This window comes from Syngnathus floridae, chromosome 21 (genome assembly GCF_059516105.1).
Source record: "Syngnathus floridae isolate MCC-2025c chromosome 21, RoL_Sflo_1.0, whole genome shotgun sequence".
In the NCBI taxonomy this organism is placed as follows: domain Eukaryota; kingdom Metazoa; phylum Chordata; class Actinopteri; order Syngnathiformes; family Syngnathidae; genus Syngnathus; species Syngnathus floridae.
The window spans coordinates 3,970,167-4,424,847 of NC_142433.1; the positions used below are offsets into that span (position 1 = coordinate 3,970,167).

The 454,681-nt window shown below is 43.6% G+C and overlaps 29 protein-coding genes and 7 long non-coding RNA genes across 151 annotated transcripts; 21 read left to right on the forward strand and 15 right to left on the reverse strand.

The window, feature by feature from the left end:
- Nucleotides 1-7,123: 7,123 nt before the first annotated feature.
- LOC148380000 (importin subunit alpha-7) lies at nucleotides 7,124-13,743 on the forward strand. Its single transcript, XM_088365463.1, has 14 exons — nucleotides 7,124-7,286; nucleotides 7,899-8,035; nucleotides 8,118-8,210; nucleotides 8,325-8,424; nucleotides 8,496-8,590; nucleotides 8,653-8,784; nucleotides 8,874-8,962; nucleotides 9,050-9,149; nucleotides 9,268-9,431; nucleotides 9,503-9,581; nucleotides 9,664-9,789; nucleotides 9,876-10,003; nucleotides 10,076-10,260; nucleotides 10,335-13,743. The coding sequence occupies exons 1-14, from the start codon at nucleotides 7,271-7,273 to the stop codon at nucleotides 10,520-10,522; spliced, it is 1,632 nt and encodes a 543-aa protein (XP_088221589.1). The 5' UTR covers nucleotides 7,124-7,270; the 3' UTR covers nucleotides 10,523-13,743.
- Nucleotides 13,744-14,284: 541 nt separating this feature from the next.
- Nucleotides 14,285-16,992, forward strand: srd5a1 (steroid-5-alpha-reductase, alpha polypeptide 1 (3-oxo-5 alpha-steroid delta 4-dehydrogenase alpha 1)). The gene is made up of 5 exons (XM_088365541.1): nucleotides 14,285-14,707; nucleotides 15,059-15,225; nucleotides 15,388-15,489; nucleotides 15,695-15,845; nucleotides 15,920-16,992. The coding sequence occupies exons 1-5, from the start codon at nucleotides 14,397-14,399 to the stop codon at nucleotides 15,984-15,986; spliced, it is 798 nt and encodes a 265-aa protein (XP_088221667.1). The 5' UTR covers nucleotides 14,285-14,396; the 3' UTR covers nucleotides 15,987-16,992.
- Nucleotides 16,993-18,099: 1,107 nt separating this feature from the next.
- On the forward strand, nucleotides 18,100-26,252 carry tent4a (terminal nucleotidyltransferase 4A). The gene is made up of 13 exons (XM_088365540.1): nucleotides 18,100-19,089; nucleotides 19,978-20,101; nucleotides 20,612-20,658; nucleotides 20,759-20,879; nucleotides 21,122-21,229; nucleotides 22,053-22,181; nucleotides 22,247-22,454; nucleotides 22,517-22,643; nucleotides 22,722-22,825; nucleotides 22,890-23,077; nucleotides 23,544-23,702; nucleotides 23,775-23,942; nucleotides 24,038-26,252. Exons 1-13 carry the CDS (start codon nucleotides 18,356-18,358, stop codon nucleotides 24,194-24,196), a joined length of 2,376 nt encoding a protein of 791 aa, XP_088221666.1. The 5' UTR covers nucleotides 18,100-18,355; the 3' UTR covers nucleotides 24,197-26,252.
- Nucleotides 26,253-29,508: 3,256 nt separating this feature from the next.
- adcy2b (adenylate cyclase 2b (brain)) lies at nucleotides 29,509-46,235 on the forward strand. The gene is made up of 25 exons (XM_088365452.1): nucleotides 29,509-30,034; nucleotides 32,685-32,882; nucleotides 34,378-34,539; nucleotides 35,135-35,284; nucleotides 36,400-36,548; nucleotides 37,063-37,174; nucleotides 37,606-37,733; nucleotides 38,094-38,252; nucleotides 38,493-38,625; nucleotides 38,865-39,041; nucleotides 39,107-39,147; nucleotides 39,215-39,295; nucleotides 39,564-39,633; nucleotides 40,118-40,215; nucleotides 40,598-40,682; nucleotides 41,948-42,088; nucleotides 42,285-42,434; nucleotides 42,518-42,702; nucleotides 42,996-43,080; nucleotides 44,392-44,550; nucleotides 44,653-44,799; nucleotides 44,875-44,982; nucleotides 45,058-45,172; nucleotides 45,238-45,362; nucleotides 45,491-46,235. The coding sequence occupies exons 1-25, from the start codon at nucleotides 29,765-29,767 to the stop codon at nucleotides 45,641-45,643; spliced, it is 3,381 nt and encodes a 1,126-aa protein (XP_088221578.1). The 5' UTR covers nucleotides 29,509-29,764; the 3' UTR covers nucleotides 45,644-46,235.
- A 1,062-nt stretch (nucleotides 46,236-47,297) lies between these two features.
- On the forward strand, nucleotides 47,298-80,207 carry LOC148380004 (triple functional domain protein-like). Of its 5 annotated transcripts, XM_088364905.1 has the most exons (64): nucleotides 47,298-47,516; nucleotides 47,738-47,853; nucleotides 53,263-53,313; nucleotides 57,563-57,637; nucleotides 58,561-58,675; nucleotides 59,561-59,753; nucleotides 60,542-60,646; nucleotides 60,740-60,936; nucleotides 61,006-61,255; nucleotides 61,831-61,953; nucleotides 62,148-62,339; nucleotides 62,612-62,743; nucleotides 62,816-63,046; nucleotides 63,377-63,499; nucleotides 63,720-63,911; nucleotides 64,101-64,270; nucleotides 64,720-64,894; nucleotides 64,967-65,162; nucleotides 65,222-65,388; nucleotides 65,457-65,576; nucleotides 65,729-65,920; nucleotides 65,985-66,134; nucleotides 66,222-66,336; nucleotides 66,401-66,516; nucleotides 66,597-66,719; nucleotides 66,790-66,984; nucleotides 67,060-67,175; nucleotides 67,492-67,558; nucleotides 67,640-67,749; nucleotides 67,970-68,039; nucleotides 68,123-68,212; nucleotides 68,290-68,382; nucleotides 68,449-68,560; nucleotides 68,628-68,818; nucleotides 68,886-68,987; nucleotides 69,823-69,852; nucleotides 70,091-70,233; nucleotides 70,299-70,398; nucleotides 70,465-70,708; nucleotides 70,771-70,878; nucleotides 70,943-71,136; nucleotides 71,214-71,387; nucleotides 72,944-73,039; nucleotides 73,121-73,269; nucleotides 73,333-73,399; nucleotides 73,462-73,565; nucleotides 73,630-73,699; nucleotides 73,763-73,852; nucleotides 73,917-74,009; nucleotides 74,109-74,159; nucleotides 74,220-74,297; nucleotides 74,378-74,557; nucleotides 74,626-74,806; nucleotides 74,890-75,144; nucleotides 75,230-75,678; nucleotides 76,195-76,442; nucleotides 76,509-76,644; nucleotides 76,708-76,735; nucleotides 76,803-76,965; nucleotides 77,030-77,151; nucleotides 77,216-77,294; nucleotides 77,398-77,598; nucleotides 77,668-77,806; nucleotides 78,240-80,207. In XM_088364905.1, exons 2-64 carry the CDS (start codon nucleotides 47,790-47,792, stop codon nucleotides 78,792-78,794), a joined length of 9,240 nt encoding a protein of 3,079 aa, XP_088221031.1. In that variant the 5' UTR covers nucleotides 47,298-47,516; nucleotides 47,738-47,789; the 3' UTR covers nucleotides 78,795-80,207. The 5 variants fall into 5 exon arrangements, with proteins under 5 accessions (XP_088221031.1, XP_088221032.1, XP_088221035.1 ...); XM_088364906.1 differs by lacking the exon at nucleotides 69,823-69,852; XM_088364909.1 differs by lacking the exon at nucleotides 69,823-69,852 and having other exon boundaries at nucleotides 76,512-76,644.
- A 6,783-nt stretch (nucleotides 80,208-86,990) lies between these two features.
- On the forward strand, nucleotides 86,991-110,786 carry LOC148380005 (growth factor receptor-bound protein 10-like). 3 transcript variants are annotated; one of them, XM_088365345.1, is made up of 18 exons: nucleotides 86,991-87,517; nucleotides 87,661-87,803; nucleotides 90,240-90,347; nucleotides 92,510-92,603; nucleotides 94,235-94,460; nucleotides 94,611-94,734; nucleotides 100,399-100,555; nucleotides 102,135-102,250; nucleotides 103,098-103,172; nucleotides 103,492-103,629; nucleotides 104,063-104,173; nucleotides 104,885-104,983; nucleotides 105,069-105,146; nucleotides 105,828-105,944; nucleotides 106,019-106,085; nucleotides 106,155-106,242; nucleotides 106,326-106,419; nucleotides 107,072-110,786. In XM_088365345.1, the coding sequence occupies exons 3-18, from the start codon at nucleotides 90,297-90,299 to the stop codon at nucleotides 107,216-107,218; spliced, it is 1,782 nt and encodes a 593-aa protein (XP_088221471.1). In that variant the 5' UTR covers nucleotides 86,991-87,517; nucleotides 87,661-87,803; nucleotides 90,240-90,296; the 3' UTR covers nucleotides 107,219-110,786. The 3 variants fall into 3 exon arrangements, with proteins under 3 accessions (XP_088221471.1, XP_088221470.1, XP_088221472.1); XM_088365344.1 differs by lacking the exon at nucleotides 86,991-87,517 and having other exon boundaries at nucleotides 87,564-87,803; XM_088365346.1 differs by lacking the exons at nucleotides 86,991-87,517; nucleotides 87,661-87,803; nucleotides 92,510-92,603.
- An 802-nt stretch (nucleotides 110,787-111,588) lies between these two features.
- On the forward strand, nucleotides 111,589-113,164 carry rpl14 (ribosomal protein L14). The gene is made up of 6 exons (XM_088366078.1): nucleotides 111,589-111,658; nucleotides 112,338-112,439; nucleotides 112,510-112,604; nucleotides 112,689-112,788; nucleotides 112,872-112,925; nucleotides 113,059-113,164. Exons 1-6 carry the CDS (start codon nucleotides 111,656-111,658, stop codon nucleotides 113,128-113,130), a joined length of 426 nt encoding a protein of 141 aa, XP_088222204.1. The 5' UTR covers nucleotides 111,589-111,655; the 3' UTR covers nucleotides 113,131-113,164.
- Nucleotides 113,165-114,496: 1,332 nt separating this feature from the next.
- snrka (SNF related kinase a) lies at nucleotides 114,497-124,430 on the forward strand. Its single transcript, XM_088365339.1, has 8 exons — nucleotides 114,497-114,766; nucleotides 117,261-117,594; nucleotides 117,665-117,883; nucleotides 118,090-118,336; nucleotides 120,366-120,507; nucleotides 120,821-121,033; nucleotides 121,122-121,256; nucleotides 122,051-124,430. Exons 2-8 carry the CDS (start codon nucleotides 117,472-117,474, stop codon nucleotides 123,255-123,257), a joined length of 2,286 nt encoding a protein of 761 aa, XP_088221465.1. The 5' UTR covers nucleotides 114,497-114,766; nucleotides 117,261-117,471; the 3' UTR covers nucleotides 123,258-124,430.
- Nucleotides 124,431-124,856: 426 nt separating this feature from the next.
- LOC148380008 (uncharacterized) lies at nucleotides 124,857-128,206 on the forward strand. Of its 2 annotated transcripts, none has more exons than XR_015855036.1 (3): nucleotides 124,857-124,994; nucleotides 126,646-126,886; nucleotides 126,963-128,206. It is a non-coding gene; the product is annotated as an uncharacterized LOC148380008 (long non-coding RNA). The 2 variants fall into 2 exon arrangements; XR_015855035.1 differs by having other exon boundaries at nucleotides 126,646-126,871; nucleotides 126,983-128,206.
- Nucleotides 127,138-130,485, reverse strand: abhd5a (abhydrolase domain containing 5, lysophosphatidic acid acyltransferase a). Its single transcript, XM_088365340.1, has 7 exons — nucleotides 130,171-130,485; nucleotides 129,494-129,576; nucleotides 129,042-129,420; nucleotides 128,815-128,966; nucleotides 128,638-128,749; nucleotides 128,389-128,569; nucleotides 127,138-128,321 (listed from the first exon to the last, which is right to left on the reverse strand). The coding sequence occupies exons 1-7, from the start codon at nucleotides 130,212-130,214 to the stop codon at nucleotides 128,211-128,213; spliced, it is 1,062 nt and encodes a 353-aa protein (XP_088221466.1). The 5' UTR covers nucleotides 130,215-130,485; the 3' UTR covers nucleotides 127,138-128,210.
- Nucleotides 130,486-134,303: 3,818 nt separating this feature from the next.
- Nucleotides 134,304-142,622, forward strand: LOC148380010 (uncharacterized). 4 transcript variants are annotated; one of them, XR_015855246.1, is made up of 7 exons: nucleotides 134,308-134,464; nucleotides 135,315-135,376; nucleotides 135,482-135,663; nucleotides 136,355-136,474; nucleotides 138,579-138,681; nucleotides 140,048-140,117; nucleotides 140,754-142,126. It is a non-coding gene; the product is annotated as an uncharacterized LOC148380010 (long non-coding RNA). The 4 variants fall into 4 exon arrangements; XR_015855245.1 differs by lacking the exon at nucleotides 140,754-142,126 and adding an exon at nucleotides 142,136-142,622 and having other exon boundaries at nucleotides 134,309-134,464; XR_015855247.1 differs by lacking the exons at nucleotides 140,048-140,117; nucleotides 140,754-142,126 and having other exon boundaries at nucleotides 134,304-134,464; nucleotides 136,150-136,474; nucleotides 138,579-139,762.
- A 233-nt stretch (nucleotides 142,623-142,855) lies between these two features.
- topaz1 (testis and ovary specific TOPAZ 1) lies at nucleotides 142,856-149,271 on the forward strand. Of its 4 annotated transcripts, XM_088366143.1 has the most exons (21): nucleotides 142,856-143,233; nucleotides 144,125-144,303; nucleotides 144,436-145,280; nucleotides 145,364-145,410; nucleotides 145,579-145,676; nucleotides 145,750-145,799; nucleotides 145,863-145,906; nucleotides 145,985-146,043; nucleotides 146,223-146,309; nucleotides 146,474-146,531; nucleotides 146,651-146,802; nucleotides 146,937-147,029; nucleotides 147,098-147,201; nucleotides 147,267-147,336; nucleotides 147,417-147,588; nucleotides 147,656-147,756; nucleotides 147,867-148,032; nucleotides 148,116-148,268; nucleotides 148,386-148,589; nucleotides 148,685-148,871; nucleotides 148,921-149,271. In XM_088366143.1, the coding sequence occupies exons 1-21, from the start codon at nucleotides 142,966-142,968 to the stop codon at nucleotides 149,138-149,140; spliced, it is 3,357 nt and encodes a 1,118-aa protein (XP_088222269.1). In that variant the 5' UTR covers nucleotides 142,856-142,965; the 3' UTR covers nucleotides 149,141-149,271. The 4 variants fall into 4 exon arrangements, with proteins under 4 accessions (XP_088222269.1, XP_088222267.1, XP_088222268.1 ...); XM_088366141.1 differs by having other exon boundaries at nucleotides 144,125-145,280; XM_088366142.1 differs by having other exon boundaries at nucleotides 144,125-145,280; nucleotides 148,942-149,271.
- A 1,414-nt stretch (nucleotides 149,272-150,685) lies between these two features.
- Nucleotides 150,686-168,472, forward strand: trim71 (tripartite motif containing 71, E3 ubiquitin protein ligase). 2 transcript variants are annotated; one of them, XM_088364912.1, is made up of 8 exons: nucleotides 150,686-150,970; nucleotides 151,363-152,366; nucleotides 157,427-157,594; nucleotides 159,878-160,012; nucleotides 162,313-162,555; nucleotides 162,617-163,114; nucleotides 163,178-163,318; nucleotides 163,498-168,472. In XM_088364912.1, exons 2-8 carry the CDS (start codon nucleotides 151,635-151,637, stop codon nucleotides 164,068-164,070), a joined length of 2,490 nt encoding a protein of 829 aa, XP_088221038.1. In that variant the 5' UTR covers nucleotides 150,686-150,970; nucleotides 151,363-151,634; the 3' UTR covers nucleotides 164,071-168,472. The 2 variants fall into 2 exon arrangements, with proteins under 2 accessions (XP_088221038.1, XP_088221037.1); XM_088364911.1 differs by having other exon boundaries at nucleotides 150,686-152,366.
- On the reverse strand, nucleotides 167,440-175,550 carry LOC148380013 (uncharacterized). 9 transcript variants are annotated; one of them, XR_015854937.1, is made up of 9 exons: nucleotides 175,430-175,550; nucleotides 175,124-175,197; nucleotides 174,147-174,231; nucleotides 173,005-173,087; nucleotides 171,457-171,598; nucleotides 170,803-171,230; nucleotides 170,647-170,706; nucleotides 170,285-170,366; nucleotides 167,440-170,034 (listed from the first exon to the last, which is right to left on the reverse strand). It is a non-coding gene; the product is annotated as an uncharacterized LOC148380013 (long non-coding RNA). The 9 variants fall into 9 exon arrangements; XR_015854939.1 differs by having other exon boundaries at nucleotides 167,440-170,706; nucleotides 170,803-170,868; nucleotides 170,995-171,036; nucleotides 171,150-171,230; nucleotides 175,430-175,536; XR_015854936.1 differs by having other exon boundaries at nucleotides 167,440-170,366; nucleotides 175,430-175,543.
- Nucleotides 169,575-180,339, forward strand: LOC148380014 (uncharacterized). Of its 47 annotated transcripts, none has more exons than XM_088364920.1 (13): nucleotides 169,575-169,682; nucleotides 169,739-169,838; nucleotides 170,027-170,068; nucleotides 170,134-170,190; nucleotides 170,297-170,349; nucleotides 170,432-170,477; nucleotides 170,547-170,571; nucleotides 170,666-170,742; nucleotides 179,413-179,505; nucleotides 179,576-179,639; nucleotides 179,712-179,803; nucleotides 179,885-179,948; nucleotides 180,020-180,339. In XM_088364920.1, exons 8-11 carry the CDS (start codon nucleotides 170,734-170,736, stop codon nucleotides 179,777-179,779), a joined length of 234 nt encoding a protein of 77 aa, XP_088221046.1. In that variant the 5' UTR covers nucleotides 169,575-169,682; nucleotides 169,739-169,838; nucleotides 170,027-170,068; nucleotides 170,134-170,190; nucleotides 170,297-170,349; nucleotides 170,432-170,477; nucleotides 170,547-170,571; nucleotides 170,666-170,733; the 3' UTR covers nucleotides 179,780-179,803; nucleotides 179,885-179,948; nucleotides 180,020-180,339. The 47 variants fall into 47 exon arrangements, 9 of the variants coding, with proteins under 9 accessions (XP_088221046.1, XP_088221044.1, XP_088221045.1 ...); XM_088364918.1 differs by having other exon boundaries at nucleotides 170,432-170,472; nucleotides 170,547-170,607; XM_088364919.1 differs by having other exon boundaries at nucleotides 170,432-170,472.
- LOC148380015 (uncharacterized) lies at nucleotides 177,067-183,715 on the reverse strand. 13 transcript variants are annotated; one of them, XR_015854952.1, is made up of 6 exons: nucleotides 182,483-182,758; nucleotides 181,709-181,800; nucleotides 179,732-180,309; nucleotides 179,592-179,636; nucleotides 178,862-179,513; nucleotides 177,067-177,188 (listed from the first exon to the last, which is right to left on the reverse strand). It is a non-coding gene; the product is annotated as an uncharacterized LOC148380015 (long non-coding RNA). The 13 variants fall into 13 exon arrangements; XR_015854944.1 differs by lacking the exon at nucleotides 177,067-177,188 and adding an exon at nucleotides 182,765-182,984 and having other exon boundaries at nucleotides 177,217-179,513; nucleotides 182,483-182,659; XR_015854946.1 differs by lacking the exon at nucleotides 177,067-177,188 and adding an exon at nucleotides 182,765-182,981 and having other exon boundaries at nucleotides 177,217-179,513; nucleotides 182,483-182,502.
- Nucleotides 183,716-184,135: 420 nt separating this feature from the next.
- Nucleotides 184,136-193,530, reverse strand: cckb (cholecystokinin b). 2 transcript variants are annotated; one of them, XM_088365712.1, is made up of 6 exons: nucleotides 193,393-193,530; nucleotides 192,188-192,359; nucleotides 186,365-186,426; nucleotides 185,993-186,101; nucleotides 185,782-185,928; nucleotides 184,136-184,484 (listed from the first exon to the last, which is right to left on the reverse strand). In XM_088365712.1, the coding sequence occupies exons 2-6, from the start codon at nucleotides 192,249-192,251 to the stop codon at nucleotides 184,342-184,344; spliced, it is 525 nt and encodes a 174-aa protein (XP_088221838.1). In that variant the 5' UTR covers nucleotides 192,252-192,359; nucleotides 193,393-193,530; the 3' UTR covers nucleotides 184,136-184,341. The 2 variants fall into 2 exon arrangements, with proteins under 2 accessions (XP_088221838.1, XP_088221839.1); XM_088365713.1 differs by lacking the exon at nucleotides 193,393-193,530 and having other exon boundaries at nucleotides 186,365-186,663; nucleotides 192,188-192,278.
- Nucleotides 193,531-195,629: 2,099 nt separating this feature from the next.
- LOC148380017 (uncharacterized) lies at nucleotides 195,630-205,164 on the forward strand. Of its 3 annotated transcripts, none has more exons than XR_015855121.1 (9): nucleotides 195,630-195,679; nucleotides 196,867-196,951; nucleotides 198,008-198,090; nucleotides 199,467-199,636; nucleotides 199,903-199,983; nucleotides 200,075-200,117; nucleotides 200,248-200,486; nucleotides 200,635-200,848; nucleotides 204,437-205,164. It is a non-coding gene; the product is annotated as an uncharacterized LOC148380017 (long non-coding RNA). The 3 variants fall into 3 exon arrangements; XR_015855120.1 differs by lacking the exon at nucleotides 195,630-195,679 and adding an exon at nucleotides 195,693-195,871; XR_015855122.1 differs by lacking the exon at nucleotides 195,630-195,679 and adding an exon at nucleotides 195,693-195,871 and having other exon boundaries at nucleotides 200,767-200,848.
- LOC148380018 (uncharacterized) lies at nucleotides 199,437-201,625 on the reverse strand. Of its 21 annotated transcripts, none has more exons than XM_088365731.1 (13): nucleotides 201,518-201,625; nucleotides 201,362-201,461; nucleotides 201,132-201,173; nucleotides 200,939-200,995; nucleotides 200,784-200,836; nucleotides 200,661-200,701; nucleotides 200,562-200,586; nucleotides 200,388-200,460; nucleotides 200,206-200,298; nucleotides 200,072-200,135; nucleotides 199,875-200,003; nucleotides 199,726-199,790; nucleotides 199,437-199,654 (listed from the first exon to the last, which is right to left on the reverse strand). In XM_088365731.1, the coding sequence occupies exons 2-7, from the start codon at nucleotides 201,393-201,395 to the stop codon at nucleotides 200,574-200,576; spliced, it is 240 nt and encodes a 79-aa protein (XP_088221857.1). In that variant the 5' UTR covers nucleotides 201,396-201,461; nucleotides 201,518-201,625; the 3' UTR covers nucleotides 199,437-199,654; nucleotides 199,726-199,790; nucleotides 199,875-200,003; nucleotides 200,072-200,135; nucleotides 200,206-200,298; nucleotides 200,388-200,460; nucleotides 200,562-200,573. The 21 variants fall into 21 exon arrangements, with proteins under 21 accessions (XP_088221857.1, XP_088221854.1, XP_088221856.1 ...); XM_088365728.1 differs by having other exon boundaries at nucleotides 200,388-200,465; XM_088365730.1 differs by having other exon boundaries at nucleotides 200,526-200,586.
- Nucleotides 203,151-209,243, reverse strand: trak1b (trafficking protein, kinesin binding 1b). 2 transcript variants are annotated; one of them, XM_088365705.1, is made up of 18 exons: nucleotides 209,071-209,243; nucleotides 208,790-208,984; nucleotides 208,017-208,093; nucleotides 207,738-207,854; nucleotides 207,565-207,665; nucleotides 207,120-207,225; nucleotides 206,970-207,048; nucleotides 206,769-206,899; nucleotides 206,611-206,685; nucleotides 206,390-206,527; nucleotides 206,232-206,308; nucleotides 205,903-206,151; nucleotides 205,578-205,846; nucleotides 204,710-204,828; nucleotides 204,433-204,622; nucleotides 204,255-204,360; nucleotides 204,047-204,172; nucleotides 203,151-203,962 (listed from the first exon to the last, which is right to left on the reverse strand). In XM_088365705.1, exons 3-18 carry the CDS (start codon nucleotides 208,065-208,067, stop codon nucleotides 203,377-203,379), a joined length of 2,520 nt encoding a protein of 839 aa, XP_088221831.1. In that variant the 5' UTR covers nucleotides 208,068-208,093; nucleotides 208,790-208,984; nucleotides 209,071-209,243; the 3' UTR covers nucleotides 203,151-203,376. The 2 variants fall into 2 exon arrangements, with proteins under 2 accessions (XP_088221831.1, XP_088221830.1); XM_088365704.1 differs by lacking the exons at nucleotides 208,790-208,984; nucleotides 209,071-209,243 and adding an exon at nucleotides 208,536-208,667.
- Nucleotides 209,244-210,404: 1,161 nt separating this feature from the next.
- Nucleotides 210,405-214,197, reverse strand: txlna (taxilin alpha). The gene is made up of 11 exons (XM_088365708.1): nucleotides 213,917-214,197; nucleotides 213,455-213,635; nucleotides 213,132-213,368; nucleotides 212,845-212,936; nucleotides 212,585-212,755; nucleotides 212,271-212,465; nucleotides 212,083-212,202; nucleotides 211,938-212,012; nucleotides 211,765-211,857; nucleotides 211,600-211,695; nucleotides 210,405-211,447 (listed from the first exon to the last, which is right to left on the reverse strand). The coding sequence occupies exons 1-11, from the start codon at nucleotides 213,944-213,946 to the stop codon at nucleotides 211,124-211,126; spliced, it is 1,614 nt and encodes a 537-aa protein (XP_088221834.1). The 5' UTR covers nucleotides 213,947-214,197; the 3' UTR covers nucleotides 210,405-211,123.
- A 458-nt stretch (nucleotides 214,198-214,655) lies between these two features.
- nsun2 (NOP2/Sun RNA methyltransferase 2) lies at nucleotides 214,656-219,358 on the forward strand. The gene is made up of 19 exons (XM_088365706.1): nucleotides 214,656-214,934; nucleotides 215,189-215,346; nucleotides 215,419-215,523; nucleotides 215,594-215,699; nucleotides 215,771-215,842; nucleotides 215,912-215,996; nucleotides 216,074-216,269; nucleotides 216,357-216,431; nucleotides 216,578-216,708; nucleotides 216,819-216,892; nucleotides 216,971-217,101; nucleotides 217,364-217,460; nucleotides 217,594-217,787; nucleotides 217,864-217,956; nucleotides 218,026-218,161; nucleotides 218,291-218,371; nucleotides 218,475-218,613; nucleotides 218,690-218,729; nucleotides 218,807-219,358. Exons 1-19 carry the CDS (start codon nucleotides 214,869-214,871, stop codon nucleotides 219,099-219,101), a joined length of 2,274 nt encoding a protein of 757 aa, XP_088221832.1. The 5' UTR covers nucleotides 214,656-214,868; the 3' UTR covers nucleotides 219,102-219,358.
- Nucleotides 214,989-414,686, reverse strand: LOC148380022 (uncharacterized). 11 transcript variants are annotated; one of them, XR_015855116.1, is made up of 24 exons: nucleotides 414,530-414,686; nucleotides 414,108-414,191; nucleotides 381,066-381,226; nucleotides 379,753-379,805; nucleotides 356,834-356,984; nucleotides 347,769-347,848; nucleotides 346,949-347,025; nucleotides 298,037-298,170; nucleotides 294,930-294,985; nucleotides 288,716-288,905; nucleotides 277,518-277,599; nucleotides 251,083-251,137; nucleotides 240,514-240,621; nucleotides 236,870-236,953; nucleotides 221,916-222,010; nucleotides 221,435-221,563; nucleotides 219,731-219,821; nucleotides 219,620-219,662; nucleotides 218,793-219,023; nucleotides 217,569-217,800; nucleotides 216,801-217,437; nucleotides 216,575-216,692; nucleotides 215,762-216,271; nucleotides 214,989-215,678 (listed from the first exon to the last, which is right to left on the reverse strand). It is a non-coding gene; the product is annotated as an uncharacterized LOC148380022 (long non-coding RNA). The 11 variants fall into 11 exon arrangements; XR_015855110.1 differs by lacking the exons at nucleotides 221,916-222,010; nucleotides 240,514-240,621 and having other exon boundaries at nucleotides 214,989-215,611; nucleotides 215,762-215,818; nucleotides 215,921-216,271; XR_015855112.1 differs by lacking the exons at nucleotides 221,916-222,010; nucleotides 240,514-240,621 and having other exon boundaries at nucleotides 215,762-215,818; nucleotides 215,921-216,271.
- ube2ql1 (ubiquitin conjugating enzyme E2 QL1) lies at nucleotides 223,420-232,856 on the reverse strand. The gene is made up of 3 exons (XM_088365711.1): nucleotides 232,454-232,856; nucleotides 231,230-232,150; nucleotides 223,420-225,857 (listed from the first exon to the last, which is right to left on the reverse strand). Exons 2-3 carry the CDS (start codon nucleotides 231,935-231,937, stop codon nucleotides 225,726-225,728), a joined length of 840 nt encoding a protein of 279 aa, XP_088221837.1. The 5' UTR covers nucleotides 231,938-232,150; nucleotides 232,454-232,856; the 3' UTR covers nucleotides 223,420-225,725.
- Nucleotides 232,407-234,564, forward strand: med10 (mediator complex subunit 10). Its single transcript, XM_088365736.1, has 5 exons — nucleotides 232,407-232,547; nucleotides 232,630-233,661; nucleotides 233,728-233,811; nucleotides 233,898-234,000; nucleotides 234,068-234,564. The coding sequence occupies exons 2-5, from the start codon at nucleotides 233,540-233,542 to the stop codon at nucleotides 234,161-234,163; spliced, it is 405 nt and encodes a 134-aa protein (XP_088221862.1). The 5' UTR covers nucleotides 232,407-232,547; nucleotides 232,630-233,539; the 3' UTR covers nucleotides 234,164-234,564.
- irx1b (iroquois homeobox 1b) lies at nucleotides 263,434-266,624 on the forward strand. Its single transcript, XM_088365341.1, has 5 exons — nucleotides 263,434-263,971; nucleotides 264,416-264,658; nucleotides 264,884-265,616; nucleotides 265,682-265,742; nucleotides 266,205-266,624. The coding sequence occupies exons 1-5, from the start codon at nucleotides 263,735-263,737 to the stop codon at nucleotides 266,251-266,253; spliced, it is 1,323 nt and encodes a 440-aa protein (XP_088221467.1). The 5' UTR covers nucleotides 263,434-263,734; the 3' UTR covers nucleotides 266,254-266,624.
- Nucleotides 273,823-276,007, forward strand: irx4b (iroquois homeobox 4b). Its single transcript, XM_088365381.1, has 6 exons — nucleotides 273,823-274,210; nucleotides 274,299-274,484; nucleotides 274,565-274,674; nucleotides 274,755-274,911; nucleotides 275,001-275,154; nucleotides 275,236-276,007. The coding sequence occupies exons 1-6, from the start codon at nucleotides 274,166-274,168 to the stop codon at nucleotides 275,772-275,774; spliced, it is 1,191 nt and encodes a 396-aa protein (XP_088221507.1). The 5' UTR covers nucleotides 273,823-274,165; the 3' UTR covers nucleotides 275,775-276,007.
- Nucleotides 280,094-281,187, reverse strand: ndufs6 (NADH:ubiquinone oxidoreductase subunit S6). Its single transcript, XM_088366135.1, has 4 exons — nucleotides 281,013-281,187; nucleotides 280,825-280,878; nucleotides 280,399-280,521; nucleotides 280,094-280,228 (listed from the first exon to the last, which is right to left on the reverse strand). The coding sequence occupies exons 1-4, from the start codon at nucleotides 281,154-281,156 to the stop codon at nucleotides 280,160-280,162; spliced, it is 390 nt and encodes a 129-aa protein (XP_088222261.1). The 5' UTR covers nucleotides 281,157-281,187; the 3' UTR covers nucleotides 280,094-280,159.
- On the forward strand, nucleotides 281,413-282,343 carry mrpl36 (mitochondrial ribosomal protein L36). The gene is made up of 2 exons (XM_088366136.1): nucleotides 281,413-281,552; nucleotides 281,933-282,343. Exon 2 carries the CDS (start codon nucleotides 281,944-281,946, stop codon nucleotides 282,286-282,288), a length of 345 nt encoding a protein of 114 aa, XP_088222262.1. The 5' UTR covers nucleotides 281,413-281,552; nucleotides 281,933-281,943; the 3' UTR covers nucleotides 282,289-282,343.
- On the forward strand, nucleotides 282,977-290,488 carry lpcat1 (lysophosphatidylcholine acyltransferase 1). The gene is made up of 14 exons (XM_088365709.1): nucleotides 282,977-283,266; nucleotides 286,114-286,253; nucleotides 286,320-286,534; nucleotides 286,600-286,712; nucleotides 286,978-287,038; nucleotides 287,267-287,325; nucleotides 288,335-288,369; nucleotides 288,473-288,527; nucleotides 288,592-288,674; nucleotides 288,741-288,866; nucleotides 288,990-289,137; nucleotides 289,508-289,606; nucleotides 289,676-289,817; nucleotides 289,887-290,488. Exons 1-14 carry the CDS (start codon nucleotides 283,180-283,182, stop codon nucleotides 290,018-290,020), a joined length of 1,497 nt encoding a protein of 498 aa, XP_088221835.1. The 5' UTR covers nucleotides 282,977-283,179; the 3' UTR covers nucleotides 290,021-290,488.
- Nucleotides 352,061-356,482, reverse strand: sox4a (SRY-box transcription factor 4a). Its single transcript, XM_088365703.1, has one exon. The coding sequence runs from the start codon at nucleotides 355,105-355,107 to the stop codon at nucleotides 354,010-354,012; it is 1,098 nt and encodes a 365-aa protein (XP_088221829.1). The 5' UTR covers nucleotides 355,108-356,482; the 3' UTR covers nucleotides 352,061-354,009.
- A 114-nt stretch (nucleotides 414,687-414,800) lies between the features above and the next one.
- Nucleotides 414,801-417,049, reverse strand: e2f3 (E2F transcription factor 3). The gene is made up of 6 exons (XM_088365710.1): nucleotides 416,609-417,049; nucleotides 416,315-416,411; nucleotides 415,979-416,189; nucleotides 415,759-415,890; nucleotides 415,568-415,682; nucleotides 414,801-415,507 (listed from the first exon to the last, which is right to left on the reverse strand). Exons 1-6 carry the CDS (start codon nucleotides 416,771-416,773, stop codon nucleotides 415,331-415,333), a joined length of 897 nt encoding a protein of 298 aa, XP_088221836.1. The 5' UTR covers nucleotides 416,774-417,049; the 3' UTR covers nucleotides 414,801-415,330.
- Nucleotides 417,050-417,270: 221 nt separating this feature from the next.
- srfbp1 (serum response factor binding protein 1) lies at nucleotides 417,271-420,045 on the reverse strand. 2 transcript variants are annotated; one of them, XM_088365592.1, is made up of 3 exons: nucleotides 419,913-420,045; nucleotides 419,186-419,650; nucleotides 417,271-419,112 (listed from the first exon to the last, which is right to left on the reverse strand). In XM_088365592.1, exons 2-3 carry the CDS (start codon nucleotides 419,633-419,635, stop codon nucleotides 417,409-417,411), a joined length of 2,154 nt encoding a protein of 717 aa, XP_088221718.1. In that variant the 5' UTR covers nucleotides 419,636-419,650; nucleotides 419,913-420,045; the 3' UTR covers nucleotides 417,271-417,408. The 2 variants fall into 2 exon arrangements, with proteins under 2 accessions (XP_088221718.1, XP_088221719.1); XM_088365593.1 differs by lacking the exon at nucleotides 419,913-420,045 and having other exon boundaries at nucleotides 419,186-419,871.
- Nucleotides 420,043-424,956, forward strand: LOC148380033 (macoilin-like). Its single transcript, XM_088365594.1, has 11 exons — nucleotides 420,043-420,298; nucleotides 420,911-421,052; nucleotides 421,204-421,330; nucleotides 421,405-421,528; nucleotides 421,596-421,774; nucleotides 421,865-422,390; nucleotides 422,477-422,635; nucleotides 422,718-422,900; nucleotides 422,967-423,087; nucleotides 423,155-423,329; nucleotides 423,398-424,956. The coding sequence occupies exons 1-11, from the start codon at nucleotides 420,219-420,221 to the stop codon at nucleotides 423,598-423,600; spliced, it is 2,019 nt and encodes a 672-aa protein (XP_088221720.1). The 5' UTR covers nucleotides 420,043-420,218; the 3' UTR covers nucleotides 423,601-424,956.
- Nucleotides 424,957-426,384: 1,428 nt separating this feature from the next.
- Nucleotides 426,385-431,565, reverse strand: LOC148380034 (fibronectin type III domain-containing protein 5b-like). The gene is made up of 7 exons (XM_088366113.1): nucleotides 431,487-431,565; nucleotides 429,776-430,051; nucleotides 429,019-429,137; nucleotides 428,759-428,957; nucleotides 428,334-428,423; nucleotides 427,996-428,195; nucleotides 426,385-427,526 (listed from the first exon to the last, which is right to left on the reverse strand). The coding sequence occupies exons 2-6, from the start codon at nucleotides 429,900-429,902 to the stop codon at nucleotides 428,056-428,058; spliced, it is 675 nt and encodes a 224-aa protein (XP_088222239.1). The 5' UTR covers nucleotides 429,903-430,051; nucleotides 431,487-431,565; the 3' UTR covers nucleotides 426,385-427,526; nucleotides 427,996-428,055.
- A 3,446-nt stretch (nucleotides 431,566-435,011) lies between these two features.
- On the reverse strand, nucleotides 435,012-447,762 carry LOC148380035 (uncharacterized). The gene is made up of 3 exons (XR_015855199.1): nucleotides 447,731-447,762; nucleotides 445,573-445,693; nucleotides 435,012-435,628 (listed from the first exon to the last, which is right to left on the reverse strand). It is a non-coding gene; the product is annotated as an uncharacterized LOC148380035 (long non-coding RNA).
- Between the last annotated feature and the right edge of the window lie 6,919 nt (nucleotides 447,763-454,681).

The window sequence follows — 454,681 nt, forward strand, 5'->3', positions numbered from 1 at the left end:
ATAAGTAAGGCAAAGGGGGGACACTAACTCGTTTTCAATGAGCTTGTGTGCTTACTCAGTTTGGGGCGCTGTCCGGTGCTGAAATCATTTCACTTTGCAATTTACTGTGACATGAGAAAGAAAAGGAATGACACGCAATTGGCTTTGAGAAGAAATTCACACCTGAGCAGACTTTCATTCATTTTCTGTGATGTCGTTTTGATTGGCCATCACACCCGTACAGTGACATCACATGACCATGTGTAAAAAATTTCCCTTTCAGCCTCTTCTGTCACAATAACAACTTGAGTCGTTCGTTCTCCCAGCTTCTAGTAGCATTCCGTTCCCGTGGCAGTTACAAAATGTTTTATTAAAGCCCATCGGTTGGAGAAATGTCACGGCTCGCTGCGAAAAAGAGGAACTAAAGATAGATGAAAAATACCAACGAGGGAGGCTTGCGAGAAGTTCCCACAAGTATTCTTTTGCGGGTTGCCGGAGAGATGGCCTGGGCTCGCGAGGCAGATCAGTCGCCTTGATATTTGACGACTAGCGTGTTTTGCTGCAAGGTCTAGTTGGATTTTGAGATGCAATCTGCCTGTCTGTTTGTCTGTCTCGGGAAAGGAAAAGTGCCCCAGTTGCGGAGAAAAAAAGCAAAAAGATGTCAGGCGGATACGCGATCGCAGAGGAGATACGACGGATGGGAGATGAAACGGAGTTAAAATCTCATCTGTCAAAAGTTTGTTTGCGAGATGAAAAAAAAAAAACTGCAGCTGGTTTGTTGCTGCGTGGATAAATTAACCACAAGTTCATATTTTTGGAGGGGGGAAAAAAAATAATATAAAATTGAAAGATTCTGGCTCAGCTGGGCGCCAAAGTCTCAATGTGACACTTTGGTGTCCCACTTTCCGAAAGGCACCAGATGTTTTCCTGCTCTGCACCGGAGGGAGATGGCAACCAACGAGATCAAACTTGGGAGCTGTCAATTATTTGCACACACATTTTTTTTTTTCTTCTGAGGAAATAATACATCTGTCAACAAATCATGCCAAAAATTGATCCGAATTCTAACGCACCCTTATGTAAGAGTCGTTCAAACTATTTGTTTAGTGCTATTTGTGCTAGTTCTTTGCTTGACATACATGTAGTTTGAGGTCTGGCCAGCGATTCTTTTTTTATTGGACCAAAAGTTTGCAAAGCGTGACCAGATATAAAAATGCACTTGCTTAATGCTAACACAAAAAGAAATTTGCAATGAGGGAACAGGTACAAAAATGCGCTAGCTTGATGCTAACACTTAATGGGAAACTCCTTAAGTTGGCTAACAGAACTAGCATTAATGTGCAGTAGTTCAAAACCCTTATATTTGAACACAAAAAGTTGCAAAACATGCAGATAGGAAATATAACCATGCATATATTCTTTATCCTCTCCAAAAAACAACAGTGCAAATAATTTCTCGCTGTCCTTTCTCCTCCACACAAAAAAAACTTTTCTCATTCACTGGGTCAATATATGCTGAGTCGCTATTACCCAGGCGGACAGCCTGAGGAACGCTTTGGAGCGAGCCGAGATTTATGTTCCAGAATTATCATTGCAAGGGTTGGGGTGCTTCACAAGCATGTGGAGGAAAAACGATGTGATGACAAGAAGGAGATGGGAGGCTTTGTGAGGTAATATCGGGACTCGTTCATGCACATGTAATTAGATGCTCTTTTATCCTAATCACTTTTTCCAGCTCACTCTCAGCCAAACACACTTTGCCGCCTAATGAAAGTCTGCAGATTAACGAGCGCACACCTCTGGTGCTAAGCACAATACGCTCGACACATTAATGACACCTCGCTGGCTGCGAGACAAGCGACGTGACAAGCGTGACTGCGGAAATGTCACTCGGATCGAGACGTGTGCCGGCGTGGAGGGATTTAGGCAAATGAGAATGTCACCGGAGCATAGCTAAGGGTCGCGCCGAGGTGGGAGGGATGGAGCCAGGGTGAGGTGGAAGGTCGTACAGTGCGGAGGATCGGCTTGTAAATAAGGATCGTTATTATGACGCCAAGGAACAAGCGATTTGGAACGTATCAGCTCGTTAATCTGTTTGCAAAGTTGTGAGCCAGCGCTATCGTTGCCATGCCATAATCTAAGTCTTCATCTGTGCTGGAGGAACTGCTGCCATATCGAAATCATCTCGTCAAAAGATGAGCTCCACTGGGATGAGAAAAGGCCGCAAGCTAATTATTCCTTCATGTAGGGGAGAGCATATTCGTTGGAATCATTAAACTAACACAATGTTGGGGGCGGGATTCAGAAAAAAGTTAGGGATGCTCGTTTGTGAGGTTGCAACCTCCACCCACATGACCCCACGACCTCGCTACCGCAACCTAGAAATGACTCCTTGGATAAATGAAGAACAATTTTATTTCTGGAGGCTAACCTGCCGAGTGTTGGCTGGATTGTGCGACTTGCTACGGTCATGTGCTGCATGTGTGTGTATTTGTGTGTGATTTGCAACCGACCTCTCCCCTCATGTCTCCCAACACTGCCCACCCACACAGACTCGCCACATCAGCAGTTTTACAAAATGCTCTCGGGGCATCGAGCTTGACAACATTGTCCCGCATTAAGAACACTTTGCTTTGGAGTGCAACTTTATACGACTTTGCGCAAAAATAAAGCCGGCTGTTCAGCTTTACATTGCGGCTCAATCGTGTATGCCCAATAATCCATCTGATTTTTTTTATTTTTATTTTTATTTTTATTTATTCTGATTTCAGACCTTTCGGAATGCTTCTAACTTAGTCTCAACAATTCAGAGGACACTTTTTTAGTTCCCGTCCCATTATTTATGTCCACATCGTGTATCCGACTTTGAATAGAGGTGATAAGATTTATACAATGTAGCATTACAATGCTCCTTAAATAAAAACAACACAAAGGCGTGACCTTGCACACTCAGATAAACATCATCAAATGAAGGCACCATATGGTTGCCAAATGATCTGAGATCTTTTATTTGACTTTGAGATTCCCTCCAGAGGAACGTCGCGCTGCATTGGAGAGGAATTCCCAATAAAAAAGAAAAAAAAAGTCTAATTGCTCCCCAGCTTCTGTCATTTCTATGACTGCTGTTGAGTGTGAGTCTGTGTGTGGAGGGTGGGGTGTGTGGGGGGGGGGGGGGGGGGAGCCCGAGGGAATATCGCCGCTATGGTGTGGTGGATATTACATCCCTTAATAAAAGACGTAGGCGGAGAGGGGCGGGGCAGCAATGAGAAAAAGAAAGAAAGACATTCTTTACTTTTTTAAGATGACTTTCCCCTACAATCATCTGCATGATAGATAGCCTGTCTGACAAAATGATACCATAAAAAAAACAAAGGGGTTCAATAAAATGATCCATTCGGAGCGCATAGATCATACGGGATAAAAAACAATAAATAAAAACGGCGAGTATTTTCATCGTTGGAGTCAAGACAGGAAAGGAGAATTAAAAGTGCCGCTCCGCATATTTTGCAAACTTGTTTTTCCCCATCAAAGTTTGTGTAGCAGAATCGAGGTAAAGAAAATATCTGTTTCGGGAAATTCCTACATATTCCCGCGACATCCTCGAATCCGATAGCGAGGTGTGTTAGCACCACAAAGCACTTAAGCGTGCCACCGGAGTCAATGAAGCAGCACAATCAATAAGGCCCAATTATTGTACATGCACTGTAATTGATCAACACATAGACTGATCAAATGCCGATCAATAGTACTATTAATTACCGCTGTGGCTTGAAGCTCACTTTTTTTTTTTTTTATACCCTTAAGGGTGATTCCACGTCTGTTTTTTTATGATTATTATTTATATCGCATTGGGCTATGTTTGTGCCTCCTCTGCACAAAACGCAAGAGAAAAGCCTTCAAATGATGTCCTGCTTTTTCAGTGCACCTCTCGGCCCCCCGATGTGAGACAGGGGGGGCCGTAAAGGTGATGTGTATAGCGTCTAACTAGCTCGCCACGGGCTTTTCACTGCCTCCCTGCGGTGGTCATAAATCTCACCCTCGTGATTGGACAGAGGAGGTAATGAGGGGCCGAGTGCACCGTGTAACCACACACACACACACACACACACACACACACACACACACACACACACACACACACACACACACACACATTGCTCAGTAAATAACACTAGCACTGACCTGGACAGCAGTCAGAGCATTCCAGATTGCCACCAACAACTTACCTCAAGTAAATCGAATTAAATGGAAGCAGGAACTGAAGTTTTTTTTTTTATCGGGTCTTAAAGAGGTTTAAAAAAAATTCTAATGTCTATGGCTCTATTTTTTTAAATAAATAAATAATAGCTGTTCTATGTTGGACTTTATGATTTTTTTTTATTCTGATAATCTTTTTTTTACTCTTTTGAGACTATGTCAACAAATGCTGGATTATTAAATTTCTTTTATGCCGAATAATTATCATGTGAGGTGTCTTTCAGGAGTTTGACAATTCTGCTACTTCCCCTTTTGACTGTTCCAAACCAATCCCGACCTCTACTGACCTTTTCTTCTCAGCGACAGTGATGGAATGAGGAGCTGGAGAATTGGCCCGTTACTCCCGTTGATAACTAATCAAACACATCAAAAGCTTTCACCCGCTAATTATATGTGAGTGCCTTCCAAAATGTTTTCTTCTTCTTCATTCACTACCTGCATCTTAAACTCATTCCTTATAGATTAAGCATAATCAGAAAGTTGTTTCCTTCCATATTTTTATTTTATCTTTTAACTTCCTGCTTCGGCACTTTGGCAATAGATTTGTCTCCCTCAGCGCGTGTTATCCTTTCAGGTGAGAATCACTCATCGGTATTCACTCGGCTGCCGCAAATCTCCGTCTCATAAAAGGAATGATCGAATGATCTGCGGGAATATTCCAAAATCGCCTAGTCAGCATCCTACTTATCTGCTCCGCCACCTGGTCGATGTCACAAAGCCAAGCTAGCCGACAGCGAGACGGCAAAAGCGGGCCGTTCATCAGATAAAAAAAAAAAAAAGTAAGGCGAAGACGGCGCCGAATGAATTCTGAACGTTATGAAGCCATATCTTCTTTTTTGGCCTATTTGTGCATGACATGCACTGACACACTCCTCGCTCCGCCGTCCGACGATATCTCTATCTCGATATTACCCGCCTGGAGCCGGGTTTCTCAATGTGTGGTCGGCGCAACCCCGGTGGTCCAAAAGAAACCCCAAACAGTCCCTAATGTTTTTTTTTTCACGTGACAAACTACATGGATTCAACAAAACAGCAATCAGGAGGTTGTTTTCTTCTGAATTGAATACGCCTGCTGTCCTCAAGCATTCAACCACAGCGGAAGAGCCGATTTTATGCACAAATTATCCTCCTCATATTGCGCGTAATTGAATTAAGGCGCCGTTTAAATGAGACGAATTAGCACAAATAAGCACAATCAAAAACTAAGCAGATTTTGATGATCCGTTATGGTATTTCTACTCCCTAATTGACTCCGTTTGAGCAGTGACGGGAGAAAGTAGTTCATTCTCCCAGACAGGCTGCAGAAGTTGTCCATTGACCCTTGGCGCCTTCTCGCTGGGGGTCAAATTACCCAGAGAGTCTCCAGAAGCAGGTCTTGAACCGGCCCGGCCCAGCTCATTGCCGTCAGAGGAGATATTTTATTCTTAGAGCACGGTGTCCGCCTGCAGAGATCAATCACAGTGTGGCCTACCAAGGGTATTATGCAAAAAGGTCTCAGTGTGAAACTTCTCCACCGGTGGGAGCAGTCCAAACTTATTTCACATGCAGAGAACAAATAGAAACCTCCAAAGATTAAATGCTGCAAAAAATGTTTAATTAATGATCAAAATAATTAAGAATGCAGATGGTTGTTGCATGCAGGCCCGTTTGTACTTTATTCATTCAAACAATGCCCACAGGTGAACACTTGAATTTGAAAGTCCTCCGTTATTCTTTTTTGTCTCCGCACTTATGACTCCGTCCCACAGGCGGTGGCATTGATTAATGTGTAACCTTTGCTGCTCGGTCCGTGTATGATATGCCTCAGCCAGCCTTGAAATGAGAAAAAGGGAGAAGTGGCAATGCAGTTTATCTGTGCCAACGCGCCATGTGCGGCCTGGACTCCATCCATGCTTTTGGCTCAAGTGGGATGAAGCTCAGACCAAAAGTCACGGCTTGGATTTGTGCGCGGTGTTTGCGTTGGAGGATGGCAATCATGGGCAAGTATCTCACTCACTTTGTGATGCTGATCACTTGACCTCCCACGCCTCTTTCTCGCAGCACTGCTTGCTGTTTAATTTGTGTAACATTGCCCCCTATTGTCTATTCCATCATAGAACAGCTCTCGCGTTATGGAGGCTTGGTAATAAAGTACAACGATTTTGGAACAGCTGCTCCAGGCAAATTAAACCGCATGTGTGCAATACTTTGTTTTTATGATTGATTTGTTGAAAATACAACAGAGAGGCTTTTTTATGTAAGAGAGTTACAACATGGAATCATATGCATAGAGCAGGTGCTTTAAAGGTCTCTCGGGAATTTATGAGTGTGCATTTGCTTGGTAATATTTGTTTGTGCATTTAATATTTCATATATTATTTTCCCAGTGCATCGAATGATTCAGTACATCAATCCAAACAATATTCCAATATAGAAATATGTTTTGGAAGTTTGTTTTGCTACCAGTAGGGCCTGGCAGTACCGTTCATGGAAGCATTAATTTTCTTTTTCTGTCTTCTTGGGGTGTTTTTTAAAGTGTTGCAAATTTAAATAGGTTCCCCCCTCCCCAAGCAAAGTTACATGGGGTACTAATTAAATCAACTCGTGAAAATAAGTATTCCCAGTAATCTATTACATTTGCACTTGAGTACTTCTGTCAATTCTCCACTAGATGTCACTGTTGCTGCTTTGCGAGATTTGCAGGCGTAAAGAAAGTCTCGCGTGATTTTGTAAGCACTATACCAGCGACCTACTTCGCTTTAAATTTAACTTGTTTTTTTTCTTTATTTTTGTATATCACAGATTCCTTAAAACTATAAAGAGTTTGTAGACAAAATATAAAAACGTGATTTTTTTTTTTTTTTTTAGAGGTGTGTCAGTGAATTGTTGAATAACGTGGGGCGCTGGTGGCAGGAAGTGGTCATCATATTAATGGTTCCACCTCCGGCAGACATATTGCTGAACTTACTGGAGCAAAAATCTTCAACATAAGCGGAAAGATCGGGGTTTAAAGTTGTTAGCATTTCGAATACACTTCGTCATACACCTTAACCATATGGAGAACACAATGGGTAAGTTGTTTCGTAACAGTGGTTACCTATAGACATGCTATCAGCTTTATGCTTAGTCGTCGAGGGTACTAATTGTGTAAATGTCGGTTCGGCACGTTGTAGCTCACCCAAGACACTTTTGACGTATTTAATCAAATATTGTTTACTTGAAGGCTTTACGGTTTTTAATTAATATGATCAAATGTCAGCAATATAAGCGAAGCAGCTTATGATTATATTAGCCTAGCTGTTATGCTAGCCTCTCCGAAACGCTTCAAATAATGCACAAAAATGATGCAATTTACCGCAGTTTCGAGACAACCCAAGTCATTATTAAACCATGCAATTAATTTTAAATGTGCTGCATTGTGCAGTGACGGGTTTGCTTTATCGATGTTTTGACATAAGGCTTGTCAAGCTGCGCGATTTGAACCAATGCGGTCATGTGACACCAAATCTGGGCAACTCTTGCTTTGCGCAACTGTCAATTACGTTTCCTCAAAAAAGAATCAAGTATGGATTATTACTAGAACGTTATGTATGATATAATCACATACACACTGTGGGACAATCCGATTGGTCCTCCATGATACCCCCAAAGTGTTCTTCTAACTTTAGTCTGTGGTCCAACAGAGCCATCAGCCAGTCCGGCCAAGGATAACAACTATCGGATGAACCGCTACAAGAACAAAGCGCTGAACCCGGAGGAGATGCGGCGCAGGAGAGAGGAGGAGGGCATCCAGCTCAGGAAACAAAAAAGAGAACAGCAGGTATTTTAAAACGTCATATCTTTAACCCGCCATCTTGCTGTTTTCAAGTGGTGAGATCCGTCTCTTTTTTTCTTCCTCCAAGCTTTGCAAACGGAGGAATGTGGACGTCCTCACTGAAGAGGAATCCATGTTGGAGAGCCCTCTAGTGGACTCGCAACTCAGCCCGCCAGTCACGGTAAGTGTTTGCGTCATATATTTTTTTCTGGCTTGTCAATAAAGCTATAATGCCAATTTTTCCTCCCAGCGTATTTTGGAATGTCTATTTGCTCAAACACGTGTGTTCTTGCAGGAAGGAGTCATCACCAGAGATATGGTTGAGATGCTGTTCTCAGAGGAACCCGAACATCAGCTCGCCACCACACAAAAGTTCAGGAAACTTCTCTCGAAAGGTAGTCAGCAACTTCTCACATTGAGGGGAACAACCAGAGCATTTCTTCACATTTCCTTTTGTTGATTTCAGAGCCTAACCCGCCCATAGATGAGGTTATAAACACAAGCGGTGTTGTGGAGAGGTTTGTGGCTTTCCTCAAGATGAGCACCAACTGCACATTACAGGTTAGTGTGTACTTACAAACGATATTGGTTAGGCAATTTCTTGATGGATCAACGCTTTGCAGTTTGAAGCAGCTTGGGCCCTGACTAACATCGCATCAGGCACATCCATGCAGACCAAGACTGTGATCGAAGCTGGAGCCGTTCCCATCTTCATAGAGCTTCTTAATTCCGACTTTGAGGATGTGCAGGAGCAGGTACAACGCCAGTGTGTGTTGTGTGTTTGTGGTTCCCACCCATACATTTACATATTTTTCTGTGTATGTGTGTTATTTTTGTCCTTCAGGCTGTGTGGGCTCTGGGCAATATTGCAGGGGACAGTGCCTTGTGCAGGGACTATGTGCTGAATTGCAACATCCTTCCACCACTGTTAATGTAAAACGACCACTTCATCTTGTTCTAAATTCTCCGAGTGTGTCGATATACCAACATTTAAACTTTAATATTGCTTTGCTGTTGCAGGCTCCTGACTAAATCCACCAGACTGACCATGATTAGGAATGCTGTGTGGGCTTTGTCTAATCTCTGCAGAGGGAAAAACCCTCCACCTTCTTTTGAAAAGGTTGTCATGAGTCCAACGAAAAAATTAGAACTGTTAAGAGCCATTACGAGAAAATGTGACTTGTGTTGTTAATTCTTGCTACTGATCTCAGATTTATTTTTCTCGTGTGCATGTCTAGGTGTCCCCCTGTCTCCCAGTACTCTCCAGGCTTCTATTCAGCAGCGATCCAGACCTGCTGGCAGACGCCTGCTGGGCTCTGTCCTACCTCTCCGACGGCCCCAACGACAAAATCCAGGCCGTCATCGACTCCGGGGTCTGCAGGCGCCTCATAGAACTGCTCATGTAAGCCCGCGAAGCCGCATGCCCCGCCCGCGCTGTCGCCGGCTTGCTGTTTGAATCCGTTCTGCTTGCAGGCACACCGACTACAAGGTGGCCTCTCCTGCCTTGAGAGCTGTCGGGAACATTGTGACAGGAGATGACATCCAGACGCAGGTGAGTCTGAGACCACATTTAAATGTTTCGGTCGGACACGTCTCAAATAAGTCATTTGTTTCGTGTGTATTGCTGTGCACAGGTTGTGTTGAACTGCTCCGCTCTGCCTTGTCTGCTGCACCTGCTGAGCAGTGCCAAAGAGTCCATTCGCAAGGAAGCGTGCTGGACCATTTCCAACATCACCGCTGGAAACCGAGCGCAGATACAGGTCAGACATGGCCGTCGGCGCTTGCTGGGCCTTGTTGTTTCCTCCCTTCTGATCTGTTGGTGTTTTTTTTTTTCTTCCCCCTACAGACAGTTATTGATGCTAACATCTTTCCAGTCCTGATTGAAATTCTACAAAAAGCAGAGTTCAGGACCAGGAAAGAGGCCGCCTGGGCTATCTCCAACGCCACCTCCGGAGGAACGCCAGAACAGATCAGGTCCAGACTCAAATTTGGATACTTGGTTTCAATTGTGAACGTGGCTTTACATGTTGGGCGTCTGCACTTTAGATATTTAGTCAACTTGGGCTGCATCAAGCCGCTGTGCGACCTGTTGACGGTGATGGACTCCAAGATCGTCCAGGTGGCCCTCAACGGTCTCGACAACATCCTACGGCTGGGCGAACAAGAAGCCAAGCAGAAGAACCACGGCACGGGCATCAACCCGTACTGCAGTCTCATCGAAGAAGCTTATGGTACTGGGCAGTTCAACTATCTGTCGTGAAATTTTGAATAAGAGTCGTGACGTCTTGTTTTCCCCGCTGTTCAGGTTTGGATAAGATCGAGTTCCTCCAGAGTCACGAGAACCAGGAGATCTACCAGAAGGCCTTCGACCTGATCGAGCACTACTTTGGGGGGGAGGACGAGGACAGCAGCCTGGCTCCTCAGGTGGACCAGGAGAACCAGCAGTTCCTCTTCCCCCATCAGGAGGCGCCCATGGAAGGCTTCCAACTCTAAGGCTAAGGTTCACACGAGTCCATCTGATTGGGGAGGGGAGGGGGCGTTTTCTCGAGGTCATGCCTCGTTTCACTGTTGCCGTGAAGCGCACACGCGCGCACACCTTTCTGCCACTCGCTCTGGGGGTCTCTCCATGGCAGGTATGATTATTTGGAGACATTTTAATTTCCGTTCCTATTTTTTCAGGAAAGATGCCCCGCCCCCTCAATGTCATCCTGACGGTGCAGTTGAACAAATGTACTTTAAAGTATCCTTTCCGTTTTGCATTTTCCACCCACAAATAACTTTATTTTATGGAAAGCACTTGTCAGAGAGGCTGAGGGGAAGGGACTTTCCGATCACCAACCGTGTGTTGTTGTTTTTTTTGTTTTTTTTCCTGCTTTCTTTGAATTTTTTTTTGGTATGGGCAAGCAGGAGAAAATATCAAAAAGCTTCAGGTGAATTCACGACATGTTCCCCAAAAAAAAAAAAAAAAAAAATCCGGGTTCCTATGGGTGGTTTAGTTGCCGTTCAAAATGTTCGACGCGTGCTGTGTTATTAATAGGATTACATTTGAATTGTGAAGTGAGCTAACATGGAAAAATCCAGGGCGTGGCGGCTGCAGCGAAACTGTATATTTAGATGAGCGGATATTTACAGGAAGACGCAAATTTCCACTTCTGCTTCCCAGCTGCATGCAGTCGCGTGGTTTTGTGGCTGTCCGCGCATCCCGGGCCCGCAGCAGAAATCAAGTCACCATCATGCCGTCATGTGCTATCTAGTGCTAGTGGATGTGTAGCTTTGTGTCATCAAGTGAGACGGATTTGCATGGTTCTAGCGTAGCCCCCCCCCTCCCCCGGGCACGGGATGTGTTTTCGACAGCACGCCGTTCAGAGTGTAGTCCCATTGGGTAACTTTTTTTTGTTGTTGTTTTTTTTTTTTTGCATTGATTATTAATGTACCCGTTTGCATGCACACACACACTTGCATACAACACCTGCAGACATTGCACATCACACAGATGACTGGCTACTTGCAAGCTAAGGAGAAAAAAAAAAAAGTTTCCATTGTCTTGACGTTCTCTTGCAAAAACTTTTCGGTCAGCTAGTCAATAGGAAATTAATTTTCATTACATTGCCGCTGATTAGACCTTTGAATTTATTCTGGGTGAGAAATTTTTTTGTAATGCTGTGCCCTAATTTTTCCAAAAACAAGATACCAGAGGACAAATGAAAACTTTTTTTTGAATTTAGCCACTGCTTGTAGCCACTGTGACTTTTGGATGGTTGAAAAAGAGCCGCGTAAATGCTGACGCGGGGGTCCGACGTGCGTCCGGATCGTGTGAGGTTTTGACTGAGCGGCACTGTGTGAAGAAGAGCTTGCTCGACTCTGACTTAGTTCCCCCTATCAGAGTCCCGGAGCTTGTGTGTTCTGTGGACAGACAAGTACGACTCTCCAACGCTAGTAATTGTCTTTAAATTTACAATAGCGCCACTCGATCGCAGACTCCTCTCGAGATGCTCTCCACAGAGCACTTGTGCTCTTGAAAAAAAAAAAAAAAAAAAAAAGCACATCAGTAATTGAGCATCAACGTCTTTATTTTACATCCTCTACATGACCGATGCGTGTAGCAGGAATTATCGAGTCTTCATTTCTCATGACAATTACTGCACCGTGTGCTAACTATTACAAGGGGGAATTTAAAAAAAAAAAGCAGGAAGATATATTTATATTCCGCAAAACTGCACTCCTATTCACAAAAGTGCCAATCCGACCAACAAAGACTGGATATTCTTGCGTCTTTGACTTCTAGATTATTTTTTTTTCTTTTTATATAATATATCTTTTATTTACTTGAATGTGCACACATACTGTGCAAAAAAAAAAAAAACATTGCTGCTCTATTATTTTCCTTACCTTTTTTTTGGTTTAAAGTTATTCTGCCATTGTTTAAAAACACAAAAAAAACAAAAAAAAGTGGCTTTCCTTTCTGCGGGCGCCTGATTAACAAGTGTAAGTCCATGTGCTCTCTTTGGCTAAGCCCCCCCTTTCCCCCGGCCCCCCCCACTACCTTTTATTAGTCTACTAATGGATGGGATTCACTGTGCATATATTCAAGCTGCGGAATATCATTTTCACGCGGCTGTTTCTAGTGTCAAGCGTAGAATTTCAGGTACTGACCTTTACGTTAACCAAAGTTCCCACCCACCCCCCCAAATCAAAGGCTGCGGTGTTTCCATTCAAAATCCCTCTCTTGTTATTAATCAACATTCACTGGCAAGGGAGTCGATTAAGTGAACCCCAACCCGCGAGACTGCAATAAATGTCCCAAAATCAGGCACTCTGAAGGCAACCATTACTTCCTCTCATACTTGATATATTTTTTTTTCTACGCTGAGAAAAATCTGACATTGAGATTTAATGGTGATTCAATTCAAACAGGGGTGGGGAACCTAGGAAGAGCCACAACAGATGCTCATAATAGCTAATTTAAAAAAAAAAAAAAGCCAAAATGGTTCCCCACCCCCGTGTGAAAAGGTATTAATGATATGTATGTTGTGATACATTGACAGGGATTCACATGCAATTCTACTCACTTCTGAGAAGTGGACAAATAGCCTCATTTGGAGTATGTGGGAGGAAAAAAAAAAAAATAGGCGGCGGGAAGCCTTTTTCAACATTTTCCTGAGCAAGATATTCTAATACATATTTTTGGATGTTGTGTTTGGAGTTTAAAGTAAAAGAAAGAACTGCCCAGTAATCGGGAAATCAAGTTCCAGGTGGAATCACGGGGAATCCTAAATCTGACGTTTTATGTCTTCCGTCCTGGAAAGTGTTGCCATCTGTATCAAAAAAGTCTAACTGCATGTAATATTGTACTATGCTTCAAATGTTTACAATGTTTGTCTAGAAATTTTCACATATGTGACATCACTGACCAGTTTTCATCTTGTCTACTCTGGTCCTTCTCATTTCTTTTCAAGTGTATTTATTTTCTCTATTTCTTTTTTTTTTTCCCTTTCATTCGCTCCGTAAACGACCCATCTTTGTAAACTGTGACTTGACTCGACTTAACCGACGGTATGAATGAGCGACGAAAAACACTTCAACTCAACATGACACACAAACATGAACATGAAACAAAACAAAATGGGAAAATGTAAAGAAAATATGGTGTGATCTGAAAATATTCAGTGAATATACTGCGCAAAAAAAAAATAAAGATGTTGAAAAAAAGTTAACTACTAGTTTTGTTTTTGTTATTACACCCACCTTAATCATAGCGGTATAAGTAAAAGATTAGCGTTTTTTTTAATTGGTTTATTTGTGCGCCTGCCTTGACATCAGTTGGCCACCAGGAGTCAGTGTTACATACGGAACCTTGTCCAAAGTGGATTTTTTTGTATTTGGATCCAGTACGACCGCGAAGACATCCTTATATTCCCAACCTTTGTCAACTATACATAATTTAAGCGTATTTTACTTTTTTTTTTTTTTGCCCTCACGTCGTTTTGCGACATTCCTTACTATTTTTGTTTACAGCAACTGCCATAGATTTAGGACTAATATGCGTATGCACAGTCTTGGGGGGTGGCAGTGTGTGCATGACATTGAACGCAACAGTATTTGCGCCTTATATATTGACAATACTGCATGTTACGTAATTGTCTCATTACATACTCATCTTAAACGAATTGAATGAGTCCATGCAACGCAACGCGATTTGATTGGCTGACGAGTCAGAAGTCATAGCTCAGCATCGATGCGATTGGCTGATTTCTGCACCCCAAGCAAGTATGTAATCGATTCAAAGTAGTTCACCTAACCCTCTCACAACGTAAACACAGCTTTTCCCCTTTCTTTTCGACTTTTCTATCCCAAAATCGCCGTCTTGATGGACAGCCTTCTTTCGGCGTTATTTTCCTCTCCGGAGGAAGAGCTATACGTTTTGGATTGCATGGCTTACTTTTTAATTTTAATGGCTGCGTTCACGTTCGTTTGCCTGTTGTTCGTAGACGCGGCGTATGGTCGGTACGCTTCGAGTAAATACGGATTTCTGGTGAACGCCAAGCTGGCTTGGTTTGTCCAGGAGCTGCCCTCGTTCCTGGTGCCAGTGTGTCTGCTAGTGTGGGCATCCTCGGCAAAGAGCTCCCTGCTAGCCAATCAGTTGCTCATTGCAATGTTTTTGTGCCACTATGCACAGAGGTAGGTTGGAATTCCCACTCATTTTTTGGTTCTTGAATGCACCATCATGCTCCACTTATATTATTGATAAATTCTTGAATTTGAACGCTAATATGCGTGTCTTCTTTATATATTTTAGCCTCTGTTTATGTTTTTGTCACGTTTTTTGTGAATATTTCTGTCTAATATATAACTCTTGCACTGATGCCATCTTTATATTATATATAGGGATTATATGGACGTGATGGGAGGAGCTTTTATTTTGATCAGTAAAAAATAAATATCAAACTAAGTTACTAACTGCAAGAGTGACTTTCTACCCCTGTACATTGACAGTAATTGTATTTTTGACCACATTTTTTTCTGTTCCAGAGCACTTATTTATCCATTTTTAATCCGAGGAGGCAAACCGACACCATTTCTCTCTTTTTTCCTGGCTGTTGTTTTCTGCATATACAATGGCTTCATGCAGATCAGATATCTGAGCCACTATGCAGAGTATCCTGCAGATTGGGTGACGAATCCATGCTTCATTGCAGGTATGTATGTCGTACATTTATGGTTGAGGAGAGAAATGAAATTAATTTCTAATATAAGTGTATTGTAATGGTCAGATATGATTAGCTCTGTCAATAATGTATTAATTAACAATATCGCTGCATGTGTTTTTGCATAAGCAACCCTCAGTTGATTTGTTGCAGGTTCTGTGCTGTGGCTGCTTGGCTGGCTGATAAATTTGCACTCTGACCACATCCTGAGGAATCTGAGGGGGCCTGGAGAGAGCGGATATAAGATCCCTAGAGGTAAGATACTTTTGGCACGCGACGACTGGCACGCATCTGTTATTTTGAAGACCACTTTATTATTAAAGAAGACATTTAATGTATTTTCCTGCTGCAATCTAAAAATGCTCCCATGTGTTTTACTAACAAATCATTTGGATTATAGCACACATCAAACACCTTACTTTTTGTCTTGTTGAAATCAGCCTCATTTTTGCGCTGACAGGTGGAATGTTCGAGTATGTATCCGCAGGCAACTATTTTGGGGAGATAACCGAGTGGGCGGGCTTCGCTCTGGCGGGCCAATCTGTTCAGAGCGTGGCCTTCGCCATCTTCACCGCAGTGGTCCTCAGCAGCAGAGCTTTTTCTCACCACAAGTAAGAACACAAACATACCGGGTCGATCCCTTGCCCTCGGGAATTATTAATAGAATTATGTTTGCTCTTTCCAGATGGTACCTTGCTAAATTTGAGGACTACCCCAAAACAAGGAAGGCATTAATCCCGTTTTTACTGTAGAATCTTCTCAAATATGGCACACCGCAGTAGCAGCAGGCGATACGCTCGACCCAATAACTCATCCGCACGAAATGAACAGTGTCGAGGTTGACACTTGCGATTGTGGGTGATTTATGAGAGGCTGCTGCGAAGCGTGCACAAGACAGTAACTAGTCCAGGATCACATGAGGAAGGTGGGGCAAAAATACAGAGCTGGACTTACATGAAAACTTACAGGTGACCTTTTAGGTGGCGGGACTGAGTGAAGTGTAACCTGAAGCTTAAATCACAGCGTGCCTGTGGCAAGTGCCATCTGCATTTTTTTCCCCCTGTAAATATTCACTCAGGTCAACAGAGGACAAATATTTAAAGCCAGCATTTTAACTAATAGCATACACATATTTTTTAACATTTTAACCATTTTTTTGAAAGGTGATTGCTGACTTTGCCTACACGACTGAGAAAAAATGAGCGTGCCCCATTTTAGCTAAGTTCATGTTACTGGTATGAATTTTTTTTATGCAGTTTTTTAAATAAATGTGTTTTATCATTTGTACACTCGGATGGAGTTTGAAGTGAAAGCGGTATTCTTCATGCCATTTGTTTTTTTGCCACCGTTTTACAAGACCACTATTCCGCTTGACTGTAGTACTACATGTCTTCAGGCGCGAAGGGAAAGATTTACTCTCGCAATTATGTGGTTTGTGCTTTGACGCCAAATGCAATATTCATACTTCTACACACCACAACGCCTACAGGATTGAGGGGAAGCATATTAGTTCATCTAACATGCATGCCAGCGAGAGGGGCAGGGAACAGATGCTCCATCACATCATCTACTTATTCATGGTGGACATTTGTAAAAATTAATTTTTGTCAATCGAAATTCAATTATGAGAGAAACTGCAATTAACAAACAAAAATGAGTTTGGTGCAATGGATGTTTAGGGAATACTTTGCAACAATGGGGGGAAATAAAACATCTGCAAATCTAAAATAACCTTCACGCAAAGCTGCAGCATTGTGTTTTATTCAAAGTGCCTTGGAGTTTGCAGAACATATGTTGGGCCTCTTTAGTATTCATGCCACATCGTGCAAAACAAACTGCATGAATCCATCCCCGCCATCCGACAGTACTCTCGTGCCCGATCTGCAAGCTGCTCTCCTGCGTCGCATCTGTCAGATGCGGTCCGGCCCTTACCGATGTGGGTAATCCGATAAACGATGACAGTGAGGCGCCGCAGCATTCGCAAACCTCATGCAACGAAAGAATCCTGTCGCTGTTGATACCCGTGCATGCTGCAGTGTGAGATTAAGCTAAAGATAGGGGAAAGCAAGCTTCTATTTACTCAGTGGGAGTGAGCAGCTGTGTGCATGCCTGTATGGGTGTGTTACAAGAGAGCCACATATCCTATCTGACACAGTTTGCTCCAGGGTTTTTTTTTTTTTTGCCTGTCACATGCTACACGTGAGCAGCCAGGGTTGAGTGTAGACATTATGCAAGAGGTTTCCTTCTTCACTCCCCCTTTATGGTGCACATTCTACTCCCTTTCCCAGACGGTGCAGCTTTATGCCTCGCCTCCATCATACAGTTGAAGCGTAAAACGTGCAGGCTGGGAGATGGCTGTTACTAGGGGGGGGTTGTGATGCGTGACAACACCTGCCGTGCACAGACGTGTCTGAATGGAGATACCTAGAAATTAGATTAGAAATCTGATTATTCAGTGTTTCAGTTTATAGTCACTGGAGAGCCTCAGGTGTACGTGAGCAGCGTATAAAAGGTTTGAGATTATGACCCACATGAGTATTTCATATTCCATCATCCTTTATGTGTATTGGGTTGTGAGTTATGTTCTGCTGGACATGTGCCACAATCTGCAGTATTGCATTATTTATAGATTTTTTTAACTTGTGCAAATTAAGTACCTGTATAATTTTACAGGTATAGAATATTGCACGGTACATTTACTATGTTTGATAAATATATGCGAATATAATGTTATGTATGTTAATTCGTGCACAATAATGATTTCCTTTTTTATTTACAGTATTTAAATTATGGTGTAGTACCGCAGCTGGCCTCACGATGGCTTCCGAATGAGTGAGCGCTGTGGTTGAATAAGGGTCCCCAGCTAACGCGCATGCGCGAAGATTTGAAGAGAATACGCCATATTGAATCCCAATAGAAATCAGCGTAGCTTTTTCCCCCTATCTAGCGGCGTAGTGGGAGCGACTTTACCCATGGTCCAAACTCGGGTGCACGCGTAATTTTCGTAGTCCCCGAGACGTTTTGGGACATCTCTCGGGTCGGTGACTCTGCACACGGCATCACGACGGGCTCGCTGGCGTTCTACCCAACAAGGGGGGGGGTCACCGGAGAACCAAGTTGAATGGATCCGAGGGTAGCTTGGATTCAGCCCGAGCAGAAAGGACCGGCGAACGCCTTATGGATGCACGTCTGGGAAACGTCTCAGGGAGTACGCACGTTCTCCGCTCAGCACGTCCACAACCAGTGTGTCAATTACGCTGCGCTGGACGTGTTGCAAAATGCCGTGGTATCGAACAAGAGCCTGGGCAGCAGCAGCGGCCATCACAGCATCATGAACGGCGGCTCGGCTTGTGTCAACGACGCCGCGATATCCTCCCTGGGCATGGCGATAACCAACTTTTTCACCCCGGCCTCCGACGCGGGTGAAGGCAAAGCAGTGTCCCCTAAAGCTGGGTCTTCCTCGCTGGAATCGCGTGCGGCGGACAGTCCCCCCTCCGGCTGCACGCTGGAGAGAACCACGGCTGGGAATAAAAACGTCGGCCTGCTTTTCGCGCTGGGTGACAGCACGGACAACAACCGGTACCACCACCACCACCACCAACTCCTCCATCACAGCCGTCACATGTTCAATTTGTGCGCTCAGAGTCACCAGGTGGCCCCTTCCTTACCTGCGAATCACTCTCACCCTCACCTCCACCATCATCATCGTCATCACCACCACCCTGGCCGCAGGAAAAGTGACAATAAGGCCAGCACTTACGGGGTCAATTACTTGCTTTCAAATTGCACTAATGGCAACGACGCGAGCTCTTGGACGCCCTGGAAAACGAGAAAGTACAACCCGGGAGTTCTCGGGTGAGTTAAATTCTCTTTTGGGGTGTTACGTACTTTGGGAAGAGGGCATACTGCGTCTTTAGTTTAAATAGGCCCGTACGCAGTGAAAGTAGCGTACGCATTTTGCTGAATAGCATCAGTGGCTAGTTGCGTAAAAACAGCATCGCACCAATCCCAACGTGACGTTTCGTTTTGAAATTCGTATGCACGCCCTTAAATAAATCCTCATGTAACAATAACATTCTCACGTGTTATATGAATTTTTGCATTAAGCCAATAGTTGTTAGCTAGTTTTCACATTGCAATAAAAAAATTAACTTATCACTGACATTCTGATGCCTTTTAAGATTTCATATAGTTAGCCTGCAGGATAAGGAATTTGAGTTATGTGGTGTGTTGATTACAAATATAATGTTGGAAAAATGAAAACTGCTTCTTGAGAATAGTAAATGAAACTGTGGCAGGATAAATGAAGTATGTACAAAGTTCCTCAATGCTCCTTTGTTTTGTGTTGGGTTGCCTTCAGGGCCACATTTGTTTTTGCACACTTAGTAATTTCAATATTCCTTGGTGTAATGGGAAGATATTTGATGCGTGGTTCAACAACACCTATGCGTCCCACTGCATGCATGAGTGTCTGTCTCGCTGGCTGGCAGAATGTTTTCGCCCAGGCGTGGGCACATGGGCCGACTAAATGTCCCGCAGGGTTTTAGTAATTGATTGTGACAGTCCCCCTGTTCCGTATTTCACTCTGACACCATGGCATGCATTCCTAGAAAAAAAAATGAGCGGCCACAGGGGTGGAACAGAGGCGCACTGTTCATCGGTATTTGACTGCTAAGGAATCTTCTCGTTGTGCTGTGGACAAAGTTCCGATTTGATGAGTGTGCTGGTTGTTTTTTTTTCCAGACTCCACGAGGAAGTGATGGAGTTTTACAACTTCATGTCTCCGCGGCCCGAGGAGGCCGCGATGAGGAAGGAGGTGGTGAAACGCATAGAGAAGATCATCAAGGAGCTGTGGCCCACTGCAGATGTAAGTTACAATCCTCACCACGTCATCTGATTTGTAACCTCGTCATCAATCGAGCTCTGTCTTTGTCCCGCCGTTACCGCCTCGTCGTATTTCCCAGTCACGAAAAAAAAAGGGAAGGAGCTCCACTCGGCCTCCTCTTTGGCGAGTTGGTTCTCGCAGCTATTTCTCTTCTCGCCATTGTTTGCTTGGTTTGGCAGCGCTCTCCACTTGGCACAGTCGGCCCGCTCCGAAGTGGAACCCGGAAATGCATTGTATAGACGTTTCAATTGGATATTATGGACTGTAAATCATCGGGGTTGTTACGCAACACCCACGTTACAATGAAAATGTTGAATTTTTTTTTTTTTTTTTGGAGGCAGACAATTTTAGCCAGCGGTTTAAGAACAAGGGATGTTTTATTCTCCTTGTGAAGGATAGATTAATAGGTCCTGTCTGTCAAAAGAGAACACAACAAGGGGAACACTTGATTAATGGGTAGACTTCATTTTTTTCATGTTTCTGCATTTGTAGGTCCAAATATTTGGAAGCTTCAGCACCGGACTGTACCTTCCAACAAGGCAAGAGAGACTCGCAAATCAATCAGCATTGTAAACCCTGTGTGTGTTTCTTTTTGGTTTTTTTCATGCGTTGTTTTGACTTGGAATGTGACTTTTTTAGTGACATTGACTTGGTGGTGTTTGGAAAGTGGGAGCGCCCCCCGCTGCAAGAGTTGGAGCAGGCTCTTCGCAAGCACAACGTTGCCGAGCCGTTCTCCATCAAAGTGCTGGACAAAGCGACTGTGAGTGTTCCGCCAGTTCACAACTTGGCACCGGCTGAGAAAAAAACCCTTTTTTTAGATTTCAAGTGGTCAGCCAGAAATCTAAAGCTTTGGCTCCCATCGCTCCTTTTTTCTTTTTCGAGAGGAGGAGCGGAGAAACGAGCAGACGCAATTAGTGTCCCCCATCTGTCTGCACGTTCGTAGCTTAAGTCGTTAGCGGACGAGAGGCGCCGAAGCACTCATTTTGCCGCCGTGTCCTTCAGGTGCCAATCATCAAGCTTACAGACCAGGAGACCGAGGTGAAAGTGGACATCAGCTTCAACGTGGAGACCGGCGTCAAGGCGGCGAGCTTCATTAAAGATTATGTTCAGGTGAGATGTGCGTTGAAGTCTCATGAAAATTTGCTGACCGGCCATTTTGAATTCCCAAATTTAGTCGTTGACGTTCGAGGCGTATTTTTTAAGGAACTGTACCACCGATTTGACTCTAGACGTTCCACTGTAGCGAGAAGTAAATGTTAGTTGCAGATGAAGAATGGACAAAAGCGGCAATGTCTTTAAATCAGCCCAGTCGCATAATTACTGTTTTAGAGTGGCGTCTAAAAATAGAACTTTGGAAATTCCCCCCTCTCTGAGAATTGCGGCTGTGCCAGCAGTTGAAAAGCGTCACACTTGACTCGCTTCGCCTCATCCTGGAAGCTGACCCATATTTTTTCGCTGCGCGTGGGCAAGGTTGTCGCTTAATGCGCTCGGGACATCTCGCTTTCCCCGAGGGTGGATGTCTGCCTGTTTTAGTCACAGCTTGCCAAGAATTCCAGGTGCTGATCTTCCGGCAAGATGTCATCCTTTTGTCCGTTTGTTTACGTCGCCGCTCTGCCGGGATTGCGTGTCGAGGCTTGAGAAGCCCCGACAGCCGCACTCAATCAAACGTCAATGTTGTTAATGGGGGAAGGAGGCTTTGCTGCAGTCTTATCGTTATGGCGGATAAGGGAGGTTTGCCTCTTTTCCTCTGCGGGCAGCTTTCCAGTCTTCCTACGTTTCTTTGAAAAGTCAGCCATCACACAAAAAGTGCCACAGGCTTTGGGAAAATATTTGTAATTCCTGGGCTTTTAAAATACTTTCAGGGAGCCTCATGGATATATTGGAAAAAAATCTTTTTTCACATAATAATATTTATTTGCCGGTCCATTTTCAGAAGTATCCGGTGCTGCCTTACCTGATCTTTGTGCTGAAGCAGTTCTTGCTGCAAAGAGATCTGAATGAAGTCTTCACGGGCGGAATTAGTTCCTACTGCCTCATCCTGATGGTCATCAGCTTCTTGCAGGTACTCGCGAGAATCGCATTTTAATATTAGGTGGTTGATGACTCGGTTAATTGTGTTCACCCCAGCTTCATCCTCGCATCGACGCCAGGAACCCCAGCGAGAACTTGGGCGTCCTGCTGATTGAGTTTTTCGAATTGTACGGCCGCCATTTTAACTACTTGAAAACGGGGATTCGCATTAAAAACGGAGGAGCTTACATTGCCAAAGACGACATGGCCGTGACCAACGGTTACAGGCCGTCCATGCTTTGCATCGAAGATCCCTTGCTTCCAGGTACGTGCGATCTCGCCGACCTTTCGGAACCGAAACGCCAATTACAATTTGCTGCCACGCAGGCAACGACGTCGGCCGGGGCTCGTACGGCGCCATGCACGTCAGGCAGGTGTTTGATTACGCCTACACGGTCCTCAGCCACGCCGTGTCTCCACTCGCCCGATCGTATCCCAACAAAGACTCGGAAAGGTTACGAGCCTGAGCACGCTAGAAGAGAATTATGACGAATCCTCTCCTCTGAAACTCTTCTCTCGTTCCTTTTTGTAGCACCTTAGGAAGAATCATCAGGTTGACCCAGGAAGTGATTGACTACAGGGAGTGGATCATCAAAAAGTGGGGCGGCAGAGATCTGGCTCGAGCCGATAACAGAGGTATATAAATCTTTAGTGCGGCTCAGTGAAACCTTGTTTATCGACCGCCATTTTGGATCTCCAGTGCCAACTCCCAAGGAGCCGGTGTCCGAGCAGGACCCCAGCTGCCGGCTCGACAGCGGCGGCGGCGGCCCAGAGGAGCAGCAGAGGGACTCGGCGTCCCCCCAGAGCGCAGACTCGCCAATGTCCATCTCCAGTCCCCAGCAGCACTCATCCGCCTCCTCCGTCTCTTCGCTCTCCGGGTCAGACAATGTGAGTCGGTTCAGGATTCCGGACAATTCTTCTGGACTAGTCTCGCATTAGTGATGATGATAAGAGTTTCTGGGTGGAGGCTCTGTAACCTAGCAACTGTATAAATTGCTGGCCGGAAGCAGATGGTGGAATGTACACAGTTATGTCTGAAGACAATTCCCACTGCAGATAAAATTCCCTACCGTCCAGCGTGAGGAGAAGTTGGCAAAGCAGTCAGTGAAGTTTGTCCGTAGCCGGCTGCTTGCTTTTGTTTGCCAACGACCTCACGGTTCCCATGACGATAGCCGGAACGGAAGTTTGGATTTCCTCCTCTTCGACTACACTTTCCGCCACTGCTTCATCCTCACGCCAGAGGTGGCGAGAGCCAACAGCTGGTCACGCATGTGTCGGAGCATCTGCGCGGGGATTAGCAGAAATTCTTTTTCCACTCTGTTGTTGAATGTTCAGTTTTGTTTTCATTCATCAGGACTCCGATTCGGCACCACCCTGTCAAGTCCCTCCGCCCCCTCTGCCACCGTACGCGTCATTCCCGCCGCTAGGCCTAGCTTTCCCGGCGGCGTTCGGAATGGGCGGAGCCAAAGCGGGAATAGCGGGACCCCATCTGCTCTTGCCGCCTCGCTCGCAGGTAGACGTGCAGGAATAGCGTTTAGCGCTTTCCGGAAAGCGACAAGTGTTTTATTATCGTCTTCTTTGCCAGGCTCGCGCCTCGCTCCCCAGGGGTCTCGCGATGCACTCCATAGCCGGCAGACAGGTGTGTATCGACACGGGACTCCCCGCCTTCTTCCACATGCCCCCCCCAGCCCATGCCCCCGCCCCTTCCAGTCCCCAGCCTCCGCCCAGCCCCCACTCCAGCCACGCACATAAGGTAGGCTCCGGACACCATTCTCTCCATCTCATTCTGAATTTTAAAAAAAATACATAAGAGATTTTTAATAATTGTTAATTTTGTGTCCTCCTCAGAATGCTGTCAAGTTCAACGTCAAGGGCTTGCACAACCCGCCGCTCATCACCAACCCGGCGGCGGCCACCCGCGGACACCCTCACACGCACGCACAGTACCATCGGAACACTTGGCGGCGCAGGAAGAGGGACAGCCTACCGGTTAGCCCCAGCAGATAGAGACTGGTCACCCCTCCCTCGCTCCCCCCTCCCCTCACGGAGACCAGCAGTTTTCACTTGAGCGGAGCGGCCGCGACGTGAAGCAGCCTGCAGCTCTGCTTCCGCTTCAGCGTGACCTTTTGGTCACCGCCTTGTAGCGTTTCAGTATTATGTTGCGGTCAGTATTTCCGCCTCCAGAGCTCGTCTCGATTCGTTTTTCAAGCGCCGCCGACGACGGGAGACTCGCAAAGCTCCTTCGAGGCTCGGTGTTCTTTTTTTTTTTTTTCGTTTTGTGCAATATTTTTTTTTCTTTTCAGAACCGAAATGCTTATTTAATTTGGTGTGTATATGTCAAAGGCATTTTTATACAGTTTATTTTATTTTTGTAGAGTTTTTACATTCTGTTTACAGAACCTTTCGGGTGAGAAGGAGCCCAGGGCAAAGACCCCCCTCTTCTTTTACGGAGGAGCTCTTATCTCAGTAAGCCTCACTTTTTTCCCCCCACCTAGACGAGGCGAGCCAGTCGATCCCCCGAGGAAGTTCAGTCGAGCGTTGAGAAAATAGCACCCTGCGATCGTATCTGGGTGAGAGGATGTAATTGTGTTTTGGCTTTTGCAACCTCAAAATTGTCTATCGTTTTATCGTCGACTCTTCTGCTGCCATATTTCTTCCGTCACTGCCTTTCCTGCTTCTTTACTTTAAAATTCCCACCAAAAAAAAAAAAAAAAAAGACCGGCTGTGTGAAGCCGTAAATCGGTGCCCGGGCTAGCACTAGAAAGTGCTTGGCCATAAGGCGCTTCCCAAAAAAAAAAAAAAAAAAAAAAAGCAGGGGAGTGGTCCTCCTAAGGACCCGAGTTAAAGGGAATTATATATTGATTCCATTCAGGAATCTTGTGTATATTTAATCGCCAGGTACTTCCGCTAATTGTTTGCAATGCCTTTCTTTGTGTTTACTCCGTGTGTGTGTGTGAGGTCACAGAAAGGACAAGCGAAAAGGCCGTGACATCACGCACGCCCGTCTTATTTCTATGCAAGTGGGTTACTCCGATTATCGCGTCACGTCTTGTGCATTGGAGGATTTATCGTGCCCCCGCCCCTCCCCACCTAAGGAAAACAATTGGACTGGACAGGAGTTCATTTTTTTTTTTATTCTTGTGCAGTGTGTGCGTGTGTGACCTCGTTAAGTGTGTGGATTGTCTCGGACGGTTTTTGGAGTCAAACGCGATGCACGCAGAATGCGACTTGCTCTCTGTCGGCGCAGCATCAGACAAGCTTTTTACATGACGTTAATGACATTCAATGCTGTTACACTGTTTTAACTTTTTTTTTTTTTTTCCTCTATGGAAGAAAACGCCAGACAACTCTGACCCGTGATTCAAAACTGCCCACTCAACATCAATTTGACCCCCCCCAAACAGATGAACCTGATCATGAGCTGATCATAGAAATGATCTCACCCAAATTGGATTTATGGACTCTCCCACCACTTTTTAAAAACATTTTCATGATCGAGTTTTGCTCGATTGCAAGGCCCATTTTTAAAACAAAGCCTCGTCTGGAGGCAACAATGAAATAGCCAGTTTTTATATTTGATAGGGGAAAATATCTGGTAAACAATTAATTGGTCGATCATTTTAAAAAAAGGTTATATCAGGTTTTTTTTTTTTAAAAGGCCAAATATCGGCTAGTATAATTAGTCGGGCCCTGGGAATTAGAGATGGGTAGTTTGTTGGATTGGGTCAGAGTTGCCAAATATCTTCATGCAGTATGGTATCTCACTTCTTACTTCGAATTTAGAGTTCTGAAGTGAAACAACAAGCGAGCACCAGCAGGTTGTGCACGGAGGTGCATTGTAATCTCTCTCCTGTTACAAATATGACGAGGGGTTTTAAAAGTGGGGCTGTATTTTGGAGAAAGGTGGCAGCCAAGGACCCCCCCCTCACCCCAACCAATATAAAGTTCATCCGGGCTGATTGTCGTAAGCCAGAAACCAGCTTTTGTTTCGGGGCTGTTTTTCTGGAAATTTTTATGTATGTTTTTCTATTTTATTTTTTAAATAAACATTTTAAAACTGCCATTCAATGTCCATGTTTTGTCCTGGTGATGATGTCCAATCAGCTTTCCCAATTCTGAAATTGGCCGCTTTGGGGTAAGTTTTGTAAATATTATTTTACTTCAACACTCAGAGTCATTTAAAATGATCCATTTACAGGTTTATTTTGAAGTTGCAACCATGAAGAGGGAATAATAACTTATGTAAGTATGAATATCACATCTGTGAAATGCTTGTTGACGTTTTGTTACATTTAGAAGAACAAAACTAACCTTGTTTTTGATTTGTAGGCGCTGAATGTGAATCCAGGTGTAATTCTCCTGTTAAACCGCCAGATGGTGCAATTGTAGCACATTTTGCTTAAATCGTCGTTAAAGCGTACTTTTTTTTTCTCTCCATGCAGATATGCAGTAATGTAATTCTCCTGTTAAACCGCCAGATGGTGCAATTGCAGCACATTTTGCTTAAATCGTCGTTAAAGCGTACTTTTTTTTTCTCTCCATGCAGATATGCAGTATAACACATTCGAGTGTATTTTTAGAATATATAAACGTGTTAATTCTTATTTTAAATAAATGTAGTAGTAAATTTGTTTAATTTAATTTAGTGGTGATAAATTAACATTTTATTTCCAATTTCTCCAGATTTTTATTGCAGGAAATTAAAACATTTCAAGCAAGTTTTAGTAAAATTTAAAGGTAAAATCAGTTTATCAGTTTATTATTCATCATGAATTCCTTTCATTGTTGTCTTTCCTTGATTGCTGCATTTATAGGCCGTCTCCGTCTACTTTAATCACAGACTCGTTTTGCCCTCATCAAGGTGGGCTTATTTCCGAGCTCATCAGCTCTCGCACTCTAATTAGAGAACACTTGGCTGAGTCGTGTAATCGGTAATTCAATTGACGTAAGTAGCTCAAATCCTCAATATCCTCTCTTTCACATTCCAATTGTGACATCATTTTGTTTGACCTTTGTGTTGGACGCATGCCATTGATCTCTGTTGATTTCCCACGTGTGTGGCGCCACGAAATATTTGTATAGCCGTGTTTCCCGACCTTTGTTGAGCCGTGACACATACAGTAGGAAACTCCCACGATAAAACAAAACTAAAAATATCAGAAAATGTATACATTCTGAAATAATGGGGCTGTTTCAATTCGGGAGATAATTATCAACCATGTGTTCCAAGGCTTTATTATTCATCTCATGGCTTCGCTGGCATTGTTCTCGCGTCTATTCAAAAAAAAAATTTAATAGGCCTCCTAGTTGTCCGGTGTAGTGAGCCGACATTGTTGTTAACAAGCGTGTGGAGCAATTGGGTCTCAGGAAGAGGAATAATATAGGAGGTGGAAAAAATTGGAGTGCAATTTCACATTGATCGGGACTCCTAGTGTGCTGAAGTGTTCGTTCACAAGAGCCGCATGCAGGCAGCAGACAAATTGGAATCACATTCATGGACTCGTGGGTTCGTTTTAGCATGTTGCTCGATTTTATTTCTTTTTTTATCCCCTTTTAAGCACATTGGATTGATAAAAAACAAATATTTATATATATATATATATATATATACTTTTTACGCAGAGCCTTCTTTCACTCGCTTGCTCATATGCTTTTTAATAAAGAGGTTAAGAGTGCTTGCTTCAAGTTATTTGTCAACTCCCCAGTTGAATTTTACCGCAAAACAAAAGAGAATTAATCATTGTGAATTAAAAAAAAGCCATTTTTGTCTGTTTTGTAGAAATAATCACGGTAATTAGCTTAATTCTGTGTTATGCAGAACGCCTTGCAGGGGTAGAAAAAAATGACTCGTTCCAAATGAGCGTAACTGAAAAGTCAGACAATTAGCCGAGACAATTGCAATTACGGCTCGGAGGCAGCACTGACGTGTGGTTAGCTGCTTTGTCCTTTATTCTGACACTGTGACTCCATGTGGGAGGGTGTTTGATTCAGGATTAGTATGTTCAGGCCACTGTTCCTCCACGTGTTCCCATTCTGTCACCGCTTTTGTGTGTACGTGGGGGGGTCGGCACCGCCGCACCTGTTTGTGACATGGTTTGCAAAGCTTATAAAGTGTTCTCAGTCCATTTATAGCAACACAACACCCAGCGAGGACGTAGGTGGAATGTGGTTTGGGAGCACATCGCTCATTGTTACCTCAAGCAAGAAGGCCATGGGGAATAGACCATTGCATTCAGGTGGGGGGGTGTATTTTGGGTTTTATTAAGGCCTTGCAGAATTACCGTATAGGCCCGAATATAAGTCGAGTTATTTTTCATTGAAAGGTGAGTCGTCAAAGCTTTTTTCAAAGTTGAGTCTTGAAAAAGAGGGGGTCGTCTTATAATCGGGGTCGTCTTATATTCAGGCCAATACGGTAAAAAAATACATTTTATTTGATTTTAGTGCGCCACAGCCGGGAAATAGGACGACATCTGGCACGTTGTTCGAAACTGAGCTAATAAATTAAGGCTCATTATGGTCATTACTTTGAGCAACTGGATGATGAGTGTCCAGAAAACTTTTTTGGGCTGCACATTGGACTGAAGAGATTTATTTTTCTAATTCCTATCGATTATTTTGCATACTGATACATCGAGCTAGCCACTTTTTTTTAATAATGTATTTCTTCTTTTGCAGCCTTCTGAGAAACTGGTTTTACTCTGACATGGGCTATCATGCCGTTCCGACTTTCTCCTCATTAGCGGCATTTTCCCGCCTTTTGAAGCTCTGCTCTCCTTCCACCTCCAGTTCTCTTGCTCGTGTTCTTCCTGATTAGGCTTTTTTTTCCCCCCCTTCCTGACTTTGTTTCCTTTTCCTCTTCCTCCCTTTTCTTTTTTAGGCCTCTTTTCATCTTCTCATATTTCCCCCCCCCCCTCTTTATATCAATCACAGTAATTCATTCATACTTAAATAACGGAGTACATTTTACAATAGGCTTTTTTTTTTTTTACTAGGTGAAGGAGTCAAATCTGCTGTCACCATTTTTTATTTGTTATATTTAGACTTTAAGTACAGACTGTGAGTACATTTCCCACCTTTGAGCTTGAGCACCGCTGGTACAACCTGTCTCACTCACTCATTTTCAAAAGGCATTTTCCACACACTCAACCCGCTGCTATCTTCTTTTTTTTTTTTATACCCTCCCTCAGCCAGTTTCACAGCATTTTCTCTTCCCCCTGCTCTTTCCGGACTACACGCATATACATAATCTCTCCCCCACCACACCCCCTCTCTCCCTTTCTCATTTTTTTTCCTCCCCCCCTCCTCTACCCTTCCAGCTACACAGTCGCTCCCTCCCAGTCCTCATCTGCACCTCGGCCGAGTAGCACGCTGCAGCCGGAGAGGACGTCAATCAGAGAGAGGCCGGCTCCCCCCCCAAAAGAGGAGCTCATCAGTGATGCTGTCCTGAGAAGATGTGAGGGAAACCCTGAGGGGAGCAAGTGCTGGCATCTCCATCCACTCATCCGTGCATCAATCACATTCAAGCCAAACTTCTTTGGCGTGACCCCCCGCCGCCCCCCCTGGAGGCGTACACCCATGTGGGAGGAGGCTCTGTGGACCCGCGGACGCTACCTGCTGGAGAAGAACGATGGGGCCGAGGGCGGCGAGGGGCCCGACGGCCCGGGAGCGGACGGCTGCCCCAGCTTCCAGGGGGGTGAGACGTGCGCGGAGGGCGAGAAGAGGCAAGACTGGCTCTACGAGTCCTACTACAGGATGAGCCAGCAGCATCCTCTCATCGTCTTCTTGCTGCTCATCGTCATGGGAACCTGCCTGGCGCTGCTGGTGGTCTTCTTCGCCTCGGGGCTGGTGAGTGAGCGCCACCGGGCATGTTTTGAACTTTTTATCGTCTGTTCCCGCGCTCTGGCCGTCTTTGAATTGATGACATGTTTGAAAATGAGTTTGAAAGAGAAATACATTGTGTGCGTTCCTTTGTGATTGAGAGCTTTGATGCTGTTTTTAAATTTGCCTTTGTTTCATTGGCTGCCAATGCTTTTTTTAGCAGTCACTTAATTTTAGCTCTTTGGGACTTGTCATAATTCAATGTCATTATTTTATAATTTATTATGTCTTGTATAATATGTACTGCAAACTAAATCTAAATATAAATACGTGCATATCAAGGAATATTTTATGATGTATTATTAGGAGGAGAAATATATCTGATGCCTGCAAACTAGAGCACTAGAAATGACAAATTGGATCATAACAAAATTATGAAACTCATTTTTGTCATTATAATTATTATTATTTAGCAGTAGTGCTAGTTTGATGAACTTACCATAACAGTAATCATTATTATATGCCTCTTTATGTATAAAAATTAAAAATGCATTAGACAAAATGTTTTATAATGTTAAAATAATAAAAATTACTTTTATAGCACTGATAAAAACACAACACACAGTTTGCAAATATAACTAATATAACAATATAATGTGGTGCTTAAAATATAACTGGGGAAAAAATGCAGAAGATAGCGCTTAGTATTGCTGGGTTTATTTTTTTTCTTCTATCATGAGCTTGTAAATCGTCATAATAATCCATAACAGTTCTGACCGGCCCGTGTTTAACAGCTCTTGGCATCCGTATCGTTCCATATTTCCATTTAAATCAGGCCAAGTGTGACTCTGTACTGTTGAGAATTCGTTTTTCCTCATCGAATCTACCATGAAAATGAATCCCACAGTCAGGCAGCAGTTCTCCTGATAACACTATCCTAAAGTTGAATGAACTTGTGCCTCTGCTCCATCCGTTTTGCTTTGTTTTAAATTTTAATGGCGCCATCAGGAAAAATGAATGTCTGACTCGGTTCATAGAAGTGCTGCTCTGAGAAAATGTATGGGAAGTTTTCTTGTTCGTATGAGTGTAGCAGAATAAAAAAATTCTGTCTAGATGTGTTGCTGCACCTTTTGTGTCCCCAAATTTCTGCTGTTTAAAGGCTATAGCAACACCGACGCTATTTATTAGCCTGTCTATGGTGTTTTGAGTGCTCAGTTTATTATGTGTGATTGTCAAGCGCCACTTTAAAAACGACAATGCCGGGATTGCCAAGTGGATCAAGAGGCGGCGTGAGAGCTCGGTTCACGCTTACGCAGGCGTAAGTGCTTTGGTCAAGAGAAAGCTATTGTTTGGACTGTAAACACAAGCTATTGTCGATGAAGTGTTGTTTTTAATGGAGTCACATGCAGAGGCACTTTTTTTTCTGTGCATCACTGAGGTTCTCTCATGTCACTTCTATAATAGCTTTTTTTTCCTAGTAGAGTGGGATTAATCTTTTATTTGAACTGGATCAATAAATGTCAGTCATTGTATTCCCATATTGCGAGTGTACATGAATTGCACTCATTCCATTTTATTACTATTGGATGATTATGTGTAGTCAGGCGAGTTGTGATTTAAAGATTGGCAGGAGATTAGTTGCGGAAGATGGAAGTGGATTTTTTTTTTTAAATCTACAAGACCACCCAAAATTTAAGTGAAATGAAAGAATATTTTGATCAAACCTGTGATTGATGGCATTTTGATTTTATGGGGATGGAAAGTACTCTCATTTTGAATAGAAAAAAAAAAAAACTGTACGTGCTTGTTGCTTGGGTGTGTTTGTCCAAGGAAGTGTCTCATTTCCTTTTCTCGCTTATCTACACTTTTCAGTGCAAAAATAAATCCCTTGAAATTGTTATATTTGTTGACATGTGTCCTCTTATAATCCCGACTTGAATCAAACATCTTTTGACGCAACCATCAATGCAGCTAAATTCCCCCAGAGTGAAATAATTACAATACAATGCATTAAAACGCGCAGGTAATTGGAAATATACAAAGTGCACACGTTAGCGCAATACTAAAATACTTGAGTTAATAACTGGAGTGTCTGGCGTAAACGGCGAGTCCTTACTTCTAGCCTCTATTGTGCACTTGAGCTGCAAAGAGTGCTGTGGCGTCAGTAGTTGGGTCCCGCGGGACCCCGGTGCCAGACCATGACTCATACTACCTTACACAAGCTACTTTACACAAATATATTTTACAAGGCCTCGCCTCAAATTCTCTCTTATATTGTTTTTTTACTTTTTTAAAATCGAATCGGTACTTTTTTTACGAGAGTTTTTATTTTCTGTGTTTTGACTTTTGCCACCTCTGTTGTTAATGGACGGTGAGAAAATTCTGCTTAGCCAAATGTTTCAAGTGCATTAATTGGACGATGTGTGTGTGTTGACAGTGTCAAAAACGCTGACTTTGACCGAGCGAGCGCAGAAGTGATGCTCTTGCACATTCTCCGGGTTTAGAGCGTCTGTCTGTTCGCCGATCTGCTCGCAGTCTGTTCAACTGTTTATGTCATATTGTGCCGGCTTGCCTCATTAGCATTGGAAAAGATAGCGAGCATTTTGTTGTTAGGTCAAAGGTGAAAAGAAAGCATGTTTTTTTTTTTAAATAACATTTCCCTAATTTGTTTCCTCAGAACACTGAGGACCACCTGACCTTTCTGATCACGGTGCCCACGGCCCTTTTCCTCTTCTTGTCCATCTTCATCCTAGTCTGCATCGAGTCAATTTTCAAGCGTATGCTCCGCCTCTTCTCCCTCCTTATATGGGCGTGTCTGGTCACCATGGGTTACCTGTTCATGTTCTCCGGAGGGATCCTCAGCCCTTGGGACCAGGTATGCTAAAATTGTCATTACGCTTCTATTAGGCACCTGAATTTGTGTAAGTCGTGTTTTTACACACTGTCTACATGATGTGTGTGCGTCTAAATTAATTCCTCATGTGACAAATCTTAATTAGGTCTGATGCGAGCAAAGGAGCAGTCAGACACATTCGTCCTCCGCGCCAGACTCACTCGCTCTCTCGGGAATCCTATTTTCTCCATCTCGCACCTTGTCTCCGCATATTTATCAAATCCTGTCCTCTCCCCACCTGCCGACGGCGCCCCCGCCCCTTCCGGACCTCCACCCCCGGTTCCCTGCAGACTCCCCCCCACCGCACACGCTCAGGCCCAAATTTCCTCTCCCCACGGTGACAATTCTTTGCTTCGTCCTCCATGACAGGAGATATTTTTATCACCAGCCACCTGTGGGAGCGTAATCAATCTGAATTATTAATCGTTCTATAGCTCGTCTCTGACGTGAGCAAAACTATTGGGACACCTGACATAATATGGTGTGGGCTAGTGTGACTTTCTCTAAGAAAAAGCAAGGAAATGGTTTGGGCTATGTAAAGGGAGAAGAAAAAAAAATGAAATTGCAGCCTCTTCTCAGTGGGCTGCTTGGATGGTGATTAGCGGAGCCCACAGAGCTAATAGCAAACAAAACAAAGCAGCGTATAGACTTCTAGTGTGCAATCTGTACACACAAACAGACAAATGCAATGCTGTCAAACACGAGAAGAATGCCAGAGTCACTCGGTCACGTCCACGTGCAGTACGAGCTCTTATCGAGCGCCATTAACCTTTTAGTCCTGGCTTTATTCAATTTCTGAGCAGGGATAGTCTCTCTGGGGAGAAGGGCCGCTCGGACGCAGATGACTCCACATGTTACGCTGGCTTGCAAACATTCTGCCTCGTTTCCATCAGGCACTTAGAAGTGTATTTTTTTTTTCTGTTTTGATTGGTCTCGAAAAAAATTTCAATCAATGCAATCAGAAGTAATCAAGGAAGCTCATGCCAAGTGATGGCGGCTGCAGCTCCCATCTTGAGGGTGTTTTAGAACCCGCGACGGTGGAGATGAAATACGCCGAGCTGGCTTCGGCCGGGGCGGCGAGTGACGTGCCTGAAATTGGACTGCCAATGTCAATTCCACCAAAATTACCGAACGCTGTGCACTCCATCTACAGGAGGCTTCACCACAGTCAGCCTTCTCGGTTGCCGTGGCAACGGACAACCTATACAAAAAAAACTCTTTCCCCTCATTTGATCAAATCCAAGCAAAAATATCTTGGTTGAACCCAAATGGCTTGTGTCAAGTAAGACACAGGAAGCAAGGCAGGAAGGTCAGAGTTCATCTGGTTGAAAAGATGGCCTCGTTGTGATGGTCGCCGTCACAACAGGAAAGGGTGGACAGACGGCGGAGGAAATCCACAAGGACGATGTCACGCTTTGATGAGAGCTGCCATTTATAGGTCTGAACTCAATTTGGATGTTTGTCTTTGTGTTCGCAGGTCTCCTTCTTCCTCTTCATCGTGTTTGTGGTCTACACCATGCTGCCTTTCTCCATGAGGGGCGCCATCATGGCCAGCGCGCTCACCTGCCTGTCACACACCGTCACCCTCAGCATCTGCTTGGCTTCCGTCGCCAAAGACTCGGAAGCTCTCGTCTGGCAGGTGAGATTTTGAAAAAAAAAAACACTTATTATTGATTTTCCAGTTTTCATTTCAATCTAATCTGATATGCAATGAGTTAACTAGCTCAGAAAACGAAATCAAACTCAAAATCCAGGTAGCACAGCCCAAAAATAGTCCCACTTTGAGGTACTTTATGTGTCTGGGACAAAAAAGTAATTATGGTGAATTATGTCCACTTATCCCAAAAAATTTTTAGACCGACAAAGCACAAGGCTAAATGCTGCGATTGTCTCCATAAATACACTAAATGCCATATAAAGCCCAGAGATAGAAGGAAATGTCACGGATGGCCAGACTTTCACAAAGCGATCCACACACACACACACACACACATTAAAATCTGTCTAAAGAAGCGAGTTGCCCTTGGCTAGAAGACCAAAGGGCAACCTATTGATATGCATGGCCACATTTTTTAAAGAGCCTGAGGTTGACACAGTGGTGGGAAAGTGCAGTTGAAGTGTACGCTCTTATCTGCTCTTCCAAGGTAATCATGTAGGCGGGCATGGCGGGCGGGAGATAGCGGCAAAACATGCGTCACCTCTGTGTGGTTTTTTTTTTTTTAATGTGTGTGCAGATCCTGGCCAATGTGATCATCTTTACCTGCGGTAACTTAGCGGGGGCGTACCACAAACACCTGATGGATTTGGCCCTCAAGCAGACTTACCAGGATACCTGTAACTGTATCAAGTCCCCCATCAAGTTGGAATTTGAGAAGCACCAGCAGGTATATTTTTCCCAAATATTTGGCAGATTCAGATTTAAATATAAATATTGATCCCCATTGAGCAATTAGGTTAGGTTTTGTTATTTGGTAATACGTATTGTATGGAAAGAGGAATGACATTTGCTTGACATTCAAATCTTGACATTCAGTATTTGTTTGAGCCCCGACAATTGGCACGTAGAGCTCAAATTAATAATTGAGAGCACGCTCGGTTGGAATCGGCTATAACCAGCCTTTCCATTTACAGCTATGAATAAAATTAAAAATTATTTTGAATTAATAATAATATTTTATGAATAACAAAAATAAATATAATTTAAAATTAAATTAATTAAGAATAACATTTTATAAATAAATCAATTACTACAAAAATTAATTGCTATAATTAAAAATGTTGAAAAACATATAACCAGCCTTTTACAGCTATAAATATAATAAAAAATGATTTTTGAATGAATAATAATATTTTATGAATAACAAAGAGAAATACATGAATACAAAATAATTAAAAATATCATTTAAAATTATATTAATAACATTTTATAAATAAATTAATTACAAAAAAATTAATTTCTATAATTAAAAATGTTGAAAAACATATTTTATATTGAAATACATCTGCCCACGGTACGTAAAATCAAAAAAATGATCCTATTCATCAGCTACCACTGACTAAACATCACTTTAGTCCATTTACCAAAGTAACTGGTAATAATAAATGTAGAGTGCAGTGAAGCGGGTGGCAAAGTTGTCTATTTTTGGTGCAGCCCAGCACCCTGCAACCTCTCAATCTTGTTAATTTTCCGCCGCGTTTTAGGAAATGAGTCCGTGCTGTGAGTGAACAGTGTAATGACCCTCTGTGCTCGGAGCTGCATTTATGAGTCACACCCCCTAAGGCGGCTGCTCCGTCATTCTAGCATGCACACACACTTACACACACACACGGGTTGGAAACATCAGCCTCAAACAGCTAATGGGTGTGCGACTAAATGCCTCTTTTTTAAAAAAAAAAAAAAAAAAAAAGAGCACTTTTTATGGTTACACAACATGATGCTTTGGGTCACTGTTTCCATTCCCCGAAAACTTTTGTGACAGCCATCCTCTCGCTTCCATAGGAACGTTTGCTCTTGTCTCTATTACCATCTCACATCGCCCGAGTGATGAAAGCCGAGATCATCCAGCGGCTTCAGGGCCCAAAATTCGGTCGCACCGAGAGCGCCAACAACTTCCATAATCTATACGTGCAACGGCACACCAACGTCAGGTGATTTTTTTTTTATTATCTCGATTCTTTATTGCTACTTTATATCCTCCCGCTAATCGCTCTCTTCTTTTTGACCTCCTTATCTTTTATCATCTGCTTTTATTTCTTCACCCCCTCTCCTCTCCACATCCAATCTTCTCGTTCCTATTGTTGCCATGGACAAAATCAGAGTTAATCCGCCTTCATTGTACAGTGAGGTCACTCCAACTTCTTTTCACATATGAAATTGAGCCGCGTACAATCATTTTTGGCTTATCGTGAAAGACTCTCCAGGGAATGTCCTGATTTTTTAAACAAAGGGGACACTATGACCATGTCCTTAAGTGGTCTTCAAGTGCATTGTTTGCAAGAAGAGGTTTGGAAACAATCACACGAGCACACAATGCTCTATTTTTAGAGCTGTATACAAAAGACACTAATTAAATCATAACAATAACGTCAATAATGACTCGGGAATGAGGTTGAGGGAGCAGGAGGATTTTTGAAGATTGCTATTTCTTGCTGATCTCCGCAGTATCCTTTATGCTGACATCGTGGGTTTCACTAGGCTGGCCAGCGATTGCGCGCCTGGGGAGCTGGTGCATATGCTCAACGAACTTTTTGGAAAGTTTGACCAGATTGCAAAGGTATTGTCATCTCAGGCCACATTCCCATCAAATGAATCAATATATCTCCCCCACCTATCCTGTGGCCACTCGCGACCCTCCGAGACACGTAGGCTGATAGCTTTGGGCTTATCTGAGCGCTTGAGTCAGGCTCTTGACGCTTTGTGCCCGCCGCTGGACGGAGCGGAGCCGCTGTTACGTAAGAGCGGTCCAGCCACGAGCTACTCGGCATCCCACATTGTGGAATGTTACAGGTTACGTGAGTGGGTGTCTGATATTGGCCTTGTCTTCAGTCATGATTCACAAAGTGTCAAATATAAATCCAAAACATGAAATAAAAAGATGGATATACATGATTGCAAGAAAATTTAAAATGAGAAATCAGTTGGACTGTTCAGTTGTATTTAACTTTGATATGTCACATATTTATGATTTTTTTTTCTGGCCAATAGGAAAACGAGTGCATGCGAATCAAGATCCTGGGAGACTGTTATTATTGCGTGTCTGGTCTGCCGGAGTCTCTCCCACACCACGCCAGGAACTGTGTGAAGATGGGCTTGGATATGTGTGAGGCCATCAAGTAAAATACCAAATCTCTCTCTCTCTTACTGTTTGGATCGTCCCGCCACACACACACATGCCTGTCAGAGCAGGAAGAAAGCCAGAATTGGTTTTAGCCGTGTTTGAACTCTCGAGTAAACAAAATGTGAACGCATTATGATAAGCCTCGGCCTGGCGCAAGTAAATATTAATTACTTCGAACAAATGGAAAAAAAAAACAGTGGCATGCAAAATCTGATTTATGGAAATGAACAAAGCTGACAGATGAATAGTTTTTTTTATTGTAACTATTGTTGCAGGATATAAATTAAAAAAGTGATTGTCGACTCAACACGACAGCTTGATCCTTTTCAAAAGTGTACATTGCTTCGTTCCTCAGGAAGGTCCGAGATGCCACCAGGGTCGACATCAACATGCGCGTCGGCGTTCACTCCGGGAACGTCCTGTGCGGCGTGATCGGCCTCCGCAAGTGGCAGTACGACGTGTGGTCACATGACGTGACGCTCGCCAATCACATGGAGGCGGGAGGTGTGCCGGGGTATGACACATGAGCACACACATGTAGGCGAGATGAAATCATGCAATGATGTATGACAGGTCTTCTAAATTCAACCATTTGGACATTTTTTATTTTAATGCCGTTCGATTATTGTGCCAGGAAATCTTCTCACCGGGCAACCGATTGTTCCCTGTGGTGTCTTCTGACAGGAGATTGAAAAATAACAACATCATCCATTTTTTTTTTTTTATATAAAGGAAACAATATTGTCTTCTGCAGAAGAGTCCACATCTCGTCGGTGACTCTGGAGTACCTGAAGGGGTCCTACAAGGTGGAACCAGGAGATGGGCAGAGTCGGGATTCTTACTTGAAAGAACATGGTGTGGTCACCTTCCTGGTCATCAACCCCAAGGTGAGGAGAAGACATGAATGCTTTGTGAATTGGGGGTTCCACATCACACATTATTTTTACTACCCTCTCCATTCATATTTATGAGCTTTTTAATATCCTGTCAGATATTAAAAAATGGTAGCAAGACTTTATTTTCAAGTAGGTCTGAATGGAGAAGGTCACATAGGGGCCACTTCCTGGTTATTGTTGTTGAATGTCATTGTCAATGGTATTAACCTTTTTTTTTTTTGGGGTGTCAGACCGACAAGCACAGCCCTCTGCTGGGCCTGCGCTCTCGCCCGTCTCTGGATGGCGGGAAAATGAGGGCGTCCGTCCGCATGACCCGCTACCTGGAGTCATGGGGGGCCGCCAAGCCCTTCGCCAACCTGCACCATCGTGATAGCATGAGCACGGACAACGGCAAGATCAACACCACGGTCAGTACGGTTATACTTGATTGAAGAACTTTTAAAATGTTTGTGACATGTTTTTTTTTTTCTAGGATGTCCCGATGGGGCCGTACCACTTTCAGCGACGGGAGAGGTGCGTTTTTTTTGGGCTTTGTTTTCACTTTGGGTCTTTAATTTCAACCCCAACCTCTTCTGCTAAGGTCCAAGTCACAGAGGAGGAGGTTTGAGGAAGAACTCAACGAGCGGATGATCCGCACCATCGACGGAATCAACTCGCAGAAGTGAGCATAACTAGTTTTAAAATCCGAGACTTATAAAAAAAAAAAAATCGTTTAAAAAGATGAATGGTGGTAAAAATTGCTGGCAACATCTCTATTTTTAAAAAATTTTAATTTTAGTAATGATGTAAAATTTCTTTTTTGCGGGCCACATAAAATGATGTGGTGGGCCGTATCTGGCCCCCGAGCCTTGAGTTTGACACCTATGACATTTTTAAATCCCAAACGTGACAAACCTACCTAACAAATACCATGTTCCTCTGCTCTCCAGACAGTGGCTGAAGTCAGAGGACATCCAGAGGATCTCATTGTTCTTTCACAACAAAGCCCTGGAGGCAGAGGTAAAGCCAATGCATATAAAACACCCTCACCCGCTCGCCATTGTTCTCAGCGTCAATCAATTGCTCCTTGAGTAACTAAGGTCATTAAAGGAACCGTTGCAGTCACCAACAACATGCTGTGAACTTTGACCCTTCATCAAGCCAATTCTAAAGTTTTCTCCTCGGATAATTGCCATAGGTTCAATGAATGGCCTTCCAAGTCGTTAAGTCGTTTTGGTTTTTTTTTGCTTCGGAAGCAAAACCTTACATCCTGTTTGGCAGTGACTAACTAATGCAACAGCTGTGCAGCTAATTAAAAACGAAACAACAAATTGATGCGGAATCTGTTTTACACCAACGTGGCAGATGTGCCCGAATGTAATTAAATGTGTGTTTTTGCGAGTTAGAGCTCGCAAGTAGTCAACTTTTTTTAATGATCACTCCAAGTTTTGCAAAAATAAAATCAATATGGCTTTAAAAATGTTTTTTTTTCGTCTATCAACAGTATAGATCCACTACCTTACCTGCGTTCAAGTACTACATCACATGCGCCTGCCTTATCTTCTCCTGCATCTTCATCGTGCAAGTCCTCGTCCTGCCCAAGTGAGTTGGCTGGAGACTGTCTCCGAATGTGTCGGCAGATTGATGTTACAAAAGCGATTTGACGCCAGATTCATTAAAGAGGCCTGGGAGGTGGAGGGGGGGGGTAAAATACAGACGGCGATGAGATGACGCCGTGCCGCTGGTGATTATAGCTCAGGTAAATCAAAGTGTGGCGGCGAAAAGAGCGAGTCATGCTAATTTACTGCCTGGCCGGGCTATTCGGGGTTATTCAGCATCTGAACGGCTATTGATTTTCTCATTTGGTCTTCTTTTATTTTTAACCTTTAGCCATGTCATGACATCATCCACTTTATGATGCTTGTCCTTAAATCTGATTCACTCACAAGGAAAATCTCATATAGTCTTTTTTTTTTTTTCGTAGAACCGCTGTGCTTGGGATATCCTTCGGCCTGGCCTTCTTGCTGTTGGCACTCATCCTGGTTCTTTGCTTTGCTGGTCACGTTCTGGTGGGTACTCCGCGTATTTCTCAGAGAACATCCGGAGAGTGTTCACAGCACTTTGCTTTATAAATGATATGCTGCAGCAAACTAAATTGGACAATTTGATTTGAAATCTACTCACAGCATCTTATAATGACGATTAGGCTGTGGATGATTTTGCAGAGGCGTTCTGTGTACCATATTTTCCGTACTATAAGGCGCACTGGATTATAAGGGGCACCTTCAATGAATGGCCCATTTTAAAACTTTGTCCATATATAAGATATATACATTTGGCCCGCGGGCCGGACTTTGGACACGCCTGCTGTAGTGGCTCAATATTGGTCCATATATAAGGCGCACCTGATTATAAGGCGCACTGTCGGCTTTTGAGAAAATTGGAGGTTTTTAGGTGCGCCTTATAGTGCGGAAAATACGGTACCCAAAATTACTGGAAAATATAAATTGTGACTCTTGCAAATATCCCAATTAGATCCTCTAAGTGATGAGTAAATGACAAAAATGCACCAATTAATACATAGTGCATCGTTGGTGTGATATTTGATCTCAATACCGTGGAAGCTATTTGAAGCTATTCTCCTCGTTCAGACAGAGCTGATGATGATAGCGGAAAGTAATATAAGTGCGAGCGTTCGCCAATATGGTCTGATTCATCTTTGCGCTCCTCCATTCTCACTCAACTCATTTTTATTTGCAAGCTACAACCTGACTGGAATGTTTTATAAGCAATTTTTCCACGCCGAAAATGGGCCGCTTCTATTTAACCGACTCGGATGTCACTAAGAAAGGGATCTTTTTTTTTTTTTTAAATGGGTTTTCAAAGGTCATTCATTCAGCGCGTTTCTCGATAAAAGCTTCAAAAGGAATTGGAAAGCTTGATAAAAGGTCCTCAAACAAGGTACGTAAATAGATGAAGATTAACAAAAAGGGAGGGGGGAGAATCGTGATAACATTTGCTTTCTTGTGGGTTTTTTTTCTTCTTGGTTGGTGGTGAGAACAGAACATCATTTAAAAGTAATTTGGTTCTATACTGAGAAATGTCAGCCATGTTAAATAACAAGGTATTATGCATTCGAATGACTTCCCGGAGTGCCTGACCGATCACCCAAGTGTGAAATTACGCAATCAACTCCATCTTTTCATGAAAAAGTGTCTGTGAATGAATTTCACTAAATTGTGACATAACAGCGCGGTGTCCTAGTGGTTCGTGGTTCAAATCCAGGAATCACCACACCTCTGTAACAGAATTTGTGTTTTGTTTGTGTCTCCAGCAAGGACGAAAAGGATCGGTGTGCTCGTTCCCCTGGTTGAACATGTCCTCCCGCATCATCGTCACCAACAACCCCTGGTTGCGATTGGTTCTCACCATGACGACCACCACACTTATCCTTGTGATGGCTGTCTTCAACATGGTGAGGACCAACTTGTTCATGATCGCTTTTTATTCGTTACGAATTAGCGTGCGGCTCTTTAATGTGTGACAACCACGAGTTCTTTTAAGCTTTAATTATGCATCACCACCCTTTTTTGTTTTTTTAATTGGTTCTTGTTGATACTATTTTAGGTATGTTTTCAGCTGGGTTTGACTATTTTTGGAATTGCTTGTAGTTCTTTGTGGAGGATGCTGAGAGATCCACCACGCTCTCAGAATTGGCTTCCCCTGAAACGCTCGCAAGCGGTCCTCCTGTGAATTTAACAAATGGCACCATGCCGGACTTCCAGGCTCAATCATCAGGAGAAAAACGCTTTTATCTCCCGGTAAGTGTTCCAAAAAAACAACAACAGAGAGTTCCCTATTTGTTGCTATTATTTCGAATTTACTCCCCCCCTCCCATCCTCAGTATTTCATCTACTGCTGTATTCTGGGCTTGGTATCATGCTCGGTATTTCTGAGAATCAACTACGAGTTAAAAATGGTGGTGATGTTGGTTGCCTTGGTGATCTACAACATCATCATCCTCCAAACGCACGCTTCACTTCTGGACGGTTTCAGCAAGGCTCTGTATCCAACCGAGGCGCTGGACAGGTACCCGGGGATGCAGTCACACTTTTGATTGACAGGTGGAATTGTCACTGCTGAGACAGATAATAGATGTTTTTCCTCCCACGCTTCACCTTCACTTTTTATTTAATGGAAGTTAAGTATGGGGAAAAAAATCCGAATAAAAAGTAGACTCACATGCCAGTTTTGCATAGAGTAAAAAAAAAATGTCTGCAACATCCCAAAGTAGTTTTTTTTTTTAATTGAGTTTTATAGTTGTTTTGTTTACATTAATATGACTTGATAATGATCCTGTTTTTGTGGTTCTTCTTAACTAGACCAGGAATCCTGAAGGACCTCAAAACAATGGGCTCTGTGTCCCTTTTCATCTTCTTCATCACATTGCTGGTTTTGGCCAGACAGGTCGGTGGTTGTTCTTAAACTTTTGTTCGACACGGTTTCGGGTCAAATGACAAGCTGGTGTCGATTTAGAGCGACTGGTGTGACCCGCTTCTCCCTCCACGTCATTAAATTGAGCGAGACATAAAAAGCTCAGCCGACACACTTTTTCAATGACTTGTTTTATCTTTATTTTGGCAATGCTATCCATCAAAGCTGAGCCCAGAGCAGATGTTCTAGATAGGAGGGCACCCTCTAGAATATCAGAAGGCGGACAAACACACTCCCCAGAGAGGCCACAGTTGGTCCAGACAAGCTCAGCATGTCCTCATTCTGTGTTAACTGTCAACAGATGGGAGGAGGACATTCTGTCTTGGAAGCAAAATGTGACTTGTTCTATAATTAGTGTTGTCCTACCTGCATGCTGTTTGAGGTCAAACCATTTCAATACAAGTGAGGGGGGGAAAAAAAACAGAAAATAGCAGAGTACACAGAATTGTTTTATCGAATTCCGCCTAACTCCATCTTATATTCTTCATTTTCTTTGGCTATTCAGCATTAAAGAGATGAGCACAAAATAAACTCCAGTCTATTGTCTGGCATTTGAACGCCGCCCACGTAATTGTCGATGTTATGCAAAAAAAAAAAAAAATCAATATGGCGCCGCCGAGTCATGCATAAACTAATCGTGAATATTGTGGCCGCATCCATTTTAATCGGCAACTTTAGATCATTTGCATAGCAAAATTCCACCGTCAGCTCGAATGAGGCCTTTTTCAATCCATTTAGAGCAAAGCTTGTTTACAACCATGTTTCCAAACTGCATCTAAAATGAGCCCCCCCCCCTCTCTCTTTCTCCTGGCCCACTTTTGTCTCCCCTCGGACAAGATGTTGATATAGATAGATCTCAGCACTTAAATGCTCCCTGTCTTCTAAATTGGCGGCATCCTCGAATCACAAGGGGAAAGAAAGATGCACTGCTCACACTAATAACTCTGCGGGGGCCGGGGACCACCGTCTCCAACACAAACACTCTGGGGAGGTTTTGACCTGGATGGGTGATGCTTGCTGTCAACAAAAATCCCTCAAGCGTGAGGGATGAGGAAATATCAGTCTTTTATGCAAATGAGCGTGACAAATGAGAAAAGCGAGGTTCATTTACTGTTTGATTAACTTGAGTCTTTCTAGAGAAAAAATGGGCTAAACCATTTTTTTAAAGCACCTGCATGCATTTAGAAGCATTTTTTTTTTTGCATATTAGTCATCCAAAAACTTTCTGAAGAGCTGTCTGGAAATGACGCAGGTGTCTCTTTACTCTGTGTCCTCCTGTAACAGAATGAATATTACTGTAGGTTGGATTTCCTGTGGAGGGACAAGTTCAAGCGAGAGTGCGAGGAGATCGAGACCATGGAGAATCTCAACCGGGTCTTGCTGGAGAACGTCCTGCCCGCCCACGTGGCTGAACACTTCCTTGGACGCAATTGGAAAAATGAGGTCAGCTTATATTTCTACATTACAGCAGCATTTAGATAAAAGTAGTGCTTTGGCATTAAAGCCAAATTTCAAGTTTAAATAAATACATTTGCTGGTCTTCAGGACCTTTACCATCAGTCATACGACTCCGTGTGCGTGATGTTCGCCTCCATCCCGGACTTCAAGGAGTTTTACACCGAGTCGGACGTCAACAAGGAAGGTCTCGAATGTCTTCGTCTCCTCAATGAGATCATAGCAGATTTTGATGAGGTAATCAGTTTTTCCCCATTCTTCTGGAGAGTTGAGTGTGAAACATGTAACGTGACTTCCTGTTTGTGTCCCCAGCTACTTTCAAAGCCAAAATTCAGCGGAGTGGAGAAGATTAAGACCATCGGGAGTACCTACATGGCGGCCACCGGACTCAACTTGGCGCCAGGACTCGACTGTGCACAGGCAAGCTCTAGCTAGTTTACTCCTAAACGACACAATAAGGATAAATGATTGTTAATTTACGTTTTATTCTGACAGGAACACGACAGACAGTACATGCACGTGGGCACCATGGTGGAATTTGCATTCGCTCTGGTCGGGAAGCTCGATGTCATCAACAAACATTCCTTTAATGACTTCCGGCTTAGAATCGGTGAGGTCAGACCACATGAGTGTGAATGTGTGAGATATTGATTTGTGTGATTTTCATGTGTTAAGGGATAAATCACGGACCGGTCATCGCGGGGGTCATCGGGGCCCAGAAGCCTCAGTATGACATTTGGGGGAACAGCGTGAATGTGGCCAGTCGGATGGAAACGACGGGAGTGCTTGGAAAAATCCAGGTGAAAAGCATACATGCACTGGCGGAGCTAGAGGGGGGGCCACGGGGGCACTGCCTCCCCTCATAAGGAACATCTAATGAATTTGAAAGAATTATTTCAGCTTCTAAACATCTTCTTGGTTGTTGCAGGTGACGGAGGAGACGAGTGAGATCTTAACCACGTTGGGCTACATGTGCTCGTGTCGAGGCATCATCAACGTGAAAGGAAAAGGGGAACTGAAGACCTACTTTGTCCACACAGAGATGACCCGATCCCTGTCACAAGGCACCGTCATGCCTTGAGTCGTCGCACGGAGAAATAAAAATAGACTCAATACACAAAGTGGCATTAGCGAGCATCGGTCATGCTCTGGAAGTACGGACGAGTTATTAGCGGAACCCCCCCCCTGAGTTACATTGGACAAACAACTGTGAAGACGGCCATATTGTCAGATGTCAGCGTGGAGAAGACGGCTCTCCGAGAAATGTGGAGTGGCTGAGAGGAGGATATAATGTGCAGCTCTCAAGGAGTGCAGTCAACCGTTTATAAAGAAGTAGTGTGGAGCTAATTTGCCATACCAGTGTTGCGAGTCGTGCGCTTCAGAGCCTGACGCTTGAGCAAAGGCGGCTTTTTAAATAATACACACTCAAAACCAGACGTTATGAATGGACCCAGAGTCAGACTTTGTGTAAATTGCCAATTTCTCCCTCATTGACAGGTAGCTTGAATGTGAACTAGTTATTGTAGTTTTAGTGTTGGAAGAGTTGTGGGCTCGAGAAGAAAATTGTTGCTTTTTATAAATCTCCACTGGAAGCAAACCAGCTGCACTGTGTGTTCAAATGTCCCAATGCTGCCACCATTTTGTTATTCATTAAATATTTGTATATATTGTAACATGCTTGGTGATTATTTATTTTCATACTTTCATACTTGCAACAAATGGATTCACTTTTTGTGTGCAATGTCAAAGTGATCAATAAGGAAGCTGAAAAGCATCCTTGAGAAAATTGCTAATAGCGTACAGTACTTTGAAATAAACGAGCAGGATAAAATGTCTTGAGTGTCATGTTCAAACACTTGCCCCTTCGAGGCCTTTCTGCAACTCTGACACTGAGATCAAATGAGACCACAAGACTGAGTGTGCAAGCCTGAAAGCACTGAAGAATATGTGCTGCAGTAATGGGCGCCATAGACGTCCAATTGCTTCGGCTCTGAGATATAAATAACTTCCCGAACTGTCACTGAGTAAAAACGGTGTGGGCCTCGGTCTCTGCAAATTGAGTCCAATGTGGGGGGGGAATCAATCTAATGATGAAATGAGAATCAACACACTGGAGTACAGTAAAATCCTCCATCCATATCCTTTAGTGCTTATCCACATTAAGATCACGATGAGTCATATATATATATATATATATATATATATATATATATATATATATATATATATATATATATATATATATATATATATATATATATATATATATATATATATATATATATATATATATATATATATACATATCAGAGAGCTTAACTACAACAATAATCTCAGCCTGACCTCTAGTGGAATTTTCGTGAAATGCAAGTTAATAGAGGCAGTACTCTATTTACGACGGAAAATTAAACGACAATGTACGTAAATCGGAATGCACCAAAGATGATCAGTAATCTTGGCTAATACTGTTGTAAAGTTATAACTACAGTAACTGAAAAAAATCATCTTGGACCAAAATAAATGAAATATTAGCTGTAAATGAACGTGGTGAATGAGATATTGTAGAATAAATATGCAGGAATGATTCACGATGATTTAAAATGCAATTATTCTTTTGGAATGCATGAGTGTGTCCATTGTAGAGATTTGAGCGCTTTTTAATTAATTTTGCAGTATCGGAGAACGACTGCAGGGGGCAGCAGTGGTCCATAGTTAACAAAAAAGAAGCGAGCAAGAATTACCACATCCAAAATGTAAATCAAAGCAGTTGACCTTTTCTCCTTTCATCCTCGTATTTACTCGAATTGAATGACGTCTCCATATGTACCGACTATTTTTTTAATCGTACATTATTTTGGTGATTTGAATGTACTTCTTACCGAAGCTTTGACACGCCGTCGCTCTCGGATGAGCCACCAGCCAGCGGCCCCTCCCGCCCCCTTTCCTCCGTGCAAGTGAGTCTCCCCTCGGCTTCACTCCGAAGAGGAACCCGGTGCACCCGGTTCATCGTTTCTTTTCTTTTGTTTTTGTTTTTCTTTTTTCACAACTACCCCCAAGATGGAGGCTTGCAGATGGCACGATTAGTGCTTAGAATCCAACCAAACAGCCCGTCTGTCTTTAATGACGCCTTGGTTGGCAGCAAAGGGGATTTTCACACATCTTTTTACCCATTTAGGGTGGATCGAATCGGGCGATACTGAGCTCCGGGGGCCGCGGTTGTGGCAGCCATGAGCTCCGGAGAAGGAGTAGAGGAGCCGACGAAGGAAGCCGGAGAAATCGCGTTCAGGACAGGTAAGAACATCAACGATCACAGGGCATGATGATGGACGTTTTTCCCCGACTGTGATGACTGCTTTGGGGTGCCAGACAGTGAACGGGAGTCGGGGGCGACTGTAAATGTTGCCCCTGTCATAAATCGACAAAACAATTGACTGCCATTGTTCTGATCGTAGCAATTTTAATGCGTTTGAGTAGTTTTAAAAACATGTAATTTACAACAGTATGTTCGCACAGCCATACTGTATAGCTTAGCTTGAGCGCTAATGTTTCGAACCCATCTTTTTTTCCAAGATGTGGCACCATTGATCGATATACTGAAACTCCGACATTGTTGATTATACTTAAACCACACTTACAACAATTGCACATGTAAAATAGATCGTGAGTTTTAAGCCAAGTAAAGTTGGAAAGCGTACAGCAACCGCGTGCAATGCACCTTCCAACACCACAAATGGGAGGAAATCGAGCATCTGCCATTATTATTAAGTCTTCCGATTATCTTGTGGATGTGCTTGACACTTGCTTTGTGCTTAAACTCGGTGAACTCTGATCCGGATAGCGAGGCGAGGGGGAGTGCTGACCGAGCATGTACTTCTTTGCTGATTTTTTTGTAGCTTAGAGTTAGCCTGCTAAAAAGCCACCCAAAGCCTGTCTGGCTACCAAATGCTAATGTAGCATCGCTAGCTCGCCAGTGAGTTGACAAAGCCGGTGTGCCCTTTGACCAAGTTCTTCCTTGTAAAGATCAAATATAGTTACAACGTGAATCGTACGAATTCAACAATCCTCCATGTGCATCATTCCCTGCTTATTAGTGTTGTCAAAAGCACACGACAGTGCGAGCCATGTAAACAATACATGGCGTGGCACAGCCAGCATTCAGGGTGTGTTAGGCTAAGCTAAGTGTGCCACATAATGCCCCCCCAAAAAATGCACAAACTGGCTTTTGAGGAGAAACAGTAGAAAATGTGGAGCACTGATTTATCATTTCAAAAACGCCCCTACCCCTTTTGGATTGTGCACAATGGCAAGCTTTCATTTTGGAACAGTTTAGAGTGACAGGCCTGCAGTGATGGAAAAGACAACAATGGGTCATAAAGTGTCAATTTTATAAGGTTCAATGTGCATTTGTAGGCTTTGAGTAAAGGTTTTAATAGCATCAGAGGCCCGAGTGGTTTATTTTGGTAGCTCCTTAGGTTATTCCATAGCTCCACCTAGTATAGATTTTGAAGTGTTCACACATTATAGAATTATATGGTGGATCTGGATAAGCTTGTGGGCTAGGTTACACTTGTGCATACATCCATGCCAAGTCACCTCCCCCAGTTCTGGTCTCTCTTTGCGAGTATAGAAGTGCTTCCAGCGCCTGATGTCATGACTGCTTGCGTCATCATACTTGAGCTTCACTGCCTAAATGCATCTCAAATCAATTCCTATGGAGTCAAAAGTCTCTTGCGAGATGAAACTGTATGTCACGTATTCTTTAGGTCTTGAGTGAACTTTCCTCAATTAGTAGTCGAGCAAACGTGTCTAAAAGGCTGAACGGATCCAAGCTTTGCACTTTGCAGCGATCATTTTTCCACATGGAATAAGCTTACTGCTGACTCGTGCACCGCTCGGTGCAGAAGATGGCATGGTGGAGAGCTGGAAAGAAAGAGTGTGCAAAAAAAAATAACACAGCCAGTGTCACTTTTTAAAGCAGAAAATCAAATGCAATGTGTCTGCCGCAGAGCAGATGTTATATTATTTTAAATAAATGCTAATTAAAAGATGCTAGTCGCGAAAGCACGATAACCAGATTCTGGAAATGGTTCTTTTTGCTTTGTGCACCTTCTCGAAATGCTAATGGAAGGGGAGAGTGTCGCATACAAGCTCTTGTTTTGCACTCGCGGCTTCTTCCTCCATCCTGGGCATCTTGTTCAGACTTGCACAGTTTTGCCTGTCTTGCCCAAGGCTACACCCCCCCCCCCCCCCCCTTCTTCCCCGCATCTTCATCCACATCATCCTTTTCCATTTGTCAATCCAGCCTTGTCTGTTTCCTTCCTCTGTCGTTTCCTGACGGACCCTTCACCCAGACGCATAGCGAGAAAAAGATCTTCCCTAATTGTCTCTGCCCCACTTCGACTGGAATTATTATATCGCCTTTGCCGCACGGAGGTTTGTTGTGGCATTATGTCAATCATCAACATGTTCCACGCCCCCAAATGTCGCTCTTCTCGCATATAACTTCAATATCGAGCTCAAGCATTTCTTCCAAGTCGCTAATGCAAACTCAAAGGATGAAATCCATACCATCCGGCCTTCATGAATGAACATTTGGCGGCAACATGGCGCCCGTTCACAATCCGGTTGTGTTCCGTATGATTGAATGAACGCCGGTGTGTTTATCAAGCCGGCAGCTCAGGGATGGAAATTTGATCTTGAGCTTATATTTATGACTCAGGTCCATTCACCCAGGAAGAGGTTTGCACAACGAGACACGCACGCACTCATCGCTAATGGATATTGATCCTGGAGATGGAGACTGATTGAGGTTTCCCTTCAGGCTCAAAGCAAATACATCAAAAACATGGAATGACACGCTTGGTTGAGTTTGCTTCACTCGTTCGGCAGCCTTTTTTTTTCTTCTCCCCCACGCTTATCTCAAGATGATATGACACAATGACTGGTGGTCATCCGGGTCAGGTTTACTTTGGCTTTGCAGTGACGTCTTTGAGTGTCTGCAGTTGTTTACCCAGCTTTGCTAATGCTCCACTTGAAGGAGAGCGAGTTTGATGTTCAACTCGCTTTATCTGGCCATCTAGGATGTTAATATGTTAATATTAGATCTTTGGCTTAAGGAGACGCTAGCTCCAAATTTGTCGGAACAGTTTGGGGAAGGCCCTTTTTTCTTCCAGCATGACTCCTGCCAACTTTTCGTAGCTACAACGTCAGCTTCCCAAAAAGCTTATATAGCATAGAGTGGATGTGAAAAGGCTTTTTCTAAAACGTGCATCAGTCATCTCAAGATTTTAGTAGCAGAAGACAAATTGGCTGGAAATTATATTAGCTCCGATAAGCACTAACCGACCGCCGGCTGTCGAATTACGCAGATACGTAAAAGGTGACATTGTCGTTGTATCGGCGTAAAGATGACGCATGGATTTTAGCTGCCGTCATGGTAACCGACGAGGGGGGAAAAATGTTGTGACCTCACAGATTGGGTTCCATGGCAAAAAAAAAGAACAGTTGGAAAAATTCGTCCCACATGCCTGGCTACGCTGCACACTGTAATTATTCAATGAGAACACGCTGAGCGAAGAAGCCATGGGAGCCTAAAAGTACGTATGATGTCAGCGTGAACTTTTTGGTTCACCTCAACAATACAAGTCGAAACTAGAACAAAAGCGCGGCGGGTTAAATTACAGAGCGCTCCGTAAACTCGGATGCGTTCTACATCCTCATTTGAAGAATGACGTCGTAACTCCCAAACGATATCGAGTTCATCGCTGCTGTGACAATTTGCTGCAAAGGGCAACGTGGAAGCAGATTTGATTGAGTTCTTTGGCAAATTGCAAGCTGTCATGATGCCACACTATGGAGCTGACATAACTGTCAGCATCCCACCAACACTGGCTGCAGTGAAAACACACACAGGGAGAGTTGGCGAAATTTATTCCGTCCAATCACGTCTTAAGGGACATTTTTTTTTGGATGAAAACGCTTCAGGTCAGGATATCAAAGAAATCGCTAAACTCACTCGACACAAAAAAAAGAAGCTTGCAAGGTAATGTTAGAAAATGTTCTTTGCGCTTTACTCAACTGAGATACAAATTTAACCGGGAGGGTCTTAGAAAAAAGAAAAAAAAAAAAGGCACTGAGGGAGTTAACCAAACTAGGACAGGTCCTGAAAGACCATTGTACTCCTTTTTCCTGCGCTCTAGTCTCTAGAGCGTTCAAAAGTGCTATCTCATTCTTGCCCTTTTCTCTCGCTTTTTTTTTTTTTTGTCCAATACCCGTGATTTTTTTCTTCATCTAAGAACTGGAAGCAAAAAAAGAAATCAATGAAGGTCCCTGATCTCTTATTCATTATCCATAGCTCCCGATTTTCAGGTAGGACAGGGAATTTGTTGATGTTGACCCAAAAAAAAAAAAAAAAAAAAAGCTTCATACTGAATCACTTCATAACAACTCCTAAAAGTTGTCTGGCCTTGCCATGTGTTTGTTTGTTTTTTTGCTCCTGAGTAGGCACAGTGTGATATTTAATGTTTGACATTTGCTTGGAATGAAGAACAACTAGCTAGATGAATGATTCATCAGTTCATGTGACAGCAACATAACTTCTGCTGCACTTTCTTTTTATTTCTTTTATTTCGGCCATTGATAGATTTTCTGCCTGACGTCTCATTTTAATCAGCATGACCAAGAGAATAGGTATTTGTCAAATGAAGGGGCTTCGTTCAGGCCCGCCCGTGAGTCAAAAGCGATGAGTGTGTCTGCCGAGAAGGGGGGGAAAGGCAGGGGCCCCTAGCAAGGGTGGTCTGGCGCTCATGTGGGCCGCCAAACGGCACCGAGCGAGCGTCGGGGGCAAGAGGGAGCCGTTTGTGCTCACTTTGAGGCTGAGGTCCATGTGAGTTCACCGTACGGAAGAGCACACACGAGACGTCCGGCGTTTTACGACATGAAGCCTGTCGGACTTTTTATTTCTGCCCGCTCATTTCCGAGCGTGTATATATATGTGTGATCTGTTACATATTTTCCAAGCAGTTTGCCGTAATGTATGTAACGTGTGTGTGGTTTGCATTCAAGCACTCCGACTCTGGAAAAAGCTTCTCGAGTGGAGTGTGTGAACTCCGTATCTACGCGAGTGTGTGTTTTATCTATCGTTCGCCTGTTGTTTATATAGCGATACAATGCGGGCAGCCGCACATGTGGTCCGACATTGCGCCGTTGCAGGCCGAGGCTTAAGTGGATGTCTTGGGCATTACAAATATGTAGAGTATGTTTTTTTTTTTTCCTTCTTTCATTCTCTGAAGTCCCTGAGAACCTTTCTTGACGAATGACTGCACTTTCTCATCCCGTGGTTGCGTGCAAAGCTAATACTTGAAGCTAGTCAAAATCAAAATATCACCAGCTGTCATGTTTACTTTATGTTGACGCCGGTTACAAACCGTATTGTTCTCGCCGAGGTGGAAGAGGAAGCTGGTCGAGGCTGAGTCACTCAACCAGATGACCCGCTTGACCAGTCACCGTGTTTACATCGAGATACCGCGTGACACTGAGACCCAACGTTGGGTCACAGCAACGGCGGCGGCTCTAGCTAACGCTATATATAGACCGCGTCAATAGGGGGGATTGTTTGGGTACTCTCGTCATGAGTTGCTGTGCGAAGATTTGAACTTGTCCAGGCTATTAGTGCTGATGCTGATCTTCTGTTTCCTACAGATGGATCTCTCCCCAAGGAGCCGAAAGGAGATGTGTCCGGCCAGATTGCAGGTAAAACCAACACGACAGTGTCCATTTGATTAGTTTCCCAGATGAGGTCAGGCTGATGTCATTTCTCACCACCACGTTCACCTTGACTCCCTAACCCTCCCTCATTGTCGCCTGATTGGACTCCCGTCGCCGTAGCGACAGCAGCCCCTCTCAATCTCACTTGATTAGAGATGGATCTACGTGGCCTTCACTTCTTTCCCTTCCAGCACTCTGCTGTCCTTTTGGGATTTGTTCATTTATTGTGGCTTAATATGAATGTTCTAAATCAGCTTTAGAAATTGCGCAATGGTTGACTGACGGTCCATTTTGTTGAATCTCTTTGGAACACTGAATAAATCAAGCCCCAAGCCTACTTTTAAAGGAGGCCAGCAAATTGGCAGGTTGCACCAGTGCCCGAGGCCAATGGTGGGACTGGCTCCCATTGACAAGTATGAATTCAACTGATACATCACTGTGTCTTCCCAGTTCTCTTTGCACGTATTTTTTTCTTAAGATTCTGGTGTTCCAGTCATTCCGAGAGATTTGTCAGGGATTAACTCCCCCCCCCATCTGTTGGCCCGGTAATATAACTGGTCCGACTGGGAGAAGAACAGTTATGTAATAACTTTTATAGTCAGACAAAAGTGTTTTTGCTTGTGCTTTTGAAAGCCAAAGTACCCCAAAATACATCCCAAACATTGCAAAGTCCGATTGAGCAGTCAATTGCGGTCCGCTTTTTTTAATGTAATGCCACTTTTACCTCCAGAGGGCGTATTTGTGTAGCGGGCCAAGAGCCATGCACTGAATTCAATCTCCTGCACTTAAACCCACAGTCAAAGCGTATTTATAATAAAATTTGATTAAAATGGCTTTTTATATTTTTTTCCTGGATTCTCTCAAAGAGATCCAGAGACCTTGACATTTGTGAGTCTTCTGCCTTGTCTCTCTGTCCTTTTTTTTTTGCTTCTCTTCGTCATCTCACGGTCACTGAGGCAACCTTGGCCTGCTTCTCGCTCGGTAAGCCTACCCTGCCATTAGAGGTCTGGACGAATGGAGAGAACCGAACAAGGCGGAGGTGAAGGAGGGACTTCTTATACGACGACATTCATATATATGCAGTCAAAAAAAAGATGAAGTTATTTGACTATTTATAGGATCATTTTATGTCCTGCTGGTGGAAAAGTGTACAGCAGTCTTGCTTTGGTATAAATCTGGTCGAAAATCAGGAATAGCAGGAGCTCCTTTTTAGTGCCAAGGGGTTATCAATTCCATTTGGTCATCCATTTTCATTTCCTGTTGTTGTTATTGTCAGATATGAAAAACTTTTGTCCCATATATTTGACTTTGAAGCTATCAAAACACATCACCGTGCATATGTTTGGAGTTAGTTTGTCTGTGTACATAGGCAGGAGGGTCCAATAATCCCTTCGTTGTTGGTAGTAAGTCGAACTGCAGCTGTTTCCGATCACAACGACCAATCGGATCAGCCCTTTTTGATTTCCTGGTGGGGCAACTCCTTCTTGTAAACTGGAACAATCTCGCCGGATGATGAGGACATGCAGTCATTGGAATTTGAAGTCCTAGCATGCTAATTTAAAGCATATTTTCATAAGTGGGTGTCGATCACAATCAACAATGAGGCAATCGGGATGTAGGTTAGGATTCCAGGTTACCCATGTCCTATTCCTGTCTACTCCACAATTCCTGCTATTCCCACACATCACTCCAATGGGAATTTCTGGCACGTCGTCAATGTTGGAACTTGGCAGCTATGTGGGTTTGCACATATGCAAGCGTTCTGGTTTCTCTTGCCCCGCAACAGCTGGCCCGGAGGCCGCGCATCCCGATCAGCTGCCGGGGAGCCATTATGCGATTACACCGCTTGTGATCGCTCTTCAACACAGATAGCCAAGCTTGTTTTGTGGTATGACTGGAACTATTACCCTCTTTTCCCTTGACCTCGTGCCATCTGTCCTGGTCTGGGCAGCCGTTGCCTTCTGCCCCCCCCCCTCTGATGAAAACACTCAGGAGGTATTTGACACACAGTCATCTTGTGGTGTTGTTGACTAATCTGCTTTGTTGTATCAAGCCCATCTAATGCCCACTTGACCTCTCGGAGGCTCCCACAAGGCGACCTTTGAAAAGTGTCACGGCTTTTGATGATTCCTGACACGCACGCGACCGCTAGCATGGTCACGCTAACCGGATGGATTGGACGATGGACATTTCTAGAATTTCACTCGCATCCTTTGGCCTTTCTCGATGTGGGGCGTTGTCACATATCCATTTCATTCCCTGCCCACTTTATATATTCACGCAGGAGATAAATCAATTCAAGGCTAGATCCTGACACACAAACGTCCGGAGATATTTTCGGGATCGTATTGAAAGTACAGTTAACTCGATGGAGATGCCTTGAAATCTGAAAAAGGTAAACAATCTCTTGCACAAATGTTTTGTCAGCCTCAAGTCTTCATTGCTAAGCAGCTTGTCAGGATGCATAAATGCAGTGCAGGCATGTTATAATTACCGACCCTACGCATTCGGGATTACCTCCCGCAACCAGGCCCGACCAAAATACGGCACACATGAACAGCTTGCTGTTTGTTTGCACACCACGGAAATGTTTGCCCGCGGGAACTTGTAGACAGGAGCAAAGGTTTTATTTGGAATATCTCGACAGAGGAATGGTAGGATTAGGTGCAGCTGCCGCGGCCGTGCCCAAAGAGGGCCGGCGGGATCGGTCGGTCAGTAGCGCCGATGGTGGCATCGGACGACATCCTCCCGTCTTTTTCCGATTTTAATTTTTTGATGTCTTGAGGATGGCTTGCTGGACGATTGAGCACATACGACACAAGTCAGCTGTCATATGTGTGACAGGTATTAATAATTTTTTTTTCCCTGTCATTTATTTTATCGTATCATCCGTGTGCTTTTGTAGATGTGACCAGGTCGCTCTTTATTTAGCTGCTGTGCTACTTTCTTCAGTCCCGTGGCGCAGGACAAGTGATGTATGCTAGTAGCTAAACTTAGCTTTTGTGTTTTGCCCCTGCTTAATTAATTGTCTGAAACAGTTCTTAAGTACTTTTTTGGGGCTTCTTAGAAAGAGTTATTTGGTCTCTCTGGGGGAAGTTTGCAAAACGGAAATGAAACTCTTATTCCAGGACTGCTCTAAAACACAAGTGGATTCTTTTTAATCGTGCAAAGTCAATCCACATTCAAAAAGTTATTAACATGAACACACACGTTTTGTGTTTACAGGAAAAGCCGGGTCATTTACTTCCCGGCCACGTGGTCTTGTCAGCTTCGTTGACCTTTTGATAATCCCCGCGTTTGGTGGCAGCCCGCCAGTCAGACTGAACATCAAAGATGGTTCTTTTTATCCGCAGATGACTCACGTAGCGGCAAAAAAGACGCTGACGTCGTTACCATCCATCGCACCCTTTTTATCCGCGTTCCCTCACACTTTTCCACATTAATTCGCACGCCTCTTAACTGCTGCTTATTTAGCACGACTCAGCAGCAGATAAAGTGGCCAGTTTTCCGGGAAGGTAATGACTACATAACGGTAATAAACGTTGACACTAAAAATAGTCTCTTCTCTCATCCATAAAGGAACTAATGTGCCTTATCATGACGGCTCCTGCTCTCCTGAACATGAGAGGATTGGTCTCCATCCTTCTCATTGGTGACCTTAATAGCAATTTTATGAAAAAGCGAGACCAAGAAGCTCGAAGCTGCCCCCAAAAATCCCCCGTTCCCAAATGATGGGTGTGTTCGCAAATCCGCTTTTTGTCATCGTTGAACATCTCCAGACAGCCGGCGGGTGACTCTGATGGCATATTAGCAACACAGCAGAAGCTCTCTGTCAACAGTCACGAGATCCAAGTTGACACATACAGAAGGGGCTGTTTGTTGTTGACGTTATTGGCGAGTTGGAGTGGTTCCACTTCATCTTCTATTTGTTCCAGAAACGACAACATGTGATGCACAAATATTACTTTTCAACATATGGTGTTGTTTCAAGAGCGGAACGAGACATTTGCGGAACGCTGCATAATTGATGTCCCTCGGTGACAGTAAATTACGACACACTTTGTGATGTTGTTTATTGGTTGAATCGTCAATAATCTGCCTTCAAGGCACTTTTTTTTTTTTTTTTTTACCAGCTGACAAAGGAACAAAAATGGACATCCTGTTTTAATAAGATAAAAGCGCTTTCTGTCCTCCAGCAAGGTCTTCATTTTTGTCTTCTTTTCTATCGTTTCAGGTTTTAGGAGAAATGAGGATATGAGAGCGATGGAGGTGCTTCCCATCCTGAAAGAAAAAGTGGCTTACTTGTCAGGTATGGATGTGCCTGCGGTGGGAAGGAGCTCAAGAGTCAATAGTCGGCCTCTTGTGCATGAACGCAAAACCTCCCCCCACCCGATGTCAACGATTCTTCGTATAAACCCGAATGTGTGTGTCTATGTGTGTTCCAACCGTAGCAAATGAAAAAAACAAATATGTTTTTCGTCACACACTCGGTTTAGGGAAGGTCAAACAGAATAGCAGTCATAATGACTCAGACAAACACGCTTGATATCCAAAGAGAGAAAACGGGAGAGGCAGGTTGCCTAGCGACGGGGTATCGTCAGCAACGGCATCCCCGACTAGTCATTGGTTTCACGTTGAAGAAAGGGAACCAAAAAAAAAAGGGAGCACAGCTGAAAAGAGGGTAGGGTTATTATGTCTGCCTCCGAATAATCGGGTTTTTGTTGTTGTTGGATTTCCTTTTCGCTTACGTGCTCGCTGGACTCCGCCTCGACTGACTAATTTAAATGCAAAATACGGTCATCGGCATTCCACGCTCAAATGTCGGCGTGATGCAACACGATGGAAATTTTCTCCTGGCGTCCCCCCGCGTCTTTTGCAAATTGTGGTTTTAAGCAGCGGCGCATGGTGTAAGAGTGGAAGCAGCAGGAAGTCAGTCAGCATACCGAGAAGTTACAGCCGCTTGCCCGCATGCTCGCTGTGACCGCTTCTTCTCGTTTATTACGCCCCGCAGCATTCAAGATTGATCTGGTCTATAATGTAAAAAAAAAAAAAAAATGTACAAACCACACAGCCTGTTCAATGTGGACAAAAATATTGGGACACTGACTCACAGCTGTATTGGGACACATCCTCGATTGTCACATATACCGTAAATGGTCAAAAGTATTGGGACATAAGCTTGTTCCTACTCTTGACTCGCCAAAAAAACGTGTTTTTTTTTGTGTGTCTTAGGTGGCAGGGACCGACGCGGTGGTCCAGTGTTAACCTTCCCGTCACGCAGCAACCACGACAGAATACGAACGGACGACCTGAGGAGACTGATTGCCTACCTGGCCGGCATACCCAGGTCAGAACCCCCCCCTCCCTTTTTTTTTAAAAAATGCACAAGGATGCTCAAATCAAGTACGTGGGTAAGCGAAAGTGCTGAGTGGATCATGTGGACAAGCCAGAGTGTGAGAGAGATTATTCAAGAGCCGTTAGCTTTTGTTTATTTATTTTATTTCTTGGCTACCAAAAAAAATTGTGGAGACACGCAGAGGGGCGTGAGGGGAAGCCTTGATGGATATCAGAGCACGAGCGAGGGAAGGGAAGAAGGGACCCAATGGGAGAAAGCAGTGAGGAGGAGGAGGGGGGGAGGATTAAAAACCCACAGAGATGGAACGCGCATGTGTGAGCTGGCGTGTGTGTGTATGTGTGTGAGAGGAAGCAAAACAAAACGTCGCAGTAGCTGAGGCAGTGCAGCAGTGATAGTTTAGTGTGGACCAGTTCTCACCTCGCAGGTAAATCCCTCCATTCATCTCCATTTCATCATTCAAATGCAAAACCACAGGTTTCCAAATTTGCATTCATGTCATCATTTGGCGCTCGTATTCTGCAACCGTACGTTTTGTCCTGTTCTATTTCGGGAACACGCTCTCGTGCTGGACGATGAGGCAAATCTCGTGGAAGTAGTTCAGAAATAGTTCACGTTACAGTAGATGTGCTGATTAGTTTTTTTTTTTATAAATGTGAACATTTGAATCGTGTGTGTGTGGGCGGCTGTGCACGAGTGGGTGTGTAGATGCATGTTTTAACTGCGTAGGCTTGTGACGTGCTAGAAAACTGCGTCACCTCATGGATTTTTTCCCCTCCTATCCCCCCCCCCCCCCCCCCCCTCCCGCCCCCTCTCCATCATCCTTTCTGTCATCTGTCCCCTCTATCTGGATTACCTCCAACCTCCGCCCGCCTCCAGCGAGGAAGTCTGTAAACATGGCTTCACGGTCATCGTGGACATGCGCGGCTCCAAGTGGGACAGCATCAAGCCACTGCTGAAGATCCTGCAGGAGTCGTTCCCGTCGTGCATCCACGTCGCGCTCATCATCAAGCCTGACAACTTCTGGCAAAAGCAAAGAACCAATTTCGGAAGCTCCAAGTTTGAGTTTGAGGTAAGACAACTTGGTGTTATTGTTGATCTTGCTTAGTTTCAGCCGCCCCGAGTTGTCATATCATCCAGCGACGAAAAAAAGAAAGCTCTCATTGTTCACCGCCACACTCTCGCTCGCACGTCCCCATTGATTGTTTGAGTGGCAAAGTCGCACGCAAGCTGCCGTCGGAACATTGTAAACTCGGACTGTATGAATGTCTGCCATTATTCACTTTGTCAGCCTTGACAGTCTCCCAGTTATTAATTGCACGCTTGTGATGAAAACATTTCATTAACCTGGCAACAATAGACACAATACAAAACCTTCACGGGTCGACATTCAGCGAGCTGTGGAGCTTTTGCTTCTCTGCCCATGTGTGTGGGGGTGTTGTGCGGAGGAGGAGGCTCTGCACAAAAACGCGTGGAGACGCTCAAGGCTTCTCCTCGCTCTCGTGTGCGCAAAAAAATCCGATTGTTGCCGTGTAAGCAGTATTATTGTATTCAGCGATTGAATGGCCACACTGAGTTGCGACGGTTCCTCAGTGCTTCTGGCTGACATAATTGGAGGAAGACCAAGTGTGCAAGTCAATTGCTAAATGCTTAATGAGTTGGCCCCACGTGCTGTGGAGATTAGTTAAGAGTCTCGCTAATTCTTCTCCATTAGAATCCCGTGTTGGTAGTTTTCGGGAGGGTAATGTTGAGCTCAATTAAAAAGTTCTCAGCGGAGCGGATTAGACGAAGCAATTTACACCTATTTGACGAAAACAATCACAAATCCGCTTGGATTTCTCTCCAACTTTTTTTTCCTAGACTACCATGGTGTCATTAGAAGGTCTGACGAAGGTGGTGGACCCCTCCCAGTTGACGTCGGACTTTGACGGCAGCCTGGACTACAACCATGAAGAGTGGATTGAGGTAGGAGTCAAGTCAAACCACAAATTTCAAGCTGACTGTGGGAAAAAATATTCACCATGACTTTGGTAAGCAACATTTTGACTTCCTGTCCAGGTCCGCGTGGCGTTTGAGGAGTTCTCCGGTCACGCCACGCAGATGCTCGCCCGGCTGGATGAGATGCAGGAAACGGTGTCGCGTAAAGATTTCCCCCAGGACCTGGAGGGAGCTCGGAGGATGATCGAAGAACACGCCACGCTAAAGAAGAAGGTCATCAAAGCGCCCATAGAAGAACTGGACACAGAGGGACAGAGGTAGTGCAGCAAAATGAAATTTAAAAGAAATATTCGGATGGTTAATTTATGCAATTTGAAACCATCCAGACTACTGCAGCGGATACAAAACAGCGAGCCCTCATCGAGCCGCAACGGCAGTAGCGGCGGCGGCGGCACGAGCAGCGGCGGAAGCGGCGGGGTGTGCAACGCCGACACCCAGGGGCTGGTGCCGCGCATCACCCAACTGCTGGACAAGTTGCACACCACTCGGCAGCATCTCCACCAGGCCTGGCACGTCCGCAAGCTACAGCTGGACCAGTGCTTCCAGCTCCGCCTCTTCGAGCAGGACGCCGAAAAGGTCGGTCGGCCCGGGAGTGTCGCTCAGTGATGCGGCGGTAATTCGGAACAACAGCGGCCGATCACTGCGGGGCACGCAATATAAACACAACCTAATTATGGCCGCAGTGGATTGATTTGCACTTTGTGTGCCAAGCAATTCAGGCCAGCTTTAGCTGGGTAACACAAAAAAAAGGCATCAGGCCGCTCCTTAAACCCAAAATAAATTGAAGCAGTTTATTTCTCAAGTCCTCTGAGGTTGACAGACATTGCAAAATTTTTCGCTTTGCACAAGACGCGGCTGAAAACAGAAGGAGATCAATTCTGATGCGAGGAGAATTTAAACAAAAAAAAAAAAAAACAGGTTGCAGTAACACATAGCTGCTGTCTTGGATACACTGCAGTAGCAGAAGCTTGTTGCTAGGACACCATAGGCCACCAGTTGTTCTCCGGTAGAGGCTACGCTTAATAGATTCATTTTTCTGCATGCTGACCTGGAAAGATGACAGCTCGGCAAAGGCAACAATTCACCTGCCTTGCTCGTATGTCGTTTCGAAATTGATTTATTTCCCTCTGCTTTTGCTCTCCGTCCCGCAGATGTTTGACTGGATCCTACACAACAAGGGTTTGTTCTTGGCAGGCTACACTGAGATTGGCAACAACCACCCGCACGCTGTGGAGCTCCAAACCCAGCACAACCACTTTGCTATGAACTGCATGGTAAGATGAACACTGACTTACTATGCAGGTTCCAGTCCTGTATTTGTTTATGGATAAAACAAGGTTCTATGTTCAGGAGTTAAAGCCGAGGTGCCTCTTCTCTCATTATATAAGCATTATGAAACAAATCTCTGGAGATACGCTCCAAACTTAAGAAACGAAGGCGATGCAATTTTTTTTTTCCTGCTTTGCAGAATGTCTACGTGAACATCAACCGGATCATGTCGGTGGGCAACCGGCTACTGGAGTCGGGCCATTACGCCTCCCATCAGATCAAGCAGATCTCCAGCCAGCTGGAGCAAGAGTGGAAGGCCTTTGCCGCCGCGCTGGACGAACGCAGCACGCTGCTGGAGATGTCCGCCAGCTTCCACCAGAAATGTGAACAGGTTTGTGAAACCTTATTTGACAAATAAGAAGTGAAACAGGAATAGATTGTGTTTCTTTGAAGATTTTACTCAGCCATCTTGTCTTCATCATGAGGAAATATTTGAAAGGCTTTAATAAGGTCACACGGCCTTTTCGTATCACGGGAGGCTTTTATGAAGTTATTTTAAGTCAGTGCAGGCTAATAAGCGTCCATAAATAACATGGAGTTCATAAACCTACAAAGTAACAGTAAAGAAAAGGCTTTTTTTTTTCTCCTCTCCACCCCGTGCAGTACATGAGCAACGTGGACTCGTGGTGCAAGGCGTGCGGCGAAGTAGATTTACCCTCCGAGCTTCAAGATCTGGAAGACGCCATTCATCACCATCAAGGCATATTCGAACACATCACCGCTGCCTACTCGGAGGTAACACATCATTCCGTTACAACTTCAAAATTTGACTTTTTGACGCTATAAGTTTTTTTTTTGGGACCCCAGGTGAGCCAGGATGGCAAAGCACTGTTGGACAAACTGCAGCGGCCGCTCACGCCGGGCAGCGCCGACTCGCTGACGGCGTCGGCCAACTACTCCAAGGCGGTGCATCACGTCCTGGACATCATCCATGAGGTACTGCATCACCAGAGGCAATTGGAGAACATCTGGCAACACCGCAAGGTCCGTCTGCACCAACGACTGCAGCTCTGCGTCTTCCAGCAAGACGTCCAACAGGTACGCTTACTTTGGAATGAAAAAAAATTTGTGGCCAGTCTTAACATATTTCATAATTTAAAAAAGAATGTTCCTCCTGTTAAATGAGATGTTATGATACCAAAAAGGTTCAGTATGATAATCCACTTATGGACTATCCCAAAAAAAATCCAGGGAATTCTGCACTGTTGACATGGCAACTGTTGCCATGGTGAGTGCATGTCGATACTTTGAGGCAGCAAGTGAGCAGTTCAGCACTGATTGTAATCGGAGCTGTGACGCTTCTTTTTTTTTTTTTTTTACAACTCGAGCTGCCCTGCACGGTGACGCCAATGTTGATTGTCCTCGTAGGTGCTGGACTGGATCGAGAACCACGGCGAGGCCTTCCTCAGCAAGCACACGGGCGTGGGCAAGTCCCTCCACAGAGCTCGAGCCCTCCAGAAACGACACGAAGACTTTGAGGAGGTGGCCCAGGTAGAATTAATTTAAAAAGATTTTTTTTTTTTACCTTTCCACTATCCAAGCCAATAAAAAAGCATTTTTGATCTGCTTGACGTGCCGCAACATTGTAGATAATTGCTATTAATTATACGATCCAGTGGTGCTGTAATGAAGATAATGATCATCGTTGTCACTTCTGTCAGCATCTTAAACGTTCCTATTGGAAATACACTCACCTATCTTGGTCTTGTAGAACACTTACACCAATGCAGACAAGCTGCTGGAGGCGGCCGAGCAGCTGGCCCAGACGGGAGAGTGCGACCCGGAGGAGATCTACCAGGCCGCCCACCAGCTCGAAGACCGGATCCAAGACTTTGTTCGCCGTGTGGAACAACGCAAAGTCCTGCTGGACATGTCTGTCGCTTTCCACACGCACGTTAAAGAGGTAGGCAGAGCGAGGGGATAGTGGGTTGGTGATGTAATGCTGAAGTGGATGGTGGGCTGCCTGTTGACAGCTTTTTTTGCACTTTAAAAGCAGATAATGAACACTCTATTGTATTGTCCTGGTATGACATTAGTCATGGAGAAATGAAAAGATGGCCACCTAATTCTGTACATCCTGAATCTTTTGTAGCTATGGACCTGGCTGGAGGATCTCCAGAAGGAACTGCTGGACGACGTGTACGCCGAGTCGGTGGAAGCCGTCCAGGATCTGATCAAACGCTTCGGGCAGCAGCAGCAGACCACGCTGCAGGTCACCGTCAACGTCATCAAGGAAGGCGAGGACCTCATCCAGCAGCTCAGGTAAATTATCAACAAATAGTTAGCAAGATGATTGGGTAGTTTTTAATCCAGCAGTTGACCTTTAGCCTCCATTTTTGTTTTCCTCCTATTTCTTCTTCCTTTGTTCTGCTCATCATCACCCCATCCCCGGCGTGTTGGCTCCAGCGTGTATTACGTAACTCTGCTTTTAAAAACGCACATCTAATTGTGCGGCCTGTCTCCTCCGCACATCTCTCGTGTACTGGATGTGTGTACTCGAGTGGGTGGGAGTGTTTGTGATTAGCCTTCAAACAGTAGTCAGTTGTCACCTTTGACCTTTTTTTATGTTGGGCGATTGTGTAGGCTAGATTATAAAACCGTATTATACTCTTTGAAATGTATTTTCTAGCATCACATCAAGAATTAACGACTCTCAGTAAATATTAAGAGGTTGCATCATTTTTAAAATGGAGCCTGTGCACGTCTACCAGGGACTCGGCCATCTCCAGCAACAAAACGCCGCATAATAGCTCCATCAACCACATCGAGAGCGTGCTGCATCAGCTGGATGAAGCTCAGGTCCAGATGGAGGAGCTCTTCCAGGAAAGGAAGATCAAGCTAGAGCTCTTCCTCCAGCTCCGCATCTTCGAGAGGGACGCTATTGATGTGAGACCGTTTTAAACGTGAGCTACCCTCAGCCGTCTTCGGCCATTTTGATTTCACGTCCTTTCCCTTTAGATTATCTCCGACCTGGAGTCGTGGAACGAAGAGCTGACGGGTCAGATGAACGATTTTGACACGGAGGACCTGACGGTGGCCGAGCAGAGGCTGCAGCATCACGCCGACAAAGCCTTGACCATGAACAACCTCACCTTCGACGTCATCCATCAAGGACAGGAGCTGCTTCAATATGTTAATGAAGTCCAGGCGTCTGGTAAGCCCCTTAAAAAGAAAAACAAAGACACAAGTTGCTTACCTGTGTTGTTCCTCCAGGCGTCGAGCTGCTGTGCGATCGCGACGTGGACATGGCGACCCGCGTTCAGCACTTGCTGAATTTCCTCCACGAGAAGCAGCAGGAGCTGGACTTGGCTGCTGAGCAACACCGCAGGCACTTGGAGCAATGCGTTCAGCTGAGACACCTTCAAGCCGAGGTCAAACAGGTAAGACGTCTTCATTTGTACACACATTCAAGTGTGTATTTTTATTTTAATAATATTTTTCTTGCTAGGTTCTGGGTTGGATTCGAAATGGAGAGTCCATGTTAAACGCGGGACTCATCACGGCCAGCTCCCTGCAGGAAGCTGAGCAGCTGCAGAGGGAACATGAACAGTTCCAGCACGCCATTGAGGTTTAAATCATTTTTTGCAGTCTTTCACAACCTTAATTAGGCCAGCTTTTATATCAAACAAAATGAAACGGCATGGATAGATGAAGAAAGAAAAAATCAAATTGCTTAACCGCTCGGCACAGTTTAAACCGCTCCTTTATTGTGGCCTGCAGAAGACCCACCAGAGTGCCCTGCAGGTTCAACAGAAGGCCGAGGCACTGCTGCAGGCCAACCACTATGACATGGACCTGATCAGGGACTGCGCCGAGAGCGTGGCGTCCCACTGGCAGCAGCTTATGCTCAAAATGGAGGACAGGCTCAAGCTGGTCAACGCCTCTGTGGCCTTCTACAAAACCTCGGAGCAAGTAGGACATGCAATACCGTGCTGACTGTTCTTTGTGTGGGCAAGCATTAATTTCCGCCTTGCAGGTCTGCAGTGTGCTGGAAAGTCTGGAGCAGGAGTACAAGAGGGAGGAGGACTGGTGCGGAGGAGCGGATAAACTTGGGCCCAACTGCGAGACGGACCATGTGACTCCCATGATCAGTAAACACTTGGAGCAGAAGGAAGCCTTCCTCAAGGTTGACAATGAGAGCTATAAGTAATATGCAAACACGAGTTCCTACGTTACGCAGCTGAGCTCCCGGATTTGTCTTGTTGTCGATCAGGCGTGCACTCTGGCCAGGAGAAACGCCGACGTCTTCCTCAAGTACATGCACAGGAACAGCGTCAACATGCCGGGATTGCTGAGTCACGTTAAAGCTCCGGAGCAGCAAGTTAAAAGTCAGTTTGAGTCTGTAATTTTTGAAAAGAAATTGCAATATTAATTGAATTCATATTTTCACAGATATCCTCAATGAATTGCTGCAGAGAGAGAATCGTGTCCTCCACTTCTGGACCATGAGGAAGCGGCGTCTGGACCAGTGTCAGCAGTACGTGGTGTTTGAACGCAGTGCCAAACAGGTGCAAGAGATCGAAAACATGATTCGCATCCTGCTTGTGTTGGAAGAAAAAAAGGAATAAATCATACATTTTGTCTTCAGGCCCTCGAGTGGATTCACGACACGGGCGAGTTTTACCTCTCCACGCACACCTCCACTGGATCAAGTATCCATCACACGCAGGAGTTGTTGAAGGAGCACGAGGACTTTCACATCACCGCTAAGGTAGGTTGCACTTCACGTTCTTCTCGCGGTGTGGATTCGTGTAAAAACATTCTGGCTCGGTTCTCCGCAGCAAACCAAGGAGCGCGTGAAGCTGCTCATCCAGCTGGCCGACGGATTCTGCGACAAAGGTCACAGCCACGCCGGCGAGATCAAAAAATGGGTGACGGCCGTGGACAAGCGCTACCGAGACTTCTCCTTACGAATGGACAAATATCGATGCAGCCTGGAAAAAGCCTTGGGCATCTCGTCCGACTCCAACAAAGCCGTACGTTCTCGTAAACTCCCTCACCCAATACGGACGTGCGGTTCAATCGTAATTTCTCTCCGTCTCGTTTTTCAGAGTAAGGATCTCCAACTGGACATCATTCCCGCCACAGCTCCCGGCTCGGACGTCAAGCTGAGGGACGCCGCCCATGAGCTCAACGAGGAGAAGCGCAAGTCTGCCCGCAGGAAAGAGTACGTGACATCATTCGTGTCATTGATTAAAACGATTTTAGTGAACCGTCGTTGAGATATTAATGTCGACGCAAAGACACATGTACACACAGGAAGGACGTTTGTGTGTCATTTTACGAGTGTTACAAATCACCGTCGCATGATAGACACGGCGCGACTGCTTAACTGCCGTGTTTTATAACCGCTGGATGTTTTTTTTTTTTTTTTATTCGACTGAAATGTTTATTGTTCATTAGGGCTAATGGGCAAAGCTGACGGCATTGGGCAATAAAAGGCTTGAGATCATTACGATCAATCACGCCTTGTTTTTGTTTAGGTTCATCATGGCTGAGCTGATTCAGACGGAAAAAGCCTACGATCGAGACCTGCGGGAGTGCATGGATGTGAGTTTCACTTTTGTTGACTCACTTTTTTTTTTTTTTTTTAAACCGTCAAAAGGTTTACAAGTGATTCTTTATGTGCAGACTTACCTGTGGGAGATGACGAGCGGGGTGGAGGAGATCCCGCCAGGAATCCTCAATAAGGAGCACATCATCTTTGGGAACATGCAGGATCTGTATGAATTTCACCATAAGTAAGCATCTTTTATTATTTTTTTTGCAAGCTTTGCGTATTTGCAGCAGATATAATAAGATTCCTGCTATAGCGCCGCCAAGTGGTCAATTTGCTCATAGGGGCCTCACATTTTACAGACATTATTGTGAGCACTTTCTCATGTTATCTCATGTTACTGTCAATTTTTGGAATATTATTTTAGGAAATTCAAATGGGGTTTGACAAATTCTGTTTTTCAGCATCTTTCTTAAAGAGCTGGAAAAATACGAACAGTTGCCCGAAGATGTCGGCCACTGCTTTGTCACATGGGTATGCGTCACTTTCTCAATCACCATCATCCTGCTGATAACCTGTTAAGAATCTTGGTCATCTTTTTTTTTTTTTTTTAACAGGCTGACAAATTCCAAATGTATGTGAATTATTGCAAGAACAAGCCAGACTCCACTCAGCTCATCCTGGAGCATGCTGGGAATTATTTTGACGTAAGTTAAATATCGCAGTGCTCACGATTGAACTGTATTTTGTTGTCTTACAATTTTTTCTCTCTCTCTCTCTCCAGGAAATTCAGCAGAGGCATCGACTGGCCAACTCAATCTCCTCCTACCTGATTAAGCCTGTGCAAAGAATCACGAAATATCAGCTCCTGTTAAAGGTAATACATCATTTAGGTAACCATAATATAAAAAGAGTGAGACAACATATTTGTGCTTTTTTTTAGGAGCTGCTGACATGCTGTGAAGAAGGCAAAGGCGAAATCAAGGACGGCCTGGAGGTGATGCTGAGCGTTCCCAAGAGAGCCAACGATGCCATGCATCTCTCCATGCTGGAAGGTGACACGCGAGAGTTCAGTCACTTGGGATTGAGGTGTTATTTTCTTACTCCTCTGCTTTCCCGCAGGTTTTGACGAGAACATCGAAACGCAAGGGGAGCTGATCCTCCAGGACTCCTTCCAGGTGTGGGATCCAAAGACTCTGATCCGTAAGGGGCGAGAGAGACACCTCTTCCTCTTTGAGATGTCTCTAGTCTTCAGTAAGGAGGTCAAGGACTCCAATGGCAGGAGCAAATACATCTACAAGAGCAAACTCTTTGTGAGTCCTCCTCTGCGCGCATTTCATCTTTACAACATTGCCGGTAATTATTCGGCTCTCTCGCTAGACCTCCGAGTTAGGGGTGACGGAGCACGTTGAAGGTGACCCCTGCAAGTTTGCGCTCTGGCTGGGGCGCACGCCAACGTCCGACAACAAAATTGTTCTGAAGGTAAGATGCTTTTCTTTTTTTTTTTTTGCATCTTTAAATTTTGAGCCATGTTTCCGCAAACTGTCCTAACAGTGAAGGACGTTTTTACTAAACTTCAGGGACCCGTGGTGGCCATTTTTATTTATTTCACCAAAATATAAAAGGAAAAAAATGACATCTTTGGTATTGCCCCCCCCCTTTACTTTTTGCTGTCCTCGTTCCTGTCACGCTAAGATGTCTGCTTTGTTCGCATGAGCAGCTTCAAAGCGGCTGCCAACTTTTCCGTAGTCACGAATCAAGCGCCCCCCCCTCACCTTTTGCACATTTCTGTTGATCCTCTGCTTTTATTGTGCCTAGTTAGCGCATTTGTCTGTATATCCGGGGCCGTGTTTTCTCTCTGGATGTTTGTCTCCAAACTCTCTCTGTGGGCTGACATGCTTCCACCAACGCCACTGACACTCGTTCGACTTCTCAACGCCCACAACCTGGCTGAACGCCGTTGTTTCGAAGCAACAACTCAACTTTGTATTGATTCGGTGTCATTTGCTCTGTTTTGCTAAGTGGCGGAAAAAAAAAAAAAAGGTTGAAATTCGTGTCAGTGTTTGGAAGAGCATGAAGCTAAAATTAATGCTGAATAACAACACGAGATTTCGCTTCACTAACAGCTATGGAGTGCTGCTATGTACATTTTTTTAACTAATTATCTCATCGCTAACGTTCACCACCATGACAGTTTGCGCCACACTGTCGAGGCAGGTTGTCGGTGTTGTGCTTTTTTTATTCATGTCAGTCTGTGAGCAAAGAAAATGAAAAACAAACCCAGTGAAATTGTCTATCTCATATTTCAAATTTAAAGCTAAGTCAGGGATCCAAACACGGAGCCATGGTGAGTACAAAATAATCCCGCAACACAGCCCTTCAACTTCTCACAAGTCTGAAACTATTAATTATTGAGAATCAATTAGGAAATCAAAGTGTTGTGACTGCTGGAGTTGATCCATCTTCTAATTCTTATCAAATCTTCAAATCTAATTTATTTTATTCAGACTTGTGGGACAGACAAATAAAACAATTGTGTTGATTTCCAAGCGGCCATAATTTTTCACTGTCCTGATCCACGATAGGCCTCCAACATTGAGAACAAGCAGGACTGGATCAAGCACATCAGGGAGGTGATCCAGGAGCGCACCATCCACCTGAGGGGGGCGCTCAAGGAGCCCATCCATATTCCCAAAGCGAGCACTGCCAAGCACCACAAGGGCCGAAGGTAACCACGGTAACATTTAAACTGGACAAAAACAGAATGTGAGAGGTTCGTTTGTGTTTTTTCAGGGATGGAGAAGATCTTGACAGTCAAGGTGAAGGCAGCAGTCAACCAGACACAATTTCTCTGGCCTCTCGCACGTCCCAGAACACGCTGGACAGCGACAAGGTGAGTCGCGCTCGTCGAATCTGCCACCCGCTCTCTTCTCACCACCTCGTCGACGGTGTGCCGCAGCTCTCCGGCGGTTGCGAGCTGACGGTGGTGATTCACGACTTCATGGCGAGCAACAGCAACGAGCTGACGGTGCGACGAGGACAGACGGTGGAGGTTCTGGAGCGCTGCCACGATAAGCCCGACTGGTGCCTGGTGAGGACCACCGACCGCTCGCCGGCCCTGGAGGGCTTGGTGCCCTGCTCCGTTCTATGTATCGCCCACTCCCGCTCGTCCATGGAGATGGAAGGCATCTTCAACCACAAAGGTAACAAGAAGATCACCAGTTGGAAGCAAATTTGATATTTAATGATTGCTATTTCATTGCAGATACCTTGTCAGTGTGCAGCAATGACTCCATCATGCCAGGATCTTCTGCAACACTTCAGCCTGGTCATGGAATGGGCTCACACGCTTCACCCGGCCCAAAGCGACCAGGTAGACAAGACAGCGCCAACTTTAAAAACAAGCAGGGGGTGATGACATGGGCTGTGTCGTGCAGGCAACACTTTGCGCAAGTGGCTCACCAGCCCAGTGCGGAGGCTGAGCAGCGGCAAAGCGGACGGTCACGTGAAGAAGCTGGCCCACAAGCACAAGAAGAGCCGCGAGGTGAGGAAGAGCGGCGAGATGACGATGGGATCCCAGAAAGACTCGGACGACAGCGCCGCCACGCCTCAGGATGAGACCGTGGAGGAGGTGGGGAGACGCCACCACCGCCGCCGCCGTCTATCAGGTCTCTCTGGGATTCAAACCGCCGTTCCGCTGCGTTGCAGAGGGTCCGCAACGAGGGGCTGTCGAGCGGCACCTTGTCCAAATCCAGTTCTTCAGGCATGCAGAGCTGCGGCGAGGAGGAAGGCGAGGAGGGTCCCGACTCGGTGCCACTGCCTCCACCTATGGCCATCCAGCAGCATAGCCTGCTCCAGCCGACCGACTCGCAGGACGACAAGGTGAAGCCACGCCCACAAAACTCGGCCAGTGGAGAGATTGATGACAATCCACACACATGCTGGGATTTTTGAAACATTGTCATTGATTGTGCGGATATTTAGAAGAGAAGCTAGACCTTTTATTTTTTGAAGGCAATTAATAATCCTGTTCAGAAGTTTTTGTAATAAAAGGGGGCGGGGCTTATCCTCTGAACATCATTACTCATCCTATTTTTTAATTTGTCCAGGTTTTTAATCTTATTTGAAAGTGATAGTTTGAGGGCTATCTTCCTGTGTTGCATCCTATTCTTTCCTCTCCGACAAGTTTTTTTTTTTTAATTTAGGGAGCAGAGAATCTTTCTTCTGACACTAATTTGTGTTTCTCTTTTGTTTTGTTTCCTAATTGTATTGTTTGCCATAATGTAGCATTACCTTGATTTATGTCCTGTCTTTGCTTTGTCTCAGTTTCCGTACCTGTCCATCTGAAAAGCCTCATCTTCCTCCCTCTTTCTTCTTCCCTCACTTCTCCTCTTCCCCTCTTGGCACTCTGTAAATGCTCTTTTCCGATTGCTCCTTTGCTTTTTCTAACAATGTACCGCAATGAATTAAGTCCCCTTTTTTTCCTGCTACAAGCCTCTTGACACTTTTGTCCTTCTGTATTTTTTTTTCTTTTATCCAAAGCAATACTCAGTTGGTTCGTCCACTTTTTTTTTTTTTTTTTTTGGTTCTGACATCATGAAGCCTTATCTGCGCCAAAGTGCTAGAAAGTTTTTCCTGCATGCTGAAAAGCTTGCAAGGCTTGAAAAAAATACAAAACTTGAGTTTATCGCCGAAGCCCAAATACCAGACAAGTCCAACGCCGAGGTGTAAAGTTTAAAAACGCCCTCCCTTGTTGCCATCACCACCTTCCCTCCCCCCCGCTCGTCCTCATCTCCCTTTTATACCCTGTGTGCGTTTAATCTCATAATTGGCATCTGTATAAACGCTGGCGAGGCCACAAGAGCACACAGGCTCACCCAGAAAACCAAATTGGGGAAGCACAGCAGCGCAAGGGTGAGACTCTCCTGTAATATCTATTTTTTTTTTTATATATCTTTGCATCAACTCCATTTTTTCCATTTAATAAACTTCATCACCTCAATAAGCAGTATCAAATTTCAAAACTTTAGATCTCACATGATCCCTTTTTTTTTACCATTTTCACCTTTCCACTTCTAACGTTTTAGTGGCACATCTTTTCACCTATTTTTTTTTTTTTTAAACTCAAAATGATGTTATCACTTGATTTCAATGTTTATAATTTGACCGTAGCTTTATTGCAAAAAGTCAATCCACTAATACGACTAATTGATCACTAAGTTAAGCAAGAAAACAAGTTTGCATTCCATTTATACGCTCAAGTCCTACTTATATCGAATCATTCTTTTAAGGAAGGACTTGAGGGTCTGTGTTCACCAAGACATAATTGTTCCATGCTAATGCTAACGACATGCGTGTCTCTGGTGGACACGGGCCCTAAAAGGAGCAGCTTCGCTTTTAACCCGAGCTCATTTTTGATCTTGTCTGTATATCTGCAGAGCTCCTCTCGTCTTTCCGTCCGCCCTTCCAGTTCGGAGACGCCCAGCGCTGCTGAGTTGGTGAGCGCCATCGAGGAGCTGGTCAAAAGCAAGATGGTAGGAAATTTGAGTTATGTCCACGTAGGTTTCAAAAAATCAAGTATAGTTGATTGATTTTGTTCTTGCTGGCTGATGCAGGCTCTCGAGGACCGTCCCAGCTCGCTGTCAGTCGAGCAAGGAGACAGCAGCTCTCCCTCGTTCAACCCCTCGGACAACTCCCTCCTCTCCTCGTCCTCGCCCATGGAAGAGATGGACGAGCGGCGGGCTAGCATTCTCAAGAAGCGACAGTAAGTCATTTTGCATTTACGCTTGATTGAAATGATCTGAATGTTATTCTGTTGTCTCAAAAGTTACATTCTGCTGGACTTGGTGGAAACGGAGAGGGATTACATCCGAGATCTCAGCCAGGTTGTGGAGGTGAGCAGAGCTTCGCTCGCTATTGTTCAGTGTTGTCGCTGTTCTAAATAACGTCTCTTCAGGGTTACATGAGCCGGATGAAGGAGGAGGGCGTCCCTGATGACATGAAGGGCAAAGATAAAATTGTGTTTGGCAACATCCATCAAATCTTTGACTGGCATAAAGAGTAAGGACGTCACGTCTTGATGAGGTTCTCCCACGTGGAGCTCACGAGATTCTTTTTCCTTCAGCTTCTTCCTCGCTGAGTTGGAGAACTGTTTGGAGGATCCCGACAGACTTGGACCGCTCTTCCTCAAACAGGTTTGTTGACAATGTGCTTTTTTGTTTTTCTACTCCTCATCATCTATCCTTTTTTTATTTTAGGAGCGGAGACTAAACATGTATGTGGTGTATTGTCAAAACAAGCCCAAGTCGGAGCACATTGTGGCGGAGTACATCGATACATACTTTGAGGTAATGTCGGGAAAAAAAAAATGCGAGTGAACTTTCCTTTCATGGATCTTTGTTGTCGCTGCAGGAACTGAAGCGACGGCTTGGCCAAAGAGTGCAGCTCACCGATTTGCTCATCAAGCCAGTCCAGAGGATCATGAAGTACCAGCTCTTGCTCAAGGTTGGTGCATTATTGTACACTAGAGGGCGCCAGAGTTGCGAATGTCTGTATTTACAGTTGGAAAGCTGCAACAGTATTTTAATTATTTGTTTGTTTTAGGACTTCCTGAAACATTCTAAAAAGGCAGGGCTGGAGTCTGTGGATCTGGAGGTAAGAAAAATTATTATTTTTATTTCCACCAGTTGCTTTAATTATTTCTGACCCTTGCAGAAAGCGGTCGAGGTCATGTGCATCGTACCTAAAAGGTGCAACGACATGATGAATGTTGGCCGGCTTCAGGGATTTGAAGTAAGAAATAAAAGTGAAGACCACGTGGACATCTTGTTTAAATTGTCAGCTAACGATGAGCGACTCGTTGTCCTTGCTAGGGTAAGATCGTGGCCCAGGGACGCCTTCTGCTGCAGGACACGTTCATGGTCACGGACGCTGAGAACAGGATGAAGGAGAGGAGAGTCTTCCTCTTTGAGCAGCTTCTCATCTTCAGCGAGCCGCTGGACAAGAAGAAGGGCTTCTCCTTGCCCGGGTTCCTGTATAAGAACAGCATCAAGGTTTGTCTCGGAATGCTTACAGCATCTTCTGCGATTTTAAGTGTTCATTTCTGTATCTTTTGCTCCAGGTGAACAGTTTGGGTCTGGAAGATAACGTGGAGGGCGACCCCTGCAAGTTCGTGCTAACTTCTCGCTTGACAAACGGCACCGTGGAGTCGTTTATGCTGCACTCCTCTCATCCGGGCGTGCGCGAAGTTTGGACTCTTCAGATCGGCCAGATGCTGGAGAGCCAACGCAATTTTCTAAATAGTGAGCTAACATGATGATGCAATGGGAAAAAAAAAGACTGAAGTTGCTAAAGACCACTTTCTGTGTTTTCTCTCGTGTCGTAGCTCTAACGTCACCAATTGACTATCCGAGGAATCACGTCGGGGCAAGTGGGGGGTCTTGTGTATCCAGCGCGGGCGCTCCAGTTGGAGGTAGTAGTGGCTCTAACGCAGCCGGAAGTTCCCCGGCGAGCAGCTCCATCCCTCCAGCGTCCCAAGGTGGCTGTCGTCGACCATCCAGGATCCCCCAACCCTCTCGCCTACCCCAACCCCTCCGCCACCACCCCGGGGCCGAACCCGACGGCCCCAACAAGATGTCAGGTACGACTTGCGTATGATCCATATGCTCTTGTTTGGATCACACAACATGTGCTTGAGGTTTTAGTTGTGCTCACTTATGATCCAGGTCCAAGTCCCCGTCCTGTTCCCCCTCCCACGCTCCCCCCAGGGGGCAGTCCGCAGGGCAAACGCCCCATCCAGAACCTAGAGGACCAAGTACAGACCCCTACGAGCATTGTCGCTCCTATGGTCCGTGCCGCTCCCTCCCCCAAAACCCGGCCTGGAGCCGTGCCCCCTTTGGTCCCTCCGGCTTTTGTCAAGGATGTCCTTCCGCCGCCCCCGGGCAGCCCCTGTCAGAAGTCCGGCGGCTTCTGGAGCTCCATGCCAGGCTCTCCGGCGAGCCGCCCCGGCTCGTTCACCTTCCCCGGGGAGGCAGGGGAGAGTCCGGTCCGTCAGAATTTGAACCAGAACCCAAATCAAAGCCACAGACACTCCACGCACAGCAAGGACGCTGACCGCATGAGCACCTGCTCGTCCGCCAGCGAGCAGTCCATCCAGTCCACTCAGAGCAACGGGGTAAGACCGAGAACCCGCTGCTGATCCCGACTAACACGGAGGCCGAGGGAGAGTCCCATCGCCTGTCCCGCTGCGGCCAGCTACTAATCTGTCCACTACTACGCATCTCTGCTCTTGAGCACCATCATCTCTTACTCCCTGAAGACTCTTGCCGCACCTTTCCTGGTTCTTCTCTGGTGGACTAAACGCTTTCGATTTCTGACTTCTAACCACGCTTCACTAACACCCGACCCTCGGTACCTTCTCTTGCCGCCGTCGCGGCGCCGGGCGGGGCGGCACTCTTTCCCCGCAACTAACCTCTGACGTTTGTAGGCTGACTACAAACGGATCTTCTCACTTACTCATCTTTGCCTGGAGCTACAAAATCCAAGAAAACATTTCCTTTTCCCACCTTTGTTGTACACTTTGCTCTTTAACTCTGATCAAATGTGTCTAATCTTCTGTTTCACAATGCACAAGGTAAGAGTTAGCATTGAAATGCTAAAAATAAATTATTCTTGCTCTTTGCTGTGACAGAGTGAAAGCAGCAGCAGCAGTAGCGTGTCCACCATGTTGGTGACCCAAGACTACATGGCGGTGAAGGAGGATGAGATTAGCGTGAGTCAAGGCGAGGTGGTCCAGATTTTGGCCAGCAACCAGCAAAACATGTTCCTGGTGTTCCGAGCGGCGACCGAGCAGGGCCCCGCCGCCGAAGGCTGGATCCCCGGATTCGTTCTTGGCCACACCTCCGCCATTGCGCCCGATTGCCCCGAGGGATCAGTTAAGTAAGTTGGAAAGGAAACGGTAACACACACTCTGGGAACCAAATGTTGAATAATTTTCCCTCCTAGTAGGAAGTCTTCTTCCTGGCATACAACCTTGCGCATCCGAAAGAAATCCGAAAAAAAAGAGAAGGAGGCAAAGAAAGACACCAAGTTGGAAAATGGTTACAGGAAGTCCAGAGATGGCAGCAAAGTTTCTGTGAAGGTGAGGAAACTCTCCAGCTCAGTTCACCGCATCGTCTGACTCAATCTCCTTTTTCCTTTCCAGCTTCTAAATCCAAACTACATCTATGATGGTAAGTAACTCACTGTCGCCGGCAGCCATCTTGAATGTGCCTCAATGAGTTTCTCCTCCGCTTCCAGTCCCACCCGAGTTCCTCGTGCCTCTGAGCGACGTCACATGTGACAACGGCGAGAGCGTCACCCTCAGGTGTAAGGTGTGCGGGCGTCCTCGCGCCGCCGTCACCTGGAGAGGACCCAACCAGAGCAACCTCACCAACAACGGCCGTTTCAGCATCGCTTACAGGTCGGCAAATTATTCAGCTGCGTTTGAACACAAATTAAATTCCACTTCCTCCAATATGTTTCAGTGACACCGGCGAAGCCACCCTGCGGATTATCGGCGTGGCGTCAGACGATGACGGCGTGTACACGTGCATCGCCGCCAACGAGCTGGGCAGCGCCACGTCGGCGGCGAGCCTCCGAGTGCTCGGTGAGTTGGTGACGCCGCGCGTTCCGCTACGTGACGCCATTTTAAAACCGCCTGTCTTTGTCAGCTGTGTCCACTGACGGCTTGCGAGTGAGCTGGAAAGACAACTTCGACTCTCAGTACATCGAGGTGGCTGAACTGGGCAGGTAACGTGATCCTTTTACAGACACTTCATTAGGGACACACCTAGTGTGTCCCGAATAAAGTGTTGAATATTATAAACATTGTATTGACTTTGTTGTCCACCAGGGGTCGCTTCTCCGTTGTTAAGCGTTGTGACCATCGGACCACCAAGCGTCCAGTGGCTGTCAAGCAGGTGAACAAAAAGCTGATGAGGCGGGACCGGGTCACGCAGGAAGTCAACCTGCTCCACAGGCTTCAACATCCCAACATCATCAACCTGGTGGACACCTATGAAACCCCCAGCAGCTACGTTTTGGTCTTGGAGATGTGAGTAGAAACTCACTTGGACAGAAAGAACCTTTTAATGAGCGTTGTTGGGTTTTTTTTTATCATCAGGGCCGACCAAGGCCGTCTACTGGACTACATCATCAGCTGGGGCAATCTGACAGAGGAGAAGGTGGCCTGCTACCTTCGAGACCTTTTAGATGCTTTACACTACTTGCACAACAGCAGAATAGCTCATCTGGACGTCAAAGTAAGATTCAACAAGAGTTTATTTTATTTAAAGAGAAAAAATATATTTTCAATTTACAACTGCACACTACTATTGACAAAATTATGTAAGTTATACTGATAAACATTCACTTCTAAATCTTATTAGAAAATGTCTGAAATACCTTTTGTGTCCACAAGAGGGCGCAAATTCCCCATCCAGATGCCCACCATAGCTAGAAAATCACTACTAGTAAATAACTATTGTCTTACTGGCGAGGATAAACGTCTAAGATTTTTCTTTTTAAAAAGTCATATTAATTTCAGTTTTATTCCATTAGCAAAACTATTTTTTTTATTTTATATCAGTTTTTGCGAACAATATAAACTTGTCTTGCTCATGACCTGCCAGCTGGATATCAAGGAAATGCTGACAATGGCGTTCCATAAGCTTCTGATGTGTTTCATGTGTTCAGCCTGAGAACCTACTGGTGGTCCACAGTTCCAACGGCCAGCCGTCGGTCAAACTGACCGACTTAGGCGACGCCGTGCAACTGGGCGGCGCACCCTACGTGCACCCGCTGCTGGGCAGCCCCGAGTTCGCTTCCCCGGAGTTAGTGTTGGGCGAGCCCGTGTCGTTGACGTCGGACGTGTGGAGCGTGGGCGTGGTGGCCTACGTGCTGCTGAGCGGCGCCTCGCCCTTCCTGGACGAGAGCGCCGAGGAGACCTGTCTCAACATCTGCCGTCAGGACTTCAGCTTCCCTAAGGAGTACTTCCACGGCGTCAGCCAGGCGGCACGCGACTTGGTCTGCTTGCTCCTTAGGACCGAGCCCGCCGAGAGGCCGTCGTCGGGGCTGTGCTTGCAGGAGGCGTGGCTGCGGGCGGCCAGTGACGACCGCGCCGCAGCCGAGTGCTGCATTGACACCTCGCGCCTGGTCTCTTTCATCGACCGCCGGAAGCATCAGACGGACGCCCGGCCCATCGGAGGAGTGCGCAGCTTCATCCAGAGTCGCTTGCAGAATCGGATCTGAACGAGGGTTGCAAAGGCCTGGGAAATTTTCCCCTCAACTTTCCGGTAAATCTCCATGGGAAGTGTGGAGTTATTAAAACTCCTCCTTCATTGTTAGAAAAAAGAACGCCCGCCCCCAACAACATTAATTTTTTCTTATCGACCATTTTAATTCTCCTCACTTCCCATGGGAATATTCCAATTTTGAAAATTCCTATCATTTTGCAACCCAAGTCAGAGCAACCATAGGGAATGTTTGCTATGCCAACAAAAACGCTAAGCTTATCCTTCTTCACAAAAAAAAAAATCACTCAGTCCTTTCGGAATGCATGGATGCCCTCGTCTACTGCTGCTTGCTCACATTTTTGTAGGGAAATCAACAAAAAAAAAAAGACAAAAAGATATATATAGTACTGTATAAGTAATTTATTTTCCTTAGCAATGGTTCAAAGGCAACCAGCGGACAGCTTTTCCATAGAAAGTGACGCCATCTTGTGCGTTTTTGTTTGCATTTTACACTCCAACATACTTTCGTAAATTTCTACAAAAGGACACACGCACGGACTCCATTTTGAGGACCATTGTCGGCGAGCCGTGAAGACTTTCAAATACGCCGGCCAGCGAGACACCTAACAACAAGAGAAAAGAAAAAAAACATTGTTAAAGGAACATGTTTCAGCCTTACTTTGTCTTACTTATAAAAAGTTCGGGATGTTAGGCAAGATCCATATCTCAAACTTCTTCTCAAGTATATGACTCATTCGCCTGAGGAAAACAAAAGTGTAAATGCACTCATCGTACATTTCTTTTTCTCATGTGCAATGTTGCAGCTTTAACATTTTATGCAACTATTTATGAAGAACTTCGTCAATATGTATAAGAGTGCATTTGGAAGGTTTGCACTTTGGGACTGCGAGAACTGCTGGTAGTTGCGTGTCATCGGCTACAATCATTCGATTCGATCAAATTTTTCTTTGTACTGTTTGTCCTGTGTAGTATCGGTACACCAAAGTTGCGAGCATTTAATTTGTGAACGTTTTATTGTTGTTTCACACACTTGGTTATGTGAAATGATTGTTTACAGAAGGCAAAATGAACAAAATGCAGAAGTGAAGTTCAATTTGACGAGCTGTTTTGTAAATCGTTTTGTGTACAGATAGTTCTTTGCCAAATTCAGCAAACTCATAAAGTCCTGTGTAACATTTTATTTATTTTTTAAGGTGTGCAAACTTGAACTGGATACCTCAGTTTAGGGTTTTTTGTTTGTTTTGTCCTGTTTTGTTTTTTGTTACCTGTCTCATTTCACTCAAGTATGTCTGCTACTTATTTTTATTTTGTACTATTGCATGTATATTTCTTTGTACAGACCATAGATTCCTTGTAAATAGTTTCATTTTGCCATCAGTTATTTGAAGATTAAACATAATGGACATGAGCAACTGTCTTCGATTGTTTTTATTTCTCGTTGACAGGCAAAATAATTTGATATATAATTACCGGACTCTCTCAGAAAATTAGAATATTGTGATAAAGTTCTTTATTCTGTAATGCAATTAAAGAAACAAATTAATAAAAGGTTTGCAATATTTCAGCTGATTTGTAATGAATCCAGAGTGTATGAATTTTTTTTTAAATTGCATTACAGAAAATAAAATTATCACAATATTCTAATTTTCTGAGACAGTCCTGTATATATATATAAATATATATATATATGTATATGTACTACTTTCTGCTTTAAGATGGATATATTTTGTTATATTTTGACACGTGTGGTTTATATTCTTTACCAATTTATTACGATCAATTTAATAACATGCATCATATTTGTGGATTTTCTGTTTAGATGCTTTGTAAAAGTGCGACGTTTACGTGCCTTTTGTTTCACCTGCACAGAAAAACCACAAGAGGGCAGCATCTCCTCTGAGGTCTATTTGTTTTTGAATGGCATGGCTGGTTCAGACAGGCCTATCTTCCTACCTCTGCTTTAAATTGTGCAAATGGCTGATTTATGTTTACATAGTAGCCACTCAAAGATTGAACCTACTCATGCTGTGTTTTGCTAACATTGTCAAGGTCACAAGGTCAAGACACGCAAACAAAATTGTATTTCTTAAGAAACTTGCCGCCTGATGAGCGATGGGAAACGTGATTGCCGTTCAGCTTCATCCCAGACGCTTTGTCTGGCGTTTCCTGTTGCCCTCTCCCAAAAAAAACATGTTTGTTCCCAGTTTGATATTTACGTAGTCAACTGTTAGCGGTGAGGGAAATCCTGTCTGACCTCTCGACCTCCCCTGATGAGAACATGGGCACTTGATGACGTCCAGGGGTGGGTAGTCTATTTTGTTTTTAAATGTGAACCTTGCATAACCTACTGCTTTAATCTTTGTTTGAGCAGAGATCCAATGAACGTACCTGGAAGCGGCTTTGGAAAGACATTCAGGCATGATTCAGAACACGCAAATGCACATGGATGATGGGTTACACTTGTGAGTGCAAGCACACACACATGCACACACAGATGGTTGCAGTTAGAGAGTCATATTTTAACTGAAGCTGACACTGGTGTTTCATGTCTGGAAAATCTGAGTAATGCTTGTTTGACAAATCATCTCTGATGTAGTGTAGGCTTTGTTTAATCAAGCTATGATGCATTAAAACAAGATTGTACAGTACATGGAACAGATGGGAACACATCCATTCTAAGTGTTCCCGACCCCTTCAACTTATTAAATAACCAGGGGGTACACGTGACCACTTCAAAAATGGCTCAATGTTAGCTTGAGTCAAGTCGAGACTACATAAACATTAGATAAGACCTGTGAGTGCTGCAAACATTTATACTTTCTTCTTTGTGAATGTGTTGATTTTAATTATGTAGATTTTTTAATTGTTCAGTGCAATGTTAATGATTCTTTTTCTGCCCTGTAAAAGTTGTTTAAATCATATATATAGCACAAATTGTTCTCAAAATAGGTTAGAATAATTTTAAATTTAACATTACTTAGATGTATTTAAATAGCCACTTCGAAGATTCTACCTCAGTGAAGGTAGAATTGCCGCCACCTTGTGGCGTGTTAGGGTCCTACAAAAAAGCACCAAAAAAAATGCAAATAGGTGAATTTATGAATGACATTTCACTTTTGACAGGCTAATTTCAGCAAGGATAGAAAAATTCTGCCCTAAAATGTCCTTCTTCTTCCAAGGAAAACTTTTACATGTAATTTTAATTCCATTTCCCTTCGCCTAAATTAGCCTGAGCGAATTTTCAGGTATGACTCAAGTAAATAGTAGAGACTTGTTCCACCCCTGGCACATTAAACCAAGCCCAAAATAATTTATAAAGTGTTGCTCCTGGAAAACAGCCCAAAGCAGCCACGGTCAGTCGCAGGTGTTATATAACAACCCCCCCCCCCCCCTGCCCCCCTCCTTAGCTTAGTGAAGCTGTCATCTGTTCAAATTGTAAAACAATGGGAGTGAAGGGTGAAAGATAAGAGCATGGCCCCTACTGTGATAATAACATTGTCAGGCGACTATATTTAGAGGTTGACTTTGCCTCATGTGTGCATGTATCGTTACTCATTTTTGTTTATATGACTTTTGTTGACAATGTAAGGATGGTCCAGGGACATTTGTCAATGTAATGTCATCCAAAGATGTGCTTACACAGTTGCTACAACATTAAGAGAAACAAGGTTGAAGAAATGTTGGAGCACAACTTCTAAGCAGCAAAGGGAAAAAAAAAAAATCACAAAGAGGCTTTAGATTATTTCACGTCCTGTGTTTATTGGCTGCCAGCCAATCACGAGGAGATAAGCCCATCAACATGGCCAAGTCGGGTTATCGGTGTTGATGTTTACCCAACCCTGGTCACCACATGTTCTCGATTTATACTCGCTGTGAATACCTGTGAAAATCGTCATTTAAAAAAAAAAAAAATGAGTGATATTAATTTACAGGCATTTAAAGTTCTCATTCTATTTTTTTGTAAATTTTACTTCATGCAGCTCACATTTTTCTGCTGAGTTTGCTTTATTTGCTATATGGAGCTGAGTTATAAAGAGTATGTGGTTACTGTGAACAGTTTGTCCCAAAGAAGCTTGCCAGGAAGCCAAGTGACAAAGTCCATTTAGGGAGTGGTTTATGCTGGATGAATGTCTCAAATAAAAGCCCCATCCAAGATTTTGAAACCTTTGTGAAATTCTCTTTGCGGTGGGAATACTTTGGAGTAGAATATGAAATTAAACACCTTTAAAATCAACCACAACAGAGATTGGAGGAGAAGACAAATCTTCTTGTCCAACATCTAAAATATTTGTATGACTGGGCAAAAAAAAAAAAAAAAAATCCCACAAGTACTCTCCAGGATCTTGTAAAAAGTCTTCCCAGAAGAGTGGAAACTGAGGGACCGCCACATGTTCTTCCGTTTTCGCATCGTGGTTGCGTATCCCAACGCAAAAAGCGTGACACGGCGTTTCAAAATCCGTCTCCCCGGTTTGAGGTGAAACCGCAACCTCATGTTGATCATGTGACCTTGTTTAGCTTCGGGCGGCACAACCGCCGGCTAAGAAAACAGTGTGGACCAACGTAAGCAGCAATTTAACATTATAAACTGTCATAAGAAGTAATTCGCTACCCTCAATCTAAAATAAAGTTGATCCGATAAGATACTTGAGGCCAGTGAGTCCGTCATCCAACTGCATTTTATAAGCACTGCTGGAATTACAATAAAAGTGTGTCGCTATTGGCAAGCATATGTAACAGCTTACATAAAAACAGCTTGAGCTATATTGATGTGTCCTCAAAAGACCCGGGATATTTCTTGCAGTAACTTATCCCTTAAAATAGATGAAAATGTTAAATAATTTCACAAAAATCAACAGTCAAATTATTCAAATAAAATCCTTTTATTTATTATTTTAAATATTATTTGTCCTCAAAAGACCCGGAATATTTCTTGCAGTAACTTATCCCTTAAAATAGATGAAAATGTTAATAATTGGTTAAATAATTTCACAAAAATCAACAGTCAAATTATTCAAATATATCTTTTAATTTATTATTTAAAATATTATTTGCCCTCAAAAGACCCGGAATATTTGTTGCAGTAATTTATCCCTTAAAATAGATGAAAATGTTAATAATTGGTTAAATAATTACACAAAAATCAACAATCAATTTATTCATATAAAATCCTTTGATTTATTATTTAAAATATTATTTGTCCTCAAAAGACCCGGAATATTTCTTGCAGTAACTTATCCCTTAAAATAGGTAATAATGTTAATAATTGGTTAAATAATTTTACAGAAATCCACAGTCAAATTATTCAAATAAAATCCTTTGATTTAATATTTAAAATATTATTTTATTTTTGTTTTGGACTACTTTTCTCAGCTGAAGTCTTAACTTGACCTCAAAGCTGACCAATTGGATATTTTCAAAAGCATTTTGCTTCAACTCCCTAATGGAATCGTTTTTTTTGGATGGACATTCCACTTTGTAGGATTTACATGTTTCCTTTTTTGTTATTCCTTCTCAGAAATAATGAAATAATGAGCAGATACATCAAGTTTTGGGTCAACGCCAGTCCGTGAGATACCAAAGTTTTAAGGCACGGCCTTGAAAACATGTACTGTACACACGCCCCCACCCCACTTCCTGTTGGATTTTGTTCTCGCTGTTCTCAGAAAACGAGTCATGACTTTGGAAATGGAATGTTCTGGACCTTGTCAGCAGGGTTTGGGACCTATCAAACAGTCTCAGTCCGCCGGGCTACGTTTTTACATGCTCCACGCTGTCCAGGTTAAAGCTCGTTTGACCTTTGCCCTTTTGAGTCCCGCCTCAGTTTTGTCATTTTGCAGCCAGTGTTTCTCGCTCAAGGTGTTTCACCGCGTATGAGTAAAGAGTGTGATCATAATCTATTATGTTGGACACAAAATGGCCGAGAGGGTTTTTGGCTTCTCGGTCTTGGGGTTGACATTTCCATTAATCACCCTCGCTCCCGCTTGGCCGACGTTCAACAGCGAGGCTCCAAGTTGCTGCATGCGCACTCGTCTGGTCCACTTATCAACTTGAAATGAGTATCCTCCTCCGTCAGCTGGGCTCGTTATTTTGTTTTTCCATTGGGGGGGTCAACGGAGATCTGTTTGCTTTATCTCAAATTCCTCCTCCTCATGCGGCAAGAGTCATTCGAGATTCCCCAGATTGTTTTAATGGACGGTGAGCTCAGCCTTGACCTAAACAAATGCGGTTTGGATCCTCCGAGAGCTCCTATAAATAGGCTCGTCTTTTGGCAGGAGATAGCTGATACCCAAAGAGGTCCATGGGCATGATGGGAGGCAACTGTCCGCCTTCCTCTGGCGCAAAAAGCTTGCCTCATCTGGAATGATTAAAAAGACAATGAGGAAGTGGAAACTAGTGTTGCTATTTAAGCCAGGCACGCACATTTTTTAACATCTCAACAGATTATTAAAACGGGAAAGATGCCGCATTATGAAGAAGAAATCGGCACATGTGCTTTTATTGTACTCGAAATAACCGCTTGACACGGAAAGATAAAATTTCAACTTCTCCCCCAAACCAGACGCGATCCAGGCTGAACTTAAAATCACAAGAAGAAACGGAATGAAGCTAGGTTAACTGTTAGCTTATCTGGTATCTACCGTATTTTCCAGACTATAAGGCGCACTGGACTATAAGGCGCACCATCATGTCAGATTTTTAATCCAAATCAAATCATTCTCCATTTTATCCTTTATATTTCAACTTCAGATGCAACAAATTACTTTATAATCACAAAATAATGATCCATAGTCTTTTTGATTCATGATTCATAGTCTTCAGCGGGCCACTTATGATTGGTTTCATGACACAATGCTTCGGGCCAGTTTAAATTTAGGAATTTGGTCCATATATAAGGCGCACCGGACTATAAGGCGGCTTTTGGAAAAATTTTAGGTTTTTAGGTTCGCCTTATAGTCCGGAAAGTTCGGTACATTTGAGTTGCAATTGCTTCTCCCTGTCAGATTTTTATGTGAATTGTAATTATACTGATAGTTTAATGTTATTCCACAAAAATGTGCAAATAAAAATCCCCTCTAATAAAAGCGTGATAAATACTGATAAGAAAAGTGCTGAAATCATTAATCCACCCTTTACCTTATTTCTCCTTAGTTGGCAAAGCCAGTTGAATCACCGAGGATTTATTTATGTGCACAGCGAGTGATTAAGCTGAGGAGAAATTAAATTCCTGAAATGATTATTGCACCCCCCCCCCTACACACACACACACACACACACACACTTCCTGTATGCTCATAAAAGAAAAGACTTGCAGGTGCCGGTGGAACATTGCTCATGCTTTCCTCAAAACTCAATCCGGGCATCGGTGCCAGATGGAAGGGTGGCGTTCCATCCTATGCGCCCGGGCCAAACCAAATATCCACCTGGCAACATCTGAGCTTGCGGTCAAATGTACTACCTTGTACATCTTATTCATATTTTCTCTGTTTGATCTGGAAAAAAGTGTCTCACACTTTTTTATAAAAGACCTCATTTGACTCGCCCGAATCTAAAAGACATGACTTCAGGGTAGTAGTTAAAGTAGGGGAGGGAATGTCATAAAAAAAAGTCTTTACACTAGATTCCAGATAATTTAGCAAAGCCACGACATGAAGAAGAAAAAAAAAGTTATTTTCTTGTTTTAAGCCCTGAAAAATGACTCATGCTATAATGAAATGAGTTTGGCATGGTTGTTTAGGGTTTCCTTATTCTTTACTGCCTTTTCCTGAAAAAAGAAAAACCTTTTTTTTGCTAACAGACCTAGTCATGACACAATTTTTTTTCGTGGACCTCCTTCGGCCTTGACCGAACCTCCACCACATCTGTCCCGCTTATCTATTTCCCAATTTTTTTTTTTGTTGTCATTGTAAATGCAATCACGCTTTCTCTGTTTTGAAAACACAACACATGTGTTTGTGGATTGACCCATTTTGGTGAGAATGATCAAGCTGTTTGTGTCATTGCGTAACTTTATGACACACCACCTATGAATGCAAACAAACAGAGCGAGCGGTGGGATGCCGCAGTCACCCGAGCGTTTTTGCTTCAAAGTGCTTTAAAGTAACCTTTTGTCTTTGTCACTTTATGACATCATTGTTCCAAACACACAACGCTGACCTCCGTTATTCCTTAATAGACGTTAGGAAATCATTAGCTTTGTAACCGGCTCGCAACATTATCTACGAGCCAGCCGAGCACGTGTTCTTCCACGGCTAGGGTGGAGAGTTCAGAAGTCTTGTGATTGGCCCACAGTGGAGTTCGTATGGAACCACTGATGGATGCCTGAAAGAGGAGGAGATGTCGAGGATTGTCTATCATAGATACGATTTTTGGCCTGCAGATGATACTTGGAGAGCTGGGAACATTTAGTGATGCTTTTTTCTCTGGCTTGTGGTGGAAAGCAGTGTACATGTAATGCAATATTACGTCATAGATCGAAGGCTAAACACGCGTGTGGAGAACAAAAAACATTGCTGCAAGAGATGATTGCGCAATCGTGTCGATGATTCAATATTTAACATAGTAAACGGAACCAGTTTTATTTGTTTGAATGAACTTTTAAAGTGTGGCATTACTTCCAGTGTTAGTTTCTAACTGGATTTTAAATTTATATTCAAAACTGCTTTTTTTTTTAGCTTGCAATTGTGGGACCAAAGAGATGAACTCCCAGCTGGTGGTGAGGTCAGTGCGCGTGTCCGATTTTAGGAAGGCGTGAGCGCGCGCGTTCATGCGTCCAAGGAGGAGAGCGCCTCTGGGTTGGTGGTGGGTAGGGCAGGAGGGAGGAAAGCGCACAAGGTGAAGAGTTTGTTTTCTCGGGTGGGTAGGAGGAGGAAGAAGAAGAAGAAGAAGGAAGGAAGAGGGGGCAGAACCGTGTGGAGATCCATAGGAGGACATTCGAGACTCGCCGGCTCCTTCGACGCTCCTCCCGGACGCCGTTGCAACGTCTTCCCGACGCTTTTTCTCAACCGTAAGAACTTAGCAACTTTAGCTTTGAACTCTTTTAAGGTGCATTTTAAAAGTAAGCAAGGGTGAAATGTTGCACGTTAGCAAGCGAGACGTTAGCTGCGTGTGACACGAATGACGTGCTCGTGTTTAAATGACATGGAGAATTGCATAATGGGGAGAAACGTGTTGTTTACATTAGCTGCAAAGAAATGTGCACAAGCTAGCGCGCTTGAAAGAGAATGCATTGGAAGATTGAAAAACTTGATAAACAGTAGAAATTAAGTTGTTTGCGTCACGTTTTTTTGCATTTTTTTGTGCAATTGATGGATATACGGCACGTTGAAAGCTTGCAGTGCACAATAATTGTCTGTCATTAAGCTGCTGTCAAAAATAGCTGCACAGCCAAAGTAAATGTATGTACTCAGTCATTCTGTATCAAATATGCACTTTTTTTTGTTGAACACAAAGCTAATTTTCTTTTGCATGAATGACAACAGGTTATTTTGAACATTTGCATCATATTTATAAATAGTATCTTAGGGTGCACCAATTAAGGTCGTTTTGAAATTTTTGATACATAGGTTATGGCAGAATGCATTTTACTTCAGGAAATGACATTCTAATATTTTTATTCAATTTGAGTATTCGCACATCGTTAATTATCAACATTATTTGTGACGTAACAGTTAATTTGCTTTGCGACCTCACTTGAACTCGATTCAGTAAGTCAGGTCAGAATTAAGGGATGCCCCGTTCAGAAGTTCAAAACACACAATAACGTCTTTTTATGAGAATACAAAGTCTAATCTCAGCACAATAGTCACATAACCAAGTTCCCCCCCTTGCATTACGGTATGTTGAAGATCAGGTGACATTAAGGCTTAAGACTAGGCTTGTCCACTTTTAACTCGTGAGCTGTGCAGGTGCAGGCGGATGTCACAACTTGTGCACTAAGAGCCCAATGCCAAACATTATAATCGTTCATAATTTCCAAGAATTGTTCAACCCAGCTCAGGAGTGGATGATGCAATGAGTTTATATGTGAATCAACTTGTCAGTACTGTAAATATTTCGAAATGGAACGATTCCGTTTATGATACACTAGCACGCTTTTAAATCAAATTGTTTGATTCAAATCAATTTGACTCGACTTGATCCGGGAGCCACACGTGTGGCATTATTAAGTGCCCTCACGACCCAGTTAATTCTCAGGCTCTCCCCCGTTCGGCCCAGTAAAGCTGAATTAGTCCCATTCTCTGCACAAGGAACCACAAATGTCAGCAAATGTCAAGCACTTTGAGCTTTGGCTTCACTTTCAAAGCCTATTAGCAGTGCGGCTTGCCCTTTTGGCCAGCCGCTTGATTGGTGTCAACAGACTCATAAGCCTTTGCTGCAACATGTGAGATATACAGTGGCGCCTTAAAGGTTGAATACAATCCTTCTAGAGATGCTTGGTCGGTCCCGAGTTTGCTCAATTTTCAATTTCAAATACCAGAAATAAAAAGAACAATTAAGTGGTGCCAAGCAAGTGAGAGGAGCTAGTGAGAGTTGAGTGTGGAGCAATCTGTATGTTTGCTCGCAAAGATTTGTTTGCTGGAGAAGTATCCCTTTCACAACTTGGGCTTTCTTGAATTCACAGAAAATCTTGTTCATGAGGTGCTTTGCCTTTCAAATGTGCCAGTTTTCCATTCAAGTTGGACGCCAGATCGGACGTGTGGGAGTGAACCACAACGGCCTTTATAGAGACATCAACATGAACGAATTAGCTGAAAAGAAAAAAAAATTCTCCAGCATGCAGATGTCATTTTAATAAGTGATAAATTCACTAGTCTGAGGACACTAAGTGCGTGTGTGTATCAGCTTTCCAAACACAACCTCTCACGTACTTGCAACTTGCCCCCCCCCTTGCTTACTCACAACAGATAATGCTACATGGTGCAGTTAAAATAGCCCACTCCCATTTCAAGTTCCCTTTGACCCCTCCCCTCTTTCTACAGACCCCTCCCTTCCCCCCTTTGCCTTGCCATGCAGTCTGCAGGTGGTGAGTGGTCATGTGTTGCTATGGAAGAGGGTGGGTCGAGAGGTGATGGAGAGTTTTGGGGGGGGGTGGTTCTTATTTAGTCTTAAGCCCCCAGGCATTGTTTAGGAACTGACTTGTGTGTGCGTCGCGCACAATGGCCGTGTTTACTTTGGATTTGGTGTGCACATGTTCATCCATGCATGCGCCTTTACTCGCACATGCCGACTTTTGTTTTCTCTTTGGGAACGAGCGGGGTGTTGGGTTCGGTTCCCGTCGTCTTTCTTCAAGCATATGGCAAACACACACAGAATTCTGCTCAGTGTTAAAGCATAAATCCCTCACCTGGAGGCTTTTTTTTTTCCCTTACAATATTGGATCACTTTTTATTTTTAAATCTGCTTTTTTTGCATTCAATTGAATGTTCTGCTTTCTGTGCAGGGTGCTGTCGAGACCAGTTGGTGCCATTCCCGTGTGAGGGGCCGCTGAACCAACACAATGGCCTTAGCGGGAGGCCCTGACTACTTCCTGTGTCACTCAAACTATCAGGTGAGTGCATCAAGAGTTCAACGTAGAATTTCCGGGTCCGTCGATTTATCCGTCCCCGCAATAGTTGCGAGAGTCTTCTTACTTAGCAATCAGTTGGCAACGTCCAATTCCTGCAGAATGAGTCTTTTGTTTCTAGACTGCAGGATTTTCTCCACTTCAACCACCAGTAATGCAAAGAATTTCTCTAAGGAGCACGGCGAGAATCTATAAATAGAGGGCACAACAACAATAACAAGCTTGCAGCTTTGCTACGCCACGGGCCCGAAAGCTGGCGGTTTTGTAAGAGGTGGCTGAGCCTCTCACTATTTATTTTTTTATTTTTTTCCTCCTTTGGTAAATGGAAGGTCACTACTAACAGCTGAGCCTATTTGAGGGGTCATTAAATGACATTGGTTGGTGTTAGCTTCCAGGAAAGTTCCAGTTCTGCACCAGTAAGACTGCAGTGAATAGTCAATTGACTCCCCGTCGAGAGCAACATTCCTCTAGCTTGCATCTAGTGGAGGGAAAAAAAAAACACTTTAGTAGTCTGAAGGAGAGAAGTGGGTCGTAGCATTGCTATGTGTGTGTGTTATGTAGAGGCTGACATGACACAGCATGGCCACACATTCATTCCACCCCACCGAGTCTCTGTGTAGGCTGTGTATTGATAAGCCTCCATTTTTTACTTGCATAACAGGAAAAAAAAAAAAAAAATGACTGCAGGCATGTTTTGGTAGTCTGGGCCGCATTCCAGGTGTGTCTTCTTCAAGTCTGTCATAACAGTGAGAAGTTTGGATGGAGGCAGTAGAAGCGTCAATCAACTGCCGTCTTCGCGTGCAAACGCGCTCGTAAACGTGCGCGCAAAACCGCAGCCCGAGTTATATGACCCCGAACGGGGTCCGAAGAAACAAAGAAGGAACCAACGTCGCCTCGCTCGAAAAAAAGTCTCCCCGAGCGCCGACAACGTCCGACATGTGTGATCTGTCTCAGAGCTCGGACTACAATTCCTTCTTTCTTCCCCTTACTCTGAGGTCAGAGGTTAGCGGCTGTGTGCGTTGGTCGCCCGGGCAACACTTTGCGCTCAGCCTTGTGGTTATGCTCTCAAGTAAGTACAGCAATTGGTTTGCTGAGAGGAAGTAGAACAAGTTTCATTTGCTTGGTGACCAAGCTTGAAACTTCAAATAAAAAGCAAATCATTCTTCCCCATTGAAATGTATTGAAAGCCCATTAATTTGTTCCAGCCCCACCTTAAAACTGTTGCTTTTTAATGAAAAAAAAAAGAATAATTGCAGAGTTTGCATATGAAGAAAGCAGTTTTACGACATGTAATTAAGTTAAGACGAGCTCTGTTTGTCGACGTGTAACTTTAAAGTGCGTTTCATGCATCCCTATCCTAGATTTGATGCTCCGCCTCGACAAAATGGCTTCCACGCCGTACGTGCACACTCGCACGATTATACATTGGATGCATTTCAAATTCGGAGGTCCTGATCTGGCTCTGAAAGAGTTTGCTGAAGCCTGCCGACATGCCGCATCCAACAGGCGGCCTAGTCAAGTTGCCTTCCTTGGAAAGCTTTTGGCTGCTACTTCTCGGAGCTATAAATCGTACTTTGGGCTTTTATAGATGTTTTCGAAGCATCCCGCATGCTTGCGCGCGCGCGCTCTCGCGGCGGGCCATCTGGCCACGAGCAATTCCAGGGAACAATTTTTCGTTTTCCACGAAAAGTCGAGATGTGTTTTCTTTTGTTGTTGTTTTGGCTTTCTTGCCTCGCGTTACTCGTCAGCTTTCGTGGCCTGGCTGCGTTGAATTACCCAACGCGTGAGGAACTTGACTATGAGTGATGCTCAAAGTGTGCTCGAAGAGCGATTGATCTCCCCGGAGTAAGCGTCATACGTGTCGGGGTGTGTGACAGGCAGACGGAGAGAAAAAAGGTCAGGGGTCGCAAAGTCACAGCGCTACAGGGGTCAAAGTATCGCCCTTGTGTCACTCGGTGTTCCTCGAGAGCAGAGCAGAGGCGTGAACCCGTCCATTGTCTGGGCGCTGTGAAAATAACCCGCCGCCTTTTCGCTTCACTTAAATATCTGACATCCGACACCACCGCGTGGCCTTTTGTGACACGCTCGCTTCAAAAAACATCTTTTCTTTTTTTTTTTTTCTTCTGCCTGTTTTGTTTATTTGGCAGGAGGGCATGGACCGCGGTTCCTCTCGCAGGCCCGAGGAGCTGATTGTTCCAGGCTTTCAGCGCTCGGCCCATCCAAACTTGCCACATCACCATGGTAACTCTCCTGTCCTGTCTCTGGCCCAAATTTGAAGTACATGATGATGGATGACACATTCCTCTTTCCTTCTTCCATTTCCTGCATGTTAAATATTTTTGCCAAACCTCCTTCGTTTCCAACTTGGACATTGTCATCCTTCTTCATTGCAAGCTCTGCTGTCCAGATGTAGAGCTTTTCGACAAATATTAAATTTATATCTCTCTTGCCCTTGCTCCCCCCCCCCCACCCCCCCCCCCCCCCACCCCCCTTACTGATAACCTCTTGAACACATTACACGCATAGTAAAAGCTGCTTTCCCGCGCCGTTCTCAGAAATCCATTCAGTCATCGTGGAAATGCCTGGAAACCGAGGAGACGTTGTAAATCGTACACCCCGCGACCTCTTCTTCTTCTTCCCTCGAGTTCGCCGAGTGTGCTCGTCATGCTTGTGCGAGTGTGTTGTAAACATAGCCCACAGAGACAGCGCCGTGACTCGGCGAGAGTGTTTATTTAGGCCTGTAGGTCAAATCAGGGGACATAGTGGAGAAAGTAGGCAAGAGGTCAGGGCGCTAATAATCAAATATAATCCCATATTTAAAACAAAAAGGAATGAAAAGTTTTTGTTGAATGAAGTGAGCATGAATCAGGTCAATGAAGGTAGCCGAGGTCAAAGTTCATACCGGTGCTTTAATTTTTTTATTTTTTTTTACCTCGTTGCCCATCAATGATTGCAGGTTGGCTCTGCCAAGGACAGAGAGCACTCATTCACTGTATCCTGGGATCTGACTGGAATGTCCTGGCTGCTCTTGCACAGGAGCTTTTGTAGCCAGATGCCAGACAGACTGTCGTTCCTAAACATCCAAGGAAAAAAAATGAGAGAAAAATGTTGTATGTTCCCTAGCCCGAGCCAAAAAGTGTCATATGGGTCAATATGTCATCCATCTTTTTAAGAAAGATTTAAAATTTCACAGCTAGCTTCCAAACAGTTCAGGTACTCTCATAAAAAAAAATTAAAAGGGCTTCCGTCGACATTGTGAGCGAACTCGTCTTGCATATAAAGTTGTCAGCAGGGGGATGATAACATCCATCCTCGAGCGTTACGTAAGAGCCATCGCTTGCTATCCTCATCAGCCCTTCACCTCCTAACCCATGTCCCACTCTTGAACATCACATGACCTTGTGTCCTCTACTTACCCTCCGTGTTCGTCATGCATACCTCTTTGTGATCCGCGCTGAGCTGACGCCCCGCTGTTCTAAGTACAGAGCAGCTTTTTTTTTTGCCCCTCACCCTCTCCCCTCACGTTCCAGGCTGCAGATGTTGTACGTTTTTGAGTCTCATGTATAATTACATGCACATCAGCAGCGCATACTGGACACCGTGTCCTCGGCTGCCCCTGCGAGCGAGTGTGTTGGTGTTCTACTTTGTTGTTACGCTCAGTCTGCTGAGTGTACTTTTTTTTTTTTTCCACCAGTAGGCATGCCAGGAATTCTGTGCGGTGTTGGTTTGGGACACCCATCGGTCAAAAGGACCTCGGACATTGAATTTTTGTATTTTTTTTTGGTCCTGCTAAAATGACCTCTCAGGTTTTTGCGGTTCTGGTTTTTAAAGTTCAGCTCCCACTGTCATTCACACTCGCTGTTTTCTCACAGATGACGACGTGGATCTGGAGAAGCTTGTCAACGAGATGAACATGGAGAGCGTTTACTCGACCACGGCCGACACGGCTCTCATTCTCAACAACGGCCACCTGCCCCACCACATTATGCACGTTCCGTTCGTTAGGCACGGCCCCGCCGTCCGTCGACACACGCCCCCCTCCGCACCCGCCAGGGAGAGGCTGCGGTACTCCCAGCCGATGCACATCCAGGCCGTCAGGTAGAACGCTTCCTCGTACGGCTTCCACAATTGCATTACAATTTGTTGGCGTTTCAGGATTGTTGAAGGCCACGCGAGCGTTCTGTTTTCTCGCCCAGCTGACTTAAGACGGCGACCCGAGCGTAAACGTGCGTGTGTCTCCCCCTGCAGGTGCCTGCGCGAGGAGCAGAATCTGCGCCCTGCTTCACTCCCTGCCATTCCCAATCCTTTCCCCGAGCTCTGCAGTCCGACCGGCTCGCCGATCCTCAGCCCCGTCGAGGCCTCTGACCAACACGTAGGTGCTCACAAGCCACTTGAAAATGTTTTTTTTTTCTCCCCCCTTGTTATTATTTGAACTGTATGGCAGTCATGAGAGTGGATGTGTCTTTGAGATCAGCTGACTGGCCTGTTTTGTTCGGGTCGGAGCAGCTCGTGTTGACTTTGCATGCTCCCAGCCTTCCCTCCAACCATAGGTTACCCCAGGTTATCTTACACAATGTGTCTTTTTGCAAGTACAGTGGAAGTAGTATATTATCAAACACACACACACGACAGGCATGTTTTGCTGTGGAAGGAGGTGAGCAATGTCTCCAGGATGCAGACTTCCGTAGCAAAGGCTGGGAATGTCTGCAGGTTGCCTCTGTCTGAACTTTGCGAATCCTTCTGCCCGCTCCGGCAAGACAGGCGTCCATTTCCGGTTCACACGCTTTCAAGATGGCTCTTGGCGTCATTGTGTGAGTGTGTGAAAGCATGCCTGTGTGTCATAGCCTTGCCCTTCCTTCCCCCGACAGAGCCTCCTGTCCTTGGAATTTTCCATCCTTTTCAGGATGCCCTCCCTGAATAATGAAAATTATTCAGAATGCTCTCTCTTGCTCCACACACTCCTGTACCGAGAGGTTTCGTCTTGTTCCCAGGTTGCATTATGTACGCATTCATTCGATTTCCTTGACATCATCTCACAAGATGGGCAGTCAGCGAGCAAGCTTGCACTTTGCACAAAGGGCCTGTTGTTTCTTCATTTTGTTCAACTCAGCTCATTCTGTCTTGTGCGCCCAAATGTTAGAAAACGCATTCACTCATATTATCTTTTATTTAAATTATTTCTTATTTATTTATATTATTATTTATTTTATATTATTATTTATTTTATATTAGTATTTATTTTATATTATTATTTATTTGGTTTTTAATTTAGTTTTTTACACAATTTACTTTGCTCTCCCCCCCATGGCTGTACCCATCATGTGTTCCGATCATAGTCAATACACACCCAGTGGCGCCCCTGCTGGCTGAGGTGGGTTCCGATCGTCGAGTCCATCTTACGCAACGGCGCAGATGACAATCTCAGACTTTGGTCCTCAGACATAGTTGCGTTTTGTATTTGCATCGGCATGTTTTTTTTTTTTATCACAGGATCTCTCTCACGGTTGCCCCCTCCAGCTGTTCTGCTGGAATCTGAACATTCTTCACTAATCTTCAGTCTTTCTCACTGGGATAGGCAGCTCATATTATCAGCTTAAGTTATTACACTATAAGTATAGCCCGGTATATGCGTGACATGACAGCTTTATGGTCGACATCGTCGCTAATAATATAAATGGATTTGTCCTCGGGGTATTAGGAGCGGCCCACCATGAACGACATAACGTGACAACTTCTGCAGATACGCTCCAGGGAAAAAGTCTGATGTTATTTAACTGTACAAGTCCTCCTCAACCTGAACCATGTCTGAGCGTTAGACTGTAAATATCACTTTTTTTTTTTTTGTGGCGACCGCTGCCGCACGGTAATCCGATCAGTCACCGTCGGGAAGAATTGGTCAACTTGAGCGTCAGGTTGCGTGCAGGCTGTGACTAATTCATGCTTTTTATTCGGGAGCACGGACATTGCATTACGAGCGGAGAAAAGCCTCGCCACTGGGAAAACTATTTGGGAACACAAGAGTTGCTCCAATAGATTGGCTTCAAATATTTTTTTGGAGCATTACTGCCCCCCCCCTGACACCACCTCGGAGTTGAGGATCTTTTGTCCGGCAGGAAATTAGATCTTCCTTAGCGCTATTGTTGCACGAGTGAATAGGAGGATTTATTTGTGTAGCAAACTCAAAAGCCAAATTGTGTAAAAAAAATTCGAACAAATCCAATCTTCTGATTTCTCACCTCGTCACGATGTCACAATTGATTGCGACAATGCATCTTAGCGCTGAGTCATTGCGGTGAGGACTGATTCTTCTTCCCTTTGCTTTTGTCTGCGGTCAGCTGATGTCCCCCCCCCCCCACCCCACCCTGCACGCAAAGGTCTGCTGACCCGTTGCAATCAGATCAGGTGCACGAGTGTGCGTGCTTGCCCTGCGTGGTGTGCGTGCGATGATTGCAGAGAGAGCCTGTTCTACCGCATAAGCTCATAATGACATAGATGTGCAAGCCCAGCTCTATTGTTAGGGAGATACGACGTCACAATCGGTTCGAAGGCGGATAAAATTGGATCGTCGGTTGAACCGCGTGAATCGGTAGAAGTGACATAGCCATCTATCGCTATGTTCGACTTTTTTTTTTTTTTTTTAATTGAGTGGCAGGTCGCTGCGAGGTGAGACACTCGGGCTTTGTGTCGGCCCTCCGGCGAGATGAAATTGAGTTTGGCCCTGTCTGCAGAGCTAATCAACTCAGTCTGCCTTGACATGAAAGATGCCGGGGCGGCGGCGGACACTTCTCGTGTCTCCGACGACGACCGTTTTCAAACCAGTTCAAACCGTCCTGCTCCAAAATCCTCCGCATTTTTTAGCTATAAGAATCGTCTTTTTTTCCTCGGTGCGCTGTAATTGAATATCTCCAAAGAATTTGCCTCGCTGATTCTTTTCGAGCCCGCGATTGTCAGCGTTAGAATTCAAGAAATAAACCTCGGGGCAGCGACTAATGGTCGGTCAGCTGACTATCTTGCTCTAATACCATCATAGATGCGCTTTTGTCGATTTTCTATTGCCATGCAGAGAGGAGAGAATCCATCATTGTGCTCTTATGTTACATAAAAAGATTGCATCTGCAGATAAAGGCCCTCGCCCCCTCCACCACCTCCTCCTCCTCCTCCTCCTCCTCCCTCGGCCGCAACTGAATTGAGATTTCTTTTACAAGCTGTACTTTTTATTGTCACCATGGAATGATTATATATGTGTGTGTGTGTTGTGTGTTTGCAAATAGCCTGATAGGTTTAGGGGCCCGTAAACCTTTTTGGTCAAGCACTCCTGACCCGAGTACAGATTATTCAGTTTGACCGCTGACCCCTGGACATATGTGTTCTTTTGTTTCCATGCATGCAGGTGTCTGTCCGTGACCCTCCAATATGCTCCGAGCACACTTTGTGTGTGCGCATGTGTGTGTTTGTTGACGAGGAGGTCAATAACAGTGCTCACCCTCCTCTGTTCAAGCGGTGCAGGGGAGGGGGGGTAAAGTTTTTACCTTTTGCAACTATTTCAAGTTCCGTAAAGGTCACGGCTGTTTGTGTTCGCTCCATATTCTTCCTCTCATGATCCGCCCTCCGACACATGCATACTTAAACGCAGCTCAGATGGGTGCAAACCTGATGCAAGAGGCTGTAGTAAGACCCCCCCCCCCCAAAAAAAAATCATCTTGGTTTACATTTGCTCTTCCTGGTTTGGCTCTCACTTCTCATGCACACCGTATTAGGGGCCAGCTGTGTTGGCCCGCACGCTACACATGAGCCTGATTATGACTCAGTATTGCATTACTGACATTCCACCATTGCTCTCTGTTCTGTACTCTCGCTCAGACCCCCCCACCCAACCCCCAACTCGCCGCCTCGAGTCAAACTGGGCAGATTTGCTGAGCAACCGCCTCCCCTCCTCCCGCTCCCTTGACCCCCCCCCCTCGGCCTTGATCCATATTGCCCCCGAAATCAACCGCCTCGAAGCTCCAGCGTTACACATGTTTCTCCACCGCTCACCTCCACAGCGTAATATTTCACACACAGCTGTTGAGAGGAAAGAGGATATGAGGCAGGGGAGGGGATGGAAATTAAAACCTGGCAGCCAGAGTGTGAGGGATGCGTGTGTACAGTGATTGGCTTTGTACTTGAGTCCATTAAGCCTTGTGTGTGTGTGTGTTTGGGAATGAGGTCATCGTTGAAAGGAGCTGACAGTGGAGAAAGGGCACGAAGAAAGAATATCGGGGTGCACGACAGGTAGCGGCTGACCGAGAAAAAAAATGCCACACTGGGTTAATCCAGCGCGAGGAGGAGGAAGGGGGAGAGAAGTGGGCGGGGGGAGAGGTGTACCGGTGGATGTCGCGGGTTGGCGGTAGCGCTTCGGATCACTCGGCGTCACTATCCAAGCCTCGGTGCTCAGTTAGCCGCGGCCGAGTCTCGCTCTCTCCTCTGTGGCGTCCTCCCTCCTCTTCCTCCCCGCTTGCCTCCTTCGCTCTTACCTCGCTTGTGTTCTCCTTGCCAGTCAGCCCCTCCCTCCCTCTTCCTGACTCCCCCCCACCACTCCTCCTCCCTCGCTCGCTCTCTCTCTGTGTCACTGGAGAGCGTCTCAGTGTGAAAATGCCATCCTGCTCTCCAGACTGTTGCCTCTTTCAGGCTGTGGAGGTAAGAGACTTGCATTTATTGTGTTTTATTCTTTTTCGGGAAACGTGCGAGTGCATCTTTAATAGTGTGTGTGTGTGTGTGCGCGGTTGGCAAAGTGCAGCCGCGGAGACCCCCGCTGCTTTTTGTTTGCCCCCTCTTGTGTCGAAAACTTTTCTCAAACAAAAGTCACACGTCATGAAATCACTTTTTTATTGGGGGGTGGGAGGAGAAGAGGGAGGGAGTCTTAGGGCTTCGGAAGGGGCAGGGAGCACTGTGATGTTTTTTTTTTTTTTCTTCTCCTCCCTCGCTCGTGTTAGGAGGCTCTCCTAGCGTCGCCGTGATGGTGCTTCTGGTGTTTTGTGCCGTTTTGGGCGCCCGAACGGCGGTGCCATTGTTCGCCGTGATCTCGCCAGTGGTCCGTTAGCGCTTTTTTTTTTTTTTTTTTCCCTCCGTCGCTCGTCTCATGTCATTTTCAACAGTTGCTCCCGCTCGCTTCGTGTGCAGTGCGGGGCAGCAGAGTTTGCGAGCACAACGCCTGCTCTAGGCGCAGGATGTGAACTACGTAGGTGTGCGAGCATGCACGCACACACAGACAACACACACAACCACGCAAACATGTAACGCCTTCTCTTTGACCTAATGTGCGTCGCCGCTGTGGTTTTTTTCAAGCACTTTCACGCGCTCATATTTATTGCATGCGTTCGTGTCGGGCGCTGCATGCGAGAGCGAGTTTTTTTTTTTTTTTTTTTTGTGCGAACGTGCAGATGGAGCGGTGTGAAGCAGCTGCTCTGTGGTTATCTGCGGAGCAAAGGCGCTCTCCGGCAAAAATTACAGCCAGTTTAAATGTCGCTTTGGGCGCTTGGTTGATATGGTTCAAAATGGCGCAACAATGGGCGGCGCTTTGGCTTTGAACTGTGCCCGCTCGCTGCTCCCGGTGGTGGCATTTTTTAAGGGCATAATCAAAATGTCCTCCAACTGTGAATATTTTCTACTTTTTCCCTCTCGGTGTCGGCGCGGCAGAAAAGACGTCACTGCGCGATGTGCGCAAGCAAGTTTACATGCTTATCCGGGGATGTGCGTGTGAGAGAGTTTGGTTGAGCCGTGGACAAAAGGGCTGAACCCAGCGTGCAGGCGCCAGTTTCCGGGACTTTGCTGCGTTTTTTTTTTTTTTTTTATAAGAAACTCTCCTGTTAGAAAGGAAACTGGACTTTAAGAGTGGACTTGCCAAACACATGGCGATGAAGGTAAATGGATGTTCCGAATCCGATCCGTTTTTTTTTTTTTTGGTAGTCGAATTTTTCTGAAAAGCGCCGTCCCACTGTCGCGAGACGTCTTCCAGCCTGTGACAAACATAACCCTCGGCCCATGTGTGGTTTTTCAGATAGTGAAGGTGTGGAGCGAGGATGGGGCTGGCAAAGTGGTGGAGATCCCGGCGGACATGACGGCCAGAGACGTGTGCCAGCTCCTGGTCTACAAGAGCCACTGTGTGGACGACAACGCCTGGACGCTGGTGGAGCACCACCCCATCCTTGGCCTTGGTAAGTGCTATTTTTTCAAGAATTCTCCTTTACAGGTCTTTGTGGATTAAACATTGGATTTATTATTATCATTTAAAACAATTGACTCGTCGGATAATGGGCCCAGATGAAATGCTTGCAGCATTTTATTTCGCAACCCAAGGAAAGACTCATGCGTCGCGGCCCTAATTTTATGTTATTACAATGTTCATCATAGATCTACCATTTTCATCAGTACTGTATGCATACATGAAACTCCTCCCAGAATGAAATCAGAAGGCCTTCATGTTACGATGGCCGGTGTGTGTCTGCGTGGGTGGGGATGTTCCCGTTTGTGCTCACCGTGTGTGTGTTCACTTGAGCATGGCACAAGTGTTTGTATGCGCTCTATACGTGCTGGCACGAGCAGGATGAAGCATTTTGCTGCTCCCCAAAAACACACGCCGCTTCCTTCCCCCGATAATAACACAAAAAAAGGAGATAACAAAAAGAACATTGACTTGCACAGCGTATTCTTTCGGAGCATTACTTCGACCCCCCCCCCTCCCGGATCCCGTCTTTGTCTACCATGAGGCTTTCCCACTACCCCAGACTTGTATTTTTAGAGTCAAAGGATGGCTTTGTGCATTGCTGCTTCATCTGCGTTGCTGGAAAAAAAAAGTGCACTGGAGAGATGGAATGTGAGGTGAGCCGACGAAGGGAGGGAAGGAAAAAAGGGAGCAACGGAGAGAAAAAAAGAAGGAATGGGGTGAAGAGGGGGGGGGGTGCATGCAGAGAGGCCTGGACTAAAGCGTCATACCAGAGTCGCGGGGAACCAATCGTGGATCTCTGTCGGACGAGCCCCTAGCACGGCTGGCCAATCGCTTTGCACTTAACCCTCCATAGGAAATTCCCCCGCTTGCTCACACACCCCGCACGACGGAGGTCAAACATTTCCACCCGTGCGTCGCTGCCACATTCATTTTTAGCATGCAGTCGTTTGTCTTTGTGTGTGTGTGTGATAATGAGACATACTGCGGGGAGGACGAATTATGACTCAAGCCTGCGTGTGTCCATAGAACATCCTGTCACTATCCATTTCTTAGATCATGTACTTTTCCTCATTAACACACACACACATATATATGCACGACTGATCACGTTAGGCCCGCGTGAGCTCTTAAATGCGCGTTCGCTCGTCTGCGGGCTTGGTGCACTTTGCTTATGGCTCCTCTGCTCTCGGCAATCAGCCTAAATAGATGACATCATCTTCCTGCAATGCCCACACTGCCAAAGCCTCCCCCCCCCTTCCCCCGCTCGCCATCGCTTGCCACTTCTTTCCCTCCCCTCCACCTTCGCTTTCCTCCCTCGCCGCCTCACAGTGCCTCTTTTCTTCTTGCTGCTGTTACTCGCTTGGTTAAACTCTTCCGATCGTATTTCGTCATTGTGGGAAGCGGAGATTTTATTAGTGTTGCATGTTTTAATGTTAGGGGGATAAAAAAAAAAAAAGTTTGAATGAGCCAGAGCTGATCCACCTCTCGGTCATAAATGATACAAGATTATGAATGCACAATGCAAAAATAACACTGTGACTCACACTGTCTGTCCGTCCGTCTGTCAGAGAGATGCCTGGAGGACCACGAACTGGTGGTTCAGGTTCAAGCTTCCATGAGCAGCGACAGCAAATTCCTCTTCAGGAAGAACTATGCCAAATATGAATTCTTCAGGAACCCCCTGGTGAGTCTCTCGCATCCCCATGTTGACCTTTCTGTGACTGCCTCGCTTCAGCACGCAGCTCTGCACACACGCACGCACCACGCACACACTTCACCATGGTGATTCCGGTCGGAGCTTTTGATCATTGCCGTTCTTTGTGGCAAATTAAAATGATGAAACTCGGGATGTCCAAGTAGCTCACCAAAGTCACTTCCTGTATCATATGATTTTGTGTCAAGTCCATCGGTGTCAAATTCATGACGCGGGGGCCACATCCGGCCTGCCACATCAATTTGCGTGGCCCAGTCTTGCTAAATGAATTTTGTTTTTTCAGTCAAATTGCTTATTTTGCATAATTTTTTTTGCCGTATATTTTTAAGCTGTCATTTTGCGGCACTTTACAATTTGGTCCATCCTGGTACGTCACCTCTGTGCTGTGGTGGACTCAGCAAGGGGGCCCGGCGCTTGGTGACGCGCCAGCTTTTTCGGTGACATTATTGCCGTGGTGATTTAGGTGACCTCAGCTCTGTGGTAATGAGCGCACTAAAACACCCGAGTGCTGGCCGCAGCCTGTCAATCACACTAAGAGTGGCGCTGCTGGCTAAAGGGGATTACATCAGCGGGTGAGATCATACTGCATCTACTCTCAGGCTCAAGTGCCTCCTCCCCCCCCCCCCCCCCCCCCCACCTCTCTCCGTCTCAATTTCTTTATCTGCCTCTCTCACCCTGACCACTCGTCTCAAAGACCTTGTGCTCGTCACACACACAACAATAGAAAGACATGGGGAAGTGTGACCCCCTTATAGCTTGTGCATACTCAAAGTGGTTTTCAATGCAACTCTCTCTCTATCTCTCTCTTTCCATGCAGAACTTTTTTCCAGAGCAGATGGTGGCTTGGTGTCAGGATTCTGATGGCACAATCCCTCAATCACAGCTCTTACAGGTAAGGAGGGATGACTCAGTGCACACAGAGTGCTGCACGCACGTGCAAGTGAATCGTTATCTACCCCCCCTCCCCCACCTGCTTTAATCAGAGAGCCCCAAATCCTGTCCTTGAAACCAGAAAGGAAAAAAAAAATGTCTCCTCTCCTCCTGAAGGCTGGGACAAGGACATCTGTTGTCTAAAAATATGCATGAACATTCACGCAGAGTCATTGCAATCTGCTAATTACATTTGCCTGCTGGTGCTACAGCAACGCATTGAGGAATATTGAAAATGTCATTTTTATAATGATTGTTGTTATTCCGCGGTTTGCTCACAGAACTTCCTGAATCCAAGCAGCTGTCCGGAGATTCAGGGCTATCTGTACGTGAAGGAACCCGGACGCAAGTCCTGGAAGAAGCTCTACATGTTCATGCGACGCTCAGGCCTCTACTTCTCCACTAAAGGATCATCCAAGGTCATTCATATTTAAAATCGTGAATAATGTCATGAAACCTCACGCGAAGGAGATCTGTCTGCCAGCGCTCCGTTTTGATTGACACGATAATCGTGGATAATTGTATCCCATCGGAATGCATCGTCTTCCACCACTCCCAGGTTTAATTTGAAGCATGATTCACATTTACTGGCATGGTCAAAGAGTGGTTAGGGTGGCTGGCTCACAGCAGGAAGATCCCTGGTTAGAAAGGTCAGTTTCCAGTAAGTTCCCTTGACCAAGGTGCTGACACAGGACCGGGATTCCGTCCCGAGGCGTGACACGTTTGCTGTCCCATAGATCCTCAGATTTCGAGATATCTTTAATTTTGCATTCCAGGGAAATGTTATATTTCTGTTGGTCAGTCATAACTTTGGAGAATAATATTAGATATTTTAACATTTTGTCTAAACAGGAACCCCGACACCTGCAGCTCTTGTCCGACCTGGACGACAGCAACATCTTCACCATTTTCACCGGCAGAAAACTACACAATGCCCCGACCGACTACCAGTTCTCCATCAAGGTAACACAACAACATACACAAATGAAACTTGGGATTGTCACTCAGTTTGTAACAGATGTACCTGTGTCACCTTTGGAAGTATTATGTCGGGGGGGTCAAAGGACAGAAGGGTTAAACCCACCCAGCAGGGGTTCAAACACACACTCAGCGCTGTGTCCCCCCTCAATCCAAGAGTTATCTGTGGTGGGTCACCTGCTGATCTGGGATAAGCCCAATGGGATAAGCCAGGATGGTACAGAGACTCTCCCCCCCCCCTCGCCACCCCGAGCTCACTTACACACACGCGCACACGCACGCGAGAGCCGACCGTCGTGTCAGATGCTGTCAGCGGGGGTGACAGTGCAGAATTGGGTTAGGGATTTGACTTGACGGGTGGTGGCTGTATTATTGCTATGGTAACGTGAATTAATTCATCGCGAGGGGCTGGCAGGATCCTCCTCGCTTCTGGAGGGAGGGAAAAAAAAAAAGGGCTTGTCTGCTATAAGAGTGTAACGCCGTATTGTGCACGTACAATAAACGCTCAAGGGTGTAACTGAATCTCTTTCACTCCCCCTGTGAACTCTCGAGTTGACCACCAACGCCTGAAGAGTGCTCATTATTTGCAAAAAAAACACACTCAAAATTGCACCTTTTGGGGTTTTTTTTTTTGCATTTTTCTGAATAATGCATGAATGAATTTTGATGTCATCATTTATTTTTTTCCTCGTCCAGCCCAGTAAAACGAGGGGGGACTGTAAGGAGCTGAAAATGTTGTGCGCTGAAGATGAGCAGAGCAGGACCTGCTGGATGACCGCCTTCAGACTTCTAAAGGTAACCCAATGGACTTTTGGAAGGCTTCGCTAAGCCTGATATATTTTTTTAAAATAATATTTATTCCCCTTCTCTTGTCTTATAGTATGGCCTTGTCCTGTATAAGAGCTACAGCGTCCCGCAACAGAGGAAGACAAACCTCACGCATTTCTCCACGCCTGTGGTGAGGATCTGCTGTGTGACATCATCGCCTTTACTGGCATGCTAATGCTAATGCTAATTCCCCACTCAGCCAGTCCATACTGAGCCATTAATTGGCTGATGAATTGCAGAGCTGTTCACTTCACTTCACATGCCTCGCTCTAACTGGACTGTGACTGTGTTAGTCTTGGTTAGGCTAATTGCGCCTTAGCACGGTGAGAACCCGACTAACTCAACAGTGCGGCAGTAATAAGTTGCCAAATCAAAAGCCGATTTGCTGTAAAGAGTCTCTAATTTAATTATGGAGCCTTTCTGCAAAATAGCAGCAGATTGAAAATCTGCATTAGATTAGACAGATATTGATTTGACTTGCACACAGACGACTCGTTGTTCCCCAAAGTTGTGTGCGTGACAGGAAGTTTGTGTCTTTTCAAATTGAAAGTTGTTGCCCTTGATTAAAATGATTCCCGCAGCAAAGCCAGTAAGCCAAGGGGGCCGTTTGTGATTTGGGAGTGGACTGAAGTGGGTCTCTGTGCAGACAGGATTTGTCATGCCCCAGTGAGTGTGTCTGGCTTGTTAGACCTCTGACCTTTGTCCCGCCCCTCCCCCCTCTGGCTTCACTCCCCCACCACCTTCCGTCACCCTCCGCCGACCCTTCCCACCGCTCCCACCCTACCCTTTTCCTCAACCCGTCCCCTAACAGCGAAGCGTGTCAGAGAACTCCCTGGTGGCGATGGACTTTTCGGGACGAACCGGCCGCGTCATCGATAACCCCGTGGAGGCCCAGAGCGCCGCCCTAGAGGAGGGGCAGACATGGAGGGTAAGGCAAAGGAAAAGGAATGAAATAATCCGGGTTCAGCCCAGTTATTTTTCCACTCTGCTCTTTCTATGTAGAAACGGAGTCAGCGTATGAATGTCCTGGGCAGCCCGTCGCCCCTGCACTCGTCCTCTCTGAGCACAGGTGCACGCCGACGTCAAGCGTGTCGTCACGCATTATTACGGCGGGCTAATGTGCGTGCGTGTTTTCCAGTCATCCACAGGACGCAGGTTTGGTTTCACGGTCGCATCATGAGAGAAGAAGCCCACAAAATGATCATACAACAAGGCCAAGTGGACGGGTATGATTGCGGCGTTCACAGTTCACACAGTCAACACAATTATTTATTCTCCAAAACGTTTCTAATTCTCTCTCGTCATTTAGGTTATTCCTCTTGCGGGATAGTCAAAGTAACCCCAAGGCCTTTGTGCTCACCATGTGCCACCACCAGAAGATCAAGCACTTCCAAATATTACCGGTAAGTGAAATACGTTAATTTAAGAAGAAAGTTGGACATTTGCATATTTATCATAAAGGTGGATTCAAAAGTAAATCAAGTTGCTATCGTCAGTTTGAAGAAAAAAAAAGTGTTTTAACTGGCAAGCGCGTTTCATTTTTTGGTAAATGCTCCTAAATGGACATAGTCGTGTTGCGTAATGTGGAAAAAGCACTAGCCAGCCAAAAAGCCAGCCAATGGAGCGCCGTTAGCTTTGATTAGAGCAAGCATTTCCTTTTGGCTTGCTCTCGCTAATCTTATGCAATCGCACAACATTCATTTCCATCCAGGGCTTGCGTTCATTTTTCTATGAAAGATAAGAGTGTTGGACCACTGTGTACAAATCTTCTCTGACATATCCCAAAGATTCTTATGGGATTAAGCTCTGGACTGGACTCTTCTTATACTCTGCCCATTACTTTGGAACATGGTCCATCTGGCCTCATTAGATCACAGGATCTTTTTTTTTTTTTTTTCCATTGCTCCAGAGCACAATGTTATGCTCCCTAGCAAATTGAAGCCTGATTTTTGCACCAATTGAAAAACAAAAACAGCCATTTCGAAGTGCTTTTGTGACTTTTCCCAAAATGTTAACATCTAACTCCTCCCCCTTCTGCCATTTTGTGGCGCGAAGTGCGAAGAAGACAGTCAGGTGTTCTTCAGCCTGGACGACGGCGCCACCAAGTTCACCGACCTGATCCACCTGGTGGAGTTCTATCAGCTCAACAGAGGAGTGCTGCCCTGCAAGCTCAAACACCCGTGCACCGCCGTGGCCTTGTGACACTCCTCCACACCCCTTTCAATTTTTTTGTTTGCACACCTCCTTAACCCCCCCTCCCCCCCACCTCCTCCTCCTCCAATCACCCCCACCGAATCCCACCTATCCACTCTGGTGAGTCGAGTCTGGGTGAAGAAGTGAGCCGAGCTTTTTCTCCGCCTTATTGCTTTTTTTGGAGGCTTGAAAGGGGCGCAGAATGTTGCGAATTGTGGACTCTTGCATTGTTGCCACGGAGACCGGAACATTTGTGACGATGCACGGAAGCTCGTGAACTATGGCTCTCCTTCCTTCCCCTTAAACCCAAACCCCACCCTATTTCCCCCAGGCCTGATAAGCTGTGGCGCAGGAAGCGCCACCCTACTTCTTCTTCATTGATCATCAGGGATGGAGGGGAATCCCTCCGGGTCTCCAGCAAACTTTGGATCCAGGAGGTTTTCTCAACCTGTGCAGTCCAGTCTGGATAAGCTGACACCATGACACCGCCCACTCCACCAAAAGACACCCCTCCTTCACCCCCCCCCCCCCACTCCCACCTTAACCCACCCCGTGTGTGGCTCTACTGCTGTGTCCAGGATCAAGTCAAGCGTGAGGAGAAGGATCTAAAACAAGCAGAGGCTTATCAGAAAGGACAAAGGAATGTTTATCAGGAAGGCCGTGACGAGCCTCTCTTTTAGACTTGATTACTTGATGTCATTTTAATGCTGTTTTATTACTGTCGATTCAATGCAGAACTAGTTTGCACTCGCGAGCGAGGGGAGGGGGGGGGCTACCAGTCAATCATCATCTTTCAATTGGGAGAAACATGCATGTCGATCGCCATCTAAGTTGATGGGATTTAAAAAAAAAAATGGGGGGAGGCGAAGAGAGTCACGGCGGATGATGTAGTGCCGTTCCGAAAGGTTTGGGAAGATCTCGTAGCATCGCGGCCACACTACTGTTGTCATGTAAAGAATGTGAAAGAAAGTGCAACTAGGAAGAGGAGGAGGAATGTCCCAATTCCGCCGAGATCATTTGAAATGAGAAGGGTTATTAGTTGGCTTTGTGAATGTCATTTTGCTTTTATTTCCCCTCCCCACCCCCTCGAGTCTGTTCTCAGCTCGCTCGCTTGCACATTATCAATGATCCTGAGGTGAGAGTAAATGCTCGGAGACATCTACTAACGCCTCCCGCCCTGCTCAGAAGAGACAAATCAAAGAAAAGCACTCCCATGATTTTTTTTTTTTTTTTAATGCGTGGAAATGAACAAAAAAGACTTGAAGTGTGAAACTCAGCTGACTGCGCATCAAACACACAATCAAATGAGCTTCACCTGCCTTAAGTGAAAACAATGAGCCTTGTACATACACAATTGAAACATATATATGAAGATGCACACACACACACAGCGATGATTAACAAACATTTTAGGGGAAATAGATGCCACTTATATGCTAACTTATGGAGACCAGCTACAAGCCTGGCATACAAAGTCCACCTAAAATGCTCATATTTTTTATTTAATCTATACACAAATCTTTTTTTTTTCTTGGGCTTGCTGCTGCGTACATTTCACTGTGCTAAGCTTGCTGTCGGATAACTTGCGGCTAAAACATGCTCATTCACAAATTTCTCAAAAGCCCCCCCCCCTCTAATAAAAGATAAAATATAAATAGGAAAAAGTACACTTAGTTGACTTCTCGTGTCTCTCATAGAAAGATATTCCAAAAATCATTTCCCCAGCGCTTTACTAACCCCCCCCTCTAAAATCCATCTTGTACCAGAGTAGGGTTAGCACAAGGCGCGGCGCCGTGTCACTTTGCCCCCACGTGACCAGCCGGGGTGGACTCTCTCCAGGGATTGGATAATGCTTGAACCCCCTCCCCCTTCAGACCCTTGCCCTTTGCCCTCTCGCTCCCACCTGTGTCCAGCCTGTAAGCTATGAGCCTGTGGCGAATGAATGTGTGTGTGTGAGTGTGTGAGTATGGCTCGACTGTTATTGTTAACTGCTGGTCATCCAACTTGCCTTGTAGACACAGTACCAGAAGGTCAGGAAAGTGAAGTGATGCCTTAGATTCACATATTATTAGAAGAGGTGGGAGTTGAACCACATCACTAGACACCAGTAGGCACTTTTTTTTTTCCACCCCCACTACCCCGCCCACCACCTTTTTTTGTTTTCATATGAAATCACTGTGTCCAACATGAACCAGCCGTCTAGTGCATCCTTGATTTCCGAATGAATGAGTATGTGAAGACGATGGTGGGGATCGAACACTGTACCTTAGGTCACAGATCACTATGTATGGCCGTTATGCTTTGCCCATAACGCCGTGTAAAATGAAGAATGCTATTTTGTCCTTAATTCATTTGTTGATGATGTGTACGTTGTGTATTTTGCTTATCAGTTTTATCTTATCACAAAATACTACACTATATACAGTATTAAATTAAACATGCTCAAAATTTTATTTTAAGACATCAAACTGGATTTTTTTTTTTTTTTTTTGCCGTGTGTCCAACTTTACTAGTATTTGGGTCACACTGAGAAAGGAAATAAATAGTAAAAAGGCCTATGATGAAAACAATTAGAAACTTTAAAGGAAAAAAGACTTTAGAGGACTTTAGAGTTGCCAACATTTTCAAGTTAAAATGACGCAAACACGAGATGGGGAAACACTTGTAAAGAAATAAATTGAAAAAGTCTTAATTTCGGGGAAAAAAAAGGCAGAACATTTCCAAATAAGAGCCACAAATTTTCAAGAAATAATATAATGAGAAGAAGAAAACTAGGACAAGGACCAACATATTTTCTACAAAAAAATATTGCAAATAGTGGGCGCTAAACAGTCACATATTTTCATTGAAAAAAACTACTGAGAATAGAATTGCAACCAAAAAATTAGAAATCGTTTCAGTGAGTGAAGGATGTTTCGGGTAGCAATGTGACCGTAATATAACAAATTTCAAAATTTTTCTTTTATTAGATTGACTTGTAATTCAAATTTTGTTCTTCTTTGAGTGGCCCTGATACTCGTATTTGATGCTGTTTGTTTAATGTCATGTTCAGTGGACACTTCTCTGAAATTGTTACATTGGATGTCACCGATTCATTCTTTTTTTTTCAGCAAATAATGTTTGTTAAATCACCTTTTCATGGATGTGTATTCTTTGGGGTTTTTGACATTTTGGCAGTCGGTGCAATGTTTCAGAGTAGCTCAAAGCAGTCGGCGTCGTGGTGCCTCCATTTTCTGATACAATCCATCCACTTGTTCTTGATTTTCTACCTAGTTGTCATCAAGCCAAACAAGTCCAATTGTCAACAGTGATTTCATAAGCTCAGTCATCATAAGCTCAAATCAACATGTCAGGGAAAGGAAAATGGGGAAGAAGACAAAAAGTACACACCTGAATTGTTTCATGTTCTCTTTTTTTTTTTTTTTTTTCGTGCTTTTGCTTCATATTCTGTAAGTGTCTACACAGCTCCTGGATCTACATTGTATCCTGTTCAGGTATTTTTTTGTACAAATAAGGGACTGATATATTCTCTGTTTATTGGAAATTAGAATAAAATATGACGTTGCTATAAACCAAATGGGGCGAGTCTACTGAGCAATCATTTATCATCTGACTGTTTACTCTGGGCAATCCCTAAACATGCTGGTGGGACAAAAGCAGCAATAAATTAACTCCTACCAAATCTTTCCTCACACTCTCCTTTTATTTTGAATTTGCCATTTGTCACGTTGGTGCAACAAAAGAAAGTAAGTGGTCAGTTCAATCCTCAAGCATGATGATCATGTCCAAGAGTCCTTCAGCAAGACACTCAAGTTTGTTTTTCTCCCAGTAAGGCTTGGCAGCACCGTTCATGACAGCATCAATTTACTTTTTCTGTCTTATGGTGTTTTTATCAAATATAGTAAATTTGAACAGTTTCCCCCTTCCCCAAGCAAAGTTGCAAGGAGGGTACTAATTCTAACATGTTCAATGGCTACAAGATGAAAAATAAATTCATGAGCTGCACCGCCGTGCTGTGGCAGTTCTAGGTACTACATAATCACCCAACCCGCACGCAAGTAAATTTTCCGCGTCTCTTTTGGTCATTGGATATTGGGTTTGGAAGCAGATATTAAAATTAGAAAAACAAGTGGAGGACACTAAAAATAATGAATAGTGTCAACGTTGGGGGGGGGGGGGGGGTGAGGGATTTAAACCCCCCTAGGTGGGCCACTTATAATAATTACAAGTATGTCTCAGCCATGCCTTCAAGGGGCGAGGAACTGAGAGCACTCTGATTCTCGAGTACATATCACTTTATAAATTTTATATGAAAAAAAAAAAAGATGTAGTTGTTTGGCGAACCAGATTTAAACTTCACACACTGCGCATGCGTCTAACCTAAGCGGAAGTGTCGTCACTTCCTGCCGCAGCCCGTGTCGTTCTTTCTGCTCACGGGCTGCCATCATGGTAGGTTCGCTGAAACACACTTAGCATTTTCTCTACGACATTTTTTCTTAAATACACTATCCAGTTACTACAACATTGGCCATATGTAAACTCAAAAGCACCCGTACACGCTTCCTTGAGCTTTCTAATGGTGCTGTGGTGCTTTATTCGGCGGTAATATTTGTCCGTAAAACGGCGTCGGCTATCAAGCGCTGTACAACGTGGTCCGTATAGTAGACGAGGCCGATAGCACCCCTGAAGCTAACGGGTTTCAACTCAAAAGTAATAATTGAAATTCTAATTATCCTCATATGACATTTGACCATAACATGCATGTGATTAACTGCACTTCAAATTTGGTATGACATGTTGGTGAAATAATAGACAATCAAGTGGAACCTTTGCGGACATTTAGAGTTGAATTTAAACTGTCCAATAATGATCACACTTGCTGTTTTATTTGTTTACATTTTTGTCCTTTAAAGTTTTGCATATAATACTATAATTTTCACATTGGCCATTTGAATTATTTTGTAAACAGTGTTGACTTGCATTATGTGGCTTCAGAATCATAATACAGTATAACTGGCTCCTCTTAAAGCAGTAAGCTAACTGAAAGTCAAAGATATTTCCAAAGTATTCAGTAGTTATGCCCATCACACCATTTTGTGCATTAATTATCTGATTTGTACTTTCTCAGGTGTTCAAACGCTTCGTCGAGATAGGACGCGTCGCCTACATCGCTTTCGGGCCTTACGAAGGCAAGCTGGTGGCCATTGTTGATGTCATCGACCAAAATAGGGTATGTGCTATACAAACAATGTGATTTTTAACTGAGCAACGCTTAACTGATTGGTTTGTGATATTTGCAGGCACTTATCGATGGTCCGTGCACAGGCGTGAAGAGGCAGGCCTTGCCCTTCAAATGCATGCAGCTCACGGACTACGTCATCAAAGTACCTCACAGGTGAGTTTACTGTTCGTCCGGTGAATGAACGGCTGGAAGTCCATCGATGACTTCACGTTGGCGTATTTGTGTGCTGGATCTCAGTGCGCGTCAAAAGTTTGTGCGGAGAGCTTGGGAGAAGGCCCAAGTCAACGAGAAGTGGGCGAACAGCACCTGGGCCAAGAAGATCGAGGCAAGAGAGAAGGTATATATTGTTTGTCATACTTCTAAACACCCAGCTCTTAGGTTTAAGACATGGGCTGCATAAACTTGACTTCTTTTTTGCAGCGGGCCAAAATGTCCGACTTTGACCGCTACAAGGTGATGAAAGCCAAGAGGATGGTAAGTGTTCCTGAAAGAACTTTTTGTTCTACTTTGTTTTCAAATATTGCAAAATCACACTTGAAACTTCCCGAATGGATGTGGGAAAATACTGTTTTGTATGTATTTCTAATTCCTGACCTTTTTGGTGCAGAGGAACAAGATCATCAAGAACGAGGTGAAGAAGCTCCAAAAAGCAAAGGCGCTGGCGGCAAAGAAGAAGTAATTTTTTTTCACAATAAACATTCTGGTTGGTTCCATACCTTTATCTGGTCCTTTGGATGTTATGGTTTCACTGGAACTGTTTTGATGGGGATGGGGAGTAAGCATATAGAATGAGAGTACTCACTCAGTAGGCTTTATAATCAAAACAGTAACCCTCGGCATATTTGAAGGTATGTATTTGCATATTTGCATACTCGCTTGACGGCGTCTTTTGTTATTTGCAGCATCATGCCGAGGGAACACTGTACCCTATATAAATTGTGCCAATCCCAATGATTTGACAGTATAAATATAGTGTACGCTATTCTGATCGGCTGTCACAGAGTGGCAAATTAAAACCGATTTGAATATATATGCAAATGTGACAAATGTCTTGGAGCGTTAGCAACAGACCTTTTTCTATCGTTAGTACTCTGCATGTAAGTGTTTCAGGAAATGATCAACACAGAGTTAATTACCGATGGATTTGGCAGGAATGGGAGGGGGGCGATGTTACACAACAAAGTAGCAAGTACTTCTTTGTGCCACTGGAGGGCAGTATGTACATTGAAACTGTTGCTTTGTGTTCGTGTGTGTAGCCTTTGCAAAAGCCAAGAACCTAAGGCTATAACAAAATAATTGGAAAGCAACCATAACTTACCTAGTTTAAGTAGGGTCTTCACATTTGGACAGTATTGTAAATCTTTTTTAAATTAAATGTCGCGCTTCCCGCAGTCCAAACTAGTGACTGGCCGTAGTCCAACTGTGTGATAGCTCACCGGCCAAGCAGATCCTGCTTGAACCCGTACAAGAGCATCTTGCCATTACATAATCGGCTAGAACATTACCCGTGTGCCTTGCCAACTCTTAACACCGTCGCGCTACAAATAGCACATTCATAAATACACTCTTTAGGCAGTAAGCTTTTTATTACACATTGATTGCGGAATCTACCGTTGAGCTTTTAAAATCATGCAGTTTAACAAAACCCCAAATCCTGTTACTATACGCAATAAGGAGAAAGCGCTATATTTTGGGAGGAATGTTGCACTGTTAAAGAGTAAATATTCAGTGAATTAACGTAATTGTGACGTCAGAGCTGGTCGCTGCGCATTGGCAATCAAGTTGACGTTGTGTAGCAACCGGAAACTGGTAAATTTATTTTTAGAAATAAAACGCCTAATGGTTGACGTTTGATTTACCAAACTATAATTTGAAAAAAGGAGCTAAAATATGATGTGTGGTTACATTAGTTTGTAGTTCGTATTCAAATGTTCGAAATGTGCCTCCCATTCAATTTGTAATAAAAAAGTATAACTAGGATAAGCTTTTATTTTGATAACTACACCGAGCTCGCTTCCTGTATTAGCGCTAACCACATCCGTCGCTTGACGCAATCGAAGGAGAAGACTGGAGCGAGCTCGAGTGAGAGAGAGAGAGGCGTTCAAATTTTATTCCGAGTCTCTTTGGGTTTAAAACGCCGTATGATTCAACCCAAATCGGTTCTGAGCATCACCGAAAAGTTAGCGGGTCGAAGCGTCGCTGAAAGCCGCAGTTCCAGCGGCCGGATCTCCGTGCGGCCTTGCCGTCTGGTTAAAGGGAGCCCGAAGCGGACGAGGAGTGTGACTGGGCTGGCTTGCTTCCTTCTGCTCATCGTGGTAAGTGGTGCATTCAAAGCGAAAGCTGGTTCCGTGGGCCCGGTTAGCCATCTGTGTCAAGTTAGCAAGGTTCGACTGGATTCCACTGCGGGATTTTTTCCCCCAGCGTCAACTAGATGCGGGGGGATTTTTTTTTTCTTTTAGTGGGGGAGGTTTGTTGTTGTTGTCAATCCGCACTACCGTCCATTAGATGGAGGCTGAGGGGACCCATATGGCGGTGAGAATGAAACAATGCTTTGTTGACACTGTTGCTATTATTGGATTTATTGGAGTAAACTATTTTTAAAATACAATGCAAATTTATTCATTGCATGTCAAGTATGAATTGGAAAAGGATCACTCTTATTAACACGAATTTTAGTCACTACTAATGCATGATGGATTAGTGGATTAAAAAGGGCAAAGCCAGCCTGCTATCAATTTTCTACAGACTAGTCTATAAAATAGCAACTGGGGCTTGGCAGTGTGGAAGAGCTGGAATACAAAATTAAGAGCTCTAGACAGAAAGACCAGATCTTTGGTTTTCCAACTTCAGACCTGTAAAGGTGGAAATTATTGTAACCTCAGGACAAAATCATCAATTAACCTAACATGCATCTTTTTGGAATGTGCAGTAAGAAATCATTCAAACTGTACACTGACAGATTCCGTTGCGAGGCAAACATGCTCACTACAATGCTCAGCTCTAAATCTATATTTTTTGTATTTTGATATAATTAAAATACTCTTAGATTGCCCTTTCCAAAGAAATAATATTAGGTTAACATTTTGTAATCCACACACAGTGTCTTTGTGTTTTGAACTCTATGTATTTGGTGATTATGTCAACATCAAGTCTTTTATTTTTCCTAAGATCTAATTGTCACTGTTATGTACAACAACCATAGAACTAAAATGTTCAAAATGTTTGTAGGACTTGATTCGTGTTTGTGTAGCTGCAGTACTCTTAAGAGAAGTGATCTTCTGCAATAATGGGAATCGAGTTGAGTAGTCTTGCATTAAATATTAATGTGATTCTGCAAACTTGCCACTCCTATAAACTGTGTTGTCACGGGGGATTTGTGTCTTGCCATAATATCAATATTGGGAAAAAAAATGCCTATAAAGTAGTGTGCTTATTTGTAAGTTTGGGAAACCTTCCATTTGTAATGTGGAGCTACTTAAATATTCAATTTATTAGTTTGTAGTGGTTAAAAGTGGAATATTATGTAAACAATTATCTTAAATAATCTTATTTTATCCCCTTTAACCTTCATTGTCATATTATGTAAGGCACTTCATTGAATCAGTCTTTGTCACGTCGCAGCTTATGATATATTAGCTCCTGTATGTGTTGCGTTTGTGTACACACCCTTTCTAAAAATCAAGACGCTTTGCTCGCTCACATAACATACTCCTGATTCAAGAAGCGACTTCGATGGATTTACGTGCTCACACATTTACGCCTCATTAGGTAACCTGAGCAGCAAGGCAGAGATTAAGACAACACACGTAACATGCCATGTGTGGTGCCTCTCTTCAAGCAGGACACAACATTAGGTACACCTGTACATGCAATTTATTTTTAAATTAGCATTTCCATTTAAGGCCATGTTACCCAGCCGTAATTTCATCACGCAGAAAAATGTTTCTAATATTTTGTTGCCCAGGGTGCTGCAGGTGGGCGGTATTTCCTGGTTCGCATGAACTATTTGGCTGTTCCTATGAACACCTTGGCGACAGTTTGTCTTTGTGCTATTGTTCCTTTGAATTTAGGTGAGTGTGGGCACACCTAGGTGTGGATCACCTCGCAGGAATGTTCCATGCCTGTACTCGGCGTGCCTGTCGTGTGCGCCGTGTCGGCTCAGCATTCATGCAGGTAGGCTCGTGGAATGTCAGGCACCTCCTCCTCCCTCTGGGCGTTGATGCTGTATGCCAGGCGTGTCTCACACATCGGGGGTGCGGCGCCTCATGACATGATTTCGGTTATCGGAATGATCGTCGGTTAACGGTCCCCTGTCGGTTGACCTCATTATTGGGATTTTATTGTTCTGTTGAACACCTTTTATGGTCCTTTGTGTCATCAACAGTGACATATATTTGGAAATCTTCGAAGTTATGGCAATATTGAGCTGACGCTTTCCTGTATCACGAGAAATAAATCAGCCTTCTGTGCTAGCGTCACGAGAAACATGAAAAAAAAAAAAGGCTCTTATGACTGCCTTGAGCAATGACTGGAAAATGTCACGATCTTTCCCACAGTGTCTAATAGTGGTAATGAAGTCTACACACCAGGACACAGGAAATCAATTTAATTCCTTCGTGCAATATCCAATATTATTGAACAAGCAACTTGTTGTAATAGCATCATAGCAGCCGCTTGGCACGTTCCAAAAAAAAAAAAAAAAAAGAATGTTTTATTGAAGTTTTATTGTGCTGGGGCTTATTCTAAAAATAAAGTTAAACATGGAAGTGTCACACATTATGACCTCAGGATTTTTTTTTTGTCCCATAGAGCACGACAAGATGGGACTAAAGTGAACCTTTTTGCCGTCGTCCCCTGAAGCCACTGCAGCAAGCAGCTACTGGCCTCCTTCTTCTTATCTTACCGGTGCCACACCTCAACTGACAGTCAAGACCCACATAAGACAAAATGGACGTCTGACGGAGGGACCAGAGGGTGACACGAGACTTCTCCTCCCCCCGCTTCCCGCCAACGCCCCATCATGGCGGGCCTCAAACGTCACCATGACGGGAAGATCGCCGGGCTGTACGACCTGGACAAGACGTTGGGCCGCGGACATTTCGCCGTGGTCAAACTTGCTCGGCACGTCTTCACTGGGGAAAAGGTCTGCTTGTACGCCTAATATTTTAATTTCTCGTGCTTGCTCCTTCTGACTGACTCCTTTGACTTTTCAGGTGGCGGTGAAAGTGATCGATAAGACCAAGCTGGACCAGATGGCGCGTGGCCACCTTTTCCAGGAGGTGCGCTGCATGAAACTGGTGCAGCACCCAAACGTGGTGCGCCTGTACGAGGTCATCGACACGGCCACCAAGCTCTACCTCATCCTGGAACTGGGGGACGGCGGCGACATGTTCGACTGCATCATGAAACACGAGGGAGGCCTCAGCGAGGAAGTGAGTCGGATCATGACTTCAATCAGCAATTTTTATGACAACAAAGTCTGTTTTGTCTACCCCCGACCCCGTATTGCGCAACAACTACACAACCACAAAACCTTTAGGCCAAATGGGATCCAAGTCATTAAACTTAATTGTGAAACCGACCCATGACGCATTTCCTTTTGTCATAATGATCATCCTTTGTGTCTTCCCCCCTGCAGGTGTCCAAGTGTTACTTCGCCCAGATCGTGCACGCCATCTCCTACTGCCACCGGCTGCATGTGGTGCACCGTGACCTGAAACCCGAGAACGTGGTGTTCTTCGAAAAGCAGGGCGTCGTCAAGCTCACCGACTTCGGCTTCAGCAACAGGTTTCAGCCGGGGAAGAAGCTCAACACCTCCTGCGGCTCGCTGGCCTACTCCGCCCCCGAAATCCTGCTCGGGGACGAATACGACGCTCCCGCCGTCGGTGAGTTGGAATCAAATACAGTGAACCTTTGTTTGGTTCTTTTACGGTCGTCCGAGAATGAATGTATGACTTGCACGCTCATGCTGATATCAACACTCACACACTTTGGCTATTAAATAAGAGCAGAGGTGTGTGTCTGCAAATCTCCACCACACTGACAGTTTTATCAGCGGGCTGATAAGGAGCTCAAGGTTCACGTTGCCTCAAAGTGTCCCAGGCTAAATTATGTCAGAAATTTGAATGGATTGACGCATACACATTTGAATGTATACCAAAGGACCAAGGTTGAAATTGTGAGTACAAATTGTGCTGGACACACAAGACAAAGGTCAAAATATTACAAGAGCATAAAAAAATATTTCAGTGGAGGATTTAAGAAGAAAATGCCTCCTTGCTTTTAACGCCAGTGCACAAAATGGAGAAGGTTTTTTTTTTTTTCTCACTGCGTGGATTAGCGGCGCTATTTTCTCCTCCTCGCCTCTCTTATTTTGTGCCAAGCAGATGAGTGTTCTCCAAATCTCCAGAGTGAAATAATGACATCCTGTTGTTGGACAATATCAGCTGGACGTGAGGTCACATGACCCATTGTGTCGGCTGTGTGTTGTTTTGTGCGCTAGTGCTGCGTCTGTGCATTTTGTCATTAAGCACGATGCGGTTTTTAGTCACAGGGAACAATGACATAATAATTAGAAGCACAACTCGTCTGTTCAGGGCTTCAAGATAACCCGGCTGCAATGTGCCACGTGGCCCCGAGCCCACTTTATAACAGAGATAACAAAACCATCCTCGCTTTTAGTTGGCCCTGTTTAGAAAAAAAATAGAGGCTGATTGTGTCTGATGCAAAACTGCTTATCATTTAAAGACACTACACAGTGTTAAGTAAATATCACTTTAAAATTTCTGCCCACCTATTTGCCTTTCTGATCTTATGCGACGTGTCAGCTCCCCCCCTCTTTTTTTTTTAACATCCTCCAAATGTCGGGTTAAATATAGACTTCTTCTTTCCACCCCACCAAGCACAAGCTGCACAAACACACAAAAAAAAACACGCCTAATAACCGGTCTATTGGAGCAAATGCATAATTCATGAAATATCTGTATGTTAGCGCCTTTTAATAGCAACCAAAACTGCTACATGAATATTTAGCTTCTTTAAATACAATCATACTTTTTATATAGTGTATAAAAGGGAAGGGCGGCCTATTGTGTCGCTCAACGATGTGTTGTCAGCCATCTGGTTTTGTAAATAAAGTTACTGAGGAAGGAAGTTGAACGCACCGCTGACGCAAGTAATGAGGGAGACGGCCACGGTTGCTAGGAGACGTCGGCAGGAGGTAAGATGGTGACTGAGAGCAGCTTGAGACGCCCCGGAGCACAAAAACTTACTGGAAGAAATGTATCCCCCAGTGATTCATTATGACTTTGCAATTGTTTAGTTTTTTTTCTCAATATAAATCTTTTTAATTCCTTCCTCAGTAAAAGTGAAGCAAGGTAGTTTAGCAACCTCCCGATCCAAATTCATCGAAAAATAATTCAATACTCCATCTAAGTGGACCACCAAGCCCCGCAAGCAAAGTTGTTCCTTTTTTTTTCTCCCCCCCCCTCCTCAAAAATGGCGAAAAGAAACGTAGCATGAAATTAGCACTTGTATGACGCTGTGCTGAGATGCACACGTTAACCCACTTTCCGCAATATTGCACGCACGCATGTCAAGGGGGGCACGAGTGCCCCCGAGGGTCACGGGAGTCTCGGCCCCAGTCTGGCAGATGCGCATATTTACGACCTCCGCACTGGATGAATCTGCTTCATGCTTCATTTGAACCAATGTTTGTTTTTCTATTTAGGTCAAAATGTCCGTCGAAATTCAGTCGAACTAGATTTTGTTGCCAGATATTTCATTTTCTCACACTCCACCTAAAGGATGGCGAAAAATTTGCCAATTTTAGACAGAACCAAATCGATACAGCTTGATGGAAAAAATCGTGTTTACGTCTGCACTTTTAACGCCTCGCTGTCACCTCCCCTGCAGATATCTGGAGTCTCGGTGTGATTCTTTTCATGCTGGTCTGCGGTCAGCCGCCCTTCCAGGAGGCCAATGACAGCGAGACGCTCACCATGATCATGGATTGCAAATACACTGTGCCCCCGCACATCTCCGAAGCTTGCCGAGAGTGAGTCGATGCGCACACACAAACACCAGCTCGCAAACGCTCACACGCAGATGGACGAGCCCGCTCGGCAGGTGCTACATATTTCATATCCGCCAATGTGTGAAGATGCGAGTGGAGGCTTCTCCTCCCCCTTGCTCACACTAACACTGCTCTTTTATTGTATGCAGGACAGTTTAAATTGCTCTAGATATAATAATTTTATTTTAGTTATATTGATTATTTGTAGTATATTTTTTTAACAATTTTTTTTCAATCCAAAAATGGAGAAAATGTGTAAAAGTTCTCGAATTAATGAAATCAATTCTCTCGTCAGTCTCATCGGCCACATGCTGCAGCGAGACCCGAAGAAACGAGCGACTTTAGAGGAGATCGAGAACCACCCGTGGCTCCAAGGCGTGGACCCGTCGCCGGCCACCAAGCTGTCCACTCCGCTGGTGTCCCACCGAAGCTTGCTGGAAGAAGAACACGGCTCCATCATCCAGCGTATGGTTCTGGGGAGCATTGCCGACCGAGACGCCATAACAGAGTACGTGCTACTGTTTGCTCCTCTGAAATTTCGGGAGGAACCTAAATAGCATTTTGGAAATTCTCATGCAGTGTCTCACTCTTGTCAGGGCTCTGGAGTCAAATCAGTACAACCACATCACGGCGACTTACTACCTGCTGGCTGAAAGGATGCTGAGGGAACGGCAAGAAAAGGAGCAGCACAGCCAGACACGATCGCCCAGCCCCAGCAAGGCTCAGTTCAGGTACAAAAATGCATCTAAAAATAACCTTGAGAACGTGTCAAACGTAAATTACACTCCTCGAGAAAAAAAAAAAAAAAAAACACATCCAAGTCGTAAACACACCCTCCTTGAGTCAAGGCCGCCTTTTGTGGCGCTGTCTACATTTAATCTGCAACAGATGAACTCGACAGCATAGCGACAGATGGCCTCCTTAAGAAGAAGAAAAAAAAACACACACACATATCCAAATAACACTGATTATAATGAACATTTAAAAACACACAATCATTTTTAGTTATAAGGAAATTGTGACTTTTACATACAAGAAAATAACATGTCAAAAATAATCAAAAGGCTGTGTTGTGATTTTTTTTAATGACGTGAATAAAATGCTGACACGCAATGAAAAGGCGACTTTATCGCAAGCAATTAACAAGAAATGAGATTTTCGCTCTATTTTGTTCAGCGATTAATGCTCAAATACAGTTTGGTTTTATAAATAGAAACTAACGACGACTATAAAATACACAAAAACTCTCCTTTGTAGCAAGCAGTTAACACCAGATAATAAATAGTACGAACTCTTACTTACGAGGCGTTTCACATAATAAGAAAGTGAGCTTTGTAGCGCTTTTTTTTAGCTGTAATTCTAAAATGCAATTTAGTTTTATTGTAGCGAACTAACACAAGCGTTCTAAATCTTCTTTACGGCTAGCAGTTAACAAATAAAACGTGATTATGTCGATGTGGTTGTAAAAAGGGCGCAAAAAATTGAAAACAATCTTCTGAGATGTTGACTTCATGCAAATTCACAGGCAGTCTTGGCCCACCCGAGTGGATGTCCATCAGGATGTCAGCAATGGTTTGGGGGGTCCGGCGATGTCACACCCCGGGGGGCCCCAGTCTCCCGCCCGCAGCGCAGAAAGCCTCCATAAAGGCCCCCGGCCCAAAACTGCACTGCCGGACCTCAGTCAGAGGCAGGACAACCGGCAGTCAGTCGGTGGGAACCAGGACAAGGGGCTCCGGCCTCTCTCTAAGCCCCAGTCCAACCCGCTCAGACTGAGCTCCATAAGCTCAGGGGGGTCTTGTAAAAGTCGCAGTCTCAGCCTTTTTAGCGTGGAGGAGGATGAAGAGGAAGAGGGGGAGGACAGTTGTTCCCCTTCTGCTGCTCCCGCTCAAGTGGTGCTCCGCTCCAAAGCCTCGTCGTCCCTCGCCTCGTCCCGTAATCGCTTGACGTCCCGCTTGAGCGCGCCGGTTCTCAACCAGATCCACGAGGATGAGAAAGGGGAGGATGAGGCGGACGAGGAAGAGGAGGGGGAATTAAAAGGGCTTGGCCTGACCAAGCCCAGCCTCAGCCTCAATCTGAACTCTAGAACAGCCTCGCCCGTCACCACCCAGACGCCCTCCTCGGTGACGAGCGAGGAGAATACGGAGAGTCGGCAGCCGCCGGACGCGGCAATCGGCACTGAGGACGGTGAGAAAAGGGAGTCGGCCCAGGACTGCCCCTCTCACTGTACCAGCCCCGGATCGGTTTTGGGCCAAGGCAAGAACTCAGCCAAAGCTTCCAGCGGCCTGGTGGAAAGCCTCAAGTTGATGAGCTTGTGCTTCAGCTCACAGTTTCACAACCTGAAGGGCGGCGCAGGCGGGGGGACGCCGGGCAATGGCCCGGCGGGTATCGGTGGGGATCCTCAGGAGCGCCCCGTGTGGCGTATGTGCGTGGGCGGCTCCACCGGGAGCCTGGACAAGGTCTCGCTTCTGGGGGGGCCGTCGCCCCGGGGGAACCTGTACCAGCAGCCGCCCCCTTTGGGGGACGTGCTGGCAGACCCCTTGCTGGAGGGGTCTTGCTCGGGGACCTTGATGCTGGGGGAGCTGGACCTGGCCCGCGAGACCCACAGGAACATGAAGAACCGTGCCCTGCAGATGCCTCTGAGCGACAAGACTCTGTCGGTCAACATCCACCGCAGCCCTAAGGAGGGTCTGCTGTGCACCCCCACCCCTCACAGCTGCTGCCAGGTCATCTAAGGGGCGGCTTAGGGTTCGATACACTCCTGCACTCATCGTCTTTTCATTCAGGCCACGTCGAGCTTTTTATTCCATCTCCGTCACAAATGCCATTTATGCCGACTTCGTTTTGAGATGTGGCCTGTTTAAAAAAAAAAAAAAGAGGCTTTAAGTGTTGTTACACACACAAGGTTTGCACACAATCATGTAAAATTTATAAACACACAACCACACTGACTACACTTGCTGTTCGAAGGAACACCCGAGCGGTTTTCATCTCGTTACGTTTTGTTGCACTGTGCTGGTTTTTATTTGACTTATTTTTAAATTATTATTTTTTAACTGTGGTGTTTTTTTTTCGTGTCGATTTAAAAAGAAAAAAAAAAACGACTGAAAGCGTGCTTTCATGAAACTGGGGACGAATGAAAGAGTCAAGTAAGCTGTTGGTGCCCTTTTTTTTTTTGTACTCCATCACTTTTATTTTTCTATCTGGAGTGTCCGCTCAGAAATAATCACAAAAAAAAAAAAGACAAGAGCCTGCACGACCCAATGTGCCGTGTGCAGCGGACTTTTTCTGTACATATGTGAATACAACTCCGAAGCACTTCATCTCAGTGTATCGCCGTAGAAAGCACCATTACTCCTCTTTTCCTGCTGGATTATCGAAACACCCACAACTTGAAAAATGACTGAAAAAAAAAAATTACATACACGTACGTACGTACACCAAAATGGCAGCTCTTTATCTTAACGTCGAAAAGGGAATTAAGCGGGTGCAACCTGCGCGCATCCAGATGTTTTACCGGAATCATGGTAGCCGCTGTTGTAGCGTCATTCCAAAAACTAACCGGGGGACAGGAGGGGATTTTCTCCATGACAACAGTGCCTCCCTGACCCACATCAAGCATCGCTGTGTTCATTTTGGACGTGTGACTCATCCCTGGTGGAATATTTATCTTGACAGTGCATGTGTCCTTGCTGTAGCAACCTTCAGTCCACCTGTGTGTGTATATAAATATATATACACAGCTGTACTACCTGAGGGATGAACAAACAGTCATTTTATACTGTAGCCACACAGCAACACCAGCGACTGCAAAATGTACAACAATTATGGATGTGCCATATGTCTTGAGCATATTGTACTGTATGTATATGATAGAGGTATATTAGAATAAACTGATGTGAATGAAAGGGTGTTGATGTGTGACATTTCATTAAAAAAAAATATTTGCCTTGTAAAACTTGCATTGGATTAATATTTGAAAGTTAATCTGATTTTTTTTTTTAAACACTGCCCGGAAGCTTTCACTAATAAGTGTTGTAATCTCGACAACATCTGGACTAGTATTCCACAAAGAAGGGGATCAGACTATCGGATGAGGAGCTCGAGGAAGTGTTGTCATGATGCAACGACACACAAACACCGTGTAATCCATGCCGGATCAAACACACACGAGGTCACAGCGTGACTTTAAAATTGTGAATGAAGCGTGTCACATGCACACTCAACCGGATATTAATGCAATCTGCTCCAGCAGGGGATTTTTTTTTCCATGTTTAAATTAAGAAAAGGCATATTCAGATGCATATCATTTATATCAAAATAAAATGTGCGCTTTTTAATCGGATTCAGCACTTCTGATTCATTAGTGGGACGACGCCCACTTCCAAGATGGCTGCTCCCATGGAACCCTGCAGGCTTCCCCTCCTGCAAAAACGCCTCAGAAGTTCAGAAAATGAGAGAAGACTCAAACAGTAAGTAGTGCTTCAATTTGCATTGGTGCATGTAGTAAATGCTATTGATCATGAGTCCTGAAATATTGATTGATTGGACACCGAGATCTTTAAATGAGTCTCTTGCAAGATGACAAACATTTTAGTTGTAGAATCAAAGTCCTGAGGGCAACCAACTTTGTTACTGCTCCACAATGCAACATGTGTCTTGCATACCATAGCAGCCTATATTGTTCCACTTGGCTGGGAACATGAGCACGTGACAGATGATCTGCTTGTACTGGGTCAGCGGGCACCGACAGTGTTACACTTAATCCTATCACACTTCTGAAATGTGCACCAATCAAGTATTTTTAGCTGCTCCATTTTATAACAAAACCATATATGTAAATATGTATATATGTGTGTGTGTCCCGAATGTTGTGTTCAGTGAGTGGTGTCATGCCGTGTCACCTGTCTGGCCTTCCGAGGCTCCCCAGCTGGCCCCTTACGTCTCCCAGCCGACCCCCCTCCTCCCTGCCAGCTGTCTTCACTTTATTTTTAGTTTTAGCCCACTTGCCTTGCAGCTGCATTGGAACTTTTAACTTCATTATTTGGTTAACCCTAGCAACCTATTCTGTGCAGGCAGGAACACCATGGCTACCCACTGCATTATATTTATTTGCAAATGGCCAAGAGGATAGGATAGATTGTGTTGTTTGGAAAAAAAACAAAGTGAATAGGCATTTAGTGTTGTTATCATTTGTGAAGCAGCACACAATGCTGCTGATTACTACGGAGGAAGTCAAAGCTGGTTGGTGATGGGCTTGTGTTAATGGAGCCTTTCACAGGATGTGAGCTTCTGTCACTTCACTCATTTTGTGGTAATGGAATGATTGTGTGTTCCCATGGGAGTGTGTGTGGGTGTCATGGAGTGACAAGCGTGCAGGCTCTGGGAATCATGCATGTGCACTGAAGGAAGAAAAATACTCAGATGATCTGTTTGGATCTTTACAGTAATGTAAAAAATATTTAGTTGACATGTTTTATATTTGAATTTATTTAATAATTTATGAAATTGAATTAACCCTTGAAAACCATCATGTTTAATGATAAAATAGATACATTTAAAAAAATGTTTTTAGTCATAAAATTTGTAGAAGTCACAAAATTAGCACACAGTAAGACTAAAATATTTTTCTTTTAAAAATATAATTGATGAGCATGTAAAAATCAATATGTATTTTTATGTCTTTGCCGTCTTTTTTACAATTGCACCGCATCCCGTTCTTGTCAGCGCTCACTTTCGTAGGGGCCAAATTGATGGTGGGCGGATGTTTTGTATTGCTCTGTCGCCCTCTCGCGGTAAATATCTGAAACACATGCTTAAACCATTGCGAATATTCTAAATCTAAATCAAAATATTAAAATATTAAGATATTGAAATAATATGAAAATAAGATTAAAATAATATTGAAATAATATCAAAATAATATTAAAATAATATCAAAATATTAAAATAAAATAATAAAATATTAAAATAAAAATTATAAACCGTAAACTAGTACACTTTGTACCGCACATGTCTTCTTCTCAGCACTCACTTTAAGAGCCATGCTGTGGAGAAAAAAATACACCACCATCAATTCACATGGTCCAGTGCTTTACATGTATGTGTATTTTTGCCCCGCAGAGCAGGGCGTCTGCATGGAGCAACAACCTGTCATTACCGTGTTCGAGCACAGCGTTACTTCCTGGAGCTTGGCAGTCAGTCCAACAGACTTGGTCTCCGTGACTACATTGTTGCCAGGAGACGCTCCGAGTGCGCTGCCGTTGATGTCTGTGCATTGACACAAACTGGCAGATGCAGATGGGGCCTTCACTCACAAGCCAGACCATGAAAAAAAAAGAAATCTCCAGTATCTTTTAGAATGGCAATAATAATTTAAATGATTTTCTAATGTGTTGACCCTAAATGGTGTCACCTAAACACCTCTCTGTTGGATGCAGTTCTCCTTAAGTGTACCCAGATGAACCTGGCTGCATCCACGTGAGGACAGCTAAAATAGCCTGAGAGTGGGAGTGCTGTGAGATGTTCAGTTCAACACAGCTCAAGCCTCTGCACATAAACGTTTGTATGAACCTAACTAGTAATATTTTTCCCTAAAAAAATAATGCATACAAATTAAAATTCCCAAAAATCATTTATTAACAGTAACGTAAAGTTATTAAAGCATACACAAATTTCCTTACAAATAGCTTTTAAATTCACATCTCGTGTTGTTTATAAGATTATGTACGTATATATTTTTGATATAATTACATGATATATTTTAGTACATTTGAGCTGCAGGTAGGAAACCACATTTTTTCATTTTAAAAAGTTTGTTAAACACATGAAATAAGAACACACCAAAAAAAAAAAAAAAAAAATCAAGCTACAAACATGAATTCCTACTTGGCTAACCATTTAATGTTCCCTTGTTGTGTTCCAATGGAAGACAGTGGAACAATATGAGGTGATGTCTGAAATGTTCCAGGACTGGTGGCTGTGATTTACCCCTTTAATGTGCAAAGTGGAAAGTATAATACTTTGGGGCATTTTTTTTTCTTTTTTACAAAAACCTTAACTAACAGGGGTGTGTAGACTTTTTATATATCGCCACTGTACATCTTTTGTGACTCCTGTCCTGGAGTTTTTCTGACACACCTCATATACTGTACATTTTAGGCAACAGATTGTGTGTGTTTTTTTTTTTTGTAGAATTCCAACCTCCTAAAAAAAAAAAAAGACTTCTAGAGGATCATGGACTGTCCAACTCACGGATGTTGGATTTTGTTGGCGTAACAAACTAGTTGAGGCAGTGTGCTGTGCTGACACCTACTGGTTAGGTTAAGAGAGGTGAGGATTCCTAGAACCAACACATACACACAGGCAAGCAGTTGCTCTTTGTCCTATTTACTTTTTCCCTCGTATCTGCGAGAACATTCTGTATAGATCCGTGCTCCGAACAAGATGTCCACTTGGGAGAATTGTCTTTCCACATCCAGATAAAGAGTTGCCCCACATCTTTTCCCAAAGGCACGTGATCGCATTATTCACACCAGCTTTTTGACGCAATCCTCCGAGGCCAAGGGAGAGTTTATCCCGAGTGGCAGACGAGCGTCTCCGGTCGGTAAAGTGCGTGAAAGAGAAACTTAAATGGTTTGAATCGTCCCTGTTTAGTGGTGAGGTTTAAAAAATAAAAAATAATGTTGTCATGGTTTCAGGTCAAAGTCTGAGCTGGTTCTGGAGAGGATGCTGTGGACTGTTTGGTTGAAGTCTTCAGGCTGGTCGGCAAAAACGTAATGGCCCGCTCCTCGAATGACCTGTCAAATATTAGAAAGCAGATTAGAAAAGACATTTCTATGTGCAAAATGCACGAAAAGCTCTGACCGTGATTCCAACTTCCGGCCTGGTTTTCTTGAAGGCATATCCTGAGGCGCTGTCGATGCTTGATCGTGAGCCGTAAATAAAAGAAATGGGAATTCCCGCCTGAACTTGTCCGATGCGCTCCAACATGGGCCGCTTAGCCCAGCCGTACGGGATGGTCATGTTCTTGAACGCTGTTTCGCCGCTAAAACAGGAACGTGCATGTCTTCACTGTGTTGGTTGGATAAAATGGTGTTGTGTAAAGTGGCCCACCTGGGAGTCTGAGCATTGAGATGGTAGATGTAGTTGGACACGGTGTTGTCATCAAAAATGGAGGAGTACTTCTGTTTGAAGTCGGATCTGATTGTTTGGACCAATGTTGGACCTGAGGGGTGGAATGAAAACATTACAAGCCTGTCCACACTGATCTGCTGTGTGTACTGTACCAACCTAAAGGCCCGGCTAGCCTGAGGCCAGCTAGCGGGTTGAAGGGGCTCATGACGGCCCCCATGGCTCTGATCCACACTGGGATGGAGTTATGGTGCGGGTTCTCAGGACGGGCGGGGAACCCCCATGGCTCTACCAGCAGCAAATGTTTTACCCTACACACACACGGCAAATTAGTGAGCACAATAAATTGGTGACCTGTGACCTGGTGATGTATTGTGCTGGTCTACCTGTTTGGGTATCTGAGGGTATAGGCAGCAGATAAATATCCTCCCAGGTTGTGTCCTAGCAGGAGCATTTCCTGCAGGCCCAGCTTCTCCCTCCATTCTTCTAGCGCGTCCACAAACTGCTCCTCGGCCCCCTCGGGCTCGCCGCTGAACAACGGCCGGCTGCTTCGGCCGAAGCCCAGCAAGTCCACGGCGTAGACGGCACCGCCGCTGGAGAGCGAGTCCAGATTTTGAGTCCACAGGGCCACGCCGCCGCCAAAGCCGTGCAGCAAAACCAGAGGAGGCCTGGACTGTGGAATGGAGGGTGGCTGGAAGGCGATGGTCCATAGGTAGTTTCCGTTGGAGATGCGGACATGCTGTCTGGAGAAAGGCTGTTTGACACCTAAGGATCAAGGTAAGAAATATATGGATCAAAGGTTTGTCGACCACAAAAATCATCTTTTCACATCTCTTACTTTTCAGCATTTTCTCCTCTGCATCTTTAAGCTGAGTGAGGGAAGTGGGGCACCATGATGGCAGCCAACTTAATAACCAGGAGCTGCAGATGAAAAATGAAATGGGTGGATGTTGTTTTTCTTTTTTAAAAATCCTATATATGGTCTGCTGACCCTCGGTTCTTCAGCCCTAGTCCATACATTGAACTTTGACCATGACATTTTCCTTATCATTGCTGACATGCAGTCTGGGACTTCCCTGACAATCCATTCTAGCAGAACTTGACAACATGTTCAAAATGAAACCACTCGACTGTTTTACAAATATCAAAAAAATACATTCAGTACTAAAATTCGACATTCTTAGAACTGACAGGTAATCAAAACGGGGAATTTAAAGAGGTGTTTCGACAGAACATCTAGCAAAACTAGCTAAACTACACGCCGAATAAGCAATCAGATAGCAAAACCTTTCAGAAATAAAATATTCACAGTCAAGTACGCAAAAAGTAAGAGAAATTCACAAAAAATAACTATTTGGCATAGAAGTTTGGTGCAACAGACGAATGGCGATTGACAGTAGCTACCCGGCCGAGTTGTCAACTCGTTCAAGAAAATAACGGAGCAATGTTGAGATCGCATCGTAAGACACACGAGTGGATTTTAGGAGGTTAAAATGTTCAAAACCATAATCGTACCTCTGCTCCTTGGCAGGTGGATCCCACTCCGCCATACTAAGCATGTTTAACGGTGGTCCTACGACCGAGTAGGAGAAATGTCAGAATTTACCATGTTGCGTTCAGGTACACTCCGCGTAAATAGACTTAACTGGAAGTGAGGATTACGCCCCACGAACACATACGGAAGAATAACATGATAGAAGAGAATAATTTTCCACAAGTCGAAACGTATCTTAATATTATTGTAGATGTTTAGTTAGATTAGAATTTTAAGTAGAGCAGTGGAATTTTCTGCCGGTCTTAACGCAATAGTTCAGACGTGTGGCCGAATGTCATTGAACACAACAGTACTTTTTGAAAACAAAGCCAATTTGTTGACGTCGCTATTCGAGTTAGTGGTCACATGTTTGATTAAATAAATGACAACTGTATTCAAACCATTTTCCTTCAAATGACGCCCTCAAAGAGGTACGTAAACATTGCGACAATTACAAAGAAACAATGACAGAATAATTGCTGATTAGTTAAAAAAAAAAGAGAGCAAAATGGCATCCATAACAAACTGCGTGAATCAGATTCCATTGTTTTAATCGGAAGTTATTTATAACAACGTGCACGCTTGAGGGACAATTGTTAGCAATTCTCCAACTTTGAACCATTTGGCCCATCAAGGTTTTAATGTTGCATGAGCCACTGACGAGTACTTTACATTAATTCCCTTTATGTATGATTATTTTTATTATTTTGCCTGAGTAATGTGAGCTTTCTGTCTCCTGCCTGTTTAATCAGGTGTATAGGTTGAAGGCCACAAGTCTGTTTCCACGCGAAAGTATGTCAGTGGTTTAAGATATTAGATTTTTTTTTTTTAAGAATGGCGTCTCCACTCCACCTTCTGCAATGACACACTAGGAATGAGTTTTTTGAAGGCTGACAATAGACGGAAAAGATAATTACCAAGTTAGAGATTAAACCTAAGCTTATCTGCATAAACTTGGCTGTACAGTTTTAAGATAAGAGGCGAGAGATTAAATGAAAAGTTAATTTAATTCATTATCCTCCAGGATTTGAGTGTACAGTATGATCCCATTGCTTTAGGAAGAGCGCTTTTGCTATCTTTACTATTTTTTCTTCTTCTTTTACTTTCCCCCCCTCTCTCCCTGAATCTCATTAAATGTTAAAAGCGGTTTTATCTTATAGATTAAAAAAGTGGTACCCTTGAAAACCTCTAAAGCATCATTCAGTCACTTTGCACACAGTATTAAATGGAAGCATTTAATGTGCTGGCACAAATCCATCAAACTGACTGTTAACAAACAAAATTAATGGTGTGCTTTATGCTCTGCGTTTAACCGAATGCAAATGATTCGATTTGATTCATTCAACAGGAAAAGAAAACACTGTGGGAGGAGACCCATGCCTGTCCGTGTCCGCAAGGGGGCGTGCTCGTGTTCTCTATGTATGTATACTTCTTACACACTGGCTACTTTGTCCTTTATTTCTCAAACACCATTTTCCTCTCATACCACCTACTTGTGGTGGCACTTGGGCTATGGGATGACTGAGTGGCTGCTGAGTGCATCGTTCTTGCCGCACTCATACACACACCCACACACATAAATTATGTGTTTGTGTCCCCCTGACCACTCCGAACGGGAAAAAGTAAGGCATTGAAACTGCTGTGTACAGGAGAGTCTGTTTAGTGTCATCCAGTGGCAACCAGGCCTTCATGGGTAATTCGATTTTTTTTTTTATGAATATAAATTTCTGTAAAAAAAATACAGAGATTATCTTCACACATGATAGAAAATAGATGCATGAATAATTCCTGTCTGCACATGTGCTAGAATTGTCACTGTTGCATTTTTTATATTGTGTTTGGAAAACCGCGTGTGCACTGAGTTCTTTGTTGGCCCAACAGTCAGTTCTCGTTAGATCTCAGCAGCCCGAACCGCACACTCGATGGTGCAGCTATCGCCATAAGCGTGTGTGTCAGGAGTTTTTGGGGGCATGGCCCAGTGCACTATGGGTAAAAAGAGTTACCAGGGCTGTGAGCGATACATACTGTAGACAGGGGGCGGCAGGGATGCGGAGTCTGTCTGGTTGCTAGGATACGCGGCTGGCGCCAAGAGTGGATATGATTTATAATGGCCGGGCTTCACTGTCTTGCTCTCTCCATTAGTTTCCTCCATCGTCTCCTCCCTCTCACTTTTCCATCCTTCGTGGTTTGTAGCCTCGGCCAATATGCACGTCTATTATCTGGAGACTTCCTTCCGCTGTCGTTGGAGGCTAATATTATCGCTGATGCTCAAAGAAAGAAAATTCCCAGCAACTTCTATCTATTTTGCAATCACCATAAAACGCATTTTGAGTCCATTTCCGCCCCTCACCCTCCTCCAGCCGCGCTCGTCCGAGATGCAATTATATCGATTCAGCAACTTTTGTGCGTGCATGTACCAGAGTGCCGGTTCACATGACCATGCATGAGCTGCAGCTACATGAATGGATGATATTGATTTGTAGAGACTTGATCCATCTCGCGTTGTCCCCAGGGATATAATACAGTGTGAGGGAGACGACGAGGAAGTGGAGGGCTGAGGGCCATGTGAGGCGAAGGAACAAAAGCAACTATATAGAGTATGGATATTTATCATTGGATGGTGTTTGATCTAAATGTCGCGTTTAAGATCCAATGTCAGCACCGATGCTATACATTCAGCAAAGGAAATATAGTGATGCCTTGACCTACAAATTTAATTTGCTTCGTACCACGCTTGTAACTCAAACAAAACAGCATAAAAAAAAATTATGAATAAAAATAAAATGCAATCCAAGTGTACTTTATAAAAACTTCCACAGATCAACACTACTTTTGATGCATTTGACTCCGGAAGTTGCACTCTATCAACGCGTGCAGTATTAAATTACATTACCTTGCAGTATTTGACAACCATTTGTCTCTTAAGTTGTGCTGCAACCACAAGTGATCTAGCTGGACGTTCAAACAAGAGTGCCCATACCCCCCCTCCCGTCCCTTCTTCCCCCGACTCATCTCGGCCTGACTTCCAGTAAATGGAGGATAATTTTAGAGCGATAAAGAGCCCAGAGGATATCGAGGGAGCGAACACACACACACGCGTACAATAAGATGGTCCCTTATTCCCTATTGCACCTGCTGACCTCACGGGATCCACTGAGATCAGCTCGTGCTGAGTGTGCGGCTTCCACACCCACTCAAACACACACACACACACACACACACACATGCATATACAGGAATGCATACACTTTGACTAATAGGCCTAATGTTTCCTGAAGAGGGCCCGGCACTGCATTAGCTACGGATGTGGGATTGATTTAGAAACTGAAAGCCTTCGAGTGTGTGTGTGCTTGTGTGTGTGAATATGTTATACATTTCCTGGTGGATGCCATTTAGTGTTTACTCGCAAATAATGTGCACGCTCACAGAAAGACATGCAAGCCACAAATCAGTCAAGAACGCCACAATTATCCCTCATTCTCTTTCCACATTAGCATCTAATTGCAAAATATTAACAAGTTGTATTATTTCACAATTGTTAAATTGCCCGAGTTTCGAAATAACCCTCTTGTCGGGCTAATTAAAGACGTGTGACCCATAACATCAATTACACAGTTGCGAATCTACTGAGTACAAAGTCCTGCCTAATGGCAGATTAGGACACGACGTCAAGCTAGCACTTCATTTCGGTGGTCGGCAAATTCATTTAAAGTAGGTGGTAATTAGCAGATATGAGCCCTAAATTATATTAACACATGCTCATGTCATAAAAATGTCATTTCTAAGAATAGTATGCAAGAGTTAGGTTCAAATTGGTGTGATTTACACCCAGATTATCCAATAATTACAACAACAAAAATGGTGTCATTGGTGGATTTCAATATTATTTTTATGTCATCACTACACTGAAAAAAAGTTGAATGTAAACCTGAAATAATAACAAAGTCATCCCTTAATTGTTGTATCATCTCAAATATTAGAAAATATAGACTTGGTCTACTGTTTCTTTGTCAGCCATCTTGTCATTATTCTAGAAAAATAATCAGTGTGTCACAGTCCTCACATGGCCTTGTGATGAACTTGGAGTGGATTTATGCTTTGTGATGTTTCCTTTGTCTACTTTGTGATAATTGTTGAACACTCGCGAATGCCATCTCGTTTTTGAGTCACCCTATTTTTTTTTTTTTGACTATTTTACTAAACAGCCAAATGTAAGAATTCGCAAGAGAATGTCCTTGCGGGAACACGATGGAATAGTACAAGACAAATCGGAGGGTAAGGTTAAACGCTTTTGTCGCTTTGCCTTCGGATGGCTCCGGCGGGATAATCTTCATGTAGTGAGAAACAACCTTGAATAAAGATAAGTTGGCGAGAAAGGAGGAAGACGTGGAAGAGGAACGGGTTAAAGAGTGTCGAGAGGCTGAGGTGGCCGCAGGGGGGGGAGGAGGAGAAGAAGAAGCACGGCAGACGTGGAGGAGGAGGGTGGGGAATTGATGGAGCAGAAAGCTAGGTTATTCCTGCTGTGTGTGTCTGCGTGTGTGTGTGTGCATGTGTGTGTGCATGCACGTGGGCATGAATGGCAGGCTTTGGCAGTAAATGAAACTGTTTATCAGATCAATATGGCCATCATCTCTCAGATGACTGTGGCCTCTGCTGAGGAACAATAATAAATCACAGGCAAATATGGAGGACGATCCATACGCGGGTCTGCCAGGCCCGAACTGTCGAGTCTGCAGTCTTTATCTCTGTGCTTTGGCGCTAAAGCAAACACAGACACCTCCCCTCAAAACGCATATTGCACACAGTCATGTATGTGAAATAGATCACGAGAAACGTCGGAACTTCAGTTTCTTCACAGGCGAGCTCCCGCACTGAATAATGTAGCCCACCGATATCAGCCAGAAGAGTCGGCAAACCAAAATAGCGTCACCAGCGCTGATAAATATAGAAGGTAATTAAATCAGCAGCAGGAGAGAGACGGAGAAAAGCCAGGAAAGAACCAAGGTCTGTTTTCAAGGAGGATGGCACCTTAAGTTCACAAAATAGGGCGACATTTTTATTTTCACCTGGTTTTAAGTTTATATATGATGGCTACAAATTGCTATTAAGTTTTTTGTTCTTGTAGTTGTTCCGGTGCTAAGGCCTTGGGGGAGGTCTGCCTTTGATTGGAATCAACTCTTATCAGGGGTGAGTTGAAGATTCTAGATTTGTGTAATGCCTTGGTGGAGGATTCTTTTTCATTTCCAGCCTTTGTCTGTTTTTTTTTTTTTGTCTGTGTGTGCTCCAATGCAGGCATCGTGAGTCAGCAGTATTTCATCCGCTTATCCTGAGGAGACTGGAGCACGGGAACGCCGTGGAAGCGCTTCATCCTCGCTCACCCTGGTCTATCTGCCCTTTTTTCCTCAATACGTTTTCGGGGACCTCCCAACGTATGGATGGATGGAAGGTCCCGCTGGGAGGCGGCGGAGTCGGAGGTGAGAGGTTCTTATCGGAGGGAGGGGCGGCGGGGTAAGCCGGCCACCATCTTGACATGGTCTCCTTTGGGAGCTTGTGTCAAATTGTTAAGAGAAAGTGACAGTCCAACACAAAGATGAATTTTAACACATGTGTAAGTCGCCTTTTCTCGACACACTTTGTCCTGCTCTCTCTTTCGCTCTTTGTCTTTTCCCTGAACTACCTCTTCCTCCATCACACCCACGCAGACAATGGCATCTTGTCTATCGTCTGCTTGACGCACAAAGGCGCAAAAACACATTTGTGCTCACACACTGCTGTAAAAGCAATCAGTCATACAAGCGTGACCGACGTGTATTTCTGTAACGTGCACAAAAGGCTCCTCACATTTTTTTTTTTTTTTTCCCTCCCGCTCGCATTGTCTGCCTTTTTCACACACAAACACACGCACGTATACGCACGACGCCGCACTACTCTCTGTCTTGGAATTTTACATTTTGATGAAGGAGGAAGCGCGTCGTCCAATCAGAGCGGGGCAAGGCGGGAGAGACCATCGTCACGCAGACAGCAGGGACGACTCCGGGGCATCGGCGCCAGCGTCACAAGGGCTCCGCCGGTCCGGCCCGCTCCCCCGCATCCCCTCTAGGCGGGTGGTATGATCCGACAGGCTGGATAAGAACCCCTCCTCTCTGTCTCCCCCTCTCCTGTCAGTGCAAGGGTGTAGCTGCTGATCCTATACACCATAGCAGAGAGAGCGAGAGCGGCAAGAGGAGCCACGTCAGGTGTCACCGCTCCGCCACCCCGACTTGAGCGCCGCCGCGTCAAGGCCAGGTGAGTCCGAACACACGCTTACACTGACACGTGCCTTTGCCGACCACATGGCATCCCAATGAAATAAACACATGTACATGATACAGGTGTGCAGGTACCAGTGGGCTCCAGGATGTCATGCTTGTCACCTGCAAAGTGCGCATGAGAGTACGATTGGTGTCATCTACACATGTGTGGTGGACACACGTGTGTAGAGAATATATGTTGTGTGCGTGTCTGTACACACACCATCTCTTCCAGTATGGTGCTGAGAGACAAAGGGTCCCCTCAGTTTGACGCTGTGCACGCAGCCGCCGCTGGGTGGGAAACTTCCCCCCCGTCACCAACCACCAGTTATGACAACGGAAGGGAGGGTGGGTGAGAAGAAAGAAGTCAAACAGGGTCTTCACGATATAACCCCCCCTTCCCTTCGATTCTCCGATCTTAATTGCCGCCCAACACTCCTGACTCATGGTGATAGGAGGACACGCTCACAGGAGATGGTGAGGATGATGATGATGATGGCGGTGGAGGTATAGATGGGGTGGGGGTTGGGGCGTGGGGGCGGGGGGAGTGCACTCTGAGGACACGCGGGTTGGTTTGTCGGTCATGACAGGAGGACGACTGTCATGTTTGATAGACATACCAGAGTGAATGTGATTAAATACACGGGTCAAAGAAAGCGAAGGGGGTTGGGGTGGTCATCTGCCACGCACATGACTACGTGCGAGCGCGTGTGAATACGCGTGAGTGCAACAGTGGAACGAAAGAATGGCAGCGTGATGCGCTGAACCGGCGACCATCGCTGACCCAGACAAAGGGCGGCGATCATATGTGCGGCGGTCTCATGGCGGGAGGAGGGGGGGGGGTGTATGATGAACAACCACATGTATGGAGGGCGTCACACGCACAACATGTGATCCTCACGTCTGGGTTCGGAAAGATGCCATGTGCGCATTGCGCCGCTGCTCCCCCCCCTCCACCCCCACTCACTCGCTCTTTACCAGACGCCCTTATTCAACCTGCCACCGTTTTCATCGTCCTTTTCGCCAATGCACACCTCATTGATCCTTCGCCTTAACCTCCCCCTGTTATATTCTATTACATCACCCCCCCCCCCCCTTTTTGTGTGTCAACCACGAGATGAGATGTGATCTTATCCTTAAGTGGCCTTTTTCAAGTCCGGCCCATGTGATGGAGGATATCAGTGCATCTCTTCTAAAAAAGGGGGGGCAGTTTCTAGTAAGGGTCACTCGGACCTTTTTTTTTTTAATGAGGTAATGACGAGCATCATCGTTTTGCACGACATCATAAATTTGAACAAAGACGTCGGTTGTCAATCATCTGAAATGGCGTCTCCGATGCTACGTATTGATTTGAGCGGACGTTTATTACCTTCTGTAGAGTGTGTGTGAGATTTACACTTTTCCACGAGGGTCATTTACAATCTTGCAGGCTCTTTGTGTTAAAAACGCAGGCCCTCGAACAAGCTGTACATTTCTCGTTATGCCTTTTCCTCCACCCCCCCCTTTCCATATGTGAATGCTGTCAAGCTGTAGGGCGTGCCCCCCTACCCTCTTTCCCTCTCAGCCCCTCTCGCCTCCACGTTGCATATATATACATATCTCGCCAAGTGGAGTTCACGCTTGGCTGCACGCCGGCCGTACGAACGAAACACAATCCGTGGTTTTTGACGTCCGGGCTGGCGAGCATCATTTTTTTTTGCTGAAACTGTGATGCGTGGTTGCGGAAACGTCAATTTAATTAAGTGAAAATTCCAGAGCCGGCGTGCAAAATGGCTGCCGAGCAGACACGCTGCCTGTGATGGCCGACGAGTGCGTAGGTCTGAGGGTGATGCGTGTGCATATGTTGCTGCTGCGGGTAGATTTGTGCCAAGCGTAATCCTGCTTTTTGTGTGTGTGTGTCGTGGGCAGCCTCCGCTAATCCATAATTACCAACATCGACGTACCCAACCTAGAATGTAAGAGTCATTATGGCGGAACAATCATCGATTGTTTCCCGTCGAAACCATGAAAAGACACATTTAGTCGCCGAGATAAAGCGCGCATTTGCATATTTGTCAGCGACCCGTCTTCAAAAAGCTGATCTTGTTGTTTCTTTGCAGTTGTTTGCCTCGCCAAGCCGACCGGCCCGTGCGGCCCGCCCAGCCCGGGCCTTGTCTGCCCTACCCTGCCCTGCCCAGCTGGCATCCTGCAGGAGTCATCAGGGTTAGTGCTCGGCTGGCACCCCTCGGTGGGCGAATCAGCAAGGCAGGAACTTGTAAATTTATAGATGTGCACTCAAACACGAGGCCAAACGATCCATCTTGCGTCAGAAAAAGAAGGGTGGGGTGCATTAGCTTTAAAACAGTCACCATAGGCGATAGTAAGCGATTTTTTTTTCTTCTAATTATTACACTGACAAAAATCATTCTTCATCGTGATGATATTTAGAATAAACGATCTCTTATTAGAATTTCGACGTTTTCCTCCGTAAGTCTTCATACATGTTTGGATCAGCTGCTTATAATAGAAGCAAGTTTGAGCGTTTTGCGCAGTTCGTTGAGATGCTGCAGGAAAAAAAAAAAGAGACAAAGCTTCAACTAAATGACTGTCGGTCTTATCGGGACCGCGTGGGCGTGTGCGCGCGTGCGTGAGGGAACGCGTGCGTGGACCACCAACAGGCTCGCGCGTTCAAATCTCTGCCCTTGTGTCTAATGCATCCATCCGCCTCAAAGTGTTCCGTCGCAAGCCGCTCAATGCATTAATGCGTTACACCAACACTTTCATTGAGTCGACCAGGTTTCCATTTAAAAATTTTACACAGGAGTAAAATCTTGAATGACAATTGAAAGCACCAAATAAATGCTTTTGTTAAATTACTTGCACGCTTCCTGGAGTGTTTGCTTCCTTTCAAAAAAAAAAAAAGGGCCTTTTTTTAAAGCGAGTTAAAAATAACACTTTAAAGGAGAACGCCATCATCTTGATTTTATTGATGTTCTCAATTTTAGTCGACGGAATTTGAGGACACGAACTCGAATGCGGCGTCTTTGTGTACCTGCCGTTTAGCCTCCGGTTAACGAGGAAATGAATGCGTGTTATCACACGGATCCGTAATAAACGGACACAAAATGCCGTTGTTGCTATTTATGTGCTCGCTGACATTAAACAACCTTCCGGCGTTTTGCTACATTTAAACGGTGTCATAATCCGGGTTTTCTGTATTACTGTAATTTCACCCCACTTGAAGATGGTGCAAAATCCGTCTTGAGTGAATATTGCGGAGGTCTGCGGCTTCCAGGGTGGGGAGGATGCTCGCCTACCCGCTTGGCTTCCATCCCGAGCGCAGACAACAGACGTCGTCATTTTCCAACTCAATTTACAGATGCATTAGGAGATGCTGAGGCGCAGCCATATCTATCGCTCAAATGCAATCAGGCCTCCTTTGTGCTTTAAGAGGAAATTGAGGGTGCCGTCGTCATCGACTTTCTTTCCCACTTCGCTCTCATGTGGGCTTTTTTTTTTTTTTTTCTGCCAATATAACATACACGGCCGCATACGCACTCTTTAATGACTGCTCTTGTTTCCCTTTTAGGCTGCATTAAAAACACAAAGATGGATGTCGAATATCATCTTTTAAAGATTTGTCTCATAGATTGACTAAGGTGAGTTCGATGAACATTGCTGGCTGACTTATTTTTTGTAAATTGATGGAAAAATATGATGAACCAGTTTGGCATTATGAAACTAATTTTAAGTCTGGCACTATCTTGTTGGTATTTACACCATATTATGTGGATTTAAGATAGAAATTAAGTACCAAGTAATCTTGATGAGGATTACCGCATACATCCAACATCTTTAATGTGGCGGACCCTCGGCTATACGTACGATTAAATGAGCTTGAATAAAAAAAAATGAAAGCGAGGGAGGACGAGACCGGCAGTAGGAAGGCAGACAAAAGAAAGGATGGGGGGGTGGGTGTAAACCGCAGAAAAATGGCAGAACAGGACGGGGAAGAAAGGAGTTGTTCAGAAAATGAAATAGGTGCCTTTTGAAAAGACGTCACCTGTTATTGTCACCTCCGGGAGTCTGACTATCTACCTTTCATTTGTCTTTGTTCCGTGGAAATTGCTACAGATCACAGAACATCCTCTTTTTCACCCTCATTTTGTCCCCTCTATCAGCCATTTCTTCTATCCCCTCCTCCTCTTCTGCATTTGATCTTTTCCCTCCAAAAATCAAATTGTTCTCCGTTTTTACTTCACGGAGCCCTCAGTTCATATTTCGTATCCGTTCAGGTAGAGGAGGTGTCTCGCTGCATGTGGACGTTATCTGGATAGCAGAGGCCGGCTGCCATAGCAACCATATGATGAGGCAGGCAGGGATATTTAAAGGAATTCAGCTGCTGCTCGCCTTGCTGTCTGCTTCACACACACATACGGACAAAGAAATGCACTCAAATGCGTGTTGAAAATCAATATCATCTTTCGTATCATAAAGCCTGAGTTATGGAATCATATCATAATTGCCCAGGTTTATTCAGCCCTCCTACCAAGAGCAATCATATTTTTTTGATCCGCCATTCCTCCCTATTTATCCTCCAAGCAAAATCTTTTCCCCCTGTAGTGCTAATTAAATTAATCAGATTTATTTTACAGGGCCCTTAATCAACACTGTCGTCTGCCGTCAGTGTTTAAATACACACATACACACACACGCCTGAAATTAGCTATAAGGCGCTTCTATGAAAAAATTTAAAGCGTGAAAGACTTTTTAGCACCCTTAAAATCAGCAGGAGGCTCCAGTTGAAATTCTAAGAATATTTCAATAAATGCAAAAATTTTTTTTTTTTCCATTGAACATTCTGATCTTCTCATTAGGCTTTCTTGTTCACTTTTGTAATAATATTCCTTAATGTGTAGATAATAGTGCCTTTTGAAAAATAGTGTTAAAATTTAGATTATAAAGCCGTCAAAGGACAACAAAACGACACTTGTATACATTATGAGAATTTACAGCTAATGCAATCAGCATCAAACATGCTTGGATCAATTTGCTGATCGTAAATATCGTGCGACTTTCAACCTCACGCGCGATAATTAACCCTATTCAACCTATTGATGGCTGCAAGAAAACAAACAGCACCCGGGCGTGTTGTGGACACGATAGCCACATCAGCTAAATGCCTCGAATTGCATTTGATCACTGCTCCGGGCTAGCGCCTAATTCCTACCTTTTATTCCTTTTTTTACCGTCGCCGCCATTCAACATTAAAATGAGATTGTAAGTGTAGGCAAGTGTAAGCAGGTCCAATGCCTGTGAGAGCAGGCGGCGAAGATGAAAGTGCTTCACGGAATCAAAATGAACAGTGACCTCTTGTAACACTCCCCTGCTCTTTATCCCATTCTAATCCCAGCTCATTTCATATGCTAAGTAAAAGCTTATATCTCGCTCACATTTGCACACACACACGCACGAACACACACCTCTCGTCGGTGTGATTATAAAATTTGCATAGAGGATGTTTGCAAGTGGAGAGAGGTTTGCAAGTGGCCTGTCAGGTGCAGAGAAGTTTAGCAAAGGCTCCCAATTTATGACAAAAATCCAACTAAAAAAAAAAGTTCCCTCGAGTGTCTGTTTTTACGCCTCATCTTCTCATTTGCATGTTCTCTTCTCACAGCTGTCATTCGAGAAGTGCAGACCAGGGGAGAGCGGGAAGAGTAGACTGCGGCCCCCCAAAGGAGAAGCAATGAGATGTAACCGTTCCTCTTCTCCCTAATGGGAAGAGGATTTCTCCACCATTTCAGCACCATCTGCCGGCTCGGTGGGGCGGGACAGCTGGTGTTGTGAATCAGGCCGCCACATTCCAGGGAACGGCTACTTCCCAACACCAGGGTCTCTCCTTCACCATTCGCACGCTTCACCTCAATGAGCTCAAAAATGCATTTGCAGACGCAAGATATTCTCTACCCACAGTCTTATGTAAGAGATTTCATGTCAGATAATAAAATTATTTGTGATGAATGTGGTGTCTAGTTTAGCCAATTCAAAAGATGAGCAAAATCATGGGAACACTTTTGATGGGCTTAAATTGAGCCAACACTAGCTATCTTGAGAACATGATTTCTGTGTGAGAGAGACTAAGTTAATAAAGGAAAATAAACAATTTTGTGTGCAGTTTTTTATTGTTTAGTCGTCCCAGGTTGTCAAAATAGGTAAACTGGAACATAAAAAGGCAAAACAAAAGCTTTTGGACTGTACAGGAGTAGAATCAGTCCATATATAATAAAGTATGAAATGTGTTAAGTGTGTAGTTTTGGCCATCTCTTGGAAAATGTAGATGTTTGGTACACAAAAACTTAATTGAGTCGTTTACGCATTGCGCATGCGCTTTGCGGCCACACCTACGGTTCGACTCCGCCCAAAATGGCGGTCCTGCGTTAATCAACACACTACTGGCGGTAACAGTAGAAACCGAACACAGTACTTCAACAAAAAGGTTATTCTATAATGATTCCATCCTCAAAAAAGGGAACCAGGTTTAAAAATCTAACCTCTTTCAACCCGGTTTCGCGACTAATACTGAGAGCCCAACAAAATCTGTCAGAGGATGGAGGTGACAGGACATTCTTCCGAACGAATCCGATCGCCAATCCACTCAGAGCGGACACCAGTACCCGAAGCATTTGTGTCAACAGTGCGGAGTGCACAAGTGACCCCGGTGCTTTCCAAGGGACGTCGGTGGAATTGGTGCCATGGCGGCGTGGTTGTATTACAGGCGAGTATTCAGAGCAAGCGGAGAATTCTTTGCAGCTCCGGGGTTCGTGTTTGCGTGGGTTTACAGACTGCCCTCCATGCAAACCTTAAATGTAGGCCATCGCTTAAATGTGTTGCCAAAGTGAAAACGAAATAAGATCATCAGGAAGCGTAAAGCGGTTGTGGCCCGAGCTGGTGAACCGCTGCAAGGACAACCAAAATCGTCACGTAAGGCGCTTTATTTTAATTAAATTCATCCCAAGAGTTTTTGAATTCGTGTTTGGGCCATGAAATGTCAAAAGTTTAGTTTATTTTTTCATGCGGTTTCAAGCCAATTGTAAGAAATGAGGGGATGCTAAGCTAACACGCTTCGTTTTGACGTTTTTATTTGTGTGGCTTGGCATTAATGGAGTTGTTCGAACAGTATGGAAATTAAAATCTAAAATTATTTTCTTGACTAGGAAATGTAACAAAAATATTATTTATGACCTCAACCAGTGTTAAAAAGCAACCTTAGTTTAGACATTTGCAACACAATGTGATGCACACAAGTTTTTTTGTTTCTTTTTTAAGAACAGCACTCCCTTCAAACCATCACCAATATATTAGGAAACCTAAAATTAACCATGTTTTTGTGAAGAGCTGAGCTTTTCTGGGTGAATTCTATTTCTAAGCAGATGTTACTGTCAAACTGATGCACTGAAGCAATACTGAATGACAACATTTTTGTAGTTATACCTTCAAGCTGCTCTTTTTTGTATGTCTAATAAAAAACTGTTGAGGAAAATCAATCCCCTAGAATTTGAAGTTGGCATATAAACTGGTGATAAAATTGCCAAACTTTGCTGCACAGATTAGTTTGATTTTTTTTAAAAAATCTCAGTCCGTGACAACTTTCTGTTTTCACTTACAGATTTGAATCCAACCTCTACCTCCATTGCTGGTTCAGAAAGCACGATGAGAAGAATAATTAAATCCTCTGGCTGTGGCCTATGTGGTGACTGTAAAATAATTCCTTCTCAGACGAGGACACTGATTATGCAAGAGCAGAAAAACTTGGCCCCTCACCCAGAACCGCAGAAAGCCACTCAGGTAGTTAAGGAAGCCCTCCATGCTACAGTCAACATTTGTGATGTAGTCCTAAATTCTGATCCAAGGTGCTACCATTGTGGCTTTGTGCTACCAGAAGGTCTCAAGACCAAGACTGTGCATTGCTTTAAACAGGAAATGAGAGCTGGATTGCAGATCAGGCCACGTTGCTTTGGCCTCCAGAAACATGGAAATGATGAGCACCCAAATGGTACGTCAAGTGCAAGTATGCAAAAGGATGAGGAAGTAAGAGGCAGTCCTGAAACGTGCACGATGCCAGACAAGACACCGGAATTGTTGGACGATGGACCAGTGTCCTTCACCTGCCAGCGAGTGAGGATCTTCGTTTGGAAAAAAAAAGATTCTTGTGCACGCACTTACATAACCCGGCACAGCAGGCAGTTCTTTGTGAATAGAATCACGAACCTGGACAACGGCATGAATGATTCTGAACCAACACGAGTATTCCCATCGGTTTCCTGTACTCTAAGAGAATGTTCACCCTCTTTTAGCCTTAGTGGTGCTGAAAAGAATGGAATTGATAACGGGCCTGTGGAAGAAACGGAAAAAAATAACGAGGGGCAAGGTGCGTCGGAGCAACTGGAACAGACGATGAATGCCGAATGTTCGCCGGGGGCCGCCGAATCCAGCTCTCCCCCGAGCAGTTTTGATCGCAATGATGATGATGAAGTCTTCAACGGTGAGGGTCGGTCATCTTCAGATGGTGACCCAGGACCAAGTTCATCTGAGCCAGCAGAGTCTTCAACTGAGATCGGTGCAAGCGCTGACACTCAGCCGTGCCTTTTGGACGAGGTCACCGCATATCAACATGATATCCTACTCGTTAATGTAAACCAAGATGACTCCGAGCTCTTCGGCAACCTGCCCCAGGAGAGTCTCCTGAAACTGGGTCCCGACAGAGTTCTCCAAGACCCAAAGACTTTGACCACATATGGAGAGTCGCGGCCTAGCACGCAAAGGTAAAGCTCCATATTTGACAACATCTCCCAGTTGCCAAAGGCTTATTATCACAACATGTTGTACTATATTACTTGTGTTTCAGTTGGACCCCAGTTAATATAAATCTTCTGTGCGACAGTCCAGACAACGGTATGGCCAATTTAAGGACCTCGCTGAAACTTATAATGACGTGCCACTCGGCAAGAAATTGTTTTTGTGTTAAAACACACCAGAGGCAATCTCCAAGCGTGACAGAGATTTGTTTTCGAGAAAGAACCTCAAGTGTTGGAATTCTAATTACACTTCTGAATTTTGCAGAAGAAAGCCCCAGCAGACCCTGGAGGCCACAAAAGAGCACTGTCTCCCCCAAAAGGCAAAAGATAGTCTTCAGCGAAGAATACGGCACCAAACCAATGGTAACGAAGCGAAACTAATGAACGCTTATGACTTAATTAGAATTTTAATGTTACCGCCTGTGTTATTGAACAGGATACGTCTTACGGCAGCAGAAATTTTCAACACGGCGGCATCCAGGAAAGGTATATTTTCACGTATTTCAATCCGAAGGGTCTAGTTTTGTATTGATTGTCCTTTTCGAGCAGGGATGCATGTAACGCGTTCTCTTCATTTTGGACAGCGAGAAACGGTGAGTGGAATGTCGAGAAGCACTTTTAGGAATTAAGTGCCGACTTTTGAATACTTACTTGGCTGCTCTTTTCGACAGATCCACCCACGCTGCACCCCACAAACAAGGCGGATCCTAGGTGTTTTAAAATTAATTCAGTAAGTAGTGCGAAGGTTCCAACTCTTCCAGGTGAACAAAGGTTAAAGATGTATTTGAATGTTATTATACTTCGGTAAATATTTCTGAGCAAATTTGGTAAAACAAAGCGTCCTTTGTAATTCATTGAAGACGGGACCAAAATAGTAATTTAACAGAACTAATTGTGTCCAACATTCAGTACTGCAGGCTGTTCTTCAATGAATCCGAGTCCTGTACCTACAAGGTATGCCGCTTTCGGCATGTGCCTATGGAGGGCGACGAGAAGGTAAACTTAGTACAGTAGAACCTTTTAATTTTTTTTTTTTCCTCCGTCATAGAAATACAAAGATGCTCGGGTTATTTGGTAGTCAACACCACCCTCTGCTGTATTTGAAATGTAAAACCTAGACTGGATGGAGATTTTTCTTTTTTTTTTCTCCTCCATTCCAGTTCTGTATCAACATGGTGGAGCGCTTCACCCTAAATCCAGCGTGCCTCCAGAGAGCAGGTCCAACTTCAAATGTCTCCTGTTCACCTGCACAATCTCAGGAACTCCGATGCAGCGAATCATCTTTTCACTTCGCACGTTCATCCTTCACCATTGTCCTCGTTTTGTTGTTTTTCCAGGAGCTTTGTTCATAAACTACTACCGCGACAATCCCCCGGGATTATTTTTCTCCATGCCTGTCTTTCTCTCACTCTGCTGGGCTCTTCTGAAAGCAGGCATCGTGCCTGATGTTCTGTCAGTGCTCAGTGTCAGCTTGGCTCACAAGATCGTGGTGAGTTTACGTTCCGTGGCGCTACTCTGTAATGTGTCATATCGGCCAGCAGGTGGCAGAAAATGATGCTATTTAGGGAGGTCACCTCAGTTTCTCATCATCTTGGGAGAAATTGTTTCTCTCGCCTTTCTTAGCCTACTCATGAGTTCCTGCTCGCCCTTTTCACCTTTGTAAGAGAGAAAAGCTTCACAAGTGTTGTCCCTCACCTCCTGCTGCTAACTTACAAGGTAAATGAACACCTCTATACTTCACCTGCGTATGTACGTCTGTTACAAGAATTTTCATCCACCGACAGATGGCCAGTGAACATTTAATGCTGAGCTTGGATTGCTTCGATGTTGTTAAAAACACTCCTGAATTCCAGAAGCTGATACATTCAGATGCGGCTGCCAATCTAAGGTGGGTTGGTTTTGATGAATAAGAAAAGTACCCTCGCTCACTGATTGTCTCCTTTCTTCTCAAAGATTTTCCATGACCAGCAGTGTGCCCGTTTCAGACTCCTTGAACTTGGCCTGTGTCATGGTGGAGATGGAGGTTAGCCACTGCTTTTCAAACATCTATCGAGCTGTTTATTCCGTGCGCAGCTTGCCAACCGACATTGTTGTGTTTGCCAGCTTTGTGTTAAGCAAGCGAACTGGTGCTGTCTGGCGAAAGCTTTTAGCTCCATTTGTACACCCCACCGACATCCCAGCCAACTGGAGCGCATCAGCGGCTACATCACTGTCGCTCTTCTGTCAGAGACCAAAGACAAGATGTCGGTGCCGTTTGCGGCTTTCGCTGAGACAAGTAAGACCCCTTTATTTAATAAAAAAAAAAAAACATCTAGCAACATTTCTATATTCCTCCAATGTAGTTTGCCCCAATGAAGTTCCAGACTGCCTGTTGATGGGTTTCATTGGCCGAATTGGAGTCTCTCTCATGCTAAGATACCATAAGACTCAACAGTGGGCCAAGGTAAGAACACCTAAATATATTTTTTAATATTCCTGCATCATATTATACAGTGTTTTCCTCCCTTTATTGATCCAAGGCACAAAAGCTTAATTGTAGCTTTTGCACATTAGGGTCGGAAGGTGGTGGAGGTGCTGACCCAATTCAGGATCAACTACTCCATACAGAAGAGTTTGTTTGAAAATGAGGACGGTCAGTCACGCTGCCACCTGATCACCTTGGCAACGGAGATCTTCCTGCTCAGTGGCAGCCTGGAAGGAGCCCTCCAAACTCTCCGAGGTATCGTTGAGTTGGAGCCCAGGGCGTCCCTGAGACTTGTTCTGGTGGTGATGTTGGGACAAATTTTGTTTCTGTGACTACAGAGAACAAATGGTTTGTGAGTTGCAATATGTGGCCGTGTGAGCATCCGGACTTGGAGAATAGAAGCCGTGTGCTCGTCCATCTGGCTGAGAAAGCCTCGCAAAGAGACGCCTTGGAGGTCTTGTGTAATCTCCCAGGAATACAAGAACCCTATGGTGAGAAGAACACCCATAAGGGTTTTATTAATCTTCATTCAATTCAGTTACAGGTGATGTTTATGCTCATCTGGTTTATTTTGGTCAAATCAAATAGATGTCTTTCTTTCTCCCCAGACCAGGTTGACATCTCCAGGTACACCCCCCTGTTTAATGCTCACCTGAAAGTGTGCGTGGACAGACTAATGCTTTCTGTAGCTGCGGACTCGGTGGACTTGATGCTTTCTCGAAAGGTACCAGTAGAGGGAGCTGTGCTGCAGGCGCTTTTGCACAAGCTGGGGAAACAAAACCTCTGGCTACGTGCGCGCAAGATCTTCAGTCGTAAGTAGAGGACAAAGGTCCTAAAATCACACACGGTTGCATTTTTTTAAAAATATATCTGCGTTGCTTGACTAACCTATATGTGTACCCATAAGACTCTCAAACCGCTGGCTATTACCCAGCCGTGTCGGCCCCCGCTGGGTTCATGGCGCTGACTGTTTCCAGTCGACTGGGGGAGGTGGAACTCGCACTCACGTTTGAGATGTTAATTACTGTCAATGCTTCAGTCATTCTCCCTATTTCTGAGAAGACACCCACCACCCTCAGCATCACCCTAAAAAGGTAACAACACCTCATATATAGATGCATGTAGCCGCATGGTTCCTGTTAGGACTTGTTTTTCTCTCACCAGGAGTCAAGAGAGCGAGAGCGAGTACCTCTCAGCCGGGAGCCGTCTCCTCTCAGCGGCGCTCATCCCGCAACCCAAACTGGAGGTCCACTATACTGCTGTGAACTCCTCACAAGAACAAGTCTTCACGCTTAGTGTTGCCTCGGCCCAACGCTGGCTGCGAAGCAATCATATGTGGGCGAACGACGTGTGGACTAGTTAGTTTCTTAAGTAAGTTTAAAGAGAGTTAAAAAAAAAAATGTTATTAGTGTTGGATTGTACGTTCAAATACTTTTACTGTATATTTTTGTTTATAGTGTTTTTATTAAATGTTCTCAATGTTCTGTTACACAAGTTTTCTTTCTGGTTCTTTTTTTTTGTCTAAAAGGTAACAATTACATCTAAAGGAGCAAAATAACTTTGAGATCTGTGACTTAAACACAATTCGCCCCACTCAAGATTTGAACAGTTTAGTGGCAGGAACATCATTAATTTTTTTTTTTACCTCAGGGCAAGTCATCACAGACCTTCCACGTGGTTTAAGATAGACGGCCGCTGTCTAATGTGATTTCACATTAACATTGGGAAGGGTCATATGATGCTGAGTAAATAGTAAGACTACTTAGTAGTAGAGTAGTTGACGGAACAAATTGTATAAGGACCTCCCTTTACAACGATGAGTCCTCTTTTTGTTTTCAAGAAAGGTCATTGCATTGGATGTACAGTAGTATGGAGGAGATGGATGGAAGGTTTGATTGGAAGAGAAAACTCTATGGCGTAGTCCATCAGGTGGAATGTTTTGCCACTTTGGCATATCAGCATAACCCCTGGCCTGTTCCAAAGCCTTGCACAAATCCATCTTACTGAAATCCTTGAGGTGCTGTTGTAAATCACCCCACTGTTGTCATCTTAGGGGCCTCTGGGCCCAAGGAGCCACTGTTTGCGTCATTTAGACCACAAATTAATGGACCAATATTTCGCATAGGACCAATATTTAATAAAAAGAATTTATAAATGAAAATTAAAAACAGAATTAAAAAAGAAGCACATGACTGAGGTAATATTTATCCCCCTGTGAAATAAATTCTGAAGTGAAAATTATTTAAAAGAAAATTATTAGTATTAGGTTGGCAAAATTAAAAAATTAAAATACTCGCAACAAAATGCAATTTTAGCAAGTATTAATAGCAAGTCAGTAATTTGTTTTACGTTTAAGAAGCAGTAGGCCTATATATTTTTTCCCCCTATTAGTCGTGATTATGATTATTTTTCTATTAGGTTTACAAAATATCGATCAGTTTTGGGAGGGTATTATTTTGATGGAAAACGAATTTGAGAAATTTGCATACCTTTTTTATATGATTGATTTATGTGTTTTACGACGCCGTCTGATGTCAAGATTTGCGACGTTCATGTACACTGCAGTAAAAGCATTCCTGCTTAAAATTAATAGCTTAATGGGCCGGCACAGCAATATTAATATCAATCATTTTGCTCGATGCGCTGTCGGTATACGGCTCCTTCTTGGGGGGGGTTGTAAATCAAATGTCCGTAGTTTAAGTCCGGTGGCGTTTAATTGAAGTTTAACAGAGCAGTTACAACATCCAAGCAAATCGATCTTTTGTCAAGAATGTACACTTAGTTTATTTTTTCTTTCCTGAACACAACGTCGGACGCACGGATGCGCACGCACGCAGACTCGGGTACGAGCGCCTGGTCTTCCCCCGCCCCCCTTCATCCGCTCCTCCCCTTCCTCCCAGTCCCTGCAGCGGAAGTGAGTCCATTTTTACTCGTCAGTCGAACTGGAGCTGCCCTTGGAGATACAGCTTGGGCAACACGCGCCCGTGGGAGCTCGTACCTTCAGCCGGCGTTGATGATTCATTCCCGGAGGAAATAAATAGAAAGGTGGACGACCGAGTGGAGGCTTGGGCCATTCATTTGATGTGTTCCTCCCCCCTCCCCTTTGCCCCATGCTGTCTGAGAGGAAAAGCCTGTGTGAAATTCCTCCACGCCAAAAACAAGCCCACCGTGGGGAAGGAAGGATAACTGGGAGGTAGACCATTTTTTTCCGATTGTTTATTTATTTTACTACGAGGGTTAGCTATAAGTACGTTTGTTTTTATCGTTCTCGCCACTCAATGTGGTTGTCGCTTTGCTGATTTGTCGAACACCTTTGGGTTCGAGGTTCGACTCCTCACAGAATTCCCACCGATGGTGACCCACTAGGGGCGAGAACGTAAGAACTAAACTGAAGAAAACTGCTGTTTTTTCTACACGAGCGCCGAGCTCCGTGGTCATGTTGCCTAACCGGTGGGGGAGGAGAAACCGTGTCCCTTCCACATAGACGCCGATCCAGTCACTCCAGATTTTTTTTTTTTCCTCAATTTAACATCACCTGCCTCCTGCACAGAATCAATAACGTTGTTCGATGTTGTCACGTTTCAGGGATTGATTGATTGACTGATTGACACCGCCTTACTGCCACCTGATAGTTGAGTTTAAGGACCACCTCGTTGATTTTTGCATCACATCTGAGTTATGTAGTAGAGACATATCTGTACGCAGATGACCACCCCTCTCCCCGGTGAAGTGACTTTAACGCCTCATGAATCTACCTCAAGCAACAGCGTTCTCCCGATTCGACACATCGGCTCGACGTGTGCCCAAATGTCTACCTCAGCTGTAAACTGAGCCTTGTTTTTGAGGTGACGCCACAGATGGCTTCATTTCCAGACTCGGACCTGCAGACGTGCCCACTCTGCAAAGAGCTGTGTGGCTCCTCAGCCCCCATTTCCTCCAGCTCGTCAACCTCCTCTTCCTCCTCCCACACCTCTTCCTCCTCCAGCCAGACCAGCAGGAGACTTCACGTCCTGCCCTGCCTCCACGCCTTCTGCAGGCAGTGCCTGGAGGCCCAGCGCAGTCCAGGAGACCCGCTGAAATTACGTTGCCCCACTTGCGACCAGAAGGTGTCCATCTCCGAGGCCGGCGTGGACTCGCTGCCTTCCACCAACTTCCTCTTCAGCAACCTGTTGGATGTGGTGGTGAGCACCGAGGAGCAGATCCAGAACAAGAATGGCCACCACCACCCCAATCGAGGAGGCTTGAGCTCCTCCGGCTTCCATCCCACCCACGGAAGCCTTCTGCACCCACCCCATCTCATGGCAGAACCTCAGTGTAGCTCCTGTGACGAGCAGAACCTGGCCACGTCCCACTGCCTCGATTGCCAAGAGTATCTGTGCGACAACTGCGTCCGTGCTCATCAACGGGTGAGGCTCACCAAGGACCACTTCATCGAGCGGCTCGGGGAAAATCTCCACGTGGCCCGAGTCAACAGCAACCCGAGCCAGCCGGCCATGTCGGTGTCCCTCGCTCAGTCCTTGCAGAACAACTTTGCGCTGCTGTCCCTTTTCCAGGACCGGATGAGCTTCTGTCAACACCATGACAATGAGGTAAGCATAAACACCAACCACTCTTGTCGTATTCGAACCACGAAACTAAATCCATCGGGGGTAAACGGCACTGTGATGTCATTTTCAGTGGCAAAATGGCCGCCCCGACATGGAGAAAACCAAGTGTCGCTTAATTCTTATTTCACAAATAATTGATCAGAATATTGTGTTCAGACTAGTGGGGGTTCCCCCGGCGTACCTGATGATCTCTCACGGCTCGGTGGTCGGGGATCGCTGTAGTAATGCAATATGGCAGCGAACGATACCCGGGACCATATGGCAAGAAGTTCAAAGGAAGCCAAGTGACTCATTCTCGTAGTCAGAATGGCTGCATTTCCGCATGCATAAATGCATGCCGTCTCTGCCTAATGTGGACCACATCAGGCATTCGGAGCAGAAAATGCCCCCCCACCCCTCCCCCCCACCCCTATAAGCAACTACCCATGCTTAAGTTATGTGATCTGGATAAAAGTTGGTTGCAATGGAAACCATCTTGGTTGAGCCATATGGGCCGAATGAATAACGTATGATGGGAGAGGGGGGTCTTTTTCTGTAAGCTCTGGTTCCTGAGGAGAGAGGAAATGCCTTCCTTCATGCAGTTTGTGTCCTGCAGATAGGAGGCAGCCATTTTGTTTTGTCAATATACTCAGGCAAATATATTTTGGTATAATCCCAACTAAAACAACCAAATTTCAAGTACGCAAGGTGAGCTATCATTGATTGTAAATTTTGAATATTTCCAAAATTAGATCAATTTACAGGAAATTGAAATCCCTTCACAAGCTTAGTCTGATACTTCCTTCAACTGACTTTCTTGACAATAGCACGGAGTCACCCACGCTGAGTTTTATTGTCATCGGCGAAGTCAATTAGCATAATGTGCCGTTTTCAATGCATTGCGGAGCCCATTTGAGATTTGCAGTGACCCTCCCCCTGCGTTGCCAGTAAATAGGTTTGACTCGGTATTCCAGTAAGAGCTTCTTTTCCCAGTAAGGCCGCCCTCACCCACTGTGGTCCCTGGGGGAGGGAATGACACAAGAGAAGGTCAGGCTTTCTCTACCTGTGAGTCGAGTCGCGAGACTCAATATGAAACTGAAGGCTTAACTAAGTCTGCCCTGTCCGAGGCATCGACGGCACAAGCGACTTTCTTACTTGTGTGTGGAAATTGAAATGGAAAATGGGATTACACCAAAGGAGCCCCCCGGGCTTGCTGCGACGTCGCCCGCCGACACCCAAATCCACGCGCCGCTCGGTCGGAGGAGCGGCTAATGAGATGCTAATCCGACGTCAGTCTTTGCCATAGATTAAACGGTCGTCACGGTGACAAAGGGCCTGGCCCGCTCTTGTGAATTGCCTCCCACAAACTCACTAAATAGTCAGATTGAGTAGCCGCGACTGTATTCTATTGAGTCAAGTTGAATGAATCACTTAGGAAACTTGAGAAACCCGCACATGCTTTTGATTCGAGCCAAACGGAAGGCTTTGTAGTTTCCATTTTGTCTGCTCTATATAGCTACCGCCTTTTCTTTTGTAAAACAATGGATGTTCTGGAAGCAGGCCAGCCCCTTTTTAGTCAGCTGTCGCTATTTGGTTTCATCACTCCTGGAAGTGGCCGGCGGTGGCTTTTCCAACACCTTCTGACATCTGCACGTAGTTATCCCCTGAATAGGACTCGGGTGCGAGGCGCACAAATAGTTAGCAGTCGGATTATGAAGTTCTGACTTCCAGGCTTGCAACATGTGGCCTGTAATTAGACGGCGTTTCCTGTGTGACGTGTGTGTCCTGGCTTTTGATGTCCAACTTTGGCCCTTATAAATGTATCGGACCAAAGGGCCTTGACGCCGAAGCGTTTCCCACGTGCCTGAACGGGTCGAAAAACTAATATGTATCTGTAATGTGCACGTGTTCATAACAAAGCCATAACACGCCCCTCCACATTCACCGAGCCGCCAGCTTCTCTCCCACGCCTCCCCTCGCCCTTCCCTCTCCCTCTCTACTGTACATACTGTAGTAGCATGTGACGCTCAGTCACATGCTCGCTAAGGAGGCCAGCTTTGTTTTCCTTCCGTGCTCAAAAGCCCGTCCAATCAGGTCGCCGGATCGGAGCCACCGCCCCCCCACGGCGCCACACTCCTATCTGGCAGAGTTTCAAAACATCGAGAGGCGGGGTCCCAACGTTGTGTTGATGGCGAGCGGCCAACACGAGGTTGCCCTATAAGAGTGATAGGAAGGAGGGAGAAGAAAGGGGCGGAAAAAAAGGAAAGGAAAACCGAGTGGTGCCCAGCTCGTTTTAATTTTATGGTTTATGTTAGGTCATAGGCTTTCCCACCCTGAGTTTGACCATGCATCGAAATTAAAAGCCGTAACATTTTTAGAAATTAACTGAACCCACTAAACTTAATTCATAATTAGTACTGAATATATTACTCGAATACAAATTTCGTTTTTCATTTTATTATTATTAAACAAATAGAAATGAGCGAATTCAGGATCAGCACAAATAAATAATTTCTTAAGTAGACTTGGCGTTTAGGATTAAAATCTTTTATGTATAATTTTTGTTTGACTATAATTAGTATTTTCTCAAAAGCCAGACTTGTGTGAAGGTGCGGTTTAGAACAGGAACTTTTTAATTGAGCTTGTCTCGAGCTGTCAAATGCATTATCGCCTTTAGGAATGTCACTTTGTGATGCGCCAGTGTGCGTGCGCCACACCTCCAATTTTCTTGTCCTCCGCCTGTTAACACAACGGAAAAAGCCCCAGGCGCTGCCATGTGCAAATACTAAATTCCTGCTGCTTAATTTTAGTTAAATTAAACGGCGTATGAAATTATCCAGAGTTGCTTTTTTTTTTTTTTTAAGGCAGAGTTTTTAGTTTTATGTCAAATGTTTTAGATAAAAACACAAATTATTTTAAATACATTTTTAGGTATTCTTGTAGACAACTTTAGTTAAATTAAATGGTGTATGAAATTATCCAGAGTTGTTTTTTTTTTTAAAGGCAGAGTTTTTAGTTTTATATCAAATGTTTATTAGATTAAAAACACTATTTTAAATGCATTTTTAGGTATTCTTGTAGACACACACACAGGAAAATTATTTTTTATTTTTATCAGACTCATTTGTTGAACAGCGACAATTATTCTTTTTCTAATAAATATTTTGCAACTCCAACATAATTCCTTCGTGTGTGCATGACGTGGAAACAATTGTGGAAATAACCTTTTACGCAAGGTAAATTGTCTCGCTGTCAGCGTCGCTCACACATTTTTTTTTCTTCTTTGTAAGTGCGCTCCTTGCAGAGCCCGGTTATTTTCTGGCGGCGCAGTGTGACATTACTAGGCCGACATCCCCTCCCCCTCGCTCTGCTCTGGGAGATTTTACTGGTTGCTTGAGTTCGTGCCCTCTTCCCTAGTTCCCAGTGCCTGCAGGGAGGGAGGGAGGCCGTCTCCATGATAGTACCAGACATCACATGGGGAACAAAAAATGTATACAAAATTTAAAATGGCTCTGGGTTCTTTAGCCATACACCAGGAAGCCACAAAATACCATCTGTTAAAGCAGAATTAATTTAGAATACAGAAAAAAAAAATTATACTAACCCAATAGCACCTTAAATTTGACTCGCTAGCAAAAAAAAAAAAATTGGGCTTATACAAAGGCAGAATAAAAGAAACAGCAACACATGATTGAACTGTCGCTCACCCTTTTCTAAAGGTTTATGAGTAACCGCGCTTGACACCATGGGCGTGTCTTATTGTAAATTGGTAACGTGAGAGATTAATGGGCAGAGCGGGAGAGAGCGTAACATCCGGTACACTAATGAAATCCTATAACTTACGACCCGCCAGCCCCCCTCGTACGGCCGAGGCCTGGTGCCGAGAGTGAAATAGCGCGCGGTGGTGGTCGCCCACGACCCCCAACCATCCCACAGCTGGAAAACACAGCAGGGGAAAAAAGCGAATAAATTCTAATACTACAATTTGTTTCCCATTTTCTATCGTGGTACGGATTTATCCGGCAAATAAACACCATTGTAAATTAAAGTGGGACAATGAATGAATGTTTGGAAAGCAGCGAGTAAGGACAAAGACCCTCGCGCGTGACGACTCGTGGGAATAGTGTGTCAATAATATTGAGCGCACTTTCAAGAGGTTCTGTGTGTTATGTAATTTGAAATCTTGCAATTATGAATGACTTCTTCACCTCTGTTATTTTTTTTCTCCCTTCCTCCAATTTTGATGATAAAGGAATTTCATCTAGATCTTCTAAATGTGGTTGACGCACCAAAATTGAGAGCCACGTTCGTCCGGCCTCTTTTTTTTTTTTTTTTTTTTCTCAGCGCCTCCCGCATTCCTCTCTTTTGTATGCCACGTCCCCTTGGAATTTTGGAGATGTCAATAGAGTAGGAGGAGGAGAATGGTGGAAATGTGAGAGGAGTGATGGAGCTGGGCTCCAGCAAAAAAAAAAAAAGAAAAGGAAGTCAGATAAAAGTGGCTGCATGTGCTGCACAAGCGCGCATCTCATTAGATTATGCCGCCCCCTGGGGAGAATGGCAGTTATTGATGGATTGATCTCATCCACTCTATGCCCGGGGCGCCATTGAAGCCCATAGATTTTGCATCTCTTTGGGATATGATGGTCAGCGCATACTTAATTAGCCTTACGACCAATCGGCTCTCAGTGGCAACATTCGAAGAGCGGATGAGGTTAAACGACTTTCTCTCCAGGGATGTGGACACTTTTGTGTCGGACGTGACTTGCGCCGCTTTGGCTTCTATGATGCGATAGAAAAACAATTTGATCATCTTACATGTTAAGAATGGGTTATTGATTAAGTTTCCATCGCCTTTAGTCCATCTGTTGTGTTTTACAGCACGACTTTTTATGAGCTGGTCATGCATATGGATGACTTTTGTCATTCACTCTTCTCTCATTGATTAGGTGTTAGTTTTTTTTGGGGGGGGGTACACTCAAGCAGATGAGTTTGTGTGCATGAATGAGATGTGTTTATTTATTACTTCCGGTAAAAGGAAATTTCATCTTTTTTTTTTTTCGCAGGTTTTCCTGTTCTTTTGCGAAAGCTGCTCCGTGCCCATCTGCAGAGAGTGCAGCATGAGCCGCCATGTGGGCCACACTTTTGTTTACCTCCAAGAGGCCGTGCAGGACTGCAGGTCCGTCACCATCCAGCTGCTGGCTGATGCACAAAAGGGACGACAGGCCGTCCAGGTGAGATGGACGCCGGTTAGCATGATGTACATATTGGAAATAATGCAAAATGCAATTTTTTTTATGACCAGAATTATCAGCAAAATACACTTAATCGAAACTCATTAAGGCGCGATAGGCGTGGAGAGTTTGATATCGGCACCATTTTCTCAATACTTGTCCGACTGCTTTCAACGTAGTAGAGCAGGAGAAGTGAGTATCGGGTGTCAAACTAAATATGGGCGTTGTGGAATACCTGTTCGACACAGACGTAAGAGCGCCGTAAGTAGCGCACAAGGCGGAAAATGGCCGGGTCGACCCGTGCTCTGTTTACACACAGCAGCGACGTGGAAAAGGTGGCTTTTATAGGTAGTGTAAAAGGGGCTTTCATGGCAAGGCGTTTTATTTTGAAATGGAATACCCGTTTTAGTATGGAACCTTGCTTGGCAAGAAATAAATAGACAAAGCATCAAGTGACAACATTTTTGTGCCTCTGCTAGCTAAAATGAGTGACCAGTCCCTGGAATTTTTATTTTCCACCCGAGTTGGAGGTGCCCAGCTGGCCCTGAAAGGGGGCCGGTCACACGGGGTGAGGTCTGGCGGGGGTAGGGATGAAGGTCAAAGGGGGGGAGGGTAGATGAAGTATTTAAAGGATTTGAGAGAAAGGAAAGATCCCGTCCTCAGTCAAAGAAGTGGAACACTTTGGCTGCCTCTTGTTCACATGGCCCCTTGTCCCCCCGCCCCCCATTTATTTAGCTCACGGGCGCTTAGTGCCTCTTATTTAGCTAATTATGGAATGAATTATGGAATGAATGAATGAATTATGTAGAAATGGAGCAGAAACGTGTTCAATTTAATCTGTTATTGAATTTTTTTTTGGGGGGAGGGCTTTAGGTTGTCCACCTAACTACTTCATAGACATGGAGACAATTTACTTTTATGAAGACATTTTTTTTTTTAAATTAAACGTAGCACGTAAAAAGCAATCGATAAAAAGTGTCAACATTCCGACAGATAAGTGCTCTTTAAGTCAACTCCCTTATCAGTCAGTCCTCTTAGAGCACACACTTATGACCTTGGTAGGACACGGTGGAAACACGAAATGCTATCTGAGGTCATGTTACATGCGAGCACACACTCTTTCCCGACCAGAAGTCGTGCCCCGCCTCTCCCTATCTCAATGACCTACATCTGCTTGACTCGCTCATGCACGCGCGGCGCCGAGTTCACCCGGGGTCTTCCCCAAATTCCGAAACCTCAGCGCAACGGCGGCTCGTCTCTCCGGCAACTGCCGACGCGGAGTAGACTTTGAAACTGAAACCGGGTCCCGCAGAGCTCATGTTTGACCAGTGGGTGTTTTAAAAGACATCTCTGGGTCTCGAGCTAGCAGCTGAGCTTCAAGAGAAGCCGGCCGACCATCTGGCGGTACGTTGTCGTGCGGCTACTTAGTGTTTGCTTGTCCATTTTGTCTGAGGTCACCGCAGGAGTAAATGCTGACGCCAGATAATATGTAAACACACACACACACTCTCTGCTCCACCGTGAGGTAGGAAATTTCCGCCCACTCCACCCCCATTATCTTCCCTGACCTCTGACCCTGCTCTTGTGACTCTCCCGGTTGGCCCGATTCTCTGTCCCTCTGCCGTCTGATTGGTCACTTTGACCCTCTTTGTGCGGCAAGCTGTGCTCTGCTGGGAATATGTGGAAAGAGCCCATAAAGATTGCAAGCACCTGAAAGTAGACAGAAAAATAACCAAATTATATTCTTTTAACTTTTTTTTTGATGTGATATGTGAATGTCTGATCACTTCCTGCTTAACTGGCAAATAAGACCGCAGCACAGGATATGTAGTGGCTCCGTTTATGTTGCCCTGTGGAGGAGGCTAATTTAGTTGTCGCTTTAGATGCCCACCTCAAATGGCCTAGCAAAGAAGAGAAAAAAAAAGACCCAGCTGCCGGTCTTTGTTCTGGCAGGGCTTGCGGTGGGGAGGGGAGTGTGGTATGTGTCTTAAGACAGGGGTTGCAGATCATGACCTGTAAGGTTTAGTTGACCTTTGAGCCCTGCGGCCAATATCACAAAGGCGGCCTTATCCTACCTCCCCCTTTGTCCCTGTGCGGTCTGCCTCACCCGCTGACCGCCCACAAAACGGCAAAAAAGAACGGGCGGGTAAATATTGGCCCAAAATTTTGCTTTGTTGAGTTTAAACCAATTAATATGCAAAGTGTTATAAGCAGGTCTGTGTCCTCCTTTTTAAAGTTAGCTCACATCACACATTTTAATTTTTTTAATTTTTTATTCTCCAGCTGAGCATGGAGAAGGTCCAGGCCATGGCGGAGCAGGTGGAGATCAAGGCTAAGGTGGTGCAGACTGAAGTGAAGGCCCTGGTCCTCAGGCACAAGAAAGCGCTGGAGGAGCGAGAGTGTGAACTACTGTGGAAGGTAAATCTTTTCTTGAATCGCTCCACAAAACGGGTATTTAAAAAAAACTGGAATTTAAAAAAAAATTCCCTTGTAAAACTGGTTTGACACCATGTTGCTATTTTTTTTTTTTGTGTAGCCTTAAGTAAAGAAAATGTTATTTCCCCAATTTTCTTTTCTGGTAAGTATTTTCTTTAGATTTTTTGGATTAGCTAGTTTTTAAAGTGCCACCTTTAATTTAGCTCAATGTGCTTTTCCCGTCTTTTACAATTAGCCCGGTCTGCCGGGATAGGCTCGGTGAACAAGATAGGTCGCAATGGGAATTCTTTCTTTTTTTATACCAGCGCACTTGTGGACATAGACGCGATATTTTAAAAATGACCCCCGTCTCACCTGCTCCTAGCTTCCCCCACAGCTGTGGTGGGTTTGTGGGTCAGTCCCTCTTCAATCTTTTCCAGACAACCAAGCACTCAACTCGTAGCCTGCCTGACAAACAACCTTTCATTTCATTCCTTCTCACCAATAGTTGAGAATAGACACATGTTGAGATGAATCCTCGATTTCTTTAGCCTCTTGTAACCGTTGTGTTTATGAGGGGCAGTTGTCGGAATGATTTGTGACACCCTGGTCTGCACTTTGTCTGTCTGCTTACTAAACTTTTAAGGAATGCCGGCGAGAGCAGACCGAGTACCAGTTGAGCCTGATGAAAGTTGTAAAGTAGGGGGGGAGGTGTGGACGGGTGTCGTACGACTCCATGTCAAGATCATGTGTGGTTTATGGTCTTGGCTAGCCTTCGGAATATTCCATTCATAATCCTTTTGCTGTTGTAAAACACCACACTGCTATTAAATGCCATCCAGGCATTTATTGTTTGATTCAATTTCTCGTCCGAAATTTGATGGAGATGTCAAATGGGCCTGAAAATATGAATAATGTTCTCAGGGGACCGGCTGATCATAAAAATAGCACTTCAGTTCGTATTCTCGTGCAGATCTGGTAGAGATTTGAATCCCAGCACGAGCACATGGATGTATTTATGGTTTTCAATGTGGCTGTAAATGTCACTTTAATTCAATTGAATCCTTTAGCCATGAAGAAGATGTCAGGTTGCGCTTTGCCGCGGTAAATTCTCGGCTTTCCTACAAGGACTTGCGTATTTTGAGGAATGCCGTAGAGCTTAGCGTGCGGCTGAAACCCGAGAAGTCTGCAGGAGAACTCCGCTGATCTGTTCAAGATGAGAGTCTCTGCTTTCTATTATTGAATGTCTGTTCTGACAAAGGTGATGTTTGATGTCAGACTCCAAATCAGAACAAGCGCACCACACAAATTAAGCCCCTCCCCTTTTTTTCCAATCAATTTAGAGACAGATTACTAAAGATGGTTAATGAGGTAACACTGATTTTTTTGCCTCCGTCATCAGCATGATGAGCGGAAGTTTCCTGCCAGCATGCAAGATGATGGCCGGCGTTGTCTGGGAAACAAATTCAGCCCCTCTGCATTGTGTTTCCTCACTGTTAGGCTCATCACCGATGTGACCGCCGATTTTGCGTGGGAGTGTAGGCGGGGAGTTGCGCCGGCATGCTAGATTGCTTCCCACAAAAAAAAAAAAAAAAGAATGATCAAGGTCCTTTACTTATCGTTATCTTCCCGGCGTGTCGACGTGGACGCTCCACTTCCAGGGTATCCATCAGAAAAGCCAACAAGAGGCTTTGTCTTCACGGACTATAAAGTGTAAATCTACTCTCACATGTGCAAATTACACTTCTGCCCAGGCCGGGATTCAACAAAGGGGCCACTTTTAGAGCCTGAGTAGGGAGGGACTGGAAAGTGTCCCTTAGCATTGAAGACGCTCAGCCTATTGTGCTCGACTCTTTTTGTTAGGTGACGCTAAGTAAGAGGCAACTATGCTTCTCAAGTTCTACCAGCATCTCACCTTTTTTTCCCGACTATTTAAACAAAAAATATCATGTCATGCTGCCATGCAATCTAACTGGGTGAAACTACACCACAATTAAAAAGATTACACAGCTCAAGCTCCATTTAAAGTCATTGACTTTCCACAAAAGTCCAAATGACGTTTCAAAACCAATTCTGCACTTTGCTGCCATCTTGTGGACAGATTGACACATTGAAACATTTATTTTCGCTACCTGTCTATATTGTGCCAAAGCACAAATATTTCACAGTGCAGCATAGGACCAGAAATCTTGACTTAGATAGATAAACAAAAGTATATTATTTAAAAATAATAATTGTGCTGCTACTTGATCAATTCTCTGTCAACTTCAACAAATCTGTTTTTTCCTTTTCACCCCTCGCAGTTGGAGAAGATCCGGCAGCTGAAGGCCAAGTCGCTATACCTACAGGTGGAGAAACTGCACCAGAGTCTGACCAAGTTGGACAGCACCATCGCCGCCGTCAGCCAGGTGCTGGACGAGGGCCGCCACATTGACGTGCTGCTGGCGCGTGAGCGAATGCTCACCCAAATCCATGAGCTCAAAGCACTGAGGGGCTTGATGCAGCCCCAGGAGGACGACCGCTTCATGTTCACGCCTCCAGACCAGGTGGGATCTCATATAATCCTTGAAGTGGTGTGCAAATGCTTACTTAGATTTGTTCTCCCAGGCTCTTTACATCGCCATCCAATCCATGGGCTTGATCAGCAGCGGCGCCTTTGCCCCAGTCACCAAAGCGCACGGCGACGGTCTCAACACCGCGCTCCGCGGCAAGCACGCCGCTTTTACTGTGATCGGCTACGACCACGACGGCGAGCCGCGTCTCTCCGGCGGCGACATGGTGACGGCGATAGTCATGTCGGTGGCAGACGCCAACCTCTCCGCCGCGGAGGTGACCGACCATCAGAACGGCTCGTACACAGTTAGCTACATGGCCAAATGCGAGGGGGAGCACCTCGTCTCCGTCTTGGTGTGCAACCAGCACATTCAGGGAAGCCCCTTTAAGGTGTTTGTGAAATCGGGCCGCAGCTACGGCTCGCTGGGGTCCCAAGTGTCGTCGTTCGGAGGCGAAGGCGAGGGGGACGGTCAACTTTGTCGTCCTTGGGGCATCAGCGTGGACAAGGAGGGATACGTGGTGGTGGCGGACCGCAGCAACAACCGCATACAGGTAAGAAGTTTGCTCGCTAAAATGAATTCACAATAAAAATTCCACTTGATTATCTATTTCTAGATATTCAAGCCCTGTGGCGCATTCCACCACAAATTTGGCTCTCTGGGTTCTCGACCCGGTCAGTTTGATCGTCCGGCCGGGGTCGCCTGCGACAGCCAGAGGCGAATCATTGTGGCCGACAAGGACAATCACCGTGTGCAGGTACGTGATTGGGCTCAGAACAAACCTTCCACACATTGACTAACATAAATATTCGCAAGTTCAGAGGCAGCTGCTGAAAATATCTTGACTCCTTTCACACTTGTAAAAACAAAGCTCCTCAGCTGTTCACTCCTCCCCACGCAGAGGTCATGCCCTGACCCATTTGCTTTGCTTGACAGGTGTTTACTTTTGAGGGCCAGTTCCTGCTGAAGTTTGGGGAAAAGGGGACCAAGAACGGGCAGTTTAACTATCCCTGGGACGTGGCTGTCAACTCCGAGGGTAAGATCTTGGTTTCCGACACGAGGAACCACCGCGTGCAGCTATTCTCCCCCGACGGCTCGTTCCTCAACAAGTACGGTTTCGAGGGGGCTCTGTGGAAACACTTTGACTCGCCCAGAGGCGTGGCTTTCAACCACGAGGATCACCTAGTGGTGACCGACTTCAACAACCACCGGTTGCTGGTTATCCGGCCCGACTGCCAGTCCGCCCGCTTCCTGGGCTCCGAGGGTATCGGTAACGGTCAGTTCCTGCGGCCCCAAGGTGTGGCCGTGGACCAGGAGAACCGAATCATCGTGGCCGACTCCCGAAACCACCGCGTGCAAGTGTTTGAGCCCAATGGAAATTTCTTATGCAAATTTGGAACCCAGGGGAGCGGCTTTGGACAGATGGATCGTCCCTCCGGGGTCGCCGTGACTCCGGACGGAGTCATCGTCGTCGTCGACTTCGGGAATAATCGTATCCTCAAGTTCTAGAAAGACAACATTCGCTCCCTCAATTTGGCCCTTTGCTGTTTTTTTTTTTTCCTCAACAAAGGCGAGCGAGCGAATGAATCAAAAAACTGACACATTAGGAATAAGAAATCTCAGAGGATTGAGAGCACGTTGACGAGAAGGGAAATCGAAACTCGATAACTTTTTTTTTCCATTTCGCACCATCAATCTGATATGTTCTGGTTTATATTTGAATGGGGACCTCTACAAACAGATAATCAGTAGCCAAAAAAAAAAGAGCCATGAGTCCCTTCTTCATAGTCAACTGCTCGATTCTTTTCTGTAAACTCTTCTCGAGTATCCTTCTCAGGGAATTTCTCACTTTTCTTGAAACCTCGTACCCTCTGCTCCACACCTACCTCATTTAGCTCTTTATGAATGTACTCATAGTCGCTGAGCAGAGGTTTATTGGTCCGTGAAGTTTTACAAAGAAAAGCCTACCTCTATACTTTTTATTTAAGAGAGACAAAAATAAGGAGGAAGAAAAAGAGACTCTTCAGTCGATTTATTTGCACAGGAGTAATGGAATTCGTGCTGTGCATCTTTTTAAATATGTGTTGAGTGAACCTCCTGAATGTTGTTGCTGATACAATACTCAGATCGCTGTAGGGGCTGCATAATTGGTTCTCATTCGAAGACATTGCTCAAAAACAATTAGGGTACAGTCCGGTAGTGTCTTCTTCATAGCTTTTTTTTTTTGTTTAGTTTTTTGATAAGATCCCTCTCATCACTATGCTTGAGTTTGAATAGGCATAACGGCCCAATTAGAATGTGGGAATGAAATGCCACAATGATATGATGAGATGAAAAAAAAAAGGAGCTCAGGTAATAGTTTGGCTGATTGGAAATGATCAGCTCTTATTTAGTTTCACTACAGCAGATCGGGCCTGTGGTGATATTAGAAAAATTAAATTCTTTGCCCGAGACCCCGAAAGTTAACGTCTCGTTCGACGGCGTGACCGACCGAGATTAGTATGCAAGGACCTCTTGCTCGCCTCCAAAAAGGGAGGACCCACAAACGAACGTGGGGGGTGATACTTTTTCAAAGAGCAGGATCTATTAGGGATCCCAAAGTAGAGATTTAATCATGGCTAAATGACACCTTTTTCCCCCCCGAGGCAGTGTTTAACAAAAAGCCTCAGAAGTAGATAGTCCAGAGGACGAAAATAAGAACATCAAATAGACTTAAGACTTGACAACGCAGTGAACCCTTACCATTCGCAGGGCGGGGGAGAATTGAAAATGTACGACTAATCGATCTCCCTCCAAAGGGGTTTAATTGCCTATAGATGTCACGAGAGCGTGGCAAAGCACTACTTTTGTCTCGACGAAGCTGAAATTCGCTTCAACATCGCTTGCGGCATACACGGTATTCCTCGGCACCTTGTGAATGCCGGCCCGCCGATGTGCGGCGCTTCACTGTACAATCCTTTGGATGGAAGCTGCGGCCCAAAGCCGCCCCTTTCCGATCCATCGAAAGTGCGCCGCCGCCAAAGCTCGCCCCAATTTATCAGGTCTTTGGCGTCTTTAGAACTTTGCGCTAGTAGACCAATCCTCTAAAGATATACCCACCAACTATTAGATTCAACCAAAGTAGAATATCTGCACACTGGCCAATCAAGAAAAAATGGCTTTTAAAAGATGTAAAAATCAAAAGTCACCATCTTCAATAATCATGGTTGCCGGGAAATGTTACCGGCATAATTCGTGGAGTTTACTAGCACTGCCCGCTGACATCACACGAGTCCTGTTTGAATCCAGTCGCATAGAAAACCAAAGAGAACCCTCCCTCTCCCTCATTTTAGACCCCCGCCAATCCGACGTAGAACAACTCGTAGCGCCCCCCCCTGAAGCAAATCCGTGGCGAGGCGTCGACGCTGACGTCAATCTGTGCCCCACTTGATCGCACTCGACAATTCATGTTCCGTTAGCAAATTTGGAAAGATTCCCTGACGGGTCTTCTTCTCTGAGGAGAGGTTCCGTCCGCACATGATCCCAATCCAACGTCAGTGTTTGCTTTCCTCGACACCTCAACTCGCTTTGTCGCGATTCTTCACGTTCATATACCTCAGACTTGTGTCGTTTCCATTTGAATACCTCATTTTGATTTTTTTTTTTTTACGTATTTTCATGTTAGCATACCTCATCAGATGTGTCCGCATCACGATATACCTCATTCTTGGACTGCATGTCCCATAGCTGTAGGACCAAAGATTGTGGCACTGTTGTGGTCGTCCGTCTTCATCTTGCAACCCCGAGCAGCTTTTTCGCTTGGTTGTCTTTGCTGTACGATTAATTGCCTTTTTTTTTTTTTAAAGCGAAAAAAAAAAAAATCAACCAAAGCAAATATTTCCGTGGATTAGCATCGTGCCAAAGTGATCTCCAAGAGTTCTGTGCCAAGAACCAGGCTGTTGTAGATGACAAAAGGTCACTGGACCACAATATCAGATTTAAATGTTGAGTCAGTTTCTGATGGGGTGCACTTAGGAGGGCTGGGCCCTGATTTTTCTTTGACCTCACGATGACGAACTCGCACATTTCTGCTTTTTTTTTTTGTTACCGCGCAAGGGGGTGGGGGAAGGACGGGAGCGTTAAAAAAATAAACATCACTCGTCGCACAAAAATTCCACAAAGGATTACCTCAACCTTCAGCACAACTTTCCGATATTTATGCACGCGGCAGGACTTGTCTTGACTGTGGCGCCAGCAATTACGAACGTTATCAAGTTTCGTAATTTGCTCACGGAAGAACATCGACAGTCAGCTTGTTTCTTTTGCGTTGTCAGTATTACTGTGTTCATCCGCGTCTGCATCCTTTTTTTCAGAAAAACTACGATTGCAGAGTTCTATCTTAAAGATCCTTAGGTATCCACTCTTTAAGAGGAAAAATATATTTTAAATCTTATTTACTTTTTTTGTTTTGTTGCATGCTTTAAAAAAAATCCTTATCATACTGAAGTCTTTTTTTTTGGGATAAATGTTGGTAAAAAAAAAAAAAAAAGAAATAGGCGGGTTGCTGACTTTTTGGGAGATGGAGAATACCAGAAAAGATGCGCTAGAATAGGGTTGACCTTTGCGATTGTATTCGGTGTTCAGTCAGCCATGCCTCGATTGGTAACCAACAGAAAACATCTTGGGGCTTCTTTTGCATGCCTCCCAGCTCAGGCGCTTTACTTGCGGGAAATTTCTTCCCACTCTGCATTTATTAAGTCACCCACAGCACACTAGGGCAGTCTTGTCACGGTCACATGACCACCATTTTGGCCCATCCAGCACAAACCAGATGCTGGTAATGGCTGCCAATCATGTGACAGGGTCGGCTGCTCTCTCTCGTGTGTGTCCCACCACCCGTCTAATTTCTGGCCTCTCGTGACTTTTAAGAGAGGAAAAAAAGTAAAGCTGCACCGGGTGATGTGTGCGAGGTCATAGACCTCCTTTTTAATGATTGTATAATCAAAGACAAAAAATATGGTTGGTGAAATTTTAGAAAGGAAATAAAATATATCTCAGGTAGTTCTCAGCAGCCCTGTCCTGCTGGTGTCTCATTGAAATGTGTCCCTTAGGAATAAAGTAGACCACCCCCCGGCCCCCTTCTTTTCCCCTTTTCCCTGTTTGGACCTTAGTGCTAGTCTGATTCTTTTGTGTGTCCATTGAAATTAAAAAAAAGAAAAAATGAAATCTCAATCTGAAATATTGCTTTTGTTTAACTTCCCCCAATTATTTTTTTTTTTCTTTTACATAAAAGTACAAATACCACACACAACCTGATGTTCATTGGCCCTTTTAGAATGTATTTTGTGAAGAAAAGGGTTCAACGGCATCTGGCCGATGCATGCTCCCCACAACCCGCCGCTGGACAGCCGCACAATTTTGTATTAGTCACCACCGTGTACCCACATCAGCAATATTTCTCGCCTCGGGTGGCGTAAACCAGCGTGAACATCTGTCTTTTATCCAATGGGTGTTGGGTTAGGGTTAGGGTTCCCTAACCCTAACCCTAACCCTGTCCAGCAGCGTGGTGGCGGTGGTTGCTCGTGCATCTATTGTCAAAGCAGACCTCCTCTGAATGTAAGCCCTCACAGTCCAGGATGCAGCGCGAGTGGGTGCAGCCTGCTGAGTTTAGATGAGTGCTGCTGGTACTTCCTCGTCATTGTGTGTGTGTGTGAATGTGTGTGTTTGCCTGTCTCTCTTGAACACACACTTTGTGCTGGGTGGAAGTGCAGATGTCAGGTCTTCAGTCTAAATGAGGCAAAGGAGACTATATAATATTTTGGGTTGCCTACTGCTCGCGCTGCACTCTTTGGACTTTAAACATTTCCTATGCAGTTTTTTTTTTTTTTGTTCTTGTTTACACTTAAATAAAGTTGTATTTCTTTGACTTCAACATGTGTCATTGGTGTTCTTTCACAAGCTGGACCAGTGGAACCTCCAAGATATTTCTAAGTTATTATTAGTGTAGAATCAAGACAATTTGGTAGGCATGACTCTCATGAGTAGAAAATAAAAAATAGTCTTCCTCCCAAAAGAGACAAAAAAAATCTCTCAGAACCCCCCCAAGGGCGTCCTCGAATTGTCCTCGAAAATATGAGGTGTCCTCTTTTTCAGCGACCCAAATCTGGTCACCCTAGTTAACCACTTCAAAAGGGATGCCAACCACTTCCCGCAATTGCATTTTTTTATTTCTTCATGCAACTGCTTGAAGGGCTGCAGGAAATTCAATTTTCAATACCTTTCTGGTGATATGAAACAATACATAAAAGAATACAATACGACATACGTGCGTCAATTAAGAAACTTTTTCCATGTGGTTCAAACCATATCTGGTAAGACACACAGAAAAAGATTCGAAATTTTCACGGCAATGTGGCATAAAGGTATAACACTTGGTCTGGAGTTCAGGAGACTCGGGTTCGAGTCTCACTCTTTCAAACATTTATATATTACAAAGCGTCATATATGAGACTCGAACTCGGTTCTTCTGAACTCCAGGCAAAAGCTTTAACCATAAGGCAAAGTGAGATTATAACACCAAGTTCCAGTTGGCTATAATTGGTTGAGTTGAGCCCTATTTTGGGAAAGACACTCAAAAAAAAATTCGAAATTTTCGTGGCACCGTAGCATAATGGTATAACACTTGGTCTGGTGTTCAGGAGACCCGGGTTCGAGTCTCGCTCGGTCAAACATTTAAGTTTACAGCGTTATGGATGAGACTCGAACTCGGGTCTCCTGAACTCCAGGCAAAAGCTTTAACCTCAAGACAAACTGAGATTATTCTACGAAAGTCCATTTGTCTGTATCTAACCATTACTTTGGGTATGTACGTGAAATACACAAAAGAACTCCGAAATTTTCATGGCGCTGTGGCCGAGTGGTATAACACTACGTTTGGTGTGCGGACAACCCGTGTTCGAAACCCACAGTTTAGCATTTACGAATTGAATTACTTTTTTCTTTTTTTTCCCCTTCTCTAGTGACGTCATCAAAAAATACTATAAAAGACGTCACAAACGCGACAATCATTCTCTTGCTCATTTCTGACACCATCACGTCGTGCTGCTACACGCGCTGCATGCAGCGTCCAAAACTTTTACAAGGTGAGTCTTCACTATTTTAGTCGCAATTTCAACTAACTGCTTTTACTCTCTTTCAGCGTCAACTTGCACTTTGGACACGCAAGCTAAAATGTTTGCACTAGCGTCGCCAGTTAACGTCTTCTATGACAAATTGCAACAAACGCCATTCTGCCGCAGGTAAGACAAAACGTTTGCACAAAGAATAAATTAAATATTTTGATGCATGCGCGTTAATTCTTGAATTTTTTTCTACAGGTGCGAATCTTTCAAATGAGCCTCACATGACCAACTTTATGCGATCAAACTGGATTCACAAGTAAACTCTTTCAATGGACTGCATCTAATTGTCTCATTTCTGTCCACAGATGTGCATCTGCAACAGAAGAACCACATTTACTGCAAAAAAGGCAAAAATCCCGTTTAATTGCAAGATATCTATTAAAGTGACTAAATTGACTTTTTTTGTCTGCAGGTTTCAAAATGGCCGACTTGCTGTCCTTTAAAGCCTGGCTTCGTGAGACGTTTGCAGGTCTACTTATGCTAAGCAAGTCAACCAAATGCCACGTTCCTAATCCAAACTAACTGGTAAAGCTCAAAGTTGACAAGATTGGTTACAAGTTTACCGTGTCTTTCAGGCTAGCAAGCTGCGGTTGGAGAGAAGTCCACAGGTGCCCTGCGCTCTTCACTGGTGAAACACATGCACACCTACATGAACAAATGTTTGAAGAAATTTTTCACAGTGTGCATTTTCTTCCTGTTTTGTCCACCAGGTGGTGCTAAAGGACAAGCTCCCTGCAGCATGGAGCGACTGGTGAAGTAAAAGCTCCAAATTTGAACCTGTTGCAATGACAAACTCTGCTAATCAAAGTCCTTGACCTGTTTCAGGTGGTGCAGGTGATCAGGAAACGAGGTGTCATGATCAACTTCCTGGCCAACATTTTGACAGGTGACCAAACTCACCAAATTTTGCATTAAAAACACCAACCTGCTGTTTTCTTTCTCAGTGTCGTCCAGTTTCCAGTAAGAGTTCCGTCGGACGCTCCACCTGCCGGGCGAAGAATTCTCCAAAACCATGCTGAAGGTCCTCAAGGCTGCCTTAATTTTCACAAAAAAACTTGCTGGACACCAGCTTGACTGTTACCTCATTTGTGTGCAGGCGTGGCGGTCCAGGAGAGTCTTTGCAACATTTCAGGCTGCTGTTCCTAGTCTGAGATTCAAGTACACAAACAACCAAAGTTTTCAGAGGAAAGTTCCAGTCTACAGTTAGAAATAAACTGTCAACTTAAACTGAGTTGTCAATGTTCTTTTTCTATCCAGGCAGGTGACAAAGCACCTGTAGCTCAAGCTAAACTGTGGCAGGCTGAAGATGAGCCCTCTGCAGGTAAGAGAAGAAAGTACATTTAATTCAGCCAGCATGTTCAAAAATTTCACTGACTTTTTCAATTTTCAATGTTCCTTTTGTGTTCAGTGTGGTGCACCATCGAGTACCTGCTCACAGCGGAAGCCAGAGCAAAGGCGCATGCCAGCTACACTTTGGTTTTCTTGTTGCGTCCTCATCTCCAAGGCAACCTGAGAAGTGAGGCACATTTGCACTTAGGTGGTATGCTCTTCAGCTGTTGCTCATTGCACAATCATGACAATTTAGTTCAAATCTTTTTTCCCCCCCTATTTTCTGACAGGCAGCAAGGAACTGGTCATGCAGCTCGCAACACTTGGTGCCATGAACAACTCTTCTGCACTAGTAACTTGAGTTTTGACTGACAGATCTCTTTTTCTCTTAGGTTCAGGCACTCACCATTCGTCCAACTGACCGACCACTTCACCACTCGTCCAACTGACCGACCACTTCACCACTCGTCCAACTGGCCGACCACTTCACCACTCGTCAACGAGCAGACTGCCATCCAACTTGAAATTCTTGTGATTGAATGTTTACTCTGCAAAATAAAGTTGATTACAAAAGATACTTTAACTCTCACTTCATTCTCAAACACATCACAAAAATCAAACTTGAAAAATATAATTTAAACAAACCAACAAAAAAACCTAAAAAATTTTCTGATTTTTTTTTTTGGGGAATATTTTTTTCGGATATTTTTTTCCGGATTTTTTTTGGCCTGCATTTTTTTTGGCCTGGGTTTTTTTCAGAATTTTTTTTTAAAATGAGGTGGGTCAAAACCTGAATACTGCTTCATGATTCGCTGAGGGCTCAAAAAGTGGGCGGTGCAATGAGAATGAAGGTCTGTGATTGGTTAAAAGAGGGGCGTGTCTATGCAAATGAGGTGCTTTGTGATTGGTTAATTTAAAAGTGGGCGCGGCTCTGAAAATTTGGAGAAATCTGATTGGCCAGATGAGCAAATGCTGCATTCTGATTGGCTGTTCAAAAGTGGGCGTGGTTATGCAAATTAGGTGCTGCGCTGTGATTGGTCAGACTTAATTTCAGCAGAGTTTGGAGGCGGGCAAAGTGGCACTTAAGTTTTCAAAGGCAGATTTCAGTCTTGAGGTGAGTGTTGGCCTTCTGTCACTGCCATTGACACAGCCATTACCCTGCATCTCGCATGACTACAAGTGACAGCAATTCAATTGCAGCCACTGTGAGTCATGCGAGCTGCAGGGTAACAGTCAAAGACTTGTGTCCATGGCAGTGACAGAAAGCCAACACTCAGCTCAAGACTGGAAACTGCCTTTGAAAACCTAAGTGCCACTGCAGCTCAAATGAGTGAAGCAAATTTGCTCATAAAAACACAAAGACTTGCATTCCAGTTCATTAATTTATTGGACAGAAGAGCAGTTTGAAAACATCTGAGCGCTCAATGTTTGCATGGGACTAATTTAGTTCCATGCAAACATTGACAACAGGCCTTGCATGGAAGCAGCTTAAGTTTTTGATGAGCTCAGGTATGATGCCATTTACTTCTAATGACACAAGTGCCACCAGGAGGAAGGTGAGCACATGCGAACAGCTGACCGCTCTCACTTGGCCAAAAACTAAGTGCCAGGTACTGCATGACATCTTCACCACACACTTTTGGAAGTGTTTTTCAATGACACTGATGCAAACCAACTTAGTTCAATATTAATCAAATGTATATTTCTGACTAACCTGGTTTGCATCAATGTCATTAAAAACACATCTAGAAGTGTTTGATGATGAAGTTGTGCAGTACCTGGCACTTAGGTTTTGGCCCAATAAGCAATGTCAGATGTTTGCATGTGCTCACCTTCCACCTGGTGGCACTTTGTGCCATTAGAACTGACAGGTGAGGTAGGTGCACTCGCAGCCACCTTGTGGTACAATGAGACATCGCACATCAGCTTCTCAAGCACAGTACTGCGTACTCACATCACGTTCCAATGGCAGGTCCCTTCCACTATGCATGTCCCACATGGCTGGCAAGTGCAGCTTTGGAGCTCCAAACCACTATCCTGTCAAGCAAGCAAGCAAAAAAAAAAAAAAAAAAGCCGTGAGTAACACTACAAATCCATTTTATTCATTCATATCGATTTATTCTATTCGGCGAGTTTCACTTTTATTGTGGAAATTCCCAAATGTGCCAACACATGTAATGCATTTGTGTGAGCAATCAGCTCCACACCTAACATGCAATGAGCACCTCAACCAAGGTTTCAAAGTCCTCAGACTGAAAAGTCTCCGTTTATGTACCAAAATACCGAGTCATTCAAAATTGGTAAAATTGGTTCTGTAAAAGGCAACAAACTGCTCCTCTGATAAATTGCCTTTGCCCACCCCCCTTGAGAAAATACAATTTAAAATACAAAGACAGCGTTTTGTTTTGAAATAAATGCTTCCAGTGCCGTCAGTTGCTAGTGTTTTAATGGTAAGTGTTTCTGGTTAGTTAAAAGTGATTTAATACTGAATGATGTAAACAAATTAACTAGGTCCTGCAAGCCATTATGGTGCTTTTTTTGTATTAATTTTTTTGTTAAACTATTTTCTTGGCAGCTATAATGATACTCTGTCTTATTTTTAACCCTTTAACATCGAATATAAACTATCAAATGACCGAAACAGTAATAGAAATCTCAACAATAGAGGATGAGTGCCCTCTGCTGGCAATATATTATACTGCACCCACCCAACTTAATTTTATGCAGGGGACGTCTTTTGCCCACAATTTCTGAAACTAATGGCCGATCTGCTGTTACCCACTACCTAATTTACCGTGCAACCGTCGAATAACTCAAAGTACGGATTAAATTATCTTTAGAAAATAATATTACGTACTTGCCGGTGTTGACCTTCTCTAGTCACCAAAGGCATAATACTACATAGTAGAAAACTAAGAAGGAAAAGCAACATGCAATACCTTTTGGCCTAATGAGCAATGTCAAATGTGCTCACCTTCCACCTGGTGGCACTTTGTGCCATTAGAACTGACAGGTGAGGTAGGTGCACTCGCAGCCACCTTGTGGTACAATGAGACATCGCACATAAGCTTCTCAAGCACAGCACTGTGTACTCACATCACGTTCCAATGGCAGGTCCCTTCTCCACTATGCATGTCCCACATGGCTGGCAGGTGCAACTTTGGAGCTCCAAACCTCTATCCTGTCAAGCAAGGAAAAAAAAAAAGCCGTGAGTAACACTAAAAATCCATTTTATTCATTCATATCGATTTATTCTATTAAGCAAGTTTCACTTTTAATGTGCAAATTCCCAAATGTGCCAACACATGTCATGCATTAGTGTGAGTAATCAGCTCCACAGCCAACATGCAAGGAGCACCTCAAACAAGGTTTCAAAGTCCTCAGACTGAAAAGTCTCTGTTTATGTACCAAAATACTGAGTAATTCAAAATGGGTAAAATTGGTACTGTAAAAGGCAACAAACTAATAAATTGCCTTTACCCCCCCCACCCCCTTGAGAAAATACAATTTAAAATACAAATACCAAATTTTGTTTTGAAATAAATACTTTCAGTGCCATCAGTTGCTAAGGTTTTAATGACAAAGTGTTTCTGGTTAGTTAAAAGTGATTTAATACTGAATGATGTAAACACATTAACTAGGTCCTGCAAGCCATTTTGGTGCTTTTTTTTATTAAGGGTTATTTTTTTGTTAAACAATTTTTTGGCAGCTATAATGATACTCTCTCTCATTTTTAACTCTAACATCGAACATAAACTATCAAATGACCGAAACAGTAATAGAAACCTCAACTATAGAGGATGAACGCCCTCTGCTGGCAATATATTATACTGCACCCACCCCACTTAATTTTATGCAGGGGACGTCTTTTGACCACAACTTCTGAAACTAATGGCCGATCTGCTGTTACCCACTACCTAATTTACTGGGCAACTATCGAATAACTCAAAGCACGGACTAAATTAACTTTAGAAAATAATATTACGTACTTGCCGGTGTTTTGACTTTCTCTAATCACCGAAGGCATAATACTGCATAGTAGAAAAATAAGAAGGAAAAGCAACATGCAATACCTTTCGAAAATATGTTGGCGTCTACATGTGCAGGGAGACGACCAGCAGCCGACGTGGAGCCTCAACATCAACTTCTGCGTTGAAAACATAGAAAAAATCCACGTTGAAGTCAAACGCTTACCTTGATTAACATTTGACCGACAGCCGAGTGCAACTTGTGGGCGTGCTCAAGTCACCTTTGTTGATATTGTTCTACGATAGCAAGCGAGAGATAAATAAACTCAAGGAGCTCCTGTCGCAATGATGCTCTTGCATATTTACATGCAAACAGCAAATAGAGAGCTTGAAAATGTTTGGACTACTCACTCAAAACACAGCTAGTCACCGGAAATGCTGCACGGAGAACTGGCGTGTGTACGGTAACCGAAATAGCTCAATTCAAATGGAACCAAGCGATTTTGACAACTTGCAGAAAAGTGGCATGACTCTTCCAACACAACAGCAACGACGCCACCGCGTTGTGTACACAATGGCAGCTGCGGTATTAAAATTATATATTTATATTTTGTTTTAAAACGGATTGTTAAATGCATCACTTGTACTAATCGGATTGCATATCAGTCGCAAGAATTCAATTCTCAAGTACATGTCAACTCTTAATTCGTTGACATTGTTCTTGCAAAGGTTTCTGCCGTGCAAATGCAAACAATATGCTTCAGCGGGCTCTGGTGGCCACACTGTCTAATGTCGTTGCGATGCTCTCGTGGACTCAAGAGTAGAAAATAAAAAAATCGTCTCCAGGGGCCATTTTAATAACAGGGTTGTAAAACTCACCAGATTTTAAAACTTTGACTTATTCTAATAGGGCTGCTGTTGGAATTATACCCCCCTTGTAACTTGTCCCCTGTTCAAATTTGCTGCACTTGGTGGAATCACCCCAAGAAGACAGCCCCCTACTGGTGGCAAAATGAAGTTCAGTGTCTTGCTCAAGGACACTTTGACGTGATCACTGAGCTTGAGGTTTGAACCTATTTCCACGTAACATAAAAATATGCCACCCAGAGCTACTGCCTGCATCGCCCGCGCCAAAAACCGCTACTGGGTCTCAGTGGAGCTAATTAGCAGGAGCAGACTGACTGCAAAAGGTGCAAAGGGAAGCGAGATTGCATGTTTTTATACACTTAATTGTTTTGCTCAGGCCACAATGGGAAGTTCTGATCTTAGAGACGAAAGCCACCATGTAAAGATGCTTTCCTTTTCCCCAGCCAACATGTTTTCTTTTCATTTTTATTTATTTATTTTTCTATTGGCTCTCAGTTGAGGGGAGTTGGTTGTGTCACGGATCGGAGTGGGACATGGAGCAGGACGACCAAGTGCAGCTTGGACCAGGGTTTATTGAGGGAAAAGGAAGTGGAACGAGGCATCGAGGGAAACAGACGAGAACTGGCAAACTAATAACATGACAGACTGACCGACAGGAACCACAAGGACAGCAAACGTGACGACATCGACGATCCGACAGGGAGTGAGGGGCAGACAGGACTTATATACACGACAGGTAACGAGAAGCAGGTGGGAATAATCACAATGATCATGGGCACACAGGAGGGGAGGGGCGAGCACACAGGCACACGAACTATGACACGATCGGGGACGAGTCCTGACAGGTTGTAGTAGTAGTAGTAGTAGTAGTAGTAGTAGTAGTAGTAGTAGTAGTAGTAGTAGTAGTAGTAGTAGTAGTAGTAGTAGTAGTAGTAGTAGTAGTAGTAGTAGTAGTAGTAGTCTGTATTAGTCCAGTTGTCTGTATTTGTAGTTGGTTGTTGCAGTAGTAGTAGTAGTCTGTATTAGTCCAGTTGTCTGTATTTGTAGTTGGTTGTTGTAGTAGTAGTAGTAGTAGTAGTAGTAGTAGTAGTAGTAGTAGTAGTAGTAGTAGTAGTAGTAGTCATGGAGCATTCAACCAGTATGAGAAATAAATGATGAGGTCGATTTACCCAAACAGCCAGTGTGTGTTTTATTTTAGCAGTTTATTCATGATCACCAGGTAAGCAAAGTAACAAAATGACATATGTGCGTCAATTGAAAAACTTTCTTCGACATCAGAAAATTGGTGGGTCAAGCCATATCCCTGAAAGACACACAAAAAAAAAAAAAAAAAGAGTCAATATTGTGACGGCACTGTGGCATAATGAAATAACACTTGGTCTGGAGTTCAGGAGAACATTTATATATTACAAAAAGTTATCTATGAGACTCAACTCGGTTCTCCTGAACTCCAGGCAGAAGCTTAAACCTCAAGGAAAATTGAGATCATAATACCAAGGTCCAGTTGTCTATGTTTGTAGTTGGATATTTCGATTGAGCTTATTTGGGAAAGACACTCAAAAAAAATTCGAAATTTTCACGACACTGTAGGCTAACGGTATAACACTTGGTCTGGTGTTCAGGAGACACGGGTTCGAGTCTCGCGCTGTCAAACCTTTAAATATAAAGAGCAAAGTATGAGACTCGAACTCGGTTCTCCTGAACTCTAGGCAAAAGCTTTAACCACAAGACAAATTGAGCTTATAGTGAAGAAGTCCAGTTGTCTCTATTTATAGTAGGTTATTTGAATCAAGCCATAGCTCTGAAAGACCCACAAAAAAAAAATTCGAAATTTTCACGGCACTGTGGGATAATGGTATAACACTTGGTCTGGTGTTCAGGAGACACGGGTTCGAGTCTCGTTCTGTCAAACATATATATATATATTACAATGTATGAGACTCGAACTCGGTTCTCCTGAACTCCAGGCAAAAACTTAAACCACAAGACAATTAGTGATTATACTAGAAAGGTCCATTTGTCTATATTTATCCTCTTGCTTTATCAATTCAGAGTTTGAAAATAGTCAATAAATACTAAAAAGTCTCACCACTTTCCCAACAGGCTCTGGTCGAATGGTGAACGTCTTGGCCTCCTAATCTATGAGACCCTGGTTCGCGCCCAGTCCCGTCCCTCGAGGGACACTTTGCCGTTTTCCTCTAGCACCGACGTGAAACAGCTGGATTTTTTTTCTTTTTTTTTTCCCTCTAGTGACGTCATCACAAAAATACTATAAAAGACGTCACAAACGCGACAATCATTCTGTTGCTCATTTCTGACACCATCACGTCGTGCTGCTACACGTGCTGCATGCAGCGTCTAAAACTTTTACAAGGTGAGTCTTCACTATTTTATTCGCAATTTCAACTAACTGCTTTTACTCTCTTTCAGCGTCAACTTGCACTTTGGACACGCAAGCTAAAATGTTTGAACTAGCGTCGCCAGTTAACGTCTTCTATGACAAATTGCAACAAACGCCATTCTGCCGCAGGTAAGACAAAACGTTTGCACAAAGAATAAATTAAATATTTGGATGAATGCGCGTTAATTCTTTAATTTCTTTCTACAGGTGCGAATCTTTCAAATGAGCCTCACATGACCAACTTTCTGTGCGATCAAACTGGAGTCACAAGTAAACTCTTTCAATGGATTGCATCTAATTGTCTCATTTCTGTCCACAGGTGTGCATCTGCAACAGAAGAACCACGTTAACTGCAAAAAAGGCAAAAATCCCGTTTAATAGCAGGATATCTATTAAAGTTATAAATTGACTTTTTTGTCTGCAGGTTTCAAAATGGCCGACTTGCTGTCCTTTAAAGCCTGGCTTCGTGAGACGTTTGCAGGTCTACTTATGCTAAGCAAGTCAACCAAATGCCACGTTCCTAATCCAAACTAACTGGTAAAGCTCAAAGTTGACAAGATTGGTTACAAGTTTACCGTGTCTTTCAGGCTAGCAAGCTGCGGTTGGAGAGAAGTCCACAGGTGCCCTGCGCTCTTCACTGGTGAAACACATGCACACCTACATGAACAAATGTTTGAAGAAATTTTTCACAGTGTGCATTTTCTTCCTGTTTTGTCCACCAGGTGGTGCTAAAGGACAAGCTCCCTGCAGCATGGATCGGCTGGTGAAGTAAAAGCTCCACATTTGAACCTGTTGCAATGACAAACTCGACTAATCAAAGTCCTTGACCCGTTGTTTCAGGTGGTGCAGGTGATCAGGAAACGAGGCATCATGATCAACTTCCTGGCCAACATTTTGACATGTGACCAAACTCACCAAAAATTTGCAGTAAAAACACCAACCTACTTTTTTCTTTCTTAGTGCAGTCCAGTTTCCAGTAAGAGTTCCATCCGACGCTCCACCTGCCAGGCCAAGAAATTCTCCAAAACCAGGCCGAAGGTCTTCAAGGCTGCCTCAATTTTCAGTGTTGAGACTTGCAAAAAACTGTGCTCGACACCAGCTTGACTATTACCTCATTTGTGTGCAGGCGTGGCAGTCCAGGAGAGTCCTTGCAACATTTCAGACTGCTGTTCCTCGTCTGAGATTGAAGTGCACAAACAACCAAAGTTTTCAGCAGAAGGTTCCAGTCTACAGTTAAAAATAAAAACAGTCAACTTAAATTGAGTTGTGAATGTTCTTTTTCTATCCAGGCAGGTGACAAAGCACCTGTAGCTCAAGCCAAACTGTGGCAGGCTGAAGACGAGCCCTCTGCTGGTAAGAGAAGAAACTACATTTAATTCAGCCAGAATGTTTAAAATTTTCAAAGACTGTTCTTTTTGTGTCCAGTGTGGTGCACCATCGAGTACCTGCTCACAGCGGAAGCCAGACCAAACCGTCTCTCCAAGGCAACCTGAGAAGTGAGGCGCAGTTGCACTTAGGTGGTATGCTCTTTAGCTGCTCCTCATTGCACAATCATCATGCCAACTTGGTTCAAATCTTTTTTCTCTATTTTCTGACAGGCAGCAAGGAATGGAGGTCATGCAGCTCACAACACTTGGTGCCATGAACAATTCTTTTGCACTGGTAAGGGACATGGCTTTTTCTGCACCGAATGTTGACTTGACTTTTGGCTTACAAATCTCTTTTTGTCTTAGGTTCAGGCACGCACCAACCACTCGTCCAACTTTGCCACGCGTCCAACTGGCTGACCACTTCGCCACGCGTCCAACTGGCTGACCACTTCGCCACGCGTCCAACTGGCCGACCACTTCGCCACTCGTCCAACTGGCCGACCACTTCGCCCCTTGTCCAACTGGCCGACCACTTCGCCACTCGTCCAACTGGCCGACCACTTCGCCCCTTGTCCAACTGGCCGACCACTTCACCACTCATCAACGAGCAGACTGCCATCCAACTTGAAATTCTTGTGATTTGAATGTTTACTCTGCAAAATAAAGTTTGAATACAAAGAACACTTAACTCAACTCTTCTTTCTCAAACATCACAAAAATCAAACTTAAAAATATCTTAACTTATAAAAACAAACTAAAAAAAATTTCACATTTTTTTCAAAAGTTTCAGAATTTTTTTGCCCAAATTTTTTTCACCGGGATTTTTTTTTGGCCAGGATTTTTTCAGAATTTTTTTAAAATGAGGTGGGTCAAAACTGGAATACTGCTTCATGATTGGCTGAGGGCTAAAGAAGTAGGCGGTGCAATGAGAATAAAGGTCTGTGATTGGTTTAAAAAGGGGCGTGTATATGCAAATTAGCCTCTATGTAATTGGCTGGTTTAAAGGTGGGCGTGGCCTTGACATTTTGAAGCAATATGATTGGTCAGATGTGCAAATGCTGCATTCTGATTGGCTGTTCAAAAGTGGGCGTGGTTATGCAAATTAGGTGCTGCGCTGTGATTGGTCAGACTAAATTTTGGTGGAGCTCAGAGGCGGGCAAAGTGGCACTTAGGTTTTCAAAGGGAGTTCTCAGTCTTGAGGTGAACGTTGGCCTTCTGTCACTGCCATGGACACAAGTCTGACTGTTCCCCTGCATCTCGCATGATTCACAGTGGCTGCAATTGAATTGCTGTCACTTGTAGTCATGTGAGATGCAGGGTAACAGTCAAATGCTTGTGTCCATGGCAGTGACAGAAGGCCAACGCTCACCTCAAGACTGAAAACTGCCTTCGAAAACCTAAGTGCCACAGCAGCATCCACCAAATATGAAAGACTTCAAATGAGTTGACAGCAAATTAGCACATAAAACACAAAGACTTCCATTCCAGTTGATTAATTTATTGAACAGAAGAGCAGTTTGAAAACATTTGAGTAGTCAATGTTTGCGTGGGACTAATTTGGTTGCACACAAACATTGACGACAGGCCTTGCATGGAAGCAGCTTAAGTGTTTGATCAGCTCCGATGTGATGTCACTTACTTCTAATGCCACCAGAGGGAAGGTGAGCACATGCAAACAGCTGACCGCTCTTACTGGGCCAAAAACTAAGTGCCAGGTACTGCATGACATCTTCATCACACACATCTGGATGTGTTTTTCAAGGACACTGATGCAAACCAAGTTAGTCAAATATTAATCAAATGTGTATTTCTGACGAACCTGGTTTGCATCAATGTCATTAAAAACACATCTAGAAGTGTTTGATGATGAAGTTGTGCAGTACCTGGCACTTGGGTTTTGGCCCACTGAGCAATATCAGATGTGCTCACTTTCCGCCTGGTGGCACTTGTGTGCCATTACAAATGACAGGTGAGGTAGGTGCACTTGCAGCAACCTTGTGGTGCAATGAGACATCGCACATCAGCTCCTCAAGCACAGCAAGGTGTACTCACATCACGTTCCAATGGCAGGTTGCCGCCCCTTCCACTATGCATGTCCCACATGGCTGGCAGGTGCAGCTTTGGAGCCCCAAACCTCCTCTATCCTGTCAAGCAAGACAAAAAAAAAGAGTGAATAACATAACTTCACACTAATGTGTTTTGTAAAGTTTCAAGTCCTAATATTAGAACAAAGTGGTATAGTTCACTTCAACTATAGATGGGCTCTCTCTGCTGGGGAACGTTGTACTGTAGCCATCCCACTTATTTCTATGTGGAGGACGTCTTTTGACCCCAACTTTTGAACCCAATGGCTAGACTGCAGGTCAACCGACCCAATTAATCAACTTAATAATTAATAATATTTTAAAGTAATTAATTTTTATTTGATTTTGATTTGTTTATTTCGGCATTTACATAAACATGACTTTTTTAAACAGTTGATTGGATACAACAATCACAATTTAGTATGCTTGCTCGTATGAATACAGCATAAAACTGGAGGTTTGCACAATAATTGATATCAATTCACCAAGTAGATTTAGTTTGTATATAGTTTATTATATTTGCATATCTGTTATCTATTCTACATTTATTTCTTGATTAAATTCATGGTCTGCTATTACCCCACGCTTAGTTTACCTGACAACAGTCGAATAACTTAAAAGTTTTAAGTTAAGTTTCAATCACATTTCATGTGATTAGACTTTGCTAACCCTAATCCTCTCTAGCCACTTGAGGCATAATGCTACATAAAAGAAACAAGAAGGAAAAAGCAGCATGCAGTACCTCTTAGACGAATATATTGGCTGTGAGATGTGCAGGTAGAGGAGCATTACGTGGAAAACATGCAAAACAAAATGGAGGTCAAACGCGTACTCTCATTAACGTTTGATTGACAGCCGAGTGCAACTTGTGGGCGCGTTCTCTGGCAATCCACCTTTTGTTGATATTGTTCTACGATAGCTTGCGAGCAACAAACAAACTCAAGTAGCTCGTGTCGTAATGTTGCTTTTGCATATTTACATGCAAACAGCAAATAGAGAATTTAAAAATGTTTGCAATACTCACTCAAAACACAGCTAGAAGTCACAGGTGGACCTGCTCAGTGAAGCGGAGGTGTGCGTACGGATACCGAGAAGGCTCAATTCAAATGAAACCGCGGGCGTGTGTTTGACAACCTAAAGAAAAGCGGAATGACCCTGGCAGTTGATAAACTGATGATAACCTGGTTTAACGTTAAAAGCACAAAAAAAATCTATTAAATAAAGTTCAATGTGATAATATGAGCAGCTAAACAGCTTTGTAATCACGTAGCGTTTGATAAATTTCTCTCATTGCTATGGCAACCCCAAATCACGTGCATGTTGTCTTTGCACTGACGCAGTGCTTGGACATGTAATTTCCTCTAACAAGTTCTGTTAATGTTTCTTGCCTGCTTAATGAACTTGTTTCGTTTCCATCTTGTGTGTTTGTCAATTCTATTACTTTGTAGAAATTGAATTGTCAACTAGCAGGGGAACTGATATTGAGTGTCCTCTTAGTGAGACCTCTCGGAAAATCATTTGAACAAGGTCTCATCAGTGCTAATATATAATGTGAAAAGCCTTAATGGAGCTGAGGGAAAATAGCACTGTTGTTAGGGTGATTCAAGTTATGTCTGCAAATTTTATGCTGCCTGAGAAATAAAATATGATAATAGTAGATACTCTTAATTTTCATGTATCATCAACCATTAGCAAAAATAGCAGCAATGATACATGGTATGTCAAATTGAGGATTAGCACACATGCCCTTTGACCTTCTCCGTATCACATCCACACACATTTCAATGATGAAAGCTCTCCACACTAGTGTCACCTCTTGAAACATGAAGTTTGACTCGGGTCCCGCGTGGCCACTTCAGATTGTCGGCACGCACAGACGAAAAGCCTTCTCCTTCCCCAAAGACGTCCCCAGCCACTGAATAATTCACTGAGCCTGCTTTGTTCATCGATCCCTCGACGCACACACACACAGACACACACACACACATATACGAACAGATCAATCATTAAACACGGGGACACCAACAGCATAAAAGGCAGCTGCATCGCAATTCACCACCATGGTGACTTTTGCTCCGTTTAAACCCTCATTAGAATAATGAAAATATGCAAGTTTAAAAAGTGACTTTCAAAATAAAGACCAGACATTAATGCTGCTTATGATGACCTTTGAGGATATTCCCACGCACGCCTGTTGACCTTTTCTCTGCATCAATTTTGTATTTTTTTTGTGCATACTTGATTTTATCATGTAAACAGGAAAACACTTTCAGTGGTCCTCACTTCCTGTTCGGGTGAGGTGACCTTTGAGGAGGCTGATTCATGGAGTGTAAATTGAATTTCATTTCAATATGGACGACTCTTAAAAAAGAGGAAAAAAGTGAACGACTCGTAGTTTACGTTGTGTTTATGTTTATTCAGTCTAGTAAGTCTCAATGTACCCTGACAGCATATTTCCCCCCCTTTTAATACAATAAACAAACAAATGGGTGACAGAGAGGCAAAAGTTTGGCATATGTGTATTGCATTTAACAGTACAAACAAATGTACAACGACTCGTATTGTGTGTGAAGGGACGATCGATGGAAGAGTACTCGTACTCTACGAGGAGTACTCGTACTCCTCTGCGCTGCGCCGTCCGAAATCCATCCAGCCCGTGTAGTCCCTGTCCGCTATCCGATGGTTGGTGGCGCTCAGGCCGCCGCCTCTGCTGTTGACCGACGAGTTCCGACGCACGGAACTTCCTAGGAGGGACAAACCAAAAAAAAAAATGATTCCAAAATTCGTGACTTGGCTCAATTCGCCAAGGTATGCCAAATAAAAGTTTCTATCCTGCTGGTGATTTTTATTTATTTTTATCGTGACTGAAGTCAAACAGTATTTCTGCGAGCGGAGATGTTCTGCATTCACCCTACCCACATCCTCCTACGCAACACACACACGCACACGTACACACAAAGCACAACCTTTCAAGTTCCCTGGTGTGCTGAGATTGGCTGCAGAAGGCTCGACAACGACACCTCCCACACCGAAAACATGCAAAGCGAACAGCAAGGAACACGACTCTGTGCGTACACACACACACACACACACAGCCTCAAGAGATGCTCTTGCAATACGACCTTTGCCATGTTATGCTCTTCTTTGTCTAAAAAGTGAAGAGAAATTTTCTTCTCACAATTGAGCACAATAGTGCAGTTAAAAAAATATATAAAAGGAGTGAAAACATTTTGCTGAATTTAAGATTTGTGAAAGTATTCCAAAATGGAGACTTTCAATGGGAATTCATGGGGAATTTAATGGACAGGTATCATTTATGCAAGGAAAGCGAAAAAGAGAGTGAGAACAAGCAACTCGTAATTAAAAAATTTTTTTTAAAAATGATTAAAAAATGTAAACCTTCTATTTAGTAAACTCTTAATTCAATTAATTCTTTTTATTATTCTTAATTAATTCCCATGGAATGTTTCCAACAGTTATAAGAAATTAAGCACCAAAATTTCTCATCTGTGACAAACTTGATATTATTATTATGTCAGAAATCAGAAACTTCAAGCCTTTTCTAAAAAAGAAGCAATCATTTGCCGTGCATGCCTCGTCTTCTAATATCTGTCAGCCGTCTTGACAGTGTGTCAAAGCCCATCAATCCCCCCTACCCTTTGCCAAGACATCTGAACGACATCAAAACCAAATGCCAACGGCCATACGAAGGCATCAAGTACTATTTTTAAACTAAAAAAAAAAAAAATTCCATGAAGTGGGAGTGTGTGTCATGGAAGTGGCCGGAAGACTCTAATAAACGCACTTTGGAACCACCAAGGCTTTCCAGAGCCACTAATTCGTTTTACAAAGCATCTTTGCACTGGTGCCAGTTATTAGTGAGACTGACGTGGTGGTGTAGTGTGGGAGGGGAGGAAAAAGGGGGGGGTGCGGAGGCGAGGGGGTCATCAAGTGAAAAGCACTTGTCTCTAATGATGAGTGTATTCTTGATGCCACATGTTGCCATTTTTTTTTTTTAATAATTACAAAACGTACACGTACCTTTCCTGGAGGAGATGAGTCTGGCCAGCAGCTCGCCGAGATTGGCCCGCGACTCGCCATCCTCTTGTGACCCTTTAAATTGGGGGATGGAGCGGCTGTGTCGGAGATGGGGCTCCCCCAAAAAGTGGGCGTCGGCTTCCAGGTGGGCTGCGCACACACGGTAGATGTTACATGAGCGTGGTGGAGATTTACAAGGAAGCGGCTGGCGTACCTTCTTTCGAGGGGGAACGTTGGTCCTCGTCCCCGAGATGGGAGGGGAGCCCCAAAGAGCTCGCGCACAGGACCACCAGAACCACACACACACTCAACCCTGCAGGCATCTGGAAGTTCGGGAGACACAACAAGCTTGATAAGAATATGTTGAGGGGTCTTTTCATTTCAACAATCAATGCGGCACTGAATTAAATGAACACATAAATCAAATTAAAAACATTATGCAATCTAATTAAAGCCTTATATAATCCAATCTGCTATGACTATTATTCCTTTCCTTCACTCATCCATGTTAAACAATCTGTATATTCCATTAGAGGTTAAAAAAAAAAAGACAATAATTTAAAAAATATAAAATAATTTTTCTTACCTTGAGAAAGGAGGTTTTCTTTGTTGAAGGGAGAGTGTCAGCGTTAGGGGAGCACTTCTCCGCTGAGTGGGAAGGATGGCGCTTTTATACTCTCTCACTGCTCTGCTCGTGTGTGTGTGTTTGTGTGTGTGGTCACAATCTGTACCGCGTATTCCCCATTGCAGGTGTGTGTGTGTTTGCACAAAGACTAATACAGATGTAATTGTTCTTCAGTTCCAATAATCCAAGCGTACAGTGGCCTTTAATAATGTTTGCACATCATAAATGCAACACGATGAGAGCTGCTTTGTTGACTTGGACTATCGGAGTGTGTTTGTGGATATGATAAAGGAATGACGAATGTCATGTAAAAAAAAAAAGGAAATAAGAAAAATTAATTAGTGTACAGGTATAAAATAGCTGCTGATTGTACTTAAGTACAACAACAAAGTATTTGTACTCTCGTTCCAGTAGACGTTCCGACCACGTTGCCGACGTCTCTCCCCCTACTCTGTCTCTGTCCGGCCAAGCGGGATTAACCAGGCCCATCGATCAACCGCCCCGCAGCAAATGTTTAGGCCGCTCGGTCGATGGCTATTGATCAACTGTAGCCACTTAATGTTTTTATGAACGAAGCAAACAAAGCCGGGATTCTTTCTCCTGCCGATAAGGCAACGGAGACGGGGCGTCGCTCACATTTGCTTTTCGAGGCCTTCACGATTTTTTTTTTTGATTTTGATAAGCCTTTGAAAAAAAATACCCAAATCTCTTTGTTCTTGTGCTAATTGCGCTAACTTGTGTGAAGTTCTCGCATCCCATCGGAGCTTTAAGTCGACTTTGAAATGAAAACAAAAGGATTCCAGTTAAGGTCGGTGAGCTGTAGAAATGAGTCACGCCTGTGAGAATATTAACTCATGAGGTCGTGAGTAGCCTCACATCCACGGCGCAAGTTGACATTAAGGTCGCCCGATGGGAATTTTCAAGTCTTTTCATCATCAGCAGCCGACAATTACGCAGGAAGTGCCTGAGAACTTCCATTCATCTTTTATTTCCCTTAACGTCCATACTGTGAACATTAATGACTTTGCTTTATTTTGATAAAGATGATGTAATTTTTACACCATGACCAGTTGAGAAACATTTTTTTTTTAAATTTCCATAAAAATAAAACATACCAGTAATAATTTCCTTGTATTTTTTTCATGTCATCAGTGCAACCTATCAAGCTGTTTTGCTCCCTCTCTCTCTCTAGTTAGCAAAATACTCGCAGCACACAGCAGGACTCAGAGGTTTGAGGTTAAATGCTCATTAAAAGTGTCTAATTGGCTTGTGAGAGAAACCTCTCACACAGCGCACTCATAAAGGGAAATGTCCAGCGAGACCCCGGCTAAGGCGATTTGCAACGCCTTTCGTCGGCCGTGTGTGTAAACATACTAAATAATGCAAACATCTATTGAAGTATTTGTCACAGTGCTGGCATCTCATAGGACCGTTTGAGCATAAGGTTGGAGTCTATTGGAAGGTGTGTGTGTGCGAGCGAGCGTGTGTGTGTGGAGCTCAGCGTGAACATGTCACTTCGAACATTGCAAACAGCACACCCATCTGTTAGCGAGCTATAAGAAGAATATCGCTAAAGGAGCCGAAGGCACACCGTGTTTGTCTCGTCGTGATTCCACACGGCACGCTCGTCCCCCCCGAATGAAACATTTCATTTCGTGTGTCGGTATTTGATAATTATTAATATAATTAGGATGGTTCAGGAAAAAAAATGACCTGTTGCTGAAACTAGGCCATTTTTTTAATAATCATCTTCAAAGAGGTATTTTGAAACAAATCTCTGAATTCACTTTAAAACCATCGGGCACTTTAGCTTCTTATTTGACCAGTGGGCAATTCAAAGAAGCCCTCGTCTTCCCACATAAGTATACATTTGCACTTAAAATTCAAGCACACACACACGTTATGACGATGAATGCCAAAATGATGGAGAGGCGCGACGATAGTGATGTCGCTGTGAGCTCTCGAGGCAGATGAATACACTCGAGTGCCCGGAGAAAGGACGACGTGGGCCGCACACACACACAAGCAAACTTATCAAGTCATCTCCATGCGTGTGACAAAACTGCTGCATGTCAGAGAATAATAAAACAGGATGACACAGTGTCCTTAAAGAAATTGAAATCCCGTGGATTAAGACGGCCTTTTCGCTTCGTCTGCCTCAAGACGGTAAAGTGAAGATGAAGTGGAAAATGCGATTAGAATGGCGTCACAGTCATTTGCACGTAATCTTTCCCATCGTTAAGATTTTAAAGTTGACGTCGGATAGTTACGCATATCATCATGGATTTAATTTATTATTTTTGGAATGTCGTTTGTTTGTCGTGGTCTGGGTGAGCAAACGTACGGTTCGTGGGCCACAAAAAGGCCTCTCCGGTCAAAGGTCAATTCAATCAAATTAACTGTTGTTACTAATTTTGTCCACTGGAGGACGCACTTATGATAAAGCCAAATTTGGGTTTTTTATGAAAATTAATAGTTACTACCTCCTTTGTGTAAATAATATAAAATAAAATAAAGGAGAGCAGCACTGCCTTCTACTGTAGTGGAGGCGCAATTACACTTATTTTCTAATATGTTTCAGACTGAATAGTGTATTTGGTCGCGATGTCTCAACGCTACTCGAGCAATCATTTAGTAATTGAATCCAAAACTTTCACTGTCCTACAATTCCGAACTCCTGCCGAGGTTCAATACTATCGACTAGCTTTAATTAAGTCGCCGCCTCAGCAGCTTCCAGTGGGTCAAACGCTCGGCAAGGGTCCACCCGGCGTCTGATTACACTTTGAACAGATATCCTACATGTGCTCATTTTGTTTTTAGCAACTTCCCCACATATGAATGCTGCATAAGGCTTTTTACAATCTTTCCCCACTTTCATAATCCCCCCCAGTATAATTTTGACTTTGTCGTGCAGCCGCATAATCGTTTTACAGGATTAAATACATATAAAGGAATTACAGCGGACGTGGGAGCAGTGCAGTGTAGGGACAAAGAAAGCTTGTTGATCATATATTATTTGACTCATGTAAAAAAAGGAATTGGTTTAATTACAGTTGCTAGGAGTGCAGGAGATCTTTCCGATTACAAGCAGACTGAAGTTTCCCCGTAGCTCGGCGGGCGCTGCCATTGTTCCAGGTGATAAACGGCGCTATAGGCACCGCGTAATCAATGTTTGTTTGACAGCTAGTTAGCTAAGACGTACAACCGAGTTCCGGCTGCACGCGGCGACCCAGCAAACAGGCCAATTAGCGACCTGGGCCAAACTCGCTTGGGTGTCCTCTATCGAGACATAAATTCGATTCTTTAGGTACACCTGCAGCATCATCTGACATACTGGAATACAAATAATATGATCTACAAATATGGTTGATTTCATGTATTCATCGCAGTAACAGTTGAGTCCGAGTACATTGTCGGTCTACATGTGTTGCTACACCGTTTGTATTCCAATAAGTGTTGCTTAAATGGTTAGAACACCGCAAAATTATTACTCCTGTATTTTTCCTCTATGAGTGTGAGTGGAGTCAGCAGATCATCTAAGTGTCTACGCGTGAATATCTTTTACATCCAATTAGGCTGATGAGGCTTCATTAGATGGCTGAGCCTCCCAATTAAAAGCCTTTTTGAAATGGAAGGACGGCATGAAGATGGCCTTGTGGACGCACAACGCCAGTGTCTTGGGTCTTACCACGAGAGGTGAAAGTCATTGAACTGCTTCTCGTCTGCGTCATCACCTGTGTGTGTGGTTTTAGTATGCACACACACACACATGCTCCAGTGGTGATGGTTGCACTCCACTGTATGTGGTCTCAGCGCTGAATTATAAATGATGCTGGGATGTGGACCTGTATGGGCTCTTCTCCCAGCGATGACTTTAGTGGGTCATTTTGATCTGCAAAAGTTGACATTGCCTCTTCGCCAACGAATAAATCCTACTGAATCGATGGCTTGGTGATTCAATAGAAAAAACACGCAGGCATTTTTTTATGATCCTAATTGTCCATTGGTGTTAATGTGAGTGTTGTTTATCAATTTGCCCAAATGGTCCAGAGTGTACCCTATAACACATGTGTCGAGCCAACTGCGATGTTATAACATCACTGCTGCTCTCTTAAGCCTCATTTGCATAAATCTCTTTTAAAAGTGTCTCACACCTACGTGGCATGCATGAATTAGCGTCAGTCATCTGCTCATCTCTGGACTTGTTTTCACCGACACTTGTTGGACGTTCGGCCACAGCAGGATGTTTAATGACATTTGATGATTTTAATTGAAAAAGTTAGTTTTTAGGGGGAAATGTCCTTTTTAGGGTGTGACAAACTGAACGACAGGTCGCCAAATCCCAACCGCCCTCTTTGATGCAGATAAATACAGTGCTCAACATAAATGAGGACAGCCCCGTTGACTGTCAGTAATTTTGTGAAGCAGTGGGATGGATAGACAGAAGGGCAGAAAGAGAAGAATGAACTCAAGATGTGAAAATGGAGGTGGCTCCAGATTGATTGGACTAATTATCTTTCCTGATGTGGCGCAACTGTGCAGCGGATGGATTAAAAGTGACACAAAATTTAGCTACGCTACACAGATTCAGTAGGCACTTTCCGCTTCTGTGTGTGTGGATCTGAATTTTGATGAAAATGTTTTATTTGTGTCTAGCGAAGCAGATGGGGCCTGCAGAGTGTGAGTCTCCCGAGCACCTGTTCCCATATTAAAAGTCTTTAAGAACGTCTGGTGCGTCTCTTCCTCCAGTTCCAAAAAAGCATCCGAAATGCGGAATGCACAAGTCTGATTAGTTTTATCCGTGGTGACATCAGCTGCGTGCATCTTTTAAGACAGAGCTCAAAAGAATGACGCAGTCTGTCCGCTATTTGGATTATTTTTTTGTCGACTCATGCTTTTGGTACTCCGGCTCGGTAAGTGGGAATCAAAATACAGGAGATGACGTCAAGAGGATGACAAAAAAAAAAAGAAAAGAATGCATGGATACAGCAAATGGACACTTAATTAGGAACACATGCACTATACAAGAGTGGTGGCAAAGATGATTATTTATCACGATTACTTTTTAAACATCTAGAATGTGCTGATTTTTACTTTTTTGAACAGAAAGAATGTGTGAACTTGATTTATTATACACTATATTATTTATTACTTTGCTGCTGACGACTAGCCTTGATGCATTTTTAATATACAGAGAACAGTATAAGACCGTAGCTAGCTTTGTTGTTTTAATGAGATTTCTCACTCAGCAGCCATTTTGACGCAGAATAATAGTCGGGAATAAATCGTTTGTCAGACTAAACCCGAAACTTTATTGTACCGAAATTTGGAGATAATTATTCTGATTTAGTGGAAAATGTTTGTGTTGTTTTGTCTTTTTAGTGTTTTATGTAAAAATGAGCATTATTAAAAGGTTGGTTCAAGACTATTAATGGCGTCTTTCACCATGGAGGGAAAAAATAATAAATTATTTTTATAGCTGCCACTGCGCACTTTTATTTTACACTCTACTGTTTATTGCTTCTGCCTGGATTCTAAATAATATGTATGCTTAATGCAGTTAAAAAATAGGGAGAATGTGTTTATCATGTTTCCCGCCGATGGTCTTTATTTAAAAGCCAATTTTGAAAGTTGTGATGCTGTCACTTTATTGGAGTTATATATATCGTGTACTCTTTTTGTTTAATGTATCGGTCAAACCTGAGTAAAAATTGATTTTTTTTCCACAGTTGCATTATGGGAACTCGTTTTGGAAAATGTGTTGTCGTCGAGTGCTTTACTCACATCTGAACCCGACATCAAGCGTATCGCTTTCCTCCAAAAAGTCCTCCAGTCGAATATTCATCATCACGTTGGGGTCTCGCTGCCACTCACTTTCAATTTATGCCCATCTTAGAACGTCTCTCTGGTCTTCATTACGCATTTGAGTCCTTCAACAGAGGCCCAGATGAAGACGCTGGGAATAAAAAGGGGAAAAGAAATGAAGGGAGATGAGGGAGACAGCAGATGTGATTGCGTCTGCACACCGTAAGGTCCTGATGGTGTTTTCAGAACGCCGACATATTGGATAGGGAAAACATGCGGGGTGGATTCACCGAGTGATGGCAAACTGCTGTCTGGGATGCCCGAGTAGCCGAGGGAGACATTAAAGTCTTTCAAATGAGTTGAAATTCGACAACGAACAGGCTTTAAGCGCCAATCCGTCTAGCCTTTTTCAAGACCATCACTCACCAGATGGATCAGACGACATCGGACCACTGTGTGCATTTCTAAGTTGGCTGTCTCAATATTTGATGGCTCCGTGCGACTCCTCGGAGAGGGCCGTCTCGGAGTCGGTCGTGAACGCTTTCAACATTTCTTTTGGAGTTGTCACTATGCATGCAGATACAATCCGCGGGGGACGTAATATAAAGAGCATATATCGAAACGTTTTTTCGATAGTTTTACCTCTCCCACATGCTTTAAACATGTTTGAAAGTATTACAACATAAAACAAAATGAGGTTTTTTTTTTATTATTCTAGTATTGCCCAGTTGAGTAACAAACACGAGTTTAATTTAAAATGACTAAGCGGACGCTTGTCACTTAATCGATGCATGATCTTTAAAGCCGACGGTGCTTGTTTGCTGTGTTTAATTGATATTGATGGAATCATTATCCCGGCGGGAAAAGTGGACTTTATCTCATTATTAGACCACGTTTGAAATGTTGAGACTTTGACGGGGAACATTGTGTTTGTGTTTCGATCATTTCAACTCATAGATGTGACTCACTCTAGCTGCAGGGACGACTCAATGTGTCTTTGGGGTCCCACAGAGTGACACTTAGGCAATAAGAAAAGGAGTAGAACGCTCACTCTGCTGTCGTCAACATGTTCGGTCAAACATTAAATTCTATCCATGAGTGGGCAGCAAAACCAGGAACACAAGGAGGACACATTTCGAGGATATGAGGGGGGGGGGTAATCTTTTGCTTGTTTATGCACTGACCTTTTTCCCACACTGCAGCAATTTGGGGAATAGAAGTCCGAGTCCCTCAGGCTGTTTCCATTTGAGATGAACGTACAGGAGGAAATTATCATATCGACAGTAGAGTGCCTGTTACGTTGTGGTGAAATTGACTGGAGGAATCCTGGGGGAGAAAACACAATATGTGGAGATTAAATAAGTTTGTAGAGTGAAGCTATTGTAGAAAACAAATGTAAATCCACTCATCAATTTTTTACGGTGAGTGACATTTGACAACACTTGAATAAATAGCCACAAAGCATGAGGAGAAAATGTAAAGCCGTTTGTGAGTTCTTGGATTTCACCATTGAACTTTCCATTTTAGCATCCCGTACTTGTTTGTGTCCAGGCCATGCATGAACAGACAAAAGATGCGTTTAGGGGATCAAGTACTGCTGGGTGGACGCTTAGGGCGGACGGGGATAGCAGAGGTCAACGAGCACCCATCCCTCCCGTCATGCATCTGTCGCTTTTGATCAATCCCCCGGCGAGCTACTCAGGTTGGCGAGTTGAACTACGCTACGTGTACATGCGTCCAGACAGATGCGTCGTGACGAGGTGGAGCTGCCGCTCGGGCCGAAACGACGCTGGAGGTTAAAGGGCCGCCGTGAAGATACGAGTGATGTCATTGGCGGAGCCCTCCCCCCCTCCTGCACGGTGCGGTTGCCATGACGCCCCCTGGAAGAAAGAGCGATGTGGGGACCATACTCATCTGCAGATGGATAATGTGATAGCATCACGACATGTGACCCCCACCCACCCACAACCCACTTCCGCTACATGGTCCAAACTATGAGTCCCTGTCTCCAAGAACAAAAGCATGACTCAGCAATTCTACAAGACACAGTATTAGGGACACTTGAGAACTGCACAATATTGCACAACATAATATGCGCAGGACTAATGTGGTCGGTGATGTAACAACCAATCAAAACCACAAATAAGAAGTGTGGAATGGAAACCATTCACACAGTATCGATATCACGGATGGTGACATGGAAAGTAAAGACGATTCCAAATTGGAGTCAATATGTACTTGAAAAGTCTTTGAGGAGTTTGAAATTCAAGACTGAAGCAATCAATGTTTGTCTCCATTTCCTCCTTCCATTTGCTCATGCACTCTCCTCCCCTCTGAGGAATGACTCTTCGCCGGAAACGGGGACGGGTCACGTCCCCTCAACTGAGAGCCAATAGAAAAATAAATAAATAAAAATTAAAACATGTCGGCTGGGGAATTTGGGGAAAAGGAAAGCATCTTTACATGGCGGCTTTCGTCTCTAAGATCAGAACTTCCCATTGTGACCTGAGCAAAACAATTAAGTGTATACAAACATGCAATCTCGCTTCCCTTCGCACCTTTTGCAGTCAGTCTGCTCTTGCTAATTAGCTCCTCTGAGACCCAGTAGCGGTTTTTGGTACGGGCGATGCAGGCGGTAGCTCTGGGTGGCATATTTTTATGTTACGTGAAAATAGGTTCAATCCTCAAGCTCAGTGATCACGTCAAAGTGTCCTTGAGCAAGACACTGAACTTCATTTTGCTACCAGTAGGGGGCTGTTCATGGCAGCATCAATTTACTTCTTTCTTCTTGGGATGTTTTCACCAAGTGCAGCAAATTTGAACAGTTTCCCAAGTTACAAGTAATTCAAACATCAGCCCTATTAGAATAAATCAACCCCTGGACAACTGGACTGAATTTGAGCAACTCTGCAAGGAAGAATCGGCAAACATGATCCAATTGCGAATGGAGACATATCCAAAAAGATTGATGTCTGTAATTCAAGCAAATGGAAGTTCCACAAAGTTTTAAATCAAGGTGCTGCTGACTTTTATAACCCTGTTATTAAAATGGCCCCTTGAGACTATTTTTTATTTTCTACTCTTGAGTCCACGAGAGAGAGGATTGCAACGACATTAGACAGTGTGGCCACCAGAGCCCGCTGAAACATAATGATTGCATTTGCACGGCAGAAACCTTTGCAAGAACAATATCAACGAATTAAGAGTTGACATGTACTTGAGAGTTGAATTCTTGCGACTGATATGCAATCCGTTTACCACAAGTGATGCATTTAACAATCCGTTTTAGGACAAAATATAATTATGAAATTTTAATACCAGCGGCGTCGTTGCTGCTGTGTTGGAAGAGTCATGCCGCTTTTCTGCAAGTTGTCAAAATCGCTTGGTTCCATTTGAATTGAGCTTTTTCGGTTACCGTACACACGCCAGTTCTCCGTGCAGCATTTCCGGTGACTACTAGCTGTGTTTTGGGTGAGTATTGCAAACATTTTCAAGATCTCTATTTGCTGTTTGCATGTAAATATGCAGGAGCACGATTGCGACAGGAGATCCTTTAGTTTGTGTATTGCTCAAGAGCTATTTTAGAACAATATCAACAAAAAGTGGATTGGTAGAAAACACGCCCACAACTGTCACTCGGCTGTCGATCAAATGTTAATTAAGGTAAGTGTTTGACTTCAACGTGTTTTTTTTCTATTTTAAACGTAAAACTTGATGTTGAGGTTCCACCTCGGCTGCTGGTCGTCTACCTGCACATGTAGACGCCCAATTATTTTCGAAAGGTTTTGCATGTTGCTTTTCCTTCTTATTTTTCTACTATGCAGTATTATGCATTCGGTGACTAGAGAAGGATAAAACACCGGCACAGACGTAATATTATATTCAAAAATTAATTTAATCCGTGTTTTGAGTTATTCGACGGTTGCCCGGTAAATTAGGTAGTGGGTAACAGCAGATCGGCCATTAGTTTCAGAAATTGTGGGCAAAAGACGTCCCCTGCATAAAATTAAGTTGGGTGGGTGCAGTATAATATATTGCCAGCAGAGGGCACTCATTGTTGAGATTTCTATTACTGTTTCGGTCATTTGATAGTTTATGTTCAACGTTAAAGGGTTAAAAATAAGACAGAGTATCATTATAGCTGGCAAAAAATTGTTTTACAAAAAAATAACCATTAATAAAAAAAGCACCAAAATGGCTTGCAGGACCTAGTTAATTTGTTTACATCATTCAGTGTTAAATCACTTTTAACTAACCAGAAACACTTTGTCATTAAAACCTTAGCAACTGATGGCACTGAAAGTATTTATTTCAAAACAAAATGCGGTATTCGTATTTGAAATTGTATTTTCTCATAAAGGCAATTTATTAGAGTTTGGTGCCTTTTACAGTCCCAATTTTACCCATTTTGAATGACTCAGTATTTTGGTGCATAACTGGAGACTTTTCAGTCCGAGGACTTTGAAACCTTGTTTGAGGCGCTCCTTGCATCTTGGGTGTGGAACTGATTGCTCACACAAATGCATGGCATGTGTTGGCACATTTGGGAATTTTCACATTAAAAGTCAAACTCGCCGAATAGAATAAATCGATATGAATGAATAAAATGGATTTTTAGTGTTACTCACGGCTTTTTTTTTTTTTTCCTTGCTTGACAGGATAGAGGTTTGGAGCTCCAAAGTTGCACCTGCCAGCCATGTGGGACATGCATAGTGGAGAAGGGACCTGCCATTGGAACGTGATGTGAGTACGCAGTGCTGTGTTTGAGAAGCTTATGTGCGATGTCTCATTGTACCACAAGGTGGCTGCGAGTGCACCTACCTCACCTGTCAGTTCTAATGGCACAAAGTGCCACCAGGTGGAAGGTGAGCACATTTGACATTGCTCATTAGGCCAAAAGGTATTGCATGTTGCTTTTCCTTCTTAGTTTTCTACTATGTAGTATTATGCCTTCGGTGACTAGAGAAGGTCAACACCGGCAAGTATGTAATATTATTTTCTAAAGATAATTTAATCCGTGCTTTGAGTTATTCGACGGTTGCACGGTAAATTAGGTAGTGGGTAACAGCAGATCGGCCATTAGTTTCAGAAATTGTGGGCAAAAGACGTCCCCTGCATAAAATTAAGTTGGGTGGGTGCAGTATAATATATTGCCAGCAGAGGGCACTCATCCTCTATTGTTGAGATTTCTATTACTGTTTCGGTCATTTGATAGTTTATATTCGATGTTAAAGGGTTAAAAATAAGACAGAGTATCATTATAGCTGCCAAGAAAATAATTTAACAAAAAAATTGATACAAAAAAAGCACCATAATGGCTTGCAGGACCGAGTTAATTTGTTTACATCATTCAGTATTAAATCACTTTTAACTAACCAGAAACACTTGCCATTGAAACACTAGCAACTGACGGCACTGGAAGCATTTATTTCAAAACAAAACGCTGTATTCGTATTTCAAATTGTATTTTCTCAAGGGGGGTGGGTAAAGGCTATTTATCAGAGGAGCAGTTTGTTGCCTTTTACAGAACCAATTTTACCAATTTTGAATGACTCGGTATTTTGGTACATAAACTGAGACTTTTCTATCTGAGGACTTTGAAACCTTGGTTGAGGTGCTCATTGCATGTTGGGTGTGGAGCTGATTGCTCACACAAATGCATGACATGTGTTGGCACATTTGGAAATTTGCACATTAAAAGTGAAACTCGCCGAATAGAATAAATCGAATGAATGAATAAAATGGATTTTTAGTGTTACTCACGTTTTTTTTTTTTTTTTTTGCTTGCTTGCTTGACAGGATAGAGGTTTGGAGCTCCAAAGCTGCACCTGCCAGCCATGTGGGACATGCATAGTGGAAGGGACCTGCCATTGGAATGTGATGTGAGTACGCAGTGCTGTGCTTGAGAAGCCGATGTGCGATGTCTCATTGTACCACAAGGTGGCTGCAAGTGCACCTACCTCACCTGTCAGTTCTAATGGCACAAAGTGCCACCAGGTGGAAGGTGAGCACATGCAAACATCTGACATTGCTCATTGGGCCAAAACCCAAGTGCCAGGTACTGCACAACTTTAGCATCAAACACTTCTAATACTTCACTTCTTAATATATAACTAAGTTGGTTTGCAACAGTGTCATTGAAAAACACTTCCAAAAGTGTGTGGTGAAGATCTCATGCAGTACCTGGCACTTAGTTTTTGGCCAAGTGAGAGAGGTCAGCTGTTCGCATGTGCTCACCTTCCTCCTGGTGGCACTTGTGTCATTAGAAGTAAATGGCATCATACCTGAGCTCATCAAACACTTAAGCTGCTTCCATGCAAGGCCTGTTGTCAATGTTTGCATGCAACTAAATTAGTCCCATGCAAACATTGAGCGCTCAGATGTTTTCAAACTGCTCTTCTGTCCAATAAATTAATTAACTGGAATGCAAGTCTTTGTGTTCTTATGAGCAAATTTGCTTCACTCATTTGAACTGCAGTGGCACTTAGGTTTTCAAAGGCAGTTTTCAGTCTTGAGCTGAGTGTTGGCTTTCTGTCACTGCCATGGACACAAGTCTTTGACTGTTACCCTGCAGCTCGCATGACTCACAGTGGCTGCAATTGAATTGCTGTCACTTGTAGTCATGCGAAATGCAGGGTAAGAGTCAAAGACCCGTGTCAATGGCAGTGACAGAAGGCCAACACTCACCTCCAGACTGAAATCTGCCTTTGAAAACTTAAGTGCCACTTTGCCCGCCTCCTAACTCTGCTGAAATTAAGTCTGACCAATCACAGTGCAGCACATAATTTGCATAACCACGCCTACTTTTGAACAGCCAATCAGAAAGCAGCATTTGCGCATTTGGCCAATCAGATTGCGTCAAAATTTCAAGGCCACGCCCACTTTTAAACCAACCAATCACAAAGTACCTCATTTGCATAGACACGCCCCTCTTTTAACCAATCACAGACCTTCATTCTCATTGCACCGCCCACTTTTTGAGCCCTCAGCCAATCATGAAGCAGTATTCCGTTTTGACCCACCTCATTTTAAAAAAAATTCTGAAAAAAGCCAGGCGGAAAAAAATCCGGGCGGAAAAAAAAAAAAAATCCCCCCAAAAAATTCTGAAAAAAATAACCGAAATAAAAACCCTGAAATATTTTTGGTTTATTTTGTTTGTTTTTTTAAGTAAAGATATTTTTAAAGTTTGATTTTTGTGATGTGTTTGAGAAGGAAGTGAGAGTTAAAGTATTCTTTGTAATCAAACTTTATTTTGCAGAGTAAACATTCAATCACAAGAATTTCAAGTTGGATGGCAGTCTGCTCGTTGACGAGTGGTGAAGTGGTCGGCCAGTTGGACGAGTGGCGAAGTGGTCGGCCAGTTGGACGAGTGGCGAAGTGGTCGGCCAGTTGGACGAGTGGCGAAGTGGTCGGCCAGTTGGACGAGTGGTAAGTGCGTGCCTGAACCTGAGACAAAAAGAGATCTGTCAGTCAAAAGTCAAGTCAACATTTTGTGCAGAAAAAGCCATGAACCTTACCAGTGCAAAACAAGAGTTGTTCATGGCACCAAGTATTGCAAGCCGCATGACCAGTTCCTTGCTGCCTGTCAGAAAATGGAGGAAAAAGATTATTGGAACAAAGTTGTCATGATGATTGTGCAGTGAGGAGCAGCTGAAGAGCATACCACCTAAATGCAACTGTGCCTCACTTCTCAGGTTGCCTTGGAGATGAGGACGCAACAAGAAAACCAAAGTGTAGCTGGAATGCGCCTTTGCTCTTGCTTCCGCTCTGAGCAGGTACTCGATGGTGCACCACACTGGACACAAAAAGAACAGTCATTGAAATTTTTAAACATTCTGGCTGAATTAAATGTACTTCTCTTACCAGCAGACGGCTCCTCTTCAGCCTGCCAGTTTGGCTTGAGCTACAGGTGCTTTATCACCTCTGCCTGTAAAGAAAAAGAACATTGACAACTCAATTTAAGTTGACAGTTTTTATTTTTAACTGTGGACTGGAACCTTCTACTGAAAACTTTGGTTGTTTGTGCACTTGAATCTCAGACGAGGAACAGCAGTCTGAAATGTTGCAAGGACTCTCCTGGACTGCCACGCCTGCACACAAATGAGGTAATAGTCAAGCTGGTGTCGAGCATGGTTTTTTTGCAAGTCTCAACACTGAAAATTGAGGCAGCCTTGAAGACCTTCGGCCTGGTTTTGGAGAAATTCTTGGCCCGGCAGGTGGAGCGTCGGATGGAACTCTTACTGGAAACTGGACTGCACTAAGAGAAAAAAAAAAGCAGGTTGGTGTTTTTAATGCAAAATTTGGTGAGTTTGGTCACCTGTCTAAATGTTGGACAGGAAGTTGATCATGGCACCTCATTTCCTGATCACCTGCACCACCTGAAACAGGTCAAGGACATTGATTAGCAGAGTTTGTCATTGCAACAGGTTCAAATGTGGAGCTTTTACTTCACCAGTCGATCCATGCTGCAGGGAGCTTGTCCTTTGGCACCACCTGGTGGACAAAACAGGAAGAAAATGCACATGGTGAAAATTTTTTTCAAACATTTGTTCATGTAGGTGTGCATGTGTTTCACCAGTGAAGAGCGCAGGGCACCAGTGGACTTCTCTCCAACCGCAGCATGCCTACCTGAAAGACACGGTAAACTTGTAACCAATCTTGTCAACTTTGAGCTTTACCAGTTTGGATTAGGAACGTGGCATTTGGTCAACTTGCTTAGCAAGAGTAGACCTGCAAACGTCTTATGAAGCCAGGCTTTAAAGGACAGCAAGTCGGCCATTTTGAAACCTGCAGACAAAAAAAAAAAAAGTCAATTATTTAGTCAGTTTAATAATAGTTATCCTGCAATTAAAAAATTAAAAAAAAAAGTCAATTATTTAGTCAGTTTAATAATAGTTATCCTGCAATTAAACGGGATTTTTGCCTTTTTTGCAGTAAATGTGGTTCTTCTGTTGCAGATGCACACCTGTGGACAGAAATGAGACAAGTAGATGCAGTCCATTGAAAGAGTTTACTTGTGAATCCAGTTTGATCGCACAAAGTTGTTCATGTGAGGCTCATTTGAAAGATTCGCACCTGTAGAAAGAAATGAAAGAATTAACGCGCATGCATCAAAATATTTAATTTATTCTTTGTGCAAACGTTTTGTCTTACCTGCGGCAGAATGGCGTTTGTTGCAATTCGTCATAGAAGACGTTAATTGGCGACGCTAGTGCAAACATCTTAGCTTGCGTGTCCAAAGTGCAAGTTGACGCTGAAAGAGAGCAAAAGCAGTTAGTTGAAATTGCGAATAAAATAGTCAAGACTCACCTTGTGAAAGTTTCGGATGCTGCATGCAGCACGTGTAGCAGCACGACGTAATGGTGTCAGAAATGAGTAAGAGACTGATTGTCGCGTTTGTGACGTCTTTTATAGTATTTTTTGATGACGTCACTAGAGAAGGTGGGGAAAAAAAAGAAAAAAAATCCACATGTTTCACGTCGATGCGAGAGGAAAACGGCAAAGTGTCACCCGAGGGACGAGACGGGGCGCGAACCAGGGTCTTATGGTTTAGGAGGCTATAGCGTTCCCCATTCGACCAGAGCCTGTTGGAAAAGTCGTGAGAGTTTTTAGTATTTATTGAGTATTTTGAAACTCTGAATTGATAAAGAGGATAAATATATACAAATGAACCTTTCTTGTATAATCTCAAATTGTCTTGTGGTTTAAGTTTTTGCCTGGAGTTCAGGAGAACCGAGTTCGAGTCTCATATATGACTCTTTGAAGATATAAATGTTTGACGGAGTGAGACTCGAACCCGTGTCTCCTGAACTCCAGACCAAGTGTTATACCATTATGCCATAGTGCCGTGAAAATTTCGAATTTTTTTTTGAGTGTCTTTCCTGATATGGTTTGAACCACGGAAAAAGTTTCTTAATTGACGCACGTATGTCGTTTTGTTACTTTGCTTTACTGGTGATCATGACTAAAGTGCTAGAATAAAACACACTGGCCGTTTGGGAAACAACCCATCAGTATTTTAGTTCTCATACTGGTTGAACGCTCCGTGTCTCTTTTGGTCATTTGAAATTACGGTCAGATGCAGTTTTTAAAAATAGAAACATTATTCGTTATTTGATTTTTGTTTTGATGTGACAAGTAACTCATAAAAATCAAACAGATTGAATTTTGGTTTGAAAGCTTTATTTAAAAAAAGAAATAAACTCATGAAAAAAAGATAATTTGATCATTTTGACAAGTCTTGGTGACAAGATGGACACGTCAACAAGAATCAAAAGAACTAATGATTACAAGTGGCAACTTGAATTATAAGTAACTGAATGAAGTGAAGGTTTCACTTCTTAAATTGAACCACTAAAATAAATTCCACAAATTATATTTTAGATTTTTACATGTATTTAGCCTGTTTACATATTTAATATCTGGGATTAATAGTAACATTTCGATTTAATTGCACTCATTCTCATGATAATTTAAGGGATGTGACAAAGAACAGTCAACATAAAAAACATATCTCAAATCCTGCAAGTATATTACAACACAAATTCCACTCTCGTTTCACAGAAAGGGAGAAGCTAAACCTTACTAAAATAAAACAAAATTAAAAAAATAAAACATTGAATAAACAATTACCAAGTAAAAAAATAAAGTAAATAAACATATCTCATGGGCCACACCACTTGGTAGACCTGCACAAACATGAAACTTTACAAATAAATTATAATGAGGTAATCATTTAACAATACATTTTTATTATACAGCTTTTCAAGCTTTTCATTTTGAGGCCAACGGTTAACTAACGCTATTGCAGATTAGTTTGCTTAAGTGTAAGGCAGTTTTTTTTTTTTAACATATGTTTGCTGGGAAAAAATATCTATTAACTGATTTTTCTAATACTATAGTGCTTTAGCACCATCTTGGTGTCAAAAACTATCAAAAACTATTGAGGGATTTGAGTCATGCTTTACTGCCCTCCTGTGGCAACTACAGGTAATTACAATTCAATGGCAGGCAAATATGAGGAGGAACACTGGATTTATCCTTCGTAAACTCCATTATTATATTAATTTGGTGATGAGAAGCCTCTTCAGTCATAAAACAGTGACCATGTAACTGGCCAGCAGCCAGTGCTCACTCTTGATTGGTTACTTAAATGTCAGTAAGCAAAATTACTCTGGAGGACCTGGAGCTTTCATGGCCATGCTGGCCGGATAGCTCCGGTTCCGTCTGATCCCGTCAGGCCCGAAGGGGGAGCCGGATCTGCGGAGCCCCCCTAGAGGCCCACTCAAGATGGGGCCGGGACTGGCCGCTCTGCCCCCCGCCGCCCCAGCCACCCCGAGCCGTTTCACCTTGTCAAGGAGGTTGAGGTTATGCACGGTGACGCTCACATCAGTCTGGCTCTCGCAGTCCCGTCCCCTCTGACGCCCCCTCGTCACCCCCGTCACCTCCTTCAGGATGCTACGTGCCGGCTTGGAAGCCAGGAAGTTGTCATAAGAGGGGCTCTTGAAGTCAAAGCCCATGGAGGTTGCTACGGCTGAAGCCCCTTGTCCTGTGGGGGAGTTCGAAGGGGTGGAAGGACGCAACGAGTCGGGGTCGGGGGGTTTGTTAGGAGTGATGCAAGTGCTGAATAAAAGCCCCTCGTTGGCCTGACTGGCATCCAAGCCCTGATGCTGGTGATACATCGCTGCAGAGATCCCTCTCTCCTGTAGGAGGCGCACTAGGCCCAGGCAGGTGCTGGTGGTACGTGTGGCATCTCTGCAGACCAATGGAATACACATATAAGGTCATCTTTAGCATTTTCTAAGTACATTAAGGAGCTTTTGGGTGTGTTTTTTTTGCCTGAGATTTGTTGAAGACTCAGATGGTCTAAGACTGAGCCTGCGGGGGGTGCAGGGTGTTACGGCAGGCGTGCCCAGGAGCGAGCTGGTCATCACGCAGGACGACGACGCAGGGATGGCGTTCAGACTGTTGAGCAAAATGAGACAACTCGGTCAAACAAAAACAAATATCTTAGAATTATTTTGGATGACCTCTATTCGCGGCTTACCTGGGGGTGACCCGGGTCTGCTCGTCAGTCGGATGCAGGATTCGACAGGTTGTGAAAGTGTAGGTGGAGCTTGTATGGGCCATGCATTTACCTGGATAGTATGCAGCTGCAAACAAAACGAAAAATTGAAAAACAACACATTTCCTTCATGGTTGACTTCATTTTTGTTTTGTCTCACCCAGCGCATCAGTGTTGCTCAGATGTGGGGATGAAGATGGAGGAGAACCTGGAGCCAAGTGTGGCGAGGGCTGACCCAAGCTGGAGGAGGTACAGGGTATAGCTGGGGAGGCCGAAGATGAGGTGGTGGGAAGATTCTGGAAGTACTGCTCTCCCGCTTCGTCCTCCTCAAAGCTGCCCCAGGAATACACCTGCGGACAACATGGTGCGATGTGCAAACTGGTAAGCCGTGATCAGGTGGGTGTGGCTAACTGGCAAAGTGGAGGGAAGTGGAGAACCTGTTCAAGCTCCAGTTCGAGTGGTCGGTAACCTTTCGACACGACCCCGGGCCTGGGGTCCAGAATCACCCCGAGATGGGGCTGGGCTAATTGTTGCCAGTGATGCAGGGTGGCCGAGCCTACGGTGGAAAAACACGTATGACGGCTTTGTGCTGATGGTGCCCGTGATGTGATTAAGTGAGAAACATAAAAAGTGCGAGACGATGGTGATAAGAGTGAACAAAATATGAAAAGACAGTCAAAAGGTGACAAAAAGTGACAGAAGAAGAAATGAAATTTGAATGATAGAATGTTTTATTGGTCAGACATGGTGAAATGAAGAAAAGGAAAGTACACAATGTGGAGAGAAAGAACATAAAAAAAGAGGGGACTGAAATCAAAGTGAAAATGAAAATGACAGCATTTGGTGAAGCAGCACAATAAAATGAGAAAGAATCAAGTATATCAATAAAATTAATTACTAATTACAATATTGTCATGGCATCAACATGTACTCTTTTTTTTAAAGCAATTTTTGTGTTATGAAATATTCTGCCACATGTGGTGCTAATTTTTTAGAGCCACGCTCTGGGCTTGGTGTCCCTGCAGAAAGTGTGAGGTGACGCAAAGGCGCCTGACTTGTGGTGATGCATGAGAGACCAGAAAGAGTTGAAGAGCATGAGCGAGGGCAGTGTGCCCTTCCCCTCGCTGGCCGCCTTCCTCTTCCTGCTCCCGGCCTTGTCCCTCGCCCACCTCCTCCCCCTCTCCCTCTCCAGCCCAGCTCCGGTCTTTCTCACCCAGCCCCAGCCACCCCCTCGTTCTCCCTCGGGTGTCTGCCCCTCCCTCCTCCTCCTTCTGCTCTCTCGCTCCTTTTTTGCCCCGCTCTCACCTTCGAGCGGCTTGACAATCTGCAGTTTGTCCGGCAGGTAGGGCCCCCTGGTGGCCCACAGGTGAAGGTTCCCCAGCGACATGATGCTTTCCGAGGGGGTCATGATGCTCCCTTGGCCTGCCGCGTCGGGGAGACCGTCGCCTCGCCGCCGCTCCTCCTCGAAGAAACGCCGCTCGCTCAGGTTGTTCTGACGGCGAAGGGAAAGGCGGCGCAGGGCCAGACGCAAATCCTCAGCTCCGTTTACCGTCTTCTCTCGGCCGTCTGCTCTCCTGAAGTTTTCAGAAAGGTTAAAAAAATCCTCAAAACCTGACATCGATTCCCTCACCTCTCCTGATTGGACGCCGTCTCCATGAGGATGCTCTGGGCGCGGTTGTCGAGGGCGACGCCGTCCCCGCCCAAGTCACCTCCACACAGGCTGGAATGAGGGCTGGTGAGCCCGCTGGACATGGGCGAGGTCCGTGAGGAGAGCGACTGATTGGAGCCCGGGATGTTGGCGCTGGTCGGGGTCAGAGAGCGCTGGCGCACCGCCTGGTTCACGTTCTTGACCGTCTCGAAAATGCGCTTACGTTGGACCCTGCCGGTGTAAACAAACACGATTTTAATAATAATGAAACGTATGAGATTCGGAATATTAAATGAAATATGCGTCCATACTTTTGCTGCTCACAGTCAGGGTCATCTAGGCTCAGCTCCTTCCTCATGGTTCCCTCGATCTCCGCAGCCAGGGAATCCTGTCAAACACACACCCGAGGTGCATTTTGTAAACACACACGTGCACATTTATAGTGTGAAGATGGCGCTCGAACCCTCACCATCGGGTACAATCCAAGTGGATGGTAGCGTCTGGGCGTGCCCGCCGCATAGTTTTTGTTCCTCAGGTTCTTCAGCTCCTCCTGGGCTTCGTGCAGCATTTCAATACACTCAGAGTACTTCTCCTCCAATTCTTGCAGCTGGTGGAATTGTGATTTTGAAATGCCATCTCATATTGGAGAGTTGAATTTGAACACTGTCGCCATGACAACCTGAGACTTACCTCTGCAGTGAGCTGCCTTTGCGCATCCTTAGCCGCGATCAGATGTTGTGAGAGTTCTTCGTTCTCCACGGCAAACTGCTCATGCGCGTACACACACAAAGTTTGGAACAAGCATAGGAAACAATTGACTGTTTTTTTTTTTTATTTGTATGACTCACAGACTTGGCTTTCTTTTGCAAGTCCACAATTTGGGAGAGCAGGTGCGTAATCTCCTCCTGCTGCCGTGAGGCATCGTCAGTCTTGCGAGCGAGCTCCTCCGCTATTGTCGAGATCTGCAGACTGGACAACCCTGCAGGAAAAAAAAAGTTGGAGTTGAAATTGAAAACACAAAATCTAAAGAGACAATGAATCAAGCTTACTGAGTTCCTTGACGCAGTCATTGACAAGCTGTTGCTCCTTCTCCTCGTACGTCTCCGTCTCAGACTTGAGGTGGCTCGCCTGCACACGGAAATAAAACACGTCAGGATGATGTCATCATGACATCAACAGGAAAAACTCCACGGGCGTACCTCTGAGCGGAGCGACAGGTTCTCTTCTTCCAGCTCTTTGAGTTTCCTCTGCAGAGTGTCGCTCAGGAAACCTCCAGCGGCAGCTTCCACTCGACTCTTCTTGCCCCTTTGAGCACATTGAGAACAAAATTAGCAACTCATACAGATTTATTTTGTGTTCCACCCTGATTACTATAAAATTATTGCTTTGGTGCCATCTGGTTGCATTTTGGTGCTCACCAAGTAAAGGAAAGAGCTTCATTTTGTCAAGTCTACCGCCGTCTTGTGGCATCTATTGGTAATTACAACAACAATAACCTATTTGGGTGGATGTCAACTCCACACAGATTTTAGCACTTTTTTTTTCACAACTCGCTTCTCAAACAAGGATGTGGCTCATTTGCATATTTTCCTGCTCTCATCTATTATTTTATGAAATAAAATTGACTAAAAAATGCTGACTGACGTCGGGGATCCGCCGGACTCCTCCTCGCTCTCGTCGGCCGCACTAGTATAAAACTGAAGCAGCTCATCCTTCAGGTTCAACTCATGGTGCAGTTGGGCCACCTGCCAGACCAGAAGATCACACTCAAGTTGTGTTGCTCACAAAAACAATAAATTAATTGTGTGTGTGTGTACCTCCTCTGTGATTTGCCCCACTTGCTCCTCCAGGTAGTCATTGTGCTCAGTCAGAACTCGATTCTTTTTCAGAAGAGACTGACCGATCCTTGCAGCCAACTCCAGGTCTCTCTCTTTCTAACACACAAGACCAGAAGCTACATTTAGACACTTTTGATGTTCTGTTATTTGATATTTATAGCGCAAATGTTTGAGGTCCAAAAATACTTCTCACACACATCAAAACATCTGAGACTCATTTTTTTTCCCTTTCACAACTTCTCATAGACGTGAGCTCACCTCTTCCAGAAGACGTGTGACAGCGTCAATGTCACTGAAGGTCTTTGTCATCTGGCCCACTCGGTCCGCACACAGCACTGCGAGGACACACACACGGACGAGGAAGAGGCGGTTAGCGAGCGACATTATGCAATTTTTCCATCTGCCCGGAATATTTCTCTCAGAGGTCGTGCCAGGTCAAGTTTGCGTGTGGCGTTCGTCAGTCATGACGCCAACAATGTTGTTGATTTCCATGGCGCACAACCCGCGGGCATTTATTGACGTTGTCCAATCGATGATCGGCTCCCTGCGACATTCCAGTTGCTACTGTTGACTACGTGCTTTATTTCAATCGCCGTTTTACTTTAGAGATGACCAACGATACTCGTGCTAAGTTGTCAAGATGGATTTATCGTGCACAGCTTAATACGTAAACATAATTGGTGTTGATTAAGTTTCATGAACTAAGAATTAAAACTGAAATAAAATCAATGTAATTGCTCAGTTTTTAAAATTGCCTAGAAACAAAACAGCTTTTACCTTTCGTATCCTCCCGACAACGCCGCCGCTCATCCGACCTTAAGGTCTCCATCGCGCTCTCACTTCCCATCTCCTCTATTGAGTTCCACTACGACCGGCGTGTCACATTCTCATGACTCTACCCCCCCCCCCTCACATATGACGTGTACATAATCAATTTTGGAGAGGAGACCAATGACTGACAATGGAGGGACAGTTGAGGGAAAGTTGAACTTGTACGAGAAGCTTTCTGAAGTTATCAATTAAGGACTTACAGAAGTATTTGAGCGTCTCTTCTATCTGCTCGGTGGTTAGGTCGAGCGGAACGTCGGCGGCCAGCAGGGGCGTGTGCAGCCAGTCATCGCGATCGTAGCCGTAAACCGTGTCGGCTCGCAAGCGATAAACCGGCAGCTGCTCCTCCAGGAGGCTGATGATCTCAAACTCGGGCAGGTCGGTGCTGTTGCACACATCTAAAAGCACACAAACATGCCACCACTTGTCTAAACAAAGCTCCTCACCTCACGATACTAGAAGTTGCAGGAGATTACGCGATTACCTGTGATGGTCTCGGCGTCCTTGTAGTCCGAGAGAGCCTGGTACACTTCAGGCTGACTGGACTCGCCCTCCCCTACATATTGGTCCTCAACACTGCAGGCCCGGTCAGGGCCAGGCTCCGGATCCGGATCGGGGTCAGGGTCTGGGGTGGGAGGCTGGGAGGGGGCCGGGGAGGCCAGCTTGACTCACCAATCACAGACGGAGGGAGACGCCGGCCATGGTGCTCTTGCGCTGACTGAGACAACAAAACAAACACACCCGCGCAATTAAATGGGAATAGCAATCGAAGTCCGATAAATGTTTTGTTAAGACAAAGTTTTCTGCGATCAATGCACTCCCAGTCTTTAAGTTGAGTGCTGCTGACTCAGCAGTGCTGCCAGCTGCATACTTTAAATCATGCAAAACAACACTGCAAAGACGCATTAATCCCTCCTGAAACATACTAATCCATCAAATTAAACTCAAGCCGAAAACTTTGACATTCGAGTCGACTACAGTAGCAAAAATCCACAAGGTGACACCTATATACTCCGAGTATTATTTGTGACATTATAAAATTCTAACACTAAGAGCACAGATACCAACTTGTGGAAAGTTTTTCCTTACTAGTAAAATTTTGTTTTCCTAGTAGTGTGCAGATAGGTCATGCACGAGTAGAAGAGAGTAATATAATATCTTTTTTTTTTTTACTAATAAGTTAGAGTTGCTACACAGCATTGCATTGTGGGCTTTTTATGAAACGTCTTTCCATCCTAGGACTTATTCATGTGGTTGGGTCATTTGAGGGTGCGGCTTCATCCCCATCGCCGCGTGACGTCACGGATGCGGGTCTCACATGATACAATGAACCTTGTCCTTTTAGGGTACACGAGAAACAGTAGCACATGGAATATAATCACTACTAATATGTTTGAATCGGAAAATGCTACTTACACTCTCCCGGGCTTGATTGAATAAGATTGTCAAAATCGCTTCCGTCTGGCTGGACGATGCTCACCCGTGTGAGTGTTCACAGGCCGGAGGAACAGGATGGTGCAAGCGGCCACCGTGGAGCCAACCCAGAGATCGGAACAGCTCAGTGGACGGTCAAGGTCACGTTCGAGAGCTTTCTGAAGTCGCAACTGGCCCGGTCCACTTGTCTTGTCCCGCAGCCATCTCTTGTTTTTTTCTGTCAATTGGCCACTCCAACGTCAAGGCAACACAATTACGGGCATGACGACACTTCCGGGTTGGGCTTTCAAAATACGATACCTGAGAATGAACCGGAAAAATGTAAAAGCATCGCATTTCAAAATAAATTAAAAAAAGATGCTAAAAAGCCTTACAAAAAAAATCTACTATTCAGTTCCTTTATTTAACAAAATGTAAAGTATTAGGACACAAAACCACAGCAAAAGAAAAAAAGGAATGTGATTCTTTTGCGTGTTCAATGAATCTGTTGTCTGCGACAATTAAAGGAAATATATATTTCCAGTGCTACGGAATCATTGGCTTTTAAATGTATGTCTAAACAAGAAATGACATGTTTAAGGAAAACGAATTAAATTCCTCCATTTAAACTTTTCAACATGAGGTAATAATCAAAGCTTGAGAGCTATGAATGTCTTACTTGTGTGAAAGACGACAGGTGTGTGGACACGACGGAGAAAGAATACATTCTAAGTGCTTTCCACTTCAAACTGCCACAGGAAAAAAAAAAGCAAGGAAGTGTGTGTTGCATAGCGGTCCCCAAACATAAACGCACACAAAAATATGTAGAGGACATTAATATTACTGGCTAATATTGGTGACATCTTTAGAGTTTCATCAAGTAGCGTTCACAATACTACGTGTAATGTAACGGTAATGGCTCTTGAAGCAATCAAGTGTTGGTCTATGAGGGAATGTAAAATCAGTTAGTAGAAAATCAAGATGTCTCGTGGTCAAAACTGATTTGATGCTGTGAATGTAATGTGAAGAATTCAAAATCTAAATGCAACGCGAGACTTAAAAGAAGAGTTAGATTTGTGAATACCGAAAAGGAGGTGTGTTGTAAGGTGTTTGTTATATTGTTATCATTCCTGCGTGGCGACAGGCTGTGGCGCCTCCACTTGCGTGTCCGTGTTCTGTTTCGGTTTACAATTTGTTTCTTTGGAGCCACCTTCGGGAAGGGCGTGACTGGCGCTGCTCGTGGCGGCGTCCGAGCCGCCTTCCGGCGGAGAGTCCGTGGGCGTCGGGGAGGGGCGTTCTGAGTCGGAGGTGGGTGCTGCGGGTGTGCTGCTGAGCTTCTGTACTTTCTTGTTGAGCTCGTTGCGTTCCAATTTGAGGGCGCGCCGCAGCTTCTCCAGCCGCTGGACTTTACCTTGAAGCGCTTCGAACTCGCGGTCCTGATTGGATTTCTGGCCGAGGAAACATGAAAACTAACGTTCCGTTTCCAGCAAAATGCAAAACCTCTGAGCAGGACATAGTGTTTTGAGTTTTGCTTCATGGATTTTTGCTATTTGCGTCAGTCCTCAAAATATTGAGCACCGTTTATTTGAGTTGGCCTTACCTCCTCAGCCATCTCCAGAAGAGCTCTGTTGCTGCTCTCCCACCTGGAGCGATACATGGCTGTCTCCTTCTCCAGCTTCTTGATCTTTTTCGTCATCTGTTCAAATGTTGCACAAAGTCAAAGCTAGGCCAGACGCGGCCCTAGTAGAGACGTCACACTCCTCACCTTCTCCATCTCCTGCTTGAACGTGGCGAAGACCTCGTTGCTCTTGGATAAGGTGGTCTGGAACTCCTCGAACTTCTCAGTGTACAAGGAGAGCTAGGAAAGCGCAAAGCAGCTTTAGTGGTGCAACTCATATCAGCATTAAAATGGAGCAGTAGCAAAGCATTATGGGAAACCTGCTGTTTGAGGTGACCTTCCTGCTGCTTCATCAGCTCGCACATGCGCTGAGACTCGAGCGCCTCTTGCAGCAGCTGATGAAGAGAAGAGAGTTGAGCCCTCGCGAGAGCGGACGCTTGCGCCGACGTGCGTGTCATCATTTACAAAATGTTTCTCGGCGTCGTGGCGTTCCTCCGACTCGTTCAGCAGCTCCTGCGCCTGGCGAAGTTTGGTGTCCACCAGCTGCTGCTGCAGGTCCTTGTGCTTCACCACTTTTTCGATGTGCTGGACAAGCAAGGCGCATTTAGCCCAGCTGAAAGGTGTCTTATTCACACAAAGCGGCGATGACGCACCTCCTCTCGCAACTTGAACTGCTCATGGAGCTTCTTGAGCTTCTCGGCCAGCTCCGTGTTCTCCTGCCGCAGGCTGGCGTTCCTCTCGTTGTGCTGCTCCATCTGAACCTGGATGTCGTTGAGCGTCGTCTGAAAGTGTGAAGTCACCTCTTTTCGTTTCTCTTCCTCCAGGCGGGTCCTCTGGATGCCTTCCTCCTGCGGAGGGAAAAATAAAATCCAAACTAAAGTGTAGGGGATGGATGACACGTGATACAAAAAAAAAAAGATAAATTGTGACATGTGAAGGGTTACACTAATACGTTCGTTGTGCGCACCTTGAGAGCTCGGTTGTGTCTCTGCAGCTCCCGGCAGAGGCTCTCCAGCTTACTGCGAGCCAGAATGGCCTTGCTGTGTTCGTTCCTCAGGCCGTCCTTCTCCTGCACCACCTGCGTCTGCTTCTTCTGCAGGGCCCGCATCTGCTTCTGCCTGTTTCGGTGCTCCTCCAGCTTGTTACCCAAACACACCAATGCCGTTAAGAAAAGCACATTTTCTGATTTTGAAGGGAGGAAAAAAAAATGGAGGAGAAAATGCTTACCAGTTCAGCGTACTTCTTGCAGAGGCCTGTTAGCTTCTCCTCGGGTGTACTCAATGTGTTGAGAGTCTGCATGAGGAGGGTGATTTCTTTGCCTGCAAAAAGCAGATATATAATAGATAATAGAAATTACTTTCATACATTTGCTAAATGAAGTACAAATTACAGCCCTGTCTGTACATTCAATCAGAACTTGTACCATTTTGGGGCCATTATTTTTTATGTGTTGGTGTGAGCACTTTTGCCACCTTTAATCCCAACAAGCATAAACAGCAAGAGCTCTTCCTCACCCAGGCCCTTGACTTTTTTCTTCTCCTGCATCTTCTTCTGCTCTTTGTTTCCACCGCAAGCGCCCCCCTGGTCTCCGTCTTCCCCGGTGTCATCGTTAAGCCCATTGAACTCGAGGCTGGGCGACTGGCCGTTGGCCAGGGCGTCATCCGCGTGTCTATCTATGCAGTAGATGCTGAGGATGTCTTCCAGCTGCCGGCTCAGCTCATTGACCTTGTCACGAGACCGAGCTGCGGCCGCTGAAGAGGTAGAGACGTTGGTTAGAAGAAGATGCATACCCAAGATACACTAATCTCCAGTAATACATATTGTTCCAGGATTTTACCTTCACTCACTGCCTCATCTCCTTCAAGTGGAATTTCTGACTCTTTTGGGCTACTGCTGCTGTCCACGTCGTCCTTCGGAACCACAACGGCCTCTGTCCCTTTTGATGTAGTCGCCACATTCTTGTCACGGGTGACTGACTCCTTTAGGTCTTGCTTCTTCGTTCCAGCATTCTGTTTTTTCTTTATTTTTTTGAAATGGATAAGTTTGTTTGCAAACGTCCCAAGTTGCAATTCTTTAAAACCGACAGGTTAATACGGTGCATATTGAGGTTTGCTGCGAGTTTTTCCATTAGCTGTAAAGTCTCATTTCGCCTCTGCACAATGAGAACCAGTTTTAAGTTTAATCCTACTAGTATTCCCCAACAGCAGAAAAAAACGCGCTGTAAATGGTGACATTTAACTTGGTGTATATAACTATGCAATGAAATATATGGATAAGTTAACGCAGAATTTGACCTTACCTTTCCTTTTCTTTGTACTTTGCCACTCATTGTCAGAAGAAGCTTTCACAAGGTAAGCAACAGTATGGGCAAAATTAGCTCGAGATGCAGTACGTCACTTCAGTTATAAAGAATATAAATAAAAAAAATACGGTTAATAAGTACAATTATTTGCACAAATATCCGTTCTTTGTACGACACGATAGACTATTTCTGTAGACTCAAAGAGTGAAATGCTTGCTAACAGCTTGACTGGACGTGAGCTCGAGGATGTAGACTTCCGGTTAGAACTTCGTCTTCTTCGTTTATTTTAATGGTGGTTTCACTGTCATAGACGCACATACAGTGATACCGCTTAGGGCGCCCAAAAATACATTGAAATCGCCGCCATAGTGGACGTGGCAAAAATGGAGCTATGGATGACTTCGACACATCCAATATGGCAGAGATGTTGACGTACTATAACAGGTCGTCCGCGGAGCTGCCTGACAGTAATTCCCTAAATTTCTGTTGTTTCTCCGGAGCGTTCATACATGCATATAATAACCAAATCTTTAAAACGCATCAAATATTTTAAAAAATACAATTAAAATGAACAAATCATAGGATACACACTTATTATTCTCCGGTACGCCACAGTTTATGTCCTTATTTTCTGTCTCGTAGTAAGCAATTTCTGTTGAATAAATACAAAAAACACAAACCTTGTTCTTGCATCCACACGGACACAAATGCATTGATTTCCAAAAGTATTTTGTTTAGGCATATTTTGTCGCTAGCTAAGAGGGGTCCTGATTCACATGTACCAGAAACTACACACGCTTCAGGTCTTTAATATCGCTATGCGGTTCTGCGGTTAAAAGCACAATATTGCAATTTCACTCTTCTTACCGAAGTTGTACACCACTTTGAGTTATTTGCGCTAACCACCCTGCTTCGTATACTTTTCTCAAGAATTGCAATCTTCTCCAAAATGGGGAAAAGAAGCAGACAGAGACAGAAAAACCAACCTACTGGCAGAGACCACAGAGACAACGCTGTAAGAGTCACTCTTCTGCTCTAATTCTTGGAAAAAAACCTTGGAAAACTCGTGTTGCAATCTCCAGCCTGTTTAATAAACTGCTATGTTGTTTATACTGGATTAACAAACAACTGTAGTTGCTAACAGTGCAATACAAAGCTCATTTTTATTGCTTTATTACCACAGGCTAAATGTAGTTGATTCAAATGATTCGATGCCCATTATTCCAAACCAGAAAGAAAACAAATATGTGGAAAACTCTTGTTTTTCAGGGCTGGGGTGCTGGTTATGCTGACATTGTTAAGGAAAACAAGCTGTTTGAGCACTACTACAAGGAACAAGGCTTAATTCCAGAGGGAGAGTTTGAACAGTTTATGGATGCCATGAGAGAACCACTTCCAGCCACCATACGCATCACTGGATATAAAAGGTAAGATGGCTACAACATAGAGATCTCCCACTTTTTGGGATTGCATCGACGTCTGTCCCTCTCTGGTTCCAGCCATGCCAAAGAAATTCTTCACTGCCTGAAGGAAAAGTACTTCAAGGAAATTCTGGATTTGGAGATTGATGGTCAGAAGATCGAGGCTCCGCAGCCTCTCAGCTGGTAATCTTCATCCTGAGATGGTTGCAAAAAGCATCGTCACACGAAATCCTCACTCCGCCCACTTTTCCAGGTATCCCGATGAGCAAGCCTGGCACACCAACATGAGTCGTAAGATTATTAGAAAGTCTCCCCTGCTGGAGAAGTTCCACCAGTTCCTTGTCAGTGAGACAGAGTCGGTGAGTTTGAGCAAAGAGAAAAATGAACAGTGGTTTTAAAGACTCTAAATTCTTTTCTTTACCTTTTGCAGGGTAACATTAGCCGTCAAGAAGCTGTCAGCATGATCCCGCCACTTCTCCTGAAGATTGAGTCCCATCACAAGGTGATAAGATTCATTGAGATGCACCCGCAGAACCGTACAATAAAGACACATGTATATTTTTTTGTGTAGATTTTGGACCTGTGTGCAGCTCCTGGCTCAAAGACAGCTCAGCTGATTGAAATGCTTCATTCTGACATGGACGTGCCCTTTCCAGGTACAAACCAGGTTTTGCGTCCTCACGGAACGAATTAAACTCACAAGTCAAGGCGTGACTGTATCGATACGTTCCAGAGGGCTTCGTCATCGCCAACGACGTGGACAACAAGCGCTGCTACCTGCTGGTGCACCAGGCCAAGCGTCTCAACAGCCCCTGCATCATGGTGGTCAACCATGACGCCTCCTGCATTCCCATGCTGCAGATCCAAAACGCGGACGGAAAGAAGGACATCCTCTTCTATGACCGCGTCTTGTGCGACGTGCCCTGCAGGTCTGAAGAAACGTGCATCTTTTTGTCCTCTGGAAGGGAATAGAGAAATTGGCCGTTTATCAAGACAGTTGCTCTGTTTTCACGCAGCGGGGACGGCACCATGAGGAAGAACATAGATGTGTGGAAGAAGTGGACGACTAGCAACAGCCTGCACCTTCACGGGTGAGCGGAGGCAGCGATTATGGGCTTAGGCGCCCTCTTAAGTAATCAAACAGTTTTTTGTTGTTGTGGTTAATCAAGTCGCTTTTTAATGGCTTTGGCGAGTGCTCTTGCGGTGCTAATTGTAAAAGTTGGTTTCCACTCACAAGTCTCCAGATGCGTATCGCCGTGCGTGGCGTCGAACAGCTGGCCGTGGGTGGCAGGATGGTCTACTCCACCTGTTCCCTCAACCCCATCGAGGACGAAGCTGTCATAGCGGCACTCCTGGAGAAAAGCGAAGGTATTAAATGGTGTTTAGTGGGGGGTGGGGGGCCAAGTGCAGCTCCTGATGTCACTCATGATGTGTGTGTGTGTGACCTTCAGTTTACTTACACTCGCTTGTCCCATAAGGAGCATTGGAGCTGGTCGACTGCTCTTCCGACATGCCCGGTTTGAAGTGGATGCCCGGCGTGACTTCCTGGAAGGTATGAAGATGTTATTTTAATCGCGACGATGCCAAATGGTCAGATAATGTGCTGAAAAGAATTGCCCTATCTCCCCAGCTGATGACGAAAGAGGGCAAGTGGTACGCCGACTGGTCGGAGGTTCCCACCAGTCGCCACACTCAAATCAGGCCCACCATGTTTCCGCCAACGGATGCAGAAAAGCTGGCCAGCATGCATCTGGAGAGATGGTAGGTTCTGGCCTGCAGGGGGCACTGTTGCCACACACTTCGGTTTATTAAATGCTTGGGGGGAAAAGTCTCAATTTAGCTCTGTATCAGTGTTTACCAGGTGTTATTTGCGCCAAGGCACATGACTTTAGCAATATCACCAGAATAAATACTCAAATAATGATACGCTTGTCTGCATTTAGTGACATAATGACTTCTGCAGTGTGGGAAAACAAATGAACTGAAATTGAAATGTCACATTTTAAGAGTCTTTTCTTCTCAGTATGAGGATTCTGCCGCATCACCAGAACACGGGAGGGTTCTTTGTGGCTGTGCTTATGAAGAAAGCCCCAATGCCTTGGAACAAGAGATATCCCAAGGTACTTTGTTATTTCACAGATGATCTGTCACTCACCAGAGGAGAGAACACTGAGAACTGTTCACCTGTTCAGTTCTCCTCCTCACAGCTGGTAACAAATTACACTTACCTCGACTTGTCCTGCTCATTTCCAGCTGAGAAAAGAGGCCCCGTCTGGCTCCGAAGCCCAAACGCAAAGCTCTCCGGTGGCTCCGGCGGAGTCTCCCTGTCTTCCCGAAGGGGAACAGATGCAGGAAGGCGGCGCTGAGAGCAAAGCAGACGTGGAGGAGGCCCAGGAGGGAGCACCCAAAGGAGCTTGTTCCAGTGATAAACAAGATGGCGTCTGCGCGTGAGTCACAGTGCTTGAAGAAAGAAAGAACAGGTAAACAAATCAGACTAGATTTCACACTCCTTGCATTCCTTAGACCCCCACCCTCCAAAAAGTTGAAGCTATCTGGATACAAGGAAGATCCCTTTGTGTTCCTCCATGAAGAAGACCCCGTCTTCACCAGCATGCAGTGAGTTTTTTTAAAATTCCATCAAAAATATAGCAAGTCAAAATTAACATTTCATTGAATTTGCTCTAGATCTTTCTACAACTTGTCTCCAAACTTCCCCAAGATGAACGTGCTGACCAGAACGCACGAGGGCAAGAAGAGAAACTTGTACATGGTGTCCAAAGAGTTGCGCAACGTCATGCTCAACAACAGCGAGCGCATGAAGGTGCCTGACATGTCTACTAAATATAATCCTCATTAATTACGGAATCCCTGATTGTGACTCAGGAAGTGTACTCCTGATAGTAGCCCACACCAAAGCCTTTTTTTTTATCTGTGCAACACTTCCTTCTAGGTGATAAATACAGGTGTGAAAGTGTGGTCTCGCAACAGCGACGGGGAAGAGTTTGGTTGTGCCTTTAGACTGGCCCAAGAGGTGATTAACGATTAAATATCCTTCACTTTGTCTCGGAAGAACGTAATTCAATTACATGGGGAGAGTATTGGATTTTCCAAGTCACCCCTCCCGTTCTCCACAGGGTATCTACACCTTGCAGCCGTATATTCGCTCCAGAATCGTCACAGTGAGTGTGGAAGACATCAAGGTGTTGCTGACTCAGGAAAACCCCTTCCTAAGCAGATTAGAAGATGATGCCCGCACTCAAGCCCAAAAAATAGGTGTGTTAAAAAAAATGTTTCAGCCTACAGTATATATTGTCTTAATTTTTAATCTATATTATTATTTTTTTTAAAGCTATGGGCAGTATTGTGTTGAAGTACATTCCCAATCCCAAGTAAGTATTTTTCGGCTGTTATTTTTTTTTTTTTTTGCGACAGCTGATTTCTGTGTGTTCTACCTTTCATTTGCCAGTAAGCCAGCAGAGCCTCAGTGTCCCATCCAACTGTGCGGCTGGAGAGGAAAGACGTCCATCCGGGCCTTCGTCCCCCGCAACGAGAGGTACCACTACCTACGCATGCTGGGCGTGGAGGTCTTCCGGGACAAGCAGGGGGCCGGCCGGAAGCCAACAGACGAGGAGGCCAAAGAGAAGGAGGAGGGTGGGGAAGAGGTGATGGCTGAGCAGAAGGAGCTGCATTTGGAGAACGGGAGTGAGAACGGATCATCAGAAGCCAAGAAAGATGGCGACAATAAAGAGACTTGTGTCTGAAATTGGAGGAAGGAGGAGCTTATTATTCACGAAAATGTTGTTACAGATGGAAGACAGCTTGGCTGTAATTATTTTTTTGGGATCCCCAATGAAGAGGACTTTTTTTGTGATTTAATTACACAGTCTGCTTTAGTCCACCTGCCGAGTGGCGTAAACCTATTTTCTGTTTTGCATTTTTAAAGAGTTTTATATTAAGTCTTATCTCATTTGGTACACCTGTATGAGCGGAAACTGAGCTGAATAAAGGTGTGAAAGATTGTTGGTTTCATATTTTAGAACAACAACAAGATAAGCGCAACAAGATGGAGGGATGATATTTAACTCATTTGCGCATGTGGGTGGAGGAAAAAAAAAGATAAAAAATGTGACTGAATGCTTCAGGGTCGTATATTAAAAATATTTAAAAGTCTCAAATGTATTTAAGACAGCGGAATACAGAGTTTTGTCGGTGGATGGTCGAGACATTATTGCCTGGTGGGGTTACCATGGCAACGGCTGTTATGACAACAAGGACTCACCTCAGAAGATAGACACCCACACCTTGCAGCATCCTGAACAAATCTGGAATTTTGTGAAGCAAAAATGAAATTCAGGAGGATGAATAAAGAGATTTAAAACATTTTTTTCACCTTAAGAAGAGAAGTGCTTTTACAAAATGATAGAAGCCTCAGGGAAATGAAAAGATGATTTGATGTCAGGAAAACGTGTGGGATGAGAAACCTGAATCGGAAAGAAAATTTAGACAGTGTGTTTTAATAATTTACAAATATTCGTTCAATATCGCTGGAATACATTAACCTATAGATTTTTAATTTTTTTTTAATAAAACTTGTATTTCTATGCAACTCTTAAGTCTTTCATGCTTCTCCACAAGAACTCTGCAGCGGAATAAAAGCCATGACATCACCAATCCTTGTCATGAAGTGCACTTGAAGTAGCACGAAGTGGCGCTAATGCATGTTTGTCCCTTCTTCATCCCTCTTCCTCCTCCTCACCCCGCTGATGTGAGACACTTGCATGCTCCATGCCCATTCGTCCACATGCGTTTATGTTTGGGATTATATAATCCAGCAGTTACGCAACGCCACACTGACTGAGCCAGGCGGATTCACCCAAACACACACACACACACATAGTGGCTGGAAAATCTTGTGTGTGGATTAAACCAATCACCACACACCGCAAAGGCCTTTTCTAAATCTCTGGCTATGCCTGCTGGCTTTATCTGATAATTGTGCAAAGCCTATTCTCATCCTTTACAAAAATTAGACAATGGCAAAGACTGCGCGTATAAACACACGTCTCGGCCTTCATCTCCACAATTGATCCGGTGACGCTGCAGCTTTTACACCCTTTAATCCTCATCCACTTCCTGTGACACACTCTCCGGGTTTGACATCTCTGAGCCACGTTCATCTCGAGTGCGTTACACAATAGAAGATGAACAAATTGACGCCCGACCGTGCGACCTGGAGAGGCGCACTTCAGTGCTCTTTGCACTTATCACGTATGTGTACAGTCTTCTAACCACACTTCGAGAATAATATTGTACGTGTGCAGTAAGGACCTACTTTAGAAAATCCCCGTGTTGAATTATTCACAGCGGGACAATACTTGACATTTTGGGGCTAATTCTTTTTTTTTAATTATAACAAATTTAAAGTGTTGGATTAGAAACCTATTATCATTTTTGAATGTTTAACTTGTCTGAGAAGTCTTGCCTTATCAGGAAGGTGCACTTAGACTGGTGGAATGAGGAGGAGGAGGAGGGGGGGTCATTTTGGGTCTCCTGGATGGGTGAGGGACAACAAGCAAAGGAAGAAGAGATGGATTAGGCTTGATGAGCAGTGAGAGTTGGCAAGGAGGTAGGTGGGTGGTTGTGCGGGGGGGCTAGTGGCGGACACAAGGCTTTATTTAGTGCATGCCTGCAGGTGTTGCCTAGTAACAGACAGAGCAAGAGAAGAGAAGCTGAAGAACATCCCTGGCTTTTTGTTTTCCCCTCTCTCTCCGCTTCCCGGGCCTTATCTTGCCCCCACCACCCCACCCGAAAATGCTAACTCTTACCCCCCCCTCCCCAGCAAAGCAACTCTGCATGCCTGACTCTCAATTCTCACAAGCATCGCTCCTCATTAGCAGTCAGCACGGACGGCAGTCAGGAAGGAGACGAGGAAAGGAGGGCAAAGAGAGGAGGAGCCAGCGGTGGAGTGAAAGTCGACATCCGGCTATGTTGTTGCCATAGCATTTGTTGCTCCGTTACACTTTCTCCCTATTGAATCTTTAAAGGAGACGAAATGTACCCGCGGACAATCATGTGTGTGCGGGATGGCTCTTACCAGAGAGTGCCTCGATAAATCAACTTAATGTCCTGTTGTATCTCCCGCAATCACGGCCATTTCGTGGATTGATCAAGGTGAGATGGAGGGCACTTTGCAGGGGGCCAGTTATTGGTCTTCACTTGCAACCTGGAACAAAATGAACCAGAAAGAAGACAAATCATAATTTAACACGTTCAGGCTAAACCACCCAATCTCAGTTTCCTTCTTAATTCCAGGATGTTCAAGAAAATTTCATAGCCAAGCCTGCAAGAAGCAGATAAAACAAACCATTTTTCAAAGTGCAAGGAAAGCAGGCAATTGCTAAAAATACATTTTCCCACATGCACTGTGCCATATAAAATATTTATAGTGAGCTTTAGTCTGCTAAGAATGGCCTCGATGCTGAAGCAGGGGAAGCGACTGACTTGCCAAAACTGACTGTTGCCTCCATCCCGCTGCCAAAGCTTACATAAGAGCTAACTGGCGTTGACACACTCACATGAATAGCACGAGAGGCTCAGTGTTGTCCACTCGTCTAATTTAGATGATTGCGGCGCACCAGTACGGGCAATTTACAGTCCACTTTTAATTGCACTACAAAAAAGGAGGACATTTGTTATCCGCACACGCCTTGTCTTGTTCCATACATGTGCAACTAAGGCAGGGAAAACACATTCATGATTGAACATTTCCACGTAAGTGGATCCCCGGCTGAATTATGCATGCGGCCGTAAAGAACAAAATCACATCTGGCTCCAAGCCTACTGACTGTTTGATATACGACGCAGGGTGAGGTGGGTCGTTATTGCGAATCAGACCTAAAGCTGATCAGAAAAAATGGAACGTGTGTCTATGTGTCTCGGAGCCTTGTGCTTCCCAAAATCGCCTTCTGTGTGTTTGGGAGCAGAAAGAGGACACACGCAAATCACATCTTATATAATGACAGCAATATGACTCACATGGAGAGGGGCCAATCCTATAATCTTTAAGCTTTAGGACCTTATGTCAATGTCACTTCCTATTTTTGCTCTTGGATTGACATTCTGACAAATAACCTGAACTGTTGAATCCCTTGAGCTGTTGCATAAATCGACATTTTTGATGTGATGAAAAAAAGTGCTCTTCAATATGGTAATATTACATAAAATGTTACAGTTTAATTTGCTACTCCTTCTCGAGCACCTGCCTTGTCCACTTGGGGGCAGTGTAATAGAGAGGGAGGGTCCCACACATGTCTGTCTACGTGTGCTGCTCCATAATTTGTGTTGCTTCAAGGATTAGCCTGTCTATGGAGTTTCCCATTACATGTTAGCATTAAGCTCGTAGCATTTAAGGCAGAGCTATGTGATTGTTTGAAATACTCAATACATAATAATTTTACAAACAACAAGCTCACAAACACGTCTCATCTCGCCTGACCTTAACTGACTGGAATATTATGCTAGAATTGAATGTTTTTCTTCGATGCATAAGATTACTGTATTGACTAATGAGAATATTGTGCAGCTTTTGCATGCTCCGGTGTCCGCGCCTTATTTTCAACATGACCTCGTCAATAATTTGCTCACCGAGGCAGATCCATAGTATGGATTCCATATGCTGCTCAGGTTCTCCTGCACTAATGAGCAGCGGGGAGCATCGGCAACACAAAAACAAGAGCGCTCGAAGGGGATCTATTAATTAGGATTCATTTGTAATGACGAGGGTGTGTGTGAAGACGTGTGTGTGTGTGTCAAATGGTTCTGGCAAATTTGTGCATCGCAGCAGAAATATGGTTGTAACCTGCTGAGCATGTGCTGACATGGACAGAATTCGATTTGTAAACCTTTGCAAAAAATAACAAATAACCCTTTGGGATATGCAACATGGGAAAATTATCAAATGTCATGTCAAGGAATAGAACATAAACAATTCAAAAGTTTTTGGTTGAAAGTAGGACACTGCAGCTTGAAATGGGATTTCACAATGTTCAGCAGATTTAAAAAGAGAAAGACAAAACGCAATCATTTTGAATATGCTGTGTATTTTATTGCACATTCTTGTTTGGTCTTGCAAACGAGCCTTTTCCCACTTTTTGGACCAAACAATTAGGAGAATGAAATTGTCCAGAGTAGCTGATCTCAGGTCAGATGTGCACATCTGCCGTTGACTGGGGGAAGTTTTACCCACATTTAAGTTTTAAGAGGATGAACAGAATGGTGGTGTCAAGATTTTTTTTTTTTTTTGGGGGGGCGGGATAATTTAAAGTCCCTTTAAGGTGTTGAGGCTTTGCAATTGTGTCTTTCAATACTCCAAATATCCTTGGTAAGATTTTTTTTTCTCCCCCTCTTCCATTATTATTTTTTTTTTTGTGACAATACCTGCATCATGCTTCAAATGTTCATTTTTGGCAAACCACAAATAAATTAAAACACAAACATTCATATAAGACAATATGACATTTGAGGACGCGTAAAAAGAAAAGCTAGTACGGGACAGAAATTCCTCTTCACCCTTCAAAAAACAAACAAAAAAAAAAGACAAGAGAAGCAGTTTAAGCAGTTTGCATTTTTTGTTTATCTCTGCAGTTTTTCGGAGTTTTCTTGAAAAAAAAAAAGAAAAATATACAGTAGGTAGCTACCAATCACAGTTGACATGCAAATATAATACAACATAACCAGCTCAGTTAGTGTCTGCTAACTACAAGTCTAAATCTAGAGATCCACAAAATGATTGGTTTGAAACCAGCAAACACTCAGCTAAGAGATATTTTGTGGTACAATATGAAGTCAATTTACAGTATTTCTGCACTGGCGAAGTCAAGAGAGGACTATACAATCAACCCTGAAAATGAAACTTGTTACATGGACCCCACTTGGTCATTTCATTTGTAATGAAGCATAAAACACACACACACTCGCATCCTCCGTCTGCCCTTCTTTTCCTAAAACAAACACAGCGGGGTCACGCAACATGGACCCAAATGCCAGCGGGCGGAGGAGAGAGCCGAGCGGGAGATTTTGACATCCTCCATCTTTTGCTTCTCAACCTCACGTCTCTCTCTAATGACGCGTGGCGGAAATGTCAGCCCAATTAGCAGCTTCGCTTCTGACATTTAACTGGCACATCGCAGAAGCCGAGCTCGACACGTCGCAGACGCCTGCCTGAGTGGCATCGTAACACGTGGACAAAAGTATTGGGACACCGACTCCATGTTTTTATTGTCAACGCAGGTTTCGGCCATTTTGCAACTCACTGACATTTCCGAAGAAGCGACCCCCGCTGTGTCTCTCGGCTTGCCCCCACTCTAATATCCCGAATGTGTCTCTCCGGGCAATCATGTGGTGCTCTGGAGCGTACATTCAACGAAATGGCAAGCCCACCTTGTCGGCATTTCAAGCTGTGCAGGTACAGTAGGTGTGTTCATAGCACAGCGGGTTTCCTGCTGGACTTTGGTTGTTTTTACACCAATCGTACACACACAGGCAAAAAAAAAAAAAAAATCCCTTAAAAACAGTAACGATTCAGGTCTTAGAGTCATTCACAGTTCAGTTTTGTTTTAAAGGGGTGCGTCCCTTTCACACATCAAACACACTCCTTGCTCACGAAACGATTGACTATCATTCCATGTATTATACAAAGTCTCTGCATAATGCAACATGTGACTTTTTTTTTCTTTTCCATTAGAAATCAATATCCATCTACGCAACAGTGAGTGCTAAATATAGCCACGAGAGACAAAGAGAAAGACAGTGGGCGAGCGAGAGAGCTGGGAGGGAGGTGATGATGCTTCATGTACATTACAATCTTCATCTTGCATCCAAGTGTGGGCGACCGCACAGTCGACAGAAAAAGGGAAAGAAAGGAGCGTAGGAGTGGGCGCGCTGCCCGTCTATTAAACATTAACGGCTTCATTTCTATGCAAATGAGCCCACAGACACACGCAGACGACCGGAGAGGAATGTCGAAAGGAAGAGGGAGGGGTTGGGCGTGGGGAGGGGTGAGGAAAGTGCAACCGAGTTGAGTCTGCAGATCCTACACGGTCATGAGGCAAGAAAAAAAAAATGCGGAAAAACAAGAAATGCATTCTCAAATGCGCACACACCTCCCTCTCAGGCCTTTCCCAAAATGGGGAAAAAAAATTCCCTGGAGAAGTGGTGATGATGATAGTGGTGACTTGTCTGCATATTAAAAACGAAATCCCCCCCCCCCCTCCCCGATTTACACACGCACACACACATACATAAAGAAAGCTACAGCAAAAAGTGAGTGTGACAGATTGTTGAGTTAGCATGGTGTCATTTTGCGCGTGGAGGTCAGGGGTCGGATCTCAGCCGTCCGACACGGGCGGAGACACCCAGCCGTACTTCTCGTGGGTCTTCACCAACGACTTGAAGGTGGCTTCGGCCTCTTTACGGCTGAAGGCCTTCTTGGACTTGCCGGCTTTTCGGCATATACGTCCCTGAAAGAGATAATAAAAAAATTTAATCATTTCTAAATCACCTGTAAAAAGATGAATAATGTAAGAAAATAATCATTAGAATCTAAGTAAATAAATAAAAACTACTTCATTAAGTAAATAAAAAAATCTAAATACCGTATTTGCCGGTGTATAAGTCGACTCGGTGTATAAGTCGACCCCCTGAAATTCGACGGAAATTTACGATTTTATGATATATCCTTTGTATAAGTCGAGCTCAATTGTTGCATTATATTAAACTTCAAAATTCAATCAGAAATATGCGAAATTTATTGACGAAATGTGTTCAAATGCGCGAGTTTGTAGCGAGCGATCTATACGCCATTTTAAATATTATTTACTTTATGACCCTGGGACTGACAACAATGAACACTCTTAGAAACTGGTTTATTTTTAGTTAAGAAACAACAAATTATAATTATAAAGTGATTGCCGGTACATAGAGTTCAAAATTCGTCTTCATCGTCGCTATTTCCGAAAAGCTCGTTCCATTCGTTTTCGTTTAGTTTGTCGTCATAAAGGGCATCTTCTTGGTCTTCTCTATCCTCAGTTTCCTCCTCCTCTTCCCAGATAAGGTCGTCTTCTGTCCCATCGAGAGCGTTGGAAATGCAGCATTTCTTGAAGGAGCGTTCCACAGTAGACAGCGACACATCATCCCACGACTGTTTAATCCATCCTGTTATTGTTTCTAACGATGGTGCTTTCATGACTCCCCCTTTAGTAAACTGCTTCTCGCCTTCTACCATCCAATTACTCCAATTTCCTCTCAATCTGTCCTTGAACGGCTTGTTCAAAGAAACATCAAGTGGCTGCACAACACTTGTTAGTCCACCAGGAATAACGGCGACATCAGTGTTGTTGCATTTAAGTTTTCTTTTGACGGAGTCCACTGTATGGGCTTTGAAAGAATCCCATACGAGAAGACTTTTCTTCTTTAACATTCCTCCAGGTCGACAGTTCCATACTTTTTCTATCCAGATCTTAATTCCCTCCTCATCCATCCATCCTTTTGGATGATTGTGAATTACTACACCAGAAGGGAACTGTCCTTTCGGTCGAGTTTTTCTCTTAAAAATGACCATCGGCTTCAGCTTGGTACCGTCAGCTAAGCAGGAAAGAACCACAGTGAATCTAGACTTTTCGTGGCCTGTTGTTCTCACGAGAACAGTTTTTTCACCTTTAGCAGATACAGTTTTCGATGTAGGCATATCAAACCATACCGGTGTTTCGTCCATATTTCCAATTTGCGATAAGTCATATTGTTCTTTTTTTCTCATCTTGATTACAAAGGATTGAAAGAGAGTTATCTTTTCCTCCAAATCTTCAGGCAGTTTCTGAGAAAGTTTAGTTTTTTGTCGTAGCACAAGGTCATTTCTCTTTAAAAATCGTGAACACCAACTTATAGTTCCTTTGAAATCAGCAATCTTGTTTTGTTTAGCAGAAGCCAAAGCTCGCAGACGAATCATATTTCTTGTGACGATGAACCCACACTTTCGTTGCTCCTCGACCCAGCATACAAGTTCTTGTTCAAGTGCTGGCCACTGGCAGCTTTTTCCTCTATTAGCACACTTGTTTCTTGGCATCGCTGCTAGCTGTGTTGCATTGCGTTTCCAGTCTCGTACCAGTTTCTCATTTACGCCAAACTTTCTTGAGGCAGCACAGTTGTTAGTTTCTTTGGCAAAGTTTACAACTTGCAGTTTGAACTTCGCAGAGTATTTCATTCGTTTAGACATGGTGATCGAATGTTTACGTTTAGGTAGTTATTGACGTTGCGTGACGCGCGGACGTTGTCGGAGTTTAGGCGATGACGCGCACATTCGCTCAATACCCAGTACGTCACCCTAGCAGTCATCGTCGCTGCCTGGCTTTCGATGTTAGTTTCTTCGGCAAAGTTTACAACTTGCAATTTGAACTTCGCAGAGTATTTCATTCGTTTAGACATGGCGATTGAATGTTTACGTACCGGTAGTTATTGTCGTTGCTTGACGCGCGATGACTCGCACATTCGCTCAATACCCAGTACTTCCCCCTAGCAATCATCGTCGCTGCCTGGCTTTCGATGTCCGTTATTGAGGTGAGAATATTTGAAATTGTTGCTGAGGATGCGTGTTAATGTGACAAACGCTTTATAATGATTCAGTTTCTCGCTGTTTGATTAGCCTGACGGACGCACACCCACGCACAATGAGATGTATGAGAAACGGCCTTGGTTACCATCACATTTGAAGCGATGAATACGAAGTTAAATTTTATGACTCGGTGTACAAGTCGAGGTCGATTTTTTTCGGTCGATTTTGGATCGAAAAAGGTCGACTAGTACACCGGCAAATACGGTAACACCTTGACACTATTTGTTAGCCTGTCTATGGCATTTCGCATTATGTGGTAGCATTAAGCTACACGGCATTCTGATTAATATTCCATTTCTGGATTATTGACTGAATAAAAACGGCATTATCACATCGTGTAAGCGAGCCCGCACGGGCGGTATAAATCTGCCCACTAGTCACGCGGCATGCGCCTCATATGATCTACGGCTTTGTCGTGGGTTTGCTACCTCTCACTTTGTTTTATAACACTGCACCACTTTACTGGCTGGCGGCTTTCTGCTCAAACTAATGAAACAATGTTTCCATGGCCCGGCCTTTCTGAATGCTGCACTGCAGCTCAGATATAAATACTGGGATAATATTATTATACGAGTGCCGTCTGTGCCTTAATCCTCTTTATTGTAGCGTGATTTACATTAGAAATGAATGAGCCGTTACTTTATGAATGCATGAATGGTTCGAACATGGTGGCAGTTCATAAAGCCATGTGATGAGCAACCATGTCTTCCTATTTTGTAAGTTATTGTGAAATCAATCAACTGATGACATGTGAGAGGATCGAAAATGTCGTAATGTCGCAGACATTGTGGTTCGGTTCTGGTGGCAGCGGCATCATGTGATGTGATCATGCATGCATATCTTCCACATCACACAAGGTTGCTCGTGACACCTCAAAATGGTGCCTGTCGCCTCGCCGACGTGCCTCATTATTGCCGCCTATTGTTCAAGACTTTGCTGCCATGGCGATGCGCTGGCAAGGAACATAACCTCACTTTCATTGAACAAGTTTTTTTTTTTTTTTTTAACGAGGCCTCTACCATTTGTTTCTTATTTGCAAGCATGTAAGAGGGCTGGTGAATGTGTCGACCTTACATAAAAGTCTGTGACCCCGAGCGTGAAACACAAGCATTAATTAGTCGCTTCGTGCTCTCAGACACCGATGAGTTAAAAAAAAATTATGTTGCAGTGTTAGATAGATGGAAAGTCAAAATAAGGATAGAGTTTAATGAACCGAGGCCTACGAAGTCCCATGTCAGTGTTTCTCAATTTGGGCAAAGTGCTCGATTCTGGGGAGGGATTTGCACAGAGTGGCGGCTGGCTAATTATATGAATGGGAATCGGTCAATGGTTGGAACAGGACAGGCGCGGCGAGCCTCCCTTGCATGTTAGGAATCGGCCCTAGGGGACTGGAGGTAGCTTGTTGCGTAACGCGGGCTTGAGCTCAGGTCAGGATGAACAAACACCTGATCAATAATGGCCGGCATCACATCCGGAACTGATAGTCGGGTCATTAGAGGATAAAATCATGCTTAACAAAATGTTAGCATTAAAAACTTGTGCTAAGCCGTCAGAGCCAGAAATGAAATTTTGTATTCATGTCACACTTGAAAAAGCGCTTACACGCTACAGTTAGCATTAATGGGATGCTTCATCAAACTAACACTGATGATGTCATCATGCTTGACTGGGACCATGATTTGCGAATAAAAAAAAAAGTCGGTTTGACTCCGGCTTTTTGTGCATGTGTCTTCCTCCCGCATTCCAAAAACAAGAATATTTATATTCAATTAACGTCAACGAGTTTTGAGTTATCAGCAGTTGCCTGGTTGACTGACTCCAGGCTGATGATGTCACCTATTAGGCCACGCCCATTAAATGCACAACTGCAATTGTGGCTTTAAAAATCAGATGTCACAGGTCATTCTGTTAATAATCTGTAAATATTTTGCTCTGCTTTTTGTTTTCCAGAAAACCCCAAAAACTATTTTATGTACGTCTTCTAACAACGGCACTGCAAGACAAAAGAAAGCGAAAGACTCAAAGCGATGACCTACTTAGTGTATACGCACAGCGCTTGTGTGTCATGTGCGTGTCTCATTGTTGACTTTCATCTCACCACTTGCTCTCCCTAAAAATAGCGCTCCTTTATGATCAAAGTCAAAATGTTGATCCCAAAAAGGCCGCCAACCAAGAAAGGAAAAACACATTGTGTGTATTTCGGATTAACATGGTTTTGAGCGCGTCGGAGATGATCTGGGACAATGCACGACATGCAAACACCGTCTGTGGAAGACACACACACAAACTCGTGTGTGTTCTGTACATCCACGTTAATCAATACTGTTTCCATTAGATACAAGGAGACACTGCAGCTCAGTCGTCAATCTGCCAACTGGGATGCCATGCGCACAAATAATCAAGCTCATCTTGAGTAGATTCTTCATTAATTCAACAAAAAGCACAAAATGACGGGGTTGCATGGAGGACACTTTCCATCATCCTGCTAAGCCTTGTTGACGAAGAGTTATTTTTCCACTAAAGCTCTCCTGGTTATAACGCTGAGTGCATTTGAGGATGCAGCCATTTCCATTGGATGCTGCAAAAACACCGAGGGGGGGCAGGATTTGACGGGATTACATAATGGAGTTGATCGAAATCACACAGGTCTGCAATCGTGGCATCCTGCTTTTCCATCCCCGGGCGGTCTAATTATTAGTACGTTGGGATTGCGCGCCGCTAAGGGGGGAAAAAAAGGACACATATCGTGAGCCTGCGTGACTCCCACTTGGTATGCGGGTCTCTGTTGCCAGAGGATGCTGACTGATGAAAGGCCATCAAACAGAGACTGCAGAGAGCTTTGAGAAAGGGAGGGAGGGGGAGCGTGGCGTGAAACGGGTGCCGTAAAGAAACATCCATTTATCTTCTTTACGGCTTGTCCTCATTTGGGTCGAGAGAAAAGCAAATGTGGGGAAAGCGTGCAAAATCCACACGGGAAGGTCGTGTCAAATTTCAAACCCGGAATCTCATAAATATGAGGAAGATGAGCTAACCATCCCGCACCCTCATTTTTTTTCTCCCAGTTTTCATTTTGTCAGATGATTAATATTATGTTATATTGAAAAGCATACCTCAAACTTGGATCAATTTTTTTTCCCCTCGACATAAAAAATAGATATAGTGGTGACTTTAAGATTAATTTGATTGATTACACCAGTCTTATCTATTTGTGTATTCTCATCTCACCTGTCCTTTTACGAGGCTGGCCGCAAACTGCCTCATGACCGCCTCCACCGTGTAGGCGCTGGACCATCCGCGAGGGGTCAACAGCTCCATGCAAATGGCACCGCCGTCCAACACGTAGCCGTTCTCCAAGCGGGGCGTCAGTACCCGCATGAAGGGCGGCGAGAAGGGGAAGTTGTCGGGGAAGGTGACGTTGAGCAAGATGAACTCGGTGCTGGTCTCCTTCATGTCCAGCCACAGCGCCGAGTCCTTGTCCACCTGGTGCAGCTTGACGTTCCAGTCGAACAGGTTGTCCTCCACCAGCTCCACCGTGATGAAGTTGTCCCCTAACCTCCGGATCTCCTGCAGCTCCTTCATCAGCCTGCGCGTCCGCACTTGGGTGCAGTGATGCCGGTGAGGGGCGAGCGGAGGGACGGAGGAGGCTCCGGTGCTTTTATTCCCGCCTCCCCCTGTTTGCTGTTGCTGCTGCTGCTGTTGTTGTTTCTCCTTGGCATCCTTGCCTGGCTTCTCCTTGTCCTTGGCGTGCTGGTCCAGCTTCCTCGCCTTAATCTCCGGGGTGCTGAGGATGTTAGTTTCGTTGGCCGTCTGACAGTTTTTGTTATTTTTCTGGTTGCCTTTGGTGCCCTTTAATGAGCCCTGGTGGTGCTTGGGGTCTTCTGTGTCTCGGTCGTGCAGGCGGATCAGACCGATTTTCCGCAGTAGAGTGGCCATAATTTAGTTTATAGATCTGGTTGGGATTTCTCCACCGATCCCCCCCCCTGCAGAGGGTCGAGATTGCACCCTTTCCCCCACGCGGATGTTCACTGTGGAGTTCACCTTGCTTGCACCTCTCACAGATCTCACCCTTCACTGCAGCCTTCAGGGGTGATCACAGCCCACGATTCTGCGCTTTTCCTCTCAGTGCATCATCACAGAACTGCGTGACTAAAGATAGAAATCGGGAAACAAATAAATAGCATCTTAATCTCATCAAGACAACCTCCTAAGAAGGTTTTTTTCCTGGATTCAACCCCATCCCTCCCCCGCCCCGTTAACATTGTAGCCGCAGTACGAACGGACGATGATCCAAATGACACGCTGTACGTCATTACATCAAAATGTGTTGAATTAAATGAATAAAAAGACAACAAAACGCCGATGACATCACGATAGATGAGGTCAAAAATCTAACACCTGCACGACATAAACACTCAAACACAATTAATAGCAAACCATAAATGTGCTTACCCAAATGCGTAAAATCCACAGGATCTTCTGCAAATAGCCAACTTGGATGAGTAAAAAAGACGAGTCCCGATGATCCACGAGAGCTGCCACGAAGGTGAGCTGCAGAAAAGCGCTTATAATAGTGCGTGTCTTTGTGCGTGTTAAGTGTACTTGTGTATGTATATATGTGCGTGCAGCTGCCGCAGCTCTCGTAATGCAGGGGATGACGCGCAAGCAGACCAACTTCAACGCTCAGCCCACATACGCGCAGTAGTGACACCTTTCAAAGTAAAGCTCGTCACGCACGAATTGTTCGTTTGAGTGTGTGCACTGTGCAAATTCAAATGATGCCATAAACCATGTCAAAATAGGCATTACGTGTTATTGAAAATGTGGCATTTGATTCCATACAGATAATGTTGGATAATGACAGATTCACAATATTTACAGGACAAAACAGTACATTTTAATATTTCAATCAGCACAGTCGTCATTCGTCATCAAATCAATCATATTGCATTATTCGTGAGTCGTGACACTTCGCATCGTGATGACGACAATGCTTTTATTGCGAAAGCGGTGGTAACGTTTCCTGTTCATTTAAAGATTGACAGGCACTATTAATTCGTATTTACCCACCTATTTTATTTAATCTCGTATTTATTTACTACGAGAATAAGTACTTTTCTCACACAAAATAATACGTTTTTTTATTTTTACGCCTTAGATTGAGAAGTGAATTACGCGATGACGCCTTTCTGTTCTAAGCTTTGTTTTCTATAAATATGTTGAGATGTTTTATGGACATTTTTATGAATACATTCAATTAATATTATCAGGAAGCATTGCAGGGTTTTGTTTGAAGATGAATATAAATAATGCAGATATACGGTCTTTTTCCGTTCTGCAGCACGACATTGTGATACAGAAACCGACACCCCTTCATTGGTTGTCACTATGGCAACACACCAGAGCCCAGCAGCGATTGGCTGCAGAACTGCCGTAAAGTAAAATGCACTTTAGCTGCGCGAGCATTTCTGGCTAGCGAGAGAAGTGCGCTTGGTTTAAGGCACATATTTTTAAGCCATTTCTCATATTAACATTTAAATGGCGGAGAAAAATGAAAACCTCGAAGAGCATCTCGAGAAGTTTGTCGAGAATATTCGGCAGCTTGGAATTATTGTCAGCGACTTCCAGTCGAGCAGTCAAGCGGGACTCAACCAAAAATTGTGAGTCATGTTTAAATCGACGCGTTGTAAACATCGACGGGCAATAACTTCATTTTCTTTTAACAGAAATTTAATGATAACGGGATTGCAAGATATTGAGAAGTGCCGTCAGCAACTGCATGAGATCAACGTACCACTGGAAGTCTTTGAGTAAGTATACGACGTTGTTGACCTTACCATCATGTACTATGTATTATTATTATAATTATGTATTTTGCCTGTGTGATATTTTTCAGATATATCGACCAGGGTCGAAATCCACAGCTGTACACAAAGGAGTGTTTGGAGAGAGCCTTGGCCCGCAACGAGCAAGTTAAAGGAAAAATTGACACCTTGACGGTAAGAAGTCAAACAGTAAGCCTAACACCATGACACAAAACTGATTTACAGGCTTCTTCTGTTACAGAAATTCAAGAGTCTTCTCATCTCTGAGCTCGGCAAAGTTTTCCCGGAGGAGATGTTGAAATATAAGGCAATACATGGTGATGATGCTCCATCCTAGTGACCTCAGACTAGTCAACCTGTGACAATTACAGTCCAATTTTAAACCTCGGATCAAGAACGAGAATCTGCGATCGCAACCAGACTGTGCCAACATTGAAAGTTCATTTAAATGGAGTGTGTTGGCTGGACAAATGTTCGTTTTATTGCATGGACACTATATTGGCAGCAGGGTCAAATTCAAACTCCATATTGTACATAAGCTCTTTTCTTAAGTGGTGGTACTTATTTATATCTTTTTGTAATAATTCATAAAACATATAGTAACAACACTTGTACATAAAATTGTTGCTCAGGCTGTGATAATTCTGAATGCAGGATTTTTTTTTTTTTGGACCTGCCCAGCAACATGTCTGCGCTTCATTTCTATCCTGTTTGTATTAAAGGTTTTGGAAGTATTTATTTGATGTGTAAAGTAGCATTCTGTTCTAATACTGTATATTAGTGAGCTGCCTTGCCAGCGGACGGAGTGTACCAAATCCAAAATATGAGCATGATGATGAGATTTCACAGGCTTGAGAGGCTTTTCTTTGCAGCCTTGTCTTTTATGACAACAATGCACAATACACGATTTCCGTTTTAGAGCCTACTAATAAAAATGCGTACAGATAATGGCCACCAATATGGAAAACTCTTTTGATAATTTATTTCATATCCGTTGCCCTAGTACGGCTCAGCTGTCTTAAAATTACATTTTTATGTGCAATACAATTATTATTTTTGCATTTTTTATATTTAAATATTATCTAATTAATTTAATTTGAATTTTAAAGAGCAGATTTTGATAGTGGCTAGCATATAAAATCTCCACCAGTCCCCCCATAGATTGCGACAGGCACACAAAAGCAGTGCAAGCCACCTTTGATGTTCAATGCATAATGTCTTTTGGATGCTAATGCTAAGCAGTGAGTAGCCGCTGAAGCCGAGGCAATTTGTTTGCACGGGTGAGGGTCGCCCATCTCCCCCTTCTTCTCGCATTGTGACCAGCGCCTGTCTCGCCTCAGCTCCGTGACTGTCATTCAACTCCTCTGTGCAGGTCAGGAGGCGGACCCGGACCCCCATCTTCCTTCTGTTGCATTCGTCCCCATGGCAACAATACCTCCCCCCCCCCCCCCTACGTCACGCACTCTTTCTCTCCACCAGACAATTCTATGGGCTGCGTAGGTTTGTTGAGATGGAGAAATATTCAAAGCTACAGTGAATTCCAAAATACACTTTCTGGCATCACATTGATAAAACCGTGGATAAATTGAATTTATTTGCAGATGACTTGGATTATCTGTAAAAAAATAAAAGGACCAAAACAAATAGAGGTCAACTCATCACTTTTGTTGGAAGAATTATTTGAGTCGTGACAGAACCGTTTACTGCGCCCCAATCAAAAGCGTCACGCTCGACTCATTATTTGTCATCTTATGCAAATCGGGAAGTGATTGTCAACAATTTATTGTCAGCAACTCTAGTGAGCACTATTTTGGCTTTACGCACGTCACCGTGAAAAATCCAACATTCACGCTGAATCCATCTGTTTGCACTCATCTATAATGACCAAAAACTCACACATGGGGCCTTCATGCGTCACGTTTTGCTTCAGCCGCTCACTGACCCAACGTTAGCGATTAGCACGCCGGGCGGGAGAACAGATTGTGTGCGTGAGGGTTTCGATAATAGGATGATAAAGGCGCTAAATGAAAACCATAAATCAGAGCGATGATGTCTGCCGCCTGATGTTCCTCGCACCTGCCCCCGCTAAGGACCCGTCAACGACGCCGATCGAATTACGCTGCTTAAAAAGCCCCGCAGATGGGCTTTAATAGAAGGAAAACAATAGTTTGTCATGCTTTTATCGAGCGTGCATACAAAAGCGTTCAACGTTTATTAAATGCATCTGCAGCCAGCCTAATTTGCGGAGGAAAAACAAACAATGCGAAAAGCCGAGGCGGACGCAAATGAATAAAGGATGAGAGCGAGGAGCGAAGGGAGTTCTCATAATTTCCCTTTGGTTTAATTAAGTCTGCATCTCGTTTGCCTCATGCCGTGCCATTTTACACACAGTCAAATCGGGAGCCCTGACTGTGACATTTACAACAAAGCCCGGCCACTGATGTCATCTCACTGTCAAGTTGAAACCTCTTTTGCAAATTAGTCCAACCAAGAAGGCAATTATCCGCATTCCGCTCTTACTAGTTGGGGTTCTAAATGAGTGATTCGATTGAAAATGTGGGAAGGCCTTCAGTGGATCTTCTCACAGTCAATGGTCATTGTAATATTGGGGTTTGCCAGAGGCTGTGATAGTGCCTCGGGCGTTTTGAAGCGGGGTGCTGGGGGGGGAAAAAAGTGCAATACATGATTGCACTCGGGGTGATGAGAACATTATGATATTTTCAATGCAGAAAATGTTTGTCTGAATAAGGCTTTTATGACCCACGTGGTCAAATGGACCATTAATTTGTTTCTTGAATATTTTATCCTATAGTCAGCTGCGACCTCCAACCCCCCATTGTCACCCAAGACATCTTCTCCCAACGGACACACACGCTCCATAAAACTCCAGCACCCCACCAAAACACCCTCAGCGAGGTCAAGCCATAAATGCCAGGCCGGCCCTCCCCCTCCCTCTTTTTTTTCCGTCACCCTCCTCCCTAATGTGCTGCTCACACTAGATTGAAAAAAGATCACAACTTCAGTGTGTTTGCCCAAAGCTTACCCGACGACTCGGAGGAGGCCTTTGTGACTTTACCGCCGATCCGATGACATTTAAATCGGCCGTGCACGTCGGATGATTTATTCCCTAGGAGAGAATACAAAGAAGAAAATTGTATTTATATTAAAATGCGCAGACAACACTCTGATGTGAATATGAATCATCGGGCTCTGTTTTGGTATTGATTTAATAATATATTAATTATTGTGGTGGTGTTGACGTGCACTTAAAAATCTTCAAAGTAGTCCCACTTTTAAGTGTTGAGAAGTCATGCTTGAATGAACTTGGTGTGGAAGAACTTCTGTCATGTCGGTGACCTCACAAATGTTCTTCCGCATGGATAGCCTCAAAAATGGGACTCGGAAAAAAACAAAATCTTGTAGAAAGTCTTTCTCGAGCGGCGGATGATGTTACGGAAGCAATGGAAGGACTGACTTGATATGAAATATTCAAATGAGATGTCATAATGGCTCAAGTGCTCCTCTGTGTGCTTGGATGCTTTGCCGTCTGTTCTTAAATATCAATATCAACAATTATTCCTCCATTTATTCCGGTTGAGATCAGATTGAGAATAAACAAAGTCATCCCTAGAAATGACGATGAAATGCAAACCGAGTTGAGCAGCTTACAACACCGGCTTACAAGTTACGTAACACCACGTCACAAATGGACTTTAGAACCGGGTTACAGCTGGAAGCGCATCTTTTGCAAGGATAATTCTAACGTTCAGCCTGTAAGAACAGGAAACGTACCACTGAGGACATTTCGTGAAAGTCAAAGTCAGACATATAAACAATACACACTGTTGTAAATCTCTAGTGTCGAAACTATGGCCTAATCCTTTTTTCCAAAAGATAACAGCTTAGCATTTTTTCTGCCCCATCCCTTCCTCCTCCCACCCCTCATTGATTCTCCCAATAACCCATTTTTCTTTCTCTGCATGTCTTCACACAATGAAACGCTAAAACAGCAGTGTAGCAAGGGAGTTTATTTTGTTTTTGTTCTCACCCCAAAGCTAATCTGTTAGCTGCTGACTGGCACTATATAATCAAAGAGGCCTCTTTAAATGAAGTTTTTCTCTTTTGCTGGAATATTCTCAAGGGATCTGAAATCATTAGCCTCTTGAAAAGAGCTCGATACAAGTGGAGAACATGTGTTGCTATGACGAAGCCAGGCCATTACAGCCGAGACGTCTACGTAAAGACTTGCCAAAGGGTCGGACGGCGTCTATATTTAGAAACGGAGGTCACCCTCCCTTCCTTTACCTGATGGGAACAAGACGGGATGAAGATGGATTAGTGTTGTGAGTCTACGCTCGAGAAAATTGGCCTCTATACGATTGATTGATAAATTTGGAGAACTGAATTTTTTTTGTGATTTATTTTTTTAGCAAGCATTCATTGCTTGCATCCGATGTCGAAACTACAAATCAGCGCTCAGGAATGAAGCCCCGACTCCCTCTCGGCTTCCGAATTCTCCACACAAACACAAAAATGGATAATAAAAATAATGGACTCCCTGTTTTGTTTCACTAGGGGAGGTACTGACTGGACTCTCTGGGTCCATGAGCCACTTCAGTGCTGGCGAGTTGGCGTAAAAACCCCAATTCCATTTGCAATGACTCACTGCCACAAGGCACCACTGGGATTTAGCTTCATAATGGAAGCAGAAAAGAATTAGCCCGTTGGGGAAGAGATAGTATACATATAATATGGTGGTGCAATAAAGCCCCCAGGTCATGTGACATTGGGGGTCCATTATGTGTTGATTAGTGGGCGTGCACACACATGCCCGCTCTAATGTTTCTCCGATTTTCAATTCACATGCCATCTGCACAATCTACGTCACCATACTGTCATGAACACATCATCCGGATTTAGTGGCGGTGTGACGTATGTTCCTCGTGTCATCTCTGAGTCACCGGGTGAGATCTTTCTAACACACACACACACATCCTAAGCTTATGTAAGTACCTGTGCGCTACAGTAGGCAGAAATAGACCTAATAAGGGGCTTAAATAGACTATCACACACACACTGAATGGAGCTAAGCTTCTTTTTCTCGTCACAAAAATCATCAATGGAGTGTTGAGGGTTTACTCCCATCTTGTAATCCAATTCACTTTATCGAGAGGCATTAAAACAGTCTGATCGGTTTAAGCGGGATTTTTGTACAATTCAATGGCAACGGTCCATTTTAGGGAAAAACTAGGATATTTTCCGATGACCCGTCTTCGAGGACAGCTATGTGGTGACTCGGCTATTTCGGGGAAAGGCAGAGACATGTGCTACAGCATGGTTATTTTAAGATTAAATCCTTACGTCTCTTCTAAGAACTTCTTCTTAATTAGTCTAGCGAGAAAATTGAGGTGACTTCTGTGTCCCAATACTTTTGTCTACTACTGTGTATATTAATGTTAGCTCCATCCAGACACTCACATCAACAGTGCTGAGGTATGCAAAAAAAAGGTGAAGATGTCGTTGTCAGGAGGGGAGGGGGAGAGCATTTGAGAACTTGCCTAACACTATCAAATTATCATGCGACACATATCTTAAATTAGCATACATCAGATCAAACAGTTCGACTCCTGAGCCATTATGCAGCCAGACGCGCGTTCGCTGTCAAGCCCGTTTTATCCTAATTAGCATATTATTACCATAGCACTGCTCCTCGCCGCTATGTCGGAAATTTTGTCGACACTGCACTCCAGGGGGTGTCGGATCTGAATGTCCGTCCATCTATCGAGCTATCAAATATTTCCGCCACTGATTAATAAAAGGGAATAAAAATGTGTGTGCGTTCTCAACTGAAGTTGTCACCTTGAGCAGAAAACAAACTTCAGGGAAAATAAAAATCAGCTTGCATCTTGAAGATGAGCAGACCTTGCACATTTAGATACGGAACATCACTCTATTTATCAAACCTGATTTAATTTGTCGTTTCTGAAATCAAATGGAAATTAATGACGTGTACTTTTTGGTTTGGATGCCGAATCATCCATGGACTCAATTCCACATATATATAATTCATTTGATACAGGGTAAATATTTCATGACCTGGGACTAGAAACAGCCTCGAGTTTATTTCCGAGCATGGGTCATACCTCAGCGGAAATCAAGTGAGAGCGTACCAACAAATCACATCTGCCAACAGCTTCTATGTGCTGCAATGTTGGATTCGACAATTTAAAATGTTCCCGCCGCCGCTTCCTTTCCGATGACATTTAATTGGAAGAAAATCGCATTGTGTTTGATTCGACATGTTCTCCGAGAGAGGTGAAGAAATTCCGGACTGGTACAAATCTATAAGAACCAAGTTAGTCAGATCAAACATTGTTCCCTAATAGAGATTTAATTAGGTTACATGGCTGCAGTGAGTGATAGCTTAGCACGATAACAAACACATTTATAAAATAGGATTACATCCACTCTGGAAACCATTTTTCTTCTTCTCGTACGAGTTGAACCTTTTTTGGGCATGTCGCTACCTCACCAGGGACACCATATGTCACATGCAAGCTTCACCCCGGGGTTCACCTCTTAGGTGCAATTTTCTCAGCATCCAGATAAGCTCTCGGCCGTTGCTATGACGACAGCGAAGGAGGGAGGGGGGGGGTAATGAGGTGTCGCCATAACGCTACGGCTTACCGCTGACTCCTGACCGTCAGGGCCGGTGAGAACACGGAGCTCGGGCGTAATAATGCTGCCAGAGCTAATCTCACGACTGGCTGGTTAAACCCTCAGAGGAAGTCAACCCTGCAGAAGGTGTGAGAACGACATGGAGTTAGTTTTTCTGATGCTTGTTCAATACCGATCAAGAGAGTTTTTTTTTTTTTTTTAGATGGGTCAAGCATCCTTTGCTGTTACTTGAGACGGTGAATCTGGGTCAGTGTGAAAGGCAAGCAGCGAATGGAGGAGCGTGACTCACAAGTGTTTTTTGCGCTTCCAACATGGCCGCAATTGGATAGAAGCGTGTGCAACGTGCGTGTAAATCACTTTTGGCTGCCAGCCATGCGGCTTGAATGTCAAATGACAGGCAATGGGATATCATTGAAGTAACTGTCAAAATACATGAATAATAAATAAAAATAAAAATAAAAATTCAGGTAGCCTTAACACTTTTTGAGGTAGACTGCTATAATTTTTATTTTCATTTATTTAATTTTTTTTTCATCATTATTCATGTAATTTTCCTGCTCTGTCTTTTTGGTGTGCATGTGTCCCACAATGAAAATAAAAATAAAAATAAAAATATATGGGCGAAGCTTACAAAATTCAGGTAGCCTTAACACTTTTTGAGGTAGACTACTCTAATTTTTAATTTTTTCATTTTTCATCATTATTCATGTAATTTTCCTGCTCTCTGTCTTTTTGGTGTGCATGTGTCCCACAAGAGAAATAAAATAAAAATATATGGATGAAGCTTAAAAAATTTAGGTAGCCTTAACACTTTTTGAGGTAGACTACTATAATTTCTATTTTTAGTTTTTTTCATCATTATTCATGTAATTTTCCTGCTCTCTGTCTTTTTAGTGTGCATGTGTGACACAAGAGACTCTCGCCTGTCTGCTGGGCTCTCTCGTTTGATCTCGCCCTCCTTTTCCATCCCTTCGCTCTGGTCCGCTTCAGCGTATCCCTGTGAGTCATCAAAGACCATTCTCGACACCCCCCATCTCCCCCCCCGCTGGCTGCATTATTGATCAGAGCAGCCGAAGCAGGCTCGCCCTTGCGACGACAGACCGCGCACAAACGTAAAGTGGCTCCATCAGCCTGCTTTTCTTCCCGGTGGTGTTTTATGTTAGATAAGCCCATTAAGTGAGCTTGCACAGTTCGCAATGTGAGGTCACCCTGCCATTTCAGTGTATTGGTCAGGCCTCGAGATGGAGAAGAATGTCCGTATAAACGTTTAGAATTCAACCTGATAATTTTACCGTTCTACTTTTTTACTAATGTCATCCAAAAACTATAAAAGGCTTGCTTCCTTGCATAATATATTCCATTTCAATAATAAATGATTCACATCAAAATGAAAAATAAGCCTGACTAGTGTTTGCAGATGAAGGGTGGTGGTCTTCTTTCGAAACTTCCTCATGACCTCCCCCTCACACATATCTTCTCGCTTTAACCCCCTGCGTGTTTTCACCTTCTTGCTATTCTTTTTTTTCATCTTTTTTTCATCCTCCTCACACCAGCCCTTCATTATTAACACTGCCTTTGCCCACCATCCTCCCCATCCATCTCAGCATCGCCAGGTGCGGCACAAAGAAAAGCCCCTCACCCACCCAACCTTGATTCCTCTCTCTTTTCCTTCTCAGTGGGCGGCTGAAGGCTGCCAGTCTGGAAAGCTACACCCCCCCTCTCCCCCCCTCCCAATCCCCCCTAGGGGACAGTGAGGTATCAGACTATCCCACTGTGGAAGCGATCTGCTCACCAAGGTGAGGGGGCTTCTGACCAGATCTCATCACTCCGCCCACTCATCTGAAAGGAGGAAAATAGGCGTTTACTTATTTTCCTGTAGTGCTAAGCACCTCTTTTGTCTTGACTCATTCTGATTTGAAACGGGTCCAAAAACAATCTCGGTTGCGGATTTACGAAAGGCTTGCGTTTGCCTTATAACGGCAGACGCGACAGATTGTGATCCAAATATTTATGATGATGAGGTTCATATTATTAACCCTCTCATTAAAAAGGCTTTTACACAAACGGTAGTCAAATAAAAAATCTCGGGCATCGATTAATAGTTTTCATATGTCCTCGTCTGACTTGAACCACTCAAATTGAAAAACTTTCTAAATCCTGAAAATATATATATAATATATAAAATATAATGATATATAAAAATAAACTAAAATATAATAAATGTTCTTTTTAATAATAATATAAAGATAAGATAAATATAATAAAAATATAATAAAAAAATCAAGGACTACTATTGCACCGCATATTAAAAAAATATTTATCATCTAACAAGATCCCCATTCTTCCATCTTGATTCCATTTTGTCTGCAGCCAAAGCACACAATGAACTCAATGCACCAAACTAAACTTTACTTTCAATTATTGTACGTCATGTTTTATAGTGACAGTATATTATCTATATATGTAAATGCATACATGGAAAACAACATCATTAGCGATGACTGATTGCCACTCCCTTTTGTTTTCTCCACGTTAATAGCGCTTCAATGATAGCGACACATAAATCACGTGGCTCCCTAAGAACAATGCGTGAATATTCTATTGTTTGTCTCAATCGCTCTGCCAAAGTCAACATTTTTCTTCCCACCCGCCTTCACTGTCATTACGCCCGTTTTGTTCGGGGCCCCGCTTAGACTGTCGCACGCTGATTACAGCCTCTCTGTTTCCATAGCGATGGCGAAATCTATTATGGTCATAAATGGAGCAAAAAGATGGATGAAAGGGAGTACAGCACTTCATTGGAAGGCTCTCCTCCTCCTAAATGCTCACTCCAACCTCATCAACGCAACACTCAGCAATCCTTCGCCAAATGAGCTCAACCTTTTCCTTTTCCATAAGCTTAGCAAACAATAACGTGAACCTGCTTTTGTCTTTCTGTACGTGGGAGGCTGCAACCTTCTCATCCCATCACTACAAAGACTCAACAAATGATGTCTCATTTATGCTTCTGAAGCACCTAATTAGTAATTTAGTGTATTTGACGTTGATTACATTCAAGTATTTCATTGATGCATTGGTTTTTATCGCCAGGCGTTGAGTAGATTGATTAAGTCGGTTGATATATTAAGTCAGGTGCATCATTTAAAAAGAATTCCCCGCTATCATCATTCTGTCTGTTTAATTTGGTACGACTTGATCGGAATCGTTTTAATTTCCATTCCAACTCTTGGGGGCTCTCGTTACGGTGCAAGAGTGATGTAAAAAGATGCAAGAAATGTTCAATTAGGAAGATTTAGTAGCAAAAAAGTGGCACTTTCTTGAATTATTCAAAAATGGCTGCCTCATTAATTTATTTGCAGGCACTGAATTATAAATGTTGTCGGGCAACATTCACACTGGTGGAGTGTACCTTTTGATTACATCTAGAGGGGCCACGGGGGGGATTTTACTATCAGCACTCTTCTCTCCCGGTAAAACGCAAGCACGACTAAACGAGCCGCTGAGTCATCGTATCGACCTTTTTTTTTTTTTTGGGAGGGGGCGGAGGTGAGTGTTGTCAGCCACTTGGGTCACATAATGAAGTCATGTCGTGTTGCAGGGAGCTGATGATGTCATCGTGTTAGGAATTGTTCGACTAAGAGTGGGTGATATTATTTCACTATTCATGGAGGTTCGGGATTGGTGGACATATGGTGGTGGGTCACTTTCTCAGCTGGACAATTTAAAGGGAGATGAACCCCCAATGCTTGCCGGGTTTGTGTGCTCATGCACCATGATAAATATTTCCTCCATCTGTAACACACGCTGCCATCGAAGGGGGCGATTAAAGGTCACGTTTGTGTGTGTGTGTGTGCAGGTGGCTGAGCTAAATCCTTCACTTGCTTATCATCACAAGTGAAATTAAAAAGAAATAATACACACCATAAGGCCTTTGCTTGCCGTCGGCAATTTCCTTGTTATTTTCAGCAGAGCGGAACGAAACCGAGGGGGAATGAGTCAAGAACTGAGTTTGCTTTTTTACTTTTAACTCTTAATAGGGAATAACGGCGGCAAAGAAAAAAAGGGATCGAGCTTTTGCACCTGCCAAGAGGCAGATCAAACCAGCCTTGAAACAATACACAATGGCCGCTTATTTACCTGGGCGCTTTTTATTTTTTTTTGTGACGATCCGCCGCTCCCCCGTGTCGTCCTCTTGTGATTAATTGTGACATGCAGCAGTCTGCCGCTCAGATGGATGAGCCCCCCCCCTACCGTGTTCTTTTTCTACGTCTGTTGCTGCATGTGTGGGCGGGCGAGCATCTGTGCTTTTCATATTTACATTACGCTGGCAAAAATATTGAGACACAGGGCCGTGACACATATAGAAAAAGCTAAAAATGGAACGTAAAAACTAAATTTCAGTCCCAATTAAATTGAACAATAATATGTTTGTATTGGCAGACTGTAGCAATGGTGGTGTTTACTAGTTTTTAGCTTCATTAAACAGGAAGTTGGATTTATAATTAATTTCCTGTCTAAAAAGTCTGGCAGACGGATGATTAGGTGGAATAAAAATGCATCAAAGCTGCAGAGATTTGACCTTTCTCTATCCAAATAAGAATCACTCAGAAAATTATTTTTCATAAACTAAGCATGACTTGGTGCAGTTCTAAAACCAGGGCAGGTTGTCATGACAATAAGAGGGGGGCGGGGTCAAGGACTTTGGTACAAGATGCCCTGGAAGAGAGCAAACAGCCCTGGAGAAGATTGACGGTGGGTCCTCCATCAGTCTTTGAACACCTGACAGCAGATCAATAGTCCAAGAGGCACGACAAAGCGGCCACATCGCTTTCTCTGATGCTGTCTCTCTATCTTGAACCTAATCTCCCTCCTCCATCTTCCTCTTCTCCCTTTGACCCGCCTTGCATCCTTCACATCCCTTCCAAAAAGATGGAAAGGCTCTTATCTGGCATCCAACATGGCTGTGCCTTATCTGTTGTCTCTAGAAGAATGTTGGAGCGAGGTTTCAAAAGTGCACGGGTAATTCGGCTTTTTATTCCGAACCCTGGAAATGTTCTCACTGCTCTGAGCACTGTAGAAGCAGGAATTGATTTTATGACAAAACAGAAAATTTGATTATCAGTGGTAAAGCCCAGAGGGGCACAATTATTTTCAACAGACACAAGGGCTCCCCTTAAGTCTGCCTGATTTAATTCCAAGTAATCGTTTAGCGGTAAATCTTGGAAGTCAATAAAAAAAAAAAAAAATCACTGAGCTGTAAATACATGTTTTGGAGTTGGCAAGTATTTTTTTATTTTAGGAGCATATTAATAGACTCGTGCTTCAGATTCCATTTGAGCAGCAAACCGCAAACATACGGCCCAAAGCAAACGTGGCGCCACATGCGTGTTTTTCTCGCATGTATGATACCTCCACTTAGTGAATAATGGATGAGATATCTACCCGTGTGTTTCGGTGACAGATGCTCTCTTCTGTCACTCATCCAACACACACACACATAAGCACACACACACACGCATACATCCAAAGGTCACAGAAGGCCATGGTCATAACAATATGGCTGCTTGACTAATCAAAAGACGCACACTTGCGTTTCCTCCGCCTCTAAAGTGGCTTTTGAGAGAAGGAGCACGCCCGTATCACTTCTGGCTTTGGTTTCGTTTTCAAGCGAACATCAGTGGCACTAATCAGAGCGTCGAGTAGAAATCAAGATGAGAGGCTGGAGAAAATAAAATATCTGCTGGCGGGGAGCGTAGCCGTGTCATTTCCTTTACCGGCGCTACTTATCGGCGCTATTGATCTAGCGCCTCTGCGGGATCAACGTCGTGTCTCGGGTGTGTCTGGGAGGAAGAGGAGGCGGAGCCAAACGGAGGAGAGATGAGGAGGAGGAGGACAAGACGCGAAGAGGAGACGGAAAGGTCAGAGGAGCTGAAGAATAATGATAAGGTAGCAACTGCTTGGGTAGAATACACAACGGTCTCTTAGTAATTCATAATTTCCCAAATGCAATATCAACCAGAATGTCAAGTTTAGGTTTGTTGTAGCGATACATTAATATTATTATTTATTTAATATTTGCAATAATGTTATAATAATAATAATAATATTAACAACAATAATAAGACACCTCCACCCACATACTGAAACAACATAAGGATCTTACTGTGTATTAATTAATATGCCAACTTAATCATTTCTGTCTCACAGGATTTAATTTCCATCACACTGCCATCTGCTGGATGTCCCCCACGAGCACCAATTTAGCAATCACCATTGGGGGAGGAACTAGCAAGGTTGGAAAGTGAGGTCATAACTGGACATTAAATCGAGCAATAGAACAAATGGGAGGGAAAGCTTCCCCGGTGTGCACTGCCGACGTCAACCCTAACTTGCTTTTTTCAAAGCTACACCTCAGCTTTGATGACTTCCCCCGCGGCAAGCACATAATGAAGGTTAGCCCCGCTCCCCGTCGCCATTGCGGCGCTATTTATTAATCGAGCCCAAGGGCAGCAGGAGAGCAAAGCCTCAGCGTGAATCAGGGACTTAAGAGTCTCAGCTGATGGTCTCTGGTCCAATAACTCACACGATGGCAGCAAAGCACTACTTGTTCCTCTGTATCAAGGAGCCACAGGATGGCGTAAAAGCACTACTTTGGTCTAAATGAAGTTTTTCAATCCATGTCAAGCATATTGAATTAGAGCCAAGATGCTGCAAGAGGGAGGCAAATCACTACTTCTGTCTAAATGAAACTCCTCAAGATTCCTGAGATGCCAGAAGATGGCAGCAATGCACTACTTTTGTCCAAAAATTGACACAAGCTCACAGGGGATCTTTTTGACAAAAAAATCCAGCTGCTTGGCTGTAACTACAAATATTAATCATATTTAAATGTATACATGAGCACTTGGATGGGGTCCAATCATCATCCACAGTAGGTGCTTTGGCTTTGACTGGTGATGGACAACCTCCCCCTGTGACATCACTGATTAGGACGAGGGGAAAACATTCCGACCCGCCAAGAAGCATTTATGCTAACGTGACTATTTACAATACAGCGGACATGACTGCAAGCCTCCATCAACTTCTACACCGTTGTGGTGTCGCATGTGATTTCTCAGCCGTGCCGTGAGGACGCCATGCCAATGACGGCGTGCTAATGTGTTGGATGAGCGTGGAAAATCGCCTATGATAGGTTATTATTGGCTCAAACTAGCCAATTCGTCAGGCTATTACGTGCACAAACACAGAAATACACAAGGGAAGTCTTTTACAAAGGGCTTGTGTGTAACTGCTGCTGTTTGCATAACAGAAATGAAATCAGCCATGAAGCCTCCAGAGGTCACATTTCCTCCAGACAAGGTGAGAGCAAAATAAGGATGTGGGAGGAGACCATGTGATGGGGAGGAGTGTGTATGGATTAGATGAGGAGTGTGAAGAAGAGACAAGGGAGGATGATACCATGATATGTTTTAATTTTATTTCTGTATGTATGTGTGCAAAAAGTACAGCTGTCACTTTAACCCACATCGATCATTAGTGTGTTCTGTATGCTTCAAAATCAGGCAAAAATAAAATAAAAACAATAGGTTGAGTATTCCTTGTGATTCCCCTTTTGCCCTTGAGCGAAAACGCCAAAATAGTCCAAATGTATAGCACGACTGCCCTCTTGTGGTTATCTTTGGATTTACAGGGAAAGTTTCACATACGGTTCTGCTTTTTTTTTTTTAAATTAGTGTTTTAAAACGCCTATTTTTCATTTGTAGTGTAGAAGTTAAATTTATTTTTATTATTCTATAAATATTAGGCACTTTTAAGCATATAGTTAGATTTTTTGGGGGGATACAAATCTAATAATAATCATCATAAATGTGTACTTTATTATTATTATGCTTAATTTGCTGCACTACACCGCAACAAGAGCTGTTTTTAATACCTTGCACTTCTCTTATAGCTCAAAACGTTGATGCAACTCTTACAACAAGCCATGTGTACCTAATAATTTGGAGCTCCACCATTTGGCTTCATCAACATTGCCACCAACAGGCCACACGCGCAAAAAACAACTCTGGTATTTTTTTCCTCAGCTCTGCAGATGGCAGCAGAGACTTAAACCCCTAAACATCACCTCGAGCTGTGGGTGCAGACTAATATTTATGGTGCATGTGTGTGTGTTGTGCTCATGAGGTGAATAAGGGTGAAAGGTTGGCGAATCTGCAAATAATGAGCTATAATTAGGGTTGAATGTTTAAACACACACTAGCTCGGGGTAATTTGGCACCCCTGAATGAGATTAGTAGCAGTGAGGGAAGAGATTAATAAGACCCCTGTTGCAAGCAATTGACTAGACTTGGAAATAATTAACAGTTAGTCATTAATATAGAATTCAAAAATTTTTCAGCTATAATGCTCAGCAAAAATGTCATTCTGACATGCCGTGCGCTATCAAATATTCTCGCCAGCCCTCAAAAACCATCCGCCATATTCTCCCCTCTGACTCGCCATCGCCATCTCGCCAGCGCCTGGATCAGATAACGCCCTTGAAGTCATAATAGTCAACTGTTTGAAGTGCCCCCCCCCCCTCCTCCTTCCATGGCAGTCTGCAAGAACTGTGCGGTGTGCCGGGTGACCGGGTCAGGGTGACTGACCGTCATCTCCATATAGGCTGTAGGCTACAGCTGCTCCTGTGAGATTGGAGCTCAAACACATGGATCGGGCCTTAGATGGGCTTACATGTATGTATATATTGAATTATATGTATGTGTATATTTATATAGATATAAAATTATGTTGCAATGCTTTCCAGCAATCCCCTTTTTAATATCCTCAAGCCACATATGGTTTCATTGCTATGCCTCTATGGCACGCCATCACGCATCTTTTGCCGGATATTTTTTAATTTTTTTTTTTGGAGGGGCAGAATCAATTCCACACAGTGGCAGGCTTTGTTCTGAAATGTCTTAAAAAAGAGACAATGTGATCAGTTTGGAGCCGTGTTAGATTTTAATACATTTTTCTCGATTTGATTTAATATTAAAAGCAACCTCCCAAGATGATCTAATATTTGGAGGAATAAATAAAGTGACAATTTAGCACAGCCTAGCACGAATGTCTATTTTAACAACGATTCTGTGAATTACAATATCGAATGAAATAACGAGGTGAGACCTAATATGATAAATTTTTTCCATCGCCAGAATTTACACAGCACACATAACCTCTATTTCTGTGAGAGTATTTATTCCCCGCATTTATCCTCACGTCTTTCAGCACATGTCCAATATTTACCTTGGCCTCATCACTATTCATAAGCTGTTTTTTTTCTCTGTGTGTGTTAAACACGCATGAAGTGATGAACAAAAGTATGCATTTGCCCAGAGTGTGAAACACTGACTCAGAAAGATGACGAGTGATTTGTCACGTGATCTAAGATGAAAAGTCTTGAATGCGCTCTAATGACTCCACTCTTACAATTTCCAACCCTGCAGATTGACATTTAAAGTGGATTAATAATTGAGAAGTAACATTTGCGTCGAAGTGTGAAAGTGTGTGTGTGAGATTATGGGAGCAGATCACACACACAGAACTGCTGGAGTGCGGCCATCTTTAATGTTATCAAATTATATTTAAATTGAATACTTATTTCTCTCCTTGCTAACTTTCAGTTTGGGAAAACCATCCGAGCCACGACTCAATGCAAATTCATTAGTTTGTGGACTCGGCGCCTCCATTTTCTTTTGGCTAACCTTCTGAAATAGTTCATAACCCTCACCTTTGAACCACCTCGCCCCTCTGAGGCAAATGAGGTCACGTTGAGGATTAAGCCCCAAAATGGCTGCCCTTCTGAGCTGTTTATCTACTGACCTTTTATTAAAAAAAAAAAATCTGCTTCCCAAACCTGAATGAATACTGTCTCAATGGCAAACACAGGCAGAGCCAATTAATCAAAGCCGTGTGTGTGTGTGTGTCGCACGCCACACAATGTGTTTTCACACTGTGCAGTGTTGCTTTAACCTCTCCCAGACTTCTCCTGGCCTCCCCAGGAAAAGAATCACAACAGACTTAGGTTACACATGTCTTACAGGGTGTGCGCATCTGTGTACGTGTGTGTGCGTGTGGTGCAATACCCTCAAATTTAACAAGGATTAACTCTCTATTTTCCTTTCATCAGTTCGCCGAGCGATCCCCAAAATATGTCCGAAATCAAATTGGGACAAGCGGCGCCCTGTGCGGATGTTTGGCCACGAAAGCCCTCGCCTACCTGTGAGCTGTTGAACCTTCATTCAACAGGGACAACACCCCTGGCCACTCACACACACACACTCACACACACATGCGTAAACCTCTCAAGTCATTTCAATAATCTCCCTCAGTCTGAGAGCAAAAAAAGGAGACTCTTGGAAGTTTCAATTAAACCAGATGCTGCAGCCTTAACAAGAGACCACCATTGGCGATGCGAGTTAAAAAAAAAAAAAAAAAAAGATCTTACTCATATGCACACACACAAAATGCATATTTGAACACAAACGGTGCAGCAACACATGTAGACATAATATATATAATATATAAAATAATACTCACAGGCATTCTTTATCCTGATGACCAATATTTCTGCACATAAGTGAAGTAGGAGGATCTGTAAAAAAAAAAAAAAAACAATAAATAAAAATTCAAAAAACACTGATATTCATTTGAAGTTGTCTATGGGAAACAGTAAAAAAAAATGTGGAAAAACAATCCTATAAAAATCCCAAATTAAAAATCGTATATTTTTTCGATTGGACTCATTTAATTAAGCCTGCAATAATTGCTGTTTTACTGAATTATATCGGGGCTGGGACAAATCTCAGAATGAGCGACTGGATGGACGTCTAGAGAAAGACAGAAAATAAATTGGAGCAAATGTTAGCAGATTTCCACCAGTGGCATGTGTGACCAAAGCTCTGTCAAGCCTGAGGGGATGAACACAAGGGAGACAGACTGTCATCCCCCTGGCTATCAATATTACATTACTGTCATTCGGACCAATTGCGCCTGTATGTGAAGAAATGTTCAATCCCGATGTTTCTTCGCAAGGCCTCCATGACCGTGTTCGTGAGAGCGCTGAGCTCCATGTTTAGGGGGTGCGTGGTGACATACAACCCGGTGAAGTCATGTCTGACTCCAAGAGAGCATCATGTGGTCAACATGTGGACCTGCTTTAAAACTGGATTACAGTCCGTCGCCCCGCTTCGGCACAATGTGCCGACTTATTTCCTGATTGATTCCGAGGTTATCCTTTCTAACTGAATCAAGAATTTTTTTTTTTCCCGCAACACTTTAAAGATCAACGTAGAAATTAAGGTTTAAGGCTGCGGTTGTTAGGGAAAAAATTCAAATTAAAATACTTTAATTAAAGCTTCTCATCCAACCACAAAATAGTTGGAAAAAAAGTATAAATACAAAGCAGCAGATATTATTTTATTGACGGAAATCGACCGCGGCTGCTCTTAGATTTATGATTGGAGCGAGTGATCGTACTATTTAAATCGGATGGCAAGCATTAGTGATGAAATTTTGAAATGGATGAGGGACACTCATACATATTTACGAATCCTAAAAGGGACACCAAGGAAATATGGAAATTAAATTTTCCACGCTATATTAATACATTCTTTTTGTAATCAATTATGTTCGGGAAATCTCTGAATTCCGACAATTTTCAGTTTTGCGAAATAAATCTGACCATTTTCAATTGTAAAAATAAATAAAGACAAAATGCGTTGATGCTGATATGGGCATTCAAGGTGCACACAAATAAATAAATGTGTGTATATATTTTTTTGCATGTAAAACTAATATGATATTTATACTTTTATACTTTTCCCATATAAAACTTGCAATGTCAGAAGAAGAGGACACACGCGGCCGAGCTGTGTGCGGAATACGGCGGGAATGCGGACTCCTCAGTGGAGCGGTGTGCAGAGGAAGAGGCGGTGCAGCGCCTGCCAAGAACGTTGTTATTCAGGTCCACGTGCCTCGGCATCTGTGTCAGCTAATGAGAGAAACTCAGCTCTGTTTCATGTGGTCTCCCCGGACTGGGAATTAGCATCTCCAAAGACAGACGCAGCCAGCGGGATGGAGCAAGAGAAGAAGGCAGGGAGACACTAAGAAGTGGCGGGAGAGTGTAAAAAAAAAAATGGTGAAAAATACACGATGGACGGGAAGGTGAATATAAACACGACCTCCTCTCACACACACACGGTGTAGCATATTGACAAGACGGAGTTAAGTGAGGTGGCGGAGTGTGAGACAGCCGTTAATAGGTCCCCGATGGACCCCTGAGATGAGAGGCCGGCCTCTCCAACACAGGAGGAGAGTCCAAGGTCAAAGGTCAAAGGGCAGCGGATCGGTACGAGCCCACCCTTCTCATCATCCACCTCCCCAGCGCCTCGCCCACTTGAGCGCCTGATGATTATTAACACGTTAAAACACTTAAGCGGCGCTGGGAGCAGACGTACCCAGATGAGAAGGGGAGGGAGGGGAGGGGAGGAGGCGCGTATGCTAATGATTCGCTTCGTATAAATCGCTAATCACCTCATTGGTGCCACCGTAGGGACGCGAGCGCACTCGCGTTTTCACACAGACAGAAGCAGCCACGTCAAGCTCATAAATATTTCTCTTTCGCGTTTGTTTTTCAAAGATACGCTGCATATTTAACAAGCTGCTTCCCGTTGTGTGCACGCCTGGCCGAAATTGGCTGGCGGCGGCGGCGGCGGCGCGAGTAAACTGCGGCAGGTTTTTTGTATACTCAAGCAGGGAGGCCCCTCTCATCTGTGCTTAGCCCAGTAAATGGCGAGTGATTGAAGGGTTTGATGTGCGGCGATTCAGCTGGGAGCTCGTCTGTCTGCGCCGAGCGGCTCGCTCTCCTAATCGGTGAAATGAGCCAAAACCATTTCCAGTCCCACCAAAAAAAAAAATCACACTAGCTTAAACCGCTCATAAAAAGCTTCCATCGTACCGTATGACACAAATCAGATAATGAGGGATATGGAACAGTTAAAAAGAATGACGAGCCCAAATAAATATGCTTATGCATAAATGCATGATGGAGCTTAAAATGAACCAAATTTGGAATAGAGGAAAGAATTGAAAGTCTTCTCCCTTGAAAAAAGTTTCGATTTGTCATCGAACTTGCAATATAACAAAATAACATTTGAGTCCCATTATGAAATCTACAGCCGAGGTGATTTCCATTGACCCTCCATCTGTCCAAGTTGCTAACATGCAGCATTTCAAGATGGACCTTAATCCTGTTCCGCCATGGTGTGTGTTTTTGTGCATATGTGTCCTGAGGGGGGCATTTTGTGTGAGGGGGGGGGTCATCTGAGCGGCTGCTAGGGGCGGATCATCCAGTGAAGTGGTCAAACATCCCCAGATGGATTTCTAATAGCCTTAATCCAACAGGTCACCATACGAGACCCGGTTCTCTCTCGTCCTGTTACCCCGACAACCCATACCTCTGCTTCCCCCTTAGCTTGCTTTCAACTCTCCCTCTGCTTATCTAACCTCCCACTTTCCTTCCACCCCCTCCGACTCCCCCCCCACCCACCCACTGTCTCACTCCTGTCTTTCCAGGAAAGCAGCGAGAAGCTAATGAGGCCTGGCTGGCATTTATCCATCCCTCCATCCCCCGGTGTGTGTGTGTGTGTGTGTGTAACTGATCTAATCATCGAGTTAATACTATAGTTGTCTGCATCAAAAAATAACCGTGGACTAGGACAACCGGCAAATTAACGCTATGATACGATCGTCAGCAAAGTCCGACGGGAAAACGATTGCGGAAACGCAGTGATGCTCCATTAGAAATGAGAATTCCGAAGCGGCTTTTCAAGGGTGGAAATCAGGTTTTCCGCTCCATTTAAATGTTCCTTTTTGCGGGGAGCTGCATCCCATTTCAGATTGGACATCCACGCCATCTCTCTACGGACTAACCAGATGGGAAATCATTCCTACTTTTCCCTGTTGTCCCGGAAGCACCTGTCGGGAAGTCTCCCGAAGAAGCAAAAAAAAAAACTGAAGCAGACTTTAATCAGAGTAAAGTTGAAATTTACCTTTCCCTAACAGAGCAATGGAATGAAGAACTGCAGGAGTTTGCAGACAGGTCGAGCTAATGAGACATTCCGGGACATTCCGAAGAGGACGCGTTTGATTTCATTTAGAGGGCGGACGCTAATACGGCGGCATTGGGATGAAGACGGGGAGGACGTGCCGCACACATCACTGTGACAGTCATTAACGTGAAGTGACAACTTGCCGTGGCCTCTCCGGAAAAGTAAGGGAGGGGGCGAGTGATATGCGATGCATTACACCAACAACAGGTTCACTCCAGCTGAGCTGACTGTGTTAATATTGCAGTATTATTCATTCAGAGCACAGACAGCTGAAGGTGTGATGACCTCAACGGGTGACAGGACTAATTAACCACCGTTTGACCCCGCCTGCCTGCAGACAGCTGCTTGTGTGAATACGTGTATGCAAATGTGTGTGTCCATTACCAATCATCTCCAAATAATTGTCTTTTTTTTTTTTTTTTGCATGCACCTGCCTGTCAAATACTTCAGGCATGCTACTTTGGAGTGCATCAGAGTGCATGATGTGATTTGCATAGAGGAGACAAAGTGAATGATGTCAGTAGGCATCACAATTGTATCCGGTAAATATCATGGCGGAAAGGCGGCAGGCTAATCATCAGCTAGCAGGCGTCCATCAGCACCTGGAACGTAATCTATCCCGGAAGGAGCCGGAGACTTCAAAAGGGGGCTCGACTGTGGCAGGTCTGATAGGTTTATTTACATATTTGAATTCAAATTGGACACTTTGTGGCTTTATTCTTCTGCCAATCATCTTATCAGCCAGGAATGCGATAATGCTATTAAAAATGGCCGACTTGTTTACACAGAACTAATAAATGTAATTATATTTCTCAAAATTAAGTTTTGGCAGAATTTTTTTTTAAGAGACGTGCAGCAGGATAATAAAAAAAGGAAAATGGGAAATAAATGGCGTTTAAAAAAATCAGTGTTCCAACATGGCTGATCAATGATGATCCCTTGGCTTGGCAAAATGCAACGTGTTGGCCCACAGACTGTGATACTCTCCAAATATGTCTTTCTCATTCACATCATTGCTTTCTGTCCCTCTCTCGCTCTCTTCCTCCCTCTTCTGCCTGAATATCTCTCTCCCACACTCCCCTCCCTCCCTCCCGCTCTTTTTCTTTCTCCTCTCAAGCGTGGAATCATTTAATTATTGCCTATAGCTGTTTTGGCAAGCTATTGAATGCCCACCTCTCAAAGACTGGAGGAAACAATTTACCCCGGGATATCACATACACACACAAACACACACACATGCAGACGTGCACACACACACAACTTCAAGGAGTGGATTTATTACAGCAGAAGCGGTTCAGAGAAATCCATCACCAATTCCAGACTGAGAAAATAGTTCAGGGAGAAAAATAAGATATTAAGAAAAGCAAGAAATCTTTTGGGTGGAACTGAGAACCTGGAATAGTTTTGCATATATTGAGAATGCTTTTTTTTTTTTTTTTTTTCTCCAGACAGATAAGGCTTATGCTGTGTGCAAGAAAAAAAGCAGGGGGGGGGGCACTGAGAGAGGGGGGTGTTAAAGTAATGATTACATGTCATAAAACATTTAACTCCCCATTATCAGAACAGTAGGAAGTGATTTATTTAGTGCCATGGGTGGGTCTATTGTGATTATTCAGCTACTATTACCTCAGCATTTTTTTTTTTTACAAATATAGAAGATATGCATTTTTGAAGGTATAGCCACTCACGACACCTAAAGTTTAAAATTGTTACAAGTTGCACAAAACAGGACACATTGAAAGGATTGGAGAGGAGGAGAATAATGCGCCACAATAGGCACCTATTGAGAGGAAATCAATGAACCACCTACATTGACGGCATTGTTATTGCACGAGGGCGTCTGGAAGGGGAGGGGCACCCTTTAAGATGACGTCCGCGGAGTACTGAAAAGCGAGGACGCGGCAGAAAAGGTGGATGAAAGCGAAAGGCAAGGCCGACAGTGACGACGGGCTGTAAATTTTCAACAGTTCATTACGGGCTGATCAGAGAGCGGGCCGGTCCAGACAAAGGGCCTCAGTGTTGTTAGCCAGCTCCATCAGTGTTACACCGGGGTCAGCGCTTTAACTCACAGCCAATGAATAACCGGGCTTTCAACTCGGACAATGGCGGCTTTCCCCGGCCTCAGTTCGGTCTTGGCTATTGTCGACGACTCCGAGCGGGGAAGTTACCAATCTGTATGAGCGGCCGGGAGTTAAAAGCTGGATGTTATTTAGGTTGTCTGCGGCTGAGTGTCTGCGACCCCAGAGAGGTCAAGAATACTCCATCATCACCATGTCATTAAAAATTCAAGTGTGTGTGGGTTCGCTTACAGGTAGCGCAAAAATCCCGACGGCAACAATCCGCGTGAACCCCACGTGTCGGTCCGGCGCGCACGTGCTGCATTTCAATGGATTTTCAAGCCAATTACGTGAAGCTTCTCGTTTAATTCAAACCGGAGCCTCTTCATTAAAGTGCAGGTGGAGACGCGTGCGCGTGCATGTTTTTAAGCAGTAAATAATGAGGGGGGAATTTACATGCATACAAACCATTCAGACCTGTCGCAATGTGAAAAATGTCGTTGGAAAGACAAAGAAAAAAATTCCGACGTGATCAGTCATCATAATATGCGCATGTTAATTGGTACATTTATGGTAAATCAATATTATAAACAACTCTTATTATGATAAATAAACTCATCATTAGTCACTGAGCTACAAAGGCATTTTTATGAAGCTTCCCATTTTGAAATTATATTCCACACATGTACCTAATAAAATGAAATAAAAATTGTGATGTCAGTCAGTAAGCATTCATGACTGGTCAATGCCTTGCTGCTATTTAAAATTTTAATTATCCGTATTGTGTACACTGTGTTTTGCAAAAAAAAGTGTGGAGAGCTTTATTTGCGGCAAATCCATAAACATTCATTTACATTCCTAACTGTCACTCACACACACACACACACACGCACACACTCAGTCATCATCAGTTGACACCCCGAGTTGCTCAGGTTTCAATACTCAGGCTGGAAAAAAAAAAAAAACTCCCTGTCTTTCGCTCACTGTGACAGTAGGTGTTGCATACTAATGCACGTGTGTGTGTGTGTGTGTGTGTGTGTGTGTGTGTCTCAGGGGGTTGAAACGAGGAAGTCCTCTCCCATTACTTAGTGCCCACCAGCTGGGCAGGGGCAAGGGCTACAGCAGCTAGACAGATGGTACCGTCACCCCCTGCTCACACACAAAGTAAAACACACACATGCACACACACACACAACTACATCAACACAATGGTGTAACAGTGAGGAGTGAGGAGGAAGTCATTAGCTCGGAAAACCGCAAGATTCCTTATTGAACGAGGGGGAGGAAGAGGAGAGAAGGAGGTAGAAAGATAAAGAGTCTGTGAAGAGGGGGGTTGGTTTTTTTTTTTTTTTTTATCCGAAATTCAGTTCTGCTGAGGCAATCTGTCATGGTTGAAATAATTGCTGTGGTCTTGTGTGAATGAAGTGATCTGTCATCGTCCGCCGCATTAAGGCCTTCACAACTGCCCTGGCGTCAGAAAGCTGAAAGTGAGACGCACGCCACTGTGACGTCTTGATATTTCAGAAGGGGGAGGGGCGGGGATACATGGCTGCCTCCTCCATGATTTATAATCAAACTTTCAATGTGTTTTATCAGTAAGAGTAGAGCGCCGGGGCTCGGGTCTGGTTAGGTCAACACAACCCGGTTGTCAATTGTAACGCGTTTGGCTCGGCCCGATGCGCCGTGTTGAATGAGAAAACAAAAAAGGGGAGGGACGGTGTAATTGCACTTAAACTGCTGCTCCTGGACTAATATTTGTGCAAGTGGTGAAAAGAGACTTGTGGGCCGTTATTGGACTGGCCAACTATTCGGCGACGGGCACACTTTGCACTTATCTGCCGTGTGTTTAGTGTATTAAAATAACGGTTTGACCCTATATATAGGACACACCAAACTTGGATCACATGACCACACTCACCGCCTCCTGCATCACACACACAGACGGTCAAATAGACATACAGTCTGTCATATTTGCGTGCGGTAAACAAGCTGTTCAAGCCGGCAAGCTGAGTAAACCCGAGACAACAGTGTGCTTAATGAAGTGGGCCGCCACCCAGCACAACATCTCATCATCGCACGGGCTCAAACGAAAAAATGCTCAAGCGCTAATTGGCTGAGCCGCCGCGCGGAATGCACGCTAACGTTAGCATCGGTTTTTGACCACCTATGTCACATTTAATAAATTTATTCCTACACACGATTCATTTATAATTATGAAGTTAAACAATGGCTCATTTTTTGTAGGTCAAGTTGAAGGTCAGACCAACCTCGACGCAGGGCGGAGATGTGTCGAGCGAACGTGGGGTTTAGAAGGAAGTTGACAGAGCTTAAGCGTGCGGAGCACACACCCAAATGGCTCGTGGTCAAAGTCTCAAAAGTTACTTTGGAAAAACCCCAGCGCACCACACCGCTCACTTCAGTTTCACGGGTATGTTTGTTTTACTGTACTTTGGGGTTATTGGAGAAGCAAATATTTCTGAGTAAGATAGCCATGACTGAGGGCGGATTTCAATTACTAGCAATACTTTTTATATTGATGGAGCTAATATTTGGGAGAAAAGGTCAAATGTGGAACAAAAAATAGGGCAGTTTTATTAAAAGCCAGATCTACTTCATTCTAATGAGTTTTTCTAATGAATATTCAAACGTGTCCGATTAAATTCCAGCTCGACAATGCAGTTTGTGTTTTCTGGCATTAAAAGGATTTGTTGGACAGCACTCGCCGGCTCAGAACAATAGAAAAGTGAGAATTATGACAACTTTCATTTCCCCAAATATTAACGTGCTCTGAGTACAGTACACATTTGAGCCCGTGTGTATAATATTATTCCGACCGGCGTGGATTAGATAAAATCCAAAATAAATTCAAAACGTGTGCACTGGAGTCTTGTTGAACGCTGTGTAATCATTCCACCCTTCAAAAGAATGGGCCAAATAAATCATTAAAAGTCCAAAATGAATATAACATCCAAGCCATCCGATTTCCTTCTTAATACGTACTCAAAACATCACAAAGCTCATATGACATGTTGCAATAAAACTCGGAGTTCACTTATATAAACCTGGATTGGTGTCAGCTGGATAAAAAGACAGGCCACGCCTCTTCGCCGCTTCTTCTAGTACAGGCACTTAGTCGCCGTTGCAGACAGTGGGCCGTTGGGATCCAATTGATCTGAACTTTGACCCCTCCTTCTCATGACAGGGGTGGCTAGAGGTCAAGCCTGTAAGGGATACCCCTCTTTATCTGTCCTCTAGAACAGGAGCTCAAAGCTCAACTGGGGCACCCAGCCAGAAGCGGCGGTTCCCCGGGGTCCCCCCCCTCCCCCTCCCACATCACATTCATATGGTCAATATGAGCCTTGGTGCTCCGTGGCCCGTGATGCTTTGACCTACGCTAAGTATCTTTGATTTTCCCAGGGGAAGTTTTTTTTTTTTTCCTCGGAGAAATAAACAGAGTACAAAGAGTGGTTATTCCAAATTTGGCAGCCGACACCTTTTCCCTTCTAATTCGTCCATCTTGGTCATCTGAGCCACTTCTCCAACTCATCCTTCGCTCAGTCAAGGACTTGGCTGGGTAATGCTTCCGCCTCTTTGAGGTGGTCATTGATGTCGGCACGACCGCGTTAAGCTCACTGCTCCTGCTATAAGGGCTACTTTTCATCACACACACACATGCCGCCACACACACACACTCCTCACCTCCCACGCCTCCCTTTTATGTCACGCTATTGTTTTTAACGGCATTATAACGGTATCATTCCGCACCCGCTGAGATCAACAAAGACACCAAACGCCAAATCCAATGTGTGTGTGTGCGCACGTTCTCTTTAAAGCCATGCTAATGGCGCCTAAGAAGCATTAAAGTGACCCCTACTGTAACAAAAGAGTTAATAATCCGTTTAGAAAACAATCAGATTGCTATCCATGAGAAAAGCCCCCCTGCTAAGTCTTTCTGTAAAGGAGGAGGGAATTCACCTTTTTTTTTTTTTAGTCAGCAATCTTGTTGAACATCACTTGTTTTCATCACGCTCTCAATGGAGAATGATGGAACAGTATTTAACGGCGGCTCTTTACACGCACTCAGCAAAAAAAAAAAAGCTGTTGGCGTTTCACAAGCTGGGCCGATTCGACGTGACCCCTGCCGGAGGTCAGGGTCTGTTTTCTGGCCCATGCACTGTAAATGAGTCCCACTGGGCTTCTAAAGGAGCTATTAACAAACAAACGCTGGCACGCCCATTAATTGCTAATGATAGGCTCTTTGTCGAGAGTTTCCCCTCCGGGTCAAAATGTTCAGTCAGCGGGATCCATCTCCAGGTCACATTGCAACTTGTATAATCGCTTGTGTGAAAATAATAGCCATTAGTAATCACGTGTCCGGTGCCGTGCGTTCTCATGCTGTGATGATTAAAAAAAAAACAAAAGTGCGGGATCAATGTGAGGGAATCTAAAAGAGCGAGTCGCTACCTGAGGCGGTCCGGCTTATCTGTTACGTTTGGCGGTGATTCATCTGATTTAGCGTCAACTTGGTGCTTATCTGTGCTCTCAAGTGGGCAAACAAAGATTTATTTTTTTTAAATTAATCTGTTAGCCTCGGAAAAGACCAAGTTTGTAAACTTTATATTCAATAAATGGATCAGATGTGGGATTGAGGAATAACTTTGCTATCAATCTGAGTTTGATGCCACATTCACTTTATTTTTAAAATAAATGCTAAAAATTTAAATGCTAAAAATTAAACTGAGAAAATATTTTGGTTTAATTGTCCCAGATTAATTTGCATTTAATTGTCTTCAATTATAATGGTCCAATTTCAGCACGACAAATCAAATGCTTTTGATTCATAATTTCTACCACCTTGAGAATATTGCACAGATGAAGTTCTCATCTAAAATACTTGATGCCATTTTTATTTACCTCACTGAAAATGACCCAGGAGGAAACGAGCAGCGCGAGTGGATCTCGCCACTTCATTTGAACGTGTCCGAATGTAAGTTATTCCTTTGTCTGCGTGCAGCTAATAGCGGGGAATGGCTTTCAAATGGAGTCAAACTGCCTCCAGAGATCCCTCAATCCACCATCGCCATAAAGAGAGGTCTGAGGCCAGTCTAAATATTTGGTAGTCTTAGCAGGTTCATGTTAAAAGACGCACAAATGCACTGCGCACACACACACACACGACACACACACTGTGAATGCACAAGCAGGCCTCGGCTGTGAAGTTGAATGGCATAGCTCAAAGCCTTCCTCCCCCTCTCCCCCCTTTTCTCTCTCTAAACCGCCAAAACCATTCTCCCCCCTTTCTCCAGCTCAGAGGAATTCATTAACTGCCTCTCCACAGAGACACTATGGAAATCAGGCAAGCTACAAAGGCGGAGAGAGAAAGAGCGAGTCGGAGAGAGAGAGAGAGAGGGGAGAAGAGGGTGGGAGGCGAGGGTGTGTGTTGAATGGGGTTATATTATCCTATTAGATGGTGGATATGTCTCGTTTCCCTCCCTGTCATGAAAAAACAACATCAATTTTGAGTGAGAAACAAGACTGAGGGAGAAAGCGAGAGAGCGAGATAGAGAGAGAGAGGAAGGGGAATGCAGAGAGTGTTTAACGTTGCTCTTTTATCGGGCTGAAATGGAGAGTCCCCTGGCTCCATTTACCTTGGCAATGAGGAAAGGGCCACTCTCTCTATGAATGCCATTTAAAATGCCATGGAGATTAAGCATCCTCTTTATATTTCTCTCTCGCTCTGTCGCTCTCTCTCTCTCACACACACACACACATTTGGATGCATGCATGATATGCATTTAGGGAAAACACCTTTGAGCTGCACAAGTGCCCTATGGCGCTACGAGTGGACCATCACTTAGCTCGAGTGGGCTTTAAGCACAGTAATGAAATCATTAGACCTCCCGCCTCCCTCCCTCCCTCCCTCTCATCTTTCTCTCACTCTTAGCTCATCGGGGGGGCTCCAGGATGATGATGAATCTGTATTTATGGGGATGGAGTAATTACACGGTTAACCTCGGAGGGAAACCAGGAGGGTCACAGGCCAGCGAGCAGGGCGCCGGGTGCTCTACCTCATTAGCACCATCGAGTTTTTCGCTATTTCCATGTAGGAACCTCAACGATTTAAACTCGTATCTCAAAGCAGTGTTATCAATCACGGCGCATCTCGTCTCAAAACAAAAGCCCCTTCTTCTCAGGCAACATCTGTCATTTTCCACTCCTGAGCGCCAGACTATCTTATCCTTTCAATCTCCATCAATCCCACCCATCCGTGGTAACCACCTTCTGAAAATATGCTCCAGTGACTTCCGTTGATAATCACGGACATTCCTCTTGGACCTGGCCGGCCATATCAATGACCTACCGGTCCATCTGCCCGCCAGAGAACCGACATAGTGTCCAAATTGAGCCAAGATCTGTCACACGTAAAAATGCGCGCGTAAAGGTGCCAATTGTTTTTTTTTTTTTTTCACTCATGCAAATGCATCCACGCTTATTTTAATTGGCGTATTTAACGGATACATTTGATGAGCGCCAGCAATGCATGTGACAATTACACGTGGTGCATTTCTCTTACCACTAAGGCAGCACACACTTCACAGGGTCCTCCTCTCTATGACCATATTGTTAAAAAAAAAAAAAAAAAAAAAAGAGCGCACACGCAAGTGCGCACGGGCGCGCACAAGCGCGCACACACGCACAAGCCACCCACGACCTGGGCTAACCAATGCACTAATCGCCTGCCCTGGGCATAGGAGGAGCTTGGAGCTTAAGTAGGCTGCCAATCAGTCAGTCAGCTCCACATCCAGAAAGCTCCTGCGGCCAAACGCGCGCAGCACTCCGCACTCGACGTGCCAAAGCCGGGCTTTGACTCGGACTGTTAGAAGCGCGCAAGTGGAAGCGTGACACTTTCCAAAAAAAGGGGGACTCTGGTGATTTAGATTTTTATTTTGAGCTTCTTCCATTATCTGAGATTTTTCCACCTTTCCCTCCCACTGCCGACTTTTGGGGGAGATTTTACTGGACATGGCTTTCCCTCAACTGGGGTACCCCCAGTTCCTTAACGCCGCCCATGAAGTGTACGCGGGTGAACGACCGGCTTCTAGTCGGGAAGGAAGCAGCGAGAGCGGCGTGAGCTCATCTGCAACAGCCGCTGCTGTCGGCTCCATGCTGGGGATGTACGGGAGTCCATGGGCGGCCCCCAACTACAGTGCCTTTCTGCCATATAGCGGAGCACCAGACCTCGCCCTCATCTCTCAAATGGTAAGACTTGTTGCGTAACATGACTGACATGGTCAATTTGCCTTAACATATGGCAATTAATTTACCGTAATGGTGGACAGTGCAAGATTAAAAACGAATTACATGAGCAAATTGTTTAGTGGTTAAATGCAAGATTATCATTGCAACAATTGAATTAAAAATGTACTTGATTTTAAAGCAATGTAATATATAAGTATAATTTTGCATGTTTTGACATGATGAGAAAAAAATAAATCCTTACACACACACGCAAAACCGATTTGTCTATTATAAAAATGCATTATTGCATTGACAAAAAAAATCAAAGCTGCAACAGTGCAATTAAAATAATCTCAACAATATCCTAACATTTTTTTTTTTGTTGCTAAAATCTAAAATTATCCTCACACTGCATTTTCCCAACTTGAATATTTCCCTCTAACAACTTGTCACTTCCAATTTCAGGGCTCCCAGTACGAGTTAAAGGACAGCCCGGGTTCCCATCCAGGCTCTCTACCTGTGCACGCCGCTCAAGGTTTCTACCCGTATGGACAGTATCCTTACGGAGACCCGTCGAGGGCCAAGACCGCCACACGAGAGACCACCAGCACCTTGAAGGCCTGGCTGCAGGAGCACCAGAAAAACCCTTACCCCACCAAAGGGGAGAAGATCATGCTTGCCATCATTACGAGGATGACGCTCACACAGGTAGGAGAAACTATGCGTTATTAAATAAATATTTATAATGAAAAAAAAAATAGAAAGGGGAAAATGAGCTCTTAGTGAATGTGCCACATACACAACGCCAAACACTTAATTTTAACAGATGCATTTTTTTAAACGGAGCAGGCCAAGTTCCACTTTAGGACAAATAAATTTCACAAATTATAAAACGCTCAAATTGATCTAATAAGACGCATTTCTGTGATGCAGGTGTCCACGTGGTTTGCAAACGCACGCAGGCGTCTAAAAAAGGAGAACAAGGTGACGTGGGGCCGCAGCGCCGAAGACCGCGACGGACGCATCTTCAGCAGCGACAACGAGGACGAGCAAGGCAAGAACGGCAGCGACGACGACGAAGACGAGGAGATCGATTTGGAAACGGTCGACATTGAAAGACCGGAGGAGCCGCGCGCCGCAGCGGAGCAGGGCTGCAGGAAGGGGGAGAAGGAGGCGGACGTGGCTGGCAGAGAGGCCGCAACGGAGCCACGGAACTCGGAGAGCAACAGGACGCTTTCCGTGGACGCGGCTGTGGTCAAACTGGTGGATCACTCCCCCAGCAGACAGGAGTGCCACAGACCACCGCAAAGCAAACCCAAAATCTGGTCCCTGGCTGAGACCGCCACGGCACCGGACAACTCGCACAAAGCCTCCCACGCGCACCACCCGGCTTTAGCGCATGCCGGACACCCGGCGCTTCTCCCGGGCCATGGGATATACACTTGCCAAATCGGCAAACTCCACAACTGGGCCAACGCGGCTTTTATCAACGCCAACTCGCTATTAAACATGAGGTCGCTGCTCGGAGGAGCGCAGGCCGGACAACTGCCTCTGCGCGGCCCTGCGCTCCCCGCGCGTCATGACGCGCGACCCGGACACGGAACTTCGGGGACAGAAGACGACAGTGACGGAGACTCGTCTGGAAGCTTTAGTCCAAAAAGAGATGGTACGACGACGGGATATTATTCCAACATTAATTTGTAAAATCATACACATTTTGTTGTTTTACAGATGATGACAGCGACCACAGGTCGGATTCCCTTAAGTCTCCATTCCAGCTCATCACTGACAGGTAAATGACCTGGATTTAAACCATATTATGACGCTATCAAGCTCGATTTCTTGCCACATGTCTTGTGCTAAATGAACCCTCGAGCAGGGGGGGTAAACACTGTTACACCTGACTGGCCATGGAGGCTGAGCTGTGAGCACATAAATCATGTGATTGAGAGGCCACTTTAACGCCTCGTCAGGCAGCAGGCTGCTGATGCGTCCTGCGGGGGCCTCGGAGTTATCTCCAAGCCGGGTCATTTAAATAATCTGCAGCCTCCCCTGAGTGAATGCAGTCAATGCATGTCAAAGAAAGCGCTGAGAGAAGGAATGGAGCAGAGGCTTTGAACAACAGCCTTTTTAATTTACTGCAATTTGGAAGGGAAAAAAAATAAATGCATAAAACTTTTAGAATTATCTTTCATTGAATTTTTGTCTATTTTCAATTAATTAATTTTTACATTTCTTTTTTTTCCCACAACAGACCTCACCATGGCAGAGGAGCACAGCGAGCTTTAACATCAACATTATGAAAATACTAACCAACGACAAAAAAATAATTTTATTTAACTGAGAACTATTTCACAAAGATATTTTTGACGGGACGACCTGTTAAGAGTGTTACCGTTTAGCCTATACTTGTTAAAGAGATGTTTTCATGTCAACAATTTGCTTGTACCTCTCATTTCTGTATGTTCTTTTACTCTCTTACTGTCTCTTTTGAAAATTGTAAATATAGGATATGGATTGGTCTTTAAAGAATCTATTTTTCGGAAACTAAATAAATGTCATTATAGTCATTTATTATTGAAAAAAAAAATGGCTTGGGTCTAATTTGAAGTGGGGGACTAAGCGGAGTGTGTGTGTTATCAAAGTGTGGTACAAAATTAGCCAAAGAATTTTTATAAAATATTTTCATAGTGGTTTTGCAAGTTTGCATCATTTATTCTTATTTATCCAACAAGAGTAATTTAGATACCCCGGATAATAAATGACAATGTCAACTTGACATATTTTGTTATTTAGTTAGCTTCACTTTTCTAACAAAGTGAACTTACACTAAAATTCACAACCACTTGGAAGTTCCAGCAAACACTACAGAAATTGAAATCCAAGCTTTCCAGCCAGCCCCTATTTTTTTTTTTTAAAGCTTTAATGTTGGATTACGCCCCTCTTGGTGGCATCACTGCAATACCTCTGAAATATGGATCAGAAAGCGGGAAAGGCCAGCGGCCAGTGGGGAGGCAAAACAACTCCTGGGGTGGCAAAGGCCTGGTGGGTTGTGTGTCACTCCAACTCATCTTTTGACGTTCAAGGGCCTCCCAATAGCGGGGGTGGAGAGGAAGATAGAAGAAGGTAGGGGGTCTTAGAGCTGTCGAGCATAAAAGCTGGATGCATGCGTGGCTCATGATTGGGGGAACCTGCATGTATTTAAATGGCAGATAAGACTAAACAAACAAATAAAAAAAAGCCATATATAATACTGTGCTCATATCAGTAATTAGAATGAGTTGCATGAAGATGTGACTCGCTGCTGCCCCCTCACTCTGACACGTCATACCACAATTAAACTCCAAAGTTTTCAATTAACTGTGATGTAAATCCAATTTTACTGATCGCCATAATACCAAAAAGGAAGACATCACCAGTCAGCGATCAAACGAACAAGAACGGAATATGCATTTTATCTCCTGAAAATGCTCCGATTGCACCTTTCTATCCATCTTTGGATAAATGTATCAAATAATCCAGGAAGAAACTTGTGCCAAGAACACTTCATGCTGTCTTGAAATATTTTTCTACGCTTGCCAGCAACTAATTTCATCGCTTTATAGTCGATCAAACATATATGAATAATATATTTTTATCCAGAGTAAAAATGTGATCTATAAAACTGCCTTTAAATTAAATTATTATTTATGTAGTAAGAGCCTCGAGGTAATTATGCATTTAATTGTTTTTATTTAGACAATAATAAGACCAAATCTGATTTTAAAGAGGTTGACATTTCTGTTGGTTTTACAGATCTAATCGGTCCACGCACAATGAGCGATCGGATCAGAACACGAGTGGCAATAAACAGCACACCCTAGCTGTGGCGAGCAACAGCGAGAGCTGTCATTGATGTGAGAACAACATGGAAGGGAGCCAGGCACTTGAGGCCATTTTGCCTTCCTCTGCCAAATCAGACAGACTGCCATCGGCACCGCTGAGGAGAATATTAGCCGCTCTCAGTCTCTTTTTTTTTTTTTCCCCGGCGCTTCATACCAGCCAGATCGAGCGACTGTCCTTCCAAGAACTCAAACAATATGTTATTCTTTCAAACTTGGATATCAGTGAGCGCTTGCACGATGGCGCTGAAAATGACATCAAACGAGTCTTTCATCGCTGGACGCCGCATGTCCAAAAACAAGTTGTGCTATGAAAGGAGGCACAGTTTAAAAAAAATGAGCAGATCCAATATTTGATAAGCATTTCCTGGCTGGAGCTGCTAGAAACTTCCTCAAGTTCACACGACATGGCAGTTGTTTGTCATCCAACCTGCGCGGAAACTTTTCAGAAGCGGTGCATGCTGGGAAGAACTAGAATTGAGAAAAGGCCACTGGGATTCGAGCGTTCTCTGCGGAGTTTTTCGGGGGGTTGCTCGAGCCCCTCAAACTCTCAGTGTGAATCAAGTCTTCATTGGCGCTTTAGTATTCGTATATGGGCTCTTTGGTGAATTCTAATCCCTATTAAAGAGGCAGATTATAGAAGGGATTTGTCTTTGATTCTCCTGTCCCACTGCTCTTTTCTGTCAGCGGCTCCCTCTCGGTTTGTATCTTTCCCTCGTTTCCTTTCTCTCGCCGCTGATGGGATGGTCACGGACAGAACAATGATGGCCTCCGTGCGCGAGGGCCCCCGTCGTTGCCTGAATAGATTTGTTAAAGGACCCCAGTGGATGAGAGAGCTCCGGGCCTCGTGGACTAGCCCTCGTGCGCCCTTTTCGGAGGCGCCCGGCATGGGAGCGAGCTCCCGGCCGTGAAGCGCCGGCACCTTTCCTCTCTTCTCCGCCGAGGAGATAATCGGGCTTATGTAAAGACGACGTGCTCTTTTGACAGTCATCAGATCATCTGTGATCCAATCAAGCCCAAATCCGCCATTGTTGGCCCCCTCAAAGTCTCTCAAATCCGCTTGTGCAGAAGAGAGGCGCTGCCTTCTTTATCCTGCCAATCACTCCTGACATTCCTGCCACAGTTGCCATGGCCTGAGGTCAGAGGTCGTGAAAACAGAGAGCATGAGCTGATTCCGGGAGAATGGCACGGGGCTAAAAGGAGGGACTCTCGCCGCAATGGGCTCATTGCTCATCCAACCCAGGGGGTAAATGTAGACAAGTTAGGGATGTATAGCCCCCGCCGAGAGGGCCAGCACGGGCAGGGGTGGAGAATGACTGCAGGATGAGGAACGGAGGGAAAACTGGAGTTGGGAAGAGGGGGGGGGTCCTGTTTGATTGCCAAATAGGTTATACAAAGGTTGACCTTCAGGGGCCAGGAGAAGAAAAGTCCAAGACAATGTCAAAAGGTTCAGGAGAAGAGATAATAAACAGAAGTTCATATAGAGCAAGTTTCCAAAACAAAACTGCACACTGCCAAAAAAAATAAAAATAATCGAGCTGCAATGAATCCCAATATGTCATTACGGGATAAACGGGGGCATTGGGTTAAATCTGTCCTCTTTCTGTATTCATGTGTATACATAAGTGAGCAAATGTTTAGCCTCGACGAGATATCATAGGGAATTTGCGCCTTTCACTCTTCCTCCGTAGGGATTAGCGGAATTAAGCGTTTAGCACAAAAGTATCACAACTCATGAGTAATTCAACACGTTCCACAATGCAGCAAGTTTACAGGCTGAGCTTTTTTTTTGTTAGCTCGCAGCTGCGAGTACCTCAATGGCGAATATTCAGGCGAAATACACACGGCAAATAGTATGAAAGGGAGGGAGTGATAAATCCTTTTTTTGTGGAGGTCTAGCCATTCAAGACCATAATCTGAGGCCAGAAGCAGGTTGGGAGAAGGGGAGGGCTTGTGCGGTAGTTTTTCGGACCGTTGGCTCCTTTCAGACAGGCGGGAGGGAACAATATTCATCTACAACATTTATACATGAAGCAAAATACCTTTGGATTTTTTTTTTTCTATACTTAAAGACAGTAATGTCCTGTGTGAATTTTTTACTTTTAAAAACAAACAAATTCTGGCATCTGGCTGAAAACTACAAAGCCCTCTCAGAAAAAAAAAAATCTGTGAAACTCAATTTCGGGTGCTTCCTAATCTTATCGGTAACTAAATAACACAAAAAATCACAACGTAATTACACATAAAAGGCGCATAGTGTTACTTTCTCTCCCCTCTCAGTTACAGACATGCGCATCGACACAAAAAAAAATGTGTGTGTGTGTGTGGGTGTCTAAGATAGACAGGGGTTAATATACTCCATTAAGCTCTATTAGCCTAAATGACTGGGGCAGATGAATGAGCGACTCGCATGTGTGTGTTTGTGTGTGTGTTTCATGCACACGCAGAGGAATACGGGACAACCTGCCAACTGTTTATCTGCGAGGCCCACACCCACACACAGAAGGAGGGTGGGCGGCGGGAAGCAGAGATCCGGTTTCCCACTGTCACAGATGCTTACCCGCCTCTCCATTACTGATGTGATTGGAGTGGACACAGAAAACTAGCCATCTTGTTCCCACCGGGCCAATCTGAGGTAATGATTGCCCCAGTTGGTCTCGCGGGAGAACGCCGACTCGGCACTTAATCGACTGCGATCACATTCAACCTCGTCGGTCGCTTGGGTTCGAGAGCGGATTAATACTTTGCCGGGTTTGATGGCACGTGATCAGACTCGGATGTGACACTCGCTGGTGGAAAGTGGGGAATGTGACAAACTGGAGAAAAGAGGAATAGTCAAGAGCACCGCTGGTGGGCTCCGGACCTGGGAGGTCCTTCTCGAAATCTGCAACCACGTCATCCGTGCATGGAGACAAGTGGAGGCGCTGTTTGGTGCTCGGGTTGTCACAAAAGTAAACGTGACCTTTTCACCCTCACGGTCAATAAGAACTGCAAGTTGAGCCTGCTCCTGCCTGAGGCGAACACACACAATGTTGTATTACCGCAAACTGCCACAAGGTGGCACTTGAGTTCTAAGTACAACTACTCATCCAAAGCAGAACCACTTTTATAACTCTCACCACAAGTGAGCGCCACACAGTCCAAAATCATTTTTTCATGTCCAGTGATAATCCTCAAGTATTTTAAAAAAAATCTCTAAAATCACTTCACGGGTTCTTTAAACTCTGCAAAAAATATTTGACTTGCTGCAAGTAAGAAACTGCAAAACATCACACAACCATTAAATGTGACATTTAAACTCAAGCAAACAGTTTGGGATCATTTTGACCTTCAAAACGAGCTCATCGGCGGATCATCGGAAGATTCAAGGTGGATTTAAGTGTTTGTTAATGGTCTGTATCGGTCCCTGTGGGCCGAAGCTTGGAGGGCTGAATAATGTATGCCCGCTGCAGAAGTAATGAAGTGGAAGTGATGGGAGGAATACGAGTGTCCTCCCAGGGCTCAACGCAAACTGTACGCACACTTAAGAGCTGCCTGTAGCCTAAACCTCCCTTCTCTGCCTCTGTCTGTCTCACTTCTCGTCTTTCTCACACATACACGCCGCACAGCGGCTAAGAGGGTTAGCTTGTCTCTGTTCCCATTTGCTACATCATTGATGAGAAAAGCCGGGGCATTTATAGTATCCCGCTCAAGAGTTCAGTAGATGCGTCGCTTCCATAAGGATGCTATCGGATGAGAATTGCAGGAAGATATCTGAGGTGGTCTTGTTTTTGTGGACCACATCAAGTTAGATTTGCTGTTTGACACAGAGTTGGTGATATAAAATTACATTATGGAGGACAAGAACCTCCACAGTAAAGTCAATGTTGGGGTCTTCTAAGGCCGGAAAAAACAGCGATGGCGGCGACATGAAAGAATGTGAACTCATAAATCGTCACGGATTCTGAGAAGCAAGCTGTTTTGCATCCAGGCATTGAATTCTAGGGAATTGTTTGCTGTTGGCGGCTCCCATGAAATGCTTAAAATGTGTCTCGTGCCAGTTGAGCTTCTGGCACTCGACAATTCTCAGTTTGTTCGGACTAACACGTGCGACTGCTGGTTTAGTTATGAAGCACCGACGCCATTTTTTTATTTGAGCTAGGACAATTGAAAAGCTGTTACATCTTGCAATGGTGATCAAAATGTTTGACAGCGAGAATCCGACAAGTGTGGCTGAGAGCTTCTAGGGAAAGAAAACTCAACCACAAATTGTCTAACTCCCCCCAAACACAGAAACATCATGTGGTCGGTCAAGTGACAAAGCCCCCCGAGCCGATTCCGTCTTATTTGAAGAAACAAAAAAAAAAAGTGTGACTTTGTAGCAGAGACACAAAGTCTACTATATAGATGACATCGGGAAAGCGTGATTTATGAAGAAATATAAAATTGCTCTAAGGCTCAAAAAGCATCTGCATGTTAAACAATGATTAAAATTGCATCAAGCTCAGACTTTCAGCTGGAAAATATTCAAATGCGCCACATTGTGATTGAAGGAACTTGCGATTGGAGTTGTTTGGACCTCTCCGGCAAACAACACGCCGCCGCTGCCGCTCTCCTCACGCATTAACACGCTTCTATCATTAAACCCATTGTCCCACCTCCTGCATAATAACTGCGGAGGGTAAAATAAGAACGTAGTTTTCCTCGTCCTTCTCACCCGTGGAGCCTTTTTTTGAATGAATGATTGATGTGAGGGAAGCGCGATCAGAAAGCTCTAATCACGGTCTAACGAACGCAGGGGCTTAAGAAGAAAAAAATATATATACTTACTGGAAAAATGCCATAAATTTATAAAGACTGTGTATATTAATATATAAGTAGCTCATTGAATATTCAAAACGAGAAAAGTAAAGCTTTTGAAAAGGCTTTGTGTATATGAAGACGAGAGGGACGCAAGTTTTCCCGAGCAAGGAGTCGCTCGTGTTTGTTGTCAACGGCAAAACAAATTGCTATTGTCTTTGAGTGGCATCTGTTTTGTGCAACCACGCCGCACGAAGATAAGTTCATTCCCCAGCTTTGAGCGCAGATGAGCGTGGCGACAGTTAGTCCGTGTTTCACTATATGAGCACCTTTCACGGGACAAATGGAATGTCAATCAAGGGAAGGTACACAGATGCAGCCCCCCCCGAGCCCCGCCTCCTTTCATTCCTCCGGTGGGGCCGAGGATGCTTTCTGGTGATGCGGCTCTGTTGTTCCTGCATTACTCTGGTTGCACTGGGAATATTTTGGCCTTTTCCCCCTTCGAATCCCCCTCGCTCCGTTTTACTTTTAACCAATTTTCCTGCATGCTTTTCAAAATTCAATACTTTTGAAGTTTCCTTAAATGTTCTCTACAAAAGATGCTGAGCAAGAATTAATTGTTTCTTAGGGTAATTTATGTTACCCTATAAATTAAATTGTGACATATTACAGTATTGAGTAAAAAGCAGTCGAGTGTGAATTTGATCACAACGTTTAAGGGTTTATTATTAAAAACATGACAAGTCATCCACTTGGTAAATGTGCTTACTCGAGGGAATGCGGGCTGTTTATTCTTTGATTAATTTGCTTACATAGGAAACTCGACCCCCCCCCAACTCGTGAATGAGTTGATGACAGGGAGATTTCTCCATGGTGACAAGTTATCTCAACTACAGGGGCAAAACGATTATGCTAATAGCAGGTTGTAGTCATCAATCATCTCGTGTCAATGTGCTGTCAAGCATCTCGAGTTAAAGCAATGTGTGTGTTTATTTGGAAAAATGGAATTGATGACATTCTAATTACGCCCGGGGCTTTTTTTCTGCGTGGTTTCTTATTCTTGAATAAGAGCTGAAATGAAGAGAATTAATTATCCGAGGGGCTTCATGTTCACGTGAGCCCCGGACGACGCGCACTGAGTCCTGAGTGACGTCACAGAGGCGCGTCTTAAATTGGAAGTGCGTCGCGCGGGGAGGGCTTCTTGGTTTGATCTCTCACTCATGCGCTCACGCTGTGGATCGGATCTTGTGGTAGCGGGGACGCACTTGAGGCTGCGACGGTTCAGAGAGCACTCCAGGAGGGGGGGCTGCCCACCGAGGGAAATTACTTTTTCCCAACTAATTATCGCCATTTTGAAAATGAAAGTGGTGCGTAAACGTCTGCTTGCTGTGCGTAAAAGGCAGCGACCAACTTTGGATTAGTCGCTAGACGGAACTAGAATTTTTGATTTTATAACTCAATTTGTCAGAATGTCTACGTAGGTTTGGATAAGTGTCTGAAGTTGATTTTTTTTGTTTGTTTTGGAGCTTTTTAATGCTCTGATCTGAATTCAGATATGGCTTACTCTCAACTGGGATACCCCTACTCTACTTCATCACAGGTGAGTTTATTTTTAATTTTTTATTAAACTTAACATTTTATTATTTGCACAAAAGATAAAAATAATGATTTTGCAATTCTTTCTGAAGTTTCTTATGACTACAAGCCCCTTGGCTGGCTGTCTGGAGTCGGGATCCCCTCCATCCCACCCCGCGTTGCGCTCCCCGGGTCACCATCTCACCTCTGGCAGTAGCATCGGCGTTTGCAGCCCTTACCCAAAGTGCCAAGCTTACTATAACACATGCTCTGGTGACCCCGCACCTCTCTATTCCAGGGTGAGTTACACGTTGACAATTCAAGATTGTAGCCGCTGATTAAATGTAAAGGATGCTGAGTATGTCACCTGTAATTGCAGGGACCATTGCAGCCTAAAGGTGTGGCTGCATCTGTGCACATGGGGACCTCTCAGACAGCCTGCTATCCGTATGACTACACATTCGGCCATTATTCTTATGACAGATATGGGTAAGTATTTTATAATGGCTACTTATTGTTGTCTTTTAGTCCAAAGTCATCATAATCTTAATTATTCTTCAACTTTTCAGTTACTCGTCCACAGAAGGAGCTTCAAGGCGTAAAAACGCGACCCGAGAAACAACTGGAACCTTGAAGGCCTGGCTGCAGGAGCATCAGAAGAACCCTTACCCAACCAAAGGAGAGAAGATCATGCTGGCTATTATCACCAGGATGACCCTGACACAAGTGAGTACGAAACACAGGCCTCAGGCAAAAAAAAATTAGAAAGTTGGTTTGTGTGACATCACTCATTTTCTGACATTTTATTTCTTCAGGTGTCGACATGGTTTGCCAATGCCCGCAGGAGGCTGAAGAAGGAGAACAAAGTGACGTGGTCGCCGCGAGCTTGTAAAAGCTCAGAGGACCGAGGTCGTGATGAAGACAGTGATGAAGCCGAGAAGTCGCTTAAAGGAGATAAAGATCATCCGGGTGAGGCTTCCTAAATAGATTCTCGTTTGATTTCAAGTCAGCTTTTTTTTTTTTAATCTTGGATATTCTTGCGCTTCTCAGATCAGACGTCTGCCGACTTACAGAGCGATCTGGAAGACTTTGACCTCCTGGAGTCCGACGCGTCCGACTGTGAACCAAAGCCGCAGTTCATACCCGAGGACAATGAAGCCGATTCTAACCTACCACACGCTCACCTCGCGTACAACCCAGAGCCAGACAGATCATCTCCAGACTTCCCGAAAGACCAGAACGCTTTCTTTCCGATGCCAGATGTGCACGGAACAGACAACAAACCCAAAATCTGGTCCATCGCTCACACCGCCGTGTCTCTGGAACCCGGCTTGGAACCCGAATATCCGCCCTGCATGCTGTCGAGCAGCTCATCATCTCCCGGCTTCCCGTCAAACATGGCGCTACCCAAAGCGGACAGGACGCAAGAATCGCCAGTGGACACACTCAGGGAGTGGGTGGATGGCGTTTTCCACGGCGCGCCGTTCCATCAGTCAAAAGCATCCACGGCGTGGAAAGGTTTCAACGACACAACCGTGAGCGACAGAACACAAGGACAAACCTTCGAACTCATTCGATCGTCTTTGTAGACGCCGAATCAAACTGACACTTTTAAAGCCTCCTGGACTTATTGAGTAAAATTTATATTTTAGTGTTGTGACCAATCGAGTCTTCACAAAAATCCACATTGTTGTATATCACCTCTAACATGCACAAAGGATCCGTGGCGACAGTAAGAAGAGTGCTTGTTTATAATTTCCGGTTTGACACATCACAAAAAAAAAAATACATGCCATGAGATTATTAAATCACTATAACTCAATATTTGACCTAGACTACTTGACTTAGAGTTATTTTATCTCAACATCCTAATTCACCAAAACAACATCTTACTATTTGAGGACAACAACACTCCTGTCTGTTTGCCTTCTAAAGTTGTGGAAAAGCCTGAAAAGACGCTTTGCTTCGTTACACTGAGCTCGAGTAAAATATCGATGAATGAAGAATAGATATGTACATAAAGCAGCTCCAATATCAACTTTTTTTAAATCCAATTCTAACATCTGAAAATTAGATGACATTCACAAATACTGTAAGCCACAAGAATTAAATGTTGAGTCACTAATATTACAGTTCCTAAATTTTCTAAATCCACTAAAACAATGCGGTGCGTACTTTGTCGGCCAAGTATGCGTGTGTGTGTGTTTCAAGGGAGTGAAATGGGGGAAGTGGATTGTATTCAGCCGTGACTAATGGAAACACACAGAGGAGGGTGCTGCTAAATTGTTAAATCGATGCCACTTCCAGCCGAGCTCCAGATATAGCCGCAATCAGCCATGCGTCCCCTTTCATTAGGCATCTTTTGACTTTGGCATCCTGGGAATTCCACACAACGCTCTACCAGTTTAAAAAAATAAATAAAAAAAGCCTCATAAAACTAATTTAAATTAAGCATGATAGAAATAAACAGTGCAATAAGCAAGGCATCATTGGCAATAAATGGTGTGAATGGAGTTCCATCTGTTTCAAATATTACATGGGGAAAAAAAAAACTTGTCAAGTTTAGCACTCAAAGCACTTAAAGTAACGTTTTTCTAAAACACAGCACAACAAGAAACTGCCCCCTCCCTCACCACCACCATTGTTCTCCTGTTTTCGATTTAGGAGCAGTGATAAAGTATTTATCAGAACAGAGGAGGGATCTTCCCAGGCTTTGTATGGAATTAACCATTTTACATTAAATAATTCAGGATGAATTCATCCGAGAATTTCATTCTCTTTCTGCTTCATAAATAAATAAGAGTCGAGATGATAAATAATGACATCTGACTTCTTATTTTTCTAAAGTTTTCTTCCCTCTCAACTCGCTGACAGGAAGTGGCTCCAAGGCCGATACGATTGTGCTTGATAATCGGAATAAATATCGTTTTTGAAGCCTTTAAAAAAAATATGGAGTCATGAAGGATATCACATGGCAACCAGATAAGAGGCTGACCCTCTTGTGAGTGGGGTTAAGAGCTATGAGTGCCTTCACTCTCGCTACACTTGGAGGCGGAACTTCTCTCGAGAGAATAGAAACGTTTTTCACGATTTACTTAAGGGCATTAAAAAGCAATCTGACAACACCGAGTTAAAACACGTGTGTGTAGAGTGTCGATTTTATTTTACTTAGTTGAGTGACGTGAATAGTTTGAATTGTTAGATATAATTATATTTTCAAATGAGTGGTCAATATTAGGTGTAGCCGCTTTTTTAGCGGGCAAACTATTCATTAGGGATGCAAAGTTTTCTTTCACTGTTATCCTTCTCACATTGTGATTTGTCGCACTGACCTTTCACACTTCCTCCAGGAATCGTCTCGGCATATTCTCCTCTTGCTCAACTCCTTCATCCTCTTGGAATGCGTCACCTCACCTGTGGGAACACGAGCGAGACACACAGTTAGCTTGGCACGAAGCTTTGGATGCTCCCTCGGCCATTAAATGTGACTTAATCACATTGTCTGTCTCACAACAACTGTCCTCTGTGGATCGGGTTGGGAATGACACATAGGCAAATGAAAATGTTTTTTTTTTGCAAGCATATGACACATAGGCAAATGAAAATGATTTTTTATTTTTTTTTGCAAGCACCTCATATGAAGGCCTAGCTTAAATTGCATTGGCGCCTTGATCTACTTTTACTTCCTATTGAAATGAATGGAAATGCTATTAATTTACTCCAGCACCCTCCCAAAATAATTTTGTAGAATATTTCTAAAATTAAAATTTATCTCTATTGTAACATATGATAACAATGCAAAAGAGAATTAGAAATAAATTTACATATTTTCCCTTCAACTTAAAAATAAACATAAAAACAACTTTTACTTAAATGACTGTTTTATCCCTCCAAAATCTTTTTTTTTTTTTTTATAGCTCTTTTCTGGTTCCTCCATCTCTGACTGTGGAGAGCTTACCTAACCAACGAGAGCTCAGTGGAACACACATACACACTTTCCAGGCTTCCTTAACAGCACAATGCCACACTATGACCTAGTTTTCTTAACCACAATATTTGAGCACTGTTAAAAAAAAAGGCAAGATCCAATTACTCCTGTCCACACCTTCTGTCAGACGCCTGTTTGCCTTCCGCACTTGCACAGGTTGGCATACATATACACAGCTCCAAGTCTCTTGTGTCTTGTCACACACACACTTTGGTTTTCCATGACTATCAAAGTGCTCAGTGCAAACTCCCTCCTCCAAAAAGTGTCACATGTCGCCAGAAGTGTCTTGCACCCCGCCGTAACGCTCCCGGCTGCTGGCACGAGAACAAGTCATTATTTCCACGCTAAAAGGTCAGATGCTCTGTCACCTGACTCCAAAGTGGAGCTCAGCCGAGTTGCCCCGAGACAATGACCAAAGGTCATTTTTTTGTTTTGCCGCCTTGTACGATGAGCGTGGATATGAGGAGGACGGGCTGCTCCTAGATCTGCCTAAAGACTCCACTTTTTTTTTTTTTTTTTTGGTCACCAGACAGGGAGGTTCAGATAATTGGCTGCAGGCAGCTCCATAATGAGCCAAGAGGTTTGTAAAATGACACATCTTCAAGGGGAAATATTTTAATGGGGCAATTATAGCGATGAGGAGGATGTTTTGCACAGAGTGAGGGATTGTTTTTGTTAAGGAGCTCACTGGCATTTTATTTCATGATCCAAGAGTTTTTTTTAAGATCATAACGGCTCTCAGATAAGTGGATCTTAAAGATGACCGAGGGCCACATCACACACAACCTTGGCAGATGTGAGATCTGCTGTGGGCTTCGTTTAGGAAGATTAAATTAATTAACAAGTACTGGCTGGAAAGTATACGTGCTATTTTATTCAGTGCAATTCATATGCTCAGTTTCATCGGAAGATTTTTTTGCCCCTGGCATCGTCTAACAACTCAACGGAAGCTCCACCTCTGCTCTGACTACACCAAGCAGTCAACTCTGACACGGGCCAGGCTTCCCTGCGTCATTTTTAACAATGCACCTCTTCCCCACGCTTTCACTCATCCACAGCAGTCTGACTATAGATGAGGTTAACTACAAGCACAAGCCTCACTTCCCAGAAGTCACCAGGGCCAATTATATCTGGCTGACTTATCCCCCCGCCTTAACCTGAGCGCCACGGCGTGGAAAATGCAGCTCCACCGGCTGCATCACTGGGGACAGAGCAGACTAGTGCTGTCTGGAGTGCAAGTGCGGGCCAATTTGGCATGCAGAGGTCTGTGGAGAATAAGCTTGATGAAATATATATATATGATCTTCTTCAAACATGCATTGTTCCGCACTACTGTTTCTTATTTTCTGCCCCTGATGTCCTGCAGTTTGAACGGAGCAGTGCAAATCAAAAGGGGGTTTCAGGAGCCCCGAATATGAGCAGGAATAATTCCCAATCAGAATGCTGTGGCACATTAGAGAGCTAGGTCGGTGACAAAACAATTATATGCTCTTCCATTTGGTTCCACAAGGAAGAAAAGTATACACACTTGTTGCAATTCATACAACTAAATAGGTCATGGCTTCCTCCTTTGCAGTTCATTAAATGAGCCCAGAGTTCATACAGAATAAATTAAAACAAAATACTTTTTTGTATTAATACTTACTATGCAGTTTTTTTTCCTGGTTTGGGATACAATTAAAAAATTTCAATGTAAAACGGGTACCTTGGTTAAAAAAAAAAGGTTGGGGAAACAGTACAGCAATGCATTTACAATCACAATGCTGACACCTAGCGGTCAACAATGGTAACTGCAATACTCAGTAATATGTTAAACAATTATGACAAACACATGAAAATAACAATTTACGTTGAAAAAATGATCAAATGACTTCCCAAAATTGAAGAGGACAAATTGAAGAGAATAACCCAACCCCCGGGTAGGTAGATTATAAATTTATTAACCAATATTGCAAGTTACAATGTAGAGAAGGAAGAGGAGTTAATTCAGTGATGATGCATTTGCTTGAACTGCAATCCACAGTAGCCACATGTGCCAACTTTAGTATCTTTATCCTGCAAAGAATAAAAGGAAAAAATATCATTAGTATCTTTTAATGCACAGACAATTGCATTTATCATGTAGTTGCACCTCTTAAATATACTGTATGGAAATTTGCATAACTAGAAAACAAGCAGTAGTAATTTATGCATCATCTGTATTTATTTATTTAGCAAAATCTTACCAGATTAATGTAGACTTTGGGGTGACCGAGTGCTCCTCCTCCGCCATCACAGGACACAACACGGGCCTCCACGTCACTCACGCTCTCTTCAGCCACCAACTTGATGGCCCAGTTCTTATTCACCTAATGAAGACATTTCTTCCATTAAAATCTTATTTAAATGTGACACTTTTTTCCAGAGACTAAACATCTACAGCGGCTGCTTAGCAATTTGCAACTAACTATAAATAAAGGGCAGGCCATTTAGCAATGAGGTGAAAATAATACACAATGACAGGCCATGCAACAGATTGGAAAAGTGATCTAACATTTTAACATGCAATTCTAAACTGAAACATGCTTACTACTAAAAATATAACAGCACTACGACTTTGCAGTAACCTAGCTGCAATAAAGTAGTAAAAAAACAAACAAATATTGTCTTACCTCCTTCTGTCTGCCAACGAATCTGGCCCTCCTTGGGTCGTTTGCATCGTAAACCTGCGCATTAAATACTTGCAATATATCAACGAGTTTGTTGTGCGACAGAAATTCAATGTATACAATAACAGCAATGTCGTTTGATAACCAGTGGTGCGCGCAGTAGACAGGCTAAATTGTAGACCACAAAGTACCTGTCCAGTATGTGTGATGGGCTCGCCGGTAGTGGCAACCTCCACGGAGTAACGGTGCACGGGCACAGCAGAGAGTTTCAAGGGAGAAACTAACGCCTTTGCATTTTTACTGAAGGACAACATTCGAATTCCGGTGGCCGCCATGATTGCAGTGAATTACTTTCCCAAGATGCTCAGCGGGTTGTCAATATTTAATAACCTAAATTTTGTCTCACAGGTGTAAATTGAAAGACGCATACTATGGCGGACCTTATGACCAGGCCTCTCACCCAGCAGAACTAGTCCGAAGGTCCACCACAATACAAATCAAAACACTTTTTACTCTTACGATGGATTATTACAATAAAACTAAACCTTTTGGTAACTGATGTATTGGCAAGGAAGACTGCGAGACAAAACTCAGGGTGAATTAATATTTGACCCCAGAAATAGCTGCGTACTTCCGAGCTAACCTGCAACGTTGTTGTTGAGGTTGTGGCGATCATAACCACGATTATATGATCTCTGTACCTGATTATATTCTCGAGGAGCGACTTTAAGGTATTTCCATGTGATTTTATTTCATAATCCCCTGCAGGGACTCTATTTAATGCCTGGTTTGCCAATGATCGTCTCATGCAAGGTCGGCCACTTTCCGGCAGAACATTCTGATCTGCAAGAAGACACGTCCAGTTACCGATGCACTGAAAATTTATGGAAGATGAGCGTTTTTTTAAAATGCAAATTTGCCGAAACGTGGACATCTTGTATTGTATTTATCTATACGGGCATTTACAAAAAAGTTTTTTTGCATATGGAGCATCAGTTCTGCTGCAAAAACAAATTGACGACTGCCCTAATTATGCCAATAAGAATAGTATATTGCATTTAAATATGGAGAGATGTCATCATTGTTTCCCTCTTCCTTTTTATTGTTTTAGGTCTGGAACAAATGGCATCTCACTTCTTGAAGCACCTGACAGCCTCCCTGACTCGCCAGATGACTCGGTTAAGCTGGCACTATTTACCGACGGTTGCTTCCTATAGATGTTTGTCCATTCTCAGCACAGTTCCTCATGCTCCATCATCAGCCAGACTCAGCTGCATCCCTCCTGCTACGTGCGGACCATCCTTATTGGGACAATGTCAGCATCTTCCCTGCATCCAGCTCTCGAATGGGATGAAAACTAAGTCTGCCTTAAAGAGACGCTGCAAAGATTGTTTCTTTGTGCGACGACGGGGCCGCTTGTTTGTGTATTGCAAGACGCATCCGAGACATAAGCAGAGACAAGGTTGAGATTTTTAGTTTTGAAGATTGTCTGCTTGCAAAATAAAATGGTTTGGTGACCTGCTCTTTTTGATAGTTATTTCGTTTTTATGTATGCACATTTAAGAGGTTTCATCAGATGGAAGTTGTGAAAAAAACGCTTTTAACAGCTACAGTAGTATTATTCATTTCTCTTCCACAAGGGGGAGACAAAGTCTTTGATTCATACAAGTGTGGTCTTTTACTGTTAATGATTTCTTTTCATGGTCCATTTTTAAAAGCTGATTTCTTTTCTTACTCCATTTTAAAACTTTACAAAATTATGCCAATATAGAAAGCACACATTCATATTTGGACGCCCACAGTACAAGTGACTGATGTAAGATGTATTTGGCAACAAACAGTCAACCTGCTTGGGTGGTTTCCCAATAATATTATACCCAAATGGGAAAACACGTTTCAACAATGCAGGAGTGAGGGAAATAATTATTTGAGCCCTTGCTGAATTTGTATAAGTTTTACAAAGCAATTAACAGCCTCTATTATGATAGCTGTGTGATAATGGTAATTAAAAAACATTTCACCATTGTACGTCATAAAAATGTCATAGTCCTTTGAAATACTTTGCCAACGCATCACAAACGTGTCAGAAAGCAACGTAAAAGAGGAAAAAAGGGATCAAAGTTGACGTTGTCAACGTTACCCTTTTATTTACAACCGGATATAAACGTGTGCAATCTCGCACGCTTGCTGAAAGCGGACTTATGTTTACTCCCTGTGCATCGCACATTTCTACGCGCACTTGCAGCCCTTTCCAAGTCCGACGACAGAACACGAGCCTCGGTCAAAACTCCAAAGAGCGACATTAGACTAAGATACGCACAGTTTTATCGGTATTTGATTACTTTTGCGCTGGCAGCAATGATCTCGTCTGGCAATCGCCCTTCCAGATGGGGCAGGAACCCTTTCGTTCATACGATAAAACTCAGCAAGGCAGACAAAATAAAGGTAAGGCTCTATTTGTATTATTTGATTACATTTATCACGTTTAATTTTGTATCTATGCAGCCATCGACCATTTCAATTGGTACATACTGTTTTGCAATACAATATAACTTTTTAACAATGGTAGAAATGGTTTTAAATTACTTTGGTGTGTAGACCACAGAAACCACAATAAGCAAATATCTAACCCATGTAAGACATTCTGTGCATCCATCATACTGTTTGCAATGTTTCCCAACATTGCCATGCACTAACCTGCAAGTGAATGCAGCAACTTGCCCTTGTGAAAGCGCCTCACAAAAATGGTGCAATTTAATATGATGAAATATGACCACAAAAGTCAAGGCTTAATGGTTGCGGTTATGTTTATGGACCTAACAAGACATGACTAGTGGTGGCAAAGCAAACATGAACCTGAAGCGGGATTGCACTGAAGAGCAGCTGTGCTTTCATCTTAAATCTATCACAGCTTTGGGCGAGCGGACACTTTCAATTGCCTCGTCATCAATCAACCTATGGATCGATGGACACCCTCTTGGTGATGGATGGTCTTCTGTTCTAATCTCACAGACCAATAAAAAAAGATCTCAATCCATTAATACTTTTTTTCCCCTCATTGACTGTCTTGATTTTCTACACTTTTAGAAACTCACTCAAGACTATATCAAGTCTTTCTTCCCCCATAGACTTGAAGTCCCTGCCTGTTTTCATTCTTTCCAAAACATGCCTAACATTCAGGCTCAGTACAAACAACCTCTCTGTCAGCACTGTAGTTTACCCCCATTAAATTTACTCGAAGACAATTGACTTTTGCGATAATAAAGTTTTTGTGCATACAGTTCTTTCCTTTCATTTTATCTTCCTGAATTCCACATTTCCCTGTAATGGCCGCTTATCACTGATATTTATCCACTCGCCTTTGAAGGGGCCTGTTAACAATTTTGTTTGTACCAGATCACAGCAGGATACCCGTAAATATAGGCCATAGACAATCTGCTTCACACTTCCTATTGCCGCTGACTAATGTGGCGCCGAGGTGTATTTTTCCACCTCAAGACAAGCGAGTGTTTTACATAAACAAACATGACTTTATACTTGGGCCTTAAAGCTACAGTGGAACCTCTAAAGCCAAACTGTGTTCTATCTGATATCATGTTTTGTTTTCTCTGGGTGCTTATTTGTGCCCTGTGATCAATAATTGGTGACCGGTCTAAAAAAAATGAGACAGTAGACAGACTGTAGAACTCATTCCAGCTGAGTCACACATTTTTTTTAGGAGTGGAAATCCCGTCATGGCTGCCAGCTACAGCTCCCAAAACAAAACACATGAAAGATTTGGTGGAGCTATGATGTCCACAAGGTTTTTATCAACCATCAGCAAAAGCATTCTTAGGTGTCTTGAGATAAATACCTGATTACAAAATTCAGGTGGACTGTGACCTCCATTGCATAACACGTCTCAACCTGTCCTCACAACAATTTTGAGAATTCCCTGCAGGGTGCATCACTATGACATCAGATTTCCTTATTCTGACATGCTACAGGCATTTATTTTACATCTATTTTTCATAATCATCATAATCAGGACCTGAAATTACATAGATTGCATGTAAAAACACCAGCAACTACGACTATCAGCTCTCATTGTCACCCCCCCCCCTCGGGAAAATGTCAAGAGGATCCTCCCGGATGGATTTGTGAAGCTCTGATGTGTCAAGTCGAAGTGAAGTGGAGGCAGGGAAGCAGGAAGAAGAGTTATGGAGCATCATAAATCTGCCTCATAACTGTTTATTTATTAATATGGCCCCGCAGCGTGCACCTGGGCTCCTCCAGAGAGGGATGGAGGAGGACGGGATTGCCACGATTCCCCAGAGAGGTGACAAAATGCACATCAATGCAAAATAGAGGCAAGACAGTTGAAGCCAGCGAGGCATAATAAATGAAGGTGGCAGCTGGGGAGCAAAATGATAGGACTGATGGAGGGAAACTCCTCCGAGATGGGAGATTACCACCACACAGGCCCTGAAGATTGAGATCCAAGCTAGGTCAGGAGAAGGCAGAAAAGGGGTTTGAAACGTCACAATGGGACTATTTACATTGGGGCATTCCATCGTCGTGATCTTGCTTCGTGCATAAAAACGCCACGAGTGGGAACACAGCGAGAGGAAAGGCATCAGCTGACTTGTCATCCTCTCATTTCTGCTCTGGCTGACCTTCACGTTACTTGCACCATATGACCAGTGGGTGGCTTCCCCCTTGCGTAATCTTTGCATTTTTTTCCATCTCAATTATTTATACTGTATATCTGAATTATTTGTGGATCTAAAATTAGGTAGTCAGATGCTATTTATTTTATTAATTTTATTTATTTAAATTTATTTTTATTAATTTATCTATATTATTGAGCGCTATTTAATCATTTATATATTTTCAAATTGATTTTAAATGCATGTAATCCAAATAGTACATCTAATTGCTATTAAAGAGGCGGTTTTATAGTAGAGTGCTACTACTAATAAACCGTAATAATGTGCCATTGAAAATGAATTTGTACATTTAACCAAATCAAATCCTTATTTCCCTTGTGGAATGTTGCTATTTTTCCAGCGTTAATTAGCGTCCCCCCACCCCATTAACCCATTAAAAAAACTGGCCCGAGAACAAAGCGTGACTCTGTGTAGATTCAATTGAGTGTTAGCTGCTGTTTCCCTTTTAAATCAACTAATGGGATGTGTGTATCCTCCTTGGAATACTCAAGAATGTCAAAGTGATGCTACAAAGTAGCATGAGACCGGCCGAGCTTAATTTGTTGCATTTATACTAATGTGGTCTTTCTTTTCCGTTTTGTAGATCGGACTCATGTCTGTGACGGTGTTTCCAGTTCGACTACTCATGGTTTCCTTCTTCATGCTGCTAGCGTGGCCGTTTGCTTTTGCAGCCTCGTTTGGACGCTCGGAATTTATTGTTGACTCGCAGTCATGGTGGAGAAGGTGCGCAAGTTCTTCCTTGATTATTTTGTGGGCTAAAATAGATTAAATGATTTTTTTTCTTTACAGTTTTATCAAGCGTTCCCTGAGCGTGATTATGAGGGCCATGTGGTTTTGCGGTGGTTTCCATTGGATTAATGTGAAAGGTCAACGAGCGACATCCTCCGAGGCCCCCATCATCACGGTGGCACCTCACTCAAGCTACTTTGACGCCATTCCCATCACCCGAACCATGTGCTCCATTGTCACTAAACTGGAGAGTGGCAGTCTTCCCATCTGGGGCAGTTAGTAACAATTGACATCTTCCCTGACAATACCTCCCCTTATTATTATTTTTTTCCCCACCTAGCCCTGATCAAGTACATCAGACCGGTGTTTGTATTCCGCTCGGACCAGGACTCTAGGAAGCAAAGTGTTGAGGAGATCAAGAGGAGAGCATGCTCTGGAGGGGAGTGGCCTCAGGTAAGGCATTTAATTGACTTCCATATATATGGATTTATATATGGACAAAGTTTTAAAATGGGCCATTCATTGAAGGTGCGCCTTATAATCTGGTGCGCCTTATATATGGACAATCTGGTGCGCCTTATATATGGACAAAGTTTTAAAATGGGCCATTCATTGAAGCTGTAATTTATAATCCAGTGGACCTTATAGTGCGGAAAATACGGTACCTGACAATCAAAATCCTACTTGTTAAATATTATTATTATTTTTTTAAATCTAGATCATGATATTTCCAGAAGGTACATGCACCAACAGGACAAGCCTCATCTTATTCAAAGCAGGTATGGACAATATATTGTAAATAATTTTGACTGCTTCCAGATCCGAATTCATTTGTAATCCCCTCGCTTCCTGTGTCCGATTGTGTTTAGCCGTTGGCTACCGCTCGGCCTAATCCCCATTTATTCCAGTCTGTAATTCCATTGCTCGCTTCTATTGTCCATATTGTTAGCGGTTTGTTCTGTCTGCGAGCTAGCAAAACTGACACATTCCCTGTTGTGCTCCCCCAGGTGCTTTCATTCCAGGACTCCCAGTGCAACCAGTGGTTTTGCGATACCAAAATAAACTGGTAAACATGAATAGTAACTTCCAGTCACTGAGACACACTATGTCAAGGTTTCCCTTCACGTTATATATGTACAGGTTCCTCTTTTGTTGAATGACTTCATGTTCTGCTAGGATGATATTTCATCCTGCCATTTATTCGTCTGGCTATCTCGCTGACGAACACACACACGCACACACACGTATCATGTCTCTAAATACACCTCATGAAACATACATAGTAGTTTCTCTAGAAGTTTCGAGTTTTCTGATCCTCAATCTCTATTGTTAGCCACGAAATATTTTAGAGGAAGGTGGAACAGATTAAAGGCATTTCCTTTCATTTCAGTGAGGAGGGATGTTTTGAGTTATGGATAGTGCTAGTTTTATGGAAGTGACTGTTGACATTTTCATTTGTGTGGTTACCTCATCATTGAGAAAGTGAATTTTGTCAAGGCTCCTCGAGCTTTGCTGCAGGCACATTGTTTTCTGTTATCCCTGCGTCAACATTACAGCACAAATTACCGTATTTTCTGCACTATAAGGCGCACTGGATTATAAGGCATACCTTCAATGAATGCCACATTTTAAAACTTTGTCCATATATAAGTCCATATATTTTGGACACGCCTGCCGTAGTGGCTCAATATTGGTCCATATATAAGGCGCATCGGATTATAAGGAGCACTGTTGGCTTTTGAGAAAATTGGAGGTTTTTAGGTGCGCGTTATCGTGCGGAAAATACGGTAATACGTTTGATCCTAGCCAGCTTTATCGCAGTGTATTGTTGACTTTCTCCTAAGTAAAGCAAGCTCAGCATTTTAAGAGCAGGCATTCTGAGCAGCCTGAATCCAAGGTGGGCCTCTTTGTAACCGGAGATCAATGTGAACCATCTGCCCTTCACCCTCCTACCTTCACAAAATTAAAACCACAGTTGCGCACAAAAGCTGCCCAGTTTTCTTCTCCGGCCTTCATAGAAAGAAAAAAAGTGTGGGCCATGTTTGTCATTTCCTTTCTCCGCTTCCCTTCCGCAGGATACAATTTCATGGACGTGGCGAGGGCCTGGAGCGTGAGTGCAACACCCCAACACAAAACAACAAACCGCAGTACACATATCTTCCACGTTCAAAGGAATGCGACATTGTGTCAATGACATGTTTTCGTACTCCCAGGTTCAAGATTTTATGGCTCACTCTATGTCAGCCTCACAATGCCTTGGAGATAGAGGTAAACAGTTTTTGATTGGACTATCTGGTGGGGATGTTTACTTAAGCTGACTTCTGTTTTTCAGTACTTGCCGGTTTACACCCCGTCTGACGAGGAAAAAGAAAACCCAACTCTTTTCGCCAACAACGTTCGAAAACTCATGGCCAAGTGAGTGTGTGTTGGCATGTGTGTGTGCGGAATTTGATTACCTTCCAGCTGCATTCCCCCTGACAGAGCGCTGGAGGTGCCGCTCACGGATCTCTCCTTTGAGGACCGGGAGATTAGTTTTTCACAAGGGCCCCTGCGCATCCACAACCCTAGCAGCCTGCTTGAGTTCAATCTGCTGGTGCGCCGCTTGAGGTGAGGGTCAGAAAGAAGTCAGGATGATGCTGACATCTTCTGGTGATACAAAAGAAACACACCAAATCATGAGTTGCACTTTCACTTTCAACTTGTTACCAATTTTCTTTCTTGTCATGACAGGCTGAAGATTACAGATAGCCATCTGAATGAGCATGCCAGCAGAGTTAGGAAGCTGCAAAGACATAAACTGAATTTGCAAGACTTGGCATGCTTCCTTCACCTGCCAGTTACAGAGACACTGCAAGAAGTTAGCAACCTCTTCGTCAAGGTTAGATAATTTTTTTTTGTCCATGCATACCAGAAAAATATGTGACAAGACAGCTACAAAATCTGGTATGATCTAGAGCTGTATCAAATTTTACTACACAAGTGGCTCCCTCTAGCGGAGATTCTGTAGATTGCAGTTTGGATTTTTTTGCATAAAATGCATAAAAGACAATATGTGATAAGACAGCTACAAAATAATCAGTTTGATATGATCTAATAAGAGCTGTATCAAATTTTGTTACTATGCAAGTGGCTCCCTCTAGCGGAGATTCTGTAGGTTGCCGTTTATTTTTTTTTTTAGCATTCTTAAACATAGTCATCTTAAAATATTTGTGTGCTCACCACTCATGTGAAATGTTTATTTTGCCCAGGATGAAGATGGTCACATTGACATCAGACACTTTATTATCGCTATGTCCACTATTTACCGACCATCAAGGTCAATGGAGACCCTCAAGCTGGCCTTCAAGGTAAAAAAAGCACTCTTAGAATAATACATTTTCCATGAATTGCTTAAAAGAAAGAGCTTTTATGCGCAGATGTATGCTAACGAGGACAGCGGGGAGGTCCATGAAGACGAGCTGGCCTCCACCTTGGAGATAATGTTGGGAGTGAAAGAAGTTGATTTGTCAATGCTTTTTATGGAACTCGATGGACCAGATACCGGGAAAATCACGTATGGTAAGAACATATTGTTAACGTACGAGGACAACTTCCGAGACCTGGGCTTGACCTATTTTTTTTGTCCAGATGAGCTTCATCATTTCATAGAGCAGCACCCACGTGTTGTCTACGACTACCTTGACTTTAAAGACCACCCACGCAAGTTTTGCATCCGCCGACCCAACGCCTGCAACGGTCAGAACCACGACAAAGACAACTGAAAATGACGATTTAAGACAAAATATTTATCTTTGCTTCTTTGCTGTGGGACGCAGCACCTCTGCCGCCCAAGTGCCTTTTTACAGCAAGAGAGGGAAAATAAACTCTGAATGGAAATACAAATAAGTGGCCCGGAAGGCTTTCTGGACGCGTCGGAAGCTCTGCGCATCATTTTCGGTCTCTCGCTACGAGACGTGTTTTATAAGTCTACAAACGATTATTTATTTTCAGATGCCTTTTCTGCTTAAGAATAATAAAAAAACTCTCAGGATACATATCGCATTTATATTGCAGAGGGGAAATGTGTTAGCCGGTTCTGTCACACTACCTTGTAAAATGAGTTTTTATTACTCAATATGGCGGTTTAAGTTTTTTTTTTTAGCTTCTGAGTTGCACTTAAGTGACAGGTGAAGGCAATATTGTCTGATGTTTCACAGAATTTTTTTTATTAAACAGAAAATGCTTTCAAATGTGTGTATTTTTTTTCATCAACCACTGACGTCACCATTTCAGCTTTTGATTTGTGTCCACATGGTGGCGCTGTCTCTCTAAATCATACTCATCACAAGACGCACGAGTGCCCACCTGATGGACAGGAAAAGCATTACCTCATCCCCTTTCCTTTCATTCCTCCAGGTAAAAATAGACAGATTAAGCCTTGGCTTTGATGAGAGAAGCCTACAGAGGAGGTGTGGAAGCTGGTGAGCGAGCGAGAGGCGTCGAAACGAGTAGAGAGACTAAATGGATCGTTCTGCTCCAAATCCAATTCCTAATAGCTGCAGGGAGGGTGGGTGGGTGCAAGGCGAGGTGGGAGGGAGAGGAAAACAGTCAAAAGTAAGGCAAGCGAGTGGGGGAGGGGGGGAGTGTCGGGGCGGGGTGCAGATATCACGTCGAACAATTAAGACCTGCCTTGAGGGTCTAAAGAAGACGCTTTGATGAGAACATATAAATTGCTCAGTGAGCAAGCGTCTCTCTGGAGTCTCCTGCCTCAAAGGAGTCTGCAATAAAAGACGCCGCCCGCAGCGTAGCGAGGCTGGATTGTGTTGGCGGAGCGTCCTGGCCGAGCGGTAAACAGGAATCAGATTGCGAACCCGCTGATGAGCCTAAATGCAAGGTCAAAGGTCACACCGTTTGCTCACGTGTCCAGTCAATCAATGCTTGGAAATGTTTACATAAAATATCCGAATGGGTCCGAAAGAAAATGCCAAATGGAGGATAATTATTTCTGTTTGTACAGTGGCTGAGAGGGAGTGTGTTGTCATTACAGTTATGTGGGTGATGTGGTTACCATGGCAACAAGGCGGACTCTTTGTGGTCAGTTGTGCAATCCCAAATCTGATTTGCAGTTTTTTTTTTTTTTTTTTTTACAGTGGCGGCTCAAACGTTTTTTGTCTTATGGAAGCTTTTTTTGTAAAAAAATCAAGTTTCCTGTCAAACTTGTGCGTCAAGCTTGTATTAGTTTTAAACTTGTAAATCTTCATTCCATACAGAAGCCCTCAAGTACTAAGTATTGCTGAGCCAATGGCTAAGCCACATTCCAATTACAAGTTTTGTAGGAGTTTTCGAAAACCTGGAAGGGGTTTTAGGACAACTTCTCCAAACAGCATGCTATTTGTGCCCGTAGCCAAAGTCAAAAGTCAACTTCATGTTGTTTTGGTAGTATCTCCATCATCCAGTTCCGAGTTGAATCTCTGGATCGCCCGTGGAGCTTTTGCACTCTTCTTTGGCCTTTTGGCCTCACACCACAGTCAACATTCCGAATTTATCCCGCTAGGGTTTTTTGTAAGCTGCTAGCGCCCAAAAAACATCGAGGTAGGTGTCATGAGAAGTGATGCTTCTTATCCTGAGTCACTTTACATATTTTCACAACTCTCTTTATGCCCTGAATATGTTTATTTCTTTGACACCGACTCTCACATGACACAAAACAGCAACGAAAATGAACAAACATCCACATGATTTATTTTTCCCACAAACGACCCCGCTCTCCGTCAAAGACCTCACGGCATTAAAGTGTCATTGTTGGCATGAGTTCTCAGAAATAAGCGAGCAAGACGAGGCGAACGGGCTAAGATTGTGGTCGAGAAGTTCAAGGCGAGTAGCAAGCAAATAAATCACAAGTTAACTCGTATGGAGGGATTACCCGCGTGCAAACACGATGGAGAGCTTGTCGAGTGGAAAGGGCGGTTAGAAAAAATAGGAATGAAGTACCGTAACCTTGGGTGAAAAAACGAGATGTCACTTCTCTGGAAAATCCTCCTCTGTTTAATGTCATGACTCTTTTTGTAAATTGTTTACGGACACAAAGATTAATCAAGCAGGTTTTGTCCCGTTGTCCACTTTTTGGTCCAATTCCGGTTAATCCCGTTTTTTTGTTCCTGTTGTTGAATCTCATAACAGGTTGTGTGACGCTGATTAGAAAGCGGATGCCGCTCCAATTTATCACATCCCATTTGCCGCCTCCCGTTGCCAAATGGACAGGGCCTGTCAACGGGATTGAGGCCCGCGTGAATACGTGCTCGTCCGTGCCGCCTTCACTGCAGCCATAATTACCTCTGTCTGAGGGTAACCAACAGTGGCGGATCTCATTATGCCATGATATGGGTCGCGTCTGCATCTACGGGCTTCGGATACACACGCTCATTTACATATGAATGTGTACTTTTTTGCACGGGTGCGAAAAAGCGCGCGTCCGTCTATCCCAGACGCCCACGCGTGCGCACAAACACGTCATTTACATATAAAAGCGTTAATGCGTGACACACAAGTTACATCGTACGCACACCCGGCAGACTATTCATACGGGCTACTCATAAATTTAGACACTTCTGTCAGAAGGCCCTCGCCGGCAGACGAGGATATGAACCCAATATAGCATACAGAGATAAGCCGGTGACTCTGGAAGCAGAACTAATATTATTTGCACGGTGTCGAACGTTTATCTGGCGCCGGCTGCAAAGTGATGGTTCTGTGTCACTTTTGTTTAATAATGATGTGCCAATAGTAATATGCCTGCTGGCTGGAAACCCATTACAGTTCAAAAGATTATCCAAATACAATCTAATTTGGAATATTGCATTTTGACAGCCTGTGACTAGAGAAGGTGGGATGGTATTTTCTTTCCTTTTGCAAAATTCCAATTAACATTTTTAACGCTCGACAAAGACTCATACGTGCCGAGGTGGTTTGACTGCGCCAAAGGTTTTGATGGTTTCACAAAAAGAACTTTTGGCTTCATGTGAACTTTGGATTTTGGAAAGCGGCGGGTTTGGTTTGACATCAATTTGGCAATGTGAGATGGTTTAAAAAATAGTTAAACTGTTTAATTGCTTCGAGGCTCGTCATTATCAGGAACAACAAGTTGCCCTGTGGCGCCAACCTTCTAAAACATGATAATGAGCTAATATGTAAATGAAGCGCACACATGCAACTGAAAAATGTAAATACTTTATAGTAATTAATTACTTCATCCTGTGATAATACTGTAAATAGCAAAATTAATTTTGTAGAAACTAATCCTTTTTTTTTGTTTTTATCAACATTTATAAGTGTTTGATTTTACGTGTCCAAGCGTAAAGTGAAAATGTATGTAACAAAGTGTCAAACCGCAAAGTGAAAACGAATTGCGTGTACCGCAGTGTTACAATCTATAAATATCAGCGATGTAGCTCTCCTAATGAGGCTGATGAAACAGCGTGTCGTCAACCCAACCGCATCGCCATTCATCTTCACAGCTTCATCGCACATGAACTCATCAAAGGCGTATTGGTCGGCCGATGAATGAATGATAAAGAAACTTCATCATCAATGCCGACATACTGGAACTTCGCAGAAAAAAAAATTGCACTAGATTAGCCTGATGACATCGGATCACACGCGTGTTATACATGTTGCATTGCGTCATTGCAATGACAATAAAAAAATATTAAAAAAATATAAAAACGTATATATAAAAACATTGCAGTATATAAAAAAAGATATGTACCGTATTTTCCGCACTATAAGACGCACCTAAAAACCTCCAATTATCTCAACAGCCGCCAGTGTGCCTTATAATCAGGTGCGCCTTATATATGAACCAATATTGAGCCACTATAGCAGGCGTGTCCAAAGTCCAGCCTGCGGGCCAAATGTATATATCTTATATATGGACAAAGTTTTAAAATGGGCCATTCATTGAAGGTGCGCCTTATAATCCGGTGCGCCTTATATATGGACAAAGTTTTAAAATGGGCCATTCATTGAAGGTGCGCCTTATAATCCGGTACGCCTTATAGTGCGGAAAATACGGTATATATATTTTTTTTGTATACAGCAATTTTTTTAATATATTTTTACGTACAGCTATTTTTTTTAAATCCAGCCAATCTCAGATTTCTCCTCCCACAAGAGCGTGAGTCTCATGATGATTTGCAGTCATTGGAGCGTATCTGCCTCCATCCTCATAGGAAAGCCTGACGCCGCTTCCACTTTTCTCGGGCATTACGCACTTACATATACTTGGTAATAAAGCCAGCATGCTCAAATCGGGCATGAAAACATGCGCGGCCAGTGTGAAAAGGAGCATGTTGAGAAGCAAAAATTGGTTTGGCGATGACACGTGGCCATGAGTAGCATGTGGTTAGGTTCGTTTGCAGTTCCTTACAATTGCGTTGGATTATACTGACAGCTGTTTGGAATATTTTCAAAATTATTGTCAAGCTGCAGATGCATAACAAAGCAAAAAAACAAAAAAAATTACTGCATTCAGTTCTTGTTAAAGGAAAGGTCATTTTGCTTGTGCTTATGATGCAAAAAAAAAATGCCACATTTCCAAATACCACAACACTCACTTATATCATGCAGAAGCAACACTGCATGGTGCAACATAAGCATAAAAAAAAAATCAAAAAAATTATTGTCGTTGCTTACCTCACACTCTTCTGTCCCAGAACCGAACAAGCGGGCTGCCCGAACTCACCCCGCACCTGCAATAAAAACACAAATACGTCAATATAATATACATATAAGCTCAAATTGATATGTGTGCATGTCAGCAGATAACGCTGTCTATCTGCCGAACCCGTATTTGCCTCAATAAAAAATCCTCCCATCAGGGGACTCGTCGTAAATCTCCAAACGTGTCTGCCGGATGGCTCGCTTATATTGTTGCGTGCATGCAAAAGCTCTGACAAGCACTGCCTGGCCTTGAGGTGGCTCCATAACCATCCCCAGATGAGCCAAGCTCATATACATACGCACATGTGTTTGTGATGTTATTTCCCTTTGTTATTTTCATGCATCCGTGAGATTGATTCCTTTCATTTTCCGCCTTCATGGAAGATGCCCAGTCCTACATTTTTATTTCCAAGTTATCAGGCTACATTTCATGCACGCGATCGGTGGCCTTGCGAGATTGATTCATTTCCATGCTTCCGTAATAGCGCATGCACACACCGGTCAAAAGCGACTCGAGGTAAATCTGGACGATAATTTCCAACCCAAGAGCAAGGACACTAATGCTCAGTTTGAGTTGTTGTTGCAAAACTGCAATGACACACACGCTGCTGATTTGAGTCGCTCATGTAGCTAAACACACAGTTCACATCCTGTCAACAAAAGCTCTGTAAATATTTGCCCGTTTCTTGAAAACATATTAAATATGCAGACTGTCATAGATGTCAAACGAAAAGACAACACGTTGTGTGAATAGAAATAATGGAATTATAATATTATAATTGGTGTGTGTGGCAGATTTGTCACAATATACTCAGTAAGCCACAAAAAGCAGGATAATATTTTTTCCAAGATGGAAAAAAAAATAGTTTTCAATGACCAGCTGTGCTTGAGTCAAAAAGAAAAAAAGCATTTCCATGGTTACAAGTCCAGCAAGGTCAGATACAGGAAGTAAATGCTGACTGTTGATTGGCTGCCACATAATTGCACTCTTCCATGTGTCTCATTTCGAAGCCCGATCATTTCTATTCTTTTATTCAGCGGCTCGGGAGACGTATTGTACGCTGTGATAAATTATGCATTGTGCTCATCTGGTATCTTAAAAATAACCTGTGCATCAAGTCACCGCCGCCCATAAAGCCGCTGTCAATAACCTCCTAGCATCATCTTAATTAGCTGTGAAAAGCCTTTCATTTATTGGCTCGTCACCCGTCTTCCACATCCACAATAAATTTGATGACTGAGAAGACTAAAGGTACTTTTTTTCTTTTTCCCCTCATCTCATCCTTTTCAGTAGAAATACTGGCGGCGATCCCAGCGTGTACTTTTGACAAGCTGGCACTTCAATCGAGGTTGTTTATAATAAAAAGGCGTAACACACTTTTATACCGCGACATAAATTCCTTATCCACACAAACCATAACTTGCAGTAGCATCCGGCTGTTTTACATTCCCTTCCTATAAACCCATTCGTGAATAGCCGAAAACACCCCGTAATGTTCTCGGTTTATCTTTAACGCTCTTAAATGGCTCACAAACACCTTTTTAACTGCACAATTAAAAAGCTAGTTCAGGTAATTCTTAAAGGCAGGTGCTCACTCGCATAATGAAACGTCTGCTTTTTAATGCTACGCTGAGGGCACGCCGACGGCACCGTCGGGTTCAGGAGGTCGCGGGGACCCCGTCGGCGGGTGCGTAACTTCACGCCGAGCGTCAGATAATGGAGCATTAACATGAATAATGCATGTCGTGTTGACAAGCGAGGGGAAACACACAGAGTAGTCTAAATATTCTATAAGGGGAGCAATTTATGGAACAGAATAGCACTTTGGGAACTAATGGGCCATCAAGTGTCACATCTTATGATGAAAAGTACAGATGTGATCCGCAACTCATTATTGCGCCCACCCCAAAAATATATTTTTAAGCATTTGCTGTGTGCTTCTTATTTTTCAGGAAGCTCTATTTTGCAGAATATTGTAAAGATATGTAATGAGCACTATACCGTATTTTCCGGACTATAAGGCGCACCGGACTATAAGGCGCACCTTCAATGAATGGCCCATTTTAAAACTTTGTCCTTATATAAGGCGCACCGGACTATAAGGCGCACCATTAATGCATCATGTCAGATTTTTAATCTAAATCAAATCATTCTCCATTTTATCTTTTACTTTATAATCACAAAATAATGATCCATAGTCTTTTTGATTCATGATTCATAGTCTACAGCGGGCCACTTATGATTGGTTTCATGACACAATGCTTCGGGCCAGTTTCAATTTAGGAATTTGGTCCATATATAAGGCGCAATGGGCTATAAGGCGCACTGTCGGCTTTTGAGAAAATTTTAGGTTTTTAGGTGCGCCTCATAGTCTGGAAAATACGGTAAAAGAATTTCCAAGACAGTGTTTGTCTGCATGAGTCTTACTTTTATATAAAAAGAAAAAAAAATGAAGCTGTCATGATATGCCTTTCAAGTTGTGGACAGCTAAAATATTTATAGCACTGAAAAGTGTTTGTTTCACTCCTATTCACATCAAGATGACATCATCAATGTGTTAGATGCTAAAATACACTCGCTACCTGTTTTCATGCCCCCCCCCCCCTCAGGTATGACTTTACTTCATCTTTCATCATCCACCTGATTAGCATCTTAACTCACTAAATTCCATATATATCCCTTACATAATCCCGCGAAGCATAAAGCTCCATTTAGGCGCATGGGCGACTTTTATTTTCCCTCTCACGAAACATGGCTCTCATCTCAGACAGGCTGACCCAGTTCTGCTCCTTTACCCGCAACAGACTGTTGCCTAGAGGGGAGGCTGGCCGCAACATAAGGCTGTGGCAGAGCCCACTGGTTCAGAGGTCCATCTCAGCGGGCTCCTGTTTGCTCGCCGTCTCCCCTCAAGTCATTACGAGTATAGCGGGGGGTGGGGGCGAGCGATGGATGGCTTCAGGCCCGACGAGGCGCTTCCACTTGTCTGATCGTTCAAGGTCGCGGCGAGTAAATCGATACGCTGATGTATTGGCAAGTGGGGAGCTTTGTGCGTTTCTGTTGAGTGTGCGCAGATCCTCACCTGGGTCACACAGTTAGTGCAGTTCCTTTTCCTCCCGCTAGATGTCAGTAGAATGCAGCGAGGGTTACGTGAGTGCTCCATCAGCTTGGGTGTCTTTGTTTGTGGCAATCCTCACAATGGGACAGCAAGTGCATCTGATATGAAACACAGAAATGTTGTTTCCATTAAACGCAAATGCAACACCAGGGAATCAAAACTGCATAAATATGCAACAGACATTATATGCAACAGTGGGGGATGCAACAAAAGGTTTTGAGTATTTATTTTTCTGACAACTTTTTTTTTTACTTGCCGGGGAATCAAAACAAGACTAGTAGGTATAGTTAAAACACATTCGTCAATTCATATTAAATGTGCGCTACATCGCCCTCAGCAATGTATACTAAATATTAACGCTTCATTGTCATATTTATCATTGCAGGCATCTTTGACGCAATAACAACATCCATATTTAAAAACAATAACATGCTTGTGCATTAAATAGCCGCTATCAAATATTGCATGGGGCTAAACGTCTCATCTATATGAAAGTTTCATTTAAAGCGCCACACGCTGTCACTTTGCCTTGTGTCGAATTCTCACACTGACTTTCAATATAATCAAATTAAAACAAATAGCCTTGTTGAGGTACAGACGCATTATCATATGAGAAATGGCATTTATCATAGCTATAATTAGCTAGCCGACTGTGTCTCATCCAAAAAGACATTAATGTATCCTGGTGTAATATTATCACATGGATATATTCTTTTTTCACGAGCTAATCTAATTCACCCGCCTAATAGGTCATAATTAATTGTTCCACCATTAATCGAATGATGTCATAGCGACATGCCTCCGGGGAAAATGAATGATGTCAATTTCCAGGAACGTTGCCTACCGCCAGTGTCATGGTGCGTTCCAGATGTATAATAACAATCCCAGGTTGTGTTTTTGTCTGTGTGCGACTTGCTGTCAAAATCTCATCAAGCTCCTCACGTCAGCTTCATCACTGATGAGCGTGACTGCGCGATTATCGCCGATTAGCTCGGGTCAAAAGGTTCAAACATTATTGAGGAGGATATTACGGCGCGGTGAGACATGAATATTTAACCGTCTCATTCTTGCTCTTTGGCTAACTGAAGCCAGATGAGATGATGATTAGCCTTGCGGACAGGGCTAACGACTTGGGATGGATTAGAGTGGATGGCCGTTGAATGGCTCGATGACATGGAGTGGACAGTCTCATTCATGTGATGCTCGCTGGATGGAGGACAGGAGTGAGCCGGCCAATTAAATCCGAGTGGTTGAGATTTGTGACTCTCATATGGTTTCATTTCAAGAGGACCCTTAAAAATTAATCCTCAGTTATTTTCCTTTCGTTAGCAACACGCTAGTTCCAGCCTCTTGTAGGAGATCTCATTCGAATGTGCAGTTGTACCTAATAAAGTGTCCAGGGAGTACCGTATTTTCCGGACTATAAGGCGCACCTAAAAACCTAAAATTGTCTCAAAAGCCGACAGTGCGCCTTATAGTCCGGTGCGCCTTATATATGGACCAAATTCCTAAATTTAAACTGGCCCGAAGCATTGTGTCATGAGATCAATCATAAGTGGCCCGCTGAAGACTATGAATCAAAAGACTATGGATCACTATTTTGTGATTATAAAGTAGGTTTTTTTGCATCTGAAGTTGAAATAAAAAAGATAAAATGGAGAATGATTTGGATTAAAAATCTGACATGATGCATTAATGGTGCGCCTTATAGTCTGGTGCGCCTTATATAAGGACAAAGTTTTAAAATGGGCCATTCATTGAAGGTGCGGCTTATAGTCCGGTGCGCCTTATAGTCCGGAAAATACGGTATATGGAGAAGACTCAGGTCTCTTATTCCCACTTCTGGCACACGAGCCAGAACAGGCCAAAACAAATACTGATGAGCAGTGGGAGAAACCATATTCCTGCTGCTGCCGGGTATGCATTAACCTGGTTAAAACTACCTCAGAGACATCCGTATTTACTCATGTATGTTTCATGTGAAGTACTTTTAATCACCTTGTTTTTCCAAATGTGCTATACAAATACACTTGCCTTGCTTACACACAAACACAAATGCATATTTTAACCGCCTTGCAAGTGTTGGCGCTCTCACTTGACAACCATCTGCCCCTTTGTTTCACACAGCATTACAACCGCTGCCAGAGACTGTGTGTGTGCACGTGTGTGTGTTATCACTCGTGGGCACACACGCTTCTATATCCAGAGTGTGTGCTGGCTGCCAAGTGTCCATTTGGTTGGGGATTTTTTGCCAAGGTGAGGTGGAGGTCAATGCCGCACAGCTGAATCATTGAGCAGGACTGAGATGAGACACTGCCAAGCTTGGCAAGTGACTACATAACACCATGTCATCATCTGTGTACTAGATAGATACCAATTCTCAAAGCAGAATATATTATATCATTACAGCATAGTAAATTACAGCCTAACATTCAGTCAGGTGTACCTAATGAAGTGTCCAGTAAAAGAGGTTTTCTGGTCTGTTCGGTGGTCAACCGTATATTTTTTCCTGCATGGGGCAAAAAAAGATGCCCAGTCCCCACTGAGCGTTTCTGCTTTCATTTTTGGATGGAATCAATAATGGATGAAACTCCCACCGCTTTGCACCCAGGGATTTGCTTGAAGCGGCAAAATAAAAAAAAAAAATCTTAGAAAAGCAGCTGCAATCCTGCCGGTGTCACGTTTGACCGCCAATTAGCGGCCATGTTTGACAGTGGCGTGCTGCTCCCGACTGTTTGGGAGGCTGGCGAGAAAGACGCTTCCATTCGCATAGTGACAGGCACCACCCGGGGACCCTCTGACCTACTCTCCTAACCACTTTATTGATCTGCTGGCCAAAGATGTGAGCGCCTATTGAGGTCATCATTAATGATTTATCCTATCTAGAAAATGTCAAATGTGGCTTGGGAGCATAAACATGAACACGTCAGATGTTATGGACTCATAAACATGTGAGAGCTTTGAAGGAATTCTCCGCACGTCTTTATATGAATCATACATGTGGAGAGGAGAAGAGGCCGAGTACAGAGGCGGCTTTAGCATAGAGTGAAGCAATCATTTCATCACAATTTAGCTGAGATGCTGTCACTCACTATACGCGGGACTCCCACTGAGAGATATATGTTATTCTGAATAATCTTCCACTTGGCTCCATCGCTCACTCTCTCCCTGCCGGTGGAAATCAATAAGGCCATCTAAGAACAGTGCATGCGTGTCATAGGCGGTGGACGCCGATGCTTTCAGACTATAGTCTTGCCTTTCGATGAATATTCTAGCACGCGTGCACACATATACGATGCATTAGGGACTCCACCTGGACTTCCACTCAAGCATGGCATCCCGCAGGGACGGATCGAATGCACTCTGCGACATGCAATCACCCCGCGTTTGGGACTTTATGCGTGCGGAACGGACACAAATGCATTCGAAACCTCAAAGTCGACTCAAGTATTTCTCCGTGCCCCCCCCGAGGGTTTGAGAATGGCACGCGGAATTTCATGCTTATTTTCTTACTGGCCTGAGGTTGGCGTGTGAAAATTGTTGGAGGTTCGGCACAGAGGTCCATTCACGTATTTGGAGGTGAGGATTTACGAGCCGGGGCGAGAGCGGCGAGTCGGCGACGTAAATTGGACTTTACGAGAGGAATTCTGTCAGCTCTTAAAACGCAACATTTCCACCGAAGGAGAGCTTCATGAATTAACCATGGTGTTTGGATTCAATATAAATATTTCTACATGAACGTGGTCAAAGGTGGGTATAGAGGAAACCAAAGTTAAACGCAAGCAATGTTACTTACATGACTCTTAGTAAAATGTAGTTTTTGAAATATTCAAGCACTCTGGAAAAAAAAGATTGTTTTAATGATTATTTTAAGTTAGGGGACGATTACATTTATAAGTTGAAAATGCACAAAAACTAAAATATTTAGTGAAATTGCCTAGCTAAAAATGTTATAAGCTTTGACATTTTGAGTTCGCACAGCTTGTTTTTTTAGAAATGAAAAGAAGAATTACACACACACTAAAGTCTTCATCAGCTACTGTATGAATACTCAAACTGTTGTTTTTTTTTCCCCCCCTCATAGAAGCATATAAATAATAAATGGTCCTAGCCTAAAGGCACTCCCGGCAAAGTTTTAGACAGCTCGCAGCACTATTGAGTGATGTTTTTGCCAAATAATCCCCTGTTTACTTTATCATGCATGCTCACGAATGCGAAGCTTTGTGTCACTGTCAAGCTGCGCCACTGAGACGCTGTTGGTGGCGGCGATATGCAAAAGAGGAGCAAAATGCATGTTAAAACAATAATGCCATCGTATGCTCCAAAAAAAAAAGCCACCTTTCTCCTTAGCATTAAACTTCTCTCGTGGCCGATCCATGGAAAACAAAGACCCTCTCATGTTCTCACACATATGAGTCATTTATCAATACTCCAAACGCATGATCTCATTTCGCAGGTTGTGCAAATTACGCCTACATTAAGACGTATGTACGCGAGCGTGTTGAAATCGCTTTACAGTGCGGGATATAAATCCGAAGAAGTCGGCCATTGTTGGACTTGAAATGTCTTAATGGTCCCAGTTGCGAGTTAGCGTGTGCGCTATTCCCGCATCAGTGCCTTTAAACACCTCAGTCATCATTGTGCGGCGCCGGTGTTTATTTAAATGGATTTTGCCTGCTTAGGCTGTAAAGAGAGCGGCAAGAGAGGGCCTCGTGAATTAACGGCAATAAAGCGGCCACGCCGTTCCGTCGAGGTGGGCCAAACTAGGCCAGGCGGGACCGTCAAATCCCCGAGCCGCTCTCCCGACAACCTACCGAATTCAAGCTAATTGTCTCTCCTTGTCATGGCTGTTTATTCAAGCCTCAGCACTCTCCCCGCCGTAATGGATTCAGGGCCCTGACAAGCCATGTTTGATTGATTTCCCTGCCTGACCATCGAGTGGAAGGACTCCTGGCTGCGTGCCAGCTGTACAGTAAGCCGTCCCCGCCGCGTGGCGTGCAAAGACGGAGGCACTATAGCATAACCGTTGCGCTATAACGTGACGGGAGGATACAGCGGCGTGCTGCCCGCGGGGGGTCATTAACATTTAGCAGTCAATCAGATTTACTTGGGTTTCTTTAAGTGTGTTTAACCTTTCTACTTTTGGGTCGGATTATGAAACTCAAGTCACAATGTAGAAAAAGTTGGGTTGAGTCAATGAGTTCTACAGTGTGTGACTTTTGTGGGTTTTTATGTGTGTCACCACTGAGCAATTCTCATGACATATGTGGAAGGAGGGGGGGGGAGTGGGGGGGCTGTGAATCGCCTCTGTTAAGATGATAGATCCAAGCCGGCCCCTCAGAGAGGTCAATTAAAGTTCACGGCTGGGGAGTTCAACTTGTCTCAGTGCCTCTGGAAGCAGCTTTTGCCAAATATTAGTTCAGGAGCCAAGATGGGTGGCGGCTTGAATTTTTATTGGGTGGACTGACTGTCAAAATGAAAAGATTGGATTCAAGTTTTATTTATAGAGCGGGAGTTTACAAACTCGGCAGGTCGAAAAACATTCGTTATATGTATTTGGAGTTTTGATTTGATTCAGAAGGTCGACTTGAAACACAAAAATGAAGCATTTAATTGGTGGAGGTGGAGTTCATATGTATCGTATTTTCCGGACTATAGGGCGCACCGGAATATAAGGCGCACCATGAATGCATCATGTCAGATTTTTAATCCAAATCAAATCATTCTCCATTTGATCTTTTTTATTTCAACTTCAGATGCAACAAATTACTTTATAATCACAAAATAATGATCCATAGTCTTTTTGATTCATGATTCATAGTCTTCAGCGGGCCACTCATGATTGATTTCATGACACAATGCTTCAGGCCAGTTTAAATTTAGGAATTTGGTCCACATATAGGCGCACCGGACTATAAGGCGCACTGTTGGCTTTTGAGACAATTTTAGGTTTTTATGTGCGCCTTATAGTCTGGAAAATACGGTAAATGAGTCACACAATTTTGTACACAAACACTAAAAAAAATTCTATAATGTGTTTTTACTAATCCACAGAAAGAAATCTATTTTTTTTCTTACGCATGTGTGACAGCGAGGTGCTCTCATTATCGCCGAATAACTAAGCAAGTCTGCCCTGCTGAGAGGCTGTCAGAGTTGTTAATATGCAAACATGCAGCAAATTACCAATTTTTGTATATTTTTTAAAGCTGGAGGATAGAGCTTCACTCCTAACAGCTATTAATTGGAACTCTTATGTCACACTTTCCCCTTCCCTAATGCATTACCTATGCACTACTTTGAATGTTCACACCATTTAAGTCAAGCAGTTAAGTGCAATAAGTGGCAGCGCGCTGTCACATCGGCGAGAAAATATGCAACGAATAATTTCGACAGCGCAACATATGTTGTGTATGATTGAAAGCCAAGATGAATTATGAAGCACGGTTAAATAAAAGGGAGGGGGAATTATCCGTAGCCGTCAGCACGCATTGATTGATGGACTTCGCTTGTTGCGTGTGCGTAATTGCAGACAGACACGAATTAGAACTATTACGAGAGAGGAAATCACAGAGGAAGGCTCTGATTCATGTAATTCATCAAACACATTTTTTTTTGCATTTTTAGCAGCATTTAAAAAAATATATTAAATTTTTTATCTATTTATTTTATTTATATAAATTATTTAAAAAATATTGAAAGTGTCATTAAATAGTACTATCTTATGATTGTTTTTTGTTTTGCTGCATATTTAGATCTATTTTGTGGGTTCATATTTAAAGTGTCATTAAATATTCTTATTTTATGAATTTTTTTTGGTTGTGCTGCATATTTGGATCGATTTTGTGGGTTCAACTGCCGTTAAAATGAACAATTGTTCCGTTTCTTTCAGCTCTTTCTGAGTCAGCTCTCAGGATGAAGTTTTGTTACTTTTCCAAAAAGAAAAGTCGATTTATCCACGTATAAACCAGTTTGAAGCGCCAGACCAAAACAGACGTTCCCCAAAGATTTGATTACAAATACTTTGAATTTTGAAAGCGTAGCTCTAATTCAAAGTAACACAACACACCAACTTTCATCTTGGTGAAGACTCAGTGATGTCTGATGTGTGTGTGGGAGGTGTGCGAGGGGGGGGGGGGGGGGGGGACCTGCTTTGGTTGCGAAAGTGTAACACGGCCAAATCATTTTTCAGGCAAAGCAATTGGTCAAACAGAAAAAGCGCAGGTAGGAAATTGCTGTTTGTTTAGTTAGCGGTGACGTGACAGCTGTAATCGGCGTTTGTCATCTTGCTAAATTAAAAATGGGATGTTTATGCAGAAAGGAAGACAGGTTTCTATCCATGTGCAAATTAATGTGCAATCAAGTGTGCTGCATACTTGATGCTCTGTACAACTCCCACGAGTGAACGAGGCTAAATGTGAGATCACACCCAAAGTGTGAGAAGGAAATATATAAGGGAAGATAAAATTATTCCTGGCTATAAAATAGAAAAAAAAAAATAGGGATCAATTCTCACTTGAGAAAACATTATAAAAAAAGCCATTAAATGGACAATTTTTTGGTTTCTTCCATTTTGGAGCATCTAAAGTATATTTTATGCTGATTCATGTAAATGAGAAAATAAAGTATATTTTTGTGCAGCCTCCAAATGATTCATGGCCCTGTACTGGCCTGCAAACCTGTCTTTGGGGACACACACACAGGTGCACACACACACACACACACAGTGAGGGTAAATAAGCATTTCACACCCACTCGGGTCAAGCCTCTTCATATTTGATCTACCCGTCAGTGCCTCTCCGGTTCAAATGACTCTTATGGTAATTTTTGGAGAAACTATACATTTAAAGGAGCCAATTTTCGGAAGCTCAGAAGAGATACGGCGTCGGGTCAGAATGGCTTCATGCAGCCATTTCCCAGAATCATCATACACCTGCTGAGCTGCGTATTGAATCGGCCAGCCGGCCGAGCCCGTTTTCTATATTCGCCCGCTCATTTAAGTGATAAAATAGAAAGTGAGCCGTCAGACAGAAAAACGGCCTTGGCAAAAAAAAAAAAAAAAAAAAGCGCCGTTGCGAAGGCCGCATCATCTCAAGGCATATCAAAACCGGGATCCAAGCCAACAGCCCCCCCAAAACGCAACCGACTTTCATATAGATTCACTCTTAATCTCTTCTTTCCTCACAACACATTTTTCTCTCCTTTCCAATCTCACTCTGTCTCCCACCTCATCTTCTAATCCAGCCTGAGGGCGGAGGAGTGTGCGCGAAAGAGGAAGGATGAGCCGGTGTTAGCCTCGCTCTAACCCCTGGCTCCTCGTGCACCCCCGCAAAACGTAGGTCCATCCACATACACGTAAAACACACACATAGGTGAAGGCTTGTGATTCGGGGCGCAAGGGCTACGACCCGAGTGCAAAGGGGTGCCATGACGCCGCATGTTTTATACATAAAACAATGAAATCTGTGGAGAAAATGCTAATGCAAACACAGATGAAATATTCATACGTGGTTCACCTCTTTTTTGCTCCTTAACCAGATAATATCCACGCGGGGTTAAAGCGGAGGTAAATGAGACAGAGAAGGAGGAGAGCAGGGCAGGGAAGGGAAAAGTAAAGAAGTCAAGCATGAAATCACGGCTGGCTTGTGTAATTTAGCTCTGGGATGGAGCGGGCCGGTTGGAGTCTCCTTCCCCTCAGGCTTGCTTTGAACGCACACATGCTGACACACAGCCGACCAGACCGGCCGGGTTCATGAGAAAAAAACTAACAAATATATTGCAAATTATTAATGTGCTGTATTTCGCTCACTGGGTCTGCTTGAGTCTCTTAGGGAGCATTTTTTTTTTACTCTTTTCTTTGCATTTTTCAAAAACTACGCGGTGAAAAGAACTGCACATATTTCCGAGTAGCGCTGAACAAATCTATTGTGAAACTTTTTTTTCTTTTATGAAATTGTCTTTTTGTGAGCAAACAACAGTAAAGAATTTTTGTTTGTCTGCTGGTGAAAAAAAATACATTGCTTTTTTTTATAGGACACAATGGATGGGTTATAAAAGAAAGAAGATGATTGGATGCAAAGCGTAACAGGGGAGGGAGGGGTTACAAGTGGCAGGGGGGGGGGGTCACCGCCTGTCGTCCATAACATTTAACGTTTTAGAGAAAGCTCCAGGATCCGATAAGCAAGACCGCACAGAAAAAGTGAAAATCACACACGGGACATGCATGAAAGATATATCCGACCATCGCACATAGACACACAATCACACACCTAGTATCAATAAAACAGCATATTAAGCCTCATCCCATCATATCTGAGCCCACCTCATCACTGACCCCTGCCTATAAAAGTTTAACACACCACGGTGTATTTGAAAACACTCCACCGTATCATTACGGACACTCTAATAGGCTTGTGTGTGCGAGCTCCTCCGGGTTTATTTGTTTTGTGTTTCTTCTGCAGATGGAAGCTTTACAAGGCCAGGAGCCCGTTATTGGTCTCCTGTCATTGTCCCACTGAGCTGTGTTATATCTATAAGCAGTCAGATATCGGAGGCCTCTCCGGGTACAATGGCGCCGGGTAAAATGTTACTATCACCCGGTCTAGGAGTTGACACGCAATGTTGACGATGATTACTGGCGCGACCCGATAGTGGGCCGAAGAGGGTCAAATATTTGCACCCCTTGACCTTTGCAGACAGTTATGAATCTTTCTTACACTTTCATGCAAACTTTATTGAGTCGCTGTGTATATTTTACATTAGAAGAATGTCGCAGGAGATAAAACTTTAAAATATGAAATAATTTTTTAGCAGTGTTCATGGAATTGCATCTTACGAAAATATTAAAATGTACTTTTTAGGAATAAAACTGACATATCTGCAGGAAATAACAACAAAAATGGTAAATATTGTAAAAATAACTATCGTTATAGATTGTGTCTTTACCAGCTATGATAATTACTTCTGCTATTAAAAAAAAAAAAATCACTGAGGTGTTACTAGATTCAAACTTAATTGTATGTATTTAATGCACATTTCATTTGTGAAGGGAACGTGTTAAAAAAACATGCCTCATAATATTATAGTGTTATTTTGGGACTAATTTGCAAACGTGTGTGCAGTTTCAGCCTGCAGTTTGACATTCTCGCATATGCCAACTGTTTTATAGGCCAGTAGTGCCGCTGAGATTTAACTCTACGAACCCTGCCTAGCAACAAGTGGCTACATAAACATGGGAGCGAATTCTGTTGCTGAGTTTACTCGATAAAAAATATTTATTCCAAGTGGAATGCTGAATTATTCTTATTTACCCAACATGGAGATTGAATATGGATTTGTTAAAAAAAATAACAATTTCCCCAGCACATAACCTATCTAAGTGGTCGGTGCATCACCATTTTTCCTCATTTAAAAAATGCCATGTATACAAATGCGACCGGTTGCAGTAACGTCGCTCCACTAATATCACAAGGCTTTCTATTTCCCCTATCCTCACGCTCCCCACCTTTAATATACGCCTGCATGTGGCCGTGGAGTTTCCCCGGAACACACAATGAGCACAGATGCATGGTTTTGGACGGTGCACATTACTGTGGATAATTGCCTATGCATATTTCCCCCATGTGCGCTCCCTCACTGGCGGTGTATTGGATTTGAGCGCCAGTTGCAGAACCATTAATAGAAATTAAGTGCCAGGAAGAACTACTGGAGAGAGACCGGAATGGAGTTTATGTGAAAGATAAATACATTTCTCCAGCAGAGTGCCTCCGTTTATTGGTTCGGAAACGCCGTGCGATATGATAGAGGGCCGACGAGTGAGCGCGGAATGGGAAGATATGGATGAGAGAGAATGTTGTCAAATTAAAAGCCTGACTTGAAATAAAATGATAAAAAGTTGTGGCGTGGAACTTTCAAGAGTATCGAAGATAAAATTGACAGTTGGTGCTCGTGACATTCGTACATTAACCAGATGTTGCCAAAAAATACTCACTCGAAAAATTTTCTTTACGATAATAAAGTGGTCTAAAAACTTTATTCTGATTGTATTCTCCATGTTTGATCCGCAAAAATATATTTGCTTAAGGCCTTGCTGACTGCTCCACTCGCTCATCGTGACAACGAGGCGCTCTACCTAATCGTTTGGCTGTGTTTGTCCAGTAAATCTCATCCCTCGTGCGTCTCTCTCTCGGCTGGCTGGTGTCACATAGATTACACACTGATCACACAAGCACATACGAGTGCACATGCAAATGCGCAGCGCACGACCTAATGAAATCTCACTCGTCGCAGGCTGCCTAATAAGGATCGTTACAGTGAGGCACACGGTGGGGTGTGATGGGCGGGGGAGGGGGGGGGGGGGGGTCTTGGATGTGTCAGGAAGATTACAGGATGCTCGTGGAGGAGAGAGACAGTTCCCTGGAAGTGTCACACCCACGTTGACCCACACTGACATGCATTTTACCAGTGGAATTAAGTGCTTGTCCACTAGGGGGCAAGGGCGAGCTACATGGAAGAAGTCCCTGAAAAAATCTCTGCAATTACACCCTGATGTCATGTTGTCCTGATGAGCAATTGATTAGCTTGGGTAGATTTCTTGGTAGTTCGTATCTGGAGGTTTTTTTTCCCACCACTGCACCAACAAAAATAAATGTTCCAGAAGCATCTCGAGTCCGAGCCTCGGTGGGGACTGAATGGCGATTGCCATTCATGGGGGGCTTTCAGCTGATCCCATGTCAAGAGGAAGCCGAGGGAGATTTTTACATGTCGGCTTACGGAGAGGTGGCTAGAGAAGAAGGGGCGAGCAGGTCTGCGTCTGAACTCCACCTGAACTCCGCATAACTTTCCCCGTAGTCATTTCAAGTCATTGAAGGATTGAAAGAGGCGGGGGGGAGAACCAATGTACATCATTCCAGAAAGGAAGGAGAATAAAGAGGAAAAAGGAACCTTTCATTAAATATCCCTCATGGCTCTCTTTGACCTTCTGGGACTCAACAAGTCTTACCAACCACAAACTATACGTATATAATCCATCGACTGTTATTGATTTATTTGTGGGTGGCCTTATTTCCCAACTGCACCATAATTATGTGAGTCGATTATAATCAAACGAATATGAACTGTCACTCCTCACTTTAATGAGTTTACCCGTCTAACTTATAACACCAACGTCAAGAAAGCAGAGTGTCAAGGGATGCTAAATTGAGACGATCAAGGTATGAATCAAAATAAAAGATAGAAAATCATCTAATCACACCTCTATTCACAATTTTCCACATGAACCTCCTCGCACCTCTGCAATTCATCCTTTAAACCTGAGCCTCTCCACCTCCATCACTCCCTGTCCCCCCCCTTCAATCCTGTTAGTAAGCTTGGCCATGCTTCCCAGTCTGCTGCCCACACATTTCTCAGCGCCTCTTCATTTTGGACACTCATACATTTATGGAGTGATGCAGTGCACTTTTCCCTCTTGGGCATTCCAGATTGCTGGGGTTGGGGGGATTACTGCGGACTTGGTCAGTCAAATAGAGCAAAGTCAGATGGTCATAGTGAGGACTGAGGGAAGAAAAAAATAATATTATTTATCTATTTATTTTATTAATTTTATTTACTTTATATTACCGTATCTTCCGCACTATAAGGCGCACCAGATTATAAGGCGCACCTTCAATGAATGGCCCATTTTAAAACTTTGTCCATATATAAGATATATATATTTGGCCCACGGGCCGGACTTTGGACACGCCTGGCTCAATATTGGTCCATATATAAGGCGCACCTGATTATAAGGCGCACTGTCGGCTTTTGAGAAAATTGGAGGGATTTAGGTGCGCCTTATAGTGTGGAAAATACGGTGTGTCTATATATATATATAGACTATATAAAAAAACTATATATATATATATATATATATATATATATATATATATATATATATATATATATAGTTTTTTTTTTACTGGTTAATATTGTGTACAGATGAATGTGTGTATTTGTGTGCGTTTGTATGCGTGTGGTTCCGAGTGTGTGTGCGGTTGAGGCTTGTTTGAGGTGTCACTAGTAATTTAAGGCCCTCTTTTGGCGCAACACCCACTTTTCTCTGGTGATAAAGCACCGCCTCTATCACCTGTGAGCTTGCGGTCGCACCGTACGTGTGCGCCTTGCACGCTTGTGTGCGTGCATGCGTGCTGGTGTGTTGTTCTCTAATTAGCACCTAAACACACAAGAGAGTGCTGCGGCCAGACAGCCGATAAATCAGGGCAGGGCTATAGGATCGTAACACGCTAACAGAAGGTATGAGCTTCGCTGGGGCTTGATAAATTGACAGCACGTCGGGAAGACGTAAACAAGTATTTGGCCAAAATATCACGAGTTGCGCTGAAGATTGCAAGTTTGTACTGCAACTTTAGTCGGATGACGACACTCCAAGCAATGTGTGTTTTGAAAAACGTGCATTTGTTAATCCATGCATTCCTATATGTTTCCCTCCAATTACTAGCATTACTCATAGTCAGAGCCTCTGCCTACCCATTTTTCATCTCTCAATCTCACTCATTAATTTAAATATCCCGGCCCACATGAGTAGAGCAAACGTGATTCCTGATGTGTGTGTTGTGTGTCTTTCTCCTCTCCAAGAATTGAATCCCAGTAGTACAGTATATGGACCAACACCGGTGTGTGTTCCCACCCCAGGGGAGTCTGGGAGAATGAGTCCCTGTGGAGATTTGTTTAAATGCTAGAGGGAGTGTTTGCCCCACACTAGGCTCTTTCACACTAATGGATATGTCTGTGTTATTGATAGCGGGGCTGTGGAAAAAATGTGTATAAGCTTTTCTATGCATTCATTATGTAGATGGCAGCTTTTGAGGCTGTCGGAGGTGAGGCCCTTGTCTCATGCAATCTGGCACGAAAGAGTTTGACTCCCTTTGAGTATTATTACTCGGTTTGTTTGGGTTGCTGCTCTATGTGGATTGAAATAGCATCTGTGCTAATTTCCATTAGCATGGCAGTTGTGTTTGAGTTAAAAATGGAAAAATTCACAGAATTCTCCATGTTTGTGATTATCAATTTTGAAAACGCTGTTCAGTCGAATTTTTTTTTCGTTTGAGCCTTTTCACAGAGAGCTTGCATGCAAACAATAAAAGCGGGGGAAGAATGAGGGAACTTCTTGTGAGTGTAAAATTATAACAAGCAACACAGCGTACTGGCAGGAGACACCATGACCCTAAAAAGAAAACAATTGCAGCTGGAATTGTTATTTTTCTATTTCCTAATACGACGTGGGGAAGAAACTAAAAGGTGGACTCTTTTTCTGACGCAATCCATATTCACAGGGATGTCCTCAGTGGCGCTTCCCGATTGCTCCTGGCAAGGTTAGCTCTGTTTATGAAACCATCAATTACACATATTTAATTTAGTAAGAAGGAGATAAGCCACCGAGCTGACTGAATCCAGACCGAGTGTCCCCCTGAGCACCGGGATAAATAGAGCAAGAGAAGGAGGAGAAGATAGACAGATTTCATTAATTCCATCGTCCATCTAATTGGAGTCCTGTCGGAGCCTACAGCTAAAATGAAGTCCGAAACAAGTTCTGATGAAAAAAAAAAAAGGCTTTAGGGAGAAGAGAAGTTACTTCTCTCGCAGAAATTCAAGAATACATGTGTAGCGTGGACCCATGGGATACTCCCGACGCTTTCGGTCGAATGAAAATTGGCCAGTTGAAATAATAAGATTGGAAGTCAAACTATGTGATGGGAAGGAAAAAAGTGATGGAGTAAAGCAATCCATGGAATTTTATTAGATAGTCGGGTCTTTTGCATATACACTAGGGGTTTGTATTTCTCCAGTGATAATACGATATATATGGAAGTAGAAAAGAAAGTTGCTCAGCTGCTATCTTGTACAGGAAGTTGACTTGACGTGTGATGGTGGGCGCCGGGCCGGCCTCTGCTGAGTGTCAGCATGTTCCCGACGCCCTCGTCCAAGCCGTAGCCGCACACGGCGGCCCTCATGGTGAAAATGATTAGTCTAATCTAATTTATCGTCATTGAGTGTCACCTCATCACACACGGGCACAATCTGACCTGAGCTGTACATCTCCTTCCCAGGAAGACGTGCACTGTTCACTGACATTCCTTCAGCAATCCAATTAAGTTTGATTTCAATTCAATTACTGCGCTCTTAGTGGAGGAGAGTGAAGATCCATTGAATGAACTTTACTCTGGAATGCCATTGCCACCAGTGAGAGCAGAAAGAGAGGACGATAAAGTTTTTTTTTTTTGCAGGGGAATGAAGTGGAGGAGTGTAACAGTCTGCTGTCTGCTGCCCAGGCGCTTGTAGTCAAACTGGGAAATCAACAGCCAAGTGCAGAGGCTCGCACAGGAAGATATGCGTGGCGTATGAGGCCGCAAACAGCAAACTGTGAAGCAATATCTTTACCCCGGTCGCCTACCGCAGCCGGCGGCTCAGCCGTGTGTGCTATCATAAAATTGCCACCTTCATCCTGCAGATAAGCACATGCTTTTTATCACCTCAAATCCACTTCCCCCCACCACCCCCAAAAAGTGCACACTAAAGTAGTTAACTACAAAAAATGGTCAAATTGTACAAAACAAATTTTAAATTGTGTTTAAGATGATACATATTAAAGTTAAATGACACAGTGGTCCACAATAAAAGCTACTGGGAGCCTTATTTACATAAATGGAACATTAAAATAAAATGGTGATCATAGCAAGCAGGAAGTAACTAGCACAAAGTGCCAATGGGCATCTGCGCTGTTGTGGGAGTGAACACAACCGATTTGATTCTTGGTTACGCTCATTCCCTTTAAATTGACTTTTTATCTACCGTATTTTCCGCACTATAAGGTGTACCTAAAAACCTCCAATTTTCTCAAAAACCGACAGTGCGCCTTATAATCCAGTGCGCCTTATATATGGACCAATATTGAGCCACGACAGCAGGCGTGTCCAAAGTCCGACCCGCGGGCCAAATGTATATATCTTAAATATGGACAAAGTTTTAAAATGGGCCATTCATTGAAGGTGCGCTTTATAATCCGGTGCGCTTTATAGTGCGGAAAATACGGTACTTGCGGATGATATAAAGTTAACTGAAGGTGAAGAGGGTACATTTTTGGCAAGTTGGGATTTTGGCGTACCAAGGAAGTCTGTCAGTGTCACACAAACAAGCGGATGTGTAAGCACACCGTCAATCTGCAACAATGACTTTTGTCATTTTTTTCCCAATATCACGCTTTGGAGAAAGCCGTCACACTTTGTGAAGCAAAACCCGGCGTCTGCCTCCTTCTTTTCACCCTCCACGGTTATCCTTTCTGTGTCTGGCGCAAACAAGGAGGCGCCCCGTCGTATATTACATTCTATCCATTATCCATGAAGTGTCCATCAGCATCAATCACTCACACCGTAACGGACGCACACTTGAATGCCCAAATTTCACACACGCTTCAGTTGGTGAAAAGACTATCAGTGTGTTTTTTTTTTCTTTTTTTTTCTGGTGTGTGTGAAGCGCTGACACCTCTGTGCCTGCTCTATTGATTTTGTTGTCTTTTCCTAATGAGCCTTGCGTCATCCATCAGTGCTCTAGTGCCAGTGCACTCAGCCAGGAGGACTGAATTAAGAAGGGACGGGGGACTCTCACCTTGCCACCGGCTTCGTATATCACCGAGAGGTTCCTAAACGTTGCGTTCAAAAAGGAATCAAGCGGGTAAAAGGAAAGGATTGGGATGGGAGACATTATTTATTTATTTAAGTGCAACCTGGCCTGATTTCAGGCCCCTGCGAGGTTGACCTTTGACCTCGAGTAGCAAGGCGCTGACTGTCGTGATGACGGGCAACGTTTGAAGGCGGATAGCACCCATTACCGACTTGCACCTTTTGGAGACTGACGATGAAACACTTGCGCCCCCCCCCCTCCGCTTCTCTTCAGCAGGACCGCAAATGATGTTTTGATGTTCCGCCCCGAGCTTGAAAGTGTGTTGTCACTCACAAAAGTGTGTCGGGATTTATTTGGTAGTTAACAGCGCCACGACGTCTTCCTATGACCTAGATGTTCATTTCTTCGCTCACTACTTCACAGCGCAGCATCAATTGTCGCGTCTCGAAAGCCATCCGAGCCTCCTTAATGCTTTTTCACCCAATTGACTTTCTATAGAAGCCCAAGTGCATCACGCATTTCTAAATGTTATGTCCCGCTTTGGATGTAGCTATCACTCAGGCGGTCATGTGGATATTTAATAACTAAACGGTTATAGGTTTGATGTCCTCCAGAGTCCTCAAGGTGGGTGGCACCTTGCACATCTGTCTTACCCCATATCAAGGTTACAAATAGCTGCAAGTGTTGAATCCAAAATATTTTGTGCATTCTTCTAAATTGACAAAATAATGAGTGTAAATAATACACATGACTGGAAATGATTGATCTCATTTTCCTCCACTCCAGGAACATCTCCATGCCAATCACAACACAAAGGCCAAGTGTTCATCATCATGCACGCGCACTTGACACCCAAACTTTACGATGCGTATAAACCGACTTGGCCACATGCTGTTTTGTCATGAGACTGTCATGTGCCAGAAAAAAATCCAAATCAAACACAATATGGCAGCAAATTAGCTGTAATTTTAACAGGCTGAGCTTTATGCATGCCCGAAACGCACACACAGTGGAGGAGCGTAAATACACGCACAAACACTTTGGGACACACAAGCAAGCAAAGAGGCCCGCAGGCTTCGGGAGCCGTGCCCTGACCTTTGGTTTTGCAGTCAAAGGGTGCTGTTCAGCTGCAACACAACAGCGCTACTCATCCACTGTGCTCCTCTTGTAAATTTTGCTCTTTCTGCTGGCGGCTGAGAAGAGTCCTGTGTTGTTTTGGTGAAAAGAGGCATGGGTGAATGGAGCAGAAAGAACAGTGGGGAGATGCAGCTCTGTGCGTAAGCGCCAAACTAGACTCACACTACACAGCCTAGCAAAGAAATAGATATTGTGCTACGCAAACAAACACACAAACCTGCTTTGGGCTAGCTTGACGTAAATACACCATGCAAAACGTCTTTAAGCAATTAATATTGTAACTAAAGCTACAAAAACTATACCAATACTCAGATATATATTTCATATTTGTGGAAAAAAACCACAAATATTATTGCATCTTTCTGAATCACAGTAGTTGTGAAAGTCTTCTCCGTTAACTTCTTCAGGACTGCACTATACTGCCCCCAATGGCCAAGTCGCACACAACAAGAGTCTCAATCAATTAATCGTTATGCACAAACTCATCAGTTTGTATTTAATTATTGGTTTTATTAAGTGGACCATTATTGAGTACATTAAAAAAAAAACTACTTTCTTATAGTGCTGGAATGGATAATACCATTTCCATTCATTTCAATGGAAGAGACGATTTGAGTTGCGACCGTAGCCCCAAAAGAAATCAAACTCTTATCTGAAGCCTACAAAATGGACTCTCGATACAAGAATAGAGGAAAGACTTGTTGCAAAAACTACTTTTCTCTTGATTAAAAGATGATGTGGTTTAAAAATCACTGCGGGGTTAATAAATGAGGTTGGAGTGACCCCATGATGCACATATAGCCTCAGTGGATGTCATCTGCCGCCAGGACCCATTTTGGTGACGCATACTGAAATGTTAAACTGATATACATCTGCAAGTAAATCAGCCAATTTCAGGATAACAAAAGGCTTTCAATCTGCGGGCGGTCCAAAAGTACACTGGGTTCTATCTATTATTATCATTATCCGCCTTTGGTTGTAAATTGTGACATGCCCTGAATGGAATGGTGTCACTATAATTGGCTGCTTTGTGGATGCAGCATAAAAAGTGTTTGCAAACAACAATGAATACACTTTCAATCATTACGGTTTGGGCAAGTCCCGAGGAAATTGATGTGAATCGATGAAAACGTACCCCCTGAAGCAATGAAAACAGGATTGTGTGTGTGCGTGAGTGTGTGAGAGCCCCTCCGGAGTACTTATAAAAAGAGCCAAAAAAAAAAACAAGGGACCTTCAGTCCGGGATGAAAACATCGAGCAAATCAGATTAACTTGCCTAATGGACACACTTATTTTCATTATTCTGCATCATTGCAGAGAGGCCAGAGAAGAAATAGCCTTGCGGCTTCAATGGCTTTTAAAACGCATCTTGAGTCCTTCCACATCTAATTTCTAAGAATTCTCCCATTCTTTTGTCCCGCTCAGAAAATTAAAACGGCACAGCAAATGGACTCTTTCTGTTCAAATACACACGGACACTTGTTTACTCCTCCAAGGCCGTGACATTCACTCCAATCCTTTCCCGATCACTGATTGAATCGAGGAGAATAAATAAATCGATGATATCGAGGGAGGGTCCACGTAGATCTCATTAAGACGAGTGTAAATATGCAAATGAGAGTGGACAGCGAGGAAGCCTATTACGCAATTAGCGTGACTGCTTGATTACGTAATATAAAGTGACTTTACGATATTGGCACGTGCGTTAAAATTCATTTATTGCAAGAGCGATCGTCTGTACTTTAATCAGTGCGAGATTTGTGTTTTACCAACTGCGCCGCGGTTAAAAACGTGATGTAAGCAACAAACCTCGCGACGGTAGCATCCGAATCTGCAAAATAATTGCAATGCAGATGATGATCAAATGAGATGGAGAGAGAGTGACGGCGAAGCTCCGTCGTCAGTCCGACATGATTACAGCGGGGGCCTCCGGGGAGTCATATCTTTAGATTTAGATTAAACCGCGCTCGTCCAACGGAAAGCGCCCCTCTTTAATACGGCTGTATATCAGGCGCCTGCATAAAAATCTGAGGTTCCATCAAGTTCACGAGCGGTCCGTGAGGAGCTTGACGGAATAAAGAAAGATTGAATGAGTGCTGATGTGAGAAAAGTCAGCAGGACGACACAGAACACATTTCGATGCTAAAAAACAATCACTGCCCTTTTGGAAGCAAAGCGAACGGCGGCAATTATATCGGAGCGGATTAGCACTTTTTTAGCGACTAATTCAACGAGAGTTCTCGAATGGAAGCCGCCGTGGTGACCTATGGCTGCTGTTTGACTTCTAATCAGGCCAAAAATACAACTCGCACGCACATGGATTTTAATTTATCTCGAGGGATACATCAAGCGGCGTCGTACTGAATCACAATTACAACTGGGCAGGATGCCGTGATAGTAATGCAGGAACCGTCTTTAAGGTGCGTGTTCTGGCTCCAAGGTTGCATCCCTCCAGGACCTCTTTCAGGGCCATATGGCAGGGAAAATCGAGCGTATAGTCCAAAAAAAAAAAAAAAAGGCCATTTTGTAGTGGCTGAAAAAGCATCTGACAGCTGGATAAGTTTGTGAAAACTTCAAAAGGATGATTTTAGTGATTTTGGCAGATTTTGATGAGATTATTTCTCGTTGCCATGCTTACAGCATACACTGTGGTGACAAAGGACACCTGACCTGACATCCATCCAAGATGGTGACCTCACAAATGTTCCTCTTGGTCAGGGGTGTCAAACTCATTTTTTTTGCAGGCCGCATTGTAGTCATAGCTTCTTTCGGAAGGTCATTATGAAATGTATGAGCACCTCATATTATATACAGTAAAAGCTAAATAAACTGACAAATAACTAATTTTCAAATCATCATATTATTAAAAAGTGAAGACAATTTACAATTCTAGTAATGATACACGAATTTGATGCACAATTTGTCTTCGCCGGCCATATAAAATGATCTGGCGGGCCGTATCTGGCCCCCGGGCCTTAAGTTTGACACCTGATCTTGGTGAATGGACAAAATGTCCGACAGACAGAACCAAAAAAAAATCTATTTTAAGCAGTCCGCCACATCTTTACCAAAATGCCCCTCAAAGCATTATTGCATTAAAAAATATTACAATTAATACCCCATAGAAACTCTCCAAGAGTGTCATGAGGTGTCCCAATATTTATGGCTACTCGGCTTTCTTACAACTTTCTTTCAAACAGCTTCAGGCGAGCTCGCGTTAGGGTTCTTCGCTGAAAAAGATGGATGGCGATCACATGAAAATGTTCTCTCACATGCACCGCATTAGCGGCGTGTCCACAGAGAAGCAACTGTGGCCTCTGCGAGGAATTTTTCTGCTGACGAGCATAAAAACAATGCTCCGCACTGTCCGTTTGGAAGAACAACACGGGATACTGTACTGTACATCACGCCGGCCTCAAGATTGGATTTCGACTCTGACGGGGGAAATGGGCCTGAACCGGTACTCCGCTGGCGTCCAGCTCCCCGCCGCCGAAACAATATAGACGTGTCTCACACATGGCGCTATTAAGACATAGAGCTGTTTTTCCACTTCTCTGACATCATCCATCTTTTCCTCTTTTTCGCTCTCCCCGAGAAAAAAAAAAAATCAGATGTCAGGCAATCAATATAGCGATGAAGGCTGTTGTTTTGAGCCCTGATATACAACACACACACCAACACAAGAGTAATGACTACGATCCACGGGCACTGTAACACTCATGAATTATACTTTATTGGCTGCACTTGGCGAGATATACGACTCTCCCGCCGCCTCGTATGTATTCTGCAGCCGACAAAATTTGATACATGCATGGACACACACAAGAAACACCGATCACTAGGTTGTTTTATAAACCCGTATTACCTGAGGCTCTGCTGACCCGCCCCCCTTGGAAAAAAAAAAAAAGCTTTGAAAATAACAGAACAAGACATTTTCAAATCAATACCGTGTTTTCCATTCCGAGCGCTGCTTGATGACCCGACGCTATTAGAAGGGAATGGCGACATGCTCGATACACTAAGCGCCACCAGCGGAGGTCTTGGACGAATCTCTAATGTTCCTGAGGGGGTTAATAAAGGAGATTGTTCTTGTGGAGTAGTTTCTTTTTACTCATTTATGTCCAGATTGGTGTTTGGACGCTCTCCCTGAAGTCACGCAGTGAGTTTGAAAGTGGAAAGGCCTTGACTAGAGAACACGATGCACGACTTTGAATCGATCTCTGATGAACTTCTAAGGAACATGAGAAGATACAAAAGACTTGTCCTCACCTCAGTTTCATCTGACTCCAGAACGTGAGAAACTTTTTTTTCTTTAAACACTCGCACATGGATAAACATCTGACAGATTTCCTCGACCGATCCCGCTGCAAATATCCGACACTTCTGAGGTCTCGGTTGAGAAAGTCGACTAACGACGTGACAGAGGAGCTCCATGCAAATGGCCAACATGTGTCACCCGACTCGCCCGACTCCATATATTTATTTGCTGATCCTACTTAATATTTGGTGCATATTAGCGGTTTGTTGGAGGCGGACAGTGATGCATGTTCTTGCATGTTGCCGTACAAAGGAAAGCAATCTGCTACAAGAACTCGTATGTTCCCGCTGCTGCTTCTTCTAAATGCATATTTTGTGCTGGCTTTGCAACCCAGCTGAAGGTCAGAAGAAAGTAAGGTGCCTTTATTGTGGAAATAGGAGAAACACATTTGGTGGAGGTAATGCGTGCTGCATTTATCACCGCCACAATAAGGAGGGCTTGATAATATATCTCAGGGAATGTAGAGGGAATACATTAAATGGGGGATGTCGTGAGGGTTGCAGCCAGTTTTTATCTGAGAGGCTTATTTAGGTTTATCTTCATCATCGCTGTAGCGCAGTGACTTTTAGATATTCAAGGTGCCCGCCGACTTTCAACTCCGGCATGTAAATGCATCATTGGAATGTTGGCTAAAACTTTAATAAGTCCCATCTGCTTCTTATCTTTAAAATAGGAGTCACTCAGATATGAAAACCTCCCGAGACAACCAATTTGGCATTTAGCTGTCATTCTTTTAACACCTCGGCCTATTTTTCCATAGCTGAGGTCAAACGCCGAATTAGTGTTTTTTTCTTGCCTCTGATCCGGTGTCAGCCTTCAGATATGATCCCACACCGACACGGGGATGTCTGAGGTGCCCCCAGTGCTGACTGGCAGGCCTTGGAAGTGGGGAACCAACGTTCAGTCTGCCTGCCTGCTACACTGACACATCCAGACAGATAGATCACTGAAGGCCATGACAGCTCGTTATTGCTGGAGTTGATAGAAGTTCACCATTGGGATTTCTATCAAAGCTGTAATGTTTGTGTGTGTGTGTCAGCAGAGGAGCGTAGATGAGAGGTGTGTGTGTGGGGGGGGCAGCGACATTCTATCTTGAAAATGTGAGAAAGCTATGGACTAGGAAAAATCAACCAAGATAACACAAAGCAACATATTAATATTGCATTCCATTAACCACATTACACTGCCTATCAAAATTCGAGAAAATGCCACAACAGAAAATATAACATGGCTACAGCTACCGTATTTTCTGGACTGTAAGGCGCACCTTCAATGAATAGCCCATTTTAAAACTTTGTCCTTATATAAGGCGCACCGGAGTATAAGGCGCACCATTAATGCATCATGTCAGATTTTTAATCCAAATCAAATTATTCTCCATTTTATCTTTTTTATTTCAACTTCAGATGCAACAAATGACTTTATAATCACAAAATAATGATCCATAGTCTTTTTGATTCATGATTCATAGTCTTCAGCGGGACACTTATGATTGATTTCATGACACAGTGCTTCGGGCCAGTTTAAATTTAGGAATTTGGTCCACATATAAGGCGCACCGGACTATAAGGCGCACTGTCGGCTTTTGAGAAAATTTTAGGGTTTTAGGTGCGCCCTATAGTCTGGAAAATACGGTAAATGACACCATTAATAAACTGAACGAAAGCAGGCAACTAATCCAAAAAATAAACCAATAAGACCTTGGTAGGAAAGCAAATACAGGGAAACCAGCAGGGGCCCTAAAATTGAGCCCTGTGGAACACCATAAGTCAGTGGGGCATAGCAGCAACCCAGGCTGACACAAAATGTTATGCCAAAAAACATCTAGACCACTCGAGAGCATGACCACTAACGCCCAAAATCATGTCAAAGTGAAATTGTCCTTATACAACATTAGCCAACACACCAGATAATCATAGTTATTCAACAATGAATGAGGTAACTGTAAGAACGAAACCTTATCCATCACCCTCGTGCCAAGTAATCTGGCCTATAATCAGCTCTTTTCATGAGATAGACGCGGGAGATATTAGCTTCCATGCTCAGACACACAAGCCAGTAAAATCACCTGAAATGACTCGGCTTAATATTTGACCTACATTCAGCAAGACGAGAGTGTTTATGTACGTGACCTCAGTTATGAAACAGGTTATTCAACATGTTAGGTCAATCGACATCCGAGACTGTGAAAATGTTTGTTTTCGCTCGACGAAAGGAAGAAAGGAAAAAACAGTGAAGGCAGCGATGAAAAGTGTTAGAACACAAGAGGACAGAAGGAGAGTGATGAGTCATGTTCTGTCTGGATGTGTGATTCATTCGTATATAACCGACTCGAGTTGGAGACAAAACATTCTGCTGTTATTGAGCAAAGAAATGACCCAAATATTTAAAAGTTGTACACAAATGTTAACGAGATGCTGGTTGATCAATGTTTGATCCTCGTGTTTACTTTGACGAGGTCCTTGTTGTGAGACTAAAGTTTGTCCAGTAAAAAAAAAAAATCACTTTGTAAAACAATTTTCACAATATTGATTCCGTCTAAATTGGGTTCATTTTGCTTGTTCGAGCGTCTCATATCGGTCCTCAAAGGCAAAAAGGAAGAAAACTAAAAATATTTTTCATCTTCTCCACTGGCGATTCTCAACCCATCAAAACAAACAATCACAACCTGACAAAGGTGCTGTTCAGCCCGTCACGTGTTTGCTTTTATACTTCCAGGGAGTCTACTTTGTCTCTAACGACTCTCAATTTACCATTGATACATTACACGGACAAAACTGTTGGTGAAAGAAAGAAAGTGATGGACCTGAAAAATCCATATTGTCCGTTCACAAAGGTTCTGGGAGAAGATTCCTTGGACACAACACAAAAGTGGATCTCTCTCGAGTGAAGCTCACACAAACAAGAGCGCTACACCTACTGTGAAACTCGAAGGAGGCTTTGTTATGTTCTGGGGCGGCTTTGCTCCATCTGACGCGGACTACAATGAAACCTCAAGACTACCAAGGGATTCTTTCACTGATCATTGTGAGATTTCTTTCTGTCCACGTGTGTGTGAATGTTTTCCTGACCCACATCAATGAAAAGTCTCTCGGCCTTTTCCTTTGGACCTTGAATGCCTCGCAGGGAGCGGTCCAAGCAACATTGATTGTGTCTTTTACTGCCATCAATGTCGAGTCTCCTGGGGGGTTCCCCCTTGTCATAAAACATTCAATATGATTTTTTTTCATGAATAAATTCTACCTCATCTTTTTTATTGGATGGTGTTGGTGGGATGCACATAAGTGGGACACGAGCGGATAGGTTCACCCAAAATAGAAAACACTCGGATATTCATCTGTCTAATGTAAACAGTAGCGGTGCCTCTAAATAAGACGATCAAGATTGTCGCTAGTGTGTAAAGATGATTTATAAATCTGGGCAATAATCCTGATTCAGCTGCCGCTCGGCTCGTGCGGGGAAGTAAATTAACAGCTCATGTTCCATATGTCCATTTTTCGGGCCTACAAAATGCTAGGATGATAAAATTAAAAGATTTTAGTGCCGGATATTTTAATTTGTGGCTGCAACAAGAAATGTATGGGTTGTCATTTTCAGAGGTATATTTTTTCTTAGATTGTTCGTCTGAAAAACGCTTTCTAGTGGGAACGTTTTATCGCAGCTGTGATCGAAAAATCCCTGGTGGATGTTTTTGAAATAATGATGCACATTTTTTTAATCACTTGCTTTTTCTTCACGTGCGCATATTTTGTGTCCTTTTGGGAACCGGGACTGTCAAGGCGGCAAAAAAAAAAAAAGGTGGCTTTAACTAGAAATACTGCTGATGTGTCATATTTCAGGTGAACAAACAACAGTCAGCTTACGGTGCTGCTTTCAGTTTTATGCTTATCGCGTTAGACAATTCAAGACTCCTCCTGTCCCGTCGCTCTTTCCAGGTTTGTTTGTCGGCGGGCTTAAATATGCAGTTTCAGAAGTATTTGTGTGTCGCTACGCTAATACCGATCGCTATTCATCTGCTGGAAATATGCATGAAACGGACAGTCACTGGCCTGTGAAAGTCAGATAACGGAAATAGCGCACCTTTTTTGAAAAAAGACTAGAAGGGGACAAATCTTTAAGCACTTGACCTCCCGCGCCCCGCTAAAGAAAATGGCTAAGTATGTAATTTAAAAGTGTGAAATGTGATTGCATGTTTTTTAGCAGTAAAACCACTCTGAGATTTTCCATGTGTCTCGATAAGGAGACTTTGAAGAAGCAATTTCATGTGATGTTAGGGCCAAATCCATTCCCCCGAAGCCTTTAAGCTGGCGCTGAAATCTCGCTGGTGTGAGGAGTTTGTGTCTTACTGATCAGCTAAGCCCCCCGTGCTTCTTTCGCCGCCTCTATTCACCCCCCCTTATTTGGTCTTGCGCACCTTCTCGAAAGCCCCGAGTCAGGGTGGCAAATGACAGCAAGACGAGCTTACTGTAGAGGTAAGTGCCGAGCTCTGATATGCCAGCCAAGGCCTTTTTGCAATTTTCTTGTAAAAAAGGAATGCAAATTATTCAACACAACAGAATTCTCACTACAGTGAACCCCAATTTATTGTGGCAGATTCGTTCCAGACTCATCCCAGAAAATCTTTGATATAAACCAAACTATGCATATATGTGTGTATGTATGAATATCGAGGTAACGCGTTGGAGGTAAATCCACCAGACGGCAAGGACGTCGTGAAGCATCGGGGAAATAATCCGAGTTCCGCTACATATACCATACGGTCCAATAACATTTGTTGATTCTTTACTCTCACTTCTCTCGCAGGACATTTCCCCGTAGTTTTTAATTACCGGCTTGTTTGCTGCCAGGAGAATACAGCGAGTTGATTTTTATCTTTTCCTGCTAGAAAACTTCTCGCTCCTTTTCTCTTTTTGACCATCTAATTGCGACTCGATAGTATGTGAAACATCAACAGCAGAAACGGTGGCAGCTCGTCATCGATCATCTGCGGCGGCTTATTAAAGTCAGTGCAGTTTAAAATGTAAAAAAAAAAAAAAAAAAGGGAGGGGGGATGGGATTACAAATGACATGCTACGCCTTGTCTCTTTGCTGTCTAGGCGATGGAGGAAAGAGAGGTCACATGGTTAAGTGAGGTTAGACACTGTGCGAGAGACTCACACGATGCACGCTTTAATGTCAGCGAAGGCGCCGCAGGGAGCAAACATTACGGGAAACCTGATGAACTCGTGTTATCTAATCCCGACTGGAATACTTGCTCTCTATTTGGCTGACGCCTTCAACCTAAATAGAGCGTCGGCATGCCAGTCTTTTTTCTTCCTTCAGCGTAACACCGCATTGATGAATCTTTTATTCCTATCTGCGCCGAGCGATTATGACACTGTGGCTGGCGTTAATATCAATAATTGATGCTATCGCGCAGAATGCTAGTGTTATGAGCGCCGCCGACGTGGAACGTGATTGGTCACACACATACCGTATTTTATGGACTATAAGGCGCACCTAAAATGTTCTCAAAAGCCAACACTGCACCTTATAGTCCGGTGCGCCATATTTGGACCAAATTCCTAAATTTAAACTGGCCCGAAGCATTGTGTCATGGAATCAATCATAAGTGGCCCGCTGAAGACTATGAATCATGAATCAAAAAGACTATGGATCATTATTTTGTGATTATAAAGTCATTTGTTGCATCTGAAGTTGAAATAAAAAAGATGAAATGGAGAATGATTTGATTTGGATTAAAAATCTGACATGATGCATTAATGGTGCGCCTTATAGTCCGATGCGCCTTATATAAGGGCAAAGTTTTAAAATGGGCCATTCATTGAAGGTGGGCCTTATAGTCCGGTACGCCTTATAGTCCGGAAAATACGGTACATAACTGGGTTTCTTAATGTTAGGTATCAAACACGAGGCTCAGGGGCCAAATCCAGCCCAACCAATCAGTTCATGTGGCTTTGTATCAGCCTATCAATTATGATTCTAACAGAATAGCATGGGGAAATCCAAGTTGCGTCTTCCAAAACAGTAGTCTGACATGTTCGAAACAAAAAGTAAAATGAGAATTTAACCTTCTGAGAGGAGTGTGTGTGTGTTTTGTTCCCTCATCTTTCATTTGCACGGTCAAAACATTCAAGTTCAGTAATTGGCTGGACATACGTACCATAACTCAAGCCACATTTACCTCAGCGCTGTACGGCCTCAGGCAAGGTCTGAGCATAGATTAACAAAACTGTCTGCGCGACTCGCCTCTCATCTACGGCGCTGGGTGCTTTTAATGTGAAATCCAATCATTTCGGGGTCATATGATCTCTGACAGCGTGTCTAGATGTTTTATTCAACGCCACTGGAGTTAAGGGCAGCGAGAGGAAGGATACACTAACTGCCTCCTTGACATGGTTAAAAAAAAAAACAAGTTTGTCCAGATCTTGAAACTTGGAAAATAAATGCGAACGCCGGTGCTCACATTCATCCTTTTATTTTGAAATAAAAGCTTTTGCTCTTCTGTGCTGTCACTTTAAGCGAACTTCCATGGCTAACACAGAGGAGCCATACTGTTAATTAAAAGATTCCTCAATGGGGCATGTGTTCAGTAATCTACGTTCGCCGCATCCCAGTCAAACATGGCTCATTTGACTCGCGCACAACAAGCCATGCATTAATGAATGTATAATCATCCATATAGAAAACTGCCTGGGAAGAGAGGGGCCGGCCATGAAAGATTGATTGTTAATAGTTTTATGACTGATAAACAAAGCAATCGATCAATCTGCGAGCGCTTTTACACGGCTTGGCGGACAGTTGGGAATAATTTGTCGTCTTGCCGTGTTAACCCTTCCGAGCGTGGAGGATGTGGATTAATTGCGAGCGGGGCGAGAGGGACGGGCGTATTTCTCCAGCACGCCGGGATGATTAACGTCGCAGTTAGGGGCTGCGCCACAAACATAACAGCTGCAGTAAACGTCCCCGTGAATGATTTCGCCGAGCGGCAACGAGATGGAGAATTCGTAATTCCGGGCAGTCTACTATAATTCACAAATGCATTTTGCACTCTTGTTTGGGGAGGCCTGAAAAAGTCCCAACTGAGGCCAGATCGCCCGGCCATCTGCATGGGCCCATCTGGGATCGTCTATCATAAATGTTGATTTGGCCAGGAAGCCTCAGTCGCTAGACGCGCCGCGCTCTGCCAAACCATGCGGCTGCCAAGACGAGGGGAAATATTCGCGTGGTTTTCACAGCTAATTGTCAAACATCATCATTAGAAGCCGATCAGTATGCCAGAAACGGATCAGCATCTGAAACTTTTGTCGGATTAACTACCGCGTTGGATTTCTCAGTGGGGACCGTCCATCGTTCATTTCATGTCTGTGCTCAAATTTAACTCTTGCAAATGGAGAGTTTGCGCTCATAATTCTGAATTGTTATTGTTACAGCAATAACCGAGCGAAATGTTTAAATTGCTGTTCTCCACTCTGCTTCGCTCGAGTCCATTATTTTCTGTTTACTTTGAGGTGATGTCATAATTGATACTCAGTCACAGAATGAAAGTCCTTGGAAATAATAATAAATGTTACGGGTGTCATTTTTCCGTGTAATGAAGCAATTTCTCAAATGAATCCATTTGAATTGTCTCGACTATATTTCAGACGCTGTCTACTCTTTTGTGGCTAATGTTTTAATGACGCTAATTACTGCTAGAAAGGAGACAAACAGATATTTAATAACCTTACTAATTCACTCAATTACTACAATCGGCACGCTCAGGTATGACATGGCTGCTATGGCCTTCCCGAATAATTGTGCTGTTTTGAGAAATTGTTGATTGTAACAATGTGGGCGGGGCCACGCTCCCGACAGCCAATCAGCTCTATGATGCAGTACGGTGCCATCAAACTGTTGGAGCTACTTTTTACCAAGTGACACGCCTGATCTCAGCAGCTGAGGGGTCTTTCGGGGTGACTGGGCGGGGGGGGCAAGGTGCTGTTGACAAGAGTTCAAGCGACGGACACCTCACGCATCACATCAACATCCAGCCGGCGTTCCGACGCCTTCAGTTTCGCTCGGGTGTCATCACCTCGCTTCCACTCGGCCTCACCTTAACTCACCTGTCACTTGCCAACACGCATAAATAGTCTTCAATGTATCCCTTTTTTTTTTTTTTTTTTTTTTTAATCGATAATGTACTCATGGTGCCTTTCGAAAAAAGTGTGATGTCTTGGTAAAAATGTCTAAACACACACAATCATGGAGGCCCAGGGGCCCATCTGGGAAGAAAAGCATTTTACAGCAACAATGTTCATGAATGTTCAAACCCTCAGGACCTGGGGGCGATGTTCTATTGATCGTGCACGATCAATGCTTTTTTTTTTTTTTCTTCGCTCTCCTGTTGTGTTTAAAAAGCAGTATTAGCTTTACACGCTAGGTGGGGGACTAATTAAACGCTGCCTCCAAGAGATGTCGGACTAATCAGTGTGTCGACTGCAGCCGACTTTCATGAATACTTCATCTGAAATGGTTTGCATTCATAAAATCATCATAATGACCTCAACTGACTTCACGCCGTTGCAACGGGAGCTTCTGTGTACGCCGGCTCCCTCCGTGATCTAGATTCTGTGTACACTGCAATAATAATCACGCTAACAAGCATCACCATTAGCGTTTTCGGCTATTCATCCTAAATGGGTGTTTGTGAACAACAAGAAAATTTGTCACTCGTGAGATAGCGGCTTTTGTAATCATCATTTTTTGATTCATAAGGCGACTTTGCAGCACCTTAGAGATCAACACTAAGGGCTACTACTGTAATTTAATATTGACTATGATAGCGGTGCTTGGAGCTAAATATTTTTAGTATAAAAAGTTTGAGAGCAACAAACAAGTATTCTTTGGGCAATTTCAAGTCTCGAGTTAACCAAATGTGAGAGGAATACCAAGAGAAAACCCACGCAAGTCAGCTCTCATGTACCAGATTGGATGTTTGGAGATGTTTGTCATTCCTGAGACGTGACCAAACAAAAAAAAAGGCTTTTGATTACCATCAGAGAGTGACGGATACGTAAATTGTCCCTGGCGTTGCTTTGCTCGGCGGTTTCCCCGCTGACTGTCTTCCCATTTATCCCATCCCAACTTCCCCATCATCTTTTTTTGCAGAGGAGATGGATGCTCACACACCTGACTGCCAAGCCTTGCAGTTCCCCTGGCACCACGCTGCAACATAACACCTTCCAATCCCTCCACCTCCTCCTTCCTCACACTGCTCCCTTTTCCCTCTCGCAGCATGGCATAGCAGCATGTTTGATTTTACAGGAGTGAACGCCGCTAGAGTTTGACCTTTATGGCTTCTCAAGGCCAGCGTTGATATTTTTGGATTTTCCTCGCCAGTGTTATTTTCAGTGGCTTGCTCACTCATCCTTCGCGTTGGAATCGGCAAGAGCCCTCGAAAGAGCAAACAGTACATAAGTCAATGAGTAAAGAATATGCAGCCTGAATTATTCATTTAGAACTTTACTCATTTATAATACTGGATTGATGCCAGTGATTTCTAAACCTGCCTTATACTAGATAGCAAAATTCAGGGAGAAGCTAACTCCAACACGACTCCAAAAGTGTTAAAACCAACGAACCTAACTCAATGTACTCCTTCTCTTATAATTTTTTTTCCCCCCTCCATTTCTTTTTCCCGCGGTTTGCCAGCCGGCCGCTTCCAACGCGCTAATAACAGTTTTATCAGTTTAACCACGTTCCCCAGTTCCAGGTCTGGGCTCGTCTCCAGTCCTGCCTGTCTGCTGTTTGCTTTAACTGAGCCCAGCTAAAAGCAGACACTAACAGGAGCGCCCTTGTATAACCATTATGCAGATCGAGCCGAGTTGCTCGCATCGGCGTGTTCTGAAACCTGTCCAATTTTTGCATATGGAACTCAGCGGCCGACGCCTATTTCACTGACACCTCTAGTTGTCCAACAACAACCTGACTATTATTATGTGTGCTGGGCCATGAAGCGAGAGGGAGACTTTTAAATAAAATGTACAGCATAAATCATATAAAAGAAAGCCACATCTGCCAGTTATGACTGATTTGAAATCCGACATGGATTGGCCAACTTGCGTCAGTGATATAGTAAATTAGAACTGCCTTTATACTCGGGTGGATTTAAAAAAACCACAGTAGCCTTTGTGAGGTTGAATAGCAGGTATATACTCTCGTTCAGGTCAATAAAGTATAAACTAATAACATCTAATTACATCTTGAAGTCATCTTGAAGTTTCTGTTCTCCATCTAAAGATAGAAGCCTTTTATAAGGGGGGGCCCGTGGTGCTGAATTTGCAAATGATATTTTTGACATCCTCCTGGGCTCACATCATTGTTTGCTTTAGCAGGCTAACGTTTCCACGTGTATTTATAGGTGTGGAGGCCAAGAGAAAGACCACAGCGGCTCCATAAATAAGCTGCAGTGAGCGTGGCCCGCTCGTTACACAGGCCATTACCTGAAGACGCCTCGTAGGGTAAGCGGGCCTTCGGCCTCACGGGCCATGAAGGAGAAAGACGGGATTAATAAGGCGCTCAGCGGACGTAGCATTAGGGACACTTGCGGGATGCGATTAAATCTCATTAGTGCAGACGGCACTTTTTTCCCGGATAAAAATTCATATTTATAAAACATAAGCCAGTGCTGCCTGTGAAAATGTTCAGTTCTTCACTCGAGGATATTTTTACCATCATCCCACATGTCTGTCACGTCTTTTTTTTTTTTTTTTGCTTTCATGCGCACGAGTTGCCACTTTTTCCCCGGCTCGGTATTTCTGTGAACTTTTGGCCTCTTAGATCCTGTTGGAACCTCACCCAGATGCCCCCCGGCTCTTGGAAATAAATCTAGCAAAAACATCACACACATGCAGCCTCGCCATCATACGTCAGCGATGTGTGTGTGAGCTGCCGCTTATCTGTGCCCTCACAGATGCTGTGTAAAAAGCTGGTCAGCGGAGGCCACAGCCAGCTAGCTCCACAAGCCTCTCTGGCAGCCAATGGAGGAAACTACACCCCGCAATATAAACAAGTCATCAGCCGATTACTCCGATTACTAATCCCGGCGCCTCCCAGTTAGATCCACAGCGGCGACACCCCCTTCCCGTTTTATACCGCTTTGCTGCTAAAATATTCAAAAGCATTGTTTCGCCAAGCCATTCGTCCTAAATATTACCGCGCTCATTTGCCGGGTGGCGACAGTGATGATTCCATAAAACATATGAATGGAGAGAGTTGTCATGTGGTCCGAGTGCTCATAATCCTAAATCAGAGGAGCTTGGCACAGTGGGGAGTTCCGGGAGAGCGACTATAACTACTAATTTGCCTCAGAGTGACCCTATCAAAAGTGACAGGACGAGATGTATGCATTACTACTTTCCTATGGCGGGCGGTATGGATGCAATAACTGCAGCTGTAATATAAAGTCATATATAGCCTGAACGCGGCGTTTCTTTCCGTGATTGCAAATTTAATGTCTTCGGTGAACAGCAAATCAGACAATAATTTCCATTTACCGTGTTTTCCAGACTATAAGGCGTACCGGACTATAAGGCGCACCTTCAATGAATGGCGCATTTTAAAACTTTGTCCTTATATAAGGCGCACCGGACTATAAGGCGCACCATGAATGCATCATGTCAGATTTTTAACCCAAATTAAATCATTCTCCATTTTATCTCTTTTATTTCAACTTCAGACGCAACAAATGACTTTATAATCACAAAATACTGATCCATAGTCTTTTTGATTCATGATTCATAGTCTTCAGCGGGCCACTTATGATTGATTTCATAACATAATGCTTCGGGCCAGTTTAAATTTCAGCTTTATAGTCCGGAAAATATCGTAATGTTTCATTTTGGTCATGGTTCTGTTCCTACATGCATAGGACTTCTAGGGGAAAAAAAGCAATATGATGGCTAGCAATGGTGTTTTGGAGTCCAAAAGAACCTGTTCTACTCATCGGATAATCCGTGATTTTTCCAGAGCGTGACTGAAACGGCTGGAGAGTCGGCACCGAGGTGAAGCCCCTGACACGTACGGCGCCGAAGCTCTCCTTTACGGAGCGCAACAACAGTCATTAAGAGATGTGATGGATTACCCACGGATGGAGTGAAGGCCGACAGCGGCGGGGTAAAAAAGAGACAAACCCAGATCGAAATGATGGAGATTGGCAGATGGGTAAAATGGATTGGATAGAGGGGAGCTGAAGCCTTACGGGAGATAATGGAAAGCGATTACGGATTAAAAACAAGGTTTCTATCATTCCCGCCTTGAAAAGGTAGAGCTGATATGATTGGTTAAAGCTGTCACTGAAATTGCTCCACAAGAGCCAGAAGAGAAATAAAATTCAGGCCTATTGTTTTTGTTTTTTTCTTTTTTGTACTTGCTGTGCTTTTCACAAAATGTTTATTCGCTTCCTCCCCGGCTTGCGTTGCCGAAGGAGACAAACAGGATGTCTGTGGGAGGACGAATGAAAGCGGGTAACTCTGACGAGGAAGTTTGCGTCTGAGCCAATCCATGCGTGCGTGTGTGTTTTAATCCCAGGAAGGACTTCCTCTGAGCAGCTTGGGAGTTCTGTGGGAGTTTAAGACGAGGCAGGAAAAAGCAGAGGAAGGAAAATAAAGGGGGCGAGAGACGGAGAGGTGCAAGAATGATAAAGAACTATTAAATCGCGTTTCTTACACAGGCGTGTGGAAGGAAGCCACCCACCGAGAGGGCTGTGCGGCAATGCTGTGAGCTGATGATGAGGATTAGACCCCCCTCAGACGTGGCGGTTGACTCAAAGCTACGAAAAGTGCCACGTCGGCATTTTACAACATCTGTCAATGGATCGAGTTCATTAATCATTACTAATTGCGATAAGGTGGAGAGATTTATACCTCTTTTGTCCAGATGACAAGTTTAGAGGAGACGTTAACCTGTACATACTGTACTGTTTGGGTCAATTGGAAATTATAGTCCACCTTGTCCCGTTTCTGAGGAGGGAGGGGGGGAGAAGCGGCAGTAAAACAGGGCAAAAAGAGCCCAAGTCAGATTTATTTCTATGGGACAGATGCAAGACTGTTCCGACCAATCTTTGCTTTTATTTTATTTTTTAATTTTTTTATAAATAATTAAAAAATATTATTTAAATTAAATATCAAATATAATATAATATAAATTATTATTTATTTATTTGACTTTTTCTATTAAGTGTTTTCTTTGCGACAGGTATTCAAAAAGAAAAAAAAAACACCAGTCTCAGAGAACAAAAATAGAAAAATATACAGATACAGATTCAAAGTAATGAAACGTCATCTCCACTTCTCATCTCCCGCTTGTTCGGTTAAGGTGGAATGTTGATTTTAATATTACAATGGCGTATCTATTTTTACTCTTGTCTGATATTGCCGGCACAGGGGCGCTTTTCTTCTTATTACAAGCCAGTGTACCATCAAAATCATTTTTTTTTTTTAACATATTTATTTAAAAGCTATCGAAGCACATGTGAGGTTATCATTCTGCCTAAGCAGCGTGTCGTGCTAAACATGATCAACCTGGAGGTTTTGGAAGGGGTGGTGATGGTGGGGGGGGTTATGTAATTCACAGGAGCCACATCTTAGCCTGTAATTAGACTTAAGGGAAAAGTCTGGCTGGTAAAACGCTGCGTAACTTAAATCTCCAACTCCCTGCTTGCCTCAAGGCCATGTGTCAGGCAGAGAGCTCCGTGCCACACACACACACACAAACGTCCAATGGTAAGTGTGCTTACTCATCATCGCTGGGCCACATCTGAGAAGACTCATGCGCAACACATTTGTCTGCCAGCCAAATGTGCACAAACCACAGCGCCGAGACCAAAGAAACCGCGGCCCCCATAAAGACACTCCCAAAAATCGACCTACCCCTGCTCGCTCCCACCGCCCGCATTCAACCTCCTGTCATGAACTATCACCGGCATAGAAGTCACTTGAAGCTACTTTATCTACTTAACCTTTTATAAAAAAGCCACTTATCTGTTTAGAATGAAAGCTTTTCGCCTACACAGAGCGACATATTTTTTTTTCTCCCCCCCGACGACATATCAAATTGTTGTCACTTCCACTCAGGACAGTAATGTGCACTCTGTAAATTGCGTCGACGCTTCGACCGCTGACAACGTCTAATTGTAAATGTCGCAGTTAGTCGTGCGTGGCTCCACGTGGCGCACAATTAAAACTCACCTAGTTCTTTTTTTCAAACGTGACAACGACCGCCCCTATGGAAGCTGTAAATATAGATTGAAGAAGAACTAAACATTTAACGGCGCTACTGTCGAAAAGACATCCTAAAAGTCTTGTTGATAAGTACGTGAAAGCAGATTGGACAATTCTAAAAGAAAATGGAAGACGTGGTTGAAATAATGCTTATAATAATAAAACACACTGGGTGGTGCTGCAAAGTGTTTACACAATTTTAACAACATTTACACTAAAACTCATGAGCTGTCATCTCTATTACAATGAAACTAACGTTCCATTTAAATGATTTTTACAGCCACTACCATATTAGAAATATTTACTGCTTAAATATTTAGTAGCGACTTTTGCTAGCTAGCAGTGTCAAGTTTAGGAAATAGAGTGGGATGCAAAAGAATATTTGTTTTATTATAATTCCACCAGCTGTGTGTGTCTGTGTGTGTGTGTGTGTGTGTGTGTGTGTGTGTGTGTGTGTGTCACACAATGATTTGCTTTCTCTCATGATTACAGGTTGTCAGCCAGGCTTTTACTGGAGCTGATGGCTAATTTCACTCTTTAACATGGTTAAGAGTTGATGGCTGGATTGTCTTTCTCTCACGCGCACACACACTTTCTTGTGCACCCGAGGGCGACGTACGTTCATACACACACATTGATGGACAAACAAATCAAATGTCGTGTATTCGAGTTGACTAATCAACAAGGCCTACATATTATCCTGTCACACAAGAGCATTGTGGATAATACTCGCCTATAAAATTGCATCCAATTATTCCTGCATACATTGCTGGGCACATGGCATTTAATGAGCCAAGCTAATTAAATATGGAAATGAATGAGATTTAAAGGAAATAGGAGGAAAGTCCTGATGCATCTGAAGGAGCTGCTAAAAGCCATTTATTATATTTGAGACCAAAAGGGAAATATGATTTCCTCCAAGGGGGGAATTAGAAAATAATGTGTGCTCCTCCTTCATAATTTTAGGAACGGCGACTGTGGGAGGGGCCAAGAAGTTCAACTTCTTCCTACTCCAACACTCGCAGGTAAAACCTCTCGTCTCGACCTCAGGAGGAAAAAAAACAAACCATCTGCTTAACCCTTGACCCCTTCTTGATTTCATTCTGTCATCCTCCTTCACCAGCTCTGAAAAAAAACTGGCTTGGTATAGGTTGAACGAGTTGAGTGAGTCGGCGTAGGCCTCTCCCATTAAATTGACCTCATCCTTCTTTCCGTTCCCATCCCTCCCACCTCGTCTTTATTTATATTACCCCCCCCCCCCCCCCCCCCACACACACACACACACACACACCAGCTCAATCCCCTCTGGTCTTTGCTGTTTGGCCCCTCGCTGGATTTGGTTGCAGAGCACTGATGTGCAATTAGCAATGCATAAGCTTGAACTTTTACTCAAGACTAGAATGTTGATGACTGTGATCAAGATAGTGACATTTTTTTTTTTAATCACATGCATTTTGGTCATGTAATCTGTCAAATATAATTTATCTGCTGGGCAAAATAAACGGCAATTTGATTTGTGTCATGTTGAATCAATTGCCTGATACAAATTTGATTCGGCCACAAAAAAAAAAATTCATGACGCATAATCGCATAAAGAGGCTTGCTGCGTCATCCGAAGTTCCAACAACAGCCTCAAAGAACCTTTTTGATACTTGGGAGCTAATTCTTGTTTATTTTTAGACAATTTCACCAAACTGATTAAAACTATCATAAACTCCAATCTGCGTGGATCGCAAAATCAAATGAAAGCAAAGCTATTGCTTTCAGCCTGATAAAACACACAACGCTATATATGCTAATTAGGCATTTAATAAGACTGTCTAATTAATGCCATGCAAATGAGACAGCGCCCATTATGAGACAGGTTTTGGTATTGAGCATCTTCAAGAAAGCTTGACGTGCGACGCGGGCGGGCACACACAGGAAATCAATTTGCTTAATTGTCAAAAATGCAAACATGTAAATTGAAGTCGTGCTTCGGCTCGACCGCTGCACCTCGCTGTCGCCCGGAGCGAGCGGCGTAAACCAACACACACTCACACACAAGGCCCTCTTATCTCATCAGCCCTTTAATGTCATTGGTATTCAGTGTTCTGTCCTCTGACACAATGCATGCCACTAATTACCAATTCCCTCGATAAGAGCGCCGCCCAACGAATACACGATGGCACACAAAGGCAACTGAGTGCGCCTCCATTGAACATTCTGACTAGGCGCCACTTTGAAAATTGGCTTTCAATCAACCAAGCGATTTTATTCGGCCTCCGGCCGGCGAGTAAAACAGCTGCGGCGCCATCTAATGGCACGAGAGAATTACCTGACGCAATCGTTCGTAGTATGTGACAGCAAAGCGGTCAAACATATCGATAAAACAAACTCCGATTCATATGATCGGCAAATTTCTTGAAGTGTGTCAAACAAAAGATTTTGTTTTCTTTCCATTTTTTTTTCTTTTGTGGTGAAAGTTAATTGAATTTGTATGCAAATGAAGGCTGTGCATGGCTAACGAGCTCAGTGTGCGACCCATTAACACGTTGAATGATTGTTATGCCCGGGGCGAGAATCACCTATAGGAGCTCCAAACACAAAGACAAAGAGGCAATCTGAATACATTACGCATTCATTTACATGTTCATCTACATTACATATATGACACTGATATTTGGGCCTCCCTTTTCCATCATGGAGGATCTTTGAGCGGATAAAACGGAAGTGGCAAATCATTCAGAAATGGAGACGATGATTTTCGCTCCTGGTTGCCATTGAGCCTTTTAGCTCAATGAGTTCTCACCTTGCCAAAGACGAGGGGCTGGTAGGATTCACTCGCTCTGCCCCTCATCACCATGACAATGCGTGAAGCACGGTGAGACCGCGGGACGATTATAAAACAGCTGGCGGGTGAGGAGCGGAGGAAAAACAATATTATATCTGAGCGTTACTTGCTTATGTGCCTCGTAAAAATCCACCGATACTAAGCGCCGATATCATTTTACTGTTCCGGATAACAGAAGAGAAAGCCATTTTAACAATAGTTTTTGATCATTTATTGTCGTTAAGTTATCAAGTATAGAATTCACAAGTGGGAATTTTGAGGTCAGAGGTCATCTTGTCCAATACTTTTGACCATTTTACATTGCCAGATGTTTCGTCTTGCTCACTGCTTAAAGTCTAGACGCCTTTGCTCTCCCGGGGCTTTCATTTCATATTGTTTTAGACAAGGACAAGCTTAATCCCCGTGTGGACTTTTCATAACGTACACACTCACGGCACATCAAACAGAACACGGAGGACACGAAAAGTTCAAAACGACTTGAATGTAACACTCGTCGTGATTACATTCCTCCCTTCGCCAAATAATTGGCTAATTATAACAGCCACATTGGATTTGCAGATATTAAGGGTGTGTGCACTTTTGCAACGCAACTATCTCTCTTCTTCAATTTTATTTCCCAATTCAGCTGTGTAGACTACAGGTCACATTAATAAAGTTTAGCAACGATTTATCTTGGTCTCTTTTTTTATATCGTATGGCATTTGGAAAAAAAGGGTGTGTAGACTTTTTATATCCACTGTAATGTGAAGGGAGCTTGAGTCCAGCTGGGGTCAGCGTGATGATAAGGTTAATGAGGGTGGCTTCGACTCAGGCACGCTTTGACGGCCCGGAGAGCGGCAAAGGAATGGCGAAGAGAGGAAATGATGAGGAAAGAAGAGAGAGGAAGGAAGGCGGGATTAATCATTCCCAGTAAATAAATGATTACTGTCCGCATGCCTTCCTTCTCACGCCGTGTGCTTCATTGCAGGACACGGACAAAAGAAGGAAGTTAATGAGCACATGCGTGGTTGCTGGTAAAAGAGTGGTCACGCTTCCAACCACAAAAAAAACACACACACATTTACCAGACAGCTTTATAGGTGTAAAGCTCCCCATGACAGACACATTTTTAGGGTATCCAGGAAGAGATTAAGCAATTTCCTTCTTCAAGTCTGAGAAGAACAAAACGAGCTGAGTCAGCTTCAGATTACTGCCGATGCTCATCTCTAATAACCTAATCTCCTCCTCGAGTCTCATTCGAGATTAACCCCCCAGGGCGAGCTTTGAATTGGTGCTTTGAAAGAAAGAAAGAAAAAAAAACAATGTCTAGTCAATGTCGAGCTGTTCTTATCTATTTGCTTTGAAATACTCAGCAAAAAATACATTTTCCTGGAATTTACGATGAGGCACACATTTTAAAAGCAGAAATCACGGCAAAAAAAAAATAGACTTCCTATGTCATTTCTACAATTGGTGCACTTACCGTATTTTCCGGACTATGAGGCGCACCTAAAAACCTACAATTTTCTCAAAAGCCGACAGTGCGCCTTATAGTCCGGTGCGCCTTATATATGGACCAAAATTCCTACATTTAAAGTGGCCTGAAGCATTGTGTCATGAAATCAATCATAATTGGCCCGCTGAAGACTATAACTCATGAATCAAAAAGACTATGGATCATTATTTTGTGATTATAAAATAATTTGTTGCGTCTGAAGTTGAAATAAAAAAGATAAAATGGAGAATGATTTGATTTGGATTAAAAATCTGACATGATGCATTCATGGTGCGCCTTATAGTCCAGTGCGCCTTATATAAGGACAACGTTTTACAATGGGCCATTCATTGAAGGTGGGCCTTATAGTCCGGAAAATACAGTGATTGACTCTTTATTCCATCCGTCCATCACGTGACATGCGAGACTGATTATTGTGACTTTTTGGGATTCATTTCACGTTCTCTCATCAAGCAAACTCCTCCAACAAGATCCGCTATTATGGGTCAAATCAAAGTGACATTTGCAGTTGATTGGCCCAGAGGAGAATTGCATCATATGGAGTCCTAATAGGGATTGACGTGTTTAGTTTAGCCACAATCACAGAGCTGCTGCATTGACCGCAAAGAACTCCGACAAACGAGCTAGCGTAAAACTTACGGTGAGTGAAATCAGACTGATGACACAATACCATTTTCAAGCTTTACAATCCGATTACTAAGATTTTTTTCTCGAGCCACCGGTTCAAATCATTTTTTTTAATGCTTCATGTTGGATTGGAATGTTGCGTACTATATGACGTTAAATCTCGAGCAGCTGTCACAGGAAGTGAAAACGTGGACTTGTTGAAACGGACGTTGGCTAATCACACTGTCTTGAGCTCGATGAGTGAGCTGGACTAACATGTGGGCCTCTCGCTGCTCTACTTAACCTTCTCAATGAGCAACAAGCAGACACATGCCAGAGAAAAACCCGGTGTATATGTGGACTAAGAATAATTAGAGTTCCCAGTCCAAAAACATTAAAAACGCTGCCCTAAAAAGGGTGGATGGATGACATCCCTCGGGATTACATGGAGGGATCTGATGGAGTGAACTTTCACTGGAGTCTGAGAGGAGGTAAATCAGCCTGACCCGGGCACGTTCACAGAACTTGGACTGCTTTCAAAACCTTCACGGGGACAAAGGCAGCAACCCAACAGCCAAAACACAGGAAGAGGAATACATAAGGAGAGAGGGAGGTGATGAATGGTCCTCCACCCCCTCGCCCCCCCCCCCTCCCCTTTCCTAATCTCAGAGGAGGATGACTGTATCATCCTGTGGGAGAGCAAACTGCCTCGCCGAGCGCCATTCATGTGTCTCGGCGACAGCCAATAGGAACGGCGGGATTCGGTTCATATGCGAGTTGACTGGGTCGGAGTGGGAGCAACAGCGAAGGCGGCGGCCAATAGGAAGATGGCCGCAGCATCTGGGGGAATTAGCCAATGGGATTCCAGATTGGTGTCTCCACTGTTAAGATCTAATTAAAGCGGTGTGTGAGCGGAGGAGGTAATAAAGTGAAACCAAGGGTTGGAAATGAGGAAGGTTCTTTGAAGGCTTGAATAAAAAAAAAAAAATAAACATAAGGAAAAAAAAATCTCTTTGCAACATATTGTCCCCAGTTTCGCCACACTTGGAGAAGATAGACACGACCAGGTTCTAATGGAACGCACATACACACTTTCCAGCAGCTCAATGGGAGTTTTCACAGCAAAGGTCAAAGGTGACAGACAAGGTTTATTGTTGGCTTTTTCCTGTTTTGACTCTTTCAGTCTGGGCGCTAAGTGATTTAACAACGTTACGTACGCCGATGTCGTCAAAGCGCCGTTTCCTTGAACAGAAAATGACATCACGCTTTTTTTTCCCTGTATCGAATAGTAATGTCCTCAAGAGTGAACATGTAGGAGTTCAATCAAGGCACTCAGTCAAGTGCACATGCTCACACGCGTGTTCATTTGTCTTCCTGTATGTTGTCGTGACTTTGATCAGTGACGGTGCACGCTGGCGCGACAAGACTCGCTTTCTCGAGCTAGGCTGAGCATAATTAAAACGGATCGCTGGCTAATGTTGGCAGCAGAATAGAAATCATCTTAGCTTTCCTGGTGTCCTCACCCGAGATTCCGTCATTCCCGACTTGGACGGTGACACTCATCGTGGATCAGTGTTGGATGATGAAATAATAATTTAACTCTAAGTGATACGCCAATCCAGCTATGCTGTTGTTATTATTCTTTGATCAGACCAGCAGGGATAACAATCTATAATTCATAACAGTCTAGTCTAGGGAAAGACGAGGGCTCGGCACCTTTAATTATTGATCAAACACAACAGATTTGATATCAATCACTAGAGCATAGGCGAGAGTGAGCAAAAGTCAGACGAACATCTCGCCGCGGTTGTCCAAAACCAAATAAAATGGAATAAATACAGAACGCTTGACGCAACGGGGGGGTGCTGATGCTGTGCAAACAAGAACGCAGGCTTAGCTCGGAGATTTGTTCACACGGGCCAATTAGCGCAGGATTTCAGCACCCATTCGTTTAACAAATCGTTTTTTTCCGTGCTCGGAGAATTCCAAATACTTTGAAAACTACGTGCAAAAAAAAAAAAAAAAAGTACACTTCATGCCGTCATAATTTTTCAGTGGTAAAAATGTGATTGGAAACACTCGCATGCACTTACACAACGTAAAATTCCCACATTGTGCGTTCCACATTGAGAAAGATAGCGGGACTTTCCCCAGGATTTCAAAAAAGGAGGGAGAGAGGAAGCAGACAGTGGGAGCCATGGAGGACAGGAACAAACAGAAAAGGAGGGGAAAATGCACGGCTTGGGCCCATTTTCTCCTTTCCCACAGTGGAAATGACCCTGGAATAAAAAACGCCATGTGAAGGGGGCGCCTTGCATGACACGGGAGAAAATAAATAAGTCAAGCCATGGTGTGACACAAGAAGGTATTTCGCCACTTTCCCTTTGGCGTTCCAGTGAAAGCAGAAACTCTGTCGCTCTTGCCCTCGACTCGTCTGTCTGGTTCCGTCCATCCGTCTGAGAAGCTTAATGGCATGTCTCCAAGGGTTGGCTGATCTCACACACGGCCACCAACGCGGTTCCATATGTTCTCGCTATGTGAGTTTGTGCGATAGGGATCAGACGGGATGATTCCGTTCCGAGGCGGCGTGTATGTACGTGCGTGTGGTCGGCTCACGCAGCCAGCTGTTGGCATTCGAGTTTTGTGTGTAATAGTAGCCCACGTTCGAAAACTTGCCGTGTCATCTCAATCTAGGGCGGCCTCGCAGTGACGTGAGAACAAGAGGGTCTTTCTCCCGCGTGTGTGCTCGCATTTGTGCATGAACCCGAGTGTAAATACATGAGCAAGCGTGTGTGTATGTGAGGCTGTTAGCCAAGCGGGCTTTTCAACCAATGATTGCTAACATGCTCTCATGGAGGGTGGTCTCACCTGTGCATGACACGTTATATCTCCCGTACCAAAACAGAAGGTGCCCTTAGCAAAAAGGAATAGTCCAAGTATATCTGGATCAAATTACACCACCTGCGCCACAACTTAGACCCGCTTTTATCTGGTCTTAAGGCGAGTCTATTTTCTGTACAGCAAGGGTGCGGAATAGTTTCGGTTTCCTGGAACGCACAAAAAGACTTTGTGCTGGGATTTGTTGCTAACAAGAAGTGGAAATAAAACTGAAATTTGTTTAGCACTGATTCTCGGTAATATTTCTGCATTATGTGTCATACCGGTTGGGGATGTTATGCATAACTATTTTTCTGCTGTTATTGTTTCGTGACTTGGTTTGCATCCAAGGCCAAATCTCCATTTAGAGCTTTTTAGGAGCTGAGAGTTGTGTGGAAATGCTCAGGACAAAACACAGACAGCCATTCAATAAGGAAAATAATGAAGATGTGGGTTGCATGCATTGAATCCGAAAGTGAACTTCGAACCATTAATCAAGTTGTGAGTTAAAGTTTCACCCCTTCTCCCTTCGCTAATGGCGGCTGCCGCTGGTAAGATCTTGATGTGTTTGTTTTGGGAATAAAACAGGATGCATCTGGCTTACCAATAGCGTATTTAAGTATCGAAAACATCACATAATCAAGCCTTGTATGGAATTAAAAATAATAAGCACAGACTTTCACAAATGACCCTCCCAGCTGCCGCGCCAGAGAGGAAGACAGCAAACCACATCTTAGCCTGCCAAAAATCACATTTCCCCTCTGCACGCTGGAAGTATTGCTGCTTTGCATTAAAGTGTCACACACGCATGGCGACGCCAGCGTCCGCCCACCTCACATTTCATTAGCGCTCAAACGCTACACCAGCCGCTACACCATGCCACAGCAATCTCATTGAGTCATCAAAAAAAAAAAAAGGGGTAGTTTAAGAACAGGAACAGGGGAGCGAAGAAAAGAAAGCAGAAGGTTTCGGGGTCACGCCAGATCACATGATGTATTTTACAGATGGGTACAGTACTTAATGACGCGAGCGTACAAGCTCAGCATACTTAGTGAGAGTCCTAATGAAGCACAGTAGAAGTTTTTTTTTTGAGGGTTTTATCAAAAAGGTGAACTTAAAACTTACTTGGTTTAACCTGATAGTTTAAGACTATGAATTGAATTACATATTACTCGCATCGTTATGATAAAATGCTAACGTGCTAAAGTGATTCTTATATGACAGTTATTGAATTTTAAAATGTTTTATAAGGTTATTAAAGGTTTTACGATGGCTGGCTGGTTGGAATTGATTTTTTTTTCTATGACCTCCTGCGGTGGAAAAATATTTTTGTTTTTATTCATGCAACATGCTTAAGCGATTGCTGCACATCTCATTCGTAAACATATATGCATCGGGGAGTAAATGTTATTACCATGCATGGTACGAAATGACAGCAGCCGAGTGCAAATTCGGACTTGTGGCCGCAGTCAACAAGTTTTCATGAATCCTCATAATACAATGTCACCATGTAAAAAAAAATACTATATAATAATAAAGGAGTTTCATTTATTAAAGCTGTCCCGCCTGTTTATGATTCATGCACCTATCCATGTTGGTTTTTAATCAGGCTAGCGCAAAAAAAAAAAAAAACTGGTGACAAATATATTTTTCAACATGTTTGAGAAAACAACTCATTAATACTGCACGGCGATACAATGCATGCGACTATAAGATGATGAAGTCCCTCCCCCGCAGCACATGTGGATCAGTTTAAACACGCCCGGCTTTGGCCCACTTTCCCAATGTCACAGGACATTTATCTTTATTCCCTTCTTCCTCCCGTGTACCTTCGAGAGAAATTACTTTTACACATGTGCTCTCTGCAGCCTCTCCTCATCTTCGCACACTTTTTTTTTTTTTTTTTTGCGAACACGGTTTTTGCGCCTCGTGCATGCACGCATGTGCTTCGCATCTGGAAAACATATTGTTCCGAGCCAGCCTATGGAAGTTTACAAAAGGGGCGGGCTTCAATTTCACTCCTTTTAACCTCTTGTCTTCTATTTTCAAGAGTTGTGACAGCTGAGTAATCAGAAGTCACTTTATTCTCATTTCTTGAGAAGACTTGACATAACATCTTTAGAACACAACAGAAAAACTTCAAGTGTGTCAGCTCACTCTTCACCTTCCAATATCTATCTCAGCATCTTCCTCGCCTTAATGTTCCCGACTTAGCTTGCAAACAGCATTTTAAATAGAACATAAGAGCAAAAAAAAAAACCTCACCAAAGAACGTCTCAAGCCGTGTCTAGACATGCCGTGACACACAAACAGCAACTTCGCTTGACTTCCACTGTATGAGCCGTAATGACCTCGATGGCCTCCGGTTCACTTATATAAGAAAAAGATTATACAAGTGGAGGCACCACCAGGAGCAGATGAATATAGCTCAGCCAATCTGTGTGTGTGTGAGAGAGACTCGAAAGATGTGCCTGAGAGACAGGTGAAGGCAGAGATGGAGGAGGGAGGTTCTGCAGAAGTGAGCAATTTGTCACTTGGATGTAGAAACAGTTGGGGCTGATTTTGTAAAAAAAAAAAAAATCTGCAAGGAGAACCATCAGTGATGTAAACTTGAAGTAAATGCGGCAAATTAGTGGGAGAACAGAGAGGTGGGTGAGGGGAGGGGAGGGTCTGACTTAAACAGCAGAAGGCCTGCGAGAGCTACTTCCACACTTCAAGGGCTTTTGTGACAGCGAAGCGGCGCCGTTCAGCACCGTCAGCAGATTTACTTGCGCGTGTGCGTGCTACATGTGTGTGTCTATCCACAGGGAATGAAAAATTCCCTGTTGTTGTTGTATAAAGCAAGGACACCACATCACGCAAAGGACGCACACATTCAGTCATCTATTTGGAAATAAGCGGGCACAGGATTAGGTACACTTGCGTTATCTACCGTATTTTCCGTACTATAAGGCGCACCTAAAAACCTCCAATTTTCTCAAAAGCCAACAGTATGACTTATAATCCAGTGCGCTTAATAAATGGACCAATATGGATTCTTGGATGAGGACTAATTTATTAAAGTAAGCTTTACGTGTTTATTTTGTATGTTGTGTGATATTAACGTTTGAGCAACGTTGAGTTATTGATATATTGTTATTATTTTCACTATTTTGAGTGTTACTATATTGTGATTGCATTAACGTTTGAGCAAGGTTGAATTATTTATTCTATGCGCCTTATAATCCGGTGCGCCTTCTATATGGCCAAAGTTTTAAAATGGGCCATTCATTGAAGGTGCGCCTTATAATCCGGTGCGCCTTATAGTGCGGAAAATACGGTAATCATCTGGATCCATTTCTTTTTAAAGTTTTTAAATCAACTGACATTCATGCAATTCTATTAATTTCCTTTTATTCAACGCAGTAGTTAAAAGTTTTGAGTCTTGGTATAAATAGAATGTATCCTCAAATGACATTTTGGCCATTTCACATAAATATGCATGACCGCGTTGGTAGTGATGCACTGCTGCAGTCATTGCTTCTTCTTTTAAACAACTCCACATTCGCGCATACAACCCATTAAACAACATGCAAATGAGAGAGAAAATGAGACAGTGTGATTAAACAAGTAGCCAGAGGGCTCATAGCGAGTAATAATAGTACATTTTTACTCTCTCGGTTGAGGTTAGCAGCCTCTCAGGAAATTAACATCTCCATGAAGGAAGGTAGATTCAGAATTATTGCAAGACAAGAGCATTACTTCAAATACTAAAACGTCGTTATAGTTTGAAAATGTGTCGACTTTGCTTCCCGAGGGGAAGCGTAGCGTGACAGAGTCGCAGAGGGAGAGTTCAGTTTCCCATCACTGAAGTTATCCACCTGGCAGCGGCAGGGGAATTTACAACAATATGTAAGCAGTCGAGCGTGACGTATTGCGGCAGTGAGAGCGGGACTAGCCTTATGTAATTGCCTAAAGATGCCACAAGATGGCGCCGATAATATATTCAAAATGAAACTCCTCAACTCACTTCAATCAATATGACAACATCTCCGCCCCTGTCCTTAATTAACGACTAATAGGTCAAAAGAAAAATCCGCCAATCACGCTGCCCCCTATTGGTGATCTTGCCACTGACCGCCTTTAATTACAATGAGCGCTAACAGATGAAAGCCGTCGTGTCAGAACAGCAACGTTGACAGTCGCTGCTGCTAAACGAATAGCAAAGCAAGCATAAACAAACACTCCTGCATCATCCGGGAAGCCGTGATGGGTGAAGAAGAATGTCAACACTCGCACACACACACACACACTGAGGGTGAGTGCGGTGGCACTCAGCAGTAAAGTGCAGCCATCCCTGGCTGGCACATAGGACACACATTCACTCGGTGACAGAGTGTCACACCACATGATTTATGACGGGTAATTATGGTTATGGAGGTGACATCATATCCTACTCACTGGCTCCCCCATGTATCCATGCTGTGTGTGTGTGTTGTGTTGTGTGTGTGTGTGTCCCTGACTCATTAGTTATGCTGTCTGGATACAGCAGCAACTATCGTTTTATGATTTTTAGGCATGTCACAACAACATAGCTCACATGCACGAACACAACGTGATAACTGCAAGGAGTCCTGAAATCAGGTTTTGTGGAAATGATTCCCTGTGATAAATAAATGGTGACAAAAATAGCACTTACCATGTTTGCCTCATAGTCGAGATTATTCCGGGTTCAAATCGTAGTTTGGGACTGTGCATGTTGTCTTTAGTGGTTTTCTGCATTAAAAATAAAAAATCATATAAGTTGTCTATAGTTGTGAATAGTTTTTTTGTATATATGTGCGATCATTGGAGGCCGTGACCAAAAACTTGCATAAAGTTTCATGTGGATTTACCAAATATGTCCAATTAGAAGTCTTGTGTGCCGCTTTGGGCAGTTTGGAGGCTCACAAAGTCGGTCATGAGCGAAGTTTACGTGCGGAGGTCAGTGAGGTGTACACGACAGCAGGCTTAATAAGCCAGTTTGGGAAAACAAAAGGATGAACAAAAATAAGAGCAATTGCATGCGAGTCATCATGAGTAGTTTCATCTTATGGCAGTCAGTCGTAGCCACGGGCTTTTCGTACAGGCTTCAAAAGTCCATATTTGAACTGAGGCAGCAGCAGCCCCCCCCCCCAAAAAAAAAAATCAAAACAGCCTTTTTTGGTTTGATAGTTGCCAAACAGTAGCATTTTCATACGCTTTACAAATCCAAACACATCCTCGCCCCTGACCCCGCAACTGTTTTAACTAAACTGACCCGACTTCGTCAGCTTTTGGCCCTCCGGGCTCAAATACAAATTAAAAACTTCACAAACTGCCTTGAACGAACGGACCCCGCTGGCCTGCGCTGAATCCTTCACAAGGTCGTTCAGAAATAATTCATATAGCTGGAACAAGTTACTGGGCTGATGGCCAAATGTAATTTTCCACAACTTTAGAAAGGGATTTGATGTTTGTAATTAGAAAGTCAAACGTACTTTATCTTGCTCGTCTTCCAGTCCGCTTTGGTGCACTCCGCATGTGCATGAGAATGGGCCTCCTGCAAAGCTGTGTAGTTCTGTAAAAGACACAAAAATGGATTAATATACTGTACAAGTCTATTTGACAAACCACAAATTATAAGTGATGTTTGTAAAGTATCACAAGATGCTCATAAAACACATAACCACATTGGCTATGCAAATACAGAAAATGCCAGAGTCATGGTTCATATAATAAACAAGCTATTTTTTTCTACAAAATAAAAAATTAGTTTTATAAACCCAAATGATTATTCTGGAAAATTTGATCAAGATTATTCTTTTTGGAGGATGGATAGGAATGTGGAATTCCCAGAAAAAAAAATCAGGAAATACCCAGACGTTATGCAACTGGTCCAGCCCAAGCATATTTTAGGGGAGGGCAATGCCCTTGCAGCCCCCCCTCTAGCTCCGCCACAGTAACTGAAATCAGATCCATTTGAATCCACAAAACGAGAAATGTCAGGCTATCATTAAAGTTTGTGAGGCATCTGGGAAGTGTGTGTGTTAAAAAAATGTGTCAATTTATTCAACAGATGTTAGCCATGATTAGTGAGAAGTTGCGGCGCTGTAGGAACTGTGACCTGGAAGAATTGTGGCATTTGCACCTTGCTTGCCCCCCCCCCCCCTTTACACTACATTTCTAATGACTTCCGTTCTTCTGTGCTAGCCTCAGCTCAGCGGAAGCAGAGTGTTCAAATGATGACAACTGTCCGTGGAGATGATGTAATTTAGGTTGTGTCACAGCAACGCTGACGCATTTTAATTTTAGCACTGCGGGCTGCATGTAGGTCGCCGTCTGCAACTGCCCGAGCAGCTCGGCTCTCTCTTTCAGCTCCATGGGAAAGAAAAAAAAACATCCCTACTTGAAGAACCATTTTGTGTTAGCTGCATGATAAGATTGTTCAATAGGCCCCGCACTCTATTTTTAGGTTCTTTCAGCTTACACAACGGCGCTTTGGCTGTTCCGTTCTGCACAAAACTGCCTCAACAGTGCCATGACAGCCTTTTAGAAATTTTGATCCAAGCCTCCGTGTTCTCAGAACTTGTTTGGAGGCTTTCAGGCGTACGACAACACCTACCACGATGACTCACGGGCGGTTGGAGCACAATGCTCGACAATGAGTTCGCCGCGTGCAGTACACAGTGTGCCATGGTGTCGAAATGACTCCAAAGTCTGAGTGTAGGTGGACTTGTCCGATCTTTTCATGCGCCTAATAGTCTCCATCTGTGCTTGTTGTGAAGCACTGAGGCTATTTACAGCGGTGCATGACTCCACACTTGTGTTGGCATCTGTGTCACCAAAAAGCCAAATGAACAACAATGGTGTTTACATTTGAGAAGATCTCACCGTAATAGTCACAATATTTTTTTTGACATCGGACCGAGGGTTATTTTCCTTCCGCCATCGAAGCTGTGTTTACTTTTATAGAAATGCTTTCTGCAAAAATGTAAACATGCTCGAAAGTCTTCGATATTTCACAGCCATGTTTTCAAATCATTAAGTGCCAGTCCACAGTTTATCTACCGATTGAGCTTTAATGAGGGCGCTACTTTGTTTATCCCATCCAAGAGCCTGAAGGGGCAACATCCCCCCCCTCCCCCTCCTGTCCTTTCCCAGACACCATTTAACCTCACACTAACTGTCCACTATTGGATTGTACCGAGGCCCGGCCCAGCTCCTATCAGCCATGGTAAGTAAACAAAGTGCAATCAGCGTTTTGTGTGGAGCTGTTTCAGTCACCGATTATATCACATCCCAGAATTCTTAGAGCAGGGGTGTCGAACTCATTTTTTTTCACGGGCCGCATTGTAGTCATAGGTTCTTTCGGAGGGCCATTATGACTGTCAACCCAAATAAATGTATGAGCACCTTGTTTTCTTATCAGACGATTAAAAACTGGTCAGATATTTAAAAAAAGATATTATTAAAAGTGAAGACAATTTGCAATTCTAGTAATGACACACGAATTTGATGCACAATTTGTCACATAAAATGAGGTGGCGGGCCGTATCTGGCCCCCGGGCCTTGAGTTTGACACCTGAGATTTAAACCTTAACTCTAGTATGAACCCTTGTTTGAAACCCTAACCCTAGCTTTATACCCTACTTTGAAACTGTAACCCTAGCTTTAAACCCTACTTTGAAATTGTAACCCTAGCTTTAAACCCTACTTTGAAACCCTAACTCTAGTAAGAAACCCGACTTTGAAACCCTAACCCTAGAGTTACTGGAGCAAAGTCAACAACAGACTTTTTTTTTTTTTGCATCTGAATATCGGATGTGTTTCTGAATGCCGGTTCAAAACCAAAAGGATTTGAGGCGTAAACATATGTCGGGGGAGAGGAAGCGGGGCGTTTTATTTCGGTATCAATATTCCATTTGAACTTCTTCTCCTCTTATCTCGTTTCTGTTTACTACAATGACATTTTGTGGAAATCCAACCGGCGGCATCTCAACGTTGGACTGCACGCCATCACAACATCTTTCGATGTATGTGCTTCAAAATGGCTATAAAGTTCCTATCGTGTCATTGTTGCAAGGACTCCAATTGCCTTTCTGGTTTTTAAAGTGTGTTTATGTTGACTTGGTGATATTTTTATACCCTTGCCTGGCAATATTTTTGTCCTGTAATATCTTCATGGGGGCTGAGGAGTGATTTGTTTTTCACTTTATCTCATCGCACATATGCAGGTTATAGCATTTGATTGTAAAGAAGCTGCATTACATTGGAAGATTTTTATCAGGGTCAAGCCCGCTTCAGCTTGCCAACTTATGTTTTGCAACTCGAAAGGGGGAAAGGCTTACTAAGAATTAACTGAATGGATAATCAGAACTGGATTGAGGGGGGTAAAGTCATTTGAACAGCACATTAATAATAGACAACTGTTACGTCATGTGAACATAAAATACAGCTTATATTGTCTTTGTGGTAAATTCGCTGATTATGCAATAAATGTACGAGATGATTAATTAACATTTATCTTGCTAGCAGAAAGAGACAGAAAGGTGATTCACAAATAGTTGTAAAAAAAAGAACAGGTCACATGTTCTGGCACCAAAGAGTCCAATCCACATGAAATGTTCTCAGAAGCTTGACTCATTGCAATTAGTCACATTCAACCGCAGCTTCAAGGAAATCTAGAATAGAAATATATGCAGAGGCGATGCAATTAAGCACAGCTAAATCCCTTTTAGTCAAAGCACAACACACTTTTCAAATAAAACATTGTCCTTTCATGCAAAATCTACCACTGTGGTCCTGAACAAGTCAACTTCACTGGATCGGAACACCCGAGTTGTTATTGAAGGGAAAAAGTTACAAATACTCAGCGGCCGCAATATGAGGTACACTTCTGCATTGTGCAGCTGCAGCTAATAAACCGGCCGGTGATGACATCATGGATCTAATTTCCAATTGCTGTCAAACTGTGTTGGTATTCTTCAGCCTCAAAAAGGTTAAAAATAAACAAAAGTAAGCCAATGAAGGTGAAGCGTGGCATCTTGGCTCGTCCCCTTAAGGCAATTTTGTTGACACGCATATCCGGGGCTCCATCAGATCCGAGTATGTCACCTCTCGTCTGATGTCAAGCTTATTGAAGCCATCCCAGTGATCTTTGGTATGTTCCCCGCGCCTTATCTTTCTCATTAGATGTCCCGGCACTCACAACACACACAAGGGCGAGATGGAAATAATTACCATTGTCCTTGTGGACCAGGGCGTAAATTGATACACGCTAAATACTGCACCTAAGGGGTCTCCTTCTTGTCATATGTAGCAGACAAATGAATGCATCCAGAAGGAATTAATTGGATTTGGGAGCAGACTCCTGCACGAGCACCAGGACAGACAAACACCCTCTGCCCCCCCCTCCCTCCTCCTCTCAATGTGCACACACTCACCTCATTCTCCTCTTTTATTCCAGTCATGCCTTCCAGAAATGTCTGCCTACCCCCCACCAATGGATCAGTCTGCGTCCCTTATTACACACGCACATACACACACAATGGCACACTGGTCCCGAGAGGATTGCAGCCTCTCTGGTTTGCTCTTGGATACAGTGTTACCATGGCAGCCACGTTTTCTGCACGTGTAGTACGAGACGGGAGAGGGTGAATGAGACCGCTCCTATTGATTCGCCGGCCACCTATCGATTCGCAGTCTGATCCGGCCGAGCAGTGCAAACGAGCCCGGATAGTCAAAGTCGTGGAATGTGATGTAGTATGAAAGAATGACAAGAATAGTCATGTTGCACTTTTCAGTTCCAGCTGATTTTATTTCCTTCTCGGAGGAAAAGAAATACAAATAAAAACGACAATCTGTACAGAGGTCTGAGAGGCAGTGATTGACCCAAAACATTGGCTGTTTTTTTTTTTTTTTCTTCTTCCTTGTAATAAACAACAAAATCAATATTGGCATGATCGGACACGACATGGTCATACACAGCATATTGCACAAATGAAAAAAAAATAAAACAACAACAACAAAACCCCCCCAAAAAAATAGAAAAATGTCTTGGAAAAAGAGAAACTCCCGGACCACAATCATCTTGAACGTGTCCAAAAGATGGCTGTCCTAGTGCCTGTCGTTGATCATCATACATAAAACACACAATCTTTGCTTATAGTACAGTCAGTTTACATAAATATCTTCATGTTATTATTCTTTTAAAAATCTTAAACACAACAGCTATAGCTACATATACCTGAATCTGAAATACAAATGCTATTTGCCATGCCATAATATAGGAAAAAACAATTAGCCTTTTGCTATACGTAGCCAACAGGTACAGAAAGGTTAAATACTATTTTGGATGCGGTTTGCGCGAGAAACAGATGAAGCACTTCATACACCTTCTTCCCTCCAAAGTCTAGGCAAAGTGGAATGTGAGTGAAATTCCATCCAGTGGTTCAAATAAAACTTATCTCGGAAAGTAAGAGCAGAAGAACAAGAAGAAGAAGAATTAGAAGAAAAGCACACAGAGGTATTAGCTCTATCTAAACAGTGACACTCTGGGATCTTTCAGTCCTTACAAAGTCTAGGATGTGTACTGGAGTAAGACACTCACCACTCAGGCTGCTTGGGAGCCTGCAGCAGTGGTGTTTTATTTACTTGGCTGGTGAAACTGGAGTCACTGTGCCATTAAGAAGCATGTGGGTAAATATTGTAAACACGGTGTGAGGTCAGATTGTGCCAGCCCCGCCCCCCAGGTTCTTTTGCACATGAAATGTAGATCCAAAACCATTTTTTGGAGGCTACCCCCACTTCACTGCCTCGCTTCCTCAATAGCCACGCCCCCCTTCGACTTCCGATAGATTTTGTACAAAAATACAAGTAAAAAAATCGTGACGCACTCAGAAAGTGAGAGAGGTCAGACACTTTAAATAAGAGACACTTCTAGCCCTTCCGCGCTGGATACAGACAAAGTGTATGTGCACACACAGGCGCGCGCGCGCACACACGCACACGCACAAGACCAGACTTTCTATGTATAAAAAAATTTTGGCCGGTAGAAACACATCGATATAAAAAAAGTCATCTTGACACAGAGGAACTAGAAACTTGAAGCACTAGGCAGAAAGGATGCAGACTGGGATGGGGAGGGGAGGGAGGGGGGGCGTTGGTCCTGAATTGTGCACTGAGTGTTTTAAGAAAGGTTTTCTGAAGTCTGGATTTTTTTTTTTTTTCAAAGTCCTGCCGTTGGAAAAAAAGCTGGTGATCGTGAATTGTGTCCAACCGAAGGTCTCACACGTTGCGTCATTACGCAGCAATGAACATTTAACAACAGCTAAATCCTCCTCATTCTGGAGAGCATGCGTGTTGATACTGGAACTACTTTTTTGGAGGGGGACGGACAAAAAAACACACACCTGAAGTGTCTCTTTCCCCAAATAACACTCATTTTAGCGTCACTTGTCATCCTCTCGGGGATTAGTTTCGAAGTCACTTTCACTTCTTTCTGCTTACATTCACTCCTCCACTCTGTCCAAATGCAAACTAAGCATTTTTTTCCCCCGCCCGCCTGCGCGCGCGCACCCGGCAGACGCACAGTCTGTGAATAGCGCGCACACGGACTGTCTCCTCTTTCCACTCTATTCCGTGAAAATGGCTCCGGGAGGGAGGAGGAGGAGGAATGGGGGTCGTAGAGTTCAAAACTCGGGAGGGTTCGTCACGGTTCTCCTCGGCTCGGCTGTAGCTTCAGTAGGTGAACACCAGGTTGGAGATGGTGGACTCCAGCCAGTCTCCTGAGATCATTTCGCTCACCTCCCGAGTGCAGTAGTCTGGGAAGTCAAAGTGCGAGCCGGCGCCGCACTCCCCAAAGCTCCAGTCCAAGTCCCGGTCCAGTTCTGCGTCAGAGAAGCCCATGCAACCCAGAGACATGCTCTCATAGCCGGGGCTCGGGTTTAAGTCGAGTCGCTCGTCTTCCAATTCCTCATCCGAGGAGGAGACTGACGAGGAGTGAGAGGCAGACGGCGTGGGGGAGGACGCGCGAGAGTACCTGAGGCGCGCGGTGGGGGACGAATCGCTCCCCCCGGGGCTGTGCTCCTCGTACAGGCTCAGCGGGTCGCTGGACTCGGCTGAGCTGCTCAGGGTGGGACTTGCCGGGACTCCCACGGAGGGAGGTCCGCTCTCTAAGCTCCCTGCCCCCGCAAAGGCGAAGCTGCGCCTCGCTTCCCCGGTGCGCTTGTCGGGGATCTGTCTGGCCCCAGACACTGACCTGGATTTGAAGAGGGTCTGGTGGTCGCCACTGGGTGACGCGCCATCCAGACCCGGGGGGCTGGTGGACTTGCTGGCTACGTGCTTGTGCGCCCGGCTCGCCGCTTTGGCTGCGGGGCTTCTTTTGGCTTTGCTGCTGCGCTCCGAGCTCTTTTCCGCGCGCTCCGCCTGCTGCTTACTTGCCCCGCTGCCCGACTTGACCTTCTTCCTGGGCCGGTACTTGTAGTCTGGGTAGTCGGCCATGTGTTTGAGCCGCAGCCGCTCCGCCTCCCGGATGAAGGGGATCTTGTCCGCGTCTTTGAGCAGCTTCCACCGCTTGCCGAGCCGCTTGGAGATCTCCGCGTTGTGCATGTCCGGAGACTGCTCCATGATCTTTCTCCTTTCGATCTGCGACCACACCATGAATGCGTTCATGGGTCTCTTGATATGGCCCGTCGGGGTTTTGCACCAGGCCAAGTCGCTCCGCTCCGCCGGGGTGGGAGACGCATCCATTTCCGAGTCCATCTCCCCGCTGTCCGTGGAGTCCCCGGCTGGGGAAAGAGCGTGAGCGCTCATGTGCTGCTGCTGCTGCTGCACCATCCTTACTGTGCGTAAAAAGTGCGTAAAAACACCACCGCTTCTCAACAATACGTCCCACTTGTTCCTATCACGCTGCCTGATAAACCTCACAACAACAACAAAAAAGTTCCCAAGTCTCTCTTCAATCTCGGAACCTTTTTGGGTTCGATTTACAAAAAAAAATAAAAGAAAAACGCTCCAAGTAGCAACTTTTCAACTGCCCGTGCGGCTGAAAACCCGACCCACTGGACTGAGACCACGTCGCTGTGGACGGCACCAGTGCAAGTCCTTTAAGTGGACGTCAGCGGCGCGGCTTGTGTGTGCGCTTGAGGAACCATGTGGTTGAATGTTGCAGCTGCGCTCTCTCATAGTCTCCCCGTTTTCCTGCGCGCTCTGTCAACGTTACTGTAAACACAACAACGACCCCTGCGCACTTTTATAGCTTCACTGCGAGGCACAGCGGCCAATCGCCGCCTATCTCCATCCCCGGTTATTCACTTTGGCCGCGCCTCTCGCCTCCCCATTGGCTGGGCCAAAAAGACACGGGCAATAATAATAATAATAATGTGCAATGAGGATCGGTGTGTCTGACCTCATTCCTGTCAGACTCGAGAGGGGAGACAAACTTAGCGTATTTATTGGAGCTCAGTGGGCTTCTTTTTTTTTTTTACTCATTGCTGCTGTTCAAATAAAAACTATGTGCAACAGTGAGGCAATCAAATGCTGTGAGTGGGACTCACTCAGAAATTCTCCCAGTCCTGGTATCATACATCACATAGCATTACATCACAACAAGTACTGTAAACAGGAATCTGTGTTTACACATAAAATGGTTTCAATCTGTAGTTGAGAACACCAAGACGGCCAAACATGTTTAAGTTCATCTAAATAGTACGTTGACGAAATAAAAACACTGATTGCTCCCCCATCGCAAGCTTCCAGTTCCATTATGTTCACATGTTCATGTCATGTAGGATCACATTACAGTCGGTGTCGCTAGATGTCAGGCTAGAGCCAAAAGGAGCTGAGTGTGTGTGTGTGTGTGTCGTGTGTGTGTGTACAGTACAGTCGTTCTGCAAAGCTGCCTGTTGTTAAACCAGATGATGTCATGCTGTGCGATGGTTGACTGGAAACTGCATAGATTGGCGATATAAACGCATTTATCAACACATCTCGACATATTTTAGGAGTATTTTAGAGCAGATTTTGCTATCAGCATATATAAAGAAACTTATTCACACCAGCAATGCAAACTCACCTAATCGCTGTTTTGTGCTTGTGGATTTTTGGACTGACTTAAGTTATTTCATAGGCAAATGTGCTTTGCTGTCATTCTTTAACATCTATTGGCAATGATGTCATCTGATTTTGGCAAAGCACTGCCCCCCCCCCAAAAATGTCCATTGCATAACTATTAAAAAATATTTTACTTAATTGTGAGCCCATTTGTACTCACTGTGCTAGATAAGTGATTAAGAATCTACACAAACTAATTTTTAGCTAGCTATTTTTTTCTTGATATTGAGACAGTAAATTAGTAATAACTTGGGCAAATATGTTTTTAGGCAATGATTTGAATAATAATAAGCTCATTCTTTAGTCCAAACATTCTAAACACGCACCTGCATTCATATTTATCATCCCAGTGTGTACAGAACTCCTCAGGGGGGGGGGGGGGGGGGGGGGGGGGGGGGCACACGCCTAGCAAACACCCGCGTGTGCGTTTCAACAGGTAAAGCGAGTCTACCTGTAATCTTATCTGCTTGTGTGAGCTGCAGCTGTCAGGTCGTTTCCAGTATGTCGCCGGCAGACGACCGATGGCCGCGCCTTCTTCAGAACTGCAGGATCCGTGTGTTTACCCCAAATACACCGACACTTTGTCTCGGCTCTGTTGACGCCTGCAGGGATAGTGTCATGATGAGAGAGTGCAAGCGGGAGAAAGGAGACTTCAACAATGACTTCATAAAATGCTGTTTATGGTGGGATGCTTTTCCAAAACTCATGTTGTGTATATACTTCTGGGAATTCAATAACATTTCGGGAGAACCTCCAAAAATGTGCTTGTAAAATAGTTTATTAAAAGATTGTACACACTGATAATTATGACAAAAATCTGCTTAAACATAAAAAAAAAGGAAATTACAGGTTGAAATTAGAATGTTACATCAAAACCTTGATAAATAAAATTTTTAGATTTCTCTATTGGTATAGCCCGAATGCAGTCATGTGACTTATTTACGACGCCTGTCGTGGATTGGCCCGAAAAGACAACGCGAGCGAGGCTAAAGTGCGCCTTTCTCCCGGCGCAGTCAAACGTAGGTATTCATTACAGCACTCACGCCGGCCTTTTCAGCTGCCTCGGAATGACGCGACAGTTTGACCTGCCCGCTCGTCATCTGCGGGTCAAACACAATGAGGCCTTTGTGTGCACGCCCCCGAGTGTAAACGTGCGTGTGCTCGAACTGAATTGGAGCCTTTCCAAGAATTGGAAGTTTTCAAAACCAGCGGGAAGTCCCTTCCACCCTGCGGTCAAATAGAGAAAGTGAAGACTAAGCAGTGATTTGCATATGCGCACGTTTTCTCTCTTTGTGACTCATCCTCGGGTCACGTTGTCCCTCGAGTGTTTTTGTGTGGATGTGTCAGACAGGGCAGGTGGCTGGCGCTCCATTGCACCCACCTAATGCTGTCAGCCCTTACATAACACTAAAACTTTTTTTTTATTTGGGCCATACTGTACCTCAGGCAGTTTTTCTGGTAATATCTTCAATTTGGCCTTGCTTTTATCATGGTGTGGTCAGAAGTATTTGTTGAGTGTGCTAGAGCTACTGTATTTTCCGAACTATAAGGCGCACCTAAAAACCTAACATTTTCTAAAAAGCCGAGGGTGTGCCTTATAGTCCGGTGCACCTTATATATGGACCAAATTCCTAAATTTAAACTGGCCCGAAGCATTGTGTTATGAAATCAATCATGAGTGGCCCGCTGAAGACTATGAATCATGAATCAAAAAGACTATGGATCACTATTTTGTGATTATAAAGTAATTTTTTTGCGTCTGAAGTTGAAATAAAAAAGATAAAATGGAGAATGATTTGGATTAAAAATCTGACATGATGCATTCATGGTGCGCCTTATAGTCCGGTGCGCCTTATATAAGGACTAAGTTTTCAAAGGGGCCATTCATTGAAGGTGCGCCTTATAGTCCAGTGCGCCTAATAGTCCGGAAAACACGGTAATATTATTCTCCAAATGCAAATAAGAAAATACAGACAAGACCAAGTGGCTCATTCAAAGTGGTCAAAAAGTTCAACCTTGTTTTTTTTGGGGGGGGGTCAGACCTCAACAGTTTCTTGCATTCCTATGGTTGCACTTAGCATAACTTCCAGTCTTCCAAAAAATGATTCATATGCTCAATGACGTCATTGGGAAAAGTCAAGTCAGATCAGTTGACTGTCATGGTTGCACCCCAAAAACGCACATACGTAAAACGACGCACAAAGTCGCGCAAGGCAAGACGGAACCAGTGAAGTGCCAGTCTACCGCTGCACAACTCAGACATGAGAGTCAAATCAGGAGGGCACACACACTCACACACACCGACACACAACCATCCACTCCAGCAGTCTCGCAGCACTTTCAGACACTCTGATACAACAATTTTTTTTTTGCATTGTGTAAAAAGCCAGAGGACCAGGAAGGAGCATCGACTGGGAGCACGAAGGAGGGGGGGAGAGCCATTTCGGTGGATGCGCAAGTCGTCAACAGCGCATTTGGTTCTTTTGCAAATTTCGACACCCAACAGTCGACATACAACGGACGGATACAGGACGGATACTTGGAATCGCACCGACTTCTTGGAGTTGGAGCCATATGGAACAAAAAAGATCCACGGAGTAGCATATGGATGAAGATACCACAAAACCGAAGATTTTGTTTTCTCTTGTGCGGGATGGATAAAGCGAGCGAAGGATTTGCGGGAGTCGCTTTTATTTCGGCGATGTCCGGGGAAGAGACAACGAGAATCAGGAATAAGTTAGGCACTGGGACGACAGCATGACCCCCCCCCACCAATAAAAAAAAAAAAAAATCCATTCCTGCACATCAGCAAGGACTGCATCGCCTAACTCGCCGCAATCTCCCTCTCTGCATTTTTACCTTTAGTCTCCCGCGACCTTATTTTAAATTTCAGAGCCACATGCAAACAACATACGCTGACTAAGACCACCCCGATATAACCTTGTACCCCCCCCTACCCTCGTTCCTCCTCCCCTTTTTATAAGCATAGCATCCTCCAGGGCAAGTCAGGTCAGAGGAATGCCGAGCGTGTCCTCACGTAGCCCAAGGAGCGAGCGGTGTCCTCAGCTCGCCCAGCCGCTAGCGGGGGTCGATGAGGCTCCGCCATGGAGCTCGGAGACCCCTCTGCAGCTCCAGACAGGCTCCAGACGCACTGACCTACATCAGCCTCCGCCAGACGAGCGAAGAGCGGAAGAGAGTGAGCGACTTCGAGAGAGAGCGAGCGAGCGAGAGAGAGAGAATGACGACGAGGACGCGTCGATTGCTTGATCAAATTAACGGCAAGACAATAGCGAGCGATCCGAAATATGTAACCTCAAATCCCCTTTTGCGTTCTGGATTCTTTCAGTCGTCACCTCACTTGCCTCCCTCTCTCATCCTCGCTCCCTCCCTTGCCGGTTTTGCACGATCGGCATCGTACCGCCCGAATCGTCTCTCCCTGTAGGAGGATTAGTCGTCTCCGGCATGCTTCCTTATCTGTCTGCGCTAGAAAAAAAAAAAAAAAATGAAGGAGGCAGAGGAGGAAGGTTAGCCGAGGGCTGAAGCGTCGGCGAGTGAGAGGCTCTGCAGTGCGGCAGAGCAGGAACAGCGTGTACTTCAGCAGTCACAGGGACTGGAGGACATAACGTGTGCTAAGAGGAACCGTGCGTCTACCTCGCTCCGTGTGATCATCGCTCCCCGACGACACTAAACGAGGATCAATTCCAATAGCAGGGAAGATAGATCAGACTAACGGGAGCGCGGCTCTCCGGGGACATTGTGTGGCAGTGGAAGTTAGTCTCTAATGCAACGTAGCTCAGTCACACTAACAATGTCCTTTTTTTTCCCAAGGTGAACATCAGCAAACCCCGGAGGGAGTCAGGAATAGAAGCAAAGCATATTAGAAGGTTTGCTTGAATCTACCCGGGGTCAGAATCTCCCGGTAGGGTCAGCGATGTGGAAAAATGGAAGCTGGTCCGGCCGGGCCTTACGGGGTTAATTTAGTTTTCTCCTCTAAAGCTCTCCTGATTTATTGTGAGCTGCTCAACCTCTGGCTTCATCTACAGAGGACGGACCCCCGTGTTGAGTCTCCAGACGCATTAGAGCGAGTGTTTTGCTCAGATTGAACAGATGACCGCAGATAAAACGAAAATCCTCTCTACCTTTAGCGGTCCAGTCAAGACCTTCAAATTGCATCTGTCAAATAAATGACAGCTTCTAATGGAGGTATTTGCTGCCGATGTCTGTCCTGGAAATCACGATGGCAGAACTTAACTATATCTCCTTGGTGTTGTTTCTTTGCTCGTCTCAGCATTTACACAAAGATCTGAGAGTCGCAAAAATCGTCTCGAATTCAAACAACCGTTTCTTTTGTGACCGGATCAAGCCGGCGCTCTCGTGTATTTACTTAAGTCGCGTATACAGACGGTGGCACGCTTCCTGCCGCTTGATTACGCTCGCAAACTCTTGGACCGGCCAAATTTTCAAAGCCCTCGCCGATTGAGACAGATAGAGCCGTATACGTTGGCTTCGGGAAAGGGGGGTGATCGGGTCCAGATGCAAAAAAGTAGGTCACCGCACTAAACATGTGCCAGACCCTTTCCCTCCCCTATATGTACACTTGCAATATACATAAGAAGAGTTGCCAAGTCCGACCATTTCCCTCTCCATCTCCCAAAATAGCACAGAGGGAACTTTGAGTGCGTCTGTCGACTTCCATCTGGCAAATATCTATCAGCACGCATTCTATATGCTTCCCCCCGACATAACAACAGGGTACATTCCCACGTCTTTTGTCTTCTCCTATAACACCCAAAACTAGTAGCTACGTTAAACCCCCAGACTCTTTCGTGCCATCCCAAACAACAGTGTGGTTTTGCTCCACACATCTTTAAGAACTTCTGGGGCCATGAAGGATACTCTTGGATCAGGACCAGCTTGATCTCCTCTGCAGGACTTTGAGAATATAAGTGTTTAGGATATTTCAGGCTGTTTGCCGAGACTTTATTTGCATTCGGAACCGCAATATATCATCAGCTTTAAGGCCAAGAGTCTGCCAGTGGAGTTTTTTTTTTTCCACAGGACAACTTTGGTGGAGCAGTTTAGAATGTGGGCATGAAAGTGAAGGGCCTTGGGTTCAAAGACATTCATCTGGGGGGATGTACGGCTTGGAAAGGAGCAAAATGTACTAGTTTGTTACTAAGGAGTCATGGAAGTAATTTTTTTTGCTACTCAAGGCAAATAAAAAGTGAACTGTTATGTCAGTTTGGTGACAGAAATGAGTTTTGGAGCCTGAAAAAGCAAACTTAAGGGACAAAGAAAAACAAAACTGTCTCAAAGTGAATTTAGGTTGGAATGGAATCATCTTCTTACAGAATAAATGTTGTTTTATTAAAACTGTGCTCGTCTCAAATCGTCTTTACCCATTGAAATGAATTGAAATGTCATTAATTCATTTCAGTTTGCCGCAAAATCAGCAAATTAGCTTGTACCGTATTTTCCGCACTATAAGGCGCACCGGATTATAAGGCGCACCTTCAATGAATGGCCCATTTTAAAACTTTGTTCATATATAAGTCCATATATTTGGACACGCCTGCCGTAGTGGCTCAATATTGGTCCATATATATATATATAGAGAGAGGTTTTTAGGTGCGCCTTATAGTGCGGAAACTACGTATTTATTTTTATATTATTTATATATTGCCTTACATTATGACAACATAATGAATGTATGCCATATTTTTTGTTTTAATTCAATGGACATCGAGCTACACGTGCTGTTTATCCGTTTGTGTTGAAATATTCTGCTTTCGCTATAACACCCATTTATTTTATCGAGCGCGAACGCCACCTATTGTTTAAATGTGGACGTGAAACATTTGTTCATGACAATAAACGTTAATTTTGACTACTGTGACCTGTTTCTATCTAGAAAATGAATCAAAAGAAATAGACACAACCTGAAAATGCATGACACACTCCCCCCCCCCATCCCTTTGCCTTCAGCTTTTTGTCTTCACTTAACATGTTACATAGAGTGACAAATGACGTCGCTGTGAGGGTTACACGATAACAGCAATATCGCCATGAACCCAGAGCATGTAAACAATTGGGAACAGACAAACACACACGACTGGGCCGGGCTAAGCAAGGAGAACATGATTCGACCGGACAGCCAGTGTCAACCCATGGGGCATTTCAGCAGTGTTATGATGCGTAATCATTCAGTTGTCTAAGGAGGTGTGTGTGTGTGACTGTGTGTGTGTATGTGACAGTGCCGCCATGCACAGGTCATTCCATAGCAATGCCCAGGGTGCATTGCATTGATTAGCGTCTGAGCGTCGGGCACATCTTGAGGCTGCAATGTAGCGGCGCCGCTTCAATGACACGAGTGGAGGGTGGTGGTGGGGGGGGGCGTATATGTGTGTTTTTGAAAATGCCCCTCATAATTATCATAGCTATATTCATACTATTGTAGCATAAGCATTCCAGTCTGACATTCCAAGAACCAACACAAAGAAAAAAAAAATGCCTCATATATAAGAAATTGAATCTTTTATAAGAGATTTGCTGGAAGGGTACCTCTGATTTCACGGTATTATTGTGACACGAACATCCACAATGGTTGACGGCCCGGCTAACCCGCAATAACAATGTGTCAGTGTATTGTGTATTTTTTTTCCAATATATTTCGCTTTGTTACGACGCAGACAAGCATGAATGTAGCCACTGCCTGCAATCGGTTATGTGAGCCTCTTCTATCAAAGAGCGCGCAGATTTGTTTGTTATACAACACTGAGTCAGTGACACGAAGCTTTACAGTATGTGCAGTAAAAAAAAAAAAAAAAAAAAAAAAAAAAACTCGGCCAAGCGGACAAAATTGAACAGTTTTAACGGCAGCCGTTACATTTACATAAGTGAACATTATATTGGAGCAGATGAAGCTGGCCTGGACTGACCAGACGTAAAAAAAAAAATGATTTCATAATGTTGTTGTAGCCTAGGGGGGGATTTTCGAGAAGAGGGAAAATCAGAGGGAAGACAGAAATAAGGGCTGTTTGTGTTCGTCACCCGCACATACAGTCGAGTAGGTCTGTGTTCATTGCCTCACTTTTTCTGTTTTTCTTATGCTTTTGTCTCCCCGGGCTGCGGGTTTCTTTCCTAGCCCAAGGAGTCTTATCTAAGCAGGCCTCTTGAGAAAACAGAGAGTGAAAAGCGCACAGTGTACTGAGGGCTATCAACAGGTCAGCTCTGCCCTGCACACTAATGAGTCACACATTCTTTGAAAATGCAACCACTTCAACACTTCAGGCCACATTTGTGCAAAAAAAAAAAAAAAAAAAATGCCAGCAGGACAAAATCCAATTCTTGAAATAAACAGCTTCAAATAAACCCGCCTCAAATAAACAGCAATACTTTTAATTGAAGTCACCTCAGGTAACTCAAATGTGGGCCGGGCTAAAACAAAACAAGCTGCTTATGTGTTACGTCACCCCGTATGGAGTCATCACAGGTGAGACGGGAATCCGCAAGGGGGGGACCGGCACCAAAAAAAGCTCCATCCCCTCTGAGGCTCTGCTAAATCCTCACTTCCTCCAGAACCATCTGGTCGGCCCCACTTGCATGTACACCAGTGAGGGGAAGTTGACCTCATCCATTCCCGACATGTCCCCAAAATGCATATTTACATTAACGACACATAGCCATGCGGTTGCCTCAGCATCACATTACTGGAGCGTGATGTTCCCAGCTCCAGGGCCAAAACTCTGTGACTCCCTCTGCATGTATGTGTGTGTGTGTGTGTGTGTTTGCAAACTGCTGAGCACAAGCCAGCGACCGGGTTCACACCGGATTAGCTGTGAGTTGGCTAAACACCAGATAGCAGAGATAACAATGTTTGTGCCCGTAGGTGTGTGTTGGATGGGAGGTAGTGAGTGAGGTGGAGGTGTGTGTGTGTGGGGGGGGGGAGCTGATATCAGCACGAATAAGCCAAAACACTGATAAGGCTTTTTCAGCATCGGTACTTCTAATGGTCGGTTGGATGCTAACGAATAGTGATGCTGTTTACTGACCTTTAAATTCAATCGTCAAAGTAAGTAGATATAAAGAGAGAAGATCAGCCTCCTCCCACGAGTCCAAGCCCTGCACTTCCCCTACCTTTCCTCCATCGTTCCTCCCTGGAATAAAGGCCGTAAAGATGAGGATTCGCCTCGCCGTGGGAGGGGAAGGCTCCTCGTTGTTCCCCAGCCTATAGATTGATGTCAAAATGTTTAACTCGCAAAGGGGCCTTGCATCAAAGCCTTAGCCGTCTGATCTACGCGGTGTAAATCTTCCGCGGGACCCCATTGATGTTTCTCGTTTTTACCTGTGAAAGAAGACGCTAATCCCCTTGATGCTCGCCAAGGTGATGCGTACATTCAGGGGGCGAGAGGGGAGGACCGCCTGTCTGTCAACGCCACCTAAACAAAGCCGCCTCTTCTTAGCCAACGCGTGCCAACATGGAAATAACAAAAGCATCTCTTTGGAGAAAGCGAGATGGAACGCGGGAGCTGTCGAACATCCTTCCTGACATAAGAAATGTGGGAACGGAGCTCGCCCCGACTTTGAACAAACACTAAGAGGATTGGCAGCCTCCACTGGCCTGCTGTACAAATGTCGTCGCAATAGTGCAAGTAATGCCGATTGAGGCTCATTTTCAATAAGCGAGAGATTATTTCAGCGGGTTTGACATCAAATGATCATCCAACAAGCATTGTTGGCGATGAAAAGCGTACGGAGACGGGCAATATGAAATCAAAGCTAAGAAAGAAGCTTTGTCATTTATTTAAAGCAGCATTTTGTAGACACGCTCTGGTTGTCAGTCTTGTGGAAGGAAGGCATAATAAAGAAGTACAACTGTAATCTCCAGTGGAATATTTCATATTGGCCTGGATTTGCTCTTAGGGTCTACTTCAACGAACGCAAAACTGGCTAAAAAATATATTGCAAGGGCCTTCAAAATATTAATAAAAAAAAAAAAATGTCAGGTGTCTGATAGCTTAATATTTTACAAATGCCACTCACTGGCTTGCTAAGATTAGCCGCAAATTAAAGCCTCTCTGTCTTTGTCACCTTCACATACACACAAACATGCAGGACTCATCTTCATGTGGGAGTGTGAATAGAGAAGGCTCCAGTCTCCTCTAAATCCCTAAAAGCTGTCATTGACTTCAAATACTACACACACACATGCACACAAACACACACACAAGTCTTCACAATGCCTCTGCCAACGTCTGGCTCTATAGGATGCTTTAATATGGCCCCTACAGGCCAGATAACAAAGCACTCATCTCAATTTAAGGTTCTATAAACATAAAATAAGCCAATGCCCCTAGAGTTATTTCAATGTTAGATCAGAAAATATATTTTTTAAATTTGACCTTAAAATGACAGCATTTTTTTTTTAAATGCCTTTTTCCCCTGAAGTTGTTAGTTGTTCAATGCAGAGGATAAAGAATATATGCTATATTATTGTGGTTGTTTTAAAAAGGCAAAATCATCATTCTTCCAATTTTAAACAAGAACTTTTTACGTGTAATCTTGCGGCGTGGGATTTCTTGTAGATAAGGTAACCGTGTCAAAGTGACACAGTGCGTTCATATGCGAGTGTGTGTGTGTGTGGGGGGGGGGGGTGAAGAGGGGTGAGGGGGCATATAATCTATTCTGTGACCCACATTTACGTGTTGAAAGGCAACAAAACTACATTGCAGCCCTCCCATCCAATTTCACACCACATCACTGTCTGTGTGTGTGTTGGGGGGGGGCGAGCAAGCGAGAGAGAGAGAGAGCGATAAAAGGACTGAGTTATCCATCTTATCCAGAGATGTTTTGAAAGAAACTATTAATAAATGTATGAGAGCCAAAAGAAAAGGGATCATTCTGCGGCTTTGCAAAAAATAATATCAAGAACAGGAGAATGGCTGAAAAAAAGAAAAAAAAAAAAATCACAGCTTGTTAGCATTCTCGCAGACACCGCTCGCTATACGGCCTCACGGATAGACGTTATCTCTGGTCAGCTTTCTGATTTATTATTCGCAGCTCGGTGAGAAAGAACGGTGGCGAGATCAACCGTAGTCACAATATGTCCCGCGGCGACAGCATCCTATTGGCGTGCAAAATAAAGATTAATAAGCAGCGCGGCGGCGTGCATTCAAGAGAGGCTGCAAAGTTAGCAAAAGCCGGCGCTTTGATTTTTTGAAAGCTTATATTGGATGCAAAAGAGATTATGTGGGGGGAAAAAAAAGGAGATGTATTATTCAATGTCAGGTTATGGACACTAAGCATTCAAAATATTAGGCACCCCCCTAAAGTTTTGTCCTACTGCTGATTTGCAGGTGTACCTAATGTAGTGTCCAGCGAGGACATGTTTGTTGATTACGAGCCGGTTCAATAAAAACAAATCTCGTTTGTTCTTTTGGGAGCGTCTGTTGTCTTTGACTCTACAAGCAAAAAGACAAGCGCGGCGGCTTATTGCTTTATTCAAATTTCTCGTCCTGCAGGACACACACATCCGAGTGTCCGCAGAATGACGGGGCCCTGACTGAAATGCTAATAAATTCAGAGGGAAATTGCTTTGTGTTTATCTGTAATATGACAAAATGGCTCAACTTTGATCCGCGACCCTTGTCGAAGCTTGCGAAAACATCACCGCTGGCATTTCAAATGCTAATTCCCCATTGTGCGCGGCTTTATTAGATAATATGGCAACGCAATATGTGGACAATGAAAACACGAGATGCTGACGAGAAAAGATTGTGTGGAATGGAACGGCGAGGGCCATCTTTGAAAGTCGGATTTATGAACTGTGTTTGATATTGAACAGATAAACATGTCAATAAATGTTTGGATTTTCTGTTCTCGTTTATTTTCGATGGTAACACATTTGGGTTTGGGAGACGCTCTGGCAGGCAGGGAATATTTAACAAGCCAAATAGCCTTGCTTTTTTTTTTTTCCCCCCCCTTTCCTTTTTAGGTACTCAGCAGTTGCTATGCAACAGCATCCACCAAAGTGCCAGGTTCAGGGCTACATTCCTCCTCAGAAAAGGAACATGAATTGAGGTGTGCACTCCAGATTCCTAATTAGCAGAAATTCCAAAATTTTGATGGATTTGACGAAATGTTCGCCCGCTATCTTTACGGCCTTGGTTTTGTGGCGAGCACATTGTGTTCATTCAGTCGATTCAGCTCTGCTCATCAAGAAATCACTTTTTCCCTTTTTACTGTGATCATCTTTGTCTGCACAAACACACACACACTACCTACCATACTTCGTCTGTGAGCAGGCAGACTGTCTGTATAATTGGGTTATTCTTTTCTTCACTAGTCTGATGCACTGAGACACACACACACGCACACACAACTAGTTTGATATGTGAAGACATTCACGTACAGATTGTTGCTGAGGTAGGGGATGTGCTCTCATGCGTGCTTTCATTTAAAGAAAGCCCAACGTTGGGATAGGACAAGCATCCACTCACATATCAATCCAATCATACGTATCTCCGTGCTCAAAATCCTGTCGTAAGGTCGACCTGTATGTTCTCATCAGCCGAGCGTGCGATGTGGCGACATATCGTGACTGCGTACAGTGGATGTGTTTTTTTTTTTTTTTTTCCCAAAGCCGGCAAATGCATATGGACAGATGCACACGGGAATACAGTGTGTGATGAAAGGGCACATTTTCCCAAGGTTTAGTGAAGAGCGCACTCGCCCCCTCCCCCCTATGTCCGCCTCCCCTGGATGTGTCGCTTTACCACAAACCTGGACCTCAGTGAGGTGACCCCGTTTTAATGTGTTTTGAAAAGGTCTCGGCGGTGCCGTCGACTTCTTCCGAAAGGATCGGATGCCGTGGCTAAGCTTCAGTGTGATACCGCTAGACACGCAGAACGTTCACATGTTGGACCACTGACACCTCTCTCACGCAGGCATTCATTACCAAAGAAAAAAAAAAAAAGGAAATATCAAAAGGCAATAGCATGCCTGAGCGGACGTCAAACAATTCAGCTAAAGGCTTTAAACTTGTTTGAAACTGCTTCTGACACACTAGACCGTGCTGGACCAGACTTTTTTTTGCTTTCACCTAATGAGGAACAACAGAAAGAAAAGAAAAAAAAAAAGTGAGCCAAATCTCCTCAGGCTGCCAACAAAGTCCACACGTTCTGTCAGACATGAAAAAAGATGAAGAGGAGACGAAAGGCCTTGCAAGTTGGTGACGGACGGCAACATGGAGCGTACAAAAGGTAGCCGAGCAATACAAAGAAGCGAAACGTGCGGTTTGCTTACCGTATTTTCCGCTTTATAAGGCGCACCGGATTATAAGGCTCACCTTTAATGAATGGCCCATTTTAAAACTTTGTCCATATATAAGATATATACATTTGGTCCACGGGCCGGACTTTGTATACGCCTGATATAGTGGCTCAATATTGGTCCATATATAAGGCGCACCTGATTATAAGGCGCGCTATCGGCTTTTGAGAAAATTGGAGGTTTTTAGGTGCGCCTTATAGTGCGGTTGCATGACAATATTGGCTTAAGCTATTTATTTACTATGTTTAAGAAAGTTAAGTTGAAGAAAACCGAAATAGGGCATCGCCTCGATTCGTCCCTTTGACAGATAGGTGCAACCCAGCGAGAGCATTAGTATGTATTAGCTCGCAGATGGACTCTAGCATTCCCCCGGCGCTCCCTGTGATGATGAACCATGTTCCTTTTTATCAGACAGGACACACTCGACACTCTTCCTCATCTGCGTCGGTCTCAATCCCACACAAGCGCACCTCCTCGCCGACAGTCGCGTGCCAAACGCTCAGCCGCTCTTTCAAAGCGTCTCCCCGGTGAGCCAAACCAATCAGGAATGCATCCGTCTTTAACTTCAAACATGCATCATCAAGCATCGGTGCGCATATGGAGAAGCCCACCATGCCGCCCGGCCTGCATAGCGATGTCGCCGGGCTCCGGGGGAGTCGCTTAGCTGCGCTGACAACATTACGGGTTCTGTTAATTACTGCTTGATGCATGTGTCCCTTAAGGAACTTAAGTCCTAATAGCAAAAAATAAATGAAAAAAATAATAAAGTAAATGTATAGAAAAAAATAAAAATTTATGTATTTATTTATTACTGCTTGATGTATGTGTCCCTTAAGAAACTTAAGTCCTAACAGCAAAAAACAAATTGAAAAAAAATAATAAAATAAAGTAAAATGTATATAAAAAATTAAAATATTTATTTATTTATTTATTTATTTATTTATTTATTTATTTAGTACTGCTTGATGTAAGTGTAACTTAAGGAACTTAAAGCAAAAATTCAATGAATAAAATAAAATAAAATAAAAATGTATATAAAAAGTAGAATAAAAATGTATTCATTTATTTATTCATTTAAATATATACCCAAAATTACTAAAATATATAAATATAAAAATATGAAAACATTAAACTAAAATGTACCTAAAAAATAAAATTTTATTTATTTATTTACTTATTTATTTCTCACATGTTGGCTTGGAGGCAGCGCAAACACAATCACACTGACCTCCAAAGAAAGTGTGCACCTTATAACACACACATATATGTTTTTTCTCCTCACCCCTGATGCTCTTGACCTCCATCAGCTAACTCCCCGGCAGGTTGCGCACCCTTCCCCCGTTCCGCTACTCCGAGCAGCGGGTCCGGCCGGGCTTTGAGTGATTATCCCGAGAATATCCTGACATGCTTCCCCGGGCTACTCTTGAGTCAAGTCGCAGAGCTGCTGAACCAGAATACCTTTTCCCTGCATTGTATACACGCTACCCCCGAGGCCTTTCGTTTCCAAGCCGGGGAAAATAGTTTCTGTTGTTGTCGTAGAATCATGAGGCTGAAGATGGTGGGGAATTCATAGACAGTCAACTATAGTTAAGGGGGATGCTAAATTAGCATCATACTAGGCCAGATGGTGGATGTAGCTGCGGGTTGAAACATATGGACATGGAAAAGCACAGCAATTGGCTATCAATTCGAACCTGCACACGCGTGTGTGTGCATGCATGAAAACACACACACGCATCCACCGTCTGTTACCTCAGCTAAGCACGCCGTAGGGCTCGAGAAATGTTTCGCGGACAGATGATGCAATACTGTCATATTATGGATCAGAGTGGCTGTGACTGAGGAAAATACATCTAAAGAGTGTTCAAGAAGACGACATAAAATTTAGAAATGTGACAATACGAAGAGTGAAATGCTGTTTGCCATTTCTTCTCCCACCTTCGCATTTTCTCATCGTTCTTCTTCAATTTCCTACCTCTCCTTTTGTCAAGTCTAATTGAGGGGAAGTTATCGTAATCTATATGTGTCTCGGTGATTGACACAAATGCATTTTCTTCCCCAAGCCCAATCCTCCCCACACACACACGCCATTAAACAGACAGGACCTATATATGTCACAATGATGGAGCAATCACTCCCCACCTTCAGCGTATACAAAAGAAGAAGGGGGGGGGGCGTTTAAAGCGAGGCAGTCATTGCAGGGGGGCGTGATGGCTTTGGCGTGTATACGTGCTGCCAACTAAATGGCTATACAGTTGATTGTTCGGGGTGGGGGGATTCGCCGAAACTTCCGCCAAGATGCCGCCACTTCTTGCAGCGGGGAGTGGAGATGATGTCCTAGCCCGAGGCTCAGAAGATGCAGCAGGGCCCTAATGGGTAAGTTTCTTCTTCCCGCATGTGGGAGATGCTTGACATCTCTACAGGTAGGGGATTGCAGCCATGTTTAGGAGTGAGGTGAAGGGAAAAAAAAAAATGGAGAGCCACACAATTAGGTTGAGTGGGGGGGAACGTAAATTGAGAGACTGAGGAATCAAGACTTAAACCAGGCTTGACACTCCTTTCCCTCACAATTCATTTCCCTTTTACGAACGGCGACACCGGCAGCTAATAATCTGCCTCCGTCTCTCCACCAGCGACCAATGGAAGAAGACACCGGCAACAATTCTCATTTAGCTTCTGTCTATCTACAAGCGGAGATGCGGGGCCAACACCGACCCCCCGCACGAAATGCCGGAGAGAGACGGCCAACTCTCCCGAACCCCGTGGATGATTTCAAATTTAGAATCATTAACACATCCCGAGCACATCTGCAGAGCGGCGAGTAAACATGAAAGCGACTCGCGGCCTGGCAGCGCTCCTCCTTTACAGATTAGGTCTTGACATTTGGAGTCAGAGCTGGGAAAATGTCAGATGGGTTATGACAGGAATGGTGATAGGCAGATTATGAGTGACCTCTGACCCGCGACGTCTGAAATGTCAGAGCTCACTCAACTGTCGGCGGGCTAATGTGCGTTAAGAAAGGGCTGAAAAATAGAGGGATAGAAAATACTTGAGTTGCGGTGAAGTCTTCAAATATTTGAAACTGAACCGAGAGGGCTCATTCATTTTTACTCAAGTTAGAATTAATCATTAAAATCCACAAAAGCGGCAGAATTGCCCTCAAGTAAGTAATGAATTCATTATTTCCACTTCTCAAAAGTTTCCTCACCTAGCCCAAAAAAAAATAAAGAACTTCACCTGAGTCTCCATCCAAATTGTTCTGAATGATCGTTTTGTTTGTTTATCTGGACCAATGCCCTTTTGAGATTTCCCATGATGCATCTCTTCCAACTCATGTCTCATCCTGAAGCAACAGTGATACATTGCAAACAAAAGGCAAAATCAATACCAAAGGAATTTGGGATTTGTTTCCACGGGATTAATTTGTCAAACGAATGCATTTCCGTACACAATATAGCAACATTACATAAGAGCAGATTAATATCCTTTATCATTGTCTGTCCGCCTGCTTGGCTTTGCTTTGCGGCAAACGACTAATTGATTATGATTTAGTAGCAGCCAAAGCATGAAGGAGCCAAGAAAGTAAGCAAGGGGGGGGGGGAGAGCCTTGAAGCGTTTTCACTTCAGCCTACTTCAATCTCTCCTCGGGTGCTATGACACTAACCAGATTACCTTCTGCCATTGCATCAGCCTGCAGCAATCAATATGTACCATTAGCGCTAAACACGCTTTAATTAGTGATGTATGCGGGGGCCGCTCGTTTGCTTATTCACAACGAGAGACCCCGAGACGCTTTACCTGGTCTTCATCTATAAAACAAATTAACAAATGATTCCAAGGTGGAGATTGTCGTTCTCGTTGGTTCGAAAAGTTACAATGGGCAACCGGAGGATGGAAGTCTTTAGCATTAGCGATGCCGAAAAAAAAATCCGATTCCACTGCGCTCTTTTTTTGTAAGAATTACAAAACGCCAAATAAGCAAAGAACTGATATTGAGCCGCTCATTGAAATTTGCCAGCGTTCTGTTTCCGTTTCTCTTTCAATAGCGTGTTGAATTTCAATGAGAAAACAGCTCAGCTCGCTGAAGAGGCGGTAATGATCTCTGGCTGTCTGATTTCATGTTGGTGCATTTACATAAAAATGTTATGCCGGGGAGATGAGGAAAAAAATTAGCCCCTTTTAAGGCCCATTGCTAAAAATACTGTGGATGTTGCAACACAACGGCAACATGTGTTGTTGAATGCTGATTTGAGACGCCCTGCGGCGCTAGACTACTTGTGATCTATTTTCTCTCTTTAAAAAAAACAAAAAAAACAATTGTACTGAAAGAGAAGCACGATAAAAACTGACCAGCAACCAACGTATTGTTGATTCAATTCAGCTGCTTGTTTTGAACGCAGTCGGCGGAGATTAACGTGGCTGACAACCCACTTGAAAACACAAGATGATCCGCAATTCATTCCCGTCGAGATTAAAATGCATTTTCGTGTAACATGACAAAATAGATCCACGTTCGGTAGCCCATATTGAGGCCACGCTAAATTAAAGAGTCTTGTTTTCTTTCCTTGATACTTCCAAGGTCAGCGTCTTTGTGTCGGGTCGTTGACTGTCCGTTTTCTTTCTCGCCACCTTTCCGAAGAAAGCGGGAAGGGACGTGTGAGTGACAAGCCGTGTTGCTGAGCAGAATTGTGCGTGTAAGCAGGAGTTAGGTTCAGGGGGGGTTGGACGTCAGGGCAAAACCTATTAATATGTCTGAGCCTGCATCTCCAAATCTTGTTACTCTGAACTGATGCAACAGGAATGCAATAGGACGCCCCCCCGTCCTCTCGCCTTCCTCCCCTCCATCCATCCTCTCTCTCTCCCTTCTCCAAGGCTTTCTCTCGCTCGCCACCTGCACTTCTTCTCTTGCCTCTGGACACACTCTATCTCCCTCTATTGTTCCAATTCCCGTCTGAAAATCTCTTTCTCTCAATCCACATCACGGTTGCTAGGCACCCTCCAAGCCTTTTCGTTCGCAGTCTTCCTTAAGTAAAATGTTTTTTTTTCCCCTTACCAATTTGTTGACATGAAGCGGACGACTCGCTTTTTTTTTGTTGCCGTGCATTTTAACGAGATGTGAATATATAATAGGGTTGGCACTAATTGCCAAATTGATTAGGAGGTACAAAGGAAGTAACGCAACAATATAATATAATATAATAATATATTAATGTAACATAACATAACATAACATAACATAACATAACATAACATAACATAACATAACATAACATAACATAACATAACATAACATAACATAACATAACATAACATGATATAATATAATATAATATAATATAATACATAGATTAAAAAGAATGATGAGGTTCCTAAAAATATGAATTTTTCTTTCCAATATGTTCTATGTGATCCTACATCAATATCGTAGTAAATTTGTATTTCCAGCTACTCTGCGATTTTCACCCCTATGTGAACAAATCCCGATCAAGCCCCGATAACACAAAAGGTGAAAGCGCCGCTTTGCTAATATATGTCACCTGATATCTTTTAGCCTCCATGTCAAGTCAGAGTAGTGTCAAAGACATACTGGTGACATATCTTCCTTCCCAGTGGGGGGAAACCAATGCGTCGTCTTCCTCTTGCACTTACATCAGACTTTTGCCTGGAGTCTCGCCACTGTAGGGATTTGGCTAATACTCTGTATTCCCAACATGGATTGCCAGGCTTTTCCTTAAGGCACATAAATCCCCCTGTGGTGAGCGACCATCCATTGTCGCAACACCCCGGGACTACTGCTGCGCTCTCTCAGGGGAACTCGTCTCCCTTGGACTTGGATAAGTTATGAACGGTGCCATCCCCCTTCTGCAATAATAATGCGTTTGGACACCGAGGTGCGGGCCTAAATCATTTTTTTTATTGATATCAAATACGTGTATGAAATCCATTGTCTTGGCATTTATTAATGATGAACTACTTCATCATGTGAGCAGAGGCTGTGATTAAATGTGTTGTTTTTATGGCGTAATTGAAGGAAGGCACGATAAAAGTTGCCTTGGGCTTTTTTTTTTTTCGATGGTGGAATGCATGTAAGGGGCTAAGTAAGAGGTGGGCTGCTGGAAATAAGGCTTACAACTCCCTTGGCACCCCTGCAATGCCACGGCTCTTAGATTTGGAATGTGAGCAGGTATCAGACACAACAGCTGTAAATTCGGTCCTGTCTGGGAAATCACGGGAATAACTCGACTCTACCAGTCATAAATCTGGCTCAAATTGGTCTTATATGCGGTCAAATAAAGCTATTCCACTGCCTGTGCCTGCACATTAGAATGTCTGCTCACTCCTGGTTGGATGGAGGGAATCAAATAAAAAAAAAAAAACATGTAACATCATTTGGGACATGCATTAAACATGCTGTGTGAGCAGGAAATCATGTCATGTCAGCGCACGCACGACAGAAAAGCAAACAAAAGGTAAAAGGCAAATGAAAAAGTATAGAGCCGTTTTCATAGAGGATAAATAATATATGCCTGCGAGTGTCATTATATTGTCAGCCAACACGTGTTGATAAATTACAAGCACGTTCCAGAGCAGAATTTTGAACAATACCAGACGATCCAACCTATAATCATATGGAATTAAATTTTAAAACCGCATTACATCCAAAAAAATGATTTTTCCCTTTCACCGCACCCTTCTAATTGTGGCAAAAGCCTGACATACAAAAACATAATTATTCCTCCATGAGTACGTTCCAGCACACATCACACATGCAAGTTCATGTGGTGAGTTGCCACCGAGTGCCGAGGAATAAAATCCCTTCTTCAGCACGGCGAAATTTTACACTCGAGCGTCACCACCTCCGCCTTTTGACTCGACTGTTTGTCTGTCGGGAGCCGAGCCCCGTCTTCAATTATTCACCCGTGATGGCTTTTCAACTGGAGAAGCTCCCCTGGCTCTTACGTTGGCCCCCCCACATGCTGTGCTCTCCTTTCTCCAACTTTCTCCTCTTTTATTCCCCGCCCGCCTTTCATGCCTCAAACCTTCTCCCGCTTCCCTCTGCATCCCTATTTACATCTCTGGCAATCTTGAGGTATCCCGCTTGACAAGTGATGGCTGAGCGTCTCTCTCGCGCCTCCCTCCCTCGACCCCTCCAACCTAGCTCGGCGAACTCTCCACCTTCCGCGCGCGCAATTTCCTCTCATGTCAGGAGGAACCTGTAGGCATCCGTGTGCCACTTTTGATCATTGCCTTTGCCGGGAAGCCTCATCGCCTTGCTCTGCCTCCGAGGCAGGGAGGGAAAGAAGAAAGAAAAGGCAGAAGAGAGGAAAGTAATTTCTAGTCTGGGGAGCTCGGCGGAGAACCGAGCTGGCACATGCCGCTCTCAGGCAATAAACAAAACAATGCTTGACAGACCCGTACATTTTTTTTTTTTTGAAACGACAAACTTTTTGTTATTCTTAGCCGTGCGAGAGAAGGAAAGATTTGTCGCAGTTATCGCAAACAGATGAGTCGCTACGAAAATATTAAAGGGGACATATGGAGAATTGTCTAATTGGTCTCTGGAGTGTCTGGCCATCCATCAGTTGTGACATGTCGAAAAAAAAATTGTTCTCTGCTTACTTTGGAAAACACGCATGGGTGAACTATTCTGCCCCGCTGTTACGCAACAGTACATCCAATTTATATATCATAATATAATCAGCGGGTGAAGATCCATAGCCACTTTCAAGCAAACTATAACGATCAAAAACATGACTATAATCGCAGCAATAAACGAATTATTCAATAAAGTAAAAACGATTGCAAGAACTAACTGGGAACTTTTTTCGCTCTTGTCCAACTCAAACATTAACGGCTCATCTGGGATTATGGCTGCGTTATTATGAGATTATGGTTTCTGCACACACTTAGCCAGTAGACTAATTTGTGCCCTAAATGGCGCCTTGAGGAACACCACATAGCATGTTTAGCTAGAACTGCCAGAAGAAAAAAAAAATTAAAAACATTCTTGTAAATGGTGCCAGACGGCCCAACCCGGAACGGATCATTATATTTTGTCTATTGCGAGTTACGCCAATGCGGTTGTCATTTCCCTTTACGATGCCACTGCACACGCTTTTTTAATTCCTTTTAAGATTTCATCTACGGCTGCCCACAGATTCTCAAACTCATCCACATGCACATTTTGGCAGGGGGCGACCGTTTTATGGGTGATTGCTCGTACATGCTGAAATGGTTGTTAAGAGTAGGAGATCTGCCCGTTCAGAGTGGAGCTTCATCAGTCACTCTGTCATTATGCCGCACACACACGTCACTAAGTGTTGCCTTGTGTGTTTTGGCAGGTCACACCGAGCCTCACAGGCCAACCAAAGTTGGCTGGGCGAGGGTTGTTAAACCTCACGGGGGCAACCTATGGTCATTTAAACACATCAACGTCCAACTGTGGTGCATTTACGCACACAATTATGCACACGGGGAGCCAAGAGAAAAGCCGTGCCATGTCAACGCTGATGCAACAGTGCGGCAATTTGGATCCCGATGATATGAGTCATGACGAAATTTATTTCATACACCTGCACGTAAAAAATGATCAATAAAATAATGCTCAGGCTGCAACATGTTCCTGATTTTTCGCTATTAAAGTCATAATAAAGGGAATAATTATATGGGTGATTTCAATAAGTGAGTGTCTGGGAGGGGAGGGGGTGGGGTGGGGTGCAGACAGCACAGATTGCTTGATTTTTTTTTGGAAAAGTGATTCAAAAGAAGGACTCGGTGAGCGCGCCAAGCTCAATGTGGCAGACAGATGAGTCATGAAGTGTCCCAGAGCCTCCACGACAGGCTGCGCAGACGGCAGCCAGGAGAGGCGCAACGAGAGGTTGGACAAAAGGGGAGGACGTGTATCGACCAAGGGAGAGAGCACCTGTCTTGTAAAAGAAGACTTTTTTTTTTTTCAAAATGATGTCATCTTGTCACTCCATGAAAAAAAATCACAGTTCTTTGGGACTTTTTCCTCATTATATCTGGATTGGGGAAAAGTGGGGGGAGGTGACTTTTCTGCATGAGCGTGCATATGTGAGAATGTGATTATGTGCGCTCGTGTGTGTCTGCTCTTTCTAATCTTAAGGGAATGTGTGTGCTTCGTTCCAACCCCAGCGAGGTTTCCCCCTGCAGGACTAACACACCCTGAAACCTCCCGTCACATATCCCCCTTTTCACGTTACCTCCGCCCTTCCCCTTTGGCCCCTCCTTTTGCCCTCTTTAACCACGACACTTTGAATCAAGCAGAAATTAATGCAGATGATGCATTCACTCATTGTCTCCTGGATATTAAGATGACAGCGGGAAAACCCCTGACGTAAAGCTTTTAGGGGTGCCGCGGGCTGTTTGTAGTTCCTGTTAGCGTAAATGCAAATATGTGCTTTCAAGTTCTCAACTATTTGCCCCCATGTGGTTTTATTAAAAAAGAAAAATCCTGTTTTGCACCTTCTTTTATATTTTTGCAGTAATCCACCACCTGGAGAGAGCAGAAAGGGGTTCTGGGTAATATACGAGCTAGTGTTTGATTGATGAGCCAATCAGAGCAGCACAAAGGATTTCATTAACAGACACCCTGGCCCAAATCACCAATCATCCGCACACACTTATCAACATTTGAAAAATATAAACAAGAACTCATCCAAAGTCACTTTTGCAAGTCTTCATCCACATCTGAGTGTGGGCAGAGGTGGTGTTATCACAAAGTCCGCTTTAGCACTCTTTTCATTTCATCGGAACGGGGCCAAGGGCAAGCAGAGAACGCTTATGGGTCACCGCTTTGCTTTTGGGAGAAAAAAAAAATCACTGCGGCAGAATCAAAATAACACGCATGCATTAATTCTTCCCTTTACACTTTTCGGGTAGTGTTTCGCAATCACATAGCGTTTGATGACGAGTCCGACTACAGAGAAGAAGGAAAAAAAGTGGACGGAATGAGTTCGTTTGAAAGTAAATTACTTGCTTCGCCCTGTGACCCCCCCTTCCCCCTTTTAGATCACCATTTTATTTTTCAAAATGGTGCTGAAACCCGCTCGAACAACAATACACAATGCATAATAATGGGCCATACTTTCTCATTAGGGTGACAGGGGTGTTATTGTCGTGCGTGTGTGTGCGCGCTTCGTTATTATTGATTGCAATAATAAGATATGTGGACGTACAGATTATTTGCATCCCTGAGCAGAGTTATTGTTATTGAAGAAGGGGAGGGGGGGGGTGATGTGATTATGACGGTCATATCTACACTGCCTGAGGCGAGATGCTGTCTGCACATGTGTGTAGGGAGGGGGCGAGGGAGGGAGGGGGGGGGGTGAGTGACCGAGCCGAAAAAGCGCATACCTGAATCTGTCCTGCCATTTTCATAGCATGTCTATGTCTAATTGGCTCCCACCTCTGGAATCTATTTAACACGGTTACCAAGGTGACAGCATCCATCGTCAACCGCGACCAGACCCAACCATGTCAGCTCACACGTGCCCCCCCACCCCCCTCCACACACACAATCGAAAACAGCGGGAAGTGTGCAAGCACTCCAATCCCTCTTAATTAGCTCCATCTATTAGCGGCAAATCCACTAATTAAAGCCGAGCCAAGACACGACCCGAAGAACGCTATCTGCGTATACCATATGGAGGCCGAAATGAGGAAGGGACCCAGAAATGACAACATGAATGCATGCTCACAAAGACATTTCTATTCAAGGACGTTACATTGACGAGCAGTCGTTGGGAGGACGAACAGCTACTAGCGGATGCTTTGTGGCGCAGAGGACAAGCAGCATTCATGACATGGACGCAGAGAATGTAAATAATGATGTCAAGTGGAAGGAAGAGCAATGAGTGGAGAAGAATGGGGCATGTGCAAAGAAAAAGTTGTCTAGTTGTCAAGCGCAATTGATTTCAAAATCCAGTCGGAAATTTGAAATAAACTTGTTGAACATGATAAGAGTCTGAAATGAATCATGATGCTAAGTGGAGGTTCCAAAAAAAAAAAAAAACATACCTGAACAGTACGAGTGGATGGTGAGAGCTGATTGGTTGACACGAGGAGAAGGGCTGATGAGAAAAAAAAAAACATAGGGTCAGGGTTTGGTTTTTTTTTTTCCCGGCAAGCACTTAACATGTGTTTTCATGTGTACAATATTTTTAATGCCATTAATGCAGATGGGCATTTTTCAAATGCATGATGGAAAAAACAGCTTTTTTAAAAGTAATAATCACAGTCATAATAAAACCTCAAGGCCGACAAGAGTTGCTCTGAAAAAGCTTTTTTCGTTCTTATTATATTATATGCCATCTCTTTTAAAAAGGAAACACCGGCTGCAAATCGTATTAAAAGGAAAAGGCTTTTGCATTTAAGTTCACTTCATCTCGGTTTTGTTCAGCGAGCGAGCAAAGACGAGTATTTTTTTTTTTTTTTTTAAAGATGTCGCGCTGTGATTGAAATCTTGACATTGATGAATGGAACGAAAGCCTGCTGCGAAGCTTTTCTGTTAGCCGCAGCCACTCACCCTTCCCGCCTCAATCCCTTTCCTCCTCCCTGTGTCCATCTTTTTAAAAGAGACAAGATGAATGGGAACAAACCAAACAGCGGGAGACAAAAGGAGTCATCAAAAGTATTACTGGCCAGGAAGATGAGGAACAACAATGATGGCAGACGGTGTACAAATATGCACACCCGCTTGCAAGCGAATCCCAGCAGGACGCCGCACATCAATTTAAAAACACTCACCAAATTTTTTTCAGGAATCATTACTGGAGTGATCTGCCCGCTAAGTTTGTTTTGACGATACATTTTGAGTCATGTTTGTGAAATGTCTTCACTAAATTTTCATGAGGCTCTTGTAAATATTGTAAATAAACTTTAACAGCAAATAGGTGAGTTTGAAAAGCTTGTTGCAATAGTGTCAAAGGGAAACGTGTTGATCTTTTTTTTTTTTTTTCCCAGAATTTCAAGCGTCTGCAACAGGTCTGACATCCTCCTCGGTGACAGTGAATCGAAAATCTTCCCACCTGCCAACAGCTTCTTAACATCGCCGCGGGACACTTTTCCGAGGCTATTTTCTGTCTTGTGCTATCTCCACTTTAGTTGTCAATGGGAGAAGAAGGGACGTAAAGAATGTTGGAGAAGATTATAGAGGGGGGGCAGACACCTTTCTGCGCCTCGATGAATGTTGAGAAGCCTTTCAGCGACTTGAGAATTGTTTATCATGCAGCCTCGCCACTCTGTCTAATGGGCTGTGCATGGCTGGCATTTATATGGCCCGCAACATTCAACACCATTGAACATGACCTGTCGTTCATAAGAGAGCTAACCTCAGAGCGGTCACCAAGAAGAGGAGGGGGGGGGTTAAAGGTATGTGCTGTCTCCCCGCCGAGCCTTTTCAATTCTTTCCACTCCATTGCTCCGGCCCTCCCCTTCTCCTTTCAGCAGACACAGCTGCACTCAGTCGCTCCCCTCAAATCACCGTCTCCATCTATAAGGGGGTTTAAAAAAAAAAAAAGAAAAATCAATACAACACCAAACAATGGCTTATAGGCCTTAGGGTGCAGCGTGCAAAAAGGTCACCGCTATACATTATGTATGGCGGCTAGCTAATGGTCAGTGTGCTCCCGGACAAATGGACTGTAAGCTTCACCCCGGTACGATGAGCACACCAGGGAGAGGTTTACACACGCACATACAAAAAAGCATTGGCGGAATTGGATGTAAACAAGTGCACGTTATCATCGTACGCACGCTTGATGGGAGCATGTACATTCACGGGCACGTTCGGAGAGGCGCGTACCGTTTTTTCACACATTTCATAATTTATCCATCAGTGAGCACCATCGTTGGGTTCAGAGAGCAGCGGAGCTATTTAGATTTGATATTACTTGTGATATGCCGCACCTTTTTTTTTCTTTCGAGGAAGTGTTTAGTATGCGAGGGCTTGTACGCCATTACTAAATCTGATCAAACTTTAACGAGTGTGGAATTTATTCTTCTGCAGAAGTTAGCGTTTAGTATAAAGGAATAAAAAGCAGCTATGGTGACCACGGCAACAACAGAAAAAGCAAATGAAGGAAAAAATATATATATGATGGGACTAAATCCACAATTGTTGCCCGGTAGGACAGCAGTGACGATACATCAGTATGATGTGGTAATTGCCTGGACATGCTAGTAGGGGCAAAGAGCACTTTTCTTTTTTTACAGGAGAGGGAAACAACGTGACGTGTGTGTTGGAGACAGAGTTTGACCTTCATGTAGTAATGCTGGAGTTGACACAAGCACGTCTGCGCTGGGACAAGAGCTCAGGTTTAACAGGCATATTGAAAAGGTCAGAGCTGTCACTCAAACTCCTTCGCACACAAAAAGATGCACACTTCACTAAAGTGTGTATGTGCATGGCCACGCACGACGGGCCCTATTGCTTGCACAGAGAGCGGCACACTCCAGAATTGCTCACCATGTCAAATTAAAATAAACCCTCTGCTCATTTTGTAACAAACACAGATTGGGTAGCTGCCAAAAAATCCCTCACACGGGCAGATTTGCCCCTCCTCTCCACCCCTCCCCTTCTGATTCTCCTCTATACTTCCACACCCACTCACAAACAAACCCAGTCAGGGTCATTGGTGAATAAAGTTGTTTTGCTCCATGTCTGGATTTGTGATTGGCTGCTGTGTTGCTAACCGAAAGGAAAAAAAAATATTTTTCCTCTCCCTAAATTGCTCTACCACACCTCCCCATCCAACCAGCCCTCTAATCTTCCTCCTGATTGGATGATTAAGATTCTCCCTTTTCTTCCTCGTCGTACCTCACAAGATGTTTCCACTGCTGTGATATTCACAAATGGAGACATATCATCACAAAAAAATACAAGTCTATAAAATTAATAATATGCATAGAGAGAAGAGAGGCTTGCAGGTAAATAGGAAGTGATACGAGTCCACACATGTTCGTCGGTGCCACTCTAGCAAACACCTTCCTCTATAATAATCTGTTGAAGGTGTTAATTTATTCTGGTTTTTTTTACCGCCCGTTCGCACCACACTTCCCAGCAGGAGGCAAATACTTTGCACCGTGCGGAACATTCTCAGTTCCCTTGCCAAATTTGAAAGGCTCAACGAAAAAGTTGAAAGCAGAATATTTTTTAATAAGGAAATTAACACTATTACTTGGCCACTGGGGGCAGTATAACACAGTTATCAAAAAAAACAAAAACAAAGAAGACGGTTCTTTTGCAGAGGATAAAGAATATATATTCCTGTGAGTATGTTTTTTTTTTTTATGCAAGCCGTAAAACACTGTCAAAGTCAAAGCGGATATTTTTACTGGCTCATATGAATAAAAATGAAAAGCGAGAGAGAGGCAGGCCGGGCGAGCAGCAGAAATGAAAATGCAATATTCATCAGGTGATACCTCCGGTATCAGTCTATTATTTATAAAGTCTGAATCAGCTCTGTCATCATCCACACTCTAACAGGCACAGCCTCCAGCACCGCCACGAGGAGGCTATGTGCCGTATAGAGATAGATTTCCCAAATGAAATTGGTGGACACGATGCAATCTGGTCAAAACAGAGCTAATGACAAAGCAGGCTCCATGTAAAATCCGCCGCGGGGGGATTACACAGATTTGAGAGCAAATATTTCATTTCGCCCGCAAAGTCTTCCAGGTGAACCGCCATTTTCCGACGGAATCGTTTGGTTCTATTTTTGTGAGCGGCATTAATCAAAAAGCACGTGTGGCCGCATTCACGTTGGCTATTAACACTCAGATGGATTAATGACGGAGGTAATCATTTATAGTATGCTTTATTAACCGGCCATCCTGTTATTAGGATGGTTATCAAGACTGTCAGTCGGTGATGGCGGTGCAGACGGTGGACTCGTTTAGACAGTGAGGATCTTTCCGATTGATCGGATTTGCCATCTGACCCATCCGCTCTTTCACTTTTGCTCAGCGTCATGTCATTCCTGTCGATGAGTGCCGACAACTTCAATGATTCGCTCGGAATTGCGTAACATTGGCCAAGCGAAGTCGAGATTGATTTGTCAGGTGTCAGGTATGTCTATCTTGAACGTGAATGAAGTTATGAAAACCGAACTGAATGCCAAACCTCCTGGCTCCCTGTTTGTACTTGAAAATATTTATCTAACATCTTTCCAAAGACCCAAAGATGCTCAACGAAGAAAATGTGGGATTAAGAAATGCCACAAATACAGGCCCCCGATACATCTATGGGAATTATGCAATTGTTTGTATCTTATGGAAAGCCAGCAGGACCAAAGTGGTTTCGAAAAGTGCTGAGTTTGCTTCAAGATCAAACCGTGGATAATAACACCCTTCCATTGTTGATAATATGCTCAAATTACTAAGCAAAGACTTCATCCATTAACATCACTTTTCTTCGGGTTTGACGACACCACACTTTTCCCGCACATGAGACGAATCATCTCCTTCCAGAAATAAACGGAGATCTGTTTGGGAACCGACTGCAATAAAAAAACCTCAGGAACAGGATCACACTCGCCCTTCCAATGTTTTATTGGCGCACCGTGCCAGGAACAGTCGAACATCTGGCTGAGTAACTTTTACCGTATTTTTCGGACTCAAAGGTGCACCGGGATTGATGGATGGATGGTCCAAAAAATACAAATGCAAGGGAGATGTTCAAACCAACGTGGAGCCTTCATGAATGTGATCCATAATTGATAAGATAAACGTCGCTCTGTTACACGGCGCACCTGAATGCCCCAACGAGGCGAGCTTCCAGGCCAATCACGTGTTGACGTCGGGGCCGCTGTGCGCCCGTTCACTATGCATGCCGGTTCCGCTTCGCTGCTCGCACACTTATTCCAAAGCTAATGAGGCCTTGGGAGGTCGGACGCAAGCGAAATCGTTTCTCTGTCTGCTTGCCTTCGCGTATGCTTAACGGCGCGTGAACCTTTTGGGGCGCATCGTATAGATACTGTACATGCAAGGCCTATCGCAAGGCGTACACATTCGCCACACTCGTTTACGCTGTTTGGATTTTTTACCGCATGCATCTTTCTATCAGCGGACTCGGTGAAGCATGGGTAGCGGCTAACAGCATTCTTGAGGAAAAAACACTCCCTAGCTCTCTAGAAGTATTAAATTAAAAGGAAAAAGAATATTTCTTGTTATTATTGCAAATGGCACACATCGGAGTTAAGTGATGAGGGGATGCTTTAAAGTGCCATTCACCCAAATATCACAAATGAGAGTAGAAAGAAATTGCAGGGTTGATCCTGACGGGAAAGCGCGCAAAATATACGCGGAAAAAACACAAACAGCACCAAAGTGTCATAAGCATTCCACATCGTGGGCGAATCCCTGACTCCACTTCAAAGCTCTCTTGCCTGACAGTGGCTAATGATAAACACTCACATGGAGAGCAGAGAGACGCCGAACCAGACTCTGCATCCAAAAAAAAAAAAACTGTCTCTTCCTGTCTTTTAAAGAGAGATAAAAGAAAAGCGCTCGTGCCAGACTGAGGCTAATGTGCATTTAAGCACAGTACATACATGCATACATAAATGAGTACATGGGGAGACATACTTATCATGCAAATGTAGAATAATTACAGTCTTGTCTGTGGAGAGGACGCAGAGTTTTTGAGTAAAAGCATCTTTAAAAGATGACATAAGGGGGGGCAAGAGAGAAAAGGTATGACGAGCGTCTCGAGCCGTCACCTTCGTGTTAAAAGGACGTTTGCCAATGTCATTCGGAGGCCTAATCAACATTGAAAGGAAGGTCACATCTTTCCATAAAGACATTTTTATATTTGAAGCGATGATGACTTTAAAGCAGGGGGTGTCAAACTCATTTTTATTCATTTATTTCATTATTATATACAGTATAAGCTACAAAACAGACAAATAACTCGTTTTCAAATCAGATGAGTAAAAACTGGTCAAATATTAAAAAAAAAAAGATTAAAAGTGAAAACAATTTGCAATTCTAGTAATGACACACGAATTTGATGCACAATTTGTCTTCGCGGGCCACACAAAATTATGTGGCGGGCCGTATCTGGCCCCTGGGCCTTGAGTTTGACACCTGTGCTTTAAAGGTAAAAAGAAAATTCACGAGGATCAAATTTTTGCTCACATTCGTTGACGTGAGTACAGAAATGTTGAACTCAAGTCAATAGTGGAAATGCGGACACGTGTGCACATACAAATGACCAGGCAGGACTTTAAAATCAAATCCACACACACACACGCTCTCCATAGACAAGCACACAAACTAATTGGCCACCCCATTAGTAATTTATTAAGCTTGTCCTTGTAAATTTTATCAGGTATCCAGCAGGGGAATAGATTTATTGATTCTCTCTGCATTCATCAGGCGCAGAAAACAGAGTGAAAGAGGGAGCAAGAGGAGAGAGCGATGGAGTACATTTATCAGGGCGGACAGCATTGGGTTCCAAACAGCTTTGCAGGAGATCAGACCGGAGTATGTTGTGATTCCCCCTGGGTCGCCAACTATATCCTGCTTCATTCACAACGCCGCCTCGCCTCGACTCATCAATGCGCGCCCCCTCCCTCACGATCAATGATTCTCATAAAACACCAACCCGGCTTTGCTTGGCCCCCCCAAAACAACAACACAGAAAAAAAATAGTTCGACTTTATTTTAACCCAAAGGAGCCAAAGATAAGCATCGGGGCAAACGTGCGGGGTCAAGGATATCCGGTAAGATTTAAAAAAAAAAAATAGTGCTGCTGGAAATGATATGTTCAATATGTATGAGGTTTTGACCTCATTACTGTAACACCGCAGGCCTTCTAGTTTCCAGGTTTACCCTTTTTTTTTTTTTTTTCCTCGAGTATTGACTGGAGACGTGTATTGTTATCGGGATAGCATCACTCGCTCATTTTTCCAATAGTAGTGAAAGTCAGTAACTACACTGAAGAAAAGAGAAACATAACTGGATCAAAAAAAAAAAAAAAAGCAAAACGTCACTATTGATACCGATAAAATGTAACATGCATCAGAATAGAATGGATTTCAGTCCCACATGTATTTTGGACGATTCTATTCCAATTTGACAAGTAGAAAAACAATCTTCAGAATACTTTGGAAGCGGGTCTTTGCATCATGCATGTGTGGGCGTTCAAGTTAAATTGACGTGACAGCGGTAGAACTCAAACGCAATCCTCTATGAAATGTATTTTCCTCTCAAATCGACTATTTTTTTTGTGCGGGGTGGGGAGCTAAATACCACAACAGCAAGATTCCTTTCCCCCTGGAGGCAGAGCCTCGACTGGTATTGTTCCAGGATTCCCCTGTATGGCTCACCGGGAGGCTAGCGCTGCCTGCCGCGTGATTGGTGGACCGAGCCATCCGTGTCTGGGATTTGGGAATACCATTCTCTAATCCCTGGCATGACTTCCCCCGTTTATGGATGTCTCAGGTTGGAATGTGTAGGTGTGGTGCCGTAAACACACATGCACACATTAAGACATATGGACTCTTGTGATAAGGCCCGTGGATGTTTTAAGTCACTTATAGAATGGATTCGAAACATTTAGCCTCGGGCGTTTAGACCCTTTACTGCCTTGTAAGCTCCAGATATGATAGGGGAAAAGTTTTTAAACTACACCCTCAGCAGCGGCATCTCTTTTGTTATCATCTCCATATCGCTATCACTGCATGTACATTTATTTTTTATTTTATTTATTATATTGCTATGTTATGTTATGTTATGTTGTTATGTTATGTTATATGTTATGTTATGTTATACGTGTTACGTTATGTTATGTTATGTTGTTATGTTATATTATATCAATTATATTATATTAATTATATCATATTATATTATATTATGTTATATTATATTATATTATATTATATTTCAGGTTCTATGAAAAGCCAGGCATGAACAAGCTTGTTTTAATTACTCAGCCAGTGCGTCTGATGTCAGGGGTGCCATGTGTTCCCCAGAAATAAATTTGTACCCCGAAAAAAAAAAAAAAAAATGTAAATCCAACACAGCTTTAATGAAGCCCACTTTCCCCCACCTGCACAAGCACACTTCCTGGGAGTGGCCGTGCGATTTCCGATGTGAGAACACTTGAGACGAGTTAATTGATGTTCACTATTCATGTATACGGAGTCGACTGGGGTGTGGGCAGATGGTGTTTGTAAGACACCATTTAAAGCAGCAGGAAATTCTCATTCTGAAAAGAGGGGATAGAGGAAAATCAGTGCTTTTAGAGGAAAGCTCAAGTGCAAGCATCCGATCAGAACTAAATTGACTTCGGGGCGAGAGGCGGGGTGCTGTGTGGATTGGTCACCAGCCAATCACGGGGCAGATTGAGACAAAAAAAGCATTTACATATAAGGCCAATATTGAATTTTTAATTAACTCAACCTGCACATATGTCATATTTTATTTTTATTGATATTTGTTGAATTCCTGGTAATCATTATTGTATTTTTTAGCAATAATTTATAAACAGTTGATTCTGACAATACTGTGTTAAGGAAAGCCTCAATGTAACTAGCCCACTTCTCTTTTGTCACTGGCTTTGTGACATCATTTTATATGCCGTTTATTATTTCCCTCGTTAACCGTCCTGCAGTGATTTCTGCATGGCTGCCGTTCTGCATTTTACTGCTGGCAACAAGGACATTCATTTACAATCCTTCCATCCTTGACTGCTCTTATTTGCATCATATTCGGCTGTGATGTGTCCCCGTTACTACTTTCATGTGACATTTTGTCTCGTTTAATGTATGAAACAAAGCTGTCACACCTCTGGACGGCGCCACGGAGGCAAATGAGACTTTTTTCACGGTGCTGATGAAAATAGTCTCCGGACGGTGCTTTGATAGTCTTCATTAATGCCTAACTGCTTATTAAGAGTGTAGATTCACTGCTCGGCCTCTCGAATGAATGAATTAAAACGTGCCATTTGTAAAGGGCATGCCTCGATAATGACGCCGGGATGCAGGTGCGGCTCTCCGAGTTGTGAATGATGGCGTCAAGCTCAGGCAGCTATGGAAATCACTGTGGCACCTCCAAGTCGCACATTTTCGGTTTCCAACGGGGAAGCTATCGCCATGGTAACACAGCTTTTTGGCTTTGCGGGGTGATAACAAGGTGGAGATGTGCTTTAAGTGGGAGGGGGGGGGGGGGGGGGGGAGTGTGTGTGGGGGGCAGAGGGAGAGAGATAACTCAAAATGGTTTCACCGTTCTAAACCCCGGAGAGCTTTTTCACTGGAAATATGTCCACGCATTTTTATTTTAATACATTGAAGGACAATAGTTGTCTAATAATTTCAAAAAGGTCGATATCCTTAAGATGCTGCAGAATTCTGAATTGTCGTACCAGCACAACCGACACACGACCCTACACACACTTTTCTCACTCACACAATCACACCTACGCACACACACCCCTTCCGGTGATACTATCCGAGTCTTGTCATTATAATCAAGTTTTCAGCCAAGCTATCAGGAACCCAATGAAGTGACGCTTTCTCAAAAGCTCACACACTTACATCAGCTAATCAAGGAACGGAGAGGGTGGGAGGGGGGAGGAGGGGTCGGGGGGTCGGAATCCATGAAAACTGGCCAACAGGAAGTTACAGCCATGTCACAGGAAATAAGATGTGTCTTATTCCCGGGGCCTCGGTATCCCCGCGATTAGAGGGAGCAGATTGAGCTGTCTCTTCGCATTACACACAAGCAAATAAAAAACACATGTGCATGCGGACACGGTGGCACACATGTCTGGGTTAAAGGAAAATGGACAGACGATGGAGTTTTTTTTTTTTAATATATATGTGGCAGTCAGACTGTTACTTGGAACAAGATAGAAGTAGGACAAACTAAAATGTACCTTTTTTTTTTCAAGGGAGTTACCCCAAACCAGAATTCATAAAAGATAAGGGGACTTAAGATAGACCTCAGAGGGTCACCCAAAAAAATATATAATACATCTACATTTGAAACCGGTTTGCATTTATCAGACTATAGTATCCTTTATTTACACAAAAAGGAAAGGGTAGGCAAATGTCAAGGTCCTCGTGTCCTGCTAATGTCACACAATGACCTTATTGATATTCAAAGATTTGTCCTCAAGAGGCCTCTGAGAGCAGTCTATAATCCTTACATGCAGTTTTCAAGAATATTAGCAGAAGATACGGCTAAAATAAAATATCTTAAATCGTTTTTGTGATTATTTTGAAGATAATTGGCAAACTACTTTAATTAAACAGGCCTGAGGGCTCGTTGTGTCGCCCTTTGAGACTACAGATGGTCTAGTTTGTGACCCCCGTGTTGGACAAAGTAAGTTTCTGGACAAGCTCCCCTCGCCACTGCCCTGGTATAATTAGCACGGTGGCTGTTGGCTAATGAACAGAGCTCGTTACATGGCTGGAGAGACACTTAAGAGGTGCGAGTGCTCTCATTGGGCTCTGGTTAAAGTGATTGTTAGCAATGCTGGCAACTGTTAATTGCTACTCGGGAGGCTCAAGTCTACCGTGTTAATCTATGTGTTAAATGTGAAAAGAGAAAAAATAAAGGATTTTGAATTATTTATGCATCACTCCATTTTTTTTTATTTCATCAGACACCAAGATGGATGTTTTGCTCTAATAACAAATCCTACGAACTTCCAAAATATTAAAGCCGTCATATTTTGGGGGTACAAAAGTAACATTGTGGTTTTGAAACTACAGCTTACTGTTGGAGACGTGAAATTGGTTTTTGAAAATGGGAAACAGACGTCACCACTATGTTCTTGGTGTCAGGTTTTCGAAAGGATCCTCTATTGGCAGTGTTCCCTTAATCTTCTACAGTAGGCTACTTTTAATGTGGTTATTTCAAGCATCTATATAAGATAAATTTGATTTATTGATGTACTCAAGGATGCTTTAAACCTCCCCCCCAAAAACCTTTGACTAATCTTGACACTAAAACATTCATCTTGAGCGAAAACCTTATTTTTTTTTAAGAGTCCTCAGGCCTATCGCGCTTAAGTACATGCACCGATATATCAAGTAAGTAAAAGTGAACACATTCAACTCTCATCATGCATAAACTCGACAGTTAATCCAATAATCCATGACAGACTGCGAGGAAACCGGTTTCACTCAGCCACCTACTCACTGTCAAACTGGATGTCAGTTACCTTCAATTGTAATTTGGAGTCATCGTGAGCCAAACAACTCCTTCCCTGTCCTAGTTGCTCTCATCCTTTTCCAGACTAATCTGTTTTGATCGAGTCTGCAGTTGGCTGGTCAAAGGACTAATACGTTTTATGTGTGTGAAAAGGTAGCGGCGGGGTTGGGAGGGGTGGAGCAGTTCTCTCTTTTTTATTTGTTTGATGTTTTCATTTTTTTCTCAAAACCCCTTCTACATAATTTATTTTTTTGGCCGTGATATTTTTTTGCTAATGTGGAGCACGGGGAGTTCAAATCAGGGTCTAACCCAGAATGTGAAACCCACAGTGACAAGGCCTAGACAGGCAACTTCGGGGTCGGTCTCTGTAGTTTGACAAGTGACAACCAGATGGCTGCGATATATAGTAGGTTCTAAATATAAATTCAAAACTGCCCATAAATATCTTAACAGGAGCAGCGTTAACATTCTGGAGCAGGCACGTAAAAGTCAAAAGTCACTAAAATCAGATCACTTGAGTTTTGGAAGAAAATATGCCACAAAAACTTAAACTAAGGATTAACTCTGCCTCCATGTTATGTATTTATAAAAATTATATATACCGTATTTTCCGCACTATAAGGGACACCTAAAAGCCGACAGTGCGCTTTACATGTATATGGACCAATGTGGATTCGTGGATGAGGACTCACTTATTAAAGTAAGCTTTACGTGTTTATTTTGTGTGTTGTGTGATATTAACGTTTGAGCAACGTTGAGTTATTAATATATTGTTATTGTTTTCACTATTTCGAGTGTTACTATATTGTGATTGCATTAACATTTGAGCAACGTTATTTATTCTATGAGCCTTAAATATGAACAAAGTTTTAAAATGGGCCATTCATTGAAGGTGCGCCTTATAATCCAGTGCGCCTTATAGTGCGGAAAATACGGTATTTAAAAAAATCTTCCTCTAGGTGTGATTTTATTCCTTTTGCTCAACATACATTCTTGAAACTGTTTTTTTTTTACCTATGTAGGAGAGAGTTAGTGGAAAGGACTTAAAACACACATGCACAAATGTAAATATAACTTGGAGACAAGAAAAAAAAATATGCATAATAGACAACATGCATAATGGAGCAGCTATACAAAAGACGTATTGTTCACATTGGAATACATACATAATGCAATATAAATCCAAATGCATGCCGTTGGAAATATGCTGAGTGTGCAGAGTCACCTTGACCGAGTATCTCTGACTCATAATGACTTCAAACACCCGGGTGCAAGTAGCGTGCAGTCGTAAATACAACACGGTGAGACACAAACACACAAAACGGAGTTAATGCATTGCTGTGATAAGAAAGAGTACCGCCCGCCCGCCCTCCCGCCGCACAGTTTCAACAGCCACTTAATCTCTATCAAGTATGAAATGAGCAAACACGCATATAAAACTCAAGCAGCACAGAGTCTACTGATGATTCGCGCTGCAGCTTTATCTCACTGCTGTTGTTTTGGACACAAACACTTTATCAGTACGAAACATTCAGAGGCAGACGGAGAGAGGAGGGGGGGGGACACAGTCTTGCTCATCCCCATGGGAGCATGTGAGTGGATGCAGACTTTGCGGAAACTATCCCAAAGCACCCCACCCACTTATTTTTCCTTCCCCCCCCCAAGCTCTCTGACCCCGTTTGCCCCTTTTTCTCCCTCCACCAGACTTTCTACTCCCCTCACCACTTTGTTTTGGTTAATAATGTCACCTCACGTCACCCCCATCCTTTGGGATCCTCACCGAAAGTCTGATGTTCCAGGGAGGGGTGGTGGCCGAGAGAGAAGATTGGAAAGACAATAAATAGCAGAGGAAGGATGTTGGCTGTGAAAAAGGGTGTGGAGCAGGAGGGAAAGTGTGGTTGGGGCAACGTGATGAGGGGAGGAGTGTTGTGAAGCAGAAGACGGGAAGGAGGGAGGCATGGGAAGGGGAAATGGGGACAGTTGAGTTTACATCAGTCCACAGCCAATGGAAACAAAACAAGATATGTGCATGCTGACTTGGTGTGGCTGAACAAGATGGATTTGAAGCTACACGAGGAGAGGCGGAACACTTTTGTTATTTTTATTGGATTGCCATGTGATGCTCGCCAGATACAGTCCATTTCAAAATCAAAACAAACCCTATCAAATAAGGGGAGAAATATTAGATAAAAGAGGATTGACAATATTTTGTCTGGGATTCATCTGAGGTGACTTAGTTGAGTGGAGTTGAATCGAGGACGCATTGTATAGCCGCATGACTCCCTAGGCAACCACTCAGGCAGGAGAAACAGGCTGTTCTATAAGCGGGACGCCGCTATGACTCACCGGGATGAGGGTCGGCGCACGCATACTGGATTCACCTCGTATGCTCTTGCAGCATTGACATGTGGCGGAGATAATACGCTTTTGAAGCTGTTGGTTGAGCATAAAGCGGAGGTTGTGGTGTGTGGTTGGAATAAAATCAATCAATAAAAAAACATCAGTGGCCATTTTCGGTATAAGAGTCGCTCCTACTAATTGTGTGTGTGTTATGGGTGTGGCCTCATTTAAATTCACACACTCAGCAGTAAGCTCCATGAGCCAATTTTGCCCACCCTTGTCTAGAGAGGGGGGGTCTGTTTCCACGACGACTGGTTTCCATGACAACCCCATCCTCATTTTATCCTCCCTCCCTCCATAATCCGCCACACCCCATCATCTACCTCCACCAAAAAAACGGGTATCATTCACCACATGAAACGCTCGCACCCCCAAAAACATCCCCGAGTAGCTGTAAGCAATGATGGGTGATAAAAAGATGGATGGAGGCTGTAATCCTCTGCACACCCCGGCAACTGTGACCCCGATTTTTAATCCTTTGAGAGGGCCGGAAAGGTGGGCTCCAGAAACACACAGTGTGACTCTAGCTGGAGGGCATACATCTGCTGGAACGCATCTCCAACGGACAAGCGTTGATGAATCAGGTCGCCCAATGACATCCGAGGGAATATCTATCCTTCGTGTCAGCGGCCGTCCAACCTGGGGATCGGGCGGGGACGTATTTGCACGTGTCTCCAGGTGTTTAGCGCCACTAATCACCAGGCTCAGGTGTGACACCCCATTCCATGGAACCATGGGATTTCCCCCTCCGATGCCAGATGATGAGAGCCGATAGAGAGAAAGTAGGTCAAACAAACAGGCTGCTGAGTGCTGTTACGTCACTGAAGATTAAAAAAAAAAAAAAAAAACAGGCCTCACACCAGGGCAGGATGGGATATCCTGTTTTTTGCTGTACGGCATTTTTAAATGAACAGTTTGAGTTTCTTCATGGCCAAGCAGGTCATCTGAGGGAGCAGACTATAACGTGAATCATCCTCAGGCCTGTTGGTTGTCATTTTTTCTGCTCAAGTCCGTCCACGGCGTTTACATAATCGCTTCCGTGAACATATTAACGTGCTCATTCTGCGAAGTCATCGAGGCTTCCTCTCACCTCGTGCTACCTGCGGAGTCTGCTAATGATAAACAACTTGTTTATGAAATACACTCAGGTACGATACAGGAAATGCTTAGTCGGTAATTCCGAAGCTTGTTTTTATTTCGGAAAATAATCAGTTTGAGATTTTCCGAGGTTGCTTGCAGTGCCGCTTCCTGGATATTCTTACGTGCACACTCGGAATGAGTGACAGGTGTAAACAGTTTTAACAGGCACGCCAACAGCTGGTCTTTAAGACCACAGTGACTCTGCAGCTATAAAACCTTCCAATGAGCTCATATTCTCAGTATAAGCACGGTTCCGCACTGGTGGCGCTGCAGTTAAAAGTCCTTAAAGGCTTGCAAATTAAGGTAAACGGCTGTTTTCTTGCTTTCCTTTTTTTTTTCTTGAGTTAGTCTGTGAGCAATGATTTCCTGATGAAAATGCTAACAGTGCCGGACTGGAGGAACGCAAAGCATGCTGGGAAGTATGTCCAGTATGTGGCGATTTCCCGAAAAGGACGAACGCAAATAAATTGTAAACAGCAAAAAAAAGTGGGCGTGGCCTGCTGACATTTGATCTTTTCATGCCCGGATTATTTCTCTTCCAGTTTTATCTTCCGCAAGCGTCATCTTGACTGTGCCGCTGACGTGGTTAATTTGTGGGTGATCTGTTGTTTTCATTATGCCTTTTAATTGTCTTCACCCCGTATCCCCGCTAATGAGGTTGCATTTTACTTGATTAACCCCCCGGTTGGTTCTCAGGCGTGGACCATTTCCCTTGTGAAGATTAAAGCGGCGTGGAGTCAACAGGGTTAGCCTGTTGCGCTTACGCGTCCGTTTAAGCCGCTAGCCAGTGGCTGATATAACAGTGACTCATCCTCACTTTGCTTCCTTTCCTCCCTCCAACCCAGACTGATCAGGCTAAATCCAAGACTCATCAGTTGCATGGCCTGGATTCATCCCACGGGATAAATATATACAATGCGTTGAACAGATTAACTGCATGCACACACTCGCACGCACAAACACTCACAACTTGTGTACGTTTAACAGAGTCGGCATAAACAAGCCCAAAAGGACAACTTGACTTGGATGATTTTTTTCCCCAAAATTATTTTGTCAATCCCCAGACCTTAACTCAATCGAGCATGCATTTTCCCAAGGGTGTTTTTTTTAAACTGTTCAAATATTTAAAAACAAACTATTGAAATCAAATATTTAAAAATAAAAATGATTTAAAAAAATGAATAGTAATCAAAATTGCTAACAACTATTTTTTAAAAAGTGAAAACAATTTGAAATTTTGGAATTGACATGATTTGTCTTTGCGGGCCACCTAGAATAATCCGGTGAGCCGTATCTGGCCCCCGGGCCTGGACTTTCACACCTGTGTATTTCACCATGACCTATGCCAACCCTCGCTTCAATATAAGATCATATTTTCTCAGAATTGAATTGGACACATGCGACTATTTCGTTGATTCACCTTGATAACGCAGCATGTTGACCTATTGGGAGAGCGCATTTGAAAAATTCTAAATGCGTGTAGCGAGTTGCCCGAGGCAGCGTTGGACAATGACCGGCCTTGAAGGCGGACTACTTTCAAGGCCAAAACTGAAAGGAATAAGAGAGCAGTGGCCATGGTAATACATTGTTGGTGTGTGTGTCATGCTTGCTTCCATCTCCCGAATCTCAGTGTGGCTCTAATTCATAGTGACCGCTTCATTGTTGCAGAGCAGATGAGCTAGCTTCAGCTCCATACTGATTGAATGGAGTAGTCCGCTCTGTGTTTTCGACACTATTCCCCTGGCTGTCTCTCCTCATTCTCATCCCCGGCGTCGCTCGCGTAAGAACCGGGATTGCCCGGGCGACACGTACACACACACATTTACAGAGATAGCCCAGGGCAAAGCAAAAAAAAAAAAGGGCGAGGGAGAGCGGGGGGGTCGTTCTTTATTGCTCTGATCAAAACATTCATCCATCCTCTCCATCCTTCTATTCCAGTCTTCTTATTAAATCATTCCACTCCTATTTCGCTTGGATTTAGCCACGGATATTACCCTTGGCCCCGACTCGGCGAGAGCGCGACACACCAGCTCGCACAATCAAAAAACACGCGAGCGACGATCGCGGATACATTTGCACTATTTTCCTTCAAGATAAATGAGATGGAACCTTAAGAGCAGCGTTGTGACCTTGGTGTTCATACAACACGATAACGTCAAATGAAACACGCATTTTTATGTTTCTTTTGACTCGCGTAGGTCAACGAAAGCAGATTAATATAAGCGAGGAAGGTTTTTTTTTTTCGCTCGCTATTTTTCTGTGGAAATGGGTCAGAGAACTGGAATTACTTGCAACTACTTGTCAGCGCTTCCTTGCAAAAAAAAAAAAAAAAAAAAAAAATCGACTGCCTCTATTGAGAATGTCTTGGGGAAAGTTAGAATTGGAGCAAAAGGATAACGCGGGGAGGATGCTGAGGAGGCATAAAATAGCACTCCGAGGGGAGTCGAAGGGGAGGTGGGGGGGGGGCTCTCGGTCGTGGCGTTTGAGGAATTCAGTAATCCAATTACCAAGTTGAGAACATATAGTACTTAAGGGTGCAAGCCTGCACAGATGTTTGTGAACATGCGCACACACAAAAAACACTTCAAAGCGGGCGAGTTCCCAACGAGAGATAATACTACACGTTTTTTTTTTTTTTTTAAATCATAGCCATTATCAAGGCACCAACCAATGAGCAACGTTTTGTCGGACAGAACCGAATGGGTCTGTTTCTACTTCCCGAAGGAGATAAAAGAGGGCAATTAACTGCGGGTTACAAAAGGCCGCCGCTAATCGAGTTGTATGGTGTTGGATTTTTTACAATCCACGTTTGCCAGAGCGATGGAGGTGCGTCGGAAAGCGCGACCAGTCGATGGCTTGATTTGTGACTCGTGCCACCCGGAATCAATATTAATTTAAAACAGCTGATAAAGTTTAAAAAAATGAGGGTCCGGGTTAAGGTATTAGCTCGCTCTTGATTTGATGAGGGACCGCCGGGGCTCAGAGAGGCGGGGAGATATTTCATAAGCGGGAGGCCATTGTCACGATGAAGTCCCTTTCCTAGGGAAATCGGAAAACGATCGTCATTATTCCTGACCTAATCATCATTATCGACTGCCGCTAATTTGAGGTCAGCGCTCTGTTATATAAACAAAACCTGACCAGATGCTCCATAGGCTAAATCACAGCTGCTCACTGGGATTATCTTCCACACACACAAATACACACGCATGTCTTGACCAGCACTCCAATCACACACACACGGAGAATTAAGAGAGGTGTCCAATGTGACTAATCTCATCACCCACGGCAGATTGGTGCGTTGTAGACACATCTGTCACACCTAAATAAATCACTCCCACACATTTTCCCTGAGTCATAGGTATCGACGATCCACGGGAATGAAGGGGCTCAATTGAAAATGTCACCGATTGATCTTTTTGTTATTCTGCTTTGATTTACAAAGTGCTAAACATATGCAAGCACACACGCGACATAAGCACCTGCAGATTTAGAACTCAATTGGTTTCGGGCCGTATGATGCAATCAAACCTTTTATACTAATCCATGGCCGGTCATCACATTACTGCTGATTAGAACCTTGTTGTCTCCATACATCCACTAAAGCCTAAAGTCCCGGCTCAAAATACATGGCCGAATTATCCAAGTGTTAGCCTACATTGCAGCCACATGCAGTTGTGGTGGACAAAAATAAGGATTGCGGGGAAAATCCGACTCGGACGCAAGGCAATCCTTTACATTTCAAGCTGGGGTCATCTGGACCCGCAGTCCGGCAATTTGTATTAACCGTAGCCGTATATAGGAGGAGTAGGGATTTAAGGAAATGTATGAGATTTGGAAGATTGACAAATTGAGTGAAGCCGGAAAACCAATAAAGTAAATGTGAAAAGGTTACAAGGGAACATTTTCAGTTTGATTGAACATTAGTGATTTACTTAGATAGAAGAAAAAAAAAAATAAAGAGGGAGAAACGAGCATCGGGATCATTTCGGTATGACTTATGAAATGGGACACGGCCCGCTGACTTTGGAGCAGGGCCTTTACTCATTGGACAAAAGCATTGCGAATGGGGTCACGGGAGCCACCCCAGATGGCGCAGATGGGGGGACCCCCCCTACTCCTACTCCTCGTGACTCCCGACCCCCATGATGCAGCCATCAGGCTGAAAAATGAAACCGTAATGGGAGGCATCATGAGATATTGATCCACAAGCTCGAACTATTTCATCAAAGTGTCAAACATGTATTTACAGGGAGGAAACATGTAATTAGCTGACATTTAGCACAACATTGAAGTCAACCTTCAAAAAAATATTTACAAGTTGGATATTCTTCGGTATTCCACTTTTTTTTCTGCACAGTATTTGGCGTTTGATTCAAACTTGATTGACAGCTTGTATATATTCTGATCTAATGTACTTAAGCGTTCATCTGGCCTCAAAATGTGCCAATAAAATAAAAAGAAAATCTGGCTGAGTTGAATCAAACCTGTTTGGATCTCCAGATAAATATTTGATATGTAAAATTAACACCAGCAGGGTATCATGCTGTCACTTTTAAAACATTCCCGTCGTCATTTTCTTTTCAAAACTTTGACGATTCTTTTTCAACTTTTCGGCAACCGTCATTTTTCGGCGCTCACCGAGAACTGATCTGATTAAGGCATTAAGGCCCGGCTTCCAACAAACAAGTACAGCGGGAGGTTGTACTCACTTGTATTTGTATGTTTTCATCAAGTAAAGTGCTCTTCAAATGCCGAATGAATAACATGGCCCGCTTATTGTAAAGCGTAAGAACCTTACTGACCTCCCTGACATCAAGACTCCAGGAGACTTGATGATAATGATAAATCACTAATCCTGTGTGTTTAGGTATGTGACTTCGATTAGGTGTGTGTTGAGTATTTACATTTTCTGGGAATATTTACAGGAAAACACAAGTAGGAATTAGACTGAGCACTTGCGTGTGAAATCTAATCTGTAAAAAAAAAAAATAGCGGCAAGATAAATTAAAAAAAAAAAAGTACAAAACAACAAACGGCTGATGCTGATTCTGTTATAGTTTGGATTGGGGACAGATTAGTGGAATATTAGGATGGGATTGACTGGCCAGGTTAAGCTATTTGATCGTCAACTAAATATGGCTTAGGAGCTGCAGACGAGCTGATGTCACATAGAATTAATCCAGCCGTGATTTCGTTTTAGAAACTCGGCGCTAATCCACTCATGATTTTAACATACTGTCACACTAGTTGAGGCTCAGGATGTTTGTTTTGATTGATCATGAAGGTATTTTAAAACGGAATAATATAATATACAAATAAAAACTTTTCCAATGGATTTTGATGAAATAAATAGTCATGAGAATTACGTGGAGGATCCGACCCGGCTACACAGCCAGGCCTTTCATTTTTATTATTGAATTGTCACAATAATTACATTTTCCCGCATTTAAACGCCAATTACTTTAATAATTTGAGCAGGATTACACAGAAAACATTGGTGCGAGGGATTAACAGTGCAGATTTGCTACTTTGCCAGTGGCACAAAGCATTAATGGATAGTCAAGCCATTGTTGATTACAACCTTCTGTGAGGAATTTGCTTTTTGTTTGTTTATATCCTCCATGAAAACCAAAACAAAAAAACATAGGAACAAATATTTGTTGTATTTTTTTATTGTGGAATTTTGGGGAGAATTATTTATCTAATTATTTAGTATTGATCAAATTAAAACAACCATTTGTATTTTAATTTTAGACTTTTTACTCAGGATAAACTAAAATGTACTGTACTGTACTTGCAGGTATTTGTTTTTATTTTGGAATTTTGGGGGGAATTATTTATCTAATTATTTAATATTGATCAATTTTTTTTAACGGGGGTGTGTGGAGACTTTTTACTCACAGGATAAAATAAAATCTACTGTATTTGCAGGCTGGCTGTGTGTTTACAGTATACGTGGTGACGTGCACCGTATTTGTTTTTCAATATTCAATCACATCTGTGTCAAAGCCCCCCCCCCAACTCCTTTTCATAAAAATAAAACACACACACACTCACAGACAGACTCCATCTCCAAAATCCCTTTAAAGCTTTTGATCCGGCATGAATGCGGTTCCCCCCCCCCCCCAACACACCCAAAAGTGGGATTAAAACTTGCTCATATCAACATAGCTACTGATTGGGGGGAATTTCTTCCCTTAAAAGACGGTGACAGCATGTGAGGATGCCGCGTGGCTCTTATAGGTATTCATTCGTTTGTGACAGCTGTCTCATACAACGGCAGCAACGCCGTCTTCAAACGGCAGCCGGCGAAAAGCGGGGAACGCGCCGGAAGATCACCGTTTTTTTTTTTTCCCTTCCACCCCCGAGGGGGAAATTCTTCCCGCATCCCACCGTCTTCACCTTTGCTGCATACAGTGTGGCGCCGTCGAGATGATGAAAGTGAGCGAGGGGTGACCTAAAAATGTCACCACAGGAAAAAAAGAGGGCAAAACTGTAATGAGAACAAGACATGAAGAGATTTAAGGAAAAGGGAGTCAGGGCAAAAAAAAAAAAAAGATGCTTCCATTTATGGGTTTTTTTTTTTGCAAATTATCTTCCTAGTGTGCACAAGGGATACATGTTCGGGGAAGAAAAACAGGATTTCTTTTCACGGCCCCTCCCACACGTCTCCATACTTTTTTTTTTTGCCACTTTTTCTTATGCTGACTTTGCATATAAATGAGAGTGAAGATTATCCAAATGTTTGATGCCGAAGGCACGCGCACCATCCTGCGGATGGGTTGGGATGGCTCATTACGTTGCCGTGGCAACAGACAGCCAGAGAGCAAGCACCGCAGGAGGGGAGGGTGGGACAGCTTTCCAGTCAAAACATTTGATGCCCACAGAAAAGCAGGTAGGGCAGGTGTTTTGTTTTTTTTTTAATTCGTCGGCACATTTGAGGCGACATATGTGACCCCAACCTTCCTCCTCACATCTCCCCCTGTATTTTTTTTCTTCCTCTCCTCGGCAGATAGACGGCACAGAAAGTGGCGTGTAATTACATCCTAATCTCGACTTGGTATCTGCTCGGCTACGGGCCGTGTGGATCCACAGGGCTGTCAGGGACACACTTTTCACGCACACACCCACGAGATTTTCGCTCCACAATTCTACACGTTTAAATCTGGTTAAATAGCCGCGCAAGCGAGCCAGACATCGCCGCTTGACTGATGGAGTAAGACGTTCCCAGAAAACAGATGGGCCGACTGATTTTCACTCGGCTATACACTTTTCTATATGCTTATATAATCGCACTTTTAACAGAGAACAGATGATTTCATAAAAGACTGATAAAGTCTGTTTGAGCACAAAAGCCCAACATCTTGAATGTGAACCGGCTTGTTATCGGCCTATTTTATATAAGCCGTCAAGTGCCTGGCTGCATTTTATCAGCGTCAAGTTCCAAGTCACCCTGAGTGATGGAGATCTTACAGCCAAACGGGGTCACGCTGCAGCGGCCATACATCTTCTGTATACAGGAACAAATGTAACCCGTCACTCACACGAAGGCGGTGGGAACGCTCGGCTAAAGATAGGACTGTATATGGATCCATATCCGAGGAGTTTTGCATTATACATGCAAAGCTAATTTGCGTACATATGTCGAGGACAGTCCCGAGCACAAACATGCACTTAAGTCAGTTTAAAGTGCAAGCAAGTCTTGGGAAAGTAGGCCAGGACTTGCCCGGGCTTGGAGAATGTAAACAAGTCGTGATCAGTTTGGTTCCATCCAGTGTAAAAAAAAAAAAAAAAAAAAAAACTTTGAATTAAACATAACATTTATGCCCAGGCATAGACCTGAGGCGATGTTCAATCAATCTGGAATTTGAAATCAAAGGCTTGCTTAGAATATACAAGTCCTGCCCGTTATACTTTTGGCTAATTTAATCTTCAATTTGAGCGGGGCTGTGGGATATCAACAGCTAAATTTGCAATTAGTATTCTGTCGGTGCATTGACAGGCTGCAAGACGGTAGGTGGAAAAAAAAAATAAAAAAATCACCGAGGATGGAACATGAGACTTACAGGTGGGTATTTTATTAATGTTCCATTTCCATTAATTGTTAATCAAGGCAGTTCAAACTGAATTGAAACATGAAGGACTGCTGAAATGTATTTTTTCGACTGTACGCCGCATATTAAAGCAAACAAGCCGATTTTTAATTCCTAGCATAACAAAATCAATGCATTGAAGTAAATGAGGCTAACAATAGCGCAACCGTTTACATTCAACCGAGTCAGGCCGAGGGCGTTCAACCAAAGAAAACAACCCTAGAAAAAAAAAAAAAGTCATGCATAAACAAATGATTAGAGCGGCACAATTCATGCTATGCAGCGCAAACAACATATTTTCCCTCATGGCAATAAAACTCTAGAGGTCAATGTGAGGTCACGCGAAGGAAAGGAGTGTATATCCTGAGTTGACACACCGGTTCTGCGAGGCCGAGACATATTTTGCTGGAATGACAACGAGCCCGACTATTTTCTTTCAAGCGTTATACATTTACTGTTCGACCTCCGGACCCCGCTTGGAAACGTTCTGCGCTAAAATACATCTCGTGCTTTTATCCAAAGGTTTTAAAAGTGCATTAGTGACAGACAAGAGCGAGAAAAATCTGTTTTCCAACAGGGTAGCAAAGTGTTGATTAAACACGGCGGCAACAAGGAGGAATGAGTCAGAACGGATGAGAACTTTCCAAATATATCACATGGATGAGATGTTTTCAGCCACAGCTCTCTCTGCATCATTAAATAAATAAATAAAATTTCACACAGAATGGCCCTTTGCACCAATTATTAAAAGGGGCTTCCCTAAGGTTTGGAAAAGTTTAAAAACAAATACCGTATTTTCCGGACTATAAGGCGCACCTAAAAAACTAAAATTTCCTCAAAAGCTCCCTTATAGTCCGGTGCGCCTTATAGATGGACCAAATTCCTAAATTTAAACTGGCCCGAAGCATTGTGTCATGAAATCAATCATAAGTGGCCCGCTGAAGACTTTGAATCATGAATCACAAAGACTATGGATCATTATTTTGTGATTATAGTCATTTGTTGCGTCTGAAGTTGAAATAAAAAAGATAAAATGGAGAATGATTTGATTCGGATTAAAAATCTGACATGATGCATCAATGGTGCGCCTTATAGTCCGTAAAATACGGTACACATATTCATCCACATACACACATAAGAGGAAAAAGCTTTACAAACTATCCAAACACAAGCAATGCAAAACAGACCCTGCCTCTTAATCCCGGCAACACGGTGAGATGAAAAACAGCGATAACAACGTAGAGACAAATAAAAGATTAATCTAATAAGTCTGACTCACTCAGGCCAGCACATACAGAAGAACACTGCTGTATAAACAGACGTGGCTGCGGTTGTGTGTGTGTGTTTGTGTGTGTGTGTGTGAAGGCCTAACGGACAGAGAGGCTGTGCAACTCTAAAGCTGCCCTCACCATCTGGCCTTGGCAAAATGAACACAGTGTTCCTCCAGCCTCTCTCGCTCTCTCTCTCTCTCTTCCTCAATGTTTCGGATTTGATACTCATCCACCCGCAGAGATTAAGCGGGTCCATATTTTAGTCGTCCTGCCTGTGTTGTTTTTGCTTTCTAAAAACACCGAGTGTGTGTGTGCCAACATGTTGATGGGATGGTTGCGAGGAACTGGGCAGAAGGACAAAAAAAAAAATCTGTTAGGTGGGGATATGTTTTTAAAATCTGGGTGTGGCCTCCTGGACAATACATTAGGTACACAAGATTATTCACGTCGGTATCCAGAACGTGAAATCCTTTAAGTCTAAATCGAAGGCATGACTTTCAACAAATGGGGAAAAACATTAAGAGCGGGATGATCCCGTCGATACTTTTCAGGTCATTTAAGAGAGATCAAACAAAAGCTGAAATCACTTGACACGGGGTTGGAAACCCGCAGCGCTGTTAAGAGGCTTTAAGCAGAGACCATCGCACATCCATGCAGTGGCCAAAGCAGCTTTTGGACAATTGCACTCCAGTTTTTCTGATCACTTTCAGAATTTATTATTTATTTATTTCTCAAAAATCAGGTCGTGGATAAAAGAGCACCCATCCGGAGAATATGCCTCCGATTTGAGGTCTTCCTACAAAAGCCCGGGCGAGCTGGCACTAAATAATTCAGGGAGGAAAACAAGACTCAGCCCATCTCGAGTCTTAACCCCCTGCTGCGCCTTATCTCGCCCTCTCACACAAACACTCCGGTATTCACTCTTTCCAGGAGAACGTTACCCATCCAAGGACACACAACACTGTTAAATATTCCATTATGTTGGACTTGCCTGTTTTCCTGTGGCTCATTACTGAAAAGCATAATGATGATGAAAAACAGATTGCAAGGCAGAAGGGGGGGGGAGAAAAAAAACAATTGCACCCAAATCTCAGGTTGCTCTCACATTAACAACTTTTTTTACACAGCTGGATGTTTAATTTGAATCCTTGCAGCATCCCGTTTCGAATCCAATATTGTTTCGGAAAAGCTATTAAAGGTGTCTTAAATGTTTTTTGGCTAAAAAAGGTGATCTGGCGCATTTGTCGTTTAACAAATTAGAAAAACCTGTCTTATTACTTTAAGACTTTTTTGGGGGGGGGGGCAAAATGCTTCACAGTGTCTCACTTCAAGGTCTCTCACACTCACAAACACACACAGAGGGACACACACACGCACGTTTAACAGTCTAGCTGCGATATCTCAATGCACACCAGATGACCAACTGTTTTTGCCCGGTTCGTGGTTTTGAGATCGCGACACGACTTCCAGACATTAACATGACTCATTCTTCACTGCAGTCACGAGCATGCAGAGTACACACACACAGACACACACACATAACAAACAATATATGTATCCGCTAAAACAGCCTGACAGACTGATTTTGAAACTGGCTTGGCTTAAAATGCTGGCCTGATGTTATGCATGAGTGAGACAAAATAAAAAATAAAAATCGAGGTCTATAGACACACACCGAAAAAGTTTGACTTGAATCGAGGCTGATTGAACGCTCCGCCTATACTCTCGGCTTTGTCCCTGCGAGCTCTGTCTAAATATTGAAGCGGATCGAGGTGAAAAGAATCGGCTATCCAGAGGATTCCACCCAATCTGCATATTCATACAATTAATTAGGATTCCTCTTTCTGCTCTGTGATTTTTTTTTCTGTCTTTCCTGCTTTATTTCTCGAGAGGCAGCTGTAAGACAATGGTGGGGCGGTGATCGGAATCAGTCATTAGTTTGGGGCAAGGGGAGGAGGGGGTGTAGACGATGGAGCCACGCGCCTACACACCTTTCTTCTAAGTTGACTGTCTGCATCAGATATGATGAAGACGGAGCGCTTTGCAAGAGGCGCTCTGCCTCTGCAAGTCTCTGTGTTGATACAAACTTATGCCGCTTTGTCTCACTTTGTCTTTTGTCTCAATTGTGTGGTGCCAAAGTGACTGAGAAGTGGCATTGTGCGATGGGGCGGACTAACCAAATGATGCTCGGCGGTCTTCTCGCAAGGCTAACTCTTAATTGCGAAGAGAAAAGATGAGATATTGTGGGGTGTGTGTGTGTGGGGGGACTTGTTTTGAAAAAAAAAAGCTTATAATAAATGTGCAGTCTGGTATCGCAGTTAGGATCGAGTTTTGAAGTCTTTGTTAGTTTCATTGCAAGAACTGCTTCTCGACTGGCGGCTAACCAAATCTCAGCCAATTTTCTTGCAGCGTACCTTAAATTGGACACCCAAACAAGTCATTTAAATAATAAGACTTGATGGCCCTCAAGTGCTCGGCTCAAAAGGATAAAAGGATAAAATAATGGGCAGTGGCAGTGCCACATCTTGGGCATATTTAAGGTGTTTTTTATTTATTTTATTTTTTTATCATTATTTTTTTATTATTATTATTGTTATTATTGTTCTTGTTACTAATAAGAATAATACTATTAATAATATTATTTTTATTAATATTATTATTTTTATTATTATTATTATCAGTAGTGTATTTGCGGACTGTATAATGTAGCTAAACAGCACACACAAAAAAAAAATTGAGCATTTTAAATGACCACTTAAATATACCAAGTTATCTCTCCCCTCCCAAGCAGATTAAACGTACATTATCATTCTTAGAAGATTTAGAAAATCACTGTCGAATTAATTTTTCATCCTAAACCTGTCAGCGCTCGCGTCTGATTGGTCGGTAATCTAGAGAATTTAGTGTGTGACAAGAGTGTTAAAAAACACAGAAAGTCACGAATAAAAGGGGGGATCAAGCGTGTGACAGATGACAGAAGTTGTCCATTAAGCTGACAGAACAGTCCTGGCGTGAATATTGCATTTCCATGTTTACCACAATTACAGGCCTGTTCGCCGGTTCACCTCCTCCAATGGGCTAAAACTGGGAGGGAGGGGTGGAGGGGGGTGCAACAATCCTTTTGGGAAAAACGCAAGCTGTCAATCATCCGCTCGCCTTTTCTGTGTCTTTAAATATCGACTTTCATAAACAAAAATGACACTTTGCTTCCTTCGACCATGAAGCCATGCAAGAAGTGAAACTCAAAGAAAAAGAACTAAAAAGGGCGATTTTTTTTTTCTTCTTCTCAAGTAGAAAATGACAAAGGGCTTGCCGTGCAAGGCCGACTCCTACACAAACCTTGCGTGCCGAGGAATGTCCGAAGCCCCCGTAATGTGCCATTTTTGTTGCGGCGGAAAAAGAAAGAAGGCTTTGGAGATATACACGCAAGGTCTGAGTTAATAAGCCCTGCCGAAGGAGCTCGTCAGGGTCATAGGCCAGTAAAATGATAACTTTGAACCCGGGGCCAAAATACCCCAGCCCCCCTGCTGTTAATCTCATCTAATGATGTCCTTGTGGGTTGACATCCTTTCCGCCAATTTTATTGTCCTACCGTGTGCCGTATTTTTTTGCTCTGTTATGACCGAACGTACGATTCACATCTTTCTAAAGAAGCTTCATTTACAACTTTCGATCAAACCATCCGAGGTGCTGATGATGTCAAACGCGAGCTAACCTTTGAGATTAGCTTGCGTGTCTTTAGCGAAGCCGCCGCGTAATTATCTTTTTAATTATCAATGACCTTGGGTTTATCAGTGTCACTTTTATCTTTCAAACCTTCCTTTCACCGTTTTCCGTCTATACGTCGGTGTCATTTGTTCTTGGCCTTTTGCTTGTGACCGACTGGCACTAATGATGAGCAAAGCGGCGTATGAAACTCGGTTCATAACAACAAACTGTCGGGAAGTGATGAAACGACTTTATTATACGGGGGAGTTTGACCACTATAGTTAATAAACAAGAAAAATCCGGCTTTGCCCTTTCAAACTTCTTGCCATCGTTGGCGGCCATTTTGTTTATTTACCCGTGGAAGGTAAAAATCACTAATATCCACCTGGTGGAGTTTCAAACTGTCATGTTAAATCTTTTTCTTCTTTACAATAAAGGAGGAGGGGTCCCTGCAGACTAGCAACATATTGTAATCCCATTACTTAATGGGTTTACCCTGGAATACCTTCCAAATGAGCTGCTAACAAGGGGCTGGTAGAAAGATTACAGCCCAACATAATCAGTTCCAGGACGCTGGTTGACCTCAGAGGCCTTTTTGCTTGGAAACAAAGGAAAAAAAAATATCTTCTAGGCTCAACAGATGGATGATAATCGTAAATCTCAATGTAACTTTGTGGATATTGAGTAGCCAGGACGTATGGGTGGTTCTCTGGAAGTGTGGTCCCAAAGAGCCATTAAATAAACGTACCTAAAAGCAGGTCAAATTTTTATTTAAATGACATCATATTCACCAGAGATTCAAATAAATTAGATATCCAAAATCACAGCATGCTGCTGGTAAAAAAAAAAAAACAGCTGCTTTCAAGTACACACACACACACATTGCCAGGAAGAGGTCATATTAATGGCTGACTTTGCAGCTCTCGGGCAGACGTTCAAACACACAAACGCCCATTTGTGCGCACACGCTCCCTCTTCCAACACGTGCGCACAATCATTTCCATTTCACTTCTCCCTCTTCTCCACCCTTCTGCTCACTGCCACCCTCAGCCCCAACCTCTCTTCTCCCCTCATTTGCATAATATACTTTCTCTTTCTTGAGCTCGGCGTGTACAAACACATACATCTGACAGATGGCACCACTGGGCTCCAGAAAGAGTCGAAAGCGGGAATATGAAGGGGAATGGGAGGAAAAGGGGAATGTTCTCCTAAAGTAAACAGAGAAAAAAAAAAAAAGCATAATTATCCTGGGCACTGGCCTTGACACTAACCTGGGGAAAACCCTGATGTGCCAACTCACTGCACCCGATGACCTACTAAACCCAGCAGGGGAGGAAACACACGTCCGTGTCGAGCACATCCAAAGTCAGTGAAGGAGAAAGGAAATATTGTATATATGAGGAGGGAAATAAACTCATTCCATTCTCCCAATCAATCTCTCTCCCTTTCCTCGGCGGCCACTTTTGTGGCGATTGCTTTTTAAAATTCTTTCGACGGGATGGCGATGGTCGTTAGAGCGTGTCTGCGCTGTCAGGCTGAGTTATCCTTGTACGGCTCTGGGCCTGATTATCCTGTGATGACTCATGCAGGGGAGAAGGAGAGGTGAACTCGGTGCAGAAGAACTCAACAACCGGGCCACCGATTACGGAGCAGAAGAGAACGGGACGGCGAGAGGAACTCCGGCGGGCCCCGTGACGGCTCGACGACAACCGCCGTGCTGTCGAGACATCCGTCGTGTCCCCAACTTCTTGAACTGTTTTTATCGTCGCCGTGCAAAACTCTGCACCCCCCCCCCCCCTCCTCTAGCGTTTTCTCACCAAGCGGTGCGTGTCACGTCATATCATATCATTAACTTGATAATGTAGTCGAAGATTCACAGTACCGGGGAGGAAGATAACAAAAACAACAGGCCCATCTGCAGCCGGCAGGCAGCCTTTGTTGACATGCTGATGTCTTTGGTAGTCGAAAAAGGAGAGGGAGGGGGGGAGGAGGGTTGCGTAACATCTCCTGTGCTATTCATAGAGGAGAGGATGAAGGGGGGTGACATTTGGGATAGGCCAATTGGGAGGGGGTCCTCACTGGTGACAAATGCATTCTGATGTGAGCATACATAAATGTCTTTGGATTAATTATTAAATTTTATAGGCTTTATATACTTGGTTTATTTTTGGAGGGGCGACAAAGCAGGCAAGAAGTTCAGATAGTCACTCAGTTCTGCTGCTTTCCTTGAAATGCGAGATTGTTTACAAAGAGAGGCACTTGGGGTCAACTTGGAGTTTATTAAGGTGGGATATGCTCGATTTGAGTTGAAGGTTTTACGGCAAACAAAAAACACAAAACAAACACACACATATCTCTTGAGCCTGATAGAATGGGATTGGGCGGTGTTCTCGCAGCACCAACTGTCACCGCAGTGAGAGGTCAAGCAGAGACAGTAACACAGCTTATATAAGTCACAATAACGGGGGGTGGGGTGGCGGTGGGGAGTGGATTTTTTTTCCTTTTTTTAAAAAACAGGTTATATAGTCAAGTTGGTTTTCTTTCTGGAACAAAGTTAGAAGAATCACAAAAACACGGCGCGGTTGCTAAGGGGAGAAGTTAATTTGTGTGACGGAGACTCTCCACGCTTTGCTTTCCAGCGACAGATACATGTCAAATTAGAAATATGGGAGATGCAAGTCGAACTTTTTGCTTCAAATGTTTCTTTCTGGCTACAGCAGCCAAACCTTAAAGCCAAAAAAAGTATCAAAAACAGATGGTTTGGATGTTGCGGATGAACACAAATAATCCAAAGATCATCACTCAGAATGTTGGCAAAGTTCGAGAAGAGGAAATAAAGGCAGCAAAATCTCACAGCGTGACGCAAGAAAACAATATTTGCATTGCAAACTCTCTCGAAAGAAACTTTTGACACTTTGACGGTGGATTGGACGGGCCGTGCGGCGTCACGTGGAGAGGACATAAGGACAACAGAGGGAAAGCGGGCGAGAGAGCGAAATGTGAAGGAGCTTTTCTATAAGCAGAAGCTAAAGAGGTCAGACGGGTAGTTTCTGGGTCAGGGCGCATTAAACAGGCGAGCGCGGTGAACTGTCGTCCTCGTCCCCGTGGCGACACGGCAATGTGGACAGGCCTCCTCCAACTGTGACCGCACATTAGCCACTTACTGGAAGCCATACAAACACTGCTCTGGGCATCAACACATAAAGTTGCCCTTTACTCTAATCCACGGCATATAGGGAGTGGGAGGGGGCGAGGGCCTACATCTGACAGGCGGACTGACTGTCTCAGGAAAACAGCCAAAGGTGTAAAAACAGAGTCAGGTGTGCTATCAAAGATGATATACAGTCAAACAGTACGTGATGATTAATTAGCCGAAAAAATGGCAGCTTCGCTTTTATATTTTTAGATTTGCTCCATAATGACATCAAATTGTCGCCGCCTTTTTTTTTTTACTTTGTTCCTTCCATTTATTTCCTCCCTCGTGGCAGATATTAGAAAAGGCACAACAAGAAGTCCATCGAGTAAGCGCTACTAAATAGCCAAATTATGATTGGAGGGGGGGGGAAACAGAAAAATAATCTTTCATGGCCAAGTAATAGTTCCAGCCGAAGCAAAATGCAGCCATTAGACAAAAGAGACATGGGAAAGCGATAGAAAATGGCCAGTATCTTTCCAATTATCAGCATGGCGCATGTTCTTTCGAGGCAGCTGAAAGGACAGGTTATTAAGCTTTAATGCTTCAAAGCATGAGGACCATTCAAGGCCTTCTTTCTCATTAGACCTACCACCAGGCTCATCGTGAGCGTGTGTGTGCGCGCCAGCGAACGCATAAGCACACATGTTGCAAGTCCATGTCCATGGTTAAGCACCTCACACAAAGCCTGGTAATGAGTGGGTGAGTGCTGGTTAGTTGGCATGGGCTTATATTTTCTATATGGCATGAATGCATCAATAAGAGTCCTCAACGAGAAAAATCGAAAAATCCTTGAGCAAAAGGAACAACATTGCATTTGATTGATTTTTTTCCAGGATGTGCAATTCTTTGAAAGCTACAAAAGCAGCACAAAGCAAAAATGCAGTTATGTGAGGCAATTCATGAAGCTTTCTTTGCCTGATATAAATGAAAAAGAAAAAAAAAAAAGAGGAAAAGTAGGCCTAGCGAAACTATTTAGCCCAGGTGAACATTAACAGGACAGAACACTGTCTAACAGCCAAGTCGAGTTCCTCGGGTCAATGAAAAAGTATTGGCTGGTGCTCTCCCGGCTCGCTCGGCCACTAACTTCCCTTCTGTCCTTTCCGCCATCCAAATTTGCACGCGGCGCCCCCAACGGTCCGATGAAGACGATTTTCCATAGATGAGATGATTAATGCGCCTGCCCCGAAGACGCTGATGGAGATTGATGCAGCCTGCTAGACTCTCTATGGCTAATCTTTCATCCTTACAATAAATATGGCACAATGTCCATATGAATGCAAAAAAAAAAAGTGGCTGATTACAAACAGCTTGCGAGCCGTCGTCCCTTTTAACGATTCCATCCAAAGGCACTCTCATTGTCAAACGGCTGTTTCCCTTAATGAAATTAGCCCGTCTCGCCGTCTGCGGGGGGGGCTACGCTAGGTAAGGCGTTTCCGCCAGGGTCAGGCCATGGAAGTCACCCTCATTAAGTAACCAATGCAAATGAGATGCAAATGGGGCTAAAACAGAACACTGCTTAATTTGCCCTCCCGACATTGCAAACAGTCACATGGGGGGTGATATGCAAATGACATGCAAATGAGCAGCTTTCTTCCATTGGCTGAAGGCTGGCAGCCTTCGGGTTGGAGTTCACGCCTGCTTCTGTCAATGCAAATATTGGAGGTGTCCAAGCGGAAGCCAAGAAAGTCCACGCCCACTCCGAGGTGGTGGCTAAAAGTTCCTGACAGGCCTGTGAGGAACAAGGAGGAACAAGGAGGAACAAGGAGGAACGAGTCTCCAAAATAGCTTCTGTAGAAAGTTGACACGAGCCAAATACTTTTGCGAGGAGGTCAAACCTCTAAAGAGTACGTGACAAGGTGGAAAATCACTTCCTCTAATGATCCGCGCATCCACCTACAGTATGGATCTGTGCACTTCATTGATCCCCCTCTTTCAAGCCTCCACTGGGGTGGAAAGTAAATGAACCGCCGCTCCCGCTAAGTACATTACATTACGAACGCGACTTATCTTCAATTCCGAGAAGGCCGCAACACTTTTTCTTTCATTTCCTTTGAGATTGAAAAGAAAGCAAGGCCTTCAAGCTATAATCATTTTTGGCCAGCGCTAGTCGATGCACCGACTAGTCAGTTCAAACCCTCACGTCTTGCGCTATCGGAAAAAAATCCGAAAACAGGTTTGTTTTGAAGCGTCACATTGCTGAGCTAGGCACCGAGGCCCTCCAGAGGGTCTTCACTGAGCACATATTTCTTTGGTGTGCTCAGGCTTGATGCATCAAACTACACCCGTCCTGCTCCCTCACTTTTTCACTTCATTCATAAGCCCAAAATATTTGGGAGGCAGCCGATTGGTCAGCGTCACCCGACGCAAAAATACGATGCGCTCTTTGTAGCCAATTCGAGGAGAGTACAACGTTCTCTCCCACTCTCTCTCTCTCTCTCTCTTACTTTCGGGCTGCCTTTTTAACACACAGTTTTTTGTTTCAGTCTCTGCAGTCTCGCAGAAGTCGAAACAACGAGCTAACTTTGGGCAGAAGTCCGCTTCGACCTTAATGTGACAGTTTTTGGACAACGGGGACAAGCTACAGCATTTCGAACCCCCCCAGGGAGCGGCCTAAGTCGTCCCATTCCCCTTCTATGTATATTTTTCCCACCTCTTTGCAGTTTATTCGTTAGCGACAAGGCGATGCACTCTAAAAATGAAACTCCATCGACAGATCGATCAAGTGATTGACAGCTTTAATGAATGATCTTTAACCGGGTCCTCTTGAGACAGAGGGCGAGGCTGACGTCAGGTTTGATTCAATACGACCGAGTTCAATATTCACAGTTGTTGTTTTTTGCCCCCCCCCCCTCACTCCACCTCTCATGTGTAAGATCTTTACAGTACGCAAAGCAAGACAAAAAAATTGAAACACATAAATCAATCACTGCAGTGATCCAGTGACTCTGTGAACTCTGTTTATGGGGAACTGGGTTGATTGGGTTTATGAGAGTTTGGAGGAGCAACACTGCCATCTATGCATGAGAGTGGGTACCCAAATCTCCCAATGGATTACATCATCAGGTTGAGGTTGCTTTTATTATGTTGACGTTCCAGTTCACACAAAGAAAAGCAAGAACAGAGATGTTTGGATACTGAATTGAAGTGGAAAACGGTTTCAAACATTTAAATGTTTTAGTCGTGGATATTCTAAATTTACATTTGTGCAAAACATTTTTATCGGGCAAATATTGGGAAAAAATATTTAGAAATTAATACAGGATTTTGTGATATTTGTGTTTTGAATTATTTTCGGACTCAACCAACATTACATTTCATTTCCCAAGCATTTTTTGTGATTTATCAAACAGTGCTTTTGAAATTTAAGCGTCAAGTGATTTCTCACTTGCAAAAACTCACCCTCTGATCATCATGGCTTCAACATAAAGGGTCGATCCATCGTCTCAAAATGCTGCTGAGAACTTCTGCAGCTTGTAGCAAGTACTGCATGTGGAAGAGGAGATGGTGATTATTATACTTTATTTTCAAAATACCGCATTTTTTTTTTAGATTATGCGCTGGGTCAAGTAGTTTGTGGGATTATTCTGACATCTAGCGGCAACAGCGATACGTGCAGGCTTCAATTTACTTTTAATAAAATAAATAACCACACATATTGTTTGTGCGTCATGGCGCTCCATGAGTAAAATATTAAAACTAGTCAGAGATGAGGAAATTAACTTTTTATTTACCTTTTGCACGTAAAGTTTAGCCTCTCGGGTTGCCTGCTAACAGCACGCTCAAACATTTGAGAGTTTTCAAGAAAAATGAGCCCCACTCACCTGTTCAACGCGTCATTATTTTGTTGGTATTCGACGACGTTGTTTAAAATGTGCAAAATATAAACTACAGCAGCGTATTTTGCAATATTTGCACCTCTCTCGTCATTGTCTTCACGTCATGTGCGCTTAAAAACTGCAGGTGAAGCCAGTTGACATCATGACGTCATCGTGACGAACAGGTAAACATTTTTTTGCCCGCACCCGTTTTGTTACAAATAATTATTTCAATTATTCATAAAACTGGTTCACTTATAATTTATAAAAAACAATGAATTTTTAAAAGGCACTTTATTTCAAACAAGTGTAACCCCACACTCTTAACAGACACAAGATATTCACAATAGTGATCACAATAAAATGAAAATCAACCTCTTGAGGAAAAAAAGTTGATTTAAAATCTTTCCACAATCAAGCATTGCGTGCGTAGCATATCAATTTACACAACTGAAATATTTGGACTCATGATGGTACAGTTTGTGGTGCGAATTCATGGAAGTGTATCAATTTTATTATTTGTTGACATGAACAGCGTTTCAAGGGTAACATTGTATACTCTCGTACAACTACAAAAACCTTTCAGAAAATCTCAGCACATGGGAGACAAGACTATGAATAAAGCATCTAATGTGTAAAACAATTTGTGATGCAAGCAACTATTTAAAAATGCCAGTCAAACCAATGAGAACATTTCAGGTACATTCAGTGTCACAGAGGTAAATAAATGGCTCATTTTTCAATTTGCAAAAACATTAGCAATCTTTGGAGGGAGTTTGGTGTTGTATTTGGAGATCTTGGACAGTGTTAATAACAAGGTTCGCTTTTCAGAGGCATTTGAACAAATGAAGTGTACGAGTCATTGTGATCGCTATCGGCGTCGCCGTCCACATGACCGCCCGTGACTTCCATCGGAAGAGGCTCATCTGAGCAGACCAACACGTCGATCGGACCCTGAGTGCTCTTCATGTGGACTTGGAAGCTCTGAGGACAGGAATAGAGCGTGTTCTGATTTGCACACAATGAAGGGGTTATAAAACGTACTTCTTTCGGGTGCGTGACATTCAGGATTGTGTCTTCGGGGCCTTTGATGACGAGGAGAGTTTGCTCACTCAGTGTGGGGATGGTTTGAATGTCCTCATAGGTCACATAGGCAAACGTGAAGTATATTGTCAAGGGGGCAAATTGATAGCAGAATACAAAAAAAACAAAAGCATGGCAATGGCAAAGGATATTTGCTGCTCTCCTCGTCCGCACACATCGCGTGGAGATCCACTGTGCAGCTTTCGATCAGCTCGTCCAGCTTTTTCTCTTCTTCGGCGAGATCATTTATTATTTGGATGATGTCCTTACTGGGACTGCCACCCCTGTGGACACATAAAAATAAAAATATATAGCATTACAACAATGTGAAAATGCTATCGACTTTTTTTCTCCAACTGTATGTCTACTTACAACCACTGTATATGATTCTTATATATTTTTTTGATCAAGTTGATCCCCTCCAGGACATTTGTGACATCGTAGATGCGTCTCTTGGAGGAGTTGATCTCCTGGCTCACGAGGTTAAGGTCCAAAATGCCATCTTTCGAACTCTGCAGCAAGTTCAAAAACTTTCTCGTCAAGAGAACAAGCGATGTGTCGTTTCGAGACTTTCTGATGTAATCTGGATTGAAACAGAGAGCGGTTGGGGAGGAAATAAATCATGATCAAGTATTAATGAAACAGCATAGATAAATAAAAATACATTCAATTATTGCTTTTGGGTATTTTTTTGTAAAGATGCATTACTTTCTTCTGCAGATAGGTTTAATGCGCTGTGGTCGGAGACAGGTAACACCATCCCATCATCCTGATTTGGATCATCAACATCTTCCAACTCCTCCTCCTTTTGCAATACAAAAAAAATGCACATTTCAAAATGCAATAAAATATTCTGGCAAAAACATAACTCAATATGATGCAGTTTGTAGTTGGGTCTGGCTCACACTGACCTTGCAGATATTACATGACAATGTTTTGTTTGGCTCTTGATCATGATTATTATTACCATCGATCGTGATTTAGAAAGAACACAGTCAATACCTTAGCAGGCTGATCGGAACTTGGATTGGGCCAGATCAAAACCAACTTTGGTGCGGTTTGTTGCGGCGGCGCCCGCTGCGTCTCGTCGAGGGACTTTGGTGACTCTTCTTTTTTACTGCAGGAAACTTCGGATGTCCCACTTGAAATCATCGCGTCGCCGAGCATGTCCAGAAATGTTGCAGCTCTTATTATGCTAGCAGTTAACGTGCCTCGCTAGCACACGCGTAGAAACTGCCTTGAACATTCCAATGCGATTATCAACGCACGCACATGCAATTGTGTTTGCACCGCGTTACTATATGCATAAAAAGTAACGCGGAGTGTTAACAGCTACTTTTAGGTAAAATAATGACCTTCTTTCTGCAGGAGTAACGACCGATGTTTGCTAACCTAGCTAGCAGCCTGAAGTGTTCCGCCGTGACGCAATAAAACTACCAACCAATGAGCAGTGAGCTTTGTAGACATGTGACTTTTGTTTTCAAATCTCCAAGATACGCATAAATCAAAGACTTTAAAAAATGTAATAAAGCTTGGCTTTGTGATTTTGGGAAAAAAAATACTCCGTCCTTAAAAGTTGACACGATTTAACAGAAATATTGTAGTCTTAATGTCACTTCTTTTTTTAATAAGCCTCTCTAAACATCAAATAAACAAATCAAAAACAACATATAAAAAGGTATTTTATTAACATGACCTGTTAATATAAGCAATTTTTAGGTTTGTCTAAAATTTTTACCATAAATGATCTGAAAGAAGACGCCCAAAAAGGCATAAAAAAAAAACACTTTGCAATATATGGCTCAGTCATCATCATCAAACTTGATCTTCTTCCCTTGGAAAGGCAAAATTTTTCCTTGCTGCTCTTTTCTCTTCTTACTGGCCTCCCACGATGGATGCAGGGCCTGTTGTGGTTCCTGTTGGGCAACGGCGCCCGGGCCACGCCGGTCCTGCTGCCTGGCAGCATTGCCTCGGCCACGTCCTCGAAAGTTTGGTCTCTCTGAATCAAAACTTCTGTTGAACTTTGGGTTCCTGGTTTGGTCTCCGTCTTCTTTATGGAACCTTTTGTTTTTATCAAAATCGGCACGGCCCATGCCCGTCGGTCTCCCTTGACTCCTAAACGGCTTCCCCCTTCCGCCCCGACCGGGTCTCGTTTCAGACAAAGAGCAGAAGACAGTCTGAAATTTGGGCGCTTTCGATTTTAAACGCGACTCAAGCTCGCCGAGTTCACAATCAAGCTTGTCGGTAGAATTTGATTTCCCGGCGAAATCCTCTTCCGTCTTGTCGCTGTCTGTGTTTTTGCTTTTCTTTTTCTTAAATTTGCTAACTTTGCCAACAAAAAAGTCATTGTCGCTGTCCTCCTGGGACGACTGCTTGCGGAATCGTTCCTCGGTACTGTCATCAAAGTACGGTTTGCCCTCGTCGTCAGAGAGCTCGGATTCGCTTTCTTCTTGTTTCGTCGGCTTGGACACCACCTCGGGTTTCTTCTCCTGAGTCTGAGCTGGTGGTTTCTTCTTTACCGGTTCTTTTGGCTCGCTCTTTTTGACCGATGCTGGTTGGACAATTTTAGGCTCCACTGTTAATTTCTTTTCAACATCAGGAGCATCTTGAGTGGATTCCATTTTTTCCAGATCAGGTTCAGAAGAAGTAGTTTTATCTTTTGTGTCTTTGTCGTCATCTTTGGTGATTTTCTCAGGTTTCTTCTTTACCTGTTCTTTTGGCTCGTTCTTTTTGATTGATGCCGGTTGGACAATTTTCGGCTCTGCTGTTAGTTTCTTTTCAACAACGGGAGCTGAATCTTGAGTCGATTCCATTTTGTCCCCATCAGATTCAGAAGAAGTAGTTTTATCTTTTGTGTCTTTGTCGTCATCTTTAGTGATTTTCTCGGGTTTCTTCTCCTGAGCCTGTTTCTTGTTTACCTGTTCTTTTGACTGGCTCTTTTTAACCGATGCCGGTTGGACAATTTTAGGCTCCGCTATTAGTTTCTTTTCTACAGCAGGAGCATCTTGAGTGGATTCCATTTTTTCCTCATCAGGTTCAGAAGAAGTAGTTTTATCTTTTGTGTCTTGGTCATCATCTTGAGTGATTTTCTCGGGTTTCTTCTCCTGAGCCTGAGTGGATTCCATTTTTTCCCCATCAGGTTCAGAAGTAGTTTTATCTTTGGTGTCTTTGTCGTCACCTTTAGTGATTTTCTTCACTTTTTTGGAACGTTTTTCTCGCATCACTGTCTTCCACTTGTTGACCTTTTTAGGCTTAGGTGATTGCACAGTTACCGTTACGGGTGATTCCACAGCTACCGTTACTTGGTCATTTTTCTCCTTCTGTTGCACCTGCTTCTTTTTCCTCTGCTCGCTGAACGCCTTCACGGCCGCCCGAATGTCCTCGATCTTTTTCTTGAACTGCGGGTGGCAGGCGATGCGAGCTACGGCTCTGTCGGACATGGTGGACTTTGGGTTCTTGCACACTTCATTGAAGTTGAGATCCTTCTGCAAGGCGATTTTGGTGACCTACGGAGGAATCACAGCGAGACTGGTTAAATTACGCTTTTTGCAATTCTAGGAGTAAAACGTATTTACATACAATGTCCGGTTTGAGAGATTTCATTGCGTGGATCTCCTCCAGTAATCTGGCGGCTTTTTTCTGATTCTTCTCAACAGCCACTTCAGTCCCCTTCTTTTTCTTCAGCTGAGCAATTTGTCGAATGATCTTCCTGCTGAGCAGTGCCCTCACTCGCTTCACCTCTTTTCTCATTAACACCACCTCATTGTTCAAGTTCAGGACAACCGGCTGCGTTTTTACTTGGTCTGGCCTTTTCTCCGTTTCCACTTCGGGTTCTTCTGACTCGTCTTCTTCTTCATCATTGCAGTCTTCTTTTTCTGAATCTCCTCCATCTTTATCCTCTTCTCTGGCATCATCTGTTCCTCCTTCTGCTTCCACTGTCAGGCTCTCCTCCTCTTTGTTGTCTCCATCTCCATTGTCTGACTCTTTTTCCACATCTTCCTTTTCCTTATCCTCAATATATGATGCCATTTTCTCCAAGTTGATCTGTTAAAAAGAAACACATTTACCACATAATGACATCTTGCAATGTATTTTCCAGCACGATTGTTTTTTCATATTTGTTTTTATAATAAACATTTCTGAAAGCTACGTTATGTGCAGACAGAATCAACGTGGTGGCGTTAAACACGTTTTGCCGGGTGGAGTTGAATAAAGTTGTTTTAATAAACATCTTGGACGGCAAATTATCAACGAACTAAAAACAATACAAAGCAATTAAATCACGTCTAAATATTGCAAACCTTACCGTAATTAACAGGCAATACGCTCTCAACGTGAGGCGAAAGATACACACGCAACGGGGGCGGCCATGTTTGACGTGGCCACGCCTCTGATGTCGTCATCACGCCTTACGTCGCGAAAGGGAACGCGGCGTGTCGTGAAAAGGGGAGGGGCTTTTCCGCGCACTGTTATTATTTATTTCTTTGTTTCATGTGTATTAAACAATAACAACGGTGGCTAATTCACGACGTGTGAATATTTCGCGTGAGCGAATGACAGTCCCGTGCTCCTGTTGCTACACCGACACATCGGCAAAATCATCTGGGGGAGGATGAAGCGGCGCAATGCGGACTGCAGCAAACTCAGACGGCCGTTAAAACGGAACCGAATCACCGAGGGTATATATAGCAGGTACAGAAAAAAAAATGGATCGGAGGGACGCTATTGTATAACAATGGCGCCTCTCTCAATTTTGCAACATAGCTTTTTGCACGCTGTGCCTAAATCATGTTTTACCATTCTGTGCATTCTGAGCCATGCAAAGAGCAAAATGATCGCTCTTCTTCATTTTGCGTGCATTATTTTGTTCCTGGCTAGCTAACATTCAAAACTGGCTCCCCATTTAAATGTGTGACTCATCCGTATGTTGGACATTTTTATTATTATCATTTCAAATTGATTTGGTTGGCAGTGCATAATAATGTCAAAAGATAAATGTTTTGAAATGCAGAGTCTTATTTTACAACATTTTGAGCGGAAAAAAAGCTTATGTTAAACATGTTCTTATAATTTACACTTTGCACAAATATTATTGTCGCATAATTAGCCTATAATTACTAAATACTACACAAACCTACATGCAACCTCTTAATCTTGTTTTTTTTTCTTTACAATTTATGTATTTTACATCACAAGATGAATTCAATTGTAAATATTTCAAAATTGCCATGTAACATAAATATGCACCCAACAATTTGAAGCATAATTATCTCCATTTTGTCTTTTGTCATCCTCTCCCTGCAGTACATTCCTATATCTGAAGTTTCTGGTGGTGTGGGTGTTAGTTCTACTTGCTGACTTTGTGTTGGAGTTCAGGTTTGAGTACCTGTGGCCATTCTGGCTTTTCATCCGCAGCGTCTACGATTCCTACAGATATCAGGGTCTGGTAAGGGTGTGTTTCTTTGTTGTTTTAATGACAAAGATTAAAATCCCCAAATCACTCCCTCCTGTCTTATGAGGTTTGCATGGAAAGTGCTTATTTATAGCTGTGCGTTTTATAGCCTGATTAAAATTCTCTTTTCCCTTCTCTGTTTCAGGCCTTCTCATTCTTCTTTGTGTTTGTGGCCCTCACGTCAGACATCATCTGCCTCCTCTTCATCCCTGTCCAGTGGCTCTTCTTTGCTGCCAGCACCTATGTATGGGTCCAATATGTGTGGCACACAGGTTAGCTTTATTTGCAATAAAGATCTGGCCTGAAAAAAAAAAAATCTGCAATTTACCGTGTGTGTTGCACGCAGAAAGAGGAGTGTGTCTCCCAACTGTGTCATTGTGGATCCTGTTTGTGTACATCGAAGCCGCCATCCGGTTCAAAGACCTGAAGAACTTTCATGTTGACCTGTGTCGACCTTTTGCTGCTCACTGGTAAAGTGTATCTAAATGCCATCCAGCAGTATTGCAATTATTCATCAATATTTGTCTTCCTGGACAGTATTGGCTACCCAGTGGTGACTCTGGGCTTTGGCTTTAAGAGCTACGTGAGCTACAAGATGCGGCTAAGGAAACAGAAGGAGGTGCAAAAGGAGAACGAGTTCTACATGGAGCTACTGCAACAGGCTCTTCCACCTGAGCAGCAGATGCTGCAACGACAAGAAAGGGAGGCAGAGGAGGGTGAGATGTGCACACACAAATTCACATTTGTCCAGTAGAAAAGACGCAAAACATTCTTCTAATACGAGTCTGTTCGTCCTTCTGCTTCAGCAAAAGGGATTTCAGAAACAGAACCTTCCGTCGGGTCTCAAAACGGAGGACCCCCGAATAAGAAAAACACTTCAGTCCCATTACCGGAACTGGAGTACAGAGAAAAAGGGAAGGACGGTTCTGCAAAAGAGCGTGAAGGCAAAAAACAAAACACAATTGGAATCAATAATAACAACATTATACACTCAATGGACTCCAAACTACAGGAGACGGAATATATCGAGAACTATATCAGGGCAAAGAAACTGAGCAACGACGTGGCGGGGGCGGAGAATGCGCACGGCGACTCCAACGCCCTGACCGCTGTTAAAGAAGAAGCGGCGGCGAGTGGGAAAAACTACAAAAACGCCTCAGGAGGCGGAGTCTGTAACTCATCGCCGCGGAATCACACTTTTAGTAACGGCAACATTCCCACGGCGTCGAGTAAGAATGACAGAAAGCAGAAGGGGGGTGGGAAAAGTCCAAAGGACCCGTTGGAAAACTGCATCCCCAACAACCAGCTGGGGAAGATGGACGCTTTAGTACGGTAAGAGATGAACGTCGGATAAAAGAAAAGTACGTACTGTGCTCAAATTGATTATGACATCATTTGATCCGGAACGATACGGAAAGGATGGAGCAGGACGTGAAGCGCCTCAAGGCGGACTTGCAGGCCAACAGGCAGGTGGAGTCGGATTTGCGGAGTCAGCTGTCCTCACTGAGCAGCCAAGACCGCAGCCTTCGCTCGGAACTGGGCCAGCTCCAGCAGGACAATGAACTGCTCCAGAACAAGTAGGAGACCCGAGCGATCCATCATTTTATACACCGCAAATGTCTTTGTCAAGGATTTAATGTTCTGATCTACTACCGGCAGGCTCCACAGCTCCGTCCAAGCCAAGCAGAAGGACAAGCAGACCATCTCCCAGCTGGAGAAGAGGCTAAAAGCCGAGCAGGAGGCACGGGTCCTGGCGGAAAAACAGCTGGCCGAGGAGAGGAAGAGGAAAAAGATGGAGGAGGCCACAGCCGCTAGAGCTGTGGCGTTAGCCGCGGCCACCAGGTACAGAAAATTGAAGCAGGCAGGAACACACAAAAAGATCGCTAAGATTCTTCTTTGGTCTTCCAGAGTGGAGTCGAATGATTCCTTACGTGGTCGTATCAGAGAGCTGGAGACGGAGTGCAAGAAGCTCAGCATGGACATAAAAGTCAAAGAGGAGCAGATTCGGGATCTGGAGGGCAGGTGCCAGGTAGGTTCAAGAAGTACACACCCTCTTCTGTTTCATATCGATTCTAACCAGTAGATCTTCTCTGCAGGAGTTGCGCAAATACAAAGAGAACGAGAAGGACACAGAGGTGCTGATGTCGGCGCTGTCAGCCATGCAGGAGAAGACGCAGCACCTGGAGAACAGCCTGAGCGCCGAGACCCGGATCAAGCTGGATCTGTTCTCGGCGCTGGGCGATGCCAAGAGGCAGCTGGAGATCGCGCAAGGTAGGAAGTTGGAGTGCGTGGCTCCAAACTTTTGTTCCTCACCATTCTGTCACGTCCTTGTTAATCAGGCCAGATCCACCAGAGAGAGCAAGAGATCGCCGAGCTGAAGCAGAAGATCGCAGAAGTGATGGCAGTGATGCCAACTCTCTCGTACTCATCAGACAGCAGCAACTTGAACCCGGTGACCCCGCACTACTCCTCCAAGTTCATGGACAATAGTCCCTCCTCCCTGGACCCCAACGCCTCAGTTTACCAGCCCCTCAAAAAATGACTGGACTTTTGTCTTTCCTTTTTTTTTTTTAAAAAAAAAATCTCTTTGTTTCTGTTCGGGTCATTCTGAGTTTACAAGCCTCTGACAGATGTTGCACTGAGGGACACAACATATCTACATTTGAAGGGAGTATTTTTTTGTTCTGCTGGTTTAATTATTCAAATTAACGGGTGGGAAGAGGAATCGTGTGAAGAAATGAAATGAAGAAAGAAACATTGTGCGTTATTGTTTTACCTCTATAAGCATTTGTTTCTCATGAGTCAACTTGGGCTTTAATTTATCATTTTTGACTTAAAGGCACCTAAAATATACATGAATGTAGAAGTATTCATGCTTTTAGATCCCTGCTAACGTTAAGCAATGGTGAAAGTATCATTTTTAACTCGATTAATCGATTATCTAAATGCTGTAATCACGGCACTGCCAAAATATACGGAGTATTATTTTGTTTGCTGCAAATACTTTTTCATGTGGACCAAATTCCAACCTAAATGTCCTTCAACGAATTTAATGATGTCTCGGTAACCGGTCGTTACTGTTTATTTATTTTTTTTCCGATATTTCAGTGCCTTTGAATTAAATTTTCAAACGCCGCAGCCGCATTCTTTTGGCTGTTTTTCGTATCTAAAGGCAAAATACATTTAAGTGTCACCAGCTCCATCAAGAATTTGTTTTGCAATTACCCAAATTTAATCTGATAGTTTTCTCCAAAAGGGAGACTCACATTTTCCTAGTGACACAGTGTTGGTGTGCCAAACAACAACCAAACTGATTGTCTCCTTATGCCTAAAAAAAAATGGCGTCTCTTTGTTTACAGAAATGTACATGAACTTACAGAGGAATGTTGCTTTGTTTAGTTAAGTGCCAAGTGTGGTGTGTGTTTTTTCCATTTTTACTCCAATTGATGTAATTAGCTTTTTTTTTTTTATAAACTGGTGCTGTTAATTGTTTTTTTTTGTGTCATTAGAACGTATCGATGGTGTAGAGTTTACAAGGCCAATTGTGATGAAACGACAGGTTGTCACTTTGATTGTGTTCTTCCTTCATGTATTTATTTGTGGATTTAATGACAGTATTTTTCTATTGCTTTTTGCTCTATTTTTCCAACCAGGTAGGATTTTGTGAATGTGAATCATTTTGATCATGTTTGTGCTATCATGTGACCTACCTGGAACACTGTTGTTGTGGCTTAGTACATTCCGTTAACATTGTGAGGGAGGGGAAAAAGTGTGGGAGGTAAAAGTGATTTGTGTTCTTTTGTGCTCCATTTCCCACACATCTCATTTTAGTTCAAGTGACGGTGTCACACTTTTCAGTTTGCCCATCACTATTAAAGACTTGCTGGAGGCAGTGCAAGCCACTTTGTGTGATCTTTGTGCAATGGTGGTTTTATAAAATGAAGACTTAATGTTGACAACTAGAGGAGATTTTTATCCCTTGTGGAATTTCAGATAAACTGCTGAAAATTGCAAATATGCAAAATTATATTTATTATAGTTATTTTATATAAATCAGGGATGAGCATGGCCTAAAATGGCTTTTCTTGTCAGGCTTGGTAAGAGTCTGCTAATGAGTACATGGACGTTAAGATGAAAACATAAATAAATTCTCAAAACAGTTTAGTTCAACCAGTAGACATTTGAAGAAAAAAGTCATTTCGAGGTAGCGAAAATAACATGATTTCACCATTTCCTATTGAAACACTGCCATCTGCCGGATTTTAAGTGAACTACATTGTCATCTACACTACACAGTCCGCAAATACACTATTGTCAATAACAATCATAATAATAACAATAGTAATAATAATAATGATTATTATTAATATTATATTATTACTAGTATTATTATTATCACTATTATTATTGTTATTGTTATATGTACACTACATATGTCAAGAACAATAATAAATAATAATTATTAATTTTCTTATTGAGTACTATGATAATTATTATCATTATTATTATTTTTATTGTTATTGACAGCAGTGTATTTGCGGTCCGCATAATGTAGATAATATAGTTCACTTCCGGCAAAATCCGGCAGGTGGCAGTGTTGTAATAGGATATGGCGAAATCATGTACTTTTCGCCACCTCGAAATGACTTGCATTCAAAAGTTGGACAATCATAATAATAATAGTGATAGTAATAATAATATGAATATAATAATAATAATAATAATAATAATAATAATAATAATAATAATAATAGTAATAATACTAACGGTCCATTTGCTTTACTTTGTAACATTTTATTATTATGAGTGATTATTATGAATATTATGATGGAAAGCTGAAAGTCATGTGATCTATGGCCCACACATGCTCAGTCTGAGCAAGTCAATATTTGAGAGACATCCTGTCCCGCCCTTCTTACTTAACCACCTGCATTATTAAACATGCCTCCCTCACGCTTGGTTTAATAGAAGCGTGCAGGCAGGAATACAAAAAACCAGAACCACCTAAAGTGCACTTTTTCTTTCAAGAGTACGGACAAATGCTTATGACCCTAACTGTGCAATGCATTTAAATGTCAATAAGCTGCTGAGAACTCAAAGGTCAAGTGAGAAATGTGTTTAAAAATAGAACCCAAGCACTTCTGTGCCTCCCAGTGTTTCGGTTTGCTGACAACATTGACATTTGATGCCTGTCTGGATCCTTTTTGGCATTCTAAAGGACAAAAAATAATATTTGCGTTTCACACCTTAAACATGCACCTGCAAATAATTCTCGCACACCCAAAATAAAACCGTGACATTACAAAACACACACAAGCACTCGTGATAAAGTTCTAGTCGCTTAAATTTACTTCATTGAAAATATTTATTTTTTGATCATGTAGTAGAGTACATACTTGAACATTCACATTTTCTCGGAAAATAGGATGGGCCATTGACTTCATTTCCTCACTGGACAATGGAGAAAATTAACAATTCATCAAAAACTATTTTATGATGATGTTTTACGTTCAGATGATAAAGCGATCGTAAGAATCAATTAATCGAGCGCTTGATTGTAATGCCCCACCGCAACAAATTTTTCCTCAGCAGATTTTGTTTACAAAAAATTGCCTGTTGCTCAAGCACGACAAACAACGAAAAAGGACACGGACTTTGGCGACGAGGGGATATGAGGCGGAAAAACGCTGATGTGAAGGCCGGAGTAGGGCGGCTTAATGGAAGTCGCCATAATGAGAAACGGGAGCGAGGAAGTGTGGCTGCATGGCTCGAGATTGGAGAGCCATGACTCATAAGGACACAAGACAAAGTCGAGCAGGAGTAGCTTTTTGTGCGACCGAGTCATTCTATATGCATGCAAAATTTTCATACAGTATCGAAAAACTTCCCTAGTAGAACTTCCTGCCTTACTAGTAACTTTTTAAGTTATTAATTATTCTACTAGAGTGCCCTAGAAGACTAACACAAGTGCACAAGTAGAATAATGAAAGACTATTATTATTTATGTTGTATTTCTAATAAATAACATGTCAACATAAGTGGGATGTTTTTTTTTTTTTGCTGATAGTATAAGCAAGACATCAATTAAAAAAAGAGTGAAAGTAACAATCAATATATACGCTGTGCTGAAAAAAAAAAAATTGTTGCATTGTATTCCTGAAATGTCAAGGGCGCCCACAAGCCGGAAAGACGGCGAGGAGACGGATCGCCCAAAGAAGTGGCACAAAAGCCAATCGAGAGCTACAAAAACTAACACATGGGACAATCCGGATTTTGGATCAAAGTCTAAACGTATGCAGAGTTTTTTTGATCACAACAAAAATGTGATTTATTCTCTATTGTTTCCCTGTTGGAAGCGTTTGAGTCCACTTACTCAGATGTTTTTCCAACAATTGTTCATTGTGCCATGAGGAGTTGAACGTTGAATCTGTGTCGCAGCATGTTTGGCTACAGAATGGCTCTCAGGCTCTGAAACAGAAGAAAAACGCACTGGAAGCGATTTTATAATCATCTTTTTGATGCCTTATCTTTTTTCTCTCTTTTTCCCCTTAAGCCTATTCAACGGTTCACCATTAATCCTGCTTGCTAAAATAAGTCTGGAATATTTATTACGTCGACAGTGAAGGATTGTATTACTTCAGCCGAGGAGATTGTTTCCCTCCCCGTTGGCTTGTTAGCAGATTTAACACCCAAAATGGATTCACACCAAACAGGAGGAGAATAAAATCCATTACAGATCCAAACAAAAGTGTTTGCATAATTTATCCTCTATTAAGGTGCAGGTGCTATGAAGTGGCTGCCAGATTCTTTTATACAGTATCGGGGCTAGTATCGACCGCCTCCGTTAGTACCCGATACCTTAAAATATTGGCCCAATAACTGGTAGGAGGATTTGTATTTTTTTTATATATAACTAATGAGATGAAAAAGGCCTCACCTGTCCTGAGGTCGGAGGGGGGGTGAAGTTATTGCAAGGTGGGCAGATGGCGAGCGTCTGTTAAACATTACTACGCAGGAGCCCTCCCTGCGGATGTTCGGGAGTGCTGCACTCCGACGAGTTCTTGGCCTTGTCTTTATTGTTATTGGGCTCGTTGTCTTTGATGATGTCATATTGACGACAGAACAGGGCGATCACGCCTGGGACGCAAAGGAGGCGGAGTTACCCATGCAGACAGAGAAGCGAAATTATGAAAACAGCAAAGGTGTGCGGAGAGTATTTGTTAGCCTGGCAATAGTGTTTTGCATTGTTTGTTAGCATGAAGCTAATTTAGTTACCTGCCCACATGACAAGAACCACTGCGATGATGATGACCTCGCCAGCTCGGAGTTGAGCGGCTTCGCCCATTTCTTCCAGTGTGAGCTCATCTGGGGAAAGAACATAAAGTGATGACCTCCAAAGTCCTACATGACATTATACAGACAAAAGTATTGGGACGCCAAAAATGATGAATATGTCCTTGCTCTCTGCCTGCTTTTAGAGTATATTTGAAATTTAAACTGTTCTCCTCCCTCGGGCATGTCTCTTTGAGATATGTCGCTCCCCACTTCCCACTCTTATCACCCCCGCTGATGATGAGCATTTAATATTTGCAAGGTCCCTCTGAAGCCGCCGCTCTTGACGTTCTAACTGGGTCAGCCCTGATTAAAAAAAAAAAAAAAAGGGAAGCGTTCCTTTTATGGTGTTATTCTCCATGCCTCACCCGGAGTCTTGGACGCCAGCTTCTCGGATTCTTTGGGGGTTCGGAAGAGAACGGGCTCACTTGGGGGACTGCTGCCTCCCATGCTTATGCTCTGCACGTGAACGATGTACTCGGTGTCCTCGTCCAATCCCCACAAGGCACACGAGCGAGTGGTGGTGTTCACCTCCTGGATGAAGCGTAGCATGCGCACGTCCTTTTTCTGAGAAGCAAAACACAAATGCAGAATAACTGTTGACATGTAAAACTGGAACCAGACTCACCTGTTGAGTGATGGCGAACCCAATCACCGGGTCTCCCTCTGGAGTCTCCCACGTGACCACGGCCGAGTTGACCTCGATCTCCTTAATGGTTACATTGAGAGGAGCTGACAGTGGGCTGTCTGGTATGAAAAAAAAAAAAAGAGGGTCCACTAATCCTGTTCTGCACAAATTGACTGTCTGAGTTTATTTTTCTGTTCAATACTAACACCATCAACGTGGTGTGAGAGGAAAACTAGATGACCTAACACGGACGGAATTGAATTTTTCCGGGGCTGTGGAGCCTCACAATATTATAATACACTTATTTTTGAAAAAGTATGAGTATTCTCTTTATGACTTTCCTTTAATGCTTGCCCCCCCCCTACCCCAACAGCATTAGATGACACTAGATGCGGCATTCCTAGGAAAGGACTAACTCCCCATTCCAGTTTTATGATTTCGACTATTTACAACCAATCAGGGGCATATTTGCATTGTGTCTCGAGATTACTGCAATTCCCCTTCTTATTTCTCATTTTCCAATTTTTTTTTTAAAGGGGAATTGCATCAAATGCATCAAGGTGATGCTCAATGTGAGATTTAAAAACAGCACTTAAATGCACGTAGCGTAACACTCACTTTGGCTTGATGATTACATGATAGGACGTTCACACACCTTGACAAAAATCTATTTCAAGCCATGAGCATGTGCTCCCTCAAGCAACACGTGTTGTAGAACTGCACGAACGTCTGCATGCGAGGACCTTGTTTCACTCACCAGCTCGAACGGGGGACATGCAAAGGAAGCCGAGAAGGATGGCAGAGCGCCACAAAGACCCAAACATCCCTCCCGCTTCTTCTTCGTCCTCCTCTTCTAGCGTGTTTTTCCACGCTGCGTGGCCCATTTAGAGCATCCCCCGTGGGACGCGCGCATCATCCTGAGCTCCTTGTTTTTTTGCGGCCGAGACGTCGACTGAAGGCTCGCCGCAGGAGGAGAGGGATAGTGATGACGATGATGATGAGGAAGAGGAGGAGGAGGAGGAGGAGTGCCCAGCTATTGGAACGTATAGCACTTAGTAAAAAGAATCTCAAAAAATAAATTGATATATGATTAATATTCCTAATCAATCTGAAAGTCTCTTTGATGGCCTCAAGAAGAAAGAAAGCAGATATTCTCTTCTTCATCCTTAGAGCGATTCCAGAACATCACTGTTATATGTCTCGTCTTTCCTGTTGACAGTTTTATGACTCCATTTGCTCAAATGTGCAAAAATGACCACCCCCCCCCGTCTTCCAAACTCGACTCAAGAGCTGCTATAATGAGGAACGTTTATGTTTCAGGAGAAAATGTCATTTTTATTTGGAAATAATCATCACCCTGCAGGAGTCAATTGAGAACTCGCATCAAGAGAGAGTTTTTAAGATGATTCCTCGGGGCAGTTAGAATAAACCAAAACAATCGGATTCATGCAGAGGGGAGAATTGTTATTTTATGGAAATATTTTTCAAGTTGCATTTTGTCTTTTTGTCCTGAATACATTTAGCGATTGAGGCTAATTGGCAAACACAAGATGTTGGGGGTCACTCAGTGGGAGGCAGGATTGCCTGTGCCAACCAGATGTCCTGTTTGACAGGTGAACCACGTGACGTGTGCCCTTCTGTGCCCTTCCATCTCCTTTCACTAATTACAACAGCAGGGATTGGATTGGAAACGTCTCCGCAATGTCATAAAAAGGACAGAGCTGTTCATATACATGCAAAAACTATTTTGCATGACAACAGCTTGGCCAATTTATGTAAATTTTTTAAATATATATATTTTTATTCTCACATTTTACACAGCTGCATAAGGTATAATGCAAAAAAAAAAATCAGGCAGCTGTTATGAAAGACTAACTGGGATATTTTAATAGGATTTCAAAAGAGAATTGCAGACTTGTTGATGACCTTCAAGTGAGCTTCAGCCTCCAGCCACAGGTGTGACCTTTCACCCTTGCATGATGCCAGCCACACTAATGAGGGGAGCGCCTTCATACATACATAAAACTGTTAGTGGTGCAAATCAGTTTGGACTGAAAAACGAAGCGAGGGTGCTCTCTAGCGACCAGATATTAAAACTGCAACCAGATTCTAAATTGAACAATTAAAACCTGTATTAACACAACAATGGGATATTTAAGTGAATTAAATGAATGATTATTAATTAATTAAAAAAAAAAACAGGTCATTTGAATCTAATCTACTTTTTTTAACATATTTTTATCCACCACCAGTAATTCAAAACCAGGCACCCCACAGATTACACTAGCTGTATACAAATAATTTTATTATAATTATTATAATTTACAATTATAATTTTTATAAATAATTTTCCATAACATGCCGAACAAAAATTTAAAAACATCAATTTTGTTTTTGTTACCAATTTTCATGAGCCAAACTCAAAGAATAAACAGCCTATTTAAATAAGTGTAAGGGGCAATACCTACGATTGTCATGGAATGAGTGGAGCAGGTTGACCAAATTCAGCTTGGACCAGGATTTATTGAAGGGTGGGGGGGGTGAAGAAATACATGAGGTAACGAGAGAGCAGGTGACAATGATGAAATGGGTGTGGCTGAGGAAAGTTACTGAGCGAGCGTCCTGTGATACAGACAATTCTAACACCAGAGAGCAGTGTAGTCTTCTAAATCCATCCCTACTCCCCAGCCATGCCCCCCCTCCCTCCTCATCCTCCTCTTCCAGCTCAGTGGGTCTGGCGCGACAGTCAGTATCTTCTCGCCATGCCGGTCACGCCCCACACAGATATCAGCCTCTTTCTCCACAAAGACAACCTGGTGTGAACGGCGTGCACACGCCATTACGTAAGCAGGCGCATACATTGTAGTGTCAATCATACACTCACACACAATACGAGTCCATCAATGGGCCTCCAACAAGCTGCAGCTTCTTACATTTTATGCCCCCCCCCTCAATGAAATTGCTGTGTTTGCAAGGCCATTGGAGAGAGATGAGCCCACACAAAACTATTTTTAACCATTATAACAGTCATCAGTGAGGGAGATCTTAATGGCGGTCCTCAAGCGCGAAACAAATCGGTCAGACCAAATGAAAACTGAAATTCATATTTGTGTCTGCTGTGAACGTCGTGACAGGATCAAGACTTGAAATGCACTCATTGACGTCTGCATGCTGACAACCCCACCCAGACCCCCCACCCCCCGGCTGCAAAAAAAATAAAAATACACCACTAAACCCCGGATCAATCGCCTTTATTTACAGTTATGTCAAAAAATAAACTGGAAATGATTATTTATTGACGAAAATGCCATTAGACAAACACAAATGCACAGGCGCATTTTTAAATACCGTCTCTCTACGTGCTGGAGACGGAGAGACCATCACCATGGAAACAAACGTCATGTAGCCTCGTCTCCTGCCCCCCCCCCCTCCTCCCCAATATGAACTCGCCCCTTCGTCTTGCTCCGTGTTACCGCTGCCCGCATTGCTGTCCCCCCCGTTTATCCTTCCACCATTTATCCATCTATCCATCACCTGTCAATGGGTATCGAACCAGCGGCCTGCTTTGGGCGATAATTGCACTGCTAGTTGCCATTAGGGCGCAACAGATGGACCCCATTTGCCAGTCCGCAGAGGTCAGAACGGTCAGTGGTTCTCAACCTGCGGTTCCCGAGCCGATAATTTACAATATCTTAAAAAGTGCATTTAGAGCAGCACAGTAGCAGCTTTGTATCAGCGATGGAACGAGACTGGAAGTGTCACAGAAAGGCGATGAAGTACGCGTGTGTATTGTGTCCAATGATGACACAACTTACGATGACTCACCCTTTGTAAACTTTAACAACGGCGGACATCGTAATCCACAGCTGTGCTTTCTCTCTCTCAACCAGCAAAATGGAATGCGACCATCATTCATTTTATGATTTTTTTTTTTACATCTGAGCCCCAGTCACGGTGATTAAGGCTTAACGTCCCGTTGTTTTATGACGCCCAGCCTGACGCTGGCCGTGGGATTTATTTGCTTTGAAGCACATTTTGTTTAAGTCCAATAAACATGGCATATGTCTAAAAAATGAACGTCAGGTGTTTTTGTTTTGTCTTATAAGGCAAAAAAAAAAACCTATAGAATGTAATTTGAGTAGCAGGATTTATTTTCGGTGGATATAAAAAGTCCACACACCCCTGTTCAAATTGATCCACTAGGGCTCATTGTGATTTTGCTAATCAAAAATATTTTTGATTGTAGCAACATTCCCTTATTCACATTTGTGTTTCCACTTCATTTATTTTCTGGAATGTTTTTCATTCAAAGATGTAATCTAAAGTTCATGGCAGATGCTGCTGCTGCTGTGTGTGTGCCATCTGTCCTGACAAGATTACTGGAGTCAGACAAGAAGACAGACTGGACCAGATTAGAGTATGAATATAGGGCAGGAGAAATGAGGAGACCGTGAGAGAGTGAAACAGAAAAAAAAAAGAGACAAAACGAAAAAATACAACGCCCCAATCGTATGTGTGTTGGTATGTTGCACGGGGAGACCAAAACGTCCACAGAGGCCGAGACCGGCTCGGACGGAGATTTCTGATTGCGTCACCATGGCAACTGGTTCCTCTTTTTCCCTCATCCCCCCTTGCCTGTTGGCATGAATGGCAGACGCTTTGATCGGAATCACAATAGTCTCGCATCTCTCTCCTACTCGGACGACCATCACGCATACCAGCACATACATTTCTTCCTCCCACGCACACACACGCCAATATGGCCACGGTATGTAAACATGTTTCCACTGCAGCTAACTCCCATCAGGCATCATAAATCACAACAACACCTCGACTAATCATGCGCATATGCATTTCGTCACACGGGCTCACAAAAAAATCACTGGCACTTTTCCTATCCTCAGACCAGTCAAGCTGGCAAAGCGTTCCCCAAGCTGTTACCTTGGCAACCCTTAAGAATATTCCCCGGTGGCCATAACAACCAATGATGCACATCCGGTATGGTTGGCGGATTTTTATTTAGATGCCTTGCCAGGGGGTCGGGGAGCTTGTGCGGTGTCATTTATTTGTACGCTCGTGCACGGCCTGATGGGAAAGAAATTTAATTCTTGGTTTGTTATTCGGCCTGGGATGCTTTTTTAAAAATGTCGCTCATACACGTGCACGACCTGCCGTGTATGATGCTGAGAGTCCTTGACAGCCATATAAATAATCTATAAACTCTATCTCCCGTTGGTGTGAGTTTTTTTTTTTTTTTGCCAGCATCCCCTCCGAGCAAGCTTCCGTCCACTGTCATGCTCTGTGGTCGACATGGCAACACGCATACACCTCATCTGACCACTTGTGATGGACGCGTGCTACAACTCGGGAAGTCGACACACCTGAGGTGCTCATAAGAAAAAAGTCTGAGTGAATGAAAATGCGCCATATTGCTTTTGGAGGGAGCATCAAGTGCGGGAAAATTTCACACAGCCTTCCTCTTCAGTGAGTCATTTTGCAGGAGCAGGATCAAACTGTGCCTCTTTGGCAGTTATTACAAGCTGACAAAAACAATAAAAGCATGAATAGCAGGGGGGTTAAAACAAATTAAATTTGATTAAATTAAATTAAATTCCAGGTAAATGCAATTACGTGGATCGAATTCAGGTCAAACCTTGTTAGAATTTATCTTAACACTTTTTATAAATTTTGTGGATCCGATTTTATTCGTCATAAAAAATATATATATTTATTTAGGTTAGAGAATATTATATTAACTAATTTATTAATTAATCTATATTAACCCTTTTTATAAATTTTGTGGATCCGATTTTATTCGTCATAAAAAATATATATTTAGGTTAGAGAATATTACATTTATGAATTGTATTAATTAGGAGAAGAGTCAGGTCAATTTCAGTTTTTAACACAAAATTAATAGATTTTCTTTTCCCTCAGATTTTTGTTTGGATTTGTGTGGAATCATGTTAAAAATAATAGATTTTATTGTTTGGATTTGTGTGGAATCATATTAAAAATACAAAAACAAAAAAAATCCATGGTGTAATGTGACACGTAAAAAAATATCTGCTGAGATTTAAATCTCCATTCTTCAAGAATTAGCAATAAATGGACTGTAATAGAAATGATTCTAGCTAAATTTATTCTGATTGCCAGATATTTCTTGGCGGAGTACCGAAACGCTATTAAATAGCTTTTCAGTGTGCATTGAGCGGCATTTAACTCCACAATCCATTGAGAGCGTAATTGAAGTTGGTCCATTCGATCCGAACGTTTGCTCTTTTTGACGCCATGAAAAGAGACATGTGGAGTGAGTGTCTGCCTGGCCCGTGAAAGCAGTTCAATTGCAGCACTTTTGACTAACGGCAGCCCTCTAATTACATCACCAGGCCCAAAACGGCAAAATACAAATTAAATTACAAGAAACAAACGATGAAAATATGTTGCTAAAAGAGGCAAAGATCACAAAATTACAGCTGAGAGGGTCGAGTGGACGTGATGAGAGGAAGACGGAGATCTACGCTTGAGCAAGCGATGCTGTGTTGCTATGGTAGCGATGTCTCTGGTCTCCGTGGCAACGGCTGAATCCTATTGCAGCTCGACTTTGCCCCTGGGCGAGAGTGTTAGAGTGAGGGAAACGGGAGGGGTGGGGGTGAGATGGGGGAGAAGAAAAACAGTAACAGACTGGCCGTGAGTTTAGCCCCGAGCATTTGGGCTGACCTGGAAAATGTTGGGCGTGAGCTCATTCTCCCTCTCTTTGTCTCGCCCATTTAATCTCTCCCTCGCACCATTCCTTGTCAATCGTGAGTTGTCGCACTTTAAAGCCTCGGTGAATTACACTCGGAGAATTCCAGCTGCTTTTACACGTCAGCATTAGCGCCGAGCGATATCACAACCACGTTACTCATCCTAAAAGTCGCCGTAGCAATTTTCAAAGGTGATATCGACTGTCAGCACGTGCTTCACGCATGATTTATGGAAGCTCTGAAAAAATGTAAGCGCTCATGTTAGGATTTAGGGGGGGGTAAAAAATGCAGAGTAGTGTTAGGAAAGCCGTAATCCATGTTCTCTTTCTGCAGATGAGTGTGACAACATCCTATCAATCCAAAAACCTCCCTCCACTGATTAAACACACACCCACTCCCGCCGCTCACACACACCGCCCGACATGTTTATCTGTTTGTGTGTTTATTTGTTTCTGCCCAGGCTCCAGCCCATTTACAGAGCATAAGTAGCCCTATTAGCGGGCCAACTAGCCAAGAAAACAGATGATCCGCTCCGACAGAGCTCCTATTGTTACGGCCAACGTTAAACAATGGCGGCCTTTCTCCGTGCCACAGTGCTCGATTCAACGACGCCTTCAGCTGCGGCTCGCTACTCTATAAGCCGCAACCTCGAGGGGGGGGGGGGGGGTACAACATTGTAGGCGCACAATTGTTGGACGTTTGATTTACGAGCATGTTACGGCATTATGGGTTTTTGATGGCTTGTTACTTTACAGCCATATTAGATCTTGGTTTTCGCTGTAATGTTGATCATGTTTAAAGATGAGGGCGGTTATTCTTCTGGCTGATGTGGATTTTTTTTTTTATCCCAATACGTTATATGTCTGCTGTTTGATTTTTATCTACCGTATTTTCCGGACTATAAGGCACACCTAAAAACCTAAAATGTTCTCAAAAGCCAACAGCGTGCCTTATAGTCCGGTGCTCTTTATATATGGATCAAATTCCTAAATTTAAACTGGCCCGAAGCATTGTGTCATGAAATCAATCATAAGTGCCCCGCTGAAGACTATGAATCATAAATCAAAAAGACTATGGATCATTATTTTGTGATTATAAAGTAATTTGTTGTGTCTGAAGTTGAAATAAAAAAGATAAAATGGAGAATGATTTGATTTGGATTAAAAATCTGACATGATGCATTAATGATGCGCCTTATAATCTGGTGCGCCTTATATAAGGGCAAAGTTTTAAAATGGGCCATACATTGAAGGTGCGCCTTATAGTCCGGTGCGCCTTATAGTCCAGAAAATACGGTATTTGAGAATGGATAAATGCAAAATTGATGCAAGGAGTAAATTGAGAACAAATTCTACGTGTCCCGATACTTTTGTCGACTTTTTGAATAAACACAAACAAGCCAAGCTAGTCCAAATTACGCTGCCAAATATCAAAGCTAATGTTTATCCACTGATCCACAGTCTAACACCTGTAAGAGATTAAAATCCTCAAGGCTCGTCTTAATTCCCAGTAATCTGAGACGATTGCGGCTGCTAGCGTGTGACGTCAGGATTTGAACGCGGCGCCGATCAACGCCACCGACCGGCTAATAGATTACCCAATTCCTTGCAAATCCTCACACATCCGACGTATGCTAAATATTTTTACTTGTCACTCAAGCACGACTGAGTTGTTGGAAATAATAAGCAGCCGCAAAATTTGGTTTCATTTGTTTTTTAAGCTTTTCCAGAATGACTAAACATGAAACAAACATTTTCACTTTCTTGCTATTGTGAAATAAAGAATGTGACTTAATGACAACCTTCTGTTGTTATTGGATTTGTGGACTTTCTATCAACAACTTTTTTTTTACATTTCGTAAATTCCCAAACAGAGAGTCGTAAAACAGCAGGGCAGTGTGTGACTCGCACAAGAGTTGTTTGTGCCTTCCCTTTAAGAGAGATTTGCCGCTTTTGTTGTGTGTAGAAGCGGCTCCAATAAAATTACAGAGGCCTTGTCCGTGGTAATGAAAGTGGCTTTTGAGAGCGGTTCACTTGGACTAACACTGTAATTCCGGGTCAGGAAGACAAAAAACACACAAGTAAAGTCATTGTTGCTTTTGCTCTTTTGGATCCTGGGGCACTTTTGTTGTCTATAAACAAACGCTGGGAGGGGATTTTTTGGGCCGGGTTACTCGTTTGACCCCCTCCACTTTTGAAATGAGTTGAGCGAGAAGTGGGGAAACTCCAGAGTAGAGTTGGAGAGTTAAATAAATATTGGCATTTTATTACTCAATTCCAGGCATCAAAGTAGGTGCCGACCTTTATTTGTACTCATACTTGTGACCAGACGTAACTGACGAGTTGTTTCGGTAAAATTATGACACGATTGAGGAAGCCTATGAGAACATCTGAAGTTTATTGGAGCATAATCAGCAGTTGTGTGCTAACTTTGGTGAAATGGACCAGCCGTTCGAGAAAATGTCCGGATTTCCCGATGGCTGAATACTGAAGAGGGTGTGCACACTTTTGCAACCATCATTTTCCTCTCCCCTTTCATTACAAAAAGATGTGTTGAAATGTTGTAATCACTGGTTTCCATTAAAAATGAATAAAATTCCGTCAGAATGTTTGATGCCTGTACAAAAACATTCTAGCCGTACTTGTCGACCGACCGCACGTGCTGCGAAGGAGGCGGGCACGATTTCAGCTTCCATTTTCAGACTTAGAATCTGAATGTTTAATCATTTCGAGCTCTTTGCTGGGAACTTGCATGAATTTTTCACAGTGTGGAGGAGGGCATAAAAGGCAGGCAAGCAAGAAGCCTCGTCGCCGAGAGCACTTGTTGTGATCCTTGGTGTTTTTAATGCTATAGCTTATCGCCATGCCAATATACATTTCAGAATGTCGAGTTTCTTGGACAAAAAAATAAGTGCAGCATTCCTGTTTTGCGTGACTTTGCCAGAAGCAATGTGCTCTATCAGATCTTTCGACAAGAGCCGGGAGCAGTGCTGTGCATCAAAACAGCTGTCAACAGTTTTGCCTTGACACAGAGAATTTGTGTAGAATAAGAAAAAGAATGTGGCGAGAAAGCGCCTTATCATTTCCAAATGTATACAGACACGTGCAAACATAATTACATTTGCAGGGACTTGCACTGCTAAACCCTCGTTGAACTTCGTGCAGCTAGCAACTTCTAATCAACAAGCCTCTTGATTCAAAACGGCAAAACTCGGATTTGAATTCACTACACACACCATGTGACTGCACTAAACGATTAGTTGGGGAAGGGGAGGGGCATGGGGGCGTGCATGGTGAATTAAAATCCTTTTTTTCTTTAACCAGACTGGTGCTCATATTGGGTATTTATGACCTTTAGTGCAATTTACTAGTACCTGGCATGAGTTTTGCATCGATGTGATTTAGCGGCCTGTCAAAAAACTGTAATGCGAATATGAGAAAGAGTCTGAAAAGTGCTGAGGCAGCGAAACAGTTTGGAAAAGTATATAGGCACGCAAAGTGTGTTGACGCCAGGAAGTTGGGTTTCCGTATCGACATTTCTATATTTCAGCTTGGCCATTAAAATGAAGCAATAGAGATAAACACACTTTTAGGTTAGTATCATTAAAATTAGTTTGGGTAGTAATGTATTTTACATCACCGCTGACAGGGGCGGCGCTAAGTGGCAAGGGGGGCGGGGGGGTAATTTAGTTTACCCGTCTACTGTATTATTTTTGGCTCACGGTGTCGTTGACAATTATCATTTTGCCACCATGTGTCGAATCCAACTTGCCAAATTGCCTCTTGCACTCTCGGGGGGGATACTGTTGCCATGGATACCATCATTTTCTTTGGACATTGATTCAAGGTGAGAAGTGCTGTGGGCTAAAGGGTGGGAGGGAGCTTGTGTTTACTGACACCTAGCAGCCCACCACAAAGAAGCGAACGGATACAAACAGAGATGTCTATTTACACCACTCGTGTGCTTTTAATGCATTATATGATTTTTTAACGTTCCTTAAAATTGATCCGGCCACACCTATCTGTTTTTGTTTCTGTTCATTACTCAGCGTTTCCACTCCTCTCACATATGGCAAGTCATACATTCTCCGCTCAACCTTTAGCCCCTTCTTCTCTCGTCCAGATCTCTCCTCGCTAATCTCAGTGGGAAGCTCTGAAATTAACCCGCCTGTTCCAATCAAGTGCAGCAAGATTCCGCCCTCTTGTGTGACCCCCATCACACGCACAGCAATGAGATGTCCATGTCGCACACCATCCTGGCATTAATAAAGGGAAAATCTCCCCTTTTTTTTTTTAATCAGGAACGTATGGTGTTCATGACAGAATGGAGAAAGAATCAGTCCAAAAAAGAACATTTGCATGAAAGGTTAGGGTCTGCCCCTGCATTAATAAAACCCATCGAATAGCTGATTGAGCAATATTGACGTGTGAAAGTGGAGTCCCTTCAACCGTTCAGCTCCACAAAACACAAAGCTCAAAAAGTCAATAGAGGTTTTCATATGAGCCAAAATGCACGATGGAGTATTTGCCCGGACGAGGAGCTATGTCAACACACGGCAGTTGCCATGGAGACAACAGACTGGCTTTTTCCCAGTGACCCAATTTGCGCTTGTTGCCGTGGCATTGAAGTCCGACAAGAGCCCTCAGCATCCACTTTTACCTCGCCGTTCGAACGCTACCCCTTTCATGATTTGAGTCAAAGCTGCATAAAAACATGAATTTAATTGAGCATACATTGCATCAGCCACTCCTAAGACACGCTGAGACCAAATTCTTTCGTACGAAAAGAATTTGTAACGTCTCCGCCGGTTGTTAAGTGAAGTTCTAAGGCTTCTTTTGTATAAGTCCAAATGAGCAACTTGTCACGTTGCCAACATCGGGTTGCATCCAATGTACACGCATCAATCGAAACGAGCCTCCCCCGATGTCTTGTGACACCATAAACATAATAGTCGGCCTTAAGGCCATCACCTTCCTTAGCACACAGTACATGCTTGTAAAAAATCTTTCTGGAAATTAAGATCAATCAAAAGTGTCTTCACAAAGTAGCCACCACGCCTCAAGCACCCCAAGATGTTTTTAAATTGGATTAATCAGCTGAGAGATTCACACCAAGGGTTTTTCCCCGTACAAATATATTTCGGTTGTCCTTAAAGAGCGAAAAACCAAAAAAATAAATAAAATAAGAATAGATACTCCTAAGGCGTATTTCCTTCCACAGATGGCACAAAAGACCTCTGGCTAGTTTTTTCTAAAGGGATCTTTGCTTGCTTTTCATCCACATTCCCATCTTTGCTTTGATTTAGACGTTTGGTCACAAGATGGAGCGTAACTCATTATCTTAAAATATCTTGGAGTTTTTCAGTTTTTTCATCATTGTCAAACAGCTAAGAAGAAACTTAAGGTTGGACTGGTCACATGACCTGAAGATCTAAACATAAAGACTGGTGTTAAAGTTCCTGGAAATGTGGAAATATTCCCCGAAGTGGTTTGCATTGGCAAACAATGTGAGCTACTGTACATTTGAATTTGCAGCTCTAATCCAATGAGGTCATCTGTCAATGCCATTGATGGATTATTATTACTTCCACATGTTGATAAATAACTCATATTATTCCCTCAATACAGTCGAATGTGTTTTATTTTTAGATGGATCGGAACCAAAAGGAAACAAATTAAGCAAAAAAATGTGGTTCAGCATTAAGATTTAAGAATGAAAGTTGTTTTTTTAGGGCATGGCCCAGATAAATTAGCCTAAATAGCAACGTTCAAGAAAACTCCTGGAAATCTTAAGCTTGTTTATCCCGCCTTTGGCAAAGTTACAGGTGCTCAATTCTTTCTGTGTGCACTGATCCTCACATTTTTCCAGAAACAAAATGACCTTTTTGTGTGCATCAACTGGAATGTGAAAAATCTATATAACAAAAGTGCATATGTATGTATAGTCAGGGGAGTATGAGCAACATGTCTGACAAATCATGTTAAAATTCTTAAAGCTTGCCAAATCGAACCCTTGTGCTCTTCTTTAAGGTAATTTAATCAAGTCGGTCTGCTTCATAGGTGGAATTCTTTCTCCTCTGGCAAAAAAAAAACGTCTCATGTCTTATTTAACAATTTTTTTCCCCCCATCAAGTCTTGTTTCCATTTTTGATATGTTTCTCTACATAGGTTAGATTTAACCCTTTATTTATTTTTTTACGAAAGTTGCTGTAGGATCAACTTTTTGAGAAAAAAAAAAGTAAACTAAAAATGGTGATAATAAACAACATGACAAATGTTTCTCCGGGCAAGCATCCTCGACATTGAGAAGACAAAGTGAGCCGTGTGCACGGTGAACAAAACAACCAACGCACAGGGAGAATGAAACTTTTTTTTTTTAAGATCCTGAAGTCTAGGCAGCAACATTTTCCGTGAAGAATGAAGAAGCCTTAAGCACTCGAAGGCAGTAAATTAAAATCCTCCTGTTACACCCACAGGAATTTTTGGGATACTGAGGTTGCTTTTTAAGTTAGATAGCATCACATAATTGGATTGCTGTCTTTTTTGTTTGCTTACTTAATGTCCATGCGTTATCATTTTCAAATGTTTCATCAAAAAATCTTTTTGAATGGAGTGTGAATAAAAATCTGGATTGCCTTTTTTTGTTTTCCACAGGAATCTTCCACACAAAAAGCCACATGCATAAACGCTGAATAAATCAAAAGAGGAAGACCCGAGTGAATGTACACCAAAGCCCAGGAGAGGTTTCATCCTCGGGATACGTGAGCGCCATTTGAAATGCTGCATCCACACACACGCACACACACACACTACATCCGCCTGCATACGTGAGCGCCATGCCGAATTCATGACGGTTGTCATGGTGCCCACATAGCAACTGGCTGTACATGTAGCGGCTGCTGCCTCCGAGATGATGCAGAGTGGGGGGTGCAAGAGAGGTCGGAAAATAATAGAGAGAAATACAAAGTCCTTTTTTTAAATCAGCTATTTGGCTTAATTAAACATGAGCTCCATGGATTGCTATAGCTACACACTTCTTCAAAATTCCAACCTCCCCCCCTTGGGTTGGTCTTATGAGTGCCTGCCTGCAGAATACTTCATTGCTAATAGATGCGCCAAGTCGTTATTTTGGGAGCCGAATCAAAACGACCGCAGCTTCACGCATCACCTGGCAAAGATAGAGGAAGGGAGAAAAAAAAAAAAGCAAGAGTACAAACAGAGAAGTACACAAAAGATGCCGAGCTGGCTACCCGCGGCTCTACTTCATACTACGCAATCATGAAGAGGCACACAACTCGAGGGGGGGGGGGGGGGGGGGGGTACAAGTCGCTCTCTCGCAGAGACACACAGGCTCTTATGCATGAATATTTCAGTTTGCTTGAAAACGCAATAGCCGCCACCCCCCCCTCCCAAAACTAACCCGGGTGAAGAAACGCTCTATAAATGATAAAGGGAGAGTAGCAACCAATGGGGGGTGGGAAAGAGGAAGAGGGGGGGTGCAAATAGAGAGTGGAGATACAGCGTCTGACAGCCTGGAAACTCATCAGGCAGAATAAAAGTGGAGGGTGGGAGAGGACACGAAGAGAAAGAGAGTCATCAGGGTGGAGTGACAGTAAAAAAAAAAAAAAAAGACGATTCGTATTCTGCTGCCTCATCTTGCATTTAAAAAGAATTCTCAGATGATTTGGGTTTATTTTTGGCGCCTTCCCAAGTGAGCAAACATGTGGCAACCATTCGACTGTGATTGAGTGGTTATGGTCCAAACGCGAAGCTTGGAGACAAATTTCATTTTATCGTTTGGGATTATTTACTCGCACCTTGCTACTTCACCACAAAGCAAATGTTCGAGCAGCTTTTGGAGAGGAGCAAGCGTGCCAGGGGCCCACACATGTAGGAGTCGATGATGCAAGCTCGTGAAACATGTGGTTGCGTGCGATAAACGGTTACGAAAAAAAAAAAAAGCAGACGGACTCTTTCGCATCCGCAGCTGTGCCGACAATGAAATGACACAAATGGCACATCGCTGAGTGGAGTGCCGGACTCCACTCTATGTCGTCATTATGCGTTATTCACTTGACAAGGTCAAAGTTCAAACAGACCAGAGTGGCATCCAATGAACCCTCTGAACTCTAATGGTTGAACAATTTGGATTTCAACCAATCAAACAGAACGGAAAAAAACGATGTGACTTTTTTTTCCGTATGCATACAGTCTCCGTCGTGATTGCGTAACTTCCCAACACATGCACGCCCAAACGTGATGGGGAGAACTTTACACCTTCCACCCTGCTGCATCTCTCGCTCCATTTACACTCATCGGGAGATAATGACATCATTAGCACACATTAGCATGTCCCTGTTATCTTCCGTTCGTGGCCCCAGAGTGCAGATGTGTGTCTGTATGTGAGATACCACCGGGAGCCCGGGTGTGAATGGAAACATTTTCAATCGCCGTCTGTCAGCGAGGTTAGCGAACAAGTTTACACGTTTGTCGCAAATGCTACGCAGCCTCCAGTACTTGCTAACAACACTCATTATAGGGGATGTTTTGTATACATGTGGGGCCTGCACATATTTGAGAATGAGTGGGAACTTACCGTATTTTCTGGACTATAAGGCGCACCGGACTATAAGGAGCACCTTCAATGAATGACCCATTTTAAAACGTTGTCCTTATATAAGGCGCACCGGACTATAAGCGCCATGAATGCATCATGTCAGATTTTTAATCCAAATCAAATCATTCTCCATTTTATCTTTTTTATTTCAACTTCAGACGCAACAAATTACTTTAGAATCACAAAATAATGATCCATAGTCTTTTTGATTCATGATTCATAGTCTTCAGCAGGCCACTTATGATTGATTTCATGACACAATGCTTCGGAACAGTTTAAATTTAGGAATTTGGTCCATATATAAGGCGCACCGGACTATAAGGCACACTGTCGGCTTTTGAGAAAATTTTAGGTATTTAGGTGCACCTTATAGTCCAGAAAATACGATAAGTGTTTGTGTGCTAAATTTTATTTGCGTTCCTTTAAATATGGTTTAATATTATTGAAGGATTGCAAGTCTACCAAAAATTATGTCGTGCACTCACTTTTTTTTTTATTAGACCCAGTGTAAGCACAATTAAGACATATCTGCCATATGTGATTGGTGATACTGCAACTAAAAATTATCCATATTCAATTTGGATAATCACGGATTTTTGTTCCCTAATTTTTATTCATTTTTTCCTTCCATAGTTTGCTCCATTTTTTATCGATCAAGATGCCACTCACCAATGATGTATCCCCGGACTATAGCAATCATATTTTCTGACCAAAAATCTGATGTGATCCTCTTACTTTTATCTTTTTGGCCACGCCTAGTTGGACAACGTCGCACGGAAGCACCCCGAGCCATTTCGTCACCGTTGTAATTTTCACTTCAAGTGTTAGCGCTAACCAGGCTGACTGTGACTGTCTGCTCCGATGAAAGCTGTTTGCATTCACACCCCTCTATCGCTCTCTTCATGACCCCTTGACCGTTCCTCAAAAACCTCTGGCCGGGTCCCTCTTGGGGCGCGTCCCATCTTCGCAGCAGTGTGTGTCCGAGTTAAAGCCGCTTCTCGCTGCGTGACCTCGCCGTGCCTGCCTTAATCCTAATCAAGCATGTCTAGACCTCTTATTACCAGCCCATAATCGGGGGGTAGAGCAAGGATGGGGCTGGGGGCCAAAAGGGAGTGTTGGATGGATATTACCAGTAGATGGGAGGATGCGAGGGAAAAAGTGGCCCGGAAAGTGACCCAGACACGAAATGCACCTGTTTACTCGCTCAGCAGAAGTCGAGTGATGAGGGTGGGGGAACAGATGTAGACACTGGATTAGACTGAGAATTTGGATCTTGGTGAAGTTGCCGTCTCTCGGGTGGGACATTTCCTTTCCTGCACAAAATAGGCTAGTCAAAGATTTGGAAATTTAACCCAGGCTAGAGATGTTAAGTCTGGGTGTCTTATAAGATGAATTTCTGATAATATGACAGACAGGTCATGTCTATTCCAACATCTAGATTGGAATGTTTTTCAGATGAAACATAATGATCAAATGGGAGCAGATCAAAATTCCGAATATTATGAAAATATTTTCAAGCTGCATGATAAAAAGGCCACATAAGATAAAAATAAGTACCGAATCTTTTTGATTCATGATTCATAGTCTTCAGCGGGCCAGTTATGATTGATTTCATGACACAATGCTTCGGGCCAGTTTAAATTTGGAAAAAAAGTTGGAATTTGGTCCATATATGAGGCGCACCGGACTATAAGGCGCACTGTCGTCTTTTGAGAAAATTTTAGGTTTTTAGGTGCGCCTTATAGTCCGGAAAATACGGTAATAAAGCTCATCCAAATTGAGCAACCGCGTTGTCCCAGTTCTGCTGCAGTTACAGTTTTTTGTCAAATAAATAAATAAATAGGGACTGATAAAGACTATAATTAAAAGAGTGGAAGGCAAATCAGGTTAGCGGTGCCTCCGGTTGCAGATCAATTAAGCCTTAAGCAATTGAGATGAACATCCACCTGCAGACACACAATCGTGGACGCCATTGCGTAGTTTTCAGTAAACGTGCAAGCTGACTCGAAGCCCGTCTCGTGAAACATTCATGCTCGCTCTCGTCACAATCTCGCTGGCTCCATTCCAAGCAACACTCCCACGTGCACTTTGCCTCGACTCTCTTCCCACTCTTACATTTTACTTGCTGCTCTTTTCAACACACCAGTTTCTCACTTTTTGTAGTTGTTATTTATCTTCTACCTCTAATTAAACCGAGCCGGTAATCCCGATGAAATGTCACGTAAATTTTTCATCCTGGACCGTAATTAGCTTAGCTGCTACATATGTTCCACATAAACATGTGTTTTATAACCATGTGGAATTAAACCGTGACGTTAACCAATATGGATTCAATATTTCAATTCCACGTTTTTATGACCAAAAGAGAAATACGGCGTTTACTCCTTCCCTTGTGTTAATTCTGATATATTTTCCCTTCCTTCGGGCCTCAAGCGACACTACCCTGCCAAATAAAGAGTCCTTGTGATTCCAGGAATGTTTATCACTGTCTGTATTGTGTAGCAACTGTGTGATAATGCTAAGAAGCATCCAGATTGCTCGAGGTGTTTACCTTACAGCCCCCCCCCCCCGCCCCTTAAAAAAAAAACATTAACATTCTCTTCATTGTTGAAGAGGGAGACGCCGAGCTGCATCTCAATTGGTTTTCCATTGAGACAGTCGGGCGGTCAATTAGTTTATCAGATTCTAATACCGTCATTGATGTGGCTACTTTGGAAAGGCCGGGAACATTCGCAAGTACGGATAACTGCAGGCACAGGCGCAGGGAAGAGATAAACAAGAACTATTGATTGGGTATAATTTAAAGCTGTGGGTTTTATAATGACATTACGGGACAGGAGCTAGTGTGAGCGCGTGTGTGTGTTTGTGTTAGTGAATGATGACTCATTATCTAGCTGTGCCAGGGGAATTTTGCGCTGATTGGGCGGTGATACAGAAAAGGGGCAAGAGATAGCGTCTGTGTGTTTGTATTTTAAAGGAGGCGGCGGTAGACTCAATGGCCTCTTGTGTATGCGCTTCCACGAATTGTAAGAAGAGAAAAGTTCTGAGCTGATGAAGAGGAGGAGAGGGGATGCAAAGGATGATTGTGTGGCCGTGCATTGAATTCCAATCATTCCCAAATTTGACGGAAGATTTCGGAAATGGTAATCAGCCGTCTGTTGATCACATGGAGTATATAAGCGATGATTTGGTTTTTAGATTTATTTTTGGGGGGGGGATGACAGGATGAGCTCCCACTAAGTTTCTGTTTCCTAAACCGACTAAACTTGCGGAACATGACAGACAATGTTGCAAAAAATAAAAAGCAGAATTGAAAATTATTGCAACAAAAAGAAACTAAAAATACTCACTACAGAGATGCATGTCATCATATGGCAGCAACAGAATCAAACTGGAACTGAGGGAAAGGAGGGAACTATATACAAAGCAACTGATGGGACAATAAGGCACACCTGGACAAGCCACGAGTAGGTGGATCGAGTTAGTGATTGATGCAAGCGTGAACGAAATGGAAAAACGTGAAATAATGTGGAATAAAATAAATAGAATCTAAACAAAGTAAAAAATAGTTTGAGCAAATAAAAGAAAACAAAACAAAATAAAATAAAATGAGATAAAATTAAATAAAATAAAGCAACCTTGATGAATCTCCCAATGCCTTTCGTGTATATTCAACTATTTGACCGATCATTCAACAAATATTGAATTTTATTTCCTGCACTCATTCAAGAAACTTTTTTAGATCCCAGATTTGCTGGCGTTGAAATGTTTTCCCAATACGCTGACACTATCTTCAACTGCTACCAGCAGATGTTCACCGCCGATATTCAGCATCATTAATCGTGTCAAATCGAACCCAGTCCGATTAGAATGAATCCGTTTTTTTGTCCTGGGCAAGTTGGAGGCTACTGCAGCTCTCAGCAGCATTTAGATAATAGCACAGCAATGTCCGCTTTTAACAGTAGTAATAAAACACCTTTATGGATGCTTGGGAGGAAAGCAATTACAATATTGCAGCGTGCACAGTTCAGATATAAAGCGTCATATATTCACCATGTGGAACAATACATGAGAATAAACCGATGAGCCTGCTCGGTTTTATTTGGCAACCTGGGCTAGACGTGTCATGGCTGTTTTTTGAGAGCTCGCTTTCTTATTATTCTCCCTTCCCTTGTTAACTGGGTAGATTAATCGATCATTAGGGAGCATGTATATATATATAGATGACATGCGAATCACGACTGGCCCAAAGCCAGATTCCGGAATTACGACGTCGAATGGAGCGCCAACATTTGTCTGCCACTGGAGCCGCCATTTGCATGGAATTAGGTCAACACACACAACAGCCCTGCTTTTTTTTTTTTTTTTGCTTTTCTCCGCCTTTGCTGACTCCCGACACATCTCGTTGTCTGCCTATCAATCCTTTTTACAGTAATTTATATAATAACACCCCCCTAGCGCTACCCTCGCTTCCCACCCGCTAAAAGGGACGACAAAAAATAAAACGGCCACCATGGACTTTGCCACTGTGTTTGAACGACGCGGTGGAATAATTCCGCTTGGTGCATTTTAGATGTAGTCGGGAGCCAAATGGATTTTATTTTTCAAAGCCATGCGGCCATCTTGCCATCGCCCCATCCTGCTCTCTTTTCAGTCTCATCCTTGGGCACACACAGGCTCGCCCCCCCTTCTTGCTCCATGTGCCAGCCCAGAGGGTGTGCTGGGAGGACACAACCAATGTTTGCGTGTTTATCGCTGACGATGCCAACGCTAGCCCCGCTACGCTCGCTTTCCAGGCTGGGCATATTTCAGCAAAGGGCCACTTGCTGCCCTTTCTCTTCTCGTCACCTCAACGCGACATGCAGAATGCACGCAATACAAAATGGCCGTAAAACAAGCGATGCAAATTCAACGGCGTTCCTCGAAAAGCACCTGCCCGCGGCTTGTGCGACTCTGATTCGGGTTAGGTTGAGCATGATATGGTTGGATGACTGGCTTTTTTGCATATTCAATAGCGGAATGGCTCTAAAGCTAAATAAGGTGAAGAGGAGTCTTTGCGAATGAGTTCTGGGTTGCCTTACCTGAATAAATAAAGGTTAAATTAAATTGAACTCTGCTAAGCGTGAAGGCAAAATGTATTGTTTTAATTGACGTTTGTTTGTTGCTTAGGAGGATTACACAAAAACTAATTAACAGATTCCCATGAATATTTGTCAAAGTGGGAAACATGCCAAAGAAGCACTAATTACATTTTGGTTTCCAAAAAAAAAAACTAAAAAAAATTACAATGCCTGTGTTTCATTTTTAACTTTAGTTAAAATGGCCGAGGAGTGTTTTCTCCGATAAGTTCCGTACAATTCATCAAATAATAATAATAATAATAATTTCTAGCAGGTTCTCCTAATATGACCTATAAAAGCGTGTTCAAAAAGGTTAACGAACTTTTACCAACTAGATTCAATCTTACTCAATCGTGCTTTTCCCAAAATAAATTTCCCAGATTTGCAGTCTGTGTCAACAAAAAAGTAATAGTGAAAGCAGTTTTAAGCTTCCGAGACAGAAGCCACATGGCTTCCTCTTTCGTGAACGCTCAGTGATTACCCCAAATGGCACGAACCATTCCGGCTCTTAAATCATCATCGGCGGCCGACGAGAAATACAATGGTGAATGTGTAAAATCCCGACAATAAGCGGATATAAAAAGGCCTTTTGCTTGTTAGGGGCGCAAAGGGACTTCTAAGTCCAGTTAAAAGGCCTTATTAATTTGTGTGTATCAGTCTGTGTCTGTTTCATGAGGCCAAGCGGAGCCACTGGCGACGCAGCTGCAAAGTAGTGGGTCAGTGTGCCATCAAGCCATTCATCAGCGTTTCTCCCCTCTGACTCACGCCCGTCCATTTATGCATCATACACTATATTTTGTCAAGTGGGCACTGCCGAGTGTTACTCACCAATGCTGAATGAGTTGGGACTTACAAAAGGTAGTAAACTCAGGTTGATTGCAAACTCCTCCTGTACTTTTGCGCTATAGTCTGACTGTCTGCTGTATCCACAACCATGTTGCTCTGATTTATTTATTTATTTATTTATTTATTCGTTTATTTTTTGTTTATTTATTTATTCATTGCTCTCATTTATTCATTGTATGTGCCTTCTTGTTTTTACTTTTTGTATTGTTTACTTGAATGTTTTGTTTGTCCGTGGACTAATATAATATAATATAATATAATATAATATAATATAATATAATATATATATATATATATATATATATAATATGTAATATGTCTTGTCACCGTGGGATAGTAGGAAACGTAATTCCGATCTCTTTGTGTGTCTTGAGATGTGAAGAAATTGATAATAAAGCAGACTTTGACTTTGATTTTGAACTACCTGGGCAAAAGTAGTTTCCATTGGGAATTGAAAGAATCCTGGATTTGGATTTTGGAAAGGATGTTTTGAAACCGAGTCTTTTGATTGGATGGAAATAGGCGTAGTTATGACATCCAGTAATTCACTAAGCTTCTTTCCTGGACAGCATTTAATTATGAAGGATTTGCTAATAAACACGGCAAGTCGCTTAAGATACATAATACGTTAGGAATTAGCATTTTTAGCTATGAGCGGGAAACAGTAAAAAAAAAAATTATATATTTTTTTAGCTCAAGTTGAAAAAAATGAGCAGCTTTGGGTAACACGCTTACAGTCAATAATAATGTTAAGGTGATAGAAATAACTGAACACACATTTATTCTGTTTTACTTTCTATTTCTCGTAATTCCCCATCCCCTGTTGTCCTTTGACATTTTCGAAAGTGAAGGGGAGATGAGGAGGAGGAAGAAGAGGAAAGGGGAGGGGAGGGAGTGAATGTGTTGTTCAGCACTGCTGAATGTGCTCACATGTATGAAAGGAGAAGCATTTATTTTAGGACTCTTGCGTGGGTGTACACAGATTTGAAACACACACACACCAATGCACATGCTCAGCAATGAGCCCTGACCTACCTTTTTATCAATCTTGTTTTGAAAGCAACGACCAAATGCTTTTCCTTTCTAGCTCCAAGACCTTTCCATCTAACTAAATTCCCTTACACACATTACAGAGCACATTGCACACAAAAATTTAGGTCACAAGAAAAGAGAGAAAAAAAAAAAAAAGCACCTGAAGCTCGACAGGGAAGAGAAAGAAAGAAGATATTTAAAAAAAAAGCTCTGAGCGACACGTCACACAATGAGCGTCTGCGTTGTTGTGTCATAGCGTGTCAGCGTTGCCACAACGTTATTATCCTGTAGAAGCCGTTGTCATGGCAATAAGGTCAAAGGCATGCTCATAAGTCAAAAGGGATTTATACTGGACTGACACCATTTCCAGCACTGCGTGTGCCTGGGGTGTGTGTGGGTGGGGGGAGATGTACACGTGTGTTTACAGTAGCCATGGATTGTAATTAGTCTAGTCGTTTCTTAGATCACTAATTCCCAAACCTATTTTTACTCTCTTTTAATGTAGGATATTTATTTCCTATTTACTGACAACAACAAATTATATTATATTATATTATATTATATTATATTATATTATATTATATTATATTATATTATATTATATTATATTATATTATATTATATTATATTATATTATATTATATTATATATTTCTTCTTATTTACGCTTGTTATGTCAACATTCTGGCAATGTATTGTAAAGTTGAGTAATTTCCTGGAGAGGAACCACAAAATGTTATCAAGTTCTTAAAAGGTCAAATTCAGGAATTTTTTGCATTACGCTGTAAAAGTACACAATGGCATATAAGCAGTACCCACACCGCCTCCCTGTAATAAAGAAAGAGGAAGTGGACAGAGAACGAAATTGGAAAATACCACAATTGGCTTTTATAATGCAACGTTGGTGACTGTTCAAAAGGTAGTCAATGGAAAGTCCCAAATATTTCCACTTATCGGGAAACCCTGAAAGTGAAATGAAACGTGAGCAACACAAAATAGTTGCTCCCTTGTTTGCGGTTAAAATAATTTTCCAAACCTAGCACCGTTCTGCTTCCTGTTTGACTTGTTTACCACAAACTCCCCGACCCCTTGACCCCAGGTCGCCGGGGCAGATCAGAGCTCCATACTCGTGATTATTTTTCTTGCTTCTGTCCAGCACGGACATCTGTCAGGTCCACCACGAGGCCATATGGGATCTATGACCACAGCAAGGCTGCTTTTGATTAGAATTGTGTTTATAATCCGAGCCAGGCTCTGTTTCCCCCCACAAAAATAATTAACTTCATCCCCTAAACATGACATTCCTGCTTTGTTTAGGGTGTCCACAAACATTGAGCTCTTTCATGGCACCCTTTTTTATTTCATACCCATAATCCTTTGTCTCCTCCGTCGCTTTTCCTCTTGGCTTCCCTTTTGTCAACCCCCGCCCACCCCGATGCTCATCCATAGCGAGATGAGACGCAGAACAATGGGCCCCTTTGGGAAACCGGGTTCACCCGTAGTATGCGATCCAGACGTCCGCGAATATACACACAAAGCCTCATTGACGGCAAGGAGACGGCTGGGAAGAAGCTCAAATGGATGACATAGTCCTGATATGGAAATAAATGACGGGGTCCAGGTGAAGATGGGTCTGGCATTCCTGGACCAAAACCAAAAGCATTCCTGGTCGGGGCAGTGTTGCAAGACAAGCCTCAGGCGGAAAAGCTTCAGCGAGTGATCAAAGCAAAGTGTGTGGGGAGGGGTCAAAGGGCAGAGACAATTTGAGGGATAACCCGAGGTGGAACATGGTGTCAACAAGTAATGGAGAAAGTAACAAGAGTGATGAGCTCAATTGGATGTCAGACTCAAATTGAGTCATTCAAGTAAGAAGTGGACACTTGAAATTGGAAAACTAATCTGACATTGTATGTAATTTATTTAAGCTGCTTTTGATAAATTGATTTTCACCTCCTCCACAGATGTTCTTTTTTTTTTTGCTGATGGGGCTGTCAGAAATAAGCTTCCTGTCATTTTTGCACCACTTCCTTTTTGTTAATCGAAGCATACCAACACATACAGTAAGTGTGACTTTTGTGGTTAAGCAATCTTTTGACATCAACATCAAAACTGCTTTCTTGTTCTTCTCATCTTTTCCATGTAAGGTCTTCTCGACTATATCGTAGCCATCACCCGAGCTCCGTATTTCTCTTCTCTGCATTCCAACCCTCGGTCGTACTCGATGAACTCTGTCACAGCTGATGCCCTCTCGGCTTTGTGTGTGCGTTATGTGTGATCCATGGGTGAAGAATTGCCCCCCCCCCGAGTGGTCGTCCCATGACAATGCTTCCCTTATATGCACATAACACACCGACGCACGTTACAAACATCATCACCGCCTCCTCCTCGTCATCACCGCCACGAAGCGCCTCTTTTTTATTGTTGTTTTTCTTCTCAAGAAAGCAGAAGAAAGAAACGCTTGATCTTTCTCCATCTGTAAATGTTGAGCGTGATGTTACCTCGAGCGGGCTGAAGAAGCCCATTCACAGAAAAAAGACGGTTGGAGGACACACGAGCGCCTGCGTGCCAGGCATTCCACAGTACACAGTGGATACATTATTATGACATTTACAAGGCCAAGTAGATAGATACAGCGTGATATGTGTGTGAGAAAAGGTCGTCCCCCTCGCTGTGACTGCGAAATAAGAAGTAGCACACAAAGTAGCCCCCGGTGGTCAGCATTTGTTTGCATGCGTTCCGATATTCCCAAGTCTTACAAAATCAATTTCCCTGATTGGTCGCTGCAAAGATCAATTCGTCACATCGGACACTGAGACTCTTTTCTTCCCGTGATTGAGACAGCTGTTGCGAGAAATGCACATGGGAGAAAATGATCAGGTGGAATGTGCATGATCATCCCTTGACGTTTTTTTTGTAGCTTCTGGTATGTTGTTGACCAACGGAAGTGAACAAGAAATCTAGTCATGCAACCATGAGGACTCAACGTGATATACCATTCGTCTAAATGCTGATCTTGTTCTTTAACTCAACAAATATATGACAACATTGAACAATAGAGACAATAGATGAACTCTCCATTCACCATTGTGTGATAGTGCCATGGCGCTTTTTGTTGTATGGATGCATTTACAAGCAACAGAAATCCTGAAAAACATCAAATTCCTCCCCCAGTTATCAGTTGTGTGTATTTTATTTTGTCGATAGCCACAGAACTAAGAAGAAATGTTGTGACTTGTGTGTAACTCTGTGTTAAATAAACACTGGGCAAACATTTGCTAATAGTAAAAACAAAAGTTGGTCAACA

Coding starts and splice junctions, on each gene's coding strand:
- LOC148380000 (XM_088365463.1), top strand. Junction 8,785..8,873: donor TTGAGGATGTGCAGGAGCAG/GTACAACGCCAG, acceptor TTTGTCCTTCAG/GCTGTGTGGGCTCTGGGCAA. Junction 8,963..9,049: donor ATCCTTCCACCACTGTTAAT/GTAAAACGACCA, acceptor TTGCTGTTGCAG/GCTCCTGACTAAATCCACCA.
- srd5a1 (XM_088365541.1), top strand. CDS start 14,397: ATGGACAGCCTTCTTTCGGCGTTATTTTCCTCTCCGGAGGAAGAGCTA. Junction 14,708..15,058: donor TTGTGCCACTATGCACAGAG/GTAGGTTGGAAT, acceptor TTTCTGTTCCAG/AGCACTTATTTATCCATTTT. Junction 15,846..15,919: donor AGAGCTTTTTCTCACCACAA/GTAAGAACACAA, acceptor TGCTCTTTCCAG/ATGGTACCTTGCTAAATTTG.
- tent4a (XM_088365540.1), top strand. CDS start 18,356: ATGGATCCGAGGGTAGCTTGGATTCAGCCCGAGCAGAAAGGACCGGCG. Junction 20,659..20,758: donor GGACTGTACCTTCCAACAAG/GCAAGAGAGACT, acceptor TGACTTTTTTAG/TGACATTGACTTGGTGGTGT. Junction 22,826..22,889: donor GGCTCGAGCCGATAACAGAG/GTATATAAATCT, acceptor TTGGATCTCCAG/TGCCAACTCCCAAGGAGCCG.
- adcy2b (XM_088365452.1), top strand. CDS start 29,765: ATGTGGGAGGAGGCTCTGTGGACCCGCGGACGCTACCTGCTGGAGAAG. Junction 35,285..36,399: donor AATTTGAGAAGCACCAGCAG/GTATATTTTTCC, acceptor TCGCTTCCATAG/GAACGTTTGCTCTTGTCTCT. Junction 42,435..42,517: donor AAAAACGCTTTTATCTCCCG/GTAAGTGTTCCA, acceptor TCCCATCCTCAG/TATTTCATCTACTGCTGTAT.
- LOC148380004 (XM_088364905.1), top strand. CDS start 47,790: ATGAGCTCCGGAGAAGGAGTAGAGGAGCCGACGAAGGAAGCCGGAGAA. Junction 73,853..73,916: donor ACATCGATACATACTTTGAG/GTAATGTCGGGA, acceptor TTGTCGCTGCAG/GAACTGAAGCGACGGCTTGG. Junction 74,010..74,108: donor AGTACCAGCTCTTGCTCAAG/GTTGGTGCATTA, acceptor TGTTTGTTTTAG/GACTTCCTGAAACATTCTAA.
- LOC148380005 (XM_088365345.1), top strand. CDS start 90,297: ATGGCCTTAGCGGGAGGCCCTGACTACTTCCTGTGTCACTCAAACTAT. Junction 103,630..104,062: donor CCACTAAAGGATCATCCAAG/GTCATTCATATT, acceptor TTGTCTAAACAG/GAACCCCGACACCTGCAGCT. Junction 106,086..106,154: donor CTCGTCCTCTCTGAGCACAG/GTGCACGCCGAC, acceptor CGTGTTTTCCAG/TCATCCACAGGACGCAGGTT.
- rpl14 (XM_088366078.1), top strand. Junction 112,789..112,871: donor AGATCGAGGCAAGAGAGAAG/GTATATATTGTT, acceptor TCTTTTTTGCAG/CGGGCCAAAATGTCCGACTT. Junction 112,926..113,058: donor TGATGAAAGCCAAGAGGATG/GTAAGTGTTCCT, acceptor TTTTTGGTGCAG/AGGAACAAGATCATCAAGAA.
- snrka (XM_088365339.1), top strand. CDS start 117,472: ATGGCGGGCCTCAAACGTCACCATGACGGGAAGATCGCCGGGCTGTAC. Junction 117,595..117,664: donor ACGTCTTCACTGGGGAAAAG/GTCTGCTTGTAC, acceptor TTGACTTTTCAG/GTGGCGGTGAAAGTGATCGA. Junction 121,257..122,050: donor CCCAGCAAGGCTCAGTTCAG/GTACAAAAATGC, acceptor GCAAATTCACAG/GCAGTCTTGGCCCACCCGAG.
- abhd5a (XM_088365340.1), bottom strand. CDS start 130,214: ATGCTTAGTATGGCGGAGTGGGATCCACCTGCCAAGGAGCAGAG. Junction 129,577..130,170: donor CCACCTGCCAAGGAGCAGAG/GTACGATTATGG, acceptor TTTCATCTGCAG/CTCCTGGTTATTAAGTTGGC. Junction 129,421..129,493: donor AGAGGAGAAAATGCTGAAAA/GTAAGAGATGTG, acceptor CTTGATCCTTAG/GTGTCAAACAGCCTTTCTCC.
- topaz1 (XM_088366141.1), top strand. CDS start 142,966: ATGATTCCATCCTCAAAAAAGGGAACCAGGTTTAAAAATCTAACCTCT. Junction 146,532..146,650: donor AGCGTGCCTCCAGAGAGCAG/GTCCAACTTCAA, acceptor TTGTTTTTCCAG/GAGCTTTGTTCATAAACTAC. Junction 148,033..148,115: donor AGCCCTCCAAACTCTCCGAG/GTATCGTTGAGT, acceptor CTGTGACTACAG/AGAACAAATGGTTTGTGAGT.
- trim71 (XM_088364911.1), top strand. CDS start 151,635: ATGGCTTCATTTCCAGACTCGGACCTGCAGACGTGCCCACTCTGCAAA. Junction 163,115..163,177: donor GCAGCAACAACCGCATACAG/GTAAGAAGTTTG, acceptor ATCTATTTCTAG/ATATTCAAGCCCTGTGGCGC. Junction 163,319..163,497: donor AGGACAATCACCGTGTGCAG/GTACGTGATTGG, acceptor TTTGCTTGACAG/GTGTTTACTTTTGAGGGCCA.
- LOC148380014 (XM_088364914.1), top strand. CDS start 178,235: ATGCAGCGTCTAAAACTTTTACAAG. Junction 178,416..179,246: donor CAAACGCCATTCTGCCGCAG/GTAAGACAAAAC, acceptor TTTCTTTCTTAG/TGCAGTCCAGTTTCCAGTAA. Junction 179,506..179,575: donor ACCAAAGTTTTCAGCAGAAG/GTTCCAGTCTAC, acceptor TTTTCTATCCAG/GCAGGTGACAAAGCACCTGT.
- cckb (XM_088365712.1), bottom strand. CDS start 192,251: ATGATGAATATTCGACTGGAGGACTTTTTGGAGGAAAGCGATACGCTT. Junction 186,427..192,187: donor GCTTGATGTCGGGTTCAGAT/GTGAGTAAAGCA, acceptor CTTCCCACTCAG/CGGAGAAGTGCTCCCCTAAC. Junction 184,485..185,781: donor ACTCATCTCCTCCAGGAAAG/GTACGTGTACGT, acceptor TGTCCCTCCTAG/GAAGTTCCGTGCGTCGGAAC.
- LOC148380018 (XM_088365715.1), bottom strand. CDS start 201,209: ATGGACTGCATCTACTTGTCTCATTTCTGTCCACAGGTGTGCATCTGC. Junction 200,837..200,938: donor GCTTCATAAGACGTTTGCAG/GTCTACTCTTGC, acceptor CGTGTCTTTCAG/GTAGGCATGCTGCGGTTGGA. Junction 200,702..200,783: donor GTGCCCTGCGCTCTTCACTG/GTGAAACACATG, acceptor TTTGTCCACCAG/GTGGTGCCAAAGGACAAGCT.
- trak1b (XM_088365704.1), bottom strand. CDS start 208,605: ATGGGAAGTGAGAGCGCGATGGAGACCTTAAGGTCGGATGAGCGGCGG. Junction 206,900..206,969: donor TGACTGCGTCAAGGAACTCA/GTAAGCTTGATT, acceptor TTTTTCCTGCAG/GGTTGTCCAGTCTGCAGATC. Junction 204,623..204,709: donor TCGAACTGGAGCTTGAACAG/GTTCTCCACTTC, acceptor TGTTGTCCGCAG/GTGTATTCCTGGGGCAGCTT.
- txlna (XM_088365708.1), bottom strand. CDS start 213,946: ATGAGTGGCAAAGTACAAAGAAAAGGAAAG. Junction 212,756..212,844: donor GCAAGAAGTACGCTGAACTG/GTAAGCATTTTC, acceptor TTGGGTAACAAG/CTGGAGGAGCACCGAAACAG. Junction 212,466..212,584: donor GACACAACCGAGCTCTCAAG/GTGCGCACAACG, acceptor TTCCCTCCGCAG/GAGGAAGGCATCCAGAGGAC.
- nsun2 (XM_088365706.1), top strand. CDS start 214,869: ATGGGGAAAAGAAGCAGACAGAGACAGAAAAACCAACCTACTGGCAGA. Junction 214,935..215,188: donor GAGACCACAGAGACAACGCT/GTAAGAGTCACT, acceptor CTTGTTTTTCAG/GGCTGGGGTGCTGGTTATGC. Junction 217,461..217,593: donor GGAACAAGAGATATCCCAAG/GTACTTTGTTAT, acceptor GCTCATTTCCAG/CTGAGAAAAGAGGCCCCGTC.
- ube2ql1 (XM_088365711.1), bottom strand. CDS start 231,937: ATGGCCACTCTACTGCGGAAAATCGGTCTGATCCGCCTGCACGACCGA. Junction 225,858..231,229: donor CCAGCCTCGTAAAAGGACAG/GTGAGATGAGAA, acceptor TATCTCTTTCAG/GGACGTATATGCCGAAAAGC.
- med10 (XM_088365736.1), top strand. CDS start 233,540: ATGGCGGAGAAAAATGAAAACCTCGAAGAGCATCTCGAGAAGTTTGTC. Junction 233,662..233,727: donor GCGGGACTCAACCAAAAATT/GTGAGTCATGTT, acceptor TTCTTTTAACAG/AAATTTAATGATAACGGGAT. Junction 234,001..234,067: donor GAAAAATTGACACCTTGACG/GTAAGAAGTCAA, acceptor CTTCTGTTACAG/AAATTCAAGAGTCTTCTCAT.
- irx1b (XM_088365341.1), top strand. CDS start 263,735: ATGGCTTTCCCTCAACTGGGGTACCCCCAGTTCCTTAACGCCGCCCAT. Junction 263,972..264,415: donor TCGCCCTCATCTCTCAAATG/GTAAGACTTGTT, acceptor TTCCAATTTCAG/GGCTCCCAGTACGAGTTAAA. Junction 264,659..264,883: donor CGAGGATGACGCTCACACAG/GTAGGAGAAACT, acceptor TCTGTGATGCAG/GTGTCCACGTGGTTTGCAAA.
- irx4b (XM_088365381.1), top strand. CDS start 274,166: ATGGCTTACTCTCAACTGGGATACCCCTACTCTACTTCATCACAG. Junction 274,211..274,298: donor CCTACTCTACTTCATCACAG/GTGAGTTTATTT, acceptor TTCTTTCTGAAG/TTTCTTATGACTACAAGCCC. Junction 274,485..274,564: donor CCGCACCTCTCTATTCCAGG/GTGAGTTACACG, acceptor CTGTAATTGCAG/GGACCATTGCAGCCTAAAGG.
- ndufs6 (XM_088366135.1), bottom strand. CDS start 281,156: ATGGCGGCCACCGGAATTCGAATGTTGTCCTTCAGTAAAAATGCAAAG. Junction 280,879..281,012: donor CCATCACACATACTGGACAG/GTACTTTGTGGT, acceptor TTTAATGCGCAG/GTTTACGATGCAAACGACCC. Junction 280,522..280,824: donor TCGTTGGCAGACAGAAGGAG/GTAAGACAATAT, acceptor TGTCTTCATTAG/GTGAATAAGAACTGGGCCAT.
- mrpl36 (XM_088366136.1), top strand. CDS start 281,944: ATGGCATCTCACTTCTTGAAGCACCTGACAGCCTCCCTGACTCGCCAG.
- lpcat1 (XM_088365709.1), top strand. CDS start 283,180: ATGATCTCGTCTGGCAATCGCCCTTCCAGATGGGGCAGGAACCCTTTC. Junction 288,370..288,472: donor ACGTGGCGAGGGCCTGGAGC/GTGAGTGCAACA, acceptor TCGTACTCCCAG/GTTCAAGATTTTATGGCTCA. Junction 288,675..288,740: donor GTTCGAAAACTCATGGCCAA/GTGAGTGTGTGT, acceptor TCCCCCTGACAG/AGCGCTGGAGGTGCCGCTCA.
- sox4a (XM_088365703.1), bottom strand. CDS start 355,107: ATGGTGCAGCAGCAGCAGCAGCACATGAGCGCTCACGCTCTTTCCCCA.
- e2f3 (XM_088365710.1), bottom strand. CDS start 416,773: ATGCTCGGCGACGCGATGATTTCAAGTGGGACATCCGAAGTTTCCTGC. Junction 416,190..416,314: donor AAACCTATCTGCAGAAGAAA/GTAATGCATCTT, acceptor GTTTCAATCCAG/ATTACATCAGAAAGTCTCGA. Junction 415,683..415,758: donor GCGGACGAGGAGAGCAGCAA/ATATCCTTTGCC, acceptor AATATACTTCAC/GTTTGCCTATGTGACCTATG.
- srfbp1 (XM_088365592.1), bottom strand. CDS start 419,635: ATGGCATCATATATTGAGGATAAGGAAAAGGAAGATGTGGAAAAAGAG. Junction 419,113..419,185: donor AATCTCTCAAACCGGACATT/GTATGTAAATAC, acceptor ATTCCTCCGTAG/GTCACCAAAATCGCCTTGCA.
- LOC148380033 (XM_088365594.1), top strand. CDS start 420,219: ATGAAGCGGCGCAATGCGGACTGCAGCAAACTCAGACGGCCGTTAAAA. Junction 422,901..422,966: donor GCGTTAGCCGCGGCCACCAG/GTACAGAAAATT, acceptor TTGGTCTTCCAG/AGTGGAGTCGAATGATTCCT. Junction 423,088..423,154: donor ATCTGGAGGGCAGGTGCCAG/GTAGGTTCAAGA, acceptor TCTTCTCTGCAG/GAGTTGCGCAAATACAAAGA.
- LOC148380034 (XM_088366113.1), bottom strand. CDS start 429,902: ATGGGCCACGCAGCGTGGAAAAACACGCTAGAAGAGGAGGACGAAGAA. Junction 428,424..428,758: donor GCTGGCGTCCAAGACTCCGG/GTGAGGCATGGA, acceptor TTCTTTCCCCAG/ATGAGCTCACACTGGAAGAA. Junction 428,196..428,333: donor GGTTCTTGTCATGTGGGCAG/GTAACTAAATTA, acceptor TTTGCGTCCCAG/GCGTGATCGCCCTGTTCTGT.